Source organism: Heloderma suspectum, chromosome 1 (genome assembly GCF_057233095.1).
Source record: "Heloderma suspectum isolate Gila_16-S chromosome 1, 16-S_ref, whole genome shotgun sequence".
In the NCBI taxonomy this organism is placed as follows: domain Eukaryota; kingdom Metazoa; phylum Chordata; class Lepidosauria; order Squamata; family Helodermatidae; genus Heloderma; species Heloderma suspectum.
This window is the reverse complement of record NC_139458.1, coordinates 100,452,338-101,029,053: the sequence shown is the minus strand read 5'-3', so window position 1 is coordinate 101,029,053 and position 576,716 is coordinate 100,452,338. Positions and strand designations below refer to the sequence as shown.

The 576,716-nt window shown below is 43.8% G+C and overlaps 4 protein-coding genes and 1 long non-coding RNA gene across 7 annotated transcripts; 2 read left to right on the top strand and 3 right to left on the bottom strand.

Annotated features, from left to right (window-relative positions):
* The first annotated feature begins 20,419 nt into the window (after positions 1 to 20,419).
* Positions 20,420 to 21,965, top strand: FANCF (FA complementation group F). Its single transcript, XM_084852389.1, has one exon. It carries the CDS (start codon positions 20,468 to 20,470, stop codon positions 21,512 to 21,514), a length of 1,047 nt encoding a protein of 348 aa, XP_084708515.1. The 5' UTR covers positions 20,420 to 20,467; the 3' UTR covers positions 21,515 to 21,965.
* Positions 21,966 to 178,248: 156,283 nt separating this feature from the next.
* On the bottom strand, positions 178,249 to 248,012 carry SLC17A6 (solute carrier family 17 member 6). Its single transcript, XM_084828116.1, has 12 exons — positions 247,927 to 248,012; positions 244,382 to 244,634; positions 241,938 to 242,056; positions 203,993 to 204,107; positions 198,605 to 198,692; positions 197,775 to 197,861; positions 190,309 to 190,451; positions 189,604 to 189,753; positions 184,532 to 184,664; positions 180,382 to 180,492; positions 179,785 to 179,912; positions 178,249 to 178,584 (listed from the first exon to the last, which is right to left on the bottom strand). The coding sequence occupies exons 1-12, from the start codon at positions 248,010 to 248,012 to the stop codon at positions 178,249 to 178,251; spliced, it is 1,749 nt and encodes a 582-aa protein (XP_084684242.1).
* A 17,195-nt stretch (positions 248,013 to 265,207) lies between these two features.
* On the bottom strand, positions 265,208 to 267,161 carry LOC146357626 (P2Y purinoceptor 1-like). Its single transcript, XM_084849891.1, has 2 exons — positions 267,141 to 267,161; positions 265,208 to 266,188 (listed from the first exon to the last, which is right to left on the bottom strand). The coding sequence occupies exons 1-2, from the start codon at positions 267,159 to 267,161 to the stop codon at positions 265,208 to 265,210; spliced, it is 1,002 nt and encodes a 333-aa protein (XP_084706017.1).
* Positions 267,162 to 272,311: 5,150 nt separating this feature from the next.
* On the bottom strand, positions 272,312 to 381,381 carry ANO5 (anoctamin 5). 3 transcript variants are annotated; one of them, XM_084852364.1, is made up of 21 exons: positions 380,847 to 381,273; positions 347,639 to 347,709; positions 330,580 to 330,624; positions 327,588 to 327,701; positions 312,610 to 312,678; positions 310,662 to 310,946; positions 308,897 to 309,010; positions 307,781 to 307,896; positions 305,365 to 305,499; positions 304,878 to 304,983; positions 304,729 to 304,789; positions 303,991 to 304,142; positions 298,363 to 298,440; positions 296,175 to 296,397; positions 295,411 to 295,580; positions 293,633 to 293,730; positions 293,053 to 293,183; positions 290,711 to 290,916; positions 289,006 to 289,187; positions 287,567 to 287,672; positions 272,312 to 285,816 (listed from the first exon to the last, which is right to left on the bottom strand). In XM_084852364.1, the coding sequence occupies exons 1-21, from the start codon at positions 380,908 to 380,910 to the stop codon at positions 285,592 to 285,594; spliced, it is 2,751 nt and encodes a 916-aa protein (XP_084708490.1). In that variant the 5' UTR covers positions 380,911 to 381,273; the 3' UTR covers positions 272,312 to 285,591. The 3 variants fall into 3 exon arrangements, with proteins under 3 accessions (XP_084708490.1, XP_084708472.1, XP_084708481.1); XM_084852346.1 differs by lacking the exon at positions 298,363 to 298,440 and adding an exon at positions 297,755 to 297,829 and having other exon boundaries at positions 380,847 to 381,270; XM_084852355.1 differs by lacking the exons at positions 298,363 to 298,440; positions 330,580 to 330,624 and adding an exon at positions 297,755 to 297,829 and having other exon boundaries at positions 380,847 to 381,381.
* On the top strand, positions 381,236 to 453,220 carry LOC146357624 (uncharacterized). Its single transcript, XR_014790528.1, has 4 exons — positions 381,236 to 381,269; positions 391,579 to 391,704; positions 449,445 to 449,483; positions 451,682 to 453,220. It is a non-coding gene; the product is annotated as an uncharacterized LOC146357624 (long non-coding RNA).
* The last annotated feature ends 123,496 nt before the right edge of the window (positions 453,221 to 576,716 follow it).

Here is a 576,716-nt window from a genome sequence, read left to right as displayed (position 1 = left end):
GCAAACAAGCTTGTTATAATAACCCCAGTTCAATGCTTTAGCATACAACAGGGAGTGCAGGGAGCATCTCTGGGGGAAAAAGGCGAGTACTGTTTCTCCAGAACAGTTATGCTGGCCATGGAGGTTAGAGCCCTGACAACTTCTGCCTCATCCATATCAGCCATTTGAACTGGAATGGAACCAGAACAGGCTGAAGCACTTTAGGGATCAGATGTGCTGATCAGTATATTTGATGTCTTATAATGAAATGTATGGATGCACCTAATGGCACTGAATTGCCGCTTTGGGGCATCTCTACACCTGCAATTTATCGCACATTCATGATTGTCCACTCACAGACATTTGTGGGTCCATTATATGATGTTGTATTCCTCCAGTGACTTTCCTGCCATTTCCTCCTGCCGATCCCATGTTATCCCCAAACAGAAAAATGCAGTATTTTTTCGGCCTGCACAAGAGCACCATGGCCTACCCGTGTACTTCCCCCATAGCATGAAAAACCCACTTTGTTTGGGGCTGTTGAGGGCACGGTCATGATGACGATGGCAGTGACGCTGCGGTGGTGGGTGTGTCCATATACTGACCTTGCTGCCATGCCGGCTTGCTGCCATGCTGCAACTAAATGCAATGCGCTGACTTTTGCTCCTGACTTTGGCTGCTCACTCCACAACACAGAATGGCCAGCACTGGTGCCTGTGGGGGCAGGGTTCGGGCAGTTCGGTGGAGGTTGCTGTCTACCCGCATTGCATGTCAATCGCAATCAAACCACCAGTAATCTGAAGGGGAGGGAAAGGGGCAGGACCCAGGGAGGAAATTTCACAATGCCCCCAGTTCATGTTATGGCTTTTCATGGAAAAGTAGCCACCCCGTGAAAAGGTAAGGAACGGAATATAACAAGTTAGAGACAACTGTGGAAAGGAGCCCGATCTAATCCCACGATGAAACCGGATGGAGAAAGCCCCAGTGTTGATGCAGATTTCTGCCCCCGTGCGACGAACCCCTTTATCTCCCTAGCACTCCAGTCTTAAAAGTTTTGTGCCTATTCGCAATGCTGCCATATGCAACCCATTTAAGGAGATGGCAGACCAGCATTCCTCCAGACCAAGAGCAGAGGTGAGATTTGAAGAAAATCTACCTTCCATGTTTACATGCCGTGGCAATGAGACAGAGCAAAGAGGAGCTGGAACCTTGGAACAGAGAGAAAGACTGACAGGGAAGAGACTCAGGATTGGCCACCATCAGTCATGACTTAGTACTGGCTCTGCTTGGGGCGTCTTCTAAAGAGCACCTGGAAACTACAATTGGTGCAAAATGCAGTGGGCAGATTGTTAACAGGCATGTGCTACACCAGTTTTGTGCCATCTTCACTGGCTGTCTTTTCATTTAAAGGCTCAGCTTTGGCTCAATAAAAAGTGCTGCTCTTTATCTTTAAAAGCCATAAACCAGTGGTGGGAAGCATGTGGCCCTTCAAATGTTGTTGGACTACATCATCCTTAGGCATTGGGTATGTGGGCTGGGGCTGATGAGAACTGGAGTAAAAACTGCTGGGGCACATGCCCTAAAAGCAGTTTGGGACAAGGATATCTGAAGGATGCCTTCCACCCATGCACTCAGGTAAACATGATGCCTTGCTTTGTGGCTTCTCACCATCTGAAGTTGTAGAGGACACTAAAAACAGGGCTTTTTTAGTTGCAGAACCTAAATTATGGAGTACCCTTCAAAGAAAGGCCTGTCTGGCCCTTTACAACTTGCCTTTAAGCAGCCAATATCTACTTGTTCTGGCAATCTACATAAATTGGCAATTTTAGTCTGCTTGATTTCCGCATTTTTTGGTGTTTGAAATTGCTATTTTTAAATGTTACTAGGTTTTTTTTAATGATGTAAGGGACCTTGTGTCCCCAGCACAAAAGGCAAGCACAAAACCCCCGTTGTTGGATGATTGCTGAGACCAATTTTTGGAATACAACTCTAAAAATTCCACGCACACAAAAAAAGAAAGAAAATTATGCTGAACATAAGGAAATTTCCAAAATCTATGTTGCTGTGATACCTACATGGATTCTAAAAGTTCATCTATGTTACCTCTCAGACATTGCCTTGAAATCTATGCCAACAGCAACATAATTGAACAAACATGAAGTTTAAGTCTTTTCTGCCACTAAAATTGTGAAGGCTACCATTATAAATCCAGTAGGATTAAGGTAGAGAGAAATGTAGGATTGAACATAGCTGTCATTTTTCCTTTTGTGTTGTTTTGCAACAGAATTATTGGCCTTTCCCCATTCTCATCAATAAAAACATTGTCTTGCATTTTTCTAAATAAATCCTAAGTTATTACATGTAGTGAGGGCTACATTAAATATGTTGCATGCAGTTGATCCTCACTTTCTTTTTTACCTCCAAGTACATAGGTCACCAATGGAGTTTTAGCTCCTGCATGAGGGGGAAATTTAGTGGCTGCGTGTGAAAATTTGAAGTCTACCATACGTGCCCACAGTAGTCCTGATCCAGATTGAGGACCCATACACTTACTTGGAAGTAAAAGAGAGAGGATACTCTGCATGCTATGTATTTAATGTTGCAAGTAGTTCAGCCTCAGAACAGAGGAACCGGGGTGGTGGTGGGGTCTAACTAGAGATGTGAGATCCACAGAAAAGCAAAAAGTGGTAATGAGAATGCCCCAGGCAGCTGACATCAAGTAGGGAGGTTCCTATTAAAAAATATTACCCTTACATATCACATCGGCACAGTGACACATCTATATGGTTTGTGATACAACAGACACTGGATCACTGTATACAAATATATTTTCTGAGACAGTTAAGTCTGAGCATTGCACTATTTTATTTGCTTTATCTGCTGCTGTTACATAGTAAAAACAAAAAAAGGAGAAGCAAAACAAAAACACCGCCCAGCCCTCCACTCAAGGTGACAAACATTTTAAAAGCACTTTAAAACAATCACATGGAAAACACAGAAGTTATAACATATCATAAAGAACAAAAGTTATCCTTAGGCCAAAAACTGTTGGAAAAAGACATATTTTCACTTGGACCTAATGGCCTGCAACAAAGAAGAGGTATCTCGAGGGAGGGGGCTGAAAGGGTAGGTGCCATAACTGAGAAGGCTCACATTCCTGCCTATCTAACCTGTTCTAGCATGAAGTCAATGCAATCATTTATCTGCAGCCATCTCTGAAGACAATTGCATGATTTATTACAAGCTATGTTACACATCCTCCCGCCCCAAGTGAAATTATATTTACAGCCATTTTGCCAGCCTTCTGTTTATAAAGCACTTGACTTGAAAAGCAGTGTCATACAACACAAAACATTAGAGACTAGAATACTACTGTGACCTGTGAACCAGGACCGGCCCTATCACTAGGCAGAGTGAGGTAGTTGCCTCAGGCAGCTGATTTGGGGTGTCAGGAAAGGGCAACAAAGTGTTAGGTTTTTTTTAATGTATGATTATGGTTTTACTGCCAGAGCAGGAGAGGGGTTTTCCTGCCACTTGTGGGATGTTCTGCCTCGGGTGCCAAAATAATGTGACCAGCTTGGGGATCTTGGCACCTTGACTTCCTTGGGCTGGCCCTGTTCGAATCACATCATGGTCATGACTCATTAGGTCAAGGGTGGGCAAGGTAGATCTCTAGATGTTTTGGCCATAATTGTTATTGTTGTTCAGTCGTGTCGGACTCTTCGTGACCCCATGGACCATAGCACGCCAGGCCTTCCTGTCCTACACTCTCTCCTGGAGCGTGCTCAAGTCCATATTCATTGCATCAGTGATGCTATCTAGCCATCTCATCCTCTGCCGTCCCCTTCTCCTTTTGCCCTCAGTCTTTCCCAGCATCAGGTCTTTTCCAGAGAGTTTTCTCTTCGCATTAGGTGGCCAAAATATTTGAGCTTCAGTTTCAGTATCTGTCCTTCCAATGAGCACTCAGGGTTGATTTCCTTTAGGATGGACTGATTGGACCTCCTTGCAGTCCAGGGGACTCGTAAGAGTCTTCTCCAGCACCACAGTTCGAAAGCATCAATTCTTCGGCGCTCAGCCTTCCTTATAGTCCAGCTCTCACAGCCATACATTACTACTGGGAAAACCATAGCTTTGATTAGACGGACCTTTGTCGGCAAGGTGATGTCTCTGCTTCTGACTATGCTGTCTAGGTTGGCCATAGCTTTCCTCCCAAGGAGCAAGCGTCTTTTAATTTCATGGCTACAGTCACTGTCTGCGGTGATCTTGGAGCTCAAGAAAATAAAATCTGTCACTGCTTCCATTTCTTCCCCTTCCATATGCCAGGAAGTGATGGGGCCAGATGCCATGATCTTCGTTTTTTTATGGCCAATGGTCAAGAATGTTTGGAGTTAAAGTCCAAAGCATTTGGAGATCTACTTTCTGCCCACCCTTGTAGTAGGTGACCACTGCCATTATTCTGGCAAGCCATTATTCTCTTGGCCTCTCCTTTTCCCCATTTCCAAGAGGAGATAACCATACCTACATTGACCTACACTGCAGACCTCTTATGGCAATTGGCAACATGATGAATATGAACAGTGTATATGAACAGTATTTAGAACATATAAATACTATTTTTCTCTTTCAGCGTAATCTTGTTAGTATAGCCAAGACCCAGATCAATTGTTTTTCTAAAAAGTAACAAAATACTCCTTTAAGGGGATATGATAAAGGATACAAGAAAAGAGAGTTTGAATACGTTACCATTCCAGTAGAATGCAAATGTTTTAAGGCTCATACAGAAACCAAAGTAAAACCCAGTTTGCATGCCCATCTGTACTTCCTTTATCTATAATCCCACATTTCTGCTTTTTATGGTACTATACCGTCTCTTCCTTGTAGGATACAAATCTAAATTTCCCATAAACTCATTATTGTTTTGTTTCAGTTTCCTTCCCCAGTAACATATTCCAAATGTTTGCTAGCTCTTGTGTGAAATTGACCTTGTATTTGCAGTATTCTAAAGTCTTTTAAAAAAATTAAAATCTGCTTCTAATGAAGTCAATGAAAAAAATGTATTAATTTCACTAGGAGGTAGCATCAGGTTCTAATTTTGGATGGTTTCCTTTTGTTTTTTAGCCTTTCACGTGTATGAGCCAACTTTTTGACCCTGTTCCAAGTATGGATCCCATTTCCATTACCAGATGGAGCAGTTGTCCGTTTAAACATTACAGAACTAAAGACAAAGCTGGCACGTCTGCCACCTCTAGCCCCAGAGCTCCTACTGGAGACCTTGGTGGTGTGTTCAGCCACCTGTGCTCTCCGGCAGAAAGCCCAATGCTTGAAGAAAAGCAGTCATGCTAGGATCTCATATGTACATGATCAAATATGACTCCTAAAACTGTGTAGGGCTGATGTGCATTTGCAGCATCAGGAACCATGGGGTCCTCAGCTCTATCTGAATGGAGCAACCCCACCTCCCTCCTAAGAAGCCACTGAGCTGGTCTATATATTACTTTCATTATGAATTCCCAAGCCCCAGTTGCATTGCAAAGTGGAGCTCACAGCATGTGTTGGGAGCCATCACGTAAGCCCTATTGGGACATGCAAACAACAGGGTTGCTAATCACGTGAGCCACGTATCTCCACCCCCTAATGCTGTGTGACATTTGGTGCAAACAGCTGTAGAAGGGGAGACAACACACACGCTGTATGCATGTCAGGCTTCATGCGAGCCAGAACCCCATGCTTTCAGGGCTCTGACTCAAACAGAACCCTGCACACATGCAGCTGTATGCATGCAGGCCTCCTGTCTACAGATTTCATGCCATAGGCATAGACACTGGGGGGCTAGGTCACATGCTCAATGTCAGGGGTGGGGCTAGGTGATAGACCCAACCATGAGCTTAGGGCAGGGGTAGGCAACATGGCACCCATGGGCACCAATGCATCCCTGGACACCCTTCTTGGTGTCTGCCAAGGTGCTTTAGCCCGCTCACTTTTCAAAAAAATAATTAACACATTTTCTTACCAGCATCTGGGATCACTTCAAAGCAAAATGTGGGCCTCCAGCATTCGCTGTCTTCATTTCCTATGAATTCCTCTGGGCTACATGGTGACTAGGCTTTGTGACGGCCACACCTCCCATAGCAGCCATTTCATGGTGGTACCCAGCAGTTTCTTAGATTTCCTTATGTGCCCATTGACCCACAAATGTTGCCTACTCCTAACCTAGGGTATGTATCACAAAAGTATGTGATGCAATGCCACTTTAAAGCCTATGTGCGATTGTGTATTTACAGGCTTCCCATATCAAACTCCCTGAATATGGAAAACTTAGCACATCAGCACTGCCCATTCCTTGACATTGTAGCTTTCTGCCTTCATGTGGTTAATCATAGAATCATAGAACAGTAGGGTTGGAAGGGGCCTACAAGACCATCGAGTCCAACCCCCTGCTCAATGCAGGAATCCAAGCCAGAGCATCCCTGACAGATGGCTGTCCAGCCTCATCTTGAATGCCTCCAGTGTGGGAGAGCCCACTACCTCCCTAGGAATTGGTTCCATTGTCATATTGCTCTAACAGTCAGGACGTTTTTCCTGATGTTCAGCCGGAATCTGGCTTCCTGTCACTTGAGCCCATTATTCCGTGTCCTGCACTCTGGGATGATCGAGAAGAGATGCTGGCCTTCCTCTCTGTGACAACCTTTTAAGTACTTGAAGAGCGCTATCCCATCTCCCCTCGGTCTTCTCTTCTCGAGGCTAAACATGCCCAGTTCTTTCAGTCTCTCCTCACAGGGCTTTGTTTCCAGTCCCCTGATCATCTTTGTTGCCCTCCTCTGAACCCTCTCCAGCTTGTCTGCATCAGTCTTAAAGTGTGGTGCCCAGAACTAGACACAGTACTCCAGATGAGGCCTAACCAGTGCTGAGTAGAGGGGAACTAGTACTTCCCTGGATTTGGAAGCTATGCTTCTATTAAGGCAGCCCAAAAGAGCATTGGCCTTTTTTGCAGCCACATCACATTGTTGGCTCATATTCAGCTTGTGATCTACAACAATTCCAAGATCCTTCTCGCTTGCAGTTTGGTTGAGCCACATATCCCCCATCTTGTAACTGTGCATTTGGTTTCTTTTTCCTAGGTGCAGAACTTGGCATTTATCCCTATTTAATGTCATTCTGCTGTTTTCTGCCCAGCGCTCCAGTCTATCAAGATCACTTTGAATTTTGTTTCTGTCTTCCAATATATTAGCTATCCTGCCCAATTTTGTGTCATCTGCAAATCTGATCAGCATTCCCTGCACCTCTTCCTCTAAGTCATTAATAAAAATGTTGAAGAGCACTGGGACCAGGACTGAGCCCTGCGGTGCCCCGCTTGTTACCTCTCCCCAGTTTGAGAAGATCCCATTGATAAACACTCTTTGAGTCTGATTCTGTAGCCAACTGGGGATCCACCGGATCATTGTTTCATCTAGCCCACTTTGAGCTCGTTTGCTCATCAGGATATCACGGGGCACTTTGTCGAAAGCTTTTCTGTCAGGGTATATTATGTCCACAGCATTCCCACAGTCCACAAGGGAGGTTAGCTGATCAAAAAATGAGTTCAGATTCATCTGGCAGAATTTGTTCTTGACAAATCCATGTTGGCTTCGAATAATCACTGCATTGTTTTCAAGGTGCTTCCAGATGGATTGCTTTATACTCTGCTCCAGAATTTTCCCAGGGATTGATGTCAGACTGACTGGTCTGTAGTTCCCAAGTTCCTCCTTTGGGCCCTTTTTGAAGACAGGGACAACATTAGCCCTCCTCCAGTCATCTGGCACTTCACCCGTCCTCCATGACTTCTCAAAGATAATAGACAGTGGTTCTGAGAGCTCTTCTGCCAGTTCCTTTATTACTCTAGGGTGCAGTTCATCTGGCCCTGGAGATTTGAACTCATTCAAAGTCATTAGATGTTCCTTGACCATATGCCTATCGATCTCAAGCTGCAATCCTGCCCCTTCAGCCTGTACTTTGCCTTTGCCAGGGGGTTCATAGACCTTCCTTCCTATCCGCTAAATGGAATTTCTTTTCCTTATATTAGGGCCTGTACTTTAAGCGTGTTTTCTAATTTGTTGGTGGCTGAGATATTGCTCTGAATCATATGCTGCTTTACAAACCATGGGCATGCTGGTTACCCAATGTATATGAATAGCATGTGCTGCTGAATATAGCAGTTTCAAATTTCAGACCAATCCTAAAAGCAGATGTCCAAAGAAACCAATAATGAGGACAAAACCAGAAAACAAGCTACTCATTTAAATCTTGAATGTAATAGGCAGGTTTGAAAATGAGAAACCATGCTCCCACATTTAAAAACATTCACTGAAATCCTTTAATTGAACTGATTACTTGGTTCTTAAGTTATCATGAATTCAAATGTAGTGACTTAATATTTGTAATATCACCAGAGCAAGAAATAATCATGTGAATGTGAGTAAAATTACAGACATAATCCAACTTAAATTAAGTATCTTCAAGTCCTAATGATTTCATTGGGAGAGTTAGGCATACTCAGCGGTGCAATCTTAAACGTGTGTACTTAGAAGTAAGCCTCATTGGCCCAGGTCGCACATAATGGTGGCAAATTGTGGGTTAATTAAACCACAGTTTGCTGCCATTATACGTGAACAGGTCCACTGAGTTCAATGAGACTCATTTCCAGGTAAGTGCAGAGGATTGCAGCTCAAATCTTTAGCACTGAAATAAGTGAGACTTGAAGAACTGCTTATCTTGATTTATATATGTATCTCCCACCTTCCCACTAAAAATAGTGCTCAAGGATTGAAGGCAAAAGGAGAAGGGGTGGCAGAGGATGAGATGGCTAGATAGCATCACCGATGTAATGAATATGAACTTGAGCACACTCCGGGAGAGAGCGGAGGACAGGAAGGCCTGGCGTGCTATGGTCCATGGGGTTACGAAGAGTCGGACACGACTTAACGACTGAACAACAACAAGGCAACTACCAATAATAAAATACAGATAAAATGTAACATAATTAAAACATAACCACATAAATTAAAACACCTAAGTTAAAAATGTTGTTTTTAAATATACTTAGGGAGCAATCCTATGGTCCCTAGACAGAGTCTGGGGGGCCATAGGATATTTCAGATTCCTGGATCCAAGGTCAGAGGCAGCATTCCGACCTCAAGCCCGGGAATCTGCACTCCCCACCCCTTCCCCCTTGCAGCTGATGCAGAGAACCATGCCAGCTGCCTCTCTGAGCTCACAAGTGACCTGAGAGAGGAGGGAAAGGGGGTGTGCCAGTGGGTGGAAAGGGGAGGAGACTGTTGAGGCCAGCTTATGATGCATCCTCAGGCCTTCCCAGTTTCCTTCCCTCCTGCTCCAATATGCCCCAGTTAGATGAGCAAAAAAGCCCATCTAGCAAAACACAGAATGGAAGGTGCATGGAGGTGAAGATCACCTCCTCCACTCCTCCCCACTCTGCATTGATGGCCATAAGCCTCTGAGTCTGGAGGTGTACAGCCATCCCGACAGGATTGCACCCTTAATGTTTTTGATAATTTATTATCTTTAACTTGTTTCTAGATTGTTACACTGTATTTTCATGTGAACTACTTAGGGATTTTAATAGATTAAGCAGTATTCAAGACAACACATAAAAATAATAAACAACACCCTCCAGTTAAAACCTAGTTCAGCAAGGAAAACAGCTTAAGATCCAAAGCTCTCGCTGAATGAAAAAGGGAGTTTCAGAGCCTGAGAGCAGCCACTGCCATCTCTCACATTTCTGCCAAATGTGACTCCTACAGGACAGAGAGAACGGGGCCTCTCCTGAGGACCTTAACTGAGAGTCTTTCAAACAGCCTGGGCTGAACTGGTGTAGGGCACAACCAGCACTATGAATTGTGTCTGGAAACAGACCTGTAGCCAGGGAAGCTGTTGTAACAAGGGAGTTACATGCTTCCTATAACTGGGCCTTGTCAACAGTCTGGCTGCAGCAATCTGGACCAGCTGAAGTTTCCAAAGTCTTTAAATGCAGCCTCACATAGAGTAAAACAGGATGCAACTAAGGCATATGTCACCAACATCTCCACTGAGATCTGACAGCTCCAGGAATGGGTGCAATTGGTGCACTAACCTTAGCTGTGCAAATACACTTCTGGCCACCATTAAAACCTGGGCATCCAAGTTCAGGGCTGAATCCAGGAATTCACACCCAGTGAACCTTAGTTTTCAAGGGGAGTGTATGCCGGCTCAGGTCGACTCAGCCCTCCATCCTTCCGAGGTCAGTAAAATGAGTACCCAGCTTGCTGGGGGAAAGGTCGTCACGACTGGGGAAGGCAATGGCAAACCACCCCGCTATAGTCTGCCATGAAAACGCCAGCGAAAGCAGCATCCCTCTAGGAGTCAGCAATGACTCGGTGCTTGCACAGGAGGAAGCTTTCCTTTCCAAGCAGATTCAACACAGGTTGAATCACTATTCCCTAATCGGACTTTCATCTGATCACCAAGATCACTTCTGTCTTGTTTGGATTACGAATCTTTGCCTAGATAGCCCGTGTGTGTATCCTCTTACTTGACTAGGTCCCAGGGCATAGTCTCAGGCTGCCTTTCCCAAATTGGAACTCTCTACATGTTTCAGCATGGCCATTGGACAGGAATGATGGCAGCTGTGGTCAAATATATCTAAAAGGCACCAGCTTTGGGAAAGCTAGGGTCAGGGCACATGATGACGGCTTCTTGCTGACATGGGGGGACCACCTGGGGACTCCATGTCCACTGCTTTCAGTGTCATGATGGATGAAAGGCTGAATATAAATGTACAAAATAGTGATAGGCAATAAAATCAAGAAGATCTGAGGCAAACCCTTCAAAGAGATTTGAAAGAGGAAGTTTTTCAAATCTTCAAAGAGATCTGAAAGAGGAAGGGGTGTGTTGCTCCTGGCCGTAGGTGTTGAACTCTTAGGTTAGAAGTGCCAAGATAGTGATAAATCAGACTCAAAGGTTTGCTTACAAGAAGACTTTATTGAGTAACTTACAGCACACAGGCGTACCCAATGGTTGGATCAGACAGCTTCTCTGAACCCCGAGCCACTGGGTACAATGGGTCTTATACCATACATGTTAGCAATAGGCAGCAGAACAGCAACATAGCCCCTAGCGTTCATTCTCAGCACAGGCTAGAAGTGTTTGGTTCTCAGGCACAGCCACCTGTAAATAGACTTTGCTTCCCAGGCACATCGGAGATAAAGACTCTCCTCATTAGCAAGGAATGCACCAAGAAGGCTGTTATTGGCCTTTTGACTCATCTGCACATGCTCAGAGGCTTACTAGCATGGGAATTGCACCAATAATGAACTTAAGCAAGCATTATGGATCTCTAGGCCCCTCTAACGCTACAAATGACTTGGCTATACTCCTGGGGCCAATACCGGGGGGGGGGGGAGTCTTATGGGTGCAATCCTATCCATGTTTAGACAGAAAAAAGTCCCACAACAAAATCACTGTCTGGGAAATGCTGGGAGTTGTAGTACTTTTTTCTGTCTAAACATGCATAGGATTGTTCTCTTAGGGAATTTTCTGCAGTAAGAAAAAAAACACACAGAGAGAAGAAGTGGTGGGAAAATATGGGAGGATTATGAGTGGAAGATGACGTTATCTGGACCCTCTGTAAAATTCTGAGAATAAGGCAGGGCAATGGTGCCAAAAAAGGCTTCTAATTGGTAGCACTAGGAGCTCTCAGTCTGGAGCACCTTTGGTGTCGGCTTTTGTTTAATGTAGCAGCAAACAATGCAAAATTATGGTGAAGGTCACCATCTCTGTGACACAAACACCTAACCTCAAGGGTACAAATTGCAAGCTTTTAAGTGAACACCAAATGAAAAAAAAAGGTGTACAACCCACTCAGGGGATGGGACAGCCATAACATTCATATTCACATATTTCCAAGCAGAAGGCTGAACTGTTAGTCTCCTCCAGCCTCAAGAAGCTAGGCGGGCAGCCACAAGGGCTTTCTCTATGGTTGCACCCTGTTGCAGAATGCTTTGACAACAGAGATTAGTCAAGCCCCAACACTATACTGTTTTAGGTAGTACATAAAAACCCATCTCTTTAAGAATGATTTTGGTTAAAAGTTTTAATATGCAGTGCTGTTTCCAGCTTTCTGAGGGCCCTTGGGCAAGACACCCTCATTGGGCCCCTTCCTTTTCACAGTCACCAGCTCCTATCCGTATCTTCTTTGTCAACATTGCTACCCCTTGCTTTCACATTTGGCAGAGAGCTAGGGAGGAACCAATCAGTGGCATCTACTGCTCCTCCATTGTCTGGGGCATAGCGAGAAACAGGTGAACAAGCAGATAGGGATGTACAAAAGTCATTTACCTTTTCGAAGGGTGACATTCACGGTGGGGGGGAGGCCCTCTGTCCCTCCCCCCGAAATTCTCTCCGGCCGGCTCCACTCCACGGTGATTCCGCGGAGCCGCCGGCCGGGGCCGCCCGCAGCCAGACATCCAGCTGCTGGGCAGCCTGCAGGGACGCAAATGGCGGCCGCTGTAGCCGCTGCCATTTGTGCCCCTCTCTTTTGCTGTGATAGGCTACGTAAATATTTACATAGCCTATCATGGTCAAAAAAAAAAAAAGGAATGCAAATGACGGCTGGCGTAGCCACCGCCATTTGCGTTCCCTTTTTTTTGCCATGATAGGCTACGTAAATACTTGCACAGCCTATCACGGCTTCCGCAGGGACGCAAATGGTGTCCCTGCATTAGCCATGATAGGCTACGTAAGTATTTACGTAGCCTATCACGGCTATAGTGAAGAAGCGAATGGCGGCTGCGGCCACCATTCGCAAAGCAGCATGAACGGCAGCAGGTAGGTGTCCCATTTCGTGCGCCTTCTGCGGGGCGGGGGGGGCTTTGTTCCATGACGGATTTCGGGGGGCCGAATGCACTGGCATTCGGCCTCACCGAGATCCATGGCAGAATTCTCTGACATCCCTACAAGCAGGTTGAAATGGAAAAGGAGAAGCAACTCCAGGGGGCTCTTGTCAATGGGCCTCTACTGGGGTGTGGGCCCTTAGCAGGTGCCTGACCATGCCCATCTTTGATGCCGGCGCTGTTAATAACTCTTAGCCTTGTTTAGCCTTTAAGGCTAATGTCTGTTCTTACAAGTTGTTGTCTTTGGTTAATTTGGGTTTTTAAGCCTTGTTGCATAAATAAGAGGTTGGAAGTTATGGGGTTTTTTAAAAAGCAATTGCTGATTTGTATATGTTTATCAAGTTGTTCCCTCTGGGAAATAGGTCAGTATGTATGACTGACAACTAAGGCTCAAACGACACATGATGGTGGCAGACTCATGTTGTTGTTGTTGTTTAAAAAAGAACACAGTTCTGCCTGGAAGTGCAATTTTTAAAGTGCCAAAGAGCAGGACAGATGGGGTTGCAAAATTTGTCCACTGCTCTTATCCTCTCAGTACATCCTCAAAGTCCTTTTTCTCCCCAGCCAGACTCCAACACCAGAAGTGATCCAGGGTGGGAGAAAGGGGCAGGGGATGTGGAGGGAAAAGCAGCACATGGGGGAAGTTTCAACAGCAAACCTGCCCCTTTAAATCATACTCCAGCCCCAGCTTTAAAAGTCCCCAGGGCAGACCCATAGTTGAAAACAAGGGATCACAGCCCTCAAATGCAATTTAGGCCTCAGAAACTCTTTATGGGTTTACCAATCCCTATTTTGTTATAATGGTTCACACAGTCTATTTTGTTTCCAAAAGTTATGTTTTTAGGATGATCAAATACACCATTAGATTTTGAAAATGACATAAAAAGCATCTTTCAACTTCCTTTGGATAGATAAATGCTTTTTCAAATTGTGCATTACCATGATCCAACCATTTGAATGACTTTGCACAGAGTATTTCTTCTTGATGTGTGAGGATTTGTGCAAATAATACTCTTTTTATGGTTAATGAGATTAACATACAAGCCCTGCTACCAAATTCAGAGTATTCACTTAAGCCATGAAACACACGCCAACTCAAATGATTTCAACCATCCCTTGCTCTGTACGTTTGCCCCACGGTGAATGGACGTTAATATGGAAAGTTGAATTCCCCAGCAAACAAGAACCAATGAGCTCCATAGCAAAGACCGAAAAACTGATGCATATATTCTGTGGTTTCCATTTCCTTGGCTTTATTGTTTTTATGTAAATTCTCCCAGGACATTTCAGGTTATATGTCTGGAAAGCTTAGCTATTCAGCAGAGGAAAGACTGAGAGAATAATGAGAAATGTGCTGGAAGAATGCATATAAAAAGCTTCGGAGAAATGAAAATGGAAACAACAGACACTTAGAAACTTATTGCACATTAATAAAAAAATCTGTCTTTTTGTGTCTGTGGGTGGGGTGTGTGAGAGCACATAAGCACATGCATAACTACAGATGCTATTAAGGTAGCAGTGAGCTATCTGGACATTTAGCTTATGAGACAATCAAAGTGTATGAGCAGACTCAGAATAAAATCCAAGTAGCTTCTATCATAAGACTCTCCAGACATTTTATAAATAGTGTTATGCACTCCCCTCTTCCCTGAGCAGTGACAAGTCCAGGGGCAATGCTAAAGCATTTAACTTCCTTTGGAAGAGAATAATGGATACTTATGGTATCTTTGTAATGTGTCTTTTACATATCAGTGCTCAAGCAGAGCACACTGGAAGCAAGCAGTTACCAATGTCAGGCAGCAAAACCTCTGAACCTGATTGTACATCTGATTCCCAAACCAACAGTGTGGACTCCCAGAGCCCAGCATCCTGGCTGGGCTCTGGGGGTCCACACTGTTGGTTTTAACGGACTTCAGACCAGTTAAAATCAGATCTAAAGTCTGTGCTCTCTGCCTGTGTCTTTGAAATTCAAACTGCCAACTGCCTCCCACCCCTGCCCACAGAGAATGGGTTTCAATGCTTATCCCTGCAGCAAAATTGGCCATTCAGGAAAACATCTAACCATTAGCTGCCATTGAAGGAACTTGAACTGAGCTTCCCTGACTATTATGGAGCAATCAGCTTAACAAAGGATGGTCACCCAGCCACTTTATTGACAGTTGCCCTGCACTGTGTTTTATACCTGTAAATAAATAAATAAATAAATAAAACAATTCCAATTTTATCTTACTATTTTTATGGTATTCCATTTTAGCTTATTTTCATATTTGTATTTTATTTTAAATATATCAAACTGTGATGGCTTCTCACATTTAGCAATAAAGATAATTCATTCAGATGTACAGAATGTTAAAATGTAATTTAAATACCAGGTTAAGGGCGCAATCCTATTCACATAGGTGGCTGCCTCTGAACTTGGAGGAGACTGCCTATCCAAAGCAGGGCAGGAGAAGCACGGAGGGGATCATTCCCTCCACGTTTCTCCTGCCCTGCATTTTTGGATAGACAGCCATTTGCAGCTGTCTAGCCGTGGGAGGGCAGAGCAGGGGAGGAGGCTGCTGTACAACACATAGGATATGTTCTACAGACATTTCCGCCCTCCCTGCCCCAGAACTCCCCCAGCCACGCCCCTTTTCAGCTGCTCCACACTCCTCTTGTTAGCGCGGAGGACGGGGCTGTTCCATGCTGCCTCCAAGGCAGCGAAAAAGTGGGGGAGGTTGGTTCCCGGATAACATGATATCCTACGGCCGTCTAGCTACTGTCTAGAGGCCATAGGATTGCTCCCTCTATCTCTTGTGAATATTAAAAAGCCTTTTGTCACACAGACACACAAACCAGTAAAGAACTCGCCTCAGTCCTCTAATCTATAGCTTTGTTTCAAAAATTTTCTTTGACTGACAGATCAGGAGTAACTCACCAGATATAGGCACATACTTTCTCTTAAATCATTTCAAATATACTGAGCAAAAATCAATAGATTTTCAACTATTTTCAAAACTGACCAATGACTTCAAAATATGTCTGACATTGCTTATAAAAGGTACTGGTATATGCCAAGATGTCATTCACAAACATAGAGGTATAAGAAAATATAATGCTGGATCTATCATGCACATCTATGCTGGCAGGAAGGCAAGCGAAGTCAGAAAAAGACAAACTCCAGGAGTAGTTTCAGAGTTCCATCTTTTAGAAAACTTCTGAAAGCCATGCAAATCCTGTAATTTCTTCTGGAGTTTAACAATAATAATAATAATAATTTAAATAGAAATTTAAAGTGCTCAAACCACTTAACAAATATTACCTAGTTGTCATCCTTACAACAACTCTGTAAAGTAGGTCAGTACTATTAGCCTGCATTATTTATTTATTCAATTAATTATATTTCTAAATCATACCCTCCACCTACCAGATGCCCGGGGCAATTTAAAAACATTAAAGCTTCAGATAAAAAGAAGAAACACAGAAACAACAACAGAAATACGGTAAGAGCTGCATTAAAATTAGAATTGAACAGCAACAAAACATTACACAACATTAAAAGCCCAACTTCTCATCTAAAGCAAAATAAAGAAGCTAGTCTTACCTCCCTCAGGAGGGAGTTCCACAGAAAGGTCCTGTCTTGAGTACCAATCTGTCCTCCCTAGGTGGTGAAACATATAATATGGCCTCTGATGATCATCAGAAATTACAGGCAGTTGATATGGATGGGAACAGTCATTTAGATATCCTGTCCCCAAACTGTTTAGGGCTTCATCTGTTAAAACCAGCACATTGAATCCAATGTGGAAAAAACTGAAAGCCAGTGATCCAAGCCTGGCATAATGTGGCCTACAAAGCATACTTGTTAGAACACGTTATAGTAATCTAAATGAGAGGTGATTAAAGCATGAATTGCTGTGGCCAGATGTTCCTTCCCTAAGAAAGGGTGCAGCTGGTGAACCAGACAAAGGCACCCCCAGTCGCTGCTACTCTCAGGAGCAGTGCCGGTTTCAAGAGCACCCCCTGATCTTTCTGATGGGGGTGGGCCTGAAAGAGTGGTTTTCCTAAGGAAACCTGGAGCTGGTGGCTGAGTAGGTGGGACTATAGCGCAGTGGTACAGCACCTGCTTTGTATGCATAAAGTCCCAGGTTCCGTCTCTGTTGTCTCCACTTCAATAGCATCAGTATCAGGAGTGAAAGATCTCCTCTACCTGGCCCCTTGCTAGGCTGTAGTCAGTACTGGGCTGCACAAATATAAGGCAGTTTCCTGTGTTTCAAAGGCAAAATTCAAACCGGGAACTTACTGGTTCATAGCCTGTCTCTTAGCCAATATGCTACGTTAGTTTTCCCAACAACACCTCTTCCATCCAAAACAGCCTGATGTATTATAATTTAAGCAGTATATTTTCCCGAGTCTGTAAACATGTGCTTAACCTCATGAAGACTGGCAGGAAGTCTGGGCAGTAATAATGGTGATCGCTCCAATGGATATGATGAACCTCTTTCTTTGCTCGGGACACAGTGGAAAACTCAAAGGAATTTTGAGTTCTTTTGAGTGTGGGGAGGAGGGGCTCCCCAGCTCTGCAGAATACTGTCTATTACTACCTCATGCCTTGAAAGTACATGTGAGGGGGATTGCAGGGCTGCACCACCACACCCAGCAGCCATGCCCTCCCACCATCTGTGCATTCAATGTGCATTGGAAGGGGATCTACAAGCATACCAAAGTACACATGTAAAGCTACTTCGCATGAAGGAGGACCCTGATTGGGTCAGGGTTATCCCTTCCATAGAGGAGCACTATACGCAAGCACATATAGAACCCTTTTGGACATGCTTCAAATGTGCAGATGGGGGGGCTTAGCTGTCAGGTCCAGAAGAACATAAGAAAATAAGAAGAGCCATGATGGATCAGACCAAGGGTCCCTCTGGTCCAGCATTCTGTTCACACAGTGGCCGATGAGCTGTCAACCAGGAAACCACAAGCAAGACATGAGTACAACAGCAGCCTCCCGCCCATGTTCCCCAGCAACTGGTATACACAGGCACACCACCTCAGGTACTGGAGGTAGCACTCATAGCCCTCAAGCCTAGTAGCCATTGTTAGCCTCGTCCTCCAGGAATTTGTCCAACCCCCTTTTAAAGCCATCCAAGTTGGTGGCCATCACTACATCCTGTGGTAGCAAATTCCATCGTTTAACTACGTGCTGTATGAAGAAGTACTTCCTTTTATCTATCAGCAGCAATCGCATGGAGGGGAACACCAGAATACGGCTTCAAACTCTTCAGCAACCATTTTACCCTTTTTAAAGCCATGCTCTAATTTCTCAAAAGCTTCATTCTGTGGTTTTCCAAGTTAGGAAGATTCTTGACATCATATTTTCCTATATCTTTAGACATGTTGATGACTTTTTAGAATAGTCCATGTATTTTATCATTTAAACTTGAATACTTCTTATATCCAGTTTAAAAAGTACAGTGTGCATCAGCACTAAGACTGCAGGAAAGCTGAGAGCTTTGAGGAGGTATCTTCATTATTATGGATATCTTCATTATTATCTTCATTATTATCTAGCATAGACTGTTTATACAATAGACTTAACTGAATATTAAATTGCATTTGGAATATACTGAATATAGTGGGACTTATATCCAACTAAATGTTATAGGCTCACCTACCTACATTCTTGTTGAGTAGCTGAAGAGGTTTGAAAACACAGCAAACTGCACTTTGTATAGTAATGGGATATGCATATGGAGTATTTCCTTCTTGCTATTTTAGTAGAAAGAATATTCCCACGGTCTTCATAGTAGATATGAATGTGCCAGTTGGGGAGGGAATAAGCATCCAAACTGGGGGCTCCTTCGTATGGTACCATAGCAGCCAGCACAGAGATTGCTTTCCCATGATTTTGTTCCAGATCACCTTAGGAATGTTTGGAAGATGGTGGCAGGATTAATCGCATGGCTCCATTCAAATCCAGTTGTTGCTTGGCCAGGAGAGCAATAAAGGAGTGGAAAGCCCTATGTGTCTACCAACATAGTTCCAGTTTCTTAATGTTAACATGGCTGTGTGAGAAGAAGCCACAGAGAAACAGTTCCACAGTAATGTATGAAGGACCCCTCATATGAGTTTAAATTCTGGGTGAATTCTGTTGGCTTCTGAACAAAAGTGATGAAACATATACATGTAAAAAATGTGACTATTTTGTTTTAAACCTATAGTTAACATTAAGCAAAACTCAAACAATATGCTGAAGCTATGAAGTCATGCAAATGAACCTACTGCTGGCATAGTTTGCTGGAACTCTTTAAGTTGTTTAGTTTTTATAGCTTTGGAATTGGCTTTTCTAGGCCTCTAACTGACAGCAGCCTCTCATCCAATGGCTCTCTTGAGGGACACACATTATCTAACAAAAGCTTTCCTCCCTCATTGATCAAATTTCACACACTTGGCAGGCATTCAAGTAGTACTGATAAGCCCAACCAGCTTATGTAGAGCAATCCTATACATGCTTGCTCAGAAGGAAGTTCTACTGTTTTCAATGGAACTTACCCCAAGGGTGCATAAGACTGTAACCTTAGTTTTTTCATATTAGAAAATTGCTAATGAAACTTCTTTTTTTTAAAGTAAGGAGGTCTGTATTCTGGGTTATTTACTGACTGACAGGTCCTAGGCCAAAATCCAGAACACAGCAATTATTTCAGCAGAGCCACACCGTTGGATTTAAAATCAAATACTGGACTGTCTCTGTTAGTCCTACTTAGAGTAGACTCCTTGAAATGAATGGGGCATAAGTTAAGACTGACCTTGGATACAACGTACGGAAAGCTTTTTCGAACGACCCTTTAAATCTGAGTGCAAAAAGTACCTAAAGTCAAATGGCGGAAAACACGCATGGAGACATCCCCTGTGAACGACGCGTTGCACAAACATTTAAATGGCCGGACTCTGAAGATGGAGAGAGAAGGGGTTAGTTTGACGGCGAGGCTCCCGTTGTTCCCCCACCCCTTTTTGCACAACAATGTCCCGAACCCCTTGAGGTACTTGTGCGCGAGGGGGATCTCAGCTCTGTGTCACTGGCTGCCACCCATTACCTTCGGAGGTAAGCACGGAATAAGTAACGGGCCTTACTTCGGAACAGACATATCTAGGGTTGTACACTGCACAAGGCGAGTCGTAGAAAACGAACCTCTGAGAAAGGGGTGCCGCCATTAGCACGCATGACAGTGCAATCCTATGTATCTACTCAGAAGCAAGTCCCGTTGAGTTAAATGCTGCTTACTCCCAGGTAAATGTCTGGACGATCGCAGTCTTTCTTCTCTCTCTTCCCACAGGGATGACCTGTGCCAGACCGTTGGAGCGCCGCCCGCAACGCCTTGAGGTTTTCTTGTTCTTGAGTCTACATTCGCGATATGTTCGGGGCTTTTTCCGAATATAAAATTAGAGTGGCATTTCCACTGCCCAATAGCAGTTCAGGGGGAAAGCTCTCCTCTGATTGGTTAGAGTCATCGTCCGAAAGGCGGGCTTCCCGCTCGCTCAAACCGGAGGCGCCAAGAAGAGGCCCGTCGCCCGTTAGGCCCGTCGCCATGGAGACGCTGCTCTCGCACGCCGAGCAGCTGCCCAGCCTTTTGGCGGCGTCCCGCTCGGGGCTGGTGCGAGGCTGGGACCCGGCGACCCTGACGCGAGCTCTGAGCTGGGGCCGCTTCTTCCAGCGGCTCCACAGGCGCCTCCATGCCCAGCCCGGCCTCCGGGCCGCTTTGGAGCGCCGCCTAAGCCGGGGAGGCCTGCTGGGCCTCGGCCGCTTGAGGCGCTGCCCAGAGCTGCTGGGCTTGGCGCTGCTGGAGAACCGGGCGCTGCCCGCCGCCGCCCGCCGCCGCCTCTTGCGTGACCTCTTGCTCCCGGGTGGCGGAGGGGAGGAGCCCTTCGCCCACCTCCTGGCGAGGCGCAGGGCCGCCTGCCAGCTTCTCCTTGCCCGTTTGGCGCCTCCTCCCGAGACGTCGTGCGCCGCCGGGCAGCGGGACGCGCCACCGGTGAGAGCCCAGGCTCAGCTGCTCCTGACGCGGCTGCGGGAGGAAGGCGATGGCGAAGGCCGCGGCGCCTCTTCCTCCGCCCTCCTGGACCAGCTGCCCCGCGGCCCCGCGCTCTACAGGGCAGTGGGGGCGGCGCTGCTGGAGCCTGGCGCGGAGGTGGAAGCCAAGGCCGCGCTGCTCCCTTGGCTGCTGGTGGGAGACCCGGCTCGCTTGGCTACTTTCTGCCGCCTCCTGCCCGCCCCACGGATGGCCTCGCTTTGCGGCCGTCACCCTGAACTGCGTGCCCCCTATTTGAATCACCTATCCGCTTGGGGAAGCCGCCTCACATACGACCCCCTGCACGGGGAGTGGAGAACCAGCGGCCTGGAAGAGGGCGAAGTACCTTGGCAAGAAATACGTGAACGCGTCAGCTGCCTCTGCCAGGAGCCGGAGCCTCTTGGCAGCGCGGTACGGACCCAGATGAGACGCTTGAAAGCCCAGGATGGGGACTTTGAAGTCCGAGGCCTGAGCGTTTGGACTGACCTCCTGATGGACTTGGAGGCATCTGCTTCAGCAAAGAAACCCGGGAGAGTTCTCCCTACACCTCTTCGCTGTGAGGATTGAGCCAAAGCATTTGGAAATCTAGAACTGAAAACAAATATCTGCAATCCCTTTGATCATGTTACATTTGCAGTTACTACCTTAAGGTAGAATGGCAGGGTTCCCAGTGTCTAACTCTTTCTAAATTGAGAATAATTCAGGGTGCAATCCTATGCATGTTTAGACAGAGAAAAGGCCAATACTATTAACTCCTAACATTCCCCAGCCAGTGCTGCCTGGGGAATGCTGGGAGTTGTAGAAACTTTTTCTGTCTCAACATGCATAGGATTGTACTCTTAGGTTTTTACTCCTGAGAGGTAGATGGGACTATGCTGCATTGTAGATTCTCTCCGCCCCCAAGTGTGGTTTGTCTTCCTCTATTTGCCCAACAGCTACTACAGTGTCTTCATTGGACCCTTATTATAAAACAAGAAATTGTTCCATAAGAATGTAAAAACAAAATAAATCCTAATGTAAAGCTACTGGTTGTACCTTTTGTATGTTCAAAGCTATATGTTGAAAATCAAGGTATCGCGGATGCAGTACTGGTGTTTTGAGTATCTCAACTGGGACCAACCAAAATGTCACAAACTAGCAACGAATGTCAGAAATTAGGGAGAATTCAAAAGCTTGGTCACTTCTTTATTAGGACCAACCAGCCTGAGCATGGATTTTTGAATTTTCTTAATTGACCAATATATTCTATACTTGTGTATCTCCTTAATGTATGTTAGTCAGCAGGATATATCCAAAAGATAGATGAAGAATTGAATTCTGGGTTCTGGGACTGCTTTCATTTGGTGCAGCTGTAAATTGCACCCACAATATCTGTTAACTAGGTATTTAAAAATCGTTGTTGTTCAGTCGTGTCCGACTCTTCGTGACCCCATGGACCATAGCACACCAGGCCTTCCTGTCCTGCGCTCTCTCCCGGAGTGTGCTCAAGTTCATATTCATTGCATCGGTGATGCTATCTAGCCATCTCATCCTCTGCCGTCCCCTTCTCCTTTTGCCTTCAGTCTTTCCCAACATCAGGGTCTTTTCCAGAGAGTTTTCTCTTCGCATTAGGTGGCCAAAATATCTGAGCTTCAGCTTCAGTATCTGTCCTTGCAATGAGCACTCAGGGTTAATTTCCTTTAGGATGGACTGATTGGACCTCCTTGCAGTCCAGGGGACTCATAAGAGTCTTCTCCAGCACCACAGTTCGAAAGCATCAATTCTTGGGCGCTCAGCCTTTCTTATAGTCCAGCTCTCACAGCCATACATTACTACTGGGAAAACCATAGCTTTGATTAGACGGACCTTTGTCGGCAAGGTGATGTCTCTGCTTCTTACTATGCTGTCTAGGTTGGCCATAGCTTTCCTCCCAAGGAGCAAGCGTCTTTTAATTTCATGGCTACAGTCACCGTCTGCGGTGCCCAAGAAAATAAAATCTGTCACAGCTTCCATTTCTTCCCCTTCTATACGCCAGGAAGTGATGGGGCCAGATGCCATGATCTTCGTTTATTTAATGTTGAGTTTCAAACCAGCTTTTGCACTCCCCTTTTTCACCCTCAACAAGAGGCTCTTTAGATCCTCTTCGCTTTCTGCCATTAGGGTGGTATCATCTGCATATCGGAGGTTGTTGATAATTCTCCCGGCAGTCTTAATTCCGACCTCTGATTCATCCAACCCGGCGTTTCTCATGATGTACTCTGCATTTAAGTTAAATAAGCAGGGTGACAATATGCAGCCTTGTCATACTCCTTTCCCAATTTTGAACCAATCGGTTGTTCCATGTCTGGTTCTTACTGTTGCTTCTTGACCCTTGTACAGGTTTCTCAGGAGACAGGTAAGGTGGTCTGGTACTCCCATCTCTTTCAGAATTTGCCACAGTTTGTTTTGATCCACACAATCAAAGGCTTTAGCATAGTCAATGAAGCAGAAATAGATGTTTTTCTGGAATTCCCTTGCTTTCTCCATGATGCAGCGAATGTTGGCGATTTGATCTCTAGTTCCTCTGCCTCTTCGAAACCCAGCTTGTACTTCCGGTAGTTCTTGATTCGCATACTGCTGAAGCCTAGCTTGTAGGATTTTGAGCATAACCTTGCTGGCATGTGAAATGAGCGCAATTGTGCGGTAGTTTGAACACTCTGGCGTTGCCCTTCTTTGGAATTGGAAAGTAAACTGACCTTTTCCACTCTTGTGGCCACTGTTGAGTGTTCCAAATGTGTTGGCATATTGAGTGCAGCACTTTAACAGCATCATCTTTTAGGATTTTAAATAGCTCAGCTGGAATATTGTCATCTCCGCTAGCTTTGTTGTTACTAATGCTTCCTAAGGCCCACTTGACTTCACTCTCGAGGATGTCCGGCTCAAGTTCAGTGACCACACTATCATGGCTGTCAGAGACATTAAGATCTTTCCTGTATAGTTCTTCTGTGTATTCTTTCCACCTCTTCTTAATCTCATCTGCTTCTGTTAGGTCCCTGCCTTCTTTGTCCTTTATCATGCCCGTCTTTGCACAAAACGTTCCCTTGAGATCTCCAATTTTCTTGAAGAGATCTCTAGTCTTTCCCATTCTATTGTTTTCTTTGATTTCTTTGCACTGTTCATTTAAGAAGGCCTTCTTGTCTCTCCTTGCAATTCTCTGGAACTCTGCATTCAGTTGGATATATCTTCCCCTTTCTCCCTTGCTTTTCGCTTCCCTTCTTTCCTCAGCTACTTGTAAAGCTTTATCAGACAGCCACTTGGCTTTCTTGCATTTCTTTTTCTTTGGGATGGATTGAGTTGCTGCCTCCTGAACAATGTTACGGACCTCCATCCATAGTTCCTCAGGCACTCTGTCTATCAGGTCTAATCCTTTAAATCTGTTCCTCACCTCCACTGTAAATTCAGAAGGGATATGATTTAGGTCATACCTGAATGGTTTAGTGGTTTTCCCTATGTTCTTCAATTTCAGCCGAAATTTTGCAAGAAGAAGCTCATGATCTGAGCCACAGTCAGCTCCAGGTTTTGTTTTTACTGACTGTATAGAGCTTCTCCATCTTTGGCTGCAAAGGACATAATCAATCTGATTTCGATATTGACCATCTGGTGATGTCCATGTGTAGAGTCGCCTCTTGTGCTGTTGGAAAAGAGTGTTTGCTATGATCAGCATGTTCTCTTGGCAAAACTCTATTAGCTTTTGTCCTGCTTCATTTTGTACACCAAGGCAAAGCCATGCCTGCCTGTTATCCCCGTGATTTCTTGACTTCCTACTTTGGCATTCCAATCCCCTATGATGAAGAGGACATCTTTTTTTGGTGTTAGTTCTAGAAGGTGTTGTAGGTCTTCATAGAACCGATCAACCTCAGCTTCTTCGGCATCAGTGGTTGGGGCATAGACTTGAATTACTGTGATGTTGAATGGTTTGCCTTGGATTCATACTGAGATCATTCTATCGTTTTTAAGATTGTACCCCAGTACTGCTTTTCCCACCCTTTTGTTGACTATGAGTGCTACTCCATTTCTTCTAAGGGATTCTTGCCCACAGTAGTAGATATGATGGTCACCTGAATTAAATTCGCCCATGCCTGTCCATTTTAGTTCACTGATTCCCAAGATGTCGATGTTCAGTCTTGCCTTCTCATGTTTGACCACCTCCAGCTTACCTTGATTCATTGATCTTACATTCCAGGTTCCTAAACAATATCGTTCTTTACAGCATCGGATTTTCTTTTCACCACCAGACACATCCACAGCTGAGTGTCCTTTCGGCTTTGGCCCAGCCGCTTCACTCTTTCTGGCGCTACTTGGAAATACCCTCTGCTCTTCCCCAGTAGTATATTGGACACCTTCCGACCTGAGGGGCTCATCTTCCGGCGTCATCTCTTTTAGCCTTGTGATACGTTCCATGGGGTTTTCTTGGCAAGAATACTGGAGTGGGTTGCCATTTCCTTCTCCGGTGGACCACATTTTGGCAGAACTCTCTGCCATGACATGTCCGTCTTGGGTGGCCCTGCACGGCATAGCTTATGGCTTCACTGAGTTACGCAAGCCCCTTCGCCACAACAAGGCAATGATCCATGAAGGGGTTGTTATTGTTACTTCTAGTAAAATAGCATGAGATTTGCAATTGCAGTGTTGGATGATAATCCTTTTTTTCATGGGCTGACCAGCAGATATTTCTGGCTTGTGTGGTTCTCCTGTGTAAAACTACGTTGTTCCTCATTGTGTCTTTATTAAAATACTTGCTAACAGATGCAGTGGTATTACCTAATAACACTTATTCTTTATTTTTAAAAAGCTTCTACCTTGCCTTTCCTCAAAGAGAAATACAGTGCAAAGAGGTCAGGCCTTTTTTTTACACACATTCTTGCTGTACACAGGAAATCATCTTAAAATTGGTCACTTCAGTCATTTTCAAACCACAGCTCTCAATGGACAATCTTTTTGCTGTATGAGCTGTTCTGTGAACTGTGGCCCAGTTCATATGTAATACCAAGCCATGGTTTTAAACTATGAGAACAACCTTGGAAGGAGCCTTTGGCTCTCACACTGTGTTCTTGTGTGCTCCACTTAGTTTCTGGTACTTGGTAAATCATAATTTGCTGTGACATACGATCTAGAAAACACTGCTCTGTGCTTTTCTTGCAGCAAGCCAAGATCAAGCCCAAAGATGGACTTGGGCTGCAATGCTATATGTATGCTTGCATGACAGTCAATTCCATTTAACACAGGGGGCTTACTTCTGAGTGAATATGCATATGTTTGGTCTGCTGGGTTCACATCATAATGCTCCAGTATAGCTGATGTTTCACACTAGATCTGCACAGCAATCCTAAGCAGGTTTACTTAAAAGTAAGTTCCATCAAGTTTAATGGCACTCATAGTGCAATTTGAGACATATCTACTCAGAAGTAAGTCCCCCTAAGTCCAGTGAGTTTTCCTCCCACGTAACTGGGTATCAGATTGCAGCCTTGGGGCGCAATCCTAACTAGATAAGTGGCTGCCTCCTCTGAACTCTGAGGAGATTGCCTATCCAAAGCAAGGCAGGAGAGGCACAGGGGTGGGGATTGTCGTCCCCCCCCCCATGCCTCTCCTGCCTTGCTGTCTAGTGGTGGGGGCCCGACCAGGAAAGGAAGCTGCTGTAGGACACATTAGATGTGTCATGGGTGCAGCTCTGCTGTCCCTGCCCCAGAACGATCCCCTTTTCAGTTGCTTCTCTGCGCTGCCTCCAAGGCAGCGCAGACTAGAGGGGCAGTTGGTTTTCCAGGAACCCACCCAGAAAAGAGCATATCCTATGGCCTGCCAGACATTGTCTAGCGGCCATAGGATTGCTCTCTTAGTCCCTGGTAAATATGTTTAGGATTGCAGCCTTGGAGCCTCTTGTGGAGTCTAATATTGGCATCTAATGCCTGGTTAAAGTTGTGACAATTTAAAGCTCTATTTTAGAGTTTAGCCTATTTGTTTTCACTTGCCAAAAATGTAGACATATATCTTGTTTTTTCTGTTGCCAACTTAATTCCTCTGTGTTCTGCAAATGGTGTTGTCCGGTTTAGTGCTCTTGTGAAGAAATCTCATTGTACAATTTTAGCTATGTAACCTTTCCACAGTGCTACTGCTGATGCCATCAGAAGGAGAAGAAATAGTAGTCAGGCACCTGCCATGCCAGATGTATCTCCAGTTGAGAACCCCCCTCTCTCCTTCCAGTTACCAATGGCATTATTGAGGCCACCAGAGGGAGAGGAAGCAGCAACTCTTCCACTGTTCATAAATCCAGCTCCATGACCTGCTGAATTACTGCTTGCTGAACGTTGTAGCTAAGAATGTACTACTTGAGTTTGTTTTTTTCTTCTTTCCCAATCCTTTCCCCTTTTGTGTTGCGTCTTTCAGATTGCAAGCCAAGCCTGCAGGCAAGGACTATCTTATTTTGCACATTGCTCTGGGATCCTCTCTGGCTGAAGAGCAAGGTAAAAATGCTTTCAGTAAATGTATCAATACACAAAAATAAGAATATAATAGAATAGTTTTCTAGCCTAGAGTGCTGAATGTTAGAACATAAAGTACAAGCCTATTAATATTTACTCAAGTCCCACTAATTTCAGTAGCACTTGTTCCCAGGTAAGTGTGCATAGGAGTGTAGCCTAAACATTTTAATGCATTGTGCCCTAACCCAACCCCCCCCCCCCCCGGTATAAAACCTTTTCAGAAATTTGTATTGGAAGCAAGTTGAAAAATAATTCCACCACTTACTTCCACAAACAGTTATGTATGGGGTGTGTGTAAAATACATGTGCATGCCTTTTATATGTTAGTAAATTCATTAATTTCTTATTAATGTAAATAGTTTAGGTAGAAACAATTGATTTCTCTTAGGCTTTAATTGGACATGATCAATTTTGAATCACAAGTGGAACAACAAGGTCATTCATCAGCTGCTTAATGTTGTAATGGGCTATGCTTGCCCTTTCAGCTGAGAAAAGATGGAATGCCCTAAGGGAATGAGATTTAAATCATTATGCTGCTGACAATTAAATGTGTGTACTGCTGTCTGTTACAGCCTCATTATTCTTAATACTAGGGTGAAAGCTGCTGAGTTCAGAGGGGGTTCTATAATATGTTACGAGAGCTTTGTAATTTTATCCTCTGTGCTCTTAGAACCTGAATCTCTCCAATGTTCATTATATAACAACTATAAGGAAGATGAACAACAAATTTATGATAGATAGATAGATAGATAGATATAAATAAACACACAAACAAACTTGGGTGTAAACTGATGGCTAGAGCTGGCTCAGTTTTATGGAACAATATGCAGTTTGAACTCTTTATGTATACATGTATCTGTACCTTACACAGAAATATAAGTAATATCTAGTGTAGCTAGAAAATGTATCTGCACAAAATGTCTACACTGTAGATAAATATATCACTATGGAAAAAAGTGGGCATTTTCCCACTGCATGACAGTGAGTGGAGAGAAACAAGGAAGTTCCTTCTCTGCAAGCAGAGTCAAGCACAAATTATTTTTATTGGTAGGAGACTTTCTCTTTACCAGATCCTTTCCCTCCTTTGAATCAGAAAAAAAGACTGAAAAAGCAAAACAGTGATTTGTTTTTATTTTATCTATTTGTATTTTGTGTTTTATTGTTCACTGCTCCATTATCTCTTGAAGGGAGCAGTTTATAATTTTTTAAATAAAGAAGGGTGCAATCCTATGGCCGCTAGTCAGTGGCTAGACTGCCATAGGATAGGTCGGTTTCTGGGAACTGACCTTGGAGCCCATGCTCTGAGGTCGGTTCCCTGAGAACCGTCCTCTACCCCCTCCTGCACCACCTCATAGGCAGCATAGAACGGCCCTGCACTCCACACTTGGAAGAGGAGCGAGGAGCAGCAAAATGGGGCGTTCCTGGGGGCATGCAGAAGTGCCGATCCGGCGTTTCCTGTGCATCATCCAGTGCCCCCCCCCCCCGCCACCCCTGCTCCGACTTCCCATGGCTAGACAGCCAAAATAGGCTGTCTAGCCGCAACTGCAGAGCAGCTGAAGCGTGGAGGAGACGATCCCCTCCGCGCTTCTCCTGACCTGCATTGGATAGGCAGTCACCTCCAAGTTCGGAGGTGGCTGCCTATCCAGATAGGATTGTGCCCTGAATCTCTTTAGCAGTCTATGTTCCTAACTTTTCTGCCCCTCCCCACTCTTCTGCTTGTGAGCCTTATGAATCTCTCCCTTGGACTGTGGTCACTGTTAACTGGCCAAACCACCATGAAATAAGTTGCTTTGCATACAACTGGCATAGTGCACGCTACTTATTTATTTCTAACTGAAGTGCCTAAAATCTACTAGGTGTGGTACAAAAATAAAATGCAATCTGTGCCAGCAGGCCTACAATCTAAATAAAACCAGACATGGGAGTGTGCAGAAAGCAGAGAGGAATGGAGAAGAACACATTGCCAATAGTTTAAAATAACCAGAAAAAGGGTAGCAAAAATAACATTGAAATGTTACAAGCAGTATTCCTGTGAGGCAGCAGAGGAATTGCGAGACTGTTCACCGTTGTGTTTTGGAAACAGAACCAAGTCAATCAAAACTCACATTTCATCTCAAAAGTTTCTCTTTGATAAGCCCGTAGAAATCAGAGATGTTCCTGTGCACCATCAAAATCTCTACAGGCAGCTGAGGACAGTCTTTTGTTCATCCAGTCCAAACAGTGGGAGAGTGGTGTGTGTGAGAGACCCATTCTTGATGGTTATGCCCCAATCTTGAAGTGCTCTCTTTTTCTAATAGTTTTCCATTGCCTGAATTTGCTTATTTCTAAGACACAGTGATTGGAGAAAAGATTTCCTGGCCTAGGAATTGTTCTAGTATACATAACATTTTTAGAACTTCTGTCCTTATAGCATGTAATGATGACAAACAATTTTTAAATGTTATATCTACTCTGAGCAACTGTGTCTCTATAACTTAGGAGTGGGCTACTTGTGGCCCTCCAGATGTTTTGGCCTATAACTGCCTCACGGTTGGCTATGCTGGCTAGGGCTGATGAAAGTTGTAGGCTAAAACATCTGGAGGGCCACAAGTTGTCCACCCCTGCAAGGATAAGGCAGGGTTAAAGCAAATAACTGAATGAAAGACTATAGAAGCATCCTTTTATTCTCCAGTCCTATGCCTGGGAGTAAGTCCCACTGACTATACCTGTGTATAGGATTGCTCTGTAAGGCTTCAACTGTACTGTAACCCAGTGTTTCTCCTTTCTGTGGCAAAGACTGGCATTACTTCTCCAGGGCAAAAAGAAACACAATGTCATTCTGTGCCTATAGTATTAGAAAAAAGGTAATTGACACCGACCAGTTTGTTGTTAGAATTATGAATCAGATTTATGTTTAGCAATGGCCAATTTGCTGGAAGAACATGAAGTATCTTGCAAGTCAGCAGAGATAGGGCTGCATCTGGATTTACTATAATAACCAAAGCAAATGGCAAGCATGCTCCTTTTACTAATTGCAAGAGGAGGGACACACTGAGCCATGTACACCACACGAGCAAATTGGTCCCAGTAGTATCTGTTATTTTACTCTGTCATTATAGCCTCTAGCAAAGTCACTATATTTGAGCGGAGCATGGTATCTGCAACCTATTAAAGATGCTGTACCCTTATTTTATAGTTTAGTTCCATGAATAGATGTCTCCAGCAGAAGATCATTTACTGCAGAAACTTCAGAACATAGAATTGTTTTACGTGCAATTACTTTTGGTTTATGAGCCAGCTGTTGGGTGGGGGTGGGGGGAGAGAAATGATTAGAGAAATGTGGTTGTGTTTTTTTACATTAACCTTTCAGTTCATCCTATACAGCTTGCTCTTTCAGCACCAAAAGGAATTGAATTTAGATTTACAATGTGTAATCTATTAATATATGTGCAGAGCATAATCTCCTAATGCTTGCACAGATTTCTAGTTGTGTGCGATGGCTTTAAAAATCTTGGCTTTTCATGGTAGTGTAGTATTAAACCCTTTATTTATGTGAGGTCTGACCAACCACTGCAAAGCAATTTAAATCTAAGGGGTTTCCCCCCCAGCTCCTCCCTTGTTATGATGGATTGATGTGAAAAGCACACCAAGCCACAAGTCTTTTCCTTAAAATATTTTAATTTAATATCTCAGTGAACCATGTGCCATGGGCTATGCATACTTTAGCTTAAGGATGATGTGTGACATGGCAAAGTTACAACCCCACTAATTTATTCATTTACCAGGGGTGGGCAGCTTGTGGTTCTCCAGATGTTGTCAGATTGCAAGTCCCATTAGCCCTAGCCATCATAGGCAATGATAAAGGTGGGAGTTGATGGGAGTTGCAATTCAACAGCTTGTGGGCAACATTCAACAAGTTGCCCACTCCTGATCTTCAAGTCTAAAAACACTGAAGCCCTAAACCTGAGGCTCACGTCATCTGTGGGTCAGCTGTCAGGGGCTGCATGGCAGTGGTGGGTGGAGCAGGAGGCTAAAATGGATGGGGCTGGAGATAAAAATGGGTGTGGCCACAGTAATGATTTTAACCTTGGTTCAGCAAGCTTGCATTCTGTGTCTGCTGGGTGTGGCCTTCACCTCCCTTTTTTTCAGGGAGGCCATTGAGAGTGATCTCACAAGACAAAAATGGGAGTGATGGGAATAGGCAGGTGACATCTGCCAGGAAGAGGTGATGTGACAGCTTAAGACACACTGCCAGGTGAAACAAAACCTGTTTTTTATGACTGTATCTGATGCCCCCACCCCCACTTGCATCTCTCCATCATTCTTGGTCCCCCAATAGTGACAACCTTTCTCCCTCTGAGCTAGCTGCCTCTTCCCTGATGGTCCCCAGCAGCCCTCACTGTTCATTTTTGACTTGAGCAGGACTGAGCAGGACTTCAGCAAGCTTCCTGAGGCTTGAACAGTGATGGGCTCAGCAGAACGGGGTGGGCCGCTTGGAGGAGCCCTTCTGAAAATGCCCGAGTGCTGCAGAGAGTGTGAGAGAGAGAATGTTTCCCAAGTAGGAGTGGCAAGGCACAAGAGCGTGCGGGTGGAGAAGTAGAGCCATGGACCAGTGGAGCCGCACGAGGACAGTAAACAGCAGTAAGTTACCCAGGAACAACAGTAAACTGTAATCGGCAGCAGGGCACAGGAAAAGGGGCAGATTGCGGGTAGAGCAGAGGCAAGGGACTGAGACTTTGGAGGCAAGGTGAGCAGGCTGGATTGGCACATACAGGACAGCAGTTTCCCACCCCTGTCCTAAACGATCTCTGTAGAGACTCCAGATGCAATTGACCATACAAAGTGACAGTATAAATGACAGTATAAAAGTCCCCCACAGGAGACGGGCTATATCTCATGGGTAGAGCACACACTTTGCTTGCAAAAGGTCCCCAGTTCAGTCCCTGGCATCTCCAAGCAGGGTTGGGAAGACTCCTGTCTGGATCTGGTGAATCACTGCCAATCACTGCCAAGTGATAATATTGAACTCAATCCAGGGAGGACAACCTGTGACCCTAGGGGCTGCATGTGACCCTTAGCTTAATTTCATGGGGCCCTCAAAAGCCCTCTGGATGCAATCAGTTCAGACCTCTGGCAAGAGTAATCATTCCCTTCCCTAGTGGTATGCTGGGTGGGAAGGAGGAGGGAGAGAGAGAGAAAAGAGGGTGGCAGAAAGAGAGAGAAAGGGGGTGAACATTTTTGGCTTAGGCCCTGGCAACCACTCACTTTGGCCCTGACGTTACGTGTGAGAGGATGTTGCCCTCAGCGGAAAAAAGGTTGCTCACCCCTAAGCTACATAGTCCAGTGGTCTGATTTGGCATATGGCAGCTTCCTGTGTTCCTGTACTGATGATAATACTTACTGTCAGGTATAGTACTTCCCAGATATTTCATGAAAGTATACACCAACACTGTTGTGGCATTGTAATTGCCCCACTTGTGTCATCCTCATTACCAGATGATTCTTTTTTTATAAAATACAAACTGCAGGTACTGTGGTAGCCCACCTCCCATTACTAAGTGCCTCCAAGCAACGTTTGCAGCATGATCTTCTGTACACAACCCAAATGTCCACAATAAAGGTCAAATTTTTAAAAACTTGCTAGGCCCAGGGAATCACTGAATTTAGCAAACACCAGAGCAGCCATGATGCACTAACATGGATGACAGCAATGAAAAAGTCCAGCTCTTGGCAAGGTTACTGAGACAGTGATAGCCACTGTTGTGAGGCAGGTTTATGAGAAGAATGGGGAAAACAAACTGCCCAATAATAAGCTGAGAAGAATGTTGTCAGGTAGATGGAGACACCGCAACATACTTGGTTTTGTTTTGAGAAGAGGATATTATGAGATGTGATTATGTGACATGCATGACAATAAATACGTTGTAGGGATTCCAGTTACATTTCCCCCTGGGAAATTGATTCTGTTCATATATGAAGGGTGGAGAAATTCTAGTGTACAGTTCTGGGCTCAACTCCAATTGATGTAAAGGTCTGGTCCCAATTCTGGTCACTTTCAAGTCATTTCCTTGTCACCTCTTCTCCATTTTTGAGACTAGTGAGACACAAGCCCTATTTGGGCATTCTTAAAGTAGCTTACCTGCACACGCGAGCAGGAAGCAGGGCTGTGCCATGCAACCCCTTCCCCAACATTACTCATGATGCTTTTAAATTAGATGGGCTAGAGCGGACACGGACACACCCAGACACGCACATACACACGGACACACCCAGACACGCACATACACACGGACACACCCAGACACGCACCTTATATACATACATACATATATAATACTTTATTAGTAGTTGCTTGGTCAATTCTTTTTATTCATATTGCTGTCATTCTTTTATTCACATTGGACTGTCTTAATTATTATTGTTTGTTAGGCTGCAATCCAATACACACTTACTTAGGATTAAGTCCCAGTTGAACTCAATGGGACTTATTCATCTGGCTTTTGAATACACCTGCATAGAACTGTACTTCCAGTCACATTGCATTGCCTAACCTATTACACTGAACTTCTTCCCTTATGTTGTTGTGTAATCATTTAGGCCTACAGTATTCTCTATTGCTCCTTTCTTCATCATTGTATATCATTAAATGTTTAATTTGTTTGTTATGATCTTGAGTCTGTGATCCTTGTCCCTGTTCAGCTTAACCCACTGGCATGCAAATTCAAACCCACATTAACACGAAGGAGCTTGGGTGGCATGCATGTTGTTATCGACTTTGTTCTCACAACTCTGTGTCGAATGGACAGAATAGAGATGGGCAAGTTGTTTACTACTGGAAGTCATGATGTTGTCATCATCATGATGACACTTTCATTCCATTCCATTTCATTGATTTCATTTCTATTCTCCCCAATAGCCAAAGCACTCTGGGTTGCTCACAACAATTAAAACTCAAAATACAATGGAATAAAAACATAATATGAAATCTTTAACATACACAATGTTAAAACAATTTAAACCAGCTAAAAACAGTTAACAATACAATACCAGGCTCTGATAAAACAACTGACATTAAAAGCGCCATCATGTGCCATCAAATGCCTGGGAGAAGAGAAAAGTCTTAACATACCACTGAAAAGATAGCAATGTTGGCGCTCAGTGGGGAGAGCATTCCAGGATAAGGGGGCTACCACTGAGAAGGGCTTCTCTCTTGTTGCCATTTGCTGAGCCTCCCTCAGAGGAGGCACTTGGGGGAGGCTCTCAGATGTTGCTTGTAGTGATTCAAGCCTATCTCTGCATCCACGCAGCTGTCAGAAGTGCCCTAGCTGCCTCTTACAGTCCCCTCCAATAGCCAACTCCAGACACAGAAGACGAGGATTCTTTCCAAGGCTTTATTCCTTTATTAATGACTCTTACATAGGGATGTCAGAGAATTCCACGATGGATCTCGGTGAGGCTGAATGCAAGTGCATTCGGCCCCCCAAAATCCGTCGCGGAACGAAGCCCCTTCCCCCCAACCCACGAAAGGCGCGTGGGACAAAGTCCCCGCCGCCCCCAACCCACAAAAGGTGCGCAAAACGGAGCACTTACCTGCTCCTGTCCGCGCTGCTTTGCGAATAGCGGCCGTCCTGCAGCCGCCATTTGCTTCCTCTTCATAGTATTTCATATGTAAATACTTACGTAGCCTATCACAGCTAACGCAGGGATGCCATTTGCGTATGCTGGGTTTTTTTCCCCCTGCCGTGATAGGCTATGTAAATATTTACGTAGCCTATCATGGCTAAATACAGGGACGCAAATGGCAGTGGCTACGACAGCCGCCATTTGCGACCCTGCAGGGCTACCCAGCAGCCGGATGTCTGGCTGCAGGCAGCCGGAGCCGGCCGGCGGCTCCGCAGCTTGGCAGGATTCCGGGGGGGAGGACCAGATTGCCTCCCCCCGGTCAAGGATTCCAGGTGGAGGGACGAAGTGCCTCCCCCCCTCCCCAGAGGAAACAGAATGGAACGGAAAGTAAGTGTTCCGTCCATCCCTACTCTTACAGATACTAATCACTAGTGACTAAGCAAGAAACCGCAGTGGGGTAGATAGCAGAGTAGCCTACGCTCCAGGTAAGGCAGTTGGTCCCCGTTTGAAGGAGAAGTGCAGGAAGACTCTGAACTTATGGGCTATGGAGAGATCCTCTTACCCTTGGGTCCTTGGGACGCGACCGTGGTTTTAGCGCCAAACGAGCAGAGCACCTCCTTTCGGCGCCCTCCATCTGTTGCCGCTCCCTGCGTCCAGCAAGCCCCCCTCCAGTGCTCTCTCACTGCCAGGGTCACTATCTATCCCAGGAATGCTGGCAGGAGGAATCTCTGCCAGCTGCTGTGCTTGTGAGAGATGAGCGAGCTCCTCTCCCACGGATTGCTGTTCTTCCTCAGAATCAGAACTGCTCTGTGGCTCTCTGGGCTCAGTTTCCACCCTGACAGCAGCCTAGAAATGTCTTTTAAATGAAAGCTAGGACCCTTGGGTACTTTAAAAAGAGACTACACAAAATTATTGAGGTAGGGGAGAGCTGTATGTCGTAACATGGCTTTAAGTAGGACTAACGCTGGCTACAACCCAATGGTCCAAAAGACAAGAAAGAGCATTTGATGGTTTTCTTCTGCACTAGCCTGGAAACAAATGCTTTAATTATGACGGGCTGGAGATACCACTGTCATGGTTAGATATTTACTTCTAAATGTATAGATCCCTGTCCCCAGTCCAGCTGCTCTTGTCAGGGTGATAAGCCATGTTTAGATACAACCCCTGAGGCTTGTATCTAGGACCAACATGGCACACCCAAGGGCCAACAGGGAAAATTATTCTACTATCCTTTTCATCCTATTGGTTCACACAACATTCTTTCATACTGTACCTCAGCCTCCCCCAACCAGGTGCCCTAAATAAGTGGTGGACAAAACCCCTATCATGGCCATGCTGGCTGGGGATGATGGGGAGTTGTCATCTAACACATCTGGAAAGTTGGGGAAGGCTGCTGTATGTCCATAGGTGTTGCTGAAACTATTGTGAACCCCACAGAATTTGTGGGGCCAATCTCATGTTTCCACACCTCCTAGGCTTCTAATAATCTCTCTCGAACCTCTCCCATAAGGTCTGGCAGGGCTCAACCCGAAAGGTCCCATGTTTCAGAAGCATGTTTTACATAATTGAAAACTAAACTCATATCTCAATTTCTGTTTACTGCCTTGAGCCCAAGAATATTGTTCAGTGTTGTATGTGAAGTTATGGCAGGCTAGAACGATTTAGAGGAAAATTATTAGATACCTAATGCATATGCTTTATTAAAATTGGGGGAATCATGCACAGACCTGTAAATCTTATCTCACCCAGGCCCCCATTCCACCGGCTCACTTTTGTTGAAAAGTAATTAACTCTATATCACCATAGTAGAAAATAGTTGTTTTTCAACTACAATGAAATGTTTAAATCTGAAAGAGTTATGAGGCCCTGGGAATTAGTGGCACATTATGGTGGTGAACTAAAAAGGTGACCTGCCCTGAAGGAATATAGAGAAGTAATAATGTTCAGGTCTCATCTGTCAAAAACGTGTAGCAGACTTTTTCTTTTTACCCAAAGGCTGTCTCCATTCTTCGAATTCTGAAGGGATTAGAAATACCTAGCATAATTTATTTACAGCATCATTATTCTAAACCCGCAGATTATATTTCCCCACTGGCTAATTACACATTTATGTTCAGAACCGTTTATTTGGATTAAGCAAGTAACCTCATAATAGCTTTTCAAAAATCTAAAATGTACATATTAGGCTTTTACTGCATTTTCTAGGAAGTTGAAAGCATGTTGAAACACTCACTGCCTACCCCTATCTTCAACAATACATGGCAATATTAGAGAAAGAAACAGCCAATTTTACAATACGAAGTGGCAGCGTGTGTGTGTGTGTGTGTGTATATGTATGTATGTGTGTGTGTGTGTGTATATATATATATATATATATATATATATAAAAAAAAAATAAATAAAATTGGACATGCCTCTGTTAGACCAGAGCTAGGAGTTATAAGAGGCCAGAGGCTGTTGCTAAAAGCAGAAGCTCTGCACTTTCCCCCCTCATAATATCAAATAAGTAAAAGCGCTTGAAGTGACATTGTGCTTGGGCTTTCTTTATCTTGGCTTCACTTTGTTGGCTACCACTTGTGTGAAGTGCCATATCATCATGTCAAGCGTTAGCAGCACAATTCTATACAGCAGAAGTAAATTCCAAATACCCAAGCAAATGGGTATAGGATTGCAGCCTTAGTAAGTAGAACATTTTGGCCACAGAAAAAGAGCTGCTGTTTTTGGTGGAAGCCACATGTCTCCTGTAACATATTCATTCCACCCTTTAGTTCAGTTGTATTTTTGGCAATGCATAGTACAGAAGCTTAAGTCAATTCCAGACTGTCTCTTCCTTCTATATAAGATTCTGGTTTCTGGAATGGGGCAGGTCGGCAGAGCTGACTTTATTTATTTATATCTATATCTGTATACGGCCCAATAGCCGAAGCTTCTCACATAAAGAAGCCTTCTCCCTGCATGTATGCATTGTTCTGTGATGCCTTTTTTGGTAGTTGTATTTTAATAGTTTATATCTTTTGAGCTTGTGCCTGCCCTTGTTCAACTTCACAGGAGCAATCATCCAGCAAATGTCTTAAACTGGCAAACAGCAAAGCTAACTTGGCATTTGTCTTGTTTCTTAAATCCTTTACCAGCTGCTATTCCCCCTTTTCTGTATTGGACTAAACCAACACACAGAAAGGGGAACTATAATTAGTAAAGGGAAAAATGTTGAAAAGGGAAAGGAGGGGAACAGCCCCATTGGTTATCTCCATCTTCCCACCTCTGAAAGCCTATTCCAGGTATTCCCTGTGTTGGATGGAAACAATTTTGCAGTTGTTGTTGGGAAAAGAGGGTTGTGGGAGCATCAGGCCAAAGGCTGCAGAAGATTGTTTTTACTTTAAGCTGCTTGTGTGGAAAGATCCTTTGACACAAGAGGAGAGGATAAGAATCTTTTAAATCACTTGGAAGAACAGGATGATGTTGGTCCTTTTGACATATTTTTGAACTGAACATGATAGCGGTATTTGGGTATGAATGGCATAACATTTATGTAGAAGAGAAAATGTAAATATTTATGTCTTGTTGTTAAAGGTCAATATAAAATCAAAGATCACGTCTAGAAATTCAAAAATCTTTTGGAATATGTATATTACTGCTGCTTAGTCAACTCTCGAGGGCTTGGGGAGCTCTTTCTGGTTGGAGTAGTTTAGAACCTATAGCACTACACGAGTTTTTAAACACAGTTTACGCATAGTTCTGTTCCTCTGAAAACCTCCACTACAGTCTGTTTCATTTTAAAATTGAATAGGTTTTATTCTCTGGGATGGTTTGCACTGATTGAGAAAGCTAGGGCCTATGAATTATTGAAGACCCACTGGGATTCTTTATGCTTCCATATCTGCAGCACTAAAAAAAATTAGAGCACAGCCAAATAGAGAGGGCAGGTAAAATGCAACCAGTGCATTCCCAGCAATACAAAAAAACGTAGCTAGACTCTGAAGAGCCACATGTAATCTTCAGTACATGCCTGAGGGTGCCAAGTCTGTTCTCTGCTTTAATTTTCCCTGTAATAGATCTGTCAGCAACTGATCAGACCGTATGATCTGCTATTATGTATTGATTGGTTGTTCCTAGGGAGAACCTTTAGTCCGGTTTGAACCAGGTTATTCTTCAGGAGAAATAAGCTTCCTTCTGACCTGGTTTATCTGTTCCTGTCCTGAGTCACAGCCTAGAAGGCCTGGCCTTGCATTGTCTTTTCACATCATCCATACCATTTATTTGATTTCAACTGCTCTATCATCCATTCATCCTCCTTCTGCAGTTAAGTATTGATCCTCTGCATTTATTAGTTGTTTGCTGTTGAAGTTGTGTTTTCAATAAAGCGGAAGATTTGATTTACACTGAAGTGTGGATTGGATGTGATGCCTGGATAGACACACTGCCCAGAACAATCTTCCTCACCTGTCCCCTTCCAAAGGCAGACCCTATGGCTGCCTCCAAAGATCAGGATGCCCTCTGCAGTGGCTTTCTATGAATTGTGAGACACTGTCACTGGAAGAGAAAACCAGAAGAGAGGCAGAGAGATTGTGGAATCGGGAGTCGATTCCACAATTTCTTCTGGACTCTGAAATAATATGATTATGCACAACTAGGGATGTCAGAGAAATCCTCAATGGAACCAAATGTGCTCTAATTTTTATGAATCTGACCCACAGATTCCTCAGCAGACCGGCTTTCCCCCTGTTGGGCAGATTCTGCAGACTTGTGGACCATTCTTCTAACTGACAGGAATTTTGTGCAAATTTTGTCATAGAAAAATACACAAAAAGAAAAAAAAAAACTTGCCCCAAAATGCACATTTCCTGCATAGCCTAAAACATGAAAATGTGCATTTTGGGCGGATTTACACATTTTGTGGGGATTTGTGCATTTTTGCACATGTGAATTTACACAAATTCAGAAAACAAAAAAATCCAGTTCTGTCGATGGGACGAAAGGCATCTGACAACCCACGAAACATAGATGGAATGGATTTTACACAATCTATACATCGCTATGTACAACGCTGCCTAGTGTGGTGTTGGAAGAACTTCCCAGGTCATGCTAGGTCTCTCCATCAGGGGTGGGCAACTTGTGGCCCTCCAGATGTTTTGGCCTACAACTCCTAACAGCCCTAGCCCACAGAGCCAATGTGGTGGACAGTGGGACTTGTAGGCCAAACCATCTGGAGGGCCAGGAGTTGGTTACCCCTGCCATATTTGCCCTTGAGGCCTCTAATATTTAGCTAGAGCAATAATGCCATCAACTCTTCGCTGCATCAAAGGCCTTGGAGTAGTATGAAGAAGAGTTAAGAAGACATGAGAACTACAATGGAACCCTCACTGCCAGAGTGCAGTAAGCGGGAGTTCCATTTCAAGCAGAGTTCAACTTCTGTTGTAGTAGACCCCAGGCTCAAATAGAATTTGGCTGTCTCTCTAGTGAGATTCTTTCACAGAATTTTTATTTTAACCACACCTGCATTACGATAGCCAACAAGATAGCCCTCCGCTGACCGAAGGCATCCATCAGTGGAGTAGGATGGGGTGATACTGTGCAATTTCTCCCTCCTGCAGCCCCCCTTCCTCCAATCTCCTCTGGAGGGTTGGGGATCCTTGTGGGAGGTGCTGCAGGGTGGGGGAGAATGATCAAATATTGTCCCCTCCCCATTACACTGATGAATGTCATTCATCATCAGAGGAACACCAATTGGATGCCATTCAGTACATTGGAGATTGGCAGATCTTGAACTTGACGCAGCACTAGTCATCCTCTTCATTATTCTCTACAACGGCTGAAGGTGTTGTTCAAATATTGCCTCTTATGCTTATTATGTTAGTTGTTCTGAAATGGGCTAGCTCAGCCTTCTCCAACCTGGTGCCCTCCGCATGTTTTGGACTTCAATGCCCATCAGCCCCAGTCAGCATGACCGATGGTCAAGAATTCTGGGAGTTATCATCCAAAACATCTAGAGGATGCCCAGTTGGGAAAGGCTGGGCTAGCTGATCAGCCTCCCTTTGTAATATACAACAGCTGGATCATACATTGTAGCTAGATAGGCAATTTTGCCTGTCTAGCGGAGGCTTTGGGAAGGGAAGGAGACTGGGGTGGCAATAGGAAAAGGCATAAGCCAGCCACCCGGCTTTCTCCACTTCCGGCCCCCAGGAACACCTCCTTTCCCCCATCTCCACACGCCATTTACCAAGTGTATAGTTACAACAAGTAGCTGTACTGTATTAATTTGAAGGGGTTGCCCTTTTTAATGTGTGCGGTTATGATTTTCAGATTAGCTTTCTTACATTGTATTTGATATTGGATTTGTAATACAATTATTAACATATCAGACCTTATATTACATTTATTGCTATGTCCAGAGATGGAAAATTTCCAGAAATTTTGAAGCCATTAAAAAAAAACATTTTGGAATTTTGGGAATAAAATAGAAAAATAAGCAATACTTATTTTTTTAGCACTCTTTACAGATCTAATGTCACTTTGTTGCTTTAGGACAACCCTCCCTAACCAGGACCCTCCAGATATTTTGGACTTCAGCTCCTATCAGCCTCAGGCAGGATGACCACTGGTCAGGAATGCTGGCCATTGTAGTCCAAAACATGGAGGGCACCAGGTTGAGGAAGGCTGCTTTAGGAATGTAAAACAGCCTTTATGTTCCTAGAGCAATATTATCATAGAATCATAGAATAGTAGCATTGGAAGGGGCCTATAGGACCATCGAGTCCAACCCCATGCTCAATGCAGGAATCCAAGTCAGAGCATCCCTGACAGATGGCTGTCCAGCCTAGGAATGGCAGAGAATTCCGTCATGGACTCCAATGAGGCCAGATTCTTAGAATCCGCCCCCCCCCCCAGAGTCCGTGGTGGAACGAACCACCCCACCCCTCCATCCCATGAAGTCTGACCCAGCCGGATCCTACCTGGCATGCTGGCGCCGCCAGCTCCGGATCTGGCCAGGTCTGTCCGCTGCCCCATGTGGATGCAAAATGGCATCCGGCATAGCGGACGCCATTTGCGTCCTTCCCTTTTTGCCGTGATAGGCTACGGAAATCTTTACATAGCCTATCGCAGCCAAAGGGAGGCATGCAAATGGCGTCTGCTATGCTGGATGCCATTTGTGACCATAGACCAGCCGCAGCCGGAAGTCCGGCAGCAGCCGGCCTCGGCCGGTGGCTCAGCGGACTCGCCACGGAGTGGAGCCAGCCAGGGAGGATTCCGGGGGAGGGGACCGGATTGCCTCCCCCCCCCACGGACCCCCCAGCAGACCCAGGTAGGTGGGGTCTGTACACCCCTAGTCCAGCCTCATCTTGAATCCCTCCAGTGTGGGACAGCCCACCACCTCCCTAGGTAATTGGTTCCATTGTCTCTAACAGTCAGGAAGTTTTTCCTGATGTTCAGCCAGAATCTGGCTTCCTGTCACTTGAGCCCATTATTCCGTGTCCTGCATTCTGGGATGATTGAGGAGAGATCCTGGCCTTCCTCTCTGTGACAATCTTTCAAGTACTTGAAGAGCGCTATCCTATCTCCCCTCAGTCTTCTCTTCTCAAGGCTAAACATGCCCAGTTCTTTCAGTCTCTCCTCATAGGGCTTTGTTTCCAGTCCCCTGATCATCTTTGTTGCCCTCCTCTGAACCCTCTCCAGCTTGTCTGCATCCTTCTTAAAGTGCGGTGCCCAGAACTGGACACAGTACTCCAGATGAGGCCTAACCAATGCTGAGTAGGGGGGAACTAGTACTTTCCAGGATTTGGAAGCTATGCTTCTATTAATGCAGCCCAAAATAGCATTTGCCTCTTTTGCAGCCACATCACATTGTTGGCTCATATTCAGCTTGTGATCAACAACAATTCCAAGATCTTTCTCGTTTGTAGTGTTGTTGAGCCAAGTATCCCCCACCTTGTAACTGTGCATTTGGGTTTTTTCTTAGGTGCAGAACTTGGCATTTATCCCTATTAAATTTCATTCTGTTGTTTTCTGCCATTCTGTCTATCAAGATCACTTGGAAATTTGTTTCTGTCTTCCAGTACACTAACTATCCCGCCCAATTTTGTGTCATCTGCAAATCTGATCAACATTCCTCGCACCTCCTCATCCAGGTCATTAATAAAAATGTTGAAGAGAACTGGGCCCAGGACTGAGCCCTGCGGTATCCCACTCGTTACCTCTCCCCAGTTTGAGAAGATCCCATTGATAAGCACTTTTTGAGTCTGATTCTGTAGCCAACTGTGGATCCACCTGAGAGTTGTTTCATCTTGCCCACTTTGAGCTAGCTTGCTCATCAGGATATCATGGGGCACTTTGTCGAAAGCTTTGCTGAAGTCAAGATATATGATGTCTACAGCATTCCCATGGTCTACAAGGGAGGTTACTTGATCAAAAAATGAGATCAGATTTGTCTGGCAGGACTTGTTTTTGAAAAATCCATGTTGGCTTCGAGTAATCACTGCATTGTTTTCAAGGTGCTTCCAGATGGATTGCTTTATCATCTGCTCCAGAATTTTCCCAGTGATTGATGTCAGACTGACAGGTCTGTAGTTCCCAGGTTCCTCCTTTTTGAAGATAGGGACAACATTAGCCCTCCTCCAGCCATCTGGCACTTCACCCGTCCTCCATGATTTCTCAAAGATAATAGACAGTGGTTCTGAGAGCTCTTCTGCCAGTTCCTTTATTACTCTAGGGTGCAGTTCATCTGGCCCTGGAGATTTGAACTCATTCAAAGTAATGAGGTGTTCCTTGACCATATGCCTATCGATCTCAAGCTGCAATCCTGCCCCTTCAGCCTGTACTTCGCCTTTGCCAGGGGGGTCATTTTTCTGGAGAAGACTGAGCTGAAGTAGGAATTGAGCACTTCTGCCTTTTCTTTGTCATCTGTTATCATTTTTGCCATCCTTATTTAACAGTTAAACCACCATTTCTTTCCTTTGTCTTTTACTATGCACATAGCTGAAGAAAGCCTTTTTGTTGTTTTTAGCATCCCTCGCTAACCTCAGCTCGTTCTCAGCTTTAGCCTTCCTTTCGCCATCTCTGCAATTCTGTGCTACCTGCCTGTACTCTTCCTTTATTGCTTGTCCTTCCTTCCACTTCCTATATGTGTGCTTTTTTTTGTTTCAGGTCATCTCTAAGCTTTTTGTGAAGCCACATTGGCTTCTTCTGTTGTCTTCCACCTTTTTTTTCTTGTTGGAGTTGTTTATAATTGTGCCATGAGAAGTTCCTTTTTTAAAAGAAGCTCCCACCCATCTTGGACTCCTTTTCTCGTTACAGTCACTTACCATGGGACCTTGCTTATCATTGTTCTGAGTTTATTAAAATCGGCTTTCCTAAAATCCAGGGTACGCATTTGGCTACACTCGGCTTTTGCTTCCCTTAGAACCAAGAACTAAAGTATAACATGGTTGCTTTCCACCAGAGTTCCTGTAACTGCTACTTTATCCACTAAGTCACCTCTGCTGGTTAGGATCAAGTGAAGGATAGCTGATCCTCTAGTTCCTTCCTCTACTTTCTCTAGGAGGAATTTATCTGCCACACAAGTCAGGAATTTCCTGGAGGGGCCATATTTTGCAGAACTTGTCTCCCGACAAATATCGGGGAAATTGAAGTCCCCCATTACTACTACATCATGCTTCCTAGAAACATTGGCTATTTGCTTTTCAAAAGTTTCATCCTCGTCTTCACCTTGATTGGGTGGCCGGTAGTAGACTCTGACCACCATGTTCCTTTTATTCTTTGCTCCATTTATTTTAACCCAGATGCTCTCAATGGGGCTACCAAGCTCATCCTCCTGTATTTCTGTGCAAAGATATGTATTTTTAACATATAGTGCAACCTCACCTCCCTTTCTGTTCCTCCTGTTCTTTCTGAACAAGTAATATCCCTCAATTGCTGTGTTCCAGTCATGATAGTCATCCCACCAAGTCTCCCTTACACCTATCAAGTCATAATTTCCCTCCTGTATTAAGAGTTCAAGTTCATTCTGTTTGTTTCCCATACTCTGGGCATTAGTATATAGACATTGAAGACCATGTGCTTCATGGTCTGGCTTTCTTCCTACATGTTTGTGAAGACTATTATTGGGCACTATTACAGCTGTTCTCTCCATTGCAGTGTATGAGCCTTCATCCATTGTTACCCCCAGCTTTACGTCTCCCTTCTCTGTAGGATTCAGTTTAAAGCCCTCCTGATAAAGTTCTTCATGCTGTGGCCAAACACATTTGTCCCAGCCTTTGTGAGGTGCAACAACCCATACCTTGCCAACAATCCATATTCCAGGAAGTATAGCCCGTGGTCCCAGAATCCAAGTCTCTCTCATCGGCACCACCTTTGTAGCCAGTCATTCACCCAGACGATTTTTCTTTCCCTTTCTATCGCTCTTCTAACTAGTGGAAGGATGGATGAAAAAACTATCTGGGACCCAAAGTTCTTGAGTTTCCTTCCCAAATCTTCAATCACGTTCAAGTCTGACGTGATTTCTTCATAGCTCTGCTTGGTGGCATCATTTGTTCCCACATGGATGAGAAGAAAGGGATACCTGTCAGTGGGCTTTATGAGTGCAGGCAACCCTTCAGTCACGTCTCTAATCCATCCACCCGGGAGACAGCATACGCCTCGCGAGTCCACGAGTCTTTGCGACATACTTGGGTTTTGATCCCACGCAGCAAGGAGTCTCCCACTACTACTATTCTTCTCTTCTTGTTGTTGTAGTCCTTGGTTTCATTGCCTCTGCTTGACTGACATTCAGCCTCTTGCTCGCTCTCATGCAGATTCCCCTGTAATTCTTCCTCTGCAGGCTGTCTTCCAGTCTCATCCTCAAGTACCTGGAAACGGTTCCATTGTTCCACTGCTTCCACTGGTGCAGAGTGGCTTATAGTTCTTCTGCTCCTAACTGTCAGCCTTTTCGAAGGAGTATCCTCTACTTCATCTTTCCTCACCTCATCATTTCCCTCTTCTGCCTCAGCTTTAGGGATGTATGAAAGTCACTTACCTTTTCACAGCTTGGATTCACGGTGAGGGGGAGGCGCTCCGTCCCTCCCCCCAGAATCCTCCCTGGGCCGGCTCGGCTCTGCTCTGCTCTGCGGCAGCTCTGTGGAGCCGCCAGCCAGGGCCATCCACAGCTGGAGTTCCGGCCATGGCTAGCTGCTGCGGACGCAAATGGCAGCCGCCATAGCGACCACCATTTGCGTCCTGCCAGGGGGCCTTGATAGGCTATGTAAGTATTTACATAGCCTATCATGGCAAAGAGCAGGGACGCAAACAGCGGCCGCTACGCTGTTTGCTCCGCTGCTCTTTCCGTGATAGTCTATGTAAATACTTACATAGCCTATCACGGCAGCTTGGCAGGACGCAAATGGCGGCTGCAGCAGCCAGCCAAAAGACCAGCTGCCGCCGGAGCCCCAGGTAAGTTTTGTTCCGGGGGGATTCCGCAGGGTGGCGGGGGATGGGAGGTCTTTCCGCCACGGATTTCGGGTGGGCCAAATGCCAGTGCATTCGGCCTCACTGAAATCCATGGTGGAATTCTCCGCCATCCCTACTCAGCTTGCTGTTGCTCTTCTAGCTTCTGTTCTTCACTTTGCTGCTGTAGTTCCACTGTTCTGTCCAAGAACTCTTTGTGTTCTCTTATTCCCTAGAGGGTCGACAGTCGCCGCTCCAGTCCTCTTACTTTTTCTTCCAGCAGTGTGATCAACTTGCACCTGTTCCAGGTGCAGGCCATGTTGTTCTCAGGCAAAAAACAAACATTACACATATCTTGCAGGTCACCACTACTGGAGAGTCTTGTCCTTCCATACTCTGTTTTCCTTTTTGTGTCTAGCTTTCTGATTGTTCTAGAGTAGCCTGTGCCTGGCCCTTCCTCACTGGAGATTAAAAACAGAGTCCCACTCTTTGCCTTTGTCTCCTCTTCCACTGCAACTCCCCTGGCCAACTCCTGTTTGCTCGCCCTGATCGCTCACTCTCTGGGAGCTTGCTTGCTTCTGTAGTCCCTAGACCAGCTGGAGAAGCTTCCTCAGCTCTGCTCTGCTCTACTCAGCTAGGAGGTGGAAAACTATTATACTACTTGTTGTTGTTGTTGTTCAGTCGTTAAGTCGTGTCCGACTCTTTGTGACCCCATGGACCATAGCACGCCAGGCCTTCCTGTCCTCCTCTCTCTCCCGGAGTGTGCTCAAGTTCATATTCATTGCATCGGTATGTATAACTTGATTTGATCATAAAATTATCATTATATTTGAAAACTTTAAAAGTGAACTCAGTAAATTTGTAATTATTGTCTGAATAAGCTATACTTTTAAATTTTAATATACCAAACATGATAATTTCATGAGCAAACCAAGTTATACATTAACATATTTTAGGGTCCTAGTTTATGTCTCACCAGAAGGAACTTCACCAAGTAGTCCCTGAAACATCTGAATCATCTTAGAAACCAGAAACAGCAGGAAGAACTGGAAGCAGAGGAAGACAAGTCCAGAAACACAAGACTCAGTAGAACAAAACCCAAACTATCAAGAATATACATTTTCTTCTATATTATGATATGGTAACTCTATTCACATGTTGGGAAACTGAGCATGACTTGGGGCATCCCAAAATGTCTATCAGTAAAAGATACATTGGATCAATAATTTTAATAAGAAATGGAAGAAATAGTATGCTGAGAATCTTAGAGAGGATTTTAAAAAATTCCCCCGTGGCTTCATTATTTCCAGACATTTTACATCTCTAGTCTGTCTATAAAAGTCTTCTTATTACATAGGTTTTAGAAATCATTTCGGAGGGAGTAAAGGCTTGGTAACAATATATAAACACCTTGTCTCAAATTCTTAAAGAAAATATTTAATAATCCAAAGATGTTCAATTTGGGGGGGCGGAAACAAAAACAGTCCTTGGGGGAAAAAGGGGGGGGGACTGTTTTCTGGCACGTAAAAGACTTGGGGTTCAGGCCCATAAAGCTGCATAAATTTGCATATGCTAATTTATATCTAAATATGCACATTTAGAAAGAATAAATAGGATTCATTTAAATTTTACAGAAGGCATAGCTAGCCAACTAATTTTTCATCAAAACTACCTCAAATAAATAGATAAATAAATTGTATTTCTGTGTGTTGCGGCATGTGGTATGGGGAGAGTTAACCCTTCTCTTCCCAGCTAAGAACTCCCTTGACATTGTCCCATGCATGGCAATCAAGCTAAGGAAAAAACCATTCTTCTGGTGCTAATAAACACTTAGCGCTCTGAAAATGTGGCTGGGGCTCTGGGAAATATATTTGGGGCAGGCCTAGCAGTGCCTTGGTTTGGGTAGGGGTGTGCTCCTACTGGATCATGACGGTGTCATGTTTGGAGACAGCAACACAATGTCCTCTTTTGCTATTCATATGGACTGTCTTATGCATCTTCTTGAAGTTGTGTGTATATATGCATGTACATACATACAAACATACTACATATATATGCGTGTGTGTGTATCTGTGTATGGAGGGCAGGGTTCCCAATACAGTCATTACCGATCATCATAAACTGCACAACACTTACTACTTTATTACTCTTATGTATCCAGGGTAGGGGGGTACTGTGGTTCACAAACAGTTAAGAGCACAGCTCACTTTTGTTCAGCACTGTTAGAAAAAGGGGAAGTCTAGTGAGACAGTCGCATAAGCATAGTCAGAAATAAACATGTTGACACAGTCGTGCTCTAATGAGTCAGCTAACGGCTCAGTCAGTTGACATGTCTTGTGGCTAACAGAAAATTGTAAAGGGGGGGGTATAAAAGATTTGTGCATGCTTAGCTCGGTGTCCAGACTGCTCTGCGCCCGTTTTGCAAAACGACTAATAAAATAGTGTTGGATCCACTGCTACCTGCCTGGCATCCTTTCTTTCAACCAGAAGCAAGAACTTTTTATCTAACAATTTGGTGCCGTGACTCGGATCCTGCTTCGGGGCGCGTCCCCTTCACACTGAGCCGAGGGGCTGCGGAGGAGGAGTGGCCACAGGCAGTTGTTTTACACTGCCTTCTCCTCGCGTCGTCGGCAGAGAAGGCGCTTGGGGACCAACGCCAGAGGGAGAGGGAGACGTGATCACTCCTTTTAGGAACCGGCAGTGGATCAATAAAGCAGCTGGACGCAGCTGCAGGCGGGACAGAAGAGGCCTTTGGGGTAAGTGAAACAGCTTACATTAGGGGATAAACGCGGGACGGTGGTGTGTTTGTGCTTCTGTGAGACGCCTACGGGCGAAGCGAGTGAGGAGCCCCGATCTGCATTTCCCTACCCCGGCGACGGGCTGGGTCAGAGGAGGGCGAAACGCGAGACTTGTTGATTGAAATTACCACCGTCATGGGCTGGTCCCAATCCAAGCCTGAAGAAGAGTCCCCTATGCCCTTAGAGTGTTGTTTGCGCAATTGGTCACATTTTAAGCAAGATTATGGAACTAAGATAACAAAGGATCGCCTTGTCCTTCTTTGTGCCTGGGAATGGCCGGTATTAGAACCCAAATGGCCACCCGAGGGGTTGTTTGACCCAGCCCTGGTATCTGCTGTGCGTATAATAGTAACACAAAGGGGAAGTTGAGACCAGTTCTCCTATATCGATTCATGGGCGACCTGCGTACCCCTTGGCGGCAAGCCCGCTCTGTGGGTTGTCAAATGCATGTCTCTAGCCCTTCCCGTGGTGGTCAATAAGAAACCAACAAAGAAAGGGCCACCTAGGGTCGTGGCCACGGCACCGAAGGACCCACTGCTTCCTCCTCCCTATGGGACGGCCGTCACTAGACGACTGCGCCCATTACATGCACCACCATCTCCTGAGGATCCCACTCGGCGGCCAAATGCCCCCGAGGAGGACACCTCTCGCGAAGTGGTGCCAGAGGACCCCGTCCCTCTAGTTGAGTTCCAGGACACTTTGCAAGATTGTCTGGATTCCCTTGAAAAAAGTTGGAAATACTAGAGGACACATGGGGACCCTCGTCACAGGAAAGGGCCCCCGAAAAGGGCGGGGAGACAAAAGGGGGGCCTAGCTACAATTTGCAAAAAGATCCCCAGCCACCGGTAAAATTAGTCTTCCCCATCAGAGAGGTCCCCGACCCTACCGCCCAACATCCTCAAGGGACAATGTTTGTCTATGTCCCATTCACGACGTCTGACTTGTACAATTGGAAACAATTTAACCCTCCTTTTGAGGAGGATCCCGGCCCACTTCTATCCCTGATGGAGAATATGAGGCTCACACACAACCCCACATGGGATGATACACAGATGCTGTTAAACACCTGTTTCCTTAGTCAAAAACCAACCATCCTTGCGGGGGCATGGGCCAGGTTTAGAGAGGAACACCCCCAGGCAACTGAGGATGAGACGGCAGCGGCTCTGCCCACAGGACGGCCCGATTGGGGGGTATCCATGGCGGCACAGAGACAGCTACATGCTAAGTATTTTCGGTTCGTTTTAGTGGGCATGAAGCAAGCTGCACGGAGGGCCCCCAATTTGCAAAAAGTCCTGACTTTAAAACAAGACAAAAACGAACCTCCTGCCGTGTTCCTCCAAAGGCTAAGGGAAGCCTTCGCCAAGTATACTGATATTGACTTGAATGACCCAAATAATTGAAAGATTCTCACGACTCTGTGGGAAATAGTTGCCAAGACATCAGAAAGAAGTTGCAGAAAGTTGAGAGAGGATTGGCGGCTGACCTAGATGTTTTAGTAGAGGTAGCTCAGAAAGTTTATGAAAGACAAGAGGCAAGCAAAGCTCCTCGCTGTGGTTCTCAGACCCGACAAAGGAGGAGCTAAAAAGAGAAGAAAAGGAGGGAGGGAGGGGTCCTCCCTGAGAAGAGACCAGTGTGCCTTCTGTAAGAAAATTAAGCACTAGAAGGGTGACTATGAAGCCTTGAAGCAAAAAGAGAGAGAGGAGGGTGTGGGGGGGGGGGCGGCAGAAAGGATTTTGCATAAACAAGAAAGAGACTAAGACAGACCGGGGCCTGGCCCCCCTCTTAGCCATCTCTGAGGCAAGACGGGACCCCATAGTCAAAATTAAAGTTGGGGGCCACTCCTACAATGACCTTGTAGATACAGGGGCCGCCCTGTCCATCCTCCCCCCTTAGCCAACCACCAACAGGAAGTGGGGGATCTACCACCATAATGGGGGTTGAGGGAAGGGCAACCCGAGTGCCCCTTTCTCGTCCCTTGCTCACCAAGGTTGGGAAGACACACCTAGAACACGTGTTTGTCTGTACCCCCTCCTGTCCGGTGGCATTGTTAAAGAAGGGACTTATTGACTAAGCTCCAAATTGAGATTGCTTTCACTTCTGATGGAAGGATAGAAGTACGTCTCCCCCTCCTTTGGATTCTCCTGATGCAAGCAGGGAGTCTATTGCAAAGGTCTCGAGCAAACTCGGCTCCGTCAGTCTGTGTGCCATCAGCCATTCCAGCTCTTCTGCTGACATTGGGGCCAACGACTTCCATGGCAACTACGCCTTTGAGGGCACTGGTGATGAAGACCTCTAGGGGCCCTGCCCTGACGCAACTCTGTGGGATGTAAAATCTCCTCCTGGGTGGATCTCCATGTGCCTCAACCCCAGCCAGCTGCCCACCCTCTTGTCTGCATGGATGGGGAGACGGCGCGACCGCTGTATGAGGCGCTGCAAAAAGATAAATGGAAATGGACTAAAGAAATAACTAAGTCTTTCCTCAGTCTCAAAGCTGCCCTTGTGTCGCCACCTGCCCTAGCCATACCAAATCCCAGTCGACCATTTAGACTCTATGTGCATGAGAATAAAGGCGTAGCCTCGGGAGTACTTTGCCAGCGAAAGGGCCCCTCCTGGAGGCCAGTGGGATATTACTCCAAGGTCCTTGATGTCGTGGCAAGAGGCTGGCCGAGTTGCTTCAGGGCAAATGAGGCCGCAAAGAGGGCAGCCAAGGAAGGAATCCAAGGGACATTTCTCGTCTTACCCAGAAGAGATGAGCCCCCCACATACTCCCCTTCCAAGTTGCAGATGGCGCAAGAACACAGAGTAAGTCCCCGCGGCGACGGATGGATCCAGATGACAGATGGGAGGCTGCTCCTACCACAGACCCTGCAGGGAGCTATCTTAGAGCAAGTGCATCATTCTCTTGGACACCCTAGGGCATCAGCCATGATTGACTATTGCAAGAGGCTGTTTGTCTCTCCTAGCCTAACTGTACGCGCCCATCGACTAGCCGCAACCTGTGAGGTTTGCCAGAAAATTAATTCCCCCAGGGCACCCCCTCCACCAAAGGGAGGGCAACCATGGGCATATTATCCCTTCCAGAGGGTGCAGATTGATTTTGCTGAAATGCCACCGTGTAGGGGTTACAGATATCTGCTTGTAATAGTGTGTCAAATGACAGGGTGGGTAGAAGCGTTCCCCTGCAGAAACTGTCAAGCAAAAACTGTAGTTGCTAAGTTGTTAGAGGAGGTGGTGCCCCGGTTCTCCCTGCCTGAGGTTGTAGAGTCCGATCAGGGCTCACATTTCACCTCAGCTGTTACGCAAAGACTGGCACGAGCTCTGGGGGTAGAGTGGCACTTACATTGCCCTTGGAGACCCCAGGCGAATGGACAGGTTAAAAGAACTAATCGGAGTCTCAAGGAGACCCTAACCAAGCTCCAGCAAGGGGTAAAGCTTACTTGGATTGAGGCTTTGCCAATAGCTCTAACAAAGCTTCAAAGAATGCCAAGAAAAGACATAAAGTTGTCCCCCTATGAGCTAATGTTTAGATTCCCGCCCCGGGTACACTGCGGAAGGAGGGAAGAAGTCAAGTGGGAAATAGGGGATCAGATGTTGAGGGGCCAGTTGACTTCTCTACAGTCCGTTCTTTCACAGCTACGAGCTTACTCCGTCCCATTCCAGAGGTTGCTGCTAGATGCACCCATCCATCTCTTTCAGCTGAGAGACAAAGTGTTGTTGAAAAAGTGGAATAAAGAAGCTCTAAAAGAAGGGTGAGAAGGGCCTACCTGGTGGGACCAACCAGCCATTCATGTGTGAAACTTGTAGGTTCTAGCAAATGGACACACTGCAGCCGGTTGAAGCCATTTAGACGACCCCTGCCTCCTCCTGTCACTCGGAGAGAACAGGAGGACACGGGCAACGGTCGTCTGCTCCCTGGCACCCCCCCGGAAGCTGCCAGGGACACAGGCGAAGAAGCCATCCAGGAGCCACAATCGCCTCTTGTTTATAAATCCCAGCAGTTAATGGAAACTGCCTTGTCAAAACAAATGCTTTTGCTTTACTGCACAGACAAAGAAACTCCGCTTTAAGACATGAGTAAAGACTTAAGGGAGGGAATTGTTAGAAAAAGGGGAAGTCTAGTGAGACAGTCGCATAAGCATAGTCAGAAATAAACATGTTGACACAGTCGTGCTCTAATGAGTCAGCTAACGGCTCAGTCAGTTGACATGTCTTGTGGCTAACAGAAAATTGTAAAGGGGGGGGTATAAAAGATTTGTGCATGCTTAGCTCGGTGTCCAGACTGCTCTGCACCCGTTTTGCAAAACGACTAATAAAATAGTGTTGGATCCACTGCAGCCTGCCTGGCATCCTTTCTTTCAACCAGAAGCAAGAACTTTTTATCTAACAGCACTAACTTATTTGCTTCAAGACAGAATGAAAGCCATTCTGCATTAGAATCCCAGGAAGCGGGCTGACTAACATCAAATGCTTCAATATGTCCAAAAGTAGCTATTTTGATTTTAATTCTGTCTTTAACCCCCGCCCCCCCACACCCCAAACAGGAATTGCTCAAGTTGTTAAGCGGGTCTAGCTGACTGCTTACCAGTTAGCTGTGTAAATGGATTCACAGTCCTTGCTGCCTGTATAGCTCTCAGGATCCCATCCTCATCACCACAAAATGCTGTATATAGATAGGAGGAATGACTGCAGAATCTGCAGCCCTCAAACACAACTGCTGTCTTTAATTCAGCATACACGGAAGAGACCACTCAGTGAACACTCCAGCCACTGTTGCTACTCCCAGCTCTGCAGGAGCTAAAAAAAAAAGGTAAAGGTGTCCCCAACCAGTCGTGTCCGACTCTAGGGTGCGGTGCTCATCCCCGTTTCTAAGCCGAAGAGCCAGCACTGTCTGAAGACGCTTCCGTGGTCATGTGGCCGGCATGACTGAACACCGAGGTGCACGGAACGCTGTTACCTTTCCTGCCGAGGCGGTACCTATTTATCTACTTGCAATTTCTTGCTTTCAAACTGCTAGGTTGGCAGAAGCTGGGACTGAAGATGGGAGCTCACTCCGTCATGCAGCACTCGGGTCTCGAACTGCTGACCTGCCGACCTTCCAGTCTGCAGTTCAGCGTCTTAACCACTAAGCCACCGCGGTCCCCTGCAGGAGCTGCCAAGGTTCAAAACAATAACTCAGCCACAGTAACACCCCACCCCAGGATATATAACAATTATTTAGTCTTTAGTGTCAAACAGCACTCATGTTTGTTTGTTTGTTTGTTTATTTATTTATTAATCGCCCATCTGACTGGTCACCCAGCCACTCTGGGCTATGTACAACCCACCATAAAACAATTTAAAACAATAAAAATTTACCATAAACATTTTTTTTTAAATACCCTAACCCACCCCAAATGCCTGCCTGAACAACCACGTTTTTAATGCACGACGGAAGCTCATTAAAGAGGGGGCATGACGGAGTTCCCTAGGGAGGGAGTTCCACAGAGTGGGGGCCACCACAGAAAAGGCCCTCTCCCTCGTCCCCACCAGTCTAGCTGTCCTGGCTGATGGGACAGAGAGAAGGCCATCCGAGGCTGATCTTGTTAAGCAGCCTGTCTGGTGTTGCTGGAGGCGCCCCTTAAGGTAGGCTGGGCCGGAACCATATAGGGTTTTAAAGGTCAAAACCAACACCTTGAATTCGACCCGGAAAACAACTGGTAACCAGTGCAACTCCTTCAGCACTGGAGTGATGTGATCTCGCCGGCGGCTGCCTTTAATCAGGTGAGTTGCCACGTTCTGTACCAGCTGCAGCTTCCGAACCGTCTTCAGGGGTAACCCCACGTAGAGCGCATTACAGTAGTCTAAACGAGAGGAGACCAGGGCATGTACTACCGATGGGAGCAGATGGTCGGGAAGGAAGGGGCGCAGCCGCTGTATCAGATGGAGTTGATACAGCGCTGTCCGGCTCACAGCTGACACCTGAGCCTCCATGGACAGCTGGGAGTCCAAAATGACCCCCAGGCTGCGGACCTGGTCTTTCAAGGGTAGCCGTACCCCATTCAACACCAGGTCAACATTCCCCAGCCTCCTCTTGTCTCCCACCAAAAGTACCTCGGTCTTGTCAGGGTTCAGCTTCAGCTTATTCCTCCCCATCCAGCCACTCACCGTCTCCAGACATTTGGACAGGGATTCTACGGCCAACCTTGGTGAAGATTTGAATGAGAGGTAGAGCTGCGTGTCATCCGCATATTGATAACACTGCACCCCAAACCACCTGATGATACCCCCCAGTGGCTTCACATAGATGTTAAATAGCATTGGGGAGAGGATGGAACCCTGTGGCACCCCACAAGTAAGTGGCCACGGGTCCGAAACCTCCTCTCCCAGTGCTACCCTCTGGTACCTGCCGGAGAGGAAGAACCGGAACCACCGCAATACAGTGTCTCCAATGCCCAACCCCTCCAGGCGGTCCAGGAGGATACCGTGGTCAACGGTATCAAAAGCTGCTGAGAGGTCGAGGAGAACAAGGAAGGAGCATTCACCCCTATCCAGAGCCCTCCTCATATCATTCACCAAGGCGACCAAGGCCGTTTCTGTCCCATGCCCAGGCCTGAAGCCCGACTGAAATGGGTCTAGATAATCAGTTTCTTCCAAGTGTGCCTTCAACTGCACCGCCACCACCCGCTCAATCACCTTGCCCAAAAATGGCAGATTTGAGACTGGGCGAAAGTTGTTCAGAACTTGAGGATCCAAGGAGGGCTTCTTTAAGAGCGGTCTTATCACTGCCTCCTTGAGGGCTGATGGCATCACTCCCTCCTCAAGGGAGGCGTTCACCACCACCCTGATCCCCTCACCCAGTCTCTCTCTGCAGCTCATAATGAGCCAAGATGGGCAAGGATCAAGTAAGCAGGTGGTCGGCCTTACAGATGAAAGCACCTTGTCCACTTCATCAGGAGGAAGAAGCTGGAACTGATCCCACAAAACTGGTTTGCCACAGGCCGCCTCTTGCTCACTAACTGTATCCACAGTGTGCAGAGTAACACACCTAATCTGATCAATTTTATCTGCAAAGTGCCTTGCCAAGGCCTCACAGGAGGCCTTAGAATGCTCCAGTGGTTCCGGAGCCACAGGACCGACCAGGCTCCGGACCACTTGGAACAGCCTCCTGGGGCAGCACTCTGCAGACGCGATGGAGGCAGCATAATATTCCTTTTTTGCTGCCTTCACCACCATGTGATAGGCTGAAGATACAGCTCTAGCCCATGTCTGATCATCTTTGGAGCGAGACTTCCGCCACCGGCGCTCTAGCTGTCTCACCTCCTGTTTCAGAGCTCGTAACCGCGGATTGAACCATGGTGCAGTCCGAGCCCTGTTCAGGGGGAGAGGGCGTTTCGGAGCCACCCGATCTAATGCCCCAGTGATTGCGGCATTCCAGCCACCCACCAGGGTCTCGACCGAGTGGCCGTTGGCGTGCCCCAGAGAATCCCCAAGAGCATTCAGGAATCCATTTGGATCCATAAGACGTCTGGGGCGGACCATTTTAATGGGTCCTCCACCCCTGCGGAGGGGTTGTGGAACCGAGAAGTCCAACGTCACCAGATAGTGATCTGACCATGACAAGGGGGTGGTGGATATACCCCCGACTTCCAGATCACTCCCCGCTTCTCCAGAAACAAACACAAGGTCTAGTGCATGACCGGCTACATGGGTGGGCCCAGTTAGAATATGGTGCAGCTCCCAGGAGGCCATGGTCTCCATGAAGTCCCGAGGTGCTCCTGTGAGGATGGCCTCCAAATGTACGTTGAAGTCCCCCAACACCAGTAAGTTAGGGGACTGTACACGCACATCAGAGACCACCTCAAGCACCTCGGCCAGGGAGTCAGTCGTGCAGCGGGGTGGACGGTACACGAGCAGAATCCCCAGACTGCCCTTCGGGCCCAACCTCCAGTACATGCACTCAGCAACCTTGGTCTCCCGGAGAGGGGGTCTGGTGAAGACCAAGGACTCTCTGTAGATAACAGCCACTCCCTCTCCCCTATCCCCAGCCCTCGGCTGCTGTGCATACGAAAATCCAGCTGGACACATGGCTGCAAGGGTTGGAGCAGCAGCCTCAGCCAGCCAGGTCTCCGTAATACATGCTAGGTCTGCACCCTCATCCAGGATCATGTCATGGATGAAGGAGGTTTTCTGGGTAACAGACCTGGCATTGCAGAGCAGCAAACGAAGGCCAGAAGATGGGGTCACGCCTCCCCCAGCCATCCTTTGTCTCTGGACAGGCCCAGAGCAGGGGACAGATACTACACATCTCTCCCTTGTTCCCCTTACCTGGCATGGCGTGCCCCTAGCGCTCCGCCAGCGCCTGCCGCCCAGCCTCGGTACGTTCTGGCCCCCAACACTCCCCCCACTGCTTCCATCAAGTGGACACATGCCCCCTTGCTCCCGCCTATCAGGCAGGCTACCCACCCCTAAAAACACAACAAAATCCCCCCCAACAAAATAAAACAAACAAACAAAACAATTAAAATCCCCTTAAAAATGCCAGGCAGGAGTCCACAGGGAAGGCCTCATGGCGGTGGTGGTGGTGGTGGCGGCGGCGGCGGCGGCGGCGGCGGCGGCAGCAGCAGCAGCAGCAGCAGCAGCAGCAGCAGCAGCAAGCACGCCTCTTCCCCAGTGGTGGTGCTGGTGGCTTCTCCTGCAGGCCCTGGCTCTCCCAGGCCACCTCAGCCAGCCAGCTTATGTAGCCTCTCCAGGGAGGGGCAGGTGGAGCAGCACAGCTGGCTCAGTACCTGGGGGCCTGGTCCTGCAGGGACTGGCAGTCCGCCAGGCAGAAGTCCACAGGGAAGGCCTGGTGGTGGTGGCAGCGGCGGCAGCAGCAGCAGGTCCAGCGGCGGCAGCAGCAGGCCCAGCGGCGGCAAGCACGCCTCTTCCCCAGTGGTGGTGGCTTCTCCTGCAGGCCCTGGCTCTCCATTTTAAATGTTCCTTTTTAAAAAATGTGTCATGGGTGTGTGTGTTGAGAAGGCAATTGGTCTTTAATTTTTTTTAAAGAAAAATCTCATAGCTATTTCATTGGTGTGCTCACTAATTAAGATGTTACCTCTGGTGTTTATTGGACCATGTCTTTCGGAGTTGATTACCTTCCGAATAAAAAGCTGAAATTTGGCCTTTGATATATTTGAGTGGTTACAAATACATATACTCTAATGGATGATTATAGATTGCAGTGGCAGAGGCTTACTTTATCATAATGTCTGGAGCTTGAAATGGAAGAAATGTAATTGCTCGTGGGAACTCTAGGGATAACAGATGCCTCAGCTGTCTACAAAACTGCTCATGTGTTGTCTTTTGAGAGAAGAGTTCAGGGAAGGGAATGTTGACCCAGAAGGCCAGGCAGTATGGTTTGCTTTTAAATAACAGGTCTGTGGATTTTAGTTTTATTTTATATTAGTCAACGGACTAGGCTTCGCATGAGCTGAATTAGCCCCTAGTTTGATACAACGAAGCCTTCAAGCAAAGTAACACAACTGTCAGAGTTGGGCACATTGTGCGTACCCCATCTGAGGGAAGGCATGCCTATTGGTACTGCTAGGATATGCTGCATCCCTGTAGCCATAAGGGAGGGGTCTGTTCACTCTATTCCCCAGAAGAGGCCTGCCCCACAGTAGTGGGGAGAGGGCAGGCATATGTCCCATGGCCTACTAATCTCCCCTGGCTTCAAATTGTATTGACTGCAAAGCTATGTGCTGCTTCAGGAAAAAAAAAGGTAAAAGGTAAAGGTGTCCCCAACCAGTCGTGTCCGACTCTAGGGTGCGGTGCTCATCCCCGTTTCTAAGCCGAAGAGCTTCCGTGGTCATGTGGCCGGCATGACTGAACACCGAGGTGCACGGAACGCTGTTACCTTTCCCGCCGAGGCGGTACCTATTTATCTACTTGCAATTTCTTGCTTTCGAACTGCTAGGTTGGCAGGAGCTGGGACTGAAGACGGGAGCTCACTCCGTCACGCAGCACTCGGGTCTCGAACTGCTGACCTTCCAGTCTGCAGTTCAGCGTCTTAACCACTAAGCCACCGCGGCCACCGCGGCTGCTTCAGGAAGTCTACCTCTAAATGGCTGAAGGTGTTACTGCAGGCTTCAACCACATGGGCACATTAAAATTAATTAAAATGAATTAGTGTGCTCTAAAAACAAAATAACCCTGAGGTGAACACCCGTGGGGTCCCCTTAGTATGCATGCCAAGTTTCAGGTGCCTAGGTTTCATGGTCTTGGTGCTATGGCGCTGACTGATGGATGGAGAGACAGACACACATCTCCTTTTATTATTATAGATGCTTATATAATATGCTAGTAATAGCATAAAAATACGTCTCTGCTAGCTTAGTTTGCACACTCCTAAATGTCGACCCCTGCCCCATCCACTGATCGACTCGTGGCTTTCCTCACTGACTGGGTATCTTTAAAATCCTGATTTTGAAAGTTTACAGATATAATACAATAGCAAAAAAGCTGGCAAAAGGATGAGATCTTCGTTCCATGCAATTTCCCAAGCTTTGCTTTGCACACTTTCATTTATGGTATCCATTCACACCTGCAGCTGTGAGCAGTGAAAGATGCACATTGCATCTGCCCACACCCCGTTCTTGATCCCATGTTTGTGTTTTAGACTGTGAGTACTCTGAATCATGAAACGGGAAAAAATAACTAATATGCCCTGGTGGCAGACTCCATGTTTGTGAAGGTGATGAAAACATAGATTCTGTTTTGGTCTTCTGCCAAGGATGTTTCCTAAAAGGCCACACTGCTACTGAGGTAATTAATACAAAGGGATCTTCCTATCACCACCATCACAAAAAGACCAGAAGGTTTCCACTTCAGTGCTCATCATTACTTCTTTGCTGCATTTCTCATATTGCAGGCAGGCTGGTAAAGCCCTTCTTTCTACCATGTTTTATCACCCACTTCTCTTTTACTGTCACCAAATACCAAGGGTTGTATCCAGTGTTAGTTCTACTTAGAGTAAACCCATTGAAATGAATGGGGAGTTAGACTAACACTGCATACAAGCTGCTTTGTCCTCTTACAGCATGTTATTTTGTCCAAACACCCTATCCAGCACTAGGACTGCCATTTCCTGCATAAGATGTAAAGCAATGTACATGTTTCAGTTGGGCCCTGGTAAAGTCTAGGTTACCAGCTGTCTTAAATCTGGGGTCTGGTCCAGTCAGGACCCACACACTAAACAGATTCGAGGATACCAATATGACTCAAGTCCACTCATGTGAAAGAGTGGTGGTTTATTGATGGAAAATGGATGCTGAGAATAAAAGCAAGAAAGCTTACAAACCCTTAACTCTCAGTTCAGTCACTCTGGTTCCCAGAGAAGTGACGGATGCTATCCCAGGGGTGGTTATCTGAGTAGGTGGCATGCCTTCCCCCTCTCAGATGAGAACAGGTAACAGGCGAATCTGCTAAGGGTTTTATAGAGCCAGTCTCACTGAATTAGAAGCTGTTAGAAAGTACACACTCTCCTCCCCCCCGCCCGCGCCCCAAGCCTTTCTCTCTTGGCAGCAAAGAAAGTTTTTCACAGCACAGGAAGAGCATCCCTTATCAGCTAGAAGGTACAAACTGTACAGCTACTATGGAAAGCAACTACGGGGCATTGTTAACTTCTGTTAGTAGCAAATAGCGTGGCCTTCACTGTATGTGAATACAGCTATGAGAACCAACTGTAAAATCATAAAATTTGCCAACTGCTCTAGCAAATCAGTATACTTCTGCCATTTCATACTGCACATGACTCTGGGTAAATTCACACCTAACTGCCCACCATTCTTCCACACCAAGCCCAATTTTGTTGTTCAGTCATTCAGTCGTGTCTGACTCTTCGTGACCCCATGGACCATAGCACGCCAGGCCTTCCTGTCCTGTGCTCTCTCCCGGAGCGTGCTCAAGTTCATATTCATTGCATCGGTGATGCTATCTAGCCATCTCATCCTCTGCCGTCCCCTTCTCCTTTTGCCTTCAGTCTTTCCCAACATCAGGGTCTTTTCCAGAGAGTTTTCTCTTCGCATTAGGTGGCCAAAATATTTGAGCTTCATCTTCAGTATCTGTCCTTCCAATGAGCACTCAGGGTTGATTTCCTTTAGGATTGACTGATTTGACCTCCTTGCAGTCCAGAGGACTCGTAAGAGTCTTCTCCAGCACCACAGTTCAAAAGAATCAATTCTTCGGCACTCAGCCTTCCTTATAGTCCAGCTCTCACAGCCATACATTACTACTGGGAAAACCATAGCTTTGATTATACAAACCTTTGTTGGCAAGGTGATGTCTCTGCTTCTTACTATGCTGTCTAGGTTTGCCATAGCTTTCCTCCCAAGGAGCAAGCGTCTTTTAATTTCATGGCTACAGTCACCATCTGCGGTGATCTTGGAGCCCAAGAAAATAAAATCTGTCACAGCTTCCATTTCTTCCCCTTCTATATGCCAGGAAGTGATAATACACCAGCCCTATTCAGAGGTTCTAAGTTCCACAAGGTTAACATCACATGGAGAGAGAGCAGAGCCATACATGCTAGCCCTGCCTCCATGCTGCCCACATGCTGACCCAACCCCCATTCTGTCCACACTGGGGGCATGTCTGCAGGGTTCCAGTGAATAGGGACAGCCTATGCACTTTCAACAGGCTTCCTCACTACAGACATGCCCTTAACATGTGGACTGCATGGGGGTGGGATGGCGGCAGACGCAATGGCAAGGGTGGAACTACCACACACCATTAATTACATCACTTAAACCTGACTATATTTGATAAGGGGTTTCCATACAGAAAGTAACATTTTCTTAGAAAACAAGTCTGATATAACAACTGTAAGCAGATTTAGAAAAAAAATCACTTCATTTACTATGACAAGGATTGGGTTGAGTCCCAGTGTTAGCAGGCCTGGTTCAGTGATGCTGATATCGATGGCTTGGGCCCACTTTTCTGGTGCCCACCAACGTAATTGCTCATGGTGTTCTGGAGTGATGTTATGTTGATCGAGTGCATTGTGGGTAATTAAAATGGTGGCCGCCTGGTGCTCATCAGAGGAGCACTGCTACCGCCACCTCTGTGCTTCCTATCATCTCCCTCCTCCAGTAGGCTCCACCTGTCCCCCAAGTACCAAAAAAAAAATTAGAGAAAAGGCTCCCTAGGCCTGCCCACTCACCAACATAGGGACACACCATACCAAAGGCCTCCACAAAGCTAGAGCTGACCCTAATGTGCTTTCACCTTTAACTGGCATCCCCTTATATATTTACATTTCCACCACAAATATGTGGTAACTTTCCTCTAGAAGTGATACTGTCATGTTATATGATGTTATCTGTGTTTTAAAGACTCTGTGATGTCATCTTTCAAAAGACTGACAAGCATTTTGTCAGATGCTGTGCTATAGCAGTCAACTGTTCTGGTACATTGCATGAAGGAATGTGGTGCAGTTTGCTAAAGGTATGCATGGATATGTCTGGGCTCGTGTGTACTATTCTGAGCTCATTTTTGTTGTTGTTGTTGTTCAGTCGTTCAGTCGTGTCCGACTCTTCATGACCCCATGGACCATAGCACGCCAGGCCTTCCTGCCCTGCGCTGGGCTATAAATATAGGCTCTAATCCAGGCTTAATGTACTGGAGTGTATTGTACATGTAATGGAGTGAGTTTTGATAGAGTGGGTGCATACATAACACATTTTCCGTCTCTGCACCAGAACATTATCACTGGTGTAGTTAAACTGTGGAATTTTCTGCCACAAGAAGATCTCGTGACAGCTGCCCACTTAGATATCTCTAAAAGTGGATTGGACAAATTTATGGAAGATAACTCATGACTCATGATAGCTATATGAGGAAAGATTGAAGGAGATGGATATGTTTTACCTTGAGGGGATCTCTACACCTCAAGTTTATTGCGCATTCATGGTTGCTCGTTCACTGAATTGTGTGGGTCCATTACATAACGTTGTCATTGTCCAGCCATTATTCCACTATTTCCTCCCATCTACCCCGTGTTTTCCTCAAACGGAAAAAAATGGGGTATTTTTCCAGATATGTGCAAATGGAGTGCCATGTCCTCCCCGTGTATTTCTCCCCTAGTGGGAATGAAGCGCTGAGTGTGGTTGTTGGGGGTGTGGTCATGATGTCAAAGGTGGTGATGAAGGTCTGATGGACGTTCAGCTTTCCTGCTCCTGCGCCATTTTGGCTCCTCGCCATTTTCAGCCTGCCTGTTCAAAACAGAGCAGCAGAGCAAAAGAATGGCAGAGCGGCAGAATGGCAGAGCGGCTGCAAAGGGGGGCGGCAGAGCGGAGCAGCAGCAGAGGGGCTGAGCGGTAGGGACCGGCTGAAAGCATGGAAGAGGGAGGCGGGGCCCAGGGAGATTGTGAGGGGGGCTGTTCGTGTGTCAGTCCCCATCCACCACTAATGTGCAAGGGGAGGGAAAGGGGCAGGAACCCAGGAGCAAGTATCGCTAAACCTGGAGTGTGTGTAATGCCTCTTCATGGAAACATAATGCTATGGGAATGGCCATCTACAGAGAAGGAAGCACATGTAAAGGGAATCAGTTGTGATCCTGCATTTTTTAAAATGGAAGTGGAAAGTCCCGTTTTAAATGCAGGATTTTAGGCTGGTATAGAAATCCCCTAAGAGAAGACTGTGGGGGGATACAGAAGCACTTTCCAAGTATCTAAAGAGCCTCTTGTTGAGGGTGAAAGAGGCGAGTGCAAAAGCTGGTTTGAAACTCAACATTAAAAAAACGAAGATCATGGCATCTGGCCCCATCACTTCCTGGCATATAGAAGGGGAAGAAATGGAAGCAGTGACAGATTTTACTTTCTTGGGCTCAAAGATCACCGCAGACGGTGACTGTAGCCATGAAATTAAAAGACGCTTGCTCCTTGGGAGGAAAGCCTGCCTGTTCTCTGTCATCCAAGACTGTAGGACACGAAATAATGGGCTTCAGATATAGGAAGCCAGATTTTGGTTAAATATCAGGAAAAACTTCCTAAGGGTCAGAGCAGTCAGACAATGGAACCAACTGCCTAGGGAGGTGGTGGGCTCTCTGTTGCTGCAGGTATTCAAGCAAAGACTGGACAGCCATCTGTCCAGGATGCTGTAACTGGATTCCTGCGCTAAATAGGAAGCTGGACTCCATGGCCTAAATCAGCCAGCATAGGGAGTTACATCTGGAGGGCACCAGGTTGAGGAAGGCTGGTCTAAATGGCCCCTTCCAACTCTGTGATTCTATGATACGTTACTTCCAGGATCAGAGGCATAACTGTTGCGGGGGAACAACAGTAGAAGATAGCTGGGCTTCCCAGAGGCATCTGGTTGGTCACTTGGAAATTGGGCGGTGGACAGGCCTTTGCTCTCATCTTATTTTCTTAAGACGGACGTGATGCCCTAAGAGTAGAGGGAATTCAAAGGCCCTGCCGGGGGTACTTTACTTACAGATCATGCAGTCTGGGGAAAGCTAGAAAGAGGACATGGAAGCTGGATTGGCACACTCAGGTCACCCCAGATCCAGCAGCAGTTTATGAGTGCAGCAGCTCCTTCCTCCTCCCATCCAGCCTCCTGACCCTGTATCCGTAATACAGACTATAGGTGTTCTTAGGCATGGTCTCTAGCTGGGTGCCACCACTGAAGCTTTATCTGGCCAGATGTCCCATGTGGCCTGATCATGAGCAACTCACACAATTCAGGATGACATGGCTACAGCGGCACCATTTTTGTATGTGCACAACCCCTTATTTCTCCTTTACTTGTGTTTGTCCTTATTAGAAGACTGCTAGATATTATGGTAAACAGTTTTGTATTGGTGGTTTCTTTGGCTTAAGCAGGCATGCTCACTCTCATGCACACACTCAAACACATGTGATTGCTTTTTGAACATATTTAATACCATATATTTGGATTAGGCTAGCCTCAGAAAACGTCAACACATCCAAATTGCTTGATCCATGAAATATTCAAGATAGTGCTTCACCTGAAACATAATGAAGGACAATTCTGTTCATACTTGATGACTGATTTGGGTTTGTCAGTGGTGATACCTTTTAGGCTAGAAAATGGAGGACCCATCTGTTGAAGGGTTTCTTCTCATAAAGGGTTGTATTTCTAAGAACTTGTATAATACCCTCATGACTGAAAATCATAAACCTGAACGAAGGTTGCTCTTGATTACCCAGTTCCAATAGCTTCTGTAATCTTGTGCCCCTCTAGCATTTTACTTACAAGGTCTTCCTAGGTCAAAAATACAATTTGGAATGGCCTCTTGTGTATCGCAGATTCTGAAATGCTACTTCTTTACACTTAATTTGTACAGCCAATGTACTTGGAAGAAGGCAAGTACCTTCTCACTATGTCTGCAATATTAACTCCTGCGTATATTATAGTAAACGTTTTATGTAATATTATTTGAAATCATTATTAATGTTTGAATCTTTGGGGCTGGCCCCATGCCATATTGTACCAAATACAATGTTTGTGATTAATAGGTACAGTAAAATAAAACATCTCTCAGCTCAACACTAAAAAAGTGAAGTTATATCCAAGGTATCAAAAGCATAAATCTTCTATGAGCTCTCACATCCCTAACCAGTGTGACATCCAGGGCTAGCACTACAGGATTTAGCTTCCTTTGGATGAGCTCTGGTGATATTCTTTGTAATATTACCACAGTTCTTTGTAATAATATTTACAAATATGCAGACAGAGCCTATTAGAAGCTAAAACTCTACCTAGACTCTGTTCTCTGCCTGCCTCTCTCCAAGTATAAATTGAAATTGTAAAACTGGCTCCAAACCTGTTTTTTTGCCACTAACTAGCTGGAAGTTGTCACAATTACTCATTATTTGAAGATTGTACACAAGAGATTCCCAGCTATCAAGAAATATTAGTGTTCTTGTCTCTGGCCACTCACTGGTTGCCCATTCAAAGTGGGCACCCGAGTAAAAAGCAGGCAACTAAGAAGGTAAAAGCTGAGAAGCCAAACCTGCATTCGAAGGAAGAGGCAAGAAGGAAGCTACTTATTAAATGCTCAGTTGCAGGGAGACACTTCAGAAGCATTTTGCCAGTCTATGCTGGACAGGCTGGTACTACAGCTGCCTTTACATCTGAAGAAAACAGGGAAAATGCTGGAATTCAGTGGGTTAGCTATGATGTCATCTAGATTGTCTGTAAACATTGAGACAACAAATGATGTGCAATCTGCAGAAAACTTCTAGTATGGAAACATTCCAAGTTTTAGCCTAGTACCTAAATGAAAAGAAAGTTTTCCTTAGGGAGGAACCACTAGAATAGTGTGGAACCACTATTGGAAAAATAGTGCCAATTAACCTCTAGGTAGGGATGTATGAAAGTCACTTACCTTTTCGAAGGGTGACATTCGGGGGGGGGGGAGGCGTTCCATCCCTCCCCCTGAAATTCTCCCTGGCCATCTCCGCTCCGCAGCGACTCTGCAGAGCTGCTGGCCGGGGCCACCCGCAGCCGGACATCCAGCCACTGGGCAGCCTGCACAGGGACGCAAATGGCGGCCGCCGTAGCCACCGCCATTTGCGTCCCTGTATTTTGCCGTGATAGGCTATGTATATATTTATGTAGCCTATCACGGCAAAAAAAAAGAAAAAGAGAACGCAAATGGCAGCGGCTACGGCGGCCGCCATTTGCGTTCCCTTTTTTTGCCGTGATAGGCTACGTAAGTATTTACGTAGCCTATTACGGCAAAAGACAGGGGCGCAAATGGTGTAGTGGTGTAGTTTTTTTCCCCCCGGAGCCGACTGGGGAGAATTTCGGGGGGAGGAAAGGAGCGCCTCCCACCCACTGCGAATGTCACCCTTCAAGGTAAGTGACTTTTGCAAATGGCATCCCTGCGTTAGCCGTGATAGGCTACGTAAGTAATGGCCACCATTCGCAAAGCAGCACGAACAGCAGCAGGTAGGTGCTCCATTTCGCGCACCTTTTGCGGGGCGGGGGGCTTCGTTCCGCCATGGATTTCGGGAATGCCAGTGCATTCGGCCTCACCGAGATCCATGGCAGAATTCTCTGACATCCCTACCTCTAGGTGTCAAATAACTTAAGATAAGGGTGGCAGACTTTACGCTGACAGGATCTACTTAGTTTTGGATGTAGAATTGAGGAAAAGGTGCCTCTGAACACATGCTCAGCTCAGGAATTGGTTTTCAGTACTAGAACTGGAGATTGGTAGACAAATCTTTTCACACACAAATCTACTCCTTTTTTAGCAGACTAGTTTATAGGGGTGTACAAACCACACTCACCTGTCCGGTTCGGGGTGTCCTCTGGGTGGGGAGGCAATCCGTCCATCCCCCTGGAATCCTCCCTGACCGACTCCGCTCTGCGGCGAGTCTGCGGAGCCGCCAGCCGGGCCCGTCCGCAGCCGGAATTCCATCCACTGCCAGTCTGTGGACGCAAATGGCGTCTGGCGTAGCGAACGCCATTTGTGTCCCTGCTTTAGCTGTGATAGGCTACGTAAATATTTATGTAGGCTATCACGGCAAAGAGCGGGGACGCTAATGACGTCCTCTACGCCATTATCCCTGCTCCTTTCGTGATAGGCTATGTAAATATTTATGTAGCCTATCATGGCTAAAGCAGGGACGCAAATGGCGTCCGCTATGCTGGACGTCATTTGCAGCTGCAGACCGGGGCAGCGGATGGACCCGGACTGGCCCGTGGCAGGTAGGGTCCATCCGGGAAGAATTTCACGGGGTGGCGGGGGGGTGTAGTCCGTTCTGCCACGGACTCCAGGGGGCCGGATTCTAAAGAATCTGGCCTCACTGGGGTCCGTGGCGGATTTCTCCGCCATCCCTACTAGTTTATGGAGTGGGGTGAGGAGCGCTTTGATCATTAAATGATTGGAAGTTGGAAACCCCTTCTGATCTATTGCAAATCTCCTGGATATTTACCAGTGGATTCTGATCTACCTTCTGCCTGCTCCTGACCTAAGAAAAAGAAACCAGCCAGAGCATGAATCCCCAGTTGATCATAAAATGTGGGGAAATTTTTGTGGGAATAGGTGTTTCACAAGACATATTGCACTCTGCACATGTTGTATGAAGACATTTCTTTGGGGAAATTTTTTTTTCGGGGGGACAGTGCCTGTTTGGGGCACTTGTATGTCTTCTCTTTATATTTATGGAATGGAATTCGTATTTATGATACCTTCCCCTGCTAAAAAACATACCCCTAAAGCAAAACAGGTGCTACAAATGAGGACTTTGATATTCAATCAATCAATTTTATTATGGTCGTAGACCAGCAAGTGAGGGCTTTGATAGTATGGGTTATTTTATTCTTGTTCTGATAAAGAATGTTAGCAAAAAGCTGAGAGCTCTGTTGTGACAGCTGATTTCAGACTACTGGGAAGAATATATTACCTTAGTCCTCCAAACAGCAAACTTATTTCACAGAAGAGACAACATATGAAAAAATTCCAACGAAATCTCTAGGCATTTTAACAAACAAAATGTGCATGCTGTATTGTACTATGACCAAGTCAAGATTGTAAATCATGAGAATAGTGTGAATTGTATTCTAATGCCTCCTGTTTTACTGGTGTTTAGGATTATCCCCTGCCCCGCCTCTTTTGACATTACTTCAGCAGTGTGGCAACCCCTTCCCCATGGTGAGATCTGTTGCATGGGTCTCTCATATAAGCTTTATACTCACCTCTTGTTTATATAACAAAGAACATGTGGGAATTTAAAGTGTCCTTTGGTAGCAATAGACTTGAAACACATGCTTGCATGTGGAATTTCTGCCCATCAAAGCATACCAAAGGATTTGAAATTTGGCCGTCTTAATTTATAACTTTTGTATACCGATTTAGTCAAGTACAAAAGGTCAAAATTAATCCTGAGGTCAGTCTTTTTTATCTGACAATTTTATTTATCATTTGGCAGAACATAGGCTACACTGCAGAATTGAAACAAAATGTAAAATATTCAAGGTGGTTTTCCAAGCACATTTAGTTGAAGCCAGATTCTACTGAACTGAATGGGGCTTAGCCTTAGGGCTTCTCCACACCAGGCTTTTTATCCTGCAACTTTACTGGGACTTCTGCTTCCGGATTCTTTGTGGGATTAAGATTGGTTCCTTCACATGCACTTCCTCTTTTTTTCTGGGGATTGCCTTTATCTGCAAGTTTTATATGTTTTATTACATAGTCACTAGATGGTGCTCCTGTTATAGTGCAACTCCCTCTTTACACAGACAAATTCAAATAGCTTTTTTATTAGCTCATTATTTCCATTTCAAACAAAGCCACGGAAATGGTCAGAAAGCACGGGAGAGGCCCTGGAGAGTGATGATGTCATGTAAAGGACCTGCAAACTTCCAATCTTGATTGCAGGATAAAAGCCTTGTGTGGATAAGCCCTTACTCATAATTACAGAATGAAAGGTGTAGTACAGAAAGATATGTCAAAACATTACACTTTCTTTTCTTACTACACATTTTCAGAATATAAATATATGTGCTTGATCCAACTGTAGTTGCAAGCAGATACACATGCAAAGCTACTGGGAGGGGACCATAGCTTAGTGGTAGAGCACATGCTTTGCATGCAGAAGGTCCCAGGTTTGATGTACGACATCTCCAGACAAAGTAGGAAAGAATCCTACCTGAAACCCTGGAGAGCTGCTGCCTGTCAGCATCAACAGTGCTGAGCTAGATAGACCAATGATCTGACTTCGTATAGGGCAGCTTCCTATGTTCTTATGTTCCTAACTTTGCCATCTGACTGTGTCTGAGGACCAGGACAGACAGCAAAGCCCACTCCATTGGGTCAGCTGGGACCAACTGCCATTTTGGCTCTTCTACTTCAGAACAGTTCCCATCTGGCTTCATCAGAGGGACAGCAAAGCCCACTCCATTGGGTCAGCTGGGACCAACTGCCATTTTGGCTCATCCTCTCCCAGAACTCCCTCCTCAGCAGCCATTCCAGCTGAATCCATTATATAGGATCAACTCTGTAACTTTATGTAACTTTGGGCTTTTCTACATGAGGCTTTTAACCCGCCACTTTACCGAGACTTCTGCTTCCAGATTGTTTGTGGGATTAAGATTGGATCCTCTACACACGTCGTTTTTCTTTTTTCTTTTTTGAGGTTATGAGAGGCCATGTAGGGGTGGGAGTCTGGCTAGTCTCACTACCCCACCTGAATGTAATTGCAGCACTCCCCAAGGAGGTGGGAGCTGGCTGCCAGGATCTGCTAATGAGCCAAAGCAACAATGGGCAAAATATAAGAACAGGGGGAAAACCCAGGAAGGGGAGGAGGAAGGGAGAGATGCCAAGGGGTTCTGTTTGTGAACCCAGACAACATACAAGCAAGCTTTTTGTTGGGGACATTAATTGAGGGAATTCCTTTGAGTAAACCTTAGCCTCTATGATAAGCCAGCTATCTCTTGTTTAGTGCCTAGCTGGAAAAATATTTAGCTTTCTTGAAGAACTGAGAGAGACTAAACATCTCTGAGAGGCATTACTGTCAGCAGCTTATCCCAGGGGTTTTTCCTTCTCTACCTTTCTATATATTCCATTACATCAGCACTAGGTGGTGCAGTGGCTTAGTGGAATTGCACAACTACACTAGGGTTTCATTCCACCATTCTCAAATATACCAGACTTTCCTTGATTTTTTTTTTTTAAATCTGTGAAAATGGTTGTAAAATAACGGGGGAGGCCCTAGAAGATGATGATGTCATGTGAAGCACCTGCAAACTACTGTGAGTGAGGAACGGCTCATGTAGAAAAGCACTTTAAGAGCAAGTGCTTACATTTGCCTGCTTTCCTTTTCCCTTCCCATTTCTTTTCCCATTTGTATTATGTCTATGAGATTGTAAGGCTGCAAAAAGGGTTCTGTCATGTGTTTTTAATGTCTGTATGGTGCCTAGAACTGTGCTCTATTTATGTTAAACTTTATACATGGTAAAAAAATATAACAGTAACAATCTCTCTTGCTGGAAGGAGACAATGGTTTGCAATTCATACTCTTTTGTTATGGGGGCTCAGGTGGACTTCTGAGGTGGTGCACACTCGCTGTGACTGTCTCTCTGTTATGCAAGAAAGCAGTGACTGCTGAACTGGAGAGGTTACAGAAAGCCAACCAATACCTAGCAATCCCCAGGAAACCTCAACTGTGAATTCCAAATTTGGAGGATGCTTCACAAACATTGCTTTCTTTAATGGAAAGTATAAAAGCCTCTTACAAATGATGCTATACAAGCACCCTGCCTTCAAAGATCGTCATGTTTCAGCCATCTCTTTTCACCTCTTTGATGCTTTGATGCTTAAATGCAATGCACAGATACAGCATACTCCCTTTTTTTCAAACTAGTACGTAACTTGCTCAAAGAATAGCAACAGAAAGGAATAATGGAAGAGATATGTGCAATTTCTTGGTAAGAACTCTTCATTCTCATTCCAGATGCGTGGCCAATGAACTTTACAAATGAATGATATGAAAACAGAGTACTGTATAGAGAGAGAACCAATGCTGAACTTCATCATTGTGCAAGGAAGGTTGAAAAAGCAGAGATGGGAAACTTGAGTGTTTTTCCTGACATTTGTAAAAGCTGTATTTTGAAGTGCTTAATCTTGAAGCAAATGGATTGGGCTCCATTTATAAAGAGTAAAATCTAAGTCCCTGTCGTTCAGAATGTTTCTTGCTGCTTTGGAAAGGTCTGGAGGCCAATCCCATCTTGGACAGAGTAGGGGGCAAAAGTGCCAGGATGATGTTAGTGTTTGCCAGTGGATATTAATATAGGTTTCTCATGGGGCTGCAAACTTTAATTGTTTTGGAGGGCCGGAAAATATATGCTTTGCATGTATGAAGTCCTGAGTTCAGTCCCTGATACTTTCAGCTAAAGCAGCCATGGGGAACTTCTGGTCCACAGATTACGCCTGCAATGTCTCCTCATCTGGCCCTCTGAGGCTCCTGTGGAGGTCTCTCCTCCTCCCCAGAGTCCTGCCCCTCAGATAATGGTACTCAGATCTGGTGATGGAGGAAGAGACTGGGCAGATAGCTCTCTCTGTGCATGGAGAAAGGGACTGCTCCTTTGTCTGTGCACAGAGAAAACAGAGCAATCTGGCAATGGAGGAAGAAATGTGGTCTCTTTCGCCATGGCCTGATTCTTTTGCCTTTCTCTCTGGACATGAAGAAAGAAGCAGCCCTTTTCTCCATTCACAGAGAAGAATATATATGAATAGTGTGTGTGTGTGTGTGTGTGTGTGTGAGAGAGAGAGAGAGAGAGAGAGAGAGAGAGAGTTTGGGGTACAAATGGGGGGTATGTATGGTGTGTGTGTGTGTGTGTGTGTGTTTATGAATGGAGTTTATGTCTGAATGGGGTGTGTGAGTGGTGTATATGCATGAGGTGGGTATGCCTGAGAGACTGGGAGTGGGCCCACCCGCTTTGGGGTGTGGCCCCACCCACTGTTGGCATGCAGCCCCTGAAATGTTTTGGGGCTACCAATACAGCCCTGGCAGAAAGAAATGTTCCCTACTCCTAAGTTAAACTTAGGAACTTGGGTATCAAGGTTGGCAAAGACTCCACCTGAAACTTTGTAGAGCCGCTGCCTTCTCTAGCTAAATGGACAATGGGTTGTACCATAAAGGACGGTGGGGATAGATAAAAGCAAAAATTGGGGTCTAAATATTGCAGCAAGACAAAGTGTTGGCCTTTGCGTGGGAGGGGGGCCATTTGAGCCCCACCACAAAATGTCTTAGGCTGGCATAGACTTTTTTGTGAGAACTATTGTTTCTGAAACTATTAAAGAGCTGCCAGAAAAAAAAAATACCTCCCCCGCTTTACTTTATTTCTAATATAGGCTGGAGATCAATGAAAGGGTTACAAGGGCAGTGTGGGGGGGATGAAGGCAATAATCTTCTGGAACAAAAGCCGCTTTCGAGTTTACGGTGTCCTTAAATGAGAAGAGAAAAGGAGCAGCAGCAAGAGCAGTGTTATTATAATGGAAATGATATGGACTGATGAGAAGAAAATGAAAAGGCTGTAGGAAGAGGAAGCTCTCTCAAAAAGGCATAAGAATTTTCTAGGTCTTTGGAAATGACATCAGCTAAATATGTAATAAAATACAATATGGAATGAGAAGAATACTAATGAGCACTAAATGGCAAGTGTGCTTGTGCTTTGTTTCTCATGTCGAAAATGATCTTTTTAAACACTTCTGTAAGAAGAACTGATACTCAAAAGGCCCTTGCTCTTTTTACTCCACTGACACCCTACTGACATAAGTAAGATGGAAGTCAGTGTGGAGGGAATTTCTAGGGTTTAGCTTAAGCGAAATTAATGATGTCATACCCCGCCCCCCCCAGTGAAGGTGGGTGGTTTGCTTCTTTGCAGGCTGCTATAGCAGCTATGGCAGCCATATAGGGATCTTCCCCCAATTTGGGACTTTCCTATTTGAGCTCCAGCCTCCATGTAGAATGGAGTTACCTTGGACATGTTCTAATATGTCTGTAGCAGCTGTGATCCCTCAGGACCACCCGTCAACTGCAGCATTGAATTGAGGCGGTGGGAAACCGCAGCACAAGCATTTTCCCCAGCGTGCCCTTGCCTTGGTGGAACAGTGCATGCAATTACTCTGTTAAGTGAATTCTAAATGGAGAAGATGCAGATTATTTGATTCCTTCCATCCTATTAAAATGAGCTTCATTTTTGAAGTATTGATTACTTAATTTACACATCTGTAACAGAGACAGAGACAGAGAGAGAGAGAGTGAGAGAGAGAGAGAGAGAGAGAGGCTAATGTAGCTTGATATGTTCAGTTCACATTGTATTCTGTAAGATCTGGATAAACCTCATTATTCCATCCTATTGAATATATCAGATACACATTGGTGTTTGCTGCAGTGCTTGCTGCACCAAGCACTACTGCCGTGCTCAAAATACGGTGGGGGTGGAGGGGTGGGCCTGGTCCCTCATTCTTTTGTGATGGCCACTTCAGCTACTATGTTTAGAAGGCTACAGGAGGGCTATAATTTGGTTAAAATGGGACAGTCAACAAGTGGTGTTTGTGGATTTCATTAGAGCCTCTCTTACATTTCCCCCCAGAATTTGATCACTGCGCACTATAGACCCACAGAACAGGAACGTCTGTACAGTGCAAATGAACTGGCCACATAGTTTGGGGTGGGCATTTTGAAGCACGCCTCAAAGGAATCATCGACCCTCATATTTATACATCATTTTGAGAGATCGTAGGAGCAAAAACACTGTAGTAATGTCAGTCACGAGCATTTGTTACATTGCATTGGGATGCATCAGCGTGCCTTTGTTTTTCATCATCATTGCAAGGGTGGGGTGAGGGATTTATTTTCTACATTGTCTGAAATACAAAAGCATCACTTCATGCACACTCCCCGCCATCCTTCTGTTACTATATATTAGGGAAATGGTAGTGACCTAGACTGGTGGCCACTGCTTTAATAGGCAATCTGGATTTTTCTCCTCTATTTAATTGGAAGATATTACACAGTTTTGCTGCATAATGTTCTGCTAGGCAGGGAAGCTGTACAGCGGTCTGTTTCCCTGGTGGCCAGTTCTCCTGGCATTAGGTGTAAGACTGGCTTCAGCCTTAGCTGGCTTTAAGCGTGTCAAAAAGAGGTTATTGAAATGCTGCTGCCTTTCTCTATCGGGACTTGCTAGGCACAACAATGCAACGCTGTGGGGATTTTTTCCCTATTTAGTCATGTCATTTGGCAGGTTGCCTATAGCTAAGAACGAGATACCATCTGTTTCTTGCTCACAGTGGCTCAGTCTAGTGCATTTAGCTTGTTCACTTTTTACAACCTTAAACAAACCCAACAGACTATACTACCTTACTTTGGCATTCACAAGCTGATTTCTCTCTCACTCGCTCTGTGTGTGTGTGTGTGTGTGTGTGTGTGCACCCATGCGCCTGTTAATCTTCATTAAGTGTTTGATCATTTTACTCATTTATTTTTATAAGCATTTACTACAGGGACATGAATGATAGCAGACTGATCTCTAGCTGCTTGTGAAGACAGGGGTTCTCTAGCTATTGCTGTATTCTCTTGGTGTTTTATTTCAGTGGATGTTGAATAAAAAGCCAAACATGAAATGAATGGTGGGCTTCTACTGTGCACTAGTGAGATATAGTGAGATGACTTGATTACTGTCAATTCTGTAGTTCAATCCTTGTTAAATTAGACAAAATTAACATATCGAATTGGCTACAAGTAATTCTAATAAAATATGCTTCAAGCAGCTAGAAAGTAATACAAAGCCAGCTCTTGGCCAATTCCTTGACATTGATAGCTATCAAAGACTTGAAAGAGCGAGATAAATATACATTTTTCCACAACTATATAAAAAACATTTTCGCTATCTCAGCTCTAATATCAGCACTAATTGCTTTAGAAGACACAATCAGAGAATTACTGTAGGACAAGAATCTGAATTTCGTCACCTCAGTGCTTTTCATAAGTCAGACTGACAACTAGTTTTAAGTCACTCACTTTCTCTCTTGAAGCTGCAATCCCTGGTACAATGTGAAAATTGTATTTTCATCCTTTCCCAGGCTCTTCTATAACCCTGCTGTTAGGATTTTAATTTTTCATGAATTATCCTAAGCTTCTGGGATGGGACAGGCCTCAGATCTCCATTTCTATCACGTGTACATTCATTTCACATATTCTTACTTCTGCACTGGGAAATGTCATCTAAAGATTTGGCGGCGGGGTGTGTGTGTGATGTATACTGATGACATCCAGCTCTGTCTCTTCTTTCCATCCAATTCCAGTGAAGCTACTGAAGTCCAGCATCAATATCCAAAATCATTGAAAAGATGGATGCAAGCTAACAAACTGAAGCTTAATCTAGACAAGACTCAAATATTGATGATAGGCTGAAGAGAGGGCTGACCTTGCGAGAGATGTCCCACATTGTTTTCTTCCTGGGAGGAGGTACGTAGTTTGGGAGTGCTCTTGGACCCAGCTTTTTCTCCTGGATGATTAGGTGGCGGCTATGGCGAGGAGCCTTTTTGCTCAGATTCAGCTGTGTGCTATGGTCTTTTCCTGGGGAAAACTTGGCATAGTTGCACAAGCCCTGTTTACTTCTAGATTAGACTACTGCTCTACAAGAGGCTGTCCTTGAGCAATGTCCAGAAGCTTCAATTGGTAAAAGATGCAGCAGCAGGACTGTTGACAGGAGCTTGGGTATTTGATCACATATCATAACAGCTGCTCTGGCTCCCAGGTCTCACTTTGTTTCTGGCCCCAATTCAAGGTACTGGTTCTTAACTTTCAAGCTCTGCATCAGCCTTCCCCAACCTGGTGGCCTCCAAATGTTTTGGACTGCAACTCCCAGCATTCCTGACCATTGGCCATGCTGGCTGGGGCTGATGAGAGTTGGAAGTCCAAGACTTTTGGAGAGCTAAGCACCAGGTTGGGGAAGGCTGCCTGACATGGTTTGGGACCAGGATATCTGAAGGACTGTCTCCTTCACATGAACCTGTCTGCACACTGCAGTCATATGGAGAGGCCCTGTTATGTGTCCTTCCAACTAGTGACAAGCAGAGGAGAAGGATGCAGCATCAGGCCATTTGACATCTGAACCCTGACTATGGAACTCATTGCCTCAGGAAATCTGACCATCCAACTCATTGGCCGCATTTCTGCAGCAGAGCAAAATGGCGCACATTCTGTGATACTGTCTGATCTTCTTTGACCATTGATGTTATCTTGTGGTGTTGCTGCTGGATTGGTTGCATCATTTAATGTCTTGATTATTGGATTTTTCTTCTTATTGGTTTGGTTTTTGTTATTGATTGTAAGCCACCCTGAATACCATTTCTTGGTAAATAATACAGGATACTTTTTTTTTTTTTTATAATGAAGTAATACAGATCAATGATTCTCATTTCTAACATTAAGAGCATATTTTATAATTACCCATCCACTTAGAGTAAGCAAAGAACGACCAAGAAAGGCTTCATTTTTATTAGGTGATTTATATCAATGGAGATCTTTTCAGTCTAGATTCTAATTTTAAAAGATTTAATGGCTGTGTCTCCATATTGAAATATCCCCAGGACTAAACAATCAGCCTGACCTCCTTATCTGGATGCTATATACTTTTGAAGTAACAATGCAAAATCACATATATTTTAGTACTCATTTGGCAGTGCCTTTTCCTGCCACAATTGTTTTTACAGCCAGCTCTTTGTTGCCCTTCAAACAGATGCAGTGGGATTTATAACGAATGCCTTTTCTGGCTTCCTGTATATCTTTTCCCAGTTTTTGTCTTTTAAAAATTCTCTGGATGTTTAGAGAACCTTAAAAATAGCTTGTAGTCACTCTGCACATTTTCCCTTTTCCTTTTTGGTTGTTATTCCTTTAAGAATGATGTGAGTATGTCACACACACACACCCTTGCATACTGCAATCGTGTGTACACGTTGCTGGTTGCTACTTTGACCAATAAAAAGTACATTTGAGTATAAACATAAATACCTGTGAATGAGACAGTTTTAAGTACTAGGACTCCTTAACTATTATTGGGAAGGAGATTATCAAAATCCATTCCTTATGATACTGAGTTACAGCTAACCACTGATCTAACCAAAACCCTTTAAGTGTAACAGCTTTAAAATTGAAGAGATTGAAAACCTGGATCCTAATTTGACAAAGTAGCTATATTTGTGATTTTTATATGTCACTGTAAACAGACTATTTTTAAAATATATTTTGGTTTTCTTCATATGCACTAATAGATGATCACCACATTTTCAATTAGTATTTCAAGCTCTCTTTCTAAACTCCACTCCTTTGGGAAATTCACTTTTTTGAACATTGCAAAATCATTAATGTGATTTTGAACAGCTCATAATTTCTACCACTAGAGAGCACCACAATATTAAAAGCTTTCTTGTCTGTTTAACTACATTTCTTTCTTCATTATTGAAAATATGACTTATTGGCTTTGTAATTCTGCTCCTAACAAAGAGTCTGAAATATATCATTGGGATTATTTTGAAAGGTAATACCATACACACTTTAAGGAAAACACACACACACACGCACATACACACTTTATTTGATGTTTTTACCACAGCATTTCCCACTGTTCAATTTTAAAGTGGCTTTTCCCCCCTCAGACACTGGGAACTGCTGCCAATAAACCTCAAATGACGCCCCAGTTGTATACATGATTCATCCCACATGGACAGTTCTTTGAACTGTACCCTTGGAAATTAGGAAGATGACATGCCAAAATGTTAAATGTCTTCTGGACAAGTTATGAAGAAAATATCTGGTTCAGTTAAGGTGGTTCCACACATACATTTTACTCACTGAACCCACTTGTTTTCAGATGGCATCAGTATACACCACAACATCCATATTTCCACTGACACCTCATTTTATTTTTATTTCAGTCATTTCTCCTATCACTTTGCCCACTCTCTCAGCTCCTTCCAAAACCACACAGATGGAGGCCCCCTCATTTTGTCTGTACTCCCAACAGAGGTGTATGTGTATGTCTAAGCATGCACAATGATCTTTGCTCATATTCAGAATGAGCAATCCACAGTTTGAGAGAGAAAATATGTTGGACTGAAAATGGAGGAAGATCAGAAGCAGATAACAAGGGCCAAACCAAAGTAAAATAGAAAGTACAACATCATATCTGGTACAGACTATAGAATCAAAGTAGCAGTGTCACAGAAGTGCAAAGCTGTTGGTCAGTGCAACTAAGATACAGTGACAAAGACTGGATTTCTTTTGTCACCCCATTCAGACAACAGCAGATAAAAGGAGCATCAATTAAATTGACATTTAACCTGTTTTTGAATGCAGTCCACTCCAATATGTCAACAGATGCAAGGAACAGAATTTCAACAGTCTTTATGGTTAAATATTATTCAACAAGTTACACTTCATAATGATAAACATAAGTGTAGTGTTCTTGGTATTACAGTGCTATGCAATAACTTACAAAATAGAGAGGAAAAACAAAAGTCCAATAATATATGAAGTTTAGGGCACAATGCTATGGTTCTGGGAGAGGATCCCAGGGGCCATAGGATTGTTTGGAGTCCCCCTCCCAAGGCCATAGAGACTGCTACTACCTCCGGAGAGGGACTCTGAGTTCCAAGGCGGCTGCTTCCTGAGGTCGTAAATGCAAATTTGGAGAGAGGGAAAGGGCATTTCAGTGGGCAGGGAGGGAAGGGGAGAGAAGACAGGATACACAGTATCCTGTGTTCTCTCCAGCCATGGTACCACCACCACTTTAGACAGGCTCAGAAGCCCATCTAGAAAACAACAACAATAACAAGGAGGAGGGAGAAGCAAAGATTGCTTCCATCGCTCCATCTGTTCTGCTAGGCATCTGCTTGCAGAGCATGGGATATTCAGAGCACTCTGGCACTGGAGCTCTCCTTCAAAGTTCCCTTAATGCAGCAGATGTAATGTATCATATGGAATATATCAGATGGAAAAAAGAGATATCTAAAAAATTAAAAATCTATATTAGTGTAACACCTTTATTAGGACAACCAAAACCTCATAAAAATGTGCCCCCTTTAGAGATTTCTAGATCTCTTCATTGGGCAAACTATTACAAAAAGCAGGTGGGGGGAGGCAGACTTATGTTGAAGTAATGGTGTCTGCATTATAATAATCTTGAGATGGAATTGGGGAGGAAGATGTTCAAATCAGGCTTTAGCACAGGGATGGGCAACTTGGGGTCCACCATGGCCATTTATGCCCCCCCCCGCAGGTCTCCACTGCCACCTCCAGAATTCGAATGATTCTGCCAAAAGACAAGGTGTCAGGGGAAAGCATGCCCTGTTTCCCACAGAATTGGACTTCTGCCAGCCTTATTCTGCCAGGAAACAGGATTCACACACCATGCATGCCTTGTTTCCCAGCAGTTAACTGGGATTTCACATACAGCAGCCACTTCTGGTGGCAGCAGGAGAGGGATATGCCCCCTGCAGGCTTCTAAGAGGTCCAATGCAATCCCATAAGCCCTGGAAGTTGCCCATCCCTCTCTGGCAGGTGATGTAATGGTTTCACCTGGAGCTACTGGAGCTGCCCCTAGGGCTGCTGGGAGCCAGAAAGGCAGAAAATATAAAATAAAAACAGTCAGAAATGTCTCCATCTTGTACAATGCACACAGGTTCTTTTATCACTGGAAAACAGAGAGAACATAGGAAGTCTGTTTCCAGCATAATTTAGTCTAAATTAGAAATTATTGCATTGGGCCTTGATCAAGCTCTAGTCACATGTGATGGGAGTGTCCATCAGCACTGAACACAACTGCTAGCGGTCCGCCATGAATCTCCATCTGCACACATATCCAAAATACGCATCCAGCCAATTCAACGGGGTCCAGAAATAAGTACTGAGATGCAAATGCAACTGTACATCCAGATGCAGCGCAACAATTGTGCACATGGATCTTCCTTACTGGATCTTTATTACATAACAACAACATGGACCTGAAGATTTCAAGCAAAATAAATAGAAGTCAAAAGCACTGTTACTGTGGAAAGCAGAATCAATATATCATATTAGATTACTAATCCATTAAACACTTCATTTTTATTCTTTTCAGTACAAAATTGGTGACTTCGTAATTTTTTGTTAATATATATAGTATTATGGGAGCTGAACTGAGGAAAGGAAGACAACCACTTTCTGTGCCCTGAATCATATTATCCAAGCCCCCTACCCAAATCCAGTATGTCTCTTGGCTGTGTCTTAATGTCTCACATCTGTGGCAATAAATATCAAATGCATGGAGAAAAATAGTGAAGGAAACTCCATTGTGGTAATGAGATTGCTCTGGAAATAAAGCGCTGGATTACCAAAATCTAATTTAGAAGTGATAAAGTACATGCGATTGCCAAGTAATTATTTCTGCAGAGTCCTTTTCCATGGGGAGAAGGCCTGTGATTAGACATTACAGCATGTTAATGTTGCTAAAACCTGACCTTGATGTAACGGGACAGAATATTTTGTGGGAAATGCCAAATCAGCTGTCAATGCTTTATTAAGACCGTAAATCCAGGGGGTCACTACTGTGTTGGTCCCACAGTATTAGAGACATAGAATAGTGGTGTAGTGGCTAGAATGTTGGACTGGGAGTCAGGAGATCCAGGTTCTGCTGTGTTGGTCCCACAATATTAGAGACATAGAATAGTGGTGTAGTGGCTAGAGTGTTGGACTGGGAGTCAGGAGATCCAGGTTCTAGTCAGGAGATCCAGGTTCTGCTGTGTTGGTCCCACAATATTAGAGACATAGAATAGTGGTGTAGTGGCTAGAGTGCTGGACTCTAGATTCAGGAGATTCAGGTTCTAGTCCCCACTCAGCCATGGAAGCTCACTGGGTGACTTTGGGCCAGTCACAGACTCTCAGCCCAACCCACCTCACAGGGTTGTTGTTGTGAGGATAAAATGGAGGAGGAAGATTATGTATGCCGCCTTGGGTTCCTTAAGGAGGAAGAAAGGTGGGATATAAATGAAATAAATAAATAAATAAAATAGGCCCAGATAATACATTTTATTGTTTAATGGAAGGGGAAGCCTTTCCAGTACCAGTTGGTTTTCTTATGTCAATTTTGGGCTTTCCCCAACTATGCTGGACTACTCGATGGTTATCAGCGTCTTGTTCAGGAATTGGGTGGTATTTGCTGTTATCCATCCCTTCTAAAATGAGTTGATAGGAAATTGTGGCTCTTGCCCCAGGAAGTGCATCTATTATAATCATAAGTTCTTTATGGAATGTGGATATGTCCAGGTCCCTGTTAGCACATAATGTCATTAACAGCCAGTGTTAAAATTAGGGGTGTATGAAGCCCTGCTTACCTGGCTCCACAGGTGAGGGGAGGCGATCCGTTCCTCCCGCCAGAATCCTCGATGGGGGGGAGGTGATCCGTTCCTCCCCCCCAGAATCCTGCCTGGCTGGCTCTGCTCCGCAGCCAGTCCATGGAGCTGCCAGCCGGGCCAACTCGCAGCGGGGCCTCCAGCCGCTGCCGGGCTGCTGCAGACGCAAATGGCGTCCTGCGTAGGGGACACCATCTGCATCCCTACGCTGGCCCGTGATAGGCTACGTATATATTTACGTAGCCTATCACGGCTAAAGCAGGGACGCGAATGGCGTCCCCTATGCCATTTGCACTCCCGCTTTAGCCGTGATAGGCTACGTAAATATATATGTAGCCTATCACGGGCCAGCATAGGGACGCAAATGGCAGCCGCTATGACAGCTGCCATTTGCGGCTGCAGCAGCCCAGCAGCGGCCGGAGCCACCACCATCGCTGCCACCGCCGCTTCATCCGCTGCTTCATCCGCTGCCGGAGCTGCCACTGCTGCCGGAGCTGCAGCCAGATAGGCTCCATTTCACAGGGCTTTTGCGGGGTGGTGGGGTGGGCTGCTCCGTTCCGCCACGGATTCCGGGGGGCCGAATTCACTGGAATTTGGCCTCCCTGGGATCCGTGGCAGAATTCTCTAACATCCCTAGTGACAATAGCCCTGAAATTACTATCAACCCAAAACATGATGGGTTGGATCCAGATTTAGTCATACTTATGGCTTTTCTACATGAGGCATTTATTGTGCACTCATCATTCCCTACTCACAGATCTTTACAGGTTCTTTAGATGACATCGTGACCTTCCAATTTCGCTTTTCTACACGAGGCATTTATCGTGCACTCATCGTTCCCTGCTCACAGATCCTTACAGGTTCTTTAGATGACATTGTGACCTTCCAATTTTGCTTTTGTGTCTAGCAAGCACTTTCAACAAGTTTTTTTTAGCACAGGGAAAATGTGCTAAATCCGTGGCATTAAACTGTGAAAGCGAAAAAAACCACTATTCCACTATACCACAGCACCACCTAGAGGTTATGTAGTGGAAAATCAGGAAAGGAAACGTTGTTGTGTAGTGCTTAGGTTTCGTCACAGTTTCTGTGACGAAACTGAAAGTAGATAAAACAGATTAACAGCCTATTAACAGCTTCAAGTAGAAAAGCTCTTAAGAGTGAATCCCTTGAGATCAATAGGACTTAAGTTAGTCATGACTAACTCAAGTCCCACTGATTTTAATGGGTCTACTCTAAATATGACTAAATCCGGATCCAACCCATTAAATGCAGAAGCATATAATGTATAATCTAGGTTTGTCTTGATCTGGATGATTTAAAACACGTGATATGAGCTGGCCATACAAAATGCTCATGTTACATATGGTTTTTCACTTGTTTATTGATGGCGTTTTTAGATGCTTTTGCATCTAAAATATTACCCCTTTTAAATTAGAAGAATGTACATTTGTTTCAAGTATTACAATAATAATGTATCTAACACCTGAATTTCAGTAGTGCCTAGACAATAGAATTAATACAATAGGTCACATTTTGAGCATTGAGTTATCAATGCTCCAAAGAACCTCACACCTCTTAAGCTAATGTATTTCAAATGATGGCACTCTCCTGGTTTAAATCCAAGTATTCTGATGTCTGTTTTATGAATTGCTGTGAGAGATTTAAATGCATTAAAAATTAAAACTAGTAAAACTGCTGTGGGCATCAACAGATGGAACATTTTATCTATGAAATGCAGTCAAAAGATTTAAAAACACTATAATTAACATAAACATTTGTTCCAGTGATGGAGGCCTACAAACAAATTTTATTTAATTTTATTTAAAACATTTTGTATCCTACCATTTGGCTTTTAAAATCCACCCAGTGTAGCTAATGAGCCATAAATGATATGTATCAGTTAATACCTTCTCCCAGCCATGTTTCAGGAAACACTCTGGATTTAATATTTGCTGTACTGGAGGATTAAGATCCCTAGGTGGGGGGAATCTGAAATAACATCATGTTGTGGACATAGGACCTTATAGTCATCCCTCCATGAATGGAATGCCTCTTTCCATCCACACAAGGCTTCTGCTCCAGTGGGGCATTTCTGCTGATGGAACTAGAGGGGTGGTGATCTTTGTTGATTCCCTTGAATCCCTTCTCTCCTTGCTGTCCCCCTGAAAATCTCCTCTGGAGGGTTGACCTCACCACAGAATGGGGGAGGTGGTGCTGAAGGCTGTAAAGATCACCTCCCACCCCCTTTCCACAGCAGGATCATTGTAAGTGGAACTCTGTTCAGGCAATGCTCCCCTGGATGGAAAAGAACCTGGACTGAAGCTCTCATTTCCTCATAGGGCTTAGGCCTACTAGGAGTCCTTACCTCTGCAGAGTGAAGGAGCAGTTAGGATGGTCTACCCTTGGAGACTGATGGATCCACATGGCTTCCTGATATCTCTAGAGGGATTTTCATGTTGCCTTGTCTGGTGGTTCTGTCAAAGCCCTGGTTGACCTCTGGAATGGGAAAATGGCTCAGAGCAGGCAGTTGACACAATCAACTGCCTCTCCCATCGGCCAGAGCCCAAGCTCTCTGGTTTTCCAAGGAGCTGAAGGCAATTAAATGCCTGAGTAGATGGTTAGAGTGATGGTGGAGGAAGACCTGGGTTAAAGCCAAATGACCACAAGCCAACTTAGAGTTCATTCTAGAGCCTACATTGTTGTACTGATGGTGGTGAAGAAATCTCAGTTTTCCACCATCACTGCATCTGGTTGTTTTTTCGGACCAAAGAACTATTTGGAGAGGGAATTAGGGACTGAATCCTAAGGATGGAGAGGAGGAACCCTTGGTGGCCCACTGTGACCAATTCGCCAAATGTTTTTTTTCTGTTAAAATCATTTGTATCCACTCTGGCTTGGATCCCACATTTAAAGCAGGGTCTAGGGATGTGCCCATGACATTCACTTGTCCTGTTCTAGCTTATTCTGCCTGAGGTTATGGACAAGTTGCTTGGAGGTCTGAGGCTGTCCAATCACCTGCTGTCCATCCTGGTTTGTGAAGGTGGCCAGAGGAGCGCTGCCAGATGGCCAGCAGGGCTTGCGAATGCAACCATTTAGGATGTTGTTGCACCACGTGTTTTGAAAGAAGTGGCGATTAGAAATCTGCTAAAAACAACAAGAAGAACAAGGTTAGAGAAACAACGGTTAAAATCAGGGCTGAAGCACCATCAAGGGCTAATAAAACTTTTTACCAAATGCCTTCTTAAAGAGCCAAGTTTTCATGCACCGCCTAAAACAGTACAGTGTGGGGGCCTGACAAATTTCTGTTGGCAGAGCGTTCTGCAAGGTGGGTGCAACCACCACAGAGGATCTAGACTTTATGGCTGCACACCGAACTTCATGGAGCTGGGGAATCTGAAAGATTCCCCCAGATGATGACCAGAGCATGCAGGGAGGAACATATGGAAGAAGGTGGCCCTTGCCCCTCCCCTGTGTAACTCCTCCTCCTCCTCATCGCTGTTGCTGCTGCCTGCTTACGTTTCCTCTCCCTCTGAGACCACAATCTGAGCTACTGCCCAGAGGGAGAGGCTAATATGGGTTGTGGGTGCTCCTCCTTTCCCTTGCTCCTGTCACTGCTCAGTCACTTGCAGAGGGCAGGTGAGTAGCCAGCAACAGCAAAAGTATGTATGTATGTATGTATGTATGTGTGTGTATATATATATATATATATATATATATATATATGAACTGGGGAATTAAAAAATGATATTGGGATGAAATATGTCTAAAAGCCCCAACCTTTACTCCCTGCACATGGGTGTAGGCTACGCTTAGCCACTGGTAAGGAGGGAAAGGCATTTTGCCCATAGACAGTATTATTAATTAACTCTCCAGAACTGAGCCCTGGCATTCCAAACAGGTTCTGGAGTTTAGCCAACTGAGTCCAGGTTCAAATTAAGCTCTGGGGCTAATGAAGATGATTAATTGAAGAAGGCCTGGTGAGACACCTGAAGTCATAGAGACTCTAATGAACTGCGGACTAGGGCTCTGTTGATTCTGAGAACTGAACAAGAGTGATGTAGGGTAGTTTTATTATTGTTCCAGGCATTGGAATATTGTGCTCTTTAAAATAAAACAGCAAGCCTACATTTTTGTTTCTCAGCTATAAGAATTTATGAATGCTTTGATAGAATTCAATGTGTCAGCCAGGGATACATGTGAAATATTTTCTCAAGGCAGTTATGAGACTCTAATGGGTTAAATTAACCAGGCAGTATAAATGTAAGCTGAACATATGGTCAAGGTCCTTGGAGGATTTCAGAAAGAAAACGTCTGGTAAAAAAAGTAAAGTCCATCCTTGGAGAATATTGTGTCAGTGTGAAAAGCCCCCCCCCCTTTTTTCCCCCCTTACCACAAAGAAAAGATCAGGTTATCCACCATTATTTCACCTCTCTGCCTGTTCACAATGAATGAGCAGGAGCCTTACACTTTAATAGAGACAAAGAGGAAAGCAAGTGGATGAACCACTGGGGATACTGGCATAAGGGAGAGGAATTAGGGAAGACTTGCATTGCTCTCTAATTCAAATGGAAATTATTATTATACATTAATTACATTTCTTTCTATATATACATAAAAAGAAAGATTCAAGGCAATTTACAAATTTACAGATTAACACACAAAATTTTAAAACAATTTTAAACAGCTAAAACCAATTATCAATAAAATTCCAATGCCCCCATAAAACAACTAAAACATCAGTGACAGCCAAATCAATGGATGCATTAAGGTGCCTATCATATGCCATCAAATGCCTGTGAATAGAGGAGAGTATTAGCCTGGTGCTGAAAAGATGACACTGTTGGTGCCTGGTGGACCTCGCTGGGGATAGCATTCCACAATTGGAGGGCCACCACTGAAAAGAAAATGTGAACAGTTCAGAACCTAATGTATTCAGTTTATTCAATACACTCAATTCTTTAAATGGAATGATCCACCATTGTAAGGCTATCATTACTTGGTTGATTGAAAATACTTTTTGAAAGTCTTTTTTTTTTTTAATTAACCAGTGGAACAGGTGATTCAGAAACCACTTGAAAGAAGGAATAATTAAAAACAAGGTCATTCAAATACATCTCTGCTTCCTAGGGATCTGCTGCTAAGAAGCATGTGCTCAGTTTTCGAAAGCCAAATTGAATCTCAAACATAGAGCTGCAGTAGTATTCATAAGTCAGATACATGTCATCAGCATCAAGGACCAAATGGTACTGTCTATAGAAAAATGATCTTGCAATGTAGCCTTTTAAAAATTATCACTCAGTGTTTTTAAAGCTTTGCATATGTGAGTTTTTAATCAAGCTGACATTATTTCAATTACCGTCTTCTTGCTTCTTTGTCTTGAGAGAACCTGATGTAGCTAGGTTACCAGCAACACACACGTCTTTTATTTTTCATCTGAAAACTTGAGCCCGTCAAAGAGAATGGACTTCAAAAAGTAGCTCTCATCTCTTTTAAATTCTAGCCCAGTTTAAAAAAAGATATTGATTGAGATGCTAAGCACACTTGTCTCAATCTCTACAAACTCGACTGAAAGCCAGTGAGGCTTGCAATACAGTCCTATGCATAATTCCTCACATCTTATATAAGAATATGGTAGTATAAGGCTTATTACTAGAGGTCTACCAGACCTATTTTGCTCATTTTTGTTTTAAACTGAAGCTTGAGCAGTGTAAAAGTGCAGAAAATTTTGAAAGATAAAAACAGTTCAAAGAGTGAGCTTTGGGCACCTCTGGAAGGGAGAAGGATGAGGCAAAGGGGAGGTTAATGCATATGCCCCACACTGTGCATGTAATGTAACATGTGATACAGTGTGTGTATGCACATGTAATAATGTTTACTCCTGTGAGTTCTTAGAGTGCTGGACCAATTAAGGGGCAGGCACAGAATGTTGTGAAAAGGGCTGAAGAAAATCAGTTGGTGATACATAGAGTAGGAGGAAGAGAAGCTGAGGAGAAAGAGCTGAAAGGACACCAAAGGGAGGGGACAGAGAAAAAAATCTTACATTTTCGACCTCCAACTTCAAGAAATGGTAAACAATCTTTTTCAAAACATCTCTTCTTTGTTTTCACCTTTGCCGGTTTATTTGCAGTACACTTATTTTAAAAGTGTAAAGTTGTGCCAGTTACAAGGGAAATGCGCAAACATATTTTTATCCAGTCATTTTCGGACCACTACCCACCGTGGCGACACAGGATTTGCACTAGTATAAGAAGAGTCTCACTAAGCTTGCATGCGACTTGTTTTGATATAAGTGTGTATGGAGCATTGCAACCTTAGACCTGGTTGGAATGCTGATGAGCTCAATAAATGCCTACATGGAGCAGCATTACTTCCTACATGTGCACTCCCCACCACAAGTAGGAAGTAATGTGAGACTCATGCAAATATATGTATATACGATTCACCCAATATGCATTATCCTTAGTTCTCCCCACCCCCAAACAATAATATGGAAGGAAAGCAGAAATTATGCAAATCTTTACCCATGTTTGGCATTTATCCTAATTCTTAGTGCTATTTTAGTGGCATTTTTGACCAATAATTGATTGATTGCCTCTGTGCATCATATTTTTCATTCTCCAGGAGCAGCACAGCCCCTAACTCTCTCTCCTCTGAACACCCACAAGTGAGTGAGGTGATCTTCTTCAAATGGGTCTGATATTTCCATGCCATCAGGTTGCGGTGAGAGAAGGGAAGCTGGGCCACCATCATCACTGCAGAGAAGCCAGCCATCAGGCTCCTGCCTCCATCAGCTGTTACCTGGCATCAGCTATTCCATCAGGCTGACGCAAGAGAGAACAGAAGAAGCAGAACCATGCCATTGGCTCTGCTGAGAGATCAGCAGCATTGGGTTTCTCCTCTCCTTGGACTGTTTCTATTCCAGCTGGTTGTTATAAGAACTTTGTAACTAAGAACTAGTGCCAGAGTTTGCTTTTTTCCTCCTCCCTCCCAATCCCTTTTCCTTTTGTGTTGTGTCTCTGAAATTATAAATCTGAGGGCACAGACTGTCCTATTATTCATTTTTGTAAGCTGCTCTGGGAGCCTTTTTTGTCTGAATAGTGGGGTAAAAATCCTTTGGATGAATGATTGAAAAACTGAATGAATGAATGAATGAATGGATGAACGAACAAATAAATAAATAAATACCATGCCTCATTTGTGTCTATAGACATGTCTTCCCTGCTTTCGTCAGGCATCAGAAAGAGTGGAGCAATGGGAGACATCCCACCTTATTTGCCATTGCTGGAAGAGAAGGGTTTGCTTGTTTTTTACTGTTATTTTCCAAAAGCAGAGCAATGCTTGCAGGGAATAGCACATCCTGTTCTAGTAGCTTTTCTTCCAAAATACAATTCCCTATTTAGGTGCAATTCTATGCATGCTTAGACAGAAAAAAGTATGTATGTACATAATAAAAATATACATTTCAGGTGGAGAGGTGTCTAACTAAGCTTCAAAAGTAATTGGATAATAGTGTAGTTACACCTTCAATCTATCATGATATATGCAGATTTTACATTTGTAACAAGAGAGAACAGCAGCAGATTTTAAATTATCCCAAGCGGGACCTTGGGTACAGAAAAAGCATTATAATTGTATGGTTCAAATAAGTATGCTTCCCATGCTACGGTGTAAAGAACAGCCTTGAAACTCCAGGGTTTCTTTGTTTGCAGGGGTGCTGCTGATGGCTGTACCAACAAGATATTGGTGTCTACAAATTGGAAAAAAAAAAGTATATGTAATTTCTTTTTACTGAGAAGAACATATTACTGCAAAGTAGTGGCGATATTTTCCTCAAAGCATTTCTGACACAAAGAATTTCTTGTTGGCTTCTTTTCCAAAATAGATGTTGTAACATTTGAGGCAAAATTAAGAAAACTTGGCTGAATGGTATGGCTAGAGACTGGGTGATTTGTAGAAAATGTGATCATGCTAACTTGGGCTGCCCAACTCTGTGGGAAGAGACATGCAGAGGGAGGTTTAGAACTTTTCTTCATGAGGCATTTATTATGTGCTTGTGATTCCTCATTCTTGGTAGTTTATGAGTGCTTTAAACAACATCATCCTCCAAGGCCTCTCCCATGCTTTTCCAAGCATTTTCACAGGGGGGGGTTGATTGGGGAAAATCCTGTATTTGGGGGCATGAAAAGCTAGTTTAGATGTGCAATTCTGCTATACCTCCCCACCAGCTAGAGGTTATATAGTGGAACATATAGAAAGGCAGAGAAGGGAAAAACCCAGAAAAAAAAATGTGTGTAGAGGATCTGATCTTAATCCCACAAAGAATCCAGAAGCAGAAGCCATGGTAAAGTGGTTAAAAGTCTCATCTAGAAATCCCTTACTGAAGCCATGTAGGAATGCAGGATGCTAGTATGAGCCAATAATGAGTGGCAACATGTTTAAGAATTAAGGTGGTGCAGAGAGGGGAACATGAGTGGGGCATCTGAGTAATTATGATGGATTATGAGCAATAGTCATTCCCTTTATAGTCAGATATTTTGCTACAGTACAGGGATGGGTTACATGTGGCCCTCCAGATGTTGGACTGCAAATCCCAACATCCCTAACCATTGGTTATGCTGGTGAGGTCTGATGAGAATTTCAGTCAACATCTGGAGGGCCACACAGTCATCATCCCTGCTTTAGTTGGATACAAGCATGGGCTGCTTCTAATGGTAATTTTCTCTGCTTGCATTTGAAAAATGTATGCTGAAAAAGCAGGTGGAATATACAAACAGTCCCTTCAGGGCAAATAGCCATATTTAGTTAGACTCTTGTGGTTGCCAACTGGATTTGTCCCAAGGTTACAGTGCTTTAAAGCACAATCCTATGCACATTTAAACAGAAAAAAGTCCTATAACTCCCAGCATCCCTCCAGACAGACAGCCTGGCTGGGGCATGCTGAGAACTGAAGGACTTCTTTCTGTCTAAACATGCATAGGATTGTGCCCTCAGTCTCATTCCCAAGGAAAGTCTCTCCCCTTCTGTGGAAAGGAGATAAAGCTCAGGGTGAGAAACCAGAAGCAAAAAGGGAAGCTATTTTCAAAAGGACTCATCAGATTTCTTCCCAGTCCTGAAGCTCAACTACAATCCTTTTGCTACATGTTCTTTTGGTTGTCTGGTTGACAATAGACAAATCAGTCTTCTTTCTGGTTTGCACAAGTTTTGCATGAATTCAGTCATAAATCTGTTCTGTCCAATTTCTGAATCAGTCTGTGATACCAATCCCCCCACCCAACAACTCTCATGAGAATTTGCATTCATTGTCGTACAAAATGTCCCCTAAAATAACATTTCCCTGCAATTTCCCCCAATATATGCAATTTCCTCTAATATACACATTTTTGTACACTGGAGACAAGAAATGTATTGTAAGGTTCAGTGAAGTGCACAGTCTGAAGGATACCTGCATTCTGATCCGTCCGGTTGCAAATGCCCCTTTCTTAGGGAAGGTACTGGACAAGGTCATGGCGGAACAACTGCAGGCACTCTTGGAGGATACTGATTACCTAGACCCATTCCAGTCTGGGTTTCGATGTGGTTATGGGACTGAATCAGCCTTGGTCACCCTGATGGATGACCTTTATTGAGAGAAGGACAGGGGAAGTGCAACCCTGCTAATTCTGCTTGATCTTTCTTCGACTTTTGATACCATCAGCATGATATCCTCCTTGAACAACTCCATGGGATGGACATCGGAGGCACTGGTTACATTGGTTCCAGACCTACCTGTGGGGCTGATTTCAGAGAGTAACATTGGGTGACTATTCCTCGGCCCCTTGGCAATTGAGCTATGGGCTCAATTGCCCATACCCATTGCTCAGGGTACCTCCCTGTCCCCAATGTTGTTTAAGATCTATATGACACCACTGGGAGCAGTCATTAGGAGATTTGGAGCCAAGTGCCATCAGTATGCTGAGGACACACAGCTCTGTCTCCCTGTGACATCTGAATCAGGAGAGGCTGTGCAAGTCCTGGACCAGTGCCTGAACTCAGTAATGGGCTGGATGAGGGCCAATAAACCAAGAATGAATCCCGGCAAGATGGAAGCCCTGTGGTTCCTGGGTCTGGGAGATAGGCTCATTCCCTGTTCTGGATGGGGTTGCACTCCCTCTGAAAGATCAGGTTCATAGTCTGGGGGTACTCCTAGATCCATCACTGTCTGTAGAGGCCCAAGTGGCTGTGGCAGCTTGCAGTGTCTTTTACTAGCTTTGGCTGGCTCACCAGCTATGGCCTCCCCCGGACCAGAGATAGCTTGGCCACAGTGGCACAGCTGCTATTAACCTAAAGACTGGATTACTGCAATGCACTGGATGGGGGGCTGCCCTTAAGGCTGCTCCAGAAGCTGGAGGTAGCGCAGAACACAGCAGCTCAGCTGTTGTAGGGAGCGGCCCCTTTACAGCATGCAACTCCTTTGCTGAGGGAACTGCACTGGCTGCCTATTTGCTCCTGGGCCAGGTTTAAGGTTTTGGTATTAGTGTACAAAGCCCTAAACAACTTGGGACCAGGATACCTGAGAGCGGCCTTCTCTCTCACCAACCTGCCTGGTCACTTAGGTCATCAGAGGGCATGCTTCCGGTGGTTCCAAAGGGACCTATGGCCTGACTGAAGTCCACCCAGAAAAGAACCTTCAGTGTGGTGTTCCCCTTCCTATGGGAAGCCCTGCCTCTGGAGGTCAGGCAGGTGCCAACACTATGTTATTTTCAGCGCCTCCTGAAAACAGCTCTCTTCCAGGAAGCCTTCTTTGAACAGCCACCATTTAATTGCCACTCTGTTTTTAAAAAGAATAATTATAATATCGTGTTTTATTCTTTTTATCTTTGTATCATTTCATCTCTCATTGTTCACTGCCCCGGAATCTGTTTAGATGTGGAGTAGTTTACAAATGCTGTAAATAAATAAATAAATAAAGATTAGTCTAGGAATTGCAAATTTGGTTAGTTCACTTAAAACTGTGGACCCAACGGAATGCTCCCCCATCTCTGTCTTCAGTATCTATAGACCTGTGCAGATGGTCACAAATGTGCACAAACATGCACACTGAAGGGATCGGTCCCATGCAATGGATGTGCCACCTCACTGCACCAACCTTCCATGCGTTAGATGTCCCATCTGCACAAGAGCCAATGAGTGAACACCCCAACATCCACATTGTCCATTTTTCAACAATGTAGATTACACATTCAGAGCATGTTCACACATTATGTGTGCTGGGGTATACACGCATAAGTCCAAAGTGTGATGACAGGATGGTACAATCTTGACCCTTCCCATGCATATATTTCTACATGCAAAGAGCAACTGCACAGGTGAATCTTTCCTCTTTCTGGAGATAGTGGACTGGAATGGAGATAGTGATTGAAAGGTGGATACATCATCATACACTGAAAATATATGGGGAAGAGGGAACTCATCCAAGATATTAGACAGAGTGCCTTAGCATTTCTTATAAGTGCTGCCTGGCTCCAGCTCTTGCTCCAAGCCTCCAACAGATATCCCATTCCACTCCATTTCAGGACCAAATTAAACATCCTTCTAATTGCAGAAAGTCCACTAATTGCATGGTGGAGCTATGTATGGTACATTTCTCTACTCCTGTGTTAATGTGTGTGGCTCGGATTTAGATTGGGACCATGGCACTCCAGGGGTATATATGTGTGTGTGTTAAACCGTACAGCTACCTGCTTTGTCCCGAAATTCCACCCCCCACGAGTGGGGTTTAAAAAAAGAGAAAGTATCCATTGGAGTCAATGGAGGCTTTTTTACCCACCCACCCCTCTTTGGCAGGCTTGTGTGCAATTTTGGGATGAAGACGAGCACGGGAAAGGTATCACACATACCTTTTTGTGAACTGCCCACAGAGCTTTGGCTATTGGGTGGCATAGAAATGGAATAAATAATAACAATATCTCCGCTATGTGTGGTTAGAACACTATTTAGTTTGGCCGCAGACTCTGAACCTTAGAAGACCTGGCAATCCTCTTTAAAATACATCTGAATTGCAACCGGAGAAGGACCAATTCCTTGCTCTTGTTAGGGTGGCCATTCACACATCTCCCAAAATGAGGAAACACATCACAAAAAAGAGGACAAAAGAGAATAAACATGTGCAGGCGCTACTTTATATGTATAGGTACAAAGTTAGAAATAACAACTATAATTTAAATAGAAATATAATGCATCTCGCTATAGTAGAGAAGGCTTGGCCAGGAACTCTTGTGTGGCATGTCTCTCAGTCTGCTGTCCAGGTTCCAATGTTGTTAGTGGGCAACGTCAGCACCCCTGCTCTCCTTTCCTATGGTTCTTTATCAGTGCTGGCCCCAGGTTTTTGAGGCCCCTTGGGCAAGACACCCTCAATGGGCCCCCATCTCTGCTGTTATCACCAGCTGCTATTGCTCCTCATCCTCTCTCATTATTGTTGCCACTTGCTTGCTTAACTGGCAGTGAGTCAGTGCTGGAAAGAGTTCTGTGAGTGGAGGAGCCAAGTGGCAGTGGCATCTACTGTTTCTCCTTCTTACCACCACCGCTGTCTAGGCCAGAGCAAGAGGAAAGTGAACAAGCAGGTTGCAATGATGAAGAGGGGAGGCAACTCCAGGGGGCTCTTATCAGTGGGTCCCTGCTGGGGTGTGGGCCCTCCCTCAGCAGTTGCCCAACCATGTCTACTCTTGATGCCGGCCCTATTCTTTATCTTTACACCTGACTTGGACTGGATTGACCTTCAAACAGAGGACTCTACTCTGTTAAGAAGGACACCTGGCCAACCCTAGCTCTTGTGCATGTCAAAATGGAATTGGCAATTTATACAAAAGTGCACCGTAGTTAATCATATTGCATCATGTTTTGTACTCAGCTAACCATACCCAAGCACCAACCAAATCATAAGAAAATGCCTCAAAAAGAATCTGAATGTGAAAGCAGCTAGACTTTGGAGAAAACATTGCTGGCCCAGCTAATCCTTTTGAGAGGTCTTATGGTTTTAACAGAGCTGTATCCATATAAGAAATATTCATAATACCCAAAAGAGACATTGAGAAACAGCCAGCAGCTCAGAACATTTTGGGCTGCAGGCTATAGGCTTATTTATTTGACTGTTTCCACTTGTCAAAACTTTTAAACTTTGAATAGAAAGAAATTTCATCCCCGAGACTCCTCTTTTAGGGCCTGGAAACTGTGAACTGGGTATGCGAATGGGATAATATCATTGACTTAACTCCTCTACTGCCTACTGCCAAGGATTGGTGTCTGCCCATTAAGGAATAAGACTGCACATAAATCTATGAGCACATGCATTTTGGAATATTTATGGAGATATACTTACCCACTCCAAGTTTTATTAACTATGTATTAAATGCTAAAATGTCTATTTTCAAAACTAAGCCAACAAAAATCTGTTCCATTTTACACTTTGAAAAAAAATGCATTCTCCTCCTCCTCAGTAAGATCAATTACACATAATTTTTGATTTGTAGACTCCAAAGCACTGAAATATTGTATTGCTTACAAGTAGAGTTTTTAATTAGCATTGGAAAACATCCACAAACAAATAGGCTGTAAAATGCATTGGACTCATGATGTTCCAAGGAATCGTTCACACTTTATTTCTAATCTAAATAAGTGATGAAGTCCACAGGCCAGGTTCTGCTCTTGGGCAGTGGTTCAGAATCTGAGACCTGTCAATCAAGTCTGACCATCTCCCTGTTCTCATTGGGCTCTATTAATTAACTGGGTCCCACTCTTATTTTGGTCTAGCATAATTCCATCTCTATAAGCCAAGTTACATGCATGTTTACTTGGTCCCACTATGTTCAGTGGGACCTACTCCCTAATAAGTGCAATACGGATTGCAGCCTTAGAGTGTGATATTTCAAGAACATTGGTAGGGTATAGGTCAGCAGATTTCCTTAGCACAGGCATGGATGACGGACAAACTTTGGGTGATATCCAACTGTGTCATTCCGCTAGCACAAATGACGTTACGCTAGTGGAAACTATGTTCTGAACAATGCGCAAGAGAAGAATCCAACTCAAGTTATGTTTGCGCAAGTGCGGTTGTGCACGCAGTTGTACAATATGCTTGTGCAACCAGTTGCACAAGTGTAATGGGCAACTGCTTGTGCAAGGGAAAGATTCAGCAGAGCTCTGCTAGTGCTATGGTTTGTGGAATGACACTGTTGGATACTCCCCCTGGTTACATATGAAGTTATTAGGAGATCTAGAGCTGCACAACTGTTTTGATGGTGAGGAAAAGCCCATTTCAGTAGCTGTTGAGAACTTTCCCAACCATCTCACTCCCAAGACATTTTCCCTTTCTTTTCTGTTGCCCCTCCTTTTTCTGGCTTTCCTTTCTTTTTCTGTTGCATTCCAGTGGTGGGCATGGCTGAAGGCAAAAGGGAAGGGCCAAAACCCCTCCAAATACCAGCATATTTTAGCTTAAGGCTCTTACTGCATTAGCAGAGGTATTTCAGTGTTTTAGATTGAGGAAAAAACTGCCTAAAAGCTGAGACACCACCCAACAATCAAAGGAATGGGTAGGATCAGAGGGAGGGACATAGCCTTCTGAGGACCCTCTGAAGGCTGAATTGGGCACCCTGGAGGGCTGGATTTGGCCCCTGGGCTTGAGGTTCTGCACTCCTGGTGTAAAAGGAAGATTTGAGTGGTGGAGAGTTCAGCAGGTTTTTAAATTTTGATGGGGAACCCTTCCAAAGCTCAGATTTCTCAGAACCTGTGACCGACATGTCTCATGTCATGTATCAAACTTATCACATATCAAATCATTTCTACTCACAAACTTGAGAATATTATTATTTATTTATAATACATACACTGTTAAAAACAATTTCAACTACAACAGCAATGAAAAGCAATATTTAGAACAGTAAATTGGAGCAGCATATGATTGACTGTAATTAATTACAAGCCAGAGAAAGACAGGGTGAGCAAATGCATTTTCAGCAGGTGCTTAAAACATACCATATGTTCTTCCTCCGGAGTGCATAGGAGAGGATGTTCTAGAGGGTGGGTGGCACTGATACCCGGAAGGCCTGCTTTCAAGATACTATGTGGCAACATTCTGTTGGTCACGGAATTCTGATGGTCCTATGTCCTTACTGACACAAGCCAATATATAGCTGTTCTCCTAGGATAAGGGAGGCAGGGAAAAGCCTGTTTTGTTACTGTCCCAAACTTCTTCCCTATACTATTACCTTAGGATAAGCCAAAATAAAAAAAAACTAAGATTATGGCCACCAGCTTGATTGATAACTGGCAAATAGAGGGAGAAAACGTGGAGGCAGTGACAGACTTTGTCTTTCTAGGCGCAAAGATTACTGCAGACGCTGACTGCAGCCAGGAAATCAGAAGACGTTTACTTCTTGGGAGGACAGCAATGACAAATCTTGATAAAATAGTGAAGAGCAGAGACATCACAGTGACAACAAAGGTCCGCATAGTTAAAGCAATGGTATTCCCTGTAGTAACCTATGGCTGTGAAGGCTGAACGAAGGAAGATAGATGCTTTTGAACTGTGGTGCTGGAGGAAAATTCTGAGAGTGCCTTGGACTGCAAGAAGATCAAACCAGTCCATACTCCAGGAAATAAAGCCAGACTGCTCACTTGAGGGAAGGATATTAAAGGCAAAACTGAAGTACTTTGGCCACATAATGAGAAGACAGGATACCCTGGAGAAGATGCTGATGCTAGGGAAAGTGGAAGGCAAAAGGAAGAGGGGCCGACCAAGGGCAAGATGGATGGATGATATTCTGGAGGTGACGGACTCAACCTTGGGGGAGCTGGGGGTGGCAACGGCCGACAGGAAGCTCTGGCGTGGGCTGGTCCATGAAGTCATGAAGAGTCAGAAGTGACTGAACAAATAAACAACAAGCCAAAATGGGCTGGAATTTTTTAAAAATGAAGTCAATGTCCTGAAATGGTATGATAGTTCAGAAGACAGTGGCGTTATATAACTTATAACCAAGAAAGGCCCCAATTCTTCTCTCCAAGTTTTTTTTTAAAATACTTCGTGTGGCCCATGACTGAGTACTTAGATCATAAGGGAATGTGGAAAGTGTTAATAGTTTATAAGAAATAAATGAGTACAAATGAGATAAATGCTATTTTCAGATCAGAGTATGTTCAATGAGACTTCAACACTGTTCCCTTACAATGTGCCCAGTGGCTTCTAATTTCTTGATGTAAACCACTTCATTCAGTTAATTCATATGTTAAAATGCAGGCTATGCATCATGTTCTCCTCTAATGAGCTATCATAGTATGTTCTGATTTGCTGATGTTTACAAAGAGGGATTTTTTTTAATGATTGGCCACTTCCCTTCCCAGCATTTCTGCACCTTGATTGGCCCTTTGCCGGTGGCTAAGCAACTAAGCTGACAGTCTTTGGAAGAAGAGGCAGCGTTCAGAACAGCAGGGGCCTGTGAGGGAAGAGGTTCTGGGATCAATTAAAATGCCATGCTTTTCCAGGCTGGTTTCCAGAGCATCTGTACATGATTCCACATAAATTTAGGGAATTAAAGATCAGACAAAGGTAAACAGTTCTATGCTTTGGTTAGCATGGAATTAAAATGAAGGGATGAAATATGACAAGGCTATTCAGCCTGGGGCTAGACTTACACCATTTGTTTTAATTTTTAATTTTACATCCAATTGCTTTATTATTTTAAATACAGTCATAGGCTGTTTTTAAAAATCTTAGGTGAGGAGGGAGAGACTGAGTTTGACTGTTTTTCAAATAAACTTTTCCAATATAATAAACCTAGTAAGCATGGAAGTGTGTGTGTTTCAAATGCAGTAACATTTATTTATTTATTTATTTATTTATTTCTATACCGCCCAATAGCTGAAGCTCTCTGGGCGGTTCACAAAAAACATCTTTCATTAGTAAAACAAGTGTAAAGCCTATTTTTGTTTTGTATTTTGCTAATCACCCCAAATAATAAGATATCACTGAAGTTACATTATTTTGGCTTATACCTTCGGTCTACTGTCACACAGAAAGTCTTTTGAGGTGCTAACTCATGATAGTTTTTCAGCACTTACAGAAGGCACTGGAAGAAATCACACTCTTTCCCACTCGAGGATGTACAGAACCAGCCTACCCCCTTTTCTGTCCATTGTACTTGAGTGGCGATATGTCCATCATTATGACGGGCAGGAAAAGAGAGAGACCCTTCATTGGAAGGATCCAGGTGCATCTCTGCTAAGATGGGTAGAGCACTTTTTCTCTGTGACAGGTGTGGGGAACCTTTTGTCTGACAAGGGCCGTGTCTGGGGCTGCATGCTGACAGTAGGTGGAGCCAAAGCCAGTGTTTGGCGAAGCCAGAGCCCAAAGTGGGTAGAGCTAGCCCCTTTTCTCTCTCTGTCACCCCCTTTTCTGTGTTTGTTTCTTGTCTCTCTCTCCCCCCGCCCCGTCTCTCTTCCTCTTCCTACCTACTCAGTGGGCTGCTGGAGGAGGGACAGAGTACCCTTGCCAGAGGTTTGAACTGGTTGTTTGCAGAGGGCTTTTGAAATCAGGTTGCATGCAGCCTTGGCTACAGGTTGTCCACTCCTGCTGTATGACAGGACTGCCTCTGTGGATGAAACTATAGTCATTTTGCACACAGAGATACACTATGTCCTTTTTGAGGACCAAAACAGACATTCCTGTAAATGCGTATCTAGCAACTGTCTTCTTTTTATTTTTACTCTAGAGTTAGGTGCAGGGCCCCAATCTCGATCTTAAAAGCCTTTCTCTCCCCCCCCCCCATATACTAGGGGCCTGATCTGATTGGGGCCCTGCACCTACTCTAGAGCAAAAATGAAAGAGATGTAACTGCTAGACACACATTTGAAGTAACGTCTGTTTTGGCCCTCAGATTTCTCTTTCAGTGGAAAAAATGAGCCACCATCTGGTGGAGGCACCACAAAGGTGTCCCCAAGTATAACACTTTTCTCCCCCCACCCCCCGCCACTGCCCTAGTTATCTCAGAGAAAGTACAACAGTGTAAATTGGAATTAAATTTGCATTCTGCCTTTGGTTGTCCCAGATTTTTATTTTTTTTTTTAGGGGAGACAACATAGAATTTACTCTCCTTCTTGCCAAGTGGAGCCTGTTTTCTTTACACCCCAGAGTTCAGCACTCTCTCCTCTCTCTTATAGACTGCCCCTCCCTTGAGTTTTTTCTTGGTCATGCTAAGGTGGGATTCTAGATTCTGACAGAGAGAGACCCCAGGAAATAGCTTTTATTATAGATTGAGAGGAGGCTCTGGAGATACAGATCTCAACCTAGAACATTAAGGCAGGACTACACATTAAGGTTTGATGTAGAATAGGTCTTCTTCCATACTAATTACACAAGCTATACCGGGCACCTTGAAAATTCCCCACATTTCCGAAAACAATGGCTTTTCCTTTATTAAGTAAGTAATGGGCAGACCTTTGAAATATAAAGTGATGGAAACCTGTCCTTCATGAGTTGAATGGCCCTGCTATCTACAGCAGGGGTGGGCAACGTGTGGCCATGGCCTAATTTTATGTATTTCCCACAGAGCTATCAGACTCTGGCCAGATGTTCCTCCATCTTCTGTTATAGGGGAAATAAATGAAAGGATCTCTTCATTCTGGCAAAAGAGCTAGCTAAAGATCTTACAATACTGTTTATTTCAAGTAACGGTACTAAAATTTAGTTTTTACTAAATAAGGAACCATTTCTTGAAATGAGTTCCAGAACCCTGCCCCACTCACCGCTGGCTCACTCTGCTCACTGCTGGCTTGCTGCCCCAATCGATTACCCCCAGGGGAATCCGCCCCTCAACATAAAGAAGGTTCCCCACTCCTGATCTACAGGATGGTAGATCTCGGTGATCCTTGGGCCATCCAAGGACTGGGTTCATATAGTATGAAAGGGTTTTCTTACTAGCCTGAGCATGGGAATTCATTTGGACTAGGTAACCAAACCACTCACACACTAGAAGTATAATATGAACCATATATTGATTTCAACACATTAAGCAAAAGAGAACAAAGATTGGGTTTGGACCCTGAGTTGGAGATTTGGAAAACAGCCCAATTTCCCTTGGACTCATTCAGAGGCCACCCAAGTCCAAGTCCGAATTGTGATTCAGAAATCCAAATCTTCATGCCTTTCAGTGATTATCACTGGAAATGAACAAATGCCTATATCCTGTTGGAGACAATTGGATGAAATTTTCAGGCATAGTCGTCCCTTATCAGGGGATTATGCTGGCCAAATTTCAGACAGATAGGTGCAGGAGGTTTGTGCAAGAGCACCCTTTACAGTTTGAGGGTTTCCCAAAACAGTACACTTATCCCCCTATGTTTTTTTCTATTGGCAATAGTTATGAAAATAACATACAGCCTAGAGATTGTTGTCCTGCAAAATTTCAGAATAATAGGTGCAGCATTTTTTGTGGTGGGGCAGTATGCAATTTTTTGGGAGTGGGTGGGTGGGTAAGTGATTCACTACCTCTTACCTTCATGGTTTTGGGGGGCAATTTGTATAAAAATGGCCTATGTCATAGAAGTGTCCCTAAACACAAAACCTGCAAGATTTCAGGAGGACAGCTAGGGTGTTATGATGAATGAAATACAGTTTAAGACTTTTGTTTTCTGTTCAGTTGGCAGCAAAGTCACAGAAACTACAATAGGACAAGGGTGGATGATGGATCTAGAGCATACAGTGGCAGAGGCAGAAGGGCTTGAACATCCAGCATTTCCAAACAAGCAACCAATGGTACACCTTCCCAGGTTCCACATCCTCCACAAAACCTCTGTTAATGTCCCACATACTCCACAAAACGTCTGTTAACAAGCACCCATTGGTATACCTTCACAGGTCCCACATATTCCACAAAACCTCTGTTAATGTTCCTGTCCCTGGGAGAGAGAACTAGCAAACAGCACTGAGCACTAGATCAGTCCTGAGATATATTACTTCATCATCCCTTCCCCAAAGCACTGGGATTGGAGAGGCCTGGTAACACTATTCGCTGTGATTAGAAGCTAGAGCTGCCAGTCACAAGACTGCATCTGCTCCTCTCCCTCCAGCCTCTCCCCACCTGGTATTTTCCTTATATGGAGAGCTTGGGGAGAAATGTAACAATTTTTGGAGACACACTGGGCAGTATCCAATACTGCCGCTATGCTCCCACTCCATCTGTTGCGCAAACGGGACCTACCACTCGTGCAACAGAAAGTAGTGGTTCAAGAAGCAACCCCGGAAACAGGTGGAAATGCTTGTTACCAGATTGGGACAGGTCAGAAGAGCTTCCTTCTGCAAGCCCCGCTGATCTGCCCCATTCTGGAAATGAGCGTGTCTGCTTGTTTCCAGCTGCTCCTGGAACCACTAGCTTCCAATAGCACCAGCAGCAGCTCCCACTGGCACTCAGGATGGATTGGATACTGCCCACTGTCAGTATCTCTGTGTCCTTCCGAATCCCAAATCTTCAGGAGATTCAGATTCAGTCTGCTTAGGAGTGCCCTGTTTCAATTTGGATATCTCCCAGATCTGTCCAATTCAGCCCAAATTTGTTCCAGATCTAGGATTCGGCTGAATCCAATGCACACCCCTAGTTACAACAATCCTTTTCCACACAGGTATACCAGAGTCTACTGTGATCCTTGCAAATGAACAGCTTCAGCAATCTAGGTGATAGGTAGCTCAGCAGCCTGGGTACTCTTACCCTCAAAAGAGTAGGTCAGTCTATCTAAAACATGCCTGAGAACAGATGCCAGGACTGTAATCTGGAACAGTGCCTGATTTAGGGACAAGCCAAGTAAGCCATATTGTGAGGGGCATCTAAATATGGTGGAGATAACTAAGATCCATTATAATTGAAATCACTTTGGCTTAAATATGTTGGAAAGTCTGGTGTGACTTACAGCAGAGTTGCCTTATATAGAGAAAGTGTGGCAACACAGCATTTAGTACTGGAGGCAATAAGTGCAGACCAGAGCCAGTTTAAAAGAAGTTCAAATAAACTTACTTTATTAGTGCTTTTACACATCTTTAGAAAAGGCTATCTAACACTGTTTAACTACAAGCACCAGATAACACCGGGTGGTACCCTTTCATTGCCCTTTCTATTACAATGTAATATACTTTTTTCTCTTTATTTTTATGGTATGGGGCCTCTGAATTGTGTCATGGCTTACAGCCTCAACATGTCTTGATCCAGCCCTGATCTAGAGCTTTAAAACCTTGCCAGGATTAGGATTTAATCTTGGTCTGCTATAATTTGCTGGAGAGATGTTTCTACCTGAGTTATCCTGCCCTATTGTCTTCCCATTACGGGTAGTTTGCCCACTTCTGCTGCTGGCTCTTGAGAAATTGATGGTTAGCTTGCTGGGGTGGTGGTAGTGGTTAAATGCTTTTTTAAAAAATTGCATATCCTGCAGCTGTGGGCAGGGTTTTAAAAATAAAGATAATATAAAGTAGTTATATTAACTAGATTATAGTTATAGTAACTAGAAAGTTAAAATAAAATAAACTGTGGGGACAGCATTTCCATCAGGACAGCAACACGTGGTAGGGGAGGTTGTACCCTTCCCTCCCCAGCTGTGATCCCAGTGAAAATCCCCCTCCCTGCATTGCAATTAGTGATAGAAAAAAGCTTCCACAGGCACCAATGTAGTACAGCAACATAGATACCCATGATGTGCATGGCAGAGCTCTTGCTCATTAGTATTGGATAACAAAACCCTCACATGGTCTCATGCTGATGCTGAATGCAGATTTTAGTTTACACATGTGGCCATTTTCTGAGCATTACTTTGGGATGCTTGTAAAATCTGATGTTATCAGGTCAGTTACACAGTCTGTTTGGTGTCCATTAGCTACCTTTTGAGAAACTGCAGCTATTTTCAGAAGGTCGAAGTTTGCAAGTATAATCAGATACAGAACTTTCTCTTGGATATTATTTGAAAACTTAATTAGTTAAGCATGCTAGCCAATATATTGGTATTAAAACAGAAGACAGTGTGTAACTAATTGATTCTCCTATAGCTTTAACATGTCTGCTTTTTTTTTTTTTAAGTCTGTAATAATGAGCTACAATGTTCATTGCATTTCAGCATAAGCATTATGCTATATTGTTACCAAAACAATCTAAGCTTTAGAAGGGTTTTTAACACAATCTAAGCTCAACGGATTCTACTGCACCTTGCTTGAAGGATAATTTTCTCTCTGTGTGTAAAGTGTTTCCTGAAATGTGAAAAAGGTTCTCAGACCATGAGGTTTCTAGTTCAAAGCCAGGATTCCCTAACAATTGCATGGGTCCACTACCAGAGCATCCATAGACTGAAATGTGTCTGAATTACCATGATCGCTTTACAAGGCATTAAAGCTTTATCAAAGAATGCTAAGAAGATGAACCTTCAGAGTGGCTGTTTTTTGAATTGATGGGATTTTTTTAAAGTGAAAAGACAGAAACAAGGAAAAAAATAGACATAAATTGCTAAAATTCAAACACATACATTGATCTGACCGGGGCTTCTAGTGTTCAAGAGACTGGGTGATTGCAGTGCTTGAAACTCCCACCTTCTTTGTCATTGTTCACATATTTTGTTCCCTCCCCCCACCCCGGTTATACTTGATTATGGATATGTTTGGCCATAACACTGAACCATAGTTTAGTGCTACATGATTGAGCCTTGGTTCATGTACTCCCCCTACCCTTCCATTGTGGCTACAAAGAGGAGATAGGAAGCTTCCACATCCATTTTCAAGTAACTGCAGTTTGTTGTTTCATCCAGTCCCAAACCGTGGATGAAATTGTGGTTAGTTTTAACTATGGTTTATCCAAACAAGTGAGGTTTGATGTTGGCTTGTTTTCACAATCCATAGTTTAAACCATGGGTTAGTCAACCTGATGCCCTCCAGATATTTTGGACCACCACTTCCGTAATCACTGACAATTTGCTGGTTGGGACCTCTGCGAGTTATAGTCCAAAACTTCTGGAGGGTACCAGGTTGCTTGCCCATAGTTTAAACTAACCACAGTTTGTCCTGGTTTGGACAGAATGACAAACTGAGGTTAGCTGAAAATACAAATGGATGCTTCCAATTTCCTCCTTGCATCTGTATTGGAGAAGGGAGGGCAGAGTGCATGATCATGTAGCACCAAACTATGGTTTAGTGTTACATCCGAACGTGGCCTCTCTCTCAGATGTTGTCTGATAGCCTCACCCCTGATCTATGCAATTTCACAATTCCATGCTATCCAGGGAAATGAACTACCTCCATCCTGCAGACAGTGAAATAAAAGTGCAGAGAAATTTTTCAAAGGAAGAAATTCTTGCAGGTGGATCTTCTTTGCAAGCAACTCTATAAGTGCTTGGCTGGCACATAGATCTTAAGGACCTGGCTTTTACTAATACACTTACATAAGGCCTGGCAGTGAGATGCTCCAGACTCAGATGGTGAGCTTTGTAATAATGAGCATTCAGATAAACAGACTTTTTCTGTTATTACCTCTCATAAATTTAGGATCATTCACACCTGACTACAGCAGCTTCAGCACTCAAATAAATTGTAATTAGCACACACAACACAGAGAACAACTTGGAAAATGTAGAATAAATGAAGCAATTATCATAGAAGTGCAACTGTTCTTTCCTATGTCAAATAATGACTTCATTTTGAAAACTGCAATATTATGCCTCGGGCCATATTCAGCTAGTTCTTTTTGGAGCTTAATAAGATCAACTTTGACCTCAAGTATGGATTTAATTATACATGGCAAGCACAACCTTCTTCACTGTACTTTGTTCTCTTTTCATATTTTTAAAGGCACTATGAAGATTACAGGAACCAAAAAATAAAATAAAAATGGAAGCCCTCTTCTGTACATATTATATCCAAGCATCATCAGCAAAAGTAAATGCAGCTAAAAATCCAACTCAAAATGGAGAGTTGTGTTTTCTGGCAAAATGGTTGAATTATTGACCATTAGTTGTATCTCAGTGCACAATTTAGAAGAGGGTATTTGTATCACAAGAAACCCTTACAATTGCTAGATCTAGGTTCATGAATGGTATAAGAATGAGAATGTAAACAATATTTTTTTTATAAGAATGAGGTCACAGAAGACTACAAAGGAGCTACCTGATAAAGACTCAGTAGCTGAGGTTGATGGATCGATCACCCAAGTTACTAGTGGCCATTTGAACAAACAATTCCATTCTCCTCCTTCAGGAGAAGAAATATAAAAACTACACCAGGTCTGCATATATGAACTTGTTAGCTTTGACCACGTAACTTTCAATTTCATGGCTTGTATCCAACGTTAGTTCTACTTAGCATAGATCCATTGAAATAAATGGGAAATAAATGAATAAGTTAGACTAACATTGGATACAACCCAAGGCATTTACAATTCAGCCCTTGCTTGTATCAGATCAAGCTCCCTTTGTACTACTATGTACTACTCAAACAATTTGAATTTCTGCTCATTCATAAATCCTCACCACAAGAAAAACTACCCTGATTTAGGACTGCCGATGATATGTATTATTTTAAGGACATACCTGCTGCACAATGGTTTATTCCAGATTCCAAATATTGGTTCAAAAGCTCTTAATTTCTTTGAATTCAGGATGACCCATATGACAACAGGCAGCAGGATTAGGTTTTAAGAAGGCTGCTCACTGATAATGTGAAGGTAATATAACACACTAAATTTTAAATCTCCAGTGATCAGTAATACATGTTGGATGGACCTGGTCCAGAATGGAGGCTTATAAATAACTGAATAAAATAAATTTAGAAAATAATAATCCAGGAGGGGAAATCTGCATGTAGAAGTAGACTTCCATTTATTTATTTTCTTTTATTACATTACATTTCTATACCACCCAATAGCCGAAACTGTCTTCCATGTATGGATTGCCTTCCTTGACCAGAAGGCAAGTGTGCAAACCAGATCCAGATCCAGATATGCACATGAAAGTAGTTTACCATTCAGAGTTAATCTGTAGAATGAATGTTAACATGATTGTATTTACATCAGAAGAATGTATTTCCTTGTATTTAGGAAAAGTTTGGCTACAATGTTGTTTTTAAAAGTTAAATGATCAAAATAAGGAACTCCTTTCCTATAAGTTTGCCAGACCGTTCACACATCACAACTATGCAGGGTTTAAAAAAAAAATAATTCCTGGAGAGTCGTTCACGACTGGGAACAAGCGAGCCTACTGGTTTCTCTGATCAACTGATCGCTCCTGCTAGGGATAAACAACTTAGCCCCATGTTTATCATGACACCAAAACCCAGAAATCTGGATTTTTGGAGGAGAAAAAAAATACAGAGTTGGTTTAATGTGTATATATATTATATTGGTTTAATATAAGGAGCCTGGGGAAGGAGGACCAGCCAGCAGCTGCACCGGGTGGAGCCTGAGCCTGCTTCTGCCCCCGCCCACCGGTACTTAAGGCGGGGCTGCCAGAGGCTGCTCGGGAAGGAGCCTGGGGAAGGAGGACCAGCCAGCAGCTGCACTGGGTGGAGCCTGAGCCTGCTTCTGCCCCCGCCCACAGGTACTTAAGGCGGGGCTGCCAGAGGCAGTGCTTCGGCGTCGTGCCAAGTGCGACGCTAAGTGCACACTTAGCGTTGCACTTGGAGTTGCGTGGGATCTGAAGACCCACCCACCTGCCTCTCCAGAGACACCAGCAGCCACAGTACCAGCAGCAAATAGCAGCAGCAGAGGGCAGCAGCTTAAAGACAAGGGGAAAGGGGCAAACGTGGACTTTATCTGCTCCTTCTTAGCTGCTGTTCTCTTTTATCTCTTTTATCTTTTATATTCTTTTAAACTGTTGTGCATTTTATATTCTAACAGTTTAATATGTGCCTGGGAGGACTATTGGGCAACTCAGGGGGTGGGGGAGGTGCCACCATAACTGTGATCACAGGCAGGGGGAGGTATGGCATTGGGGGATTAACAGGCCAGCTGAGGAGAAGAGGGGCTACACACCTTACAGCTGTCCCCTTTTCTGGTTCTTCCCCCAACCTGATGGTTCCTGGCAGCCTTACCAGTCTGCCCTTGGGTCTGGTGGTGCTGCTGCTGAATGCCAGGTCGGCCCAAAATAAAATCTCCCTCATCCATGATTTGATTGTGGATGAGGGGGCTGACCTGGCATGTATTACTGAGACCTGGGTGGGGGAACTGGGAGGGGTCACTCTCTCCCAGGTGTGCCCTCCTGGGTACTCGGTGCAGCACCAACACCGACTTGAGGGTCGGGGAGGGGGGGTTGCCATGGTCTATAGGAATTCAATCTCCCTCTCCAGGCTTCCTGCTCATTCGAGTGCAGATCTTGAGTGTTTGTACCTTGTGTTGGGTACCCGGGACAGATTAGGGATTCTGTTGGTGTACCGCCCACCCCGCTGCCCATCAGACTCCCTGCCTGAGCTGACGGAGGTGGTCTCGGACTTGGTGTTGAGGACCCCCAGGATGATGGTCCTGGGGGATCTCAACTTCCATGCCGAGGCCGCTGTATCCGGGGCGGCTCAGGACTTCATGGCCGCCATGACAACCATGGGGCTGTCCCAACATGTCATCGGCCCAACGCATATAAAAGGACACACGCTTGATGTGGTTTTCTCGACTGGGCAGGAGGATGGTGATCTGAAAGTGGAGGAATTAACATCTGTCCCTTTGTCATGGTCAGATCACTTCCTGCTGAGGTTTAGACTCCTGGCGGCCTTTCCCCTCTGCAAGGGTGGGGGACCTATTAAAATGGTCCACCCCTGGAGATTAATGGATTCCGATGGATTCCAGAGGGCTCTGGGGGATTTTCCTGCTGGTATGGCTGGTGCTCCTGTCGAAGCCCAGGTCGCTCTGTGGAATGCAGAGATGACTCGGGCGGTTGACACGATCGCACCCAAGCGCCCTCTCCCTCTGAGCAGAGCCTGGCCAGCTCCTTGGTATACACCTGAGCTGAGGGCAATGAAGCAAGAGGGGAGATGGCTAGAACGCAGGTGGAGGAAAACTCGTGCTGAGTCTGACCGAACACAGGTAAGAGCCCACTATCGAGCCTACTCTGTGGCGGTGAGGGTGGCAAAGAGGCAGTTCTTTTCCACCAGCATTGCATCTTCTCAGTGTCGTCCAGCGGAGCTTTTCCGAGTGGTTCACGGCCTGTTACATTCTGGGCCAGGGAGAGAGACGGTGGAACCCTCGGTAGCACGCTGTGACAAGTTTGCATGGCACTTTGAGGATAAAGTCGCTCAGATTCGTCATGAACTGGACACCACCATTAATGCAGTTCCATTGGTAGAGGCGTTCAGAGCACCGTCTGGTCCAGTTTTATTGGATGAGTTTCAGTTACTGAGGCCTGAGGATGCGGACAAGGTGCTTGGCCAAGTCCGATCGACCACTTGTGTGCTTGACCCTTGCCCTTCATGGTTTATTAAATCAAACAAGGAGGGGTTGTCCGGCTGGGTCCAGGAGGTTGTAAATTCCTCCTTGAGAGAGGGAGTGGTGCCTGCCACTTTAAAAGAGGCAGTAATTAGACCACTCCTGAAAAAGCCTAACCTGGACCCAGAGGATGTTAACAATTATAGGCCAGTGGCCAACATCCCCTTCCTGGGCAAGGTGCTTGAGCGGGTGGTTGTAGGACAGCTCCAGGCACTCTTGAATGAAACGGATTATCTAGATCCATTTCAATCAGGCTTCAGGCCTGGTTTTGGAGCGGAAACTGCCTTGGTCGCCCTGTGGGATGACCTCTGCCGGGAGAGGGACAGGGGGAGTGCGACCCTGTTGATTCTCCTGGACCTCTCAGCAGCTTTCGATACCATCGACCATGGTATCCTTCTGGATAGGTTGTCTGGGTTAGGAGTTGGAGGCACTGTACTACAGTGGTTCCGCTCCTACTTGGATGGCCGATTCCAGAAGGTGGTGCTGGGGGATTACTGCTCTGTGCCATGGCAATTGTGCCATGGGGTTCCACAGGGTTCTATTTTATCCCCCATGCTGTTTAACATCTACATGAAACAGCTGGGGGAGGTTATCCGGAGGTGTGGGCTGAGGTGCCATCAATATGCGGATGACACCCAGCTCTACCTCTCTTTCTCATCAAAACCAGGTGAGGCAGTGGCTGTTCTGAACCAGTGCCTGGGCACGGTAATGGACTGGATGAGGGCTAATAAACTGAAACTCAATCCAGACAAGACGGAGGTACTGTTAGTGGGTGGTTCGTCTGCCCGGCTAGGTGATATTCAACCTGTTCTGGAGGGGGTTGCACTCCCCCTAAAGGATCAGGTTCGTAGTTTGGGGGTGCTCTTGGATCCAGAACTGTCACTTGAGGCACAGGTGAACTCAGTGGCACGGAGCACTTTTTATCAGCTTAGGCTGGTATACCAACTACGCCCTTATCTGGACAGAGATAGCCTTGCTACAGTTATCCATGCTCTGATAACTTCTCGTCTGGATTACTGCAATTCATTATATGTGGGGCTGCCTTTGAAAACGGTCCGGAAACTTCAGCTGGTCCAAAATAGGGCAGCAAGATTGTTAACAGAGACTGGCCTGCGAGCTCATATTATGCCAGTACTTTTCCAGCTGCACTGGCTGCCAGTCCATTTCCGGGCCCGATTCAAAGTGCTGGTGTTAACATTCAAAGCCCTTAACGGCTTGGGGCCAGGTTACCTGAAGGATCGCCTCCTCCCATATGTGCCTGCCCGGACCTTAAGATCATCCTCAGCGGCCCTTCTCCATGAGCCCCTGCCAAAGGAAGTGAGGCAGGTGGCTACTAGGAGGAGGGCTTTTTCTGCTGTGGCACCCCGGCTCTGGAATGAGCTCCCTAGTGAGGTTCGCCTGGCGCCTACATTGTATTCCTTTTGGCGCCAGGTGAAGACCTTTTTATTTTCCCAGGTATTTTAGGATTTTAGCTTTCTAAATTTTTATCTTTGTTGTTTTAAATCTGTATTTTTAACTCTTGCACTGCTGCTAGGTTTTATTGTGGTTGTATTATTATATTGTGGTTTTAATGTTCTATATATTTTAAATTGTTTTATTGTGTGTTGTTTGGTTTTAATTTTTGTGAACCGCCCAGAGAGCTTCGGCTATTGGGCAGTATAGAAATGAAATAAATAAATAAATAAATAAATAAATAAATAAATAAATGTGAAAACCAGCTCAAAACCTTAGCGATATATGAGTACCACCTTCAGAATGAGGCTGGGGAGAAACAGGGATTTGATGAAAATATGTGAAATTAACCCAGTAAATTGAGGAGAAATGAAATGGACCCTCTCCCAACTTTGTTACTCTGAATCAGTTCACTTATTCATCAGCACATTTATTGGAAGTAAGTCCCATTGAATTTAACGGGGCTTAGGTCCTATTAGGCATGCATAGGATTGCACTGTTAATGTCTGATTCCCCTTCCTTTCCTAAAACAACAGCATGGGATGCCTTTAATCTTTGCATCTGCTTTGGAATAAAGCATCTTGGATTTTTTTCCAAAATATTTTTTTCTTTTTTAAAGGAAGAAATCCAAATGTAAAAAACCATTGTCCCTAGTAGTTCAGGTTTAGAAATAGGGTAGCACAGAATGGCAGACTGTGACCTTTTATTTTTAACAAGCCACCTTCAATCGCTGCCCTTTCTTTAGAAGGGCATTTAACATTGTACCTCTCAAATAAAATGAGCTGCTGGAGGAATAATCTGCCCAATCTGTAAAAGTGTGTTCCTTTCTGCAGGTATTCAACTGTTGGTCTCAGTCCACTATAATGATGGCTCCCAGCGAGTGACAAACAAGGCAGCCATTTCATTTTTTATGATGGGTGCGATTTGAATCCCCCCAAATTCAAACGGCGCCTCAGAACATGGAGTTCGGGGGGGGGGAACAAAATGGCAGTTGCTCCAATTCCTCCCTCCATTATTTCACTTCACCCCCAAAACATAGCCAAAACAAAACAATTTATTTTGGGGTGGGGGAAAGGCTGAGAAATTGTCCTTGTCAATTTGGTATAGTCCTTTGGGAGTGGGGAATTCTAAGGGATGAAGAAGCTCAGGCTGGAGATGGACAATACTTAATTTTTGAGTGTTTTGCAGGACGAATGATAGCTTCATCACTGCCTTTAGTTGGTGCACTCATGATTTTGTGTTTTTAAGTATTGCCTTTAGTAAAACAGGTTTTTCAGGGATTTTTCTGCAGTCTTTCCAACATCTGAAAAACTTGTTTGATGACAGATGATAATCCTAAAAAAATAACATTTTTGAGGGAAACCTTTTTGAGGGTATCACTCCCTAACCACAATGAGTTTAGGGAAAAGGGAGAAAAGCAGACATAAACATTCCAAATCAGCAGACATGAACTTGGCACTTTGAGAGCCAAATGCTTCCTTCATGACCTTTCTTCTTCAACTGTAATACTAACTTCTAGCAAGGCCTAAAGGCATTTTCACAAATTGTGCTTTTTATATCGATGATGTGTCACTTCTGAATGCTTTTAATATGATACAGAAAGCATGAGGGACCCATTTTTAAAATGGAATGTACTTTCTGAACAATGCACCCTCCCTCCAATTTTACTGACAAATATGAGACATTGAAAAGAGGGTCCTCAGCATCCCTTGCAAAATGACTTCAAGTTACAAAAACTTTGGTAGGCCTACAGCACTGAAACGTTTGTCTGTTTAGGCTAGAACAGAGTAACTGTGTCCCACCAAACTAAGTTCAGACCACCGACTGTGTGTGATACATCCCACCTTGATATACCTTCCCTTCCATTGGGAAGGGGCCATAGTTCAGTGGTAGGATGCATGGAATACATACAAAAAGTCCTAGGTGAAATCCTTGGCATATCCAGGCAAGGGCTGGGAAACACTTCAGTCTGAAAACTCTGGAAAGCTGCTGACAATCGGTATAGACCAGTGGTGTTGAACCTCAGGCCTGTAGGTCAAATCTGGCCCTCTGAGGTTCCTGAGATGGTCACGCCCTCTTCCCCTGGCCCCACCCCCTTTTCCCTGACCAGCAATTTTGGGTGGTTTCCTGGCTTTTCTGTGTTCTTTTCTCCAATTCTAAAAGTTTGAAATGTGTCTCCTAAGGATTAGTTACTGGCAATGAGAACTTAAAGCGAAAATATGCTGGTATCTTTAGCCCCACCCTTTTTGCATTTGGAACCACCCCTTTTACCTTCACCTCCACCCACCACTGGAATGCAGCCTCTGAGAGCTTCTCCGAAATTGAATTTGGCCCTCAGGCTGAAAAAGGTTCAACACCCCAGATATAGACAATGGTCTGATTTGGTATGTTCTAGAGCTGTGCACAAAGGTCCTCTCAAAATTCTCCAGGCTATTTGTGGGCTGAGAAACTGACAATTTCACCAAATTTCTCCTAGGGGAGGAGAAATTCTTCAACAGTTTCTCACAGACAGGGCTGACTATTGGCAGGGGTTGTAGCACAGGTTCTTTCTTTTATCCTACAGGTATTTGGGTTATCGCACTGCTTCTGTAGGTGGCAACAGCATGAACTGTGTTGAGGCTTCCACTTTTCTGAAGTGGAATTTTGAATTTCTTTTGGTGGTATTTTTGAGCTTACCCAATCACTATGAGGTGGCCAAGGGTGCTGTGTGTGTTTTCTCTCTCTATTACACATATTTCCATTGCTTTGCAGCCTCCCAGGTCACCTGAACTTTCTGAATGGAAAAAGCCCCATGGGAGGAATTGCCTCACAATGTCTTCCTCCTGATGGCTTTAATTGAAGTGTGGAAAGCTGAGGAAGCTACAGGCTGCCACAGAGATTACTGTATAATGACAGATAGGATACTCATGCACGCTGCTCAGCCACCTCATAAGTGAGGTAAGTCCAAGAACCCCAAACCCAATGCACAAGAATTTCTCCAAAATTTCTCCTCCTTTGAATTTCTTTTCGAAAGCAATTTCTTTTCTATCAAATTGAATTAAAATGGTCAAAAAATGTGGGAGAAATTTCCGGCACAGCACTAGTATGTTCCTATGTTCCTAAACCTCCTGTTTATTTTTTCTGCTTGACTGGGATTGCAAATGCAGGAGGTTTAATCACCTGGCAGCCTTACTACATAACTCAGGGGCTCAGTTTAGCATGCCACATATTATGCAGGCCTAGTCTAGGCCAACGTATTTTGGAGATCTGCCCTTATCACAGATTGGTAACGTTTCTTATTGTTAGTATTTTGACTGGACACACTCTCTTAGTCTCTTGAAGGAAATCCTTAAATTTTGCCTCCCATGCTGAAGAAGTAGATCTTTATAGCCTGCGGAATATTACCAATGTTGCACAAATTATGCTTAAATTCATTCCCTCTAGGAGGGGTATGCCAATATCCCCTTAGCGACACACAGAACTCTGAAATTTAGTCCAATGCAGTTTTATCTGGCAGGAGACAAACAGCACTGTTCAGGTGGATTCTCGCGGCTAGCGCCACAAAGGAGAACCACACCCTGAATGTTTTTGGTACAGCTTATATACATTCGGGTCACATGACTTGTTTCTTTATTGGCTGGATACTCTAAGGTTCATAACTTTTGCCCTGCCTACTTATGACGTCTCCTTGACATGTTTATCCTCCTACTACATACATCGCATGTACATTATAATGACCTCATTAGCTATGCGGGGTGGGTCACACAATATTCATGAACTTCATTAAGCATGCGTAGTTGACATGTCTGTACAGCTGACGTATCCTTGCAGGCTGAGCAGGAAGCGATCTAGCTGGAACTGGTTCTAACCAGCTGCAGGCATGGCAGCTTCGCAAGGGTGTGGGAGGGACTCCTCTGGCTGTAGGTGATATGAAACAGACCATTGCTGTTGGTGTCAACAAGGCAGTTGATAAGACTACCCTCCTCTGGGACTTTCCACCATAGCAGGCTGCCTGAGATGGCTGCCACTACTTTAAGATGGTGTCTCTTTGTTCTATCACCAATAGTACTTCAAATATTATGCACGACAGTTAAACATACACAAGACAGTACATGAACATGAGAAGACACATTCATTTCCAGAGTTATTTATCCTGGAGTTTTATTGTGGTTTATTTTGCCACATAATTCCCCATAAAATTAATAGCTATTTACTGGCTAAAAAAACAATCAGAAAAACCCTCCCAAATGTTGGGAGTTTAAGACTGCTTTGAACACCTGAAATGTGAATAACTATAGAGTGCCTGTAAAGCACCACTGAATAGGTTTTGCATTGCAACAGGAGCTATAAAAATAACCTGTCCTGTTACAGACTAAAGAACGCTACAACAAAAGTGCTCACAAATGTAACAGATATAGCTAAAACTTTTCCGTTTCCCAGAAAGAACTGCAATTTGTTTCCCCCACAAGGATTATGTTAAGTATGTTGGCTTCAAGGTTACTCATACTCTTGGTAGGCAGCCCTCTCTACTGCATTTCCAGCAGCTATTGCTACACTTTCTGGTGGTGTTCTCTGGCACCAACTGGTATAGCATCTAGTTCTCTTTACATTCGCCTCTGGCAATGTTATGCAGATGTCTTGTAGTCTGCAACATGGGCGGTTGACTTTTCTGAAACCTGTGTGTAGCTGTATGTGTGTCCTCACCTTCCTTCTCATGCTCTTCTTGGCCAAAGCATGAGTGAGGACATGCAAAAAATGGGAGGGGGGAACCCTCTTGTTAGTGGTGCTGACATAGGTCTTTTTTTTCAGTCCTAGGAAAGTTGTCCAGTTGGGTAAGTGCATTGCCACTGCTACCAACCAGCATTTTTGGGAGGCTGGAGGGCCTGCTATGGGGAGGAGGGAGTGGGAAAGCCAGTTCCACCAGCCCAGTTGCACACACCTAAATCTGGATCATCCAACCCACAGGGTTTGACTAGACTAGATGAAGGAGAGAGCAATCCTATGTGGATCGACAGTCGCCTCTAAGCCTGGGGGCAACCGCCTATCCAGTGCAGGGCAGGAGGTGTGGTGGGGAGTGGATCTCCTCCTTGCTCCCCCTGCCCTGCTTTCACAGCTAGACAGCCAATTTTGGACCTCAGAGTGTGGGAAGCGGTGGCTGGAGGGCACATAGGCTGTGTCATACCGGTATTTCCGACTTCCCTGCCCCACCCCCAGGAAATTTATTTATTTATTTATTAAATGTCTTAATTGCCCATCTGGCCAGTCACCCAGCCACTCTGGGCGATGTACAGCAATACAACAGTTTTAAAACAATAAAATTCTACATTAAAACATATTTCTAAAAATACCTTAACCCAACCCAAACGCCTGTCTGAACAACCACGTTTTTAATGCGTGGCGGAAGCACATTAAAGAGGGGGCATGGCAGAGTTCCCTAGGAAGGGAGTTCCACAGAGTGGGGGCCACCACAGAGAAGGCCCTCTCCCTTGTCCTCACCAGCCTAGCTGTCCTGGCTGATGGGACAGAGAGAAGGCCATCCGAGGCTGATGGAGGCAGAGCAGCCTGTCTGGTGTTGCTGGTGGCGCTCCTTGTGATAGGCTGGGCTGGAACCATATAGGCTTTTAAAGGTCAAAACCAACATCTTGAATTTGGCCCAGAAAACAACTGGTAACTAATGCAACTCCTTCAGCGCCGGAGTGATGTGATCACGCCAGCGGCTGCCTTTAAAGGGGGAAAGCCCCATTTTCACTGCTCTGCACTGCTCTTATGAGCACAGAGCATGGGGCCAATCCGCGCTGCCTACAAGGTGGCATGGGAGGGGGTGTGGGTTGATTCTCCAGGAACCAACCTCAGAGTGCAGGCTCCGAGATCGGTTCCCAGGAACTGACCTATCCTGTCTAGCTGCTGACTAGCGGCCATAGGATTGAGCCCTAAGTCAGTCAATGCCAACATTCCATCTCTGGCCATGGCCAGATGTATACAACATATACTGGAAGCAGTAGGATAACAAGCATGACACCAACCTGTTATCCAGTCAGAAAACATTACCCAGGTGTTGCATTCCAAGCTTCTGAGGCTGTTATTGATAGACCACTCCTATATTAATTTTGTCATCAGGTATGAGTGAGTCCCATCTTTCCCAGTCCAGAAATAGCCCAGGCCTGATGTCATTAACTCATGTTAGTGTCTCAGCCTTAGCAAAGCCTGGATATCGCCAGTTGCCAATGAGGAACCTGGGGGAGGCATTTCCCCACCCATGGGGGGTGGCAGTGACAGTTGAGACTGATTGATTATAAATGTAAAACCCAGAGAGACTAATGACTGCTTTCTCCGTGGAATACATCTAGGGCAACCACTTGATGACCATACTGATATGAATAAAAGGGGACAATGGATTTTGTCCAGGGACTTTCACTCAATAAACCAATATCTCAAACAGATCAGGCTTTCTGTAGAACATTGCCTGTTTACAGGGGCTTACAGCTCATTGGAGTGAGCATCTGCAGTCATGAAATGCAAAGTCCATTGCTTATGGAGCATGTTTAAACATTTATGAAACTGCCACGTCTCCATGTTTATTTGATGATAATGGTTAAAAAAAAATGACATGTCTAGATTTTTCATGAAACTCTCCAAATCCTGCAGTGAAAAACTCCAAATTCAGTTTGAGGAAAATAAGCTGTACAAATCAGAAACATTTGTATACCATGACTTGAGCTTATTAAATTCACAATATCCTATTGGGAGGGTTGTGCAAAATATTTTGGCAAGCACTAGCATTGGGAAAGAGAAAGCTGGATTATAGAAGGCAATAGATATGTGGGGTTAGAGGACGAAGAATTGGAGGATGCAAGGAAGGTGATTAAGGGCCACACTGTTAAGTTCTATTTAGGTCCTACTGGATTCGAAGCATGTAGGCCAGGGCCAGCCTCTCCATGAGGCAGGGTGAATCCCTTGCCTTAGGCAACAGAGCAGCAGCAGCAGCAAATTGCATGCTTCCCCCCACCCCTCACTAAGAGGCCCTCCAGACTGTACCTTGCCCAGTGTGGCAATGCACTGGTGCTCTGGAGGGCCCCGCCAGCTCTGCTTTCCTGCTGCAAAAAATGCAGAAGCGGAAGAGCAACCAGTGAGGCTCTCCAGAGCAGCCACTTATCCTCTGGCTTACCCTGATCCTCTCAGGGCAATCCAGTGGGCAGGTGGTCTCTCTGAAGAGCTCCATTGGCCAGAGCGGCTGTTCAGAGTGCGGGCCAGGCCCAAATGCTTGGCTCTGAGGGGATTCTTCCTCAGAGCCAGGCACTGAGGGAGAGGGGTCTGATGTCAGGGTGGAAACTGAGCCAATAGAGCCCCAGAGCAGTTCTGATTCTGAGGAGGAAGAGCAATCCATGGGAGAGGAGCTCGCTCATCTCTCACAAGCACAGCAGCTGGCAGAGATTCCAGCTCCAGAGATTCCAGTGAGAAAGTGCTGGAGAGGGGCTTGCTGGACGCTCGGTGCAGATGCAGAGAAAGATGACAGATGGAGGGCGCGAAAGGAGGCGTACCACTCGTTTGGCACGCAAACAACGGTCGCCGTCCCGAGGACCCAAAGGAAAGAGGGAGGATCTCTCCCTAGCCCATAAGTTCAGGGTCTTCCCGTGGTTCTCCTTCAAATGGGGACCAGCTGCCTTACCTGGAGCTTAGGCTACTCTGCTATCTTTCCCCAGTGCTGTTCCTTGCTTTGTTGCTAGTGATTAGTTTCTGAAAGAGTCATAAAGGAATAAAGTCTCGGAAAGAATCTTCGTCGTCTGTGTCCTGAGTTGGCTATTGGTGGGGACTGCAAGAGGCAGCTAGGGTGCTCCTGACATCTGAGGAGATTTCCTGCTTTTTCCAGCTGAAGCAGCTCTTCAGAGAGCCTGCCTGCTTTCTGGATCTCCCAGAGAGAGAGAGAGAGAGAGATTGCCAGAGGGCAGGTGGTGGCAGCAATGGAGGAGAAGGTAGGGGGCAGAGGGAGGGAGGGGATAATGTGGGATACAGGTGGTCAGGGGTGGGGTGATGGGCAGCAGCAATGGGGGGGGCAATGTGCCAGTGGTGCATTTCTTCCTTCCTGCCTAAGGCGGCAAGACAGCTTGCGCCAGCCCTGACTTAGGCATTGCAATATCAAATATTTTACTACAAATGTGCCTGGAAAAAGTGGAAAAATCCACTTCAGAAATGGATGCTAATATTTCTGAGAGCTTGAGGGGTCACAAAATCAGTCCTCCACCTTTGCAGAATCATACGCCCCTCCTGACATATAAAACAGGTGGAAAGCCTGTGCTTTTCTAGATGGTTTTGAACTACAACTCCCATCCTCCCTGACAACTGACTATGCTGGACAGGGCTGATGAGAGTTGGAGTCCAACAACATCTGGAGGGCCACAGGTTCCCGACCCTGATGTAGAACATCATGTATGATAGCTAGGAATGTATGGATTTTGTTAAATCTGTTCTGTCTGTGTTTTGTGTTTTGTGAATTGTCAATTGTCTTTCATTCCATTGTCCTCTCATTGATAGGATCAGATTTTTTTTAGGGATGTACAAGAATTTTGTTCCAGTTGCGCTAATGTGCATCAGCACAAGTGCATATTTGTGCAAGTGTGCATCAGTGCAAATCCCCCCCCCCCAAGTAAACAAACAAACAGTCACAGGTCCGTGGAATCAGGGCAACTTGGAAAAAGCTGGTCCACTGTGGAATGTGCAGGTCAGATTCACAGAAATCCAAACTCATTTGAATCCATTCCACACTTCTCAAACATCCCTAATGATTGTCCCAGATATTCCTCTGCTGAAGGGAGGGAGGGAGGGAGGAATAGACAAGACTTTTCTTCTCTAAGTAGTTAATAATGTGTGGTCAGCCTCACCTATGCAAATATGTCAGCAGGGCCAGCCCAAAGCATTTTGCTGCCTGAGGCAAGAAGACAAGATGGCATCCCTTCCATTCCATGTGTGGAAGCCCGGTGGACTGGCAGCTGAATCTTACTTCAACACTGGCAAGGGAATAGGGTCCTCCACCACACATGAAGGCGGCAGGCTAGTTTATGAGGTGCAGGTCAGGCTGTGTGGCACACACAGCTCAGTCCTCCAACAAGAGGGATGGCCAGAGGGCTCAGGAAGACTGGCTGGAGAGCTGCCACTGCTGCCTGAAGCAGTTGCCTCCCTCTGGCTAGTGGTTGGCCAGCCCTGTGTGTCAGTCACACATTTCTCCCACACCTCACCAAATGCTGAGCCCTGAATATTACCAATTCTACCTTGTCTGGTGTTATCGCGTAGACACAAGTTCTAGGTCCCTCCCATTCTAGTTCACAATTTGTGTGTACCAGTTGGTAACTGTGGTAAACTCCGTAGGGAGCCGCCTTATACCGAGTCAGACCAATGGCCCTTCTAGCCCAGTATTGTCTACACTGATTGGCAGCAGTGGCTCTCCAAGCTTTCAGGCAGGATCCTTTCACAGCCCTACATGGAAATGCCGGGGACTGAACCTGGGACCTTTTGCATGCAAATCATGTGCTCTGTCACACTGAGCTATGGCCCCTTCCATACATCGGTGATTGCTAACCTCAGGGATCAAACCCGTGACCAGCTTACTGCTGGCAACTCTGTGTAAAAAGCTTATAGCCGCAACCTGCTTGCAGCAAACGGGGCATCTGACTCACTCCCTGCAAGCAGAGGCTGCATATCACTGCCAAACGCATCATGCTGTGTTGATGGAAACCGGAGGCTCTGCTCATGGAGAACACGTCAGACGAGTCCATTTGCTGTGATTAGGGGAAGCTGTCACGGGCGGAGGGAGAAAGCTGCTGACATGAGTGAGGCAGGCCTCAGGCATTGCATAGCAAGTTAGCACAGCTCATTAGCACTTACCACCTTAGGTAAACAAAGCAAAACGGATCAAGCTAGGAGGTGATAAAAACAATATTCTGTAGTGACTCACTGTGTGATGACTGATGCTAGCAACTAGGAAGCTGTGAATTCACCTTAATTATGAAGACTTTTAATGCTCTGTGCACAATATTCCTATTATCTGACCTTCATTATATCTCTGAGCTGTGCAGGGTGGTTTACTGGGACTATGTTGCCACTCAGCATTTCCCGTAATACTTTAATGCAGGGGTAGAACACCCAGCCCACAGGCATAATTTGGCCTGCTGGGCTCTCTAATCAGGTCCACAGAGATGCTAGGGTTCAACAAGGGGGTGGAATTTGGCAACTGGAGGAATCCCCCCGGTGGGAATGCCCATGATTATCTCCAATCTGAGATTACAACGGGGATTCCCCTGTGGAACTTTCTTCCTCCCATTGGGCTCAAGCCCATAAGCCTTAATGGAATGTTGAAGTTATATCTCTCCTAACCTAAACATAGGAAGATGCTGCCCCTGTTACAGTACACAGTCATCTACAATAATGTTTAAGGTGTTTGTATATGAACACAACTGTGTGCCAACCTACTCTTTCTGAACTGTTTGTCCATTTAAGGTATTTAAACAATTCCTTCCACTGTATTCCCAGGGTGGCTTACAAGAAATAATAAAAGAATTAAAAAGTAAATCCAAAACTACAAACACACACACACGCATACACATGAAACTAAAAAGCCACAAAATCATAAAAGCAATATAAAAGACAGCAACATTATTAACATATCTGAAAAGCTTGGGAAAACAAAATCTGGGCTGCCAACACCAAGAAGGCCCTGTCTCTAGTAGCCACCTGTCTCAGCTCAGAACGTGGGGGCACCTGCAGGAGGTCTTCCACTGAAGATCTTAACATATGGGTAGATACATATGGAGAAAGGCAGTACTTCCAGTTTCATTGGTGCAGGGAAAAGAAGCATTATTAGCTCTTTCAATAGAACAGCAGAAGAGAAAAATCCCCTCAATGGTTAGGGGCCATTGTGACATCAGCAGCCAATAGACCAATAATCACTCTCTGTCAGCTCACCTCTATTGTATGTTTGAAAATTCCAAGCTCTAAATACAAAGCTGGACCATGTGACAGATTCCAAACATTTGGTGGTCATCTTATTAAATATATGCAATAGGAGATTCCCTGCTCATTCTTTCATTATGTATGCAATAAAAAGAGGAAAACACAAACAGGTACAGTTAATAACTATGCATAGGGGGTGGGTATAAACAGAGAATAATAAAATCATAGAATAGTAGGGTTGGAAGGGGCCTTCAAGACCACTGAGTCCAACCCCCTGCTCAATGCAGGAATTCAAGTCAAAGCATCCCTGACAAATGGCTGCCCCGCCTCGTCTTGAACGCCTCAAGAGTGGGAGCCCACTCCCAATGTAATTGGTTCCATTGTTGTATTGCTCTAACAGTCAGGACGCTTTTCCTGATGTTAGACTGGAATCTGGATTCCTGTAACTGGAGCCCATTATTCCGGGTCCTGCACTCTGAGATGATCAAGAAGAGATCCTGGCCTTCCTCTCTGTGACAACCTTTGAAGTGCTTGAAGAGTGCTATCATGTCTCCCCTCAGTCCACTCTTCTCAAGGATAAACATGTCCAGTTCTTTCAGACTCTCCTCATAGGGCTTTGTTTCCAGCCCCCTGATCATCTTCATTGCCCTCCTCTGAACCCTCTCCAGTTTGTCTGCAGCCTTCTTAAAGTGTGGTGCCCAGAACTGGACACAGTACTCAAGATGAGACATGTTTTTGTTTTTTCTGATTCTGCTATGTGTAAGGAGACGTGACTGCCTCTGAGTCATGGTACAGCTATTCTCTGGAATCCTGGCATCTTTTTCTTATTGTTTCTTGTGCAGGTATCTGATGGCAATGCAGCACCATCTGTTCCACCCCTTGAAAGGATGTGGATTAGTAATCTTCACACCATCATATAATATTCCATAAGCGAGGCAGAAAAATGTTAACAAGCTGAATAACCTCTGCAGTTGCATGGCTGCCCGCACATACACTGTATGCTTTGGAAAGAGAAACAGGCAGTTCCTCTTCTGAATCTCAGGTGACTAATTAATCCTGAAGGGATTTCAAACACATATGCCAAACCCTCAGGAAAAAAAATCCCTTTGATAACAGAGTCTGTGGAGGATTTTGAGACCACGCATAGGAAAGGAAAATCCATTGACTATGCACAAAGGTATACGCACTGGGTGGCAGGGGGGTTGCATTACTCACAGTTCTTGCAAGCTGGCAAAGTACCTTGCCCCAAAGAAAATTGTAAACTCATGATAAACACTGCACATTGTCCAGCAGAATCTCTTTTCAAGCCAATACTACTTCACACACACACACACACACACACACTGCATTCTGCAAACATTTGAGAGAGACACAAGAAGTTTATCAACATTCAGTAGTGTGATCAATGAAGCCTTCTTCAGTATAAGGGGCCAGTTCCTTGTTAAGAGTTATGACATGTATGTTTTCCCACAATTTTGGGAGGAAATAGCTCTGCTTAATCTAAGTCAGTCTAATTTGAGCCTTGGGAAGTTTGGCTATCATGAATTATTCCTACTATAATGACCCTTGGCTGTCCGTGGTAAAGCTTGCATCTGCTAGGTGAGAACCCCTTGTTTTTAAGCCTTGGCTCAGGTCATATTTTGGTCCTTTACAACAGACCTTCACAATTATTTCCAGGACTCTGGTTCAATGTTTTCTTCCCAAAGGCTTTGTGGAGTAACTTTCACCTTGAAATCAGTGGTGTCTTTGCCTTCAAAAGAGTAGATACTCTTGGAGTCTTTTGGAACAGAGAGAAAGAACTTAGGAAAGAAGATAGGAAGCTGCTTCATACCAGGTCAGACCACTGGTCTATCTAACCCAGTATTGTCAACACTGACTGGCCGTGGCTCTCCAGGGTTTCAGACAGGAGTTTTCCCAGCCCTACCTGGAGATGGCATTGACTGGGACCTTTTGCATGTAAAGCATGTGCTCTACCAGTGAGCTATGGCCCTTCCTTCTTCTGCAGCTAACAAGATTCCGTGTTTTTGAAATGTTCTCTGTACAAATGCTCCCTCCATCTTGTAGTCAGCTCATGGTGGTTGTGTTTCCTGCTATCCCTTGAGCTGTTGCCTGCTTAAGGGAACATAGAACCTTTGCATTCACCTGGAATGAGGCTGTTGAGAACACAGTGGTGTCATCAACAATTTTCACACAGGTGGGATTCTGTGTTAGCTCTGCATTAGATCCAGCTGACTTGTGGAGTCATCTCCCACAACTGGAACAAACCACTCCTCTTAGTTGTAGAATGTGACCATATGTCTTCCTCCCAAGTATGAGAAGCAGTTTCTTCAGCTTTACCCTTTCAATAGAATTATCCACAATTGTTATGTGTTTGGAGAATAGTGAATTTAGCCACCAGGAGAGGGATCTTAAAAGTGTAGGAAGGTTTTCTTCTACCTAAAGAAGACACTTAGCTTCTGAGGCCTACAGATACTTTGGTTACTAAGTAATGCTACCCAATTTGGCTTCCATTGACTAAGAATTAACCTCCAGCTCTGCATACATATAAGGTTGGATTCAGGATCTGCCTTCTGCAAGAGGAAGGGACCTTCTGTGAGAGAAAGGGAAGGTCCCTCTGCCTGATTTGGGGGGATCCCCCTGTCTCCCACACACCACAGTTCACCCCATTCAGCAGGGTCTCCGGTCTCTGTGTAGCATTTTCAGGAGGCTGAAGGGGCTGCCATGGGAAGTAAGGGGCAGAGAAGCCCACTTCTGCCAGCACAGTTGATCCAGTGTAAATCTAGATCCATCCCATGGACTTCTACATTTCTCTTCACTTCTGCTCTCTTTCTGAGAAGGGACCTGGTTTTCCACTCAGTACCAGAGATAGATTGGAATAACTGCTGATTTGTATCATCTCAAAAGACTGGAGGAACTGCCATTCTTCTTTCTTTGCCCAATAGTTCTTGATATAGCCCCAAATCTGTTTTGCACCTAGTGTAGTCTAATGTACTTAAGGTTACATTAACACCTCCTGCATTTTATCTTTAGGGAGCAATCCTGTTCATGTTTAGATAGGAAAACAGTCCCAGAACTCCCAGCCTTCCCCAGCCAGCCCTGTCTAAACATGCATATGATTGCACCCTAAGCCTCCTACAAACTGCAGACTGCTGGACTTCTCCATCATACCCAGCATTTTTCTTTCCCCTTCCCCACTGTTGTTTTGCTTAATATCCAGTGTGTGTGACATTTTAATTGGTCCTAATAAAAGTATGGATGTGGAATTGCTTCTTTCTGTAAAACGTATATTACAGTAAACATCTGCCAAGTGGTTAGGCTTTCAAAACCGAGGAGGAGCATCAGAGCCAAGCTCACTCCCCTTACTCCTCTCTTCTTATCCTTGCTGTCATGATCCCAGGGCCCAACTCCCCATCTTCAGCAGACAAGGTCATGGAATGAGAGGAAGTATTAGAGGGGGAGAAGGAATTGCCCTCAAAGCAGCCGCCAGATGTCCCCACTGCCCTGGAAGCGCCATCACCAAAAGGACCTGCTTTGCCTACACCTCTCCAGCCTGAAGAAGACACACTGCTATCCTCTGACACTAAGGACTCTCACCCCGAAGCCCCACTGGAACCACAGCCTTTCCTGTGCCATCTGGCTCAATGGCTGTTGAAACAGACAAGGCCCTTTAACTGAAGAGGCTTCTCTCACTGGAGACAGAGCTAGCTGTGCAGTTTGAGCTGCAGCTCTATTTAAGGCTCCATTTTGTGTTGTCTGTTTCTGAGGCAAGAGTTGAGCAGTGGAGGCTGCTGGCTCCGATGTCAGTGGGGCTGTGAATCTGTCTGAGTTTCAGTCAGGACTCTACAGGAGCTACCCAAAGTGCTGAACCCAGTTTGGGGCTAGGGTTCAGCATCTTGGATAGGCCCTTTGGAGTTCTGACTGGTTTTGACTGAAACCTGGAGTGGATTGACAGCCCCACTGACATCAGAGCCACCAGCCTCCCCTTGAGTTGAGCCATGCTCTCATGAGTCTCCAGTGTGAGCTCACCCTAGAGCTGTGGGGCTCAGCCCTGGCCTTGCCAAAACTCGGACTTGCTTTATCTTGCCTTGCTTGAATTTGCCTTGCCTTACTGAAACATGGACTTTGCTGCCCTGCTGGCCCCACTTGTCACTCTGCTGTGCTGGAACTTCAACTATAGTTGTGAGCTCTCCATTGGGCCGAAACCCCCACTGGGCTTCACAGAAGAGAACACTCATGTGCAGGCTTCAGTGTTCGTTCCTGGATCGTATTAAGCCAGAGTGCCCTGCTGGATCTGAACCAGGAGTTATGGTGTAATGCCAGTTAACAAACTAGGATAAATTCTGTCGTAAGTGTTGAGGTTGCAGTATCTTTGGAGTCACATGTCTTTATAAGATTTAGGTCACCTGTTCCAATTTTCTTCTGAATAACACAAAGGGAGGGAATGTTGCATTCAGCTCATGCCCCTGCTGCCTTTCTTTGCCAAATATATCATTCATTGTAATCCCCCACCCCGTCCCCAATTCTACCTGTAATCCACACAACATGTATAAAGGAAAGGAGATTTATTAATGGCCTTTGCAGGTCTGAGAGATGGCAGTGTCAGAATGAAGAAAAATGGAACTCTCCCCCCCCCCCCCCAGCAGTTTGTCATGCAGTCAGTGCATGGAATCTCACAGGTAGTACACACAGTCATCTCAGGAGTAAAAATAGAATTGTGGATGTTAGTCATAAATTTCTGTTATTGCTGAAGGCAAAGAGATATTTCACTGGAGTCATCTTTGCAGGGTTTATGTGAAATGACTTGTGGGCTGGATGTGACCTCAGTAAAGCTGCATTCCTAACAAGAACAAATTTTACAGCAAAGTGGGATGAAGTTGGGGCCCAGCTATTAATCACAGTCTCATCTCCAGTCACTCCCAACTGAAAGATATGGTGCTGCTCCTCCAGCAAAGGTGCCTTTAACTAAAGGTAACACCTCCACCCCACCCACCCCCACCCACAACCCTTTCCTAATTACTTTCTCTTGGCAACACACACAACTCCCCAGAAACTTGTTGTTTTCACCAGTCCCTGACCAATTTCCAAATGTTATTTGGAACATATTTAGCAAATAAATGGAACAATCTCTTTTGATTTCAGGAAGAATCTGTTGCAGAAGAAGTAAAATGGTACTACCACTTGCTGAATAGTCAGGGTCCTCTTGAATAGTAATGAGCAAACAAAAAACATTTATAATGTTTCTCATGTAGAACAGGCTGATGGAACCTAATGAAAATATTTTTCAGCACAACCTGTACTAGGATAGTGGCAAGATTCTCCAGGACCATCCCTTCAAGGATCCCAGCCATCTGCATAAAGGAGGGTGTCTCTTCTCACTCCTGTGGATCAGTATCCTACTTGTTGATGAGAAAGGAGATCTGAAAAGGAAAACTCAAATGGAGGTTGGGCATAATGGGAACCACAAAATGTATTTATTTTATCTAAGTACAGTGCAATCCTATACATGTCTTACTCAAAAGTAAGTCCCATTCAATAGGACATACTCCCAGGTATGTAGGTATAGGATTGCAGCCTAAGGCAATTCATATACCACCTTTCATCAAAAAATATTCCTGGGTGGTAGATATTAGGGTCTCATGAATATTGTCTTCCACGTGCCTCATGTTTATCTTAAAGGGACTGTTTATTACTTTCCAAGTTCTATGCAAGCACAATACATTGTCACTATTCTAGGATTTCTTAAGGCCAAAGTTAACGTTTTGGTAATCATGCATCGTTTACCATGATTTCCTTATGCTCATGTCAGTGGCCCTGATTCAGATTGGGCCTGTGGCGATTCAGGAGGGAATGTGTTAAACCTTCCCCCACATCCATTTTTCCCCTCAAATTCTACCCCCCCATGGGGTGGGGGGTGAAGAAGAAGAAGAAGAAGAAGAAGAAGAAGAAGAAGAAGAAGAAGAAGAAACATTCTCCACCACTATGTTTACCAGGATGTTTGGTTTGGCCCTTAGGAGACAGGAACCCAACTTTGTCTACAGAAAGATCTATGTCATAGAGCAGGAGTGGACAAGCTCAACTGGGAGGGGGTTGGATGACTCCCCTCCCCCAGGTCTCTGCAGGCCAAATGACATCAAGAGCCCCCACACCCCTGACATCATTTGGTCATTGGACGGTGCTCTGGGTTGTAAATTATTGCTGAGCCATAATCCCGGGGAGCCGTTGAGATAAGGAACTGTATCATGCCACAATTCTATTGAGAGTGTGTTATGCAGTTGCCCTTTATGTTCTCTCTGACTCTGCCCACTTGTTGAGCATTTGTGCAAGTGCTCACTTTGAACTTTGGTCATGGACCACAAAAGGACCATTGTACTTTCACAGCCAGTTGGTGGAAGTGGTCGATGCTGGTGCTAGGGAACGGAGAATGCTGGAGAGAACCCATATGGTGAATAAAGGAGTGTTGACTGGAACATAGCCAGTCTCAGCATCAGAAAATAATGTATGATTATGTTCTACATGCTTGTTCGTTTAAGATCAGAACAGAACATACAGTCACTCAACCCAACAGGAACTCAATTAAGGGACTGCACTTCTGTATCCAAAGCTGATTCTGGGGTTTACCAGGTGATAGAGTCTATGGTGGTATGTTTAAAATTGGACAAGCCCTAGCCTAATACAAAGTGGACTGTTAGTTATTATCTGCAAATAAACCTTAGTAATGAGGTTTTTAGACCTATTGGTTGAGTACTGATAATAAATTCTCTGCAGAATTGACTTCAACCTATTAAGCAAGCTGGCTCCTGCCATCGCTGTTGTTAATTTGACAGGACTGTGTCACATTAAGTAGAACAAACATGTTTTCACCCACTCGGCCATCCAGAACGGACATGGCTGTTACTCTAACAACTGGATATTGATTGGAATCATTCACCCTTCCTGACCCAGGGCTGGTCTATGAAAGCAGAATCAAGGCTGATTAAGAAACGGGCATGTGTTTTCTGCACACGTACCTGGTGTGACTGCTGCCTATCAATCTCCAGCCATTTGACTACCTGTCATGTTAATGCTTTGAGCACTGGATCTGTCACTCACATCCCGAAGGGGAAGGGAAACCTCATTTATCCTGAATTATTTATCTATTGCAAATATTCCTGTACCCATCTGGGCAGACAATGCTGGTGAAGGTTCGCTGCCCTACAGATCCAATAAACAGCTTACAATCGGCAGCTGTGTTAAAATTTCAATGTGATTGCTGGCATGGTCCCAACAGGAGGGTTTAATCAACCTATTAGAATGTATGAGATATATTTCTCACATTACTCTGGGAAGGGTGAAAATCAGTTGGCAGTGGGAATAAATTGGTACAATAATTATTATTTTAAACTGGGAATAAAGGCTGTGATCTGAAAATGTAGTATTCTGCATGGATGGAAAGGTTTTTGTTGACCGCAGTAAGAAGTGGGCACAACCACAAAAAGATATGAAAAAAAGAAGAAAAATGCTACTCCACTGAAACCAATAGAGGTTTTATTGTCATTGAACCCAGATTGTCACAGTTGTCTTACATAATTATTAAAGAATTGGACTTACACCATATATTTATGGTTCATATCACACATTGCCCAGCTTTGCTAGGAAAAGTATAGTCAACCAGGTGCTGCAGCCAATCCTGGCTCTCCGACTACTGCACTTCTATGATAAATGCTTTCTAAATTTTTATCTTTGCTGTTTTAAATCTGTATTTTAAACTCCTGTACTGCTGCTAGGTTTTATTGTGGTTGTATTGTTATATTGTGGTTTTAATGTTCTATATATTTTAAATTGTTTTATTGTGTGTTGTTTGGTTTTAGTTTTTGTGAACCGCCCAGAGAGCTTCGGCTATTGGGCGGTATAGAAATGAAATAAATAAATAAATAAATAAATAAAAATAAATGTTTGTGCAAGCATGTGTTTATCACAGTCACATGTCACATTGTTAGGTGTACACCAAAAATCCTAACTTGTGAACTGGCATATTGGCACCATATCCTTTCATTCTGTTTTTCTGTTTGATCAGAGGTGTAGTGGAACTGTAGTGCAGTAGTGAGTTTCAACAGATTATGGGAGATGGGGCAAGGGCCAGAATGAGCAGCATCAAGGGCTGGCATGGCTGGGCACCAGCTGAGGGCCTACACCCCAGCAGGGGCCCACTGAGAAGATGCCCCTTGGAGTTGCTCCTCCTCCTCACCATTGCAACCTGGTTGTTCACCTGGCTCTTGCTGATTCTTGCTGAAGGAGAAGCAGTAGATGCCACTGCCTACTTGCTCACTGGCTCTCTGCCTGTCAAGCAAGCAAGCAAACAAGCAAGCGGTAGCAATGATGAGAAAAAGGAGGAGGAGCAATAGCAGCTGGTGGCAATGTTGGTGAGTAGGTAGACTCAGTGTGGAAAGGGGGCCATTGAGGGTGCCTTGCCCAGGGACCCTCAGAAACCTGGAGTAGGCTCTGGATGGGGCCTAAATGGAATATGGATGGAATGGAAATGGCTGGCAGGTAGTACATGTGTGTTAGATCCATGATGCTGGGCAGCTGAGATTAGCCCCCCGTGAACTCTAAGGGATCATTGGAGGAAGGAAACAAGCAGTTAGGAATGAACAGCTCAACTCTCCTTCCTTCGCTAGTCCTTGGCCAGGTGGCAAAATACCCAGCACTTGGCCATTATGCAAGCATGCCTCCAACAGAGTGATCCCGCTGTCTTACTCTACGCAGGCACAGTGGTGTCCTCAGGGCAGGACTTTGGGGCAGTAGTCTAGGCCCTACTCAGTAGAATGAGCAGAGGGCCTCAAGATGTAGCAGTCTGGCTGAAACACCTTGGATAGCTCCTTTAGAGTTCTGACTGGTTCTGACTGAACCCCAGAGCAGATTCACCGCCCCACTGACGTTGGAACCACCAGCCTCCACTGCTGTTGAAATCTGTGAAGTAATACCTGTTATCTGCTAAACTGGGTAGACCATTAAGTCCAGAGTTTAAAGTACCTAGCTGCACCCCGGCATAGGCAATTCAAGAGGACCAGGGAGGAGCAGAATTTAAAGGGCCACAGAGACCTATGAGGGTGCCATCCCAATACTGAGACACTGGACACAGTCCAACCAGAGTTACATACTTTTAAGACTCGCCAATTTCATTAGAATAAACATGTGTACATCTCTCCCACAGGGACAGATTGAGCCAAATCAAATGTTAGGAGAAACTTCCTAATGGTAAGAGATATTTGACAGTAGCCTTGGGAAACGGTAGGCTCTCCTTCACTGGACGCATTTCAGCAGAAGCTAGACAGCCATCTGGCAGGGATGCGGTAGCTGCACCTGGCATTGCAGATCCAGAGCTGATCAGGGGGTTGGACTAGATAACCTTCAAGATCCCTTCCAACTCTTATGATTTTATGAAATCCATAGGAAAAAAACTTGGCCTCTTTTAGGCCATCTTGGAAATGCTTTACATTGAAAAGTGGTATATAAATCTATAAAATAAAATAGCTTTGATTAGAACGTGTTGATTGTAAAAAGAAAAGAAAAAGGCCATTTTAAACTGTAAAATCATTTCAAAGGATTTTTTTTATCTGCTTTGCCTTATAATGGCCAAAGAACATGACTTCTTACTTCACATAGAAGTTTAACAGGATTTGGCCTTTTTATACCATACTTCCCTGTTTCTCAGTCAACCAGCTTTAGAAATATAACTTGATATTTTACACTGGGGAGTCTCCCAAGATTGATGTGTGGGTGTTCTGATGAAAAGTGACTTTGGCATCACGGGGCTACAATGGAATTAAGGATTCATGAGAACTCTGCAGAGGGTGAGAGGGAGGAACCTGAGTGAATGCAGAATTAGTCACAAGGGAAACACAGGCAATGCTCTGCATTTAAAATATGCAATGGCTTGCCTTCTGATGTTGCTGAGCTATAAATATCCCCACCTAGGAAATCAGACACCCCCCCTTAAAGCAAAAACATCACAGCAGCTGGACAGTGCTAACTTAGATATTAGGCACGTAAACAAAGGCAGCCTTAAGTGCCAGCTAGAGTGCTTAGCCATTTCAATTACAGACTTACTCTCATTCCAATTGGTGGTAGAATTGCAATCATCATGCCACAAGGCCATAAGTTCATCCAGAAAAGCGCCAACATTTATGCAGCTGCTCATTTGTGGATTTTAATATTTTACTTGGAAAAGGTTCTCCAAATAGTCATTACCATTTTTCACTGTAATAAATTTTTACATTAACATGGTTCAGCAGAAAGCATAGCCTAAGGAAAGACAAAGGGCTTGTCAATGGAGCTTTGATATGTTTTTGCAAACGAAGTAGGCCTGATCATTATTCTGTGTTCTGTAACAGCTTGCAAGATGATCATGCCAGTAGATGGGAATGTGGGAACCCACCCAGGGTATATATCATATAAATGAAATGCTGGAAATATAACTGTAAAAGAAAAAGAAAAGGTGGCACTTTATTTTAAATCTGATGAAACTGCCGTATTTACACACACACACACAAACACACACACACACTGAAGGATATATACTGATTCAACAAACCAACAAAGCCAGCAATGCCAAGTTGTTCTTTAGACTAAGGATGTGCACACCATGAACTGCAAATACTAAACATTAGCACATTTAAACAACAACCCTGATCTATTCAGGTCAGGCCTTTCATGAGAAACTGTATGATATAGGGTGGCCATGTGTCCTCTTTTACAGTCCTCTCTTTGAAGGTGTCCTCTATTTGAAGTGCTGTCCATGCCAAGTCCGGTATAAAGAACCCTAAGCAGGGAGAGCAGGGGCCTTGAACTTGCCCATCAACAGTTAGTACCTGGACAGCAGACTGAGCAGGCACACAAATCACTTAGGGCACAATCCTATGCATGTTTAGACAGAAAAAAAAGTCCGGCAACTCCCAGCATGCCTAAGCCAATGCTGGGAATTGTAGGACTTTTTTCTGTCTAAACATGCATAAGATTGCGCCCTTAGTCACAGTCTTCCCAGCACCAGTGAGATGTGTTGTATTTCTATTTAAATTATATTAATAATTTCTAAAGTTGCATCTATACATATGCATTAGCATATGCAAAGTCTATGCAATCCAGTGTCCTCTTTTGTTCTTCATTTTTTCTTTTTCTTTTTTGGACGATACATTTCTCTTGTTTTGGCAAATCAGAAGTGGCCACTCTATCAGCCAAGGGCAAAAGGAAGTCCTGTGCACAACCCTGCAAGTTCTCTTTATTTCATTTTTGACAAAGTCTGATCAATGACTTTCCATGGGAATTTCTAAGGTGTTCAGCTTCTTGTGTATTACATAGCTCACAATGAGTCCAGTCCAACAAGCAGGAAATTTCCCCGTTGGAAATTACCTTAGGAGCCATTTGTTTTCTTACAGAAAGGTCATTTTCTGTTGGGAAAATATCTGGAATTTTCTTTAGCATCTATCATTCATAGTCACTCAACCATTTTACATAGGAAATGAAGCATTAGTCAACTCCCATTACAGCTGGTAAAAACAATTCTCCTTCAGTGTGTCAGTTTCCCCCAAGTTACCTAGCAAGGCATGACAAAAATTAAAGTACAATCCAAGTCTTCTTTTGCCTTCCTAGAATCTCTCTAGTTTATTTACAATTATTAATTTATTTGGATGTAATCAACACAGCAAAGGTGACCCATATAGGCTACCCATCAAGCCATTTTTCCTGATTGCTTCCTGGTCAGGCCAGTGACACACTGACTGACATTTTGCACACGCATTTTATATCATAATAACACTAGCCCATTGTGTGTGAAGCCTCCTTGCAGCCAAAAATGTAGAGACTTCTAGAAAATGGTATCAGAAGTCTAGCATGGCCACTTACGAATCACCACAAAAGAGGACAAAAGAGGGCAGCAATTTACATAAAAGTTACATATGCTAATGTATCTGTACATATGCAAATTTCAGAATAATTTAAATAGAAATATAGTAGATCTCACCATACTGTGGACAATTGGGACTAAGTGACTTGTGTGCATGCCTGTTCCCTTTGCTGTTCAGTTGTTGGGCAACAGTTCTTACAGTTCTTTCACTTTAAACCAGAACTGGACAGGACTGCACTTCAAATAGAGAATGCCTTCAAATAGAGGATGGTCCTGTGGCAGCCCTTCAAATAGAGGATTGTCTTCTGTAAAAGAGGACACATGGCCATCCTAGGAGAAGTCCTACAACACAGGCTTTATATAGGGCACTAAAGTTCATCAAGTGAGCAGCAGATATCATACCACTACCCCGCCACCCCTCCCCTCCCCTCCCCTCCCCTCCGACTCATATAGATCTGAGGGCACTCTGGATACAATGGTCTTTGCTTGCTTGTGCAGAGAGCAAAATGGGAGTGCTTGAGAAGATTTCGTTACAGTATTTTTACTGCAAATCTCAGCCATCAAGTGCAAAAGCTGACATAGTTTGGCAAGGGCTAGGATTAAAGGTAGGCATGGTTGGACACCTGCCGAGGACCCACACCCCAGGAGGGCCCCACTGGCAAGAGCCCCTTGGAGATGCTTCTCCTCCTCTTCACCATGGCAACCTTATTGTTCACCTTCCTTTTGCTTGGGCCCCAACAATGGTGATGGTGAGAAGGAGCAGTAGATGCCACTGCTTGATTGCTCACTGGCTCTCTGTCTGTCAAGCAAGCAAGTGGGAGCAATTTTTTTCCTTTTTATTTTTTCTCAGTTTTTAAAAAATATACATACAAGGATTTGTATATATCCATAGCAATGAATACATATGAAAGACATATATATGGAAATACAACTTTCTAGCAATTATAATAAGCTTCAGCAAAAGCGGACCAGAAATCGAGATACGTATCCACTTGAAGGTGGCATCTATATGCCACCCATTCAAATACTGAAAGTGTTGTAAAGTCCTCAATCGACTGCAGTATAGGAGGTTTTTACCCTTCCAATGTTGTAACTTGACTCTTGTAGGTGTCAAAAGGGTGCAAAGAATCCTTGTATGCAGACTGTTCATTAATTTCTATGAAGCAGGAAAAGAATTTAAAAGAGTATGTACATCACTAAAACTGTTCCAGTACAAAAATTATCTGTATAATAACCTCCTCCCAAAAAGAAGCAACTACTGGATATGTTTGCTAAAAACGTACGTTTAAAAGAGGCATTAACTGCATTACACTGCCAGCAATTAGCCAAATTAGGCAATCCCTTATTAAAGAGACATTGTGGTGTCAAATAGACATGGAACAAAAGTTTTTTTTCTGAATGAGATACAGCCAAAGATCCATCAACACAACGGGTATAGATGCCAAAGTGGTGATCCACTGATTAGGCAGAATGGGGCAATCCAGTTCCCTGTTCCATTCCTGCTTCAAACCCTGTATATCACGTTTATTCACCAATAATAAGTATTTAAAGACATGGATCATGGGTCACTTTGCTTGACCAGCCTCAATAAGTGCTTCCAATAATGACAGAGACTCTGATTCTGTAACAGCGGTTGGGCCAGACCTAGATATTAACAAATGCTGCAGTTGCAAGCGTTGCCATGCAGCCATATCTGGCCAGTCATACTCGGCACCCAGGATAGAAAATGAAAAGAACGCATCATCAGCACTCACCAGGTGATCCAAAGTAAAAATGACCTTATCTGTCATATCTGCTACAAAAACTTTTTTTTGTTAACCAATTTTTAGATCTGGATTTCCCCATAGAGTAAATTTAGCATGAGCAAATGGGTCAAAGTGTAACTGACGTGACATTATACGCCACAGATCTGTAACTATAGAAATAGTGGGAGGAACCGTGTGCAGTCCTGTATGTCTAGAACCATTTAGAGAGAGGAACCAGACAAGAAGATTCCAAAGTTGACCAAGGTGGAAGATCCAATGCAAATGGGAAAGACCAAAACTTGTCAGCAGATAATACGAGTCAGCAGATAAGCCCAGTGATATAAAGCAAAATCCGGAAAACCAAATCCACCTTCTTTAATTGGAAATTACATCTTTTCAGAGAAGTGGTAGCAATGATGTGAAAGAGGATGAGGATGAGCAACAGCATCCAGTAACCATTGTTGTGATAAGGTAGATTCACGGGGGGGGGGGCACTGAGGGTGTCTTGCTCAAGGACTTTCAAAAACCTGGAGCAAGCCCTGTGGTTTGGCATTATGAGCTGATTCACAATAACAGAACAATTTTGCTTCTAGGAGTCCTTGGACCATAGCTGCTAGGCAGGTATAAATATTTATACTGATGCAGGCAGGCTTAGGACCACCAGTCTTATATTGGTATCCTTGTACGGTCCTCATAAAGAACATAGGTTCTTGAGAGGTCTGCAAATAAACTTGTTTATCTATACTTGATATTCTAATGTGAGACAGTGTGGTATAACAGTTAGAGCCTCAGATTAGGAGAGGGGAGGCCAAGGTTCAAATCCCCACTTGGCCATTGAGTTCACTAGGTGACCTTGAGCCTCCCTTGCATGGCTAATGTGAAGATAAAAGTGGGGAGAAGGGCTTGAGTCCCTTGGAGAAAAGGCAGGCTATAAATGTAATACAGTCAGGGCCAGAAACATTGGAACAAGGATGTTTTGGCAGTTGGTCTCTGTACACCACCACATTGAAGTTGAAAGGAAACACACCCAGATGGGAGTGAAGTCAGGACTTTCAGCTGTAATTCAAGGGGTTTGACAAAAGTGGGGCACTAACCATTCAGGAAGTACAGCCAGTGGCATACACACACACCCATTGTTCGTGGCTCATAAGTAATGGAACAAACCAACATCATTTCAAACTTAAGGGTTGCCTTTAATACAACCTGGATGAAAATCCTTTGCAGTCAATGACTGCCTGAAGTCTGGAACCCATGGACATGACCAAATGCTGAGTTTCCTCCCTTGAGATGCTTTGCCAGGCCTTTACTGCAGCTGCCTTCAGCTGCTGCTTGTTTGAGGATCTTTCTGCCTTCAGTCTTGTCTTCAGTAAGTGAGAAGCATGCTCTATTGGGTTGAGATCAGGTGACTGACTTGGCCATTGAAGAACATCCCACTTCTTTTCATTGAGAAACTCTTGGGTAGCTTTTGCTGTATGTTTTGGGTCATTATCCATCTGCAATATGAAGCGGCGTCCTATCAGTTTGGTGGCATTCGGATGAATCTGAGCAGACAGTATAGCCCTATACACTTCAGAATTCATCCTGCTGCTTTTATCAGCAGCCAGGTCATCAATAAACACCAGTGACTCGGTTCCATTGGCAGCCATGCATGCCTATGCCATAACACTGCCTCTACCATGTTTGACAGATTATATGGTATGCTTTGGATCATGAGCTGTTCCTTTCCTTCTCCATACTTTTCTCTTCCCATCATTCTGGTACAAGTTAATCCTGGTTTCATCAGTCCAAAGAATCTTATTCCAGAACTGGGCAGGCTTTGTTAGGTGTTTGCTGGCAAAGGCTAATCTGGCCTTTCGGTTCTTGAGCATTACCAGTGGTTTGCACCTTGTTGTGAAGCCTCTGTATTTACATTCATAAAGCCGTCTCTTGACTGTAGATGTTGACAATGACATGCCTACCTCCACAAGAGCATTCTTGACCTGGCTAGATGTTGTAAAAGGGTTCCTCTTCACCATGAGCAAAATTCTGCGGTCATTCACTTTAGCTGTCTTCCGTGGTCTTCCAGGCCTTTTGCTGTTGCTGAGCTTGCCAGTTAATTCCTTCTTTTTCAGGATGTTCCAAACTGTTGTGTTGGCCACTCCCACTGTTCTTGCTATCTCTCTGATGGGGTTATTTGGTTTCCTCAGCCTAATGATGGCCTCCTTCACTCACATGGACACCTCTTTGGACCTCATTTGAGGGGTTCCAGTGAACAGCTACCAAATGCAAATGTAACACTCAGAACCACCTGCAGGCCTTTTATCTGTTTGATTGGTCATAGGGCACCCAGGAAACAGGGCACCCCTGTCCATGTAGCTGGTTGTCAGCCATTCGTTCCATTACTTATGGGCCACCAACGATGGGTGTGTGTGTATGCCACTGGCTGTACTTCCTGAATGGTTAGTGCCCACTTTTGTCAAACCCCTTGAATTACAGCTGAACGTCCTGACTTCGCTCCCATCTGGGTGTGTATCCTTTCAACTTCAATGTGGTGGTGTACACAGGCCAACTGCCAAAACGGTTATCCTTGTTCCAATATTTCTGGCCCTGACTGTAAATAATGCAACTCACTTTGGTGCAATATTCGCTTGAAAAACATTTCAACATTGTTTTTTAAAAGGAAAATATGATTTATTAAGCAAAGTTATTGCTCTGGGAAAGTATTAAAATGTTGAGAAACCATGAGAATTTCCAGAATGTATACCTTTAGGCCAGTTCAAACATTTTGCTCTGGTAGACATCACAATCTGGTATGTCCCAAGACCTAATGTGTTTCTCTTCCTCACTGCAGGAAGAAAGTAACACAGTGGGGCTGTTCACACAATATGCTAACCCACACTCAGTGGTTGGGTGTGGGTTGTTGTTGAATTGTGGCTTGTTTGTTGAACCATGGTTAGCATATTGCCTGAACCCAGGACATTTTCTGCAAGGTGGCTTGTTAACCATGCAGCGTGGCTTGTTAACCACAATAACAAACCATGGGTTCTCAAGGTGGCTCATTTGAGAAATTAAGCCACATTGCATGGTTAACAAGCCACCCTGTGGGGGAAAATCCTGGGTTCAGACTACATGCTAACCCATGGTTCAACAAACAACCCATGGTTCAACAACAACCCACACTCAACCACTGAGTGTGTCAGGACCTGACTTCCCAGAGACGAAGCCCCATTCACACTAAAACCATTTATTGCTGTAATTCCAGTCAAATGCCTTTACAGCCCAAATAACAATCCACAAATCTTTCTCAACATAAGAGTTAAACCAGGTTCAGTTCATGATCAGCAAAACAAAACCCCAAGCAGTTCTGTAACAAGCTGGAATCCCAGTAAGCTTAGAAAGTCCATTACAACATAGGGAAGCTCTGTAGGTTATCCAAGTCAAGCGTTGTCTCTAGCAAAGACTACTGCTAAAGGCTCTGGCTTAAATACAGGGGAGTGGCCACTAAGGATCAGTATTGGACATTCAATCCTGGCAGGGAAACCAGCCTCTTAGGCAACTGCTACATCTCACAGGATATATCTGCTCTGCCCTCCCTGAACCACCCTCTCCCAGAAAGCCCTCCTCCTGCTGCCCTGTTCCCATGGAAGCCTCCCTGGTCAGGAAACAGGGGCCTCCGTCAAGGTCACGTCTCTTAGCTGTGGAGATAGATAGGCCATATCAGCATCCTGTGTCTCTCCTCCTCCTGGTTGGCAAGCCAGTGCGAGGCCTGGTAGAACTGAGTTCTCAGGCTCCTGGATTCCCATGGCTGGGCCTGATTCTGCAGCGTCTCTTTTTGACTCAGAGTCAGAGCCTATAGCTCCCCCTGAACTGGGACAAGGCCTCAGAGAGTGTGGGCTAACGTGTTGTGCAAATCCAGTCATTAACTGGTTTGTACCTTGTTTCTTTGAATGTGGTACCTTCTCTATATCCAGAAAAGACAGGATTTTCAACTGAGTGGCCAGAGACATTCTATAGTTAAGTAAACATGGCGTAGCTCAGTCCTCCCAATTGTCGGAAGAAGGGGTGTGCCCAAGATTCGTCCTCGGTTGAGAGATCTCTCTATGCCCAAACAGGCCAGTCTCAGTAGAAGCTATCAGCTCCCTAATGTCCAGACTTCTGCATCTGGGTATGATCTGGGGATGATGCATTGGCTGCCACAAATTATTTACTGCAGAGAATATGGCCATGTAGTCAGTGTGAGATATTTGATCCCTGCAAGGGACAGGACTTTCCTGCTGGCTCTGCACCGATCCTGTAAATCTACATGATGAACCAGAGGAATCATGGAATCAGTCAGGTGGCAGAGTCTAAACAAAAGTTAATAATAATAATAATTCAGCAAAATCGTTCATTTCTAATTGTGTGCTAAAATATCAAACTGGGCAGGCTGTGCGTTGCTATGTCCCAGTTCAATAGGATTGCTCTGGAGTAATTGGGCTTTGTTTTGTAGCCATTGCCTACAGTGCATAAGCAACAATTCTGTATAAGTAAGGAGATTTAGATCTGTTTCTACATAGTATTTTAAATTTTCCTATCAAATTCCTGTTTTTACATAGCTCCCACCAGCCAGCATAAAGAGGAAATGTAGCACAATAGGTAACATACCATTTGTAGACATTAAAGACAAAGTGCAAAAAAGATTGAGGGTGACTGGAGACATATTCCTTCAGAAATGATTTACTGAGTAGCTAATGTCTCCTTCCAAACACCAGCAGGGTTTATTTTTATTTTTAAGATTTCATTCCCTCTGATCATTCTCTTTCCCCACCCCTGTACTTGCACTTGCATATGGCACCACATGATATATCCTCCTAATTATTTGTTCTGCTTTCCCCCATGCGCTTCAAGAAAAATGTTGCTTTCTTTATTGTTAGTCAAGCAGGCTGGCATGGAGTAGAAAGAACAGAGCAAAAGGTGATGGGGTTGCACTAGATGCTTACCTGCCAGAAGCTATCCGAATCTCTTGTTTGTTTACATCATTAACAGGGTGAGTAAAAAAGCCCTCTCGTTTATAGGAAAAGTGACATGCGAGTTATTATAATGGGCAGTGCGTGTGTGGAGAGAGCATCTGTATATTGTAAAGTCCTGTATGTGTACACATGTGTGCGTGCGCACGTGTGCAATGTGTCCATGTCTACATAGCCCCCACTCTTCATCTGCAAAATCATGGCCCAGAAAACATTCCTTGGTCACACTACCATGAGATGAAGAGTATGATGGAACCCAGGATGGAATCATAGACTTGTAGTAACTACATTTTATTGAACCCAAGACACCTTGTCCCAAAGGCAAAATTATATACAGGTCTGCACAGAGCAACTAACATATTACAGATTGCACACAACCATCCAAGGTGAGATGGATGGCTATCATGGGCAGGGTCATCTCAGTGGTGGTGCTCAGATTGTGGAGCACTCCCTACCGGCATATTAATCAAGCTCTTGTCCCCTTCATGGATCACTGCCTTGTTGTGGCGAAGGGGCTTGCGTAACTCAATGAAGCCATAAGCTATGCCGTGCAGGGCCACCCAAGACGGACACGTCATGGCAGAGAGTTCTGACAAAATGTGGTCCACCGGAGAAGGAAATGGCAACCCACTCCAGTACTCTTGCCAAGAAAACCCCATGGAACGTACCACAAGGCTAAAAGAGATGATGCCGGAAGATGAGCCCCTCAGGTCGGAAGGTGTCCAATATACTACTGGGGAAGAGCAGAGGGTATTTCCAAGTAGCGCCAGAAAGAGTGAAGCGGCTAGGACAAAGCCGAAAGGACACTCAGCTGTGGATGTGTCTGGTGGTGAAAAGAAAATCCGATGCTGTAAAGAACAATATTGTTTAGGAACCTGGAATGTAAGATCAATGAATCAAGGTAAGCTGGAGGTGGTCAAACATGAGATGGCAAGATTGAACATCGACATCTTGGGAATCAGCGAACTAAAATGGACAGGCATGGGCAAATTTAATTCAGGTGACCATCATATATACTACTGTGGGCAAGAATCCCTTAGAAGAAATGGAGTAGCACTCATAGTCAACAAAAGGGTGGGAAAAGCAGTACTGGGGTACAATCTTAAAAACGATAGAATGATCTCAGTATGAATCCAAGGCAAACCATTCAACATCACAGTAATTCAAGTCTATGCCCCAACCACTGATGCCGAAGAAGCTGAGGTTGATCGGTTCTATGAAGACCTACAACACCTTCTAGAACTAACACCAAAAAAAGATGTCCTCTTCATCATAGGGGATTGGAATGCTAAAGTAGGAAGTCAAGAAATCACTGGGATAACAGGCAGGCATGGCCTTGCCTTGGTGTACAAAATGAAGCAGGACAAAAGCTAATAGAATTTTGCCAAGAGAACACGCTGATCATAGCAAACACTCTTTTCCAACAGCACAATAGATGACTCTACACATGGAGATCACCAGATGGTCAATATCGAAATCAGATTGATTATGTCCTTTGCAGCCAAAGATGGAGAAGCTCTATACAGTCAGTCAAAACAAGACCTGGAGCTGACTGTGGCTCAGATCATGAGCTTCTTGTTGCAAAATTTCAGCTTAAATTGAAGAATGTAGGGAAAACCACTAAACCATTCAGGTATGACCTAAATCATACCCCTTATGAATATACAGTGGAGGTGAGGAATAGATTTAAGGGATTAGACCTGATAGAGTCCCTGAGGAACTATGGGCGGAGGTCCGTAACATTGTTCAGGAGGCAGCAACTAAATCCATCCCAAAGAAAAAGAAGAAGTGCAAGAAAGCCAAGTGGCTGTCTGATGAAGCTTTACAAGTAGCTGAGGAAAGAAGGGAAGCGAAAAGCAAGGGAGAAAGGGGAAGATCTATCCAACTGAATGCAGAGTTCCAGAGAATAGCAAGGAGAGACAAGAAGGCCTTCTTAAATGAACAATGCAAAGAAATGGAGGAAAACAACAGAATGGGAAAGACTAGAGATCTCTTCAAGAAAATTGGAGATCTCAAGGGAATGTTTTGTGCAAAGACGGGCATGATAAAGGACAAAGAAGGCAGGGACCTAACAGAAGCAGATGAGATTAAGATGAGGTAGAAAGAATACACAGAAGAACTATACAGGAAAGATCTGAATGTCCCTGATAGCCATGATAGTGTGGTCACTGAACTTGAGCCGGACATCCTAGAGAGTGAAGTCAAGTGGGCCTTAGGAAGCATTAGTAACAACAAAGCTAGCGGAGATGACAGTATTCCAGCTGAGCTATTTAAAATCCTAAAAGATGATGCTGTTAAATTGCTGCACTCAAAATGCCAGCAAATGTGGAACACTCAACAGTGGCCACAAGACTGGAAAAGGTCAGTTTACATTCCAATTCCAAAGAAGGGCCATGCCAAAGAGTGTTCAAACTACCGTACAATTGTGCTGATTTCACATGCCAGCAAGATTATGCTCCAAATCCTACAAGCTAGGCTTCAGCAGTATGTGAACCAAGAACTACCGGAAGTACAAGGTGGGTTTCGAAGAGGCAGAGGAACTAGAGATCAAATCGCCAACATTCACTGGCTCATGGAGAAAGCAAGAGAATTCCAGAAAAACATCTATTTCTGCTTCATTGACTATGCTAAAGCCTTTGATTGTGTGGATCAAAACAAACTGTGGCAAATTCTTAAAGAGATGGGAGTACCAGACCACCTTACCTGTCTCCTGAGAAACCTGTACAAGGGTCAAGAAGCAACAGTAAGAACCGGACATGGAACAACTGATTGGTTCAAAATTGGGAAAGGAGTACGACAAGGCTGTATATTGTCGCCCTGCTTTTTTAAACTTATATGCAGAGTATATCATAAGAAACGCCAGGTTGGATGAATCACAGGTCGGAATTAAGATTGCCGGGAGAATTATCAACAACCTCAGATACGCAGAGGATACCACCTTAATGGCAGAAAGCGAAGAGGATCTAAAGAGCCTCTTGTTGAGGGTGAAAGTGGAGCGTGCAAAAGCTGGTTTGAAACTCAACATTAAAAAAAGGAAGATCATGGCATCTGGTCCCATCACTTCCTGGCATATAGAAGGGGAAGAAATGGAAGCAGTGACAGATTTTATTTTCTTGGGCTCCAAGATCACCACAGATGGTGACTGTAGCCATGAAATTAAAAGACGCTTGCTCCTTGGGAGGAAAGCTATGGCAAACCTAGACAGCATAGTAAGAAGCAGAGACATCACCTTGCCGACAAAGGTCCGTCTAATCAAAGCTATGGTTTTCCCAGTAGTAATGCATGGCTGTGAGAGCTGGACTATAAGGAAGGCTGAGTGCCAAAGAATTGATGCTTTCGAACTGTGGTGCTGGAGAAGACTCTTACAAGTCCCCTGGACTGCAAGGAGGTCAAATCAGTCCATCCTAAAGGAAATCAACCCTGAGTGCTCATTGGAAGGACAGATACTGAAGCTGAAGCTCAAATATTTTGGCCACCTAATGCGAAGAGAAAACTCTCTGGAAAAGACCCTGATGCTGGGAAAGACTGAAGGCAAAAGGAGAAGGGGACGGCAGAGGATGAGATGGCTAGATAGCATCACTGATGCAACGAATATGAACTTGAGCACACTCCGGGAGAGAGCGCAGGACAGGAACGCCTGGTGTGCTATGGTCCATGGGGTCACGAAGAGTCGGACACGACTGAACGACTGAAGAACACCAAGCTGTTGCAAGCCTGAAGCTGGATGCAGAAAGATGCTACTGGATCCTCTTTACCCAGGCAGGGCCTTGGGGGCACTGCCATTCTTCCCCTGCCCCTCGTTTCAGATTCCATGGCAGCATCAGGGGCTGCAGGGCTGGTTTGGATGGGAGGGCAGAAGCTCAGTAGGGGAGAGGGCCCCAATATGCTGTTCTTTGGGATCCTCTCCACACAGACACCTCACTCTACTACATGAAAGAACCAGCAAAAGAGCATTCGGGAGAGGAAGGAGGCAGCAGCAGCACCCCCAATCTGCTGCTCCTTGCAGGCCACGCCTATGCAGGAGCCTCAGTTTGCATACTAAATGGGCCGGCCTTGGGTTAAAGGCTCCTTAGCACTGAGAAAATGTTAAACTCCTGAAAAGCATCACTATTTTTCAGAAGCTTAGAACGGTAAGACATCTGAAATCAGGTTAGAGGCCTTAGGAGATGACAGTGTAGAGGGAGTTTTGTTTAAGGTGAAAGAAAAGAGCAACAACCCTAGAATACAATTTAATTTTGGACTGTGGACTGAAGGCATAGCAGGGTTATCCTGTGTGTTATCATAAATGCCTTTGATTGGCTTGAGGCTGTGTTGGTAGAGATTGATTGAAACATCAGTTCAGCTCAGTCATGATGTCTGCAGGGATGGCATATAAATTGTAAATTGAGTGATACTGTTGAAAAGATTGATCAATAAGGGCACTTTCAGAGAAATCTAATGCCTTACCAGGGCTGGCCCAGGTCATTTTGCTGCCTGAAGCAAAGTCCAAGATTGCGCCTCTCCCATTCCTTATACAAAAGCCGATTGGACTAGCAATGCATCTTACTTCACTGCTGGCCAGAGTATGCTGTCCTCCACTGCACCTGTGGGCAAGACACTGGTTCAGGGGGCACGAAGCAGGCTGTATGGCGCACACGGCTGTCTGCCCCTCACCATCTGCTGCCTGAGGTGGCCGCCTCACTCTGCCTAATGGTAGGACCAGACCGGTGTGTTACATTGTTTGGCATGAACTATGAACTGAATTCCTACTTGCACTCCATACAACACCACTTACGGTGTTATCTAAGAAAAAATGTCCTTCACTAAACAAAAGCCCCAACATATTAGCATATCAATGGGTTCCATCCAATGTCCCCTTGTGCAACTGGACATCCCATTCCAGTTCGTTCACCCAGAGCTTATATATGTGTGCGTGTGCCTATCTATCTATCTATCTATCTATCTATCTATCTATCTATCATCTATCTATCATCTATCTATCATCTATCTATCATCTATCTATCATCTATCTATCTATCTATCTATCTATCTATCTATCTATCTATGATTTCCTTGTATGTATGTATGTATGTGTATATATATATATATATATATATATATGAATGAGGAAAGCATTTCCTCATTGTGAATCCCATTATCTTTGTGTGCATATGTGTGTGCGTGTGTGTGTGCATGCGCACGCATGTGTGCAAATGGAATTGCTAGGGTCCCCTCATCCCATCTTTTAAAAAACGAAAATGAAATTGATGAACTGTAATTAAGATATAAATTATTGAAAGCCTGTCTGCCAGCATAAAACCTGGCAAGCAATTCAATTCAGGGCAGACTCCAGGGACTAGTGGTGGAAAGCCGAGGAAGCGAGAATTTTATGAAACCTGAAGATGAGCTCGAGGGCTAAGGAGGGCATGGCAGCACCTAGGTGAGAAGAGGCAATGTTCAGCCTAATCATCTGTAGAGGGAATCATGTTGCACTGCTGTGTATTTCTCTTCTGGGTTAGAGGTGAATCCACTGCTTCTGATTTAGAGCTGCGGGCTGTGGACAGTCAGTAGTCACCTAGCTGCTGTTCTACCTCTTTGCAAGCATACAAGTTGTTGTTTCATGTATGCTGTGGATACAGAGCCCTGTATACGGTCTATGAAAGAGTCTGAAAGGCAGGCAGGGCTCCTGTGGGCCAGTTCTTCAGGGTATCCAAGGATAGGGTGAAAGCAGGGCCAACACGTAAGAGTGTGTGTGTGTGTGTGTGAAATACTTTACCCAGGTCCAGGGAGCTTAATTGTTGATCATACTGGAGAGTGTTTATTTAAAGTTATTTGTGCTACTGGAACTCTGTAGTGCTATATTCACAAGACAGTACTGCTGAAAATGGTAATAATTTAACTCACAACAGGGGAGTAACGAAAGAATGCAGGAAGAAACCACTGCTACTTCCCAATTTCCTTGATTTCCCTCCTTGCTTAAGCACTGAAGTACACTGTGATATGTAGGGGTCCCTATATCTGGCAGTGATGAATACTGTAGTATTGAGATGTTGCCTTCTTGCAATCACCCCAACTTATTCCAATGAACCGCTGTAGGTATTAGGAACAACAACAAAAAAAAGATCTGTAGGGAGATTGTGTGTGTGTTAAAAGACTAAAAATCTTAGTAACCATGGGTACCTTGATAAGCAAGAGCCTTTGTACATGAGGCATTTATTGTGCATGTGTTTCCTTACTCTTGGTAGTTTGCAAGTGCCTTATACAACATCCTCCTCCTCCAGAGCCTCGCCTGTGCTTTGCAACCATTATGGCCTTTTTTTTCCTAACAAAGAAAGTCTGGTATTTCTGTGAGTAGCAGCATGAGACCTCAGTGTATTTGCGTAATTCTGCTACACCATAGCACCACCTAATGGTTGTGTAATGGAACACATAGAAAGGCAGAGAAAGAAATCCCCCAAGGGGGAAAAACAACATATGTAAAGGAGTCGATCTTAATCCCACAAAGAATTTGGAAGCAGAAGCCTTGGTAACATGGTGGGTTAAAAGCCTCATATAGAAAAGCCCCAGTACTGGGACTCGTGCTATTACCTGCATTCCCAGGGCCTTTGGGGAGGACAGTTGATTCCTACGGCCATTGGGAAGGTCAGGACATTCCTTTGGACAAGTCATGGATGTGTGTGTGTGTGTGTGTGTGTGTGATCACAATAGAGGCCTCTAGGAGGTTTGGGGGACTCAGTGAGAAATACCTGTGAGAAATACTGGGGGCCTGCAGTTTCCTGTGAGGCTGCTGGTCTCAGTCCAGCGCATTCCATTTGGAAGGGAACTTCTCTAGCAGTTCTCACACTTCATCTTGTGCAAACGGAAGAACATCTTTTGGTTTAATTTCACTTTTTTCCTGCAATACTAATTTGTTTTTAACTTCTCTGAGGAGAAAATACTTGAAGGATTCAAAAGAGTATCTTTGGGTCCAAGCCAGGATGCTGAAGTAGCTGAAATACTGGTCTGACCCAGCATTACGGTACTTGTAACTGGGAAAAATAAAATACTTTTTGAAGACATTTAATCAACATACTTCTTTTGTAAATTAACAAGTTTCTGAAACTCATTTGCAGGGTGAAAAATCTAGCAAATAGACCTGATAATTATTTTCATTCCTTAGGGAATTTATCCAGTATAATTAAAGCTATTTCTATTTTTCATTAATGACTACCCCTGGACAAGTGACATTGTGAATAATAAGCGATATATATTACACAAATCCAATTTAAAGCCAACATTAGGCATCATTTATGAGCCAAGCTTATTTTTGCTTTGAAACGAATAAGGCAAATTTATTTATAATAATTCATAATGTTTTCAAGTTCACACATAAATGGAAAATGCACTTGAACATACTGATGTCAATTGATGGACATGCATATGCAGTGCAGTGCTAGCCTTAGGGCCTGGGCACTGTCTTCACAAGCGATTTACTGTGAAGTTAGAGCAGTCTGAGCTCTTTCACGACAGATGACGTCATCACCAATCCGCTGCCAACCAGCTGCTTCCCTCTTGAAAAGCTGCATTTTCTGAAACTCCTTTTACTTTGACTTTTTTTTTTTTTTTTAACTGAAACTGGATTTTAAAGGTACTGTACACACAGCTTTTTTTGCTTTGTGTGTCCCTGATGGACCACAGCCGATACCATGAAAATCCGGGTAATGCTCCAATGTGCTTCTCATTCCTTTCTCGTGAAGATCCCCCCTGTTTTCAGAACCAAGCTACAGGCTGTGGCAGTAGCAAGGGGCGGCCGGGGGGGTGTCCACTACTGTGTAGATGGAACATGAGCAAACAACCAAGGTCTGTTGCTGGCACTGCTGCCATTTGCCACCACCTGTTTGCTTGCTTCTCAGCCAGGTTTCTGGGCAAGGAGGCAGATGATTAGCTGTTAGAGCCAGTGATGCAGCCATGTCAGCTGCACCCAGTAATATTTATTTATTTATTAAATTTCTTAATCGCCCGTCTGGCTGGTCACCGGGCCACTCTGGGCGATGTACAGTGGTACAATTTAAAACAGTAAAATTATACATTAAAACATTATTTAAAAATACTCTAACCCACCCCAAATGCCTGCCTGAATAACCAAATTTTCAGTGTGTGGCGGAAGCTCATTAAAGAGGGGGCATGGTGGAGTTCCCTAGTGAGAGAGTTCCACAGAGTGGGGCCACTCCAGAGAAGGTGGTAAATCAGGGGAACTACCAAGAACATCTTGCCAAAACCTAGAACTGATCCTGTGTCTAGGGATGGATGGGGATTACATGTCTGCTTATTTTTTATAAGAATTTACCCAAACTCACAAAATTCTTCTATTCGGGATGGAAATAATGTGAGATTTAAAAAATTCAAATGTGGGGAAAACTGAAACAGACAGATTCATCCATCCAGACCCAGGACTTTGTATTAAAAATGTGGGTTTGAACCCAGTGTATTCAGCCATGTTCATGTTGAATTAGAGTTCCCATCTCGCTTTTGACAGGCTCTGCATCTTTAACAGTACGTCTCCATGGTGGGAATAGCTATAAATACCTATTGCATTTGGCTGGTGCAAATCTGTGAAGATTTCGTTTCAGTTCAATTTTGATCAGAATTACCAACATTCGCAAATTTCTTCATATCCGGGATGGAAAGAGCTTGAGATTTTAAAGAAATTGAAGGTGGGGGAAAGTGAAACAGACAGATTTAGCCACCCCTACTTGTGTCTACTTGTGGTTAGGGATGGGTGAACTGCCAATGTCCGGTCTGGGAGAGGGGGGTCCGCCACAGGGAAATCCAGCCCACTTGGGGCCCTGTGGAAGTTTTCTGGAGCCCTAGTGCATCCACCAGAGTCCATGGGGTGGCTCTTCAGCTTTTGAAAAGATGCAGGAAAACTACATCCATAAATGGCATTTTTTGCGGCCATAAAGTGCTTACTTTTCATAAACTGCAGCTGTTTAGGGCTGTATTTATGTAAAAGTAACTCCTTTATGGCTGCAAATGATGTAAAATATGCCATTTATGGCTGTATTTTCCCCACAATAGGCTAATGGCAGCCATCATTAACCTATCGCGTCTTTTCGAAAGCTGGAGAGCTGCCCTGCAGGAACTCTTGCAGATGCGGACATGAGCGCGGCCAGTCTGCTGCGGATTCCAGAGGTCAGAGTCTTCGGAATCCAGCCGGATTTGAGCCTGCGGCAGATTTCTCCAGCATCCTTTTGTGTGGTAAGGCACTTGAACTGGTTTGACTGCTGGGGATCTTAAACCATGTGTTTGTTAGAATCGTAAGAACCTCAAAAAAAAGTTTAGTTGGCCCATAGCCTATGCAGACAGTATCTGTGTTCTTGACACTTTTCAGCAGTGCCCGTAGGTTGGGTTTTCCTCCATGGAGAGAGAGAAAATGCCAACAGCTAGTCAAGGAGGAATTGCCATAAGGATGAATTTCTTTATATATGACAAGAACCCTGTTTAAATGTGTGCTGTGTTCCTTTTCAACACTTAGCTTTATCCTGACCTGCCTCGCTGTGGTAGTGGTATAGATTCTGTCCCAGGAGTCTGACCAACATTCAGGATAATTGTATCCATCAGCCTATCAGGTCCAATATTGCCTTCTAGAGCAGCTTTCCCCATTCTGAGCAATTTCAGGTAAAATGTCTGGATATAGGGCACATGCTAATGATTTATAGTGTGGTACTGGGATACCACTAGGATATCTGATCTTATGTTTAAGCTGTGAAACTTGTGATTTCCTGTGGCAGGTCTTTCTGGCTCATTTCAGCAGCCTTTTTGGAGGTGAAGACAAGGAAAGGAACAAAATCCCAGTAGTATATTGCTGGTGGTTGCATATACCATAGCTATTTTTCCAGCTTGTCAATTAGGCTTGATATTACAGTTCTTTCAAAAGCATGCTCTTGATGAATATCTCGGTGTGGCCCAAGCCAAGGCAGCACGGCAAGCAGCAGAAACAGCTAAGATGGCAGCATGATTTTTAGTGGAAGAAACAGAAGAACGTGCAGAACCTGTGAGAATAGGGCCCAGAGGAGAAGCGCTTGCCAGCTTTCTCTCTCTTTATAGCTTTCTCCATGTTTTGATTATGTTTGACTTATTTTTCTGGGACTTATAAAAAATGCAAGTAGCTTATAAGATGGGTAAATATGATTTCAGTGTGCTGCAGAGCAAAATACATTAAAAAAAAATTGCATTCCAAAGGATGGTAAGTCATTGCTGAATTTATGCCCAAACTGTGAAATAGTTAGTCTCCTTGTTCCTGATCATTCTTGTGGACACAGATGATGCTTTACTGTTTGCAGAAATGGCTAAATATGCATTAAACCCACCCACTCTGCTTAGAATACATATAACATTCCTTATATGCTGTTGGCTGTGTTAATTCTTCCAGGAGTGATAAGCCCAATTAGTGGCCAAAGCAAATAACAGGTGTATTGTTCTTAATGTTAAAGTGGATGCACTTTTGTCTGCTAACAAAAACAAATATTTTATTTTAGGTGACAAGAGGAAGCTCTATTTTAGAGAATATTCCAGTCATTCTCCTGATGCTGTCTTGGCCACACCCTTTCTTAAAGGGACCTAAGAGTCAAACTACATGGGGTGTGGGAATTCTGTGGTTAGAACTCCCAGTTGTCCCAGCTGTGGTTGGAACTCCCAGTTTTTACAAAAAGTAGGGGTATGAAAGAAAAGAACTATCCTCCATTTTTGTATTTAGGTCAGTTTTATAATATTGTAGGCTTAAATCTGTGTGTGTGTGTGTGTGTGTGTGTGTTCTAGTCGGTTTCAGGCAAAAGGTTAAAAATTTAGAGGTCAAAAATTTAGATAGAATGTAGATGTCAGGAAGTTTGCTCAGGAAGCCAGGAGATTATAAAGTTCAACAGTAGGTCAGAGGAAGAGAGAAAAAGGAAGTGTTAACTCAGGAAATAGAAACCCAGCTGCCGGTAAGAACATTTGTGGGAGGGCTAGGGCACCTTTGTGGGCAGCAAGAAAGGTATTCTGGGATGCTCTGGTGCTCAAGGGCACCATGCTGCCTACTCACAGGTAGACAGCAGGCTTCCTTTTCTTTCTTTCTTTCTTTCTTTCTTTCTTTCTTTCTTGCAAAATGGAGATGTGGTAAAGGAGAAAGTATGACTTCTTTTGTTCCTGCTAGGAAAAGAAGTTCCTGCTAGAAAAATAACTGCAAAAAGAAGAAGGAAAAACAACAACTCTGCTTCATCACATTTTAATTCCACATTTTCTGTAGAAAACCCCACAGGTTCAGCATAATTTCTCTCTGCATTTTCATAGCAATGCAATCATAGTGTTGTATCTGGTGTTGTCCTTCCACAAGTGGAGCAAGCACTGCTGGTGGATCAAATCCCCCTCCTACCTGCAGCCCCTTGTGCTCTTGCTCTGTAGGCTTGTGGGACCCTCCGGAGCAGATTTGGGTTGTATGGGAGGGGCTACAGGGGGGAGGGAGAGCTGGGAAGCTCCCATTGTGCAAGTGTACCACGTGCCATTGGATTTAGTGCATAATTTTTGTTTCAGTTTTTTACCTTGAAATGTTCAGGCTTCACAAATATAAACTCAAAAATGAACCATGCAGAAAACATAGCTGGCAGTACGTGTCAGTGGTCAACTTCCATCTGCAGCTGTTCCATAAACAGGGTCCCCATTTTGGGAGGAGTGGTGTCCGTTTCCACGTTTCATGCTTGAAACACAGGAGCACCTGAAGAGCAATACCTCTTGCAATTATGAAAACAAACACAACAGGTGCTTTTTAAACACTGATGTTAATAATTTCATATATCAAGGAGTGGACTCTTGCAATTATGAAAACAAACACAACAGGTGCTTTTTAAACACTGATGTTAATAATTTCATATATCAAGGAGTGGACTCTTTCTGAGAATGTCACTTCTCTCCCCACTTCCCTTTTAATCTCTCTGATCCTTCACTAAGACTGATATAACCTCATACAGGAGGATACATTACTGTGCCCTAACTGGCAGGGCTTGCCATAAGATTGTGTTTATTTCTCCTGTTGCTGGCGGTATTGAATTTGCAGAAGGGGAAATGTCGAAAAACGTAATCGCTGCAGCAGGTTCTTAATGGCAGACGAAGAAATGAAAAATCATTGTTTTGCCTGTAATGTGCAGAGAATGCAGATGCGGCTACCAAATTCCCACTGGGCTGCCCAATGCTATTAGCTGAGTTGCGGGAAAAAACCAAATGTCGGATCAGTCCTACAAGCTCTGTGATGATCTTCAAAACAAACGAAAGATTCTGAAGGTCGCTCTCTTCATTTTCCCTTCCCTGTTCTGTCATAAGCTGGATGCAGTGTGAGAGAAAAGATTCCACATCCCAGTTAAATTAAATTGCTTTATTTGATTTGCATACCAATTATTATATTGCACACCCAGGTGACCTTCAAGAGCCTCAGAGGAGGCCTTGCTGGTCATCCTGTGACCAGTGTGGAATGTCACCATGTGACATCTCAAAACCGGGCCTTCTCAGTAGTTGCACCCACCCTGTGGAGCACCCTCTTGCATGTGGTCTGGGAAGCAGGAAATGTGAAGTTTTCAGCAACTCCTGAAAACACACCTGTTTACGCAAGCCTTTCCTGACTTGTAACTGATTATCATAATTTTGCTCCGTGTGATTTTTTTATTGCTGTTTATTATTCTTTATTGCTTTGGTTCACATATTCATCTGTGTTTGTTGTATGTGTAATTGTTTATTGAATGAGCATTTTAATCATTATTTTTAATACTTTGGCATGTAAACCACTTAGGGGGCAATCCTATGGCCCACTAGACACTGTCTAGAGGGACATAGGATTGTTCGGTTTCTGGGAACTGAGGCTGGAGCCAGGGTTCTGACCTCGGTTCCCAGGAACCCTGGTCTCCTCCCCCTCCCCTGGCCCCTCATAGCCTGCCCTCTCTCCATGCCAGCTACATCTCCATGCTTGGAAATGGGGCAAGGAGATGGGGAAAAGGGGGTGGGCCCAGAAGCAGAGGAAACCACAGATGCTGCTTTAGACAGCTTCCTATCGGGTCTCCAGGCCCCTTTCCTCCCCCTCCCCGAAGCCTCAGCTGGATGGGCGAAATCGAGCCCATCCAGGCAATCGCCCATCTAGGCAAAAATGCAGGGCAGCCTCCGTGCTCCCCTCCATGCTCCAGCTATCCTGCCTAGGATACTCAGCGACCTCCGATTTTGGAGGCTGGTGACTATCCAGATAGGATTGCACCCTTAGGAATTTGGTTATATTGTGAGTACACAAGTATTATTAATAAATAAATAACATAGTGAATACTGTCAAATATCAATGGTCAAGTATTGAAAACAAGCATACTTCCATATCAAGTATAGATCAATGTTTTTGGTTAATAGTTCAGGGAATATTCAACTTCAACATTTGAAAAGGAGAACTTTGAGGAGAATTTTTGGGGGCAGATGCATTTCAGCTCTACGTCAAAGAAACAAACTCCTCATGAGCTTTCAGAGCCATAACCATTTCATGGAGTCTATAGCTTGTGTACTCGTCTGAATGTTTGAATAGGTTCCTCGTGTGAAATGGATAGAACTTAAATTAGTGTTAAAATACTTAAAGTGTGTTTGTTCAACTACAGTAATTATTTGTATATATGTGTCTTGAGAACAGGAATGGGGGAAGGTTTCCAAGCCAGAAACTGTAATTTCTAGGCAAGGTTGAACTGGGACACCTTTAACCACTGCCCCTGCTTATAACTTTTCCTTTCCTTCATCTCTCAGGTTACAATGACCTAAGTCCTAATCAGGCATTCCAAATTCTCCAGACTATCAGCTTCTTCACACAGAGTATTTATCCTGCTATTGAGATTGCTCACTCATGGAAGCTTGCAGGTCCTTTTCACGATGTCGTCAACCTCCAGGGCACATCCAGAGGTATTCCCTGGTTATTCCATCTCAAAAAGATCTGGAAATAATGAACTATCTATTTAAGTCGGATTGTTACACTATTAAAACAGCCACTAGATGGTGCTGTTTCATTGATCTCTACAGAGCCTTGACAATTAAAAACTTCTTCTCTCAGCAATCACATGGTCACCATTTGGGAGCATGCTGTAAAGGTGGAAAGGCTCCACAACGGGAGGACTGTGGGTTTTTTTCTTTAGTGTAAAGGCAGCCTAAGGATGGGGATCCTCAGGGGCCAAATCCACCCCCTCTGGGTCCCAATCTGGCCCTCTGGGGTTCCCCAGATGGCCGTGCCTCCTTCCCATGGCTCCAACCACTTTTTCCGAACCATAGATTGTTTGGTGGTTTCCTGGCATTTGTGCAGCTTTTCCCCCTTCTAAAAGGTTGAAACGCCACTCCTAAGGTTTGGTTACTGGTACCGCAAGAACTTTAAGCTACAATATGCTGGGGGGGGGGGTTGTGTGTATTTTTGTCCCCACTCCATTTGCCTTCACCCCCACTGGAATGTGGCCCCCGAGAGCTTTTCATGAAATCTGAAGTCAGCTTTCAGACTGAAAGAGGTTCCCCACCCCTGCTCCACACAATGAGGGAGAGTGGGGATGAGTGTACCACCTCCATGGTACACCCATGTGTTGGAGGGTAATTGTCTGAAGCAGGGAGCCTTCTATATCTGTGTAGGCTCCCCACACAATTTAGAACCCTGATTTTGTGTGGGATGCCAACGAGACTAGAGCAAACTCCCTGCTGCAGACAGTCCTTCTCTAACTCATGGTAGGCAACGAGGATGATGACCAAGGGGCTGAATTAGCATAATTGTCCCTGATCTCCCTCATGGAATTCTAATCATGTGTAAGGGAAATTAATGCCTGAATAGGGCTTTAGTCTCTTTCATTTGATTCCTCAGTGCCACTGCATTTCCTTTGCATCCCCGTCTACTTCCCCCAATATATTTGGGGGATGGAAACCAAATTCTATGAAAATGTAGGAAAGTGAAAAGATTTATACAAGAATTTATACAAGTTTTAATCTTTGTGTTTCCCTGGTGAAGAATGGGGGCAAAGGAACGTTGTTCGTATGGAGTACACACAGCCCTTTCACTCCAGAGTTAATGACTATCCTCTGATTAAGGAATTACCATGCTAACTACATGCATGAATTTTGATCAGACCTCACAGAGACAAAGCCAGAAAGATTGCCTACATTGCTACTGCACATGTTACAACCTCCCCAAGTTTCAGAGCTTTTAGCCATTATCCAACATTAAAATCTCTCTTAAAAATAAAATAAAATAACTGTATGCTCCTATGTTTTTAAGCTTTAAATGACCCCACCTCTTTCTTTTCTAAAAAGCTGGCTTCCCACTACAACTTCTTCAGTCTTCATCATTCAAGGGCAAAACCGAAAATGAAAAGAATCCTACAGTTATTCTTATAAGTCAATATCTAATAAGTGTTTGGAGGAAGATAGTTATGTAGAGAAGATCCACTTCATTTCTCTTGGGGAAAATCTTTTTCCATCTTTTTTCAGCTTTCAAAATCAGAATGTTTCCCCTTCAGTTGTTCAAATGGTGACTTCAGTGACCCTCACATTGACTGGATAAATGCATGCTTCCAGAATTCACAGCTTTCCTTTTAGCTCCTTTTCTGTGACTGTCCCCGAAACTTCAGTTTATTTTGTTCCTTCACACATAGGATCATTGGCAGTTTGGAAAATAAAACTGTACCCTATTGCCCTTACAAATCTATGATGTGACCTCACTTGGAATACTGTGTACAGTTCTGGTTAGTGCATCTAAAAAAAAGGATATTGCAGAGCTGGGAAAAGTGCAGAAAAGGGAACCAAAATGATCAAGGGGCTAGAACATCTCCCCTATGAGGAAAAGTTACAATGTCTAGGGCCCCATCTACACAAGCCATTTACTCTAGGGCTGCTGCAATTTGAGGTCCTTCGGGACATATGATGCAGTCGCCACTTTGCAGCCTAACTGTGGCTTTCACCCAGAAAATGCGGATTTCCAAAGACACGTTTTGCTGTGATATTTTTGGTTTGCTGTGGGTTTCCTGTGGTTGCGAGCTGTCTGTCCCTTCTCTGAATTGACTTCACATTTTGTGGTGGGCGTATGGTAGGTGTGCCTAGTGCTTGTGTCATTCTGTGATGCCCCTTCACTCCTCTGCATTCCTTTGGGGCTGCACAGTTACAGAGGCATGGGGAAGGGTGCTCATTTCTTCAACCACACTTTCGGATACCTTCACAGCTTCGTATCTTTGCAATTATTATTATTATTAATATTAATATCCCACCTTTTTCCCAATATTGGGGCTCAAAGTATTTGACTGCTTTGGAGTCATTGGCCAAGGGCTGTGGGGTCTTGGGGAAGCAGAAGGTCCAGAACCATCGTCGCTCCAGCCACCATTTTGCAAAGACGGGTAGGCACGTACCTCTCAAAGGCACATGTCTTGGTGAACCATCGCAAGAGTCTTGGGCTGGAGAACTGCCAAACGAGGAACAGACAGACACAAAAGAACCCCTAAAATACAAAACAGCCACTAAACCCCAAAGTGTCGCACTCCCACCCTCACGTGCACAGCTGCGCTTTCAAATATAATGGTAAAAAAAGAAAGGGCAGAGTGACTGCTGCAGTTTACTTCGCTTCAACGGCTATGTGTCAGGGCACAGCGGATTTTCCTGTTGGAGAAGTCTGCAGTAAAACACGTGTGTACCGCAGCAGAAGCTAATTCACAGCTGCAATGCTGCGCAGTTACAATGGAGTGAAGACTGAGAGCCCCAAGCACTGTTTAGCTTAGAAAAAAGACAGGTACACGACATGATAGAGGTGTACAAAATTATGCATGGTGTGGAGAAATTGGATAGGGAGGAGTTTTTCTTCCCCTCTCACAATACTCGAACCTGGGGTCATCCCATGAATCTGAATTAGGTGGCCAGGTGTCCTACTTTACAGAGGGCAGTCCTCTATTTGAAGGTCTATCAGTGGACAGTCCTCTATTTGAAGACATCCTCTATTTGAAGGGCTGTCCCATCTATGTCAAGTTTAAAGATAAACACAACCATAAGAAACTGTAAGTCAGGAGAGCAGGGGCCTTGAAGTTGTCCATCAACAGCACCTGGTCAGCAGATGGAGCAGGCATGCAGTTCACCTGGTCACAGTCTTCCCCACTGTGGTGAGGTATATATATTGAATTTAAGTTATAGTAAGTATTTATTCATATACATTAGCATATGCGATTTTTGTGCAATCCTGTGTCCTCTTTTGTCTTTTTTTTTTTTTGCATTGTGGAACTGACCACCCTAAGCTGAATGGTAGGACAATCAGGACAAATAAAAGGAAATCTTCAGGCAGCACACAGGTAAACTATGGAATTTGCTATCACAAGATATAATGATGGCCACCAAGTTGGATAGCTTTAAAAGGAGATTAGACAAATTCATAGATGATAAGACCATTAATGACTACTAGTCATGATGGGTATATACTATCTTCAGTATCAGAGACAATAAGCCTCTGTATAACAGTTGCTGGGGAACATGGGCGGGAGGGTGCTGTTGCCCTCATGTCCTGCTTGTGGACTTCCTGCAAGCCGCTCATTGGCCACTGTGTGAACAGAATGCTGAACTAGATGGACCCTTGGTCTGATCCAGCAGGGCTCTTGTTGTGTTCTTATGTTACTAAACTATTTTGCAGTGCTGCGTTTTTAAAATGGCTGTTGAAATAATATACTATTCTTAAGGGGGAAATAGGCCTTCCCTGTGGGTTTTTAAAATAATGAAATTATATCGCATTCAGAAATGCCTTGGTAAAGGGAAATTAAACCTTTCCTTTAGGATTACTCTATTCATGCTTCTTTCTAATTATGTGATATAGTGAATGCAGAGGAAAAAGAGAGGAAAAAAGAACTGCAGAAGTAATATCCAGAGATCAGTTGTGAACTTTGATCCCACTGAAATCCATCTCAGAATTGCCCAAGGCCTTAATAAGATCTGGAACTCAAATTAACATTGTGTTTGTGATCATAATATAACTCTTAAGAAGTCTGCTATACAATTTGGATACTTCACACCAGGGACTTGCTGCATCAGGAGGCTGGATATTATCTCATTTGTGGGTGATTATTTTGATACTTCAAGGAAAATGTGTCACTCGTTCAAAGGATGCAACATCTGGTAGCAGGCTCTAAGGGACATAGTGAGGTACCCTGAAATATTTTTTTCAGTTAAATGGAGAACAATAGAATTTCAGCTCACATAAAGGTAATGCACTCTTCATGTTCTTGCCAGAGAAAATCTCAAACCAACTAGAAAAAATAACATCAGTTCCATGAGATTCATCATGTCTGATGGCTCTCTCTCTCTCTCTCTCTCTCTCTCTCCCCCTCTCTCTGGTGTGTGTGTGTGTATCCATTTGTTTTATTATTGGTTGGATAGATTTGGTCCACTGAGGTAAGGAAAGATTGTTCCTTCCACATTTCTTCCTTTTGATAGACAAATGAAGTACTTCTTCTCACAGTGCATAGTGATAGCGACCATCAGCTTAGATGTCTAAGTCATGATGCTATGTACACAGCAGAAGAGGATGGAATATTATTCAGGTTTATATACAGTATATATGGTAGGGGATCGGGAAAATGGTAAACAATGAGGTCAGAAGGAAATTAAAAGCAGTTCTGATATTAACCACTGTTAATAATATGATTGTCACTATCAGAATTTTCTGCATTTAATTTCCTTCTGACCTCACTGTTTACAATTCTTCCCACCATATATACAGTATAAAAATCCTGAAACTCTCCGTAAGACTCTATGCATCTGCTGATGTGGGCTATAGTCCATGAAAACGTATGCCTGAATAAATGTGTTTGTTTTCAAGATGCCACAATACACCTTGTTGCAGAGTTTATTTAATGTCAAGGCTTGTACACCAAGTTGTAGCCTTCTTCCAAGAGGAAACAACCGTGTCAACAGGTCAGCAAAGTTACCAGATGGTGGGATGCCTTAAATGAAAGTACTCCCAAGGTGATTAATGTCCAGAAAACATGAGTCCCAAACTGGTCCATTCTATAAGCTTTAAACTTAAAGCTTATAAAGAATTCTCTACTTTTCTGTCTCTCAAAAATCCCTTTGACAAACGGCCTGACAAAAGCCAAGGGAAGCCATGGCTGTTGTTAACCAAGTGCAACAATTACATAAAGTCCATTATATAGTGAGAATAGCCTGGATCCAGACAGCCCTTGTATGAGCAGAAGGTCATTCTGTTTATGGGAAAGGGTGAGTGCCTGATTTCCACGAACTACTTCCCCCTGTTGCAGCTTCTTCTGCCATATTGGTCACTGGTGTCTGTGCGCACATGTGCACATGTATAGGGGCCTCCTAATCTCTCAAGAGTGGCTTTGCAGTGCATAAGAGATTGTAACAGAGATGAAGGGAAAGCCCAATGCACAGTGGAACTTTGGTTGTGGCTCTCTGGATAACAAGCCAATGGGCTGGGCTGCAAGCTAAGATAAACATTTCAGTCAAACATTTTAAAGCACATTTTAGTGCAATCTGAACTTATACATAGATAAATGTGCAGAGGACAGCATCACTATTCTGCTCAGTAAGTAAATATACCTTGATACAGTGATTGCCAAGCAATGCACACTCAGAATAGTATATAAATCATCTTAAAAAAAAAATGTAATGGCAGTATCCAATTGCCTGGGACTTAGGGAAGGGGATAATAAAACCATGATAAGGTGATTCATAGAGAACCTTTAATGTTCCAGTATTTGAGACTGTGGACTTACATTTAAAAAAATAAATAAAAATTTCTTAGTATCACCATTGAAGGCTGTCTGCTGCTGTTCTGACTAACTCACAAGGCCACATTAGCGTTCAGTTCACAGACACACCCTGGCGTCAATTGTTACATAAGGTCTCAATTAGGTGAATTTTGTGGGCTCCAGCCAGCCGATAGCAGATTAGTGGCAGCACCAGCACTGTCTGCATCTGTCAGAAGGCACACGCTGGTCCTATTAAGGAGGGTTTGTCTCAACCATTTGGCATGATATATTTAAAGTGTCCCCTTCCCTTAATGAGCTAGAAATGGGAACTGATATGTATCTGTACACGTACTTTCTCCGGGACTTTCAAATAGCTACATACACCAATATTAGGAGGTAGGACACTGACCTGTCAGTCAGAAAAGCATTATGGGAAATATGTGTCAGTTGTATTAGCAAAGGGAACCAGGGCATCACTCGTCTGCATGGAATGCTGATCTCATTCTCTGTGCAGTTGTGGACCTAGTGACAATAGGAAGAAGATGTTGATCATTATGCAATTGTATTTACAAGACTTGTGGGAGGGGGGGGATGAATGAAGTTTGAAAGATAGTCTGAAATAGCAACTTTTGCCTGAGAAATCTCATTGGGGGGCATAAGGTCTCCAGCCTGAAAGCGTTTACTTATTCTGTTTGGTGGAGGGGCAGATCCCCTCCCCCCCCCCGTGTGTGTACCCATTAGATTTGTGAGTGTGAAATTATTTGTGGTTTATATCAGATGTTCATAAGCCCAGTTAAGACATTTACTTGGCCAAAGACTATGTTCTCATGGTAGAGGAATGAGGGCACCTTCACCTACCATGCATAAAAAGTGTTGCGGACATTGAACGTAGATGCCAGAATCAAGCAATTATTCCACCTCTTTTCCCCTTTGATGATGATGATCATCATCATGGCGATCACTCATGACCGAGTAAGATTGTCTTCCAGAGGTAGGGTCTTAGCTGCGGGTCTGTAGGTGGCTGTGAAGGCCGATTCTGGATCCACACAGCCTCCCACAGTGAGGACATCGGTTTCCAGGTGGAGGGTGATCACGGTGAGGGTTTGCTTGACGTGCCTTCTGCTGAGCTCGTTTCTCCCTTTCGCCCTGTACTCGTGCTTCTTCAAAGTCCATAGCTCCTTTAATATAGGCTGACCTCCAGTTGGAACGCTCATAGAATCACAGAATCATAGAATAGTAGGGTTGGAAGGGGCCTACAAGGCCATCGAGTCCAACCTCCTGCTCAATGCAGGATGATTGGGAAGCTCATGGGTTAGAGCTTCCCAGTTCTCAATGCTTATGTTACATTTTTTTAGATTAGCTTTGAGAACATCTTTAAATCTCTTTTGCTGTCCTCCAATATTCCGTTTTCCATTCATTAGTTGGGAATAAAGTAGCTGCTTTGGAAGACGATGATCAGGCATTCAAACAACATGGCCGGTAAAGTAGATGTTGGAGAATCATTGTTTCAATGCTGGTGGTCTTTGCTTCTTCCATTACGCTGACATTAGTCTGTCTGTCTTCCCAAGTAATTTGCAGAATTTTTCGGAGGCAGCATTGGTGGAATCTTTCGAGAAGTTGGGAGAGGCGTTTATAGATGGTCCATGTTTGACAGGCATACAGTAAGATCGGTAGTACAATGGCTTTGCAAACAAGCATTTTGGTCTCCCTGCGAATGTCCCGATCCTCGAACACTCTACGCTTCATTCAGGAGAATGCTACACTCGCATAGCTCAGGCGATGCTGAATTTCAGCGTCGATGTCAGCTTTTGTGGAGAGATGGCTGCCAAGATAAGGAAAGTGATCGACATTTTCACACCATTAAGCTGGATTGATGGTGCTACAGGGGGATTGGTTTGTGTTTGCTGGTAAAGCACTTTGGGGTTTTTTAATGTTAAGCGAGAGGCCGAGCTTTTCATATGCTTCTGCGAAGATGTCTAGGATAGTTTGGAGATCTTCCTCTGAGTGTGCGCAGATTACGTTATCATCTGCATATTGAAGTTCTCTGACAGAGGTTGTAATTACTTTACTTTTTGCTTTCAGCCTACTGAGATTAAAAAGTTTTCCATCTGTTCGATATATGATTTCTACACCAGTGGGAAGTTTCGCTTCAACGAGGTATAGAATCATAGCGATAAAGATAGCGAATAAAGTTGGAGCAATAACGCATCCCTGTTTAACACCTGATCCCACTTTAAATGGATCACTTTGAGAGCCATTGTTATCCAAGATTGTTGCCGGCATGGAGGAGCTGCAAGATGTTCACAAATTTATTAGGGCATCTGGTTTTCAGAAGGATGGTCCAGAGGGCAGTATGATTTACAGTGTCAAAGGCCTTAGTCAGATCAATAAACACCATGTACAGGGGTTGGTTTTGCTCCCTGAATTTTTCTTGGAGCTGTCGTGCGGTGAAGATCATATCCACTGTCCCTGGAAGCGCAGAATCCATTTTGGGATTCAGGGAGGATGTCTTCTGAGATAGGTAGAAGTCAGTTTGCGAGGATCCTTGCCAGGATTTTGCCTGCCGTAGTAGCTAGAAGGGAGATGCTTTGATAGTTTCCACAGTCGGTTCTATCACCCTTTTTAAAGAGCGTGATAGTTATGGCATCCCTTTGATGGTAGCTTGCACGTGTTTGTGTGTGTGTGCGTGCATGTAAGTCCAGAATCCAATGGAGTGCTTGCCTTCTGCCTTGCCTTTCCGCCGTGCTGATTCCCTTCTGCAAGCAGTGGGTCCCACCAATTCCATTGTGCAAGTGGGACCCACTGCTTATGCAAGGGAGATTAAGCACTTCCTAGGGGAAGCCCCCAAATGAGTGGAAACGCTTGTTTTAGGAAGGAGGCAGGTTGATGGATCTCTCTTATACGAGCTCCACCAACCTGCCTCTTTCCAGAAACAAGCATTTCCGCTCCTTTCGGGTTGCCCCGGAAGTGCTAAATTGCTGTTGTGCAAGCGGTGGGGGCCACTGGTGCAACGGAATTGGTGGGGCGGAAGAGAATCGGCAGGGAGCAGCACCCTGTTGGATTCTGTTCTGTGTATTTTTTTCTTTCACTTTCTAAAAAGAACTATATTATTGATGTCTTATTGACCCTAGGGGGCCTGGAGGGGCTGTTGCGGGAAGGAAGGGGCAGGGAAGTCCATTTCCACCAGTGCAGTTGATCCAACTTAAACCTGGATCCAACCCAATGAGTACGTAGCATTAAAACTGGAAGAAGGAAGCATGTTAAATGTGAAGCCAATAACCATTGGTATCTTTGGGTTCTCACCATTTTCTTAACATGCAATCCTATGATTGTTTAGATAGAAAAAGATTCCTACAACTCCCAGCATGCCTCAGCCAGCTATGACTTTTTTCTGTCTAAACACACTTAGGATTTTGCCCTTATATTATCTTATATTTAACAGAACTCCCATTCCCCATAATAGCCTTGCATCCTGAGCGCATGTGAGAATCAGAGTGTGGATATATTAGCTCCATTGGGGCTAACATTACATAGGGACTGATTATAGGTGTGAAAGAGCATTACACCATTATTATCTGTTTGCTGAAATCCTGATGCTGGTGTGTGACCGGATTTAGAACTGAAGCAGAGGTGGCAAGATAGCTTATTTTAATGTGTGAGCTCCAAAGGTTGCTCTCTAAAGCCCATTGTTTCTCCAGCAACAGGATGAAAGACAAGACACGCACCCACTTCCCCAAGGAGCAGCCAACAATAGCACAGCCTCAAAGACAGTGCTTAGTGTTGCAGATGTGCTACCGTACACCAGGGAATGTGGCATCCACTATCCACAGATCAAGAGGAAGGATAACATGAACATATTATATTTACAGTTAATATGTTACTATCGTGTGTGTGTGTGTGTATGTATGTATGTATTTATTTATATATATAAAAATTCAATGTCGGGAATTAGTTGTCATCCTTTTTTGACTGCCTTCCTGTTCACTGATTGTCATGAAACACACTTCATTGGAAAGCTGTTGACAGGCAACAGTAATAATGTTTTTCACTGTAATTCAAAGTCAGGGGTTTATTTATGTCCATAAAGCTTAACAAAGAAAAGAAAAAAAGAATTAGGCTCTCGTCTACAACAATGTACTATAAAGTTTTATTTTTAATATCAAAAATGTCAAGTATAATTAAGCAAACATAATTAATTGAAAATTGGAGAATGAAATATGAATACATAAAAAAGTCTCTGTACACCTTTATAAACACAGGTGCAGGCCAAAGTACAATTATATGCCGGTAACATACAGCCTGTAAACAAATCACGAGGGGATTAAGAAGCACCTACACTTTGAATGTTTCAATAAGCGCAGTTAGGGAAGTTAAACCTTTTGTTAGATTTGACTTTTCTCTGTGAACTGTGTTCATGGGGAACCAACTGGTATTGAACTAAAAGAATAGTAAGATTTATGTTGTGCATTGCCACCGAGACGTCTCCATCCACATAATTTCAAGAATAAAAGCACATTAACAACCTCTGCCACATCTGATGGCCTTTTCTAGGGACACTTTCTTTCTCTCTCATCAGATACTCTATTGTTTCTGTATCAGGAGGGGATCAAGAGGATTTGAAAACCTTGGAGGCTCATTTATTAATGAATTATTAGGGATGCTGGGCTAGGTTGTTTGTTAGGAGCTCAGTTTCTCACAGTTGAAAAATATATATATAAGAAATGTTTAAAGACCCTTCAATAAAGTGCTTATACCTCCAACAACAGGAAGCTGTGGCATGGGCTGGTCCATGAAGTCACGAAGACTCGGAAGCGACTGAACGAATAAACCACCACCACCACCAACAACAACAAAAATGCTTTCCAGAGGGGTAGCTAAATTAGTCTGTTGCAGAAAAACAACAACATCGTGTGGCGCCTTAATTCTGGAGAGTTGTGTGTGTGTTTTAATAAAAGAGCAAGTGTTGGGTTGTTGTTGTTTTTCAGATGAGCTGCAAATGTATTCCAGTCAGTGCCCCAAGGGTAAATCAATAATTCAACCATCTGCATCTTCTTGCACTTTGCTGACAATCCCTGACTATGTTAATGGCTCCACATGACAAAATGACTCCACCACAGTCCCCTAGGAGAGCAGTTGCATTTCTCTACAAATGGCATAAAATCCCAGTGGCTCATGTGCTGCAGGTCGCAGAACAGAAGCAGATCAACACCTTTGGCAAGCAAATCAAAGAGTGCTCTTAGAATTGCCTAAATAGGAAGCTGCCTTATACCACCAGACCATTGGTACATTTAGGGTGCAATCCTATCCAGATGAGCGGCCGCCTCCGAACTCGGAAGCCAACGCCTATCCAAAGCAGGGCAAGAGAAGGACGGAGGGGATCATTCCCTCCGCGCTTTTCCTGCCCTGCTTTTTCTGCTAGATGGCCGATTGCGACTGTCTAGCTGCGGGATCACAGAGCAGGGAGGGAGGCTGCTGTACGACACATTGGATGTGTTGTACAGGCAGCTATGATCTCCCCGCCCTGGAACACCCCCAGCCATGCCCCTTTTCGGCTGCTCCGCACTTCTCTTGTGAGCACGGAGGACGGGGCTGTTCCGCACTGCCTCTGAGGCAGCGTGGAAGTGGGGGGAGGTTGGTTTTCCGGGAACCAACCTTGGAGTGCGGGCTCCGAGGTAGGTTCCTGGAAACACAGCATATCCTATGGCTGTTTAGCTGCTGTCTAGCAGCCATAGGATTGCTCCCTTAGTTTACTATTGTCTACACCAGAGGTAGGCACCATGGCATCTTTGGGCAGTAGTGTTCTCCCCGACTGCCAAGATGCCCCACCTCTATCACCATTTAGATTTTTTTTGGGGGGGATAATAAAAAAAGTTTCTTACTGGCAGCTGGGATTGCTAAAAGCAGGGCAAAGGCCTCTAGTTTTCCCACCTTCTTTTCCCATGAATACCTCTGGGACACACATGGGGCTCAGACAGAGACATTCTTAGCAAATGAAGATGGCAGGTGGCTACAGACCGATGCTTTCTTCGGCAGTGCGCCCATTTTGTGGTGGTGCCCGGAACAGTTTCTCCAATTGTGAAATGTGCTTACAGACTCCAAAAAGTTACCTACCCCTGGTCTACACTGACTGGCCATAGGTCTCTAGGGCTTCAGACAGGAATCTTTTCCAGCCCTACCTGGAGATGCCAGGGATTGAACCTGGGACCTCCAGGAAGCAAAGCGCATGCTCTGCCACTGTGCTATGGCTGCCAAATACCCAGGATTTCACTGAAACCAAGGCACACCAAGGCTTCACTCCTGGAACCTAATTTCAGTGCCATGCTTCAGCCCTGGAGCATGGAACCCATTGATAAGAGGTCTTACTGCACTGGACCTTTGGCAAATGAACACTGGACTTATGTATCAGTGTGTCTAATGTTATGCCTATCTTGCATTTCCACAGCTTACTCAGTTTAAGTCCTTATTTTTTAAAAAAGATAATAATGTAGATCTTCAAGAGCATTGTCTCCTATCTCTTCAATGTTCTTTGAAGAATAAATGACTCATACAAGGCTCAAAGGATTTTGTTCTAAATAAAGAACAGCATAATTAAATTAGGTAGAAGACACCGAATCTGATTGACAGAAGAAAGCTGCATTTAACATTTGTATAAGCAAACTCACTGTCTAGACAAGCAAACACATTTTAAGCTGTTGTCTTTGACTTCATATTTTCACTTCTCTAAACGACAGAATGCTGGAAAGTGGAAACACATACCTCACATTGCCTTGTTAGAAGCATTGATTGAAAAGAAGTAACTCCTCTTTTTACATTTTAATTTCCATCTCTGTGGGATGTGATCACTCTCTGAAAATGATTACTCAGTTGGATGTGTTGGGGTATTGATTCAGTACAAGGTCAGATTCGAAGCTTACCAATGAGGCTCAAAGTTGTAAACAGGATGAATCTGTAATTTTTAAGAGCTCAGCTTTATTCCCTCGATGCTGCTCTGGAAAAGGAAGGAGATCGCTTCCCAAATATTAGGCTGAGACCCTCTGCTTACTCATAGCAGCTTTAGGTGCAATCCTATGCAAGTTTAGACAGAAAAAAAGGCCTACACCTCCCTTGGGGCATGCTGGGAGGTGTAGGCTTTTTTCTGTCTAAACTTGCATAGGATTTGTATCCTTAGAGTAGTAGCCTACTCACTTGGCTGTTGTCTGTGGGGGTTCAACTAATAAATAAAAACCCATAACACATGTCTGGTTTGGGATCAGGCCTGTCATGGTTCCATGCAGATTTCAATCTATTAGGTAATGTACCAGCTAGAAGATGGAATTCAGAAGCTCAAATCAGAAGCTTGCACAATGGAATTGGTTACCTCTTAGGTGGAATTAATTAGGAGTAAGTGCCACTGAACATCAGCATGAATATTACTGGGGTTTAAGATTGAAAATGTTGTTCCTTGTCTGAAGTTGCTTTTTCCCTCCTCCCTCCCAGTCCTCTTTCCTTTTGTCTCATGTCTTTTAGATTCTAAGCCTGTGGGCAGGGACTGTCTTATTTCCTATTTTTGTGAGCCGCCTTGGGAGCCTTTTTGGCTCAAGGGTGGGACAAAAATGTTATAAATAAATAAATAAATAAATACATGCATCTTAGATCCAAAAACACGAGAGTTGCTGATTAGCTTTGAACTCACTGTCCTTTAATTTTGAAACATTTATTTTTGGTCAAGACACCACATTGCTTTATTAGCTGTTTCAGCTTTGGCACCTCAGTGCGCAGTGTGGAGATTTCCCCCTGGCTACCTAGTACTTAATTAATGGCAGACCACTATTGCTCTGCTGCTTGGCTCTTGGCAATGTAGACTTTGCCTGGCTGTGAGCTGCTGCGATGTTTCATTTCTGAGCTATCTCAACACTGCAGCTGGTTTAATAGCCATTCCCTCTCCTCAGGGAACCTGAGAGCCAAACTACACACCCTACTAATTGCGTAGGGGTAGCTGAGCCTGATAGTTTTATTTACTCCAGTGTAATTGCATGCATTCCCAATTCAGATCAGGACCAGTGTGCTGTGGGAGGGAAGGTTTAAATCTTCCCCCACTCATTTATCCTGAAATTCCACCCACACACACACACACAATGGGAGGGGGTTAAAAAAGAAACAAATCTCCATTGGAGCCAATGGAGATCCAAATCAGGACTACGTGCAGTTACACTGAAGTAAAGAAAAATATCAGGTCCATCTACATCAATTAGCCCTGCAAAGCAGTTGCAGAGAGAAAGAGATCTGGAGTGAGTGGCTGGATGGGGAGGAATAGGCTAAAGCTGAACCCTGACAAGACCGAGGTACTTTTGGTGGGAGACAAGAGGAGGCTAGGGGATGTTGACCTGGTGTTGAATGGGGTACGGCTACCCTTGAAAGACCAGGTCCGCAGCCTGGGGGTCATTTTGGACTCCCAGCTGTCCATGGAGGCTCAGGTGTCAACTGTGAGCCAGACAGCGCTGTATCAACTCCATCTGATACGGCGGCTGCGCCCCTTCTTTCCCGACCATCTGCTCCCATCGGTAGTACATGCCCTGGTCTCCTCTCGTTTAGACTACTGTAATGCGCTCTATGTGGGGTTACCCTTGAAGACAGTTCGGAAGCTGCAGCTGGTACAGAATGCGGCAGCTCGCCTGATTAAAGGCAGCTGCCGGCAAGATCACATCACTCCAGTGCTGAAGGAGTTGCACTGGTTACCAGTTGTTTTCCGGGCCAAATTCAAGGTGTTGGTTTTGACCTTTAAAACCCTATATGGTTCCGGCCCAGCCTATCTTAAGGAGCGCCTCCAGCAGCACCAGACAGGCCGCTTAACAAGATCAGCCTCGGATGGCCTTCTCTCTGTTCCATCAGCCAGGACAGCTAGATTGGTGGGAACGAGGGAGAGGGCCTTTTCTGTAGTGGCCCCCACTCTGTGGAACTCCCTCCCTAGGGTACTCCGTCATGCCCCCTCTTTAATGAGCTTCCGTCGTGCATTAAAAACGTGGCTGTTCAGGCAGGCATTTGGGGTGGGTTAGGGTATTTTAGAAAATGTTTTTATTGTAGAATTTTATTGTTTTATTGTATGTTGTACATCACCCAGAGTGGCTGGGTGACCAGCCAGATGGGCAATTAATAAATTAAATAATAAATAAATAAATAAAATCTCTCAGCACCCTGACCCTGGGGGAGCTGTGGCACTTAAACTAGGATAAAGCCAATATAATTTTGTAGTGGAGACTGGACCCTTAAATTTTGCCTATCTGTGATCCACTCTGGTGGATCATAGGGCTGCAAGTTTGAAATCATCTGCTGTCCCATGAATTACTTCAGTCATGAATCACAACAGGTGGGGCTGTTGGAGGAAAATGCAGTTTTAAGTCCTGGACAGCTCATTTAATTGCCACAGGATTGTGCTTGTGCTAGCATAGGGGATCAGCATGAGATGAAATGGTAGCAGCGTATGTAGTGGTGGCCAGTGAAGCAGTTTGCTAGGCAAAACAGCCAGAGGCCACATGATGTCAACAGAAGGGGGAGAAGAAATCCCACTCTTAATTTTGGTGCTGGGATTTAGCAGTGGAGGTGGGAATGGTGTGCTACGTTGATAGCTGCCCCTGTTGATTCAGAAGCTCGAGTGTATGGTGGGAGTGGTCTGGGTGGTGGGATATCCCTCCTTCCTCTACCACTATGCTACAATCTCTGGCAGTTTTCATCTAGTGAACCATCTCATTAGCTGCCAGTGTATAGAGTACAGTGAGGAGGGATGTACAGTGGACTCATATCCATTCCTCTCAGAACCATCAACTGAATACATCTTCATAAATATTAACATGGAGGATAAGGCCATCGATGGCTACTAGTCATGATAGCTGTACATTACCTCCAGTATCAGAGGCAGTATGCCTCTGAAAAACAGTTGCTGGGGAACATGAGCGGGAGGGTGCCATTGTGCTTCTTTCCTGCTTGTGGGCTCTCTGTGGGCATCTGGTTGGCCACTGTGGAAACACAATGCTGGATTACATAGGCCTTTGCTCTGATCCAGCACAGCTCTTCATATATTCTTTTAAATTTTATTTTGAAAACAAGGTAGAATACGAGCAGCAAAAAGAAAACACATAACAATACAAGTTCACTGCAGTGATCATTGGCTTCCATAGGAAGCCAACTATGTGGACTGCACAACCAATGCTGGTCCAAGTCAGTTAGTTGTGAAGAGCTGGGGGCTGTCTTCATGAGTGATTTAGTGCAAAGTTACAGCAGTCTGAATTCCTTTGTGGCATATGATGTCGTCACCAATCCACTGCCAACCAGCCACTTCCCTCTTGAAAAGCCACATTTTCTGAAACTCCTTTTACTCCGACTTTTTTACTGAGAGTGGCTCCCTGGCAATTTTGCCACAATGTACCATGTCCCCCCACACACACATTTAATTCTAGGGGTGCCTCTGAGACCTGGCAGTGATGTGGTCAAGGGGGTGGGATGCCCCATTCCCTCTTGTTTCACTAATGGAAGTAGTTTTTCCCATTGAGAAAATCCCTAGGAGCACAGCAGCGACCCCTAACATTATCACAGTAGTGGGGACACTCATTCACATTGGGTAGCCTGCTTTTAATCTTTAATGTATCCCCCCTTCTGTGGATGTTTACTCAGAAGTAAGAAATAAATCTTACTCCCCTGCAGTGAAAGGGTTAAAGGCTAACTTTAGTAACTCACCCTAAAGCGCTCTTTCACTTCTCGCTGTTAAATTGCTATTGTGATGTTGCGCTTCTTTGATGTTCTGTACTTTCTTTGATGTAAAGTTGTTTCTCTGTTGTTATGTATATATTCCAAGAGCTGTGTGATCCCTGAAAACCAGCTTTTAAAGTTATGGTACAGTGTTTTAAAGCTTTTTAAAGGTACGGTACTCCCCAGGTTTATGGAGACTGGCAACACGGAAATGATGGATTGGCTCAGAAAAGTGAGAGGCATCTAGTGTTGTATTGCATTACATAAAAAGATTGACTGGTATTTCCAGTGGGAACTGCAAAACCAGTGACAATCGTAGCATCCCTCTCGCATAATACTAGAAACCAAGGGTATCCAATGAAACTAAGTGGTGAGAGATTCAGGACAGATAAACTAAGCACTTCTTCACACAGTGCATAGTCAAACTATGGAATTCACAACTATAAGATATAGTGATGGCCAGCAACCTGGATAGCTTTAAAAGACAATTAGACAACTTCATGGAGGACGAGGCTATCAGTAGCTACCAGTAGCTACCAGTCATGATGGCTATATTTTACCTCCAGTATCAGAGCCAGCATGCCTCTGAATAACAGCAGGAGAGATCTGTTGCGCTAATGTCCTGCTTGTGGGCTTCCCATGGATATCTGTTTGGCCATCATGAGAAACACGGATGGACTAGTTAGGCCTTGATTCAGCATAGCTCTTCTTACATTCTTAGGATCATATCTGAGAGCTTTGGAAGATTTGATCAGGATAGATACAAAAAGAAACAAAGAGAAGTAGATATACATAGAAATGAAAGCATTTCTACTTTTCCAGTAGCAGGACCCAAAGGTGGTACAGCCTGAGATAGATAAAGCTAAAAGAGGACAGTTAAGAATGAAAAATAATGCAGACTCTCTGAAGTAGCCACACCTCACCACGCAGCATATGTGTCTGCAAATACACCATTCCCTGAGGGATGGCACTGGAACAAGTAGAGGTTGTGCAATGGAACGCTGTATTCTGATTCTCAATTCCTCTCCACAGTGGCCAAGTTTTAGTCCATAAGTGAAAAGCTTTCCATACCAGTGGAAGTTTAACTATCAGGGTTGTATCCAATGGATTATATCCAATGTTAGTCTAACTTAAGTCCCATTCATTTCAATGGGTCTACTTTAAGTAGGGCTAACATTGGATATAACCCTCAGTTCAGTAGTTCTGGAGAATGGGAAGAAGGAAACTTTAAAAAGGTGACTAGTTAGTGATGGTATGCATGCACCACATTGGTTCATGGTCAAAGTATAGTTATAGCCAAAACAAAATTCTGAAATGCTTTGACAGGACCACATACTCAGCTAGAATGAAATATATGTTGATGCAGTTCTAATATGTAATTTTAACTTATTCTTATATCCTGACATGAAATAAACAAAGCTGTTTTATTTACTGGTTATTAAACAGATTATATATAAAATCTTTGATTTTCAAATTGCTGTAGGGCTAACCAAGCAGGAATAAATCCCCTTTTTATCTCTCTGTGGCAGTGATTCGAAATGATGATTTGATCTTTCAAATACTGCAGCTTTGGTCTGTGACATTTCTTCCGTATCCAGCATTTGTTCCCATTCTTTATTTCCCACTGAAAGAGAATTTCATTCTGATGCAGAGATATTATTTTGTGACTGTTATTCAACTCTTACCTTTGAGGGTATATATTTTTTTTATCTCAGAAAAGATTTTCCCCTTGGAATTTACTGTATTTTTACAATTCATGACCCCAAATGTTTGAAATAGCAAAATCAGTGTGTGTGTGTGTGTGTGTGTGTGTGTGTATACATACATACATACATACATACATATATATATAATCATTAGTAAATACTATGCTTTAAGGTAATCATTGCACCTGTAAGAAATCTCCATAGCATCAAAGGGCTGTCTATCAATCTTTAATTCTGTCATTGCATAGGTACATGAGAAGAGTTCTGTGGGATGAGATGAAAGGCAGATTTATTCCAGCACCCTGTTTCCCACAGAGGTCAACCAAATGCCTCTGGAAAGCCCTTAAGCAGGACATGAAGGGGATTGCCTTCTCCCAATGTTATTCCCAGCAGCTGGAACTGAGAGGCGCAATGTTTCTGAAACCTGGTAGCTGAATGTAGTCATATAACTAATACCCATTGCTAGATTTCAGTAATGCCCCACACACACACACGGAAGGACCACATACTTGGGCTTTACTACAGTCCTTGGCCTGGTTTACATATGCATGTCAACTGCAGCATCAAGTGATGACTTTGGAATATGCATCGGCCATTGCAGATATTGCACCTCAAGCAGAACTTGGGTGTCATCCAATATCACCTTGAACACAGTGCTTTTCAATGGAGTTGGTGGAGCTGAAGGAAGCAGAGCTCAGAGCTGAGAAAAGGAACAAGCCTTCCAGACTGGGGGTGGGGGTGCATGCCTGGAGTTGGTTGCTGAGGGGAGCAGGAAGCTGTGCTGTGAGATGGTGGTGAAGCTTCAAGAAGGCAGCAGAGTCCAGCGCCAGAATGATTCAATCAGAGTTCTGACCAGAGGGACCTTCGGTAAGTAGTCCCTGGGACAGAAAGTCCTAGAAGCCAGAAGCAGCAGGAAAATCTGGAGGCAGACTGCTGTGCAGCATGTGTTCCTGGTTGTGAGGGACTGGATGGGGTAGAGTTTAGGAAAATCTGGCCTGAGAGAAAAGCTACTGAGAGCTTATTTAGCTGAGGAAGTCTCTTGTTATGTATTAGGAACTGTAATTAAGCATATGTAACCTAAGTGCAGGGCTGCGGTGGCTTAGGGGTTAAGACACTGAACTGCAGACCGGAAGGTCAGCAGGACAGCAGTTCGAGACCTGAGTGCTGCATGACGGAGTGAGCTCCCGTCTTCAGTCCTAGCAGTTCCAACCTAGCAGTTCGAAAGCAAGAAATTGCAAGTAGATAAATAGGTACCGCTTCGGCGGGAAAGGTAACAGCGTTCCGTGCACCTCGGTGTTCAGTCATGCCAGCCACATGACCACGGAAGCATCTTCGGACAGCGCTGGTTCTAAGGCTTAGAAATGGAGATGAGCACCACACCCTAGAGTCGGACACGACTGGTTGGGGACACCTTTACCTTTACCTTTTTTAACCTAAGTGCATTTAAACAATCTCCAAAATACAATTTTAAAAGAGAGACTTTATTTCCTTATGTAAATAATTCCCTTAATAAACATCTTAATTTGTTTATCCTATTGTCTCTAGTGGTGGTGTCAATCCCATGCCTACACCTACACCATAGGAACCAAGCTATTGAGTTTCTATTAGATAAAGAGGGTTTATCTTGATAGCAGCAGTTCAAGTTTTGAGATTGCATTCTCTAACTCTTAAGGTCTGTTTGAGAACTTTTTATGACACACTTCGGGAGTGCCATAGACCTAGGCCTCAAACTTTTAAAAAGGGAACATAGTGGGATACCCACATTGTTCCATCACATATACTATCTTCAAAAAGGCAGGTTCGTAAACTTAGATGCCTGAAGTTATACAGGTATCAGCTTGCTTATGTGCTCTTTCTGTGGTAAGACCAGCAGCTGAAAACAGTTCCTGAAAGAAAGAAAAAAATGGTGCATCTAAGCCTAAAGAACAGCCTTTCCCAACTTGGTGCCCTCCAGATTTATTCCCAGCCATCATGGCCATTGGTGGGGTGATGGGAGTTGTAGTCCAAGGCATCTGAAAGGCACTGGGTTTGGGAAGGCTGCTGTACAAAGTTATCAAACCACTAATCTCAATCTAGGTATGGATCATACATGCGTGAAAGCAAGAAGATTTACTGAGCCCTCCTCCATGCCAAACAGCTGATATTTGCAGCTAATATTACTAGTCTATGTGCATACATCCCCAGCTGCTGTGTTCACACACTACTGGACTAAATCCACAGTGTGTGTCTTATGCTTCCATAAGTCCTAGTCACAAAGACTAGCTTGACCTCCAGGCTGAATACTTAGGAAGATTTGTGGTATCTGTATAAGCCACAAGATATAACACATATTGTCGTATTTCCCTTACAATGGGGCTCTGAAAGCCATAAGACAGGTTTGTACAACTTGTGATCAAGCAAGCCAAATGCAGCCCTCCAGCCATGTTTGGGGCTCAATAAATTCCCAGTTTTGTCCTGCCAGCCTTGAGTTGTCAAGCTTCATAGGGTATATGGCAATTCCAGGCTTCTTTTTCCAGTCTTAAATTTGGGTGGCCCCAAATTTCAAGATTTTTTTTAAAGTTCACATAAAAATGTCTATGCATTTCTCCACAAATTTCTCCAAATGCAATGCATTTCTGAACACTATTTGGTGCTGGAGAAGACTCTTGCGAGTCCCCTGGACTGCAAGGAGGTCAAATCAGTCCATCCTAAAGGAAATCAACCTTGAGTGCTCATTGGAAGGACAGATACTGAAGCTGAAGCTCAAATATTTTGGCCACCTAATGCGAAGAGAAAACTCTCTGGAAAAGACCCCGATGCTGGGAAAGACTGAAGGCAAAAGGAGAAGGGGACAGCAGAGGATGAGATGGCTAGATAGCATCACTGATGCAATGAATATGGACTTGAGCACCCTTCGGGAGAGAGTGCAGGACAGGAGGGCCTGGCTTGCTATGGTCCATGGGGTTACGAAGAGTCGGACACAACTGAACGACTGAACAACAAAGTGTGCACTTTCCCTGCATATATGCATTTTTGTATACATTTTTTTTGACTGGAAAACTCCATTACAAAAATCAGGGGCAATGCAAATTTTGAAGGAGTGCTGGCTGGGGAATGCTGGGAGTTGTAGGACTTTTTTTTTTTGTCTAAACATGCATAGGATTGTGCCTTAAGTTTCAAAAGTGCGACATTAGGTAGGTTTGCATGAAAATGTGAAGTACATGAATTTCTCCCCCATCCCTACCATTGTACTGTTACTAGTTGTCTGTGCAGGGTCTGCCTGAGAAGCACAAACACTTTCCCATACTAGAGCTCTTAATTAAAGGTACTATAGCAGTGGGCTGCAGAAATATCTAGTCATCTTTGACACATCTGGGCTGTCACGTACAGTGAATAATTATTGCAAAGAGGTGGCCCATATAAGTCACGCCAGAAGAAACCACAAAAATGCTTTCGTTATGTAGAAAAGGATAAATAGAGCATTTATTAACACTTTTTTGCAGCAACAAAAGTGACACTGTCCACATCTTTTCACAGCAAAAGCTATGGCCACATTTTACATCACTTTGAGGCACAAAGCAAAATATTTAATTGATTTCCCCCCCTCCAGATCAAAGTATGGTTCACTTAATTTTATTCTTGTATAATAAGAAAAGAAGAAGAAGAAAAACAGCAATCCTCGAGTTGTATATTGCAGTAGCAGGGCCTTAAAATACTAGCACAATACAAGGAGCAGATCAAAAAATCCAGAATGGCTTTTAAACATACAATGACAGTTGTTTCGTCAGAGTTGGGAAATGGATACTTGTTAGAGCATTAAGTGGTCTGGTATTATATGAAGTTCATTGTTGATTGGTCTTGTCTGTTTTGCTGTTTGGAATTTGTTATCCCAACTGTCTCAAGGATCTACAACAAGCTGAACAAAGAGATTAAAAGAGCATGCACTTAACAGTGCATGGCACTTATTGCTTGGTACACTAACATTACAATTCTTGTTGAATAACGCTTAAAAAACACAAGGCCTTGATCTAGAGCTCCATGTTCATGGAGCTCCCACAGAGCTTCCACTTTCTCAGGTTTCCCTGTTCACTTCAATGGGGATGGCAGGTCCACACACACATAAAAAGAGGGGCATACGCCGAATTGCTCTTCCATTCTGGCAAATGGAAGCTTGTACATACAGAAGTTCAGTGTGCACACTAGAGCTCCTGCATGGTATGGGGACTCTTGATCAAGGCAAAGAGCTACAGTCCACGGCCCACGGAAGCCAATGGCAACCCTTCCATATCTTGATGGATCTGAATTGCACTTGAGCATTGTAAAATACAATCTTCCTAAACCCAACCCCAGTTATATGCCGCTTTGGGCTCACCATGAAGATTGTTTCTCATATTCAGTGTCCATTATAATTATATTTATTTGAAAGACAAATACATTTTTTAAAATTCAGAAATCTTTAAAATAGTACTATTTTCTATAATTATACAGCATCTTCAATAAACTATGACTTTATTTATATAATTGTGGCACAGCATCTGAAAATATGAAAAACTATCCAGGATTAAACAAATAGCTAAATTCTTTCCCCTTTCTTGCATTTACTTCAAAACAGGCATCAAAAGAAATACATCCAGTTTGTTCTAGGGCTACTTGTCTGTGGTACAGTTTTTTCTTTGGATCTGTTTGGGTGATGCTTTCTTTCTAACTTATTGTGACTTATTGTGGCCAGTAATTTACTACAGACAATGAATATGCCCAATACTCCTTTGTCTTGCTTAAGGTCTTTAACATTCTGTGTGGAATGTCGGACTAAATGTGACTTTATACTGGTTGGTACATATCAGGCAGAACGTGGCACACACAACTGTATGCATTTGCAAATAATAGAAATAAAATATTTGTGCCTAAACATTCAGTGAAAACAACCAATTAATTCCTTTATCACAGAGTAGCCTGCAGCATATAATCACAATAAATACACATTATATCTTTGTTCTGTAAAGTCCTGATTCAATTCTCTGGAAACGGAACTGGATTGGGGCTTTATGGTTATCTAAAACAGAAGCCTTTTTCTCTAAGTAATTCTTGTCTTTGACCAACTGGACATTTCTTACATTGTACCAAGTAAACATGTGGATAACTGTACACAATCAATTTTATTATCTCTTTCAATACAGTAACAAATATGTAAGTGCATTTTTAAACAATCAAGTAGTTTTGGCTTCTAAAGAAAATAGTTGATGATCCAACTTGGTTGGTTGTGCTTTAATCCTTAGTTATGAGCGTTCTGCTCATTTATACTGCAAGTACCTAGTTTCCTTTGTATATTTGACCAGATAACCCTTAAAACTCTATAGAATGGAGACACCCAAATGGAGGTGATGAGATGTCACAAACTCATACAGATTGCACTTGAATGGTGTTTTTTTTTTTCATTTTCATTTTACAATAAGACCTTCTTGTCTGATATGTGTTTACATGTTTATATCACATTTTTGTGTGGGTGCAAACAACCACAATGAATAAATCACGAACACTACAAAATATATCCCATATAGGCCTGTTATGAATAATCTTCTCCGTCCTTATAGCTATATGAGTTTTGTGCTTCTTCTTGTACAAATTCTTCTTTCTTCTCCCAGCCATTTGGCCAGCCACCATTGACTTGGGTCGTAGCACCATATGATTTAGTGGTACCATAATTTACATAATTCTGAGTAATGTCTCCTGTTTCTTCATCGAGTTCATCTTCATGAATGAAGCCACATTTTTCTTCGCTCATCTGTTCTGGGTCTGCCCATGGTTGTTTCTCTCCCGAAGCAAATATGCCATAGAATATGACTCCCCCATAATGGACCAAAGCAGCAATAAGGAAGACATACTGCCACTCTTCACGTGTCTATGAGGAAGAAGACAGCAGTATCAAAATAGTGTGTGTGTGTGTGGGGGGGGGGCTCTTCTGAATTTACATTATTCTTTATAGGAATTATGGCTAGTCAATACAGATTCTATGGATTGGCTTCAGTTGCTGCAGTAGTTAGTAGCTTCTCGTGCTTGGCATGAGAAGCAGACATATTGTCTTCTGCTCTGCTTACAACTCATGAACACATGAAACTAACTTACATTGAATGAGACCCAAGTCTGACAGCGAGTGTCTCTCCTGGATCTCAGGCAGAGGTTTTTCCGAGCTCTAATACTTGAGGGCCAAAACAAACATTACTTTAAATCTGTACCTAGCAGCTATGTCCTTCTTTCATCCCTACTCAAGGGCAGATGCAGGGGGCCCAATCTGGATGAGGACCCTACTGTGGAGTGCAGTGTGGCTTTTAAGATCTGAACTGGGGGCTCTGTCCCTACTCTAGAGTAAAAATGAAAGCAGATGTAGCTGCTAAATACAGATTTAAAGAAATGTCTGTTTTGGCCCCGAGATCCTTTTAACTAGAAACACCAAGAATTGCATCTGGGACCTTTTGCATGTATAGCATATGTTCACACTTTAACCTGTCACCAATTCTCCTTCAACAGAGCGAATACAGTCTTAAGAGTTCTAACTAGTGGTATTTCTACTATTGCAGCTTTATGAAGGAAGTGATGATAGTCAAAAGCAGCCTTCCCCAACCTGGTACCATCCAGATCTTTTGGATAACTCGCTTCAGTCCCACCAAGCATGGCCAATGGCCAGGGATGATGGGAGTTGTAGTCCAAAACATCTGGACAGCACCAGGTTGAGGAAAGCTGGCCAAGGGAGATAAAGTAAGATGAAAATTCACATTAAGGAATATGCAGGTTATGGGATACTCTATCAGAAGATACAGCCCACTGTTTGGGTGAGCTTACACATTCAGGCATGTTTTGAAAAGTGAAAGCCAATGAATGAATCTCCCAATTCTTTTACCAGGATGGATTCACATTAGCATTGTGAGTTGGAGAAGCGTGTGAACTGACTTTTGGCATGGAAATGTCATAATATGTGAGCCTACTCTGTTTACTGGTGCAGCTGAATGACAATGCAGTTTGATGAGATTGTTCATTATTTCCTATTTTTTTCAAGCAGAGTTCTTGATAACTATTTTGGAAACAGCATTGTAATGAACCTTACCTTGTTCTTTGTCATTGCTCCAACTATTATAGGACACACCATTCCAGACAATGTACCAACTCCATTTGAAATCCCCATTAAGATACTGGCGTACCTTGGGGCAATATCTAAGTGGTTAACATTGAACCCTGTAACATAAAGGCATGCTTGTAAACTGGTCAGCAGAGAAAACACTGCATCAATTAAGGTTTTTGTTTCATTTAACTGATTATTTCACATTATTACCGTATTCACAACCTTGCAATCATATGGGCTGAATCTACACATAGCACTTATACCGTTATCATACCGTTATCATAACTATTGGTGCCCATTGGTGTCATGTGTGCCAACAGTTATGATAACGGTATGGTAACGGTATAACTGCTATGTGTACATTCAACCATGATTAATCTAAATCCTATTTTTGTTTATATGGAAGTCTTCTCACCCAATGGCTCTTTCTCCCCTGCTTCCACCTGCAAGCTCCCCCACACGCACCCCTCAAATCTGCTTTGGAGGGTATCCCAAACCTCTGGAACATATTTTGAGGGTGTGCAGTTCTGTCAGTGAGAGAACTTAACCGGATGCCCTCTATTGAAAAAGAAGTTAACTTACCAGATATAGCAAATCCACTGAATCCCACAGCAAGCACTAAGAAGGAAATGGCGACACCTCTACTATGAGAATATCCAACCACCAAGAGAAGAGTTGCTTCCATTCCAAAACCTTGGGGAAATTTTTTTTTTAAGTATTTGAACTATTCATTGTCCTTGACTATCTATTAAAACTATAAGAGTATGATGGATGGATAGACAGATAGATGATAGATCATTTTTAAACCATAGTGTCCATATCATTATCAAAGGCAATGATGAGATATATAATCTTACAGTTGGTATATTTTAGGATTCTATTAATATGATATGGTACAATGTTCAACAAAGATGCCAATCCCAGTAGCTGGTAATGTATGTCTTTTCTGGTCCCTTCCTGTGCCGTGAGGCCCACCATCGAATCATAGAAAAGTAGGGTTGGAAGGGGCCTATGAGATCATCGAGTCCAACCCCCTGCTTAATGCAGGAATCCAAGTCACAGCATCCCTGACAGATGGCTGTCCAGCCTCATCTTGAATGCTTCCAGTATGGCCCACTACCTCCCTAGGTAATTGGTTCCATATTTTATTTCTGTTGATTTATATGGAAATTCATATCCTGCCCTCCAACAAATTATTAGGACAGCTTACACAGTCAAGGAAAGGAAAAACAATTACAATGTATAAAATAAAGCCCATGGGTTGGATCCAAGTTTAAGCTGGATCAACTGTGGTGGCGGAAGTAGACTTCCCGTGGCAGCCCCTCCAGCCCCCTGAAAATGCTACACAGAGAGTCAGGAGACTCTGCTTAATGGGGTGAGCTGTGGTGTGAGGGAGAGGGGGATCCCCAAATCCCAGGCAGAGGGACATTCTGTGAGCAGAGCTCTTTCTCTCATGAAAGGTCCCTTCCTCTTGTGAAAGGCAGAGCCTGAATCCAACCACATATTAATGCCAAAATATATTTAACACACCAGTGTGTTTTCTTCCCACACCACTTGAGTAACATATAGAGGTGTACAAAATCCCGCTTACCTGGCTCCGCGGGTTCTGCAGGTGGGGGGAGGAGATCCGTTCCTCCCCCCCCCAGAATCCTGCCCAGCTGGCTCCGCTCTGCGGCCAGGCCATGGAGCGGCTGGCCAGGCCAACCCGCAGCGGGGCCTTCAGCTGCTGCCAGGCTGGTGCAGATGCAAATGGCATCCTGTGTAGGGGATGCCATTTGCGTCCCTATGCCGGCCCGTGATAGGCTATGTAAATATTTACGTAGCCTATTACGGCTAACGCAGGGATGCCATTTGCATCCCTGTGGAAGCCGTGAAAGGCTATGTAAGTATTTACGTAGCCTATCACGGCAAAACTAAGGGCTACGGCGGCCGACATTTGTGTTCCCTTTTTTTCCCACCATGATAGGCTACGTAAATATTTACGTAGCCTATCACAGCAAAACAGAGGGGCACAAATGGCAGCCACTATGGCGGGAAAAAAAGGGAACACAAATGGTGGCCGCCGTAGCCGCTGCCATTTGTGTTCCCTTAGTTTTGCTGTGATAGGCTACGTAAATACTTACATAGCCTATCACGGCTTCCACAGGGACGCAAATGGCATCCCTGCGTTAGCCGTGATAGGCTATGTCAGTATTTATGTAGCCTATCACAGCTATATGGAAGAAGCGAATGGCAGCTGCAGATGCGGCTGCCATTTGCAATGCAGTGCGGATGGCAGCAGGTAGGTGCTCCGTTCCAGGCCCATTTCGTGGGGCGGGGGGGCTTTGTTCCACCACGGATTTTGGGGAGCCGAATGTGCTGGCATTCAGCCTCACCGAGATCCGTGGCGGAATTCTCCGCCATGCCTAGTAACATAAAAATACAGTGTTCACTTGGAAGGACCCAGCAACAAGGCTCGATCACATGCCAATGTTGTTGTATTTGAAGGGAGCTAGGCTAGCTAGGCCGTCTTCTTAGAGAGGGTGTTCCACAGAATGGACACCACAATGGACAGACTCCTAATTTGTGGCCCCATCTACATGGCACCGCTTTCACCCTCCACTCTGTCGCAACTGTGCAGCATTTCAGCTTTGAATTAGCTTCTGGTGGTATGCACTCGCAATTTACTGCACACTTCCCTAACAGACTCCGCCATGCCATTTTTTTTGCCATTATACTTAAATGTGCAGCTGTGCAGTCCCATGAGTGTGGGGTTGCAACACTTCAGTGGCTGTTTTGTATTTAGGGTTCTGCTGTGTCTTTCTGTCCCTCATTAGGTAAAAAGTGGGTGTTTTGTGCTCCCGCATCTCCACGTCATCTGTTTGTCAGTTCTCCAGCTGGAGACTCTCACGATGGTTTGCACTCACAAGCGTGAGTGGTACATTCCTACACATCACTCCGAAATGGTGGCCAGAGTCCTGCCCCAAGACACCACCCACACACACCAGCCCTTGGGCACTGAGTCCAAAAGCAACCATTGCGAAGATACAAAGCTGCAAAAGTGTGATTAAATAGATGAAAACGCCTCTCTGTGCCTCTGTAACTGCGCAGCTGCGAAGGGATGGGGGAGTAATGGGGCGTCACAGAGTGACACAAGCACTATGCATGCCTACAACACAACCACCGCAAAATGCAAAGTTGGTTTGGGGAAGGGACGGACAGCTTGCAACCGTGGGAAACCCGCAGCAAATCAAAAATGTCGGAGCAAAACGCCTCCTTGGAAATCCACATTTTCTGAGAGAAAACCACGGATGGCTGTGAAGTGGCAACTTGTGTTGTCTAATCAAAAGGACCTCAACTTGCACCCACTCTGGAGTAAAAGGCTCATGTAGATGGCCCCTGTCTAACTGCCAAACAAATCACAGACGATATAGGCCTGATTCATATCACACAATAGCTTAATTTACCTGCCAGGGCTGTCGCACTGTGCCAGGTGCCTGCAGGTACCATTTTTGCATGGTGCTCGTGGGCGTCTGGCTTGCTATGGCTTGTTGTGGCATGCAAACCCAAGCAGCAAGGGTTGTTTGAGGGTTAGACAACCCTCAAATAACCCATGGCTTCTTTTAGGGCTATTTGAGGGTTGTTAGCCATGGTGGGCTGTTGTGTCATGTGAACCAGGTCTATGTCTTCTGTGGTTTGTTTGGCAGTTTCACAGATTAGGAGTTTGTCTATTGTGATGTCCATTCCATGGAACACCCCCTCTAAGAAGATGGCCAAGCTAGGCTATTTGAGTGTTGTCCAACCCTCAAATAATCCCATTGCCTGGGTTCGCGTGACAAGCCAAGCCATGGCGAGTGGGGCACCCATGGATGCTATGCAAAAATGGAATGTGCAGGTGCCTGGAATGACGCGACAACCTCCATAGGTAAATTAATCCACAGTGGGCTGTCGTGTCATGTGAACCAGCTCATAGTTCTTTGTTGTAGGACTTCAGCTGATGATCTGAATAAGCAGAAAGGTTTTCCTGGAAGGAGGTGCTCCATAGCGTCACTGGACGCAGATTCTGTAGGGCTTCAAAGGTTAAAATGAGCAGATTGAATTGTGAATGGGGACAATCTTCTCCAGTGTGATGCATTAGCAGTGTCAAAGTGTCATTGTGGGACCTTAGTGCTATGATCTGCTCATGCTGAATGGCAAAGCAGAGAATTAGGCTGTTTATCACTCTTCCTTAGGCAGTGAACAAAAAAGGAAGGCCTCTAACAAATTAAAGAGCAGTGATGGTACTGGACATGTTCTGTCTAAATATTGATCAAAGATGCATAAATCTGTGAAGGCAGAACCTTCACTCTTAGTCTGGAGAATAAGCTAGCTCAAAGCTAGTTCATACTGTTACCCATCCATCAGTCCTCTTGGCATGGTGTCAGGAACACAGGCGCATGTTCTACCATGCAATAAGACTGTGTGACATGAAGGTTCCACATTCCACCATCTGCACATAGGCCAAATTTGTGCCCCCACCCCACCCCATCTGAAGTGTGCCTGAGTGTGTTCTGCCATGCAGGACTGACAGCTGGGTGAGTGTATGAACCAGCCCCAGGGGAACCACTTTGCTTATGCCACAACATCTTTATCATAGTAACTGTAAGCAAAATCAAACATTAGGTGTCTATCGGACTATATGAACCTGTTGATATCTGGTTGTTTTATGCTAGACAGTGTGCTCAAAGCCCTTCAATGAAATGTAATGGCTTACCTCCACAATTCATTATTTTCCTGACAGTAGTGGTTGAAAGAATTTGCCTGCTTCTTAGAAAGTCCGCAATTTGTCCCCCGATAGGAACAATAATAGTCATCACTAAATGTGGCACAGCGGATAACATTCCCACCTAAGGTTAGAATGAGAAATGGAGTTATAATCAAATGTATTGACTGAGCATTTTATGTGTGTGTGCGTGGGGGAGGGGGAGAATGAACAACAGATGAACAGTTTAATGGTTCCCTGTATAAGTTGAAGGAAACTTTTACAGAGACAGCAACTTAATTATGTTTAACTGAGAGCCTTTCTACACAAGGCCTTTACTGTGTGCTTGGGATTGCTCACGGTAGTTTGCGGGTCCTTTACATGACTTTGTCATCCTCCAGGGCCTCTCCCATTCTTTGCAACCATTTCTCCAGCTTTTTTGAGACTGAGGAAAATGTGGTAGTATTTAGAAATGATGGAATGAGACTCGTGTGTATTTGTGCAATTCCACTATACCACAGTGCCACTTAGTGGCTGAGTAATGAATCATATAGAAAGGCAGAGAAAGACAAGCCCTGGAAAAGAAATGTGTAAAGGAGCTGAGCTTAATCCCACAAAGAATCTGGAAACAGAAGCCTCGATAAAGGTGTGGGTTAAAAGCCTCATGTAGAAAAGCCCTAAAGAATGTCACCAGTGTGAAAAGGTAGGAATTTGGTTTTATGATTCCTAGGAATAAACCTGCCAACAACCCATAATAATGTACCATTTATTTCCATCTTTAAACATCTTCTTGAGTGTGAATAAACAGCACATAATAACTACTTTGAGCCAGGGCTGGCCCTACCATTAGGCACAATAAGGCAGGTGATAGAAGCAGTGTGTGTGTGTGTGTGTGTGTGTTGGGATGGTGGGATAAGGAGCAGTAGCAAGATCTTGGAAGATGCAGCTGTGTGTGCCATGTGGCCTGCCCTACATCCCCTAAACTAGCCTACTGTCCTCAGGTGCATGCAATGGAAGATGCTCGCCCACTGCCGGTGTTGAAGTAAAATGCGATTGCCCATCTGGTCCTCTTGTGTACATGGAATGGGAAGAAGCCCCCCCTTGTCCTTTGCCTCAGGCAGCAAAATCTCTTAGCCCTGTTTTGAGCTTCCTAGACCAAATATAGATTAGAACTAGGATTTGCTTGTTCTGAATCTTGCTACCACAGGATGTAGTCATGGCCACCAATTTGGATGGCTTTAAAAAGGGTTTAGACAAATTCCTGGAGGAGAAGGCTATCAATGGCTGCTAGTCCTGATGGCTATGTGCTACCTTCAGTATCAGAGGCAATGAGCCTATGTGCACCGGTTGCTGGGGAACGTGGGCGGGAGGGTGCTGTTGCGCTCATGTCCTGCTTGTGGGTTTCTGGTCGACAGCTGGTTGGCCACTGTGTGAACGGAATGCTGGACTAGATGGACCCGTGGTCTGATCCAGCAGGGTTCTTCTTATGTTCTTATCACCAGAACTATGCGCTTCACTTTGGATAAGGTCTCATTAAGCCCCTTCAGGGATCAAACTGCTGTTTTCAAGAACTCTGCTGCCTTAACAAGTTGCTCTGCAACTGAACTGGTCACCCCCTCCTCTGGTAATCTGTGCTGGTAGTGAGTGGGGATGCCTGCTGGGAAGCCTTCTTGCTGATGCAGGATGCTCTCTCTCAGCCATTGGACATCTCCAGGCCTCTGAGAGAGATAAAGGCAGCCCTGCTGTGGGGGTGTGGGCCGCCCCTTTGGTCTGCCCCTTCAGGATGCCACGAGGGCGGGGGTGCCCCACCTTCTTTGTTGGTTGCTTGTCACCTCTCTGTATGCTTGTGCAGTTTAATATCTGTTGTTCAGGAGAAGGTTTCTTGGGTGAAAGCCGGGGTCTCCTATAATAGTAGCTACTTTCCACAGTTGCCCACCCTGGGTGAGAGACGGGGGTTAGGGACTTTGTGTGTCACAAATGCTTCCTCTGCCCAGGGTGAAAGCCTGTGGTGGCTAGAAGCTGGTCTCCCTCTAGGTGAGAGACAGTGGGGAGAAGTGACTGTAATGATCCACGTGAGAGATGGAGTGCGCATGAGCCTGCCGAAGTTAACTCCGAATGACTGGGAAATAGTTTGCTGGTGGGTTGGCAAGCCTGATGTCCTTATGTGACCAGTGCCTGGTTGTTTCCACTAACTATTATCTGTGACTGTGCTAGGTTGGCTGTGGGTGATTCAGTGCATGAATGGCGTATGTGGGTTTTGAATGGTTGTGGGTATGTTTGAGTTGTGAGTGGTGTGTTAAGAGTGTGTAGGAAGCTCTATTGTGACAAGTATGTGCTTAGAAAATACAGAGATCCATGGAGATGGTGCCTCTATCCCAGTGACTTGGGGCAGAAGGAGATATGGTAGGAGGAGGGGGTTGGGACATCAGAGTAGAATGGGTCACAGATGTTTATACACTGTTCCCCTTCTACCTGGTAGCTCATCCACTGTGGCCTGCTGTCTTGTGGTGGGCTGGGTGGAACTGATCTGACTCAGCTCTGCCCAACTGGGTTCTCAGTGCAGCACCAACATAGGTTGGAGGGCCGGGGGAGGGGGCAGTCGTCGTGGCTCATAGAACTTCAATCTCTCTCACCAGGAATCCACTCCACCTTGGAGCGGGCCTTGAGGGGCTGCACTTGGTGTTGGGCCATAGAGACAGACTGGGGATGCTTCTGGTGTGCTGCCCACCCTGCTGCCCAGCAGCCTCCCTGAGTGAACTGCCAGAGGCAGTATCAAGTGTGGCGTTGGAGGAACCCAGGACGGTGGTTCTGGGTGACTTCAACTTCCATGCCGAGGCTGCCTCTGGAGTTTCAGCTCAGGACTTCTTGGCCTCCATGACAACCATAGGGCCATCTCAGTTTGTCATCGGCCCAACACATGAAGCAGGGCATACCCCTGATTTGTTTTTTGCTCCAAGTTGTGAGCTGGGTAGCCTGAAGACTGGGGGGGGGGGTGTTTCCAAGTAACCCCATTGTCATGGCCAGATCATTTCCCGGTAAGGTTAGAACTCATGGTGTTACTTCCCCCCTGCAGGGCTGGGGGACCCATTTGGATGGTCCACCCCAGGAGACTGATGGAATCCAATGGATTTCTGAAGGCTCTTGGGGGTTTTCCAGTGGAGAGAGCTGGTGATCCAGCTGAGGTCCTAGCCTCACTGTGGCTTGGCCACGGTGGCACAGGCACTGATAACCTCAAGACTGGTTTACTGCAATGCACTCTCTGTGGGGTTGCCCTTAAGGCTGCTCCAGAAGCTGGAGCTAGTGCAGAATGCAGCAGCTCAGCTGTTGTCAGGAGCGGCCCCTTTTCTGCATGCAGCTCCTTTGCTGAGGGAACTGCACTGGCTGCCTGTCTGCTACCGGGCCAGGTTTAAGGTTTTAGTACTAGTGTACAAAGCCCTAAACAACTTTGGACTAGGCTACCTAAGAGAGTGCTTTCTCCTTTACCGACCTGTCCGGTCACTGAGGTCATCAGAGGGCATGCTCCTAGTGGTTCCCCATGGACCTATGGCCCAATTGGAGTCCACCAGGAGAAGAGACTTCAGTGTGGTGGCCCCCCTTCTTTGGAACTCCCTGCCCCTGGAGGTCAGGCAGGCACCAACATTGTCTTGTTTCTGGCACCTCCTGAAAACAGCACTGTTCCAGGAGGCATTCCTTAATTGACCAGTCATGGTTTCTATTTGCATTCTGTTTTTTTAACAAGCATAATTTTAATGTGGTGTTTTAATCCTTTTATTCTTTTACTGTTTTATCTTTTGTTCTCACCGCTCCCAAATCTGTTTTACATATGGAGCAGTATACAAATATTGTAAATCAATCAATCAAAAATAAATGCCTGAGCACCTGAAGATCAGTTAACAGAAGGATTTCACCATGTAGGAACTTCAGCATAAATCCTAGTGTGTGCTGACTTCTGCCTCTGTCAGTGCCATTATGCCTAACCAATTGTGTGCGTGCACTGCCCCACCTGCTGGGTTCAGCATGGCCACCACAAACCACAGCAAAGATGGGTCAGTGGTGCTGTGCCATCAGCTGGATTTAGACAGAATTCCTTCTGTGGAGGTGTATGCAGGCTTGAGGAGGCCTTGGGCTGGTGGGCCCCTTCCTCTGTTAGTGGGTCCTGGCAGGCTTACCTGGCTGCAGTGTCAGCACTCTGAGCAGCACTGGGCAGCTGGGTCCAACCACCCTTTACATGGCCCACAAGGTCCTAGAGCAACGTTAGTTGACGGTCATTGTGAGAAATGAAAAGGGTGGCTAGATCCAGACACCTGGGGCTGCCAGGCCAGAACAATTTTTTAAGGATGTCCCAGGGATTTACATCTACCACTCTGCCACTGACAGCCATCTAGCTCCAAGGCAGTGGTGAAACAGGAACTAACCACTGCAAAGGATACCATACCATATACATATTCCCTGAATAACAGATGCGATTTCCCAGCATTTTGGAAATTGGAGCTTCAGTTAAGGAAAGCCCTTAATACAACATCTTAAATGGAAAGGATTGGGGTGGGGGAATCAAATTAGTCTTTGGGGCATGCATGTAAAGTGCTGGGAATCCTACGTTGCAAGCTGAATTAGAAAAATCTGTACCTGGGGTTATTGGGAGCGACCTGGGGGGAGGGTAGTTAAAGGGAAAACACTGTTCTGCAGCACAGTGTTTAGGCTCTATGACAGCCTTTCCCAACCTGGTTCCCCCCAAGTCTTTTAGACTACAGTTCCCATCATCCCTGACCATTAGCCATGCTGGCTGGGTCTGATGGGAGTCCAAAATATCAGGAGGGCACCAGGTTGAGGAAGGCCTCCAAGGGAACGTCTGTCCTCACATTTTGGAAAGTGTCCCATAAACTCCATCTGTGCTGTTTAAGGGCCATCTCCCTGGTAATTCTCAAATAACATCCACCTTCAATATATAGTCAATGGCTGGATCCACTCTGGTATAAAGCTATATGACAATTCCAGGTGCTTTAAAAACAAAAACAGAAACCCACCACCACCCACATAAAGCTATACAGTTTGCTAGTTCCAGTTGTTTTAAATAATACACATACCTTGCTTATTTCAAATCCAAACACCTCTTCAAAGTAAGCAGGCTGACTAATAAGCAGCAGGTAAAAAGTCCAACTTCTACAGAAGTTTGCAACAATTATTGCATAGACTGGCATAGAAGTAAAAAATTTTCTCCATGGAGTCTTGTATTTCTGAAACAAAGAAAGCAGCATTTCATTTGTTTTCATGCACATTTATTTATTATGCATGCCATCACAGGTTTTGAGTTCTGACCAGGCACACACTTGGTGTTGCTTTACTTGCAAATGTAAAAATAAGTAGAATGTGCCTAAGTATTTGGAAGATACTTAGGGATTGGCAGCAGAAATGTAAAGTGATACACAAATACTTATGGCACATATTGAAAATAAGTTTTTAAAAAATCCCCTAGTCCTTTCTCTTTTACTTGTACAAGTTGTGATAATAAAATTATGTCCAGCATTTTTTTAAAGGAACAGATTTCATGGTTTTATTATTTGACATTGCTGCACCGACCTTTCTGTTGTTCACTGAGCTGCTTGAGATTCACACATACTTAAAAAAAAAGCTTTCAAGATGAAAATGAATTAAGATGTTACATTATAGCCTAAGACCTGGTTCAGTGTTTGGTGAGTCCAACATTCATTTTCAGATCAGCCCCTGGCCATGCTAGAATCTCATTTCTCTGGATGTCAGCATAGAAACACACACCGTAGTAGAGTCCTTACTTCCATTGCTCCTAAGAGATTGGCACTCTCTCCAATGCTCTCTTCAATGTATCTGCGTTCTTCATCTGAAATTGTGGGATGCTTTGCAGGGCTCTCATACGAGACCAAAAGCCAAAACATGTACCAGAAAATGCCAAAACTTCCTGTTGAATATACAAAGGAAAGATGGATTTAAACTGAAACACTCTTAAAAATATCACAGAAGAAGCCAAAAATGCACCTGATTGGTATCTGGCATTTTATGTTGCTTTTCTTATAGTAAGGGTAGGTAACCTGTGGCCCTCCAGATGTTGTCTGACTACAACTCCCATCAGCCCTAATCAGCATCACTAATGCTGAGGGATGATAGGAGCTGCAGTCCCACAACATCTGGAGAGTCACGAGTTGCTCACCCCTGTCTTATACTCAGTCTTAAAAGAATTGTATTCTCTATACACACACCTTTACATTTCTCTAGAGCAATATTAGGTGACATTGTGAGAAACGAAAAAAGGTGGCTAGATCCAGCCACCTCGTGCTGCCAGGCCAGAATAATTTCTTTAAGGGGGTCCCAGGGAGTTAGATCCACCACTCTGCCACTGATATTCATCCAGCTCCAAGGTAGTGGTGAAACAAGAACTAACCACAGCAAAGGATACCATACAATAACAGATGCAGTTTTCCAGCATTTTGGAGCTTGCATTAAGGAAAGCCCTTAACACAACATCTTAAACTGAAAGGTTTTTTTTTGTCAGTGGAATTAGTGTTATAAGCTCAATTTGAAAAATCTGTACTTGGGGTTATTGGGAGCCACCTGGCGGGGGAGGGGGGGTTAAAGGGAAAACATTGTTCTGCAGAGCAGTGTTTAGGCTGTATGGTAGCCTTTCCCAACTTGGTGCTTCCCAAGTCTACAATCCCCATCATCCCTGACCATTGGCCATGGTGGCTGGGTATGATGGGAGTCAAAAACATTTTATGTTACTTTTCTTATAGCAGGGGAAGGTAACTTGTCGCCTTCCAGATGTTGTTGGACTACAACTCCCATCAGCTCTAATCAGCATAGCCAATGGTGAGGAATGATAGGAGCTGCAGTCCAAAAACATCTGGAGAGCCACAAGTTGCCTGCCTCTGTCTTAGAAGATCACTCTTAAAAGAACTGTGTCCTCCATGCACACACGTACTGGCCAAGTTCAGGAGAAGCTTCCCAGTCCCTTGTGGATGCCCAGTGGCTCTCAGTGGCGAGCGGGATCAGAACCCTGCTGGGATTGTGTGGGGCTGCCGTTGCGTGAGCTGATGCCTCCCCTAAGGGTGGGCGTGCAGCTTCTGCTTGATCACAGCACTTTGAGAAAGGCCTGCTGCACTTGTGCAGACGCAATGTGGCCATTCCCTCCTCTTTCTTCTCCAGGAAGGAACTGATCTACACCATGGGCAACTCCGTGCAATACCAGTTCTGGGCTAAAAAACTTCCAGTGGCCCTGCGTGAGATGGCCCACAATGGGAGGGGGAGGGGGGAAGAGTATCTGGAACAGGTAATTGCAGATTAAACAGAAATGCATGATCTGAAATACATTGAAGCACTTAGCTTTTCCACAAACTATTCACTAGGGGTGTGCACCGACCACGAGATTCAGTTCAGAGCCCAATTCAGCAATTCTGAAAACAGCCTGAATTGGCTTGGACCAAAGCTGCCTGCTTTGACTCGATTCTGAGTCTCAGTTCAGAAATCCAAATCTTCATGCCTCCTATTGACTATAATTGGAAATCAATGCACGACTATGCCTTTTTATCTGTTTGTCAGAAATGGATGAATTCTGCAGGCATAGCTGTCCCATGTAGGGGGCTAAAGCCTGCCAAATTTCAGATGAATAGGTCTGTGCGTGTGTGCGTGTGCGTGTGCGTGTGATGTGCTCCTTTAATTTTTTATTTTTAAAAAGGGAACTGTCAATCAATTTCTTGTTAGAACTGGATGGAATTTGCAGGGACGGTAGCTTCTTCTGAGGGGATCAAGCCTGACAAGAGCAGCCTTTACATTTGGAGGGTTTCCATAAACTGATGTGCTCAGCCCCTATGTTTTTTTGCAGGCAAATGTTATGAAAATGGCATATAGCATAGAGGTGACCCTAGTTAAGAAACTGGGAAAAATTCAAGAAGATGGGTGCAGCATTTTTGTGTGGAAAGGACTGTAAAGATTTCACACACACACACACACACACACACCCCCCCCAGCCGCCACTCTCCATGGTTTTTTGGGCAATTTTATTGATTGATTGCTTTATGTGTTTGTTTATTACATTTCTCTATCACCCCACAGCCAAAGCTCTCTGGGCAGTTCACAGACATTAAAACCTCAAGGTACAGCATATATGAAAATGGCAGGTGTCATCATGGAGGTGTGTGCCTCAGCAAGAAGGCTGCAAAATTGCAGAAGGACAGGTGCATGGACTAGGGTGTTATGATGAATGAAAAACAGTTTGAGACATTTTTTGTTTTCTACTCAAGTCACAGAAAGTGCAATAGGACAGGGGTAGATGATGGACCTGGACTGGAGCTTATAGTGGCAGAAGGACCTGAACATCCAGCATCTTCCAAGCAAGCACCCAATGCTACACCTTCCCAGGTCCCACCGACTCCACAAAACCTCTTTTAACATTCCGGCTCCTGGGAGAGAGAACTAGCAAACAGCACTGAGTGAACGCCGGAGCAGTCCTGAGATGTATTAGTTCAACATCCCTCCTTCAAAGCACTGAGATTGGAGAGCCCTGGTACAACTATTCACTGTGATTAGAAGTTAGAGCTGCCACTCACAAAACTACACCTCCTCACTCCTCTCCGTCCACCCTCTCTGCACCTTGGTGTTTTTCTTATACAGAGAGCTTGGGGAGAAACATAAGCATTTTTGGAGACACCCTGTCTGTGCCTCTGTGTCCCCCCGAATCCCGAACCTTCAGGAGTGTTCGGATTCAGATTTGGTCCTCTTCAGAGGAGCCTCACTTTGATAAGGACATCTCCCAAATCTGTCTGAATCAGCCTGATTTGGATCAAGATTTGGCCCAATCCAAAGCACACCCCTACTATAAATGAAATATTGTTGCAACTTGAAGAGGTTTCTTTGTACTAAAAATATTCATCCCCTCACATCAGAGCTGTGGCGCTCCGTCTGACAGCATCACACACTTCTGTGCTAATTTGCAGGTTTTGTGCTAATTTGCAAGTTATACAGCAAGGTAGAAACAGGTGCACTTAACATATTGTCTCACTGACAACACCCAGGCAACATGTTGGAGATTTAGTCTGTGCTGAGCAGTAGGTGGTAAGCAAAACGAGCAGTGTTAATTAGTGCAGTGTGACTATCCTAGATTTTTTTTCTATTCTTAACCATGGTGTACAATAAATAAAGAAAACCTTTTTTAATCGGTACTTTTGAAAGAACTTAAAATAGAACCATGATGCATATATGTCCAAAATGCCATCTACATATGTTCTTATATGGGCCTCGTTCCCTAGATAGGAAAGCTGCAGAGCAGGTAAAAAGTCAACTGCAGCTTTCCCATCACTGCATCTGCATGTAGGAAATGCTCCACTTGCTGACTTTTTGCTTGCATATAGCTGTTAAAGGTACAGGAAATCTGCCAGGAAAAAAAGGTGGAACCACAAATGTTACATATTGAAAAGGCTCTCTATAGAAAACATCAAAAGGACATTACAAAAAGGTCCCACATCGCACACCCAGTTACTGAGACCTTTCTACGCTGCCCGCTGCAATTAAATTAATTTCAATAAAGATCTATTCTGCTAAGGAGCTAGTTCATGGGCTTCCGTTCAGTTTGTCCTGTTTTCTACTAAGCTAAGTGCAATGTGACTGAGTCACAGTCCTCATTTAGGCCTAATTTAGGCCTAAATTAGCAGCCTGAACAATTCTGCTGTTCTGGAAATTATAATGCACCTTCATATGACCTATTTCTCTTCTGCTTAAAACCCATTTTGAATGTTATTCCCCTCAAAATCCCCTCAGTGCTTTTCTCCTTGTACTTTCAATATGCAGTACAAGAAAGGTGTTGGGAGGGAGCCATATTCTGAATTATACTGGTGGGTCCCACAGCTCTCTGATCCTTAAGCAATGTTCTTTCATATCCACAGAGATAACAGCCCTCATTCCCCAGAATTCAGAACTGTTTCCTTGTCACAGGAGATGGAATATTGAGTTTTCTATATAGTGAGCTTTTTCAAAGGGCTCACACACTTGATCACATAGATCTAGGGTTGTACAGACTGAGTAAAATTTGTTCCATCTGTGTTTCCCAGATTGTTAGGCGCCTTTCATTCCATCATCAGCTCATGGACGGAATCAGACTTTTTTGTGTTTCTAAATTTGCACAAATTATCATGTGTGAAAATGCGCAAATTCCTCAGAAATGCACATTGTCATGCTTTAACCGATGGAGGAAATGCTTATTTTTTTGCTGTTTTTTAATTTTGCATATTTTTCAATGACGAAATTTGTGCAAAATTTGGGAAAGTTAGAAAACTGGTCTGCAAGTTTGCAGAAACTGCCCAATAGGGGGACAGCTGCCTGGTCTGCTCCTAAATCCGTGCCTTGGATTCATGAAAATCTGAACTCATTTGGTTCCATTGTAGATTTCTCTGACATCCCTACATAGATCACATCTCCACTAAAATATTTGTCCAGTTGTATACTGATGGTTTGCCCTCTGTTAGGGAACTAGATCCAATAACTGGTTATGATCTTGAATGACCTCTGTGTAGGGTGGCTGTGTGTCCTACTTTACAGAGGACAGTCCTCTCCTTGAAGGTCTGTCAAAGGACAGTCCTCTATTTAAAGCATTGTCCATGTGAAGGGCTGTCCAGTCCAAGTCAGCTTTGAAGGTAAAGCCCCCATAAGAAACCATAGGCAGGGAGAACAGGGGCCTTGAAGTTGCCCAGTTAGCAGCACCTGGTCAGCAGACTGAGCAAACACACAGGTGGTCTTCCCTGCTTTGGTGAGATATATTGTATTTCTATTTAAATTCTAGTAATTATGTATAAATTTGCATTTCTACATATAAATTAACATATGCCATTTTTGTGCAACCCTGTGTCCTCTCTTGTCCTCTTTTGTGGCAGTGCATGTCCTCTTTTTCCGCAATGTGTAATTGGCCACCCTATCTCTGCGGCCAAAGGGATGTTCTATCAACTCTGTTCGATCCAATTTATGGGTGCAATCCTATTGACATAGTTGGAGGAAGCTGAAGTCTGAGGCTGCCAAGTATCCAATGCAGGGTGGCCAAAGCACAGAGGCGATCCTCACCTCTGTGCTCTGGCTGCCCTGCATTTTTGGCTACATGGCTGATTTTGGCTACCTAGCCATGGCTTCAGGGAATGGGAGGGAAGGAGGCTGTGAGGCACATAGGAAGCTGCATAACACGGCTTCCATGATCTCCTCCCCTCCCCTGGGACCAGTCCCTTTTCTCCATCTCCATGCTTCGTTTCCAAGCATGGAGACATAGCTGGTGTGGAGAGAACCATGCTGGCTATGAGGGGGAGTGGATGGGGAGAGTGGTTTCTAGGAAATGCATTCAGAGCCCTGGCTCCAAGCTCGGTTCCCAGAAACTGAAAAATCGTGTGGCCCTCTAGACAGTGTCTAGTGGCTATAGGATTGCTCCCTCCATGAGATTTGACAACCTTCACCCATGTTCTTGTAACCTCCAGGCTTGCATACTGTAATGCCCATTCTGGGGTGTTTCCACTGTAGAGAATTCAGAAGCTACAGCTACTGCAGAAACTGGCTGACCATCTTAGCTTTGGTGGTGCAAACCAGGGGCATATAATACCAGTGCTACAGAAAGGCCCTGTTGATTTGGACCTTTAAAGCACTCCACAGCCAGATGGCCTTAGGAATCAGTTGAGCCCCAACATCCTTAAGATCAGAGATGCGAAACCTGATAGCTGAGAGTGCTAGGACCAAGGCCTTTTCTGTAGTGACTTGAGTTTTGTTGAACTCCTTTCCCAGGGAAAGGACAATACAAAAACAAAATGTCTTTTGGGGAGGCACTTTGATCTTTCTTCTCTTTTATGTTTCTTTTACTATGGCTTTTATTGTTTTTAGCCTCCAAAATTATATATTACCTTTTTATTGTTGACTTTTAATTCAGTTTTAAATAGCCTGTGGTAAATCAATTAAAGAAAAATAGTATGTAACTATTTTTAATAAAGAAATCATCTATAACCAGAATCCTTACAACAACACTGTAAAGTAGATCAGGGCCATATTGCAGATGGGAGTTTGTGGAACAGGGTGAGAAATTATGGCTTTTCTTATGCTATCAAGTTAACTAGTGACTGAAGTAAGATTTCAACTGGAGATTGCCCGATCATGATCTTAATTTTTACTCTCACAATTTGAACTACGAGGTGACAGAGGATGGGCACCATGTTCTGCAATGTCGACCATGAAAGCTAAAATGGCCTTGAGTGCCAATTTTGGTGGAAAGTCCACATATACATTTAATTAATAAAAAAATACATATGTAAATAAAATCAAATGAAGGAATGTTAAAGAAATCCATCTAGGCAGCATTAGGATTATTTTTCATATATAGAGACAATTGCCTCAATTACAGTATACATAGTCCTAGGGTGCTTCCAGACAGAGGGCTCCTAGCTCTAGCAAACAGAAGGCACAGAGCAGCTGTTCTATCTTTTTTTTCCTTAATGGAGTTTCTGCTTTAAGGGAAAATATGGAAGAAGCTGCAAAATAATAATTAAAAATATGTGAGCATCACGACTAGAAGACAACACCATCTGGATCCCCTAGAAACTTCAGTGAATGAGACAAGGCAATGGCACCAAAACACCTAATCTGGAATCACCCTCAGCAATCATTCCAGCACAGTGTTGTTGTTGTTTTTAAAAGTATTTATTTATTATGGGTTGTATCCAATTGGTATCAATCCACTGATAGTGGCACTGGGGTCTGCGGGAGAGGGGAGATTGCCAAAAACTGCCTCCCTTCCTGTTCTATTGATAGAAGTCTCTGCTGGATCAAGGAGCGTTCCATCAGTGGAATGACATCAATAGATGTCACCTACATGTTTATCCTAAGCTTCCTCCAAGGAATTGGACCGCATTTATGGTTCCTACCCTCCCCCTCATTAATCCTTATGAGAACTCTGTGAGGTGAGTAAGGTGGAGAGACAGTGACCCAACACCACCCAGTGAGCTTCATAGGGAATTTGAATCCATGATTCCCTAGTCCAAATCCAATATTCTATCTATGACACTCTTGTATTGTGTTTTTAATAATCTCATGGTAATCTTCCTGGATTTATCAGTAATCATCATCATCATATATCATGAATAACAATAGTCTCTTTTCTTCTTATGAGTAGCAATAGTCTCTTAAATTATTCAGAGACTCTTAACTGTCTCTAAATGGCTAATAAGGCTACGGTTATAAAGCTGTGATGGAAGATGAACAGAAAATATCATACCATACACATAGAAGACCGAAGACCATCCAGTATATTGCACTAAAATCCCAGCCAATGGCATTGCAATGACTGCACCTGCATAGGAACCTGTAAAAGAAGATAGTTATTAATAAAACAGAAATTCTTACTGAGGTGGTATCAGGCCTGAATTTCATAAGATATCAGTTTCTGTCAAATGTTCATTGAATACCAGTTCAAAGTATGAGGAAATCTATGATTTTGCAGGCTTCTGAAGAAAAGTTTTCATTGGACCAAACAATCAAATAAAGGAGACTATCTGGATACATTACAATTCTTAATTGGCTAATATTACCACATGATTAGGACACATAACGTTATCCCCTAACTCAGGAAGAAACCTATCAAATAAAGCAATAGCTAACTTGCACAAATATTTTGGAAACTTCTTTCGGTTCCATCTGGATTATTTTGTCAGTTGGGAATGTATGAGATGTATTAAAATGGCCATCTGAATTTAGTGCCACAGTTTAAATGCTTTAAACATATCACTTCCTTTGCAGCTGTAAATTGCTTTTTGGATACTGGAGAAACACTTAAATTATTGCTTCAGCACCTCAATATTTAATGCAGGCTGACAAATAAATCCAAATGTACTTCTCTGAATCAGACCTCTAACATCAGGGATAAGTTCCACATTTTTGTTCGCAGATTGAGAAGTGTGAGCCTGCTATTCTGAACTCTCTTCAGCGGAAGCAAATCCCACTGCAATCAATAGGTGTGAACATTGCTGATGAACTGGAAGAGAAAAAGAACAGAGAATGCTAGAAAAGGTGAAAATAATGCATTTGAAATATTAAGATGTTACTCACCACAGAAAGAAGTCGTTGCTAGTCTACTTCTCTCTAAAGGAGGTGCCCATTTGCTCCATATTCCATGGCAGGCTGGATAAGTTACACCCTGTGGAGTAAGTTACTCAGTTTATATCTGCTGCAACTAATATAAAATGAAATTGTATCAGGAGTAATCAGTTACAGGGAATAAATCTGAGTTGCATAAAATTTGGGGACATTCATATGTTATGTCATACATCAAGGAGGACATTTATGACTCTATGTGACAAGTGATATCACTTTATTTTATTTTTATTGGTGGGGCAGAATTCCACCCCACCCCACCCCAGAAAAACACTAATTCTATGAATTCAGCACCATGGCTTCCCCTTGCAATGGCTGCGTTGGCACCATTCTTCACTTTGCCTCCTGCTTTTTTTCTCCTTCCTGAATTAGATCACACTCAGTCAAAGATCATTGAGTGAACTGAGTCATACCGTAATGCAATAAATTCTGGCTAAGTGATGATGATGCCACCGAAAGAAAGTAAAGGCAATTGAGAGTACGTAATGTAAAGGGATAGGCAAATGGTCTTAGAATCATAGAATCATAGAATAGTAGGGTTGGGAGGGGCCTGTAAGACCATCGAGTCCAACCCCCTGCTCAGTGCAGGAATCTAAGTCAATGCATCCTTGACAGATGGCTGTCCAGCTTCATCTTGAATGCCTTCGATGTGGGAGAGCCCACTACCTCCCTAGGTTATTGGTTCCATTGTTGTCTTGCTCTAACAGTCAGGAAGTTTTTCCTGATGTTCAGGAGGAATCTGGCTTCCTGTAACTTGAGCCCATTATTCCGTGTCCTGCACTCTGGGCTGGTCAAGAAGAGATCCTGGCCTTCCTCTCTGTGACAACCTTTCAAGCACTTGAAGAGTGCTATGGTTATGCAAAGAGTGCCAGATATCATCAAAGGTGGGGTGGGGGGATTCAGCAGTGCCCACAAAAATTGTGAGTAGTTTCAGGTCAGCTGTAATAATAACAACAGCATTGCCTACATGTCACCAACAAATGTGTGCATTTCTGGCTGTAGTCCTATACATACTAACCTGAGAGCGAGTCCCACTGAACTCAGTAGGACTTACTTCTGAGTAGACATGTATAGGATTGTACTGTGGGTTGTTAAAAATGCATTCTGGGGCAAAGAAAAAGTTATTTGTGTCCCATTCTTTTGAGCAGGCATATTTCAGTGCCAAATTGATACATGGGGTTCATGGAGGACTTTAGTTTAAATTTTTTAAAGTGTCCATAAATGTATGCAACGAATTTCTAAAATCTAGTGACCATTGACATTCACATGTTAACACTGACAATTCATTTTTTGAAGGGTGGATGCTTCCAATCAAAGTTCAGATGATGGTCAACATTCAGTAATGAATCTGAGTTTAAAGACATTCACAAAACCATCATTCATTTAGGATTGTCACCACATACATTGAAACATTGGCAGTCAGCAAATTTTGGACATTCATTGTAATACACACACATGGCTGGGAGTCCAAAATGAGAGGGGGCAACAGGGAAGGAGATGGTGGAGACTCTCTACCATTTTAGCAAAAACTTGGGGCTGTAAACCAGTCCCTTCCCCACATTTTTCCCAAACCTCCAAAACAACTCCAACTGTAGTTGGTGTCCTCTGCTACCAGGTAAGGATAGACGAATACGGCAATGTTAGTTTCCCTAAGTTTCTCATTTTTTCAATCCTAAAGTCAATTTATCTTGAACTTTGAAAATTTCTCCATTTGTAAGTTAGGCTCATCCCAAACTTTGAAATTCTTTTTTTTTAAAGTGTTCATGAAAATGCATAAACATTTTTGTTCATGTTTCTCCTAATCCATGTACTTTTGTATGCATTTTGCCTAATATACACTTTTTTTTACAAGCAATTTTCCTCATAGAATGCATTTTAATTTTTATTTTCTCTAATATACATATCTTTGTATGCCTTTTCTGATTGGAGAACTCCATTGCAAAATGAGGAGAAGTGCAAATTTTGAAGGATTCAATTTCAGTTTGCATACTAGTTCAAAAGTGTGAAATTAAGTAAGTTCACATTAAAATGCAAACTGAATGAATTTCTCCCACATCTCTATTCCCAGGTAGTATTGTTGTTGTTGTTCAGTCGTTAAGTTGTGTCCAACTCTTCATGACCCCATGGACCATAATGGCATGCCAGGCCTTCCTGTCCTGCGCTCTCTCCCGGAGTGTGCTCAAGTCCATATTCATTGCATCAGTGATGCTATCTAGCCATCTCATCCTCTGCTGTCCCCTTCTCCTTTTGCCTTTAATCTTTCCCAGCATCAGGGTCTTTTCCAGTGAGTTTTCTCTCTTCATTAGGTGGCCAAAATATTTGAGCTTCAGCTTCATTATCTGTTCTTCCAATGAGCAGTCAGGGTTGATTTCCTTTAGGATTAACTAATTTGACCTCTTTGCAGTCCAGGGAACTCGTATCCTTAACTGCAAAGGCAACATGCAAGTGGTAGCCTTGACCAGGAATGGGAAGATTAATGGTATTGGCTAAGGACTGTCTCAGACAACACAAGGAGCAGCAACTCTCTCTCTCTCTCTCTCTTTCTCCACCGGTCACTTACAGGCAAGAGGGGAAAGGGGCATGGGTCAGAGGCAGTCCACCATCTGGCATGCAGCCCCCAACCCAAATCCCTACCCCTAATGGTTGTCTAGGGAAGCCAAGCTCCCTTTCCCTTTGAAGTGATGGTGAGGATCTTATTTTATTATTATTATTATTATTATTATTATTGTTGTTGTTGTTGTTGTTGTTGTTGTTGTTGTTATTGTTGTTGTTATGCCTTTCTTACATAATGCTCAAGGTGGCATACTTGGGGTTACCAGTTGGTTTCCCATCCAAGCACTAACCAGATCCAGATCTGCTTAGGCTTAGCTTCTGCAAGATAGCTGCAATAGGTACCCATCTCTCTCTCTCTCTCTCTCTCTCTTTCTTTTAAGGATGTACAGATTTTGTTAAATCCATTCTAGGGATGGCAGAGAATTCCACCATAGATTTCAGTGAGGCCGAATGCACTGGCATCCCCCCGCCCCGCCGCGGATCCCCCCCAGGATAAGACTTACCTGGGGTGGATGTTCTGGACGGCGGTGGCTCCAGAGGCGGCTTCAGCGGTGGCAGCGGCTGGTCTTCCGACCAGCTGCCGCCGCCACCATTTGCAGTCTGGTTTTTTTTTTTTTTTTACATAGATGTGATAAGCTACGTACAGACTTACGTAGCCTATCACGTCTGGTTTTTTTTAAAAAACGCGTATGCAAATGGTGGCGGCTATTTGCGTTCCTTATTTTTCGTCGTCTTAGTCTACGTAAATATTTACATTAGGGATGGCAGAGAATTTCTCCACGAATCTCGGGGAGGCCGAATGCCAACGCATTGGCCCCCCCGAAATTGGCAGTGAAATTCTCCGCCACCCCCCCCGGGATGGGACTTACCTCCCTCAAATGTCCCTCTCGGCGGCGGGTCCTGGCGGCGGTTCGGCGGTGGTTCGGCGAGGGTGGGGGCGGCGGCCAGTCTTCTGACCGGCTGCTGCCGCCACCATTACAAAGTGAATGTTAAAAAAAAAACCCCACACACGTGATAGGCTACATAACGATTTACGTAGCCTATCACGGCTGACTTTGGAAATCTAGCCGTGTTAGGCTACGTAAATCATTACATAGCCTATCATGTGTGTGTTTTTTTTTTTTTAACATTCACTTTTGTATTTCGTGGCCGGGGAGATGGGGCGCTTCTCCCCGGCCTGAATTTCGGCCGGGCGAGGCGGGGCGCCTCCCCCCCGGCCTGAAGTTCGGTGGGAGAACCGACGCGCCTCCCCCCCACCGTGAAGCAAGCTGCAGGACCAGGTAAGTGACTTTCGTACGTCCCTAATTTACATAGGCTAAAACGGTGAATCAAAAACGACCGCAAATAGCGCCCACTACGCTATTTGCGTTCCCCTTTATTTTCGCCATAATAGTCTATGTAAATATTTACGTAGACTAAGACGGCGAAAAATAAGGAATGCAAATGGCGGCCACCATAGCCGCCGCCATTTGCATAAGCATTTTTTTTTTAACCGACGTGAATAGGCTACGTAAGTCTTTACGCAGCCTATCATGGTTGAATACAGGGACGCAAACGGCGGTGGCTACGGCAGCCGCCATTTGTGTCCCTGCTACCCAGCGGCCAGATGTCCAGCTGCTGGCAGAGCCGGCCGGCGGCTCCGCAGAATCCCCGCGGAGCACAGCCGGCCGGGCATGGCTCCAGGGGGAGGGATGAAGCGCCTCCCCCCCATCGAGGATTCCAGGGGGAGGGACGGAGCACCTCCCCCCCACCGCAAAGCAGATTCGCAAAACGGTAAGTAACTTTCGTACATCCCTAATCCATTCTGACTGTGTTTCGCAGATTGCCAGGCGTCTTTTGTTCTGTCATCTGCTCAGAATGTCAGAATCAGATTCTTTTTAGGGATATATAAGAATTTCATTCCGTTTGTGCAAGTGCACATTAGCACAAACACGCATTAGCGTTAGTGCACACCTGTGCAAGAGTGCGCTTGCACTAATGTGCTCTTGCACTATGCATCAGCGCAAGTGAGAATTTGTGGAAATCCCCCACCCCACCCCCCAATAAAAAAACTGGTCTGCAAGTCTGTGGAATCTGTGTGACTTGGAAAAAGCCAGTCCTCTACAGAATCTGCAGATTCATAGCAATCTGAACTCATTTTAATCTATTGCAAATTTCTCCGACATCCTCTGTCTGTCTGTCTTTCTGTCTGTCTAATGTGTATGTGAATGCGTGTTCATCCTGCTTCCAGTGGAGATGGCTGTGGATGCAAATATGTTTTTTTAGGTGGTCTCCAGACTTCTTGTTTTGCACTGGGAACATTCCTCGGCAGCTGCCTATCATTTTCCTAAATAAGCTTATTCCAAAGAGGAAGTACTCCTACTAACCCTGTGAGGCTGTTCCTTTATCCCAGGGGCCAGGCAACCTGTGGCCCTGCAGATGTTTTGGCCTACAACTCCCATCAGCCCTAGCCAATGGTGAAGGATGATAGGAGTTGTAGGCCAAAACACCTAGAGGGCCACAAGTTGCCCATCCCTTCTTTATTGTCATTTTCCTTGTGACTCTCCCAGGGAAGAGTAGTAAACATTTCTTTGCCATCCTATTCTGTCATTACCTTATTTCCTGACCAGCCCTTTCCTAGTTTCAGAATGAATTTCCACCTGTACATTCATATGCACCCATGGTGTGTGTTTCTCCAGGCAAACTTTGCAGGTCATTCATGAGAAAATATGTCATGTCAAGGGAATAATGAGGAACAGCCCTTTCCCCTATTCAAGTTGATAATGTTGAGTTTGTATTTCTTTTCCATACCTCAACAAGACCTTGCAAGATTCTAACAAAGATGACACATCCATAATGCACTCGAGCTGCAGACGGTATTAGCATATTGAGTGTGGACGTCAAGAGTATAGCTGCACCAAATACCCTGTAAGAGAGGGGAAAAAAAGTCACAGATATGGTACTGTTTAATCTATGCCAGAATTCTAGCACACACGTGTGTATGGTGTTCAAAGATTTGTATTTTTATATTTATGCTCTCTGTGAAATGTACCATACATCTATGATATAGGTTCTATACATGCCAAGATGTCTATTTAAAGGGGAAAATTGTGATTTCAGGGTATGCAACCCAGTGTCCTCCAGATATTTTGGACTACAAGTCCCATCAGCCCTGGCCAGCATGGCCAATGACCAGGGATCATGGGAGCTATAGTCCAAAACATCTGGAGGGCACTAGGTTGCCTGATGTGGGTTACAGAAAGTTATTATAAAATAATTCTGCACACACAAACTCCATCTCTATATGGAAACAAATAATATCTTCACTAGAAAAACCGCTGCACAATTCATATTTCTCTGAGTGGGGAAAAGTTCAGGGACAATGTGGCAAGGTTTAGTTTCTTTTTCATGAGAGCACACTAGTGATTTATGGTGCCTTTGTAATGTTTAAGAACATAAGAAGAGCCCTGCTGGATCAGACCAAGGGTCCATCTAGTCCAGCATTCTGTGAACACAGTGGCCAACCAGCTGTCGACCACGAACTTACACACAGGGCATGAGTGCAACAGCATCCTCCCACCCATGTTCCCCAGCAACTGGTGTACATAGTCATACAGCCTCTGATCCTGGAGATAGCACATAGCCATCAGGACTAGCAGCCACTGAGAGCCTTCTCCTCCAGGAATTTGTCTAACCCCCTTTTAAAGCCATCCAAATTGGTGGCCAACACTAAATCTTGTGGTAAACTAAAGTAAATGTTTACAGTGCAATCTTATATATGTCTACTCAGAAGAGCTCCACTGTATTTAGTGGGGCTTACTCCTTAGTAAGTGTGTTTAGGATTGCAGCTTCACAAATAGTCAAGCACAGACTATTGGAAGCAAGCAGACTCCTAAAAAGAGCAGCAGAAATATTTCTTGTCCAGCTTTCAGGACAGGAGCTCTCCCAAGATGGCATACAAGAACAAAACACGTAATAAAAACCAATGTGGCAATAGAAACAGAAAAAAACACCATAAAACTGTAAAAACACAATAAAAACAGCAACTGTGGCAAACATTCTTAAAAACACCAAAAACCAGCATAAAATAAAACAGATAACTGCAGTTACAACCCAGTCCGATAACACATAATCAGGGTAAAGTAGTAAGTTTTCAGGGCCAAAAGCCTGCAATGATGGGGCCTGGAGGGGATGGCAATTTATTCCAGAGGTGTGGGGCCACTGAGGAAAAGGTCCTCTCTCGTGCGGATGCCCACCTAACTGCTCTCACAGGTGGGCAAATTAGAAGGGCCTCTCTTGCAGATTTTAAAGTGCAGGCAGGCTTATATGGGTGAAAGCGGTCCTTCAAGTAATTTGGTCCCAACCCATTTAAGGTTTTAAAGGTCAAACCCAGCACTTTAATTTGGGCTTAGAAACACACTGGTAACCAGTGCAGCTGGCACAGTATAGGCATTATATGAACAAATCACCTCACCCCCACCAACAGTTGGGCAGCTGCAGTTAAAGTTTTTGGACCACCTTCAACGGCAGCCCCATGTACAGTGCATTACAGTAGTCCAGCCTGGACATCACTAGTTGCATGGATAACCATGGCAAGTTCCATCCTCTCCAGATAGACCACAGCTGGCATACCAGCTTAAGCAGGTAAAATGCACTCCTGGACACCACAGCCACTTTGGCTTCCCCTGTTAGTGCAGAGTCCAGGATTATGCATTTGGTCTTTCAAGGTGTGTGTGTTTGTGGGGGGGGGGGTGCAACCCCATCTAAAACCAGTTATAAACTGCCATCCAAAGTAGTTGGTTTCCCAATCCACAGTAACTCCAACATTTCTAAATTAAGTTACAGCTTCTTTACCCTCATTCACCTCAAAACATATACTGGGTCATGAGTTCAACAACCTCCCTGGGATGAGTAGATGGAAATAAGAGCTACAACTGAGTATCATCTGCATACTGATGACACTTCAGCACAAACCTGCTGATGACTTCCCTCAGCAGTTTCATGGAAATGTTAAAAAACATGGGGGACAGGATGGAACTTTGCTGCACCCCACAGACTAATGGTCATGGGTGGAACAAAAGTCCCCCAGCACTACCTTCTGAGATCGCTCCTCCAGGAAGGACTGGAACCACTTTAGAAACAAGCCTCCCAAGCCCAATCCAGATAAATGATCCAGAAGCATAATGGTTCATGATATCAAAAGCTGCTGAGAGGTTCAGAAGATTCAGTAGGGTTGCACTCCCCCAATCCATTCCCCAACATAAGTCATTAACCAGGGCAACCAAGGCTGTTTCTGTCCCATAACTAGGGATGTACAAAAGTAATTTACCTTTTCGACGGGTGATATTCACAGTGGGGGGGAGGCGCTCCATCCCTCCCCCTGGAATTCTCTCCAGCCGGCTCCGCTCCACCGAGATTCTGCAGAGCCGCTGGCCAGGGCTGCCTGCAGCCGGACATCCGGCTGCTGGGCAGCCTGCAGGGACGCAAATGGCGGCTGCCGTAGCCGCCACCATTTGCGTCCCTGTATTTTGCCTTGATAGGCTATGTAAATATTTACGTAGCCTATCACGGCAAAAAACCTCACAACAACAGCGGATGCAAATGGTGGCGGCTACGGCAGCCACCATTTCCGTTCCCTTTTTTTCCGCCATTTTAGCCTAGGTAAATATTTATGTAGGCTATTACGGCAAAAAAAAGAAAAAGGGAATGCAAATGGCGTAGTGGCCCTGCAGAAGCCGTGATAGGCTACGTAAGTATTTATGTAGCCTATCACGGCTATATGGAAGAAGCAAATGGTGGCCACAGACGCGGCCGCCATTCGCAAGTCAGCGTGGACGGCAGCAGGTAGGTGCTCCGTTCCGGGCCCATTTCGTGGGGTGGGGGGCTTCATTCCGTCATGAATTTTGGGGGGCCGAATGCACTGGCATTTGGCCTCACCAAGATCAGTGGTAGAATTCTCTGACATCCCTACCCATAACTACGTCTGAAGCCTCATTGGAATCTAAGTAATCATCCAACACAGCCTGGAGTTGTGAGGCTACCACATGCCCCAGCATTTTGCCCCCAAATGGCAAATTTGACACCAGGTGGTAGTTATCTGAAACCATAGGATCTAGATTTGGTTTCTTCAACAAGGGACTCACCACTGCTTCTTTCAAAGCTGTGGTGAGGCATTTACCATCTCAGAGGTCCAGATACCCAGCCCAGCTCTGGCAGATTTCACAAGCCAGGATGGACAAGGAACTAAAGGGCAAGTAGTAGGCCTCAGTCCTCCAAGCAGTTTTATCATATCCTCAGGTTGCACAAGCTGAAAGATACCGATAACATGAATAGATGGTGCATTAGCCCCGTCCACCTCAGACAATGTCAAAACAATTTCATCCAAGTCAGCACGAACATGAGTGACTTTATCTGCAAAATGTCTAGCAAATACACCCAAGAGGCCTTTACCTGCCTGAATAAGCTCCACTGGATGACACTGGGCAGATGCAATGGTGGTGGAGAAGCAAGATTTCTTCACTGCCATCACTGCCACAGAATAAGGTCGCAAATAGATTCTTACCTGTGTTTAATCGTATTCGTTACAAGTTTTCTGCCATTTGCGCTCTAATCATCGACACACAGATTCTCGGAGGTAGCACCTCTACAACTCAAGATGCTTTGTTTTCAGCCAACTCACAGCTTCCTCCAAGATTCAAAGTGCAAAACTTATTTTCTTACACACCCACATACTTAGAGACACCTGCAGAGCACTCATCTTAGACCTCAACCTCTGCAGATAGATTGCTTACTCAGGAAAATGTCTGCTAACCATTAGAACTCATTGATGAAATATCAGCCAACCATCCTGGTCTATTACAATGCCATCTGCTTTAACAAAGGATGGTCACTGCTGAGTGACCAGTCATAGTGATTCCATTCACCACCATTATATTTAATCACTAAATCAATATATCATCACTCAAAATTCTCAAGATCACTTGAGAATTTGTAGCTGAACGTGAGAACTGTCCCAACTAAAGTGTATTGTGTTTGCGGTGATGGCAGCAAATATAAACGTTTTGTCTATGGTGTTTGACCTCTGACTCTAGATTCAAACATACAAGTTGATGTTGCATTCATTGTGTAGTAAAAAGGCAAGCGTGAACACACCCTGAAAGAAGTGGGTAGAGGAAAAGTAAGATCAAAATCTGCCCCAAAGAAAGCCCTGTGAACGAAGTTTATGTTGAAAAAGAAAGGCATATGTCTAAAACCAATTTCCTACCATGAACTTCCTATATGACCTTGAACAGTTTCATCTACTTTGCCCAGCTGCTGTGAAGAATAAATGAAATAAGGAAAATGTGCTGCCTTCAACAGGAAACATTAGTTAAGGGTGATCATCAGCAAAACAGTCACTGTTACCTTGAGACAAAAATGTGGTTTGTTTTCAATTTGTTAAGAACAAGGCAGGAAATACAGGCATATTACAATGAGTAGAGTACACTTCCAATACATGCTTTCCATGCATCTGTTTATACATGCAAGCAGAGAGAAATTCTTGAGCTGAAAATAGGATTGATTTTGTTTGAAAAGACAGACAAATGGCTTAAGGCAGCTGTGCAGGAAAAGGTCACTTGGTCCATGGAGGATGCTCCACTGAGATGGGCTTCCACTTCACTCTCTTACTATTAATACATCCCATCTAACCTCTTTCTATATAAACAATCTCTCTCTCTCTCTCTCTCTCTCTCTCTCTCGAGAGAGAGAGAGAGAATGCCTGAGTGTATGACAGAGTGCATATACGTATGTTTGACAGCTTTTCCTCACAAGTTTCCTGTAATTTTTTCCTCCTTGGATTAACCATCCTGGCCTGAATTCAGTGTTTACTTTAACATATAGGTTGTATTTCCTGGATGATGAACTATAGCAAAAGAATGAGTGGCTCATTTCCTAGTATTTTATTTTTAATCCACTCACTCCAGTATATTTACAGCACAACCCTATACTGGTCTACTCAGAAGTGCAATCCTATACAAGTCTACTATCAGCAGCTTTGACATATAGCAATGTTCATTTCTGTTTGAAAGGTATATCAAACGCTATATAATTTAGAAGGCACCAGCATGTTAAACCTGGAGTTTTTAGAACTTTCTACCCCTAAGGAACTTTTTCCACATTGACTTATGTTAATACATCTGCCTTGTTGTGGCAAAGGGGCTTGCGTAACTCAGTGAAGCCATAAGCTATACCATGCAGGGCCACCCAAGACAGACAGGTCATGGCAGATTGTTCTGACAAAATGTGGTCCACTGGAGAAGGAAATGGCAACCCACTCCAGTATTCTGGCCAAGAAAACCCCATGGAACGTATCACAAGGCTAAAAGAGATGACGCCGGAAGATGAGCCCCTCAGGTCGGAAGGTGTCCAATATACTACTGGAGAAGAGCAGAGGGTATTTCCAAGTAGCCCCAGAAAGAGTGAAGCGGCTGGGCCAAAGCCGAAAAGACACTCAGCTGTGGATGTGTCTGGTGGTGAAAAGAAAATCCGATGCTGTAAAGAACGATATTGTTTAGGAACCTGGAATGTAAGATCAATGAATCAAGGTAAGCTGGAGGTGGTCAAACATGAGATGGCAAGATTGAACATCGACATCTTGGGAATCAGCGAACTAAAATGGACAGGCATGGGCAAATTTAATTCAGGTGACCATCATATCTACTACTGTGGGCAAGAATCCCTTAGAAGAAATGGAGTAGCACTCATAGTCAACAAAAGGGTGGGAAAAGCAGTACTGGGGTACAATCTTAAAAACGATAGAATGATCTCAGTATGAATCCAAGGCAAACCATTCAACATCACACTCATAGTAATTCAAGTCTATGCCCCAACCACTGAGGCCGAAGAAGCTGAGGTTGATCGGTTCTATGAAGACCTACTACAACACCTTCTAGAACTAACACCAAAAAAAGATGTCCTTTTCATCATAGGGGATTGGAATGCCAAAGTAGGAAGTCAAGAAATCACCGGGATAACAGGCAAGCATGGCCTTGGTGTACAAAATGAAGCAGGACAAAGGCTAATAGAGTTTTGCCAAGAGTTCGCTGTTCATAGCAAACACTCTTTTCCAACCGCACAAGAGGCGACTCTACACATGGACATCACCACATGGTCAATATCGAAATCAGAATGATTATGTCCTTTGCTGCCAAAGATGGAGAAGCTCCATACAGTCAGTAAAAACAAGATCTGGAGCTGAGTGTGGCTCAGATCATGAACTTCTTGTTGCAAAATTTCAGCTTAAATTGAAGAACCTAGGGAAAACCAATAAACCATACAGGTATGACCTAAATCATATCCCTTATGAATATACAGTGGAGGTGAGGAATAGATTTCAGGGATTAGACCTGATAGACAGAGTGCCTGAGGAACGATGGATGGAGGTCCGTAACATTGTTCAGGAGGCAACAACTCAATCCATCCCAAAGAAAAAGAAATGCAAGAAAGCAAAGTGGCTGTCTGATGAGGCTTTACAAGTAGCTGAGGAAAGAAGGGAAGCAAAAAGCAAGGGAGAAAGGGGAAGATATATCCAACTGAATGCAGAGTTCCAGAGAACAGCAAGGAGAGACAAGAAGGCCTTCTTAAATGAACAATGCAAAGAAATCGAGGAAAACAATAGAATGGGAAAGACTAGAGATCTTTTCAAGAAAATTGGAGATCTCAAGGGAACGTTTTGTGCAAAGACGGGCATGATAAAGGACAAAGAAGGCAGGGACCTAACAGAAGCACATGAGATTAAGAAGAGGTGGCAAGAATACACAGAAGAACTATACAGGAAAGATCTGAATGTCCCTGAGAGCCATGATAGTGCGGTCACTGAACTTGAGCCGGACATCCTAGAGAGTGAAGTCAAGTGGGCCTTAGGAAGCACTACTAACAACAAAGCTAGCGGAGATGACAGTATTCCAGCTGAGCTATTTAAAATCCTAAAAGATGATGCTGTTAAAGTGCTGCACTCAATATGCCAACAAATTTGGAACACTCAACAGTGGCCACAAGACTGGAAAAGGTCAGTTTACATTCCAGTTCCAAAGAAGGGCAATGCCAGAGTGTGTTCAAACTACCGTACAATAGTGCTCATTTCACATGCCAGCAAGGTAATGCTCAAAATCCTACAAGCTAGGCTTCAGCAGCATGTGAACTGAGAACTACTGGAAGTACAAGCTGGGTTTCGAAGAGGCAAAGGAACTAGAGATCAAATTGCCAACATTCACTGGATCATGGAGAAAGCAAGAGAATTCCAGAAAAATGTCTATATTTGCTTCATTGACTGTGCTAAAGCCTTTCATTGGGTGGATCACAACAAACTGTGGCATATTCTTAAAGAGATGGGAGTACCAGACCACCTTACTTGTCTCCTGAGAAACCTGTACGAGGGTCAAGAAGCAACAGTAAGAACCGGACATGGAACAACCGATTGGTTCAAAATTGGGAAAGGAGTACGACAAGGCTGCATACTGTCGCCCTGCTTATTTAACTTATATGCAGAGTACATCATGAGAAACGCCAGGTTGGAAGAATCAGAGGTCGGAATTAAGATTGCCGGGAGAATTATCAACAACCTCCGATATGCAGACGATACCACCCTAATGGCAGAAAGCAAAGAGGATCTAAAGAGCCTCTTGTTGAGGGTGAAAGAGGAGAGTGCAAAAGCTGGTTTGAAACTCAACATTAAAAAAACGAAGATCATGGCATCTGGCCCCATCACTTCCTGGCATATAGAAGGGGAAGAAATGGAAGCAGTGACAGATTTTATTTTCTTGGGCTCCAAGATCACCGCAGATGGTGACTGTAGCCATGAAATTACAAGACGCTTGCTCCTTGAGTGGAAAGCTATGGCACACCTAGACAGCATAGTAAGAAGCAGAGATATCACCTTGCCGACAAAGGTCCATCTAATCAGAGCTATGGTTTTCCCAGTAGTAATGTATGGCTGTGAGAGCTGGACTATAAGGAAGGCTGAGTGCCAAAAAATTGATGCTTTCGAACTGTGGTGCTGGAGAAGACTCTTACAAGTCCCCTGGACTGCAAGGAGGTCAAATCAGTCAATCCTAAAGAAAATCAACCCTGACTGCTCATTGGAAGGACAGATACTGAAACTGAAGCTCAAATATTTTGGCCGCCTAATGCGAAGAGAAAACTCCCTGTAAAAGACCCTGATGCTGGGAAAGATTGAAGGCAAAAGGAGAAGGGGACTGCAGAGGATGAGATGGCTAGATAGCATCACGGATGCAATGAATATGAACTTGAGCACACTCCGGGAGAGAGCGGAGGACAGGAAGGCCTGGCGTGCTATGGTCCATGGGGTCACGAAGAGTCGGACATGACTTAACGACTGAACAACAACACCAGAAAAACTGGAGAAAAACTAGCCCCATCGAGAGCATCTGGGTTAAAATAAATGGAGCAAAGAATAAAAGGAACATGGTGGTCGGAGTCTACTACCGGTCACCCAATCAAGGATAAGATGATGAAAGTTTTGAAAAGCAAATTGCCAAGGTTTCAAAGAAGCATGATGTAATAATAATGGGGGACTTGATAAATATCTAAGGAACCCCAGGGATCCCCAGAACAGTTTGTAAACCACTGTGTTAGACATGGTGGGTGGTCCATAATAAAGTATCACTTCACATTCTCTGTGCTCAGGGCAGGTGTCATGTGTCAGCATGATTGGGCAACTCCCGAGGGCCCACTGACAAAAGCCCCCTGGACCTGTTCCTCCTCTTCACTATTGCATCCACCTTGCACCACCTCTTCACCATTGCATCTTCACCCCCCCCCCTCTCTCTCTCTCGCTAGCCCAGACAACAGTGGTTTTGTGATGGCAGAGCAGTTGATGCCACAGCGTGCTTGCACATTGGCTCTCTTCCTGGGCAAGCAAGCAGGCAGTAGCAATGAGGAGGAGCAGCAGCAGCTGATGACAATGCCGGTGAGAAGGGAGACTCATTGAGGGAGGGGACCCCATTGCAGTGTCTTATCCAAGAGTCCTCCAAAACCCAAAGCTGGCACTGTCTGTGCTTCTAATTTTGGAGAAACGGCACACATTCAAAGGCTCCCATCAACCACCGAGAAGAAAGAGGTCCTAATCTTTGTTATTGCTCTATGTATGAATGTCTTTGCTTGATTCTCACTGCTCTTCTGTGGGCCTTTCCATTTCTGGTGTCATTTTCTCTCTGAATTAAGGAGAGCAGAAATGGGAGTGTTTCACTGAAGAAGCATTTTATCATCTTCTGTTCTTCTCTGTCCCTTGAATGGCACAGCCTAGCATTTCATTTGCTTTTATTTATTTTTTGCGAACCAATGTTCTGCAATGTACAAAGGCTTTCCTCCAGCTTCTTGCAATGATAGATGTATAGCTCTCATCAAAATGCGGGCAAATACAATGCCCAAAGTACATGAGGCTAAAATACAACTTAACTACAGATGTTAGGGGCTGGCGAAGGCTCGCCCTTCAAAATAACTTCTTCATATCCATTGGCACCAGTTCCTAAACATTTGCACTGATACGCTGGCCTGAATTGCCAGCATGTGTGGCCAGGAGGTGGAGCTTGATTTTTTTACCTAGGGATGGGTAAGAGCTTAGCTTTGCTCTTTTTTTGTACGAACTTGGCAACATTCACAAACGTCTTCATATACAGGATGGAAAAATCTTGAGATTAAAGCAGTTTGAATGTGAAAGAAAGCAAAACTGACAGATTCATCCATCCAGGCCTAAGGCTTTGAGGGCTTGGCTCTTAAAAGTCTGGGTTTGAACCCCTGTGTATTCCACTATGTTTGAGCTGCTGAATTAGGGTTGCCACATCTTTTTTTCTGACAGGCTCCTCACATTTAACTTCTATATGGCAGGCAGGTACAACATGGCCCTCTCCATGCTGGGCATAGCATGTGCCTACTGAATTTGGCTGATACAGATGGCTGAGAATTTCATTCGGTTCCTATTTGGAAAAGAATGAGCTAAAATTCATAAATTTCTTCATGAACTGGACAGAAAGAACCGCAGATTTAAAACAATGCAAGTATGGGAGAAAGCAAAATGGACAGATTCATCTATCACCATGTTTACAGTTGCAGACATTATACTATCAGAGTGGATTCTGCTTAATGAATGCCTTAATTAATTAATGCCTTAATGCAACATTCCTCGTAAACAAATGTCTAGATGTTTCCACAATCGTATTAATGTTTACTCAGAAGTAAGTCCTACTGCATTCAGTGAGGTTTACTCCCAGAAAATGTGCATAGGAACGCAGCCTTAAAGGAGGTGCTGGGGGTGGGGGTGGAAAATAGAAGTAGGTCTGTAACCTCCAGAATACACCTGAGATAACTCAATATCATCAAGGACATTAAAAAACATTGTGTGATTATCTGTCAGCAGATGGAGCAATTGCTTCACTAAATTCTACTTTAAAAATCAGTTTTACTTATTCTAAGTGCATCGCTTCTTAAATTGGACTATTAGTTAAATAAAAATGGAATTTCCAACTCCCTACAGCAAGTTCCCCCTTTTCCCATTATTAAGCAACTTGAAGTAACATACTACTGGCACTAGAATAGCACTAGCAAAAATATAAGAATAAGAGAAAAAAATGTTTTTATTGCCCTTTAAAGGGTAGGCAATTGAAAGCCCTCCTAATGTTTTGGACTACAACTTCCTTAAACCCCAGACAGCAAAGCCACCAGGGATTATGGGAGTTATAGACAGTGGAGGATGGTAGCTCCAATTTCTGTGGGGCTATGAATCCATTCTGGGTTGCACTTAGAAGAAGCCAGGACTCCAAAGGAGCTATCCAATGTGCTGAAATGTACCCCCCAAATAGGTTCAGCTCTTTGGATAGCTCCTTTAGAGTTCTGGCTGGTTCTGACTGAAACCTAGAATGGGTTCACAGCCTCCACTGGTTACAGACCAAAACATTTGGAGGGCACCATATTACAGACTCCTCTACCCTCCTTTCTAGGAATGCTTTAATTGGGGGAGGAGACCACACAGGATCTCAGGATCACTTTGTCCCATGAAATACAGCTGTCCCTGGCCCTCACTAATCTTTGCTGGTTGTTGTGGAAGACTTTTCTGTACTGGCAGGCTTTTGTTCTGTGGGGCGGACAATGTTTAATGGTTTGGTTTCAAATGCTGCCCCTGTCTTTTATTGGCTGGTTCATGATGCTATTTTATAAAATTGTTATTTTTCTTAACTGTTGTTAAAACATACACACAACAACACCCCCAGACCCCAGTGTGCTCACATTAGAAGGTGGCATATAAATCCCTGAATAAATAAAACATAAATAAAATCAAGAGTCCTGATCCAGAAAGAAGTTTTAACTGGACTTATACACTGGACTCCCTATTTTTGAGCTCGACGTTTTTATAGTCTCTTAGACTGGATGAAGCCTACTAAATAATGCAGTATATGAATGCTGGCAGATGCATTGGATTAGCAGTTTTCCTTGTCATATGAAACCTGTGATGAAACAGGCTATTTCCATTCATTTTTAAAATATATATTCTTCTCTACATGACATGTGGGTGGAGGCATCTGTGTGTGTGTTTCTCTGACTAAATCCTATTTTAAACCTTTAGTGAAGGATTAATATGGATAAGCTGATTCTCTGCCACCACCTCTAATCTAATAAAGGCCTGAATACATTATTAATTTTTGCCACACATCTGAGGCCCTCGTCTGTCAAACAAATCCCCCAGCCCCCTCCTCCCCCACCCCAATCCCTCAGTGCATCATTAAGTTGTGAAAATGGCTTCATCAGCTATGACAGAAAAATGGAAGACCCTCAAGCCATATGGCAGAGGGAACTCACTTGGCGCTCCCTTAGCCTCCTCTGTGGGGAAGCTGAGGTGAAAAGACACTCCGGGATGGTGGGAGATCAAAACATTTCCACGTGGCTTCTGCTGTACTGGCCGATCCGTGTGGAAAACAAAGAAGCACATGCTGCTGCCTGGGATGGTATCCTAAGTCAAACGTCCTAAGTTTTGACTTCAGTAGGATGCCAAGCTGGTAGCTACACTTCATGCAAGCACAAGCAAAGCAGGTGCTGCAGAAGCTGCCTTCCCTTCTCATGTGCCTCTGATGCCAAGGGGATCACGGTATATATAATCTTACGGGCATCACAAATGTGGACTGATCAACTCCACACCCTCTCCCCCTAAAAATACCCCCCCGCACTGCAATTAGGCATTTTAAAAAGTCTTATTTTATTTATTTATTTATTTATTTATTACATTTATATCCCACCTTTCTTCCATTGTGGAACTCAAGGTGGCTACATGCGGTTCCCAGGTGGTCTCCCCTCCAACCACTGACCAGACCCCGACCTGCTTAGCTTCAGCAAGGTGGCTGCCTCATGTGCCTTCAGACCATGTCTTGGGGCCATATCTTAAAGCAGAGGGACAATTTTTGAGGGGCGTCACAATGCTGGGGAAGGGAGGGTTAGTCTTTCTCTCCCCGGCAGCCCCACCCCACATGCCACCCTCACTGCGATTAAAGGCACCGTCTTCCATTGATACCAACGGCTTTTCTTGATGGGCTTTTAATCCACCACTTGAGCATGACTTCTGCTTCTGGATTCTTTGTGGAATTAAGATCGGATCCTCTACACACATTTTTTTCCATCCCCCCGCCCCTTTTCTGCCTTTCTATGTGTTCCACTACATAACCTCTCAGTAGCGCTGTGGTATAGCAGAATTGTGCAACTATGCTAGTGTTTTAGTCGGCCATTCCCCCAAATACCAGACTTTCCTGCATCAAAACAAACCCCGACAAAATTGCTTGGAAAGCACGGGAGAGGCCCTGGAGGAGGAGGACAGCATCTAAAGCACCCACCAGCTACCATGAGTGAGGAAATCACGAGCACACAATAAATGCCTTGTGTAGAAAAGCTCCAAGTGAGGATTTTAAAAAGACTTAATGCAGCATGGGTAGTGGAGCAGGGAAACTGTCTTATCTCTGATCAGTCCTGTTCATCAAAAATTTGGGGGATTTTGGTGCATTCTTATAAAACAATGAAATGAAAATGAAACCAACCAAATGAAAATTTCATCCATCCCTATCACAAGTTCTCTCCATAGGCGACTTTAGACATTGACTCAACCACACGATGTTGGCAAAATGTGATAGCTCACCAAAAGCCTTGCAGGTTAAGTCAGCCAATCACCAGAGGATTGGCTTTTGCAGCTGCCTCCAGAGACAGGCAGGCATGTGAGGGCATTTAGGAATGTACGAAACTCTTACCTGGCTCCACACTGGGCAATCCACGGTTGCGGGGAGGCGCTCCGTCCCTCCCCCCAGAATCCTTCCTGACCGGCGTCGCTCTGTGGCGACTCCACAGAGCCGCCGGCCAGGGCCACCCGCAGCTGGACATCCGGCCGCTGGGCTGCACAGGGATGCAAATGGCAGCCGCTGTAGCTGCCGCCATTTGCGTCTGTGTCTTTAGCCATGATAGGCTACGTAAATATATACGTAGCCTATCACAGCTAAAGACAAGGATGCAAATGGCGGCGGCTGCGGCAGCCGCCATTTGCATTCCTTCCTATTGCTGTGATAGGCTATGTATATATTTACGTATAAATATATATGTAGCCTATCATGGCTAAAGACACAGATGCAAATGGCAGCAGCTACGCCATTTGCATCCCTGCCCTGAGCTGTGATAGGCTACGTAGATACTTACATAGCCTATCATGGCTTGCCAGGGATGCAAATGGCAGCCGGCGTAGCGGCCGCCATTTGCAGCCGCAGCCCAGCAGCAGCTGGAGCCACTGTCGCTGCCGCCACCGCCGCCACCAGGTAGGCTCCATTTCGCGGGGCTTTCACGGGGTGGTGGGGCAGGTTGCTCTGTTCCGCCACAGATTCTGGGGGGCCGAATTCACTGGAATTTGGCCTCACTGGGATCCGTGGCAGAATTCTCTTAACATCCCTAAGGGCATTGGTGTATGGATGCATACAGAACCCCCACTCCGGCATCAAGAGGTAGGGCAGTGCTGGCTATATAAGCCAGAGCCTGCCTATCTCAGCTGCATTAGCCAGTTTGCCAGCAAGTTTAACAATCAGTATAGGTGAATGCTGGTAGCTGTAGGGCCAGGTAGGTTTTGGTTGTTTTTTTTTGCCAGGCACCGTTTGTGTGTATGTGTGTGTGTGTAGAGTTAAAAGCCCCCCCGACCCCGTCCCCCCATGCTAGGATCCCGATCTGGACCAGGAGCCCTGTGCAAAATGAAAAAAAATCCCTACTGCAGAGTAAAAATAAAATAATGTCTGTTTTGGCTCTGAAAGTACCCTGCATTTTGCAGGGAAGAGGTGTGGGGGTCAGACGGACAATCTAAACAGGAGCTCAAAGAGCAAGCTCAAATGAAGCAGCACCCTGAGCAGCCCAATAGCTCAGTGCGAAAGGACTTTATTTATGTACTTATTCATTTTAAAAGCTTATGTCCTGCTTATGTCGCCTAAGGGAACTCAAGGCAGTGAACAAAGTCAACAACATTTAAAACAGTCTTAAGAACCCAAACAAACAAGCAAACAAACAGCAACACTAAGCTGATTAAAACAGCAGATTCACCATATGGGTAAAGAAAAACGTTCTAGGGCTACTAAAACTTTTAACCACACGCCTTCTTAAAGAGCCAGGTTTTTACATACCGCATAAAACGGTACAATGTCAGGGCCTGACAAATCTCTGTTGGCAGAGCATTCCACAACGTGGGTGCAACCACACAGAAGGCCCTTGTGGCTGCCCGCTTAGCTTCATGGTGCCAGGGGATCTGAAGTGGTTTCCAGTTGACGACTGGAGCATGTGAAGAACATATGGAAGAAGGCAGTCTCAAAGGTAGTCTTTAAAGAACCCAGGTCCCAATCCACTTAGGGCTTTAAAGGTTAACACCAGCACCTTGAATTGAACCTGGAACCAACCTGGCAGCCAGTGCAATGTAACTAAACTAGGTGTAATATAGTTAAAATGCCCAGCTCCCAGTGCAACCTAGCTGCTGCATTTTGCACAAATTGCAGTTTCTAGACACTTTTCAGCCCCATGTATAGAGCATATTACAGTAGTATAATCTGGAGATAACTAGGCCATGAATGACTGTGGCAAAGGCCCTCCTCTGTCAGGAATGGTTATAGGTGATGAGCCAGCCAACTGGAAAAAGGTGCTCCTCGCAAATGAACATCTAGCAAGAGCAATCCGGATGAAGGAGCAATGTAATGGGAAACAGGAGATGTGAGTTTGATTCCCACTTTGGAGAGATGTACAGGTGAGCTTCAAAAAGCAAGGCCCACTGTCTCTGGATTGCTAAATAATATTAACAATAATTTTAGTTGGAAAAAAGGAAGATAGGAAATTAATAGTTACTTTTTTAAAAGTTGGTATAATATTTTGTAGAAACAGCACAATATCATGAGTTGTGTCTCCTACCATTTACTCTTTATAATGCATACAGTTTTTGATAAGTATTTTGTAATGTTCTACTTGTGGATAATAGAAGCATTAATGTATTAAGAAGAATGGTGGTCACTTGGGCCTACAGTTCCAGATGCTTTTCATTTTTCCAAGCCCCCTTCATGTCATCCAGCCATGCTTCTTTTCATTTGATTAATTGCAGGTATGTGCTGGTGTTAACATTCAAAGCCCTTAACAGCTTGGGGCCAGGTTACCTGAAGGATCGCCTCCTCCCATATGTGCCTGCCCGGACCTTAAGATCATCGTCAGCGGCCCTCCTCCGTGAGCCCCTGCCAAAGGAAGTGAGGCAGGTGGCTACTAGGAGGAGGGCTTTTTCTGCTGTGGCACCCCGGCTCTGGAATGAGCTCCCTAGTGAGGTTCGCCTGGCACCTACATTGTATTCCTTTCAGTGCCAGGTGAAGACCTTTTTATTTTCCCAGGCATTTTAGCTTTCTAAATTTTTATCTTTGCTGTTTTAAATCTGTATTTTAAACTCCTGCACTGCTGCTAGGTTTTATTGTGGTTGTATTGTTATATTGTGGTTTTAATGTTCTATATATTTTAAATTGTTTTATTGTGTGTTGTTTGGTTTTAATTTTTGTGAACCGCCCAGAGAGCTTCGGCTATTGGGCGGTATAGAAATGAAATAAATACATAAATACATACATACATACATACATACATACATACATAATTGTCCCAGCAACCAGCCCTCCTCCGAGCTTCCACTTTATGCAGCCAATTGCTGGATTGGGCATCACACCAGCAGAAACTGAGGGGCCTCAGGAAGACAGTGAACTGTTGAGACCTCCCTCTCCTCCTTTCTTCTGTTCCAGTGGCAACACCGTGGTTAAGGTGTAGAGCCTTATTCCTGGCGGCATGTTGTGAGGGAGATACCCCACCATCCAAGTGTGTGTGTCCCATCATGGAGAAAGCTGAGGAACATAAAAAGGGGGTGTTGTGGTTCCCTTAGTGCTAACCATCTCAAGAACAAAGACACACCTGAAACAGCCAGTAGTATTTATTGAATAGCATCAACTGTAGAGTGAGTTCTAATAACACAGAGAAATTGTGTTTTGGTTTGTTTTTGTTCCTGCAGGCCTCTGTGCCTCTGAAAGTGGTATGAGAGACAACAAAGTAAGAGCGGCTGCCCCCTTCACTGCTTATCTCTGCTGGGCAACACTGCATCTGTCACATTACTGTCTGTAACGCACTCTGGAAAACCACAGGAACCATACTAGACCAAAAAGGTAACAACCCAGTAGGGGAACAGGTGGCTTCCCACAGGTCCCTGCTGTTGCTCTATGCCTCACTTTTGGCCTGCAAGGCACTATGGCGTGGTAACATCCTTCCCTCTATGAGCATCGAATGGCTGCTTGGTTGCCTGTGGATAGAGGAGAGAAACATGTGGGTCATGATAGATAATGGGCGGCATCTGCAACCAATAGTTTTGGGGATTGGGTGCACATTTGGAAATGCTGAGTGAGCAAGAAAGAAAGCATACTATCTCCAAGGTGTCCTTCCTTTTTCTTGGTCCCCATTCTCCCATTGACAGTGTATGTTTGGGGAGCCACTGAGTGTGTGTGTGTGTGTGTGTGTGTGTGTGTATGAGAGAGCGAGAGAGGAGGGAATACTGCCATCAGCAACTCACCCATGCAAAGTAGAGAGTTGTGCTGGAATTCTGTCTGCGGTTTCAGGTTGCTCAGCAACAAGTGTCCTGGCCCTTATCCTGCAACAAAAATGGGTTATGAGTGGCAACAGGCAGGGCAAAGCACCAGATGTTCACACATAAAGGTGACTATGCTCCCCAATGTTGTTTACCCTGTTTCTTACCTGCATTTGTGGGTTTGAGGCCAACAGGACTCTCAGTTCCTGAAAACTGCAAACTTATCCTATGCCTCCTGTGTGGGGATCACTGGTACCACTTCTTGAATAAGAGGGTTGTTGCAGGAGGGAGGGGAGAGATTCTATGGCCAAGGGTATCTGAGTGTTCTGCATATCAGTCTTTTCTCCTCCCTGGTGAGGGAGGGCTTACCTTTGTGGGTCACTTTGTCTTTGCAGCTGCAGCAGTGGAGGTCCTGGCGGGTGCCAGCATCTGGAATCTTGAGGGTACCTGTAAAGATTCTGAGAAGACAAGTGTTCATCTGTGCTTCGTTTCTTTTTTATGTCCCTGACTGTTGTGTGTTTGTTATTTGTGCAAAGTTTTCCCTTTGGGCAAAGTGACCCATTACCAATGTTTCTATCACCAAGTCCAAACGTATGTATGTGCTCCTACTTTTTTAGATATGGGGACAGAGTGATGTAGCGTCACATCACACTTCTTAATATATGTGATCTGTGTTCCTTGGCTAGAGCTTTATGCTCCTGGTAGCGTGCAGTGATTAGCTACAGCAGAGTTACCTAGAATCCTCTTCTCCATTGTGGCAGTGTAAATACAGAAGAAGGATTCGGGGACAATCATTTTCCACAGAAGTGCTTTAACTTATACCACCTCTTTTTAACATTATGCCATCATTGGCTGCTGGACAAACTGCTGAACAAGTATAGGATTCTGACTAAGCCCCATTCCTACTCTGCCATGCCCCATTTCCATCCAGTTACCCAGCTGTGCTGGTCCTGCCAGCATGACAGTGTGTGTGTGTGTGTGTGTGTGTGTGTTCTCCCACCAGTAACTTTTATTTATATATTTATTACATACCCATACCACCCAAAACCAAAACTCTCTAGGTGGTTTACAAAAGATTAAAACCGTAAAAATATAATATAAAACATAATATAAAAACCAGTTACATATACAAATAATTCAAAACAGTCACCTATAAAAATCCCAGGACCAGTTAAAACCTTATCATATGCTGTCAAATGCCTGGGAGTAGAGGAAAATCATAACCTGGGTGCCACAAGAATGACAATGTTGCATCAGATGGACCTCAGTGGGAAGTGCATTCCAAAAAGGGGGCACCACCAAAAAGACCTTCTCCCTTTTTGCCATTCTCTGAACTGCCTTTGGAGGAGGGCCTCAGGTGACAATCGTAGTGTGCGGGCAGGTACTCCATCAGGTACTTCACCCCGAGCCAATTAAATACTGTATAGGTCAAAACCAATACCTTGAATTGGGCTCAGAAATGTACAGGCAACCAGCATAATTGGGCCAGAAATGGTGTTATAGGTTCACACCTCCTGGTCTGAACATAGTGCTTTGCTGGTGCAGGGGCAGGAGCTATTCAGTTGGCATAACACTGTCAAATTTGTATCATAATAATATTGAATCATGGTCCATTTTCATAATAATATTGAAATCGTGGTCTGTTTCATAGGTCTTCAGTTGCTTTCAAAAGTATGAATTTCTAAAACAAGTAATTGTACAGAACAAAAATCAATGGGTCGGATTCAATGGGTAGTCACGCTTACACTAGACCCACTGAAATCAACAGGACTTAACCTAGTAATGGCTAACTTACATCCTATCAATTTCAGTGAGTTTATTCTGAATATGGCTAACTCTGGATCCAACCCAGTAAGCCTTAGGCTTGATTTTCTTAATAAAAGTTTGGAGAAATTGGACCCGTTTATAAGCACAGTGTTTCCTTTTACCTGGGAGGTATGTGGAGGACGTGGGGGAAGGGGAGTCCACATGATCTTATGAGATCTCTGTAATGATCAAAGTGTGTAATGAAACTAATTAACTCAGGGTGTCATTATTTTCCTAGGATAAATTTAATGATAAACAAGTAATTAACAAAATTCTACCTATAGTTCTTTTCTTCCTAACACATACATATGCAAATGGCAAAGTGCATGCAAGTCACGTCCTCTTGGCCCATATTTTTTTTCCCATATACAAGAAGTGCTTCCTATGTTTTCAGATTCAACTTTCCCAATCAACACATATCAAAACAGGAAAAGAAACGAGTTCAGTGACAAAAGCTTTATGGATCCTACCACTTCATCACAACTAACATAATATAAAGGGTATCACATCATGACAAACTCATTGTAAAACCTCGATGCTGTTGAGGGAAAGACTGGCATACTTTGAAAAGGCTGATGCCATTTGCAAGTGCACGGTGGCTATGGGGGCAGTGTTGTTTCAGCAGCTACCATGCGCTTGTCCTTGCTAGTGTCCCCTTGCTACACATCTGCTGCTCCTAAAACATACAAAAAACCCAAGAGGGATCAAAGGGAGGACAGTGGGCCCCATGCAAGGGAACATCAAACTCTGAGCAGGGAATCCCAGCAATAGAGAGACAGGAAAGAGTGAAGATGAAGAGTCCATCTAGTGGACTTTGCTATCAAAGAAATGAGATTAGTATAGAATTCGTTGGCTGCTGATCAGATTATCTTGGAAATGGAAGAACAAGTATGTAGGGACTGGTTTAAAACAGAAATGGACACAATAACAATGGATATGTTAGCAATGAATTGAATCCAGAGTTGCCCTTCCATGAAAGAAAAGGCTCCTTCTGTTTGTGAAAAGGACCAAGATCCAGTGGAGGGTGCCACTGGAGGAACAGACGGGAGGCAGTTTTGCTGATTTGCCCTTCTTCCTGCAGCCCTCAGCACTCCCACCCTGTTCTGGTGGGTCCCCCAACCCTCCGAAGCAGCTTTTCAGGAGACTGTAGGGAGAAGGAAGAATGGGCAAAAATTGCCTTTCCCCCTTCTGCTAATGGTAGAGTTCATTCATGATATCTGTGGATCCAACCCAGTAAGTTTAACATCATGGCTTAGAGCCAGAGTTGCATGGAATAGAACTCCATGAACTGGATGCTCCCATGGGCAGAAGGGGGAGGGTGATTTTGAAGGATTCATTTTCCATCTGCAGACCCCTATGTTTCCCATATCTGCTCCAGAAGGTTGAGGGACCCTCTGGAACAGTGTGTAAGGTGGTACTGGGGCTGCAACGGGAAGGAAGAAATGGGCAAAAATCACCAACCTGCCCCCTTACTCCAGCAGGAGGCTCTGCTGGATCCCCCCTCTCTTCACCAAAAAGAGGACCCTTCCATTCATGGATGTTCAACTCTGGATCCCACCCATTGTTACAATGTTTACATTTTAATTATCTGCACCTTTTAAACTTTATATTATTATTACATTTTATCCCGCCTTTTCTCCAAGGAATTCAAGGTGGCATGCCTTGTTCTCTCCCCCTTTCTAACCTCACAACAACCTATAAGGTAGGTTAGGATGAGAAGCTGTGGCTGGCTGAAGGTCACCCTGTGAGCTTCATGGCTGAACAGGGATTTGTACCTGTAGCTCCCCAGCCCCAGCCCCAGCCAACACTCTAACCACACTATTATATTTGTTGATTTTATTATTGCCATGTCTTAGAAGTTGTATTTCACGTATTTTTTAAAAAAACTGTTATCCGCTTTGCATGCTATATTTTTTTTTAGCAGAGAAGTAGGATATAAATTACTTTATATAAACAGTGTGTGCATCTACAATAAGGTCAAGTAATTCTTTGAAGTTGCACAGAGTCTTTTTTTATGTGTTTAGAATGCTGTAAAAATCAAAAGAAGATAGCAGCAGCCACAGTAGTAGTAACAGAACACAATCTACACTCTTCATTGTTCCATTGTGACTGAAGATTCTTTGCTTCCAGTTATTAGCCTACACACATATGACTACTCTATTTTAACAGAGAGTCAGGTTTTAACAGGGCTCATCATCAACCACTAGACTGGAAAAATAAATTAAGTTTCCTTGAATTCTACTGACACGAATCTAAGCCCAAGGGAAAATAACTCAAGGACACTTGTTTACTGTGTGGCCATGATCACTCTGTGAAATACTGGCTTCCCATAGACAATCTGGTTTATCTTTTTCATTTTGGACAACTGCTTTGTTTAGTGTGGTTGCTTTTGCAGTAAAAAATCTAGCGGAATTGGATTTTCTGAAGGTTCGTATGGACCGCTGCACTCTGTGGAATCCAACAAGAGGGTCCTGTGAATTATGCCGTCTGAGCATCAAGTCTGAACATAAGAACGACACAGTGAGATGGGTGCGCCGCATTTATGGAACTCTCTTCTACTAGCAGTGAAACAACACACTTCAGAAACAGTGCCTGTAAAATCTTCCTGAGATTAAGTGGATGTGGGGAAGCTTAAATTATATTATTTTTCTTCTTGTGGTTTAAATTTAGATATTAATACTAGTCATCATCACACTTTGGGCAAAAGCTGTAAAACTGGCTTGAAGACTGTGGTAGCAGCCCAGTCTGTATGCATGGGACTTTTAAAAGTCAACCTAGTTCCAGTTTCGGGGTGGCAGAAGAAGTGGCAGAATACATATGATGTTTGCCAGGAACATGCTGCCCCAAATAGCCTCCTCACAGTGACTGGTTCCCCTATGCTGTTATCTACCACATGTATTTGGGCTATCAGCACCACTGGGAACAAAGAGAAGGGACTTGCAGACTCACAATGTGATATCCCCAATCCACGTGATGAGCACATCCAATCATTATAGAAGGAAGGGCATCTATCTCTGTGTAGAAGCTATTTTCATGGACTAGATCAGGACTGGAGTCCTTATGTATACAGCTTCCAGTTACTTAAATGTGCATATCCTCATGTGCACATTTATGTCCTCATGTACACAACTTCCCCTTGTTCCATTGCATGGCTGTTGTGTTCAGAGACAACAGATACAGAATAAGGCAAACTTCTTGTTACAATAGCAGGGGCTCATTCTCACCTACAGAAGCTATATTCATCATGAGAAAGAACTTTAACTTCCTTGAGCCATATATGGCAAGCCTACATTTTCTTCGAGACAGCTGTCCCATAGCCAGCTAACCTCTCTGTGGCAAGAACTGTTGATGTTTGATAAAATCCAAGGTTACACAGAGGGCCTTCTCTGTGGTGACCCCCACTCTGTGGAACTCCCTCCTTGGGAACTCCACCATGCCCCCTCTTTAATGAGCTTCTGCCATGCATTAAAAATGTGGTTGTTCAGGCAGGCATTTGGGGTGGGTTAGGGTATTTTTAGGAATATTATGTTTTTAATGTAGAATTTTATTGTTTTAAATTGTTTCTATTATTGTACATCACCCAGAGTGGCTGGGTGACCAGCCAGATGGGTGATTAATAAATTTAATAAAAATAAAAATAAAAATCAGCTAAGGTAACAAGAACAGGTGTATGATCTCAGCAGGACTGAGAAAGAACTGTGGATGGAGGATATCAATACACAACAAATGACTCTATTCTTGACTGATTAGGGCAGGGGTGAGGAACTTCAGGCCCAGAGGTGGGGCAAATCTGGCCCTCCTGGGGTTCCCCAAACGGCCACACACCCTTCTTTCTGGATCTACCCCCTTCCCTCCAAACATTGATCCTTTGGCAGTTTCCTGGCTTTTGTACAGGTTTTCTCCATTCTAAGGGGGTGAAATGCCTCTCTTAAGGCTTCTTTAATGGCAATAAGAGCTTTAAACTACGATACGCTGGTATGTTTGGTAGTTTTGGCCTCGCCCCCTTTGTCTTTGGCTCCACCCAGAGCTCTGCTTCCTGTGATCCCCTGGCTCCACCTCCTGTGGCCCCTTGTCTCTGCCTCTGTTGCCCCCCCATCAGATTAGCCACCAGCCTCCACTGATAGCCTCTTTAAACATCATCCACTCTTAGCAGGAGCAACTTCAATAGTGACATTTGAGCCTGCACCTTAAAAGCAGAAAATGAGATATATGACACTTTAAATTGCCATTAGCCCTCAATTTTATTTTGCTTTTAAAATCTGACCTGGTTAAGTAATGCAGAAACATAATACTAATGTAATGCTAATGAGCCTACATGTGGATTTTCCTACAGTTATTTGCAGTAGACTGATCAATATGTTCTGATTCTGAAAACAACTCAGAGCTAACATGTTGGCTGTACTCTGTTCCTTCAACAATGGTAGTTTTTGTGGGCTATGATCACTTCACAATAGTGGGTATTATCCAGTGATGATTGCAGGAAACCATAATCAATTTGTCTGCCACCCTGTACACCAACATTCTCTAAACTAGCGTCCTCCAGAAGGGCTGAACAAACTACAACTGGATGGGCTAGATCGGTGCCTGGCTGAGGCAATGGACTGGAGGAGGGCTAATAAACTGAAACTCAGTCCAGACGAGAGTGAGACGTTGTTAGGGGGTGGTTCTTCTAAGCGGATGGAATGTGTTCAGTGGGGTCTGGATGGGGTTGCCCGTCCCCTGAAGGAGTAGGTTCATAGCTTGAGTGTTTTACTGGAGCCACCTTTCTCACTTGAGGCTCAGGTAGTCTCAGTGGCATGGAGTGCCTTCTACCAGCTTTGGTTGGTGGTTCAGCTATGCCCCTTTCTGGACAGGGATAACCTGGCTTCAGTTGTCTATACTCTGGTAACCTCCAGGTTAGATTACTGCAATGCACTCTACGTGGGGATGCCTCTGAAGACAGTTCAGAAGCTGCAGCTCATGCAAAATGCGGTGGTCAGACTGATAACAGGGACCAGAACGTCTGAACATATAACACCAATTCTGGCCCACTTGCACTGGCTGCCTTGAATGCTTTTGAGCCTGATTCAAGGTGCTGGTTTTGACCTATAAAGTCTTACATGGTTCAGGACCAAAATACCTGATGCCTCTCATGCCTCTCCTGGCATCAGCCTGCCCAGACATTATGTTAATCATCGAAGGCCCTCCTCCAAGTGCCTCCTCCAAGGGAGGCTTGGATGGCAGCAACAAGGGAGAGGGCCTTCTCAGTGGTGGCCCCCAATTATGGAATTGTCTCCCCAGCAAGGAGCCAACATTATTATCTCTTCAGCGCCACATTAAGAGATAATGATTTCTAATATGCCAACCCTAATAACATTGGCCAAAAGCTTGCAAGGCCAGCAGAAGACTACAAGCACAGTCATCATTATCACTTGCTGAGTAGGTGTGGGATACCAAGACTTTGCATCCCAGAGAAGGCACAAGCTTACCTTGTGTATAGATAAAGTGTTAGACTTAATTAGACTTTTGTTGTTGTTCAGTCGTTCAGTCGTGTCCGACTTTTCGTGACCCCATGGACCATAGCACGCCAGGCCTTCCTGTCCTGCGCACTCTCCCAGAGCGTGCTCAAGTTCATATTCATTGCATCCGTGATGCTATCTAGCCATCTCATCCTCTGCCGTCCCCTTCTCCTTTTGCCTTCAGTCTTTCCCAGCATCAGGGTCTTTTCCAGGGAGTTTTCTCTTCGCATTAGGTGGCCAAAATATTGGAGCTTCAGCTTCATTATCTGTCCTTCCAATGAGCACTCAGGGTTGATTTCCTTTAGGATGGACTGATTTGACCTCCTTGCAGTCCAGGGGACTCGTAAGAGTCTTCTCCAGCACCACAGTTCGAAAGCATCAATTCTTCGGCGCTCAGCCTTCCTTATAGTCCAGCTCTCACAGCCATACATTACTACTGGGAAAACCATCGCTTTGATTAGACGGACCTTTGTCGGCAAGGTGATGTCTCTGCTTCTTACTATGCTGTCTAGGTTGGCCATAGCTTTCCTCCCCAGGAGCAAGCGTCTTTTAATTTCATGGCTACAGTCACCGTCTGCGGTGATCTTGGAGCCCAAGAAAGTAAAATCTGTCACTGCTTCCATTTCTTCCCCTTCTATATGCCAGGAAGTGATGGGGCCAGATGCCATGATCTTAGTTTTTTTAACGTTGAGTTTCAAACCAGCTTTTGCACTCTCCTCTTTCACCCTCAACAAGAGGCTCTTTAGATCCTCTTCGCTTTCTGCCATTAGGGTGGTATCGTCTGCATATTGGAGGTTGTTGATAATTCTCCAAGCAATCTTAATTCCGACCTCTGATTCATCCAACCCGGCATTTCTCATGATGTACTCTGCATATAAGTTAAATAAGCAGGGTGACAATATGCAGCCTTGTCGTACTCCTTTCCCAATTTTGAACCAATCGGTTGTTCCATGTCTGGTTCTTACTGTTGCTTCTTGACCCTCGTAAAGGTTTCTCAGGAGACAGGTAAGGTGGTCTGGTACTCCCATCACTTTAAGAATTTGCCACAGTTTGTTGTGATCCACACAATCAAAGGCTTTAGCGTAGTCAATGAAGCAGAAATAGACGTTTTTCTGGAATTCTCTTGCTTTCTCCATGATGCAGCGAATAAAGTGTTAGTCTTGGACTGTGGAAACTTTGGTTCAAATACCATTTGGCCTCAAAACTCACTGGATGGGCTCTTGGATAAATCACTGTCTCAGCCTAGCCTATATCATGAGCTCGTTGTGAGGACAACTCCATATATGCTGTTAGAAGGATGAGATACAAAGGTAATGCCTAGAGGAAGGGCAGGCCTTTATTCACCCTCCCTTGGATGATTTGTTGTTGTTCAGTCGTTCAGTCTTCTCCAGCACCACAGTTCAAAAGCATCAATTCTTCGGCGCTCAGCCTTCCTTATAGTCCAGCTCTCACAGCCATACATTACTACTGGGAAAACCATCGCTTTGATTAGACGGACCTTTGTCGGCAAGGTGATTTCTCTGCTTCTTACTATATGCATTACTTAATAGTCCTGGTAAGCCGATTTTATACTGTTGTGTTGATCAGAGTGTTTGCGATTGTAGAGGGGGGTGGACACATTGTCCCTTACAGTGGTCTGTACATTATCAAAGACACATGTAAATAATTTGTATATATGGGGGATCTTGCCATGAAAAGTGGGTGGACTGGATGCTGTTTTTTTGTAGGTAGGCATTTTTCTAGGTTGTTGGAACATAAATCTCCCCATATAACCATATGCAGTATTCCTGCATAGTGCCATGCTTCCTGCTTAGGATTTCTACAGTAGACCATTGTAGAGAGGCTACTGAGTCCACCCAACATGAGATTATTAAACGGGGATATGTCCCACATTATTTCCAGAATTTGTATGCTTGAGAGCAGAGACATAAACTCATGCTTATATGATGCAAACAATTGCCAAGAAAAGCCATAGAAGTGTAATCAATCCTTGTGCTATGAATTTGTTAATGTTTGATCCCAGGCTTCTAATTTTTCATTGAGATTTTCCCTGAGAGAAGTGACTGTACTAAATTGCAGCCTTGTGAGCAGCCGTTTGTTCCTATTTTCTGCCCTTAGTGCATTCATAGTGATGTCACAATTATGCTGCTCCAGTGGCAGATCCCTTTGCACCTTGTGGGAGAAGAGACATCTCTCTAGACTATGTATGCAAAGGAAACCTTGTTCCATTTTTAGACACTACACAGAGAGATGTTGTTTTCTGCATGCTGTACAAACATCTTATCTTCTCGAACAATAATTGTGTTCCGGTCTTCTAATGTTTAGGTGTTGAGGCTTCACTAAGCTGCAATGGGTAGGAGAGATCCACAAAAATCAAGTGTGCTGCCTTGCACAAGTAGAAATCATTTCCTCTAGTGCAAAGCCACCATTGGATACAACCCACTGTGGGTCAGATAATATATTGTATGACTGAATTAAAACTGTATTGGAACAATTGAGCACATGGGGAGAGCATTTTATGGTCCCTGGAGAGCATCTTTGGAATCTTCCCTCTGAGGCTGTAGACACTGCTATGACCTCAGAAGTGGGACTCTGGAATCCAGTCCTTCCCTCAAACCTCTTGCAGTCACGGGAGAAAGAACCATGCTAGCTGCTTTCTGCAGTCACAAAAGTGGCCTCCAAGGACTCATAGAGGTCTGAAAGGGGTATTCCGGTGAGTGCGGAGGTGAGGGCAAGGGAGAGGCCAAGGTATGATGTTTCCTATGGCGTCCAGAGCCCCTGGAAGTGCGACTACTCCAGACAGGCTCAGAGGCCTGTCCAGTGAAGGCTGGTGGCTCCGATGTTCCTGCATTGAGCAGGGGGTTGGACTTGATGGCCTTGTAGGCCCCTTCCAACCCTACTATTCTATGATTCTATGATTCTATGTCAGTGGGCCTGTGAATCTGCTCTGGGTTTCAGTCAGAACTCTAAAAGAGCTATCCAAGGTGCTGAACCCACTTTGGATAGCTCTTTTAGAGTTCTGACTGAAACCCAGAGCAGATTCACAGCCCCACTGACATCAGAGCCACCAGCCTCCATTGGGCCTGTCTAGAGGGAAAAGAAATAAAAAGGAGGACAGAGAGGTGAAAATTGCCTCTGTTGCTCCTCCCGCCCTCCTGGCAGCAGCTCAGTAGGGCACTGGATACTTGGAAATAAGCTCCCTGATGTAGTGGAACAGGAACCCATTTTCAAACTTATCCACTACATCAGGGAGCTTATGGAATTTATTATCAGGAAAACATATTGAATGCATTATAGAATTATGGTGAATTCAAACCTGATCCTACAGAATTCTTACCAGATCTGGGGAGAGGTTGTGAGCCAGTCAGTCATAGAACCCTGAGTGCAGGAGGCCCCATGTTCAATCCCTGGCATCTCTAGGTAGGGCTAAGAAGGAATCCTGCCTGAAACCCTGGAGAGATGCTCCCAGTCAGTGCTGGCAATACTGGGCTAGACGGACCAATGATCTGACTCAGTATAAAGCAGCTTCCTGTGTTCCCATGGATACGGTCAGTAAACAACCTGCTATGGAATTGCAGTATGTGTGTGTGTGTGTGTGTGTGTGTTTATGTGTGGCAGTGGGTTCTTCCTAGAGAGTTAAAAGCTCAGGAAAAAAGGTGGGGGATGATACATTAAACAAATAATTTCTTCTCTGAGGTATGAAATAGTCCCTGGGGGGGAAAAAATGTGTTTCTCTAATTTTTCAGTATGTGGGGGGGTATCCCCATCATCTCCATTGTGTCTCTCCCCCCCCCCCTCCAAAATCACATCTCTAGTTCTGCCTAATTTTGTAAGGTTCTTCATCTCCTAGAAACATCTGCAAAGGCTTCAGTGTGTGCATGTAATGGAGTTGTCCCTCCCTGTAGTTCAGTGGTAGAGCAAATGCTTTGTATGCGGTGGTCCCAGATTCAATCCCCAACATCTCCAGGTTGGACTAGGAAACAATCATTACTGAAACTCTGGAGAGCTGCTGCCAATACTGAGCTAGATGCTCAGTGGCTTGACTTGGTGGAGTTATCTGAAAGGGTGTTGGTCACAGAGGGGGCCCAGTTCATGCTGTAGAGTAGGGAGTGACCCCACTCACTGTTCCGGGTGGCAGTGTCCGCTGGGAGGGGGAGGCAATCCGTCCCTCCTCCTGGAATCCTGCCCAGCTGGCTCCGCTCCGTGGTGAGTATGCGGAGCCGCTGGCCCGGACCATCTGCAGCCAGACTGCCATCCGCTGCCGGGCTGCTGCGGCTGCAAATGGCGGCCGGCGTACCAGCTGCCATTTGTGTCCCTACGTTAGGCCGTGATAGGCTATGTATATATTTATGTAGCCTATCACGGCAAAAAGCAGGGATGCAAATGGTGTAGTAGCTGCCATTTGCGTCCCTGCTCTTTGCTGTGATAGGCTATGTAAATATTTATGTAGCCAATCATGGCCATTGGCAGGGATGCAAATGGCGGCTGCTACACCGGCCGCCATTTCGTTCCGCAGCCTGGCAGCAGATGATTGCGGAATGAAGACAACGACCCAGAGCAGCCACTGCCACCAGGTAGGGTCCATCTCGGGGGGATTTTGGGGGGTGGCGGGGGGGTAGTCCGTTCCGCCATGGACTCTGGGGGGCCGGATTCTAAAGGATCCGGCCTCATTGGAGTCCGTGGCGGAATTCTCCGCCATCCCTACTGTAGAGGCCAAAGCCTGGACAATGTTTCTGAATACACTTTGCATGTGACATTCAATCAAAACTGTGCTATGCAGGGAACTATAGTTGTGGTACAATCACAGCACACGGAAATGGCAGTGGTGAGCATAGCAACTAGTCCAGCAGACTGGGGAGACCATTCACAGGCCAGGAAGTCTTTCCACAATCTCTTCAGCACAGAATCCATCTGGAGCAGGACAGGAAGTCTGCACAAGCATGGACCTTGAATTGGGATACACACACTTTTCCCAATGGAATTCCCCCCACCCCTTGTGCCCATCTCTGGTACCAGGGCTGTTAATTGGCTGTTAATCCGCTCTACCTACTTTCAGTTTCATCGCAAAATTGAGACCAAGCACTACACAAGGAGTGTTTCCTTTCCTGCTTTGTCACTACATAACCTCTAGGTGGCATGGTGGTGTAGCGGAATAGTGCAATTACACAGCTGGAAAAGGCGATTTCTTTCGCTTTCACAAATAGTATTGCATTTTGCCTGCCCTAAAAATACTCGCTGAAAGTGCTGTTTAAAAACAAAAGCAAAACTGGAGGGTTGCAATGTCATTTAAAGAACCCATAAACAACCATGAGTAGGGAATGACGAACACACAATAAATGCCTTGTGTAGAAAAGCCTTTAGTACTGTGGTGCAAGAGATACAAAACGTATCTGCAGTTTTTCACCATTCACAATATTTCTATAACTTTAACCATGTAGGAATATGTAATTGTTGAACTAGGAAAGATCTAAGGGAAATCAATGCCTTTTACCCCACAATGGAAGCTGTTCCAAATCCTTGGGATCACAGCCTTACATTATCACACCACTGTTAATGAAATCTTCCATGTAGTTGTATGTGTGTCCTAAACTGGAGTTATGCATGACCTTGCTGGCATAAGACCAAACTAACATAAACTGAAGTCCAGTTTCACTGGTGTGCGACTAAGCTGTATTTTCACAACTGATGCTTCAGTTGGGTTTTGCATTTTGCATTACGTTTGAAATATAAACCTTGCATTAATAAGAGCACATGTTCTGTTTGATGATGGTTCTCTTCACTTTCCGTCAACATTCACAAATGACAAATTCTAACTTTGTAATAACCTCATGTCAAAAGTTCCAGTGCAGTGATTTGCTGCCTGCAATGCATCCATGCTCTCCTTCCCGCAACAGTTTTCACATGTATTTCATTGTACAGTTTCCCACAGACATCTGTTTGTGCATGCCAGTCTTCTCTCCCCCTTGAATTGAATGGTCATATATATGTGAACAAAACTGTGTATGCATGGTATATATATTGAAATAAAGGCCACTGACATAACCGTGTGATTTGCTTCCAGTAACGTCTTTCAGATAGGGGGTGTATTTACATTAAATATAATTACATTATGTTTAATGTAAAATTAAAACATCACTATATTGTTCTCAAGATTTAAAAGCATAATCTTGTGCTTACTATATTATTATTACCATGTGCAGTCATTGTAGTTCAGCCATATAGTGTGCTACATATGACAAATCCACATATGACTATCATCTGTGTGTGTGTGTGTGGGGGGGGTCTTCTTAAAACCACTGCAAACATACATCCTTTTCACTAAATCCAAGTCATGAGAGCACTGTTGTGTGTATGGCAACAGCTCATTAATGGGGTCATTGATTTAATAGGTGTAATTGATGTATTAATTAATATCTGACTAATGTTTGGATTTTTAATCAGGTTTAAATTGGAGTTGCCCCTTGTCATCAATGAACACTTTTATTACAATAGGGGACATTGTTCTTGCTTTATTTATAGAATTTTTAGATTTGTATCATGGATTTTTGATGACTTTCTCAGTTTTTAAAATTCAACTAACCTATTATATAGTATTTTACAATACTAAGAATATCACCTGCATTCTGATACTATCCAATTTGATCAGTTCATGTATCAATTAAAAAACCCAATAGATGTTAAAATCCTTGATTGATGGAGCGATTGTACTGTTAATATTAGATTAAAATATTACACCCCTCACAAACACTGTCCATCATCTATAATTTTCAAAGGGATCCCACCCTGCTCCTAATGAACAGATAAAACATATAATACACTTTCGGTTGATTGCACAGGTTAAAAACAGGCACGAGGGAGAGAGACCAGGCTCAACTGGCCTGATCTTCTCTTGGCAGAAAGTATAAAGCCAATGGAAAAAAAAAAAAAAAAGGACCAAGGATGATGTGGGCGCCTTGAAAGGTTTAACTAATAAGATTTTGGTTCAGTAAAAACGTAATCATTATTTTCTATTTAACCCAAGGTTTAATGGGCTTGTAAGGAGAGTTCTCTGGCAGCGCCTGAATGTTTGTTAACTGGGGCTTTCTTTCCCCTTTTGTGTTGCGTAAATGCATGGCTTTATAGGAAAATGGCTGCAATTAGGGCTTAGTTAAACCGCGATGGCTGAGCTTGACTGACAAACGAGCCCTTACAAGACTCCTTGCCAGAACCAAATAGCCATGCACAGCCAATCACCCACCGCAGTCTGGGATCACGCTGCCCTCTCCCAGTCTTCCCGAGCAGAGCGTGCTTTGATTCCATCACTCTTGGGCCAGTTTAGACTCCTCGTACTTGGGTCCATTCTACAAGTGCTGCAGAACATATAAAGGAAGCGAAAGGGGGTCGCCCGCCTCGCCCCGCCTCACTGGCCTGCGCTTGTTGTAAATCAGGAGTAGGCAACCTGGTGCCCTCCAGAGTTTTGCACTACAGCTCCTATAAGCCCTAGCCAGCATGGCCAATAATCGGGGATTATGGGAGCTGTCGTTCAAAACATCTGGAGGGCACTAGGTTGACTACCCTTGTTCTAGATGTACTTATACTGCGCGCTGTGAACACTAGAGAGTCCAATCCATTCCTTTGCTTGCGCCGTACGGTCGGTTCCCCACCTCCTCGACCAGAATTAGGAAGGCACTTCCCCCCTTTCCGTTTTCCAGTCGCAGACCTCTTTCCCTCACTCCACACAAGTGGAAGGAGAGAGAATCTCCATTCGCTTGTGTGGAGCGGAGAGGGGGAACTTAAGGAGGAAATGGAGTAACTGCCATACCCTCCCACCTCCATTGTCTCAAGGGCTGCCTTTCCCCAAGCTGGCACCCTCCAGATGTCTTGGACTGCCATGCTGGCAGGGGATGATGGGAGCTGTAGTCCAAGACATCTGGAGGGCGCTGGGTTGAAGAAGGCTTCAGTGTTTTCCCAATTTCAGCCCCTTCCATTCATTAGTATGGAAGAGAGAGAGAGAGAGAGAGACGCTGGAGTATAGGAAGCTGCCTTTTACCAGGTTAGACTGTTTTCTGTATGTAGTACTTTGTCTGCTCTTGACTGGAAGCTGATCAGCAGCTGTCGAGGGCGAGGCACAGGTCTTTCGAGTCAACTGCTACAGTCAAAAGAATCCAGTATTAGTAGACTGCTACCAGCACACACTACTACTAGTAGTTGACTAGTACTGGAGTCTTTTGGCTGGACATGCCCGGGCGCCTGATCCTGGGATCTAACGCGTTCAGAGGACGTGCTGTGTCACTGAGCTCTGGACCACAAAGGTGCAAAAATCAACAACATAAAGGGAGCCTTTTCTCTCCACGCCAATTGTCTCCGAGAGGGGGCAGCACAATGAGTTTCCCTTACGGCGCACAACAGTAAACTAGACCTTTTCGAGCTGTCATCCGGATGAAACGGTGGGCTGGCTTGAAAGCGACGTCTGCCTTCGTGGCTGGTGCGGATGCAGGCTTGGCGGGCGGGTGGAGTCCGACTGGTGGGTCTGGCAAGGTAAACTAGCCCCGGCCTCAACTCTTCTGCCCCTAAACCAGGATCTCCCATTCAAGAACCCCACGCATTCTCGCCTGTAGAAGGGTTGTGCTACACTGTTTGAAAGCCACTTCAGCTTACCTGGGAGCAAGTCCCACCGTGGGCTTATTTCTGAGTAGATACGTAGAGAATTGTACAGTTCCAGACCTAGGAGCAGGGTTTAGCGTGAGCCAGCTACGAAGACCTCAGTCCCTCCGCCGAGGAGCGAGACCACATAGGACATTAAAATGTTTAGGTTCCCCATTCATTCATTGATTCGGGGGCCAAATGATTTCAGAAATAGCACTGGCCAATTCTCTCCCTAGTGGCACCGGTAGGTAGAGTGCAAGACAAGTTATACCCGTTGTAAACACCTTGCTTCGATTTAGAACGGAGCAAATGGGCTACTCGGTCTAATATCGAGTAGGGCTGAGAACCTCGCAGTGTCATTTTGTCTCAGAAGGGCCCTTGGATTAGAAACGACCGAGTAATATACTATCCTACTTGCTCAGGAAACGTTATCGTTTTGACCTGCAGTTTCTCCATTTCTGCCCCACAGCTGTCTGTCCTTCCCAATTCTACATTAGTTGCGCTACTCTTCTCCCCTCCCCCCACCTCACAATTACCAGTTTGCACCACTATGATTGAGCCTCCCTGAGCACCATTTCTTTGGTGGAAAGGCGGGGTATAAATCACATGAAATAAGTAAATAAATTCTCTGACATCCCCAGGCCAATTAAATCGGAGAATTGGGGCTCAAGTGGGATTACTCACATTCACTAGAGCGTCACTGAAGCTGCAGTCTTATGCTGTTACGAGGAACACAGGACTCAGCCTTACTTCCAAGTAAATATGCGTATGATCCTTCTCCACGGTTGCCTTTCAAAATCGGTGTATTCCTTTTTAACTGGGTGAGAGCACAATCCTATACATGCTTAGACGGGGGGGGGGGAGTCCTACACCTCCCAGAATTCCCTAGGTAGCACGGCTGGCGGGGGGATCCTGGGCGTTGTAGGACTTTTCTCTGCCTAAACATGCGTAGGATTGCGCTCTTAGGAATCTGAGTTGAAGTTACAACGTTTTGTCCCTCAGCTACAATTGCTAGGATTGCACCCACTCCGCACACACAGAGCTGGTTAAGGATCGAGCTGTTAGGCGCATAGGGATGTCTAACAGCTCGATCCTATACATGTCTATTCAGATACCCAGGTAAATGGGCTGGGCATGGGATTACATTAGTTACTGGGCGGATTAGAACGGAAATAAATAAATAAATAAATAAATCTAGCTTAGTTTCGGAACCAGATGATAGTCTCTGGTCCGGAGTAGAACACTGGTTTTGCTGCACCTAGAGAAAGGGGCATTCATGCCCAAGGAGAACAAACAGCCCACTTTCTCCCCCACTGCGGTTCATGACCTACATCGCTATTTGTATACTTTTGTACGTTAAAACAACAACAACAACACTTGTAAAGAGCCTTGAGAGGGTTCTACCGTTAAAGGCGGCCTAAAAACGATTTTGCATAAAATAAATAAATAAATCCAATTTGTCTCCCTTCCCCTTGAAAAGCCAGTCTATTTGCTAGGTTATGCCTTTCTCCATATGTTTCAATAAATATCCGGGGTAACTGGAAGGATTCTGATGTGGTTTCCACTGCGGGAAATGAGGAGAGACTTCCACGAATAAAAGCTTCCTTGATAATAATAATAATAATAATAATAATAATAATAATAAGCCTCAAACCGGTTGCCGGGCAGTGGAGGCTGGTGGCTCCGATGTCAGTGGGCCTGTAAATCCATTCTGGGTTTCAGTCAGAACCAGCCAGAACTCTAAAGGAGCTATCCGAGGTGCTGAACCCATTTGGGAGATAGGGGTCAGCACCTTGGATAGCTCGTTTAGAGTTCTGGCTGGTTCTGACTGAACCCCAGAATGGATGCACGGCCCCACCAGCCTCCACTGCGGCCGGGTTCACATCTTCCCTCAGCCGCCCGCCCAGCCACTCCGAGGACTCCATCCTAGGGTGTGGGTCTGGGGATCATACAGGCCCTTGAGATTTGTGTGTGTTCTGAATAGATCTTCCTGCATGAACAACTGTGGGGGTTCTGGTGTGCCCGTGTGTGTGTGTGTGGTTTGTCTTAGCGCAGCACCCAAAACATTCCTGATCCAGAGCTGTAGAGACAACAAAAAGGCAGATCCCCGCCGGGGGCGGGGGCGAAGGAGGGCGAAGCGCTCTCGGGTCACCTGACAATCGGCGCGCCTCTGCGTTTGCTGATCGGTCGGGTTCCGCTTTCCTGGAGCTCGCTCGGCTCTCCAGAGGACTGCGCTGCAGGCCTCAGAACATCCTCAGAACATCCAGTCCCCCCAGACCCGTCCAGTCCAGGCGGAGCCGTTTGGAGCGCCCCGCTCCAGCGCCGCACGCGTCCCTTGGCGCCGAGCCCGGAGCTGCGCTCCAGAGCGGCGCTAGGACCTTCCCCCCTCCCCTCCTAACGAGGAGGGGGAGGCCGCACCTCTCGGGGCGCCTCTGAACGCCTCCTGCGCCCGGAATACCCCGAGGATCTAATTAACAGGTAGAATCGCTCGCTGGGTGCCTGAAACCTCCTTGCCAGACACCATAGAAACGAAGCCTTAAGACCCTGCGCCATCTGCACTCCCCTTTCATTGTGCAGAGCTCTCAGAAGCCACTTTCCCTTCCTCCTGCTCTTCACACAGGAGGCGCCTCATTCACGTCGATTCGTGTGTCCATTAATAACAACCGCTCCTAATCTGGGAGCTATAGAGTCCCTTTTTTGTTTGTTTTAAAAGGGGGGAGATAATTAATAAAAGCACTCAACTCGGCATCAGTGGTTAAAAAACAAAACAAAAAACAACCCTACGAGGATAACGTGTGCAAAAGAGTGGGCTTTCTCTCCTATACGCCTTCAATACGAAGCGAAAACCCAACCGAACATGGTTTCTCACGTTCAAACAAGCAAGCACAGAAAGAAATACATTCTAGTTCGGAAGGGACATCGATTCACACACACAGCAGCGATCTGCAAAGTTTAGAGCTATTTTTAAAAATCAGAGCTTTCATATATGAATACCATCTTGATATCTGAATAACAACAACAACAATACCAAATATATATATATATATATATATATGGAAATAGCACCATCACCATCATGTCAGAACCGTAAGGAGATGCGTGTTTTGTAAACACTGGCGCGGATTTGGTCCATGGGAGACATAAAATAGTTACCCTACTATAATAATAATAATAATAATAATAATAATAATAATAATATATTCTTTGGCCGTACGAACTTCAGTTTTGTGAAGTTGAAACATTGGACTCAAAGGCAACATTGCGTTTTTGATGACTTCGGGGATAAAAATACTAGGTTTAACCTGGGCTGTGAAGGTCTTGGGAGAGGGGGCTTTAATTGCATTTTTATTCTCACTGTTGTGAGCCGCTTGGGTGCTATATGTAGATATATGTTGAAAAACCGAAATCAGAATAAATCTTGAAGAATAAATCAAGTCGGGTGATTTCAGAGGGAACTGAAGTCCAAAGCAACGTGTTGAGGCTGCAATCCTATACACATTTCCTTGGAAGTAGATCCCACTGAAATAAATGGGACTTCGTTTTGAGAAAACATGCACGGGAGGCACTTGAAAAGGTGGGTTTTATTCCAGCCCTAAGGGAGGCCAGATGCAAAAGAGGACAAGGCTCCTTCACCAATTAACAGTATTGTAGAAGAAGAAGAAATTTCAGCAGGTGTAGCTTGCACGATGCACTGAAATTCTCTACAGCTTTTCCCGGTGCGAGAGCCCTGTCCTCTTTTGCATCTGACCGCTCTAATTCACTATGCAGCAAAACCTTTCTATGGGGATCAGTGGACGCTGATGGCTCCTGTATCAGTGGGGCTGTGAATCTCTCTGGGTTTCAGCCAGAACTCTAAAGGAGCTATCCATCTGAACCCATTTTGGGGATTGCTGAACGCATTTGGGGGATGGGGTTCAGCGCCTTGGATAGCTAATGTACAGCTCTGACTGAAACCCAGAGCGGATGCACAGCCCCGCTGAAATCGAAGCCACCAGCCTCCACTGGATGGAGTGGAAAAGGTCCGGTATCAGCGACAGCTGAAGTTGTCCGAAGTGCCTGCTTTCCTTCGAATGACAGCGAATTCCCCTTCTGAGTTGATTAAGGGTGCAATCCTATCCATGCTGCGACAGAAAAAGGTCCTACAACTCCCAGCATTCCCCAGCTGGCTGGGGAATGCTGGGAGTTGTAGGACTCTTTCTCTGTCGAAACATGCATCGGATTGGGCCCTATGCCTTACATTCGAAGGCAACAACCTCGTGTCGCGCCCTCTCTGCAAAGCTTGGCTCGCAAGGCCAAAGTATCCTGGGCTGTGCGAGTGCGGCACCCGACCGCCCACGGACACTCGTGGAGAGGTCGCACTTCCTCATGGCTGGATCCATTGGCGCTGTAGGGGTGGCTCAGTCCGCCCTCTTCTGCGAGTTATATGCCGTGTTGCTCCTCTGCGTTTCCCAAAGAAACAGGCCTGTTTCTTTCCCAGTGCGCTGTGATCGACAGCAAGGAAAGAAACGCTGAGCTAACAGGCCCACCAGGGCGGCTCGGCCCCCTCTCTTGTTATGACTGCCTTTTCTGCAGACTGTCTAGAAACGCGAGTCGTCGCCAAAACACGGCACGGAGGGGGAAGACATCTTGCTCTTTTGTTTGCTTCCAAACCGCACGTGGAGGGGAGATATTAGGTTGCCATTACCTGTTCGCTGCCAGCCTGGATGAAATATATCCCCCCGGGATCTGCGTGATTATATAGCCCCAGAAAAAAGAGCCGTGGATCATGCCAACTGTTTCCGGGTCCCAGTTGAACTTCGCTTTCTTCCAAAGCGGCCAAGCAAAGAGAAAGAAAAGAAGGAAGATGGGTTCAAAAAGCAGGCCGGAGCAAAGCATTTCTAAAGGGCAGGTCGATGCTAGGCGAAAGTCTCCGGAAATTGCCTGTAGCTGCCCCTTGCCAGCCGCAACCCATCAAGGTGTTTTCACTTTACCATACTGAATGCGACAATTATCCATCCCGTTAACTCTCTCTCTTTTTTTTTTATGGACACATGTTGCAGCAGAAATAGGGAGCAATTTTGGGGACAAGTTACTAAGGACTCTGTGAACAACATACACACACACACACACACACACACACCTCGATTGCTATTATTCTTATTTGCGAGGATCCTGTATTCCAGATTTATGAAACTGGACTGGAGTAGCCAGGGGAGGGGGGGGGGGATCGTTGCTACTTCGACTAGGCTCCAAAACCACCCTACTAACTTTCTGTCACCCTCAGTCTAGAGAAGGATCCCCCAAAGATTAACCAATCTCTTGGGAAATCGCCAGGTTTAGGCCAAACATAATTTTCAAAAGCTTCTGTATACAGTGTAGAACAGGTCCGTCCCACAATTTCTTTCATGGTAGAAATAAGGTACTTTGCCGCTTGTTTCCTCGGTTTGAGTCTGAATGTCTCCTGGATGGATGAATGAATAGCTGTTGTTCGGGGGGGGGGGGTAATTTGTGAACTATTTTATGTTCTCGATGTCAATGTTTCTGTTATACTCAACATAAATATCTTAATAAGTTTTTTCCCCCTCACTATAGAAAACTATTTCTTTTTCAAACTGGTACCTGAGATTGCGTATTTCAACGATGCACATTTATCCCAGCTACTTCTTCTCCCCGGTTTGCCACACTCTTAGGTTAGGGACATCTTGTATAGATTTACCTGGCTTTAGTCATATTCCTAACAAAGGTTCCTTCCCCTCCCCACCACCACGCCTTTCGCTGTTTGGAAACTGACAATCTCGGTATAAAACTGACAATCTCGGGATAAAACCTGAATTGCATCTCGTCCGAGTTTTCCAAAGAGCCTAACAGAAGGTTTTCGCATCCCTTTTCGGTGGTTTGGTGCTTAGTGTAATAACAATAATATATTAATAGTAAATACGTGTCAGGACCTAAAATAGCAGTTGGACATAACCTCTATGTCCGGTTCCTTATCGAGTTCAGCAACAGCTGGGTACAACAAAGGTTGCCACGTAATAGTTCTGGTTTCGTGCCTGGGACCCCCTCTGAGTCAGAACTCAAGAGGCAAAGGCAGAAAGCCTGCGGGAAGTTCCTAACGGGATGGGTGTGCGTCTTGAATTGCTTTCAGCCTCACTCACGAACAATGGAAAGACTCTCCTGGATTTAAATCGATTGAAGTTGCGGTCCTGCTCACCACACCCACTTGAAGGGAAGTTCAGATCAAATCAATGTACTTCAGAGTCAATGAGTTGAGGGTGGGATCTAAGCAGTGGCGGCTGGTGCCCACTGGGGCTGGTAGGGCAGAGGGCAGGGCAGATGTTCAATTTTCTATTGAGATTGCCAGAGGAGGACAGGAGAAGGTCATGTGCGGCACTTGGCAGCTACACATGTACCTAATTGTGGGGGGATCTCTCTGCCACAAGTGGGTGGGTGACAGGTGAAGGGTCACTGCCCCACTTGCCCCCAAAATAGAACCACCTTTGGATCTAAGTCCCATTAATTTGGCCGGAATTTTGTCTTCTGAAATACAACTACGAGGCTCAGCTGAATGTCTGGGGGGGGGGGCAGTTTGTGTGTGCATGTGGGGGGGGGGTTGCACCTAGGTTCAAATCCCCCACTCAGCCAGGTAGACTTGGGGCCAGTCACTCTCAGCCCAACCTACCTCACAGGGTTGTTGTGAAGATAACACGGGGGCAGGGAGGAACCATGTAGGCTGTCCTGAGCTCCTTGGAAGGAGGGTGGGGTTCAAAAGCAATAAATAAACGAACAACTGCATTTTATCGGGACAAAGGCAATTACGCTATATGTAAATAGAGAAACATCGAAATGAAGAAATGGGAAATTTGAAGGAAGAAAGGCCGAGGAAAGAGGGGGAGGGACAAAGAGAAAGCAAGGCCAACACCCGCCAAAGACGTGTTTCATCTCTACCTGGTAATGATTCCCATTCTGTTCTGATTAAAGCTAAAGACTAGCCTCGTTTCCTCAAAGCTGGGACTCAGACGATAATGTTCAGGCAATATCTAGCCTGTGCTGCCTAAAATGGCTGTCTGGACGCCTGAAGGGCGTCTGGAAGTCGTTCCTGGTATGCTTGTGGACTGAAGGGGAGCGGGAGCCTGCCAAGGCCTCGCTCACCTCTTTGATGACTTTCCCTCCTCGGTGGATCGTGCTGTTATTGACCATGTCCACGATGGCTACTCCCAGGTTGCAGCGGATCCCGAAAGAGATGCAGAAGCCCAGTCCACTCATGATGGCTATGATGTATCTCCGCGGTAGCCCAAAGCAGGTGCAGTCGCACGGGGGCGCTTTCTTCTCGGAGACCTCGAGGGGCTTCCCATCTTCTGTCAGTTCGATGTTGTCGCCGGTCTTCTGTTTCTTCTCGAGGACTCTGCCCGACCAAAAGAGGAGATCACAGTCAAGGGGCTCCCAGGAAAAGGAACAGGCGCAGCTATAGCCTGCGGGTTTATTGTAAATCCCCTTTCAGGGGTGCGTGCGTGCGTGCGTGCGTGTGTCTTTCAGGGCGTAATCTGAACCAGGGGTCTGCCCTGAAATCTATTTCCAAGTCTAAACCTCGCTGGAATATGTGAATGAATAAAGGACAGGGGGTCTCTGAACATGCACAGAATGCACTCCCCACTGTTGAGCACAGTCACACACACTCCCGCCCCCCTCCCCGAGATTTCAACGGTGTGATTTAGACACTCTGGAGTCCATACGCGGCCCCCTGTCTTTACATTAACCCCTGCATGGGTTTCACAAAGTAATTCCGGGAGATGACACCCAGACGATATTTCCCACTCCTTATAGATATGTTAAAACGCACAGACAGTGCCATGCCCCCCGTCCTTCCTTCTACGACGGCAGAGACGCCATATTGGCTAGCGCCAAGCTGAATAGATATTGGAAGCTATTAACAAAAACCACGTTGGCTTTTACTTAGAGAAGGCTTTAACTGCCTTATAATTACATGACAAGCAGCAGAGGGAGGTGTTCAAGCCCGTTCGTCCCAGTGAGGCTTGCTGCGAGGGGGGAAGTTGATCTATTTTGAACTATGACAGGTGTCTGGGTATGTTCCAGAGCTCAAAATGGCTGTCTCCCACGTTTCCAGTAAAATAAACTAGTCCTGCATTTTCAGCTAGACGTACCTATCTCGACAAATGCGTTTGTAAGTGAATGCCTTCCGTTTCATACACTCCGATGTTTATAAAGCCCGGAAGAACGCTGAACAGCGCAATTCTATCCATGTCTACTTGAAAACTAAACCCACCACCCCGCGGTTAATGAGGCTTATGCTCAGGTAAGTGTGTATAGAATTGCAATTTTATGGACTCCTCTTCATGTTAAAAATTAGTGCTCAGATGAGGGGCTCACTATATTTCAATATGCCAAGGGGATGGGAATACGCAAGCGTTTAATTTCAGCCCAGATAAAAAGTCCCCTTTCTACTCATCTTGCCTGATTAATATTAAGGAAAACATGGATGGGTTTGAAGTGACACTCAATGGTTGTTTTGTCGTATTCACATAGTGGCTTGAACTCTTATTGATTAAAATGCACGACTATTTCTGGTGTTCATATGATGTGGTTCAATTCATTTTCGCTGGTCTTTCCATGGTAAATATTCCTCTTCCCAAAAAGGGGGGTGGGAGGAAGGAAATTTTGATTCGAAATTTGATTGAAACATTCTTTTTTTCTTTTTTCTTTCTTTTGTTCCAATGTTTTGTGTACCGAAGCTCCCATTGCTAGGAATTTCCCCCTCTTCAATCATTTTGAACTGATGACTTAACTCCTGTAAAGATGTACTGATTCATATCCAGTAAGGATGTACTGATTCGTATCCAGGAACAGGACTGAGTGCTTTTTAGGATCAGGATCATCTGCAAGCGTACCTTTATTCTCTACAACACAGGATGCTGAGTTAGATCCTGTACCAGTTGAGATAATTAACAGCATCCTAACCCACAGATTCCTTTGCTAGCTAATTTTGAGATTGCAAGTTATTTTTGCACTAGTGATGAAAACTGCCCTTCACTTCAAGAGCAGAGCAGGACAACAAATAACCAGTTCCAATTTCATCCAGGCAATATCAGAGATAGTAGAGAATATTTGATGTTTACATTGCCTGTTGGGGAATGCGGGAAAGCCTTGCCACTACTTATTTCTGCTTAGTTAGGAAGCAAAGCAGAGAAAGGCATGTCAAACGCTAAAGAGATAACTCCAATGTAAAATCAAGGGGAGAGAATTAGGCTTGCTTTTCTATCGATGACTTATTTCTATACCGAATGTGAAATTAAGCACTCCCAGAGCTAATTTGTCATGTTAATACAGTATCTGGCTTTTAAAAAACGATGAAATGTATAGTTCATACCATGTTATGTTTGAAAACAGATTTCTAAAGTTCTTGGGGGAAGACAGCGGTAATGGTCGATTGTAGTGCAAATCAACGTTTTGCTTGTAATTCGATTTCATCCCACTCCATGCATTCGATTGAAAGCAACATTAACGTGGATAGTGATGGTAAATACGTGGGTTGGGCTTTTTTTTTTTTTTTGGAGGGCAGGGGGATAAGACCCAACCCATACTATAGAAATCACTACATGCCTTTTGGATTATAAATCACTACAACCCTCGTTTTGTACAATTATATAAAAAAAAGTTGGACCAAGCTAATATTTTCAGTGAGCTAAGACTCACTGCAGTGAGTAGCTGCAGTGGTAGCTTTGCTCATTAAAAGCCAAAGGGTGACCTTCCTGTGCAGGCATTCGCCTACTACCCTGAGCACAGGGGAAGGTTGTGGTTGTTGTTGTTAGTATTAGCATTAAGATTAAAATTATGTTTTAAAACTAAATAATTACCAATGCCTTTCGTTTTGGATTTTGCATAATTCAGAGGAAAGACTGCAGTGTTATCACATTCCATTGGCATCCTCTTCAAATGAATTCAATATTTGCAGGGTTATGTGTATTTCTGTATATGAATAAAGTGATCGTTCAATAAGAGGACACAAATTTAATTTAATGTCTCCTTTAAGTCTCCCCTCTGCATGTGTGCTCCACATAGCCAGAAAGAAGACATTGGATTATCAATTATTTATGCATCTCCATGTTTTTCTTCATGTGAAAGGCCAGTACACAGGGGAACGGGGAATCCAAATCGAAAATTGTGCTTATTTGTCCTTTAGGAGGGAAATGGAGAAGGACTTCCTTATAAATGTGTTGTAAACTGAAAATGCAATACAAAATATGTGTGTGTGTGTGTGTGTGTGTGTGTATATTCAAATACAAGAAGCCTTTACTACATTGCTCTGAATGCTCAATTCTAACTACACAGAACTGAATGAAATAATAAATCACCTAACACTGGTGCGATTTTGAAGGCTGTGGTTCTAGAAACACCTTTGGAAGCAAATGCTATTGAAACCAATTGCATTTACTTAGGAATAGATGTGTTTAGAAGGGTGGTACATGTTCAAATAAAATTTCCAAACTGTTTTGGTACCAGCCTAGTTAGGAAAATCCAAAGACCACAAAAAAATTTATATATAGCTTCTAATGAGCTATTCAGCCAGATCTATATATGAAATTAACCTTGTAGTGAAGTCAGGAGCCTGAGCCTCTGCTTAAAAAGCTTCACATTATTTGTAGTAAAAATTCTTGCCCACTAAAAATTCCATTCCTTACCTGTAGAGTTGACCAAGCGATTTCCCAGCGAAATTTTTCAGCCCCTCCTTGCCAGGGGTCAGAACCTTTTGTTTTACCGACTCCATTCCTATAAAGGTTTTAACTGGCGTTCCCTCGGTTGACTGGGGCACTGTTACAAACAGTGATGCTGATTCATATTGGCTGCATGTCTAACTTTCCTCCATAAAATAGCTATTGGTATACATCCAGATAAAGAGATGTGCGCGTGTGGTTGAGTGGGTGCAGGGGTATGTGTGAGAGAGAGTGAGGGAGAGGGAGAGAGGGGAAGACTGACTCTGTGTACGTGTGTATGTGTGACTGTGGGTGAAGAGGAAAGAAAGAGCCAGCGCCAGCAAGAGGAGATGACTGAATGTCTACCTGCAGCCCACGGATTTATTAACAGAACAGAAGTTGCAAGACTCAACTAGAAGGTCTTCTTGGAAGTGCAGGGTCCACTAGCAAAAGGTGCAGGAGGAGCCATGGTTAGTTCAAAAAAGAGAAACACCTTGATTGAAAGTCCAGTGTGTAAATAAAATCCTGGCTTAGTGATGATTATTTTCCTACGTTTGGAATACGTAGAGGTAGAGAGTCATCAAATGCAGTAGATTTCAGAAGAGGATGCATACAAAACCTTCCCTGTTTCCACTTCAGATCTGTTTGGGTGAATCCCTGATCATTGCGCTACAAACTCTGGACAGGGACAGCGCTAGAATTTCATTACTTGTGTGCAACACATTAGTCACTTGCTCCAGTGCTGGAAAGAGTAATCTCAAGCAGACTTGGAGGTCACACGAAGCGCGAGTTGGCAGTCTTGTCCACCTCTCCTTCGCTCCCGCGTCTTCTGGAGCGATTTCAGCACCATAGACAGCGTCTTATGAACGCAGCGGGCTCCGGGTTGTTTTGAGCACCACGGAGAGCGCGATTGGAAGCTTTTCTTCCTCATCAATGTTCTAGGGAATTGGGCGGACTCATTACAATGAAGTCAATGAAGACTGGATGCCATGGAAACCAGAGCCGAGTCAAGGTCTCTCCATCTCCAGATTTTCCAGAGAGCAGTGTACTTCTCAAAGAAAACGGGGGGTGGGGTGGGGGGCTTAGGAGACGCTGACAATTAACTTTCGGATTCCCATGTCTGACTCCCGTTCCTGACGCATAGACTGACCCAGTTGCGCAGTGCAAGCACCATAGTGCATTTCAGCAGCATTTGCTGCAGTATAGCAAAATTAATTGAACACTTCCCGCCTAGAAAAGATGCCCTTTTAAGCAGTTACACGGGGCACACAGGCAAACAAAGCAGCAGATTCCCTGAGTTTTAGGGAAAGCTGTGATGCAAAGATGAACAGACCTTTACCTTGGATTATATATTTTCTATCTATTGATATAATTGGGAAATATGATGGAATATTTATCATATGAACCTAATGTTATGCAGGGTTGTATCCAGAGGCATCTGTCCACAAGCAAAATGGACACTGCCGGTGAAATAGATTCCCACTCTCTCTACAGCCCCCCCCCCCGCACCTTCAAATCTACTCCATAATGTTGTGGGGGGGGGAGTTATGGAATAGTTTTGAGGGTGGGGTACAGGGGAAGGAGCAGACGTCCACTCATGTGATGTTGGATGTAGCCTGTAAAGTTTATTCAATATGGACTAATTTTATACCCACCTTTGGTATATGTGTATTTCTGTATTATCACTGATTAATTACCAAATCCTTTATGTTCATATACAGTATGTCCAAACTGTCATGGCCATATTGGGCTTCTTGTACCCAAAATATAGTCCAACAATTTACTTTATGGTAGAAAAACTGTGATGGCTGTTAACCTGGAGAGATGGAAGGTGGCAGGGACAAAAATGCTAAAGGATACTGGAAGTTCTTATATTTTACACTTTATTCTTCAAAACAACTATTTTCTAATTTATTCTGATGGCATTTATATTGCAGTTTTATGAAAAGCAAGAATATGGTATAAATATGAGTATTCTGAATTTGGGTATTGGTCATTTTATTCATAACAAAAATATGGTATCAAGAAACATAATTACTCAACATAAATGTGCCCCTGTTGCTTATGCTCTCAATATATTGTTGTTCCTATGATTAAAACATTTTACTAAGGGTGCCCTCTAGTGGAAGGACAATGATGTTTGATCACACTTCCATTAATTTACTATTATGATATTGAGTTTGACCATTCACAGTATTTATCCCCTATGTAAAATGCTACATATAATTACATTAATGTAAAATATGTATCTAATAAAAAGATGGTGTCAAGTAAAACTATAATGTGTTATGTATTATGGCTTTTAAGTGGATGATTTTGTGAGGGTTTATTAATCGATAGACTTCTATAGCTTTATATGTTCTTGTGATTCATACAACTTCCTTGTTTGTGAATGTTCCATTTTAAGCACACACACATGCACACACACACACAAAATCTGAACATTGAAAGGGATAGTGTATAATTCTATTCAACTTATCCATATCCTTTATCTATACTTTAGGGCTATCACCTGATTTAAGACATCTATATTTATTGTATATTTTTAATTTATTAATCTGAATACATGTATGTATTAATAGAACAACTATCCTAAGGGGGGGGAAAACATGCTTTGTTTTTAGATAATACATGAACACATCACAATTGGCAACATTATAGAGGATGCATTCTCTTCTGAGTTTTAAGTTTAATGTACATTTATGTACAAGATGATTCTATGTACAAGATTATTGTTTATAATATTGTTTCAAAATGTAGTCTTATTTAGTTATATTGTAAGCCACTTTATGGAGGCTATTTGCCTGAAAAAAATGGATATAAATTCTTACATTACATTAAATAAATAAGTGCCAGAAAGGGGTGAATGCCTCTTCCGAGGGGTGTATGCCACCTGCAGTTGTTGTTGCGGTGCATACCTGTATTAAGAATTTTGTAAAAAATATTAAAATCTGCTGCATCATTAATTGAGGGCACCCTTTTAAGCAATGAAAAGATTTTAACAAATTAATCTAGATGATCAACTGATTGGACAGTATAGATGTGCCAAATACAAACAGTATCTTACTATTATTATTATTATTATTATTATTATTATTATTATTATTAAACACTATAACATCAGTGTACATGCAGATTTACAGAGTATCAGAGGCCCCTGGTCCAAGAACATTACAATTTATATTTAGATAGCAGGGGAGAAAAAAATAACAGGAGGTGAGGAAGGATATTATTTGTATATCATTGATTTCTAGCCATTCATAATATAGTGCCATAATCACAGAAGTGCTTGATTGTAAAAGACCATGGTTGCCTTACTGGCCTTGATCCCCTGGTTATTACAGCAGATGCCTAACACAGAGAAATTAAGTCAGTGGGAATCTTTTCCCATCTCCACACCACGCTTCATCCATTTAAGCTTCACCTATGTCCAGCTGCCATAAAAAGTGCAGGGCATAGTCAGTTAAAACAAAAAAACAAAGATGAAGCAACCTTCTAGCAATGTAATTGAAAAATCCACAATATTTTAATAAAATGGCTGCATTTTTACATACTACAGTGTCTTTTGCTAGAGTCACCAACAAGTTTGGAGGGAAGGGGTACCTTAGTGGTCTGTACTGCAGCAAGAATTTTGTATCAGGTCATGATGCAATAGCTACTGACTATGATATCGCTGCCACAGCTTTCAGCTATTGGTTGGAAGACGACAAATCTGCCTGAAAAGCAACCAACAGGAACGCAGTTCCCAAGGTAGCCTCAGAGTTACTGCAGAATGATACCACAGTGGAGAGACAGAAAAATGCTGCAGTTTGTCTTATGGGTGGCATCACTTTCCAGCAGAACACCCTGCATCCATGATTGATTCTGACTGCAGGAGCCATGAGGCAAGAACCCCATTCCATTCCTAGCAAGAATATGGATTTCATTTGCTATGAGACTTCACTTATATATTCCACTTGCTCCATTGCACTTTGCTTCTGTGCTCTTTGAAGGAAGGTATTTCTACAAGTTTAAGAATAAAGTCAGGAAGTAATTACAGCTGCAGTCCACTGCACAGGGAGTAAAACCCATTGAATGCAGGGGGGATTATGTCTGAGTATACGTGTATATGATTGCACTGCACAAGTTTGGGTGTCCACCTGATCGAGGGCTAGGAATCCCCACCCCCCAGGTTAGGCTGGCTAATGACCCGGTTTAGAGTTGCCACTGGCCCTGCTCCTGCACTTCTGATAACACAACCCAATGTGCAGGAATTTAGTATGTGATGTCCCCACCCAGCCCACCCTCATATAGTGATAGTGAGGAGAAATCTGCCTAATATAGCCATCTCAGGCTGCTCTTAAAAGAAGAGGAGCAGTAAAAAAATAATAAAAAATAATGGAAGGTTGAAACACTATGTAGGCAGGGCACAGCCTGTGAGGACAGGAGATTCATAGAGGATTCATGAGGACTACCTATCCAGTGGACCCAACCACATATGCTTCTTATCACTACGCCAGGGAAATGGCTTTCCCATTGTTGTCTGATGGGTTTGAGCTGATCCTCTTCCTAATAGCAGGAAGGGCATAATCCTATGCATGTTTAGACAGAAAGAAGTCCTACAACTCCCAGAATGCCCCTCTGAGCATGGCTGACAGGGGCATGCTGGGAGTTGTAGGATGTTTTTTCTGTCTAAACATGCATAGGATTTCACCCAAAGATGGTTTCCCCATTGACAATGAAAATTAAAGATGAAGATAAATTGATGGGGAAAGCTTTAGTTTCTCCATCTATTTGCCCTGTTGGGCAAGCCTTATTCCTGGCTATCAGTTATTTAATTTATTCATTTTTTTAAATGGCCATCTTTAAGAGTGGAACTCTCACATTATCTGCCCTTAGTCATCCTTTTCAATGGAGCGAGTTCATGCATTCAGTTGGAATGCAGGGAGTGTTGGACAAGCCATCTAGTGTTGGACATCTGCATGTGAATTAGCCCCTAGTTCCAGCATGTGGAAAGGAGAGAATGAAGTGGGTAAGGATAGGTTACTTAGGGCACAATTATATGGATGTTTAGACAGAAAAAAAGGCCTACAGTTCCCAGCATGCATGTCTAAATATGCATAGGATTGCACATGTACCCTTTTTTCAATGGTGTGGGAGCTTCACTGGATGGAATGCAAACTCAGTGCAGTTTGGCCACCCTTGCTAGATGCTACCAGTAATCAGATCCTTATCCCAGAACTTCCTCAAATTTCCGTTTTGCTGTTTGAGCTGGGTTGTTTGGATTAATCATTATTATAGTTGTAATTATAGTTTTTACAACAACAACAAGGTTTGAACAAAAGATAAAGATGAACATTGTCCTGCCTGCTGGTTTATGATTTCTGCATGATGCAATCTAAAATTAGAGAGAGAAAAGAGAAGGGGAGAAAAAACTCTCCAGAAATCTGGAGTTTCTCTTCCAGAAATCTCTTCCTACATACATCACCTTTTGATTTTCTGTTTGCAAATCTCAGCGAAACCATTCAAACATGCCCAAACATAAAATAACTCTGGATTCTGGAATGTACACGAAAAAAGTATTTGATTACAAGGAGTCATCATTGATCATCATTCATAAAAGCATTTCTTGTTTCTCTCCTTTGTTCTTAGCCTTAGGCTGCAGTCCTATACATGCCTACTTGGGAATAAGCCTCATTGAACTCAATGAGATTTACTTCTGAGTAGACATTATAGGATTGCTCTGAAAATGTCAGATGAAGTTGGAGTCTTCCTATTCATCTTCACACACACACACACACACACACACACACACTTTTTGTTTTGTTGAACAATTAAATGGGTCAGCGCTAGCATACATGTTTCTCTGAAGAAAGGAATTCATATATCTGAAGAAACAGAAATGAGCCAATGTTCTTTCCTCTCTGCAAGCTATAAAGTAACAAGAAGTGATGGTTTTATAAGGCTTGGACAGAGCTTGGGCAACAAAATGGTTATGTCTGCTACTTTGTTATATAGCTACTTAGAGTATATCTTTTGTCTCCCTATGGAAAATGTTTGAACAGCACATTGTTAAATGTGGATGCAGAAAAGTCATTGCTTTATATTAGGTCATCACTAATGAGCACATCAGTGCCTTGTATAAGAGTACAAGAGATCAGGATGTCAAGTATTTGCTAGCCCCAAACTGAGGTACAGCACGCTTTTGGACTCGGAAAGGGCCATGGTCCAAGGCTACCATGTTGCAACTGGGATTATTTGGTTTCTTCTCTGGCCATAGTTTCTTTGATCTTGGGATCACAGTTGGGAGAACCATGCATCCTAAAGTGGGAATGCGTAGTATCTGATTTCATTACACCAAAATGCAGTGTCAATCTACTCTTTCTTTCTTTCTTTCTTTCTTTCTTTCTTTTACCAACATGCTCTTGTTACATGATATAAGAAAAGAATCTTAAAGGTGGCCTAAAAACTATTTTAAATAGATAGATAGATGATAGATAGATGATAGATAGATAGATATTGAAACTGATTGGAAAAACACCAATTGCTCATTTAGATGGCCAGTTCACAAGCCATTCTCTGTGTGACCATTTACTTCTTTGTCCAATGTGGGGTGGGGGGATTGAATGGTGGTGGGGAGATGAGCACTAAGCACAAGGGGAATATGTCATCTAAATAATGTATTATGAGATGAGTATTACTAAGATTTTGTAATAGTAAAAATGGGGGGTAGGAGCAAGTGATTTCTGTCTTTCGATCTTCTTATACCAAGAAACTGGGGTGCTGAAAGGAAGGCAATGGATTTCCTGGAATTTAGCTCCAAGGGGCAATCCCTTAGCACAATGTCACCCATCAGATCCCCTTGTTGATTCTGCTTCCATATATAGATGTGCACAGAAATTTGGTCTACTTTATGCTTGTATAGTATTTATGACAAGAATATTAATTGTCATCTGCACTTTTCTGGTCACATTGCCAATGAATGTCATAAATCATATATAGTTGCCTTCACATCTGCTGCCAAGCATTACCTCCCAGAGGATCTAATACGATTACTCACCTGTTCTGGCTGTGTTACTTTTGCCCAGCTGGTCCTTCCCTCCCTTTCCTATAAACCAACCACTTGTTATCACATCCTCCTCTCTAGGGAAGGAGTTGCATTTTTAACCCATCCCAATGCAAGTAGAAGATGATACCTGGTTTAGATTTTACTTTCCCCTTATGCAGGTGGTGGGAAAACTTTACTGTGGCTATGCTACACTTGAAGGATATTGTTTAAAAGATCTGGGGCTGTATCTAGCACAGCCACTGTGCTAGTGGGAATGACTGCTAGTGCAACAGGAAACTACTACTAGCTAGCGTAACTGGAAACTAGCCATAACTTCTGCTTTTACACTGAGACAAGTCAGCCAAGCTCTGTTACAAGGCACCCCCAAATTCTGCTGTTTTTGGAAGAAGGGGCATGTATCTGGAAGGGGACTAGGGTAGTTTGGAAATGGAGAAGATCAGAAAAACAGGTTCTGCTAGGATGCCTTGCATGTCCCAAGTGGAACCTGCGGACTTCTTGCAAGCAACTTTCTGGCCAGCCATTTTGTTCTGATTTCCTTAATTCCTCAGTGTTAACACTTGTAAAATTCAGATCTCGCCTCAGGAAACAACCGCAGAAGGCCCCACCATGAAACAGTTTATGCTGGTTTCTAACTTTCTTTGTTTAAGCCAAATGGAAGAGAGAGAAAAAGAATTCAACATCTTTTTAAAGCTGTGAAACCCCGAAAACCCAATATTGTTCAAGCCCACATGCTTATGTGACTTTTCTGTCACTTTTGTTTAAGACAATCACCAACAACCCCTGATAGCTAGATATATTTATGCAGAAATACTATCCATCAACTCCCCACCCTTCCTCACACCACGGAAGCAAAGGGGAGCCCATTGGCTTCTTTCTTCCCTTAATGTCTGACACCTAAAAATCTATTGTCCAACATCCAATGAGCAAATCTCAGAGAAAGAACTTGTTTTTTTTGCTAAATCTTGAGAGGAGGGATAAAAAGAACAACCCAAATCCATGGATTTTACAGAGAGAGGGGGAGAGAAAAATCTTCCCATCCAGGAGGGACCCTTCACATTTTCTGCTCAGAAGTGCACCCTGCCCCCCTTTCCTTCCCTCTGTCTCCTCTTCTTTTCCAGAGAAGGAGCTCAACAGAACTTATCATTTCACAGATATGGAGAGGCAAATAGTTGCATTATCTTCTATTTTCTTTCTAAGTGGTCCATACTCCAAATAGTCCCTTTTCCTCCCTTTTTCCTAATATTCCACCCCACGCCAACTCCAAAAACCCTTGGCTCTGAGGCTTCCTGTTGCTTTTTGTCTCTCCATCCACTTTTTTCCAAAACCCCTGCATTTGCTCTAACCCCCTCCTCCAAAACTCTCTGGCAATCCCCCAAAGCAGTCTTCCCCCCTCAAATTATCCCTTGCAAAAACTTCTTTCTTCCTCCCACTCTCTTCCCCATTTTCCATGATCTGCCACACACGCACACACACGTGTGCACACACACACACATGCGCACGTGCATGCACACACACACATGCATGCACACACACGCGCATACACACACCTCACCAGGCGTTAAAACTGTGCTCTTTGATGTGTCCCACTTCCAGCACCCCCCTTTTTAAAAAAGGAAAGGAAAGGTTCCTCCTGTGCAAGCACCAGGTCATTACTGACCCCTAGAGGGACGCCACTTACGCTGGCGTTTTCCTGGCAGATTATAGCGGGGTGGTTTGCCATTGCCTTCTCCCGTCGTGGCTACCTTTCCCCCAGCAGCCTGGGTGCTCATTTTACCGACCTCGGAAGGATGGAAGGCTGAGTCGACCTGAGCCGGTTAGCTGGGACCCAGCTTCCGCTGGGATCGAACTCAGGTCGTGGGGAGAGGTTGCAATACTACTGCCTACCACTCTGCGCCACACGAGGCTCTACCCCCCTTTTTAACACACACCCAAATACACACCTTGCTAGAAAACTGTTCTCGTTTGCGCGCGCACACACACACGATTTTCTATACATCCAAGTGCACCTAGCTTTACTACTGACGTTACATGCATTATCTTTAACCTTCTCAGTGTTAATGCATGATTCCAATTCCCCTGACATATGTATGTATGATTTCCCTGATGTGTGATTTTAAATCATTGTAAATTCTTCTTTAATAAAACAAAGAATTGCTTCCAAGGACCTCATTGTGATCTGACTCTCAGGTTTTGGGGGAATCAGGTTTTCATAAATTCCCAGAGTTCAGTGCCAAAAGAACCCTCATATATGTGTCTGGTTTACATGTATAATATGCACACCCATGTAAATTAAATACTTCTTAACAGCTCATGGAAGGGAACTCCATTAAATTGCTCATGGAAGGGAACTCCATTAAATTGTCCCATTCTAGAAGCGGTAGATTTGACTAGTTTCCTGGGTTTCGCTAGCAAGTGTTAGCTTCCTGTTGCACTAATGGTCCTTCCTATGAGTGAAATGTATTTACCACTGGCAGATTGCCAGCATTGGATACTGCTCTTGCACTGTACACACTGTTCCCAGCATATATAGCGGCACACTCACATGGAAGCATTCACATGTAGAATAGCAAAGAGTCAGGGCTTTCCTTTGGTCTGCATATGGAGTAAACATTGTCCATTTTTAAACTGCTGCAAGGAAGTCATGAAACTGTGATTGTGCATACAGTTAATGGAGAAAATCTGGTAAATGTCGACAGTCAAATACAAATGTCAGTAAGTCCAGACAAAGTTTTGGATCCAGATTTGGTCATAATTAGAATAGACCCATTGCATTAAGGGGAGTTAAGTTATTCAAGACTAACTTCAATCCTGTTGATTTCAATAGGTCTACTCTAAGCATGACGGAGTCTGGATCTGACCCAATTTTTGCAACTGTTAGGATAACAGTAATTTATTCTCCATCGTGGTAGTAGAAAGAGGAGCAAATTCACCCAATTGCTGGTTTTAGCTACCAGTATCTAGGTAAGCTTTAATACTCTTCTAGAACTATCAGTTATTTTCCTAAACAAATTGATATAGGAATCAATGGGAAACAACCTATGATTTCAATGGGATAAGTATCAAGACTAGATATATTTTGGCTTTTGGTTTTCATGCTTGGAATTATAACTAAAGTGTGGGGAAATGGAAGCACAAAATTGACCCAGTTTTATAGCTGATACGGTGCCATTTGGAAGACCTACTTCTTTATAAGTCTCTTCTGTGTATTTGATCAGCTGTAGCCCAGAAATGTAATGTACATGTTTTATAATATGTGCTTCCCTTCCTCCTCCTCCTCCTCCTCCTCCTCCTCCTCCTCCTCCTCCTCCTCCTCCTCCTCCTCCTCTTCTTCTTCTTCTTCTTCTTCTTCTTCTTCTTCTTCTGTGGCTCCCCTATTTTTTTGGGGGTATTGTTATATCTCCCATTGAAATCAATGGGAGGGAAAAGACCTAATCCAGCCGGACAATGGTGCAGGTAAGGGGCCTAATCCTGGGGCCTCTAGCAGGAATGGAGGGGTTTTGGATCCAGCAGAGCATCCCCATCCCACTCTACCCTTTGAGGGCAAAGCCCTGCCAACTGTTGACAGGAACATGACCACCGGTGGATTTATACCCAAGGAACTTTCCATGTGTGTAACTGGGGCCACTGGGGTAGACAGGCTCCCTGCCAGTGGATCTCCTCTCCACAGGTGGTGGGGTACCTCAGCCCCTCTCAGATAGCCACCCCAAGGGCTTAGGTTCCCTCTGTTAAGTCTTTAGCATGCCGGAATCCCTAGATACAACTAGACTCATTTTGGGGTATGATATAGTGGCATTGTTTATTTGAAAAAATAAATGACTGAAGCCTATGCTAAAAAAATGGGCATTTGCCCATCTTTGCAGTGGATGATGAGAAACAAGCTGCTACGCAGGCTTTCGAGCACTATGGTTGCTGTGCCATCTAAAGCTCAGCTGAACCTGCTCCTGGCCTGGGTTAGCCTGTTCTGAATGGAAAGGCAAAATTGTATGTATGTATTTGTTCATTCACTAAATTTATATCCCAGGATGGCTGTTTTCCCATTCACTGGCTTGACATTAAGCAGCAGTACCATCAGCCCAGAGGGACTGCCACCAAGGTTTATTCACCACTCTGAACTGGCCAGACTGATAACAGGGACAAAACAGTCCAAACGTAGAACACCAATTCTGGCCCCTGTGCACTGCCTGCCTGTACGTTTCCGAGGCTGATTCAAGGTGCTGGTTTTGACCTACAAAGCCTTACATGGCTCAGACTTCAATACCTGATGGAGCGCCTCTCCTGGCATGAACCAACCTGTACGGTTCATTCATCATTTGAGGCCCTCCTCCAGGTGCCTCCTCTGAGGGAGGCTCAGAAGGTGGCAACAAGGGAGAGGGCCTTCTTGGTGGCACCCCCCCCCCAATTATGGGATGATCTCCCTGACAAGGTCCGCATGGTGCCAACATTGTTGTCTTTTTGGTGCCAGGTTAAGACTTTCCTCTTCTCTCAGGCATTTGGCAGCATATGATGAGGCCTTAATCAGGACTTGTCTTGTTGTTGACTGTTTAGAATTGTTTCACATACATGTGTGTCTCTGTGTGTGGTGTCTGTTGATACGTTTATATGTAAATGGATTTTTATAATGTAATTTTAAAGTTTTAATCATTGTAAACTGCCCAGAGAGCTTTGGCTATTGGGTGGTATAGAAATGCAACAAATGAAATGAAATGAAATAAATGAAATGAATTGGGAGATGGGTTGGGAGCAAACAACACCTTGCTGCTCCCCCTTCCCCTAAAACAGCCCTCCCCAACCTGGCACCCTTCTGAAGCACTGGACTGCGATTCCCATAATTGCAATTATTATTATTATTATCATCATCATCACCATCACAACCTGACATTTGTGATCCAACCTGCCACTGTCAATGACTCCCTTGTGTGTCTCAGTGTTTCTGGCAATTCATTTTATTTTGAAATGTATAATCTGCCTTTCAACACTTTCATTCTAGCAAGGTGACTCAGTGGAAAATTGTGTTAAAACCACGCAGAGAGCTTCAGCTAATGGGAGGTATAGAATTGTAATTAATTAATAAATGGAATGAAATGGAATGTACTGAAGGTAAACTGTTAAAAAAGATATTTAAGGTGGTAAGAATAGGATATAGGTATACACAAATAGTGCTGTGCTGAAAATTTCTCCCACGGTTTTTCTGATGTTTCTCATTCAAATAGATAGAAAAGAAATTGCTTTGAAAAGAAGTTCAATGCAGAAGAAAATTTCAGAGAAATGCTCATGGGTTGGGGTTGGGTTCCTTATGCTTACCTCACTTAGGAGGTGGCTGAGGAGTGCGTGTGAGTGTCCTGTTTTTCATTGTACTATCATCTCTGCGGCAGCCTGTAGCCTCCTCAGCTCTCTGCACATCAATTAAAGCCCAGGAGAAGACATCATGAGGTAATTCCTCCCATAGAGCTTTTTCAGATCAGGAAATGCAGGCAGTCTGGGAGGCTACAGGGCAATGGAGGGAATTACCCTGGAAAGTAAACACACACACAGCACCCTCAGCTGCCTCGCAGTGATTAGGTAAGCTCCAAAACACCATCAAAATAAATTATGAAATGCAGAACAATGGAAGTTTCTTTCATGCGGGGACAAAACTTTCAGGAAATCGGAGGACAGATTTTGGCACAGCACTACCCCCACCTCTTCCCTGGAGCTGAACCAAGACTGCCTCCCTTGCACCTGCATTGTGGTGGATGCAAAATGGGGGCCAGGCTGCCAACACAGTTGATGCTGTTGCACCTGTACTGGCACCCCCCCCACCACCAACCCTTAGGAACAAAGAAAGAAGTTGTGCCATGACATCTGCCAATGGTGAGGCCTGCCTGTGAGAAAGTGTTGAGAGTTTCTCCTTCTGGATAAATTTGGCCAAGTTCTACCCCTAATTTCTCCACCTGAAAGTAGGGTGGGGAATTTTGAGAGGCCATGTGTGCACAGCTCCACCACACCTATGTGCACACACAACATTTAAATGCAGTAGTAGAGAGAGCTCAATGTAATTGAACCAAGCATCCAAACAGAACATTCTTAGCAGTTCTTCAGAAAACATGAGAAGAACAAGCCCTCTGGCAGCTGGGTAAGGGTCACAGAACCTGCTAGTGTGTGTTTCATTCCTGTTCGTTTAAAAGAAACACTGCAGGATGCTCTGTCTAGTCAGCCTTCCCCAATCTGGTGCCCGCTAGATGTGTTGGACTGCTATTCCCCATCATCCTCAGGCAGTAGGCCATTGGTTGTGCTCCCAGGGATGGTGGAAGCTGTAGTCAAACATCTTGGGATGGCATCAAGAAAGGCTGCTGTAAGTAATGAAGGAATTGGTTACTGACAGTCCCCTCCACCACTTCTACTGCATCTTTGGAAATTAGGCCATTTGTTAAACAGAGTACAGATCACTTTCCATCGCCTAAGCAGGACGGCCTTGTAAAGTTCACTGTGCCACAGCTAGAAAGGATAGTTATATCACAGGAGTCTCTCTAGCAATGTTCTGTGCCTTCAGTTATCCAGCCATTGTGGGCCAAAACCTTACTTTAAATCCATATCTAGCAGTGATGCCTTGTTTTCATCTTTACCCTAGAATAGGTGCAGGGGATCCTACCATGGGGGAGGTGGGGTTGGGGAGCTTTTAAGATTCAGAACGCACACACCTACACTTACTCTAGAGTAAAAATGGGAAAAAAAGCTGTAGCTGCTATGTGCGGATTTAAAGTAATTCTGTTTTGGCCCTGTGTCAGACCAGTACAAGACTCATAGGAACTAGAGGCATATTTAGGGAGGGTTGTATGGGGCCATTTCCCCTTCCCCATGTCTTAGATCACATGTGATTATTCCTATCTTAACAGACCTGCAATTAGAGATGATTAGAATTGGGGGAAAGCCTCAAAAGTGGTACCATTAAGGAAAGGCAAAGGATATCCTAGGTATGTGCTAGGTATGCATACCTAGATATGTGCTAGGTATGCATACCAAAGGCACATGTTTACATTGCTTAAGGGGGGGGGAGAGAGAGAGAGAGAGAGAGAGAGAGAGAAAGGGTGGCTGTATGATTCATGTTGGTTATATTCTAGGCTATACAAAATGTGTAAAAAAAATTAAAAAGTAATCAAAACAAATCCACTTACAATTGATTCTACTTTTTCTCAATTCAATCTTGATCTTGAATATTTCCAAGAGCAGGTCTCAAACCTTGCTGAGAATTTTGCCCTTACCCTGCCCCTCCATTGAAGTCTCTTTGCCTCTCCACTCTGAAATCTGAAAGGATGCCCTGCTTGACATAAGTACTTCAGTCAGTTCCTGCCAGATGTGACAAGCTGTCCTCAATGAATTGGCTGTCATTGCCAAACAGGGGGCTGAAAGGCAGGAAATAATTTCTTGTGTTTTTTAAAAAACAAAATAATTAATACTGCCAAAATTCCACCTTGAATTACTGTTTCACAGTGTGGATTTTCACTGGTCTCTGGAGGGTTATTTCTGATGAGTGATTAAAATCTGCATCACATGCTAAAAAGGTGAAACTGTTCCTTCTGCTCAGGGTAAGGAGGCGGAATAAGATGGATTGTACCACTCATTGTAAAACATTATGCCACAGTAGAAGTGCTCTCTTCATAATGTATTGCAGCTCACCTTATGACACCCTGGGTTGGATCCAGACTTAGTCATATTTAGAATAAACCCATTAAGTTCCATTGATTTCAGTCGGTCTGTTCTAGGTATGACCAAATCTGGATCCAGCCTCATGATTTTTCTACAGACTCAAACTTTAAGGGAAATTTGATAAAGACAGGAAATTGAGCCCATTGTCACCACTCTACTCCAGAACCTCAGCTACAAATAAACTTTCCCATCCATTTCAGTGGAGAGAACGAACACACACATTCCTTTGCACATGTGGCTTTTTTCATGTACTGAAGCACATGGTGAAGCCCTTGAAGTGCCATCTGAGCATTAGAGCTCCTTTGCCTGAAAATAATTGGCAAGTCAGGAGTCAGGACTATTATGTAGATTTGAGTAAGCCCAGTTCCTGGTCCACAGTCTTTGGGTGCTTCCAGATGAGGCTTTTATAGCACCATTCCCCTGTCTCCTTTATGGAATTTTCAAGGGGATTCAGACAACGCTGTCTTCCACTTGTAACCCTCCTGTGTTTTCCCACTACTTCTTCTGACTTTTTCCTAACTGCAGAAAATCCACTAAGGAAAAGATGGAATTGCTGCACAATGCCTTCTGATTGGTAATACTAGAAGCCCTTCATCTGAAAGCACCCAATGGCTGGGGTCCACTTCTGCCTGGGTCAGATTGGAAGTGGTCAGTATTTTTCACATCAGTTCTGATTCAGTAGTTTCACACACACCCCAACACAAAAGGAGAAAAAGTCCCAGGCAATGTTGGGGTGGAAGTGACATCATGTCTGGGAGCTCCAGTCCCTGAGAAGCTTGGCTGGGGATGGTCCATATGCCCCACAGGGTGAAATAATGGGCCATCTCTGGTGTAGATAATTCCAGCACAAGCCAGGGTGGTAGACTGACAACATGACAATGTTTGAAGAATTCCTTCAATTCAAAAATCTAAGTTTCATTAAAAGAAAAGCTTGAAACACCAGCAGATGTGTGTGGTAAAAGCAAAGGTATCCAGTTGTGCAAGAGCAAATGGTGGTCTGAAAAGCAGCACAAAACATTTTTTAAAATGGAAGTATATTACAATATGTGATATGCCCCCAACTGAAAATCTCATCTTCTCAAACCCTTGAAGTAGCTTGTTCCATTAAGATAAGCTACAGAAGTTCACTTAGATCAGGGTTGGGGAAACTGTGGACCTCCAGATGTTGTTCAACTCCCATCAGCCTCAGATAGCACAGCCACTGGTCAGCAATGATGGGAGTTGTAGTCCATCAACTTCTGGGGGGCCACACTTAGACTCTTGGAGCATATATTTCTCGAATATGTACTTCAATTGAACCTTTGTAGTTTTCTTTCATTGGAACCAGAAAGTGTAAGGTATTTTTTTTAATGATTGATTGTTTGACATTGAGGAGGACTGTTCACTGAAATGTGTTGGGCATATCATAATAAACACAAATTACACATTGCATAACACAGTATGGCAGTAGAGGATTTGTCTCTTGGTGGGTTCCTCCCTCCCCACTCTACCATTAGCCTTTGCTATCTCATAAACCTCAACCCTGCCAGTCTACCATCATCACTACCACCACCATCCCACCCAGAAATGATCTACTTCCTGAGTTTCTTGTCATTATCTCCATGTTACTATGCCTGACCCAAACCCAATCATATATTTTCAGACTGGGTGGTGATGTTGCCAGAACTCCCAACAGATGCCACCTCTTGCTTCTCCATTCCTTTCCAGTTAGCCTTCCTGAATCCAGGCAAGGGGTCTGGCTTTTCACTTTAGGAAATTAGACAATGGACACTTTCCCTAGCACCTGAGAAAAGGCGGAGATTTGTGGAATTTTTAGTTGTACATTAGTGAAAATAATCACTCAAATACTGCATTTTTTTTTTTAAAAAAGAAAAGACACACCAGTTTCAAATAACAAATGCTTCATGGTATCTATACTGGAATAGAGAAGCCATGGAACTGATTTGATTTTCAGCTGACATTGGATATTCTAGGTTTTGGAGTGAGGGCTCAGACTGAGAGATGTTTGCATTTTTGTTACCATTCCTATTACTGGCTGTTAAACACACACTCAGTGCAACGCATGGTCTTGTCTAATTTTTTTGTCTTCTTTCATTGCAAGTAGAGATGGGGAAGAAAAATGTTTGGTTCATATTCTAAGTTCACACTTTTGAACCATTATACAAATGGAAACTCAGTTATCCTTCCAAATTTGCAGTTCTCTGAATTTTGCAAAGGAGTTTTCCAACAATAATAAAATTGCATACAAAACTGTGTAATTAGGAAATGCACAGAAAACCCATATATTAATGAAGATAATGTTAAAAATGCATTATATTAGTACAATTGCTTGAAAAATGTCTACATTCAGCAAAATCGCATTAAAAATGCATGTATGAGGAGAAATGCGCACTCAAATAAAAATGGATCTCAAATTTTGGGATGAACTGAATTTAAAACTCGAAAAATGAGAAACTAAAAGAAACCAAAATTGTCAGGTTTGTCCACCCTAATTGCCAGTGAATGTTTCTGTCACAGAGGCCTTGGCTTGGAGAAGGTTTATGTGGGATAAACGCATGCCAATTGCCGTGGATTCCTCCAGCGCTTGAAAATACAAAAAGAGGACATTAGTTTGCAAACCTCATCTCGGAAGTCTCCCCCAGACAAGAAACAGAAAAGAGGATTGATACAGGTATTCAGGCTGCAGATAGCCATCTCCACAAGGAATAGGGTGTCTGCATGCTGAATAGACTGGGTTGCAGCAGGCCACACAGCTCTTAAGAAGATACAGGTGTTCCTTGAGAGGTGGTAAGGAAAGTACAGAAGAGCAAAAGTGAACAAAGCAGAGTACAGGAGCTTAGTAAGTTTCTCCCTTTTCTGAATGCGCTGGAGGCCAATGTCTCGGAGTTTCCTGATGCTGCTGCAATAACAGTAACAAATAGCCATGAAAGGCAGCAAGCACCCTGCAACTGAGCAGCTCACAGAGAAGGGAAGAGTTATATGGGTAGAGCTGGAGAATATATAGAGGGAGCAAATAGTTTTGTTGCTAGGGCACGTCTGGGTGCTCGCGACATACATGACAGGCAGGCTAACCACTCCAGTCACTGCCCAAATGCAACAAGAAATAAACCGGGCATGCTGCTTGTTTAATACCCATAGGGATTTCAGTGGATGGACAATGGCTAAGTATCGGTCCACGCTCAGGCAGGTGACGAAGTAGATGCTGCAGTAATAGCACAGGTGATAGGCAGTCCGTATCATCTTGCAAGCATTCTCTCCAAACATCCACTGTAGCTGGTTTAAGTGGTAGTAGATCAGGAAGGGAAGAGTCAAGATCCATGTTATATCAGCAAACACCAAGTTGCAGAGAAAAACAGTGCTCCTGTTCCAGCGTTTCACACGGAAAGCGAGGATCCAGACGATGGGAAAGTTCAGGAACAGTCCCATGACCAAGATGAAAAGAAAGGTCCCAGGGATCAGCGTCTTTTGAATGGTGTCCAGTAGGGTGTCAGAACTTCCACAGAAGTCTGTTTCTGCTTTCTGTCCAAGAGAAAAATGGAAAATGTGGTTCCAGCTTTCCTCAAAAGAATGATCCAGAATTGTCAGGAAAAATGGCTACAGTCTTTGGGATTTAGTTGTTAGAGTGCAATCCTATGGATGTTTAGACAGAAAAAAGTCCTACAACTCCCAACATTCCCCAGCCAGCAGCTGGATGGGGAATGCTGGGAGTTGTAGGACTTTTTTCTGTCTAAACATCCATAGGATTGCACCCTTAGTTTCTTTCTTTCTTTCTTTCTTTCTTTCTTTCTTTCTTTCTTTCTTTCTTTCTGTGTAGCCTGCCTTTCTGCCAAAATAAATAAATAAATGGTGCTCAAGGCAGCTAACAATAACATCCAAATTAAAAACAAAATCTTAATAGTTCCATATATGTATGTGCTGGTTCAGACATTCATGTTCAGTTGTTCATTGTAGCATCGAGTGCTGATTTGCATGTACGAATGAGTTTTCACACATCAAACTTTCATATTACCCAACAACTCAAATTCAGTAATTTTTCAATGGGGTTGGTTCACACATTCAACAAGCAGTCATCAAGGGTAGAGTAATCAAGGGTAGGAAAATAAAGTGATGTACACGCAAGTGTGAATCAGCCAACCTTGAATGGTCCAGGGTGATCTGGAAGATCAAGGCGATCTAGACTTTTAAATAAGTAATAGAAATCCATACCATGGAAAAGCTAAAATGAAAAACAGGGCAATCCTATAGATGTTTACTCAGAAGTAAGTCCCATTGAATTCAATGGGCTTACTCCTAGTCCCAGGAAAGAGGCTATAGGATTGCAGCCAAAGTGTCCATTTCCCTTCTCTAGCAGCATTTCTTGAACCAGAAATTGTAATCAAACTTAGTTATAATAGATAACTTCTAAGAACTGCAAACACCAAACCTAGGTTTAATCTAGTCTGGCAAAAAACCAACTCCAAAATATTCTTACCTGGCTGGACGTCTGTTCCATATTCCTTACATGTAATATGCTGATTTGATAATGCTGTTTGTAGCGTTAATTATTGATTTACCAGAATGATTGGCCAACATCCTGAAATGACAGTCGGGTGAGTAATGCGATCATGGCTCTATGCCTGGTGAGGAGCATGTGGGAGAGAGGGAGGGGGAGTGCTTGATTATGCTGTGTGCAGATCTGAAGCTGTTTTGGTTTCCCAAAGGTAGCAGTCATTCTAAATTCTGGTTTCTTCTCTAGATTTCCTCAGCTGGCGCTCGACTGATACATTATAAGACAGGGGAGGGAAAAGGAGAGAAAGAGACAGTATTTTAAAACAAGAAACCAATTGCATATTCAGGTTTTCCTTTTAACTGCTTGCATATTGTGTTGCTTCTCTTATTAATGCAGTAATGAAGTTTTAGGGCACTTCCAGTCAGACGGCTCCAAAAGCTATCCAATCAAAAGGCATTGTGCAGCTATTCTGTCTTTCCATCCTTAAGAGATTTTCTGTGGTAAGAAAAACAGATGGGAGAAGGTGTGGGAGAATAAGGGAGGGACAGAAATGGAAATGGATGATGTCTGACCACACACATACCCCATAAAATTCCATAAATGAGGCAGGTTGATTGCACAATAAAAGACTCATCTGGACACACCCTTAGAATCTCATCTTTGACTTCACAAACTCTTTTAGGATGGAAGACAATGGATACCCTTAACATAAAGAGCCAGTGTGGTGTAGTTGTTATTGGGCCGGAACATGGGAGATCAGGTTTATGAGACTCGTTAGGTAGCTTTGGGCCAGTTACCGACTCTCAGCCTAACCTACCTCATGGGGTTGTTGTGAGGATAAAATAGAGAGGAGGAGGTTGATGTGCACTCCATTAGTTTCCTTGGAGGGAAAAGGGTGGGATAGAAATGTAATAAATACAAAAACAAAGACAGACTCTACAAGGTAGAGGATTTCATTGTATGATTTATATGTTTTGGATGCTGGTACTTTTCAACTTGTTTGTTGTTTATTACATTTATATCCAAACTTTTTTCTAAGGATCTTAAGGTGGCATATGTGGTTTCCCCCCTGTTTTATCTTCAGAACAACACTATAGGGTAGGGTAGGCTGAGAGACAGCGACTGGCCCAAGGTCAACTTCATGGCTGAGTGGGGATTTGAATCTGCACCTCTTCAATCCTACTCTGACACTTGAATCACTACATAACACCGACCCCTCCTGGGTTCTGTCTTGTTATTACGCCCCCCCCCCCCAGTCTCACAGTCTAGCATGGTCAAGAAATGGAAGGCAGAGTGGAACTATGCAGCAGACCAAGGGGTGGGGATTTACAGTTTGTCAATAAAGGTGTTCTCCATGGCTCTCACTGAGTTTATGGGGCTTCAATCTGGGACACAAGGGAGGGCAAAACCTCTCAGCCTAGGCACTGCTTTCACCAGGGATCAGAGGTGCAATTGCCCCTAACACTGATGATGTCCCTGAGTGCCTTTCCATTCTGCTACAGAAGCAATTGGCTTCTCCTGGCAGGAGGGGAGCACCATTGTGATATAGGTAAAAGCTGAGCATCTCACACCAGGGATCTCACCAATGGTGAAATGCACAGAGAGCCAAAGGAGACACATTGTGCCATCCCAGAAGCCTCTTCGGTACAAAGGCCCATTCTATCTATCCATCACTCTCACGACACTTCCGCCAGTTGCCAGTAATTTGGGGGAAGCAAAGGTTTGCGATGTCAGGCCCTTTGTCTGATTAATCCTGCAATCCTATATCCTGTCAGCTGGCTTCCAGTGGGCTGAAGGATGTAGTGGAAGTGCCACTCTGGCACTGGGTTGGCACCTACACCCTTGGATACCAGCCAAAAAAGGCTGGCATAGATTTATCGGTGGTGATATTTTGCCAGATGGAGAGGAGCATACCAGAGGAGGGGGTGGATCAAGGAAGGCCCTAGATCCATAGGATTAAATGCCTCACCCCTTTTCCCCTGACATGCCCCCAACGAGGGAGAATAACTATGCTAGGCCTGGACCTGGACTACTGAATTCCCTGCCCATTGATGTCAGCGGGAGGGATTAAAAAAAGAAAAGTGGGGGAGAAGGAAAAACAGACACAAACTCTCTCTCTCTCACACACACACACACACACACACACACACGGGCTGGCCCTACCATTAGGTAGAGTGAGGCAGTTGCCTTAGGTAGCAGGTGCTGAGAAGCAGCAGTGAGATGTTGGAGGAGACAGCTGTTGCCACACAGCCTGCCCTGTGCCCCCAAAGGTAGTCTGCTGCCTTCAAATGTTGTAGAGGATGCTGTCCCATTACCAGTGTTGAAGAAAGCTTTAACTGTCAGTCTAGTCAGCTTTTGTACGTGGAATGGGAACAGGGATGGCAGAGAATTCCGCCACGGACTCCAGAGAGGCCAGATTCTAAAGAATCTGTGGTGGAATGGACTGCTCCCCCCGCCACCCCGCAAAGTCCTCACAGACCGGATCCTACCTGCTTCCAGCGGGTCCAGATCTGGCCACTGAAGTCTCCTGCTCCGATGTGCGGCCACGAATGGCGTCCTGCGTAGGGGGCACCATTTGCATCCTTGCTTTAGCCGTGATAGGCTATGTAAATATTTACGTAGCTGTGATAGGCTACGTAAATACTTAGGTAGCCTATCTCGGCTAAAGCGGGGACGCAAATGGTGTCCCCTACGCAGGATGCCATTTGCGGCTGCAGCAGCTGCAGATGGGCCTGGCCGGCGGCTCCGCGGAGTTGCTGTGGAGCGGCGCCGGCCAGGGAGGATTCTGGGGGGGGGGAAGGAATGGATCGCCTCCCCCCCATCGAGGATTCCAGGGGGAGGAATGGATCACCTCCCCCCCAGCGGACCCCCCCGTGGACGCAGGTGAGTGGGGTTTTGTACACCCCTAAATGGGAGAGGGTACCATCTTGTTCTTTGCTTCAGGCAGCAAAATATCTTGGGCCATCCTTGCCCCCCACCCCACTCCCCACACACACTTTCTGTCCTGGATGGCACAAGGCATCAGGGCTTAGGAAGTGGTGGTTTCACAGCCACAGATTCTCCCCCACATAACACCCCCTAGGAATACCTTGTAATTTTTTGCCCCAGACACAAAATATAGCTGGTGTGAATTCCACAGGAACTAGATCACTTTGGGTTTGATTTTCCCCTCCTTCCCTCTCTTCCCACATTGGCCAGGAATACACCTCAGTGCAGTGCCTCACAGTAGCATCAGCATGTTTAAAATCAGTCTGCTATTTTTTTTCCAAGTGTGGTGTTTGCTGAAGGAGGAAGTGGGAGGGGGAAGAAATTCATTCAGTTCTTATTTTAATATGAACTTAGTTGACTTTGCACTTTTGAACCAATATATGAAACAAAACTATGTTATCTTTCAAAATTTGTACTTCTCTGAATCTTACAATGGTCTTCTCCAATTGAAAAATGAACGCAAAAATGCATATATGTGGGGAAAATGAAGATATTGAATACAAGTGAATATATTAATGAAAATAATGTGTGAAAATGCATTGTATTAAGAAAATTGCAAAAAATGTGGATGTTACAAAACACTGTGCACAAAAATGCATGTATTAGGAGAAATACCCACAAAAAATGCATATGAATGTTCATGAGAACGTTTCTAAAAATGGAAAAAAAGAGTAACAGAGAGAAACTGAAATTGACAGATTTGTCCATCTCTAGGTGGAACAGCAAGGCAACACCAAGGCTGACTGTTTTGTTTGGAAGGAGTGACAGCCTTTAATTAAGATGTGATGTTTGCAGACTAAATTGTCCACATAGGATAATAATCTGCTGTTTTACCCATGAATGAGCAGCAACAAAATGTGCCACTAAGAAGAAAACTTGCACAGTGATGGAAAGTACAGACAGCTTCCTGGTGACATTAAAAGGTATAAACAAGTTGGGTATTCTTAATTTTTAAATTTTTAAATTCACCTGCATTCCGATTTATCTACCTGCACAATCAAACTGAAGGTGCTGACTGGGATCAATGATTCCTCCCCCTCCAGTATGTTTATTTGGCAGAAAACTGGCCATATCTAATGCCATCATGCCATGCACGATGTGGTGCCTTCAAAAGTCCTATTTGTCCATCTCTAAGTGGAACACCAAGGCAACCCCAAGGCTCCCTGAGAAAGAAACAAGATGTCAGGACATATCTCCCAGGAACAGCCTCTCTTATGCTTCCCTGCCCCCTTTTACCTAACACGTGGTCATGTGGAGCTGCCAATTGGATACGAACAGCAATGGGGTATGTGAGACTGTGTGTCTGCATTTGTGCATTCATGTGCTGAACCCTTTCTGCTCAGGCTATTTTCCCAGTCAAAATGATCCCACCTGCAGAGAAAAAGATGCAGAAGCCTCTATCTTGATTTTAGGGTTAGGGTGGGGGTGGGGGGCTTGGCCAAGGTGTTCTCAGTGGGGCCCCTCTTTGAGGAGGCACATCTCCTCCCCAGCACTGCTGCCACTGTCCATTCACTTCCCTCTGGGCCCAATAGGTGCCCTTCTCAGAGAGAGAGAGAGGGAAGAGGGACAAGGTGTGTGCAGGGTACTGCTCCTTCTCTCCCATCCTCTCACTGCTCGTGTGATTGGAGAGGGCAGGCAGTAACAGCAAAGTGGAAGAGAGGCAGGCAACTCTAGGGATTTAAGCCAGTAATGTTGATCTCTGCTCGAGGGCCTCCCCTGCCCGAGGCCCTACCCGAGGCGAAAAGGGTTAAGTATTTATTTATTATTTATTATTGCATTTATACCCCGCCTTTTTTCCTCTTGCAAGGAACCCAAGGCGGCTGACATTATCCTCCTCCTCTCCATTTCATCCTCACAACAACAACCCTGTGAGGTGGGTTGGGCTGAGAGTCTGTGACTGGCCCAAAGTCACCCAGTGAGCTTCCATGGCCGAGTGGGGACTAGAACCCGGATCTCCCTGCTCCCAGTCCAACACTCTTGCCACTACGCCACACTGGCTCTCAAGTACCCTGTCTCAGTGGACATAATGAACAATATTTGTTTGTTTGTTTGTTTGTTTATTACATTTATATCCCGCCTTATGTGGACTAACAACATTTTTCTCTCTGCCACTGCTTTTAGCTTTTTATAAATATGTTTTCATGATTGAATATTGTGGCTTTATGTTTTGTCAGTCACCCTGAGCAAGTCTCTTTTTTTTTCCAGACAGGAAAACCAGGACATGTTTGTGTATGTAGATAAACAAACATTTTCTTCCGTCTTCCTGAAATTGGAAATCAATCAGAAATTGAATCAAAGCCAGGTGGGGATGGGAAATCAGGATCCCAATTTCTAATGAAATTGTCTCCATGAGCACAATGGGCAGGTGAATTGAATGCAAAAGAAGTTTTATTAGGCAGAATGATTAGAAATGCAAAAATATACCCCACCATATATTTTTCCCTACTGCAAACAAACATCTGCCTATTATTTTTATAGTACTGGAAGGTTTGCACAGTACAGGAATACCACGCTGCTGGGTTTTTGTCCTTTCATCCAACGTTCCTAGTTATGTTATGCACAGGGAGCCTGCAATGCGGATAGCCACACTTGAAACCAACACTGGCTACGTAAAGCACTACAGTGTTTATTGATCTTTCCTTAATGGGCCAATATCAAATAAAATGTTTATTCAAGGGACACTGATAAAAGCATAAAACTATGGAAACGTAAGAGAGGGCTATCTCCTATTCATAAACTTATCTTGTTAATGTTCCCCTAATGGGGGGATAATCTTAATTCATTTCCAGCAGAACTATACAAAAATAGTCAGCCTGTAACTGCAGACTTTCCTTCCAATGAATTCTCCCCTCACGGTGCAGCTCTGAGTAGCAGAGTGATTCATCAACACCGGCTCATGCAGCTTTCCCACCGCCTGCCAGATGGTGTTGGACTACACCTCCCAGCATCCCTGGCCAATGGTCAGGGAGTAGGGATGTACAGATTTTGTTAATACATTCCATCTGTGTTTTGAGATTGTTTTTCATTCTGTGGTCCATTCATTGTTGGACTCTTTTAGGGATGTACAAGAAATTCGTTCCACTCGCGCTAATGCGCATTAGTGCTAATCTGCACTAGTGCAAGAGTGCATAAGCGAGGTGTGTATTTGTGCAAATCCCCCCCAAAGTAAAACACTTTGTCCATGGAATCTGTGTGACTTGGGGAAAAACTGGCCTGCTGCAGAATCCACAGGCCAGATCATAAAAATCCAAAATCATTTGAATCTGTTGTGGATTTCTCTGACATTACTGCCAGGGATGATGGGAGTTGTAGTCCAGCCAATGGTGTAGTGCAGCCAGGGCTCCCAGGGAAGCAGCACTGAGCCTTTTTTATTAGCAGAGATGATAGTGTCATCTGCCCCCTATCCCTCACTCCTCAGGCTTCCCTGTTCCCTGTGAGCTTAGCTGCAATCCTCAAAGTAGCTGCAGGAAGTAAGGAATTTTTCTAGCAACAATATATTGTTGTGAATTATCCCTGCTGTAATGCAAAATATTTGGGGTGTAGCTTGCCCTTGAATGGGCGATGAAGACCCATTAGCTGTACAAAAGACCTGCTCCTGGTGGTCATGAAACTAAGAATGGGTTTGTTGATATGGATCAGTACAGCTGCCTGCATCTTTGGCCTCTCCTTAGGCGCACAGCTACGGGGGCAGTCATGGCGAGTGACTGCACTTTGAAATGTACCACTACACCACAGCTGAAGGGCACCAAGTTGGGGAAGGCTGCCAAAGCAACAAGAGCCATGTGGAAAAGATATAGGTATAGGTATAGCTATAGGTATAGGTATAGATATATTCTGAGTCTTTACAACCAAAGGTTTTATGATTAATAGCCAATTAATATTTGGCTGTATTGTATTCCATTTCAAAGAAAGGCATAATGGCAGATATGTCTAGGGTTGTCAAGCACTGAGAATATTACAAGTCAGACCAGAACTTGATTCACTGCTTATGCCATTAGCTAGAATAGATGCAAAGCTAGAACAAATTGGAGCAAAGCTTTTTTTTTTTTTTGCTGTTACTGTGGATGTGTTTACCCTTATAGCATCTATACGCACACCAGGGCATCACACGTGCCTGTAATTTGTAAAGTAGTATGCAGGAAGACTGTACATTGGACTGAAGGTTGTGTGCTGTATAGATGCGTACTTGTGGCCCCATCCTGAATATAACAAACATGGAATTGGAGAATGCACCATTTTGTAGGGTGCATTCAGAAAGTCTTCAAATGTATGTTACTTTCCTAGCCGCCACACAGATGAGCCAACCACCTTAGAGTATTTATTGATGTACTGATGAAACTCAGGGCAGTGTATGTAAGCTTATCTCCTTTTGTCTTCACAATTCTGCAAGATTAGGCAGGCTGAGAATGAGGGACTGGCCCCAGTGAACTTCAGCATGGTGAGCCAATGTGGTGTAGTGGTTAGAATATTTGACTGGGACTCAGAAGATCTGGGTTCTAGTCCCCACTCAGCTATGAAGCTCACTGGGTAAATTTGAGCCAGGCACTGACTCTCAGCCTACCCTGCTTCACAGGGTTATTGTGAGAGAAAAAAATGGAGAGGCAGAGGATCATGCTTGTTGCCTTGGGCTCCTTGGAGGAAAGGTGTGCAACAAAGGTAGCAAATAAAGAAGTATATATAAAAAACTTCCCATGAAATGCCAATTAGCCATTCTACACATTTCAGAAATAAATTAATGACTAAACTCACTCTGAATCCAGGATTGAATCCCCACACTTTATCCACTAGAGCACACTGCCTGTTGCACTAGGAGAGAGTGCAAGTCACTGGAGGCTACTAGCTCTGATTTCGGTGGGGGTGGTTCCATTCTGGGTTTCAGTCAGAACCAGAACCCTAAAGGAGCTATCTAATGTGCTGAACCCTAGTCCCAAAATGAGTTTCAGCACCTTGGATAGCTCCTTTAGAGCTCCGGCTGGTTCTGACTGAAACCCAGAATGGATTCACAGCCCCACCAAAATTGGAGCCGCCCACCACTCTGTCTCAGTTATGTTAAGCTGCCATTTCATCTCAGGCCACTTCTCAGCCACCTCACTAGGTAGGCAGATGGAGAGTGAGGCACAGAACATCAGATACTACAGCATAACCAGAGAGGTGAGGAAGTTTTCCATTCACAAAGTAAAAGCATGCAGCAAATGCCTGGGTTACTTTGTCCTTAGGCAGCTATTTGAAAAATGCCTTTTCCCTGGAACTCTGTACATTCTCAGAGGTATTTACCTAAAGCACATCTAATAAGATGACACAAAGCAAGCAGAACATTGTTCAGTCATAAACAATATATAACACACTCAGTCAAAATACCTGATTTTTTAATTTTATTTTTAAACAAGAACAGGGAGTTGGATTTAGGATCTGCCTTCCATGAACAGAAGAGCCCCACTCATGAAAGATGCCTCCAACCAATTGGAGGCCAAAGATGCCTCCAACCAATTTTCAGGGATTCTCCCTCCCTCCCTTCCCACCACACCACGGCTCACCCTATTCAACAGAGTTCTCCAACCTTCTCTATAGCATTTTCAGGGGCCTGGAGAGGCTGCCATAGGGAGGGTGTGGGGAGTCTATTTCTGCAATCCCAGTTGTACATAACTAAGTCTGGGTCCAAGCCAGGATGCTTACGTGCCTTTGAAAAGATGTGTAATCCAGCTAGAGACATGAGCAAGGAACTGCTTCCCGGCATTTTATTAATGGAACCAAGATTAAAGTAGCAACAAAGCATGATTCAGAGACTTATGCTGGTTTCCTTTGTCATGCTACTTCTACTGTCTCCTCTTACCCTTCCTCCCAGCCCTCCTCTCTCCCTCCCTCACACACAAACACAGGCACTCATATGCAGAAGTAATAAGAACAGCTGCACACTTGATATAGCAAAAAACTCATCAAGGGCAGAACTGCAGAGCACCCAGTGGACTTGTGCTGGAGAGTGGAGGCCAATCAGAGCTTCCTGATGTTAAGGAAACTTTGCAGACCAAAATGAAAACCAGGTCCAAGAAAAACACGGCATAAGTCCATCTTCTACTCCCAGCTCCCCTCTGATGGTAGGGCAATTCAAATGCCATGGGGGAAGAGAGAGATGTCCCCCCCCACACACACACACACTTCTGTCTCCAAGGCTTAAGGGGAGGCCGTCACCATTGTTTATTGTGAATGAAGTGGGATGAGAAGCTACGGCAGTGACAGGCAGCCTTGAGGGAATGAACTGCTGGGATTGAGCAGTGAAGAACAATGGGAGGGAGCAGGTAACAAGGAGATATGAATCAAGAGACCTGCGAACTTGCTTTTCCAGGTCATGCAGACAGGTTTGTGGGATGGGGGATCTGCCAGTACAAAATGATGAGGTTTCGAACTAGAATGGAACCAGGAAATGGCAATGTGAAAACTCTGGATTATATAAACATTCTATTAGGAACCTTAGTTGTAAGTGGAGTCAGATCAAGGGAAGTGTAGTTTACATAGAGAGAATCTGGCCTAGAAATGGCTTAAAAGAATATGAACAGAATCAACTTCTGCACCATGTAAAATTTCACCGTTTTGCTATAAATTGGATTCGCAATTCTGATTAAGCACAATGTACTTAATCTCTTTCTCTAACTGAAGGACCACTACTTTAATTTGCCTAATATTGATTCAACATCTTCTAAAGTGCATCATCTTTACTGAGAGGTCCTGCTTGAATCTTTGATTGAATTTCATTAGCATACATTTAAAGTAATGAACATATTATGCAATTCCTTGAGATAGTTTCTTATATTCCTGGAATCACAGGGAAATGGAATAGATTTTTAAAGGGTGTTTGTATTAGAAATGAATTAAAATCTACATGAGTCCAGTACTATTCTCTCTGTAAATTTTCAGGACACTGTATTATTGATTTGTTCTTTTTCTTGCGTTTGTATAGTCTGGCATACTAAAGTAGTGCCTGCCATTTCCCAAAGCTACTAAGGCAGCTACACCTAATAATTTATCTTCCTGTTCTCTCTGCTCCATATTCCAGGCAAGGAGAGAGGTGCTCCTATTCAGCCTCAAGGCAGTGCAGAGTCTCACTGGTTTCCAAATACTACAGTTTGCCAGAGGAACAACAGAATCCCTGCATCTGGCTGTGCTCCTTCCTTGTTCTCTCAGGCATTAATTGATTTTTCCTGCTCTCCAATTGAAGCTGATGCCAGAGGGAACAAATAAGGAACACAGCCAGAACTGGTAGGGATTGTTTGTTCATACACAAGTAACAGTGTGGCACTGTGCCATCACTAAGGGCTCCTTCACACGGAGCTTTTTTCCTGCGATTGAGATTGCTCCTTGAAGGAAGTTTGCAGGCTCTTTACATGACGGCAGCGTGACTCTGTCATGACCCTCCAGGGCGTCTCCTGCACTAAATCCTCTTTGTACAGTTTTTAAATAGATTGCAAGTAATGAGCTATCAAATTACCCCATTGTGTTCAGCTTCAGTTTCCTCCATGAAAAGAGTTAAAGTGAAAAGAGTTAAAGTGGCAAGAGAGGAGTGAGATAAATGAAAGATAATGGAAGACTCAGATATGGGGATAAAGGGGGAGGGAAGGAAGCACATGTAAAGGGAGTCAGTTGTGATCTTGCATTTAAAACTGACGCAGAAAGCCCCATTTTAAATGCAGGATTTTAGGCTGGTGTAGAGATGCCCTAAGGTGTGTGAGCAACAGGAGTTCATTCTATCTAGAGCAGCCTCCTCCAAACTAATACCCTGATTGGTCTTGGACTACAACTCCCATCATCTCAAACCAAAATGGCCAAATCCGGAGGCATCAAGTTGGGGAATATTGGTCTAGAATATGGGGGCAAGGATTGGCCTAGAAGGGGAATTTCTGGGTGCAATGTCTGCTTGGGTAAAGGGGACCACTATAAAAGCTGAGGGCAGGGGTGGCCTTTTTGCACATAGTGCCATAAACTGGCACAAAAAGTCTGGAAAAGTCACTTATTGGCCTCTATTTACTTTCAGTTCCTGTTCATTCAATGAAGGCTGAGTGTTTTCCCCCAGGCTGGATGGAAATACATTGTAAACTAGGAATAGGAGAAAGGCAGTTATATCTCACAGGCCATCCCTACCACCCCACCACCTGTAGACAGGCTGCCACTTAAAGGCAGTGGCAGTGTGGTGTAGTGGTTAGTGTGTTGGACTGCACTTGGAAGATCCAGGTTCAAGTCTCAACTCAGCCATGAAGCTCACTGGGTGACTTTGAGCCAGTCACTGACTCTCAGCCTAACCTACCTCACAGGGATGTTGTGAGGATAAAATGGAGGGGTGGAGAATTATGTAAGTCACCTTGGGTTCCTTGAAGGAAAAAAGGTGAGATATAAATGTGATAATGAGTAAAACAAATAAAAGGACTTCTGGGAGCATCTTGTGAAAACTAAAATATAGTTGAGGTGCTAGCTATGCAATCAAGCAAACTGGTAGTGAAGCTTTGAAACAAGGTGATAATAAAGGGCCCTGTATCACACAGCCATTGGTTGAACTGCAAGGAACCGTGGTTATAAACAAAATCTTTAATTTATGGACAGTCAGCATTTCACAGAATCAGTTGAATACATTTGCAGTTAGCAAAGCATTTAAAAAATAAACACCAATTTATTTGTTGACACATTTTGAATCATATTATCAGTTAGTTGACTTCAACATTCTTTTTTAAAATCCCAGTATTAGTGTATTGCACAAACCAACATGAAAACCATCAGTCTAACATACCAGCATATCTATGTGACAGAAGATGGAAAAGGCTTGGACCAATAAGCAAACATATTTTGCCTTTTTCCCCAAGAGCCCCTCCCAAATGGTTTGCAATTGGCAACATCAACAAGTTCCATGAAATGCACAATTAAAAAAATGGTACTTTTACTTCATGTTCACTTAACTTATAGCAGACTAATACTTTGTAATAAGTTGTGGGTGGGGGCAAATCCCTGATCACAGTCACACTCAACACACTGAAAGTTGTCTCATCATGTACACATATTTGCACTGGAAAAGGAATATTCCACAGTAAGAATGTGTTACCTTTAATTCCACATAATTCCATCTTGAGCTATTATCAGATATGCTGATTTGCAGTATTTGTAGACAGAAATATGCCTATTACACTAGCAGTGGGCTGGTGCATAAGAAAATGGAGTTAAACCTCTGTTGTATTAAGAATGAAGAGTTGATATGTATTATAGCATAACTGACATCCAGATAGAAACATTGAGTGTATCTGGATTGGAACCAGTGCGCACAAAAATATGCAGCGTATATGCATTTATCTTGCATGATCTCTGCATCTAACACCAGGGAACTCCACATAGTTGTGGTAACTAGGTTGGAACTACATGTACAGGCAGCATATGTCAGGCAGATAAGATGCACTGCCAGTACCCATCACTTCTTCAGGAGTATGGGAAGAGTGAATCCAGTTTCCTCCTTCTCCTGAAAGCACTGACTATTTGTTCAGTGGATGCATGTAGGCAGATGCCCTTATGCTGGAGCATGCATGAAAGCCATTGATGCACACAAGAAACTTTGGATTGGAGCTGGTGGCTGAAATTCTAGACACACATAATTGAACTCAATGGGGATTACTTATGAGTAAACAGGTATAGGACTGCACTGCACATCACTTTACATGCATTAGGGGGACACGTGAAAGTCTGGAGCCATGAGAAAACTTGGAAGTGATTTTTAAAGCACAGCTTTCATTTTAAAAACCAAACTAACAGCTTCTAGTCATTATGGCATCACAGAAAACTTCAAAACTATGATTGCAATATGCATAAACAAAAATTTTACAACTGTAATCACTGAATTCAGCCATCAATGAAGCCTGAATATATGAGCAAACATAAAATATCTTTGCTGCAGAAGGCAAGTCTGCTCTTAAGCTTAAAACTGTCCTGTTTTGGTACTAAAAAGCAGGAAACTGCTCGGCATTGTTCAAGCTATAGTATGGAAATGGCTGTCTGGCACTCACACAACTGAAAAGAGGAGGGTAATGTGGATGGGAAAGGGATCTAGAGAGGTCAAAGAAAGACTAAATGCACAAACAGATGTAGGGGATATGATAAACATAAAGACAAGATGGGTGTTAGGCACTTAACGGGCCTCTGAAATTATACAGCTCAGCCAGACGCAAGAGTATATAGGTAAGCATGATCTCGGAAGCTAAGCAGGGTCAGCCCTCGTTAGTACTTGGATGGGAGAGCCTGGGAACCAGGCTTCCTGCATTGAGCAGGGGGTTAGACTTGATGGTCTTGTAGGCCCCTTCCAACCCTATGATTCTATGTGCAATGCCATTTCTTGGTAAGTGTCATCTGTTAAAAATGAGTTGCTGGATATTACAAGGCACAAGGGTCCTCTGTAAGCTCCCTCAAAATGAATTAATTGAAGCTAGAGCAATACATCAATAATTGGTGACTTTAGTGGGCTAGTCCATTTATTTACACAACTGCTAGAAAGTGAACAGTATTGCTGCCACACTTAAAGATGCTTTACTTCTCAGTTCTAGTAGAACCTGCATTTGTATAACTGTGACTTAGAATGTATCACACATAGGCACTCAAATCTGTAATGCTATGATGTGTATTTGGGAGTAAATCCCATACAAAGTGACCCAAGAGGTTTTATTTACATATTTTGATTTGGTCTACAATTTATAGCACAAATGAACAAAATGTAATAGGTCAGTAATTCATCCCAACAGTACTACAAAATTAAATATTGTCCAAAAGGGAATTGCATAGATATACGGAACAAAAGGTACAATCCCACATCTGTACAAAACAGCTCTGCAAAACTTGTGATCTATCAAATGAATCCCCAGCTATGTCTGGTGGCCCACCAGGGACTCGTGTTTTTGTTCCCTGCCTAGGACTGCACAACCAGGGGGATTATAGCCCACAGTACAAGGCTGGTAGTCTGTGGTTGGCTTTGTGCATCAGAAGCTGCACCTATTTAGGGCTTCCCTCATAGTTTCCCGAAGCAGCAACTCCAAGTTATTCGCATACCACTTCTTAAAGCTTCACATCCTTTATCCCCTAGCTAAAATGGTCCTGGTAGAGGGCATAATAACCAAAAACGTAGCTTTTGTGCAATCTCCATTTCAATTGAACTTGTGAAACAGCAACACATGGTGGAGTGTAACACAATCATATTTATTTCATTTGTGCCTGTGCCAATTCTTTCACTCTATCTCCCTTTTTATTTTAATTGATTTTACACAACTGAACATATGTAGTGTGGCAAGATTATATACACACACACACACACGTTTCTGTCAAGAAAAAGTATTAAGGGCATAATCCTATGCATGTTTAGACAGGCAGAATTTCTACAACTCCCAGCATTCCCCAGCCAGCTGGCTGGGGAAACTCAAGAGTTGTAGGACCTTTTTTCTGCCTAAACGTGCATAGGCTTGGGCCCTAAACATATTAACATGGAACTGTGATGTTGTTCACCTTTAGTCACACTATTTACTGTCCTGTTTGATACACTGCATTTTGATACAAAGTGTTAGAACAATAATTTAAATATGAAAAGAACACAAATACTGCACATTCTCCATTTAGATTTATAAGAACACTTGTAAAGTAGCAGCAGAATGATACTCAATTAAGAGGAAGCTTTTTTGGCTACATATGTATATTTTTGGTGACTGCAATGCATCTTTGGCATACTAAATGTATACTATATGTATTTTTAAATCTTATCTGTACATGCACTTCTCTAATCAAATGATGGTGTTTAGCAAACTGAGCTCATCACAAATAGTAAGCAAAATGTAAGTCAGACAATTTAAGATGCCAAAAAGGTTTTAATTCAAAATCTGAGAAGGGTGTTAAATCTAGTCCTCAGTGTAATCCAGAGTAGATAATTAATTGACACACTTCTCCCCAGACTCTATGCATAACTCCCTGTATTATGCATGGATCTTTATGACCTATGCACAAACAAGGGGACAAATGGAATCATGACAGAAACACTGCCATTATAGGCACAAGGCAGCTGGTTATCCTATCCCACAAAATATAGATGATTGAAGCTTCCAAAGGCACCTCTATATGGGAAGGGCCTGTTGGATATGGAAGGCAGTAAAACTGAGTTTCCCCAGCACATCTGGTACCTTAGCGCATCTGATACCTCAGACCTCGCCTCTGCCTTTTACTCAGTGTTTGGAGGAGGTTACTTGTCCTTTGCGATGTCTCCCCTGGCAGCAATTTTGTGGTGGTGCCCAGGACAACTTCTCAAATTGCCAAATGTACCCACAGGCCCAAAAGGTTGCCTACCCCTGCCTTAGCTGGAACCTATTTTTTTCTGACAGAGTACCTTCTCTCTGATCCTAACATGCCTGCCCCAAAGCACTGATACCTATGAAATTAGGTTCACTTCATGGAAAGCTGGACAAACCAAACCAAACTATGTAGACAGCATTCCCAGCACCTAGAATGTTCACTGTGGATCTCTCTGCTGGAACAGTGTGCAATGTAGTATCTGCATAGCTTTCTTAGTTGCTACGATAAACTTTCTTAGTTGCTACTGGAGACAGATACTGTGGACCTAATCTGGGCATCTTGGCTTTAGTTCTAGGACTTCAACTGTACCTCCACCAATAATATGAATATTGCTCCTGTGAAAGAACAGTCTCATTGATTTGGAGATTTTACAATAGTGTTTCAAAGTGGAAAATTTTCTCTTACATCATCTGAAATGGAACCCAAAGCATACAAATATATAAAGCAGCATTACTCTCTGGCTCACATGCAAGACACAGCCTGGGATTGTTGTTTCAATACTTAACAGGCAAACATAACTTTCAAAGTGCAAGTATTTCAACATCACGTAATATTACAATGTTCAACATGCTTCATTTAGAGTGAGGGAATTCAGCAAGTCCTTGGCTTTGCTTGGTTAGCACTCAACTGGTTTGCACAGAGCTAACCAACTTTTGGAAGTTTGCAAAACTTGCTCCTGTATGGACCAGCTCCTGCTGCACATGGTTGAGTGTGAAAGCTGATAATTTCATGATACCTGTGAATTCACTTGTAAGATAAAGTATGCTACACAATTTACACTGTTATCATTTTCACATTGTTTTCCTCCCCAAGTGCATATAAACAAGGCACTAAGCAGTATAGGGGGGCTATAATGTAGCAAAACTTCAAAAACACTTGTAATTACTTAAAATTATATAACAAAACAAGGATACTACCTGTAAAAGGCTTCTAGCTGGGTTTGCATGCATAACCTATGCTGAGTAGACTTTATAAATCTGAGAAATTGTCTCAAGGGGGAAAAAAGGGAAATGTTTCTCTTCTTGGCAATATTAAAAAACACACACCCCAATATTTCTTTGCTCTGGGGATCTAGTTATATCAATGTATATAATGTAAATAATTTCAGTCATTAAATATTAAGAATATATATTCTGTACAAACACAAATAGTACTACTATTAAGGCAGATTCACAACAAATGGCTTTGTTTACAATTTATGGCCCTGTGTATGACTTCTTCAGGGACTCTGAATATGTGAAACTATTTTAACAATTTTTCAGGAACAAGGACTCCAGATCCTAACAACACTGTGGTCAATTGCCAAATTCAAGATTACTTCAGTGGTTCTGTCTGTTACCAAATATGTTTCCAATTCCATATTGTATTTATTTTAAGAATATTCCTGTCTCCCTCACCCCTAATACTCATAAAACAGGTGCATTTTTTAAAAATCATTTTTGTGAACCCTAAAGTAAAATAGCAAAACATCTCTATAACACTGAAATGATATAATTTCACAAACGCTCCATATTTAACATTTACTTTGGAGAAAGTTTATCTGATAGAAATTATTAGGTGCAAAAATAAATTATGAAAATGCATTTATACATTTTGATTTTTGTTAGGTTTAGAATGTGAAATATAAAATTCAGCACTACAGTTTGTGTACTGTTAATCTACACTTAGGTTATTTGAACCTTAAAAATAACCTATAAAATAACCTAAACTTCTTAAGAGACATTTGAAGGTGTGGCAGAAATACACACCTGTGATTTGTGTAAGATTTTCCAAATAATATTCCAAGTATCAAATGCTCAAATCCATGATTAAGGCCAAAGCTAGAAAACTGTGTGCTACTATGAGCCAGCAGAGAATTACAGACTAGTATTTCTTAGGGATGTAAGAAAGTCACTTACCTTTTCGCGGATGTGATTCGCGGTGTGGGGGGGGAGGCGCTCCGTCCCTACCCCCGAAATCCTCGAAGGGGGGAAGGCGATCCGGTCCTCCCCCCCGGACTCCTGCCTGGCCGGCTGCTCTACGTAAAAATTAAGTATTTACGTAGCTTATCACGGCTATGATCAGGAAGTGAATGGCGGCCGCAGGGCGGCCGCCATTCACAAGTCAGCGCGGATGGCAGCAGGTAAGTACTTGGTTTCGCTCGCCTTTCATGGGTTGAGGGCTCCGTTCCATGTGCCTTTTGTGGGTTGGGGGCTTCGTTCCGCCATGGATTTCGGGGGGCCGAATGCACTGGCATTTGGTCTCACCGAGATCCGTGGCGGAATTCTCCACCATCCCTAGTATTTCTTTACTACTGAGCAAGGAATTGGATTTCCTAAAATCTGCATTAGCTTTTCATTTGTCTATTAGAGTGCCTTTCAGCAAGGCTTCTCAAAGATTTCTGTACTTGCTGCACTAAGCCCTTTCTGCCATGCCAAGGTTAACTGTGACTAATAGATTGGCAGTTCAATTCCCAGTGCCCCCATGTGTGGGAACAGGTAGACAAGAATAGGACAGAATCACCGGAGTCTGCAGTGTACTTTAAGATCCAAAGAAGAGTATGATAACAGGATACAAAATTTCCTTTCAGCTCTAGCATCACCAGCCAACAGTGCAACAAATGGAGAACTGCACATAAGATTGTTGGCCTCACCAACTCACATATATACACATAAAGTCTAGGCTGCATGAGAGAGGAGTTTGGGTCCTCCCTGGCAACTGCCTGAACCTCATTAGGGAAGCCCTTCTCACACTTTGGAAGCTGTGACTTTGAGCCACTGCTGGAAATATGGAACTTTTGGGCCTATTCATTATAAACACATTTAAAACAATCTTAAAGGCAAGGCAGTGCAAAAGACATTGCAGTGCCACGAGCTGAAGTTGGTTTTTCAAGGTTACAGAGCAGCAAAAATATGAAACCAAAAAAGGTAGGCTCACTGACTGCCTAACAGCCAATCCATGTTGTCTCTTTCAATTCGCTTTAGTAAAATTTTTAGGTCTGAAAGTAGATTGTTAAAAATGCCAGACAACTTTCATGGAATACTGAGCAGCTGGCTCATCACAGATACCCAACAACCACATTTCACAGGCTGGAATTCCAGGCAGATGGTCTCTCCCAAGGTCACATGACTTCTGACAACTCCACTCTCCCTTCAGTGGCCATGACTTCCTTTTCTATGCTGGCGTAGGTCCTGCCTTCACACAGCTTCTGCTTCAGTTTATTGAGTTCATACTCGTGTAGGATTTTTTGTGTTAAGTACTTCTCTCGCTTTATTTTGGCTTTCACCTCAGATGGAACATCAGGGATCAGCCAAGCCACGAAGAATTTGACGATGAAGACAACATGCTGCAAGGTAGGGAGGGGACGAACACAAAAACAGGAGGATGTATACAAGGAGCTATGGAATCAAATAGTAATTCCTCCCTTCAGCATCTTAAGCTTTTGTGATGTGTACTTGGACCTAGTGAAACTTTATCACCTCTGTGACACTAGAGCAATGTCATGTTTTGTGCTATTGCTGTGGTACAACATTGAGTTGATAAGACTCAATGGTACAGAAATCTATAAAATAAAGTATGTTCCATCCTCTATAACTTTATTACTTGGTACAACAAACCCTAGGGCACATAATACTCTTGACTGTCCTCTCCACTCACAAACATGATGCGCTCACATATACAGAGTAAGTTCCCACATAGACATTTTTGTTATCAATAGATCACAAAAGTTATCATGGCACAGACCTGTGAGATCCCAATTCAATAACAAAAATTATGATCTCATTCATACTAATCGCAAACTCAGTTCTCTGTGTGCCAATCCTTATGCAGCCAAAGTGGCAATGCACAAGAGGGACTTATCAGTAAGTTCAGAGGACCCCCAAGATTTGCAAAAGTACCACACACAAAAACCTTCAGAAGAAATATTAAAGTGGGGGTACCCAAACCAGCCCAATGAATGCTGAACAGGGGATATGGAATGTTGACTGCCTGTTGAGATGGAAAAACACTGAAAACCAGGGGGAGGGGGGAATGGAGTATCCTGATAGATAGTATGATTGGCACCCTGGAATATACACATATATTGGTCATGAAACAGCTCTCATGACTAAAGCATCAGGACTTGAACTGGCCTTACAATTGGCTCTGTAAGTGGGTTAATTCCCTCATAATTAAGGGCCAAAGTAGACATGAGGTTAATTCTGTGAACACAATTAAGATGGGAAGGTAAAGTTTAACTCTTTCTCTCCCTGTCACAATCCAGGCAAAAATCCCCTCAGGAAGCTCCCACTGGTGCCAATGGAGGCTTCCCTTGAAAAGAAAAATAGCAGCTTTGGAGAGAGGATTTTTGTGGGATCATGACAGGAAGAGAAAGAGTTGTAACTCCCCCTGCCCAACCCCCAAGTTCCAAGGCTGCTCAGACTTCTCCTTGGGTGTTATTTTCTTAACAGAAATATGTGAACATTAATCACATTCATGCAATTAATTTCATGTTGAATTTGGGCCCAAAATAATATCAAAATTTGGCTGGTATTCTAGCATCCTAGAAATATTTGCCTGTACTCTGACATTCCTGGCAGAAATTAAAAGCATACAAACACACCAAAGCTACTTTTATTATTATTTTTAAACAGACCACAGAGCTAAACTAACAGATAGAACTTAAAACAGGAGATGTCTCAGCCACCTGCAAGAGGTACCCCAGGTTGCAGTTGCACTTGGATCAGCTCTTACATGGTATTTAGCAATGTACATTTATTTACTACTACAGTAATTGTTCCCACCACAGCAACCTTGGTGACACAACCATGGGTTTTATAGTTAAGCTCATGAAATTCTACATCTCCTTTATAAGATGTATATGCATAAGTAATATCTGATCCTGGACCACCATAAACAACTTGTGTTGAGTGAGTGTTTTCCCTGATTTCAAGTCATTCTTCTGCACTTTATTCACTAAAAAAAGAGAAGCTAGTTCCACTATGTGCTAAAAGCATTTTGTACCTACAAGAGCCCCACTTGCCTTCAATAAAACTGCAGTAACTCTACATTGACACTCCAGCTTACTCATTTCAGAAGACAAGGTGAGGACTTACTTCCATAATAATGATAAAAGCCATCTTCGCAGCCAGAATGTGCCAGAACTGCATTGTGTGTGCATATTTCTTCTCATGGTCTGGTGGATATCGATAGTCCCTGTACCTGTTGAATACAAACACGTAAAGGTGAAGGGCCGTGTTCAAACGCAGACAGATTACAAGCTCTGTGGCATTTATATTCAAGTATGGCTGTCATTTAAGAAGACTTTTGATCTTGATCTTAATGTTTTGATTTATTTATTTATTTTAAGGACAAGGTTCATCTAACTGGTTCGTGTCTCTCGTTTGCTCATTCAGGGTAAAAGCAGCTTGTGAGGACATGCTAGCAGAGCAATGTACTCAGACCATACAGCTGTCATAAGGTGATGTTTGGATAGCCCTGTAAAAGTACAATGGATCATGGGGGAGCAGAAATCAGGGAACAGAAACGTAACACAAGATGGGATGTAAGAAATGGGTTCAAAGCAAAGCCCTAAATGGTGCAGACAGAAATCTCTGAATGAAAGGGAACAAGCCATAGACTTTCACGGTGGATTTTTAGGACAGATTTATCCATCCAGAGGCATTGCTAGAAATGCAGAGTATGCACCCTGGAGTGGGAAACCACATGCAATCTTGTGAATTGGTATCCCCACTCCACCACATGCACCCAGAGCTGCATAGGTTTGACAGGCATGTTAGAAAGGTAAGCATGGAGATGACAAGAGGTTGAATCAGTTCCTAACAGCAGATTATATATGGATCTTTTTTTTATATGGGCACTGCAAAAATTCACTGGATGATACAAAAACTGGTTCTGACGGTGCATTTGATCTTAGGCCAAATCTAGCTGGGTTGCCCTATAGTGTTGTCACTGAAAAGTACAATTCCATAGCAAATTCCCCCTCCTCTCCCTAGTGGCATATAGTTAAAGAAACATGTGCCATGACATCACCTCATGTTTTTCTGCCCCATATTATTGATTGCTGCGGGGTATGGAGAGAGAATGCATGCTGTAATTATGTCATGTCACATATATCTTTTAGCTATACATAACTGGGAAAGGCAGCAGGGCAAGGCTCAACATAAGACTGCAGTTCTCAGTAGCAACCCCATGATCAGTTAACATCTACTTCTAGCCTGAACTATTTTAAGTTTATGTGAGAATAAGGGTGCAATCCTATGTATGTTTAGACAGAAAAAAGTCCTTCAACTCCCAGCATGACCCTACCAGCCAAGATGGCTGGCTAGGGAATGCTGGGAGTTGCAGGACTTTATGTTAATTCTGATACCTATAGGGGAAACCTTGTAATAAGGCAGGAGAGTGCAGGTTAGGATTTGAATTTCACGACTCAAACTAATAAAAATTCATTTTATAATGTGATAATACATGAATGTGAATTCATTTATTATGGAAGCCTATATATCAAAGGTAAAAGAGATTAATTACAACTCACCTGCATGTGATAAAGTTGCCTGGGTTCTCATCAGGTCTGTTTTTATCAGGAAAGTCTGAGATTTCGAATATGGAGAGGCTGTTGTTAATGTACCCAGTCATGGGTGAATCAGAATCCGTAAAATAGGCATAATAATAAACCAATCGAGGGATCATATCAGATGTGAAGGCTACAATGAATGCCTGCAGGAAACAAATTGTACTATGTGTTATGTTAATCCTTTATTTATATTTCCGGTGATTGAAGTATCTAATTATACTTTGAATAAAAGGTAATTTGACAAGAAATAATTTTAGAACTGGATCAACTACAATGCCTATACCAGCAGCCTTTCAAGTAAGTCCACAAGGCATAGAGCCCACAAAAATTTTACTGGCTTGGTTGCCCACATATACCCATCTTAGCCATAAACAGCCTGAAATGTTTTTAAAACCCAGCATTTGAAAACACCTCACTGCTTTGTCACTAGGAAGATATTTTTACTTTTCAATGGCTGCTGGTCATGATGACTATATATTATCTCCAGGATCAGGGGCAGGATCCCTCTCTGGGCAGTTCACAGATCTTAAAACCCAGAATACAACCAATAAAAACACAATATAAAAGCTTTAATATACAGAAATTTAAAACAATTTAAAACCACTAAAAACCTGATAAAACAAGTGACATTAAAAGCCCTAATAAATTCCTCTGTTCCCAGGCATTTGATGGCAAGTCTTAACCTAGCACCGAAAATATGTTGGCCTCATGGGGAGAGCCTCCCTCTAGTCAGAATTTGCCAGTACAACCCTATACCTATCTAATCTGAAGTAAAAACTACTGACGTTGCTAAGAGTGGACGCAGGCTGATGGCAACCTCTACATTGAAATCTAATGAAAGTAGAATGCAATGGGATTTGATTTAGACATTGATAATTCATTTCATTGTTTTTAATAGAACATAAGTCAAGACTAACTTTAGCCGTATTAGGATCCTATGCTATACATTTGTTATGCTTTCCCTTAGAAAAAAATGATTTTCTCAGAGTACATCAATTAGTCCAGCAGTGGGCAATCTGTAATCTTCCAGATGTTGTTGAACTTCAGCCCCAGCCAGCATAATCAATGGTTGGGGATGATGGGAGCTGTAGTTCAGGAGTATCTGAAGAGCCACAGGTTGCCCACCCCTGGATAGTTACTTCTTAGAGCTACAATTACCATGGTTACCTAAGGTAGGACATGAATATTAAAATGGTTGTTGTTGTTGTTGTTCAGTCGTGTCCGACTCTTCGTGACCCCATGGACCATAGCACACCAGGCCTTCCTGTCCTCCGCTCTCTCCCGGAGCATGCTCAAGTCCATATTCATTGCAACAGTGATGCTATCTAGCCATCTCATCCTCTGCCGTCCCCTTCTCCTTTTGCCTTCAGTCTTTCCCAGCATCAGGGTCTTTTCCAGAGAGTTTCCTCTTCGCATTAGGTGGCCAAAATATCTGAGCTTCAGCTTCAGTATCTGTCCTTCCAATGAGCACTCAGGGTTGAGTATTATTAAAACACTTTGGGTTATATCCAATGTTAGTCTAACTTATGCCCTATTCATTTCAATAGGGCTACTCTAAATAGGACTAGCATAGGATAGAACCCTTTGTTTGTAGTATGGAAATGCCCTGTCTTCCAATCTCCTTCTTCTGAAGTGAAATAAACTGTTACAGCTTTTTTTTACTTACATTTGTGACAACAGACAAGATAGCCATCCCATTTAAGATTTCTTGCCAAATTCCTATGCTATGGGCTTTGGCTGCCACTGGCCTTCTATACTGAGTAGTAAGCTTCCAAGAATCTACTCGAATCTCCAAGATATTGTTCATCAGAGCAAGTAGTGGAGCCAAAGGAAAAGAGGCCACGAATAGAGTAATAAATCCAAACTGAATAACTATACGAAAAGGAGAAAAATAAAGGTAAACATTTGAATGACATCTAAGAATAATTATAGTTATTCTTACTGGCATATCAGAGCATACATGAACAGTTTATTAACTGGGGGAATAAGCAGATGGTGGAAATTAAAATGCAGTATGCAGGTATTCCTAAAGAAAAGGACATATATGACTGCTAAAACAGAAGAGTTTAGTTCAGGAAAAAAATAGTTGCTGATTAATAAAATGAACACAGAGTGAATTTGCAAGATGAACAGATTAGATTTAATTTCAGTGTGAGATTGGCGATCTGTACCCTGAAAAAAGCCTAAGGCAGAAAAGTGAACCCACCTTCACTTTGAAGCCTTTGGCACAATACAGCAGTTCCCTTGCCCTAGTGCAACTACTCTTGTAACCAAGCCCAAACATCTGTAACTGAAACTATTGCATATTGTTTATGGTTCACCTTCACTTCCTTCCTTTTCCTCTGTTATTTCCCTGTCTTGAACCTGCACCACACATTACACAATAATTAGAATAGTGACTATGATGATGGCCATGATGGCTGGGAATTATGAGAGTTGCAGTCCCACATGTCTTGAGGGTGCCAAATTGCAGAAGGCTGCTCTACACCATCAACCCTGGCCCACAGGGACTTTGCTTTCTTGGAACTAACTGGTTCTGTGAATTGTAAGTGGGTTTTGGTGGGGAAGAAGGGAGTTTCACTAGGTGAGAACACTTTTTAAATGGGAAAAATATGGTGTTACTAATGGTTACTAAACGATGGGACAAGTAAAAATATTGTACAGCACCCAGAGAGGATAAGACGGGGCATAAAAACAGGAGAAAGACTATTTATTTATTGTAATCTCTGTCTCCGAGTTTTAAATTTTCACAGTAGTATGGTTCCTGTACAAATGAATGGGTGTTTCACTCTACAGTGCTTTCACATAAATGGAAAGTCCCTACAAATCTGACTGATCACCCCAATGAATACCAGCTCAAAATGTGCATGTTGCAGTTAAGTTAAGCAGTGCTAGCATTTACTTAAACCATGGATCATGACTGAGGGCAAACCTAGATTTTAACATTTATAACACCTTTGCTTAAACTGCTGTTATTTTTATTTTTTCGGAGGCTTTCATTTCTGCTTTTGGCTTCTTAAAAAAGAAGCGAACAAAACACAATGCAGTAGCCATGTCAGTGTTATTTTAGAAAAAAGCATTCTTGTTAGCTACCATGCGCCATCTGTTGGCTGCTCTGTGAAATCAAAACATGGCAACTGTTGGCTTTATATCTTTTGTTGTATTATACATATAAATGTGTATTTTGCACATTGTGACAGCAAAGAAGATATAAGTTTCACTGTGCGACATGGAATTCTGCTGTGTACAGCTAAGAGAGGCGTATATCACACACAGAGTCAATTTGTGCTGAATGCTTGTTAAAAGTAACCTTATTCCTGTTTGGAGACCCAAGATATGAAAATGCTGATAACTTTACAGTGCAACAAAATTGCAGAAGGTATTTTTTATGTTACCTTCAGATATTATTCAGCTCTTCTATGTTTGGTGTCCAGTAAGTCCATTCTTTTTCAATACTTATCATGCTTATTATCATGCATATAGGTTTGACAGGTCTTTACCCCAGGAGTGAATTGCTGCAATTGCATGTAAAAGTGTATGTGCAGTCACAGTGCCTCATTCGTGGAATGTTATGGGAGGTATGTGTGTCCAGATGATGTCTTCAATTTGTATCCCTCACATGTTCTTAAGGTGCTTCCAGGCTGAGAGCTCCTATCGCTAACAATCCCAACACATTGTGCAGCTATTCCATTTTCTCTTCCATGATGGGTTTTTTTTTCCTGGAAGAAAAGATGGAAGAAGTGGCAGGAAAACAGGGGAGGGGCACAAATTGAAGACTTCATTTGGAACCCCCACCCCTATACAATACAATTCCATGAATGAGGCAGTGAAACTGCACAATAAAAGCCTTGTCTGGAAGCACCCTAAGTTCACAGGGTCTTTCAACAAAGAGACATAAGCATGCATATGAGCCCCATACTACTACATGGAGAAAAGCAAGCAATGTGTCAGCATATCCACACCCAAGTAGTAAGCTCTATGCATTTGTGAGCCATCCTTTGTGCTCACCCATTTCTAGGTATTCATAGAACAAGCCCAACGCTCCAAAGTTCTGCAGATCATGATCCTGCTCCCATCGACTATATAAATTCTCTGGATTGCTCCTGGCTTTCCGACGGCCCCACCAATTCCAGATCCACCTATGGGTTGGGACAACAGAAATCACATGGACATGTTGAAGCAGAGATCCAGTATTACCGAAAGACTTGTGTATCATATGATATGATAACCAGTTGCTTTTCTGGTACATCTCTGCCATAAAGAAGACCATCCATGACAGGGCTGGAAAAGGCCAGATTACAGGGTCATGGTAGCTCTAGTTTGGCATTCTAAATCATGCAACTATAATCACATGATGCAGGAGAGCAGGGGCTGTCAACCAGCTCCACTCGTGTCATCATATCCACTGCCCTCTGATTTGGGGTTAGGCATGGATTGGAAAGGCTGCTCTACAGGGACCCTTGTGGTTAACTTTGTTTCTCTGAACTTACTAACAGATGAACTAACTGAAGTGCTGCTCATCAAATACTCAATTAATTTTGGCTATTTTTTAACTGTGCAATTGGCTCAGCATTAGTGTATCACTTACGGTACAATAGCCTCTTGGATGTTACCCCAGATTTGTTTGCCAGCCATGACAATGGTAAGCTGTGTCGTCAGTTCTATCAAACATCCTGCAGGATCACACTGATGAAAGAAAAGCAAAAAAGAAAAGCAAAAGCAAAATGCAATTCGTTTGTCACTTGAAAAAAGTACAGCGCTAAAAAGACAGGAACTATTTAAAAACAAATACTTAGGAAAGTGAGTCGCTTGCATTTTTGGTTAGACCTTCCTCCCTAAAAGACTCCAAGTAAGAAAAGACTGCCACATGTGCTTGGCTCTGGAATTGTTTAGCTATAGTGTAACCTCACAATTAATGCCAAGGAGATGCAGCTTGACTACTACATTCACTATATGCTCCAACCTCACCGTTGGGCTGACAGTCTACGCTGCCACCAAAAGTCAGGACAATGTTTGTAGCTGTACTGAGGATGCCAGGAAAAGACAGGGGCAGGACATAAATATAAGCTTCCCATTGCTAGGTTAGCCAGCTCTTGGGCCAGAAAAATCAGGATAATAAGCATTTGTTAGAGAGCTTGGTCAAGGGATGGGAGGCTGAATTAAATGTCAGTAACATATATGAAGTATTGAAGTCAAGCACCTGCTTTAAATATTAGAAGCCTATAAGCCAAAATTTGGTTGACTATTAAAAATCAATAGGAGATGCTTTGACTTAGATTCCTGCACTGAGCAGGGGGCTGGACTTGATGGTTTCATAGGCTCCTTCCAACCCTACTATTCTGTGATTCTCCATCTCTGCCTTCTGGTCATGTGAACCTCTCCTCTCTGCCCATTCTGCCTCCCAGTTTTCCTTCTCCTGTCAGTCTCTTCCTTCTGGCTGCCCCTTCTTGCCCTTCATCCTCCAGGCTTCTTACTGAGGAAAGTAACCTGTTCCAACCCTCATTTTCTAAGCCCCACAGCTGCTGGCTTGGAAAGCCCCTGATCCTTCCTTCCTTGGTACATACTTCTACCTTCTCTTTTCCTAGGCTTTCTGCTTGCCCTGTCTCTTTTGAAGATCTGAGTAGCTCACCTACTGGCAGCCAGAGACTCTTAGGGTGCAATCCTATGCATGTTTAGGCAGAGAAAAGGCCCACAGCTCCCAGCATTCCCAAACCAGCATGGCTGGGACATGCTGAGAGTTGTAGGCCTTTTCTCTGTTGAAACATGCATAGGATTGTGCCCTTAGGCTCAGAACAGCCACTCCAATCCAGAGTCCCTTCTGCCTGCTCCCCTGTGCCATTAGGTCAGCCAATCACTGCCAGAGGCTTTATCAATACTACCACAACGATCCCTTAGTGCATTGCAATATAAATATACGATCTGGGCAGGAAGGCAGAGACGCAGTGCCCAAGCCAGAGATATAGCTATTAGCCTCCACAGAGCACCAGAAAATTCCAGTCTAGTACTCCGTTTCAAAGAATTCAGCAATTTACTCTGCATCCTATGTGAATGGTTGTCTGCATCCTAATTTGCAGGGAGCACCTTCCAGCCAATAAGCAGGAAATGAATTTCTAAGGCTGCAATCCTTCACACTTACCTGGGAGGAAGACCTCTTGAAAACGATGGGACTTACTTCTGAATAGACAGGTATGAGATTGCAGTAGAAAGAGATCTTCAACAGTATATTTCCTTTTCAGTAAATAAGCATTTGCGACATTTGCCAGCTGGAAAGCGATGGCTTTTTATTCAGAACATTATGTTAGTTTTCTTGACAAAAATCCGGATGGTTGGCAATTACCTCCCTAATTCACTTTAAAAATTACATACCTCTTCATTTCTCCATTGATCAAACATGTATGTGTAAGAACCAGGGTATCCCACAAATTTCCCTTTGAAGAAAGCCACGTAAAAACATGAAGAGTAATAATTGACAAACTGAAATAGGAACATCTTCATAGTGAGCCTGTTCTCATATTCAAGGTGAGTTCTTGGGATTTCTGCAAGGTAAACAAAATAAGCAGTGATTTAATTCCCTTTGTACCATGAACACCATGCAAGTTCATAAAGCCTACAACAAAGGCTGGCAAATTAAAATTTGGCTTCAGTGTTGTAGAACTATTACTGTGGGGTGACAGCATAATTTTAAAAAAAGGATTATAGGACTGTGAACTACATTTTTTACCAGCAGAGGGCAGCAGCTATTGAATAATGAGGCAAACATAGCTTCTCTTAGTGACACCACTACTAACATAGTACTTCTTACCATGAAATTGTTATTTTAAACTTACAGCATACAATATAATTATTGTTCTATTATTTATCCATTGGGGGTAAATGAAAATATTTCCATTTTCTAACTGCAGAAAGTACTTATTTTAGAGTTATTTACATTGTTTTTGTTCTCCCATTATTTGCTGTTAAATGGATGAACCTGAGAAATAATAAGGTAAGTGGTTTTTTGTCCCCCCAAATAGGGGACTTGCCAGATGGAAAATCGCATACATATTCTGCTTCTGCCAGTGAAATCAGGATGTGCGCTGCAGGGGCAGGAACGCCTCCGTGTCAGTTCAGCCTTCGTGCAACATACCTACCCATATCTGTGATCCAGATGGCTATCCTTTCATATAAGAAATTCAGTATCATAATGATGACAAAATTCAGGCATGATGCAGTGACTGATGTTGCCAGTTGTGGCGTCAGTAAACTTCGAATGGGCTGCAAGGTTTGTGTGTTCTCCATGAATCTGGCAAAAGCAGCATAGACTGCAAGGCGGTAAACTATCACAGCTATCATACTCGCTATGATCAAAGAGATCTGAGATAAACCACAGAGATTTAAGGACATTGGTATCTTATCACTCAGCCACTAGCAATTCATAGGAACAGAGTTGACTGCTTTTGACTATACAAGACTCTAAGAGCCAAACACACACTGTGCATAATTGTGTAGCATGACCCTGCCAAGACTGTATCACTTCAGACTGAAAGCAAGAGCAGGCTGTGTTACTGAATACTCCTCCAATGCATATGCCTATATCGTTTTTTGCAAATGGAACATCAGGGAGAGAACTAGGCCAGGCCCTTTAGCCCTGATGTCCTAGTTTTCTAAGCAAAAAGAACTGACTTTGTTTCAGCACACGGAAGCATTTAAACATGTAGTCTAAAGTGGTATAGTCCCAACAGAGATGTAACACTGGTTTATTCTGAATGTTTAGATTGACTACAAGTACACCATGCAAATTCATGCAAAGCACACCGGTGGAATGGTATTACAAAATCCACCAATAGTGTGTTACAGATACAAGAACTGGGAATTCATTATGCAGATATAGTAGCAATTTATTATCAACATTGCGTTCTCTTTTCATTTTTTCAACACTACAGCACCCTTTCTCTATCTGGAAGCACAGGCAGGTAACCCACTGACTAAAAAGCTAAATTGACTGAAACATAGAGGATGCAATCTGCAACCTGATTTCTCCAGAGCATTAAGCTCAATTAAGCTAAAGTTAAATGACTAGTGGTTATAGTGGTAGATTTTATAATTAGTTTTTTGAGCAACTCAAAATATTCTGGCAAAAATTAATGTCAATTTAATGTAGGATTTCTGAAGCGCTAACTGCTACTCAGAACACAGGTTCATTCAAAATATGGCCAAGTTTTTGGTTTCGAACACAGTTTCCCATCATAATCATAGAACTGAGAATGCTGGGGTTTCCGTTAGAGATCCAATTTGGTCTACAAATAACAAATTACACTGTCTATTCTTATTACTCAATGGCAGATAAATGTCTGGCAGTGTTATCCTATACATGTTTACTCAAAAGTCAGTCCCATTAAGTTCAATGGAGCTTACTCCCAGGTAAGTGGGCATAGGATCACAGGCTAAATCTTTAAATTCTTTATTACTGACAATACACAAGCTGTTATTCAAAGGAAGAAAAAGCCAAAGGCAGAAGTGGGCGGTGGATTATATATTATATGATTTAATGTGTACTTTGCATGATAGCATGAAAACAAATAGGAAAAAATTAGTTAGAAGCCCATGTAGCAAGAAGCAGACAGAGAAAGAGACCCAAAGCAAAAGCATGAATGCATGTTAAAATTCAAGATTAAAAGGTGATCAGTTACTTGTTCCGTGTGTTAAAGTGATGATTCAAAAGGATGCTCACCCAGAACAACACTGTCGTTCCCGAGATGCAGAATCGTACAGCCTGGCTAGTTAGAGGCAAATAAGGTTCCAACTCCTGAAACAGTCAAGCAAGCACAGCACATTTCACCACCCGCAGTCATATTCTTATACTGAGCACTGCAGAAAGCAACCTCAACCACTGTGAGAAAGCAAACACACCCCCAGAAAACCATGTTTATGTCCCCAACGAATGCATTATGTGGCACATTTCCTCTTATGGGAGAAAGACAGGAATGGAGGACTGAAGGAACAATATTTATGGATGGAAAGCCAAAATCCAAGAACTTTTAAGACTTTGCCCATTTGCAAGGCCACCAAAGGGCCACTGTGTTTTCCTTCCTCAGGAATCTTGTGAACAACAGAAGGGAGCGAATGGAGGTGATGCAGCTCTCTTTTCAGTTTTCAGTACTCCTCATCCAAAACTGTGTTACAAAAAGAACATGTATGCTTGGATTGGACTCGACTAACTGTTCCCTTCAACACTGTCCTCCATGCTCTAATTTTTTTAAAAAAAATTCCCACTTGAAGAAATGGCTCATTTAATTAGTTGCCACTCTAAGCTGCAAGGGCCGTGCAACCCTATCTTACCCAAAACAATATTCCAAAGTACAACAAGCTCAGTTTCCCATAGTCATGTATGCTCTTCCTCTTAACCAATTCCAATTCCTAAAATATCAGACCAGACAGTTTAAAAAGGAATAATTAAAGAACGGAAAATACTTCACTGTACAGCAAGCACTTGATACTACTGCAACTTTGGTCTGATCTGGACAATCACATATTTGGACAATCATCCATATATATTCAGACAGTCAAGTCCCACCAGTCTTCCTATTGCAGCATGTGGCAATCAAATCAAGAAGGCTCCAATTAACCATAGTTTCCTCTTTCATTTAAACTAGGAAGCGATGGTTATCAGCTTCAGAACAAGACACAATCTTAAACCAACCCCCTAAGCTCTCAATGGGAATCCAACTGCACAAGCACCTTGGTTTTACATGGTATTTTTAAACTTTTAAAGTTTTATATTATGCCTTTTCAAGCTCTATTTTATAGTTTTAATTGTGAACTGTCCAGAGAACCTTGGGTATTGGGCAGTATAAAATGTAATAAAGAAATAAGTATATTGTTATAAATATCTGGGTATTCATTTTCATCATACTTTAAAATGGAGTATCCAAAGATCTTCTGCGTGCTGCTGGCATATAACAACTTTTCAGCTCTTCAAAGATTCTATTTCTCAATGAGTGGTCGATTAGTACATATGGCTCTACCATGCTCTAAGCTATGGCTCTACAATTACGGCTCTACCATAATTCATGCTAGAATTACAACTCTGCTCTTACAGTGGGGTAGCCATTTGGATACAGGGCACAGAAAGTTGAGTGATTGAGTGAGGTTGAGTGATTTCAGTCACTTTTCCTCAGAAGAATACTTGGGGATCCTAGGTGTGTGGCTAATGCAGTGTTGGGCTTGAAACTGAATTAAACTCCATAACGTGAACTGCCCAGAGAACATTGTCTATTGGGCAGTACAGAAATGAAATTTTTAAAAAGTAAGTAAACATGTGTGGCTTTGGCATATACCATTTGTAGATGGGTTAAATTTGTTTTCACCAGATCCCTTCTACTGTTCTATGATCTGACAAGATTCCTGGATGAAGACTGTACACTGCAATATAATGGAAATGGGTATTTCTCCATTTGGATTTTTTTCTGGGTAAGAAAAAGGCAAAAGAAGTTATGTTGTTCAAATTATATGATACTGAATGGCGCAATTTGATATCCTTGGCAGCTAAGTAGTGGGTAGCATCCAATGGTGTCATTCTGCAAACTGAAATAGTGCTAGCGGTGCTCCTCTGAATCTTTCCATTGTGCAAGCAATTGCATGACCAGTTGCATAATGGGTTACGCAAGCAGAATGCACACCAGTTGCACAATGGGTTGCACAAGAATTATGTGAAACCGGTTGCACAATCGGTTGTGCAAGTGTAATGCCCAACCTTTTGCCGAACCACACTCACGCAGACAGAATTTTAGTTGGAGTCCTCTTGAGCATGCTTCAGAACTTAGTTTCTGCTAGCACAATGTGGTCTGAGCTACTGGAATAATACAGTTGGATACTACCCATTGTTCTCCTTCTACTTTTGGCATTGAATTCCAAATTGAGTGTAAAAGGTCAAATTATTTAAGAACTATTTATGTTTATAAGCTTCAAGTTGCATTTACATGGGCCCATATGCATATTTTACCATCTGCCATGTTAGAGAGGAGAGTCAACAAGGATTTTTCATTTGCAGCCTTATTGTCCTTGTTGATCTGGGGATTTAGAGACTGTGATACATGTCTTACCATATTGTAATTTCTCTTAGGATATTAGGAGAGAAGTGATTTTGCCTCTGTTATCTAAACTGCCTGGTAGAGACAATTTCATTTATGTATCTTGTTTAGCTGACATCGTCCCTGTAGTTACTGAAAAGGCTGCTAATTTTTTTTCCTGTTGCCATTAAGTTCAGAGCCCAACTAACACGTGTTTGATTAGTCTAGCATTGATGGTATACTGTTCTGTATATATAATTTGTGTATCTTGTATTCTCAATCTGGTCATAGACCATAATAAACAGATTTGTATTTGGATTATACCAACTTCAAACTCTGGTTTAAGATCCTGGCTTGTCCTGAAGTATATAACCACAGTTTCCCTATTTGGACAAAACAGAAAACTATGGTTAGTGGGAGACTTCCGTGTTTGGTTGCTGCACACTGTGAAGGGAGGAGTGAAGAGGCACAGAAAGTTTGCCACAAGTTGAAAAATCTCTGCAAAAATTGCCTGGCTATTTGTCCTTATTAAAACACTCCCAAGCAATGAAACAGAGCTAGAACTGTAACTAGAAATGTTCAAGAGAATATAACAGTGAAGAATCCTGTGGCACCTTAAGTACTAACATGTTTATTGTGGCATGAGCTTTCACTAGTGGCAAATAAGTGAACCATTTCAAACCAGGCTTTAGTTTCGGAGAAGTCTGAGCTCAGTTTGAAACTGGCTCATGGTCTCCTCCAAACTTCAACCCCACCCACTCCACCCCTATTCTGAAGTTCAGCACCATCACTAGTAATAATCTCAGTGAGTGCAGATGTTGCCCCATTGTGACCTAGCTAAATGCTTTAAGATCAGTCACAGTCTTGATAAACCTGTGGATAAAGGAAAGAAGATAAACAGGGTATTTTCCTGTTAGTATCAGTTCATGGGACTGCAGAAGTACTAGTGACCAACAAAGATTTCAAATTATCACACACAATGAAATGTGTCCCCACAATTGAAGAAAATGTTAGCTTTGGGCATGTAGTTAGTCAATATGCTTGATCAGCACTTTTTTTCTGCTGCTAATCTTCAGAGCCCCAAGTCCTCCATGTTTCCATCATCTAGTGAAATGTAAGAATTGCTAACCAATAGCCTCTTTTATATTGATTTATTACATTTACAGCCTGCCTTTCCTCCAAGGAGCCCAAGGCAGTGTACATAATCCTCCTCCTCTCCATTTTATCCTCACAACAACCCTGTGAGGTAGGTTAGGCTGAGAGTGACTAGCCCAAAGCCACCTACTGAGCTTCATGGCTGAGTAGGGCCAAGTCCCAGTCCAACACTCTAACCACTGCCCCAAACTGGCATTTCATAGTTGGACCACTGACGCTGATGGTTATACATTTCTGTAGCACAGAACCTTGATACTCTGTAAAGATAACAGATGCTTTAAGAAAGCAATATAAGGTAACTGATTTTTTGAATTGCAGTTTAAAAATTGCTGATTTGCACTCAAGGAATTGAAGCAAATGCCTTGTAATGCTCAGACACATATCCGAGAATGTCAGTACATTCAGACTCCTCATTCTTGGTGATCTCATAGAATCACAGAATAGCAGGGTTGGAAGGGGCCTACAAGGCCATCGAGTCCAACCCCCTGCTCAATGCATGTTGCATCTAACCGTGAAATCTTATGCATGTTTACTTAGAAGTAAGTCCCACTGTGTTCAGTGGGCTTAGCCTCAGGTAAATGTGTATAGGATTGCAGCCTTAATGTACATAAGAAATATCTATTAATAGAAGCCCTATTCAGGTGTTCTATATTGAGGATAATCAACACATGAGGAGGGGAAGCACATTACCCAGTCCCCCTACGTAATCACATTCATTGCCCTCTACACATGGAAGGTGACTTTGTGAAGAGATCTTCCTGTATCCATGGGGGCTCTCCATATGATCTGGAATACTGGAAAATCAAGGAACAACCTGCCATTTAGAGTAACAGCTTGTCAATTATCAATGCCAAAAGCTCTGTGCTCTTTTGTGACCATACAGCCTAATAGCTGCTCACCCGTCAAGCATCTATGATCCCCTTTTCAGTAATCAGCCCTGGCATCATAATCCTTTATGTCCTCTATTACTCTCTTTGCAATAGATACTCTTGCATTTGTTTTCCAAAAATATAATTGCCCTCCATTTCCTGGGCTTGGTGTGTGCTTTCAAGAAAAGCCCAGTGGCCATAGTAAATGTACTGCAGTTTGTTCAACTAGCTGTCATTTTTATAAATTTTGTTGATTTTATTTATGTGTTTTATCTGCCTTGTTTTCTTTCCTTTTTTGTAAAATATTTCTAAACTGCCTTTCATGCGAATGGATTCCAGGGCAATATACAAAGGCATAAATAAAATTAACCATGCCAATATAAATACAATACAATAAAACATAAATAATGTTTAGAACATACACACATACAAAGGAGGTGGAAAAAAACTATAAAAACCACAGAGCAGACAGAGGCAACACTACCATTTTAAATGCCCTGGAAATAAATAAAAAAAAGCCTTAAGCAGGCACCAAAAAGATGGTAATATTTGTGCCAGATGTACTTCTGGAGGGTGTTCCAAAGTCATGGTGCCACTACAGAAAACGCCCTCTCCTTTGTAAATACATAAAGTACCTTCACTAAGGAAGGCACTAGGAGAACTGATTATGTTTTTGATTGCTATTTTATACTTTACTAAACAGATGAACAAGTAGAAGTTATTCATGCCCAATTTAATCACATTAACTCTCTACTCTAGAATGCCAGAGTACTGTCTATCCCTATAGGCCCAGAGCTGTATCATAAGGATTAGACTTCATCAGATAGACCTTTTTTCCATCTAAAGTGGAATTACAGTCATTTGGTTCTCTTCCCCCCCCTCCTTTTCGCAGTTTAGGTTTAGCAGTCCAGACCACTAATGGCATACAAATGAAAGCTTAGAGGCCATTTAAACATTTGGGGGAAAGCATAAGGTATCGTTCTCCTGGTCTGTGCCATTCCATAGCACAGGTCATGAAACAGCATGTTGAATTATACCCTCGCGCCGTATCAAAAAACCCCTACACATGGAAAGGCAGCATGTCAGGGAAAAGGCTAGGTAGCATCCTCCATGGCATGCTAGATTTCTGTGTTCACAGTTTCTTTTTCGGTATGGGGGAGCATTCAACCATGCAAACTTTCTGAAGCAAGAGGGCAATGATAGATACTTCTTTCTGAATGGTTGAACCAGTTCCTAGAGAATAACATTTGTTATCTTTAGCTACTGCCTTTCCCTACAGCAGGGGTGGACAACTTTTGGAGGTCTAGGGACCAAGTCTTGCTTCCTGTCTTGCCACTGAATTTGCTGCCAAAATTTGGCAGTGGCACTGCAGCAAACAAGGGCCAACGTTCTTTAAAAATAGGTCTTTTTGTGCCGCACTGACCCATTTCGCAGGAAACTGCAGCTTGCTATATTGACAGTAAGGGGAAATCGGCCCATTTTTGCTGCTGTCACCAAATTTCAGTGGCAAATTTGGCATCCGCTGTCACAAAAAGGGCCAATAGGATGCAGCCTACAGGCTACCTGTTGCCCACACTTGCCATACCGGAATGACTTGTGATGGCATTGTTGATGCCATTACCATTTCAGATGTTAATCCTAAAGACTGAATTGTACCGTGTTCTTAAACTATTGCACAACAGTATATTTCTACAACATCTGCAGATCAACATGCTTCTGTAATGTTGTTTTGACATAATTCCATCCTTAGCACTTAAGACCACATACCAGGTCAAACTGCTAAAGGTTTCACACAACGGGAAGCTGAATTCTTATCTAACCCCAAACCTCTGAGTGATTTTTGTCTTACAATAAAGCATTTCCCCCCAAATTACCTGAGTTACTGGATTCTTTCTCTTGTGGGTACATTTTGCTTCATACTCTGGTCGTAGTTGGAGCTGCTGTTGTTCCTCCTCAAAATCAACTAAATCCCACTCGTATTCGAGACGAGCTTGACGTCGCTTCCAGAACTCCAGGAAAAGTGTAACTGCAATCAGACAGTGTTAAGTAAACAAGAACTAATAAGAATAAGAAATGTTGTGTGACAGCTAAGTATAAATACTCCCAAATATATTTTCTATTATCTAATTAGATGTTTATACAGTGCATCCATTGCATTAAAAACATAGTACTGTTGATTTGAATACCCCTGAAGAAATCTTTACTCATTTCTTTATTCAGAGCCAAATTGCAAGGTTTATCTGGAATGTTTGGACCCATGACAAATTAAGTCAGATTCATTATTGCATATCTGCATGCTTATTTTTGCACATTTGGGATTATATTGTACCATGGAATTTGCTATGCTTAAGAATGTGGAAACACTGTTTAGTCCCACTGAAATCAACAGAACTTAAGTTAGTTCTGACTAACTAGTCCCATTCATTCCAATGGGAATAAGCCATGATTAACTTGAGTTGTTGTGCATATACACATTTGACTGAGGTTACACTAGACCGTTAGCTTTGTAATGTTCACAGTGTGTTTACAATTGTGTATAAAGGCTTGGATCCAGAATTGCTCTTCCACAAATGGAAGGGACTCCAATCCAGCAGAGACTAAAATATACTCACCCCAAATGCCCATAAAAATGGCAAAGAAGAGAGTCGCCACATTGTCAAACAAATGGGAGTACTGGAATAGAAACATAAATAATTATTTGCATTACACAATATGAGAAAAGCTAATCTTTAAAACGAAAATTGCAAGAATTGCTACAGACCTCTGAAGTCTCACAAGTGGAGTTCAGCCTCCAGTAATCACATTTTCGATCACATAGCGGGCACATAATAATCTCTCCCCCAATTTGGGAGTTACATATTTCTTTGCTGAAGAGGACAAAATAAGAATGTCTTACATTTAATTGAGTGCTTTTGTGCAAACATTGGTATTTAACTTTATATTGGAATAAGATGAACCACTTCTCTCTCTTTCAGGACAGAATTATAGGCAGCGTTGTGCCCCTAACTATGCTATGGTGTGAAGTTGTGTGTCTAGATCAGATGTTTGAGCTAACGTGTCTGCAAAGCAGCTCACATGATCAGGGTATAACTCTACACAGTGTACAATGTTCCAGAAGGGAAAAATAATAATAATAAAAAATGAAAACAGATCTAAAAGAGCAAGCACTAGAGTAGACAGGACATCTTTCATCAGCCGACTGATCATAAATTTACTTTAGCCAACATTGCCTTTTCAGTTAAACTTACCTACTCATATTTTCATTCATTGTGAAGGCACCATACAAAAAACAAATTAGACCAACAACAGCTGCAAAGAACAGCATCTCAGTATAGAAACCCAGCCAGGCAAAATAGATTCCAATCCTTTCTCCATAATACTTCCTGCAGAAAAGGAATGCAGCCAGATAAGGAAATACAAGGGTCAGTCATTAACTTTTTTAAAAATGGGGGGACTTCAAAAAGTTAATTGCAAATAAAGATAGAATCTAAATTTTATTTAATGTTATCAGTCAAATCCAAAGGAACTCTATTGTGTTTACTGCAAAACAATCCTTATGTATCAGGATTAGAAATGTGTAAATCAGAATTTCTGAGCAAATGACTGAGCAGAATATTTATGTCCTAAATATTTGAAGACCGTAACTAGTTTTTGCTCACGTGTTACCCAGCAGCCAGATAGGATTCTCCCATTTCCTTCTCTTCTCACTTTCCAGTTTAAAACTTACTTAGAGCAGCTGGCATGAAGCCATGGAAGTGGTGGGAGAGACATGCCCAGTGACAATACACCACCTTCAGCTCAAGAGCATCCTCAGGATGGGGTGAAAAAAATATCACTGACATTAAACAGGTCAATAGGCAGTTGGGAATCTGAACATTCAAGCTGAACACTAGATAAAAGGAACCTAATATTTCAAAGTGGACAATTTTACAGCAAAATATTGTTCCACAAACAATACATCATGGTGGGTTACTTATGAAGCAAATCTGATTCTGGCATGAGAAAGCAGTCACTGTGGAAAAAAGCCACAGGATGTAAAGTATATAACAGAGCAGGAGTAGGCAGAAGACAGGCTGGGATGTATTAGCAGATCTCTGGATAATTTGCAGCAGATCAGCGAGGGTGTTCCAGTTGTTTAACAATAGCAAGTAAAAATGCAAGTACAAACTAAAAAATAAGTTGCTGCCAGGGTTGGCCTTTTGTCAATCACTTATTTCCCAGCCTCGGTGTTCTTCTCCTGTAAAAGAGTTACCTTTGACCAGGTCTTTGAGCAGCTCTGCTAGCCAGTTTTCACACTGTGTTAGAAGCCCTGATCTATAGTAACTCAGGGCTACATTACACACTACATTATATGCATAGCGTGCAACTGATCCTCACCATTTTCTTTATGTTTGTGTAAGTGTGTAGGGGTCCAGATTGGGGGTAGGGAAGGTTTAAACTTTCCCACTCAGCCACTATTTTTTTCCAAAATTCACCCTCCCCCTAGGAGTGGGCTGAAAAAAAGGAAGAAAACTCCATTCATGCCAATGGAGCCCCCCCCTTTTTAAAGTCTCCACTCAGTGTGAATTTTGAAAAGAAAAGAAAAAGTAGCTGGGAGGGAAGGTTTAACCCTCTCCTACCCATGTGCCACGGTCCCAATCCAGATTGCCCCCCCATGTGCAAGGTAAAGTAAACAAAACCAGGTAAGCAAAATGATAAGGATCAGCTGCATGCTACATAATTAACAGAGCCTGTGGTTTAGCACTCAGATGTAGATCCGAATATACAGATCATCCGAGTGATGAACTGCAGTAGATAACTGCCTCTACTCCCTAAGAGAGCAATCCTATGGCCCCTAGACAGCACCTGGGGGCCATAGGATAATTCAGATTCCTGAATCCAAGGTCAGGGACAGCACACCGACCTCAGACCCAGGCGTTTGAACTCCCTGTCCCCTCCTCCTCCCAGCTGGCACAGGGAGAACTGCAAAGACGACCTCAGAGAGAAGGTAAAGAGGGCATTCCTGTGGGCAGGGAGGGGAGGGGACTGGGGAGGCTGGCTTATGAGGAATCCTCTGGCCTACCCAGCCTTCTTCCCTCCCACCCCCCAACACCTCAGCTAGACAGGTGAAAAAGCCTGTCTAGCAGAAATGAGTGGGAGGAGTGCGGAGACAAAGATTGCCTCTGCCGCTCCTCCCGCTCTGCATTGGATAGCCGGAAGCCTCCTTCTTTGGAGGCCCATGGCCATCCCCACAGGATTGCACCCTAAGCCAACATTTTGCATCTGTCTTCTTCCCTCCAAACAACTTATTTTGGCTCTGGTTTGGCAAGCCTTGGGGTTCTATTAAAAAAGCAAAGTAGATCCCACAAGCTTAAAGTCTGCCCACCTCTGAAACAGAGAAAGAGTAGATATTTGTCTTGTGGTGGGCCCAAAATCTCATTCAAAATATTTTTTTTCATAAAATTCTGTCTACTTTTGATGACTTCAGTGCTGCTTTAGGTTAAAATGATTTGAATTAAAGTATGTCCAGTTCTCCAAGTAATCTACCTATATATTATTAATGTATTTTAACGTATATAAGGTTTCCTTTAATTAAGGAACCATTTATAAAATGAATCTAGGTAAATAACACAGTGCAATGCAAAAGTCCCAGCCTCCGTTAACATAGCCATGCGAAGCAATCACCTGATAAGATCTAAGGGCTGTTCTTTGAAAAACCGAGGAAACCTCGCCCACTCTCTGTACAGTGTGTATCTTTCATTTTCACACTTTGGATCATTTGCCCTCCTCCAGTACTGGCACTGTATCAGTGTGGATGATTAAATAAAAGAAGAAACAAAACAGATCAATAACTGACAATGTACTATAACATTACATTTTTCCAAATATATTCCAGGAGGATATATGCAGGTTTCATTATATCTCAGTGTGTAAAACACTGTGTGTGTGTGAGGGGGGAGGGGACATTCAGATATTCATACTGTAAGAAACAATGTGGAGATTAAGAACATATTTTATTTGAAACTTGGGTTTCTCAGCCCAACCTAAGTAGCACCTCTAATATATACCTTATGCCAACCTGATGCCCTCCTGAGATCTTAGACTACAACTACCACCATCCTCAGCCATGTTGGCTGGGGTGATGGGAGCTGTAGTTCAGGTTTATCATTAGTGTACTACGTTGGGGAAAGCTACTTTATGACTTAAGTCATTATGAATAAACAATGAAGGCATGAGTTCCTTTTCAAATTCTCAAACTACTACTATTTAAAAATATAAATTCAGGATATTAGCATTCATATCACAGTCCCTTAATGTAGTTTCTAACAAGAATGGGCTATGCTCTCTGGGGCTGATCAGAGCTGCAGTCCAACAACATCTGGAAGGCAGCATGTTGCCCTGCCCTGCCCTATATGCACAATTAAAAGGAAAATCCATAAAATGCTCCAATAAAGCACCTGCTGTCTGCCACCAGAGGGCACTGTGGCTTTAAACTCTAATCCTACAATGTCAACCTAGTTTTATAGCACAGCAGTAATTAACCTTCCTTCTTCTCCGTTCACTTCTCCTGCGGCTTGCACAGGTGTTGTCTTGTCTCAGCTAAATGTCATCACGTATATGTGTTACAAGCAATTTCCATGATAATTGTCATAATTGCAGAGAATTACAGATATTATGTCTACTAGAAGGCAGAGTACATCAAGGTCTGAGTTAAACACATAGGTGATGGTTCTTCTGGAAAACAGGGGAGTACTATGGAATGAATGAAAGCATAGATGATTGAATGATTAAGCTACTTACATCATGGAGAGGGTATGCAGCAGTGTAGGTGCCATTATTTAGCAGCCTTTTAATTCCAAACTTCTTCTTCCCTTCTTCTGTTCCATATGGACATCTTGTTAAAATATAGTAAACCTAAAAGGGCGGGGAGGAGTCCCAATGGCGCAGTTTAAAATTACTTTCTTTCCCAACTGAAGGACATTTCACTGCATCATGTAAATACAAAACATTTTTCTTCTCTTCACCATGCTCCAAAAATAGGTCTATGAACCAATTATTTTATTTGATCTTTACATTGATTCACTAATCTATTGCACTGACGTACTGAAATGCTTCAGGACCCTTAATAAAAGCAATTGCTTTGCTTTATGGGAATGTGTGCATGTTTCGACAAATCAAAGCCATCTTCCATTTCTGAAATTTTGAGTGCAGGCTCTAATCCTTGAAGTTTTTGCGGGGTCTGGCCCAGCTAAGCTGAGCCCTTCCTTAAAAGCTGAAATCCCACAGATCAGGTGTTTGGTGGGAAAGAGGAAGCAGTGGGGACAGAATACAGCTCCCAGTGCCCCCTCCCAAACAGCCAGTCATTGAAAATGTAGCTTATAAAAGGCTTCGTACTTAGAGCTCTGGCTGCTGGACTGGATCAAGAGCTACATGTGAAGCACACAGCTGCACTCATGATTCTCCATCCAGTTGTTGTTACTATTTATTAGATGCTTTTCTAAAAAAAGGACTCAAGGTAACTTACAACAAAATTAAAATATAAGAAATGTAAAACAGCTAAAAATAATTATCCACTAAAACAGCACTGCCCCATAAAACAAATAAAGCATCAGTGACAACCATAAACAATTCAACTGATGCATTGAAGAGCTCATCTTTAAGGCCATTGAATGCCTGGGAAGTGAAGTCTTCACCAGGAGCCAAAAAGCTGACAATTTGGTGCCAGGTTAAGACTCTAGCTAGAGAAATGAATAGGAAGCTAATGGGATCGGGGCTTTTGAATTTTATAATGGAAACTGGTGTTCTTCAGCCAGGATTTTCAGTCTAGCTAATTAACAATGGCAAAATTAAAAGAGATGCATGAAGATCGACCTTGTATCACCAGGATGCTGATGTAGCAAAGATAACAATATTTTCTTTGCTGAAACAAAGGTATTTGGGGGAGCAAAAAGGGGCCTGTTCCACAAGGCTACTGGCTTGATTGATAAATTGGGATGCTTATTAAATCTGCACTATAAGTTTTAGATGCTTAATCGTACCAATTAGTTGTTTAAAGCTTGTAGCCCTATCTAAAGTCTACTTGTGGTCTGGAAGAATATCCCCCCCCCCAAAAAAAGCAAAGTTTCACTCAAGGTTGGAAAACTTTCATAAAGAAACTTGAATTGACTAGTTGTAAGGTTGATTTGTGGAAACATTAATAACCTTAAGAAAGGCCTCATAACTCCATCTGTTAAGGGAGTGGGAGTACAGCCAGAAGTGGATCTTTCAGTACTATTGTTCTATACTTTCAGTGAAGAATCTCATGGGCTAAATTGGCCACCAGCTTCACCTCCTCATTTCATTTAATTTCATTGATTACATTTCGATACCACCCTAGAGCTGAGGCTCTCTAGGTGATTCACAAAAATTAACATTTATAACACAAGGATGACAACCAGTGCTGTTTTTCTAGGAATGTGTGACCTTGTGCAGGTGCAGAAAAACAATGCAAGCCTCCTACCACTGCACACAGACATGACCATTGTTAACTGTGTGTGTATTAGAACGGATTGACAGAAGTACTCACAATTCTGTTTCTGACAGATGGGGAGAAAAAAGTACTCTCGTCATCAATGAGGTAGAGTTCCTGCCTTTCCTTGCTAAATGCAGCTGTAAAGTAGTCTGGTTCTGGGTGCATCACTATCTCAGGCAGCCTAAATGGCCAAAATATACAGTCCAAAGGGTTCTCTACGGTACAAGGAATATCATTTTCCTTGATGGGCACTTTGATGTTCAGCACTTCAGCATATGTGATCAGAACCTCCCACGGTGCATGAATCTTCACAAAGTATGTCTTGCCATTTTCAGAATCCTACAAATGAAAAGACAAAGCTTGCTATAAAAGTAAATACATTTCCTCTCCAAATGTATGATGAACCCTATAATGTTTGAAGAAACTCCACATCTGTTTTTTCAACCATAGGTATATCATGTGTGAGAGCAGGACCCTTTTGTGGTTTCCCAGCACATAGCACACAGTGTTCATGTAGTGAACAAAGAAGAGGTGAACACCTGAAACATAAGGCAGAACAGAGGTAACTGCCTTCCAAACCGTATTGTGTGAATAATCCCGAGGCTTGCTGTTCAACCCATTGTTCTTGAAACATTTGCAGGTACCCCTTTTAGGCTCTGAAGCAGAAAAGTTTAGCTCCACTTAAATTCCACTGAAATCAACAGGACTTAAATTAGTTGTGACTAACCCCTCCAATCAATTCCAATGGAAGTTAATCATGACTAACTTTCTATAGACAATGTGGGAGAATAATCAAGGCTAAGAAAAGCCGATAGTGCTAATTGGAGAAGTGCTCCATATTCTGCTTTCATATGTGAAGAAGGAGACCAGCAGAATGAGTCCTAATGTCCCAGCTTTTCCAGCTATAATGCAAGGGCATGTGTTAAGGGAAACAGTTTTCCATAGGGAGTGAGAAAACCATTTTCCACAAGGAGTGAGAAAACCGTCATTGTACCTACAGTCTGCATATGAACTCAGTTATTTTGGGACCTCTTCCTTATCGCTGGAGAATGAATTGTAACCACTTCCCCTGAAGAGCAAAACAGCTCTCCTCCTCTTGGTATCATAAGTATTAAGAAAAACAAATGTGGGATGTCTGATATTAAATAAGGATTAATAATCTAATACACAAACTATCAAGAAAAAATTGTGCCATAGGACATTTATCCTTATTTAATATCAGACAGACAACATTTGAAGCAAAAGGCAGAAAACACTGAAAAATGGGAATTTACTAATACTGCAAAATTGTACTTCTGCCAAACTTTTCTTGAGCCCAGATCTTTCCTGCATCTGCAGCTACTATTTAATGCTCCTCTAGTCCTTTCTGTTCCTTTTGTGTGGGCCTTTAGCAAAACTTCCACTGATGATAATTGAGCAGGATTACAGCCTATATGAACACGATCTACAAAAGGGCTCTACTGCAGTGGGCTACCCTTGTCATCTCCTCCCACCCCCATCAAAGGAAGCGGAGTCCCAGCAAACCCCAGGCATACCTGTGATTAGGCAACCACTTGACCTGATCAACTGGTGCAGCTGCAACAACTCCTGGCCAGGAAGTGAAACGCTTTAGGCTTGAAATTACCCACTGTGGCTTTTGTGGCTTCTCTTGCAGTTGGCTGGAGTACAACAGTGAGCAGTGCAGTCTCCTGATCCCACGTATGCCCAAGGATTCCCAGGGCAGGGAAGAGTAGGGTTATCAGCATAGCACCTTACAGTGCTGTGAGACACAACTGAGTTTTGGATTGCATCTATATACTGCAACCCCTCTAGGAAGAGACTGTGTTGGTGTTATTTTTTTTATCAGTGTCAGACATGGTGTTGGCATCAAACAAATATTAAATACGCTACTAACAGGAAAGCAAATGTTTTACTGCCACTGAAGACACATTATATTTCAAGCTGAGTTCTTGTTTTAAGATATATTTTTTTAAAAAAGTAACAGCCCTTAATACTTTTTTACCTTCTTGTCTTCCGTTTCTAGTTCCAAACCGGCCTTTGCTAAATTGTTCTCAAATTCTTGTCTCCGGTCCTGAAGAAAAACAAACCAGCTCTTTACTTTTTTTTCAAATCGCAAGAGTGTATAATACATACAGAAATAAACTTCTAAAATTAGAGAAGAGCTTTTCAACGACATAATGGAAGGGGGGGTAGGTTTGCCTTATTATTATCAACTAGATTTGCTGGTTGCCTTTCTACAGACAAAAAAATATTTAAAGGCGCCATCCTATGCATGTTTAGACAGAAAACAGTCCTGCAACTCCCAGCATTCCCCAGCCACTCATACAAAATATGCCCCCCCACCAAAAATTTAAAAACGTTGCTGTCTTGTTTATTTTATGCTAACAGCAGCAGCTGAGATAATAAAGGGGTAGGAATTAGGTCTGTATGAACGGGGCCTGGGTCCATTAGGCATGAACAGAACACTACTGAGCAAATCCTCATATTTTCCTTTCCCATCTTCTGGGAGATCCAGGTCCCCAGTGGGAACCAACGTACACACAGGATTTCTAGGACTCTATAGAAGTGGCTTGACATTTTGGTAGCCATATTCTACAGTTTATGGTATAATTTCAACTCTATTGATTCATACACTTGCAACTTGCAGTCACTAAAGGCTTTTCTCTCCATTATTTATTTGTAGAACATGTGAGAATTAGATTCTTAAGGCAACTTACAAAAAGCCAAATACAAATTTAGAATTTAAAAACACCGTAAATATAATAAAATAATAAAACAGTAAATCTGTGCAAACCACTAAAAAGAGCAATAAACTAGCAAACCCAATTCCTTGCTCAAGGACAAAGCGAATTCAGCAGTGACCAGCAGAAGTCTGAGAAAACAAACACATTTTCAGTTGTCTGTGGAAGGTGTGCAGGGAAGTGGCCATTCAACAACTCCTTGAAAGGGAATTCCAAAGAGATGGCCTCACCAAAGGGAAAACCCTTTGTCTACTCTCAGATTTCACAATACTAAAAGTTGGAATGTACACCAGGAGCCAGGCTCTAGGAAAGAATCCCAATCTTAAATGGAGCTGGTAACCTAACTGGAATCTAGTGCCGACAGGCCAGCGCTGGAGTCATATGCTCTTTGTCCTTTACATTACAAAGCTGGCACATTCTGCATGAGCTAAAACTTATGAAGTGTAAGGCACAGTGCAATAGTCTTAACATGAAATTACCACTGCAGAGATAACAGTAGCTAGAGCTCAGTCAAGGAAGAGGGATCACAGCCAGCCTAATACCAAAGCAGTTAATGCTGTCCCTGGCCACTACCATCTCCTGGGCATCCACTAGCAAAACAGGATCAAGAGTACACTCTGGCTGTATACCTATCCCTTATGGGGAAGGACGACCCCTTCCCATGCAGAACAGGCAATGGGTTGAATCGAAAACTGCAACTGAGAAACCCAAAGGAGGCCGAGAAACCCTCCAAAGCAGATTTTTGGCTGGCGCAGAGGGCTGCAGAGGAGAAGAGATAGTGAAGTCCCATTGCACTAGTAGATGTCCGCTAATGCAATGTTAAATTTACCCCAAAATATCCCCACTCCATGCCAAATCCAAATCCAAAGTGTAGCGTATATATAGCAACCTCATGCATGCTATATATTCTATATAGCATGCATGAGGTTGTGATGATCATAAATGTTTATTAGCCCCTACTTGGAATGACATGCACAGTTTGCTTAACAGACTTCCTCTTTTGTATGTAGACCCATCCCATGTTCACCCTCAGGATAATAGTTAAAAGAAGACTTGAATTCCATGGTTTGAGTTTATGAAGATGATAAAAAAAAAAATAAAAAAAACCCCAGGCCCCAAAGTTCAGTGATTAAAGTTCTGATGAATGCGTAATATAATGAATCAGTAAAACATGTTATCTTAAAACGTTGTTACTAATGTAAACATGAGTTCACTTGCAGATACCAATGTTTTTTTCAGCTAACATTAAAGTGATAAGTAAAGAGATAACATTTTATAGCATATTTAAGTCAAGGATTCTCATACAAAGCTTTTGTTTTGATATGCCTCTTTTGGAAGTCTCATAAATCTTCTCCCTTTAAGATCTCCGAGCTGCAAAGAACATTTTGCTTTTAGAATGATGTTAAACATGTCCCACTTTCCTACAGGGTGGAACAATTCACAGGGGGGAGAAAAGGCCCCCTCACACACACTGCTTTATATCTGGGGCTAATGGTTATTACAGTTTGGGTTATTACAATTTGGTAAAACAATAGATAGTATCCAATGGGGCCTGGCCTCCCTGCTAATTCTGTTACACCCCCACTGATTTGATTCTGCTGGCAATGGGTTCTGCCAGTTCCATGCACAAGTGGAACCCAGTGCTTGCACACTGGAAAGGTAGTACTTCCAGGTGTGACAAGCAGAAACACTCCTGTCTGGATCTGGACAGGGTGGCAGGGCTCCCTTCTGTGAGTTCTGCTGACCTGCTCCATTCCAGAAACAAGCATTTCGGGTTGCTCACAGAAGCACTAAATCTCTGTTGTGCAGGTGGTGGGTGCCACTTGTGGAATAGAATCGATGGGGGCATAGCACTCTGTTGGATACTGCCCGACCAGGCAAGAGCATTAGCACATAACACTAATGGTGTCTCTCCATTAAAGAAAAAACCCTCAGTCCTACCACTCTGGAGCCTTTCTGCATTTACTGTGAACTCCCAGATGGTGACCATGTGATTGCTGAGAGGGGAAGTTTTTAATTTTCAATGTTCTATAGTTCTCTCTCTCTCTCTCTCTCTCTCTCTATATATATATATATATATATATTCAATGTTCTATAGATCTCAATGAAACAGTGCCATCTAAGAATGTACACAGCAGGGAAAATCCAGGATATTTAAATACCTCATTATCTCTGGATCTTTCTAACATGGTATAACCAGGAAATACTGCTGGATGTGCCCTGGAGGTTGACGACGTCATGAAAAGAACCTGCAAACTTCTGTGAGTGACCCACCATGACTGCATGATAAAAGCCTCATGTGATTGCACCCTAAACCATGGTTTAGTGCTAGATGCACAAGCAGTTTAGTGCTACATGCTACAAACTTGTGTGCTCTCCTGTTCCAACTGGTAGGAGGAACAAACCAGAATTTAGTTTCACTTTAGCAGATTCCTGGATTGTGATTATGTATGAACCAAGAATTGTGTTTTAAAAGAAACTCTGTTGTTGTTGTTGTTCAGTCATTCAGTCGTGTCCGACTCTTCGTGACCCCAGGGACCATAGCACGCCAGGCCTTCCTGTCCTGCGCTCTCTCCCGGAACGTGCTCAAGTCCATAAAAGAAACTCTATTCAACTGCTAAACAAGCCAACAACAAACCCTGGGATGTTTTGCTAGGCTGTTTAACAACTAGTGTTTATTTTAAACCACAATTCCTGCTTTGTGCATTAGGACAAGCCAGGAATCTTTCTAAAGCAAAACTGAATTCTGGCTTATTCCCTGCATGGGGGTAGAAGAAGAGAGGGGGAAGCTCATGAGCCTGACCTTTTGTGTAGCTCATTTGCTCATCCACATAGCACTAAATCATGGTTTAACATTAGGTACAAATGCTGCCTAACAAATTTAATCCAGGTAAGTTAGCATATAACCAAAATAATGTAACTACCTTAGCAATGCAGTGCTTAGGTTAGCACTTAATATGTTGCAGAAGAACCCAACTCTAGGGGATTAAAATATGTATATTATGGTACTATGCAGCTGAAGAAGATAAATGCGCAATAGCTAGAGATAACAGGATTCGAAAGAGAAGGGATATGAATTAGGGGAAAAAGGAGACTACAATAGGTTTGAGACAAAATGATTGAATCCAAAGGTATTAACCCCCCCTTCACTTGCACACATAGGGACAAGCAATGTATTAAATATCGTAATAGTTAATGTCTCTTTAAGAAAAACAACAACCAACCAGCAGCCATAGTGGTGGAGGGTCAGTGTGTGTGTGTGTGTGTGTGTGTGTGATAGAGTGAGAGATCAGGATCAAGAGTCTGGGGAGGAGGGTTAATACTTTTCCCAAGTGCTGCGATTCCAACAAAAACTGAGCCTCCCCCAAACTCTTTGCTACATGAGGATAGCTGCTATTGATGGCAAATAGCAGCTGGTGGAAATATTCACAGAGTTAACCCTTTCTCCCCGCATGCTGTGATCCTGATCCCTCCACTCTAGTTCCTATTTAAAACAATCAAACAAACCAGACCTGTTAAATATGATCATGCATCTGACATAATGCATAGCTCGGTCTTAAGCAGTTGAGACCAAAGTTTCTCTCCCACTACTGGTGTAAACTTAGACAGGATGGTGTTTACAGCCACTTACTGCTGTTATGAATAGTCAATGGGCTTTTCTTGTATTTGTTAGACTTTTGCATAGAAATGTCAGAGACTACACCTCTTGGCTCCACTCTTTACAGGGTTTTTTTTTTTTACAGCCTACAAGACCATCGGGTCCAACCCCCTGCTCAATGCAGGAAGCCTGATTCCCAGGCAATCTCCCATCCAAGTACTAACTAGGGCTGACCCTGCTTAGCTTCTATGATCAGACGAGATCAGGTGCATCCAGCCCTTTGCTGTGGGTTATGCAAATGTTAAACAACTATACCTCTTGCTCCCACTCTTTAAACAACCCTCACATAACCCAACAATAGACCATGGTCCCCAAGTTTAGACAACACAACAAGCCGTGGCTTGAATATTCAAAAACCATCTGGCATGGACTGGCACACACCATGGCTCTCTGTGGCTCAGATGACATGACAAGCCATGGTGGGCAGTGGTGATGGTGCAAACTGGGTCAGTATCTGTCTAAAACTATTATCTGGTCACAGTCATGGACCTTACCATACTACTTTTCAAGCCTCCCCCCCCCCAATTTGGAATTGTCCACAACTTAATGCAAATTAACTCTTCATAAGGAGAGCCATGCTAGATCAGACCGAGGGTCCATCCAGTCCAGCATTCTGTTCAAAAGTGGCTGACCAGCTGTCAACAAGAAACCAACAAGCAGGACAGGAATACAACAGCACCCTCCCACCCATGTTCCCCAGCAACTGGTGTACATAGGCTTATTGCCTCTGATACTGGAGTTAGCATAGAGTCATCAGGACTAGCAGCCATTGATAGCCTTATCCTCCAGGAATTTGTCTACCCCCCTTTCAAAGCCATACAGATTGGTGGTCATCACTATGTCTTGTGGTAGCGAATTCCAAAGTTTGATTCACTGTGTGAATCTAAAGGTCATGTTACTCTTAGAACATTCTATCTTTAAAAAAATGCACATGCAAATTGTCGCTACCTTCAACAGAAACCAGCATGATTTGCATCCAGATAAATATACTGAGAACTACTATTCATATCCTGCATTGAACAAGTTCTTTGTATTTTAAAACTGAGGCAATTTACTTAATTTCAGGGTTTGTTTTTTTATCTAACACTACTGCGATTGGATAGTATTTCAGCTTCAGCATCTAATTTATTTTTTATGTTCTGCTGAAAGTGGAAGAGTGGCGCTTTTTTGCTGGAGTTTCTTTGTATGAACATTTCAGTCTTCCATTAGCATAATATGTATGCAAAACAAAGCAAGCACAGACTTCCAAATTGTGCAACCATCAGATGTTTTCCCAAGAATGCTTCTATTCTTAGCCCACTCAACTTTGCCAAGTCACTATGCTACAGAGAGAAATCGCTTCCTAGCGATTACTGTACTGAGTTAGACCATGTGTGCATTTTCTCACCAAATCAGCAAAATAAAACCAGTCCTGAAATTAATGCATAGTAAAAGCTCTCTGCTTGGCCATAAGGCTTTGTCTGACAAACACAGCCACCTTCAGTTTTATTGGTCCCAACTGCACATAGTTGGACTGAAGGGAATTTCAGCCTACTCAGGTAGTGTCATCTGGTACTCTTACATCTGCCAAGATCTAATATCCCTATGCATCAGCTATTCATATAGTCCAAGTTCTGGCCCATTTCCATAAAATATCCCATAGAGACTTCAAATGTCTTTATACAGGCGCGCGTGCGCGCGCACACACACACACACACACACACACACACGTGGAGTGGGTAACTTCTGGCCCTCCAAGTGTTTTGGCCGAAAACTCCCATGATATCTTATAATTGGCAATGCTGACTAGGACTGATGGAAGTTGTAGGCCAAAACATCTGCAGGGCCACAAGTTGCCCACTCCTGAATTATACAAAATCATCCACTGCAGTTCCATGGGGTTTGGCGTGAAACCTATGTTATGCTGAATTATGCTGGGGTTGGTACAAATTGGGATAGGAGAGCAGTATCTTCATAAGGTTTCCTTGGGGACCAGCTTGCTTTGAAATATGATTGTGATGTTGCACTAAATTCTGCATTCTCCAAAAAGGAAAGCTTCATACAGATATGAATAGAATATAATAAACAGCTCACAGAGGGGAAAAAGGCAGATGGTAAAACACAAACAGTGTTACAAAAAGTTCAGTCTTGCCATCTGAAAGTAGTGCAACTAAGAGACTAATCCTATGGCCCCTAGACAGAGTCTGAGGGGCCATAGGGTATTTCAGATTCCCAGCTCCGACCTCAGAGCTAGGAATTGGTGCTCCGTTCCCCCCCCCCCCCGCCTGCATCCAACGCAGAAAGAACTACGCAGCCTGCCTCTCCGAGGTCAGGAACAGGACCTTGGAGAGGGGGGAAAGGGGGCATTTTGGTGGGCAGGGAGGGGAGAAGACTGGTGAGGCCAGGATACAAACTATTCTGGGGCCTCTCCAGCCTCTTTCCTCCCCTTCCAAGATGCTTTCACTACATGGGCAAAAAAAGGCTTTCTAGCGAAAATGCAGAAAGGGAGGACAGGGAGGCAAAGATCACCCCTCCTGCTCCTCCCGCCCTGCGTAGGATGTTGGTAAGCCTCTGAGTTTGAGGACTTACAAGCATCGAGGGCGCAACACACAGGATTATGCCATAAAATATTGAACCGTGGAGCTGTACCCTCTGTTCGGAGCATGGGCCTCATTTACAAGTAGTTCCTGCTAGAGAATAATACACATGATAAACTTGTAGTGAAGGGGCTTGCATAACTCAGTGAAGCCATAAGCTATGCCGTGCAGGGCCACCCGAGATGGACAGGTCATGGCAGACAGTTCTGACAAAATGTGGTCCACTGGAGAAGGAAATGGCAACCCACTCCAGTATTCTTGCCAAGAAAACCCCATGGAACATATCACGAGGCTAAAAGAGATGACGCCGGAAGATGAGTCCCTCAGGTCGGAAGGTGTCCAATATACTACTGGGGAACAGCAGAGGGTATTTCCAAGTAGTGCCAGAAAGAGTGAAGCGGCTGGGCCAAAGCCGAAAGGACAGGCAGCTGTGGATGTGTCTGGTGGTGAAAAGAAAATCCGATGCTGTAAAGAACGATATTGTTTAGGAACCTGGAATGTAAGATCAATGAATCAAGGTAAGCTGGAGGTGGTCAAACATGAGATGGCAAGATTGAACATCGACATCTTGGGAATCAGCAAACTAAAATGGACAAGCATGGGCGAATTTAATTCAGGTGACCATCATATCTACTACTGTGGGCAAGAATCCCTTAGAAGAAATGGAGTAGCATTCATAGTCAACAAAAGGGTGGGAAAAGGAGTACTGGGGTACAATCTCAAAAACAACAGAATGATCTCAGTACAAATCCAAGGCAAACCATTCAACATCACAGTAATTCAAGTCTATGCCCCAACCACTGAGGCTGAAGAAGATGAGGCTGATCGGTTCTATGAAGACCTACAACGCCTTCTAGAACTAACACCAAAAAAAGATGTCCTCTTCATCATAGGGGATTGGAATGCTAAAGTAGGAAGTCAAGAAATCACCGGGATAACAGGCAAGCATGGCCTTGGTGTACAAAATGAAGCAGGACAAAAGCTAATAGAGTTTTGCCAAGAGAACACGCTGATCATAGCAAACACTCTTTTCCAACAGCACAACAGACAACTCTGCACTAGGGATGGCGGAGAATTTCTCCCCGAATCTTCGGGAGGCCGAGCATTCGGCCCCCCGAAGTTGGTTGGGAAATTCTCTGCCGGCCCCCCGCCCCCCCCCGGGATGGGACTTACCTTCGGCGAATGTCCCTCTCGGCGGCGGATCCCGGCGGTGGTTCGGCGCGGGCGGGGGCAGCGGCCGGTCTCCCGACCGGCTGCCGCCGCCGCCATTGCAAAAAAAAAAAAACTAAAGTAAAAAAAAAAACAACACCCGTGATAGGCTACGTAACGATTTACGTAGCCTATCACGGCTAGATTTCCAAAGTCAGCTGTGATAGGCTACGTAAATCGTCACATAGCCTATCACGGGTGACTCTGGGGAAAAAAAAAAAGCGCGTACGCAAATGGCGGCGCCCATGGGGCGCCGCTATTTGCGTTCCTTAGTTTGGCACGTCTAGTCGACGTAAAGATTTACGTAGACTATGGCGAAAATAAGGGCACGCTATTTGCGTTGCCCTTATCTTCGCCGTAGTCTATGTAAATCTTTACGTAGCCTAGACGTGCCAAAATAATGAACGCAAATGGCGGCGCCCCATGGGTGCCGCCATTTGCGTACGCGCTTTTTTCCCCCAAAGTCACCCGTGATAGGCTACGTGACGATTTACATAGCCTATCACGGCTGACTTTGGAAATCTAGCCGTGATAGGCTACGTAAATCGTCACGTAGCTTATCACGGGGTCTTTTTTTTTTTACTTTTTGTTTCGCGGCCGGGGAGGCGGGGCGCTTCTCCCCGGCCTGAATTTCGGCCGGGCGAGGCGGGGCGCCTCCCCCCCCGGCCTGAATTCCGCCCGGGCGAGGCGGGATGCCTCCCCCCCCTCACCTGAACTTCGGGGGGAGAAGCAAAGCGCCTCCCCCCCACCGCGAAGCCAAGCTGCGAAAACGTAAGTGACTTTCGTACATCCCTACTCTACACATGGACATCACCAGATGGTCAATATTGAAATCAGATTGATTATGTCCTTTGCAGCCAAAGATGGAGAAGCTCTATACAGGCAGTAAAAACAAGACCTGGAGCTGTCTGTGGCTCAGATCATGAGCTTCTTCTTGCAAAATTTTGGCTTAAATTGAAGAACGTAGGGAAAACCACTAAACCATGCAGGTATGACCTAAATCATATCCCTTATGAATATACAGTGGAGGTGAGGAATAGATTTCAGGGATTAGACCTGATAGACAGAGTGCCTGAGGAACTATGTACGGAGGTCCGTAACATTGTTCAGGAGGCAGCAACTCAATCCATCCCAAAGAAAAAGAAATGCAAGAAAGCCAACTGGCTGTCTGATGAGGCTTTACAAGTAGCTGAGGAAAGAAGGGAAGCGAAAAGCAAGGGAGAAAGGGGAAGATATATCCAAGTGAATGCAGAGTTCCAGAGAGACAAGAAGGCCTTCTTAAATGAACAATGCAAAGAAATCGAGGAAAACAACAGAATGGGAAAGACTAGAGATCTCTTCAAGAAAATTGGAGATCTCAAGGGAACGTTTTGTGCAAAGACGGGCATGAAAAAGGACAAAGAAGGCAGGGACCTAACAGAAGCAGATGAGATTAAGAAGAGGTGGAAAGAATACGTAGAAGAACTATACAGGAAAGATCTTAATGTCCCCGATAGCCATGATAGTGCGGTCACTGAACTTGAGCCGGACATCCTCAAGAGTGAAGTCAAGTGGGCCTTAGGAAGCATTAATAACAACAAAGCTAGCGGAGATGACAGTCTTCCAGCTGAGCTATTTAAAATCCTAAAAGATGATGCTGTTAAAAGTGCTGCACTCAATATGCCAACAAATTTGGAACACTCAACAGTGGCTGCAAGACTGGAAAAGGTCAGTTGACATTCCAATTCCAAAGAAGGGCAACGCCAAAGAGTGTTCAAACTACCGCACAATTGCACTCATTTCACATGCCAGCAAGGTGATGCGCAAAATCCTACAAGCTAGGCTTCAGCAGTATGCAAACCGAGAACTACCGGAAGTACAAGCTGGGTTTCCAAGAGGCAGAGGAACTAGAGATCAAATCGCCAACATTCGCTGGATCATGGAGAAAGCAAGAGAATTCCAGAAAAACGTCTATTTCTGCTTCACTGACTATGCTAAAGCCTTTGATTGTGTGGATCACAACAAACTGTGGCAAATTCTTAAAGTGATGGGAGTACCAGACCACCTTACCTGTCTCCTGAGAAACCTGTACGAGGGACAAGAAGCAACAGTAAGAACCGGACATGGAACAACCGATTGGTTCAAAATTGGGAAAGGAATACGACAAGGCTGCATATTGTCACCCTGCTTATTTAACTTATATGCAGAGTACATCATGAGAAATGCTGGGTTGGACGAATCACAGGTCGGAATTAAGATTGCTGGGAGAATTATCAACAATCTCCGATATGCAGACGATACGACCCTAATGGCAGAAAGTGAAGAGGATCGAAAGAGCGTCTTGTTGAGGGTGAAAGAAGAGAGTGCAAAAGCTGGTTTGAAATTCAACATTAAAAAAACTAAGATCATGGCATGTGGCCCCATCACTTCCTGGCATATAGAAGGGGAAGAAATGGAAGCAGTGACAGATTTTATTTTCTTGGGCTCCAAGATCACGGCAGACGGTGACTGTAGCCATGAAATTAAAAGACGCTTGCTCCTTGGGAGGAAAGCTATGGCAAACCTAGACAGCATAGTAAGAAGCAGAGACATCACCTTGCCGACAAAGGTCTGTCTAATCAAAGCTATGGTTTTCCCAGTAGTAATGTATGGCTGTGAGAGCTGGACTATAAGGAAGGCTGAGTGCCAAAGAATTGATGCTTTCGAACTGTGGTGCTGGAGAAGACTCTTACGTGTCCCCTGGACTGCAAGGAGGTCAAATCAGTCCATCCTAAAGGAAATCAACCCGGAGTGCTCATTGGAAGGACAGATACTGAAGCTGAAGCTCAAATATTTTGGCCACCTAATGCAAAGAGAAAACTCTCAGGAAAAGACCCTGATGCTTGGAAAGACTGAAGGCAAAAGGAGAAGGGGACGGCAGAGGATGAGATGGCTAGATAGCATCACCGATGCAATGAAAATGAACTTGAGCACTCTCCTGGAGAGAGCGCAGGACAGGAAGGCCTGGCGTGCTATGGTCCATGGGGTCACGAAGAGGGGGACAGGACTGAACGACTGAACAACAACAACAACAACAACAACAACAACAACAAAGCATCATGGACAGAATATTTTACCCTTGCAATCAATGCACTGTTTTTTATTCAGAATCTGAATGCAATAAAGTTTCTAAATAGCATTACTTTAAAATAATATGCTGTGTATTTTAAAGTGGACTAGTGGAATTAGCCAGTAAAGCTTGCCTATCTTCCTGCTGCCTCCTATGCAGCGCTAGCATGGAGCCTAAAGATTTCTGCTGTGCAATGGTTATTATTCACATAATGGATTCACATATCATTTGCCTGATCTAAATAAGCCAGTCTTCCAGATTGAAGAATATAATCAGCACAGGATGGTTGTCAGGATCCCCCAAAATACTCCTCTGTTGTCCTGTGAGAATCACTCAGGGGCCCACTTTATACAACCAAAAATCAGCCCTGGCCACCCAGCCACTTCAGTGTACATTCCACTCTACTCATGGCCATATGCTTGATTGCTCTGTTGCATGCTAAACGTGCTTTCAGATCATGACCTGGAGTGCAGAAAAAGTTTCTCCCCAATGAGGAATGATACACACTTTGAGAACAAGCATGTCTGCCATGTTTATACCAACGTAGTTAAGCAGCACAATGTAATGTGTGAAGAATTGATTTTAAACATGCAGGAGTATGTTGTGGATAAGCAACAGGCAAAGTTGTCTCTTCTTTCTGTATAAAACTGTATAAAAGAGTGGTATTTACAATGATATGGAACAAGATGTGAAGTGTTGTGCTGTTCTGCAGTGTATTTGTTGTTGTTGTTGTTGTTGTTCAGTCGTTCAGTGGATTGACCTAAATGATCAGTAAAACCCTTTTACTGTGCAAAGATAAAAAGTACCAGGGACAAAGTTCTCATTCCACCTAAAGAGATAATATTGTATCTGTTGCATTATATTTATGCCTTTGTAGATAAAGAAATCCAAATCGCTTACAGTCTGGTCCTCAAGCTTCTCTGTCAGGGAAAGACAAGATCTAATGAACTGAAGTCACCAATTGTAAACAAAAGGGACTTGCTGAAATGCTGATTTTGTGATTACACCAGAAGAGTTAAATAATTTACTAGATCCCTGAAAACCTCTAGCACGTTATATATGCTGCATGTCAGCCCATTCATTTTTGAAAATGCATGGGTTTGATTATAAAACAAGCCACACTGAGATGGAGATCTAACATTTTTTCTAACAGTTTTTCAGGCCTCCCTTGGTCCTGAATATATTATCCTGAGCTTGATGGTCAAAGTCCCTCTTGCAAAATAGCCTATAGCACAGCACACATTCCTTTCCTATACTACCATGGGCTAGGTAAGAGATCACAGCAGTAGCCTGCAGTTCCTAGTTCAGCTACCAAGGCCCAGCTAGCTGATTTAGGATTATCAAGAGAAAATGGGGTGAGAGGGAACTGAGGAAAGACTTAACATTTCACCCCTTCCTAAATAATACTAGGGATGGCGGAGAATTCCACCACAGATTTCAGTGAGGCTGAATACACTGGATTCAGCCCACCAAAACCCGTGGCGGAATGGCCTCCCATCCCCCGCCACCCCCCGGAATCCCCCCGGGATGAAACTTAGCTGGGGAGGATGCGGAGGTGGCGGCGGTTCTGGCGGCGGCGGCTGGTGTCTCGGCCGGCTGCTGCGGCTGCAAATGGTGGCCATTGTAGCGGCCGCCATTTGCGTCCTTCCAGGCTGCTGTGATAGGCTACGTAAGTATTTACGTAGCCTATCATGGTAAAGGTAGCCACACAAATGGCGTAGCGGCCGCCGTTTGCATAGCTGCCTTTACCCTAATAGGCTACATAAATACTTATGTAGCCTATTACGGCAAAGAGCAAGGGAGCAAACGGTGTAGCGGCCGCCGTTTGCGCCCCTGCTCTTTGCCGTGATAGGCTACGTAAATACTTACGTAGCCTATCATGGCAGCCTGGAAGGATGCAAATGGCAGCCACTACGACGGCCGCCATTTGTGGCCGCAGCAGCCCAGCTGCGGCCGGAACTCCGGCTGCGGCTGGCCCCGGCTGGCGGCTCCGTGGACCTGCCACGGAGCGGAGCTGGCCAGGGAGGATTCTGGGGGGAGGGACGGAGTGCCTCCCCCCCCCACCGCGGATGCCCCAGGGCGGAACCAGGTAGGTGTTTCCTACATCCCTAAATAATACTGGCAGAGACACTTCTGTTCGCTACAGCACTTCAGTGCTCTAGCAAATTTGTGCAAAAGCAAATTTGTGCAAAAATGGAATTGCACAAAGGGGGTTGGAGCTATAACCCCCTGACAGTTTACTGGAATGGGGCAAAACTGCACAGCTGGGGTGCCCTCATGGGGAACCTTCAGATGGTGGAGTGGATAATTGCACAATTTTGCTTTTTCATGGAAAAGTACAAAGAAAAGGAAAAAGGGGGTGGGAGCCATTACTCCCTGTTTGCTGGAATGCAGCAAACTTGCGCTGGTGGGGTGCTCTAATAGGGAGCCTTCAGATGTTATACTGGATAATTGCTGGTATTAGCTTCTTCATTCAAAAGAGAATAGCTCTTCTCCTATTCCCCCATTTTCCTCTATTTCCCCGCTATTTTGCGCATAATCGCAGCTTGGCTCGCGATGGGGACAGGTGCCCCTGCAGCACTTGTCGGCCGCTCACCAGGCCCTCCAGTAGCTCATGCAGTACTGTATGGTGGAGGCAACTTTGTGAGTGAATGACAAGCCCAACTGTCATCAGTCATCACATCTTTACTTTAAAAGCTAAATTATGATTATTCAGCATATGTCTATTGGCACTAGCAGAACTTCACATACGTAAAATTAAGTATCTAAAATAGAACTATTATACGTTCAATGAAAAGAACAACAATACGAATAGCATCCTGACATATCTGCAGAAGTAGGGATGTACGAAAGTCACTTACCTTTTCGCAGGGGTGATTTGCGGTGGGGGGGAGGCGCTCCGCACCTCCCCCCGAAATCCTAACCCAGCTGGCTCCGTTCCACAGCAACTCCGCGGAGCCACCGGCCAGTGCATTCGCAGGCATCTGGAGCCTGCGGACGCAAATGGCTGTAGCTACGGCCGCCGCCATTTGCATTCCTTTTTGGCCATGATAGGCTACGTAAATATTTATGTAGCCTATCACAGCGAAAGACAGTGGCGCAAATGGCGGCCGCTACGCCATTTGCGCCGTTTTTTTACAGTGATAGGCTACTTAAATATTTACATAGCCTATCACGGCAAAAAAAAGAGGAACGCAAAGGTGGCGGCTATGGCGGCTGCCATTTGCATTCCCTTTTTTTGCCGTGATAGGCTACGTAAATACTTGCATAGCCTATCACGGCCTCTGCAGGGACGCAAATGGCATCCCTGTGTTAGCCGTGATCCTATCGCGGCCTAAATGGGGAAGCGAATGGTGACCGCAGATGCGGCCGCCATTTGCAAAGCAGCGCGAACGGCACCAGGTAAATGCTCTGTTTCGCGCGCCTTTCGCAGGGAGGTGGGGCGGGGGGCTTCGTTCCACCACGGATTTCAGGGGGCCGAATGCACTGGCATTTGGCATCACAGATCTGTGGCAAAATTCTCTGACATCCATAACAGAAGCAGATACCAACGTAGAACAAAATTTCAGGCCAAAGTACATCATGCTTCAGTACACTGCATGGACATGGGGCTCTCTAGACAAACTATTTTGTTCTGATGGTACAAAGAGGCAAAAGGAGTAGGTTCCCCAAGTATATCTTTTAGAAGATGGCATAAAAGAAACTCACCACTTTTTTTTCCCCTTCTATTTTTGGATCATCCACATAAGCAAGTACGAAGTCTATTCGCCGGACACCATCTCTGAAGAAAACCGAGTCCTTGCTTTGATGCCGCTTATCAATCTACAGAAAATATAATGCACATTATTAACATCTGGGTGCTTATAAACGTGGCATAAAACCACATGTCTTTCAGTTTGTTTCAAGCATTCAGTCACCTAGTTCCAGAAAAGGTCTACAGACATAATAAAGCTTGAACTCCATTTCCTTTTGTTGTATGAGATTTATGAAATAATTAGCAGGAAATGTCCTATAATTCATGGATATGGGTGGTGGTGGTTATAATACATTCCCTTCCCCTTTATACTTCCTCCTATTTGCACTCCTATCACTAATCTTCCAGCCAGTCACTCACACCATTGGCCCTCCCTCCATGTATGAGCAAGCTCAGCACACATACACGCACACACACACCACTCTCAAGTCACTCACTTTGTTGCATGAGATTTATGAAATAACAGCATCTGAAGCTGGTTGTATGTGTATCTTACACATCCACCATACATCAGCCAAGTTGTAGAACATTACATTAGTATGAAAATGACGAAAGACCACTATCTGTAAATGCCTGTTAGTGTTTGCCCAAATTCCTGCTTTTAGAAGCCACTGCAAACATTGCAAAAGCAAATATTTTAGTCCCAGTGTAATTAGGTACTGTGAAATAATATTCTGCTGAAAACATGACACAGATGCAACATGTGAAAGCAGGAAGCACAGCAGTGGTGCTGAAAGTAACAAAAATCTGTTTTTTCTTTCATATTAAGGTTTAGGAAAGCAACAGATGCCCAGCAATGAAATCTAGTTTACTGCAGATTATGTGAGAACACATGTGGGAACAGCTGTAGCGTACTACATAGTTATGCACAAAGTTGGAAATGAGGTCTTACTACTTTTTTTTGTTCTATTTCACACATTTAAAAGGAGATTATTAACAATCATGTAGCAGTAGAGTTCAATAAGTTCCCCTGAGCTTGCTTTGTAATTGGCAAAGCTCTTTCTGAGCTTTCTCAGACAAATCTCTTAATAATTCTCCAGGAAAACTCAGAAAAAACATGTCCAAGAGAGCTCCCTGCCAGTACTCTACTATCAACACCCTCTCAAACAATTGGTTGTCTCCCTCCTCTTCCCAAACTTGCTGTGCAAGTGGATGGTGAGAGGAAACTGGTAGCAAAAAATTGACAGCTATAGCTCCCAGCCTTCCTGGGGGAAATGGAAGTCTTAAGCCAGAAGCTTCTGCTGCTACAAGGCCTTCTGAAATGCAGTCTCGGTGCAAGAGAAAACTTGGGAAATGAAAGACCTCGAATTAAGTCAAGCCCCTTATGAGTTGGGCCAAACTGCAGGGGGAGTTTGGGCTTGGCTCAAATTAGGCTGGGGGAGGGGGGGGAACTCTGCTAGGAAGCAAATAACTTTTCATTTAAGCAAGTGTTTGGCCTACTTATTCTTTGCTGTTCTCTGTTTTAATTTGTATTTGTAATTTTTTGTTTTTTAACTGGCTACCATTTTTGGACTTTTCATCTGATTTTTATCTGACTTCATTGTGTTACTGTTTATTACATATGTGTATTGGTTATAATCTATTTGTACATTCATGGTGTATCTTATTTTTTATGGCTGCTTTGGGCATTTTTAATGGAAAGGTGAGGTATAAATGTATCAGATAAAGAAACAAACAAACAAACTCCTGATTTTGCTATTCTAAATGCCTTGAGACTTGACATTATCAGTAGTGGCAGTAGTAGCGACCACATATAGCAAATTTAGTGCCAAATTTTACTGTCAGGTTTTTATTCATCCCCACAATTCTGCAAGGTACCTTATCATCTCCATTCTGTTGTAATGTCTGCAGTGACAAAAGAGATCAGATTGGTGCCTCGGTTTATAATTCCTGCTGACATCTGATAACTTCTTTTACATTTGTGGTTGTTGATCAATTATGCCTGTTTTATAATTGTTTTTGCCGTTGCTGAATCATGCCATGTTTTGTTTTCTAGTATATCGTTGCACTGGTTTTGGGATCTGTTTAAATCTTGAAGACTTTATTTCTGCATGGAAATATGACTCATAAGAGTTTAAAATCAATTAATTTGCAAGATAATCCACCTGGTTCACACAATTAAGTTGCAATGCCTATTATACCTAAGGGTATACACAGTATTGCCCATTTCAGACCTTTTTTGGTATGGTGTGTGTGTCTATGTGTATGCCCTGATTGTGATAGCATGCCCAAATCTTCTCTGTAACCAATCTCTCTATAAGTTGGTTGATCACTGGAAAAATGAGGTGTTGTTATTTACAATGTGTATAGGCTGCTATGCAAATAGTCAACAGATACATGGTGTTTGGGTATGTCCGGGGGTCTGGGCGTGCTAACGGCAATCACGCCCACCCTGTACAGAGAACATCTGTATAAGGCTGAGTCTAGCCTACTTTGGGATTGTAATCCACGACCTTGAAGGTTGGTACCAAAATTATTCCCTTCATTTTTTAATGGCTAGAAGGATTCTCTAAATAATAGATTTCAGATAGCACCCTATATGAAATCCATCCATGGTATAGTATAATTTGGTTAGATTTGCAGATATGTGGGCAGAGCCTGGATGTGGTCATCAAGTTCAATATTAAATTATTTTAGGGGTGTGTCGTTTATGTTCTGTTTAACAAGCAAGCTAAAATTACAGCTCATCTTTTTTTCTGCTTCAAACTCTGCCTGGTTTAAGCTCAGCTCTTGTTTACATCATGTGAACTCCCTAAAAAAAAAGCTAAAGAAAACGGAAGAAGAAAACTAAACTAAAGAAAACTCTAAACTAAACAAAGAAGAAGCTATGGGAGGATTCATTGGGTTGCAAATCTTGTTCCTAATCAACCAGAGACATCACATAGTGAAGCTTGTTATCACTGCAGCCATCCAAGCTGTTAGCAGTATCATTTATCCATGGTTTACCCTGAGACGCTGCTTCAGGAACAGATTGAATCTCCTTCCAGTCTTCTGGAACAACCAACAGGGAGTTAGCATGTGAGCACACAAAAACTAAAAGTCTGCAATTTCACAAAATCAGGGGATAGAAAGTATTTTTCTGGATCTGAATGGCTATGTGGCAATGTTTAAATCTTCCAGAAAAAAGAACAAATCTCAGGGACAGGATATGCTTACGTAGGACATCAGGTCTCCTGAGGTCTGATTTAGACATTCAACATTTTTTCTTTGAGATATGCTTTCACTCTTTCCGTGACACATTTACGTAGAGAAAATAATTTGATCTAAGAGACATACGTGATAGATACAGTAGCTCGGTTCACACAATTGGCAGTTAACAAGCTATGGTGGCTTGTTAATTACACTGAGCACGCCGGTCACATGCTGAGGGGATTTGCATAATTACCCTCGACAGTGCAGCTTGTCATGTCGTGTGAAGCCGGCTAGGGTCCCCCAGTATGTGACCGGCATGTGCAGCGTAGTTAACAAATCACCGTAGTTTGTTAGCTGCTTGCCAATTGTATGAACCTGTTCATTCTTAGCAATTTGGAATTAATTCCTGTGATCACAATGGCTGTGCTGCTGCAATCACAGAAATGGCTGCCAGAAAGCTACAGCTGTACCTGAAGACATCCCAAGTCAGATGTTATGTGTTCACACAAATGTATGCCTGATGGAAGTTGTGCTGTAACACATGGAAAAGACTGTGAATATCTGAACTTGCCTGCGGTCAAATATGTGGCTAGCCTGTCCATATGATAACTGAGGCCAACTTCCACAGCTGTGCAGTTGGCATTGTAGAATTCCTGCTATTAGCACTGAAGTATTCCAAGGACGAAAGGACTTATTTTCTCCAACCCCCTTCGCATGTTTGTAATTATGTGATACAGGGCAAAACTGGAAGTGTGGATGTGTTCTCCATCTTACAGAGCTAAGAACAGCTATAAGCCTCAGATCTTAGTTCTGACCTGACTTGACATTTTACCAGGATGTGATTAAAATCAGGTTCAGGGTCCTCCTTATTCGTACCTTCAAAGTAAAATACAGGCCACCTGTCTCTTAACAGCTAAGTAGGTTGTGTTCAAGCTTTTAGCACCTCACTCCCTGAAGAAAGCTGGATTCCTAACGTCAAAATAAATACAAGGTCAGCCACCAATAAGACAGCTAAGGAAAGCAAATTCTGGCTATGGCTTACACCACTGAATTATGTTAACAATATATATGACTTGATTTCTCATATATTTATTATGTCAGATGCATACTGTAAGAAATATTTACTGCGTACACAATCATCTTATAGAACTGTCAGTAAAAGGAGATGATGCTACATAAGTGCTGTATTGTAGTAACATCCAAATGTTACTAAAGCCTGCTGACATCATTCTGTGGATGTAAGAGTGGCCAGGAACACTAAGGAAATATATCTGATGGACCAGGGTAACAGAAAGCAGTGAAGTCACACCTGTACTTTTCCAAATCTTCAAATTCACAACACAGTGTGTTAGAGGTAGCAAAGAGTTGCATTTTTCCAGGGCAGACTTATTTTACTAAATTGTACAAAATATTAATATCTAAATTGAGGCTAGGCTAAAAATTAGTTAAGTATCTCTTAAAAACCATCCAAAACAGAAATATTCAAGCAATTACTAAAAAAAATGATATAACAAAGGTCTACTTCATTTAAGCACATTAACAACACAATCCTAGGCATGTCTGCTAAGAAGTTCTCAGTAAATGTGTATAGCACAGGTGGGCAACCTGGTGCCCTTCAAATGTTTTGGACTAGAAACACAATAATCTCCAACCTGTATGGCCAATGGGTCAAAGATTATGGGAGTTGTAGGCCAAACCATCTGGAGGACACCAGGTTGCCTACCTATGGTGTCTATGGGCCAAAACAGGTATTAAAGAGGTATCTAGCAGCTACGTCTTTTTTTTCATTTTTACTCTAGAGTTTGGGCAGGGGGCCTATTCTGAATCAGTCCCCTAGCATGGGGGGTGGGGGGTGTTAACCCTTCACCTCCTGCGATAGGCCCTGATCTAGATTGGGCCCTTGTGCCTGCAATTTCTATTGCAAAATAGTGATCCATTTGCTTTTTGGATCGCTATTTTGCAATAGAAACTGCAGGCGAGCCCCTCCTCCCCAAATCGGCCCCATAGTGGGGGAAAAAGGGGTTTTAAAAAATCAGAAAACACCTACTCTCATGGTAGAGTCCCAATCTGGATTGGGGGTCCTGCACTAAGTCTCAAGTAAAAATGAAAAAGTAATATCTGTTTTGGTATTAGAATTGCAGCCTGAAGGAATTAATGTTAAATCCTAAAGCTATGATTAGTGATGGGTGAACTTACCCCAAACGAATTTGTTATTTCCTCTGAAAGTAATGAATTCATCCATGTAATCTCGGACAAGAGTTCTCCTTTAATCTGAGATCTTATTCTGTGGATATGAGTTTTTGCACATGCACAATATCAAACTGCATCTGGGAGCTATAGTTTGAAATTGTGTAGTGTGTCATGATATCATGCATCACCATGTTATGTACTCTTCCTGATTGGCTGTTTCCTTGTGGCCTTTATACATAATGTTTACTTGCCATCGCCACTTGGTATATGGAAGAGAAAGACAGGGATTGGAATATAGAGGCGTATACAACCTACATAGTTGTTTCTTCTAACATTACTGGCTTGTGGAAAGAGTTAAACTGAAAATCTTTCCCGAAAGGGTTAAAGTGACATCATCATCACATTTCCTCCTGAAAGAAAAGGGTTAAACCAACCAACTCAGCACATGCACAGAAATGCTGTAGTTTAGTTGCAGACTGCACATGCTCCAAAGTTTGCAATCTACTCTGAAATTAATAACAAATCCATAAGACAGTGATCCAAGCTCGCTACAAAGGTGACTAATGAGTGAAATTTGGTGGCACTGTGGCACCACTAATTATGATAAGGATTGTGAATGTTCTGTTGTTTACACAAGTGGAGGATATGGCATAAAATTCAGTATCCCGAGAAGCTCAGCTTCCATTTTATTTATTTTATTTTTTGCAGCCAATTTCCTAGCCTTCTGGCTGTGAACATAGTCCTGAAAGTGCATGGGCAGTGCCCAGTGCCCAGTGCAATCTAAGGAGCCTGAATGTATGTGCATGTGCAGTGTCAGAGAACGGAACTTCATGACCTTGCACAGTTTTTTGCACCTCTCAATGACTAGCAATTTGCACCATCCCACCTTTCTTGGCACAGAAAGGTGGTTTGAGTTTTCTGGGTGAATAATGCTGACCTTCTCCCACCTCTCACCTCAACGGCAGAGGACATGCAACCCTGGTTAAAAATCTTACTTGCTCAAAAAATAAATACAGGGTGATGCAGCCCAAGATCAGCAGTTCTAAAGTGTACTGGTTTGAATGGGAGATTTAAAAAGTACTTAAGTCTAGCATGTGAAAGTTTCTAAACCTGTTGTTGATGGGAAGGAATGTCTTTTCAGTGGAATTAAATAAACATTATGGAAAATGACTGCAGAGTATGATAAACATATATATAGAAATGACTGTTGCTGGGCTCCTTTTCTTTGTCATACTCTAGCGCAGCCTTCTTCAACCTGGTGTCCTCCAGATGGTTTTGGATTACAACTCCCATCAGCTCCAGCCAGCATAGCCAATGGTCAGGAATGATGAGAACTGCAGTCCAAAACATCTGGAGGACACTAGGTTGGGAAAGGCTGCAATAGTATCACATTGTATTGCACCAGTTTTTAAACTCTGTGTCCTGGCACACTAGTGTCATTGCCAAATGCCTCCATTTTATTTTTATTTTTTTATTATTATTAAATTTATTAATCGCCCATCTGGCTGGTCACCCAGCCACTCTGGGCGATGTACAATATACAATAAAACAGTTTAAAACAATAAAATTCTACAATAAAAACATTTTCTAAAATACCCTAACCCACCCCAAATGCCTGCCTGAACAACCACGTTTTTAATGCACGGCGGAAGCTCATTAAAGAGCTTCATTAAATTTTGTCTCGATGCCTCCATTTTGCTTACTTATAGCTGTTAAGGTGGCAAGAGCTAGCAGCTTAGGGCAATGGTGCCTGGTTGTCAAGACTAGAACTGAAAAATCTAAAAACCTAAAAATCTCTTCTTTGAATGGGGATGAGAGTGTCATAGCAACTGAATGTCCTGGTCAGTGGTGTTCCCAGATGTCTTGAACCAATCTCCACCACACCCAAAAGCAATCATGGCTAAAAACCTGCCACTCATTAATTGACAATACTGAGAGCCCTGTGCACCTTTATGACAATCCAATCTACTACCTGTTCAACAACCAAGTACCTATGACCATCTTTTCAGAAATCAGCCCTGGCATCTTTGTTTTCCATGAAACATTTTTTCCAGTCAACATGCTTGCTTTTTGTTTTTGAACAATTATAACTGTATTCCAACTTTATACCTAGATATCTACTTTGCCCAGGTCTAACTTGAATCTCCCAACAGAGTGCCCATCGTTGTACCCCATTACCCCTCGTTCCTGCTCTACTGAGGACTGGGACTGCATTATCTTCCTGGGTTTCTCCTGATGCTCCTGGCTGGGCACCTGCCATTGCACGTCATCATCCATGTTCCTGCCCACTGCTGCCTGCGAATGCCTGATCTTCCGTTGCCTGAATCTATTTAATCACCAAGAATTCCCCTCCATCTATCATCTCAGCAGATTAAGTAGCAGTAAAAGGCCCCCTTTTCACTCTCTCTTCTCATCCTTAGGTCCCCTCATTCCTCTTTTTTGCTCCTCCTTCCCTTTAGGATGGCCATCAAACTGGTACCCTGTTAAAAAAAGAGTCTCCATAAACTGGTGTTTCTTTTGCCTCTTTCTTAATAGACTCCTTTTTTTCTTTTCTTTTTTTCTTTTTCAGTTTAAGTCCAAAATTCTTTGCTCTGCCTTTCTTTCCCTAGAACGTTGTGGTAACACTCCATTATCTAACCATTGGTGGGGAACCTCTTTCAGTCTCAGGGCCAAAATCAATGAAGTAGAAGCTCTTGGGGGCCACATTCCAGTGGTGGGCATGGCTGAAAGCAAAAGGGATATGGCCCAAAATACAAAAAATATGAGCAGCCAGTTGCATAGAAGTGTTACCATTTATACAACTAGAGTGGAGTAGGAACCCCATCAAAAAAGGACATAATTACCCAGCCTCTGTTTTACTGTTTCTCCCATTCTCTGACTTACTCTATGCCAGGAATGGGCAGCCAGTGACCCTCCAGATATTGCTGGACTGCAATTCCCCTAGCCATCATAGCCAATGGTGAGGCATGATAGGAGTTGCTGCCCAACAACATCTGGAGGTCCACAAGTTGCCTGCCGCTGTTCTATGCTAATGTATCAAACAGTAAAACTTGAAGCCTCATTATTACCTCTTCCACTTATCAAAGCAAGGTGGGTCCATCAACTACTCTGGCATTCTGGAAGATGACATCAAATTTAATACAGATTTATTCTGCTTTGAAAAAAAAAGCCAAAGCTGCACTTTCCTGTGTTCTCCCTATACTACACCACTGAGTGAGAGGGACCCCTATGGAGGCAAAATGCCCCCCAGTGGTCTCTGCAGTATAATCCTCTTTCCTCCTCTACCATCATAACAAAATTGTTTTGCTAGTTGATTTCACATGCAAATCCTGCTAAAATTATGTGTATACCATTCAAAAAATATCTATGCACAATAAATGATCAGGAGAGAACATTTGTGTCAGTTACTTCCCAAATTACTTCAATTGCGTTATTTCAGTATAGACTGCATCAATATAAACTGTTCAAAACAAGAAGCAGTATAATTTTAACTATTTCACTTCATAAAAGCCTCCATACAAACTTTGATAAGTGCATGCATATCACTGTTTCACATACGGATTCATGCAGACAGCACAAAACTGAATTTAAATATTGTATTCATTGTATAGTTTTCCAGGATTTTTCAAGACTCTCCTGTTTAAAAAAATGTGCTCTGTTATTTGTAAAATCCACAAAGAAATTAAAAGATCCATTACAACAGAAAAGCATGTTAGTAACACTAATACCCAATGGAAATATGAAGTTGGAGGTCACCTCATACAATTTAAACTCTGAAGCTAAGGACATCCAAGCGTACCTGGAAGGGGGACTGCCCCCGAGCCTCCCTAAGTTCCTTGGAGGAGAAATGGGTTATAAATTTAACTAGGCACATTTCTAGAATCCACTGAGGGTAACAACATGATAACAGGGGAGAAGGATATCAGCAGAGGGAATTTTATCCTACTTTTACTAGCACACTGTTACAGTTTTATTAATTAATTAATTAATTTATTTTCTATACCGCCCAATAGCTAAAGCTGTCTGGGCGGTTCACAAAAATTAAACCAAAGAGCACACAATAAAACAATATAAAATATATAAAACATTAAAACTACAGTATAACAATACAACCAGAATAAAACCAGAGTAAAACCTAGCAGCAATGTAGGGATTTAAAATAAAGATTTAAAACAGCAAAGCTAAAAATCTAGAAAGCTAAAATGCCAAAATGCTTGGGAAAATAAAAAGGTCTTCACCTGGCACTGGAAAAGATACAATGTAGGTGCCAGGTGAACCTCACTAGGGAGCTCATTCCATAGCCAGGGTACCACAGCAGAAAAAGCCCTCCTCCTAGTAGCTACCCGCCTCACTTCCTTTGGCAGGGGATCACGGTCTGGGATCTTAACGTCTGGGCAGGCATATATGGGAGGAGGCGATCCTTCAGATAACCTGGCCCCAAGCCGTTAAGGGCTCTGGATGTTAATAAATGAGAATAAAGTATGATATATTACACTTGCTTGCAGTCCTCTTTTCAAATGATCTCATTACTGACTCTCTGCCCATGATTTAGGTTTGCTCCTCCAGTGTGATATTCAAGGGAATGGTCTATTAATAGTTAGTTTATCTAGAAGTGGCATGCAGACTCCCACTGATCTAGAGATGAACATAGTAGTAGGAAATAAGCCAAAAGTCCTGTTAAAAACAGCAGATAGACCCAAATACGTAATATAAACTCATTCCACAGCAAACCCAACAATTGAAAAAGAAAAAGAAAACCTTTCCAGTTTTCAACAGTATTTCAATTTTATACATATTTTTACTTTATATTCTATATACTATCCTGTATGCAACTGTCCATTTTAAAGATTCTATGGAAAGTTATCTAACGGAACACTCTAGAAAATTAATGTTTTGGTAAAACAATTTTTGGATGGAAAAAGCCCTTATTTAAAGGATCTTCCCTTATTTTAAAATATTATTCCAGAACTATAGAACCCCACATTCCATACTAGATATCCTTTCGTTTAAAATGTTAATATGGTAACTCAAAGTATCTTAGGAGAACTGGAAAAATCTTCTTTTTTGCTGCATTTTGTCACATAATAAGAGACAATACCATTCATGCAGGGATGCATAACCACAGCCACCGTTGCTGCTTACCCCTTGTAGGTCAGAGATGAGTAATGTAGTCTCAGTGGTACTTAGGCCCTGCCAGTGGCACCATGGGGAAGATATAATGCTGTTAGTGTTGATGCAAAAGCAGCAGGATGCTTTAAAAAAATCAGCAGCAACCATGAAGCTTTGTGTTTTCTGTTTTTTAAAAATACCATAATGAGTAATTTTCAGTTTAATTCCCAAGGAAACAGTAGATCAGCTAAACCATCTCTATTTCCTTGGACATGATTGGGAACATAGGGCAGTCTCCAGTAGGGGCCCTGCATGTGCAGCCAGCCCCACCGGGCCCTGGTCTGTGTGCACTCACCCCTATCAGCCGAGATCCACATGCTGCCATGATATAGTACTTCAGAGCCAAGCCCCCATGTGAGCAAAAATGTTAGTTTCTGGAAGGGTCGCAATCTGCCCCTTCCAGAAAGCAGCATTTTCCTTCTGATTGGGGCTTGCCCCCGGAAGCACTATATCATGGCATGCGCACCGGCCCCTGTTGGATACTACCTGTAGATCACAATAATTTATGTTTGACATGGTTATTATTACATGGTTTGCAAACATTTTGGATACCATTTTAAAAAGTTGCTATCTAGTAACCTTTTGTTTTTCCTGCTGTAGGAACATAGTAAGTCAACATAAACTTTGGATTTGACAGAAATGGTTTTATGGTATTTCTTGAAATGACGGGAAAAGGCAGATTTTTTAAAAATAATAAGGCCACATTTTTAAAAAATAATATATTTCACTTCAGACACTAAATTTGCAATTTCTACCATGTAAATCAGAAATCTGATGTGTGCCTCAAGAAGAGGGTAGAATTTGGCATGGATTTGGTATGAAAAATTATCTACCATTTAATGTACCAACAAACAGATACTTAGGATGAGATGTATCATCAGCTGTGGTAGTGAAATATCACAAAACATGCTTTTAAACTGGCATTCTCACAGGTGTATATCAGTGCAACATGGAGAAACATGAAGACAAATGTTTGATGTGTTAGTTATGTTTTATATGGATACAGCATATGAAACAAGATGCGTACAGTGCATTTTGGTGTATGACTAAAGTTTACAATACTAGACAAGAAAAGCCTGATAGTGATCTTGATCTACAAATTAAACTGGATTTAAGTTACTGGTTTGCGACTGAGCATCTGGTACAAAAATGGAAATAAATGATAACTTCTGTACTTAAATTAGATAATAAGATTCATTATGGTAAAGATGCATAATATAATCAATACATTACAGAAGAATTAGCTGTGACAAGCAAAGTGGATATGATGTGAAAGTATGGAAATCTAACAGAACTGATTTTGGGCAAAGCATAATACTTACATCATAATAAATGCTACTTGAAATGTGTATTGTGGTAATGGCTTTTCCGTAATTCATCTCGTATACATGCAACCAGTTGTCAATAAACTGGAATTAAAAACTTTGCAACTTAACTGAAGTTGCAAATTTCTTCCTTTTGAATTATTAACTTACCATTTTTATCATAAATATATGTAGCCTACATACAAGTACCAAATTTCACACTGTTATTTGGAAACCTGAAGTCAAGAAACATATCTATACGTTTAGATTAGACATCAGAGAACTGAGTAAGTTCTCTGATGCTGCTTTGCTACTTAATCAGACAAATGTTCTAATTTATAAGCTGAAATGTGACCTGTCTTGATGCAAAAATGCCTTTGTCTTTAAATATAACTGCATTAATTCCTTGAATTGTCTCTACGTTGTTTCATGTTCACATGTTTTTGGGCACCTACATTCAAAGTAAAACAGAATCTGTGGCACTCTGCCCAGAATCAAAACAATTTAAATAGTTGATCTCAATTAGTTCCACACAACTATGGGAGCTTTGGACTTGTGCTTGAAACAGCAGCAGTCCTGACCCATGCTCCTAAAACTAAGAAGGATTTTCAAGCAATTTGCAATAGTGTACTGGGTTCTGCTTTTCAAAGTCAGAAAAATTAGCACACAAGTCCTTGGAACCACTTTAATTAGCTTTTTGATGTCAGTCTGTGACTCCAAAACAATACAGATTTTACAGAATCAACAAAAAATGAACAAAAATGTTCAAGTTACTTAAATTATTTAAATTGAACCAAATGATTTCATCACAGTTCTCAAAGGCCTAAATAGAAATATCTCTCTATAACGAACTTACATTTCCTAATTTGAATAAAAACATAGCAAAGTCCTTATTTGTTTCAGCCCTATTTACATACAATCAAGCCAATTACCCCCTTCATGGATCACTGCCTTGTTGTGGCGAAGGGGCTTGTGTAACTCAGTGAAGCCATAAGCTATGCCGTGCAGGGCCACCCAAGACGGACAGGTCATGGTGGAGAGTTCTGACAAAATGTGGTCCACTGGAGAAGGAAATGGCAACCCACTCCAGTATTCTGGCCAAGAAAACCCCATGGAACGTATCACAAGGCTAAAAGATATGACGCCGGAATATGAGCCCCTCCGGTCGGAAGGTGTCCAATATACTACTGGGGAAGAGCAGAAGGAATTTCCAAGTAGCGCCAGAAAGAGGGAAGCGGCTGGGCCAAAGCCAAAAGGACACTCAGCTGTGGATGTGTCTGGTGGTGAAAAGAAAGTCCGATGCTGTAAAGAACAATATTGCTTAGGAACCTGGAATGTAAGATCAATGAATCAAGGTAAGCTGGAGGTGGTCAAACATGAGATGGCAAGATTGAACATCGACATCTTGGGAATCAGCGAACTAAAATGGACAGGCATGGGCAAATTTAATTCAGGTGACCATTATATCTACTACTGTGGGCAAGAATCCCTGAGAAGAAATGGAGTACCACTCATAGTCAACAAAAGAGTGGGAAAAGCAGTACTGGGATACAATCTCAAAAACGATAGAATGATCTCAGTACGAATCCAAGGCAAACCATTCAACATCACAGTAATTCAAGTCTATGCCCCAACCACTGAGGCTGAAGAAGCTGAGGTTGATCGGTTCTACGAAGACCTACTAAAACACCTTCTAGAACTAACACCAAAAAAAGATGTCCTCTTCATCATAGGGGATTGGAATGCTAAAATAGGAAGACAAGAAATCACCGGGATAACAGGTGGGCATGGCCTTGGTGTACAAAATTAGCAGGATAAAGGCTAATAGAGTTTTGCCAAGAGAACACGCTGATCACAGCAAACACTCATTTCCAACAGCACAAGAGGCAACTCTACACATGGACATCACCAGATGGTCAATATCGAAATCAGATTGATTGTGTCCTTTGCAGCCAAAAACGGAGACGCTCTATACAGGCAGTAAAAACAAGACCTGGAGCTGACTGTGGCTCAGATCATGAGCTGCTTCTTGCAAAATTTTGGCTTAAATTGAAGAACGTAGGGAAAACCACTAAACCATTCAGGTATGACCTAAATCATATCCCTTATGAATATACAGTGGAGGTGAGGAATAGATTTCAGGGATTAGACCTGATAGACAGAGTGCCTGAGGAACTATGGACGGAGGTCTGTAACATTGTTCAGGAGGCAGCAACTCAATCCATCCCAAAGAAAAAGAAGTGCAAGAAAGTCAAGTGGCTGTCTGATGAGGCTTTACAAGTAGCTGAGGAAAGAAGGGAAGCGAAAAGCAAGGGAGAAAGGGGAAGATATATCCAACTGAATGCAGAGTTACAGAGAATAGCAAGGAGAGACAAGATTTGTTGTTGTTGATGTTCAGTCGTTCAGTCGTGTCTGACTCTTTGTGACCCCATGGACCATAGCACGCCAGGCCTTCCTGTTCTGCGAGAAGGCCTTCTTAAATGAACAATGCAAAGAAATCGAGGAAAACAATAGAATGGGAAAGACTAGAGATCTTTTCAAGAAAATCGGAGATCTCAAGGGAACGTTTTGTGCAAAGACGGGCATGATAAAGGACAAAGAAGGCAGGGACCTAACAAAAGCAGATGAGATTAAGAAGAGGTGGAAAGAATACACAGAAGAACTATACAGGAAAGATCTTCATGTCCCTGATAGCCATGACAGTGTGGTCACTGAACTTGAGCTGGACATCCTAGAGAGTGAAGTCAAGTGGGCCTTAGGAAGCATTACTAACAACAAAGCTAGCAGATATGACAGTATTCCAGCTGAGCTATTTAAGATCCTAAAAGCTGATGCTGTTAAAGTGCTGCACTCAATATGCCAACAAATTTGGAACACTCAACAATGGCCACAAGACTGGAAAAGTTTACATTCCAATGCCAAAGAAGGGCAATGCTAAAGAGTGTTCAAACTACCGTACAATTGCACTCATTTCACATGCCAGCAAGGTGATGCTCAAAATCCTACAAGCTAGGCTTTAGCAGCATGTGAACTGAGAACTACCGGAAGTACAAGCTGGGTTTCCAAGAGGCAGAGGAACTAGAGATCAAATCGCCAACATTCGCTGCATCATGGAGAAAGCAAGAGAATTCCAGAAAAACGTCTACTTCTGCTTCATTGACTACGCTAAAGCCTTTGATTGTGTGGATCACAACAAACTGTGGCAAATTCTTAAAGAGATGGGAGTAGCAGACCATCTTACCTGTCTCCTGAGAAACCTGTACGAGGGACAAGAAGCAACAGTAAGAACCGGACATGGAACAACCGACTGGTTCAAAATTGGGAAAGGAGTACGACAAGGCTGTATATTGTCGCCCTGCTTATTTAATTTATATGCAGAGTACATCATGAGAAACGCCGGGTTGGACGAATCACAGGTCAGAATTAAGATTGCCAGGAGAATTATCAACAACTCAGATATGCAGACAATACCACCCTAATGACAGCAAGCAAAGGGGATGTAAAGAGCATCTTGTTGAGGGTGAAAGTGGAGAGTGCAAAAGCTTTTTTGAAACTCCACATTAAAAAAACTAAGATCATGGCATCTGGCCCCATCACTTCCTGGCATATAGAAGGGGAAGAAATGGAAGCAGTGACAGATTTTATTTTCTTGGGCTCCAAGATCACTGCAGACGGTGACTGTAGCCATGAAATTAAAAGACGCTTGCTCCTTGGGAGGAAAGCTATGGCAAACCTAGACAGCATAGTAAGAAGCAGAGACATCACCTTGCCGACAAAGGTCCGTCTAATCAAAGCTATGGTTTTCCCAGTAGCAACGTATGGCTGTGAGAGCTGGACTATATGGAAGGCCGAGCACCAAAGAATGGATGCGTTCGAACTGTGGTGCTGGAGAAGACTCTTACGAGTCCCCTGGACTGCAAGGAGGTCAAATCAGTCCATCCTAAAGGAAATCAACCCTGAGTGCTCATTGGAAGGACAGATACTGAAGCTGAAGCTCAAATATTTTGGCCACGTAATGCAAAGAGAAAACTCCCTGGAAATGACCCTGATGCTGGGAAAGACTGAAGGCAAAAGGAGAAGGGGACGGCAGAGGATGAGATGGCTAGATAGCATCACCGATGCAATGAATATGAATTTGAGCACGCTCCGGGAGAGAGCGGAGGACAGGAAGGCCTGGAGTGCTATGGTCCATGGGGTCACGAAGAGTCGGACATGACTTAATGACTAAACAACAACAAAGCCAATCACTTAGAGCATTTTTGTCCTCCACACAAAATAATTCAGATTGCAGATGGGAAAATCATATGTTTTTTTCCCATTCACCAATATAATTCCCCAAAGACCCCCCCCCCACAACCCTAATATATCAGAGAGAAGGCTAGATTAGAACCCTTTCATTTGACATGCTAGTTTTCAGTGTGTGCGAGGGTGGGGGTGGTTATATGCGGGAGCCTTCCAATATGGCAATCCCACATGTGTTGTCTGAAAGCACAATCCAGCACAAATTGCACCACATGATTCTCATGGTCATGTGTTTCAGGTCTTATTCAGTCTGATTCACTGCAACCTTTCCACAACTCTACCACAACATCTGCAGCAACATCACACACTGGCCATGATTGGTGGGCACTGACGCTGTTGCCATGGTCACTAGTGTGGCTGTTGTTGTTGTTCCATATTGCTGTTTGTGAACTTCCCAGATTGCTTCAGCTATGGGGTGGTAAATAAATATAATAAATTAAATAAAATAGAATACTGTGCTTTTTGGAGCAATGTGTGTTTCCCATCCTGTTGTGGGATGGGACTGCCTTCCATGACATAGTGCCTTCCATATGGTTTTGACTACAACTCCCATCAGTCTCAGACAATGATCAGGGATTATGGGAGTTGTAGTCTGAAACACCTGGAGAGCATGAGGCTGGGAAAGGCTGGTATAGGATATTGCACTAACATAGTGCTGGTGTATCTCTCTCCCTGGTGTATTGCAATATAGGATATGCCCTCAAACACTGCAGTGTTTGTAGTCCCGTTATACCTATTTATAATGATTCACATCATGAATAATCTCACTGAAGTCATGAAAGAAATATAAGTTCTCATCAGCTTTCAAGAGCAAGTCCATTAATACAGTATCCGAAATACATAAGGAAGTGGTCTGCTGAAGCAAATTAATGAAAATTCTTTCAGATAAATATCTCCTAGAAATGAGTCAAAGTCAAACATTGCAGCTGCTTTTGTCTATTCCACATGTACTTACAGCATGTTTAAAAAAACAACAACAAATACCCAGTGGAGGTTGGTGGATCCGGTGTCAGTGAGGCAGTGAATCTGCTCTGAGCTTCAGTCCAAATTCTAAAGGAGCTATCCAAGGTGCTTCATGCCCTGGACAGCTCCTTTAGAGTTCTGATTGGTTCTGACTGAAACCCAAAGAGGATTCACTGCCCCACTGACATCGGAGCCACCAGCCTCCACTGCAAACACCTTATGTTAGGACATAGGAAGCTGTCTTATACTAGGTCAGATTATTTGTCTATCTACCCTGGTACTGTCTATTCTGACTGGCAGTGGTTCTCTAGGGTCTCTGGCAGAGATCTTTCCCATCAGCTGTTACCTGAACTAGTGCCATGGATGGGACCAGGGACCATCTGCATGCAAAGCATGGGTCTCTCCCCTAAAAAAAGAACTATCTTAGGAAACTGTGCCTTCAACACAATTTGTTTTAACAACCTGAACTGAAAAGGAGGATATATTTAATTTCTAGCACTTCAAGCGAATTCTATGCAAAGAAATCAGTAATGAGAACTTCGATGAGAATTGTGAATTAAAATGCTTTTATTATTTCATTACATGGGACTACATAAGATGACAAAGATCAGATGGGTTTTTTTGGATCTAACTCACATGATTTCATTTAACTTCGCTGCATCACGGATCACCTCGATCATCTTAGGAGCTGATCCACACATATAACCAGGCTTCTGTGTACATATTGTTTGCTGGATTAGAGCCACTTGCATAAATATGAATCTGCTGTGCATCGAAATGCGCACTGGAATTAGGGGTGGACAAATTTCCCAGGTTCCATTTTATTTGTCTTCTTCAAACTGGCAATGCCCTGTATCCTACTTCTCCTTTCTTCTGATTTTATTTTGGGAATTCTGCAAGTGATTTCAGAATTTGCTTATCCAGAATTCCTGCTAATCACTGGTATTTTTTCCTCTTGAATGTAAGCCATGAGAACAAGCAATTGTGCATATTAAAATGGCTATTTCTTGAGTTAATGGAAAGTGCAGCAGTTAATTTTAAGCTCCTTTACTGTTCTTAAAAGTCCGTGCTGACAAATGCGTCTATGGGGAACACTGATTGCCTGGACAATAGTGTGTTTAATGCCAGAAAAAGTTAGGAAAAGTCTCACAATTTCACCCCCATCTGGATAAAAATTCCAGGTTTGAGTATGTTGTTAAACATTTTAAAAGAAACAGCCCAAGGCACATGGTAGAAAGATACTATGTACAGAAGATAAAAGTTTCCAAGTCATTTTTTTCCTTTTACTTAATCATGCAATTATGTGCACAATCATTTCAGCATTCCTTGGAGGAATTAAAAAAATTCAGTTAATACATGCCATGCTTTCAAGGATCACTTCTGTAGTTCATAATTCAATGAAATAAAGCTTAATTTGGAGAGCAATCCTACTCATGTCCCATTATTGACAGGTGGAGGGGCTTAGGATACCATGGAAATTGCCCCCCACTGACCTACACTGGTGGAAAAGAGCACCACTAGCGATGGGGCTTCATCAAGGCAGTGGCACCAACTGTTTCCAGAAAATTACTGCTGGCAGTCCTGAAGCTGGTAGTAGCAGGCAGAAAGCCCCTAATTGGGGTGTTCTGTAGGCAGGTTGGAGCCAGCTTTAGATTTGTTGGATCCAAAGTTGTTCCAAGCCCCTCACCTATGCCACTCTGCAGCTGGTGTGGGAAAACTCCCTCCCATTGTGATCAATGGAAGGGACAACCCACCAAGAGACACCCAACACACCCACCAACACACACCCAACACACACACATACATACTGTATGTAAACACTTTCTACCCTGGCTGGCATGAGCCAGCAGGGTTGGAGAAAAGGTGGTAGATCCACCTTATCACTCTCCCCTGACCCAACCTAGGATTACTCTAAGTATCAAGAATAGTAAAGGAGGTTCAATGTAATTGCTGCGCTTTCAGCTTAGCAACGATGAAAACATGTTTTCATGTGTATGGCTTAACAACCGAAGAAAAGAATTAATCTTGATGTATGGCAGGAAGGGAAAGCTGCACATGTGCAGGAAGCTTTACAAAGTCATGATATCCAAACTGAAAAAACGGTGGAAAACTATCAAATAGATATTGCTCTGTGTCTGGGAACAGGTAATTCAGAATTCCAAATTCTGGACTAAAATTTGGAAGGAAGTAAAACATTCCTAAATGGAGTATGTACATCCATGTGGTGATGCCATCTATCCACCATTCATTGCTTTCAATGGGACATCATCTGAGGGTATATCCCCATTCTGGAAACATTATTATATGTAAACACCAAATACTGCTTTAAGGCATGACTAGACTGTGTTTTGCTTGTTGTTGTTTATTCGTTCAGTCACTTCCGACTCTTCATGATTTCATGGACCAGCCCACGCCAGAGCTTCCTGCCGGCCATTGCCACCCCCAGCTCCCCCAAGGTCGAGTCCGTCACCTCCAGAATATCATCCATCCATCTTGCCCTTGGTTGGCCCCTCTTCCTTTTGCCTTCCACTTCTGCCTTCCACTTTGTTTTGCTTGTAAGGCAACAAAGTCATTGAAGTTTGTTTTATTTATTTATTGAAGTTATTTTATTTTATTTGTATCCCACCTTTCTACCAAGAAAAATGGCACTCAAGGCAGCTATGTCATGTCACAGTTAGACAAAGAAAAGGAATATTAGCCATATTATTAAGGAACATATATTTATATATGACTTTCTCATACAAAAACTAGTTTAGAAAACATATATAACTAAAGTTTGGTGAGGTGAGCAACTAAACTAATTTCCAAATTTTAAGAAGTCTTCCTTCCCTGAGAGATGTATGGTTGTCTAAAGTGGCTTTTACTTACCACAGCATTAGTTCCATTTCCTTCAATATTAAAATTAGAGTTTTATAAAGCAAATTATATCCACAGTTAGACCTTACCTCGGAATTGCCAGGAAGTTCTGAATCTGTGTTTGATATATTTTCAGATAAAGGCCCATTGGCTTCTTCTCCTAAACAATATAGAAAAAGTATGTTTACCTCCAATGCAGGCTTCCCTTTTTAAATACCATTATTTATTTTATTTACAGCATTTATACAGGCCATAATAGACAATAACCAAGGTCTCTGGGCAGCTCACAAAGTATTTATATTAAAAAACAGTATTTTACAGCATCACTCAAATAACACAACAGATACAACAGTGGATTAAAATTCACCCTTAAGATCACAGCTTTAAAATGCCTGGAAGAATCAGAATGTCTTCATCTGGCACCAAAATGACCATAACAGAAGTGCCAAGTGAGCCTATTTAAAGAAAGAATGCCACCACTGAAAAGGTCCACTACCTAGTAGTCACCCGCCTTACTTCACTTGCATTTTCGAAATAGGCATCCTCAACAGTCACATAGCAACACAGGCATCTCTGACAGAGTGGTGCTGCTTGGACTCCTGGAAAACCAGTTTCAGATTTTAGCCACTACATCCCCCTGACAGACCATGAAAATCCACAAGAAGGAATGTGCAAGTGCCGCAGAAAAACAAGTGTGCATCATGAGCCACAGGGGTGCAGAACCTCTTTCAGCCCGAGGGCTGAATGCCATTTTGGAGTCCTTGGGGGCCACATTCTGGTGATGGGCAGGGCCAAAGATAAAAGGGGTTGGGCCAAATACCAGTGTATTTCATCTGAAAGCTCTTAGTGATGGTAACTAAGCCTTAGGAGAGACATTTCAACCTTTTAGAATAGGAAAAATGCACAAATGCCAGGAAATCACCCAGCATTAGTGTTTGGAGGAAAGGAGGTAGGGCCAAAGGAAAGGGGAAAGGCCTTCTGGAGAACCTCAGAGGATCAGACTGGGACACCTGAAGGGCTGAACTTAGCCCCCAAATCAGCTCAGTTTTGCACCCCTGATATACAACAAATGGAGGACAAGAGTGCTTCACATAACAGGAAGCTACATTGTACTGAGTCAGACCGCTGGTCCAACTAGCTCAATGGCATGTACACACATTGGCACTCACAATGGCTCTACAGGATTTAAGACAGGGGTCTTTCCCAGCCCAACCTACAGATGCCAAAGACTGAAACTGAGACTATCTGCATGCAAAGCATGTGTTATACCACTGAGTTATGGCCCTTTCCCAAATCCCTGGAAGTGTACTGTTCTGTTTGCTCTGGGAGCCTTTCCTGAAAATACAACTGGCTCATCATTGTTAAGGAATCAGGGGAGAATACTTTTCCTATGCTTCTCAGAGCAGTGCAGATTTATATTCTCTACATCATAAGAAGTATCAGCCATCAAGCAAAGAATACGTCGTATTCTGGGCATTTTGGTATAACTGAGTGCAATTTGCTCTGAATTTCAAGAATATGAAGAAAAGCCACAAAGCAACGTACTTTTAAACAACTAGCAATATTATAGAACTTCACATCAAGAATTTGATTTCAAGAGACTTCCAGTCGGAGCCAATGTCGCCCTGGCAGCATTCTGTGGAGTCTCTGTGGGACGCTATTTCAAACAGCTTTTAAAAGGTTGGAAACCCTTTTCATCTTCCCCTGGAATGAAAGGGGGAAGCAAGAGCAGTATCTGGATGAAACCTTGGAAGGGTAGCTCTTTCTGCGATGCAGCAGAGGGGCTGGCCTCCGAGGCAAATCTGCCAGAGCTTAATCACTGCTCAAAGTTGTTTTAAAAACTCCTGTTTAATTAGGAGGAATCAGGGCTGATGTGCTCCAATGTAATTTTTAGTGTTTATGGACCAGGGAATACCAGCAATATTCGAGGACCTACAAGATTAGTTTAAAAAGAAGTATGGCAACACCAAGGAGGAGAAAAGTGCCGTCGATCCCTCCCACACCTCCCTTGGCAAAGGCTTCGAGAAGTGATGAAAATACAGAGGAGTTACTTGTTTTGATAAAAATGTTGTCTTTGCAGTTTGCTTAACAGGCTAAGAGACTGGATACAATCCAAAATTCCATCACCACCCTGCAAGGGGCTGTGGATTTAATTAACAACTCTTGGCAAAAAATGGAGGCGAAGGTTAATGAGCTGCAAGATCAAGTGGCAGCGCAGGAGACCATCTCGAAAGTTTTTCATAATTTTTCTGCAAGAATCTCACAATTGGAGGCTTTCACAAGTAGAGCAAATGTGCATATTATTGGTATCAAAGATCTATTTACTGATATAAATTTCTTTACTTTTGTAGATAAGCTCCTGCATGACATACTTCCTTTGTCATCTGATTAGGTACTTGACATTGAGCATACATTCCGTGTGCCAAATGCTAAAGGGAATGATTATATGATTATAGTTCAATTTGCAAGAATCTCCACAAAAAATCATATTCTGCACTTGGCAAGACAGGGGGGAAATTTGTGGGGGGGGGATCAAAATGAGATAGAGTTATGTTATTTCTGGATTACACCAAAGAAGTTGTTGATAAAAGAAGGCTATTTACCAAGGCGACAAATCTGGCAAAACAAATGAATCTACAATATCATTTAAAATATCCTGCTACGTTTTGCATTTTCTCTGAAGGTCAGATAAAGACGTTTCTAAATCACGAAATGGTGGAGGCATGGCTAATTGGAAAAACACGCGAGACTTCTGCTCTAGCTCCATGAACTGGAATTTACAAACATGTTTTGTCAATTGGCTATGTTTAGTCTGTAAGATTCAAGCTAGGCCAGAGACAGCTGATTATGAATATCCATTCTTTTTCTTTCATCCTTTACCTTTTTTTCTTTTCTTCTTTCAAAATGGATATGATAGACTGTATCTAAATCTTCTGTTTGAGTGTGTACAGAAATGTGCACACTCATTTATATATTTAGAAATGATATTATCTAAAGTATAGATAGTATAAAATATATTAGTGATTGTCCTATTTTTTGTTATTTTTTATCCTTTATAATCTCTTTCTTTTCTTTTTAATTATTATTATCAATATTATCAATATAATGATACTAGGATTAGTAAATATTTTTGGCTAGTTGTTCTTAAGTTTTATCATTATATAATAGCTAAAAGGCATGATATGGCCAATGGAAATGAATTCTATGCTTGCTTCTTTGTTATAAGCCTGAAGATACAATATTGAAATTGATTACTTATGCTGTATTGACCTGTAAGATTCGTATAATCTTTAAGTAGAGTGATATTTGAAATTTATGCATAATGTAGTTTAAATTTAAGTTTGTTATGTAAACTTCTGTTTATATTTTGCTTTGTTTTCCCCTGTTTTTGCATTTTTTCTTCTATTTTTCTGTTTCCTTCCCCTTTGCCCTTCTCTCTCCTTTTTATATTATCTCCTTTCTTCCTCTCTTTTTTTCTCTATTTCATTATTTTTTTTCTCTATTTCACTGACGGGTCCTCTCAAGAATACTGTAATGCTGGAAACTGTAGAAGATGATCATGTTGTTGGTGTTCTTTGGTTCATTTATAAAGATAAAAGTAGAATAAAAAGTATTAGAAAAAAAGAAGAACTTGATTTCAATATTCCCTTCCCTGTTCATGTGTTTTCAATTTGAGCTAATGATTTTACATGCTAGAATATAACTGTTTTTTATTATTATTGGGGGCAATGACCTGTTATCAGATAACAAATATATTTCCTTTTTGAGGTAAATTATGTTTCAAAAATGATATTATTCATGAGAATATTTTATTCACCTTGTGGCTATTCAATATAACTGCCTGCTAATGAGAAAGAAAAAAATAGAAACACCTATGTTCAACATTCAGTGTCTTCTAGCATCTCAGTGTAAAATACTGACCACAGGTTACCTATTCCTTGTGATAATGCAAGCTTCAACATACACATGAAGCCCCCCAACCACTAGGTCTTTCCTATTCACTTTAATGGAGGAGAAACTCCATGTGCCTTGAAGTGACTGGGGAAACTCACTCACAGAACAGCTTCATGTGCACAGTGAGAGATCTGGATCACAGTCATTTTATTTGTGAATCCCCTCAACTTCATCAGAATCCCACCCCCCAAGCATATTTAGGATGGAAGCCTAGGACCTTTGTATTCAACTATGCCTAACAACAACTTGCATCTGTAAAATTAGTGGTATTTGTGATTGAAAGTTGTATGTTTCAACTTGCAAAGCTATTCATTAACTCATTTATTACATTTCTATATCGTCCAATCGCCAAAGCTCTCTGGGTGGTTTACAAGAATTAAAACTAAAAAATACAATCTAATAACATAATATAAAACCATTTGCATACAAAAGTATATACAATTGGCACAATAAACAATAAATAAAGTATATAAAATTGGCACAATAAACAATATGCTCTCAAATGTCTGGGAGTGGACGAAAGTCTTAACCGGGCATCAGAAAGATGACAATGTTGGTGCCAGGCAGACTTCACTGGGGAGTGTTCCATAATCACAAGTACATCCCTGAGAAGGCCCTTTCCTTTGTTGCAACCCTCCTATTAGCACAGTCAATGTTCAATGTCTGGCATCAGATTAACAGGATAATTCTGTTTTGGTTTAATTAAATAGTACGAACTTGCCGATACACGCACACTCATGCATTTTCCTTGACATTTTGTCACTGGATGAGTTATCAGGACTCAATGACTCACAACTGAATTTCTCAGCAGCCTCCATTGTAAAGGTTTTGTGACTAGGATCAAAGGAAAGCTCATTCTTTGGTGTTTTATTATGGCTGCTTCAATCACATCACACATGCAATCCACACTTGTAGCTGCAATCAGAGTACTAAATATCCATGTGTGAGCCCAGGCTACTCTCCTAAGACTACTTACATGGAAGGAAGCTCACTGAAATTACTGGGCCTTCATTTGTGATGAATTCGAAGCATGTTAAAGCAGAAAACACTTTAATGTTCTCTATACCTATACTTACAAATTATCTCTAATTGGATAGAAAGGAAGGAATAATTGACTTAAATGCCCACTGAAATGTGTTTGAAACATAATGGATTATATGCACAAAAAAGCAAGCACTCTCATTGGTTTGCAGAAATCTGGCTAACACACTAACGAAGCTTCGCTTGAACAGATCTAGTGTCAAAAGGGACTGGGTTTCCACTGTGCAATGTATTTACAGTGTTGTAGAACTAATCCTTAAAGGAATTATTTATGTTTCTAAAGCAAAATGAGATCTACCTTGGGCAAAGGAATTCACCTTAAGGCAATACACGATAACAAATCTGATTCAGACCGGCTTTACCCAGAGTTTTGTTTGTTTCTGTAGCTATGAACAAGATGTATTGTGTCTACAGACAACCCTGCAACTTTGAATGAAATGTAATGAACACTGGGCTACTTTGGATTCAACACTTAACCATAGTTTAGCATAATGAAAACGAGCTACAGTGAGCCTCCACGGTTAGCCTCTCTCAGCTCATACAGGGCCAAACTAAATGTTCAGCTAACCACACTTAATGGAGCTTCTTGTAAGTGTGGATGGCCTCAATTCATATCAGGACCATGCCACTCTAAGCGAGGTCAAGTAAACTGTCCCATTCCCCCCCCCTGAAATTCCCCCCCCACACACACACGCACAGAGGTCTAGGTTAAAAAAAAAGAAAAAAAAGCCTCCAATTGAGACTTTTTCCCTTTTTTTATCTCTCCCCTGCCCCTCGGTGATGTGTGTGTGTGTTTGGAATTTCAGGAAAAAAAGAGACTGGGAGGTTTAACTCCCCCATTCCAGAGTGCTATGATTCTGATCCAAAGTGGGGCTGCTCATGCTTACTTGAAAGTAAATAAAACTATCACACACAGCTCCATTATGGATGATTAGCTGAACATTTAATTTGGAGTTGTTTTAAATCTTTTGCTTCCATTATATATTAAGCACAGGTTTCCATGTCATCTGAACCTGGTCAAACTGTTGTTTATCTTAATTATGGTTAGTTGAAATAATCCAACTTCAAACCATTATTTTTAACCTGGCTTGTTTCAACAAACCATAGTTAAAATTAACCACTGTTTAGGATTCTGACAACATGCCAGACTGCAGTTAATCTGAAACAAAAGGGAAGCTTCCATATCTCCCTTTCAGCTGCACTGCAGGAGAGAAGTGTGCACAAGCCTTGCTGAAGTTCTTTCTTGTAATACCTTAAGGCAGACAGAGGTAATATATAAAACCCTGGTGGTTTCTGTACTAGCCATTAGCTCAGGAATTGCCATCCATTTGTCACTCACTTTTCACAAGTAATCCGCACGTATTTTGTGTTCCAGTATTTTCTCTTATTTTTGTCCCATTTTTTTCCCTTTAATTGCACTTGGTTAGATTTTATTTGTTCCACACAGAGAGGGAAGTGGTGTTAAACTGCTAATTTCTTTCCATTTTATTTCCTCTTTTCTTTCCATTATACTAAAATAGCATTATTTTATTTATGTATTATTTAATGCATTATTACCCTGCTCTTAAGCCAAAAAGGGCACCAGAGCACCTTACGTATCAATAAAAAACACAGCAATCCCTGCCCTCAGGCTTACAATCAAAAAGACATCACATAAAAAGATCAAGGGGCTGAAAGGAAGGGGCACAGAAGCAAAATCAGGCACCAGTTCTTAATGTTATGAAGTTATTAGAATGACAAGATGGAATATAAATTATTATTTTGCTATAATAGGAAAAAAAGAAGAGAACATAGAAGAGCCATGGGCCTACTTAGTCCAGCATTCTGTTCACACAGTGACCAACCAACTGCCCACAGACATGAGTGCAATAGCAACCTCCCACTCATGTTCATCAGCAAGAGATGTACATAGACATAATGGCTCCAATACTGGAGCTAGCATATTGCCATTAAAACTAGTAGCCACTGATAGCCTTATCTGCCATGAATTGTTCCGAACTGCCCAGAGAGCTTCAGTTATTGGGTGGTAGAGAAATGTAATAAATAAATAAGTAAAATTTGTCTAATCTCCTTTTAAAGCCATCCAAATTGGTGGCCATCACTGCATCCTTTGATGGTGAATTCCATAGTTTAACTATGCACTGCATAGAGAAGTACTTCCTTTTATCTTTCCTGAATCTCCCACCAATCAGCTTCATGGGATGACCCCATGTTTTAATATTGTCTCCCTATCCACTTTCTTCATAGCATGCATAATTTTGTACATCTTATCATGCCTCCCCTTATTAGCCTTTTTTTCTAAGCTAAAGAGTTCCAGGTGCTGTAACCTTTCCTCATAGGGGAGTTGCTCCAAAATCTTGATCATTTTAGTTGCCCTTTTTGCTCCTTTTCCAACTCTACAATAACCTTTTTGAGGTGTGATTACCAGAACTTACACATTACAGAAATGAAACCAGTAATTTAACATCCCACTGCCACTGCAGCGGACAAAAGCTGCCTAAATAAGGGGATATTATTTACTAATCCTCCAGCTATGCTAAGCAGGTAAGCAATAAAACATGTTGAACTTGCAAACAGGAAGCCTACAATTAATTGCAAGGACCTTTGCTGAATGGAACCCTACAATTAATTGCAAGGACCTTTGCTGAATGAAACTTAATTGTGAGTAGATAATGTAGACCGGTCTTGGGGAAGGTCATTGGTGGATAATATAGCACTATATTAAATGTGCTATATTAAATGCATTTTAATTTCCCATTTAGTTATAGCAGAATATAGGGGGGAAACGCCTCAGCAGTGCTAAAGACTCTAGTGTTGAAGCAACCCTGTCTCCAAGTAGCTCTGTGAAATGTTGGGAATTGCATGGTAGACAGTCGGACTGACACATAAAGTACCCCTAGTATTTTGTGATGGAAATGCCAAAAGCAATGGTGTTACTACTCTGAAGGAGAAAAGAAATGTATTATCATTAAGTGTTTGTAAATTCTGTTTCCTTGTTTAAGTAACACATTGTTCTTGGAACAAAACACCACACCTATTTTATTTTCCCCTACAATGTAAATGACTGAAACTTGTGCAATTAAATTCCCACTCCTGGGAGTGCAATCAGGCTGACAGATGAGGCAAGAGGCTTTCAAACAGCACTGCTCCAGCAGAAGTACTGCCATGTGGATGTGGTTTAGATGGGCTGTAACTCTGCAGTATCTCCCAACATCTAATTTAGTTCCTGATTTATTTCCTTTGATCCTGTTCCTCTTTTAGTCCCCAGTTTCCTTATTCAGAGTAAATCTCTTCACTTCTTCACTTAGCCCAACACACCATCACACCTAATAAATGGAAATGAATTGGTCAGGTATACATGATACTTGTGGAAATACAACCATCACGCATACAGTTTTATATTATCCAGATTTCAAAGTCCAAGAGCCACAAGACTCACAAATCCACCGCTGCCTCTGTTTCCAGGATTACTTCTCCCTTCCTAATGCACCACCACTACTAAAAAATAAATCAGTACCACTTCTTTCTGACCCTTTCTGCAACAGCTTCCATTCTGTGTGTTCTTCCTCCAGGTCTACAAGACACTGCTGGGTTTGTTTGTTTGTTGTCTTCCAGGCCTGGCCACAATCCCCAAACCCACCTTGTTTTAGGTCTTCACAGACTGAAGTACTGCCATCTCTGACCCCTTCTCCACCCAGGCTTGCTCAGTCCCAGCATGTAGCTGCCAGAGGTGAGTTAATAAAAAAAATATGGATCTGTGTTGCATGCCTATCCCATGTGAACAGAAGGGACCTCTTTTAATTCTATTTCTACTGGAACTTAGATCTATCATCATTTATTAGTTCTGTAAAAATTGCAATCACACTTTTAAGGGCGCAATCCTATGGCCGCTAGTCAGCAGCTAGACGGCTATAGGATACATCAGTTTCTGGGAACCAACCTCGGAGCCCATGCTCTCCCAGAGAACTGACCTTCCCCCCTGCTGCACTGCCTCGCCTGCAGGCAGCACAGAATGGCCCCATGCTCCACGCCCGGGAGAGGAGTGCGGAAGGGCGAAAACAGGCTGTTCCAGGATGGGGAAGGTGCAAGTGCCGGTATGATATATCCTATATGTTGTTCGGCCACCGCTTCCCCCACTCCGCCTTCCCGTGGCTAAACAGCCACAATCGGCTGTCTAGCTGAAAATGCAGAGTGGCTGAAGTGCGGAGGGAACAATCCCCTCCGCACTTCTCCTGCCCTGCATTGGATAGGCGGTCAGCTCCGAGTTCAGAGGTGGCTGCTTATTCCAGTAGGATTGCTCCCTCCATGTCCTGTTTGCTTTTAAAAAAAAGTTCTGAACATATTCAAGTTACTTTAAAATAAAATGAATTAACTTGGAAATCATTCAATTCCTATCCTAGATAATCTGGAAAAAGATCAACCAATATGGAAAAAAAAGAGAAGGGGTCATTATAACAAATGTGAACATAGTTTTGAAATTTAGAAGAGTAATCCCTGTCTCCTGAATGGCATTTGTGCATTTTTCCTATTCTAAAAGGTTGAAATGTCTCTCCTAAGGCTTAGTTACCATCACTAAGAGCTTTCAGATGAAATACACTGGTATTTGGCCCAACCCCTTTTATCCAAGGAACCAAGGACATCCATGAATTTGGGAATATAGCAGATTAGGTGATCCTGCTATTAATTAATTACATTCCTATATCACCCAATAGCCGAAGCTCTCTGGGAAGTTCACAATAATTAAAACTGTAAAATACAACATGATCAAATACAACGTAAAAGTTTAAAGGTTTAAAACTACAGTATAAATTAAAAGTAAAAACCAAAATAAAACCTAGCAGCAATGCAAAGATTTAAAATATAGTAACAGATTTAAAACAACAGAAACTTAAAGACTAAAATGCTGGGGAAAATAAGGTCTTCACCTGATGCTGAAAAGAATACAACATAGGTGCCAGCAATTGCCTCACCTGGGTTTGATGAAAAAGAGAGGTAGAGCTGGGTGTCAGCTGTGTATTGATGGCACCTCAGCCCACACCTCTGGATAACCTTTCTGTAGTTTCTGTACTAGCCATTAGCTCAGGAATTGCCATCCATTTGTCACTCACTTTTCACAAGTAATCCGCACGTATTTTGTGTTCCAGTATTTTCTCTTATTTTTGTCCCATTTTTTTCCCTTTAATTGCACTTGGTTAGATTTTATTTGTTCCACACAGAGAGGGAAGTGGTGTTAAACTGCTAATTTCTTTCCATTTTATTTCCTCTTTTCTTTCCATTATACTAAAATAGCATTATTTTATTTATGTATTATTTAATGCATTATTACCCTGCTCTTAAGCCAAAAAGGGCACCAGAGCACCTTACGTATCAATAAAAAACACAGCAATCCCTGCCCTCAGGCTTACAATCAAAAAGACATCACATAAAAAGATCAAGGGGCTGAAAGGAAGGGGCACAGAAGCAAAATCAGGCACCAGTTCTTAATGTTATGAAGTTATTAGAATGACAAGATGGAATATAAATTATTATTTTGCTATAATAGGAAAAAAAGAAGAGAACATAGAAGAGCCATGGGCCTACTTAGTCCAGCATTCTGTTCACACAGTGACCAACCAACTGCCCACAGACATGAGTGCAATAGCAACCTCCCACTCATGTTCATCAGCAAGAGATGTACATAGACATAATGGCTCCAATACTGGAGCTAGCATATTGCCATTAAAACTAGTAGCCACTGATAGCCTTATCTGCCATGAATTGTTCCGAACTGCCCAGAGAGCTTCAGTTATTGGGTGGTAGAGAAATGTAATAAATAAATAAGTAAAATTTGTCTAATCTCCTTTTAAAGCCATCCAAATTGGTGGCCATCACTGCATCCTTTGATGGTGAATTCCATAGTTTAACTATGCACTGCATAGAGAAGTACTTCCTTTTATCTTTCCTGAATCTCCCACCAATCAGCTTCATGGGATGACCCCATGTTTTAATATTGTCTCCCTATCCACTTTCTTCATAGCATGCATAATTTTGTACATCTTATCATGCCTCCCCTTATTAGCCTTTTTTTCTAAGCTAAAGAGTTCCAGGTGCTGTAACCTTTCCTCATAGGGGAGTTGCTCCAAAATCTTGATCATTTTAGTTGCCCTTTTTGCTCCTTTTCCAACTCTACAATAACCTTTTTGAGGTGTGATTACCAGAACTTACACATTACAGAAATGAAACCAGTAATTTAACATCCCACTGCCACTGCAGCGGACAAAAGCTGCCTAAATAAGGGGATATTATTTACTAATCCTCCAGCTATGCTAAGCAGGTAAGCAATAAAACATGTTGAACTTGCAAACAGGAAGCCTACAATTAATTGCAAGGACCTTTGCTGAATGGAACCCTACAATTAATTGCAAGGACCTTTGCTGAATGAAACTTAATTGTGAGTAGATAATGTAGACCGGTCTTGGGGAAGGTCATTGGTGGATAATATAGCACTATATTAAATGTGCTATATTAAATGCATTTTAATTTCCCATTTAGTTATAGCAGAATATAGGGGGGAAACGCCTCAGCAGTGCTAAAGACTCTAGTGTTGAAGCAACCCTGTCTCCAAGTAGCTCTGTGAAATGTTGGGAATTGCATGGTAGACAGTCGGACTGACACATAAAGTACCCCTAGTATTTTGTGATGGAAATGCCAAAAGCAATGGTGTTACTACTCTGAAGGAGAAAAGAAATGTATTATCATTAAGTGTTTGTAAATTCTGTTTCCTTGTTTAAGTAACACATTGTTCTTGGAACAAAACACCACACCTATTTTATTTTCCCCTACAATGTAAATGACTGAAACTTGTGCAATTAAATTCCCACTCCTGGGAGTGCAATCAGGCTGACAGATGAGGCAAGAGGCTTTCAAACAGCACTGCTCCAGCAGAAGTACTGCCATGTGGATGTGGTTTAGATGGGCTGTAACTCTGCAGTATCTCCCAACATCTAATTTAGTTCCTGATTTATTTCCTTTGATCCTGTTCCTCTTTTAGTCCCCAGTTTCCTTATTCAGAGTAAATCTCTTCACTTCTTCACTTAGCCCAACACACCATCACACCTAATAAATGGAAATGAATTGGTCAGGTATACATGATACTTGTGGAAATACAACCATCACGCATACAGTTTTATATTATCCAGATTTCAAAGTCCAAGAGCCACAAGACTCACAAATCCACCGCTGCCTCTGTTTCCAGGATTACTTCTCCCTTCCTAATGCACCACCACTACTAAAAAATAAATCAGTACCACTTCTTTCTGACCCTTTCTGCAACAGCTTCCATTCTGTGTGTTCTTCCTCCAGGTCTACAAGACACTGCTGGGTTTGTTTGTTTGTTGTCTTCCAGGCCTGGCCACAATCCCCAAACCCACCTTGTTTTAGGTCTTCACAGACTGAAGTACTGCCATCTCTGACCCCTTCTCCACCCAGGCTTGCTCAGTCCCAGCATGTAGCTGCCAGAGGTGAGTTAATAAAAAAAATATGGATCTGTGTTGCATGCCTATCCCATGTGAACAGAAGGGACCTCTTTTAATTCTATTTCTACTGGAACTTAGATCTATCATCATTTATTAGTTCTGTAAAAATTGCAATCACACTTTTAAGGGCGCAATCCTATGGCCGCTAGTCAGCAGCTAGACGGCTATAGGATACATCAGTTTCTGGGAACCAACCTCGGAGCCCATGCTCTCCCAGAGAACTGACCTTCCCCCCTGCTGCACTGCTTCGCCTGCAGGCAGCACAGAATGGCCCCATGCTCCACGCCCGGGAGAGGAGTGCGGAAGGGCGAAAACAGGCTGTTCCAGGATGGGGAAGGTGCAAGTGCCGGTATGATATATCCTATATGTTGTTCGGCCACCGCTTCCCCCACTCCGCCTTCCCGTGGCTAAACAGCCACAATCGGCTGTCTAGCTGAAAATGCAGAGTGGCTGAAGTGCGGAGGGAACAATCCCCTCCGCACTTCTCCTGCCCTGCATTGGATAGGCGGTCAGCTCCGAGTTCAGAGGTGGCTGCTTATTCCAGTAGGATTGCTCCCTCCATGTCCTGTTTGCTTTTAAAAAAAAGTTCTGAACATATTCAAGTTACTTTAAAATAAAATGAATTAACTTGGAAATCATTCAATTCCTATCCTAGATAATCTGGAAAAAGATCAACCAATATGGAAAAAAAAGAGAAGGGGTCATTATAACAAATGTGAACATAGTTTTGAAATTTAGAAGAGTAATCCCTGTCTCCTGAAGTCTAAATCTTCCACTGACCGTGCATTTATGGGTTACACAACAAAGTAAGTGCCGGCTGCTAACTTTACTGTGGCTTTGCAAAGTTCTCCCCTCCCCACTTCCCCGCACAAGTATCCATTTTCAGTTTGTAGCTGTCAGCATGATACATGTCAGGCTTACTCCAAATTTACTAACTTTGCTCTTTCAGACCTCCAAACTTATAGTTAAGAAAACCTCTTTGAATAACAAACCACAGATCACTGTGTAATTTCAAAGTCAAACTGCAGAATAATTAAAGGCCAAAGGAAGTTAAATTTAGCAGTGCTTCTTGCCCATATATGCCCCAGCAAAAGTTTTCATGCTGCAGGGACTTTTGCCATCTTGCCACATTCTTGATAATTCTGAAATTCCCCAGCTATCAAAATAACCATGTTGAGGAATACCACATTATAACTTGGAATGCCCAGTTATAAAACTGCACCACACCTAAAGATACTGTGGCTTTTCAAATGTACACTCTCTGGAACTCTTATCAGCAACTGATACCTAGAATAAAACACTGACCCTCTCAAGGACTTCAGATAACATAGGGGTTCATCACATGGAGCTTTTATCCTGCTATTGAGATGGCTCTCTCTCGGAAGTTTGTGGGCTCTTTAGATGATGCCGTTACCCTCCAGGGTGTCTCCTGCTGTTTCCTCCAGCCTATCTCGTGTTTTCCCCAAATGCAAAAAATGCGGTATTTTTTCCAGCCCACAGAACAGGAGCGCCATGATCTCCCTGTGAAATTCTCCAATAGCAGGAGAAACCACTGTGTCTGCTTGCTGTGGGCATTTGTTTTCAGTTGCTGGGGGTGGGGTCAGGATGAGATTTGACAGGAGCGATGGCAAGAATCGCCTGCAAATTGCATATCCTGCCTCTGCATTTCTCAGTTGGAAGGAGGAAAATGTAACATGCCTCCCTGCAACAGAGACACATCTGATCCCCTGCCCCACCAAGCTCAGAAGCAACATCCTGTTGTTTCAGAGCACCCTATTAAGTTCAGTGGGGCTTACTCCCAAGTAAGTGTGCCAAGGGTTGCAGACTTACAGGGTAATCTTATATCTACTCAGAAGTACGTCCCATTGAGTCCAGTTGGATAACAGCCTTATACATGTGAATTGAAAAAATAAATTATTTATTATTTGTTATATTTATTTATTACATTTCTATACATTATAGCTGAAGCTCTCTGGGTGGTTCACAACCTATTGTGAATTCCCATTTAGGCTTAGACTCCCAGTGGCCTCTCCCCTCTGCAAGGGTGGGGGAACTATTACAATGTTCCACCCCTGGAGGCTAATGGATTTGGATGAATTCCCAGAGGGCTCTGGGGGATTTTCCTGCTGGTATGGCTGCTGCTTCTGTCAAAGCCCAGGTTGCTCTGTGGAATGCAGAGGTGACTTGGGCAGCTGACATCATCGCGCCCAAGCACCCTATCCCTCTGAGCAGAGCCCAGCCAGATCCTTAGTATACACCCGAGCTGAGGGCAATGAAGCAAGAGGGGAGACGGCTAGAACGCAGGTGGAGGAAAACTCATGCCGAATCTGACTGAACACAGGTTAGAGCTAATTACTGAGCCTACTCTGTGGCAGTGAGGGTGGCAAAGAGTTTTTTCCACCAGCATTGCATCTTGTCAGTGTCATCCAGCACAGCTTTTCCAAGTGGTTCGCAGCCTGTTACACTCTGAGCCAGGGAGAGAGACCGTGGAACCCTCAGTAGCATGCTGTGACGAGTTTGCATGGCACTTTGAAGATAAAGTCACTCAAATTTGTCATGAATTGGACACCATAATTAATGCGGTTCCATTAGTAGAACTGCATTAGTAGAGGCATCCAGAGCACCATCTGGTCCAGTTTCATTGGCTGAGTTTCAGTTATTGAGGCCTAAGGATGTGGACAAGGTGCAAGTCCAGTTGACCACCTGTGTGCTTGACCCTTGCCTTTCATGGCTTATTACATTAAACAAGGAGGGGATGTCTGGCTGGGTCCAGGTTGTAAATTCCTCCTTGAGAGAGTGAGTGGTGCCAACCTCCTTAAAAGAGGTGGTAATTAGGCCAGTCCTGAAAAAGCCTAACCCGGACCTGGAGGATGCCAGTGGCCAACATCCCCTTCCTGGGCAAGGTGTTGAGCGGGTGGTTGCAGGACAACTCTTGGCAATCTTGAATGAAACAGATTATCTAGATCCATTTCAATCAGGCTTCAGGCCTAGTTTTGGAATGGAAACTGCCTTGGCCACCCTGTGGCATGACCTCTGCTGGGAGAGGAATAGGGGGAGTGCGACTCTGTTGATTCTCCTAGACCTCTCAGCAGATTTTGATGCCATCAACCATGGTATCCTTCTGGACAGGTTGTCTGGGTTGGGAGTTGGAGGCACTGCACTGCAGTAGTTCTGCTCCTACTTGGATGGCCAATTCCAGAAGGTGGTACTGGGGGATTATTGCTCTGTGCCTTGGCAATTAAATTATGCCATGAGGTACCACAGGGCTATTTTATCCCCTATGCTGTTCAACATCTACATGAAAACATTGGGGGAGGTTATCCAGAGGTGTGGGCTGAGGTGCCATCAATACACAGCTGACACCCAGCTCTACCTCTCTTTTTCATCAAACCCAGGTGAGGCAATTGCTGGCACCTATGTTGTATTCTTTTCAGCATCAGGTGAAGACCTTATTTTCCCCAGCATTTTAGTCTTTAAGTTTCTGTTGTTTTAAATCTGTTACTATATTTTAAATCTTTGCATTGCTGCTAGGTTTTATTTTGGTTTTTACTTTTAATTTATACTGTAGTTTTAAACCTTTAAACTTTTACGTTGTATTTGATCATGTTGTATTTTACAGTTTTAATTATTGTGAACTTCCCAGAGAGCTTCGGCTATTGGGTGATATAGGAATGTAATTAATTAATAGCAGGATCACCTAATCTGCTATATTCCCAAATTCATGGATGTCCTTGGTTCCTAGAGTAGTGGCAAAGACAACCAGCTCAAATCTCTCCTTTACTATGAACTCACTAGATGGCCTTAAGCAACCATCTCTCCGCTTCAGTCCCCCATCTCAAATATGGAGACAATAACACTGACCTACATTCTAGCTGTAATTGTAAGGCAAGGGTGCACAACCTTTGCAGTCCCAAGGCCACATGTGATGCTTGCTTAGGGGTTGGGGGCCACACACATGCACCCCCATGTATACTCACATATATACACATCCCAGCAATCCCAATACAGGTTCCTCTTTAATTACTGCTACCAGTAGCAGGAGAAGAGCCACTTCTTTTCAGATAGCAGCAGCAGGGAAAGAGCTATCTGTATCATGATCACTGGAAGAGAGAATTCAGTGGCGGCGGCGGCAGCAGCAGCCTCTGTGTGTGGGTTGTAATTAAGGTCTTGTGGGGCTGTATGCAGGCCACAGGTTATTTACCCCTGTTGAACAGCTACTGAGAGAATGTATGTAAAGTGTTTTGATTATGTCAAAGAGTATAAGTGCTAAAAATTATTATGTTGAATAGTGCTTGCTCTAGGGTATAGGTGCACATGTTAAATGTATCTGCTGCTGACATCTATTGTCAGCAGTGCAACATTTTCCTAGAACACAGACAATGTTTAAATGCCAAACATATTTGAACAATGTCTGTCACAGATGTTTAACCAGCTGTTCTACCTTCCAGATAAACCATTCAAAGAAGCTGCTCATCACTGAAGGTGAAAGAGTTAAAACAAAAATAACAACAAGAACAACAACACAAATCACCCTCATCTTCTCAAAATCTCATAGGTAATATCCTTGTTTCAAAGCTGGTATTTTTCATTTTGCAGTGGTGTAGGCAAGGACAACTCAAAAAATCTTTGTGCAATTGCAACAAAAGAGGGGTTGTGAATATTAGTGAATATTAATTACAATTGCTAAGTAATCAGGTTACTGGTAGATATCAGATTTTATTTTATTTTAATTTATAAATTATCTTTCCTCCAGGGATTTAAACTCAGATCTTCCCAGTCCTAGTCCAACACTATAAGACAAGAGTGCTCAACATTTTTGTCTCCAAGGTCTGCATGTGATGCTGGCTTAAGGATCAGGGCCCACACATGCATGTACACACACACGGGCACACATGCATATTGTGACAAACAGATCTAGTAATGCAAAATCAGTCAACTTATTCCCTTATTTTTTCTTCATTTTTTTACCTCATGTGAAACATTACAGAGCAATCCTCGTTAGCCACAGAGCAAACCCCAATCTACCCATTATTTTCCCCTTAGGTTGGAAAATAAAGAGCATCATCGATTATTTTTTCTTTTTCTTTTAATTATTTTCTATCTCATTTTCCCTTAATGTTTCCCACTCACTGTTCCACACAGTTGTGGCAGTAGCAGGGAGGTCATGGGGGCAGCAGTTAAGGCCTTAGGGGACTGCATGCAGCCTCCAGGCTGCAGGCTGCGCACCTCTGCTCTAAGCACTACACGGCACTGGCTCTTTCTTTAGCTCAGTCACTTGATTTTTTAAAAACCAGCAATAATAACTTCCTTATCATCTTCAAGATGTACATGAGAAGATTGTTCCTGTAAGCTAAAGACATTATAAGCATGCAAAAACAAAGTCATATTTGCTTAGTCAGCATCCCAAGAGAAGGTTAATTATTCCACTGGAGATGCTCAACAAACCGAAAATACATTTTCCTAAGTAGTGGCCTGGGAATAAGCATTCTACCCTTTCTCTTAGAGTAGTCAGAAAGATTGCTTTAGAGTTAAATGCACACTACACACTAACATCTCTGACAACTCCTGATGCCTAATCAGTTTCTGCAGTATTGATTTCATCAGCACATGCAACGTGTTACAGAGGAATTCAGATGTGCTGGCTCTCTGACATGTGTATTGTGTGCTATGTATTCCAAGCTGCCAGGAATGTTGATAATTCTCCAGACAAATGCAGAGTGGCAGGAGCCACAGTGTGTACACACTTCCTCCATTGACTGGGTTGGAGGGAGTTGCTCCCTGTAACTACAGAAACATGCAAATGCCTGCCTGATTACCATACCATCACCCAGCTGATGAAACCACAAGAGCGCATTTGAATTGGCCAATTCAGAGTCTTGGTGGGAAATCTGACCCACTCCTGAAATATTCCCACCCTCCAGACAGGTCAACAGATTTAGATATCACCTGCTTGACCTTAATGATAGCTTTTGTTTGGAATACCAATAGCTAATTATCTTCTACTGTATGCTATGGCCCAGTATAGGATTCCCCAGAGCCAAACTATTGTTCTGTTTGCTCTGACCCATCCTTGGTACAGCCTCTGAGCTATCAAGCCTCTTGTACAAGTTGTTTTGAACCCTATAATTACCCTGAAATTTGGGCAGCAGTTGTTCATTCTTTCTGCTTGGCCATCCACTTGTGGGTCTCTGCTCTAAGAATAACTTGGGGTTTAGTTGGCTTCTAATATCATTCCTCATGACTCTTTCCTAGCAGGATTCTCCACTCCATTCTGGCATCTACCCATGTTTCCAAGGACAGAGTCTTCTGCTTTCTTATTGAACCATCTTGTTGCCATGTTTGCCCAGAGAGATCCATCTGCCTTATCCTTTGGTGATGTGCCCCAATGAGTCCAGGGCCAGGTTCCATATACTGTGGGAATGCAACTTGACCTGCAGGCAGCTTCATCCCTCTGTATGAGTTGTTGTCTCCCGAGTCCAAAGGAGGTGGTCAGAGAGCCCAGAGTATTAGGAAGTGACTACTAAAGGTCTCAGGCTGAGTGCAACCATTCTGAACCTCAATGGGAATTCTAAGGAGAAGCTTAATTTAAGGCTTTCCATCCAAATTCTATTTTTAACCAAACTGTAGTGGCTTTATTCATTTATAATTGTGGTTTTTTTTTGGCCACCTTTAAGGGTAAAACCCTCTCCAAGTAATGTATAACATTAATAACAGCTAAGTCTCAGTTTGATCTTCCCATCATCCATGAGTACCAATGGAGGCTTTTTCTAAATTTTCTTAATAGCCATATGGGGGCAATTTTTTATTATTATTTTTAGTTTTTGAACATTTAAAAGTGCAGCCAGTCTGCACATAAGTCAATGGAGTCAAGGCTCCATTGCAGCTGAGTGCTGGATTTGCCTTGGGAGGAGGGGGAAATTTTAGGAAATTGATCGTTGCTGCAATCTAAGAGGTATAGAGGATTGTTGACTGGGGGTCCAAACCAGCCTCAGGCCCACCTCTGACATGGAATATTAACAGCAGACTACGTTACAGGGCTGTCATAAGCTGCACTCTCTCAGCACAGCCCTCCAACCTATAATGGGTGTATACAAGTAAAGTATACTACGGAGTCACTGTATGCTACTCTCTCAGCCCAACCTTCAATATGGGGATAAATTTGCATACCACCCAGAGAACGTTTATTATTGGACAGTTTAAAAATGTAATAAAATAAAATATGAGCAATGGTTGGTCCCCTCTGTTGTCATTCCACCGGCAGGCAAAGATGTCTTTATTCATACAGAACTCTGGAATTTGAGTGGTTTGTTGCTGAAGGGCTTTTTTAATTATTTGGTGCTGCATGTTCCTTTTATTATGTTTTTAATGTATTTGTTTTTACATTTTAATTCAGATTTACTTTTTCCTCCAGATTTTACTATTAGCCACCCTGAGTGCCATACTTTGGCATAAACGCAGAATATGAATGAATGAAATAAAAATAAATCAATAACTAAAAAAAAACCTGCAGGATTAACTATAAGGTACTCTATGAGCTTCAGTCCAATCCTTACAATGCAACAAGAATCTAATATTTCTGGATAACACTGCAGGGTTGTTGTAAACTACTCAGAGCCTGACCTGCAGTATTCTATGTAAACTACACTGCAGGGCTGTCAAGTCATTCTTGCCCAGCCATATGCAATAGCGAGACAACGTGCTGCTTTTTCTTTGGAATTTACATTAGCAGGGCTATTTTTAGAATGTTTTGTGCTAAGTAAGTAGAAAGACAGGAACTCTTCTCTTTGCTGCTATCCTTTGGGATTTGGGGTAGGGGTGGATATACTAGTTCTCAATCCTGGCTACATTAAAATCTTGGATTCCCCCACTGATTTCTATGGACAGCTCTCACTTCGGACTCTGAGGTCATTTAAAAATGCCTTTTCAATGTGAACCAGGAAATGACCTATCCAGACAATGAGGTGGCTGTCTCCTCTTCCATCCTGTTTTGCTCCATTACTCTCAGAGAAGGAAAGAGAAGAGGCAAAATAGAACAAAGGACATAAAAGAGACACAAAGATATAACTACCCATCTTCCACTTTCCTCCTCATTCCCTTTGCCTTATTTTCTCAACTAGCCTGTTAGGTGATCAGTGGCATTTTGAAGCTTCGCAGGTTGCCACTGTTATGTCATACTCTTACGGTCTGTTTCCAGCCAGCAAGCCAGTTCCATTCCGCCTCATTGCAGTTTTCTTTTCCAACTGACATAACATTTTGTGACTGCTGAGGATACTCAGTCCTCATTGATTCCCCCTTTCTTTGAGGGGGTGGTCCCCTAAATATATTTTCTGCAAATCTTGACACACACACACACACACACACACACACCCAGCCTGCTGTGTGTGGATGATGTCATTTTAGCTATATAAGGATAGGCACTCACTCCTAAACTTCATAAACAGAGGGAATGATACTCATTTGCTACCTCACAAATGAAGATCCCACAGCCCACATGTTGCCATGGATCATCTTAACACTTATACAGAGCGAACAGGCAAAATATGTTTTTCATTTCAACTGAAATTCTAATCACATATATTCTGCTGGTTTATCTGCAGGAGCATTCATTTAATAAGAAACAAACTAGATACTTAGGAATTGTGAAAAGGTAAAGGGGACAAAAGAAAACTAAGGGCTGAAGTAACTTTGGCAAATGCTTGTTCCCAAACTTGCATTTGGCAAGATAACAAGAATATCAGAGTGGAGAGGTGGGAGCACTTGCAGTATGCAAGTTTCCAGTATGAGGAAATCCTTCTTATACTCACAGTTTCTCCTCTACAGATCCCACCTCCCTGCCGCCGCTGCCCTAGCATTTCTGCTTTCAGTTGGTTTCTACATTTTCTCAGCCTGGCATGGAGGGGGGCAGAATTCAAAATAGCCTGGGGAGCATTTGCTTGGAGGATCAGCAGGCAAGAAAGTGTTAGATACCCCCTTCACACCTGGCCATTTTTTCCTGTCTCATGCCCTACCTGTGTAATAGACTTACAATGAAAATAATACAAAATAAGGCATTTCCCTTGAAGTATCTAATTTCACCCTACGAATAGAATTACTGCAGTATTACATTGCTTATGTTTTCATTATTCTGCACAGGGGCTTCTTCCCTGTATGGGAGGTCAGAATTAACATACAATAGGTCAGTAGGTTACTTTTCATTATACTGCATTGGAAGGTGCATCACATCTAACTTCATGTGACTCAGCACCACAGCAAGGCTATATTTGGTCAGAATTAGAAACAAAAGTTTCCCCTCCCTTTTCCCTGTAGGAAGTTGCCTTTAGCATGTGTGTCTAGTAGATATAGAACGAACGACTTTACTTCAGTATTGTCTTGGTGAATTCTAATTGGTAGGAGTTCATACTCTGACCTCATTTATGTGAGGTCAGCTAATGCCCACAATGTGTTACCATTTGCAGACTCCTGCAAACAGAACAGTTCTTTCAAACTGAAATATTCTGACAGAATATCATGCTCAGTCTTTTCCAACAATCTGCTACAATGGAATACAAATGTATTTTTCACAACATGGTAGCAATCCTATCTTATAGTGGATACTTTATCTGTTTAAATGTCGTTTTCATAATGCCCACTGGTTGATAAGTTCATGAAGACTAAGGCATAAAAATCTCTACTGTCTGTTGATATCACCAGGGGAACTGAACCCCGATTGTCGGCCAATCTGGCTGAACAGAGCTGTACTGCTTGTTTGCAACTGGGAGCTGAACTCAAAGAACGTGCCCTTCCTCAATGACAAGTATATACCTGGCTGTGCAACGGACACAACATTATCTGCTAAAGGTTTTTTGTTTTTTGATACAACACATGATTTAATGCTTTTATCAGTGAGTTCCTCTGCATACAAAATAATGAAAATCACCCTACAAGCAGGCAGAGAGAGAGAGTGAAAGAGGAAAAACTCTTATAAAAGCTGAAGTACCCTTTTTAAAAAAAATTGTGTATGAGGAGAAAGTACTATGATGAGCTGGAATATGTTTTATGAATGCATAATAATTTCCTTAAGTAAAATGAATGCATATGTATACTATTCAATGAATGATACCTTTATCTGTCTTGTATATGTGAAGTTTCTGGTAATTCAGTGTTTTTTAAAAATCAATACTTTGGCAGAAAGAAATTAAAACAAAAATTCAACTGATATTGGTAACCTATAATGTGGAGGGGTAACATCCCCTTACCACTGTTTGTATTTCCCCTTCACAAAGACAACATTAAGAAGTAGTTGCGACTGATCTTTTGTACATGGAGACTTGAGGCACAATCCTATGCATGTTTAGATGGAGAAAAGGCCTACAACTCCCAGCATTCTCCAGCCAGCCTGGAATTTCAGGCCTTCTACCCACCTGCACCGGTATCTTTTCAACTTGCCCAAGATACAACTTTGCAATTTGCCATTTGCCTGTTCACCTGAGGCAAGAAGGCATTACTCTGCATGCATAGCTAAGGGGAAGCATCTCCTTCCAGCCAGCGTAATGATACTTGTAGCCCAGAGGAAGATCAGTGTGGCACTATCACACAGCTGCCTACAATTCTTTTACTGGACTTTAAGGATGAAAGAAGTAGCATACTCAGCCCTAATAGCAGTGTGGTGGTACCCATTCAATAGGCAGAAGAACCACCAGAATTATTTTGTGATGGTTTATCCTGACCCACTCTGACCTAGAATTAGGCTCCTGTAGAACTTTGCAGCTTCATTTCCCAGCCTTAAAGGGATAGGAGACCATTGAAATGTACAGCCCCCTCTCCTAGCCTTAAAGAGATGTGCAAAGCAGGTGTAACAGCATTCCAGAGGTGCTTGGAGGGGCAGGAAGAGAGGGAATGCATGAATGACCTGGGGAAGGGGGCAAGTTTGGAACCAACAACTGGAAAAGGAGAACTGGAAGCTGGGAGGGGGGAGAGTAGCTGGGCAATGGCGGAGCAGACAACTTGCGTTTATTTGAAATAAGCCCTTATTAAATTGTTCTTTTAAAAGTAAATTGCTTTTACTTTCATTTTAATTTCATCTCAAAGGGTTATGTCGATCAGAAGTGGACATTTTAAAGGGATATATGGCTAAGGCCTAGCTTAAAAGAGGCTCCCAGAAATCTAACGTGGTTTCTGTTTTCTGGAGAAGGGCAGGAGCGTTTTATCTGCTTCATTCTATCACTGCCTAAGGGAGGAGAGCTGATACATCTATGCAGTTATATCACTGAGAGAACCTACCATAGTGAAGGGGTGGGCAACTTGTGTCCTTCTAGATTTTTGGCCTACAACTCCCATGATTCCTCATCATTGGCTGTGCTGGCTAGGGCTGATGGGAGCGGTAGGCCAAAACATGCTTTGTCTTAGATTCCTGCATTGAGCAGGGGGTTGGACTCAATGGTCTTTTAGGCCCCTTCCAACTCTACTATTCTATGAATCTAGAGGGACACAAGTTGCCCACCCCTGTAGCACACGTGACTGTGTATGGATGTATAAGTGTTGTCTCTGTGTGTCTGTGTTCATAGGCATGACAGAGGGAAAAACCATACATGAAGTATGGCACACTGATGGTTTTAAAACTGGAAATGTGGCTCCCAGTCCCTCATAATAATTAGGTATTTCTAAAATATTTCATAAAATGTACTAGATAAAAAATTATCAAAGCTGCCAGAACTCTGACTTGTTTATTCAGATATGATGCTCCCAGCCATTGGCTGACATGCTGTGAAGTCGTGGTCTTCTTAAAAAACAAGAGTAATCTTTCAGGTCAATTGGCACAGAGACAGGATGATCAGTGTGTTGTTGATGGAAGGGGGACCAGTGAATATAACTACAGTTGTACCTTGTATTAATGAAAAACAGAGAGGAGATACACATCAAGAATTGATGCAATGGATTTTTTTATTTATTTTTTTACCCGCGTGGTTTAGCAATTGCTTTGGGAATGGCATCAGCTATGCACTTTGTAAATATTAACCTTTCCCTTAGTCATAGGAACAATTTCATCTCATACTCCTATAGTAAAAATACTCTTACTTGGAAGAAGGTACCTAGTCACTTTTAGGCAGCATTTTAAAAAGTGGAGTGCTCCTGAGGATGTTGAACGATCAGTGCAGAACACAAAGTTTTCCAACATGATGGTAACGAACACATTCTGACTTTCAGGTTATATTGGTTCATTTGATCCAACTTGTAATAAGAGATGTGGAACCTTTTTGGAACCAGAAGAAGCCTTGGATTCTTCTGCCAATTTTAAGTTAACTAGTAGCATACACCAAAAAAACAGAAGTGCACACACAAATATACTATTCACTCCTCGCCCACCACTACCACTGTTTCCATAGCTGCCTCTTAAAAACAACAAAACAACCTTGCTTTCCTCACCCAGCTCTCCCTAATCAGGTCATCATCAGAAAGTCACAGCTTTCCCCCTGCATAAACACGGTCTGTTAAAAAAATCCAGAGTGACAGACTGTTGTCATTCAATATCTCATTGAAATTTCAGTTCTTCTTTATTATATTTTTGTGGGCCTATGGACATGGTGCCGAGATCAGTAAAAGTGAGGGCTTTGGAGGGATCAAAAAAGGGTCTGAATGTCAGAGTTCCCCACTTCTGTTTATAGCACAGGCAAACAGCATATGCTAGCTGTGGAGCATTAAGTAACACAGCGCTTGTTTGTTTGTTATATATTAAAAATATTTATACCCTTCCTTTCTTATATGCTTCAAGATGGCTTACAAAAATAAAATAAAAACAGCAATACAGAAAAAGAGCAAACAATAAAAGCCAGCAATAAACAAAAAAACCCAACTAAAGACATAGAATAAAACATAATAACATTAAACTAAAAGTCAGAGTAAAGAACCCCAGGAATTCTACAAATAAGTATGGCAAGACAGAAAGAAAATCCAGTCTCTAAAGTAGGGGTAGGCAGAAAGTAGATCTCCAGATGTTTGGGACTTCAACTCCCAGAAGCCCCTGCCAGCATGGCCAATGGCCAGGAATACTGGGAGTTGAAGTCCCAAACATCTGGAGACCTACTATCTGTCCACCCCTGTTCTAAAGGACAAAAGCCTTCTTAAATAGGCTGGTTTTAATGCTGCAGTCGAAAGCCAACAAGGAGGGGGTCAAGATGAACTGCCATAAAGAGAGAGTTCCAAAGTACAGGCACAGCAACACAGAAGGCCCTTTCTCTTGCCCCAACCAAATGTGGATTTGGAACTGGCAAGAGGGCTTCTGTGGGTGATCTTAATAAGTAGCCAGGCTCAAATGGGAAAAGATAGTCCATGAGATACCCTGGTCCTAAACCATGTAAGGCAGGGGTAGGCAACTTGGTTTTGGACTACAACTCCCAAATACTTCACCGTTGGTTACACTAGCTGGGGCTTTATGGGACTTGTTGTCCAAAATATCTGGAGATCACCAGCTTGCCGACTTCTGGTGTAAGGCTTTAAAGTCATAACCAACACTTTGAATTGTGCCTGGAAACAATGAGGGAGTCAATGCATTTGTTTCAGCAATGGGGTGATATGGTCCCAACATCTGGATCCAGTAACAATCTGGCTGTTGCATTTTGAACAAGCTGAAGCTTTTAGACACTTTTCAAAGGCAGACAGAGCACACTGCAGTAGTCTCATGATGTAATTAAGGCATATGTCATCATGCCCAGGTACTGCACAGTATTTCTCCAGAGACAGGCATAGCTGGTACGCCAGCTTAATCTAGGCAAAGATACCTTTAGGCAATCAACATTAAAGCTGGGTCCTGAAGAACCCCCAAACTATGAACCTGTGTTTTCAGAGGGAGTGCTACCCCATCCAGCACAGGCTGAATGTCTATTTCTAGATTGGCTGTTCTACTGATCAAGAGCACATCTGTCTTGTCTGGATTACATTTCAATGTGTTAACCTTCATCTAGCCCATTAGTTACTCCATACACTGGTTCACATCTTCCACAACTTCCCTAGAATGTGATGGAAAGGAGAGACAGAGCTGGGTGTCATCTGCATATTGGTGGCATTGAACTCCAAATATCTGTGTGATTTCTCTCAGCAGTTGGTTCAGGCAATTACTTTTTTCCCCATGCATACTGAAGTTCTGGGGTACAACAGGTGGCTATCAAGTACAGCCGATTTTACATCTACTACATCAAAACTTATAACATGTTTTGCCTATGGAAAAGAAATACAGGGTTTGAAAATTCCCTTTGATATGGAATTATTTCAAAATGAATTGTTGATCCTGGGTATTCCCAGGGGCACCCCTACAGCATTCCTACAAGCAGAAACTGGCTCAATAGCAGTTAAGAGCGCAATCCTATGGATATTTAGACAGAAGAAAGTCCTACAACTCCCAGCATTCCCCAGCCAGTTGGCTGGGGAATGCTGGGAGTTGTAGGACTTTCTTCTGTCTAAACATCCTAATCTATCATTGTCGCCAGAATCTTTAATTACTGTCTTAAGGTACTTTCTCTTCCAAGTACCCATTTACCCAGACTGTTTTGTGGAGCAAATGGGAGTCATTCAGCAAATTCTCAAACTTGGCTCCAGAGATTAGTCTTTCAAATACAATATCATGGTTTTTTTCCACTGGAGCATTTCTCCACTTTGAGTTTTATTTCCTGCAAGCAGGTATTCTGAATGTTACAAACGATAGCTGCCATTTTAGAAGGGCATTTTAATTAAATACTGCACCAAGGTATTAATTAAGTACCTTAATTAAATACCAACTCCAGATTCTGCCCATTTGACAGTGGGTCAGTGGAGTTCCCACTTTCCCCATTATTTGTTTCACTGTCTTATTTTCTCTACAGCTAGGATAAAGTTTTTAGAACATGTCCTTTCAGGGAAAACTCACTGGCCTGAATTGGAGAAAATAGATTTTCTGTTTACATCTCATAAAGGGCGATCCTACTGGCCGTGGTGAACTTTGCCCTCTCCGCTTCTAAAATCTGAGCAAATTTCCCATCCTGTTTGTGCAATGACAAATAAGTTTTAATGATTATACATTGCTATGTGTTTTTATGTGTTTATATCCCATAAAAGCGTAGCCCTATTAGCAATGATCTTCACCCTTTTAGCTTCTAAATGCGAACTAACTTCCCTCATGCTATGTGGAATGACAAACAACTTTTATTGATTTTTAATTGTTGTGTTTAATGATTTATGTGTTTTTATGTGTTTACATCCCATAAAAGGGTGACCCTATCAGCTGTGGCAAACTTCGTCCATCAGCTTCTAAACTGTGAACTAATTTCCTGCACCCTATGTGGAATAATAAGTAAGCTTTATTATGAATGGTTGTTTTAACATTTTATGTGTTTTTATGTATTTTATGCCATATTTTTACACTTCCAGTGGCCACTGTTGTAACCAATGATTGTTAACAATAAAAACTGTATTCATAATACAAAAGGTTCCTTGAGAAATATGCCCTACACATAAGCGACTGTAACCCTCCTCAGCCATGCATGTCCTCACAATTGCTTATGCAAATGTTACTGTGAACTGGGATGTGCACAGATACCAACAGCAGCAATTTCCACAATCCACTGCAGTATTTTTCCAGGTGCAGTGAGTGAAGGAATTGCTGGGATAGCCTATATCATACTAACATTATCCCACCCAAAAGGCATTTTGAGAACAGCTTAGATTAGATCTAAATATGGGGGTGGGTGGAATGACTCTGTGAAGCAGACCAGCATCTCCAGAAGTCTTGTCATATTAATCTACCATATCAGAAGACCACAAGCCTAAATGCCATTAATTTAACATTAAAAAGAAGCAGGAGCAACTACCCATATTAGGAAGATTTTACTGGGATAATACTTCTTTTCCAGTTGCAAATGAGGTCAAAACTACTAGAACAAATCTTTATAAATACATGTGAAAGAAATGCATTTTTATTATCAATTTTATTTATATTATGCCCAATTTATGCTATTTCTTCTGGTAAAGGCACAGTGAAGCTGCATCTAGTCACCCACTCCTGACAGCCAAGTTGGTAGATAAAGTTAACAGCTCCTTTGATTAAGGCTACAATGCACACTTACCTGCAAGTAAGCCCAACTGAATATAGTGAGACTTACATCTGAATAAATATGCACAAAATTCTGCTATGAAATCCCTTTAAAAAAACCCTATTCTATAAATTTAATAGTAAAAAGAAATAAAGGTCTTTCATTTAGTAGCACACATACTACACTTCAGTTTTAACAAATTATATACAATGTTTTAATGTTTTCTTTATCTTAAAACTAAGACTTTTAAGGGCGCAAACCTAACTAGATAGGCGACCACCTCCGAACTCGTAGGCGACCACCTATCCAAAGCAAGGCAGGAGAGGCATAGAGATGGGGTTGCTCCCTCTGCGCCTCTTCTGCCCTGCTATTTTTCGCTAGACAGCCATCTTTGGCTGCCCCTTTTCAGTCACTCCGCACTCCTCTTACGAGCGCAGAGGACGGGGCTTCTCCACACTGCCTCGGGGCAGCGCGGACGAAGGTGGAGGTCAGTTCCTCGAAATGAGCATATCCTATGGCTCTCTATACAGTGTCTAGTGGCCACAGGATTGCTCCCTAAGACTTGACTTAGGAAGCAATCCTGGGGTTTGGACTTGATGGTCTTATAGGCCCCTTCCAACCCTACTATTCTATGATTCTGTGATTGACTTAAATACTGCAAATCAAGGCTTTGGATTTTAAATTTTGCTCACATTGAGCATTTATCCCAATAGTGATGCACACAGGGGGGCACACTGAAGTGCCACTGAGTGGGATAGGAGATCTAAGTGCTTCCTGGCAGGTTCTGCTGGATATGAGGGCCACCAGGGAATAGGTTCAAGCTGCATGATACAGACACCTCAGTGCATTGTTTGAGGAGCAGTCAGCAGTATCCAGAATGGGAACAGGTCAATAAGGTCACTGGCCCAGCCTGGGCATTTCTAAGGTGCCTTATTTTATCAATGACACAACGTGGCCCTAGACTGCCTCCTTCCTCAGGTGCTTCTCAGAAATGTCGACGTAGGATGCAGTCCTATGACTTCTGCCCTCAATGATTGTAAGCCTCCAAACTCGGAAGCTTACAGTCATCCCATGCAGAGTGGGCAGAACAGTAGTGGCAATTTTTGCCTACCCATCCTCCTACTGTGCAGTTTCGCTAGCTGGGGCTTTTCAGAGTCTGGGACCAGTCTCCCCTTCTCCCCACCTACCAGAACTTCCCCTTTATCCCCCATCGGAGGTTGTGATCCCAACCTCAGACAGCCAGAATGGTTCTTTCTGCACTGGCTGTGAAAGGGATTGGAGCGAGGATTCCCCCCTCCAAGGTCAAAGCACTGTCTCCAACCATGGATCCAGGAATCCGAAATATCCTATGGCCCCCCAGACACTGTCTAGAGGCCACAGGATTGCTCCTTCCAGCACACTGTCTCCTCTTCTCCTCCTTGGCCATGGCACAGCAGCAGTTGCAGCAGCTGACCGATGTACTCTGTCCATCCAGTCCTGGCATCAGCACTCACCATGGTGGAGAAACTGCCAGTCTCAGTGGATCCTCATGGGCCTACTAAGCCTGCATCCATCCGGCAATGCTTATCCAAAGCATTTATTCAAATAATGGCCTACTGCATTTTAGCTTTTGGATGATAGTCATGCAAGTATTGATTTAAGGCAACAGCATATCCAGTCTACATATAATAGAGGTAGACATTACTGCAGAGGTAATATCTCATTGCAAAGTAGCATGCTGTTATTTTTTATTTTATTTTATTGGAATGCTGGTTGATCTCGGTTCTAGCACAAACCAGTGAGAGGCAGTGCCCCATCTGGAAAAAAAAACAGAAGCTGAATATGATTAATGTCAAAGGCAAATCCTGCCAAAGTCTAACTTACAGAGCAATTTTATGCATGTATACTCAGAAGTAAATCCCACTGGGGTCAATGGACCTTATTTCCAAATGCAGGCTTAGTGGTAGGATTTCTAGAAGGGTAGCCACGTTAGACTGCTGCAGCAAAAACAATGAACAGTCTTGTGGCACCATAAAGACTATCAAATCTATTATGGAATAAGTTTTCATGGTCTACTTCATCAGATGCATGATCAGATGCTAAGATGATTGTGTTATCATCAATAATAGCTTGCTGTGAAAGCAGCTTGCTGTGAAAGGTTAATGTGCTTCATCTGCATACATTATCACAAACTTTTTTTTTACATTTCACTGGCATTTAACTCCAACCTTTACATTTTTTACCTTTACACCCATGTGCATATAACACCTGCCAACTGAGGATTATAATTCATGCATCTGATGAAGTGGATTCCAGTCCAGAAAGCTTATGCCATAATAAATGTGTTAGCCTTTAAGGTGCCACAAGATATATCGTTGCTTTGAGTGCTAAGAGTGAAACTGTCAGTACAGCTTTTCCACAGTTTGGGGGCTTTTACATTTCCCACAACTGTAATGCAAACACAAAATTCACATTGGTTCTCTCCCATTCATTCATTCATTCATTCATGCATTTGACTAATTTATGCCCCACATGTTCTGACTCAAAAAAAGCACTCAGAGCAGCTTACATCCTTCCAAAAATATGAAAACATTCTCCTGACAATCCCCCCTCCAAACCTGTTTGAAAACTGTCCTTCAACTCCCCTCATCGACTTAGGTGGCAGGTAGCCTATCCCCTTTCACTACCTTCCACATTCCCTTCCACTTGGCCAATCCATTCGCCTCAGCACCTTATGAATCCCCACTTTTTCCAATTATCTTCCCCTATGTTCTACCCTACATTAGCATGGTAACAAGGCTCAAAGGCCAATCCTGTCTCAAGACCTTTTTTTACTTTAAGTGGAGCCCAAATGCCCAGCTCTCTTGCTTCACCATTCAGACACCAATTTCTGCCTTTATTTATCCCCTTCCCCTTTATGAAGCAGGTCATTTTACCCTGCTGGCCCCGCCCTGTGAAAGGTGCTTTTAGTGTCATGTGCAGAAACATCCTTTGCCTTCAGACATCTGTTTCATCTCCTGTACATGTCCACTCTTCACACATTATGTGTGTAAAAAGGTGATCCTGTGTGAACCAAATCATGTTTTGAAGAGGCTCTCAGGCTTATCCTTTCTATTAAACCGTGTAGATGCATTTTATCTGATGCACTCGAAGGGCTTCTGGGAAAAACCTCCCTTGGGAAAATAACAGATAGTTTTGAAACAAAATAAACTGAAGGTCATACAGCTATTGGTCTGGACTAAATAGGACATTCCAATGGATACTTTTCTGGGAAAAGAGGAGCCAAACAGCACTTCGTCCTAGCCAAGCAGATGGATGGGGCCTTGCTGTGTTACCTGTCCATCTGATGCAGTCAGATGAAATGGTCACTGGAAACAGCATTTGGAAGGAAGAACACCAATGGTCCCAATTCCGCTGATGGAGGAGGCCTTGCTATCATCTCACGTCTCCCTCTGTTGCAAAAACACATCTCCCCATGTTGCATGGTTGAGAACTGGCATTTGAAAGTTTCTGAACTATGCTTGGCTCAAATTAAATCCTGGCATAAGGTTCCTCTTATTAACTCAAGGGGGGGGGGGCTGGTGGATCTGATTTCACTGGGGTAGAGATTCGATTCTGGGTTTTAGTTAAGACCATCCAGAAGTCTGAATGACCTATCCAAGGTGCTGGACCCAAAATGGGTCCAGCAGAAAACCCAGAATAGAATCCCTGCCCCACCGAAATCGGATCCACCAGCCCCCCCCCCAAGGATCCTCCAAGAATAAGAATAAGAATTTATTACATTTCTATACCACCCCATAGCTGAAGCTTTCTGTTGGGCTTTCCTGGTGTTATCTATTTTTCCCCTTTCCTAGAGAAATACATGTGTTTCTTCTCATATACTTTGATCACCCACAAATGCACTGTCATGTAGAATTCCTTAGTAGGCTACTTTCGCTGTCTGCTTTATCTACTAGAATTCAGGGGTGGGCAACTTTGGTCCCATCAGCCTTAGCCAGCATAGCCAATGATGGGAAGGATGCTGGGAGTTGTAGGCCAAAACGTCTGGAGGGCCACAGGTGGCCCATCCCTGATGGAAGGCACTTTTGTTCAAGAATGAATGTGTGAGACACCTGCGGACTGTACCGTGACAGCCCTACACAACGCAGTTTGCTTCAGTACACAGCGACTGACACGCATGTTGTATTGTCACGTTAGGATCTGTCTACGCTCGCGCTGCGATTCTACCATTCCTCCGCGAAGGCGCCTTTCATACAGAAACTTCCTAAGGTCCGATGCGGCCTCGAGAGCGGGAGGGAGCCGCCCTCCTTTCCATGGCCGCCACGCCTGGGAATTCCGCGCCCTGTCCTGCCTCGTTCCCAGCAACCCGAGGCGCGCCTTCCCGCCCACCCTTCCTGCACACACCGCAGGTGCCCGGCTGGAAAAAGTGAGCCTGAGGCGAGGCTCTTCAAGCGACACCAGACGGCAGGCTCAAGAGCCGCCAGTCAAGCCCCGCAACCAGGCCGGGCTGTGCCACCCCCCCCACCCCGCCGCACCCTGGATCGGCCGGCTGGCCCAGCGGCACCGTTATGTCCGTCCCGGGTCTGCGTTTTCAGCACCGGCGCAAGGAGAGCGGGCGGGCGGGCGGCGGGGCAAGGGAAGCCCCGGGATTTCCCGGCCACTTACAGAGCAACCGCCGCCGCCGCCGCGCGGGAGGGAGGCCAGTTCTTGCAAATTAGGGAGCCATGAAGTCGCCGGCGCGCGCGCTCTCCCGCGCGCCCACCCTCACTCACCGTCGTTGGCCTGACCCATCTCAATGAGGGTCTCCTCGTTCGCCTTCTTCCCCACCCGGTTCATGGCTGCTTGGGAGAAGCGGCCGGGAAGGCGACCGAAGCACCCTGGAGCGCAGCAGGAGAGAGCCAGGCTGGAAGAGAAGCGAGGGGAGGCGGGCGAGGCAGGCACCGCCCCCACCCCTGTGTCTGTCTCTCTCTCTCTCCCTCCTCCCCCTCAGTTGTCAATCCCTTCCCCTCCTGCTGCGGCGTATCTCTGTCCCTTGGAATCCCGGCGCGGGACGGGACGTAATTAATCGGTTTTTGTCGGCCCAACCGCAAGGACCGGGGTAGGAGGGGGAGAATTGCTTAGCCCTTAAAGGGGAAATGCCTTGGTCGGCCCTGGAGGCTGAGCCGGGAAAGTAAAGGCGGTGAGGGGAGAGAATGGTGAGTCAGGGTCGGTGCGCGCTGCCAAGGTTCGGTCTCGGCTTACTCGTGCGGATTGCGTCACGGGGAAGAAAGAGGCACCACGCTTCTGCTCCTTGCGCGCGCGCTCTCCGCTCTCTGCTCCCCGCCCTTTTCCTGTTGAGTCTTTCGGTGCTGATGCTTCTCGCTGGGTGGGTCTGAGCTATTAGGAGAGGCGTATTCAAGCGTAGAGCCGCGGCCGGGTTTGTAATCAACCCTCCCCCGCCCCCTCCTTCTTCACAGAGAGGAATATTTCCACTTTTCATCGCCTACCAGTGGAGGCTGGTGGCTCCGATTTCGGTGGGCCCGTGAATCCATCCTGGGTTTCAGTCAGAACCAGCCAGAACTCTAAAGGAGCTGTCCGAGGTTCTGCAGCTATTTGGGAGACGGGGTTCAGCACCCTGGTTAGCGCCTTTAGAGTTCTGGCTGGTTCTGACTGAAACCCAGGATGGATTTACAGCCCCGCCAAAATCAGAGCCACGAGCCTCCACTGTCGCTTGCTGTCTCGTTTCCCCAATAACGATTATGAATGTTGTTCTCGTTATATGACAAAAAAAAGGATCAGGAGGCCGCGAGTTTAAGGAGAGGAAGGGCATAGGAAAGAGAAAAGGTCACCTTGGACCAGTCATTCTTTCTCAGCTTAACCTACCTTACTGGGTTGTTGGTCTCAGCCTAATCTACCTCACAGGGTTGTTGTGAGGATATGACTGGGAGCAAGAAATGATATATGATGTCCTGAGGTCCTTGGAGGGAGGATAACAGTATAAGTTAGCGGCTGCTTGTCCTTTTTCCTCTGACAGGTTTTTCCCTCTCTCAAAATTGCTCCCTCCTTAAAGCTTCTTTTCTACCTGCACAGAGGACTATTGGAACACACACCCCCCTTTAACAAATTCTGAGGGGATTTTATTTTGCAAAATACATCAAGAGCTAGTCCAGCCACAAAACAGTCTGCATACATTTCCTAAGAGTCAGAATAATGTGTGAATAATCTGAATGATTTAATGAATAAGAGGAGGGTGGGAGAGAGGAAGTGCTATCTCAGCCAGTTTTTAAACAGAAGGAATTCCAGTGAGGTCCACTTCACCAGTCAGTAAACTTGAGTTACTGTGTTTTAGTATGTGTTTTAGTATGTATGATGATGGGCCTTTTTATTGTCAGCACGTGTATGCACATGCACAATATACATGCATGTAAGATCATCACAAGTAGACAGAGGTATAACACCTTAACTCTCAACCATGCATACTTGCTTGTGTACTTTTTTCTGTTATAAAAATATTAGAGGACACACTTTGTGAAGGGTCTAGTTAATAGATTAGAATTGCTCCAATGGAACTCATCATGAAAATTTTCACTGTCACAAAGGCTGCGCTCCTTGTGAGTGCGATCCTATTCATGTTTAGACAGAAAAAACTCCAACTCCTCCCAGCATAGCTGGTTGGGGAATGTTGGGAGCTGTCATACTTATTTTCTGTCTAAACATGCATAGGATTGCACCCTAGGACAGTATGTCAAAGCTATTAACAGCTGAATTGGCTCAGTGATAGAAAACAGTATCTAATCAAGGTCATGCTCAGAAGCATAATATGATTAATATAGTATCCTGTGCTCTGAAATATTTGTGCCCATGGAGCAGGTTTTCCCTCAGGAACAACAAACAAGGTTAAGCAGGTGCAACATGTTTAAGATTAAGGCTATATGAGATTTGGCTGCTCTTCAGGCAATCAGGCACAAAACTGATTTTTTTGATCTTTCTGCTATCTATGAGTCATTTGTATACCTCGTACTCTCTTAGAAAGGAATGTGTACAAAAGCAAAACATTAAAATGAGGATCAGCTAGGAGGATCTGCAACCAATAAGTTAGCCAGGCATTGTGGTTGACTTTGTCAGAGATCTCTGTCAGATATAACTACTTGAAAGGTGAACAAAGTTGTTTGTCAGCTTAAATTCAAGCAAGGCTGAAATATGGCTGGTCTTGCAAAATGTTAGTGATCACCCTGGGGTAATAAAACACTGTGTGTCTTTCTAGGTGTCCTACAAGTCCCAAAGATCATATACAACCATAGCAACTATCTGATAGCTATGGAAGAGTTGTGTAACATTTTTCTCTCTACTGGTTTTCCAACAGATCACATACATATTGAACTGTGAGAGCACATCTCAACAAGTCTAAGCAAGATCTTGGAAGATCTGAGGGGAAAAACCTTCCCACATTGTGGCTGATAATTTCTTACAAGAATATGCTTAATGCCTAAAGCTGATAAACTTTAAAATAAGTACTGTCAACAAAACTTTTTAACAGCCTAACTAAAACTTGTGTTCAACATACAAGAATATAATAATTGACTTCCTGGATCAAGCCAAGGTTCTTCTAATCTACCATTGTTTCCATTAGTGGCTAGCCAGATGCATCTTGGCATCTCACAAACAGGATACAGCAGCAGTGTCCAGCTGTTTATCTCCATCATTCAGTACTCAAGAGTTATAATGCCTCATCAGAACATAAGAAGAGCTATGCTGGATCAGACCAAGGGTCCTCTAGTCCAGCATTCTGTTCACACAGTGGCCAATGAGCTGTCGACGAGGGACCCACAAGCAGGGCATGAACACAACAGCACCCTCCCACCCATGTTCCCCAGCAACTGGTGTACATAGGCTCACTGCCTCTGGTACTGGAGGTAACACATATAGCCATCAAGGCTAGTAGCCATTGATAACCTTTTCCTCCAGGAAATTGTCTATCCCCCTTAAAGCCATCCAAATTGGTGGTACATTGTGTGGTAGTGAATTCCATAGTTTAACTATGCACTGTCTGAAAAGTACTTCCATTTATTTATTTATTTCATTTCTATACTACCATAGCTGAAGCTCTCTTTTATCTGTCCTGAATATCCCACCAATCAGCTTCATAGGATGACCCCAGGTTCTAGTATTTTGAGAGAGGGAGAAAAATGTCTCCCTGTCCACATTCTCCACACCATGCTTAATTTTGTAGACTTCTATCATGACTCCTCTTACCCTCCTTTTTTCCAAGCTAAACAATCGATCCCAACTGTTGTAACCTTTTCTCGTAGGGGAGATGCTCCAGCCCCTTGATAATTTTAGTTGCCCTTTTTTGCCCTTTTTCCAGCTCTACATACCTCTCTTTATTTTTTTAGGTGTGGTGACCAGAACTGTACACAGTATTCCAAGTGTGGTCGCACCACAGATTTGTATAAGGGTAGTATGATAATTGGCAGTTTTATTCTCAGTTCCTTTTCTAATTATGCCTAACATAGACTTCGCCTTTTTTACAGTGGCCGCACACTGGGTTGACATTTTCATCGAGCTGTCCACCACAACCCCAAGATCTCTTTCTTGATCAGCCACTGCTACTCAGATCCCATCAAGTTATCATTGAAGTTGGGCTTTTTTGCCCCAGCGGGCATCACTTTACACTTGCTTACATTGAACTGCATTTGCTATTTAGATGCCCATTCTCCCTGTTTGGAGAGATCCTTTTGGAGCTCTTCACAATCCTTTTAACCACCCTAAATAATTTGTTGTCATCAGCAAACGTGGACACTTCACTGCTCACTCCTGATTCCAGATTGTTTATGAACAGGTTGAAAAGCATTGGTCCCAATACAGATCTCTGTGGGACCCCGCTATTTACTTCCCTCCATTGGGAAAATTTACCATTTATCCTACTCTCTGCTTTCTGTTCTTTAACCAGTTACTGATCCATAAGAGGACCTGTCCTCTTATTCCATGACTCCTAAGTTTGCTCAGGGGTCTTTGGTGAGGGACTTTGTCAAAAGCCTTTTGGAAGGTGAAGTAAATAATGTCTACTGGATCACCCCTGTCTACATGTTTACTGACACTCTCGAAGTACTCTAAAGGTGCAATCCTATGCATGTTTAGACAGAAAAAAGTCCTACAGCTCCCAGCATGCCTCAGCCAGCATGGCTGGCTGGAGCATGCTGGGAGTTGTAGGACTTTTTTTCTGTCTAAACATGCATAGGATTGTGCCCTAAAAGGTTAGTGAGACAGGACTTACCTTTGCAGAAGCCGTGTTGATTCTTTTTCAGCAGGCCTTACTAGTTTTACTTTAATAATGTCTTCAGCCAATTTACCCAGAACAGACATTAAGCTAACTGGCCTAAAGGGATCCCCCCTGGATCCCTTTTTAAACATTGTTGTTACATCGGCCATCTTCCAGTCCTCTAACATAGAGGATGATCTTAGGGACATGTTACATATTTTGGTTGACATTCCTGCTAGCTTTCCATGATGCCTCCTGCAGAACAAAAATGAATTACTGAGCCAAGTTGTCAATGAATTGGACAACACTAAAATACACATGTTCAGTGAACCAGGCTGTCTGAGCTTCTGTGTTAGCGCCCCACAAAACTGAAGTCTGAGATCACCTGCTATATAGGATTTGAACTAATTAACTTGGTCTTTATTCTTCATATATTTAAAGGCTTGAACTGATCCTGCAATACTTACTTAGACATCCATTGGTAATTATTTTTTCTTCCTATAAAGGACATTGTCATTTTTCTTCCTATAAAGGACATTGTCATCTACATTTATCTTCTAACCCATTCAATGTTTCTTTTAAATGTCAACACAAAATATAAAATAAGAAAGGATATAGAAAAAAGACTAGGTTAACTACTCGCAGTTCTGTAGGTCAGATCTTGCAAGCTATAATTTATTTAAAATCTTTTTCAAGTTTTAAATATATCAGGGCCTTTTTGTTGACAGAGACTCAAATTAGAATGTTAAGACCCCACTAAAAGCAGGCCAAGAATGCCAATCACTGCATCTAGATTGCTGGCCTACTGATTACAGACTGCCCACTGAAGATTCCACCCACCAAGTTCAGCAAGGAAGCCATACAGTTACTCTGCAGAAATAGTTTATCTAGAATTCCAAGAATGTTTGGTATAGTCTTCCAGCAAAGTGGGTTACTTACTGAGTAGTTTGGGGTTTATTCACATATATGATCAGATTGTGTTGACTTCAGAGTGGCCCAGGGCTGTGGTAACCTGCCTCCCCTCCATCCTGTAGAGTGTGTGTGTGTGTTTTTAGATCTCTTCAGTATGCTAAAGTAATGTTTGTGTGTGCTGTGCATGCATCAGCAATGTATTTCGAAGCGTACCCCTGTATCTTTTGCCCATTCACTTAGGGCAGGGGTGGGCATCCTTTTGGAGTTTGGGACCTGCATTGACCCCTGAAGAACCCATTGGGGGCTGCACAAATGGGCAGAGCTGGTGGTGAGTGGAACACACACACATTTACACACATGCATTTCTCTCTCTCTCTCTCTCTCTCTCTCACACACACACACACACACACACACACTTTTCCTCTCCCTCTTTCCCACACCCCAGCAATCCCAATGAAGACAGCAATTTCCTGCTGCAGCTTTAACCAGACGGTTGATCGGCTAGGCAGTGGGGAAAGAGGGCAGGGCATCCCAGGCCTGGCAGACCACACAGAGAGTGGTGCCAAGGGCTGAAGGGGTCTGTGAGCCATGGATTTCCCAAACGTGAGTTAGGACAAACTAGATGTGCAGACTTTGGATATTCAAGCTGGGAAAAGAAGAGGCAGCAATGGACTGAGGTGAAGCGAGGCTTAGGAAAGAGGAAGACCCTGCATTTCTTTCCTGTATGGTCTTCTTCCTGCTAGAGTAAAGCACACATAACACCGCCCTCATTTTATATATGAAATGGGGTGGACACAAGTATGATAACCAAATCAGCTATAGTTTTACTCATATGGTTCTTAAGTGTAAAACAAGCCTTGCTAATATGGTATAAAGTATTTCCTTGCTGAGGTAAAATTTCATACAGGCTCTAGGGACAGTCTCAGGGCCAGTCCTCCCATGAAGCATGGTGAAGAAACACCACTTCAGGCAACGGAGTGGGAGAAGCAGCAAATTGCACCTCTCTCCCCGGCCCCACTGGGAGAGCCTGCCACTGCTGACTCCAGTGGGTGCTCTGGAGAACCCTGCAGCTGCTTGCCTACCATGGCATTTTCCTTAACGAGAGAGCAGTCAGCGGGGCTCTCCAGAGCAGCTGCCCTCTGCACAGGTGATATCCTGGGACATCTCTCCCATGCCTGGCTCTGAGGAATGGCCCCCTCAGAACTAGGCATTTTGGCAGGGCGGGCTCGCTGAGAAGCCATGCTGGCTGCTTCCTCTGGCCATGCCACTTGGAGGTCAAGGTAAGAAGTATGGGGAAGGGGTGGGATGCAGTAAAGGGAAAGGGTGGAGAGGTGTAACATGGTGGCAGGATGGAGAAGGTGGGTGAGCACAATGTGGAAAGGGGTTGGGGGGTTGTGACATGGTGGCGCATATGCTCTCCCGCCTCAGGTGGCAGGAGAGCTTGCACCAGGAACTGCCAACTACTAAAGATCCAGGGAAACTGGGAAGCCAGGGAAACACACAGTGGGTGAGAAGGAAGTTAATTTCACATGTTAATTTGAACTAAGCCAGATTTTGACTACATGGGCAATTCCAGATGGAGGGCTCCTAGTGCTCTCAGTCCAAAGATATTGTGCAGCTATTGTCTTTTCCTCCTTAATGGATCTTTTGTGAAAAGCAAAAAAATGGAAGAAGCAATGAGAAAATTCAGGACAGTTACAAGTGGAAGACAACTTTGTCTGGACCCTCCATAGAATTTCATGAATGAGGCACAGTGATTGCATGGTAAAAGGCATGGCCTGAGGCACCCCATGTCTCAAATGTGTCTTAAAAACAGTTAAATTTAGAGTTAATCATAGCAGGGATAAGACGGGTGGGCAACACGTGGCCCAGAGGGTGCATGCAGCTCCTGCTGCCCACAAAATTCAATGCTTAAAAAATGTTTCTTAGAAAAAACAACCATACCGGCCGCTGAGCACCAAAAGGGTAAAAAAATTACCTTCAAACTAGCGAATGTTGACACTTTTGGCCCATGGCCCACCATAGCCACTACAGATGCCATTTTAAATATATGTATCAGTACCTGCAGAGGGAGGTGCAGCCTGTGAGGGTGTGTGTGTACAAAAATGGCCCCTGGACCTCCCACAGTTGCCCATTCTTGGGATAAGCAAAGCATGCTGTTGCTGTGTAGAGTAGCATGGATTCATCTGGGTGATTCCCTTTGACGATGATGACGATGATGACGATTTATTGCATTTCTATACCGCCCCATACCCAAAGATCCCTGGGCGGGTTACAAAAGTTAAAACATTAAATACAATATAAAAAGATTAAAAGCCATTTACAAAGAAGCACACTGTTTTAACTGTTTTATTGTTTTAGATTTTTAATTAGTATTAGCTTGTTTAATAGTTTAATATGTTTTTAGTGTTTAAATTATTTGTTGTTTTATATTCTTTTAATTGATTTTATCTGTACACAACCCTGAGATCTTAATGATATTGGGCAGGATACAGATGTTATAAAGAAATAAATATTTGGAGAGGTGTCCTGTCCAATTCCAGGTTAGAGATAAGGAACCATAAGGACTGTTGCACTTCAAGAGGTAGCACCTGGAAGCAGGCTGAAAATGCAGGCACACTAGTCACCTGGTCATAGTCTTCTATAGTATTGTGAGATGTACTATATTTGTATTTAAATTATAGAAACTATTTCTAAATGTTCATCTATACATACAAGTTAGCATATGCAAATCAGTGTCCTCTTTTTTTGGTGATGCATTTCCTCTTTTTTTGGCAATTCATAAGTGGCCACCCTAGATGGGTGGACAAAAGACACATACCCTTTTCAGTGATGGTAGCAAGAAAGCAGAATACCCTGCCAAAATATGTTTGCCTGCCTCGTTGGTGCTCACCTTTCAGCAAACAACCAACCCTTTTCTTTTCCAGCAGGCCTTCTATAGTATCTTTCTTTGACTTTAATTTTAGTTTGGTTTGCTGCTGCACCCAATAGTGTTTGTTGATTTGTATAATTTTAATACATTGTTATTTCTTCGTTGACTGGTTTAGTCCAGCCTTCCCCATCCTGGTGCCCTTGAGATGTTTTGGACTATAGCTCCCATCAGCCCCAGCCAACATGGCCAATGGTCTGGATGAAAGGAGTTGTAGTCTAAAACATCTGGAAGGCACCAGGCTGGGGAAGGCTGGTTAAACTTGCAAGCTGTGAGCCACTTTGCATAAAGGGGTTTGTAGTTGTTGTTTTTAAAGACAGGCAGGATATACATTTTGAAAATAAATATTTTTTTCAAAAAAATACTTAGCATCTCCTTCCCATTGGTTGCACTGGCCCTGAACTACTCTAAGACCAGAGCAGGAAGGGGATTTATGTATTGCTCAATGGCTGTTCTTTACATGCATTAGAAATCTGTATTACAGTAAAGACACATTTCAAGTAAAATTAAACCAAGATAAGGTTATTAACTTTCTTTGTAACACAACAATAAGCAAAGTTCTATACGAAGTGCTACATTTTGTACTTGCTGCTCCTCTGAAAAAGGAACATTTTCCAATCTGGAGATTACTGCTTGTATTGGAGAATATTTCTCTGCGCTGGGAATGACTGGACAACGACATATTAACTCCAAACACACACACACACACACTTGATCCAGAAAGCCGGGGCCTGGAGTCATTCACTACCTTTTAGTGAAAAGTTTTCAACATTCTTTTAAATTATAATTTGCTGTGGTTTTTCTTTTTCTTTTTGGATACATAGTGCCCTCTGCTGGGAAAAAGGCATTTATGTTTTATTTTAGTTTGTTACATTCTGCTCATTTAAAGTACATGGATAAAGTGATAAAATATTGGCTGAATCTCATAAATAAGACATTTATTTAGATTATAGTTCTCACTCTCTAAAGCTCAGGACAAATATGAATTGATGCTAATTTATTAATAATTATTATAATTTCAATAGAAATAAAGTACATCTCACCATAGTGTGGAAGACTGTGACCAGATGACCTGTGTGCCCGCCTGTTCAGTCTGATATCCAGGTGCTAACTGCTGATGGGCAACTTTTCTTATGGTTCTTTATCTTTAACTGGAATTAGACAGCACCTCCCCCCCGCCCATCAAATAGAGAATGGTCCTCTATAAAAGAGGACACCTGATGACCCTAGGTCCTCATCCAGTTCTCAATCAAGTTAACCCTTTTGGGGTGCAATCCTATGCATGTTTCAACATAAAAAAGCTGGCTGGGGAATGCTGGGAGTTGTAGGCCTTTTTCTGTCTAATTAAGCATAGGAATGCACCCTTAATTGTTTAGATATTTGTCCTGATGAAACAATAGCGATTATGAACTATATTCACATCATGTTCATTCTGTAAACCCAATTTAATCTGAGCAAATCATATTTCCCTATGTAAGAGGAAAAACAGGTTTCAACAGTGTTGTGAGCAGGTGCAATGGTACCCATTGGCTCCAGCACAGATGGGAAATGTAGTTCCCACACTTCCTGCCATCAGTGGATGTACCACAAATGTTCAAGGCAATGATCCAAGTCCTATGGTAGGCCCACCCCACTGCATGTATACATTTAAGAGGAAGGTGAAAGATCTGAGTGAGGATTAGTGGTCACAAGGATTAAACAGACCCAAATGAGCCCAGTTTCAGTCACCCTGGACTTTGGAGGGGTTTGGACTGGACTTGAAATAGAATTTTGAACCCTTAAAACATGGTGTCCATCCTTAGCCCTGCACCAAATTTTTCTTATTACTTTCTAGCATTGCTTGGGCATTAGTCACTGATTTACACTTCCCCCACGTAGAGCACATTACAGTAGTCCAATCAAGATAACTAATGCATATAGGACTGTCAAAGAAAACTTCACAGCTTATTCTGAATGCTCACATCTTTATTCAAAGAAAACAAAAGACAGAAAAGAAAGCATATGTATTTGGAGATTCCTACAAAATTCTTGTAAAGAGGTTCTCCCTGGACACAGTTAAAAGAAAGCTTTTACACAATGAAAAACGAGGCACAGCTTTGGCTTATACTGATTGGATAACAGAACACTACAGAGGCAGGACAAATTGCACGGCACTTCTGATTGGTTTGTAACTGCTACATAGCAAAACAATAAGTTTAGTTGCCAGTGTGATAAACAGTTCTTCCTGTTCTGGTTTAATCTGGCTGCTCAGGTGGCACTGAAGCTGGGGCACGAATATTTTCTCTTTACCCTGACATTACTTTATACCCACACTTTCAGTCTGCATTCTTTGTTTACTTTCACTTTTCTGCATGCCGGGTTAGTGAAACGCAGGGTCAGTGTAAGCATCAGTCTGATTAATGGCCGTTGGAATTTTCTTCCATAGGCCCATGGCCAAGTCTGACCGCATCAGGAATGGATGCACGTGGCACACCAACCAAAGCGAAGCAAAACCACTCCTGGACACAGCCAATGCCTGAGCATCTAATAACAAGCCTAGGTCCAGGAAAATGTGAGTATAACCCATCCAGAACTTGACTGCATGTAAATGTATAGACATACAAATTGATACATATACAAACACAGATCTATTTACATATTTCAATATTTGCACAAATACTCTCACTCTCTCTCTCTCTCTCTCTCTCTCACACACACACACACACACACACACACACACAGAATGGGCTCTCAAAGTGGCTTCCAACAATGAATCATCATTGCAATAAAATAAAAGTAAAAGACAATAATACAAGAATCATTTCTACAATCAAACAGATCAAAGAGCAATAAAAACTATCTTACCCAAAAACTTCCTTAAAAAAGAAGATATTAACAATATTCCTAAAAGCTGAGGCCCAGGGGGTCTCATAACTAATTGTACCTTACAGTGCAATCCTACACCTGTCTACTCAGAAGTAAGTCCTATTGAGGTTAATGAGGCTTTTTTCCCAGGTAAATTTGTATAGGATTACAGCCTAGGGGTGTAATCCTATGCATGTTTAGACAGAACATGGCTGGCTGGGTAATGCTGGGAGTTGTAGGACTTTTTTCTGTCTAAACATGCACAGAATTGCACCCTAATTCTCTTACTTAGCTGAAGATCAAGATAAGAGGTTTATAATTATATGCAAGGCCAAAGCTGGATTCTAAAGCACCAGTAGTTGAGCATTTGGCAGTCCAAGATGCAGACAACCAGATCTTTGTCTGATGTTTTCCTTGTATCATTCATTTCCCACCACAAAAAAGAGAACTGCCATTCAGTTTTTAGAGTATCTTCTTTTCAGCTGGTGTTGTCTACTGCTGTTCCAACATACTTGAACTTGGAGGAATTATGTGACGTCTTGTGTTCATTTTGCTTTATAAGAACATGGCCCATGTTGGTCCTCTCTTTGAATACTTACTTCTAAGAACTTTTCCATGCTACATGATGCCTATCCAACTCATTTATGCTAGTCAAATAGTATAACGACAAGTTATTCCACACTAAAAGTGAAAACTAAGGGAAAATGTTGGCAGCATTTATTTTCTGACAGCCATATAGTAAAAGCCATAATCTTGTCCTGAATTGCTGCAATAATTTGGAAGGAAGAGGAGTGGTTGTGTCACATAAAATAGTATATGTCACAAAAGTAGACACTATGGTGACATATGACCCTTAATTACTTACACTTTAGAGGGAAGTCCAAATAGTCCTGACTGAAGTTCAATAAACTAATATTGCTACATCTCAGACACAACTGAAATAAATGAGTTTCCCTTGTTCACCTTTCATTAAATTTCAGATTAAATTGAAATTAAATTAAATTATAACCTAAATATCTGGATTCAGATAGCTGCATATCAGCCTTGTTAATTATATGAGTTAAAAACTTGAGTTAATAGCTCAGTATTCTGTGTTTGTTAACTCCGTTAATGACATAGATTTTTTTCCAATTAATCTGGGGAGAAAATTGATTGTGATAACTATTAAGAAATTAAATATATTGTGAATTTAGAAGTTGGCCAGGAGAGAGTTAATAGGACTAGAGTGATAGCAAATCTTCCTTGATGGCCAGCAGGCCAAGTTGCAACTCCAGATGTTTTGGCCTACAATTCCCATCATGTATCACCATTGCTATGTTGGCTAGGGCTAACGAGAGTTGTAGGCCAAAATATCTGGAAGGCCACAAGCTACTTTAATACATTATTTTAGGGTGCAATCTTATGGGTTGCACCCTGGGTACTCATAAGACCCTGAACCTAGAGGCTTACAAGTATCCTATGCAGAGAGGGAGGTGCCTTGTGCCTCCCACTCTGCATTTAAGCTAGATGGGCGATTTCACCCATCTAGTGGAGGCTGCAGGGAGGAGGAGGCTGGGGCTATGATAGGAAAAGGCATAAGCCAGCCACCCTGGCCTCTTCCCCTCCCGACCCCCAGGAATGCCCCCTTTCCCCTGTCACTGCGCTCCATTTATAAAGTGTGGAGAGGCAGCCAGCATGGTTCTCTCCACACTGGCTACAAGGGGGAGGGGATGGGGGAGCACGGTTTCCTGGCTCCGAGCCCTGCCTTCAAGCTCAGAGCCAGGAAACCAAAAAATCCTATGTCTCCCAGACATCTAGGGGACATAGGAATAGTCCCTAAATGTCCCATTTGGACTCCACTGATACATTTATAGCTTGCTAGAGCAAATAGAATAGCATGTACAATTCCCAATTACAGGGCCAATCTACCTATTGCAGGGAGAGTGGTAGTGAGGACCAGACTGGCAGCTTTATGCAACTCACTGCTGTCTACGTACAACAGTTTCAGTTAAACAGAGAGCAAAAAGGGGCACAGGGAGTGAAGGGAGTGGGACAGAACTACGAAGGGTTTGCAATGTGTGGTAGTAGTGGTAAAGAACCCAGATCCATATCCTGGTCTGGAGCATTCTAGAATGTAAACTAGTTGGATTACTCATCTGTTGTAGCCAGAACCCAAAGGGGGACATGACAGAGGTGAGTAAAATGATGGAAAAAATTGAGAGACTTTTGCTTTCTCTCTCATAATACTAGAACCTGGGCTCATCCAGTGAAGCTGAAAGGTGGGAGATAAACAAAAGGAATTACATCTTCACACTGCATGTTTCTAGATGAGGCTTTTATTGTACAATTTCCAAGTGTCATTCACAGAATTGTATGAATTGTATTGTCTTCCACTTGTAACTTTCTCATGTTTTCCTATTGCTTCTTCCACTTTGTTGTTGTTGAACTATGGATTTTGGTACTACAAGCTACCAACTTGGATGGCTTCAAAAGGGGTTAGAAAAAATCATGGAGGATAAGGCTATCAATGGCTACCAGCCATGCTGGTTATATGCTACCTTCAGAATCAGAGGCTGCATACCTGTGAATACTCATTGTTGGGGAACAACAGTGGGAGAGGGCTATTTTATTTTATTTTATTTATTATTGACAGTTATATACCACCTTATCTGCTAAAACTCATCAAGGTGGTGTATGACAATTGAAAACAGTAAAACCTTAAAAACAATAGGAACAGAACATTAAAACAGTAAATACAGTAAAACATTAAATCTCTAAATTTTGAAAGGTCAAACCAAAAAGATGAGTCTTTATTTCCTTCATGTTCTACAAGCGTGCTTCCTATAGGCAACTGGTTGGCTACTGTGGGAAATAGGATGCTGGACTGGATAGGCCTTTGATCTGATCCAGCAGGCCTTTTCTTATGCTCTCTTATTGTTAAACCATAACCTGGCAGAGTGTCTCTACACAAGGCATTTATTGTGCACTTGTGTTCACTCATGGAACTTTGTGGGTCCTTTTCACGACAGCATCAACCTCTGATGCCTCTCCCGCCATTTTCAAGCAGGAATCTGCTGTTTTATAAAATGCTGAAAGTCCTGCAGTAATACATTGAAATCGTGCAATAAAACAGCTGCTGGCAGTATAAATGAAACATATGGGAAGGAAAAAATGGGGCAGGGAGCATGTGCATTGTGCTGAGCGTTAAACTCATGAAGACTCTGGAAGACAAAGTCTGGTAATGCTGTGGGATTTTTGCTAATGTGGAGAAGCATTAGAATCTTTAGAAGCATAGTCTTCATTAGAATCAAACCAAATTTCACAATGTTGTGAGCAAGATGCTGAGTTCTCCAGAAATCATCAAGCAAAATATTGAACAAAACAAAGGGTGGAGAGAAAAAAAGGAAGGAATGATGTGGCTTATGGATCAACATGGCTACCTTCTATTTTTGTGTGTAATATTCAAGAATGGGCCAAGAAACATGGCTTCTCTAGCATTTCTTTAATTCCCTGACAGAGGAATAGGCCAAGCAGGAAGCATCGTTTTACACTTCCCAGATAATGTCACATTGACTTCCCATGAGAATTCAGGCTGCGGGCAACTGAATGGGCAAAAGAGCAAGTTGTGATCAAATGCTCCGCCATGAAAGGCTGTGCAGTTCTGTTCCTTACACTTCCTAATGCTTTGGCAGATGAAAGAGACAGGTAGCAGATCCTTTGTGAAAGGCATCTGACAAACAATCAGGAGAGAAGTACACCTATTTGCTGTAGAAAAAATCAAAACTATGTGTTCAGAACCCTGTCTACAGACAACTGAGCTGTTTCAAATGGCCAGCTGTATTAAAACACACCTGGAGTCCTTATATGGGTATCAAAAAGCACAGAGCATCCTGAAAATCAAGGAGCAGCACCTCAGTTCAAATTTATTGAAAGCATGATTGCTTGCAGAGCAGGAAGAAATTACATGGTGAAGCTGTTTCTATGAACAGCTCTCTTACTGGTGCTTTTCATTCCTCAGCTAAAGGATGTAAAATGCTAGTTACAAGAAATAAAAAAAACCCCTTTATTTTGTGACATATACAAACCCTACACTTAAGAATAATACAATGCAGGATTTTCTAAATTATACTGATTCTTGTTGTTGTTCACTTTTGTTAGTTGCAAGAGATCTAGTATTTTTTGCCTAAAATATATATTTCAGGACATTTGTACCGTTTGAATTTCAATAATGCTGGCAAAAGGTTTGGTTCTGCCATTGTTCAGCCTGGGTAAGGACAAAGTCAAGAGGTCCAGATTATAACATCCATACTCAAGCTGAAATAATGACAGAGAGAGGTTTGTGGAGCAAGATACTAACAAATCAGTGTAAATAAAAGTTTAAGATCTCCTCTAAAGTGATTTTACAGAAGTATATTGTTGTTATAAGCAGTTCAGACTTTGCTGAGTGCTGCTTGTCCAGCTTAGTTTCAAAAGCTACAGGTGCACCTGGTGGCGTGTTTTATTTATTGCTCTTTAAAATCCTAAGTCCTGCCTTTCCAATGCATTTGCATCAATTAAAAACAACAAAATCCAACAGTAACAGCAATATAATTCAAGAAAATGAAGACAGATCCAGCAGATCAAATCATCTTTTGTAAACTGTCCAAAGAGCTTCAGCTATGGGGTGGTATAGAAATGTAATCATCATCATCTTAGAAATGGGGGTTCATCAGACACACAAAACCCAGCAGGTCAGATGCTTGCTGGGATAAGAACATTTTGGCTTGATGAAAACAATGGGAGACAGGACCAGATGGATCTCAAGAGGTAATATGTTCCATAATCTAGCCAGGTGCATGGACCCCCCGAACCAACTCAGAAGCCACTTTGGGGTTTCCAAGGTGGGCCCAATTTACTTCAGGCTGATTTGGGCCCCCCCCCGATCTGCCTCAGTCCCAAACCCAAAGCGGGATTTGGTCATTTGAATCCCGCTTCGGGGGGGGGGGGGGCTGACGCCCCTGCCATGCTTTGCAAACCCTCAGCTCCTTACCTGGGCCCTTGGGATGTGCGCTGGCAGCCATCTCAAGTAGGAGTAACTGTCTCCACCACCATCACTGTCGCCACCTCTGCTGCCGCTGTTGCCAGTGTCACTTATGCCACCTGTGCCGCCACCTCCACTATCATCACCACTACTTCCTACCGCCGCCAGCTCCTGAGCCCTGGACGCGTGCCGGCTCTTGTTGCAGGGAGTCACCATTCAAAAAATGGTGACTCCTTGCAACAAGAACCAGTGCGCATCCAAGGCTCAGGAGCTGGCAGTGGCAGGTGGCGGTGACAGCGGAAGTGATGACAGTGGCAGTGGTGGTGGCAGCGACGATGACAGGGACTCCTCCTCATGATGGTTCAGGTAAGGAGCTGGAGGCACTGGCATGGCTGAGCCAGGTCGCTGAAGCTCTGAAGCGCACCAAAGCTCTTTGGATTCCCCTGACCCACTATTTTATCATTTGCTGTAAACCACTTTGGGATTTTTAAAATGGGAAGCGAAATATGAATAGTCTAAAACAAACAAACAACCCAGAGTTTTAACCCAACAACGAACCATGAGTTATTGTTGGGTTAAAATTCTGGGTTGTTTCTCCCTCAGCAACCCAGAGTGCCAGGTTCACTTGTCACAACAACAACCAAGGAATGGGGCTTGTTTTGTGATCTGGAAGGAAAGTGGAAGTGGCGAGCATCTCGGGAGCAGCATGCTTGCTCATGTCCTACACTGGCTGCAACAGACTCTGAGTGAAGGGGCTAACCAAAAAGCAATGTAATGAAACAGGCAAATGTTCAAGCACACAGGTTCCTGTCCAATGGGGTTGAGGCTAAAGTGGAAGTGGTCAAGATAGCTGGCAAAGGTTGAAGCAAAGGAAAGCAGTCAGATACGTGGGGTCTGGCTAAGGTAGGAGTGGTTGAGACAGCAGGCAGAGGTCAAAACACAGTTAGGCAGTCAGATACATTACATAGTCCAGAAGCAGAGTCAAGCAGGAGTCCAAAGTTCAATAGCACAGAGCATTAATCATAGGGCGAGGTCCAAAAGGCAAGGTAGGAGACACTGGAGCTGAAAGAACAGTATTGTTTCCAGCACTCACTAGGCAGACACTGAAGGCTTTTATCACCAGAGCCTGCTGAGCCCCACCCAGAGTTCAGCAGCAGTACATTAGAGCTCTCTGGCGAGGGAGCTACTCATGAGGAGTCACTTTCTCCTGAGAAGTCCATTCTTTTCAAGTGAGCACTCCTCCACATGGGAGCCCTACTGGCCTGTTGCTTGAGGTAACAATGCTCTCGGGGGCTAGGTGATCACTCAGCCTCTGCCTCAGAGGCAGAACTCCCCTCTTCCTGTGGGGACAGAATCAGGGTCATCTCCCCTGAGGGCCCAGCCTCCCCCTGGTCTCCTGCCATGGGTGGCTCCTTGGTGTTGGCCATCTCTGGGAGCTCTTCCTCGTCCTCAGAGGAGGATTCCTGTAGCGGGGCATGACAATTTGCTCTGGTGTGGCCAGAGCTAACTATGGGTCATTAAGCCAATTGTTAGCCATTACATGCGAACCGGGTCGAACCGGGTCGATGTCTGTGTCTGTGAATGTGAGCAGAGGTAGGAATGTGGCTTGTGGGTCATTGTGGCATGGGATTGCAGAATATGTATTAGCATATATGACCCCAATGACCTCTGAGAACTCAGAACAGGCAATTGGAAGAGATGAGGAAAGGAAGATATTGGATGCAATAACCTGTAACACTTATGAGATCCAATCTGCTGTGAAAGGCATCTTCCTTCAATTTGTCTCCATTCATTGATCTCACAGTATGCACCTGAGCCTTATTCCCCAAAGACAATCATTTTCAATGCAAGAACTCAATTTACTCATCGTATAATCTGACATTTCCAGAAACTCATAGTATTTCATTTCTCAGGAAGGGAAATCTGTTGAGCATGCAAATTAGGCTACAGTAAAATGTCAGAAAAGTTTGAAAAGAGCAGCCAAGATGGTGCAAGATTTAGAAAGCATAACATATAAGGACAGGATGCCAAAAATTGAGATAAAATATATGGCAAAACTTCCCAACCATATGAATAGTTGAACCTGTACCAGACTGCAAGTGGTTTAGGGCTAATCTGGGTTCCTTAATTGTACACTCCACAGTGAGCTGAAGGCCTGAAGCTAATCCTGGCTCTTTGACAAGTGTAGAACATGCATGGTATGCATGTGTTTCTTGCATGAATGCTTCACTTATAATGTACACTTAAAAGTCTTTGGGAAATGTTGGTGTATACCCTAGAGAAATATAATGTGTGAAGCTGTTCTAGGGTGTTTTAGTTATAAAGATTTCTGTTTCAGTGCTAGGAGGGCTGACCCAGACTACCTTCTAGTGTACCACTTCAGGTTTTAGTAGGTGGAGACAAAGATTTCAGTGAGTGGGAGGAAGGTTCTCAGGAAAGTTTGAAGGCCCACTTTTGGATTTTATTCAAGATTAAATTGCCAAAATAAATACATTTAAAGCATTTGTTATGGTGACATTTTCTATATTTCATAAAAAAACTTATTCTCAACAAAAGTAACTTTTTTTTAATAAAGTACCAGTTACTTGTTTTAATTTTAAGCAAAGGGATTATGCCTTTGACATAGAAAATGGGATTAGCCTAGTTAATTGTTTATACTGATTGTCACTTAACAGGAAGAACGAGTAAATTGGATAGAAATACAGATGTTCTGAAGAATAATCTCATATGGTTCAACTGTGCCTCAACCAGTGACTACTGGTAAGGTGAGGTGGGTCCCTCGATGAAACCACCAGTCCCCACAGTGAGGCGATAGAAGGGAGAGGAACCCTCCTGCCCTTGAGGTACCAGGAAGTGATGGTGGAGGTGTGAAATGCCACAGCCAGCACTGTGCAAGCCCATAGTTGCTGAGTGGATGGTCATCCTGGTGCATCTTAATGACATCATTGGGATGGGTGTCTACTTAGCAATGGAGCACTTGCACAGGGCGGGCTGTGGCACTCCACACCTCCACTGCTGCCTCCTGGTGCCCAAGGTAACACCGAGAAGCCCCCCCTTCATCACCACACTGTAGCAACCATCAGTTTCCTCCATATGAACTACTTCGCCACCCAGCGCTACTCTCACCCATCCCTAAATGGCACCTTGATGGCTTTTAAAGTCTTTCCCCATTTTAATATTCTTTTATGGTTAGTCTGGTAACCAAACTATACTCAACATGGGAAGGCCACCCAAACCTGCCTCCCTGGGGTGTATGGACCATTCTGTGGCTATAACCTACCTTGCTCTCACGAGAGTTCCCTTGGCTCTAATAGGTGCCAGGAAATCTGGTGGGGACTTGGAATTTAGAAGCTTTATGTGAAAATCAAATTAAGTTTATCTATCAAAGTGGCTAGAAGTCTTCTGAAGTCCTCCGGTCAAACATTTTATTCTTTAAATGTGAAACACTAGCTGCCTGATATCTGAATAACAGCTCAGCTTAATAAAAGAGCAAAAAACAATATGCCTGGGTTAGCCTGGGGAATCTTTGAAAAAACTGAATACTGACTAATACGTCTTAGAGGCCCCTCATAGTGAAAATGTTAATTTTGTCACCTATGCTGGATGGATTGGGAGGGGGTTTGGTGGGTGTGACCTGAACCATTGTCAGAAAGGCTGATAACACAACTCTTTGAAATATGTGTACAGCAAAAGTATCTAATATGTCTAACAACTGTTGTACCTTTACATACTCCCCCCGCTGCTTTTCCTTTTTACCAGGCTGAGCTTTTTGACTATAATAATACCCTTATGTAAAAGTGATGTGACAGATGTGAAGGTACTGATCAGCTGCCTTTGTAATACCCACAACTACGTATAAATAAAATATATTCACCGAAAAAGTTGTGGTTAGTATGCAATTTATTCTGGTCTACAGAAGTAGGAGAGAATTGGCAACAACAATGGACTCAGTAATAACAGGAGAGAATGTTGGTGCTGTTCAGATTTGCCTATTGAGGATGGGTCTGGGATAAATTATACGTTTTCCTTTTAGCGGTCATATAATTTTTTCCCCACCACTGTTCAAGTTAGATTGATTGGTTTCCTTTCACTTCATTCTTAGCTGATATGTTTCTCTGTTTGTCATTTCCCCCTTTCTCATATGCACAAAATGAAAACAGGCAGGCATTACACACCTGTTCTTTTACGCCCTTTTGTTTCTGTAGGTGACAGTGATCCTGCAGTAGCTGAGGCAGGCCAGAGTCCTAAATCTTGACTTTTATCAAGGACATCATATTATCGATAGCTGAATTCCTTGGAGGAAAATATAATGGAACTCTTTCAGATAAGTTCTGTGATGCACTGTATTCATAGTATATTTGATGGTTGCTCTCCCTTCATCACCATAAAGGAAATAAAGGACCACTATTAAATGTGGCTGGGAAAACATACATCTCTACTTAGTCTCCAGCTGAGAGATAAAAGTGATATAGGGCTCTGTGGACTAAACATTAATTTCTTGGGGTTTGGCTTCATGCCAGCATGGAGAATCCTGTTCTTGCATTGCGCCAGCAGCCAGGTTTGCTACTGCCCTGGTTGGATTCTCAGTTTCCCCCCATGGTTTTTATTCATCCAGTTCTACCAATGATATTTTCATGAGGGCTTCTGCTGATGGATCAGTCCAGACCAAGATATATGAAAGCACTTTGAGAACATAGACAGGACTTAGTCTGAGCCACTTCTCACGGCTCAGCTCTGCAACAGGCTTCCAGTGTCAGGGCTCAGCCAAAGGACACGTGAGGTAATAACAAATAACAGAAATAATAAAGACGTAATAAATAATCCCCTATGAGCATGTGCAGAATGTATTTTGCCCAGCACAGAATTATCACCTTGAAGAGTCCACACACATCAATTAATGGATGGTGGGAGGTAGATTTCCCAGATCAGAATGACTTAATACCAAGAAACACAGGAACACAGGAAGATGCCTTATGCTGAGTCAGATCATCTACTACAGTATTGTTAGCCTGACTGGCAGCAGCTCTTCAGTGTTTCAGACAGGATTCTTTCCTAGCCCTACCTGGAGATGCCAGGAATTGAAGCTGGGCCCTTCTGCATGCAAAACATGTGCTCCTTCTTCCTTGAACCTTGGAATGTCACATTTTATAAACAAAACACAGTATTACCAGTAAACTCTGTTCTTGCACAGCTTGCACAGCTTCCATTCATTCCAATGTGGCTTGAACCAGATATGTGTTTCCTGATAGATTATGCCACCTGACAGAATCTCAATAGGCCAATTCCCACTTAATTCTGGGGTTCTCCATATTGGAACCTCTGTGTTCCCCTCCCCTCATCTCTAACCATGCCAGAGTTAGCCACCAAAGTCCATAAAAACCTGGAATTCCATGGTACGGAGACAGCATGGCTGGAGAGGTACAGATTGTACTGAAATCTAATGAATCCCATCCTATTTTCCCCACATGGCTGGAACAGGACTGAAGATGAATTCAGATCTATACTACAGATTACTAGGAATTGGACTAAGGTCTGAATCTACTATTTTACCTATTGGCAATTCACTGTGTATGAACTCATCAGGAGGGAATATTTGTTTTAATTTTTTTTGTAGCCCACATTTATTTGTCAACTGATTCAAGGTGGTTTACCGAACAGGCCAAAGCAGACCAATGTAAGACACCTTCTTCTTCCTCCTTTTCTGGCAAGTGATTGGCACTGATGGAATCCAAGAAGGGTGGGCCTGGATTGCAGGTGGGCCTAGAAAGCCAATGGAAGTTATCTTTTCCATTCTGAAGCATGTAAGGTTTCAGAAGAAAACATATCTTCACTGCAGAACAGAGCTAGGCAACCTGGTCTGGTGCCCTCTGGATCATTTGGGCTACAGCTCCCATAAGTCCCAGCCAGCATGGCCAATGGCCATGGATTATGGGAGTTGTAGTCCAAAACATCTGGAGGACACCAGGCTGCATACCTTTGGTGTAGGATCATCGTCTCTCTCTGAGAAGCATTCTGAGTCCTCAAGCCATTGTCTAATGTAGATTGGAACTGTGAGGTATATTTCCAAATCAGGTGCTTCTAGATGTGTCTTATCATATGATATGGGCTAACAACAATATTGCCTATGCATGCACTTAATTCACTTTATACATATGTGCATACTGAATGGGTTGTATCTGGTGCTGAACATCTGCCAGTGGAATGGAAACTGCCCATGATGGAATGGATGTCTCTTCCCCATGGGGGATGGGGGGATGCCCAGATCAGATTTTAGGGGTGCACGGGAGCCTGTCAGGCAGAGGAGAGCAAGAAGAAATGCCATTGTGAAAGTGGAGGTCCTCTTGCACAACGTTAATCCAATATGTAATATGTATAAGATGCATACATTTATCTCAATGATAGATAGATAGATAGATAGATAGATAGATAGATAGATAGATAGATACTGCAGCCACAGGATGTACAAGCTGGCTAGCAATCACACCTATACAAAATACATTTCAAATGCATACAATATTTTCAATCATAATTCCTAAAAGTGTTACATAATCAAAACAGCAGAAGCTCACGAATTTATTCTCCCAAGACCTGCAAGAATAAGCAGTTCTTAACCAGGAAGGATTCAACTTCACATGGGAGAATATTCCACTCCTGGGTTGCCACCACTGAAAAGACCCTGCTTTTTGTGGATCCCAACTTCATCTCTCCTGGGGAAGGCACCTAGAGCAGGGTTCCACTAGAAGATCTCAGTGCTCAAAGAGGGGGTACATTCTCTCTAAGCAGTGGTGTAATGGTAAATTTGGAAGTGCAGGTGCTCATCATGACAGTCCCCACAGCCATGCCCCCGAGGAGAATCCAAAAGCAAACAATTCTAGCCATTTTCATCTCCACCAGTAAAGCAAATGGGTCTTAATTGCCCATTCAAGACCAAGCCATCCCACAACACTTGCATTACAACTGGGAATAATATATTGGTGCGGGGAAAATTCATTTGCCCCCAGCTACTGTGAGGACCGCAGCTAAACTTAGAGCGAATACAGAATTCTGGGTGCAGTGGGGGATGGATGAAGTCAGCATCTATGCTAGTTTTTTTTAAAGATCAGTGCATCCCTGCAGGCCCTGGCTCCACTAAAGCACCTTTCTAATGTACCCTGGTCCATTAGATGACATTAGAAGACATGCAGAGCCTTAAAGTTCAACCTAGCATCTTGAAACTAACATGAAAATAAACCAGGAGACAACCAGTACAGTTTTCTCAATGCTGACATACTATGTTCCATGCAACTAGCACCAGTCATCAACATGCAGCCACATTTTGTATCAGAGGAAGTCTCAGAACCTTAATACACAGCAGTTATACATACATTTATAATTACAACAAACTAATATTTATTTGATGAACTTGAGCACTCTCCAGGAGAGAACGGAGGACAGAAAGGCCTGGCATGCTATGGTCCATGGGGTCACGAAGAGTCGGACACGACTTAACGACTGAACAACAACAACAAATATTTATTTGGCACACTGATTTGTGTTTCTAATAATCCCCAAATGTTTTTAAATGCTTGTTTATCTTTTCTACAAGCAAAGCCTCATTGACCATTTCTACAAGCAAAGCCTCATTATACCTTCCCCAACTGGTGCCCTCCAGATATTTTGGACTTCAATTCCCATTAGCCCTTGCCAGCATGGGCAAGTGTCAGGAACGCTATAAGCTGTAGTCCAAAACATCTGAAGGGCATCAGGTTGGGAAGGGCTGAATAATTTGGGTAACACAATATACTGGGGAAATGTTACGCCAGAGCCAGCAGGGGGCGGTCACAGATTGTTTTGCACATTTGGTAAAAGGATTGCTAAAGAGCTAAATTCTGGAAAAAGTGCAGAACCCTATCATTCCATGGAAATACTGCTCAGTATATTGTATCAGCATTAAAGCAGGTCAGATTGGAGGAAGAATGTACTTAACACTTCTCCCACTCTCCATCACTTCTTGCGATTCTTGGCTATAAGGTTAGATATAAGGTTTATGTGCTAATAGATTGCAAATCATAAATTTGGAAATAATTGCAGGCTTGATATAAATGTTCCTTTACATTTTAAGGCCTGACTTTAGCATCCAGTGACTGCATAGACTCCCCCCTGCCCCCCATCATATTCTATCATCAGGTCACTCCTGCTGACTGGGACTAGCAATTGCTAAATCGGTTCTGTCATCCTCACCCCATCTCTCTCACACACACACACACACACACACACACACACCATCTTTAGCTCTCTCTTAAGAGAAAGAGGGGTTTCCCCCCCTCCCTACATAGCCTTCTACCTTTTTGGGTGTCTTGCTTTCCGTGACAGACATTGGGAAGTTGGGGAGGGCAATTGCCACATTTCCTGAGTGGCCTCGTTTCTCCAAAAGTGTCATTGTCTGACATCAAATTGACTTTGCACAATATCATCCCGCAGGCAGTAATTTGCTCTTTACTGCTGATGATGGAAGGCACTTTGGCTGTACATGCTCTTTTATGGTTTTAGTATTGGATGTTTACTTTATGGCATGCTAGGAACTTTAACTCGCTTTTTGTCTCAATGAAGTGGGAAAGCAAGCTCAGCCAACAAGACTGCTCTAATAATGAGAGAGGGGGGTGGGGAAAAGAAAGACATTCCAGCCATCTCTCTAGCTATAGGGCTTCTCCACACGAGGCTTTTATCCCGCGATTTACCACTCTTTCTTCTTCCGGATTTTTTCCAGGATTTAAAATTGGTTCTTTACAGAGCTGGTTTTTCTTTACTGCGTAACGCTACCTGCCGTTCACAGTGGTGGGTGGAGCCTGATGGGATGTTATCGGATGTCAGCAGCATTGTACACCCCCCGTCCACCCCCTCTCAGCATGAGCTTCTGCTGCCTCCAGTCCCTACCTCGGCAATGTCTATATACAATCCACAGTACTTTTGGAACTACAGAAGTCTCCCCCGCCTCCAAGTGCGCAACTCGTGTCCCTGTAAAAGCAAGCAGTAACACTTTTCTCTTTTGTGTATATACTGGGAGAGGGGATTGAGGGGACTGAGTTGAAAGGGGTTGCATGTGTTGCCTGTATCATGTAGGGACTGTTGCAACACCACCACCCCTCTACTGCCCATCTGCTTAGGCATCCCCGAGACATGGAGCTGAGCATGGCTTAGCTCCATTTTGCAGCTGTCCCTCACTAGCTTTTTTGTCTCTCCCCAAACATTGAGCAGGTCGAGTGCTTCCAAAAAAACCCCATGGACATTGCAGGAAGGAGGAGCAGAAGCTGGCGGACAACCAGTGATATCTGTGTTCTCAGCCATGGTGTATTACTGCTCTGCTGGAAAACAGTAACGAACGAGGAGGCGGAATGGTGCAGGGGTGGCGGGGTGGTACTCCCACCCCATCACCAGCACTGCTATCACCATCATAACCACACCCCCGCGGTTGCCCACACACAGCGCCTAATTTCGCCATTGCACAAGTACACAGGCTGGCGCTTCCATGGCGCGACAAGAGAAAATACCGCATTTTCCCTTTTATGAAATAGTATGGGAAAAGCAGGGGAAAAGTGCAGAACAACCACTGGAGGACAATGACATCATGTAAAGGACCTGGAAAATTCTGTGGCTGAGGAATGACAAACGCACAACAAAGACTGGTGTGAGATGCCCATAGACTGTGTGGAATAACTGGTAATCAGGCCAGCTGGCGGAGCAGCATACTTCTTGTATGCTATGGCAGAAGACTTTAGGAAAGCTGAAATGCCATGGATGGATGGCAGGGGTGTTGAAGGCAGCACAGATACCATTAATTATTATTTTATTCTTTACAACAGTGGAGGCTGGTGGCTCTGAGTTCGGTAGGTCCATTAATCCATTCTGAGTTTCAGTCAGAACCAGCCAGAACCTTAAAGGAGCTATCCAAGATGCTAAAACATATCCCCCAAATAGGTTCAGCACCTTTGATAGCCCTTTAGAATTCTGGCTGATTCTGACTGAAACCCTCAGCCCCACCAAAATCATAGCTGTCAGCTTCCACTGCTTTACAAGATTTATTTGCTTCTTTATAAAAAAAAAAAGCATACTGCTATGCATATACACAGTCCTCAGTCCACACACATGATGGAAGGTGTGATTTTAAACAAACAACACAAGTATTTCCCTGCATACTTTGGGGGTTCCTCCAGCATGCAGGAACCACTTCCTGCCCTCTTTCTGGGCTCCCCTTTGCATCCAGAGCCCACATTTGTTCAATCCCATCTTCACAAAGGGGGGAGAAACAACAAAATGGTGACTTTCACCTTTGCGATGCCCTATCCTGGCTACTGAAGCCATTCTGAACCTGAGCTTGTATAGTTAGAACAATACAGTACCCTCAACATCCCTCTCCACTTCTATATTTCTTGCTAGAAATGAAAAACAACAGAATGGTCCTTTTCATCCACTTAACCTCTGCGTCAAAAAAGCAGCTTCTGAGGAGTTATTATACTGGCATAAATAGAAGGAAAATTAAGTCAAATATTTCCAATAGAGGTTTGCTTGGAGCAAAAGCCCAGATCAATATACGCTGGATGATCTAATCTAAAACAAGCATGGGCAGATTTCAGGCTTACAGGATTTGGTTTGTTTTTTTCCTGGAACCACATGGTCAACCAACCAGAGCCAGGTGCAAAATAGTGGCTTGGGGGTGGTGGTGAGGAAACATACTCTTAGAATTAAGGAACAAGAGTGCCTCTGAGCATATGCTCAGCCCAGGAATTTGTATACCAGAACTGAGCTCACAGTTGAATCACACAAAAATCACTCCTGCTTCCTCCCTCCCCACAACTTTCTTCATCTCAGCAGCTTAATTATTTTGAGCATGTATGTGTATTTTTTTGCTGCTGCTGTTGTTAAACAATTGGGACTCAGAAACCTTTGGTGATCTACTGTAAATAACCCAGAGATTTAGCAGTAGATCCCCATCTATCTTCTGCCTGGCCTTGTTCTAAAATGTAGCTGGATTGCTTTTTGTTGTTGTTGTTGTTCGGACAGTGTTTTGCTACCTTATTTACTTAGACTAGGCTGAGAGTCAGTGACTGGTCCAAAATCACCCAATGAGCTTTGTGGCTGAGTGAGAACTTGAACCCACGTCTTCCAAGTCCCAGTCCAATAGTCTAATCACTGCACCACACCATCTCTCATGGCTAAATGTCCCTCATTTGGAGGACGTGTAAAAGGCAGCTCCAAATAGTTTAAAAAACTATTCACCTTGTGCAGATAGCATGTTTACAGCTTAGAGGATTTCCAGTCTTGATAGGTGCTGCCTGTAAGGAGTTGGGCAAAGTGATATTAATGGCCAAAGATTACTGTATAAAGTTTATGGTAGTAGTCCTGCTGATACAAGCAAATACTTTCCATTACATTAATGTTCCATTTAAATAACCGATTGCCAACTGCTGATTTTATGTAGAATTTCATCATATGTGAGAGGAAGGGTGAGTGGGATTTATACTTCAGCAGCCAATACACCATTAATAAAAGGTCATCTGACATTTAAGCCTCACAATTCCATAGGTCCCTTTGATGAGTGATGTTTATCAATTTCCTTTCAATGCAGTAATAAAGTCAGAAATTACATGGGTTGAGGTTGAATGCTCTGGTGAATCAAAGAGAAGAAAAAATTAAAGTGAATTAAAGCTAGGATAGGAAACTTTCAAGACACCTAGCAGACCACTGCTTGCCAGTGTGACATTTTATCCCGCTCAGCCGAAATTTATCAGCCGAGCTGATGAGCTGTTTCTGTTGGAAAGCATAGGTGCAGAACTAGTCAAATTCCCTTCCAAGCAGGTTACCTCATCACAATCTGTTTGACAAAATACCTAATCAAGGGTACTGATTTCCCATGATCCCAGAAAGAAAAAAGAAAAAGAAAAACACAAGGAGTGAAATTGGTTGTCAAGACAGCGCATGCTGCATAAGGTGCAATGCAAGTATCACCCGTACTGCGGTTTTCTGTGATTTCCAACTCGTAAAACTTTTCTTTTCCTCTATCCCATACTTTGTGCAGGAGGAATCAGGCAGAGGGTGTGAGGGTGGAATTTTGCCAGAGCTGAGGCAAGTGAAGTGGCAAGATTGCTGTTGAAGGTGTCTCATTAACAGTCCTGATTATAAGAACAGATGGCTGTATCTGTTTTCATGGTAAAAGTACACATTGTAAAGGATTTATGTGTTGGCCTCTTCCATGAGGGCAGTTTGGTTTAGACAGGATGCACAGCTTAAGACAAAGCCCACTATCTTCCAAGTCCAGATGTGTCTATTGGGATAAAACAAAACCAACCGCCAATCCTGAAAACTGGGCCAGCGTTTCAGTTCTCATAACCAGCATATGGACGTTATCATATACTGGAATTTAGAAACCCCTGCTGATCATTTTTCTGAGGCTTCATATCCTTGTTACAGGATCAGGGATAGGCAACCTTGTTGGACAGTGGGCACATTTGGCAATTTGAGAAACTGTCCTGGGCACCACTGCAAAATGGCTACCATGGGAGGTATGACAAAAGACAACCTGTTAAAAAACTGAATACAAGGCAGAGGTGGGGTTTGAGTCCCGATACACTAAAGAACTCCTTTCAACTCACATTTTCAGGACCAACACAAACCTATTTCACAACAATCCCAGCTGCCGGGAAGAAAATGTAGTATGTATGTGTATGTAAGTGTGTGTGTGTGTGTGTGTGTGTGTATAAGTGAGAGGGGTAGGGCACCTTGGCGGATGCTAAGAAAGATGTTTGGGGGTACCGCATTACCTACCCCTGCCATGGATAAATGCACACCTTCAGTCTGCACTCAAATCCACTCTGAGCAGGTGGCATTCTAATAAAGGACCTTCATTCCACTCAGTCTGATGAAGGAACTAGGTTCACCACTGGCTGATCCATCAATGGCTTCCAAAGTTTTCTTTTTAGATCATCCAATGCACATTATGCCATCTTAGAAGATTTTATCACCTCCTTTTCTGATGGCTGCCCTTTCTGATAACTATCTGTTGTCTTCCCAAATGGATCATTTTAAGACGATCTGGCATTAGAATACAAAACTCCAGATTACCCACTGAATGCTCTCATTCAAGAATACTGTAGCCCAAAACCAGGTTGACACATGCAGCAGAACGAAATGGTAGAGTCCTGAGGTGTTGGAGTAGACTGTACGCCTTCAGACTGCAGGTGAAAAAGATCCAGGAAAACAGAAAACTAGCAAATGAGGGAGAAGAACAGCCTTCTCCCTGGTCTTGTACTATTTAATTTGCAGTGTGTGTGCATGCATGAATGCATGCATGTGTGTTTTATTGTAGGGGAAGCATCTCTATCTGCAGTCTGAGGGCAGTTACCAACAATGTCATTCTGCAAATTCAGATAGTACTCATGGAGCGCCACTGAATCTTTCAGTTGCACATGTGCTTGTGCATCGTGCTAGCAGGGCATATGCTAGTGGAGTACATGGCCCACTCCTGAAAGTAGTTGCACAACCTCTTGCACAAGCACTTGCCCAAGTGGTTGCACAAGCAGAACTTTAGTTGGATTCTCTCCTTGCCCATAGTTCAGAACCTAGTTTCTGCTAGTGGAATGAAACAGGTGGATACTGCCCTGAAGTGGGACAGTGTGTTCCACCACTTGACCTTTTCATTCCCACTGCATTCTGCTTAGGGATGTGCGAACACACCCCAGCTCGGGTTCTTCGGGCACCTGCTGAAGTGACACCCCCGCTCCCCCCAGACCCCCATGAGCTCAGCAAGTTGCCCGCACTTATCCTAGGCCCAGCCGGTGACGCTTGCCATTTTGCTGCCTTTTTTAAAAAGAAAAAGGGAGCTTAAAAACGCGCATATTTAAATATGCACAGTTTGGGGCTGGGAAAGCTTAGCTGGGATGAGGGGGAGGGAAAGGATCGTTCCAGTCTCTTCCGCCTATCCTGGGCCAGTGTAAGGCCCCAGGCCTGTAAGCAAGCTAATAGTAGTTTAGAGAGGGTTAGAGATCCATAATGCTCTCTGCTTTGGTTCATTATTAGTGGCAATGTGCTTGCAGGTGGGCCTCTGGGCTTGTAAGATGAGTCAAAGGTCGATATGACCGCCTCAGCACATTCCATGCTAACGAGCTCTGGTACCTTTTCTCTTACCAGAGTCTCGGATGTACCTGAGAAGTGAAGCTATATTTGTCTTAAAGCTACAGGTGGCTGTGCTGGGAATATTATTGTCAGGGTGGAAACTGAGCCGATAGAACCCCAGAGCAGTTCTGATTCTGAGGAGGAACAGCAATCTGTGGGAGAGGAGCTCGCTCATCTCCCACAAGCACAGCAGCTGGCAGAGATTCCTCCTGCCAGCATTCCTGGGATAGAAAGTGACCCTGACAGTGAGAGAATGCTGGAGGGGGGCTTGCTGGACACTCAATGCTGATGCAGGGAGCGACAACAGATGGAGGGCGAGGAAAGGAGGCATAGCGCTTATTTGGCGCGCAAGCAACGGTCGCGTCCCGAGGACCCAAGGGAAAGAGGGAGGATCTCTCCCTAGCCCATAAGTTCAGGGTCTTCCCATGATTCTCCTTCAAACATTCACCAACTGCCTAACCTGGAGCATAGGCTACTCTGCTATCTTTCCCCAGTGCTGTTCCTTGCTTAGTCGCTGGTAGTCGCTTAGTCGCTTAGCAGCATCTGAAAGAGTCATTAAGTTGTAAAAGGATTAAAGCCTTGAAAAGAATCCTTTTGTCTGTGTCTTGAGTTGGCTATTGGAGTAGACTGTAAGAGGCAGGTAGGGCGCTCCTGACAATTATGATAGTCTTGCTTCTGCCAAATGTGTTACCAAGCACTGCGAGGCTATGCTGGGAAAGTTGTAGATGAACCCTAATTAAAGCTTGCTCCTATCATACTGCCTCACTGCTATGCCTGGATAACATGTATGATATGAAACCCATCGTGCACTACAGCTCTTGGTTCAGAGAAGCTGTCTGATCCAACCACTGGGATGCCTGTGTGCTGTAAGTACTCAATAAAGTCTCCTTGTTGTAGGTAAACCTGGATCTGGCTTATCAGTTTCTCGGCACCTCTGAATCTTGGCAGCCCATGGCTGGGGCATTCAGCCAGCTACACGGGGGTAGCAGCTTGTCAGGAGGAGGAAAGTGAGAGGGGCTTCCCTCTCGTCTCCCTCCTCCTGTCAAGCCTCTGCCTTTATGTAGCTGGGATGAGGGGGAGAGAAAGGATCACTCTCCCCCTCCCCCAGCTGAGCTGTGCACCAGCAACTGTTCGGTTTTTTAAAATTAAATCTTGTGCACAATGTTCATAGAATCATATAGAATAGTAGGGTTGGAAGGGGCCTACAAGGCCATCGAGTCCAACCCCCGACATGTTATGGGCAGTCTGTGTCCATAGACTTATACGCAAAAAAGCGTAGTGAATCTTGCATATATGGGTGATTCAAGGCACTTTTTGCATATAAGTGTATGTGTGCACATAGACTTATATACAAAAAGGGCTGTGAATCACCCATATATGCAAGATTCACAGCAGTTTTTTGAGTATAAGTTTATGGACACAGACTGCCGATCACCATGTTTTTAAAAACATGGCCATCACGGCAGAGGTGGATGGTCCCGGATAAGTTGCAGACTGCTTGCCAAGTGTGGGAGGGTGGTCCGGGGACAGGCGAGTGGGGCGTGGGAGGGCTTGGCAGGCACAGCTTGGTGGGCATGGGTGCCGGTGGTCCAACAGATTTGCGGACTGAAACGGGTTTTCACGCCATCCCTAACTCTGCTGCATGTGTAGCTCTACCCTAAGTAAAATTGATTTTGGAAGTCTTTTACTCAACCCATTCTGGTTTGAAACAAGGAAATGCAGTGGAGATCACCTTTTCTTGCCAGAGGCAACACAATAGCCCATAGCTACAGAGAAAAAGAATCTAGACAGCATTCTGCTCCTTTAAGAAAGCTCCACTTTTAATGGGCCCTTTAAAGGATCACTCTAGCATGCTATCGATAACGTAAGTGCTCCCCACTTCCCTAAGTGATGAGAAGCTCTTGGTGCACAGCTACAGGGCTTTGTTTCTTTTGTATGAAAGAGCACGAGAGAGTTAGGGTGCCTTTGCATATACATACACAAACACAGCCCCCAAGGGTTGTATACATACAACATCCCAGCTCCAGCTTCTAGAAGTTTCCTAAAATAAAATTTCCAAAATCCATATCACCATAAGACCTTTATTAGGTCTTATTATTGTGAACCTAAAGATCACAAAATAGCGTGCAAGCTTTCAAGATTTCCAGAACCTTTCATCAGGCAAGATAGTAAACAAAGCCCACTACCACCACCAAAAATGGGCAAGAAGGGAAAAAGGTCAAGCCATAGAGTCCACATTTGGTTACAGTCTTAAGATGGAAAGAGTTCTGGAGTTTCTACCCTCTGCTACTAAAATCCTGTCTGAATCATAGCAGGTGGTTTTAACAAGTTTCTGATGAAGGTTTTATTGAGTAAATATCAATTTTCTTCTTCAAGAATCATCGGGGATAAAATATTTCTTTTAAAAAATGAAACTGGGAGTCTCATGCATGTTCAATAGTGTTTTGGAAGAGTTTCACATAGGCTGATGCCCAGCTTGGAACTAAAAGAATGTAGGAAGATCATGTAGGGAAATCTAACACTACAGTTACTTTATATTTGGTATTTTGGGGGTGGGGGTGTTGTTTTCTGTGTGCTCTAAGAGTTGCTCAAAGATTTTGCATTTGATTTGTCATGTATAAATTAATGTCTTCACTGAAAACACATGGAAGATCACATCTACTTCCATGATTACAGAAACAAAATGCATGTTTTGATTTTTCCAAAATACCTGTTTTAATCATCCACATGTCCCCACTTCAGACATTAAACTGCTCACATGAGCAAATCAGTTGCATGAGCCATTATTTGCAGGAGTTAGCTAGCCATGTCAATGTCTATAAAGTCCATTATATCCATTTACTTATGTATAAATTGCACAGGGCTAAATGTTTCCATTCTTGTAGAATTTTTATAATAATCAATGATTATTTGAGTCCCTTCTGTAGTCTTCAGTTTGCTGTCAGAGGAATTCATGTTTTAAAGATGTATAACTTTCTATATGTTTTACACTGCAATCCTATACACATCTATATACGTAGAAGTAAGTTCCATTAGAATTAAAAGGGACTTACTCCCAGGTCATTGTAAATAGGATTGCAATCTTAATTATATTAAAATAATGCATTCTGGAGGAACGTTAATGCAGGAATGGTTTAGATATTCCTGATCAACAGGCTGATTGCTTGATGGTTTGACCCACTTCAGCTCACAGAAAATGAATGAATGAAACAGAGGCTTCAATGCTGAGCAGGCGATGTTATTAAAAACAAGGCCTTCACAAAGAAGGCAAATTGAAATGATTGAGAGTTTGAAGACAAGCTGATGAACTGGGGAAATAAGAAAGGCAGGTTGAAGAGTGGATTAGATAGTGAAGCCAAATACAGTTTTCCTGTTTGTTTCTTTTCATGCTAAAAGATGTGGCAGTCAGAGAAAGAGATCAACGCTAGAAATGACGATATTTGAAAATAAATTGCTGTGTTTGCGGAATGCATAATTCTGGGATCCCATTGTACTTTTGATACAGAGACTTGTAGATTTGATACAGAGACTTGTAGATTTGATACAGTATTGACTCTTATTCTTGGTTGATGATCTTCACCTAGTCACTGACAGGGGTAATTGTACCCTGTTGATCTTATTGGACAGTAGAGTAGCTTTCAATATTGCTGACTGCATAGCACTGCAGACATGACAACTAGACCTGGCTGGTGTTTACAGGAATATTCCTGCATTGTTCTGGTCACTCTAGCAGGCAGAACTCAAAGGATTATAACTATGGTTGCCCATCACCTCTTTGGAACATTCTCTGTGGACCTGTAAAGAGTCCTATCCCAATCAGTTCATGAGGTTATGGGTTAAGATTTGGAGTAAGGTGCCAATGATATACCGATATCCTTTATTTAATGTTTGAACCTGGTCTGGCAGTCTCAAATCTTTTGCATTATCTGGCAATACAAGATGAAGGTGAACCAAATGAACTTCAGTCCAGACAAGACTGAGGCAATGATGGATGGAACCCATTATTCATAACCTTGCAATCAGACATGGCTACTAGAAAGCACTATGTGTATGACTCTCCTGGAAGATTATTCAGAAAATACAACTGCTACAAGGAAGTAGTGTTTAAACTTCTTTTAAAAACCACAGCAGCCCACCCTTTTTCATTATGACCTTGCCAGGTATAAACAAATGCTCAACCTTACCTTTCTGGGGAAGTTTATTTATTTATTACATTTATATCCCGCCTTTTTCCTCTTTGAGGAACCCAAGGTGGCATACATAATCCTCCTCCTCTCCATTTTAGCTTCACAACAACAACCCTGTGAGGTAGGTTGGGCTGAGAGTATGTGACTGGCCCAAAGTCACTCCGTGAGCTTCCATGGCTGAGTGGGGACTAGAACCCAGATCTCCTGGCTCCCAGTCCAACACTCTAGCCGCTACACTACACTGGTTCTGTTGAGTGATCATGTGGTGGAAGACCAACTCCAGAGCTTCCAGTATGACATAATCTTCTTCTTACCCTATTTGACCTGGCTTCTGACCTGGTTATGGAAACAAGACTGCTTTAGCTATCTAGTCCACTCATTATTTCATAGTTCATAGCCTAGGTCATTTACAGAAGTAGGGCAGGTAGTTGGAACATACATTTGACAGTGAATTGCTGCAAGTTCTCAAAAATCTCTGTAGCAATTTCCCATGACTTCCCTAGTTGACTGAACATCTGGTATTTCTCATCCTTTCTCAGTAGTTTCAAGGGAGTTACCTTACCCTGACCCACAAAAGCACTCATAGTGTTGCAGCCATTGAAGGCATCTAGTCCAATCAGGGCACTGGACACATCCTGTCGAATTGACCTTGTGAGTTTGCTTATATTAATAAATTCTGTGCGACTCTTTTTTCCACACTACACAAACATGGGGCATGGTATTCCACTTGTAAAGCCAGTGCATAGTACCAGTACATTGGTGTCTTCTGAAATGACAACAATGGATTTTGTCCATCCCTCGGGTCATGAAGTGCATGCAGTTTCTGTCAGCTTCTTCTACTGTCAGCTTCTTCTTGTGTAGACCTCAACTCACAGACATCTTCCTGATTATCTTTGGTGATTTTGAAACAGGCCTCTTTACTTGTTACCTAAAGTGTTTTGTCTTCCAACCTATTCATGTACTTAGGCATCCCCCACTGCTTCACCAAGAGCTTCATGAGCGCAGACTCATCAAAGTTTCGGGAAGTTGGAACAAATTGTATTGATTTGATAATGAGTGGAATGTTCAAGCATTACAATCTGCTACAAAATTTGTGTTAGAGAATAAATTTGTGTCAGAATTCCACAGCATTGGAAGGACTGTGGATAATAAATAGAAAACTGACAGAACAGTTATTATAGCTTCAAATGGTTATAGCCACAAAACACACTGGAAAGTCTAGGACTGGGCTTCTTCTGGTGACAGACCTTTCCTCATTCTACAAACATCGTATTTTCTCAACTCTGACATTTATCACACTTATTTAAATTGGTGAGGATAGCTCATGAAGATACCAAGTACTGAAAATCATCTTTCAAGAGTTGTATTGCACCTTGGAGGGTTTCATACCATCATGAATTTTTGGGGATGAATTGGAGCTCTGCTTCCAGTGTGTGTGTGTGTGTGTGTGTGTGTGTGTGTGTTGTGGAAGTCAAAACTAAAGGGAAGGCTTTCTCCGTGATTCTCCCAGTTTGGTCTTTAGATGCCTTTGTAATGCCCATCCATTTAGGAAGACAATTAGGGAAGGACAAATGTGTTTTGTTTTTTGTTTTACCATTTATTTCATTCAGTTTGTTATAATGTGTGTAATTCTTTATAAATGGCTTTAATTGACCCTTTGAGTTGCCTAAAGCAACGTTGGTAGGGTATAAATGTGCTCAGTTAAAATGTAACTGTTAAATGAATTAACACAGCAGCAACCTGCATTCTGAAGATGAGAGTAATTGCCCCCTTTAGCACAGCCTCCCCACCTCTCTCCACCAAGATACTTCATTCCCCACTTTGAAAAATCGCTTTACTCTCTGTCTCCCTAGGAGTTCCCTCTTGCAGATCATTTTAGATGATCAATATGTGATCTTGAAGTTTGACTAGGGATGGATTTGCTCCAGTCTTAAGTTCAGTTTCAGATTTTTAAAAAAAGTTCACATGAAAATTCATAAATATTTTTGTGCACATTTGTCCTAATGCATGCATTTTTGTATGCATTTTTGCCTAATATACACATTTTTGCAAACAATTTTCCTAATATAATGCATTTTTGAAAGTTATTTTTCATAATATACACATTTTTGTACATACTTTTTGATTGGAGAACTCCATTGCAAAATTTGGACAAGTGCAAATTTCGAAGGATAATTGAGGTTTGTTTTGCTTAGTGATTTGAAAATGCAAAATTAGGTACATTCATGTCAAAATACAAACAGAATGAATTTCTCCCCCATCCGTATGTTTGATGCCCATAGCTTCCTTCCCTCTGAACTAAACAATGGATTGTTGCTTTATCCTCATTCACAAAGGTTACCTACCCCTGTTCTGCTCAAGAGTAAAAAGCAACAATCTGTTGCTGGATGATTTATAAAGCTTCTTCCTGTGGGTAGGTTATTCTACCACATCTCTAAAGGATTAAGTTATTTTTTCCCAGTTGTCACCAACAGAACACCCAACTAGACAATCCATTCCTTGATTTTCCTGTGGTTATTCCATTAGATTCATCAGTCACAGAAATGTCTGAGTTCTCTGCAGAGCGGAAGCCCATGCTTCCTTACAAAGCTTTCATTTTTCAGGCTTGTATTTAGCACTGTCCATTTCACCCTCAATTACTTAGGTCTACATATTGACTTTACTACTCCCAAATGAAAAAAATCATGGGAAAGAACAATGAACACATTCAGGCAGGGATTCCTGTCAAGAAGTGTATGTGCGAATATTGCTGTAATCTAAAGAAGTAGAAACCTCTTCTCATGGGGGTTTCAAGTCCCCCTTTCATTTAGGGATCAAAAAGATGAAATCTCAAATATGGCATTTGGATAATCCTGACGTTGATCAATATACCCTCCTTTTCTAATAAGACCTGTTAAAAGCCACCTCCATGACAAGACAATGGCTAAAGTTTATCATCCCCTGCAGAATTTTAGTCAAGAATTTATTTAACTTATTGGCCACTAAAGGAGGACAATGGGTAATTGCTACTTTGCTAGCCTGGAACACACTTATTTAACGAGGCACTTAGAGATATCCATAAAGATTAATCATAACGATGATATTTTACATTTGTCCACTGATACTGCAATCCTATAAGCCAGCCTTTGCCAACCTGGTGACCTCCAGATGTTTTGGACTTCAATGCCCATCAGCCCCAGACAACATGGCCAATGGTCAGGAATGTTGGGAGTTGTGGTTAAAAACATTTGGACGGCACCTGAGGCTGTGATACACACTTGGGAGTAAGCCCCATTAAATTCAATGGGACTTACTTTGGAGTAGACAGTGTTCATATTAATAAAATACTTCCTTTTTGCTTATGTGCTTGAGGCAGGGGCATGGCAAGGAGACCAATGCTTCAATGTTTTTAAGGAGCCCTTTCAACAAATGACAGTACAAATAGGCTGCCTAAGGGATGCTTCTCATCTGCCCTCTCCCCAGCTGGTAATTCCACTTGTTGCCATTGTCTCATCACATTCCATTTAATGCTATCATTCCAGGGTTAAGGTTCAGACATTGGAAGCCAAGATGCTGGGTCGTACTCTCTCATGTCTACCACCATTAGCTTCTCCATACAGTGTTAGGGAAATCCATTATCTCTTTGTGCTTTTATCTATATAATGACACCCAGCCTACTTAGCTAGCTTTCATTAGCCATTCCTCAAAGGGAGAAGAAAGATTGCATAGCTGGTGTGAACAACATGCTGCCTGAAGGCTGAATAGGGAATGCACTCTCTGGAATAGATTTCTGCAGCCTGTCTCCCATCTGGCAGAAGCTACATAATGTGTCATGATCATAGTTCATCAATACCACTGCCAGATGGGGTAACAAGTCACAGAAAGCCCCCAAAGGCCAAACTAATCCACTGATGTCAAAAGGACCGTGCCCTGGTTACAGACCCCTCCCCTCCAATTTTATTTTTTTACTTCAGGTATTATGTTCTCGCCAAGTCAATCCTTGTGCTATTCAGGTACTATGGGGCATTGTCCAAAGGGGTTTCTCTAGGGCAACTTTCCCCAACCTGGTGCCTCCTAGATGTGTTGGACTACAACTCCCAACATCCCCTAGCCAGTGATGCTGGGAGTTGTGGTCCAACATATCTGGAGGGCACAAGGCTGCAGAAGGCTGCTCTAGGCTAGGCAACCATATGAGCTTTTTTATAGTGCTGCTGAGTGGCCAAAGCATCACAATACCTTAATAATCCCAGCTACCTTGTAAGATAGGTCAGTATTAGCTTGCAGGTGGTAGGCTGAAGCTGTGAGAAATACTAACAGGCTTAAGGCCACCTTGTCAGTTTTCGACTGAGGTGAGATGGAAATGGAAGACTTCCCTTCTCCCAGCTCACATAGTGGCTGCAATCCTTTACCCAGCCTTCCCCAACCTGGTGCCCTCCAGATGTTTTGGGCTTCAACTCCCATCAGCTCCAGCCAGCATGGCCAATGGTCAGGAATGCTTGGAGTTGTAGCCCAAAATATCTGGATGGCACCAGGTTGGGGAAGTCCACTATATCCTTTTACCTGACTATAAGCCCATTGAATTTAATGGAATTTACTTGAGACAGGAATAGAATTGCCTTGTTAGCCACTATGCTTCATCAGCACTTAGTAGGTACCATATTGGTAAGTGGGACCAAGGCAGAGAAAATGATGGTTTACGTAAGGTTAGCTAGTTAATTTTTGTCCAAGGTAAAATTTGAACTTGGGATTTTCTGACTCAGCATTTATACTCTTAGCCAATATGCTAACTAGCTTTACAGCACAGCCATCCAAGGTAAGCACCATTTGAGTTCAATGGCACTTACTCCCAGGTATATGTGTATATGATTTCAGCCTTGGTTATGGGAGGCCAGTTCTTGATAATCTTTTCCTTTCCTGCCATTTTGAGGGAGAGAAGCCAGGTTAATACTCCCCCAAATGTGCTGAGAAACAGAGAAAGGGGGAATGCAAAATAAATATATATGAGGCAGTAAACTATATACAAGGCAGAAGAATAAATACCAGTCAAAAGCCCCTTATTTTTAGAACCAGTTCCAATGTCAAATTTAGCTTTCACAAGATGGTTTTTGTAATGATATTACAGGTGTTCTGATTCTGAGTATACTAAAGACACGAGGAGCATGCTAGCCCTATTCCCCTGCCTATGCATTCCATTTCTCTGTACTCATAGAGGGTGATGTTCTGAAGAGGAGAGCCTCCTGTATCCATGGACACTCTCCGTGCATTTCAGAACACTGAGTTTCCAGAAGGCTCTCCTCTTCAGAACATTGCCCTCCATGAGTACAGGGTGATGGAATGCATGAGGAGGAGGGGGCTAGCATGCTCCTTCTCCTTGTCTGTTTAGTATACTCAGGATCGGAATGCCTGAATAGGGGTACCCATGTATCCATGCACATGAACACACTTCACTACTATGTGTTGTCTATCTGGGTTGTTCAAAGGCCATCCTGTAAGCATAGGCTGCATTCCAGAATCAGTAACTGCAGTGAAAAGGATCACCTTTGAGCAAGCTGAATGGGTAGTGACACAATTTTCACATATATACATCCTGTCCTTCCATAAGGTGTTCCACATATGCCAGCTAATTAAGTTGGGCCTGGCCCTGAATATACCGCAGCTCTTGTAATGGTTCTTTCCCAAAGGATTGTCAATCTATCATCCGCCAAAATGAGCAATTTAATAAAGCACATGAGCTCCTGTCTGCCACTGCCCCTGCCTTTGGATTAGTCAAGGTGATTTGAACTTCTCACACCCTCTGAGTTGTCTACTGCAGCATTAAACACTGACTGCTTAATGAACTCCTATATTTACTTCTCACCATATCTGAAAACCGTCTTTAATGTTCACCTCTCCTTTGTGTGAGAGAAGCCTGCATTTGCAGCTGAAGCACTGAAGCAAAATTATGAAGAGTTAGACTGGAGATTTGCCCTTTAAAAGTCTATACCTGATTTGACAAGGAAAGCTCAAGAGGAGGAGATCACCTCATGGGTTTGACCCATGCACTATGTAATCTGAGGAAAAAACAACAAAGAGATCTGAAGGCTACACAAAATATTTTGCATTCATTTAGCATTGTGTAGCTACTTTGCATACTTTACCCTGCTTCCAGCCCATCTCTGCCATGTCCTGGCCAACTCTATCTTTGGATTTGTTTTATTGTCAATTCCCTGATGCTGCCCACCTTTCCAAGATGTCTTGGCAAGAAAGATGGCTAGAGAAACTTATTCTACTTTGGTTTTCCATAAGTCAAGGTGCCAAATTCTACAGCAGATCTGAAGGTTCCTTTGTTTCTCATCAGCCCTTCCAAAGAGACACAGACTTGACAATAATAAAGGTCTTCTTATTGTGTAAATGTGACCTTCAGTTAAGGTTGTTGAATCCTTTGGCTACTTCCAGTGCTGCAGCCTCCATGTTGGAACAAAGTTTGCCTGCTCCTCTTTCCTGGCATGCAGCCATCCAAAACAGAGATACTTTCTTTGGAGCATTATTGTACCTTCAAAGAAATGAGGCTTTTAATCACTCAAAGCCTGTGTCTATTACAGCAAAGTATGATATTACGCAGCACACAGCCACTGCATCCTTTGTCTTCAACAGCAATCTCACATTGGCCTGGATTACACATTCTCTACAGCTTAAACAAGCCACAGTGACTTGTTTAAGCCATGCCACATGCAGGGTGCTATTTGCCTAATGACCCATCCAAACACGGCTTGTCATGTTGTCCAAACTCAGGTGGCATGGCTTGTTGGAGGGAGAAACAACCCTAAATTCTGGCAAAGGGGCAGGGACAGGGTTGTTTCCCCATTTAACAAGCCATGCCACCCAGGTTTGGATGACATAGCAAGTTACTCCCAGGTGGGTAATTAGGCAAATGGCCCCCATGGCTTATTTAAACCATGTTGATCATGCAAACCAGATCCCTTCCTTATAGGCCTATAAAGGCTATTTATATTTATAGGCTATTCCTCATAGACTATAAAGGACTTCTGCTGGAAATAGGCTATGAAACCCTGGCTGTTTTTTTCAAAATAGCCTCTGTACAAGCTCTTTTAACTAGGTTATGTTCTCTGAGTTAACACATGGTGAATGCTTTTTTTCTATAAGGCCCCAATGTACTTTCTCTGCTTGTCCCCAGTGCAAAGCAAACAGAGACCTGTATTATATGAGCACAAGAATTCAATTTCTTGCTGTCAAGTTTAATAGATGCACTAAATTCTGAAGTGGATCACTCTCCTAACACAAGTACACTTTACTGTAAACATAAATATATGCGCTTCCCTTGTGTCCAGAGATTCGATCTACACAAAATGTCTGTTTTCAGAGAAAATAGGGTCAGGTCTAAAGCCCCATTGACCACTGAAGTTACTAAATATCTTATTGAAGCTTGCTCTTTTCTCCCAATGTCAATCAGGCTCCAGCAATCTTACTCACCTTTGGCTTTGGCCTTTGGCTTTCCACATGGAGAGGAGGAGGAGGATGTAAGCCACCTTCGGTTCCTTGCAAGAGGAAAAAAAGGTGGGATATAAATGTAATAAATAAATAAATAATAAATAAACATTTAGGTCAAGGCACTTTGGCTTGTACATATTTTGAATGAAAAATCTATATAGATATAGAGTGCTCTTCATTCAGAGGTCTGTCTATCTGTGAGCCTGCCTTCTGCTCCAGAGCTGCTTCACTGGGCTGAAGACTGAGGGACTATTGGAAAGGTGACAGACAGGGAAAGGTCTTTGATGAACCTGTGGCATTTCACTGAGGAGAAAATCCCCAAATGTGCCCCCCCCCCGGGGACTGCAATGAGGCAAATCAAGACATGCAAAATATGCAGGATTTGTTTGCCTTTGTGGGTACAGCATCCACATCAACTTGCATGACTAGAAACACCAAGGGATGGACTGTAGCAGACTAAGATAAATGAGAAGAGGAGAGGGAAACAGGTCAGGATGACAGAAAAGGCAGCAGGTAGAGGAAACAGAGATGAAGAAAGCAGAAGTGGAGGCAGTGTAGCAAATACATTGTGGTGGAAGCAAGTGCCTGTGCCAAGCGAAGGGAATCTGGCCTAGGAAAGGAGAAACATAAGAACATAAGAAGAGCCATGTTGGATCAGACCAAGATCCATCAGGTCCAGCATTCTGTTCACACAGTGGCAAACCAGCTGCCCACAGGAAACCCACAAGCATGACATGAGTGCAACAGCACCCTCCCACCCATGTTCCCCAGCAACTGTACATAGGCGTACCTCCTCTGATACTGGAGGTAGCATATAGCCATCAGGACTAGTAGCCATTGATAACTTTATCCTCCATGAATTTGTCCAATCCTCCTTTAAAGCCATCCAAACTGGAAGTGCATTCCATAGTTAAACCATGTGCTGCATGAAGAAGTACTTCCTTTTATCTGTGCTGGATCTCCCAACAATCAGCTTCATGGGATGACCCCAGGTTCTAGTATTTTGAGAAAATGATAAAAATGATTCCCTATTCACATTCTCCACACCATGCATAATTTTGTAGACCTCTATTATCATGTCTCCCCTTACCCTCCATTTTTCTAAGCTAAACAATCCCAGCTGCTATAACTTTCCTCACAGGGGAGTTGCTCCAGCCGTGTGATCATTTTAGTTGCCCTTTTCTGCACTCCCCCCCCAATTCTTCTATCTATCTATCTATCTATCTATCTATCTATCTATCTACAACATTTGCATCCTGCCCTATATCATTAAGGTCTCAGGGCAGCATACAGATAAAATAAATGTAAACAGTATAAAACAATAACTAATTAAAACACTTAAAAACATATTAACCATTAAACAAGCTAATATCAATTAAAATCTAAAACAATAAAACAGTTAAAACAATGTGCTACTTTAGGGAATACATTCAGCTCTCAAAGGTTTTGGTAAGAAGCCATGTTTTTACTTGGCACTGAAATGAAACCAATGTTTCAAGGTTTCCAAGGGGAGGGCATTCCACAACTGGGGTGTTGCAGCAGAGAACGCCCTCTCCCACATCCCACCATAGTGTATGTTTCGCACTGGTGGGATGCAGAGGAGGGCCCCTCCAACAGATCTCAGTCCTCAGGCAGGTATATATAGGGAGACATGCTCCCTTAAATATCAAGGTCCCAAGCCACTTAGGGCTTTTAATGTCATCACCAAAACCTTGAATTCCAACTGGAGGCATATTGGTAGCCAGTGCAATTTCTTTGAAACTGGTGTTATATGATGTTCATGAGATGTTCTGATCAGCAGTCTAGCTGCTGCATTTTGCACTAGCTTCAACTTCCGAGTCGTCTTCAAGAGCAGCCCCATGTAAAGTGCATAGTCTAACTGGGAAGTTACCAGCACATGTACTACTGAGGCTAGGTTATCCCTGTCCAGGAAAGGCCATAGCTGGTGGATCAACCGAAGCTGGCCCCAAGTACTCTGGGCTGCGGAGTCCACCTGGGGCTCCAATGACAGGGATGGCTCTAGGAGCACTCCCAAGCTACGCACCTGCTCCTTTAGGGGGAGTGCAACCCTGTCCAGGAGGGGTTGCTTACCCAATTCCTGGACTTGGAAATGAACAGTCCTCAGAGTTTCCGTCTTGTCAGGATTTAGCTTCAGTTTATTGGCCCTCATCCAGCCCATTATACACTCCAGGCATTGGTCTAGCACCTTCACCACCTCAGCTGACTCCAACGACAAGGAGAAATAGAGCTAAGTGTAGTGACCAGAACTGTACACAGTATTCTAGGTGTGGTTGCACCATAGTTTTGTATAAGGTCAGTATGATATTGGCAGTTTTATTTTCCGTTCCTTTTCTAATTTTACCTTACATGGAATTTACCTCTTCCACAGCCTCCACATATTGGCGTGACATTTTTGTTGAGCTAACCACCACAACGCCAAGATCTCTTTCTTGGTCAGTCAGATCCCATCAGCTTATACTTGAAGTTGAGATTTTTTGCCTCAATGTGCATCACTTTGCATTTGCTTACATTGAACTGCATTTGCCATTTAAATGTCCATTCTCTCAATTTGGAGAGATCCTTTTGGAACTCCTCGCAATCCTGTTTTAACTACCCTAAACAATTTGGTATTGGCAGCAAACTTGCCCACTTCACTGCTCATTCCTAATTCCAGATCATTTATGAATAAGTTGAAAAGCATTAGTCCCAATACAGATCCCTACTGTTTACATCCCTCCATTGGGATAATTGTCCATTTATTCCTACTCTCTGCTTTCTGTTCTTTAACCAGTTACTGATCCATAAGAGGACCTCTCCTCTTATTCCATGACTACTACGTTTGTTCAGGAGTCTTTGGTGAGGGACTTTGTCAAAAGCCTTTTGGAAGTTGAAGTAAACAATGTCTACCAGATCACCCCTGTCCACAAGTTTATTGACACTCTCAAAGAACTCTGAAAGGTTAGACAGACAGGACTTACCTTTGCAGAAGCCATGCTGATTCTGTCTCAGCAGGGCTTGTCCTCCTATATGATTACTAATTTTATCTTTAATTACGTTTTCAACCAATTTACTAGGGGTGGACGAAAGTCCCTTACCTGTCGTCGAAGGACGTTCGCGGTGGGGGGGAGGCGCTTCGCTGCTCCCCCCGCGAAGTTCAGGCCGGGGGGAGGCTTCCCGCCTCACCCCGGCCGAAATTCAGGCCGGGGAGGAGGCTTCCTGCCTCGCCCGGCCACGAACGCGAAAGTTTTTTTTTTTTTTTAAACGCCCCCTGATAGGCTACGTGACGATTCACGTAGCCTATCACGGCTAGATCTGCAAAGTCAGCCGTGATAGGCTATGTTAATCATCACGTAGCCTATCACGGGTGACTTTAAAAAAAAAAAAAGCGCGTACGCTAATGGCGGCCCCCATAGGGAGCCGCCATTCGCGTTCCTTATTTAGTCGCTGTAGTCTACGTAAATGTTTACGTAGACTACAGTGACCAAATAAGGAACGGGAATGGCGGCTCCCTATGGGGGCTGCCATTATCCGTACGCGCTTTTTTTTTTTTTTTTAAAGTCACCCGTGATAGGCTACGTGACGATTGACGTAGCCTATCACGGCTGACTTTGCAAATCTAGCCATGATAGGCTACGTGAATCGTCACGTAGCCTATCAGGGGGCGTTTTTTTTTTTCCTTTGATTGCAATGGCGGTGGCGGCAGCCAGTCGAAAGACCAGCTGCCGCTCCCGCCCCGCTCGAACACCCGCCGAACCGCCGGCCGGACCCGCCACCGGGAGGGACATTTGGTGAAGGTAAGTCCCGTCCCGGGGGTGGTGCGGGGGGCGGGGGGGGGTTCGGAGGATTTCTCCCCGAAACTTGTTCGGGGGGCCGAACACGTTGGCGCTCGGCCCCCTGAAGTTTCGGGGAGAAATTCTCCGCCATCCCTACAATTTACCCAGAACAGACATTAAGCTAACTGACCTATAATTTCCCAGATACCTCCTGGATCCCTTAAAAAAAATGATGTTACATTGGCCAGTCTCCAGTCTGTTCCATAGGCTGATCTTAGAGATACATTACATATTTTTGTTAGAAGATCAGCAACTTCATATCTGAGTAATTTGAGAACTCTAGGGCCCAGTGATTTATTTGCTTTCAATTAAATTCTTTCCAGTAGCCAGAATTAGGATCAGAAAAGTCAGTAAATTCCTGATTCTGCTAGGGTCAACCCAAAATTTGCCATGTTCTGGCCAGGCTCTTTGATAACCTGCTGATTTTTGCCTTTGTTCCACCAAGGATCCACCAGATCCTCCCCTGTCTTAATACCTGATGCACCAGGTTCTGACTTGTCTCCACTTGTCCTTGTTCTGCCTTCCTGGGTCAGGTGGGGACAAGATGGAGCAAAATCAGGAAAGGGGGAGGCTGGAAACAGGGGAGAGGGGTTGAACTTGTCTTCTCAGCTCTTGCATAGCTTCATAGTTACATTTCCATTAACATTCTCACAGTTTTTGAGGCCAGCTCAGTAGCAATAAGATGAAGCACTTTTCTGTCTGTTGCAGCAAGAGATAGCGGTATCTCAGGGAATAAAACTAACACAGATTTATTGAAACCAATAAGCTGAAATATACCTTAAGTAAGCAGATAAAATCAATCTCATTGACCTTAGTTGGTGATTTGTGTCTTATTACACAGCATCATCTCCCATGTCTACTGCCGATCACTCTGTTATAATCTAGTTTCTACAATTACTGCTTTTTCGTTGTTAAATCATTTTCTTTAGGTCTAGATACTAAACAATTGATGAATGGACACAGGATGGAGAAAGCATTACATGACATCCATCTCTCTGATAACAAAGAGTGGAGTCAGATTTTGTGGGAAATAACCTGGCCTATTTCCTATCTATATAAGTAGAGAACAGAATCAGAATGACTGTGTGAAAGTAGACCTTAAGATAGCAGTGGGCATCGTCAATTTGTTTCTCATCTTCCCAATTTAGGTTGGGTTCATCTTAAACTCTTTAAATCTTAAATTTGATTCAGACCAAATGCTGGGATTAAAAAAGAATTGCATGAAAATTCATAAGCATCGTTGTGCACATTTCTCCTAATACATGCATTTTTGTATGCATTTTTGCCCAACATACACATTTTTGCAAGCAATTTTCCTAATATAATGCATTTTTAAAGTTATTTTCCCAAATATATGCATTTTTTGTACGCATTTTTGTCTGGATAACTCCATTACAAAATTTGGAGAAGAGCGAATTACGAAGGACAATGGAGTGATGGTTTGCAGAGAGATTCAGTAGTGCAAAATCAGGTGAATTCTCACTAAAATGTGAACTGCATGAATTTCTCTCCCATCCTACCTTAAGGTAGAGTGAAGGGGAAAGCTCACCCACCATGAAGGCCCCTCCTATTCTAATGATCTTCTTTTGCCCATATGCTCAGTTTTTGTCCATACTGTGTTGCCAAGCCAACCAGTCCAGTCCCAGAGATATCCACAGGGAATTTCTGAGGCTGGACTGGATGTGCTGCTTTGGCAGTGGGAGATGACATGCTCTGACAGAGCTCTCAGGGCACTTGATCCCTGCCTGACAAAGCCCCTCATGCTCCCTGGCTGACAAAGGCTTTCCTGGCCCAACAGACAGATTTCTCCTGGCAATACAAAGCATTTATCAGCCAGGGAAGCCAGCAATCTTCTCTAGGTGAGGTTTTAATTTGAGCTAGAGAAGAATTCAGCAGCTTGTAAGGTTCACCTCTCCTTTGGGGTAGGCTTTATGAGTCTCCAGAGTTCAGCTTTGAGCCCTTCTTGACAAAACTTTGGATGGCACCTCTAATAGGGACAGACTAAGGGGTAAGTCTGAGCACAGAGAGTGCAAAAACATTGATTTTGGGTGGGAAGGGTTTCAAGCTTGAAAGCCTTATGAAGGGAACTGAAAATGCAGGCCCAGTTGCAGGCTTTTGGGTCCTTAGTGTTGCACAGCTTTTTAACACTGAGGGCCGCACATGATGCTGGCTCAGGAGTCAGGGGTAGCATGCATGCACACACACATGTATGCACACACGTGTGCATATATGCATGCATACACATCCCAGAGATCCTGATAAAGACCATTATTTCCTTTCTGCAAGCAGCAGCAGGGAAAGAATGATCTGTATCAGGAGCTCTGGATGATTTCTCTTCCGTAGCAATCCTGATACAGGTCACTCTTTCCAGTGAGGAGAGAGTGAACTGTATGAGGATCTCTGGGGAAGAAACAGAAAGCCTTCTCTCCACCTCCTTCCCCAGCAATCCTGATGCAGTCGCAGATCACGCTTTCCTCACTGCAGCTACCAGCAAGGAAAGAGTGATCTGTATCAGTATCACTGTGGGAGGAATTTGGCATGCGGGGGTGGGGAGGACACCCTTGGAGGGCACAGTTAAGGCGTCGGGGACTGCATACGGCCCTTGGGTTGTGCACCTTAAGCAATAATGCAGGGACAGGCAAAAAGTAGATATCCAGATGTTTGTTACTTCAACTCCCAGCATTCTTGACCATTGTCCATGCTGGCAGGGGCTTCTGGGAGTTGATGTCCAAACGTCTAACATAAGATCATAGGAAGAGCCATGCTGGATCAGACCAAGGGTCCATCTAGTTCAGCATTCTGTTCACACGGTGGCCAACCAGCTGTTGACCAGGAACCCACAAGTAGGACATGAATGTAACAGCACCTTCTCACCCATGTTCCCCAGCAACTAGTGTACATAGGCTCACTGCCTCTGGTTCTGGAGGTAGTACATAGCCATCAAGACTAGTAGCCAGTGATAGCTTTTTCCTCCAGGAATTTGTCTAACCCCCTTTTAAAGCCATCCAAATTGGTGGCCATCACTACTTCTTGTGGTAGTGAATTCCATAGTTTAACTCTGTGGTGTGTGAAGAAGTACTTCCTTTTATCTGTCCTGAATCTCCCCTGAATCAGCTTCATAGGATGACCCCAGGTTCTAGTATTTTGGGAGAGGGAGAAAAATGTCTCCCTATCCACGTTCTCCACACCATGCATAATTTTGTAGATCTTTATCATGACTCCCCTCACCGTCCTTTTTTCCAAGTTAACAATCCCAGCTGCTGTAACCGTCTCTCACAGGAGAGATGCTCCAGCCCCTTGATAATTTTAGTTGCACTTTTCTGCCCCTTTTCCAGATCTACAATACCTTTTTTTAGGTGTGGTGACCAGAACTGTGCACAATATTCCAAGTGTGGTCGCACCACAGATTTGTATAAGGGTAGTATGATATTGGCAGTTTTATTCTCAGTTTCTTTTCTAATTATGCCTAACAAAGAGTTTGCCTTTTTTACAATGGTCCCACATACTAGGTTGACATTTTCATTGAGCTGTCTGCCACAATCCCAAGATCTCTCTTTTGGTCGGTCACTGCTAGCTCAGATCCCACCAGGTTATCATTGAAGTTGGGCTTTTTTGCCCCAACGTGCATCATTTTTCACTTGCTTACATTGACCCGCATTTGCCATTTAGATGCCCATTCTCCTAGTCTGGAGAGATCCTTTTGGAGCTCTTCAGAATCCCTTTTTGTTTTAACCACTCTAAATAATTTGGTGTCATCCGCGCTTGGCCACTTGGCCATCTGGAGATCTACCTTCTGCCCATCTCTGAAATAGACCATCTCTGTTTCTCCCTCCCCATTAACTCTGGAGGGGTAGAATTTCACGAACTAAGAGAATGTCCCAGAGTCCTAACTTTCCATGAAATCCAAAGCCTACACAGAATGCACCTGGTCCTGTGTTTTCCCATACTCCAAGAGTGCTTTGTGAGCTCTAGAGGATTCTGGCAGAGGAGCAGGGACAGCAAAGGAAGTTAGAGGCACAAAGACTCTTAAGGCTCTAGCACTATGAGAGAGGGAGAAAAATGTCTCCCTATCTTTCTAGGTATTCTATGTGAAGGGGGAAGAATGGTCCCATTAGAACCATGGGCCCCTTATTGGCCCCTGGTCCATGGCAAGTAACCCACCTTGGTTATTGTTTAAATTACCAACAATACAAAATGTAGAGTTGTCTCTGCTTCTCACCATTTCTATTATTTTCATGCCAAGTATCTTATGACAGTTTTTCATAGATTTTCTGTAAAAAATGGTTTCATACCTAGAAATAACCACTCATTTTCATCCCAAGTGAAATACCTAAATAGAAATCAAGTGCTCCTTCTTATCAGTGTGATGCATACATCTATATCTATGCCTCTTAAGTGTTCAGTCCCATCTGTTTTCTTTTTAGCTGTCTGATTTGAGTGAAAGGTATGAGAGTCAAGTCTTTTTACATTTGATTTTCTAGCATAACACTTATTTTGGAAGCAGTTCCTCTCCTAAGCTCAATGGCAGAGAAATTCATAGGTGAAAGCAGAACAGTTCAGTTCTGCGTTTATTACTGGTGCATAGAATGATTGTCCAAACTTCAGAGGTTAGTGCAACCTGACCCTAAAAGCAAGTGGAAAGACTTCCATTGACTTTAATAGGATTTGACTCAGCAAGGCCTAATATTTCTGCCAGGGAACATGCTGTGCAAGCAATCAGGTAGGCATAAAACTATGGGCTTATGCTTATTGATCTTGAATCATCAAATACTGGGAAGGCCGGTAATCAATACAAGGCTATGTGCTGGTCATGTAACATTTTTCCGATAGCTTCAAACACACTTCTGATTAATTTTGTCACAGATGTAGCCTTGGCTTATTTATTAAAAAAAAAGTTCTCAAAACTGATGTAAATCAGAATAGTAATAGCTGCTTGAGTGGTTGCTTGAGTGAGGGCAAAAATTTAAAAAACAAGGGCAGGTATTTTATAGTATATCAGAAATGTAGGAAGCTAATGTATGAACCAGCCCCAATACTGCAAGTGACAAACCGTTTCTATAAGCCAGCCTTCCCCAAGCTGGTGCCCACCAGATGTGTTGAACTATAACTCCCATAATCCCGAGCCAGTGATGGGGAAGGCTTTTATAAGTAGTCTCACAAAAATCAGCATTTTAAAAGGGTGCAGTCCCATGCATGTTTAGACAGAAATAGGTCCTACAGCATTCCAGCATTCCCCAGCCAGCATGGCTGACTTGGGAATGCTGGGAGGTGTAGGACTTATTTCTGTCTGGATTGCACTTATTTATTTATTTATTTATTTATTTCATTTATTACATTGTACCCCCACCTTACAAAATAGCCAACACAGAGCAGAACTAATGGAACTGGAAAACCCCCAATCTACATAACAAACGATGCTACAATAAAATCCCACATTAAAAATAAACATGGTCCCAAGACATGGTCTCAAGGCACATGAGGCAGCCACCATGCTGAAGCTAAGCAGGTCTGGGTCTGGTCAGTGCCTGGAGGGAAGACCACCTGGGAATCACATGTAGCCACCTTGAGTTCCACAAAGGAAGAAAGGTGGGCTATAAATGTAATAAATTAAATAAATACATACATATCAGAGAAAAGCCTCCCCCCACCTTAAATGGCAGCTGGTTAAAAATTATTTTTTTTATTAAAACTGAACATTAAAACAATTACATCAAAAATGAAGAGTACTAGAGTTAAAAACAGTTTTGCAAGACAAATGCCTGTTTAAATAAAAGTGTGTGTGTGGGGGTACTTGCTAGTGGGAGGCTATCACCAAGAGGACCAAGTAATTCTCCCTCAATAGGGAGTTCCAGTGTCTGTGCACAGCCATTGAGAAGGCCCTTTCCTTAGCTCCTGCCAAACGCTTGTCAGTAGGTGGCCACTTATGTTATGAATCACCAAAAAAGAAGAAATGCATCACCCAAGAAGAGGACAAAAGTCGACGTGCATTTGCATAAAGTTTGCATATGCTAATTTACATTATAGATGCAAACTTAGAAATAAGTATTACAGTTTCAATAGAAATGCAGTACATCTCACCATAGTGTGGAAGACTGTGACCAGGTGACCAGTGTGCCTGCCTGTTCAGTCTGCTGTCCAGGGGCTAACTCATGATGGCAACAGTCCTCATAGTTCTTTATCTTTAAACTGCAGTTGGACTGGATGGCCCTTCAAACAGAAGATTTTTTCAAATAGAGCACCGTACTCTATAAAACAGGACACATGGCCACCCTACTCATCAGATGTTGATGGGACAGACAGAAGGGGCTCTCCAAATGATCTTAACAGCTGGACAGGCTCGTACGAGACCTCTCTGGTCATCTGGAGATTGCATTCTGAACTGCACAGCCTAAACATGATGAAAGTTTGCCTACAAGCAGTCCCTACTATGTTCAGTGGGTCTAACTCCCAGGGAAGTGTGCATAGGGATATTGCAGGTTCCCGACATGGGGGTGGAGTCCAACAGACTCCCCCCTGCTCAGCCCCTGTTTGCAGACAGCGTGGCACTCACTGGATGCATCTGTGAGTGCCACGCAGTTCACAAGCATCCAACAACCTGCCTGTTCGTTTCTGGAACCACCATTTTGTGCAAAAATGATGGCTCAGGCATTTCCAGGAAGGGAATGTTGCATAGATTGCAGTCGCAAAGGTCAATCTATGCAACGTTACAGGCATGAATGGACCACCCACTCCTTCCTGCTTGGGGAAGGAGTGGGCAGGTGTGCGGTGCTTGTCGCTCACTTGCTGAGCCATCAAAGGGCTTGCATGGTGCAGCAAGCTGGTGCAGGCTGCAGAGGTGGCTCGTCGAGCGACCGATGGCCCTGGACGGAGGTGAGTCCATCCATCCCTAAGTGTGCATAGGATTGCAGTCTAACAGCCCAATCCTCTGCAGAGTAAGGTGCATTGAATTATAGGGGGCAGAGTGTGCCTGCCCCCCTTATGTCTTGTAACAGCCCCCTTAGCTACTATTTTTAGAAAGACACACAGGGCCTTGATTGGGATAGAATTGGTGGGAGTGATGGGTTAGGGCACCGATAAGCAACACGGTGTCCTCCAGAAGTTTGGGACTAGAACTCCCATAATTCCTTACCATTTCCTATGCTGGCTGGGGGTGATGGGAGTTGTAGTCCAAAATATCCAGAGGGTGCCAGGTTGCTTACCCTTGCATTAGGGATTATGTAAAGTAGGGCGGTGTATGGACACCCCTCCCCCCGCTTTGCTTCGGATGCTGATTCAGGCCTTCCAAAGCAGCCCTGCTTCACTTTGGACTGATATGGACCCCATCTGCTTTGACTTGGATCCGAAGCCAAAGCAAGATTCGGATATCCGAATCACTCGTTTTTGGGGTTTCCCCAATGACTTGCATGGGAAAACACAAATGGCCATAACTTTTTCAGTTTTCATTAGGGTTGGCGGAGAATTTCTCCCCGAAACTTCGGGGGGCCGAGTGCCAACGTGTTCGGCCCCCCCGAACAAGTTTCGGGGAGAAATCCTCTGAACCCCCCCCGCCCCCCGCACCCCCCCGGGATGGGACTTACCTTCGCTGAATGTCCCTCCCGGCGGCGGGTCCGGCCGGCGGTTCGGCGGGTGTTCGAGCGGGGCGGGAGCGGCAGCCGGTCTTTCGACCAGCTGCCACTGCCGCCATTGCAATCAAAGAAAAAAAACAAACGCCCCCTGATAGGCTATGTGACGATTCACGTAGCCTATCACGGCTAGATTTGCAAAGTCAGCCGTGATAGGCTACGTCAATTGTCACGTAGCCTATCACGGGTGACTTTAAAAAAAAAAAAAGTGTGTACGGATAATGGCGGCCCCCATAGGGAGCTGCCATTCCCGTTCCTTATTTGGACGCCGTAGTCTACGTAAACATTTACGTAGACTACAGTGACTAAATAAGGAACGCGAATGGCAGCTCCCTATGGGGGCCGCCATTAGCGTACGCGCTTTTTTTTTTTTTAAAGTCACCCGTGATAGGCTACGTGACGATTGACTTAGCCTATCACGGCTGACTTTGCAGATCTAGCCGTGATAGGCTACGTGAATCGTGACGTAGCCTATCAGGGGGCGTTTTTTTTTAAAAAAAAAACTTTCGCGTTCGCGGCCAGGTGAGGCGGGAAGCCTCCCCCCCGGCCTGAATTTCGGCCGGGGCGAGGCGGGAAGCCTCCCCCCCCGGCCTGAATTTTGGCCGGGGTGAGGCGGGAAGCCTCCCCCCCCGGCCGGAACTTCGCAGGGGGAGCAGCGAAGCGCCTCCCCCCCACCGCGAACGTCCTTCGAGAACAGGTAAGGGACTTTCGTCCACCCCTAGTTTTTATGATACATACATGGAATCTGGGGGAACTCCCAGCCCCCCTGGAGGGAATCCCACCTGTCAAACTTCAGACAGTTTGGCCCAGTAGTTTTTGTGCTAGGTGCAGGTAAAATTTGATTCCTTCTCTCAAAGCAAAGGGCTATAACTTCTTACTGGTTGCACAGAAGTGCTTGACATTTGGGGAACTCTCAGCCCCCCTGGAGGGGATCTCCAGTAGTTTTTGTGCTGGGCACAGGTAAAATGTGCTGTTCTCAGAAAGTCAAAGCAAGCTCAGAAAGGATAATAATCAGAGAAGTTAGGTTTTGAAGCGAAGAAGGTCACTATCCCTAATCTCTGCTGTGGGTTTCTTTGAAGTGCAATCACCCCCTTTCCCCTAGACCTTTACATTCCTATTCAGAATCACAGTCATGGCCTCAGGCTCTCAGTTGTCTTGTCTGACAGAGGCAGCAAGACACAGCAAGCAACCCTGCCAGGAGGGCACATCAAGTCAAAGTACGGAAACCTCCACCTTGTGGATCCATAGGTTGTGCAGTAATGTCCTTCTTTTTTTTCTTTTCTTTTTTAGCACACAAAAAATGAATATATATATATATATATATATATATATATATATATATTTAAATTAGCCACACCACACCTGCCAAATTTCAGACAGGTTTTTTTTTTATTATTATTATTATTATTATTATTATTATTATTATTATTATTATTAAAGGAATGATGCAAGTGAACTGAAGGACCTGAGAGTGTATCAAACTGCACATCATTATCCAGTTTATACTGTATTTATATATGTAGTTGATGATCTGGTTGGGCTCTGGAAACCTCCACCTTGTGGACCCATACTTCCCCCACCCCATCTCCTCTATGGTGGCCTGCCTAAGCTTCTTGGGGATGAGAGATGGAGGGCTTGCAGGAGTTCTGGTGGCACTATTAGCCTTATGCTTGCCCTTGCTGCCTGTCTGCTTGGATGTGGGGGCCTCTTCTCTGAGCAAGACCAATTGGTGCTGTCTCTTTAAGTGCAGGAGCTGGCTGCTGGTGGTGTAAGGCCCTGGTTGTTTTCCCCTGCTCAGAGATGCCTTGCAATTCCAGACAGCAGTGCTGGAATCCACTCCCACCTCAAAGTGGTCCCACACGATGTTGCCCTGGAGTTTCTGTGCAGACAGAGACTGCCTGCCTTGAGTCTCGGGGGTCACCACCATGAGCAGGGTGAACAATGGAAGAGGGGTCAGGTGCTGGAGCCTCTGCCTGCTGCTCAACCTCTCCCACATTCTGGAGGATCTCTTGACTCTCCACCATACTGAGGACATCAGACACCTCTGACATAAGGACCATCAGCGGGCTGCCCTCTTCCACTACACAGGGATATGGTGCTCCTTTGGCAACAGTGCTGCTGCTGCTGCCTGCACCAGACTCCTCAAACAGTGACCTCCGAGCACTGCAACTTGCCTCCATGCTCTGCTGCCCTGCTACACCAAGACGCACTATCTGTCAGGGTGGAAACTGAGCTGATACAACCTAGGGTTGGCGGAGAATTTCTCCCCGAAACTTCGGGGGGCCGTGCACCAACGTGTTCGGCCCCCTGAACAAGTTTCGGGGAGAAATTCTCCGCACCCCCCTGCCCCCCGCACCCTCCCCCGGGACGGGACTTACCTTTCCCGAATGTCCCTCCTGGCGGCGGGTCCCGGCGGCAGTTCGTCAGGTCTTCGTCAGGGGCGGGGGCGGCAGCCGATCTTTCGACTGGCTGCCGCTGCCGCCATTCCAATAAAACTAAAAAAAAAAACAAACGCCCCCGTGATAGGCTACGTGACGATTAACATAGCCTATCATGGCTAGATCTGCAAAGTCAGCCGTGATAGGCTACGTAAATCGTCACGTAGCCTATCACGGGTGACTTAAAAAAAAAAAGCGCGTACGGATAATGGCGGCCCCCATAGGGAGCAGCCATTCCCGTTCCTTAATTGGTCGCTGTAGTCTACGTAAAGATTTACGTAGACTACAGCGACCAAATAAGGAACGCGAATGGCGGCTCCCTATGGGGGCCGCCATTTGCGTACACGCTTTTTTTTTTTAAGTCACCCGTGATAGGCTACGTGACAATTTACGTAGCCTATCACGGCTGACTTTGCAGATCTAGCCATGATAGGCTATGTTAATCGTCACGTAGCCTATCACGGGGGCGTTTTTTTTTTTTTTAACTTCTTATTTCGCGGCCGGGCGAGGCGGGAAGCCTCCCCGCTGGCCTGAATTTCAGCCGGGCGAGGTGGGAAGCCTCCCCCCCCAGCCTGAACTTTGGGGGGAGAGCAGCGAAGCACCTCCCCCCCACCGCGAAAAGCTGCGAGACCAGGTAAGTGGGTTTTGTGCACCCCTAATACAACCCCAGAGCAGTTCTGATTGTGAGGAGGATCAGCAATCCATGGGAGAGGAGCCAGCTCATCCCTCACAGACAAAACAACTGGCAGAGATTCCTCCTGCTGGCATTCCTGAGATACATAGTGACCCTGGCAGTGAGAAAGTGCGGGAGGGGGGCTTGCCAGACGCTCAATGCAGACACTAGGGATGTCAGAGAATTTCGCCACAAATCTCAGGGAGGCCAAATGCCAGCGCATTTGGCCCCCTGAAATCGGTGGCGAAACGGTCTGCCCCCCCACCCCAGGACGGGACTTACCTTGTGCGAATCTTCCTGGTGGCGGCGGCTCCGGCAGCGGTTCAGCGGCGGTTCGGTGGCGGTTCAGCGGCGGCCAGTCTTCTGACCAGCTGCCGCCGCCGCCATTTCCAGTAAAATAAAAGTGATAGGCTATGTAAAGATTTATTTACGTAAATAAATGTTTACGTAGCCTATAACGGCTGATTTAAAAGAAAAAAAATGCGCGTATGCAAATGGCGGCGCCCATGGGCGCCGCCATTTGCGTTCGTTATTTTGACACGTCTTAGTCTACGTAAACATTTACGTAGACTAAGACGGCGAAAATAAGGGGAACGCAAATAGCGTAGACGCTACGCTATTTGCGTTCCCCTTATTTTCGCCGTCTTAGTCTACATAAATGTTTACATAGACTAAGACGTGTCAAAATAAGGAACACAAATGGTGGCTCCCATGGGTGCTGCCATTTGGGTACACGCGTTTTTTTTTCTTTTAAATCAGCCGTGATAGGCTATGTAAACATTTACGTACCCTATCACGGCTGACTGCAGGGACGCAAATGGCGGCGGCTATGGCCACCACCATTTGCGGACCTGGCCGGCCAGGATTCGGGGGGGGGGAGGGATGGAGCGCCTCCCCCCCAGCCAGAATTTCGGGGGGGGAGGGACGGAGCGCCTCCCCCACAGCCAGAATTTTGGGGGGGAGAGACGGAGTGCCTCCCCCCCGGCCAGAATTTCAGGGGGAGGGACAGAGCACCTCCCCCCCACCTCGAATCAATTTCGTAAAAAGGTAAGTGACTTTCGTACATCCCTAGCAGATGCACGCAGCGACGAGCGGTGGAGGGCGCAGAAAGGAGGCGTAGCACCTGTTTGGTGCGCAAGCAACGGCCGCCTCCCGTGAACCCAAGGGAAAGAGGGAGGATCTCTCCCTAGCCCATAAGTTCAGGGTCTTCAAGTGATTCTCCTTCAAACGGGGACCACAGACCTTTAGCCATATAACTTCAGACAGATCCCTCTCCAGTAACACCACCAGCTGTTTTTCTCCAGGTTTATTCTGTATTTCCCCACCACCACCACCACGCCACCACTGTCACTGATTGGAGACTGCTGGGTTACGTTCAGCTCTAATTTGGCAACTAGGGATGCCATTCACCAAAGCTCACTCCCTCCTCCACCACTTCCCCGCTCCCTCCTCCTCTTCCTGATTTCCCTGATTTCTCAAGTTGATACATTTCAGAGCCAGCCTGTCTGGGCATCTCAGAAAGCATCAAAAGAGCTACGAAACTCTGAGGCAGACGAGGAGCCTCATCAATCAGCCACTTCACTTCAGGGCACCTCACTGCTGTTCTGATCCACCTCGTATCATGCCAAGGCACCTCTGAATCAGCCTGCTTCCGGCTTCAGACCGAAGAGGTGCACAGCCCTAATATAAAGGGCCCTTCTCCTAATTCAACCACTATAATAATAATAATAATAATAATAATAATAATAATAATAATAATAATGATGAAGATGAAGATGATGATGATGTGTATCCCCACTGAATGATTTCAAATGAATTCTAATTGCAAAATTGGCTGGGGAAGGCAAAAAGCACCTGAGAAGTATGAAAATGTTTTGGGCTTGATGCAGTTACTGCATCTTGCGGCCTTAAAATGTATCCCTTTTTAAAGAAGGAACTATCCCAAATCTTAATTAGGAATGATACATGTCATGAACTGTAGCTTGCTAAGCAAAGACAAGCAGCAGCAGCTATATTCTTGGCCAGGAATCACTCCCCCATGCGCCCCCATCAGTCTGCGCCCGATGCACAGACATGGCTCTTTGGCTACTTACTCTCATGTCCATCTGCTGAAATGGCAAAGTGCCCTCATGGAAGTCACTTGGATTCTTGCCTTCAGGGCAGAGAAACCAGGGATTGACTGACAGCCTGCATTACGATGTGTGCATCATGTCTTTTGGACCAACATCTCCTTTGAGCCATTGCTACAGATCTGTTACTGCAGACATCCTGAGGCCTCGTTACAGCTGTTGGGAATTGCAAGCCAAGGGGGGAAAATATGTGAACCAGGCAGGAGGGCATATTCTAGCTGCCAAAGAGACAGGTTGCATTGCCACAGGTGCAGAAAAATGCATTGACACTACTTGGAGTGACAAAAAATAATAAAGAAGAATAGTAATAATTCTGCAACATGCCAACATCAGTCTGTAGGGAAGTAGGGAGGGGGAGAAGACAATGATATCACAATTACAAATCAGGACTGGAATGATAGACATGTACTATATAATGTTTCCTTGCTCTCTGCTGCATGAAGTTTATGTGAGAATAGTGAATCTATGTAGGAATAAAAGATTTGTTATTGTAATATCGATACGTAGCGCCCACTACGCTATTTGCGTTCCCCTTTTTTCGCCGTTTTATCTTGCGCAAATATTTACTTAAGATAAATCGGCGAAAAATAGGCAACGCAAATGGCGGCCACCGTAGCCGCCACCATTTGCGTACGCTGGATTTTGGGGGGGGGTTAGCCTGGCTGGATGCAAATGGCAGCTGCTATGGTGGCCGCAATTTGTGTCTGCAGCAGCCTGTCCATGGCCGGAAATCTAGCTGCGGCTGGCCCTGGCTGGCTGCTCCGCAGCCTGGCCGCGGAGCGGAGCTGGCCGTCGAGGATTCCTGGGGGGAGGACCTGATCACCTCCCCCACGTCAAGGATTCCGGGGGGAGGGACAGAGCGCCTCCCCCCCCACTGCGAAAGATTCAGCGAAAATGTAAGTGAGTTTCGTACATCCCTACACTCATGCAATGACTTCACAAATATATCCCATGATAGCCAAATTTTGATGGAATCAGCTCTGTATCCCATTGAAATCAACAGGACTTACTTCCAATTAATGTGTTTCCAGAACAGAGTGTTATTCTGTGCATGATGATCTTCTATTTCCCACCTTTCAATTTCTGACCTCTCTTCTGTGTTTTCTTATTTCTTGGAGGAGCCAAGTGCCTTGATACAGATTATTGTAGCAGCACTGGAAGGCCATGTACATTACAGGGAAACAATGCTTAGAATGTAAATGTAATTCTAGGCAGTTGTATAGTGAGTAAGACATGAGTTGCTGTCACATTTCTGGATGCACTCTGTGTCTCTGTTATCGAGCACTCAACACAGTGAGTTATTGAATCAGAATATATGAGCCTAATTTATTTTAAGGGTTTGAGACAGAAACATTTGCATGACAGATATTCATTATGTTTTTTGGGTAGGATCAATAGAACATACTGTTCTAAAAAAAAAAAAAAACCCTCACAGGAGCTACTGCAGCCTCTAAGCTAGTGGCTGTTATATTTTTACTTGTGTATGTCTCTCGAAGATGTCGACCCAGTGTGCGGGTGCTATGAAAAAGGCAAATTCAGTGTTAGGATAGAAATGGAATTGAAAATAAAACTGCCAAGATCATACTGCCGCTATACAAATCTATGGTGTGAGCACACTTGGAGTACTGCGTACAGTTCTGGTTGCTGTACAAGGATATTGTAGGGTTGGAAAAAGTACAGAAAAGGGCAACTAAAATGATCAAGGAACTGGAGCAACTCCACTATGAGGAAAGGTTGCAACATCTGGGATTGTTTAGCTAAGAAAAGAGATGAGTGGGGGGGCACATGGTAGAGGTGTACAAAATTATGCATCATGTGGAGAACGTGTATAGGGAGACATTTTTCTCCCTCTCTCATAATACTAGAACCCAGGGTCACCCCATGAAGCTGATTGGTGGGAGATTCAGGACAGATAAAAGGAAGTACTTCTTCACACAGGGCATAGTTAAACTATGGAATTCTCTACCACAAGATATAGTGATGGCCACCACTTTGGATGGCTTTAAAAGGGGATTGGACAAATTCACGGAGGAGAAGGCTATCAGTGGCTATTAGTCCTGATGGCTACATGCTACCTCCAGTATTGGAGGCAGTATGCCTATGTACACTAGTTGCTGGGGAACATGGGCAGGAGGGTGCTGTTGCACTCATGTTATGCTTGTGGGTTTCCCCTGGGCAGCTGGTTGGCCACTGTGTGAACAGAATGCTGGACTGGATGGACCTTGGTCTGAACCAGAACAGCTCTTCTTATGTTCTGATGAAGATATAGCAAAAATACACACCAATAATTATGACTTGCAAGGCATCAAGAACAAGATTTATCCTGCACCAGAATTTATATGGAGGGAATAACCAGAACGTATCATGAATATTTGATTAATAATCATATGGAACACAAGTGCTGAAATAAAATGAGTAGAGGGATTGCTGCCACCCCTGTTGTCACTACTGAAAACACATTCAGCATAACAATTTATGTGGTATGGCCTGTAGAATTTAAGAGCAAGAATGAAGTTCTGCATACTGATTCCAAGGAACTGTAGGAAATGTCACCAATTCAACAAGAGTTTTTCTATGATGACCTCTGCTAACAGCTGACTGCCTAAAATTATCTCATACTGGGAACAGAGGTCAAGTCCAATCCAGTCTCAGAATGCTTTTGAATCAATATCCTGTAGGCCTTAATTTCTGTTATTGGGCCTGAAGTCATCATCAAGCATGGCTGGTTCCAGAGAGCAGACCCAGTTGGACAAAGGTCTGGGACCTGTAGAGGCAAAAGGGGTCCATTTGGAATTGAGTAGAAATGCTGTCAATGGAGAAGGCAGGAAATGCAGAGAGTTCTGTCTCAGTGCAGGTTGTTACTTGTAGAATCTCTTATTCTTGCTTCCCCCCTCAACACAGCCTAACATGCTATCCCCCCCTCTCCCTCTCCTTTGACCACTACAGGGTGTTTCAAAAAGATACACCCGATTTGAAATCACTATATCTCTGCAACCACAAACCGCTCATGAATGAAAGCCTTACCACTTGAAAGGGTGGGGCATAGAGTTTCAAATGATTACCGCTAGATGCCTCTCTCAGCGCACAAACAGCCCCTAGCCTCAGTCATTCGCAAGATGGCGACCCCGCAACACAAGGTGTTTTGCGTTCTGCAGTTCAGCAAGACAGGCCAGGGCTGGAGAACCCATAGGATTTCTAATTTCCTGGGCAATCTCCTCCCCTCCCCACCCACTGGAATGCCCCCTTTCCTTTCCTTCTAAGCCACATTTGGGATCTCGGGAAGCAGTCAGAGCAGTTCTTTCCATGGCAGCTGTGAGGGGGTGGGGGAGGGGGATCGGGACTCAGAGTCCCCCTCCTGAGGTCATAGCAGTGTCTACAGCATTGGGTGGGGCACTCCAAACAAATACTCCAAATACCTGGAGATGTTCCTATCCCAAAAGTTCAGTTCCAGAGCCAGTTTTGGATATCAGGTCTCAGATGTGAAGAAAGAACAAAAAGAGTGGCTCTGAGCATATACAGGGTACCTTTTCCTTATCACATAGTAAGCACATTTCTTTCATGCCTAGGGATGTCAGAGCAATCCGCAATGGAACCAAATGAATTTGGATTTTTATTTATCTGTTCCACAGATTCTGCAGTGGACCAACTTTTCCCCTGTTGGGTGGATTTCACAGGCTTGCAGACCATTTTTCTAACCTTTAGGAATTTTGCACAAATTCCATCATAGAAAATATGATTAAAAAAAGAAGAAGCCAAAAATACACATTTCCCCGATAGGCTAAAGCATGAAAATGCACATTTGGCAGGGATTTGTGCATTTTAGCATGTGCGAATTTGCTCAAATTCAGAAAATAAAACAATCTGATTCTGTCGATGGGAAGATAATGGTGTCGGAGGTGCCCTAGCTGCCTCTTAAAGTCCCCTCCAGTTGCCAAAACAAGATGCAGACAAAAGGGATTCTTTCCAAGGCTTTATTCCTTTACAACCTAATGACTCTTTCAGATGCTAATTGCCAGCAACTAAGCAAGGAACTGCATAGTGTATCATAGCAGAGTAACCTAAGCTGCATGTATGCAGTTGGTCCCCGTTTGGAGAAGGGCAGGAAAAGCTCTGAAACTTATGGGCTAGGAGGGGAGGCTCCCGCCCTTACCTGTGGGGCATCGGGACGCAGCCGTTCCCATAGTGTCAAGCAGGCTGAGCGCCTCCTCTCAGCACCCTCCACCTCGCGCCTCTCTCTGCGCTGGCGCCTTGCGTCTAGCAACAACCGCTCTCCTGCCTTTTGCTGCCACGGTCACTCTCTTTCTCAGGAATGCGAACTGGGGGGGCCTCTCCCTGCCGCTGTGCCTCTGAGAGACGAGCGGGCTCCTCTCCCACGGGTTGTAGTTCTTCCTCAGAATCAGAGCTGCTTTGGGGCTCTATGGGCTCAGTCCCAACCCTGACAAATAGAACAAAAGGTGCCTGAGAATCTGCAAAAGACAGACGGAACAGATTTTACACAATCTGTACTTTCCTATTCATGGCACATACATATCACACATGTGTGCATGCACACACATACACACAAGAAAGAAAGAAAGAAAGAAAGAAAGAAAGAAAGACAGACAGACAGACAGACAGACAGAAAGAAAGATCATGGTTTCCTAGTAGTGATTTTGGTTGTATTGCATTGATTTTGCAGTTTAAGGAATAAATAATAAGCAAATGACATTTGGGTGTTCTTGCTTCTCCAACTCTTCCTTTCATTCTTTTGTTCTTTCATCCTTCCTTCCTTTTAAAAAAAGATTCTTTACTGCTGGACCATGATATCAGTTAATCTCAAAAGGTACATTTATGGCATGGAGTATACTAACTGTACTTTACTATAGGGCTACTACTCATACACGTGTTTAGATTTTAAGAGGAAGCTGAGCCCAACCCATATTACAATAAAGAGAGCCCTCCATCCTCCCACCACGTAATCTTGACTTCCCTTCTGAAACCCTGCTGGCATTACATCCCTTTTCTAAGTCGTTTCTTTCTTCATCTTCTTTGATGCTAGTTTCACTGTACAAAAGTCAGAAGCATTAATTCTCTAGCTAATCTTTTCCTTAGAACATTCCCCGTCATTAAAAAGAATAACTAATCATCATAAAACCTTGTTTAGACTTGCTCATGTTTCCCAGACTCTTTCAATAATTAATGCGTTTGCACTAACACTTCACCAAACACACACACACACAACACACACTATCAGAACAGTTTGCTTGGCTGAAGATCTGAACTTCAAGGAGCCTGCCAAAGTGTGCCAGTTACTTGCCCACTGGTTACCCACTTGGGGCGAGTGCACACATCTGCCCAACTACTTCACAGTGGTGCAGCTAGGTAATTTTAGACCCTGGACTTCATTCTCTTCTACACACACACACGGACACAGACACCCTTTAGAGGGTTGGGAATTCTAAAGTTGGTACTTCTCACCTCCTCCCTCCACTGCTATTCCATGCTTTACAACTGCTTAAATTCACTTAAACTATAGCACCATCAAGACTACAGCCATAAAATGGATTTGCTTCTGCTGCCCTGATGCTAAATACATTTACTTGGGAATAAGCATTATTTTGTTGTAGAAAAGGATAATATAACTTTAAAGTAAAAATAAAACCAAATGAGCATCTGGAACCCTGTACATGCCTGCCTAGCTATCTCCTCACTATAAAATGTTTTTTTAAAAAAAATAAGAAGAAAGAAAGGATGCTGCAGTGAGCAGCTTCAGCTCTGATAGGCCCTGTCATGCTCATGGCAGCCCAAATGCTGATACCAGACCAGGCCTGTTTGCTACTCATCATCTGCCACTCTCTGGGCAGTCATTTTGGGGCCCCCATGAGTTGAAGGCCCTGGACTTTGTCCCCGAGGTCCAACCCTAGCAGCACCACTGCTACTGCAGTTGCCCTGAACTTCTTCGGGGAAGGGTGAGAGATACATCATAAATAATATACTAAAACTTTTGCATGTGATGCCTCCACTCATATAGAGGCAGTTTTCAGAGGCATTCAAAATTGTGGACCATTCTATGGGAAACAAAAGAGAAGGCTTCTTCACCATGAAGAAGCTGCCATAAATAAGGATGTCATGGGAGTCTGGGAAGGGGATGGAGTCTGGCAGACTCCTCCCTGCCCATTTGCCCCGGCCATGCTTACTGGGTCCCCACCACCATGCTCACCCAGACCATCTCACCGAACATCTGTGTGCCCAGTGAGTGGGTCTGGCAGCCACCCATCCTGTTAATGAGCCACCATTTTCTGTAAAAATGGCAGCTGAGGGATGTCCATAAATCTAATGTTATGTAAATGGCAGCAATAAAAGGACTATTTACACAACGTTACAGGCATAAATGGTCCATTCATGCCTGTAATGTTGCATATGTGGCCCCTTTATGGCCTCCGTTTATGCAGCATTAGATTCCTGCAAATCCCTGAGCTGCCATTTTTACACAAAATGGTGACTGGCTAAGAGGATGAGCAACTGCTGGACCTGCTTACTGGGCACGCAGCTGCCCAGCTAGTCGGTCCAGGTGAGTGCGGGGGATCAGCGAGTGGGACCGGGGAGAGTGAGCAGTGGCAGTGGCTCAGCGAGTACCCAGCCAAGCCGGACGGCAGTGAGCCCGTCCATCTGTAGCCATAAACAGGTAGAAGACATTTTTACCAGCAGAATGGCCTTGCATATGTAGGGATGTCCAGATTTTGTCAACTCTGCAGATTGTCAAGCATCTTTCCTTCCATCGTCCGCTCATTGATGGAATCAGGATTCTTGTATGCTCATTTGCAAATGTGCACTTGTGTGGACATGTGCACAATAAGACGAATGTGCCCTTGCACAAGTGCCCATTTGCACAACTCCCCCCCTGCAAATTAAAAAAAAAAAAACAGTCTGCAAGACTGTGGAGTCCGCACATCTCCGAAGAAGCTGGTTCACTGCAGATTCCGCAGCTCAGATTCACAGAAGTCCAATCTCATGTGAATCCGTTGTGGATTTCCTCAACATCCCTATACATGTGTGCCCTTGGCGCTTCTAAAAAGTGGGCAGAACTGCTGAGGTTTGCATAACAGTGTCCCTAAGCGAGAAGGAAATCCACAAAGAAGAGGGATTGTTGACACTTGAAAATGTGTCCTGATACAGAAAAATCAGAATTGCCACTGAAATTAGAAGGGAAATGCCTGAAATTTGTGGAAAGAAATTTCCACAAAATGGTGGCCGCATTTCCCGCAATTCAGAATCCTTCTCTCTGAAAATTCTAGCAACCGATAAATCCGCAGCATGTTCACCCCGTAAGTAGCACCTGTTGTTGTGATTACATCCCTGCAAATTACATATGTTCTTTGCCATCTGCATTCTCACACTGTTTTTCACTCTTTCATTCTAAACCTTCTCTGTTCTCTGATATTTTAACTTGTTCACATCCTAAACTATTTTAGGTGTATCTGTGAACAGATGCATGAATGTGCAATAAGATATTGAACCTTAAATTGAAGCAAACCATTGATGGAGTAGTAAAAGGATGGAAATGTAACCAGAATCAGCTGGTGTGCTTTCTATAAAATACGATGCTGGGCTTGGACAGCAGAATTTGAAAAACTGAATTTCCCTCATAGATCTTTGCATATGATGTGAGAAAATATGAATTGCATCTTTTTTTCCTCTCTCAAGAGAACTGTATTCAGTTTTCCCTAAATTATATGGAAAGCCTCTGCTCTTCCCTTAATGTTTGACCCTGAGCATTTAAACAAAGCCAATCAGTTGTGCTTCAGTGATAATGTGTTGTCATGGATCACTAGCCCTATTCAGGCATTCTGCTTTAGGGAATAAGGAGCTCAGTAAGGGGGAGAGCAAGGGCAAACATGCTAGCTCTCCTCCACCCCCCAATCCCTGCCATCCTTGTCACCCTTCACATATTGATGGCAGCAGGGCACCTTTTGTATCTGTGACTGTGTAGGCTCCCCATGCAATGTAGAAACCTGAAGATCAGCTCATTCTCCCTCTCCTCTTTTGTGTGCCCGTTATTCCGTAAAGCAGAATGCCTGAATAGGGCTTCTAGCATCCCAAAATCCACGTGTCATAGATTCTAAGGCAGGTGTGTTGAATCTCAGGCCTGCAGGTCAGATCTGGCCTACCTGGGGTCCCGATCCAGCCCACTAGGGTTCCCCCAAAAGCCATCCCCTTTCCCCCTGACTGCCAGTTGTTTGGTGATTTCCCAACTATAGGAAAGCAAGGGGATGGGAAAACTCTCACCCCATTGCTCTGGATGATGCAGATGACTGCTGTCCCATGTGATTACTCCAAATTTGGAGATTCATCTCTGTATTGAAAAGGTTAGCATGTGAAGCAGCATATATAGCTTTAAACCTTGGACTGCTTATATGAGCAACGATATATGAATCTATGGCTTTTGGCTGCTGTATCAAGCCAATGCAGTAGTAGAAAAATATAATTTAAACATATTGGAACTTCCTCTTTTAACATGCACATGGCTAGATTGCCCCCCCCCCTTGCAGCTCCCTTTGAATTTTATATCCCTTTAATGAGGAACTAAAATGGGTGCAGTCGTTGTAAGCTTCTGCCAGATGTTGTTTAATAATTTCATCCCTCTCAATCTTTTTGGAGACTGGCTGATGGGGATTGCACATTGCAGTCTCTGTGTAACCATTTTATTAGTACCCCTTCTACAGATGCCACACTGAAGAAAGTTACATGCACTTAAACAATTCTATTTCTTTCCCATCATGTAGTCTACAACAGTGGTCATGTGGCACTGGCTGTATAGCGCGTATTGATTCTTATTCTTCGATTGGAAATAGTAGCCATGTTCATAAGGCCTGGTGAATTTTGGAGTTGGTAGAGCTGCAGGTTTTTAATGCTATCGCTCAATCACAGAAATTATACCTCTGAGCATGAGCAGAGTGCCTCTCTTTCACCACCAGGTAGCCATGTATTGTCTCTGTATTTTGGGAGACCTAAAGGAGAGCTGTGGCAGGTGGGAATCATATGCAAAAGAAAGTCAGGCAATATACCCCAAACCACCAGTGTATCCCACTGACAATATTTCTCCCATTTATATTCTGGCTGTCCCAGAATATAATTGGTGTTCAAGATAGATACAAAGAAGTACTTCTTCACACAGCGCATAGTTAAACTACGGAATTTGCTACCACAAGATCTAGTCACGGTCACCAATTTGGATGGCTTTAAAAGGGGAGTAGACAAATTCATGGAGGAAAAGGCTCTCAACGGCTACTAGTCCTGATAGCTTTATATTACCTCCAGTATCGGTGACACCATGTCTCTGAATATCAGTTGATGGGGAAGATGAGCAGGAGGGTGCTGTTCTATTCATGTCCTACTTGTGCGTTTTCCGTGGGCAGCTTGTTGGCCACTGTGTGAGCAGAATGCTGGACTAGGTGGGCCTTTGGTCTGATCCACCATGGCTCTTCTGATGTTCTTATGGGACTCAGGGCAATGTTAATTAGGGTTACCTCATTTATCCTTATGTAGTGCTGTGAGGATAAAACAAGGTAACCCTTATTATGAAAGTCAAGATATAAATGGGAAAAATATGCTGAGAATGTGTAACTGCCCAGAATCACCCCTTGAGACTTACAGCAGGGATCCTGACTAGGGATGCTTGAGGATTTTGTTTGGTCCACATCTTTAAGAGAGCTGGATTTGCACTTCCTGGACTAACACGCAGAGTGAAACACAGCTATTCTTCCATTTTCACACTTCTTGGCTCAGAAGGTGTACTAACATGTGTATAAAAATGCATATTTTAGGTTAGGGTTCATACAAAAATGTGTATTTTAGGATATATTTTGTACAAAAATGCATATTTTAGGGTAAAATGTGTAGAAAAATGGCATTTCACCACCACCATCCCCAACACTGAAAATAATACAATTTTTCATGCTTTTTTTTTGGTTGCAGGTTCATGCAGAAATGGTGTGGAAGAACAGATGTATGGATGTATGTATTTTCTATACCACCCAATAGCCGAAGCTCTCTGGGCAGTTCACAAAAATTAAAACCACGAAGCGCAGCATAGAACAATATAAAATGAATACATTTGAAACTGACATGGACTGATTCATCCACCACTAATCTAACCCAGTTCTCTCCAGTCCAAGTCCAGCCACTAGTGTAGAACAACCTTTTCCACCCTACATTTCCATGCTATAACTGCAAAAAGGGGGAACTATAAGGGGGAAATCAATAGCACTCACAATTCTAGGCAGGCAAGGTTGGACACCAGTGCCAGTACAGGCAGACTTCCTGTCCTGTCTTCAGGACAAAAGGCATGGTCCCGAAAGGACTCAGAAAAATCCAGAGGCCCCAGATAGATGAGAGAAAAATTCAAAAGCAGGCAGGCAGGCATTAATAAAAAAAAAGGACTATGGCTTCAAGAGCCCGAGATGAATGCTGTCGGAGCAATCTCCCTCTCCAAGTGCAAGGTAGCAGAAAGTTAGCAGGTTTGACGAACTGTCTCTTGCATAACTGAGCATGTTCACGCCAACCTTTTTTGATCAATGAAATAAAAGAAACACTGCAAGACAAGTCCCAGGCCCACAGCTCAGCTGTGCAGGTGATTGATGGGGGTGGGGCTGACTCCTCTCAGCCCATTGAAGGCTAACTCTGAGCTTCCAAAGCAATTTGGCGAAGCGCCCAAGTGCCTGGAGCTGAGAGAGAAGGGAGGATGGGCAGATCTGTCAGTTCTGTTTTCTCCTGCATTCCATTTTTTTTTAAAAAAAAAATCTCAAGGTCTTTCCCAAATACGAAGAACTTTGCAAATTCTGGTAAGTTCTTACTAAAAACGAACTGAAACAAATTTCTCACCCACCTGCACCAGCCAAATTCACTAGGTACAGTTGTTCCCAGCATGGAGAGGACCATGTTGTACCTCCTGTGATGGACCTTTATATGACAATCTGAGATAGGTATTGGACAAATGCCAGCAGACACTGGTAAATGTTAACAATATTTATCGATGTTAAAAGAATTACAATTTTTATGAACATTAACCACAAAGAAAATACACTGATATCCCTGTAACCTCTAATAAACCTTTAACTATTGTAACCATTCACTTTCTGGTTTTCCTTGTCACTGGAGATCTATATCTTATTCTTTAAGACAGCTGATGATCTGTGTATTTCTATGTCTCATTCTTTACCTGCAGGCCTCCCAATCTATCAGCTCCTCACAGCCATTCTGTTTCTGTCCCATGTCATTCTCTCCACATCCAGTTGTTCACTGTCTGCAGTCCTCTCCAAAACCAGTTCCTTCCCAGTCTTTCTGGCCAACTCACCTGATCCAGCTTAATTCTCCTCCCTCCTTCCAAACACCTCTTAACTGTCCCACCTGTCCACCCTCCTCCTTCCCAACATTCCATTATTTTAGTACTTGCCACATGGCCTGCCATAGAGTTGGTAAAGAAAAAAGAGGTGGCAACCCTAATTAAGCATGAACATGGTTGAACACTCAGGGATTCAAACCCAGGCTTTTGAGAGCAAAGCACTCAAAGTACTGGGCCTCAGTGGACGAATTTGTCAGTGGTGGTTTCTCCCACAAGTAATTTTTTTAAAAAAATCTCAAGCTCTTTTTCTCTCATATATGGAGAACAGTGCAAATTCTGGTAAATTCTTATTTAAACCAAACCAAACCAAAATAGTTACCCTTCCCTAAGGAACAGTGAGGCAGCTATAAGAGGAAAGAAGTCCTGTCATGTTATCTTCTCTATGAATTCGCTTCACTCCCTCTCCCTGCCTGCAGTTTGAGAGAGTGATAGCAAAGAGAAAACAAAACAATGGGCTACTACAGTGACTGACATGGTACGCTTTCATTGAATTTTTCTTTGTTGCTAGGGTGGGAGAGCATGACATCTTGTAACACATTATCCTCCTTTGTCCATAAGGGAATGCAGACCATCTTGTTCCCATAATGGAAGAATTGGCCCTTATAGCCTTGATCACTGCGTTCCGTAGCAAATGGTTTTCTATTTGAGAAAATCTGCAGGATACCCTCCCCATGCTTAAGCTTTGCTGAAATGAGCCACTATCATTTATGTTAGACTGATCCCAACATCTAGAATGAGAATGTTTCTGTACTCTTTTATGCTTATATCACTCGAGTTTGATTTTTTTTATGCATGACCACCATTTTCTTAGCTTACAGGCAGCAAATTGGAAGCTACTGGAAAAAGTCCTTTCCTCAAATGCTTCGTATTCGGGAACCTGATTTGCTCCACTTGGTTCCATTGATCCATATATGAAGTTTTAACTGAGCTACTGCACTGCTGAAGAAGCCCTCTGCTTTTCATATATGGTTGCATACAACCCCCCAAACAAGAATAATCGTATCACATATTTCCTGATAAGGCTGAGCTTGTCTTCCTCCCACATTTGGAAAGCCAATCACTTAGGGAGCAATCCTATGGCTGCTGCTAGTCAGCAGCTAGATGGCCATAGAATATCTTGTTTTCTGGGAACCAACCTCAGAGCCCATGCTCTGAGGTCGGTTCCCAGAGAACCAACCTACCCCACCTTCCATGGAGAAGTCCCATGCTCTGCACTCACAAGAGGAGTGCAGAGCAGCCGAAATGAGGCTTTCTGGGGGGCGTTCCGGGGCAGGGGGGGTGGAAATGCCTATATGATACATCCAGTGTGTTGTACGGCAGCCTCCTCCCTTGCTCTGCCCTCCCATGGTTAGACAGCTGAAAGCAGCTGTCTAACCGAAAATGCAGGGCAAAAGGAGTGCAAAGGGAATGATCCCCTCTGTGCTTCTCCTGCACTGCACTGGATAGGCGGTCGCCTCTGAGTTTGGAGGCAGCCACCTGTCTGTGTAGGATTGCACCTTAAGTGAACCAAATGATGAGTTAGTTAATTACCTTCCTTCTCCTGCCACTTCCAGCAGGCTGCCCCAGGGCCAGCATCAAGGGTGGGCATGGTCAGGCACCTGCCAAGGGCCCACACCCCAGGAGGGGCCCACTGACAAGAGCTCCCTGGAGTTAAAGAGCAATAGATGCCACTGCATCCCTGCTCACTGGCTCTCTGCCTGTCAATCAAGCAAGCTGTAACAGTGATGAGAAAGAGGAGGAGGAGCAACAGTAGCTGGTGACAATGGCAGTAAGAAGATAGGCACAATGAGGGAGGGGACATATGGATGGTGTCTTGCCCAAGGAGTTGGCACGGGGCTGCCCATTTCCTTATTTTTATTGTGTTTTTTTAGCACAACGTGTTTATTGGCTACATTCATTGCTCACTTTAAAAAAGTCAACACAATCATTTTTAGTAAGTTGAAAAACTGTTCCAGAGAGGCAGTGGGAACCGGCTTTGGTTGCAAATAGGAACAACGGGGTTCCTCTGAGCTTGATCTCTGAAAGAAGATGGTAGGTCTGAACCAATTATGGCATCTGCACTTCCATAGTAGTCACAATGCTCTGATTATGTATGTCAGGATGCACCCTAACGCTGCAATCCTAAGCGTGCTTACCAGGAAATAAGCCACATTGAATTCCACGGGACTTACTTTTGAGTAAACATGCATCAGATTGGGATGCTTGTTGTAAATGTGTAGTTCAATATCTTACATATGTTTCTAGTTATTATTACATGTAATTTCCCCTTTGGCTCATTATCGGACGCTGTATTGTTCTGTACATTTGCTGTATTAAAGAAAGATTCTTAAAATAAAGAGTATTAAAATTTACAGTGAAAGATTGGTTGGCTGTTTGGAATAAAGTGGAAGCTTCTAAGACACCTTCATCCATTCAGTATTTCTCGTATTTTCATCATGGTTTCTGAGGCTACCTTAAAGCATAGAATAGACAGAATAAGAACTGTTGATCTAAACAGAATAACATGCACTGTCTTCTTCCCCCAGATAAGACCAATTATTGCCTCCAGTCAATAAATATATAGACAGGAGAAATGACAAACATATGACAAGCCATTCTTGCACAAAATTATTCCATTCTCAATTCATAATCACGATGATGCAAGTGTCAGGGTGGACACTGAGCCCATAGCATCCCAGAGTAGTTCTGATTCAGAGGAAGAGCAGTCGCTCCTGGGAGAGGAGCGCGCCCCTTTTTCCCAGGGCCCGCAGCTGACAGAGATTCCTCCCACCAACATTCCTAGATTAGAAAGCAGTCCAGGGAATGACCCAGCACCGATAGCAGACTGGTTGGATGCGCGGCGCAGACGCAGAGAGCGGCGCCAAATGGAGAGCGCGGAAAGGAGGCGTAGCGCCTGGTTGGCTCTCAAAGAACGGTTGCGCCCAGAGGATCCAAGGGAAAAGGGGAGGGATTCTCCCTAGTCCTTATATTCAAGGGTCTGCCAGTAATTGCCTTTCAAACGGGGACCAACTGTTCCAACTTAGGGCATAGGGATGCTGCTGCTCAGGTCTAGTTGCTACCTGTAAAGTTGTAAGTTGTAAAAGAAGAATAAAGCTTTGAAAAGAATCCCTTTGTCTGCGTCTGGACTTGGCTACTGGATTAGACTGAGAGAGCCCTCCAAGGAGCCCTTGACAGCTTAAGGGGCGTGCTCCTCTCCCAGGAGCGACTGCTCTTCCTCCGAATCAGAACTACTCTGGGATGCTATGGGCTCAGTGTCCACCCTGACAGCAAGAGAAATATTGCTAATTCCCCCACCAGCATTATAACTGACCTCTTCCTTTAACTTCCTTCTAAAAAAAAAAAAAGGCTAATTAAAAGCTCTTGGAAATACCAAATCATGGTCCATTAAAGTCATTGGTGACACAATGGGATTTTGAATTTAGCCACTTGCATTCCTAATTTTGGCCCAGTAGAGGGCAATTGTGCTCACAGCAGAAGCAAAAGCATTTTCCATGCAGGGTTGAATACTGCTTCATGATATCTATTAAAAGAATGCTGTCAAAAGTTTGGCCTTGAGAGTTGATTTTGAAGTCACTGATCGAGGGCAGCACATAAGCCTCTATAGTTCAACTCTAATAATTTATTTACAGATAGAAAATATGCTTCAATTCTCTTCTGAAATGCGAGTCTTTGTAAACCGCATAACCAATGCTTACACCAGGGGTGCTGAACTTCTTTTCGGCCAAGGGCCAAATTCCATTTTAGAGGAAATCTCTGGGGCTGCATTCCAGTGCTGGGCGGGGCCAAAGGCAAAAGGGGTGGAGCCAAAATGCCAGCATATTCTAGTTTACATCTCTTACTGCCAGAAATGAAGCCTTAGGAGAGGCATTTCAACCTTTTAGAATGGGGAGGGGTGAAAGCTGGGAAACCGCTCAGTAATCAAGGGAAGGGGGCATGGCCATTTAGGACACCCCGGAGAGCCCAGTTTGGCCCCCACGTCTGAGGTTTTGCACTCCTGGTATTCACCAAATGAATACAAAACATAAACCCGGCTTTTTCATCATATCTAGGTATCACACATCAGAAGTAGAATTACACTGCAAGGCATTTTTGTCTCTTTTCAGAACTAAGTGAGAGAACAGTAATGAAGAAAATTATTCTGCCATTCTTTTCTATTTATCTCAGTGGTGGTTCAAACATTATGGCAGTGGCATGACTGCCATACCACCCACCACTACCGCCCCACAGAATGCTGCCATGTAATCATTTGGCTCTATATGACTGCTGTAAGTTAAATAATCAGCTTCTGACCTTAATTGATTGACTTGCATAGGAAATTTTCCTGTGTCACTGGCATAGGGCCTTACCATTTCTGTCTGTCTGTCTGTGCTCTTCTTCCAAGGAGTTGAGGGCAACACACATTATATTTCCCCCTTTTAATCTTTACAACAATGCTGTGGGTCAAGCTGAGAGACAATGAGTAGCCCAAGGTTACCCAAATGGACTGTATGGCTATGGATGGCTACTACTACAGAGAACAGAGAACATAAGAAGAGCCCTGCTAGATCAGACCAAAGTCCTATCTAGTCCTAATGCCTGTTTCCCACAGAGGCCAACCAGAGGCCTATGAGAAGCCCACATGAGGCCAATAGCCCTCTCCTATTGTTGCTTCCCAGCAACTGGCATTCAGAGACATGCCTCCTCTGATAGTTATGGAATTCACTACCACGAGATGTAGTGATGGCCACCAGTTTGGATGGCCTTAAAGGAGGATTAGAGAAATTCATGGAGGATAAGGCTGTCATTGGCTACTAGTCCTGATGGCTATATGCTACCTCCAGCATCAGAGGCAGTATGTCTATGTACACCAGTTGCTGGGGAACATGGGCAGAAGGTGCTGTTGCACTCATGTCCTCCCTGTGCACCTCTGACAGGTAGCTGGTTGGCCACTGTGTGAACAGAATGCTGGATCAGATGGACCCTTGGTCTGATCCAGCATGGCTCTTCTTATGTTCTTATGATACTGGATGGATAGAATGTATAGCCATCACAATTAGTAGCCATTGATAGCCTTAGCCTAATTCCTAATTAGGAATTCCTATTCCTAACTCCATTGGTCTATCAGCCCCAAATGATTAGAAGTCTGTGAAGGGAAGAGTATCAAGAACTAAATAATTGGGAGCAGCTGCTTTAACTGCCAATATGTTGGGGAAAGTTTTTGCTTGCTTTCCTGCAAATCCCAGATACTGATACTGAATTCCCCCCACCCCAAATCCCAGACACTATCTGAAGACTGAAGATGTGTTTACTTGCTTTATATAGGATGTTGCTTTGGCTGCAGCAGTGCACAGCTCTCCTTGTAATATCGTGACAAGAAAGGAGTCCAGAACACCTGAAAATCTGTGCAATAGATTTAAAAAAGGAGAAGAAAAAGATACCTCATCCATCTAAAATGAGAAGGTATGTGTTCTGGCACTCTTAAGTACAATGTTGCCAGTGTATTTCCATTACATTATTGATGAATAACTCCATATGCTGCTTTAGCAACTGGTAACCTGCATATTAAGAAAGCAACATCTGATGAAAAGGTTTTGGGTTGGTATGCATATGAGAAATCATGATTTTATCCCCACAGCCACCCTGCAGACATAGTGACAGTGGAGGCTGGTGGCTCTGATTTCAGTGGGGTTAGAATTCCATTCCTAATTTCAATCAGAACCAGCCAGAACTCTAAAAGAGCTATCGAAGGTGCTGAATCAATTTTAGGGATAGGATTCAGCACCTTAGATAGCTCCTTGGCTGTTTCTGACTTAAACCCATAATGGATTTACATCCCTACTGAAATCAGAGCCACCAGCCGTCACTGGACAGTGATTGGCCTACGGTCACCCAAATAAAACCTTGATATGGGCAGTGAAATTGAGAAGCAGCTTTTGCATAACACAATGCAGAGCTGCTGCACTGTGCAAGCTGAGAAGCAACTAGTCCATTCACCTGACGCTCTAAGCTCATCCTTCCCCAACTTGGTGTCCTCCAGATGTTTTGGACTACAACTCCCAGCATTCTTGAGCATGGACCATGCTGGGGCTGATAAGGACTGATGACAGCTGAAGTCCAAAACACCCAGAAGGCACCAGGTTGAGGAAGGCTATTCTACCTATTGACCACAAAGTCTGTGATTTCCCATATCCAAACCCCTCACCCTGCACAGCCTTCCCAGGGAAGAACTTTTTGTAAGTGAGGTCAGGTCACTTTGTTCAGTGTAGTCTTATAGCCCCATTATATAGAGCAGGGATAGGCAACCTGATGCCCTCCAGATGTTTTGGACTACAACTCCCATCAGGTCCAGTCAGTATGGCCAATGGTCAGGGATTATGAGAATTGTAGTAATATCTGGAGGGCACCGACAGATCGCCTGCCCCTGGTATTTGTTGTTGTTGTTGTTCAGTCGTTCAGTCGTGTCCGACTCTTCGTGACCCCATGGACCATAGCACGCCAGGCCTTCCTGTCCTGCGCTCTCTCCCGGAGCGTGCTCAAGTTCATATTCATTGCATCCGTGATGCTATCTAGCCATCTCATCCTCTGCCGTAGGGACACCTTAATAGCAGAAAACCAAAGAGTAGTTTCAATGTTATCCCATTTTTGGTAAAAGGGGGAGAAGTATACTGCTGCTCAACCTCACTTTCAATACATCTTCCTTACTACAGTGGAACCAGAGCACAGGGTGAGAAACCATAAGCCAGTTCTGGGTTCTCTTCTCCTCTAGGTTCTCATGGTGCCCTTGTTTTTCCAGACTGCCTGCTGTACCCTCAGATCCTCTGAGGCATAAAAAAAAGACCAAATAGGGAGCTTCAAGCATTTGACAACTTCTGCATAAGCAGATTACAACAGTTCAAAGCATGAATGACTAGTTACAAATGAAATGAGTTAATATGTAATAATGCTAAAGTAGCATTATGAATTAACCTTAAATTAGCAACAAAAGCATTACAAATAAACAACCAAGGGATATTGAGTTAACCTTAACAAAAAGACCAACAGAGTTTCTGTTGGACTAAAGATATAAAATAAATGCTTATTCTTATAAATAAAATTCCTTATACATTTCAAATCAACCTGGCCAAGGTTGCTATAGTTACCAAATGTGTAGCTGTTGATGTAACCCCAGGGTGGTCACTCCATTAATTGGTTCAGAAGTTAATCTTACTTTGAATTTGAAGTTCCCCTAACAAGCCCAAACCAGGTTTTGTGGGTTTGATTGATTGCCTCCTATAGCTGCTTCAGTAACCATGACAACCTTTACCCCCAAATAGAGAGTAGAGCCTGTTTTTCCAGCCTGTTGATGGTTATCCTTATACTTGGCATTGATGTCTTTAGCACGATTCATTGTTTTTGCTGCACACCTGCCATTTCAGACAGTAGAGGTTTTGCCTGAAGCTGAAGTAAGATCTGGGCAAATCAGTTGTTGTTGACCTTTAGCTGTGATCTGAATCTGCATCTCTTTTGCATGAGAGATGTGGACTAAAAATGCCACATTAGCTTCCCTTCAGCATCCATTTTGAATGCCTTGTTTCTATCCCTATTTTTTATTTTTTAAAAAAAGCAATACAACAAGGGTAGAATAGTAGGGTTGCTGGAGAAATTCTAGCTGGACGAAAATAAGCTCGGATTTCTAAGCAGCCAATCTGTGGAATCTACTGTGGAGTGACCCCCTCAGGCTGCATGGAGTCCGTGGACTTTCGGATTATTTTTTTACTTTCCTGAAATTCACACATATTTATTCATAGAAAAATATGCAAGTTTCTGCTGAGGAAAAGTGGAATGGAGGACAATGCGCTAAATGTTACGTACTAAGGTAAATTGTGTAAATTGGTACAAAACTCTTACATAATTATTTACATATTTTTCTGTGAGACAGGGGAAAATTTGCATCCATCTGCGAGCAGACAATGGAATAAAAGGCGCCTGACAATCCACAAAACACAGAAGGAGCACATATTACACAGTCCGTACATCCCTACAGAAAAACTACTCCAAAGATGGTTGAACTAGGTGTCCCAGCCAAGAGTTTCACTGCTCAACAGCCAATAATATTGCATTATCTAAGGGATGGACAACCTTTTGTGTGCGTGGGGGGGGGCGCGTGTGATGGAAGTGGGTGGGGCCAAAGCCAGCAGTAGAGCGGGCCTGACCTCAAAGTGGGTAGGTCCTCCCTTTCCTCTTTCTCTTTCCGCTGTCCCTTTTCCTTCTCCCCACTTTCTTTCCCATGCAATGGGCTGCCAGATTGCTCTTGCCAGAGGTCTGAACTGGTCACATGCAGAAGCCTTTTGAAAACAGGCCAAGGGCCTAATTGCTACTCATTCCTGCACATCTGCCTGGCTTTGCATAAGACCCATACTCAGTACAGCTGAGCCACATAAGGGAAAGCAGGAAATCACAGGACTAGGTCATGGGGGGGGCAGGGGGCCTATTTTACACAGGACCATCCTCTATTTTAGAGAGCTTGTTGAGCACAGTCCTCTGTTGGAAGGTGTCCTCTATTTGATGGGCGGTCCAGTCCAAGTCTGTTTAAAGTCAAAGAACCCTAAGGAGGGAGAGCAGCAGGTGCCTTGAAGGTGGCAGTTGGCACCTGGACAGCAGACAGAACAGCAGGCACACAGGTCATCTGGTTAGTTTTCTCCACTATGGTGAGATGCATTGTATTTCTATTTAAATTGTAGTTATTATTGTTGGAAATATTGCAACCTTGTCTGCAAGTTACAGGAAGGGGGCAGTGTTGCAGTTAGCTAGTTAATGCATGGGAATTTGGGGCATAGCTAGCCTTAGGATCTTTATAGCCTACAGTGTGGTTTCCTCCTCCTCCCCTTCCTTCCCCTTTCACTCTCTGACCTTCCACCATTGCTGGAAGCAGTTGTTTACTCATTGTCTCCTGTCAGTGTTACAGAATGCAAATAAATGGACTGTTTGAAAATTATATGTTGTACCTGCATCTTTATGAAAGGATATTGTGAGTAAAGCCATTTTACCTTTTCTTCACTAAAGGTAAAGGTGTGGTCTCATTTTGTGCCTTATGTGAGTGTAACCTTCTGAGCATGTGGGACTGGCAAATCCTCATTCTGTTTTGCCTTTTGTTTTTCTCTGCTAACTGCCTTTTTAACAGGGGGCAGCAATACCAAATAATTCCCATCAATTATTTCTATGTTTGCACTTGTATATGCATTGCAAATGCACATCTATAACTGTTACGCAAATTGGTGGCCTCTTTTTTGATGATGCAATCCCTCTTTTTGGTAATGCATAAATGGCCACTTCACCAGGTCACCAGCACCTGTGCAATGAGCTGTGTTTTGTGCCAATACTCAGAATAATGCTTGCTCAGGGCCAGACTACATGTTCTTCAAATCATGTATAGCTCTGCATGTGTAGTACATGCATCCCCAATATGGATTGGGACCATGGTGCTCCAGAAGGGGAGAATGATGCTTTCCCCCCTCCCATTTTCATCCTGAAATTCCACCCCTCCACTGGCCCTCCCCATGTGTGTGTCGGGGGGGGGGGGGTCAACAAAGAAAAAAGTCTCCACTGGAATAAATGCAGAATTGTTTTTTCTTTTTAAAACCCTCCATGGGGGGGGGGGATTTGGGGGAAAATGGCAGGAGGAAAGCTCAAGTGCCCCCTCCCAGTGTGCCATGGTCCAATCTGAATTGGGGCACATGCACTTACACTGAGGAAAATAATCCAATCATGTTATGCATGAATGGAAGAGTGTGTATTTATATCAGCTTGCTTCCATATGCTGCTTCATGTCATAGGAATGATAGTGACGTATGGGAAACCTACTATGAAGTATATTGTTTGGAGCATAGCTAGGCTTCTGCCCATTCTAGCAACCAATTTCCCTCTCTGACATTTAACGCACTGAAAGAGCTTACCTGATGTCATAAACAGCTATTTCCTTAAGGAGGCTGGAAATGATCTCATGGTTTGTGCCACTTCGGGAAGATTACGTAGACTACGGCAAAAATAAGGGCAACGCTATTTGCGTTGCCCTTATTTTCACCGTAGTCTACGTAAAGATTTACGTAGACTACAGCGACCAAATAAGGAACGCGAATGGCGGCTCCCTATGGGGGCCGCCATTTGCGTACGCGCTTTTTTTTTTTTTTAAGTCACCCGTGATAGGCTACGTGATGATTTACATAGCCTATCACGGCTGACTTTGCAGATCTAGCCATGATAGGCTACGTTAATCATCACGTAGCCTATCATGGGGGCGTTTGTTTGTTTTTTAACTTTTTATTTCGCGGCTGGGCGAGGCGAGGCGCCTCCTCCCCAGCCTGAATTTCGGCCAGGCGAGGCGGGAAGCCTCCCCCCCCGGCCTGAACTTCGCAGGGGGAGCAGCGAAGCGCCTCCCCCCCACCACGAAAAGCTGCGAGACCAGGTAAGTGACTTTCGTGCACCCCTAGCCACCAGCCGAGTAATGTCAAAATGGTCATGCAAGTGTCTTTCTTTAGCCTTGTATGTGCAAGTGGGAGCCAGTTCTGGCTTAAACTTCCAAATGTGTATGGATTAGATAAAAAAAAGGCTGCTTGTGTGGCATTTTGCACATAGCATGCATGGGTGTAGATCTGTGTGCATGTACAGCCAAGGGGTGACTGGCACTCACTTGCAGATGTAGCCAGGCATTCCATTTGATATTTATTAGAAAGACAGCCAGAAGGGATAGCTTGTTGTATTGAGAGTAGCACAGATGGGTAGAGACCTTTTACGCCCATTTTCTCAGGCATTTTAAGCTTCTCCAGTTGATTCCTCCTCCCTAGCCATCACTCACGCCCCATGTTTCTATTAGAGCTGCCTTTAAAACAACCTCCTTTTTTCACTTTTTCGTTTGTGCCCCGGCATCACGTCAATCTCTGCACAGTTCAAGGATTAGTATTTATTAGCAAACTGCTGCTTTTGTGTCAGCAGGGAAAACATACTCAAGTTTGCCAGTAATTGTGACTCTTTGTATGTCTTTGGTGACAGAGCAGTGAATTAAACAAGGATAAAAAGGGACAGGATGTTTAGAGTACATGAGAACTGCTTCTGTGTAGCCTCTCTCTGGAAGCTGGCATTCCCAGAAGCCCCTTGGTGAGTCATAATTAGTGGTAACTTCCATTTACATCACACTTTTCCTTCCCACATCCATTACAATCTATGGGCCATATGTGAAGGATTTGTGTATCTGAGGATTGGGAAAAGGCAGAGGTGTGGGGGTGGAGAAACTATGTAGCTTACTGAAGCTCTAGCAATGTAACCCTTTGGAGGATTACTGTTTCAAAGGGTTAGTGTACATTTCACTCCAGTTTTTCCCCAGCTACGGTGACTAGGCCTACTACAGGACAAAGATTTTTACTTGTGTTTCCTTGTTCAGCCACTTCATATCCTTTACTTCTATCCTCTCCATCCCATAGCTCAGCTTTTTCTTATTTCGGGCCTGCTTTGCACTATGTTTCCTTTTCTTTTTGTGCTGCATTGTTATTGCCCGTTGACTTTACAATACATTTGATTTGCAAAAATTATATAGGTTAGGCAGTATGTTCAACAATATGTTTCCTCTTCCCTCCCCTTTCATTACATTCCCCATTCCCTCTGTTTTTATTTCTCTCTTATTTGCTTCTTCAGTCTTCTTTTACATTCCCTTTCTTTGTTGAATTTTTAATACAGGTTGTATTTATTGTTATGAAATATGTTATTAGAAAGCTAAAAAAGAAAGAAAGAAAATAGAACATTGCAGGTTAGGCTAAGATGGCAAATTCTGCACAAGGCAGAAGACTATGAATTATGAAAGATGTTCAGCATCTCCAACTGAGGGCCAAAAATAGCTATGGATCTGGGATTCATTAAAATGTGAAATGCAGAAGACTGTGTGCAGTTTCTTCTAAGGATCAAAAATGGCTTTCAAGGAGAGGCCACTGGCCTGTAACTCAATGACAGAGCCCATGCTTGGCATGTAGAAAGTCCCAGGTTCAATCCCTGGCATCTCCAGGTACATCTAGGAAATAATTCTTCCTGAAACTCTGGAAAGCTGCTGCTAGTCAGTATCAACAATGCTGGACTAGATGGACCAGTGGTCTCATTCAGTAAAATTTGGTTTCCTATGTCCTTAAGAGATTTAACATAGCTTCTTGGGCAGGGGGGAATCTTCATGACAACAGAATGAGAAGCATGTTGGAGTATTAGACGGATTTTTATGGAATGAGCTTTGATCCATCAGGAACACATGAAGCAAGAAAAGCCAAATGTAGCATACATTTAAAATCTGGTTTTCAGTGCTTGAAAGGAGCATACTTCCAGGTGGGGTGGGGGGAGTAGAACTGAATGTCATCAAACTGGCAGGGGCTTCTTGACCAATGAGAGAGGCTTGTTTCCTGCCCCTGTCCAGGCTCCCTTCTACTACATTATTATGAATGGAGAGCAACTAATTTTCCCCTTGTGTGCAGATTTCCCTGAAGAAACCAAAATCCCCAGTTCTCCAGTGCAGCATCTGAAGGCTCCCAAGAGCTCCCTGCAACCCCAATTTCACCAAATCCCAGCAGTCTGCTGTGGAGTTATTGCTCCCACCCCATTTTTCCCCATATGTGCACTTTTGCCTATTGCTTCCAACCCCACTTTTCCCTTCTTTCTGCTCGCACTGAGAAGCTCTCTTTAATAAAGGGATAAAGCAGAGAAGGGACTTTACATAACAACAGAGAAACTGCAGAACATTAAGGAAGCACAACATCACAATAGCAATTTAAGAGAGCAAGGGAGAAGCAAAAGAGCACATTAGGGCGTGTTACTAAAGTTAGACTTTAACCCTTTCACTGCAGGGGAGCGAGATTTATTTCTTACTTCTGAGTAAACATGAACAAAAGGGGGGGATATGTTAAAGATTAAAAGCAGGCTACCTAAGGTGAACGAGTGTCCCCACGATTGCAGTAATGTAAGGGGTCGCTGCTGCGCTCCTGGGTATTTTCTCAATGAGAAAAACTAGTTCCATTGGGAAAACAAGAGGGAATGGGATGTCCCGCTCCCTTCTCCACATCACTGCTAGGTCACAGAGGCACACTCAGGATTTAATGCAGGGGGGGGGGGACATGGCACACTGTGGTAAAACCACCAGGGAGGTGCTTTCAGTAAAAAAACAAAAACAAACCAGAGTCAAAGGAGTTTCAGAAAATGCAGCTTTTCTAGAGGGAAGCAGCTGGTTGGCAGCAGTTTGGTGACAACAACATCTGTTGTGAAGGAACTGCTCTAACTTCACACTAAATTGCTCCTGAAGACAGGTTTCACTCAAGATGAAGTTCTCCTTTCCTGTCAGGAGGAGCTGAGCAGCATGAGCTCTGTAAAAACTGTGCCTTGTTTTTAGCCTGCCCTGTTGAATTGAAAAGAATTGTTTCCTCTTAACATATTCCTTATTTTGAAAAATAACTAGTGTGTATTTCTATTTGTTTTCTCATAAACTTTATCTTGTATTTTTTTCTTGCTTATTGAAAAAATGTGTCCAGGGAGGCATATATCTTGCTGTTATCTTTCATTATGTGGTATCTCTATTATTCTATTAGAATCTATTGGCATCATGGTCTGGAATTCTCCTTTCAAATTGGAATGTATTTTAGTTTCTCCAGTTATTCAGTAAAAACAACTTCAAGTCTATTACAGAATGTGTCTCCATTATAAACTGAGGCTTCCTGGGAGTAACCTGGGGGCAAGTTCCATTGAACATGATGACTCCCTTCTGATTAGACATGTATAGGATTGCACTGTTAAACCAGTTTCAACTGGTTTAATGGACAGGGAACTACAGCTCCTGGGAGCCATGGGCTGTGGACCTCTAATAGGGATCCTCTACACTCGCACCATACTACAGTTATGCTTCTTAAAGGGAATCCTTGAGATGCAAAACCAGGTTTAAATAGGGACATAGGAAGCTGCCTTTACTGGGCCAGTTCACATGATCACCACAGCCCACTGTGACTTACTTAAGCCACAGTGGGTGGTGGTGCATGCCAGTGGCCATTTTGAATATTTAAGTTAAGGCAGTCAGTCACCATGGCTTATGTCATCCAAACTCAGCCAGGGTGGGTTGTTGGCATGGTTAACAAACCACCCACAATGCACGGGCTGTTTTAGGGTTGTGGATGGTTTGTTAACCATGCCAACAACCCACCTTCACCAGGCTTGGACAACACAATAAGCCACGGCAACTGCCCGCCATGACTTGAATATTCAAAATGGCTGCTGGCACATGCCACAACCCACCGTGGCTTAAATAAGCCATGATGAGCTGTGGTGATCATACAAACTGGGTCACTGGGTCAGACAATAGGCCCATCTAGTCCAGTATTTTTGACACTGACTGGCAGCAACTCTCCAGCTTTTCAGGCAGGTTCTACCTGGAGATGCCAGGATCGAACCTGGGACATTCTGCATGCAAAGGGAGGTTCAAAGGATGATAAAAGGAGAGATACCCTTCTTGGTCTCCTAATTATGGAACATTCTCCGCAGTTAGGTTTGCCTGGCACCAACACTGTCATACTTTTGGTGCCAGGTTAAGACTTTCCTCTACTCCCAGGCATTTGACAGCATATGATAAAGTTCTAACCAGATTTCTATTGTTGATTTGTTTTTAATTGTTTCTGTATGTAAATGGTTTTCATATTATGTTTTATATTGTATTTTAAGGTTTTAATCTTTTGTAAACCACCCAGAGAGCTTTGGCTATTGGGAGCTATAGAAATGTAGATGATGATGATGATAATACTTTCTAAAAATCTGCTCTACCACTGAGCCACAGCCCTGTCTTTCTTCTGGGTGGAGCAATGTAAACACTCATTTTTCAGCTTTTTCAGCTTATATTCACTGTCCCGTTTGAACTATGTATCTGTTTTGATCAGTTATTTGACATCATGTGCCATGATGTATCATTATTCTGACTACTTTGTAGTGCCTTATTTGCTCCTTTGCTTTGATTTCCTAAAGCACAGAGATATCGTAATGTGTCACACATCATTACTTGACATCAATCCATTTGCTACATTGTACTGGACTGGCTGAACAGAGCAAGCAATATGATCTTATCTGTGGTGCTTCCAAACCATGGAAGGGAAAGAAGCTGTATAGAAAGGAATGCTGAATTATTCTGAAACAACATTTTGTGCATGTGAATGTCAGAAATATTATGCATGTTCAAAAAGTAAAATTAAAATGAAAGTCAAATATCACACAACTCTGATGCTGGTTTAAAATAAACAGATCATCTCTATGAATAGAGATACTCAGTTCTCTGAGTATCAAGAAGAGGTATTAGGCTTGAGAAGCCTCAAGCTTTGCAGAAGTACAAACAAAAAAACCTGTAGAACCCATCCCTAAAGTGGGGAAACCCCTGGCCTGTTTCCAGGGGTGGGGTGGGGCGGGGCATGGAATGGAATGGAAAACTGGGGTGTGGGGAGGCAGTGGAATGGAGTGGAGCAGCAGCCTGAAAGAAAGAAAGAAAGAAAGAAAGAAAGAAAGAAAGAAAGGAAGAAGGTAGGTCTTAGTTGTGAAAAAGTAAAATGGATCTTGTTCATGCAGACACACTGGGAGCCCACATGGGGAAGGGCGGAGGAAGACACCCGACTCTTGCAGGGATGTCAGCAGAGGGCAGTGATCAGAGGGCACAATCAGGACTTAGTTGTGCTGGCTGAAGGAAGAGAGCAGTGTTTGCTTCCCTACATCAGCACAAAAGCTGAAAGTCCCAGCGGTCATTTGGGGGAAGAAGCTGACCCTGCGTTCCTTCCAAAGCAGCATGAGGGGAGGGGGGAAGGAGGAACTGGGCACAGACTGAGCTCCCCACAGTTGCTTTGGATGGGATGGGAGGACTCTGATTCCTTCACCTCAAGGTGACCATGGGGAGGAGGGATTTCCCACATGTGGATCCTGCAAAATTTGCATCAGGAGTGAACGACACTTGTGTGGGTCTGAAATGCAGCATCCAACTTAATAAAGTGAGAATTAAAGATAACAGGGATACATTCCTCTGCTACATTGTTACATTCAGGGTGAGTTGGCAGTCTGGCCACCATTTTGCATTCTCCATAATGTCCCAAAACTAGCATCATTTCATAACACTGGGGGAGGAGGCTGTGGACAGGGCTGGCCCTTTCATGAGGCAGGGTGAATTCCCTGCTCAGGTGGCAGATCAGGAGGGGTGACAGATCATGCCTCTACCCCTGAGAGGAGGGCCCCTGCCACTGAAGGCACTCCTGCCACTGCCACACTGGTCCAGCTTGCCTGCTGCAGCAATTGCCACAACAGGAGAGTAGCAAGCAGGGCTCCATGGAGGAGAAGCAGCCCCCCCCATCTCTGTCTCTGAGCCCTCTCCCAAAGGGAGTGAACAGGCTCTCCAGAGAGGCTGTCTGCCTGATCTCTCACTTTGGGAAAGAGCTCAGAGTGAGAGACTGGGCGGACTGGCTCTCTGAAGAGGCCACTCATCTGCATGCCTGCCCATCCAAGAGGCCTGCCCATCTGCCTGCTTTCTCACTGTGAGGACTTTCCCAGGGCGAGGGATCTGGGGGGCAGGCAGCCTCTCCAGAGAGCTCACCCACCCAAACTCTCACTCTGTAGAGGCAGTCTTCAGGGTCACCTCACAATGCCATGATTTGAGGAGGGACCCCTGAAAGTGTAGCATTCATGCCTGGGTAGCTCTCTGGAGAGGCTGCCCATCTGATCTCATTCGGGGAGGAGACACTAATGGGGAGTGGATGGGCATTGGTGGTGGCAGCAGCAGCATGGGGAGTGACAGTACGAGGGGCAGCCACACATGTCCTCCCACCTCAAGTGGTGGGGCATCTTATGTCACTGCCTGTTTTGGGCAGCGGGGGCGGGGATGATAGCTGCCACAAAGAATTGAGAATATTAAGAAAAAATTCTGCAAAGTTGTCTTTTCCTATGAGGTAAGAAAAGAAAACTCTCAGAAATATTCTCAGAAAAAAATGTCTTCTGAGCAATGTAGCCTCAGCTCTAGTGTAAACAGATCCCTATTGCTGGGGCAAGAGAATGGGATATAGGGTCTCTAGTCTTGCAGAATGAGAATACTAACCTAGGAATTAAATTCGCGATTAACAGGTTCATCACCACAGTTTTGAACTCAGCTTTCAAGGAGGTCTTTTTTATCTCTCTTCATTGTCGGAGCTGTAAAATGCACATACAAGATGAGCTCATGCAAAATTTAAGAGGAACTTTGTCTAGATGTTGGTGTGGAGGCAGATATGTGCAACACACATCAGTGGGTTTTGACTGGGTTAATACAGGGGAAACAACTCAGTTGAGCTCAAGGGTGAAATTTCCTCCAGCTCTGCTCATGGGGAAGAACTCTTGAAATGGATTGATGGACCAGCCCACCACAGAGCAACAGAGCGGTGCAGAAATCATTTTGAAATTCTGGAACTTTCCTCTAACTTGGATGTTGGGTCATTGGCATGATGTTCATGTTTGCACAAAGTGCTTATTTGCACAGTCTGCTTATTTGTACGGTTTGCTTATTCATATTGACTTCAGTGTCATCATTTTAAGCTATTGAATATATGCTGTTTTGGGGAGCTGTACTGCTTGCAGTTTTCCAGCAGCTCGGTGACACAAACGCAATGGCTCTGGAAGTAAACGAAGCAGGGATGGAAGCGATGTGATGCTGAGAATATGCTAGCTTCTCGACACACATACACCTCTGGAGAACTGAAATGCCTTGCGAGGTGACAGAACAGGGCTTGGGACACCCCAGGGACAACGGGGAGTGAGAAATGCTGCCCAGCCACTGATACAGCTGCCTTGGCAACCACACCAGCCACCATAGCACCAGTCACCACAGCAGAAGCCAGAACAGGGACAAGAACAGGGCTATGAAACCACTTTCAACCTGAAGGCCAAATTCAGTTTTGGAGAAGCTCTGTGGGGGGTGGGCGCATCCCAGTGGTGGACAGGACAAAAGGCAGAACCCCCAAATAACACCCTGTTTTAGCTTTTGGCTCTTATTCCCGGTAACAATGCCTTAGGAGAGGCATTTCATCCTTTTAGAATGAGGGGGGGGGATATGGAAAAGCTGGGATGTTATTGATGGCCGGGGGAAAGGAGATAGAGCCAGGGGAGGAAGCATGGCCATTGGGAAACCCCAGGGGACTGGACTGGGACCCAGATGGGCAAGGTCCCAGGTCTGAAGTCGCATGAGGGAGCCACCTTGCTGAAGCTAAGCAGCTCTGGGTCTGGTCAGTGCTTGGAGGGGAGACCACCTGGGAACCACATGTAGCCACCTTCAGTTCCACAGTGGAGGAAAGGTGGGATATAAATGTAATGAATAAATAGGATTTGGTACATGGGACTGAGGATCGACATTCTTGGACAGAACAAAGGTTACCCCACTCCCAAGGGAACTAAGGGCACTACTATATAACCAGGGGTCCATGACAGTGAAACCAAGGAGTGGCACTCCCAAACACAGTACCAACTCAGGACTTGGCAAACCCTAATTCTAAGGTGACTTCTCTCCAGGCCATCACCTAACCTCATTACCACATTACACCTCCTCTTCCATCACCTAACCATAGGAAGGGACACATAGCTATGGCAGGAGCATTGTGGGTAACTAAAATGGCACATTGTAGCACTGCTGTTGTCGCTGCCCTTGCCTCCAAGTAATTTCGCCAAGTTCCACCAATATAGGAAGTGGCCCACCAGAGGGAAATTTGACCAAGTTCCAAAATTGGAGCTTGTCAGCTAGGGTTGTACCCCTATAACACACCCAACTGGACTATGCCCAAGATGGGTGTCACAAAACAGCATTTGCTGTTTACTTATTTTTATTATATGCATCAACATTATTTCCCCCCTTCTTTTCTTTTGTTTCATTCTTTCTGGAAGAAAAAAAACAAATTCACAAGCAAGCTGTGAATGTAAGATGAGATCAGGTGAAGAATATCACACCATCCCAGAGAAATCAGAATCGAACACATTGGATGGGTCTTTTTAAACACCACCAATTTCATTACAGTCCAATGGAGATAATGACATCATAGAATCCACAGAACTGGGTTAGATATAGCATTCAAGGCGATAGCTATCTTATCGCTTGTCTCCTGAATTGGGTTTATTTGAACCCATTTATCATTTTCATTGCAATCATTGTAATGAGAAAGGAACTCTGCTCCATTTTTAATCTCGCCAACATATAATATACTGCCTGGATGTAAAGAAAGCAGCAAACACTACCACACTCATTTTCATTTTGCTTTGCTTGCAGCAATCTTCAAATGGGGACAGAGAGGGTAAAAGAAGATGCGTAAGGAAGGCTGTGTCAGGACACTTGGGTGTGGAAATACAAGCATCTGGCAGAGCTGCCTGTAATGTGTTTCAGAAATCCCAAGGGGATAATGTTTATAACATGAAGGCTGAATGGTCTTACAACGTGTATCTGTATGTGAGTTTAACTGTGTACCTGTATTGATCAAGTTAAAAATCTGCAATTGCTGCAAGGTCTGCTTGGCTCATTACACTTTCTCAGAGTGTAGTTCTGGTTGAATGTGTCAGAGATTACCAGTGAATGCAAGTTCTCTCTTTTACAGATGCACACAGAAGTTCTGTTACCAAAGAGGGATTGTGCACACCTATGGACTTCGCTCAATGTACTTAAAAAAACTGAGCAAGAAGAGAATAGCAAAAGATAAGAGATAAAACCCTTTGCTGTCATTGCTGCCATGTTTCCCTTGTGCTTTCGAGTCCTCCTCTTCACCACTGTTTTCTTCAAGAAGAAAATTGGTATGATTTACTGTGAATTTTCATATACCACCCAGCGCCATTTTCTCTTTCACTTTCAGCCCTTCTATTTTACTTTCCTGAGTTACTTTCTGCACTGCCCCAGGCTCTGACTGTGTCCATGCTTACCTTCCCTCCATTTTCAGTCCCACAATCTGGACTTAGGAACATGAAACTGCCTTGTACCGTGTCAGCCAGACTGTCATTCCATCTAGCCCAGTGCTGCTCACTCAGACTGTATGGGCTGACAGCAGCTCTCCAAGGTCTGAGGCTGAGGAGGCCTGATTTAGTCCTGCTACTTGCAAGCCTTCTCACTGGAAATGGCCAGGATTGAACCCGGGACCTTCTGAACACAAAGCATATACTCCACCACTGAGCTACAGTCCTTCCTCTTCGGGCACAATCCTGTGGGGACAGTTGGCCACCTCTGAACTCAGAAGCAGGTGACTATCCAATGTAGGGTGGGTGGAGCGCGGAGGGGATCCTCTCCTCCATGCTCTGGCTGCCTGCATTTGCAGCTAGACGGCCAATTTCTGCTGTCTAGCCAGGGTGCATCAGAGTGGCGGGGGGAGGCCGGACGGTGCATTTCTTGTTGTTGTTCAGTCGTTCAGTCGTGTCCGACTCTTCGTGACCCCATGGACCATAGCACGCCAGGCCTTCCTGTCCTGCGCTCTCTCCCGGAGCGTGCTCAAGTTCATATTCATTGCATCCGTGATGCTATCTAGCCATCTCATCCTCTGCCGTCCCCTTCTCCTTTTGCCTTCAGTCTTTCCCAGCATCAGGGTCTTTTCCAGGGAGTTTTCTCTTCGCATTAGGTGGCCAAAATATTGGAGCTTCAGCTTCAGTATCTGTCCTTCCAATGAGCACTCAGGGTTGATTTCCTTTAGGATGGACTGATTGGACCTCCTTGCAGTCCAGGGGACTCGTAAGAGTCTTCTCCAGCACCACAGTTCGAAAGCATCAATTCTTCGGCGCTCAGCCTTCCTTATAGTCCAGCTCTCACAGCCATACATTACTACTGGGAAAACCATAGCTTTGATTAGACGGACCTTTGTCGGCAAGGTGATGTCTCTGCTTCTTACTATGCTGTCTAGGTTGGCCATAGCTTTCCTCCCAAGGAGCAAGCGTCTTGTAATTTCATGGCTACAGTCACCATCTGCGGTGATCTTGGAGCCCAAGAAAGTAAAATCTGTCACTGCTTCCATGTCTTCCCCTTCTATATGCCAGGAAGTGATGGGGCCAGATGCCATGATCTTCGTTTTTTTAATGTTGAGTTTCAAGCCAGCTTTTGCACTCTCCTCTTTCACCCTCAACAAGGTGCTCTTGAGATCCTCTTCGCTTTCTGCCATTAGGGTGGTATCGTCTGCATATCGGAGGTTGTTGATAATTCTCCCAGCAATCTTAATTCCGACCTCTGATTCATCCAACCCGGCATTTCTCATGATGTACTCTGCATATAAGTTAAATAAGCAGGGTGACAATATGCAGCCTTGTCGTACTCCTTTCCCAATTTTGAACCAATCGGTTGTTCCATCTCTGGTTCTTACTGTTGCTTCTTGACCCTCGTACAGGTTTCTCAGGAGACAGGTAAGGTGGTCTGGTACTCCCATCACTTTCAGAATTTGCCACAGTTTGTTGTGATCCACACAATCAAAGGCTTTAGCATAGTCAATGAAGCAGAAATAGACGTTTTTCTGGAATTCTCTTGCTTTCTCCATGATCCAGCGAATGTTGGCGATTTGATCTCTAGTTCCTCTGCCTCTTCGAAACCCAGCTTGTACTTCCGGTAGTTCTCGGTTCACATACTGCTGAAGTCTAGCTTGTAGGATTTTGAGCATCACCTTGCTGGCATGTGAAATGAGCGCAATTGTGCGGTAGTTTGAACACTCTTTGGTGTTGCCCTTCTTTGGAATTGGAATGTAAACTGACCTTTTCCAGTCTTGTGGCCACTGTTGAGTGTTCCAGATTTGTTGGCATATTGAATGCATAGGAAGTGTCATAATGGCACTTCTGTGGTCCCCTCCCCTCCCTGTCCCCAGGAACGCCCCCTTTTTGCCCGCTCCATGCTGCTCTTACGAGCGTGGAGCCAGGGACAAACCATGCCATCTACAAGGTGGTGGGGGAGGAATTGCGGAGTCAGGTTTCTGGGAATTGAGCTCAGAGCCCTTGCTCCGAGCTCAGTTTCCAGAAACCAAAAAATCCTTTGGCTGTCTAGACACTGTCTAGCAGCCATAGTATTGCACCCTTATTCTCTTTTCTTTTTTAGTCCCCCTCTTTCTCTCCCCTCCTTCTTTTTTCATTGCTAATAGCTAGGGATGGCGGAGAATTTCGCCATGGATTTCAGTGAGGCTGAATGCACTGGCATTCGGCTCCCCGAAACCCATGGCAGACCGGCCTCCCACCCCCCGCCCCCCTGCAGAATCCCCCCCAGGATGAAGCTTACCTGGGGCTAGGGTTGGCAGAGAATTTCTTCCCGAAACTTCGGGGGGCCAAGCGCCAAAGTGTTCAGCCCCCGAACACGTTTCGGGGAGAAATTCTCCGCAACGGGACTTACCTTTGGCGAATGTCCCTCCCGGCGGCGGGTCCGGCCGGCGGTTCGTCGGGTCTTCGTCCGGGGCGGGAGCAGCAGCCGGTCTTTTGACCGGCTGCCGCCGCCGCCATTCCAATCAAAGAAAAAAAAAACGCCCTCGTGATAGGCTACGTGACGATTAATGTAGCCTATCACAGCTAGATCTGCAAAGTCAGCCGTGATAGGCTACGTAAATCGTCACGTAGCCTATCACGGGTGACTTTAAAAAAAAAAAAGCGTGTACGGATAATGGCGGCCCCCATAGGGAGCCGCCATTCCCGTTCCTTATTTGGTCACTGTAGTCTACGTAAAGATTTACGTAGACTACAGCGACCAAATAAGGAACGCGAATGGCGGCTCCCTATGGGGGCCGCCATTTGCGTACGCGCTTTTTTTTTTTTTTAAGTCACCCGTGATAGGCTACGTGACGATTTACGTAGCCTATCACGGCTGACTTTGCAGATCTAGCCATGATAGGCTATGTTAATCGTCACGTAGCCTATCACAGGGGCGTTTTTTTTTTAAAAAAAAAACTTTTTAGTTTGCGGCCGGGCGAGGCGAGGCGCCTCCTCCCCCGCCTGAATTTCGGCCGGGCGAGGCGGGAAGCCTCCCCTCCCGGCCTGAACTTCATGGGGGGAGCAGCGAAGCGCCTCCCCCCCACTGCGAAAAGCTTCAAGGACAGGTAAGTGACTTTCATCCATCCCTACCTGGGGCGGATGATCCGGCGGCGGCAGCTCCAGCAGTGGCTCCAGCGGTGGCAGCGGCAGCTGGTCTCTCGGCCGGCTGCTGCGGACTCAAATGGCAGCCACCACGCCATTTGTGTAGCTGCCTTTGCTGTGATAGGCTACATAAATACTTACGTAGGCTATCACTGCAAGCCAAAAAAAAAACAGCATACGCAAATGGCAGCGGCTACGATGTCCGCCATTTGCTTTCCCTTTTTTTCGCTGTTTTAGCCTACATAAATATTTACGTAAGCTATTACAGCGAAAAAAGGAGAACACAAATAGCATAGTGGGCACTATTTGCGTTCTTTTCTTTTTTTTTTGCCGTAATAGCTTACGTAAATATTTACGTAGGCTAAAACGGCAGGGGGGGGGAAGGAATGCAAATGGCGTCCACTATGCTATTTGCGTTCCCCTTTTTTTTGCTGTAATAGCTTACGTAAATATTTACGTAGGCTAAAACAGCGAAAAAAAAGGAATGCAAATGGCGGCCACTGTAGCCGCCGCCATTTGCATACGCGTTCCCCCCCCCCCGGAAGGCCAGTGGCCGGATGTCCAGCTGCGGGCAGCCCTGGCCAGCGGCTCCGCGGAATCTCCGCTGAGCAGAGCCGGCCGGATTAGGATTTCGGGGGGAGGTGCGGAGCGCTTCCCCCCCACCGCAAATCACCCCATCGAAAAGGTAAGTGACTTTCATACATCCTTACTAATAGCTCTAGTCCCTTCCTCTTTACTTTCAAACATGCTCTGTTCTTAAAATAGCCCTTTAGCCCTACCTCTTCCTTCAGGTATCACATCATCCTCTTCCTTCCATTTCTACACCATCAATTGCTCACTTTCTGCCTTTACTTCCTTTTCACCAACTCTTTTCTTGACCTAGGAATGGGTGAGAATTTCGTTTGGTTCACATTTTGATGTAAATATACCTAATTTGCACTTGCCGAATTAAAGAATGAACCAGAATGCAGTTGTGCTCCAAAATCTGAACTTTCCCAAAAGTTGACCTCAGGTCTGGCAGTTTTAAAAATAAGTACAACAATGTGTATATTAGGAACAAGTGTGCACAAAATGCACATGTTAGTGGGAATTGCTTTAGTCTATCAGGGAAATGCATACATTTTTTTAAAATGCAGACCTTTGGAAAACTGCATACAAACATGTGTGCATTGTCATGCAGATTTCTTATTGAATATTTGGCAAATCAGGACAGAGAAGGGACAGAACAACTTTACCTGTGGAAATCTAGTGAACTGACTAAAACAAACTTGACAGGTTCACCCATCCCTACACTTGACGCTTTTCAGCCTAGTTTTCATCTATTCTAGTGGACCTCCTCCTGGCAAAACCCAAGAGCCGCTTCTCACCCTTCATTCGTCCTACCTTCAACTAGGGATGGGGATATCAGAGAATTCCGCCATGGATCTCAGTGAGGCCAAATGCCATTGCATTTGCCCCCCTGAAATCCGTGGCGGAATGAAGCCCCCCACCCCCTCACCCCGCGAAAGGCGCGTGAAACGAAGCACTTACCTGGTGCCGTTCGTGCTGCTTTGCGAATGGCGGCCATGTCTGCGGCCGCCATTTGCTTCCCCATTTAGGCCGTGATAGGCTACATAAATACTTACATAGCCCATCATGGCCTCCGCACGGATGCCATTTTTTTGCTATCACAGCAAAAAAAGGGAACGCAAATGGCGGCCGCCATAGCCGCCATCATTTGCGTTCCTGTTTTTTTGCCATGATAGGCTACGTAAATATTTACGTAGCCTATCATGGCCAAAAACATGAATGCAAATGGCGGCCACCTTAGCCACCGCCATTTGCGTCCGCAGGCTCCACCCACCTGCGAATGCACCCGGCCAGCAGCTCTGCGGAGTTGCTGTGGGGCGGAGCCAGCCAGGTTAGGATTTTGGGGGGAGGTGCAGAGCGCCTCCCCCCCACTGCAAATTACCCCTGTGAAAAAGTAAGTGACTTTCATACATCCCTAACTAGGGATGGACAAGCCCATCTCCGTCTGGGATCGGGGAGCTTGACGAATTGACCCCTCGCAGCTCGCGCAGCCCAGGCCTGCTTGCCGAGCTTCCCTGCTCACCCCACCTGCCTGAGAGCTGCGCGAGCTGCCCCTCTTCTGTGTGCTGGCTGTCAAAGGCCAGTGTGGGGAAGAGGGGCCTCGGCGCAGCCACCCCCAGCCTCTTGCCCTGGCCTCCAGCAGGTGCCGGGGGGGGGGGGAGAAGAGGATAGGTGCCTCCTTCTTCCCTACATCCCCACCTGCTACAGCAGCAGTGGCTGGGGACAAGCTGGTTGTTTTCTGTAAGGCCAGGAAAACTTACAGAAAACTACCAGCCTTTCCCATGCCATCGCCGCTGTAGCAAGGATGGGGGAAGGAGGAGAGGCGCTGCCTTCTTCCCGTCTCCTTGCTGAGGGAGCGGGCACCCAAGCTCTTGCCTGACTCAACACGTTGCAGGTCAGGCAAGAGCTGAAGTCCGCGAACTGGCATCCAGGGGGCCGAACCAGCAGCTTCCTGCCGAGCTTGGAGCCCCAACCGGATGCTCGCGACATCCCTGCCTTCAACATTGCTGAGCACTATCATGCTGAGTTTCAGTAACAAATGGACAAGGTCACAGACTTGCAGTCTGTGTGGAACAACAGCCACTCATGGCTCTGTATTCACAATCAAAAGGATAAATTATGATACCTGCTTCAAACCTGTGTGATGGGGGTGGTCTGGATATTGGGGTGTGTGTGTGTGGACATTTCCCCATTGTCATGGTCAGACCACTGCCTGGTGAAATTTGGTTTCACAGTGCCAGCCCCTCCCTGCAGAGGTGGGGGACCCATTAAGATGGTCCACCCCCAGAGACTTTCAAAATCCAAGCGATTCCTGAATGCTCTCGGGAATTTCTCAGTAGCCAGAGCTGGTGATTCTGTTGAGGCCCTTGCCACACTATGGAATGGCAAGGTGCAAAGGGCCATTGACACAATCGCTCCTGACTGCCCTCTTTGACACTGTGAAGCTCAGAATGCTCCTTGGTTTACTGAGGAGCTCTGAAGAATGAAATGGGTCAGAAGATGGCTGGAGCGTAAGTGGTATAAGACTCATCACGAAGGTGATCAAACACATGTAAGAGCATATAATTGTGCCTAATGCGTGGCAGTGAAGGCAGCAAAGAAGGTTTATTTTGCCACCTCCATTCTCAAGTAGCCATCCAGCTGAGTTTTTCTGAGTGGTTTGGGGGTTGCTTACATCAAACCCAGTGAATCTAATACTGGAATGCTCGGAGGTCCACTGTGATGAGCTTGCAAGACTCTTCGAGGAGAAAATTGCTTAACTTCATGCTGACTTGAACACTATTGATGCAGTGTCTGTTGAGGTGTCCAGTGCATCGTCTTATCCTGTTTTGTGGGATCAATTTAAGTTTTGGAGCCTGAGGATGTGGACAAGATGTTTGTATCTGTATGACCCACCACACGCTTTCTTGCCCATTGCCCATTGTGGCTTATTCGAGCTGGCTGCAGAGGGCTGAGTGGATAGATCAGGGGAGTGGTGAACACATCATTGCGTGATGGGGTGGTCCCTACTGCCTTGAGGGAGGCAGTGGTGTGACCATTCCTGAAAAAAACTTCTCTTGATCCAGCGACCTATGCTAACTATCATCCAGCCACAAATACCCCGTTCTTGAATAAGGTGCTAGAGAAAATGATGGTGTCTCAACTGCAGGCACTCTTGGATGGAACTGATTATCTGGATCCATTCCAGTCTGTATTCAGGCCTAGTTTTGGGATGAAATCAGCCTTGGTCACCCTAATGGATGACCTTCTTCAGGAGAGAGACATGGGGAGTGCAGCCCTGTTACTTCTTTTTGATCTCTCAGCAAGTTTTGATACCATTGACTACGGTATCCTCTTGGACCACCTCCATGAGTTGGGAGTTGGAGGCACTGTTCTACAATGATTCAGCTCATACTTGTGGGGTCAGTTCCAGAGAATAGGATTGGGTAACTGCACCTCAGCCCCATGGCAGCTGAACTGTGGGGTGCCACAGGGCACCATCCCATCCCCAATGTTAATATCTATATGAAGCAGTTGGGAGCGGTCATCAGGAGATTTGGGGCAAGGTGTCACCAGTATACTGACAACACCTAGCTCTATTTCTCTGTGACATCTGAAGCAGGAGAGGCCGGTACCTGGATGCAATTATGGCTTGGATGAGGGCCAATAAACTGAAACTGAATCTTGATAAGACAGAGACCCTATGGGTTGGCAGTTCCCAGGTCTCAAAGTTGGGGTGTTTGCCTGTTCTGGATGGCATTGCACTCCCTCTGAAGGATCAGGTCTGTAGTTTGGGGGTGCTCCTAGATCTGTCTTTGTCACTGGAGTCCCAGGTGGCCTCAGTTGCCCAGAGGGCCCATTACCAACTTTGGTTGGTATGCCAACTACACCCACTCTTAGATAGAAATAGCCTAGCCATGGTGATCCATGCACTGGTAACCTCACAATTAGACTACCACAATGCACTCTATGTGGGGCTGCCCTTGGGCATGGTTCAGAAGCTGCAGCTAGTGCAGAATGCAGCAGCTAAGGGTACTCACTGAGACACCTAGTTATGCTCCCGTAACACCCATGTTAAAAGAACTGCACTGGCTGCCTATCAGCTACTGATCCACATACAAGGTTATGTTATTGTCATACAAAGCCCTAAACAACTTGGGACCAGAATACCTAGCAGACTGCCTTCCTGGGTTTCATTTAAGATCTTCAGAGGAAGTCTTTGCTGGTCATGCCAAAACAAATGGGATGTCACCATGAAGAACCTCAATGGTGGGCCTTCCCTGTAGTGGCACCCACCCTCTGGAAAACCCTCCCTCATGCAGTTCAGGAGGCAGAAAATGTAACACCTTTTAAATACCTCCTGAAAACACACCTTTTCACACAGGCTTTCCTTGGGCTGTAACTGCTGCCGGGTTTTACTTTGGTTTTATGCGATATTTTGACACTTTTAAAAGTTACATTGTGTCTTGTCATGTTGTATTTTAGGGTTTTAATTGTGAACTGCAATGACAGCCTCAGCTGTTAGGCAGTTAAAAATGTAATAAATAATAAAATGGAAGCTCACTAGGTGACTCTGGGCCAGTCACACACTCTCAGCCCAACCTATCTCACAGGGTTGTTGTTGTGAGGCTAAAATAGAGAGGAGGAGGATAATGTAAGCCGCCTTGGGTTCCTTGCAAGAGGAAATAAAGGTAGGATATAAATGCAATAAATAAATAAATAAATAAATAACCTGACTTGTGCACTGGAAGCAGTGGTCCTGTTCACACAGGTCTAAAAAGAGCCCACGTTATATGAAGCTGGCTACAGCAGCTTTTGATTCTGAGAGGTTATACAACGGTCTGGAGAGCCCCATTTATGCTTTGTGTCCCCACCTGCCCTCTGGAACCTCATGGACTCCTTTTATGGTGACTTCTTTTGAATCCTCTAGTACTAGAAAAAAGAAACCCTGCACTGCTGGGTGAGTAAGCAAATGGACCGATGACAGGATGGGAAGAGGGCTGGAATGGTGTTATCTAGCAGAGTGTAGCATCTACTATAGCCACTACACTCAGCTTTTGAGCATATTGAGGCTCTTTTTATTATCCATGTGTGAACCAGGCCGGTTGTTTTCAGACTGTGTTCCTAGGAACTTTGCAGTTCCTTGGAGGTTTATCGGGATTTCCTCAATTCAAGGATCAGTAGGGCTGGATGAATTCTGGAATACTTCCCAGAATATTCTGCAATGCATGAAGCTTCTGTTGCTGAGGTGCAAGCAAGATTTCCTCAGCAGACAGATCAATGAGAAAAAGGTATTATTGCAGGTATAAGTTTTGAAAACTACTGAAATTTTCTTAAAAGAGTCCATATCACTGCATTATTCAAACATGAGTATTTTCCTTTTCCTATGGCAGGGTTGGGGAACCTGTGGCCCTCCAGATATGTTGGACTACAACTTCTATCATGCCTGACCATTGGTCATGACAGGTGGGACTGATGGAAGTTGGGGGCCAAAAACAGGGGCACAGATTCCTCACTCCTGTCCTATGAGAAATGCCTTGCCAATATATCCTAGATTTGTACATTCCTTTATGCATCCATGTTTCATTTGTGGGCTTATAGAATCTTGTGATCAACCAGGGTCAAAGCATTCTTTCTGCGATCCCCAGCTGATAAGTCTAAGCAGATACTGAAGGGTTTATTATTGATTCCCAAGTGTATGACCTTATCGTCAGTGCTATTGAATTGAATCCCATTTTTATTACTCGCTTGCTTCATCCTGTAATTTTTTGATCCTTATCAATTCTGACAAAGCCTCCCAATCTAGAGTCATCAGCAAATTTAATCAGCACACATATTTTTCCAGCCAAGTACAGTTTCTAACAAATACTGACTAAAATGGGACTCAGAATGACCTCTAAGGAGACCCAAGGTTCACTTCTCTCTAACACAACTATTTTCAGCACTTTTAAAAGTGATTTAAATTAGGCTCTTTGGAATTATATACCCACTTAACTGGAGTAAGCCCCATTGAACTCAATGGGACTTACTTTTGAGGAGCAATGTATAGTATTGTGCTGTTAAGGATAATCAAATGCTTGACTTCTGAATGATCTTTCATCCACAATTTAATATCCTGATCTCAGAGGCAACAGGATGTTTCTGAAGTTTATATTACTATCTATATTCACCCCTCCTTTAGTTTTTGTTTTATCAGTAAATTATCTTGCTGTGGATATATGAATATGCCCATTAATGGCATTGCTTATAGTCAGATATATGGAGGATAGGTCTGTCACCAGCTCCCAAGCATAATGGCTATGTAGAACCTCCGTTTCAGAGGCAATATACCTCTGAATACCAGTTTGCGGGGGGGGGGGGGAGGCAGTAACTGAGGGCTATTGCCTTCATGCCTTGCATGTGAACTTGCTAGAGGCATCTCTCTGACTAACGTAGAAAACAATACACTGGAACATGGTGGACTATTGGACTAGGCCAACCTTTCTCAACCTCAATATCTTCAGATATTGTTGGACTACAACTCCTATCATCCATGACTGTTGGCCATGATCTCTGGGATGACGGGAGTTACAGTCCAACAACCTCTGGGGACCCAAAATTGGGAAAGGATCCATCAGGGTTTCTCTAATGTTTCTAAAGCCCATGTTTCTTAGGAAGTGTTAGTTGAAACAGAGTGGGGTGGGGTGGGGTGGGGTGGGGTGAGGTGAGAGATTTAGAGACCCCTGCCCTTGTTGCTTCCTGTACCATGGGATGGACCATCACCCTGATCCAACTTTTCCTTGTGCATGAAAAGGAATGCTACTCTCATTTACTCTTATGGAGAAGGTCAGTCCTTAAGCTAGAACTTTACACAAATGGCCTCTCAAAATTCCCCACCCTGTTTGTGGGGAGATAAATTGTGTGTGTTTGTGGGTTGGTGGGGATTTCACTGAATTTCTCCAGGGGGAGGAAGAATTCCGCAACAGTTTCTCACAGGTGGGGGGTCACCATTGGCAGGGATTGTAGCACACGTTCTTTCTTTTTTTCTGAATGGTTTTTATTTTACTTTATTTTTGGCACTGCTACTGCAAGAGGTAACACCAGCAGCTGTGTTGGCAGCCTGTTCTCCATTTTGTATCCTCTGCAATGCCCATACCTACTGTCATTCCAGGACATTGTGGGGTGAAGAAAAAAACATGGTGAATAAAATGTGGAGAGAATTCTGCAAAGTGGCCTTTCATGTCTAGGGGGTAAGGAAATAAAAATGTCAGCAGCTTTCTGAGAAAAGCCTCAGAAATTTTGGCCCAGCTCTAGTTGTCATTCTTCAAGGTTCAGCACCTTCCCCAGGGTTTTCCAGACATTCAGGGCACAATCCTATATATCTTTAGACATGCTGGCTGGGGAACACTGGGAGGTGCAGGACTTTTCTCTGTCTAAACATGCATAAGATTGCTTCCTGAATTTCTGAGGGGGGATTGTGGATACATCTTGTCTCTAATGCAGACGCTTATAATACCACTACTTTCCTGAAAGCCCTGTAGCATGGAGGGAAGGTAATGTGTCCAGCTGCAGGGAAGAGGTAGAGCTAGTGCTGTCCTGCAATTTCCCAAAAGTCTTCTCCCCTCATGAGTGAGGCTTCCATTTTTCGGCTTCATTTTCAGGGCATTTTATAACTTATTTTGAAATTATTTTGCTTGTGTTCTTGAATTTACCTAATCACTGTGAGGTGGTGTAGGGTGCTGTGTTGTTGCTGTGTTACACCTCTCTCCGTTGCTCAGCAGGATCCCAGATGGCCTGCACTTCCTGACCTGAAAAATCCCTGTGGGATGAATTACATCATGATGCCATCCCCTGGGCTTTCACTGAAGTGTGGCTACAGACTGCTGGAGAGATGATTGTACAACGAAAGACAGGACACTCATGCATGCTCCTTGGCCACCTCATAAATAAGGTAAGCACAAAGACCCCCAACCCATGAGAATTTCTTCAAAATCTTCTCCTTTCAGTTTCTTTTTGCGCAACTCAAATGAGAATGGTCAAAAAATGTGTAAAAATAAGAAATTTTCAGCACAGCACTACCTTGAGCACTTTCCTTTGTGTGCACGGCTCTTCTTCATCCGTTGAAATGGATGAGAAAGCATGGACTTGTCGAAACACACATTCTCTGTGCTCACAAGGGATTGTTTGAAGGAGATATATATATCCAAAGCACACTTTCTCCCATAAGTTGACAACAAAGGAGATTATAAGGTAGTGGCAACCGCATCATGAATAAAAAGATTCTTGAAACCAACATAGATTTGAAGTGTAGTGGCAAAATGTTTAACCACAAAACCTTTCCCTATATATTTGCTGTGATTATTTTGTTAGGAAATGCTCATGTCTGTGTCTGTGTATGCAAGCCTGTAATCCTCTTGATACCATGGTAACAATCTCTCTTCCTGGTTGCACATAGGAGTGAAAATCTTGGTAACACTTATCCCCCCACCCACAACCGATGGAATAATGCTCTCTCTCTCTCTCTCTCTCTCTCAATGTCTGTCTGTCTGCCTGCCTGCCTGTCTGTCTCATAGCTACCCATCTTTTAGGATGATTCCACTTCTCCCTCGTTTTTGACACCACTGTTTTCTTTATGTGTCACAAAGACCCACATAACAAAGACCACTAAGGGTTAGTGGTGGGATGCTAGGAAAACTCTGTGGAATTGTTTATTCCTCTGTACATATTGTTTTGATTGCTCTGTAAAGAAGGATTGCCCATTAGTAAAGATGTTTTGTATTTCCATTTAAATCATAGGAATTATTTCTAAATTTGCATTTATACATATCAATTAGCATATGCCATTTTTGTGCAGCCTGGTGTCCTCTTTTTTGGCAATGCATGTCCTCTTTTTTCACAATGCATAACTGGCCACCCTCATTCTAAAGGCCCTGGAAGGGCATCTAAGGGGACATAGGTTTTTTCATATCTCCCCTTCTGAGAAAAGAGAGGAAAGAGAGAAGTCCACCCTTGAAGAGAGAGATCTGAGCTCACATGCCTCCTACCTGCAGCTGTGGAAAGGTCTGCAGCTGGTGCTTCCCTGATGTCAGAACTCCAGAGTTGGAGAGGGCAAAAAAGGAGGCATGCTGGAGATGTAGCAGGGACATGCCAGGAGATGCTGTGGATACACAGGATCCAAAGACCACCCATTCCCAAACACACCATTAGAAAGAAAACTACACCAGTCCTGGTGCTGGCCTAGTTTATTTCCCTCCCATTGAGAGCAATAGGAAGCAAAAGGGTTTTTAAAAGGAAAAATGGCCCTAAAATCCCCCCACCCACCCAAGGGAGAAGCCATTCCCCCACCTACCCACCCACCTTCTCCTATGCTGGTGTGAGCCAACAGGGCCTAGGGAAAGGTCATTCATGTACCTCAGTGTCTCTCTCTTCACTCCCCATAGGATTGCTCAGCTAATGATTCTATGGACAATCACTATCTGTTCTCATTGAAAAAGCCATATACACAAAGCTTCAACTGGTGGTGGTGGTGGTGGAATCTGATAACACACATACCCAGATATGTGTTATTTGATACCAATTTTATATTGTACTTGTCATGTGTTCACTTAATTATCCATCAACATAAAACTGCTACATACTGAACAGAATAAGCTAACAGGAACAATTCCAAACCTAAGACAATTAGCAGTTACATAGTTGCGATCCTCGGTGCTCCCAACAGAATGAAGTAGGAAGTGGCGGGGGATGTGACGAGAAAGGCTCCAAGCATAACAAGCACGCTCAGCGATTTTGCCATTAAAGTGGGAAAATGGAGATCTGCACCTTTTGATTGGTGTTTATTATGTTTCATTGTTAAGAGCTATGAATCATGCTATGCGTATAGAGTGACTGTGATCCAAGGTCTTGCTGTGAGAGTAGAGCCTCCTGCCCCCAAAGAACTGTCTGGGGCCCAAAATAGATGTTACTTTAAATGTCTGTCTAGCAACTACAACGTATTAGTAGTTGCTAGACATATTATTTTACTTCTCTTGATATGACTGCTGTTGTTGCTGTTGTTGTTGGTTTTATTGTTGGCTTTTAGTGTTGCTTTTATTGCTATTTTATTGTGTTTATGTTTTGATCGCTTATAATATTTTAACTGTTTTTATGTATTTTATTGCTGTGAGCAACCCTGGGAAGGCTTCTGCCTTGAAAGGTGGCCAAGACAATTTTAAATAAATAAATAGATAGATAGATAGATAGATAGATAAATAAATAAATAATAACAAACTACAAGTTAATTTATATGCAGAGTACATCATGAGAAATGCCGGGTTGGATGAATCACAGGTCGGAATTAAGATTGCTGGGAGAATTATCAACAACCTCAGATACGCAGACGATACCACCCTAATGGCAGAAAGCGAAGAGGATCTAAAGAGCACCTTGTTGAGGGTGAAAGAGGAGAGTGCAAAAGCTGGTTTGAAACTCAACATTAAAAAAACTAAGATCATGGCATCTGGCCCCATCACTTCCTGGTTTATAGAAGGGGAAGAAATGGAAGCATTGACAGATTTTATTTTCTTGGGCTCCAAGATCACTGCAGACGGTGACTGTAGCCATGAAATTAAAAGACTCTTGCTCCTTGGGAGGAAAGCTATGGCCAACCTAGACAGCATAGTAAGAAGCAGAGACATCACCTTGCCGACAAAGGTTCGTATAATCAAAGCTATGGTTTTCCCAGTAGTAATGTATGGCTGTGAGAGCTGGACTATAAGGAAGGTTGAGCGCCGAAGAATCGATGCTTTCAAACTGTGGTGCTGGAGAAGACTCTTACGAGTCCCCTGGACTGCAAGGAGGTCAAATCAGTCAATCCTAAAGGAAATCAACCCTGACTGCTCCTTGGAAGGACAGATACTGAAACTGAAGCTCAAATATTTTGGTCACCAAATGCGAAAACTCCCTGGAAAAGACCCTGATGCTGGGAAAGACTGAAGGCAAAAGGAGAAGGGGACGGCAGAGGATGAGATGGCTAGATAGCATCACCGATGCAATGAATATGAACTTGAGCACACTCCGGGAGAGAGCACAGGACAGGAAGGCCTGGCGTGCTATGGTCCATGGGGTCACGAAGAGTCGGACATGACTGAACAACAGCAACAACAACAACATGGTGGGTAGCAGGGTGTTCAGATCTGGGCTGCCCCCCCCCCCCCCCGCACCTACCCTAGAGTTTTTTTAAAAATGAAAAGAAGATATAGCTGTTAGACACACATTTAAAGTAAGATCTGTTTTGGCCCTCAGATTTCAATAGCAGGGACAAGTCCACATGAACATCACTGTAAAACATATCGCTGTTTTCTTGGCTGAAATGAATGGGACAAATAACAGGAGCACTTTTAGCACAACAGAGCACATGTGGGGGTATTGATTTATTTATTTTTAATCTAAAAATCTAGTAGCAGAATGCAGACTTGAGAAACCTGATTGCAATTCATTTGTTTCCATGCTTGTTCTCCTCTTTAAAAGTTCCAGATTATGTTGGCTTGGAAGAAATTCAGGGAAGATAAAATCATCCATCATGCAGACTTTGAAGGGCTCAGAGAACTAGACCTTTCGAATGAGCATTATACTGTTTTGATGGCTCCACCTCACTTCTGCTTCTGAAACTATCCATCATTTTTATTTTAAGCTATAAAGTTTGTAGGCAATCACTTTGTTAATTAGCACGTATCAGCTCTTCACAGAAGACACTTGAGTAGTGATGGGAGAAATCTGCCTGTTTCAATTCAGAATGGGCTGGAGATGTCCAAGCCGGCTGCCCACCCCCCCTTTGGTGAAGAATTCTTGGGAGAAGCTTTCCCCTTAGAATATCTCAAAGCTTCGAAAGACCAGTCTCAAAGGAGCCCCCCCACTGGCACCAGCCCTCTTGCCTGCCAGTTTACTTCCTCTCTTCTATTCTCCATGTATTCATACATTTACAAGTTCTGGGAGACTGTAGGGCGGAGGGGAAATGACAGCTGAGAGGAGCTGCAAAAAAAAGGGGGGCTCTTCTCATGTTTCCTGCTCTCTGCAATGAAGACTTCTTCATTGCTCAGACCCTTCATTGTCAATGGGATTTTTTCTTCTTCCTTCTAGTAAATGAGTCAGGAGGATTTAAAAAAAAAACACCCACATGCACCATTTTTTATTTTTTTATTTTATTTAATGAGTTTCTATCCCACCTTTCTGCCAGGAATGGCCCTCAAGGCAGCCAACAATAATAAAATACAGATCAAGACAAAATCTTCGTTCAAACATAACATAAAAACAAGTCAATTAAAAACACAGCAATTAAAAGACATAGCCAGCACCCAGCCAATGAAAATCCCCTTCAACAGCAGCCCACCTTGTACACCATGAATAAAACATCTTTGCCTTCTGGTAGAAGGACAACAGAGAGGGAGCTAACCTAATCTCCTTTGGCAGGGAGTTCCAGAGCCTTGGAGAAGCCACCAAGAACTCTCTCTCTCTCTCTCTCTCTCTCTCTCTCTCTCTCTCTCTCTCTCTCTCTCTCCCACACACACACACACACACACCAATGTGCTTTTGATGGTGGTGGGACCAAGAGAAGGGTGTCCCCAGATCTTAAAACCTGGGAAGGGTCATATGGGAAAATGTTGTCTTTCATTTAACCTGGTCCCAAGTCATATAGGGCTTTATAGGCTACAACTAGCACTTTGAATTGTGCCCAGAAACAGACCAGTAGCCAGTGAAGCTGTTGTAACGGGGAAGTTCATGCTGCCTATAACCTGCCCCTGTCAACAGTCTGGCCACAGCAATCTGGACCAGCTGAAGTTTTCAAACACTTGTCAACAGCAGCCCCACACAGAGTTCATGACAATAGTTCAAATGGGATTACTGTACACTTCCAAGAGTCAGCAATGAAGGTACTGAGTGTGCTTAGAAATATTCATAGCAGAGTTAGTAGCTGCTTTGGAACAGGCCTTGTATTTTTTTTATCCATCCTATTCAAAGATGACTAAAAGGAGGTTAAACACACACACATACACTCACTCACACACACACACACACACACACACACACTGCTTCCTGGTGAGACCTTTATCGTGCAATTTCCCTGCCTCATTCACAGAATTAAAGGGGGGGGGTTCTAGATGTTATTTACCTGGTTCTCATGTAACAACATGCCAGAGTATGGGTTGAGTATGGGTTATCATGGGTTGTTGCTGAATCATGGGTTGTCATTATGTGCGAACCCTGCACTATGGTTTAACTAAGGAGAAAACCCATGGTTTGTTGTTAGGTTGTGAACTCTGGGTTGTTCATCATTAACAACCCATAGTTAAGCCATAGTTCAGGGAACGACCCACAATTCAACAACAACCCTCGAATCAACAACAACCCATACTCAGCGTGTACTCTGGGCTGTTGTTACATGTGAACCAGGTCAATGTCATTCCATTTGCAACCCTCCTCTGTTTTCCCACCACATCTTTTTTCTTTTTTCTTACCACAGAAAAATCCGTTAAACCCCTCCTCCAATCAGGCAGGATGACAAACTTAACCCAAGTGCACTTCACATTGCAGAATTTACACAGACGTAGACCTACAATGTAGTTCTCCCAATGGAAGACTACAACATTATTGCGTATGTAACTACAACATTATTGTGTACTGTTACCTGCACAATGTCTCCAAATTTCAGCCTCTTGCCACTTACCATTTCCTTTCTGGAAACAAAAACATACCTTGGGCATACAAGCAATGTACTGGGGTATAAAAATGTCCCCAGGCTTTTCCCAAAGAAAACTGGTCTAGGGAAGCAGGCTTAAGGGCTCTGGGTGTCAATAGGTTGCCACAAGCCATGGAATTTCATTGGGGAACATTTACCTCACCAGAGAGAGATTTCTTACGGGGTTAGAAAAACACCCCATACCATGAAAAACCATGAACAACCATATGGCCATGCCCCCTTTCCTGGACCCACCTCTTTCCTCCAACAACCTATCACTTGGTGGTTTTCTGGCATTTGTGCAGTTTTTTTCCCATTCTAAAAGGTTGAAATGCCTCTCTGAAGGCCTAGTTACTGGCAGAACTTTACACAATGACATGCTGGTATTTTTTTCTACTTTTGGCTCCACCCCCTTTGCCTTCAGCCCTGCCCCCCACTGCAGTGTCCCCCCCAAGTGTTTCTCCAAAATTGAATTTGGCCCTCAGGCTGAAAGAGGTTCCCTACCTCTGGTCTGAAGTCAGCCATACACACCACAGTTCCACGTGTTAGTTCACATTAGCAGAAAAAGCTTAGAGTGCCTTAGCATCTGCTGCTGTTTGCCCTCCTTTGCACCTACCTGGCAACTTGGGAAGATTGTGAAAGTGGGAGAAAGGGAAAGGGAGGAGAGAAACAGAGCGACGTCTGATGTCAAGTCATTACTGACCTATGTACAATTTGGAGGGGGTTGGACTCAGTTCATAATGGCTTGGGAATTTCCAAGTTAGAAGAGTTCTTTTATGAATCCCCCTGCCCACTTCGGATATTTCCACTCCAGGTGCCCTCCAGATGTTTGGACTACAACTCCTACAAACCCCAGCCATCAGAGATTATGGAAGCTGTAGTCCAAAACACCTGGAGGGCAACAGGTTGCCTACCTATTTCTATTCCATCCCTACCCTTGAATATGAGTGAACATTTCCAATTTCTCACACATATCTGTGTCCTGGTTGTCTAGACTTCACCTTCTTTTGATTTCATGGTGAAATTCACATATGCACAAAATCGAAACCCACTTTGTGGTCAGTAAATAAACAACTGACTGCAGATAGTATTCAGCTGAATATTGCAATTCCCTCAATACTGAATGCTGATCTGAACATTCTGGCCAGAATTTACCCCTTTCAGACTAAATTATAGAAATTATCATGATATGTTAATTCTTTGGCACAAAACTATCTGTTCCAATCTCACACATTCCAGGATGCCAGCTTATGATGCAGTGCAAGCATACACAAACAACACATGCATGTGAAGACATCCAAAACGTTAATTAAAGCAATCAAATGACAACTTTGGATTGGCCAAATCTGCTGAAATTCAAGTTAGTGGATGGATTTTTTTCTAGAGAAACCTGCTTCTCAAGACTAAGAATACAGATCTGAAAATGATGTTCGTCCTCATATAGCTAGTCTACTTCATTATGTTTGTAAAAACATCTACAAACAACCAAGAATGGCCTACTAGCTATACGAACTTGATGCTAAGTCCATACAGCGAGGGTATGATGATATCCATTTTCATTGTCTGCCAATCTGTGTATTAATAATAGCCCTTTGCATCTCACCCTGTTTAACACTTTGCAATGTCAAGGTACTTACCAAGCTCTGATACACTTCATTCCACTGTTGTTTGAAAACTAAATATTTATAGATTTGCAGAAAAACACAAGGGCCAAAATTTGTACCCACCTCCTATTAATTGGCTCTCCTCATATTCTTCAATTCAGCTGTTGGAGCTCTAACATAATGACTTGGTTTGCATGACATGACAGCCCATCATAGCTTAATTTACCCTGGGGGGCTGTCAGCCTTAGGTGCCATTCTGGCATTGTGTCCATAGGCGCCGGGCTTGCCATTGCTTATAATGTCATGAAAAACTAGGTGGCAGGGGTTGTTTGCGGGTTAGACAACCCTCAAATAATCCATGGCTTGTTTAGGGTTATTTGAGGGTTGTTTAACCTGCAAAGAACCCCTGCCACCTGGATTTGCATGACACGACAAGCCACGGCAAGCCAGGTGCACATGGGCACCACATAAAAATGGCACCTGCAGGCACCTGGCATGACACAACAGCCATTGCAGGTAAATTAAGCCATGGTGGGCTGTTGTGTCATGTGAACTAGGTCGGTGTAAAATCCACACACTGAAAAGAGGGTGGTGAAAATTTGTCCTTTCTTAATAAGGACATACATACACATAGTGAGAATGAAATTATTATGATCTTCTAGAATCTCTTATTTAAACAGGCATCACAAGCAGTTCTTTTCTTAATGCTAGTGAGTGAAAGTTAATCCATGCAGATAAGTGAAGGTTAATCCATCTCGATCAAGGAGCTGGTTGGTAAGGCAAGTTAGAGGAGTCATATATTCTCAAGGGCTCCTTCTGCAGCAAAAGGAGTGCTAGATAAAGCATACAATTTCGTCAAATCCAGCACATTCCTACCAGTTCTTTTGAGGACACACAATTAGGAGACTAGCCTACATAGAGAGACAAAGCTGGTAGGAACCAACATAAGAAAGAACTCAGGTACTGAAAGCTAAGCATGAATAATGAAAGCCACCTTGTTTTAATTTGCAGCAAAGTCCAGTGAGGTGCCTCTTTTATGTATTAAGTTGTTTCACAAGGATGCTTTTTAGGCATGTCTCTTTTTAGTGAGCACTTGAACAATATAATGAACCTGAGATCAGAAATGTGGTATCATCACAGTTCTTCTGTTTGGGAGGCCACAGAACCTGGTGAGAAGACTAGGAAAGATACGTTGGCAGAAAAATTGGAACGAATGTGGTCAAATGTGGGCTAGAGCTCATTTGAAAGTATACTCTGTGGCAATGTGGGCAGCAAAGAAATCGTATGTCTCTGCCACCATTGCATCTTCTCAGAGTCACCCAGCAGAGCTTTTTCTGGTGGTCAGAAGCTTGTTATGCTCTGACCCACCAGAAGAAGTAGACCACTTGATAGCCAGCTGTGACCAATTTGCACGACACTTTGCAGATAAAATCGATCATATCCATGCCATAGTTGATACCGTTCTGGTGGATGTAACTTTGATTCCTGCTTGTCCAGTTACAATGGATACATTTGAATTGTACAGCTTGAGGAGGTGGACAGGATCCTTGGAGGCCTACCAATTGTGTGCTGGACCCATGCCCTTCCTGGCTTATAAAAGCAGTGTATGTGGGGGGGGGGGATTGGCTGTGTGGTTAAAGGCAGTGGTGAACGCCTCTTTACAGCAAGGTGTGATTCTCTTTTGCCTAAAGGAAGTGGTAGTAAGACCTTTTAAAAAACAACAACAACCCTGAACCCCACTGTGCGTGTTGGATAATTTCCAGCCAGTCTCCAATATCCCATTCTTGGACAAGGTATTGGAATGTGTGGTGGCTTCTCATCTCCAGGGATTTCTGGATGAGATGAATTATCTAGATCCATTTCAATCTAGCTTCAGGACTTATTATGGAACAGAAATGGCTTTAGTTGCCTTGATCTATGCCAGGAACTGGACAAGGGGAGTGTGTCTTTGTTAGTTCTGCTGGAGCTTTTGGTGGCTTTCGAAACTGTCGACCATGGATCTTCTAGGGTGTCTGTCTGAGATGGGACTGGAAGCACTGTTATACTGTGGATCCAGTCCTTCTTGAAGGGGAAATCTCAGAAGATGGTCTGGGAGATTCCTGTTCAATGCCATGACCATTGGACTGTAGTGCTCCTCAGGGCCCCATCTTATCCCCCATGCTACTTAACACGTACATGAAACCACTGGGAGAGATTGTCCGGAGCTTTGGGGTTTGGGGTGTTATCAGCATACAGCCACCAGTATGCTGATGACACCCAACTCCATCTCTCTTTATCTAAATCCAAGGAAGCTGTTTTGGTTCTAAATTGGTGCCTGATGTAGGTAATGGACTGGATGAGGGCAAATAAACCAAAGCTGAATCCAGTTGAAAGGCAGATTAGGGAATAGGGATTCAACCTGTGCAGTATGGGGTTACACTCCCCCTGAATACCCAGGCCCACAGTTTGGGTGTACTCTTGGACTCAGCCCTGAACCTGAATGGTGGCACAACTGAGGCTAGTGTGCCAACTGTGCCCATTTCTAGAGAAGTTTTGATCTGACCACAGTCACATATGTCTTAGTTACATGGGCTGTTTGGACTGTTGTAACATGTTTTACATGGGGCTGCCTTCAAAACTGTTCAGAAACTTCAGCTGGTCCAGAATGCTGTGGCCAGACTGTTGTCTGAGTCAAGTTACAGGAAGCACACGACTCCCTTGTTGCAGCACCATCACTGGCTACTGGTCTGTTTCTGGGCAGAATTCAAAGTGCTGGTTATGACCTATAAACCCCTATACAACTTGGGACCAGGCTACCTGAAATGCTGCCTTCTTGCATATGAGCCTGCCAAGTCCTTACAATCTTCTAGAGAAGCCCTTCTTTTCTTTTGAGACTGCTGCCAACAGAGGTGGTGGTCTTTGGTGGCAACTCGAGAGAGGGCCTTTTTGGTGGCTGCTCCCTGGCTCTGGAACTTTCTCCCAAGGAAGCCTAGGTTTGCTTCCCATCTGCTGTCCTTCTGCCATCAAGCAAAGGCTGCTTTATTCATGAAGACCTTTGGCCTGTAAGTGGGTCTGTTGGTTTGGAAGATTTTATTCTGTAATTGTTATGTTTGTTATTGTATTTTAATGTGTTTTATTGTTTTAATCTATTTTTGTAAGCAGCCTTGGGTGGCATTTTTTTTGGTAGAAAGGCAGGGTATAAATCAAACAAATAAAATAAGCAGGTGTTGTCCTGGTTTGCATGATCATGGCAGGGGAAGAAAGTCACAGAGGGTAATTTTCCCCACCATGCATGCCAGTCATGTGCCAGGGGAATTTGCATAATTACCCTCACCAGGGCAGTGTACCGTGTCATGCAGACCCAACCAGGGTGGCTTGTGGCTTTGGCTATCAAGCCACCCCAGAACCAACAAGCCATCTTGGCCGTGTTTGCATAAAATGAAAAGCGTACCTTTGAGGATAATTATGCAAATCCCTCTGGCACATGACTGGCATGCATGGCAGGGGAAATAAGCCACCATGGCTTATTTCCCCAGCCATGTTCATGTGGACCGGGCCATTGAGTTAAGACATCAGTGAAGCTTTCTGCAGCAATTACACCATTAGTGTATTTTAATAGGATAGGAGTTGCAAATGCTGTTCAACAAGGCCTGGGTACTTAGGTTAAAAGTTCATTCCTGCATTAAGACTCAACACTACTAGATCAACTTCAGAGAGATTATGCATGTTCTGCTTTTCTGCACATGGATGAATTTCATCTGTGTATTTTGGGAGTCTCGCAAAGTGGTCAAATATTAACTAAAGGCTAGTTTTAGCAATAATATAATGAAAGTTTTCGTGCTGATGGAAATGGCATGCACCCCCATTAGTATTAAAAAAAAAAGTTAATTACATCTTTTGTTCAAAAAATTAATTTGTTTCAATGTGGTATTATACTTGGGAAACTGTGCTGCAAGCCAGTATCAAAATTTGCCTGTGCAACCCTGTAATCCTCTATTTTCCCACTTGAAAATTATTTTGTTTGGATTAATACCTTTGCCCTCTAACTATGTGCCTGTGACAATAAGATAATTAATAAAATGGAGGCTGCCAATTTATAATAGTATTTCAAAATATATTTTCACATGCTTGGTCTCTATCAGAATCATTACCTGATGAACTTTAATTTATTAAGAAAAATAGCAATTAATTTACCTTGAATTGTAACCCTCACCTATGATGCAATATAACATTATGTTAAAATAATTTAATGGACCTGCATATGGTATGCCACCAGTTTCCTAAATTACACAGGTGAATATTGTTTGATGTATACTTTCAATTTCTAAGAAAATCTGAACCCCATCCCCCTTAAGATTGTGCTTATCCTTATGATACATTAAGTCAATTCCCAGTCAGTCAACAGCCCATGCACAATTAATCACTGCAGATAAGTGCAGCTCCATACACTAAGGAAAAACCAAACTCAGCTTCACCATTGTTTCAGGTTTCCATTCAAGGATGTAAGCAATAGCAACATGTATTTGTCTTTGTCACATTGGCCAGGTTTGCACAATCATTTTGAGCCATGGTTTGTGGCACATGCCGAGTGCCCATGGGTGCCCATTCTGTAACCCAGTCCCTCCTCGTAGGTTCTCGTGTTGTCCAAACTCAGTGAGGGTGGGTTGTTGGCTTAGTTAACAAATGACCCAGAACCCATGGGCTGCTTTAGGGTTAAAGCACACTTTGGTGTTAACCACACCAACAACCCACCCTCACCAGGTTCAGATGACATAAGAACCTACAAGTGAGGGTTGGGTTATGGGACGGGTGTCCACAGGTGGCTGAAAATGATTGCGAAAAACAGAACAAAGTTATATTGATCTGTATGATGAGCTTTCCTACTAACAGGGAAAGCTGAAATCAGTTGACTCACACAGTGCTTTAAGAGCATAATAGGTATGTGGGTCATAGGTGATGCATGCATTAGCAACCTCCATTTGCTGTATGGTAAATAGAAGAGGCCAGGAAGGAGCCATACATTATATTGGCTGGGTTCAGATGTCACACTCAGCCATGGTGGGTAAGCAGCCTGAGCAGCCCATGATGGGCTAGTGTGTAGTGCATTTCTTCCACCCATGATGGGTTAATTCCCCCCATTAATCCACCCACAGCACCCATACTCTGCAATAGGGGTTACAGCACCCATGATGGTTTAGTGTGTTATCTGTCGTGCACGTGTGGGTTAAATAGAGCTGCGGTAAGAGCAACCCAAACATAGGGATGGTGCAGGCATGCAATTCCATCCGGGAATCCAGCAGAAACCCCCCTGCCCATGCCCCTGAGCCCCACTTGCCAAGCCCCTGCCCCCACTTGTCCCCTGCCCATGCTCGGCAAGTGGCCCGCACTCACTCTGGTGGCCTTGTTGAGCTCTGTGGTCAGTCACCATTTTTTGAAAAAGTAAAATGGCGATTGCAAAAATGTGCATATTTGCATATGCGCAAAAATGTGCATGTTGTGAATGCACATATTTGCATATGCGAAAATCCGTATTATGTGAATGCGTATATTTAAATGTGTACAAAAATATGCGCATTTTTGTAATTGCCATTTCATTTTTCAAAAAATGGTGACTGCGGATCTCGATGAGGCCTCCAGAGTGAGTGCAGGCTGCTCGTCGAGCACAGGAGGGGCTCAAGCATGGTCCAGGGACCAGTGAGTGGGCGCAGGGCTGGGTGGGTGCCCAGAGAACCCAGACAGGGGTGGGTTCACACATCCCTTCCCAAAAAGCTGGTCCTTGTGGGCAATCTCTGTGCTCAAAATCCGCCTAGCAACAGATTGCACACTGCCGTTCCCCCACCCCTCAACCTTGCGCCCTTGAATGCTACTTGGACTGAGGTGAGAAGGGTGCGCGCATCCATTGCCAACTGGATTTGGGTCTATTTCCCATGTGTCTCCCATGGGTGAAGGGACTTCCTCAAACTGCCCTCTGTCTAGCGCAGAGGCCCCTTCCCCACATGCCATGGGACAACAACATCTCCCTGCCCCGCTTCCTCTCCCCTGAGGTTCCTGTGGTGACCCTCCCACACACACCCATCCCCAAGCTGATGCCAAGTAGTGCCTTAGCATTTGGATATGCCTTGTTAATCATTATTTCACAAGGCCAGTATGGCTGCTTTGGGCATGGATACAGCATTTGTTTTAATCCCTTTCTGTTCCATTGCTTGTGGTGATGGAGAGGGGGCTGCCAGAGGCTTGGGAAAGTGGATGGGAAGAGTGGAGGCACATGGAGGCACATGGAGGAGCAGGTAGGGGAGAAGGAAGCTGCTTATTGCTGGCACTTTCATTTTCACTGATGCGAGTGGCAGCAGCTTCCTCCAGTGGAGAACAGCTGGTGACCCAGTAGGGGAGGGGGATATACAGGTCTCCGTGGCCTTCATGCTAGCTGGGAAGTGGTTCAGGGCCCCATGGCCACTTCTCAGGTGTGCAGCAGGAGGGGCAGTGGGGCCTGAGGCGGCTTGAAAATAGGGATGTACGAAAGTCACTTCCCTTTTTGCAGGGGTGCTTCGCGGTGGGAGGGAGGCACTTCGCTTCTCCCCCCGAAGTTCAGGTGAGGGGGGGAGCCGTCCTGCCTCGCCCGGCCAAAATTCAGGCCGGGGAGAAGCGCCCCGTCTCCCCGGCCACGAAACAAAGTGTAAAAAAACCCAACAAACCCCCATGATAGGCTATGTAACGATTAACGTAGCCTATCACGGCTAGATTTCCAAAGTCAGCCGTGATAGGCTACCCAAGTCGTTACATAGCCTATCACAGGTGACGTTGAAAAAAAAAAAAAAAGCGCGTACGCAAATGGCGGCGCTCTATGGGCGCTGCCATTTGCGTACGCGCTTTTTTTTTTTCAAAGTCACCCGTGATAGGCTACGTAACGATTTACGTAGCCTATCACGGCTGACTTTGGAAATCTAGCCGTGATAGGCTACGTTAATCATTACGTAGCCTATGATGGGGTTTTGGGTTTTTTTTACACTTTGTAATGGCGGTGGCGGCAGCCGGTCGGAAGACCGGCTGCCGCCCCCGCCCCCGCCGAAAGGCCGACGAACCGCCACCGGGACCCGCCGCCGGGAGGGACATTCGCCAAAGGTAAGTCCCATCCCGGGGGGGGGGGCGGAGAATTTCACCGCCGATTTCGGGGGGCCGAATGCGTTGGTGCTTGGACCCCCGAAGATTCGGGGAGAAATTCTCCGCCATCCCTACTTGGAAAGGGGACTCTGTAGGGAGTGGCAGTCATGAGTGCTACACCTCATGGGGTGGGGGGAGAGAAGTGGTTGGGGCTGCATAACTAGGCTTTGAATGGAGGGCAGAATTGGACTTTCCAGGAGGAGGACAGTGATGCAAGGGAGGGGGAAGGGGAGTTTGGGAGGGGGTTTGGGATCTGGCCTTTGCCAACGCAGGTGATGGCAAACTGATGGGCACTGGGGAGGAAGGGCTACCAGGGCGGTGGCACAGATTGCACTGGGAGGGAAGGGAGGGGAGTGCAGGGATGGAGTGGACCAATATTGCCCCAATCCTGGACCCAAACTGTCAGGCTGAGTCTGGGAGCAGGCACATTCAGAATCGGGGCAGCGGGCACGGATGGGCATGGGGCTGGGAATGGTGGCAGGTGGCAATGGCAGAAGGGACACACCCCTCGCCCCAAGCAAACCAATCAGAGAAGGGCTGCTGATGTAGAGGGAGTGTTAGAGCTGGTGGGAGCTGTTTTCCCACCACAATGGACACTGAGACACATGGCTTCCAGGGCTGGAGGACTATGGAGGGAAGAGAGGCAGGGAGTGGGTAAGTGAACCATGCAGCAGAGAGTGGTTCCGTGATAGTCTGATGGGAACACAGGACATTGTTAGTGTTAACTACTCTGCAGAGTGGCTAGCTTACCACCATGGGTTAACATTATATGTGAACAGGCGCATTATCTTTCCCCCCCCTCACAACCATCTTGTGAGGTTAGTCAGGCTGAGAGATATCCTGACCAGCTGGGATGGGGCAGAAATCTGTTTGGTTCATGTTTTAATGTGTTTTTTTAAAAACATACCTAATTTCACACTTTCAAACCATTAAGTGAACTGAAAGTCAGTTATCCTTCAAAATGTGCACTTCTACAAATTTTGCGATGCAGTTGTCCAGTCAAAAATGCATACAAAAATTAATATATTACGGGAAATAATGTTCAAAATGCATTTTAGTAGGACAATTGCTTGCAAAAAATGTGCATATTAGGCAAAATTGCATACAAAATGCTTGTATTTTGAGAAACATGCCCAGCTGCCTATGAATTTTCATGCATGTTTTTAAAGTTCCCAACATTCAAGAGGAACTGAACTTTTTTTTTTAAATGAGAAACTGAGAGAAACCAAAATTCACAGATTCATTCATCCCTATGACCAGCTCCAGAAAATAAGAATAAGACGCTCCAAAGAGAAGGGTAGCTAAGCAAGGATTTAAGCAGAGATTTCCTCAAAGCTTGGCTCCTTGCCAACAATACCACTTTCCCAGTGTGAACAATTGCCAGCCACAAGTCAGAGCTTTCCCTCTGTATTCAACCACTTCTAGAATAACAAAGCAATATTTATATATGTCAGAAGTTATGGAAGAGTGGAAATTTGTTACCAATCCATGCTGTGCAGATTTTGTGTAACAGTCCTACCCACTGATTTCTGGCAACACTTAGCAGGGCCCACCTATGTGGACACCTAAGATAAACTCTTATGGAAATGGTTTTTTAAATGCAGATATCTGGAGGCACGGAGGAGTGGGATATTGGCAAACCTGACTCCCTGTCTTATTCATGCATTTAAATTAACCTTTATTAGGCTACTGGGTGGAACTTCAGAACATTTGCTGCCTAAATACCTGGCTGATTTGGGGGCAACATTTAGACCTGGAAAAGTGAAGCTTGACAAAACACCTGCCATTTAAGTGACAGAAACATGCCAAAAACACACACCTCCCCCCCCCCACCCGAAGTAAACATTTTTCTTGAGACTTAAACTGAGCGTCTGAATTTTGGACTGACATAAGGCTCTGTACTTATATAAGGGCATGCATGATTCTCTTTCTCCTTTAGCTCGTATCATAAAGTACCTCAGGGCTGCTTCACGTAAGGCTTTATCTTCTGCCATGGTCATGGCTGTGTCCTGAGATTGACACAGAAGGCCTCTGGGCCAAATCTATCCCCTGAAGGGTGATGCCTGCCTCCCAAAACCACCAGCCCAAAGGTGAAGGAAGGGTGTGCCAACTGCAATGGTGGGAATTATTGACAGGCCTTTTGGGGAGGTTGGGATTTTGAATCACTGCCCCTATTTCCTTCATAAAAGGGCTCAACAGATATGTTTATATTGGTCTGGTTCAAACATTTACCTAGGTGGTAGCAGTCTTCACAACGTGAATGAGAGGATCCACCCGCATCTCTTCCACCACTTAGATAGCAGCCTGTATGCTTTAGCTGCTCAATGCTTTCTCCCCTTTTGAGGAGGTAGAACCACTCAAAGCAGGCAACCATGAAACTGGGGCATCTGTACTGAGCAACCACATGATGTATGATATAATCTGAATAGTGGAGAAAGTGTGGACCTGCCCCTCGACCACATGATGATGACTACAATCACCTGGGTATATGTCTGAACTGGCCACGATCCTGCTGACAGGAAAAGCACTGCCACAGTGCTATCTCTCCAAAGGTTCAGCACAATTAACACATCCATTTCTCCATGGATTCATGGACACATGCATAGTAGAAGCTGGGCCAGATAAATCACTTGGAGATTGGAGAAGGGAACGAATTGTGTGAACAGGTTCTTGGCCTGATCTTTCCAGTGTGAAACTACCAAACTAGAAGCATGACAAAAACTTGGGGTTTCTAGTGCAAGTGAATGCAGGCCTAGTTTTCTACAGCAGTTAAAAGCAGTATGTAAACTGAGAACTACTGGAAGTACAAGCGGGGTTTTGAAGAGGCAGAGGAACTAGAGATCAAATCGCCAACATTCGCTGCATCATGGAGAAAGCAAGAGAATTCCAGAAAAGTGTCTATTTCTGCTTCATTGACTACGCTAAAGCTTTTGATTGTGTGGATCACAACAAACTCTGGCAAATTCTTAAAGAGATGGGAGTACCAGACCACCTTACCTGTCTCCTGAGAAACCTGTACGAGGGTCAAGAAGCAACAGTAAGAACCAGAGATGGAACAACCGATTGGTTCAAAATTGGGAAAGGAGTATGACAAGGCTGCATATTGCCACCCTGCTTATTTAACTTATATGCAGAGTACATCATGAGAAATGCCAGGTTGGATGAATCAGAGGTCGGAATTAAGATTGCTGGGAGAATTATCAACAACCTCCGATATGCAGACGATACCACCCTAATGGCAGAAAGTGAAGAGGATCTCAAGAGCACCTTGTTGAGGGTGAAAGAGGAGAGTGCAAAAGCTGGTTTGAAACTCAACATTAAAAAAACTAAGATCATGGCATGTGGCCCCATTACTTCCTGGCATATAGAAGGGGAAGAAATGGAAGCAGTGACAGAAGTTATTTTCTTGGGCTCCAAGATCACCGCAGACGGTGACTGTAGCCATGAAATTACAAGATGCTTGCTCCTTGGGAGGAAAGCTGTGGCAAACCTAGACAGCATAGTAAGAAGCAGAGACATCACCTTGCTGACAAAGGTCCGTCTAATCAAAGCTATGGTTTTCCCAGTAGTAACGTATGGCTGTGAGAGCTGGACCATAAGGATGGCTGAGCATCGAAGAATTGATGCGTTCGAACTGTGGTGCTGGAGAAGACTCTTACAAGTCCCCTGGACTGCAAAGAGGTCAAATCAGTCCATCCTAAAGGAAATCAACCCTGACTGCTCCTTGGAAGGACAGATACTGAAACGGAAGCTCAAATATTTTGGCCACCAAATGCGACGAGAAAAGTCACTGGAAAAGACACTGATGCTGGGAAAGACTGAAGGCAAAAGGAGAAGGGGACGGCAGAGGATAAGATGGCTAGATAGCATCACTGATGAAATGAATATGAACTTGAGCACACTCCGGGAGAGAGCACAGGACAGGAAGGCCTGGCGTGCTATGGTCCATGGGGTGACGAAGAGTTGGACACGACTCAACGACTGAACATCAACAAGTCCCAGGAAGTGATGACTTTTGCACTAGTTAACACTTGTAGTAGGGAAGTTGATGGTGGTAATGGGGTGCTTGTAATTTTTAGAAGCAAATGACAATTTGGATAATTCTGTCCTCCTCACCTTGCACAGAACATAAGGTGTTGCAGTGACCCTTAACTGAGTATCACAACACATCTTCAAAATGGGTCATCTAATGGAAAGTCCCACTATTCTCCATAACCCAGTAGAACAACCTTTCCCAAAATGGTGCCCTCCAGATGTTTAGGACTACAGCTCCCACCATCCCTGATCATGCTGATGGGGCTGATGGAAGTTGAGGTCCAAAACAACTGGAGGGCACCAGGTTGGGGAAGGCTGCACTAGAATGAATCAGTACATTTCTCTGCACATTCTAAAAATAACCAAATGGCCACCTAGAAAATCACAGTGTTTTTGTGGAAGGCTTTCAGTACTCCATCTGCCAAGCTAAAAATATTCTATTATGCCTTGCAGGAAAGGTCTGACAGAATTCATGATGTTTGCTTTCTGATACTGTTCTCAATTTGGCAAATTCAAAAGTGTGTGTCTTAGTTTGTTCCTGACCTCGTGAGTCAAATGCATTTACATTTTGCAAACACTGTAAACTCCATCACAGAAATGGCAGTGAATCCATTGAAAATAGTCTGAGCTTTATGCTTCTTTGAACTCAGTGCGATTTCAGTAAAATATCTCAATTCACATTATCCAGTGTATCCAAGGTACCTCTTTGGCCTGAAAGCATGTTCATTATGATTTATTGCTAGGTTCAATAAAACCTATTACATTATCAGCCTTGTGCATTCTATTTCTCCTGGGAAATGCATAACAACATTTGTTGCCATGAGACATTTAAAGTGCTCCAATGTATGATCTATTGTGCTAAGATGCAGCATGTTTTATTACTTAGATGCAGGAAACCTTGCAGTAATAGTGAGGAACCGTAACTATTTCTTCAACCATTTTTTACCAAATACTACTGCCAATCCAGTAGAAGTTTAAAAAGCATCCAATAAGAACATGTTAGGAATCAAATAATATAATGGAACAAATCAACAGTACAATGGAACTATTACTGTGTCCTCAACTTAAAGAATGAAGCAACCTTGAATGGTCATGTGCAACAATAGCACTAACTAGGGCTCTGTAAAGCTGGTCACTGGGAGTTGGATCCAGATATAGTCATACTAGACCCACTGAAATCAATGGGACCACTTTGTCTTGATTATCATAAGTCCAATTGATTTTAATGGGTCTGCCCTAAGTATCATTAAATCTGGATCCAACCCCAGATTTCCAATATTTCCAAATGCCCAATAAGAAAAAATCCTGGATTTTCACATGTGAAGGAGGGCTTGGAGGATGGTTTGATCTCACATTGTGTTGGGGAAGTCTACTCTGCTGTTCTACATAGTATAGCAAAAATGAGAGGAGACTCCACTCCCTCCCTGTGGTGCCTTCTTACGTGCCAGAGGGCCTGGGGAGAGGTGGGTCTCTCTTATATGTGCTGAGATTTGGAGGAGATAGAGACTCCTGCATAAATGAGAGAAGATCCCACCGCCCCCCTGAGCCCCCTGCTTGTACAAGAGGACGTGGGGAGGGGTTGGTGGCAACCACAAAATAATGGCTGGCTAGTAAACCAGACCAGAGATTATGTGCTCCCCTGGTACTAATGGGGCCGTGTATTGGACAAAACTTCAAATAGGAAGCTCTCTTGAATATTCAAATGTCACATAGTAAAATTGTTTCTGGACAATACAATTTCAAGCAGGAAGCAGGGGAGGAGGGATGCATAGGACTGAATGGCCTCCCATTAAAAAAAAAGCTTCCTACACGTAAAAAACTAGGTACCAGTGACAGTGAGAAGAATTGTAGCCAAGCCTTCTCCCTGACTAAAGCCACGATTTAAAGGAGGGAGGCTGGATATCTCCTACCCTTGTATTTTAGGTAAATGATAATTCCTCAGGAGTATCAGTGTCTCCTGTTATTGTGAGATATAGAAAAGGAAGCACAATAATGTGTGTGGGGGGGTTTACTTCAAAAAAGAACAATGGATTTTATACTCAGTATATCCAAGACAGCTGTAAATCTTGCCTCTATCACTGAAATCTCTTTGCCACCCCAACTGAAGCTGCCTTCAACCCTTGACATGCTAGTTTTCTAGGTGCAGAATTTGTAAACATTCAGGCTGCAATGGTATCAGGAACAAGGAGCTTTTTCGTGTTCTTGTCAGGGCCACTTTCTCTCAGGAGCAATCTGCTAGCATGGAAAAGCTTGATGTGAGAAATGCTGAGGCACCTAGATCACTTCCTTAAACTTAGGGTCAAGATATTAGTTTTTGGGTAAAACTAAGTGGTCCAAGAAACATGTTACTGCTTCCAAAAAATGGCAGCCCTTTTAAACTTCCTACTCCGTAATGTCAGTGGGACATTAATCATCTTGCTAATGCTCATATTACGCCAGTACATTTTCAGCTGCACTGGCTGCCAGTCCATTTCCGGGCCCGATTCAAAGTGCTGGTATTAACATTTAAAGCCCTTAATGGCTTGGGGCCAGGTTACCTGAAGGATCGCTTCCTCCCATATGTGCCTGCCCGGACCTTAAGATCATTGTCAGCGGCCCTTCTCCGTGAGCCCCTGCCAAAGGAAGTGAGGCGGGTAGCTACTAGGAGGAGGAGGGCTTTTTCTGCTGTGGCACCCCGACTGTGGAATGAGCTCCCTAGTGAGGTTTGCCTGGCACCTACATTGTATTCCTTTCAGTGCCAGGTGAAGACCTTTTTCTTTTCCCAGGCATTTTAGCATTTTAGCTTTCTAAACTTTTAGCTTTGCTGTTTTAAATCTGTATTTTAAACTCCTGCATTGCTGCTAGGTTTTATTGTGGTTGTATTGTTATATTGTGGTTTTAATGTTCTATATATTTTAAATAGTTTTATTGTGTGCTGTTTGGTTTTAATTTTTGTGAACCGCCCAGAGAGCTTCGGCTACTGGGCAGTATAGAAATAAATAAATAAATAAATAAATAAAATATCCCCTCCACCATGACAAATTCTAAAAGAACATAAAAGCATCTTCTACTAACAATCATGAATCCCATATTTTATCCTTGGAATGATGTTTCCACTCTGGTGTAAATCATATGGATTCCAGCCCACAACTTACTTATTCCATGTCAACTCAATTAGACTGCACTGCAGTGGAAGAGTTTTGGATTTTTGTTACAGTTTCCACTGACATTTACTAGAATTATTCCTGTTTATGCTAAGTTTTATTTGATCCAATATCTTTTTATACCTCCTATTGCATACCTCCTATACCATTTGCAGTTTAACTTATCCTCAGCACTATGCCAAGGGTGTTGAGTGTTGTATCCAATTCTACCACCAGATCCTACTCCTGCTCAATGTTTTGAAGCATATGGCTATTAAAGATATATTTCCTAGTCTTGCTCTAATCCCGAGGCTCATTACCTTGCACTTCTCTGCACTGAATTGCTTCATCTGCCCATGCTCCAAGTCAATTCAAGTCATTCCAAATTTGATTGCCTTCCTGCTTTGTATTGACTTCTACCATTGGCTCAGCAGTCAATTTAATCTCCTTTCTCTCCATTTGTAAAACTAACAACTTTGGCACAAACGCCGATTTCCTAAGCTGCTCAATGGCCACCTTCTTTCATCCCAAATTCCATTCATGCAGCATGCCCCATGACTAGCCATTTATAGGTAGCTTTACCCACTTTATTAGCTCACCTCCTATTATTCTCTTACTTATCTCTCATTACTACATGTGTTCTGCTCTCTTACTGCTCTGTTTATTTTATGTCTGTTACACTGTATTAGCTATGTTCAGCAGGATCTTATTGTTTGCCCTATGCAGCTTTTTCTTAATTAAATCATATTTTTCTTATGTGTTCACTGAATATCATCGTGTTCAGTGTCCTTGAAATGATTGCTGCAGAAAATTAAGTATGCATGCCGGATATTTGTTTTGCTCTCTTAAATAAACTGGTTAATGAAACAGGTTGGACAGAAACAGCAAGCCAAGATTCAGTTCAGTCATTTTTGTTGTGTGATGTATTAGGAGACCTGACTTTCCCCTCCCCCAGGTGGGCTATCAGCCACCCACCATCAACTGCTTTTAAACATTGGAAAAAAAAAAAGACATCAGGAAATCCGATTATGGCACTCAGCAGAGAATACTTCTTAGGCTTTATGCTGTACATTTCAAGGCTTCAACAGCTTCACAAATACTATCTCCATAATTCTTATAACACCTATTAAGGTAACCCAATATTATATTGGTACAAACCAGTTCTTCAAGTGATGAGAACTCCAGGGCTGTTCCACAGGGCTCTGTTTCCTTTGAATCATGTCACTGGAGGTGTTTTGTGATATATAGTTTATTTACACATACATATACAAGTTGAGCATAAGCGGAGGCTCACAGCGTTAACACCCCAACAGATACAGCTCCCTCATTAGGTCTCTGAGGGGGTCACCAGCATCACAGGACCCTTGTAGAGAGCAACTCAGCTTTCTTCAAGGGAGTCACCATAGCTCAGTGGTAGAGCACATGCTTTGCATGCAGGAGGTCCTATGTTCAACCCCTGGCATTTCCATGTAGATAGAGCTAGGAAGGAAGCCTTCCTGAAATCCTGGAGAGCTGCTGGCAGTAAATGTTGACAATACTGAGCTAGATGGACCAACAGCCTGACTCAGTATAAGGTTCCTCTGTGTGCTTCTTTCAGTGCCATCCCCAAAACTGACTACATTTTCACACATGCTCATTTAGCACATTCTTTAGGGGAGGAGCAGGAGTTGGGGGATAAGGCATCCCTTCAGATATTTGCTGGCCATGAAAGGCCATTTTGGAGCCATTGGTTTAACACAATGGGGGTTTGCCAGGGTAAACTTGGTCAACCAGTTTTGTGGAAGACCATTTTTCCATGGACCGGGGGGGGGGGTCCATTTGCATCCGTGTTCTTTGCAGTAATAGGCTACGTAAATCTTTATGTAGCCTATTACTTGAAGAACAGGGACACAAATGGCGGCCGCTATGCGGATGCCATTTGCGTCCCAGTGGCTGGAAGTCCACCAGTGGCCGGAGCCGGCTGGCAGCTCTGCAGACTCGCCACAGAGCGGAGCCGGCTAGGGCCGGTGAGGATTCTGGGGGGGGGGGGGGATGGATCACCTCCCCCCCCGCGGACCCCCACGAACCCAAGGTAAGGGGGTTTCGCACACCCCTATGCTCACCTCCTGCTGTACGGTCCGGTTCCCAACAGGCCATGGACCAGTTCCGGTCCGTGGCCTGGGGGTTGGGGACTCCTGGTCTAAGGGATGTCTGTTGCTGGTGCACCAGCACAAGCTGCTATTAAATGCACTCTTCCATGGGCACCATCTGCGAACCCAGGACCAGTGAGTCCAGAAATACCCCCATGCAGCTTTATAACTGATACTTCAAGGAGGGTGGGACCATCCAGCACAGGAGAACTGCCAAGTCTGAAATCAAGTTACCAAGACCTGGGGGGATGAGGTGGGCAGTGTATACTTGACCCTCGTTTCTCTGCCTGGGTATTGTGTGCAGCTGCAGCACCCAGCCAACCTGAAGTGTTGGAGGGGGGGGAGTCATCATGATCCATAGACATTCCATCTTGCTCCCCATGAAATCCCTCTGCCCTGGGATAGGCTGTGAGCACCTTTACCTTGTGTTGGGCCAAAGGGACATTGGGGATGCTATTGGTGTACACCCAACCTGCTGCTTGGTGGTTTCCAAGCTGGTGGAGGTGCTTTTGGAGAATCCTAAGACTCTGGTCCTGGGAGACTAATATACATGCTGAAGCTGCCTTAACAATACTGGGTCAGGACTTCATGACCTCCATGACAACCATGGGGCTGTCTTAGTTTGTCATTGGCCTGACACATAATGCAGTGCACACCCTTGATTTGGCCTTTGACTCAGAGTGAACATAAGAACATAAGAAGAGCCATGCTGGATCAGACCAAGGGTCCATCTAGTCCAGCATTCTGTTCACAGTGGTTGACAGGAAATCCACAAGCAGGATGAGAGGCATAGACTAGCTATTGGGGGTGGGGGTGGAAATTACCCCATTATCGTGGTCAGACCATTTTCTGGGGAAGCTCAGTCTCACGGTGCCAGTGCGTCTCTCCAGAGGTGGGGAACCCAGTACTGTGGCCCATCCCTGGAGACTTATGAAATCTGAAAAAAAGAAAGAAGATATTTGTTTACACAGTTTTTCCCTGCTCGGTTTTACTGTTGTTTTTGTTATAGTATTTTAATTATTACAATAAAGTGTTATCTTTATATTGTTTTAATTGCATCACATACACATTTTAGTGTAAACCACATAGAGATTTTATTATATTAAGCAGTATACAAACAGATAGATAGACAGACAGACAGACAGATAAATAAATGGACCCCAGCTAATCAGCATCTCTGTCTTGCCTGGGCTGGTTACCCCTTTATTTTCTTTCAACCAGCCTGTCACAATCTCCAGGCACTCATTCAGAGCTTCTACCATCTCCCCTGGATTTGCTGGAAAGAACAAATAGAGTTATTACCAGGAAAAAATAATTTCTTTTGTTATTTATTTATGATTATTTTTAGGCAAACAAACACTAAAGGTGGAACTCTTGGGATAAAGAATACTTTATCCCAAAGGTTGAAAAGCATGGGGTAGGGGCAGATCTCATCTTATCCATGTCAAACCCCACAGGAAAAATCCAAGGGAGCTGAGCTACTGTCCCCCAACTTGACCTTCTGGAACCTACCTGACAGGCTCCAGAAGGCTTGCAAAACTGCTGCAAAGTGCAAAGTAGTGCCTTCAACGCCCAGTGTAGCCAGGCAATTCAGATGGATGCCATGGCCAATGGTATCCAAAGCCAATGGTATCCATTTCCAAAGAGAATCAACAGAGTCACCACTACCCCTCAGTGTAAGTCATCCACAAGGGTAATCAAGTTTAGCTTGAGATGAGGAGACAGCAGGTTTCCTGGCAGTTTCCCCCCCAAAAAACATCACCTTGAGAGAAGATATCTGGATCCCAAACAAACAACAGAAGCGTAAAAGATGAGATAGATAGATAATTTTTAAAAGCTAGGCAATCCCTAAATAAGAACAGCGATTTATCTGACATACCACTGACATTTGGCTAATTGAGAAGTACAATAGATCCAGCCAGATCTCTCAAGCGCTTTGTAAGCACAAGGCTCATTGAATGACTGAAGGGGCGGGGGGGCTGTGCCCACAAAAGAGTTTTGAGGATGAGACAATCTCTTTTTCTTAGCTGTTTAAGAAAGCCCAAGTTGTTCTTGGTATATTTATGCCTATGAGTTCCATCCCGAGCCCGCTGCATCCATGCCAAGACTATCCATGCACTGGAAACTGGCAAAGAGCCATTATCCTTTGGAGCATGATCAAAGACCTCCTGAGCAACCTTTTCTTTTGGTGAAATGCACAGTTCTGGGCAGCAGTCTCAAAACTAACAAGCAATCGCCCCTGCGTTTAAGAATATCTGGATGTCAGCATCCTGTTCACAGCCTCAAGTGTGGAAAGCATCTCAATAAGAGGCAGGGACCTCCCCACCCCCCAGACAGAGCCACATTCAGCCACAGGAAGCCAGGCTGTCATCGACATGGACCAACAGCAAGCAAGCAGCCACTGAACCAGGGGGTGAAGATTGAAGAAGCAGAAGTGACAAAGTAGCTCATGCTATCCCCGAAAAGACAGCAGTCTGGGCGCGGCCTTATCAGGTCTTATCAGTGATCACTGTTCAGAGGCAGCGGGATGGGGGTGGGGGATTGTTCCAGCCAGGTAAAATGTGACTTTGAGGATTGCCTCGAGTAAGGATGGTAAAGAAAGAAACTTTTACGCTGCGGCTTTCATCTGTCCCAAGGGAATGCAGGGACATGGGCACATTTCCTCTTGTTTAACAGCTTTCTGAAAATGCCAGATGCCCAGCAGCTACCAGCTGACAGAGCTTATCAGCTTGTAGACCAGATACAGGACAAGCAGTAGCAATATCCACCATGCTGCAACTGCAGGATATGTCAAATGCTGTTCCCCTGATTTGGAGAGACTTATCTATAAATGGCTGTTTGTATAGCCAATATTTTAAAAATCCTGGCATGCAAATATCCTGATCTGATCCTTTTCCCAGATGCACATGCAGCTAGCTGTGGTTCATACGCAGTCCCTGTCCACCAACTGACAGCAAGCAAGATTGGCCTAATAATACCTGACATCTTTGACATCAGAAATCAACTGCACTGTGAATGACCACTGTATTGTGATGGTCACTTTTTGCATTTAATGTCTTTCTGACCTCACGGTTTACAATCCCCACCCCTCATAGTACTGGAGATAAACCTGAAACTCTCCATAATAATGCATGCATCTGATGAAGTGGGCTATAGAGCTTTTCTACATGAGGCATTTATTATGCGCCCGTCATTCCTTACCCACGGTTGTTTATGGGTTCTTTAGATGACAATGTGACCCTCCAGTTTCACTTTTGTCTTTAAAGCACATGGAATGTTATTTGTGAAAGTGAAAAAAAGTATTTCCCTACCTCTGTAATTGCAACATTCTTCTCTAGCACAGTGCCATCCAGAGGTTATGCAGCTCTGTGTAGAGCTTGGAACTCAATTCTGCAACAAAACTGAAAGTAGATACAGCAGATTAACAGCATTGTGTAGAAAAAAGCATCACAGTCCATGAAAGCTTATGCCAGAATAAATTTGTTAGTCCTTAATGTGCCACAAGACTCTTTGTTGTTTTTACCGCAATAGGCTAACAGGGCTACCTTCTGAAAATGGATGTGTGTGATTGAAAGGTCGATGCATCAATAGGTTTATGAAAGCTAAATGTAGTAATAATTCTAGAGTTTAATGCAGCATTCATTAAACCAAGGTCCTCACCAAGCACCCTCTGTGGTGAACGATCTGATCTTAGCCACAAACCTGACATCCTGGTAGAAGAATCTCTAGCAAAACCTCCAGCAAAAGCAAAGGAACTCCTCTCCCATTTGTTCCAGGTACGTTGTTCTCTATGGCGGCCTATCTGATAATGACAAAAAGCAGCTCAATGCATTGCATCCAAAGGGCCCCAGATTGAATCCCTACCATCTCTAATTAAATTGTTTACTTAAAAGTAGGCCCTACTGAATTCAAGGTACCAACACAGTGCAGCCAGAATTATAGCAATTTAGGGCACAAGCCTATGCACATTTAGACAGAAATTAATCCTAAACTCCCAGTATCCCCCAGCCAGCACAACTGCTTCCATCAGGCCTTGAAGGCCTATCAGGCAGCATTCCCTCTCCAGAAGGAACAATTGCCCTTAGTAAGGGGGCTGAGCAGATGGATAGGATCCTTATATATAACTTTGATAATTGTGTAGAAGAGGGAATTCTGCCAGGCCCCACTTGTCACTCAGGGATTTGGAAAACCAGGTCCCTGTTCCAGTTCTCCCTTCTGCACCTCTTTTAAAGGTTCAGAACAGCAGCCCTGTCCTCCTGTTCAACTTTGGATCTGCTTAAATTAAGCTACAGCAACGGGCAGGGGATTGCCATGTCCTGACTGGTGTTGGAACACAAAATGTTTCCTTCCTACAAGCTGCTTAACATCCCGAGGCATGAATGGATCTAGCACCTTGGCTACACTTTAATGAACTGCACCTGGTTCCTCTTCTTAGCTTTTGTCTGTTCAGCATCCTTGTGCTTCTGCCTCTTGTCTTTTTCCTGACAATTCCCTTTTTGGACCTGAGTCTCTCCACCTGTTTGCTGCAGCATATGTTCTGTCTTGCTTGTTGGTTTTTGATCACATGGCATCGGCTTTCTCTCTTTTAATCCCAAATTCCTCTTTTCTCATACTTCCAAGAATTCCCATGTGTCACCTTGGCTATAATCCTGATTCAGGGCCAACAATTCTTAGCAGCAAAAGTTCTATGGGTCTCATCCTGATCCTGCCAAGAACTGCTGGCCAAGTCAACTAGCATCTTCTTAAAATGTAATCCCATGGCAGTTAGCCCCATTCAGTTACTTACTTCTGAGGAAACATGCACATGACCAGGATGTTCGGAATCTCTTGTCTCTCTTGTATAATTATTCTATTAGTGAATGGCTAACAAGTCTTTGACAATAAAGGAAATCAGCATTGTCCACGTTTTAGAAGTGAAATAGTTCCACATCACAAATATCTTTAAAAAACAACAACAACAACAACAGCCTCTGAGGTGTTCAACAGTCACTGAGTTCTCAATACTTCAGTGTACTTTCTCCAGCTGATTTTCCTGTTTCACATATCCTCTGTTGGCTTTTTTTTAGTTTTGTACTCCCCCATTAAAATCTGTACTGTATATATGTATGTGATGATGAAACCTCCGACACCAATTTTCTGAACTGATGCAACACTGATGTACCAACACTCTAACTACACAGAGCCCAAAGGTTTCAGGATGGTTGTTTCCATAATAACCGTTTAATTTGGAATTACCATCCTTCATTCATTCACTTTTTATGGAGAATCCAGATGACATCCTTGCCAACTCTTTGCATTCTAGGACTTTTTGTGTGCTCCTTCCATCTTTGTGTTCAGACCTGATTTGTGGCTGTCTTCCATCAAATACAACTGCAGGGCCAGCCTGCCCAGTAAGGTAAAGCACTTCAGAGTAGGGCTGTGCAGGACCTTCCGATCCACCTTGGAGACAACTTTGGGGCTTCCGAGGTGGGCCCAATTCACTTTGTGCTGATTCAAGCCCCCCCCCCCACTTTGACCTCTGGAGCTGAAGCAGGATTCAGATGGCCAAATCCTGCTTCGCCTGTCCCTGCCATGCCATGCTGCATGGGCCCCTAGCTCCTTACTGGGCCCCTTAGAATGCACACTGGCAGCCATCTTCTTGTTCCAGGAAGTCAGAGTCACTGCCTCTGCTGCTGCCAACTCCTGGGCCCTTGGGACGTGTGCCAGCAGCCATCTTGTTATTCCAGGGAGTTTCCATTTTTAAAATGGCAACTCCCTGTATTTCCAGAAATAGATCCTTGATGTTGCATGCTTGATGGCCACCATTGGTGCAGTATCTATTTCCAGAAATACAGGGAGTCACTGGTGTGCGTCCTGAGTGGTGTGCGTCCTGAGGGCCCAGGTAAGGTGTGCGTCCTGGTGTGCGTCCTGGTGTGCGTCCTGAGGGCCCAGGTAAGGAGCTGGGCGCTAGGCAGCACTGGTAGGCGCAGCTGGGGTTCCAGATAATTCTGAATTGCAACAAAGCACTTTGGAGTGACCCAACCTGCTTTGTGATGCTTCACGCCCCCTCCGCCTAGCCTCAAAAACAGCACGGAATGGCCCTAAGCCCCCTGCTTCAGCTCTGAGCTCAGGCTTCTGGCTGAAGTGGTACACAGCACTACTTTTGAGGTTTTTCAGAGCTACTGTGGCTTTATTCAGAAACTTCCTTCTTTCAGCTTCTGAAATTAATTCCTTTTTAGCATGGTAGTGGCACTACTGATGAATTGACCACTGAATTCCCCCATAATTAGGCACCTCCTATTCCCCAGAAGGAGGCAGTCTTAAATTAGTGGTTTCCTCTACTTATTATCCTTTTTCCCCCTTTCAAATGGTGAAATGGGACCATTTTAAAATGATTTTAAAAAGAAAAATTAGGGATGGAAACCATAATTAAAGAGGACTGTGTTGGCACAACAAGGGCACAGCCTTCAAGTGCCTGCAGCTGCTCTAGCCCCATCCTTGGCCCAGAGCTGCTATATAATATCCTGGACTACAACTCCCACTATGCACAGTCACCATGGCAAGTTGGTTGTAGATGATGGGGGCTGTAGTCCAAATTTTCTGGAGGGCACCAGGTTGGGGAAAGTTGCATTATTGTGGTGCTGATAATCCTTTCCACAGCAAATAGTAGGTACAGTGTTGGATTGGGAGTTCAGAGTTCTGGGTTCTAGTCCTCACTCGGCCATGGAAGCTCACTGGGTGACTTTGGGCGAGTCACAGACTCTCAGTCCAATGTACCTCACATGATTGTTGTTGTGAGGATAAAATGGAGAAGCAAAGGAATATGTATGCCGCCTTGCATTCCTTAAAGAGGAAAAAAGGCAGGATATAAATGAAATAAATGAATAAAGTGCTGCCCATTGCATGAAACCTGATTGGCTGCTTAGCTACCAGTGCCCTGTGGACCAAAAACAAGCTCACCCTATTTTATTCTGCATAACTTTTCAACCAGGAAACCTCCCATTCCCCAGTTCTGAACTCATCATTCCACCATTGTCACTTCCACAACAATGATATTGTGAAAGCAAAGGGCAATGCACATTCTTAAGCAAGGTCAGGCTACTCTGTGTGCTTTGATCTGTACTGAATATAAAACGCAGTTCAGGCATATTAAGGAACAAGAGATTTCATGCTAAGCCTTGAGGATGGAACTGATTCCACAATCAGAACCTTCTGTGGGATATCACCTAAGAAATGTCATCTTGCTTTTTTACTTTTCCCAATATGCATGTACACAGAAAAGAATCCATTATATTTACCACTAGGAAGGAACATGGTAAAATGAAGCTTTTCACTAAGTGGCAAAGCCAGGCAATGATTTGTTGCATCTTTCCCTTCTCCCTTGCCCTGCAAACAGGATGGTGGGTGGGTGGGGAGCTCTGAGCTATAGAACCTGCTTTACAAAAGTCAGTGGTGTTTTGGAGATTTTAGCTGCTGGGAATAAATGTAACTTCTTCTTTTCTTTTCTTTTTACTTTAGATCACAACGGAGTCAAAAGTCCTGAGATAGCAGACTGACAGAGGGAGAGAGAGAGCCATTTGGATGATGAAAATTCAAAGCAAAACTTCACAGCAGACTAGTACTACTTGCACAAAGGACAAAACTAGTTATTATTGTAGTGGGTCCATTTAAGTGCTTTTGTGTTATTTGAATTTGGTGGCTGCCTTATAGCTTTATATTTCTGCAACAGTCACCATGAAAAGTTCCTATTGCTTGTTACAGAACAGCTAAACAACTAGAACTGAATATGGTGGGAAGAGCCACTCCATTTCCAGTCTTTCTACTGACCATCAGTGAAAGTGCACTACTTCACATCACTGCAGTAGTGAAGAATCTGACAGATTATTAAGCAGCAAGTGCTGCTTCTGGCTGCATGTAGCTATTATCATGGAGGAGGAACACTTCACCTGTTGAACTTCTGCCTGTTGCACAGCTGTTAACATCCCAAACGATAACAACCCCAGCTACATCTCATTTAGCTTTGCTTGCTGTAGTGGTGAGTTCAAATGATAAGGTAAGTCACTGACTTGCCCAGCCAATGAATAAAACGCAACATAAGTCCTACTTAGAGTAGACCTATTCAAATGAATGGTATTTACATTCTTCATGACTTAATTTAAATCCTATGCATTTCAATGGGTCTACTCTAAGAAGGACTTACATTGGATTCTACCCAATGAGTTAAATTCAATGTTACCTGAGGGGACTTCCCCTTGGTCTCATCCCCTCTGTAGCCCCCCTCCATGTGTACCCCCTAAACCTGCTCTGGACAGTCCCCCAACCATCCAGAGCAGATTTGGGGCACACACACGGGGCTGCAGGGGAGGGGAAATTCGTTCCGGTGGTGGACAGCGAGCACTGAATGTAACCCAATATTTACAAGTACTCTCTACTCAACAATCATGATCACAAGTTCCATCCAAATTTCTATAAAATTCCATTGGCTTTAAGTTTCCACCTCCAACCTAAAAATACTGGTCCTGATCTAGAGAACTGAGTGCATGGCAGGATTAGCTTCAACTCACCAAACCAATCAGCATAAAAGAGCAAAAGCTCATCAGAATGTCAATGTGCTGTTGGGTGGCACCATGGCAGTACCTGTTTCCCATCCTCCCTGCCCCCCCCCCCCATAGCATTAGTGGCTGCTAAACTGGGGTAGTGGTAACTCTGCAGCAGCTTCCTGTTGCACACCTGGTAAACTGAACAACTCACTTGTAGAAACCTGTTTCTGCATACAGATCACAGTCTCTGCACTGGGGTGATACACATGGAAGCAAGTTGCCTTTTCACCGGAACTTTAATTTACATCTGTTGTCTGATAGAGCAGTTAATGGAGCTTGAAGTGGCATGCCGCAATTTCATACAAAAGTAGAGAAATGCCTCCAAATATCTACATCTACATTTCCTTGGAGAATAGTGTTATTTTCTCACCTTTGGATTGTTTTCTACCAAAGGACAGTGTACTGTCATCTTTACTCATGAGTAATAGGAATTTGTAGTTTTCAATAGTCACAGGAAACACTGCAGAGTATGATAACTTAAACATGAAGAAATAATTTAATACAAAGCTTGTAAGTGAAGTGACTTTGTTCTTGGTATGCCCATACACATATATAAATCTGTCAGTTTGATAGCAGTGTAATTAATTTATTTTGAATAATAAATGAAGTAATATTTTCATGGCTCAGAAATCTGATTTAAGCCAAGGCTTTCAAAGACAAGAGAGAGGCTATTTTTAATTAAACCAACTGTTTATCAGTATACCCAGTGCTCCCAATGAAGGAGATGAGAATATTTTCATTCAGAAGAAATGCGGGAGACAAGTAGGATTCTGTTCAGAAAAGTAACCATGTGTCATTAATGAGGTTTTACTGAGCTTGAAATAAAACACACACGCACCCTTAATTTCGAAAATGAGAGTTCCTGGAGCCTCTGCCAGCCCTGAATAGCTATCCTTCTTACCACCCAGAGCTGGTGTCAAGAGTAGGCATCGTTGGGCACGTGTCAAGGGCCCATGGCCCAGGAGGGCTCCACTGACAAAAGCTGCCTAGAGTTGCTCCTCTTTTTCACCACTGCAACTTGCTTGTTCACCTGCCTCTTTTAGGGATGTACAAAAGTCGCTTACCTGGTCTCGCAGCTTGCTTCGCAGTGGGGGGGAGGCGCTTCGCTTCTCCCCCCGAAGTTCAGGTGGGGGGGAGGCTTCCCGCCTCGCCCGGCCGAAATTCAGGCTGGGGAGAAGTGCCCCGTCTCCCCGGCTGCGAACTTCAAAAGAAAAAAAGAAAAAAAAAAGCCCCGTGATAGGCTACGTAACGATTTACGTAGCCTATCATGGCTAGATCTGCAAAGTCAGCCGTGATAGGCTACGTTAATCGTCACGTAGCCTATCACGGGCGACTTAAAAAAAAAAAAAGCGCGTACGCAAATGGCAGCCCCCATAGGGAGCCACCATTCGCGTTCCTTATTTGGTCCCTGTAGTCTACGTAAAGATTTACGTAGACCACGGCGAAAATTTGCGTTGCCCTTATTTTCGCCGTAGTCTACGTAAATCTTTACGTAGACTACAGGGACCAAATAAGGAACTCGAATGGCGGCTCCCTATGGGGGCCGCCATAAGTGTATGCGTTTTTTTTTTTTAAAGTCACCCGTGATAGGCTACGTGACGATTAACGTAGCCTATCACGGCTGACTTTGCAAATCTAGCCATGATAGGCTACGTTAATCGTTACGTAGCCTATCACGGGGGCGTTTTTTTTTTTTTTTAACTTTTCTTGTAATGGCGGCGGCGGCAGCCGGTCGAAAGACCGGCTGCCACCCCCGCCCCTGACGAAGACCTGCTGAACCGCCGCCGGGACCCACCGCTGGGAGCGACATTCATAAAAGGTAAGTCCCATCCCGGGGGGGGGGGTGGCGGGGGGTGGCGGAGAATTTCTCCCCGAACCTTCGGAGGACCGAATGCGTTGGCACTTGGCCCCCTGAAGTTTCGGGGAGAAATTCTCCCCCATCCCTACTGTTGATCTGGCCCAGACAACAGTTGTAGTGAGAAGGAGGAGCAGTGGATGCCACTTCCTACTGGTGCACTGGCTCCCTGCCTGCCAAGCAAGCCAGTGGCAGCAATGATGAGAAAGTGGATGAGTGGCAGTAGCTTGTCTTGCCCAAGGACCCTCAAAACCTGGAACCAGCACTGTTACCATTCTGGAAGTCTTTACCCCAGCCTTCCCTGACGTGGTACCTTCCAGACGTTTTGGACTTCAATTCCTATTAGCCCCAGCCAACATGGCAAATGGTCAGGAATGCTGGGAGTTGTAGTCCAAAACATCTGGACAACTTACAGTTGGGGGAATTGGCTTGTGCCTTGACGGGGTCCTTGCCAGATGTGAATTACACATCTGACATGGAGTCACATACTCGGAGCTGTTTCTAATTACTGACTCCACTTACTCAGGGCTGCTTCATTCATCATTACCCAGCAACTAACCTAGGTTTGCTACTGAACATATGCTCAACATGGGGCTGTAGCCATTTCTGCCTCTCAGACAAGCATGTCTGCATGGCACACATCTTTCCAAAGACCTTTTAATGTCATTTACATTTTACATGTTTAGGGCACACTTTAAAAATATTGGGGGCACAAGGTGTATCTACAAAAAAAGTAATATCTGAAGCAGCTCTCTGTTCTGTGCATACACTCAAAGGTTATAGCTTCAATTCTTGTCCATTCCTGAGTCTGACACTGAAAACACATTCCTGGGGGAGGGGGGGACCCTGTTGAGCCCTAGCAAAAGTAGAATAAACAAGAACCAATAAATCTTGGGTTTTCCACTACAGCAATGCAAGAGCATTTCTCACCTCACAAAACTGAGTTCTCTGTATGTGTTTCTGCCAGTGATGGAATAAAAATAAAACAAAAAAAGTCTCTCAGCTTGGCTCTCATATCCTGGAGGTTGGCTATGTCAGATTAAGCAGAGTATGGCATTTAAGAAAATATCATACATACATACATACATACATGCATACATACATACATACATTTGTCTTCCCAATACTGATGGCTTGAGCAACACCTACTGAGAGAAAATCAGTATGGAAGCCTATATTAGCTCTCCTGAAAATATCATTTTTCTGAGTATAAAGACACTTTAAGGATGACATTTTACACTCCACTGCACCTGCGGTGGTGAAGCAGAACTGCATTACATATGATGCCAAGCTGTTCTTAGAACCCTTATATCAGTGCCTGACATGCAACAGCAGTTACAAATCTTCAGGACTGTCAAATACTGTCCTTCAAATACTGCTGACTGAACAACAAGGGGGTTGGGATGGGATGCTCCTAAGCTGAATGGTGTTCCCATGCGCTTCCCTTTACATAGTTCATGTAAACATTTTTCTGACCTCCTCTCTGCCACACTTTATGCTTTAAGGCTGCTGTCCTAAAGATGTTTAATAGAGGGTAAGCCGCTTTGAACACAGTACGATTTACTTCTGAGCAAACACAAGTAGGATTGAGCTGTAGAGACCAACAATGGACCACTTGTTTTAGCACTAAAGGCAATATCAGTTACAGATAATCAGCTAGGGGATTGCATATGTACATCCCATATAATTAATATAGTGCGTCATATAACCTAGAGCTATTAAAACTAATGGTGGTTTTGCCAGTGGTTGTATCAGTGTACTATTTTTGTTAATACACGTGGCAGATGCACTGCAAACCTCCTCCAGAATAAAAGAAAATGTGAAAAATATAAAAGTCTAGTAAGAGCAAATGGCTTGGATCCAAATGTGACTTGCACAAGTGGAAAAGTACATCTATTCATGCAAGGTGCCCCTATTTTCACCAATTATTCAGAGAGAGAGAGAGAGAGAGAGAGAGAGAGAGAGAGAGAGAGAGAGAATTTTCACACAATTCTGTAGACTTCCTTGACCTAGATATAGACAAATCTGTCAATTGTGGTTTCTCTCAGTCCCTCATTTTTCAAATCCTAAATTTGGTTCATCCCAAACTTTGAGAACTGATTGTTTTAATAAGTTCACATGAAAATTCATAGGCATTTTAATGCGCATTTCTCATAATACATGTAACTTCGTATGCAATTTTGCTTAGCTGTGAGAGCTGGACTATAAGGAAGGCTGAGTGCTGAAGAATTGATGCATTCGAACTGTGGTGCTGGAGAATACTCTTACGAGTCCCCTGGACTGCAAGGAAGTCAAATCAGTCAATCCTAAAGGAAATCAACCCTGACTGCTCATTGGAAGGACAGATACTGAAGCTGAAGCTCAAATATTTTGGCCACCTAATGCAAAGAGAAAAGTTACTGGAAAAGACCCTGATGCTGGGAAAGATTGAAGGCAAAAGGAGAAGGGGACGGCAGAGGATGAGATGGCTAGATAGCATCACCGATGCAATGAATATGAACTTGAGCACACTCTGGGAGACAGCAGAGGACAGGAAGGCCTGGCGTGCTATGGTCCATGGGGTCACGAAGACTCGGACACGACTGAACAACTGAACAACAACAGATTTTTACAAGCAATTTTCCTAATATAATGCATGTTTTACCATTATTTTCATGCATATGTACATTTGTGTGTGCACTTTCCCCCAACATATGCATTTTTGTTCACATTTTTACGATTGGAGAGCTCCACTGCAAAATTTGGAGAAGTGTGACTTTTGAAGGATAACTGAATTTTGGTTCGCATATTGGTTCGAAACTGTGAAATTAGTTAAGTTCACATTAAAATGCAAACCAAGAAAACTTGTCCCCCATCTCCACCTTGACCCTCAGGAGTGGTATTTGGCTGGTTTATAGGGTGTAGAGGGCTGCAATGAGGAAGCAGGGGTGAGAAAACTCTATTGCACAAATGATGTTCTGGTCATGCTTCTTGGATCATGATTGTTGTTGTTCAGTCGTTCAGTCGTGTCCGACTCTTCGTCACCCCATGGACCATAGCATGCCAGGCCTTCCTGTCCTGCGCTCTCTCCTGGAGCGTGCTCAAGTTCATATTCATTGCATTGGTGATGCTATCTAGCCATCTCATCCTCTGCCGTCCCCTTCTCCTTTTGCCTTCAGTCTTTCCCAGCATCAGGGTCTTTTCCAGAGAGTTTTCTCTTCGCATTAGGTGGCCAAAATATTGGAGCTTCAGCTTCAGTATCTGTCCTTCCAAGGAGCAGTCAGGGTTGATTTCCTTTAGGATTGACTGATTGGACCTCCTTGCAGTCCAGGGGACTCGTAAGAGTCTTCTCCAGCACCACAGTTCGAAAGCATCAATTCTTTGGCGCTCAGCCTTCCTTATAGTCCAGCTCTCACAGCCATACATTACTACTGGGAAAACCATAGCTTTGATTAGATGGACCTTTGTCAGCAAGGTGATGTCTGTGCTTCTTACTATGCTGTCTAGGTTTGCCATAGCTTTCCTCCCAAGGAGCAAGCGTCTTGTAATTTCATGGCTACAGTCACTGTCTGCAGTGATCTTGGAACCCAAGAAAATAAAATCTGTCACAGCTTCCATTTCTTCCCCTTCTATACTCCAGGAAGTGATGGGGCCAGATGCCATGATCTTCTTTTTTTAATGTTGAGTTTCAAACCAGCTTTTGCACTCTCCTCTTTCACCCTCAACAAGAGCCTCTTTAGATCCTCTTCGCTTTCTGCCATTAGGGTGGTATCATCTGCATATCGGAGGTTGTTGATAATTCTCCCAGCAATCTTAATTCCGACCTGTGATTCATCCAACCCGGCGTTTCTCATGATGTACTCTGCATATAAGTTAAATAAGCAGGGTGACAATATGCAGCCTTGTCATACTCCTTTCCCAATTTTGAACCAATCGGTTGTTCCATGTCTGGTTCTGACTGTTGCTCCTTGACCCTCGTACAGGTTTCTCAGGAGACAGGTAAGGTGGTCTGGTATTCCCATCACTTTAAGAATTTGCCACAGTTTGTTGTGATCCACACAATCAAAGGCTTTAGCGTAGTCAATGAAGCAGAAACAGACGTTTTTCTGGAATTCTCTTGCTTTCTCCATGATCCAGCGAACGTTGGCGATTTGATCTCTAGTTCCTCTGCCTCTTCGAAACCCAGCTTGTACTTCCGGTAGTTCTCGGTTTGCATACTGCTGAAGCCTAGCTTGTAGGATTTTGAGCATCACCTTGCTGGAATGTGAAATGTGCGCAATTGTGCGGTAGTTTGAACACTCTTTGGCGTTGCCCTTCTTTGGAAATGGAATGTCAACTGACCTTTTCCAGTCTTGTGGCCACTGTTGAGTGTTCCAAATTTGTTGGCATATTGAGTGCAGCACTTTAACAGCATCATCTTTTAGGATTTTAAATAGCTCGGCTGGAATACTGTCATCTCCGCTAGCTTTGTTGTTACTAATGCTTCCAAAGGCTCACTTGACTTCACTCTCGAGGATGTCTGGCTCAAATTCAGTGACCTCACTATCATGGCTATCAGGGACATTAAGATTTTTCCTGTATAGTTCTTCTGTGTATTCTTTCCACCTCTTCTTAATCTCATGTGCTTCTGTTAGGTCCCTGCCTTCTTTGTCCTTTATCATGCCCGTCTTTGCACAAAACGTTCCCTTGAGATCTCCGATTTTCTTGAAGAGATCTCTAGTCTTTGCCATTCTGATGTTTTCCTCGATTTCATTGTTCATTTAAGAAGGCCTTCTTGTCTCTCCTTGCTATTCTCTGGAACTCTGCATTCAGTTGGATATATCTTCCCCTTTCTCCCTTGCTTTTCGCTTCCCTTCTTTCCTCAGCTACTTGTAAAGCCTCCTCAGACAGCCACTTGGCTTTCTTGCACTTCTTTTTCTTTGGGATGGATTTCGTTGCTGCCTCCTGAACAATGTTACAGACCTCCGTCCATAGTTCCTCAGGCACTCTGTCTATCAGGTCTAATCCCTGAAATCTATTCCTCACCTCCACTGTATATTCATAAGGGATATGATTTAGGTCATACCTGAATGGTTTAGTGGTTTTCCCTACGTTCTTCAATTTAAGCCAAAATTTTGCAAGAAGCAGCTCATGATCTGAGCCACAGTCAGCTCCAGGTCTTGTTTTGACTGCCTGTATGGAGCTTCTCCATCTTTGGCTGCAAAGGACATAATCAATCTGATTTCGATATTAACCATCTGGTGATGTCCATGTGTAGAGTCTCCTCTTGTGCTGTTGGAAATGAGTGTTTGCTGTGATCAGCGTGTTCTCTTGGCAAAACTCTATTAGCCTTTGTCCTGCTAATTTTGTACACCAAGGCCATGCTTGCCTGTTATCCCGGTGATTTCTTGTCTTCCTACTTTAGCATTCCAATCCCCTATGATGAAGAGGACATCTTTTTTTGGTGTTAGTTCTAGAAGGTGTTTTAGTAGGTCTTTGTAGAACCGATCAACCTCAGTTTCTTTGGCCTCAGTGGTTGGGGCATAGACTAGAATTACTGTGATGTTGAATGGTTTGCCTTGGATTCGTACTGAGATCATTCTATCGTTTTTGAGATTGTATCCCAGTACTGCTTTTCCCACCCTTTTGTTGACTATGAGTGCTACTCCATTTCTTCTCAGGGATTCTTGCCCACAGTAGTAGATATAATGGTCACCTGAATTAAATTTGCCCATGCCTGTCCATTTTAGTTCGCTGATTCCCAAGATGTCGATGTTCAATCTTGCCATCTCATGTTTGACCACCTCCAGCTTACCTTGATTCATTGATCTGACATTCCAGGTTCCTAAACAATATTGTTCTTTACAGCATCGGATTTTCTTTTCACCACCAGACACATCGACAACTGAGTGTCCTTTCGGCTTTATATACAAAATTATGTGTAGTTTGAAGAATGTTGATAGGGAGACATATTCTCCCTCTCTCATAATATTAGAACCTGGGGTCAACCCATGAAGCTGAGTACTGGGAAATTCAGGACAGATAAAAGGAAGTACTTTTTCACACTGCTCATAGTTAAATTATGGAATTCGCTACCACAGTATGTTGTAATGGCCATCAATTTGGATGGCTTTAAAAGCGGGTTCGACAAATTCCTGGAGGAGAAGGCTATCAATAGCTACTAGTCTTGATGGCTATGTGCTACCTCCAGTACCACAGGCAGTGAGCCTATGTACACCCATTGCTGGGGAACATGGGTGGGAGGGTGCTTTTGCTCTCATATCTTGCTTGTGAGTTTCCTGTGTGCAGCTGGTTGGCCACTGTGTGAACAGAGTGCTGGACTAGATGGACCCCTTGGTCTGATCCAGCATGGCTCTTCTAATGTCCTGATGTTCTTATGATCCTTTCATAAGGCTGAGATACTAGTGGCAGCAAGGGTTTTAAGCTAAAATATGTGTCAATTTGGAGGTATTTTGGCCTGACCCCTTTGCTTTCAGCCCCGCCCATCACTGGAATGCAACCCTAAAGAACTTCTCCAAAAATTGAATTCAGCCTTTGGGCTGAATTGATAGAGGTTCAACATCCCCAACATACAGAAATAATGTCTGGGTTTGCATGGTCACTGCAGCCCAAGGTGGGTTGTGGCACATGCCAGTGGCCATGTTGGATATTCAGGCCATGGCAGGTGGGCACTGTGGCTTATTGTGTTGGGTGAACCTAGTGAAGGTGGCTTATGCGAGAGTTAAACAATCCTCGCATTACCCATGAGCTGTGCGTGCCGGAAATGTGTGCTGTATCCTTTCCTAGGTATATCAGGCAGGTTTCTAAAAGCGAATCACTCTTTTTGGATGGGAGCAATTATGTTTAAGGATAATGGCCAGCCCCTCTGCACTAGGGTGTGTAAAGTTCATTAGATAACAAAATTCTGCCCACGGTATGGATTCTTTTTCATGTAAAAAGTCATTCTGAGAACAAAGTGTTGAAATAACTTTCACCATTGTGTGCTTGATGGATTTAATTTTGCTCTCCCATCAGGCACACATCCCCTAGAAGCAGGAGAACAATAAAGATGAAGAATTTTCCATTTGAATTATCTTCCTGTAGAGCTATTATGAAATAGCATGTTAACAGCCATCTAATACCATTGTTGTTATATGACACCAAGAAATGAATGCAGATTTACATACGGATTCATTCTCCTCTAGGTATCTAGGTTTCAAGGACTGTAAGTAATAATAACTCTTAGAGATGGCATTTATCCATTGCTTTGCAACAATCACAGCATATCAAACTAAATAATTAGTTATCCTTTAAGTAATTAATAGTAGGCTATTTATTTAGTAGTCGATAGTAATACAGATTGGTTCAGTAATATACATTTATCTTAAATGTTTTTATACTATGTCATTATGTTTTATATGCAAATGTTATGGCCTGTCCCATTATACCAAGTGGCTGCAGAAGACCTTGTAATGCTCATTATGAATGTGGTAGATTTTTAAATGAGAGCTTTTACTAGTGGCTTCTTAGTGGCTTAAATTGCAGTGCACTTAGGAACTGGAAAGCCATTATTAAAAGCTCAATGCTATACGGTACCTAGGTTATCTGGTCCTTTGTGACATTTTTTTCCCTCAAGGAGAAAAAAACACAAAAAATGGGATGATTCCATTTTGAAGCAATCTGTTTATGAAGAAAATGGGAAGACAAGAAGATGGAACACAGCCAGCCCAGACTAGAAAATTGGAGGTGATGACAGTTAGGGTGAATCAACACATGGAGGGAGAAGCCAAGTAGGATTGTGGTGGAGGTCCTGCTCACAAGCTCCATGCATTAATGCACCTTTCTGCAAAACCAGTATGTCCACATCAACTCAGGGAGGTCAGGAGCAGGACCACAAGGACCAATCCCACTTCTCTCTCCATACACAGGCCCACTTCAGACATAATACTAAGTCATGCTTTAGCATTACAGAGGAATGTTGGAGTAATCTGTCTGGGGGTGGGGGGTAAAAGCTTGCTAAGCTTTAATCAGCTCAGCCCCCCAGACTTTGGCTTGCTTTCCCACTAGCTGGCCTGACTTGATCTGCATCGTCTCAGGCCAGTTGGTAGATTTCTGGGGTTTTGAAAATTTACATTAAAATCAATCTGTGCAAATTACAGCTCTAATTTGTGCAAATTGCTTTTTACACTTTTTTTTAAAAGCTAAAAAAGTTCCCAGTTTTGGGAAGAACGTCCCAGCCTGGCTAACAAATGCAAGCCAAGTCGGGGACACCATGGAAATCTGGTGAGCCCCCAAAAGGCTAGATTTCCTAGCAACAGACATCCCTAGCATTACATGAACAAGGGGTGTGAGACTTGTGTTCCCCCTGTCTTCTCTTCCTGTGGTGCAAGTGTGAGGAGGAAATTAGAAGCTTTCAGGTTCTGGTTTAAAGTAACAGGAAATTACATCTGAAATGAGAACTCTGGTTAATTTAAAAGCTGATTTATTGAAACAAGCAAGGAACATAAACCATGGTTTGATCTGACTCGTTTTAATAAGTAAGAGCTTAACCAGGATATGAAACCTTATTCAGCCCAAGGGCTGAATTCAATTTCAATTTCAAGCCCTCAGAGGGGCACATTCTAGTGGTGGGTGCGGCCAAAGGTGAAAGAGCAGGAACAAAATACCAAAAATACTTGAAGTTCTTATAATTAGTAACGAAGCCTTATGAGAGGCATTTCAACCTTTTAGAATGGGGAAAGAACTGAGCAAAAGCTGGGAGACCACCCAATCATCAGCAATTAGGGGAAGGGGCTGGACCACGGAAGGGAACGTGGCCCTCTGGGCAACCCAGGTGGGCCAGATTTGGCCCACAGGCCTGAGGTTCAAGAACCCTGGTTTAAAGTATCCACAGTTTACCCTCTTCAGATGTAACGATAAAGAATCATTAGTTGAAACCAGGATGCAAATGCTTTCCCTTCTTACAGCTTTGCCAGCGGCAGATTGGGGAGGGAGGGAGGAACATGCAAGGCCAAGGTTCATTAACATAAGCTGTACTTTAGCATTATGTCCAAACTGAGCCATTGATTTGCTCCTGAGTGTTGTCTACACAAGGCTAATGCTATCCCTCACATGTAGGGATGCTGGATAAATCTGCCGCAGACTCAAACGAGAGCGGATTCCAAAGAATCCGATCTCCAGAGTCCATGGTAGACTGGCTGTACTCACCTCTGAGTCCCGAGGAGTTCCCACAAGGTGACTCTCCAGCTTTTTATAAAACACAATACGCTAATAGCAGCTGCCATTATCTTATCGCAGGAAAGTTACAGCTGTGAATGGTGTATTGTATGCCATTTGCAGCAGGAAAGCACTTACTTTTACCTAAATGCATCCATAGAAAGTGGCAATTTAGATAAAAGTAAGTGCAAATGGTGTAAAATGCACCATTTATGGCTGTAATTTTCCTGCAATAGGCTAATGGCAGCCACCATTAGCGTATCACATTTTATAGGAAGCCGGAGAGCCGCTCCGCCAACTCTGGTGGACACGGCAGGGCTCCAGTGTACTCTGCAGGGCCTCAAGCAGCCTGAGCTGCCCCGCAACAAACCCCTCCCCCCAGACCAGACAGTGGGGGTGTTCGTACATCCCTGCTCACATGTGTGCTATGACTTCATCCTTGTAACGTCCTAGGTGATTGGCCTCAGTTGGTGAAACCCGCTGTCATACTTGAGGCTAGTTGTTTATTCTGACTCTTTCTATTTTTAGTTATTTTACTGAAACCTAGGTGCTTTACAATTAGGTAAGCACAAAGGGTGTGGTGCAAAAGCTTGCAGTCCCTAATAGGTATCCCTCGGTGTTCCAGTAGCCTTACTTATATGGGACATTTGGATTGTGAGGTTGCTTCACTCTGTTGCTCTTAATAGGTTTCTATTAAGGCTATTATTATTCTATTATTATTATTATTATTATTATTATTATTATTATTATTCTATTAAGGGCTGCAGTGGCCTAGCGGTTAAGACGCTGAACTGCAGACCGGAAGGTCGGCAGGACAGCAGTTCGAGACCCGAGTGCCGCGTGACGGAGTGAGCTCCTGTCTTCAGTCCCAGCTTCTGCCAACCTAGCAGTTTGAAAGCAAGAAATTGCAAGTAGATAAATAGGTACCGCTTCGGCGGGAAAGGTAACAGCTTTCCATGCACCTCGGTGTTCAGTCATGCCGGCCACATGACCACGGAAGCGTCTTCGGACAGCGCTGGCTCTAAGGCTTAGAAATGGAGATGAGCACCACACCCTAGAGTCGGACACGACTGGTTGGGGACACCTTTACCTTTTTATTAAGGCCAAGCAGGTCTTTAATAGACTTCTGCCCTGTTTCTTTCTCACCTCATCATGGTCACTTGCATACCAGCCTTAGGCAGGTTGCTTCTTCATATGCCTAGGGATGTACGGAATTGGCCTTACCTGGCTCCGCCGGGTTCCGCTGGGGGGGGGGGAAGGCGCTCCGTCCCTCCCCCTGGAATCCTGGCCGGCCGGCTCCGCTCCGTGGGGATTCCACGGAGCCACCGGCCGGCTCCGCCAGCAGCCGGACATCTGGCCGCTGGCTAGCAGGGACGCAAATTGTGGCACCCATAGCCGCCGCCGTTTGCGTCCCTGTAGTCAGCCGTGATAGGCTACATAAATCTTTACGTAGCCTATCACGTCTGACTTAAAACAAAACAAAACGCACGTACGCAAATGGTGGCAGCTAGGCCGCTGCCATTTGCGTTCCTTATTTTGGCCTGTCTTAGTCTACGTAAATATTTACGTAGACAAAGATGGTGAAAATAAGGGGAACGCAAATAGCGTAGCGGATGCTATTTGCGTTCCCCCTTATTTTCGCCGTCTTAGTCTACGTAAATATTTATGTAGACTAAGACGGGCCAAAATAAGGAATGCAAATGGCGGTGGCCGTAGCCGCCGCCACGCGTTTGTTTGTTTTTAAAGTCAGACGTGATAGGCTACGTAAAGATTTACGTAGCCTATCACGTTGTTTTCTTTCTTTTTTTTTAACCTAGCCATGATAGGCTACGTAAATCTTTACGTAGCCTATCACGTCTTTATTTTTTTTTTAACACTGAAAATGGCGGTGGTGGCAGCCGGTCGGAAGACCGGCCACCGTTGCAGCTGCTGCCGGAGCCGCCACCACCCGGAAGATCTGCCCCAGGTAAGTCTCGTCCTGGGGGGGATCCGTGGGGGGGCAGGGGGGGGCAGGTCGTTCCGCCACGGAGTTCGGGGGGCCGAATGCACTGGCATTCGGCCTCACCGAGATCCGTGGCGGAATTCTCTGCCATCCCTACATATGCCACTTCCTTGCTGTTGGTGCTGATCTGCTCCGATACCGCTGTCTAGTACCTTCCCACCTCTAGCACTGATGGTAATGCTACCATAGCTCTTGTGAGACCAGCATCTTCCAGTTACTCACTGATTGTCTTCTCCCATCTCTTGATTTGGGATGCAGGTTTCCAAGAAGCTGCTAAAAGCCATGCTTCCCTCTGAAATTCTACTTGGCGACTTCCTTTCCAAGCCATGCCCAGTGCATCAAACCTGTTAAGTGGGAGTGTCAGGGTGGGTTCTCCTTGTCCTGTCTTTTAGTGGGAGTGTTCCCCATCTTCACAATATGTTGTAAATAGATCTTGAGCCCTGGGTACTTTTGATTTGACACATCAATAGACTCAAGTATATGGAGGCATGACCGCAAATCCAGGCAACTGCAGAAATGAAAATGGTTGCTATGGCTAATTTAAGGCTTTGAGCTGACATTTGTATTAGAACTGTCCTATCAGACACATCTACCATACAATTGCGCTCATTTCACATGCCAGCAAGGTTATGCTCAAAATCCTGCAAGCTAGGCTTCAGCAGTATGTGAACCGAGAACTACTGGAAGTACAAGCTGGGTTTCGAAGAGGCAGAGGAACTAGAGATCAAATCGCCAACATTAGCTGGATCATGGAGAAAGCAAGAGAATTCCAGAAAAACGTCTATGTCTGCTTCATTGACTATGCTAAAGCCTTTGATTGTGTGGATCACAACAAACTGTGGCAAATTCTTAAATTTTGCAAATGCACATCCAGATGTATCCAAGTCCTTGTTGGTATGTTTCTACATACTTTGCATGTGGTAGAAGAGCTGGTGACTTCCCCTCCCCTCCTCCGCCACACACCAAAATCATATAATGTGAGGTGAGCACTTCACAAAGAAGTCCAGTTTCCATGGCTGTCAAATTTGTGCTACTGGTCCCCTATGGGGAAAAAAGGGGGGGGCGGTTCGGGAGTGTGAGGAAAAAAATCACATGAATTTGGTTTATTTTGGGATATGGATTTCAATTTCTTATTTAGGCTGTTCATGTAGTCAGTATTGAATAAAGAACTGGGGTTTGTGTCCAATGTTAGTCCTACTTAAAGCTGACCCACTGAAATGAATGGAGTTTGAGTTAGACTAACACTGGATACAAGCCTAGGAGGAGGCCACTTGTGTTGGACTGGGATGTGGAAAATTAATCTTTCCTCAACTGAAGAGCTCACTTGCTACTCTTAATCAAATCAATATCTCTCCACCTAATCTACCTCACACAGGATTATTGTGAGGCTAAAATCCTGCTCTGAGCTCCTTAGAGGGAGGATAGGATACAAATCAATACATACATCATAACAACAGGGTCCCAAATCTCTCTCTCTCTCTCTCTCTCTCTCTCTCTCTCCCTGTCTCCAGCTCATGATTGACTCCAGCTTGTCTCAATTTCACAATTTCCTTGAGCTTTCCCTTTTGGCCATTAAATATTCTGTTGTCGCTCTCTCCCACTACCCACCCACCCCTTTCCCTGCATTTATTTTCTGCCTCCCTCTGCTCACATTTCCCCTAGCAACAGCATGTCCCTCATTAGGGAACCCAACCCTTTGAGAACCAGAACACTCAAACAGAAAGGTATCACTGACTCCAGAAATGAAGGCTCTGCTGAAGAAAGCACTAGACAAACAACAACGAGGAGCTATTTACTGTGGTGTGTGTGTGTGTGTGTGTGTGTGAATCAGAAACATCTGTGATGTCTGAAATGCCACTTTGCCTCAGGCCATGTTGAGCTAGAAATGACTGGGAATTAGTATGGCCAGCCCTGCCAGTTCTAGTGTGCATGCGGCTAGCCTCATATTGGCTCCAGTGCATGCACAGCCCCTACCCTTGGTGGCTGCTATGTAGCACTTCTGGGCGCAAACTGCCCCTTCCAAAAATGAGTATTTCTTCTTGTTTACAAAACACAGTAACACACACACACAAAAACAAGGACCATCTAAACAGGGAATGCAGGTCAATGCTGGAGAGGAAACAAAGATTGGGGGGGTGGGGGGAGAGGATTTACCCAACTGGTTTTCTATAATTTTATTCTACTTCATATCAGTTCAGAATCTCTCAGTTAAGGTGGTGGTTATAATATAATCTTTTGTCCAATGAAAGGAGATAGTAATGGAATGACCCTGATAAGAAATTTCATTCTTTTCACAGCATTCACAGCATCTCATGGCACTAGGCTTGAGAAAATTGCTACTGATATCAACTGGAAGGAGCCAGGATTTAGGAACATAGGAAACTGCCTTATGTCATATCAGCCTGTTTGTCCATCTAGTCCAGGGGTGTTGAATCTCATTCAACCCGAACGGTGAATTCCATTTTGGAGAAATTCTTGAGGTCCACATTCCAGTGGTGGATGAGGCCAAAGATAAAAGGGGCCATAGAACCACAATCTTCTATTTTTTCACCGCCAATAATGGGTTGGCCCATGATGCACTTGTCTCATTTATTTCAGTGCATCCGCTATAAGCATGACTAGGTACACATTTTTTCAAAAGTACACATTTTTCATACGTGTTTTTCAAATGTATGCATGTTGTCGAACACATTTTTTATGGTCCACAAATCACACTGCAAGCTCGGAAATGTATGAACTTTGACCGGGGATTGCAGTCAAGTTTGTTTTGGTCCCAAAAGTGCAAACTGGGTAAATCCTGATTAAAAATGAACTGAAACAAATTTCTCAGCTATCTCTAAATATAACAGGAAAGGCAGGAAACACTCTGCTTTCTTGGTGTTACACAAGGTCTTATCAAAGGTTTTGATCTCTTCATCAAGAGAGAAGTGTCAGCATTAATATATTCAAATGAAATATAATACAGATTAAAAGTCAGCAAGTGCATCATTTGGATCTTCTTAACTTTTCAAAGCAATCATTTTAATATTAATTTTGTGAGCAATTACTGTCTTTTTGACACTGTTACTCATCCTTTATAATGTGATGTCAGAGTGCATCTTTTGTATATTAATAGATGACAAGCAGTGGACTATTCAGCTGGATATTAAGCCTAAATAAACGAGAATGACCTCATCATTTGAGAATCATTTTATGCTTTTAATTCTTTGCCTTCCCCATTATTTTGTCAGAAATATAAACAGAATCAGAATGTATATGATAAACATTTTAGGGTGTATTTGTTTAAAACAATCCATCATTAGTATAATTTACAAAGCTTGTAAGAATTTGGACTTTGGACACATGGAGCATTAATAGGAAGGTGATGGAATGGCAACTCATAAAATGGTGGCTCGCTGTGATTTGGAAGATCTGGAATAACTTGGGCTATTTTTATATTAACCAATTCAGCTGCAGATTGGTCCAAGATGGAGCTGGCTATTTTATTTATATTGTGTTCGTAGTGCTCTCTGCCACTGGTTGGGTATGTACCACACAGTATGGTGTGGTGGGCGTATGATATTCAGTTGCTCAAGGAACTAAACAGTAGCCAGACCAGATTTTTTGAGGAAAGGGAACATCGTCAGTTTGGCTAGAATTAAAATTTTACACAGGAACAGTCGGAAGACCGGGAAAGAGTCCAAAGTTGCAGGGAAGTGCATTTTTCAGGATGACCAGAAAAAATGAGGTTGAAGAAGGATGCAGAGCAGGGAATAGATGAAGAAAGCCAAACTTAAAGAAAAAGTGGGTGGCACAATGCAAAGAGGAGACGAGACAGGGAACTGATGCAAAAAAGGGACTCTTGAGAGGCTCTGCAGAAACTCTACAGTCAGGAGCTCTTTTGCTAAAGAGAGAAAGGGAAGGAAGCAGGAGTGCTAGGGAGGTGTTTAAGAGACAATGTGATTAAAGGAACTGATTGCTACTGGATCCTGAGAGGAGAAATTCACCAGTTGAGGCTCCTACCGTTACTGCACCATTATACTCTCACACCCTAAGCAAGAGGCACATAGTGATTTAATCTGATTAGCCAGTTCTTTGGCTGCTGATGAGTTCTAGTTCTTTAGATAATATGCACTCAGTACATAACCATGTGACAAAAAACCTATGCTTTTGTGCTTGAGTATGAATACCAGAGTACAAAATACATGCATGCTCCAACTAAAGGAAAAGCCACACATGGGTTTGTTCATTTGAAAAACTCAGAAGCAGGAGCCAGGAAAAACTACAGTTCCTGAAGTCAAGTGTGTGACATCCTTGCACAGACATATTTCATGCTGAAAGACTACAATAATCATGCTTTTGTCTTTTGGCTCTCATATTAAGGTAACACCTTATCATAACTGTTGGCATCGTATCTGGTGCCCCCCCCCCCCATCACCTTTGGTTCCTGGCCCAGAGTAAACTACAAGAAACCTTGAGATTATCCTTGTCAACATGCTTGCACTGCACAGAAGATTATTTCATCATGTAGGAGCAAGATAATTGGTATGACTGATTCTTCATATACATCCCTGTTAAGGAATTGAATAGGCGTGGTTGATCATATTTTCCCATCCTCAGTGGTTTTTCACCAGTTGCCAGAGAAGTGGGTGTGACACAGCAATAGCCATTACTCTGCCATCACTGCTTGTTTTTCTTCTTCTTTCTGGACTGGGGCTGTGCTGCTTCCTTCATCTTAGCATAGCCTGTGCAGGATACATGGCAGCTGTCCATACAGCGGTGTGGAAAATGGCAGGCTAGGGGCAAAGTGAACAACCTGCTGTAATAGTATATAATATGGGCAACACACCTCAAGAGTGAAAATGCTATGCTAGTTTTTCTGCACAAAAATCCAGTGTTATTATTTTAAAAACTCTGACAACTAGCCCAAAGGCAAACAAAGACAATAAACAAGAAATCTAGTCAGGCTGGGGGGAAAGGTATTTCCTCATCAGTTAAGAACATAACAATGCCATGCTGGATGAGACCAAGGGTCCATCAGGTCCAGCATTCTGTTCACACAGTGGCCAACCAGCTGCCCTTGGGAAGCCCACAAGCAGGACACGAGTGCAACAGCACCTCCCGCCCATGTTCCCCAGCAACTGGTATACTAAGGCATACTGCTTCTGATACTGGAGGTAGCATAGACCCATGAAGACTAGTAGCTATTGATAGCCTTGACAAACTCTTGTTTAGTAGCAATGTCAGCAGAGTAACCAAAAGCTGTTGTATGTGTCCAGAACTGGACACAGTACTCCAGAGGAGGCCTCACCAGTGCTGAGTAGAGGGGAACTAGTACTTCATGAGATTTGGAAGCTATTCTTCTATCAATGCAGCCCAAAAGAGCATTTGCCTTTTTTGCAGCCACATCACATTGCTGGCTCATATTCAGCTTGTGATCGACAACAATTCCAAGATCCTTCTCGCTTGTAGTGTTGTTGAGCCACGTATCCCTCATCTTGTAACTGTGCATTTGGTTTCTTTTTCCTAGGTGCAGAACTTGGCATTTATCCCTATTAAATGTCATTCTGTTATTTTCTGCCCAGTGCTCTAGTCTATCAAGATCACTTTGAATTCTGTTTCTGTCTTCCAGATAGTAGAATGGATTGTGTTACTTCAGACTGTAGGTGGAGAATCAAAGAATGTTCAGTGCTCCCCTATGTAAAAATATGCTCCATTCAAGGCCAAAGGTAGAGTTGAAAATTATATTAACAGTGGAACCAGATTCACACATAAACATGCCATGCACACCCTGCCCCCTTTGCTTTACAGCCCAGTCACACATAGTGTTTAGGCATAGAGTCAGTCCATTCCCATGAAATCTTATTTGAAGTAATGTGTTAAAGGTGAAAGATTAGATCTTTGTTGCTCTCAATATGACTGAGGAATGTGTGTGTGTGTGTGTGTGTGTGTGTGTAAAAAATCTCCTGATGATACAAAGTTCCAATTTGCATCAGACAGTTATCCAAAACATTTTTCCATTGTGGTGCTGATTTACGTATTTCCTTTGTAGCCCAATACCATATGTCTACCTGTAACTCAAAACAACACTTCAGGAATTGTTGAACTGAACAGTAATCCACAAAAGCTTATGTAATAACATATTTTGTTGGTCTTTAAAGTGCTGCAAGAGTCTTTGTTTTTGCATGTTGTCAACAACCGACATTTTGTTAACCATGGATTGTGGAAAATGCAGTGCGAGAGAATGTGCATAGATTCAAATTCTGGGTTCTTCACCCCCCAACAGCCCAGAGTTTGGGGTTTGTACTTTAAACAACCCAAAGATGGAGCATCTCCAGGTTGTTTATTGCAGCAGAAGTTGTCAACTGGCAGACCTATTTGGTTAAGTCAAGGGAAACATAGGGAGCAATCCTATGGCCGCTAGTCAGCAGCTAGACGGCCATAGGATATGTTGGTTTCTGGGAACTGACCTTCCCCCACTCCCATGCTGCTTCTCAGGCAGCTTGGAATGGCCCTGCACTCCGCACTTGGAAGAGAAGCACGGAGCAGAGAAAACGGGACGTTCCGGGGCAGAGAAGGTGGAAATGCTGGTACAGCACATCCTATGTGTCATCCAGCAGCCACTTCCCCCACTTTGCCTTCCCGTGGCTAGACAGTTGAAATCAGCTGTCTAGCCACAAATGCAGGGCAGCTGAAGCGCAGGGGGGATGATCCCTTCCACGCTTCTCCTGCCCTGCATTGGATAGGCGGTCGCCTCTGGGTTTGGAGGTGGCCGCCTATCCCCATAGGATTGCGCCCTTATTTATATACCCCATTTCAGTAATTATTTCATTCAAAGTTTACCACTTAGCTGAGCAACTGCTAGTTGCTCCAGGTGAGCACTAAACTGGATGGCTGCCTTTAAGAAGGATGCAGACAAACTGGAGAGAGTTCAGAGGAGGGCAACAAAGGTGATCAGGGGACTCGAAACAAAGCCTTATGAAGAGAGACTGAAATAACTGGGCATGTTTCGCCTTGAGAAGAGAAGACTGAGGGGAGATATGGTACCGCTCTTCAAGCACCTAAAAGGTTGTCACAGAGAGGAAGGCCAGGATCTCTTCTCGACCATCCCAGAGTGCAGGACACGAAATAATGGGCTCAAGTTATAGGAAGCCAGATTCTGGCTGAACATCAGGAAAAACTTCTGTCAGAGCAATACGACAATGGAACCAATTACCGAGGGAGGTGGTGGGCTCTCCCACACTGGAGGCATTCAAGATGAAGCTGGACACCCACTTGTCAGGGATGCTTTGACTTAGATTCCTGCATTGACTCGATGGTCTTATAGGCCCCTTTCAACCCTAGTATTCTATAATTCTATAGAAAAAAGTCTCCAACCTTGCAAAACCATGGTCAGATAAAACTCCATACATTATTACTGGCATAAGTGCTTTGTTATGATGTTAGTCAATATATGGATAAACATAGTATTTATCCATGATTTTAAAATCTACCGGTTTAAGACCAGAGTTGGCTCAAGATCCACAAAGCCAGGAAATTGGAAATTGGAAGTTGATGCCTTAACTGCCATGCTGCATGATCAGTGATGATGTTGTGCAATGTCACAAATTGTGCTTGCTTACAACTTAACCTCCATACACTTTAGAGGACTGACCTTAGAGAATGTACTAAGAAATATGGGGTGGGGGCTGTAGGGTCACCAAGTTTTGATTTCAAAAATTCTGCCCCCTGGGTGGAGCTAGGCCAGGAGCAGTGACGCCAAGGTGAGCCAGAGGGAAAATCCTGGTAGACATGGGGAAGGAGCAAGATAGAACTTGGCATTTCAGTAATGGAGCCAGATGGAATCTTCCAGGTAATGGGCGGAGCCAGGGAGTACAGGTAGACCAATAGCTGTCAGGCAGCTGTGATGTTTTATTCTGACCCCAAACCAGTTGTCTTGCCAGAAAGATGTTGTATGGTTTGAACCAATAAAAGAGCAGATGTTTGGAAACCCAGGGGCATGTTGGAGGAAGCAATTTCTTGGGTGCATTGGGCCTGAGACAGGATATGATATGACTGGCTACTTACTTTTCATAGAATGAGGCATGAAATTGGTTCTTCATGGAACTGTGGATGCAAGAGACCTGAAAATTACCTAGATCAGCTTCCTACACTTACCATGTGTTCATATATCTTATGGAGCTGCCCTGATGATAGGAGAATGCTCATGATTATTATCTGTTATTATCTAAGTTATAATGGGCTTCTACAACAACTAATGATCAGGGAGAGAAAACTAGGAAGTTCATTGTCAGACTTCCCTCCCTCTCAAGGGACAGGTTTGAGGATTGACAAGAAAGAATCAGATGGGTAAACATATGAGCTACTCACCATACTTCAGAGCGAGGAAGAAAATTAAAAAGTATCAGCCAGTCTTACTTGTGCTGATGGGGGAAGGGGACAGTCTCTTCATCACTCAAGTTTGACAGCTAGTTATTCCATAACTGGAAATGAAAGACCCATCTGCAAAGGCCCATAACAATACTTTGGCTAGCAGTAAGTTCTAACCTGGATCTCTATCACGAATCAGATATCATCACTTTACACATTTCATTTATATATAGATAGGTGTGCTATGTGCAACACTTCAGATAAAAGTTGCAGTGCATGGCTGATGGATATTTGTAACTCCTATGGCTTTCTGTGGGTTGTCTTTGATGTGAGATTCTAAAAAATAGCTTTATGATGATAGGCAATGTATTAATAGGGATGTCTGTTGTTTTGTTTTGTTTATGCATTTAAACCCACTTTTCCTGGCAAAAAGCCACAAAATGGCTTACAGTCTAGCTAAGCCAGTATAAATACATTTTTAAATGAAAACTCAATAATAATAAAACAGTTTGATGTCTAAGATTCCAATATATAAACAAATGTTAGAGAGGTTTATCCTGATTTGGAGCAAAAAATCTGTACTTTGAGATTGTCCAAAGGGGGTTGCCAGGGCGTGGCCCAGACAAACCATAATTGGGAATGTGACATCAGCAGTTAGTCCATAGCTGTCTTTCATGAACATGAGGATGTAGCTTCCTTACCAGGAACCAGGTTCTTGATAATGCAGTAAACTCTCCTTGGAGAACATATCACCCACAGCCAGTGACTGCATGATCCAGCTTATCCTTCTTGCTTCTACATTTGGGCTTATGGTAGCTACCATTGGAATAGAAAAAGAAGGTTGTGTGGTGGGAGGCATTAAAAGTTGACTCAGAATAAGGGTGAGGAACCTATGGCCATCCAGATGCTGTTAGACTTCAGCAACATGGCCAATAGTGAGGAATTCCTGGAATCCAACAACAACCAGAGGACCACATGTGTCCTCCACCCCTGGTTTAAACTTCAACAATATTAAAGTGGCACAGGAGTGCCCCTTTAGTTAAGGTGAGCCTGTCATTATAAGCCTCAAAATTCTACTGATTATAAAAATGACAGCTGTTGAGCAAATAACCTGAAACATGGCATCCATGATCTACCTGATAAGGCCTACAATTACACAAAACTTTAAACTGATTTGATAAAAAGTGACACGGCATGTTAAAAAGCTGAAAATTGACACATTTGTACTTTTTTCTCCAAGCTGCAGCTCATCATATCACATTTTTTTCCTATCTTGGTGAAAACTACTGGTGTATGTTATTCTGGCTTGTCGAGGAGATGTGCCTTTCATTAGTTTGGTAAAATTCTGAGCAGCAGTTCAAAAGTTATTAAGGTTTTTCTGCCCCATGGAAGCCCATGGCACCAACTGCTGGCAAAGTTATGTCAGGTATGCTCAGTTTCACTTTGCAGCTAGAATATTGCCAGTACTCCAGAGGAATTCTACTATATTCTATGGGCAAGGCCTATTCATTTGGTTACAATGTGACCTCACAAGGTGAGACTGCGGGCCGATCTACACTTGCAGGTTTTTTCGCTTCCAATGAGGTTTCACCACCTGTCTTTCACACTACGCAGTACCCGCCTTGAATTGGAACCATAATTTCCTACTTCCGTGCTCCTGCTTTCAATACCCTGATATCCCGGTATTTCCCCTTAATGTGCTCTGATTTTCTGCCTTCGCTACCGTATCAGGTCATAGTCCCCTCCCCTGCCTGTCCATATATGGCTGTGTTTGTATTTTATAGAATAGTCATAGAATAGTAGGGTTGGAAGGGGCCTAAAAGGCCATCGAGTCCAACCCCCAGGTTCCCTCCTGTCCAATCACAGCTCTTGATGGCTCCATGTTGTCTTCTGGCTACTGATCACATAGCTTCCTCAGCACTCAATGTTTCCTTGGCAACAAAAAAAGGGCTTGATGTGTGCATGCTTTTCCGATCTCGGAAGCTAAGCACTGTCTTCCCCGGTCAGTAGTTGGATGGGAGACCGCCTGGGAATCAGGCTTCCTGCATTGACCAGGGAGTTGCTCTATCCCTTCAAATGAGACTAAGTTTTACCCCCTTCTATCCCCCACTTCAGCTTTTTTAAAAAAATTAAGGCATTATCATTGAAGAATCGTGGCTTCACTGCATTTTTTTTTCTAATTCAGGCATTATCTTTGAAGGTTTGAAGATTCGAAGATGTGAAGTGCATTTGAAGGGATAGAGCAACCTCCTGCTCAATGCAGGAAGCCTGATTCCCAGGCGGTCACCCATCCAACTATTGACCAGGCCGACGTGAAGCTTCGAAGATGCCAGCAGCCCCACCCCAACACAAGCGCTGGGTGCCGCTGCCACTGCCCCTCTTCCTTGCACTGGCTGTCAAAGGCTGGTGCGGGGAAAAGAGCATTGGCAGACCACCACCCCCAGCTGCTCACCCAGTCGCCCTGGCCTCCAGCAGGAGGGGGGGAGAAGTGGATAAGTGCCTCCTTCTTCCCTCCACCCCCACCTGCTACAGCAGCGGTGGCAAGGGACAAGCTGGTCGTTTTCCCCAAGGCCAGAAAAACATGCGGAAAATGACAAGCCTCTCCCGCGCCACTGCCGCGCGGTGGGCACGGAATCAGCAGAAACAGGAAGAGTTTCTGATCCTCCAAGGAGACCCACTGTCTTTAAGAGCAGGAAAACAGCACAGCGCTCGAGTGTGAACCAAGCTTGCACATTCGATGAAGCACCGCAATGAGGAAAATGGCTGAGTGTGGATAATCACATTTTAATGCGAGAGAGTTTAACCCAACAGGACACCGAATTCGTTGTGATGGCAGATGCAATGTAGATTGGTCTTACACGTTACTATGTGGATTTTTACCCTTTGCTCCCCTCTGTGGTCCCAATCTGGATCAGCCCCGCCCCCATCTCACCATGCCTCCAATTTACATTGCCAAAAAGGCATCCCTACACACTCCAGGTTACTGATCCATATGAGGTCCTGTGAGCTTACTTTTGAGTCAAGAAAACCAAAACCAAACCCTAGCTATATCTTTAAAGTAACATGCAGTCTGACTCTCAGAGAATTTGGGAGGGGTTGGAATACACTTCTGCAGGAAGCAGAAAGATCAGAAACTCACACCACCTTTCAAGAAGCAGAAATGCAGCACAATCCTTGCTCTTACTTTCTGTGTGGTGGGGAAAGGACAAGTAAGGATCATGCCTCACACTAGTATCAACACATTCACATGTTGATACTCTATGTACCCTCATTAAGATGGTTGTGAGAATCGAGCCCTTCAGTCATTCTCAATAACCAGGTTCGGGTAATCAGTAGGGTAACAATGCAGTGTGGGTTGTTTCCCTCACCCCCATGCATGCCAGTCAGATTACTGGCATTTCCCTAATTATCTGTGATGCATTATGGGTTGCCGTGTCATCTGAACCTGGCATGAGGTGCAGCAGGGGTGGCTATCCACCCTAGAAACCAATGGTGGGTGAGAAATCATCCCTGCCACACTGTGCCGGGTTCAGATGGAACAGCAACCTGCAATGCAGCGTGGGAATTATGGAAATACCAGTCATGTGACCTGCATGCAAGGGAATGGGAAAAACAACCCATACTGCAATGTTTCCCCTGCTGATCATCCAAACTCAGTAATTGTGTGTAAGTACACATGAGGAATGGAAGTGGGGAGGAGCTCAGGATCTGCACCCCTCCCTCACTGTTCTCATCATTTTCTACATGTGGAAGGGGTCTGTCTGCAGAGACCAGCCTCCTTGACCCATGGCAGTTCTCCCCAAGATTTTAGAAACCTGGTTCTTGAAATGAAATCATGATTACCATTAATTAAATACTTATAATTCCCTTTATGATACAGGTAAACTTGCAAGAAAGCAGATTCAAATACACTGAGGAGAGGGTGGGGTTGCCAACAGATTTCCTTTTCAAGAACCAAGGAAATTCAATGATAAAAACCCTGCTGGTTTAAGACCAGAGTTAAGGCTATCTCATGTTGGTTCAAGTGCCACAAAGCCATGAAACAGGAAACTCAGGCTGATGCCTTAACTGACATTCCCCATGATCAGTGATGATGTTGTGCAGTGTCTCAAATTGTGCTTTCTCACAACTTACCTTCCATTCACCCACATCTTTGGTCAACAAAGATGCCCCGTGTTGTCCTGGTCCTATATTGCCTTATGAAGCATCTTGCCTTACTGGTCAAGAAAGAGATCCCTCTCACTGTTTAACCCACCCATGCAGCTACTCATGTAAGCAACAAACTGGCATTGGTCAAGTTGCAGGAGGATTCCTCTAGCAAAACAATAAGGCTCAGATGCTTCATAAGGCTCAGATGCTTCATAAGGCAATAGGACCAGGCAAATGTGGGCATCTTTGCTGGTCCCAGGCACTCCATTCTCCCAATCTGGATTTGGGCCTGAAATACCAAGGAAAGTGCAGGTGCATTGTGGGTAAGTTGTAAGCAAGCACAATTTGCAACATCGCACATCATCACTGGCCACAGGGCACGGCAGCTAAGACACCAGCTTCCCATTTCCAGTTTCCTGGCTTTGTAGAGCTTGAGCCAACATGAGACCAACTTGGACTCTGGTCTCAAACGAGTAGGTTTCTTTTTAAAAATCACGGAATATATATAGTATCAACAAGAAATAGTTTATAACACATAATTTAGCCTCTCAAAACACTGGCCTAATCTGAGCAGTAAGGAGTGTATGCTCTTTATTATGAGCACTACATTGTCAACTGGTTATATTAATAACTGTGATTACTCATTGCCAAGTAACACTGTCAAGGGATGATCAGAAAGGCTTTCTGCCACATTACATCATTCAGTGCTTTCCATGTTTATTCTTTTGGACTTTTGTTCTTATCCAGAAGGACTTTTCTTGTGTCAGCTGCAGTACTTTCAAAAGCTGCACTGTCCACCAGCAATTAAACAGACCATGACACCTTCATTCTTTCATAGATCCTCTGAAAGGATTAGAAAAGATCAGGTATAACTGCTTGTTGTTGTTCAGTCGTTCAGTCGTGTCCGACTCTTCGTCACCCCATGGACCATAGCACGCCAGGCCTTCCTGTCCTGCGCTCTCTCCCAGAGCGTTCTCAAGTCCATATTCATTGCATCAGTGATGCTATTTAGCCATCTCATCCTCTGCCGTCCCCTTCTCCTTTTGCCTTCAGAGTTTCCCAGCATCAAGGTATTTTCCAGAGAGTTTTCTCTTTGCATTAGGTGGCCAAAATATCTGAGCTTCAACTTCAGTATCTGTCCTTCCAATGAGCAGTCAGGGTCGATTTCCTTTAGGATGGACTGATTTGACCTCCTTACAGTCCAGGGGACTCCTAAGAGTCTTCTCCAGCACCTGCACTTATTCGACAGTCACTGTTGTGGGTTCAGGTTATTTAAAAAAAAACATATGCGCATTTTATAGCCTTGCATTTGGAGATACATAACCGGTTCCCACAACTGGAATGAAACTGAGGTCAATATGTATTTTAAAGCATAGACTCCTTTAACACAATTTTGCAAGAGAATGGATAGCATTCATTCAGCAGCATATGGCTACTATGAAAAAGGCAAATTCCATGTTAGGCATAATTAGGAAGCACACAGAAAATAAAACTGCCAACATCACACTGCCCTTGTAGAAATCAATGGTGTGAGCACGCTTATAATACTGTGTACAGTTTTGGTCACTGAAGCTAAACAAGGATAACATAGAGTTGGAGAAAAAATGCAGAAAAGGGCAACTAAAATGATAAAGGGGTTGAAGCAGATACCTTATGGAGAAAGGTTACAATGTATGGGACAGTTTAGCTTAGAAAAAAGAGTGAATAAAGAGAGACATGCTAGGTGTACAAAATTATGTATCGTGTGGAGAAAGTGGATAGGGATACTTCTTTCTCTCTCTCTCATATTACTAGAACCCAGGGTTATCCCATGAAATTGATTAGTGGGAGGTTCAAGACAGATACTTCTTCACAGAGCACATAGTTAAACTATGGAATTTGCTGTAGTGATGTAGTGATGGCCACCCATCTTGATGGCTTTAAAAGAGGATTAGACAAATTCAAGGAGGACTAGTCATGATAGCTACTGTATATGCTGCCTCCAATGTCAGAAGCGGTATGTGTATGTACACCAGTTGCTGGGGAACATGGGCGGGAGGGTGCTCTTGCCCTCATGTCCTACTTGTGGGTTTCCGGTGGGCAGTTGGTTGGCTACTGTGGGAACAGAATGCTGGACTAGATGGACCCTTGGTCTGATCCAGCATGGCTCTTCTTATGTTCCTAAAGCATTGTAATAAGGATAAAATGGGATAATAAAGAGCTTAGTAGAATATGTATTTTTAAATTTTTTTTATAAGGAATACTTTGGTGCTCCATTAGGTATTCTTCCAGGTGCATGGAAGCCATTTGTCCATGCGCGATTCCTGCATGGCTAGAACATGTAAAGGGCCCAACCATATGGGCAAGAGCTAATCCTATTAAATTAGAACACTGCTGATTCCCTGGGAAAGACCTAGGGAAGGTGGAGAATGTCTCCACGAATCTTGGGGAGGCCGAATGCCAACGCATTCGGCCCCCCGAAATTGGTGGTGAAATTCTATCCCCCACCCCTGGGATGGGACTTACCTACTTCAAATGTCCCTCTTGGCGGCGGGTCCTGGCGGCGGTTCAGCGGGGGCGGGGGCGGCGGCCAGTCTTCCGACCGGCTGCTGCCGCCGCCATTACAAAGTAAATGTAAAAAAAACACAAACACACACACGTGATAGGCTACGTAACGATTTACGTAGCCTATCACGGCTAGATTTCCAAAGTCAGCCGTGATAGGCTACGTAAATCGTTACGTAGCCTATCACGGCTGACTTTAGGGGAAAAAAAAAGCGCGTACGCAAATGGCGGCGCCCATGAGTGCCGCCATTTGCGTTCCTTATTTGGGCCCGGGTAGTCTACGTTAAGATTTACGTAGACTACGGCGAAAATAAGGGCAACACTATTTGCATTGCCCATATTTTCGCAGTAGTCTACGTAAATCTTTACGTAGACTACCCAGGCCCAAATAAGGAATGCAAATGGCGACGCCCATGGGCGCCGCCATTTGCGTATGCGCTTTTTTTCCCCCCAAAGTCACCTGTGATAGGCTACATAACGATTTACGTAGCCTATCACGGCTGACTTTGGAAATCTAGCCGTGATAGGCTACGTAAATCGTTACGTAGCCTATCACGTGTGTGGGGTTGTTTTTTTTTTACATTTACTTTTTTATTTCGCGGCCGGGGAGACGGGGCGCTCCTCCCCGGCCTAAATTTCGGTGGCGAGGGGTGGGGCGCCTCCTGCCTGGCCTGAATTTCGGCCGGGCGGGGCGGGGCAGGGCGCCTCCCCCCCTGGCCTGAACTTAGGGGGGAGAACTGAAGCACCTCCCCCCCACCGCGAAGCAAGCTGCGGGACCAGGTAAGGGACTTTTGTCCATCCTTAGACCACACAATCAGCTCATTTCTGCATGGTTTTGTCATTTAAACACATGCTTAGTGATGAAAAAGAAATGTATGAGTACTTGCCAAAATTTACATTTCCTGAACCAACATCCTTCAGTATCTGCATTTCTCTGAATTTTGCAATGCAGTTCTCAAATTGAAGATTAGGAGAAATTGTGCACAAACGTGTTTGTATTAGTGAAAATAATGTGCAAATATGCACACACACCAAATATGCACACACACCAAAAATTGTATTAATTTTTGTGCAAACTTTCTTCCTATTTGAGATGGAAAGACCTAGATTTTAAGAAACGTAATGGGGGAGAAACTGAAACTAAAGATTAGTCCATCCAGGTCCAGGGCTTTGAAGTCTGGATTTGAATCCCTGTGTATCCAGCCAACTTTATGATGCTGAATTAGGGTTGTCATCTCTTTATTGACAGACTCCTCACTGGTAACGGCTGTATGGCAGACAGGGGCCATATATCTACATGGGGCTTTTACTCTGCTTCTACTCCACCCCCAATCATGTCAGATGACACACGCCACTCTTCGTAGCTAGCCCGGCATTTCTTTCCCTAAATCTGGGTCTTTTTCAAATTTACTTTGTGTCAGATCTTCCCTTCACTGCAGTTTCAGTGCTGTTCGGGAGCCCATGTGAACTCAGCTGGCTTTGTGGAAGCAGTGGTGATTGGCAGAAGGGAAAGTTGGGGCCAGGTTATCTGAAGGATCACCTCCTCCCATATGTGCCTGCCTGGACCATAAGATCATCCTCAGCAGCCCTTCTCCATGAGCCTCTGTCAAAGGAAATGAGGCGGGTGGCTACTAGGAGGAGGGCTTTTTCTGCTGTGGCACCCCGGCTCTGGAATGAGCTCCCTAGTGAGGTTCGCCTGGCACCTACATTGTATTCCTTTCGGCACCAGGTGAAGACCTTTTTATTTTCCCAGGCATTTTAGCTTTCTAGACTTTTAACTTTGCTGTTTTAAATCGTATTTTAAATCCCTGCATTGCTTCTAGGTTTTATTGTGGTTGTATTGTTATATTGTGGTTTTAATGTTCTATATATTTTATATTGTTTTATCGTGTGCTCTTTGGTTTTAATTTTTGTGAACCGCCCAGAGAGCTTTGGTTATTGGGCAGTATAGAAATGAAATAAATAGAGTAAGTAAGTAAGTAAGTTGCATGGGGTGGGGGGGTGGGGAGAACAGAAGGGTAAATATGTCTACCCGGAAGTAAGTCATTGCCTTCAATTCCACTTTGCTGAGTACAGGAACTAGGGACAGGCAGATTCCCTATCTGCTGGTCCGGGTGGGAATCTGCCCTTGGGGGGAGGCAATCCCTCCCTCCCCCGGAATCCATCTGGGCCGGCTTCGCTCTGCGGCAATCCTGCGGAGCTGGCCACTGGGTCCGCATCGCTGGCAATATGGCTGGCTGCCATTGCTGTGCCATATCACTGGGCTAACTCTGGATGCAAATGACATCCACTATGCCATTTGTGGCCGTAAAGCTGTTAGGTTAACCTAAATGCAGCCATTTACAGCTGCATTTAGGTTAATCTAACAGCTTTACGGCCACAAATGGCGTCCACTATGCAATTTGCATCCCTGTTTTTTTCATGCAATAGGCTAGCCCTTGATTGAGTGCAGGAGTGGGGAAGGGAGCCAGCTTTGCTGTTCTGAAACTGCACAGCTGTGGAGGAGCACAGCTAAGAAACGGTGGACACCTGTTGATTCAAAGCTGCATAGCTAAGAAAGGGTGGATGCCAGGGTGGATAATTTTCATGAACGTGCACTCAGAAGCACTTCATTGAGCCCAAGGGGGAGCGGGGGGCGCCTGTTGATTGCACAGTTAATATACATCAAAGACAATGTGCAGTCGCTCTCCCTCCTCGCCGGCTCTGCGCTCTCTACTCTCAGCACCTCTTGCACTCCCACTCATTCTGCTCAGTCTCCAGGAGGTGGCAACTGCCTGCCTGCCTGCCTGCCCACCCACCTCATAAATGTGTGTGTGTATGTGGGGTATGTGGGGTTTGTCCTGAACGTATTCTCATGAACAAGTCCCCCGTTGCACTTTGTTGAACAAGCGAGGGAGGAAGGGAGGGGGAGCAAACCTGCACTCATTGGCTGCCCCTCACCTACGCAATTGATGATGTTCATTTCTACTCTCCCACCCAACACCAACTAATGTGGCTTCAGTTCCCATTTGCTCCGCAAAAGTGGAGGAATACAGCACTGCGTGTACTGTGGAAAGAGCTAATTTGTTTCTGTGAAAATGTGGATTTTGATCAAATCACTTCACAAAGTGTTTCCGTTTATATTGGCCCATGGTCTTCTCCATGCTGAGAATAGCTGTACCTACTGGTACAAGAGGGTGAGAAATGTTTCAGTTCATTTTTGGTAAAAATGTACCAAAATTGGCACATTTCTTCATATTTGGGACAGAAAGAACTTGAGATTTAAAACATTCAAATGCAGAAGACAGCAAAACGGACAGATTTGTTGATCCCTAAAGGCCACCTCTATTTGTGCATGAAATGACATTGTAATTTGATAAAGATCTACATCTCTATGTAAAACTGAGTCAAGAAAGGGGCTCCTCTCCTGGTCAAATGTCCTGGTGATGTTTAGTTACCTCACCAGCCAAAATCCAGCTATGCTGCTTACATCCTGTGAAGAAATGCCATGTATATAACTGTAGTTGTTCTGTAATGTTTACTTTGTGTGGCCTTTGAGAGGCAATAATGTATCTGAGTAGACCTGAGGCCTTGCTTCATTACTGTCAAAGTCCTGTGTTGTAGTTGCTGAGTGACATTCTGAAGGAGGAGAGAGAGACAATCACTTTGAATATTGTTAGATGGGGCCTGGATCAGGTAAATTCAATTCTGATTGGCTGGGGATTCTAGCTGGGTAGAAAAAAGTGGATGAGAAATGACAGTTGACAGAGAGGACTTTAGTCAGTCTGGGGGTAGTGAATGAGGGAAAAGTCTGCTGGTTGGTGTGTGGTGTTATAGAAGGGCTAGGAGAAAGCTGTGGAGAAAGTGAATAGTTAACACCTGTATATTAAGCTCTTCCTTCTTTGTGGGATAACCATGCATGGCTGGTGAAGATCAAGGCTAGGGAGCAAGTGGTTGTGTTATTCCAGGAGGCTACGCTAAGAACTTGCCAGAAGAAAGTTACACACGCAAGCAGTAAAAACCCAGATAAACAGCCCAAGCAGCCAGAAATACAACAGGAGGAAGTTTGAGAGTCAGAGGAAGACTGTACTCAAGAGCTGAACCTGGTTGTGAGTGTATTTGGCTGGGGTAGAAGTTTAGGGAATTTGGCTTGATGTAAAAGAAGTCATTAAGAAGCTTGCAATAAGAAACAGTGTCTCCTGAGTCCTTAAGAAGTGTCAGGAAGCATTCTTGTGAAAACCCCGAAGTAAATATTAGAAATCCCTTATGTACAAAATATCCCGTTAATAAATTAACTTGTTTAATAGTTCATCTTGTCTCTATTGTTGGTGCCCATCTCATGCCTAAGCCTCATATGCCACGCTATTGGGAGGTTTTAAAGTATTCTAAGGGCGCAATCCTATCCAGATAGGCGGCCACCTCTGAACTCGGAGGCGACCACCTATCCAAAGCAGGGCAGGAGAAGCACAGAAGGGATCGTTCCCTCCACGCTTCTCCTGCCCTGCATTTCCGGCTAGACAGCCGATTGCAGCTGTCTAGCCACTGGAGGACTGAGCAGGGGAGGAAGCTGCTGTACAAGACATTGGATTTGTCGTACAGGCATTTCCGCCCTTCCTGCCCCAGAATGCCCCCAGCCATGCCCCTTTTTCAGCCGCTCCTCAATTCTCTTGTGAGCGCGGAGGATGGGGCTATTCCGCGCTTCCTCCGAGGCAGCGTGGAAGTGAGGGGAGGTCGGTTCTCTGGGAACCGACCTTGGAGCATGGGTTCCATGGTCAGTTCCTGGAAAACAGGATGTCCTATGGCCGTCTAGCCACTGTCTAGCAGCTATAGGATTGCTCCCTAAGAGAACTGGTGGCAGCGGAAAAGAGTCAGCCTGAAGAACTCTGTATTATAGTGGCAGAAAGTTCCTTAGGCCCTGTTATATAAGCATCCACTGGAAATAAGAAACCCTAGCACTGGTGGTAGCACTGGGAAAGAAAATCTCCCATACATCCCAATAAGCTCTTCACACTATGATGTTAAATCATAATAGATTCAAATACAATTCTAATATCTTATTTCTATCCTTGTAATTTGAGAAAGCATGATGGGAAATGGCCAGAAAATAGAATGGATAGAAGTTTTAAATGGTCAATTGTCAAATCTGAAGGTTCAGGAGGCTTCTATTATATTCACTCACACTTCTCAGACTCATATCTGACCAGTAACATACTATAAAGATGCTCTTTTGTGGCCATTATCTCATCTCTCTACACCTATTTTCAGAATTATCAGAAATAGTGCATGTGTGCTGGATTCATTGAGAAATAAGGGTGAAGGCCATTTTCTTTTTTGTTTCAGACATTATTTTAGCCAATTGTCCAGTTCCCCAGAAATTCCTGAGACTCTCAGCCCAACCCACCTCACAGGGTTGTTGTTGTGAGGATAAAATGGAAGGGAGGAGGATAATGTAAGCCGCCTTAGGTTCCTTGCAAGAGGAAAAAAGGCGGGATATAAATGCAATAATAAATAAATAAAAATAAAATAAAGTACCCTTGGCTCAGGGGATTTGAGTAACTGCCTATTGCTTTATGAAAACCAAATCACATGATTTGCTGGCACAGATCCTGCAAAATAATTCTGTTCCATGCCCAAAGAGGAAATTAAGCTGCCCCTCTGGAGTCATTCTAATCACATTACTATAGTATGAACCCTACTAGGAAGGTGGTTATTATAGCTCAGAGCTGTAGTAAACCTATAGCATCTTAGCTTCCAGGGGAGCGGGAGAAGTAAAAGTCTCACAGCCTTTCCCCTCCCTTTCCTATTAGTTGTTTCCTTGTTCCCCTCCAGGCATATGAAGTCACAAGGAAAGGTGGTATGGGAAGGACTGGCAAAACCAACAGATGAGGGAATAATAATAGTAGTTCTCTGGAAACACCAGAACAAGTTGCAGTTGTGCCAAACTGGGATGGCTCATGCCCATAGTAAAAGTTCACATTCAATTAAAAACACACACAACCCCTACACATACATTAAGATATTCATGGGGCTTCAGGGATTCCATAGAAAAGGTGTTCTGTGTAACCCACCAGCAATGGTTGTACCCTACACAGATGTTCCTTTCTACATGATTTGATTTATGCCAAACATTTTCTGCTTCTCCTTCTGAGATTATCTAAACTAAAAATGCTTATGCCATCCCTATCCTCAATTCCTGCTGGGAAGAAGAAGAACAAATAGATGCCCCACATTTTGTTTTGGCTCCTGTACTGGTCAGCATTTAAGCTTTCCAAGATAGTGTTGTGCTATGCGTTTTTTATGAGGCTGGCTGCATGTCGAATTGTCAGACGACTCCAGCTGCATAACTAAAAAGCTGATAATGATGCTGAATCTCCAGCCTCCTCCTAAGTAAATCCTCTTTATATGTACCATTGAAAACTAACATTAAGCTAGGCATTGTGAAGTGCTCTGTTCATAAGAAATGCTTTAGGTGAGCTTTATGGGGACTGCAGTTTATCTCCCCCAGCAGATTCAGTGCTCCATGTCTTCTTTACCTCCTTCATGTGAATAAACCCAGGGGTTGTTTTCTCACTGCGGAGCTCATAATTTATGCTTTTGAACCCACTCAATAGCCATGATGGGCATTTTCTATGTCTCCTAGTCTGCTACCACCACTACTAAAGAGCAGTGGTGTAGGGATAAATTTTGAAGGGCAGGCACTCATCATGACACTTCCTATAGCCACACCCCCAAGGAGAGTCCAAAACTGCAGGCAGCTGTGTTGATCTACATATATCAGCCTTCCCCAACCTCCAGATGTTTTGGACCACAACTCCCAGAATTCTTGACCATTGGCCATCTTGGCAGCAACTGATGGGAGTTGAAGTCCAAAACATCTAGGCACCAGGTTGGGGAAGGCTGACCTATAATTTTGCACACACACACACACACTGGCCTGGTTTGCACTATTACTGTGGCTTAAACAAGTCCTGGTGGCATATTTAAGCTGAGGTGTATACCAGTGCATGCTGGGCACCATTTGCCTAATTACCCACCCAGGCACAGCTTGTCGTGTTGTCCGAACTCAGGTGGCATGGCTTGTTTGAGGGAGGAACAACCCTCAAATAAGCCAACAATGGGTTCATATGACATGACAAGCTGCACCTGGGTGTCAGGGTTGGAACTGAGCCCACAGAGCCCCAAAGCAGCTCTGATTCTGAGGAAGAGCTACAACCTGTGGGAGAGGAGCCTGCTCATCTCTCAGAGGTGCAGCTGCAGGGAGAGGTCCCCACAGTTCATATTCCTGAGAGAGATAGTGACCCTGGCAGCAAAAGAGCAGGAGAGCGGTTGCTGCTAGATGCTAGGTGCTGGCGCAGAGAGAGGCGCGAGGTAGAGGGCGCTGAGAGGAGGCGCTCAGCCTGCTTGGCACTATGGGAATGGCTGCATCCTGATGCCCCATGGGTAAGGGTGGGAGGGTCCCCTCCTAGCCCATAAGTTTCAGAGCTTTCCTGCCCTTCTCCTCCAAACAGGGACCAACTGTGTACATGGAGCTTAGGTTACCCTGCTAAGATACCCTTTGCAGTTCCTTGCTTGGTCGCTGGCAATTAGCATCTGAAAGAGTCATTAGGTTGTAAAGGAATAAAGCCTTGGAAAGAATCCTTTTTGTCTGCATCTTGTTTTGGCAACTGGAGGGGACTTTAAGAGGCAGCTAGGGCACTCAAGACAGTGGGTGGGTAATTAGGCAAATGGCACCTGTCATGCACTGGCACATGCCGTGGCTTGTTTAAGCCACTGTGATTGTGTGAACCGGGCCAGTATGTGCCCAATTAGTATATGTTTGCCAGCTCAAGAATTTCCAGGAGTTTCTTTTCCCAGCACCAGGGAAAAACACCACCTCAAAGTCAACAAATCAGTTCCAACACTTTTCATCTCCATTTGGAGCAGGTCATTTGCAAAGCCCTTGGGTCTAGGGAGCAATCCTATGGCCACTAGACAGTGGCTAGATGGCCATGAGATATCTGGTTTTCAGGGAACTGACCTCGGAGCCCGCGCGCCGACATCGGTTCCCAGAGAACCAACCACCCCCCACTTCCGCGCTGCCTCGGGGGCAGCATGGAACAGTCCTATCCTCCGTGCTCACAAGAGGAGCACAGAGTGGCTGAAAAGGGGCGTTCCGGGGAGCGTTCTGGGGCGGAGAGGGTGGAAATGCCTGTACGACACATCCAATGTGTCATACAGCAGTCTCCTCCCCTGCTCCAGTGACTAGACAGCTGCAATCAGCTGTCTAGCCAAAAATGCAGGGCAGGAGAAGCGTGGAGGGAATGATCCCCTCCGTGCTTCTCCTGCCCTGCATTGGATAGGCAGTTGCCTCCGAGTTCGGAGGCGGCTGCCTATCTGACTAGGATTGCACCCTTAATTGTCCATTCAAGACCAAGCCACTCCTAAATATTTTGTATTACAACAGGGAAAGAGCACAACAATATATTGTTGCTGGGAAAATCCATTATCCTGTTGCCCCCCAGCTACTGTGAGGACTGCAGCTAAGTTCAGAGGGAACAAGGAAATCTGAGGGGGTTGGCAGATGACATAATTGTCTCTACTAACCAGAAAATCCTGACATTCAACTCTGCAAGCTCTGGCTCCACTACATGACTGCTAGAGAGAGACAGTAGCAGACAGAGTGTTTGACATGTTCTGGACAGGACTGGTTCAAAACCTCTTCATAGCCATAATGCTTGCTGGGCAGCCTTGGGTCAGTCAGTATATATCTCAGCCTAGCCTCACAGGCCTATTCTGGAGATAAAATAGAAAATCACTTATACCTTGTCCTGAACTCTTTGGGAAAAGGTTGGGCTAAAAACATGATTGATAGATTGAAAGACAGACAGAACTGTAAGGTATGACAATCAGTAATTCTTAAGTGCTACAAAACTATTCTAAACAAGGATCAAAATTTAGGTCTTCTACATAGTAACTGGAGTTGCAATCAAAGATCTTTGTTGACAGTTGTTCTTTTAATTTTCAGTGGGATCAGAAAATGTCCCTTGAATTACATTAGATTTTTGTGAGCCATATATGGAATTATCAAAAGAACAATGGAGATATGCATAACTAGCTGGGGATTATGGGAGTTGTAAGCCAACACATCTGGAGAGCACCAGGTTGGAGAAGACTGATATACATATAATACAGGAGCAGGTTTACATCATATCATTGGCTCATCCAGTTGAATATTCTTTCTTCAACACTGTCCAGATTCATATCCTAAAGGATATGTCTGTTGTCGTATCATTACCACCACCACCACCATCATCATCACCACCACCACCACCATTCTTTTGTGAACAAAAATGACCAGTTTAGCATAATCTTCACTTGTTTTATTAGTCTGAAGATGTTAAGAAGGCCAAGCCTTCCACAAACTGGATGGATGAAAATGGAAATACTAGATGGTTCAGGCTATTCTTGATTACATTTCCATTGCTGGCACTTGCAAACAGTTGCACCAACTTAACATCATAGCTTAACATGCTATGTTAACAGCTTAACATGCTTAACATCATAGCACTGAGTTCCAGCATAGATTATTTGCTTCCCTTATTTTTAATTTTGTGCCTGTCATTCCCACCACTGAACTGCAAAGCCACACCAGTTCTACAGGCTTTTTTAAGAGTATCTTTCTCCATTTACCAGTTCTGTTTCAAGGTCATTGGAGGGACCGCGGTGGCTTAGTGATTAAGACGCTGAACTGCAGACTGGAAGGTCGGCAGGTCAGCAGTTCGAGACCCAAGTGCTGCGTGACGGAGTGAGCTCCCGTCTTCAGTCCCAGCTTCTGCCAACCTAGCAGTTCGAAAGCAAGAAATTGCAAGTAGATAAATAGGTACCGCTTCGGTGGGAAAGGTAACAGCATTCTGTGCACCTCGGTGTTCAGTCATGCTGGCCACATGACCACGGAAGCGTCTTCGGACAGCGCTGGCTCTTCGGCTTAGAAACGGGGATGAGCACCGCACCCTAGAGTCGGACACGACTGGTTGGGGACACCTTTACTTTACTTCAAGGTCATTAGACATTCAAATGTTTTGGCATGACCAGTGCAACTGAGCCATCACAGCCATGGCTCCTGGGCTTGGGAGCTGGGCATTGAACATTGGTAATGAGAATTTTGTCCTGCCATTTCATTGTCATTAATTTTCTCAAGCTGCCTAGATGAAAATTGTTCAGTTTCTTCATATTCCAGTTGGATTGTCCTGGTTTCATAAGTCTGAATAAAGGAAGTCAGTGCCATGGCTTGGCATACTTTCAAATGTGTCCAAAAGAATATGCTCCATTTGCTTGGAACACAGGAAGCTGCTTTATATTAGGTCAGACTATTTTGTCCATCTTACCCAGTACTGTCTCCTCTTCCAGGGTCTCAAGCTAAGGTCTTTCCCATCATCTCTCACCTGATCATTTTAATGGCAACACCAGAGATGGAACCCGGGGCCATCTTCATGCAAAGCATGTTCTCACCCACTGTGTTACATAGCCCTTCCTATTAAGCTGCTAGTGAGTACTGCAAAAGCTATATGAGTTCTGGCTATTTAATTTGAGATTTCATCATTATTGTCTGATTGATAAGATTGGGTCTGGGCCAGGTACTGGAATGGGGGCCAGATTTGACTACGCTGCAGAAGTGGACTTCCCACATCAGTCCTGCCACCCTACATAGAGAGACAGGAGACCCTGCTGAATGGGGTTAGTTGAGGTCTATGGGCAGATGGTGGATCCCCCAAAATCAGGCAGATTAGGTGAGCAGAGTCCTTCCTCTCATGGAAGGTCCCTTCCTCTCATAGAATGCAGAGTCTAGATCCAGCCCCTCTAATTTATCCACTATTTGGAGGCTCTGGTTTCAGGAGCAGAAACTTGGGATGGAACATTAATCTTCCTGGAGCTGGTTGCTATCATACTTGTCTTTTTCAGGCTAAAGATTAGGCTGAAATGTGTACATACACTGCTATTAAGAGTGAATTATAATTATTGCATATTCACATGAGAGTTAGCTATAAGCATCTGTACATCAGGGTTTTGAACCATTTCTTCCCATCCAATCATTATTTCCACATTAATATCTGTTCAGTCCTGATGACGCTGAGCCTAAGGATAGGTTGTGGGAAGCAGGTCTGACAAGCAGTCAGGGACTGATGGAAAGAGCAGGAAACAAGCAGGTGGAGACCAACCCAAGGTCAAGACCCCCAGAGAACAAGGGTGGCCAGATACAGGATGTTCAGAACCCCAGATGCAGAATGTTCAGAACCCGTCCAACAAGGGTTTTGGGTGAGCCCTTATATACCCGCAGGCTCAACCACCCCTTCACAGCAATTCCCTCTTCCTGAAATGGGGAGAGCCCTAAAAGGGCAATCCTTTGCCCTGGAGTCTAGAAGTCCATCATCTCTCTGCTATTTCTTGCTGGGCACACTACATATATTGGTGAGCAGGTCTTGCATGAAGCTCTGTGATGAAGATGCCAGACCCTCGGTGGTTGCCAGCTCTACAGATTCAGTCTTGGTGGGCCTGTGTATTGGGGAAATGATTCTTGGGTTTTGGTCACTGGCTCAGTGTGTCAGGGCTCAGGTCTAGTGCCTTGGCTGTCTACACATAAGGACATAAGAAGAGTCATGCCAGATCAGACCAAGGGTCCATCAAGTCCAGCATTCTGTTCACACAGTGGCCAACCGGCTGCCCATGGGAAACCCATAAGCAGGACATGAGTGCCAGATTTGGCACTCTCTCACCCATGTTCCCCAGCAACTGGTGTACATAGGCATACTGGCTCTGATACTGGAGGTAGCACATAGCCATCAGGACTAGCAGCCACTGATAGCCTTCTCCTCCATGAATTTGTCAAATCCCCTTTTAAAGCCATCCAAGTTGGTGGCAAGCACTAAATGTTGTGGAAGTGAATTCCATAGTTTAACTGTGTGCTATGTGGAGAAGTGGGGGGACCGCGGTGGCTTAGTGGTTAAGACGCTGAACTGGAGACTGGAAGGTTGGCAGGTCAGCAGTTCGAGACCCGAGTGCTGCGTGACGGAATGAGCTCCCGTCTTCAGTCCCAGCTTCTGCCAACCTAGCAGTTCGAAAGCAAGAAATTGCAAGTAGATAAATAGGTAGTGCCTCGGTGGGAAAGGTAACAGCGTTCCGTGCACCTCGGTGTTCAGTCATGCCAGCCACATGACCATGGAAGCGTCTTCGGACAGCGCTGGCTCTTCGGCTTAGAAACGGGGATGAGCACCGCACCCTAGAGTCGGACACGACTGGTTGGGGACACCTTTACCTTTTTATGTGGAGAAGTACTTCCTTATATCTGTCCTGAACCTCCCACCAATCAGCTTCATGGGATGACCCCAGATTCTAGTATTATGAGAGAGGGAGAAAAATGTCTCCCTACCCACTTTCTCCACACCATGCATAATTTTGTATACCTATATCTGTCAGAGTTGGATCTGAGCCCATAGAGTCCCAAAGCAGCTCTGATTCTGAGGAGGAGATACAATCTGTGGGAGAGAAACTGTCTTAGATTTCAGAGGTGCAGCTGGAGCCCCCCCCCCCCGCTCACATGCCTGAGAGCGACAGTGACCCTGGCATGGAAAGGGAGGGACAACTTGAGCTTTTAGACATGAGGCATAGGTGCAGGCACAAGCGAGAGGTTGTGGGAGCCGAGCTTAGGCACTCAGCCCAATTGGCTCGACGTCAACAACTGTGCCCCGAGGCCCCATGGGAGACCTCCCCTTCCTACTACTTAAGTTCAGAGAGTTGCCACACTTTTCCTGAAATGGAGACCAAGCTGTCAGGAATGCCCCTGTTGCCTTCTGAATCCTCCAATAGCCAGAATCAACCCACAGACAAAAGGGCTGCTTTCCAAGGCTTTGATTCCATTCAACCTAATGAAGCTTACAGATGCTAATTGCCTGAGACTCAGGGGAAATGCAAAGGAACAACCTAGTAGGGGTTTCTAAGAGTTAGGATGTCAGTTGGTCTCCGTTTGGGGAAAAGCCAACCAGTGTGCCTTTGTTCTAGTATGTCATTATTACCATAGAAACCAATGATGCATACTTATAATAACTGATAATTACATGGCAATTCACCTAAATATTTACAGAGCCAATCATGGCAAAGGGCAGGGACACAAATGGCGTCCCCTACGCCGGACACCATTTGAGGCTGCAGCCCAGCAGCGGATGGAAGTCCGGCTGCGGATGGCCCCAGCCAGCGGCTCCATGGACTTGCTGCAGAGTGGAACCGGCCAGGGAGGATTCTGGGGGGAGGGACGGATCGCCTCCCCCCTCAGCGGATCCTGGAGTGGACTGGTAAGTGGGGCTCGTACACCCCTGCAAACAGTATCAAAAGTTTTTGAGAGATCAGCAACACCCTTGCAATATCATTGTTTTGTTCACTGCACTTCTTTTGACTTCAATGTGCTGCAAGAAAAGAAGGCCCATATCTGTGATTCTTCTGGCTTTCCTAAAGTCATATTGGCTCACGGATAAAACTTTCTCAGCAATGCTCCCCCAAACTCGCAAAGCATAATTCTGGCATGAGTCTTTCCAGATACAGCTACTAAGGAGATCCCTCTGCGATGATCACAGATAACAGAATTCCCCTTTCTTTTGTACAGATTAACAACAACAGGGGTATCTTTATTCCCTTGAGGTACTTTTCGGCCCACATTTATTGAAAAAAGTACAATAAATTAGCAAACAAGATATCAGCTATTCCAGTGATTTAATGCATCTTGTTCAGTTTCAAATGTACGACATTAGTTACTATAAGATACAATATTGCAACAGAATACTCTGTTTTCTTTTATAAACTGCTATCCTTCCTCAGCTTAAGTTTCATGAATACCCAAAGCACCATGATGCATATACAAATACAAAAGGAAATGGCTGTCTTCAGTGATTTCAGGATTTAAATAAGCATTTCCAGAACTGCTCACAGTCAGGCACATTGTGGTTTGGTCAGGGTCATTGGAATAACATTAGCAACAACCTTCAAAAGATGGTTCAATGTGAGGTGGTAGCAGCATGTACCTAATGAAGTGAAAACTATATCCCACCTTTCCACCAAAAAATGGCACTGGCATGGGCTGAGCTGGTCATACAAATTGCCCCTCTCTTAGGGTTCCTTCATACCATACATGGTGGTTGATCCAAAACCACTTCTATATCATGGGATCTTCATGCAGGGGCAATAACATTTACTTATGAACCAACACGGGGACTCTATTTGTGCAAAAAGTCTCCACATCTTCCAGGGGTGGTGCTAATGCAGGTGTGTGTCTCTTTAGTAATGGAACTAAGTGGAGAGACTCAGGATCTGGTAAGGAATAGGAAGTGCTGGGACAGGAAGTCTGTGGGAGGAGCTCTCACTTACTGAAGTGGGCCTACATGGACTGGATGTACACACATATAAGGGAATAAGGGCCTTTCCTCAAATCTAAAATCTGCCGGTGATTTATGTTAAAGAAACAGTGTGGAGACTTTCCATATAATTGGATTATTGCCACAGAGAGCTTCTTAAAACTCTTATGGCCCCAGATGGAAGTGGCATTGGGCACTAACCATGTTGCCCACCTCTCATATAAAACAGTCCTTGCTGGGTTTAAAAAGACAGTGGATGCTGCTAGATTTTGCCTAGGGCCACCCTATAGGGCCACCCTATAACTAGATAACTATTCAGGTATCTGAGTTCATGCATATGATTGCCATAAAATATACTCATTATATCTCTACTATGCAGGAAGGATGTGATAGTCATCAAAGTATGACATCACCTTTAATATGCCATAGTCTAAATGACTGAGATGAAAACTGGCATTGCCCATCCTAAAAACTCCCCCCACCCTTTGATTTAGTTCAGAGATTGTCCACACCTCTCTCACCATGTTCTACATGCTTCCTGCTGTCACATCAAAGTGTATTTTTAATATGCCAGATGTATTTTTTTCCAGATACCTCAGCCTTCCTTGGGGGAGTTGACTGGCTGGGGGGTTCTGGGAATTGTAGTTCAACACATCTGGAGGGCCACAGGTAGGGGAAGGCTGAAATATATGCAGCATATTGAAGCCACAGGAAACGGCTTTGTTTTGTTATTAAGAGAGAATGTGATCCCACCCTGCAATCTGCTGGGTGTCTGTGCCACATAGAGGTAGGTGATGAACTCTCCCTCCTGAAACATTAACAGAGCAATGTGACAGCCCCTGCTCTTCCTTTTTAGGCATTCCACGGGTTCCAAGGTGTTCAGCTCAAATGTCATTTCCTGCCACTGCAGTGATATTACTCTCCTAGGTAGCTTCAGAATTGTTTCAGCCACATAGGGAACAAATAGCAGCCAGAAAGATCACACTCGTATCATCGCTGTCATTTTCAAGTTGCCGTTTCAAATGGAGGGAGGATGGTAACTAAACCGACAATCCAATTCTAGTGGGTGGCATGGAGGGCAACAGCTGCCTTTTGTCATCTGCCAGTTGCTAATATGCTGCACACGAACGCCAATGAGGGTGTTCCATAAAAACTTCGCATCGTATAGAAAGTGGAGTTATGATGAGTTAAGAACGTACAGCTTGAGCTGATATTTTAAATGAGCTGCTTTCTGTTTACAGATTGAGTATCTTTCTCCCTTCCCAGGCTTTATCGCAGCAGCGATGTTTATAAACACTCATTCTTTAACAACCTACAGCACATATATCGAACAGAGCACTATTGAACAGTTTCTAATCGCATTTTATGTCATGAAATATGTGTGGCATAGGGCATTATTGTGTGTGCTGCAGGCTGCAGTGAACAATTTACTGGCAAATGCACAGATAGATATGGAAGGAGACAGCTCTGGTGACTCCTACTGTGTCCTTAACACCCTAATTTTTCTATGGGATTTGAAAGAGAGAAGCTTGGTAAAATAAAATGGAAGGGACAATGGCTGTGAATGAATTCATGCTGGGCACAGTATGACCTTGATGTGCTTTCTGTCATTTTATACAGTACTCACAGCCTGATCCACAAAAGTGTTAAGCTGCCAGCTAGTTTCTTATCCCATTGACTTGAACTGATCTTGAATCCAAGCATTCAAGCTTAAGTAGCTTGTGAATGGCACTTCCTATATAATGGATGGCTCTCTAAGGTCTGCTCTGCTGCTGCTGCACATGCGTTGGTCACATTTCTTGTTGATAATTCAGTTTCTTCACCAAGTCACTCCCATTGGTGCAAATGCAGTACATGATATGCAAAACTGGATAGATCCCATGCAATCTACAGGGAAATGGAATGGCCAACATATATTGTAAATATGAAGGAATGCTCAGAGGGACAAGGAAGAACGAGAAGTGAGGAGGCTCACACAGTTTCCACTGGCTAGACAAGATTTTGTCCAGCATGCACAAAAATGAGACCTCCTTATCCCCATGGGAAAAGACTGGGAAAGTAGATGAAAGGAAAAACCTTGTGTGGATGGGCTGAAATGTTGAACTCCTTCCTAGGCTAATAGAAAGAAAAGCAGCAGCTGCTTTCTAGGGAAGTCAACAGAGAAGTTGTTAAGTCCAACCAGAGTGCCTTTGTTCTAGCATGTCATCAGTAGCATAGAAACCAATGATGCATACTTATAATAACTGATAATTACATGGCAATTCACCTTGGGGTAAGAAGAAGACCAAAAGTCAACTCCAAGGTGGACCTCAAATGTGAGGAGCTGTTGCATTCCTTCCAGCAGCCTAAACTGAGATCTGCAGCTGAGATTGGGTTCCTCACCCTGACTGATTCTACAATGTGGCTTTATCATTCTACCCTGAGGCTCCACCCACAGAGTTTCCATCATGGCTTCACCTCCTGTGATATCTTCATGTATGCATATTGGTCCTTTCCCCATGGATGCAACCTTGCATCCTTATAGGTCAATTACATCTGGAAGTGGGCTAGGTAGAGGCTATACAACCCTCCTGGTTTACCACCTGCCTAATTTTTATGTTTGTAAATCAGAAGTGTTGAAGCTCCTTCAGTCTGAGGGCCAAATTCAGTTCTGGAGAAGCTCTTGGGGGGGGGGGCTGCATTCCAGTGTTGCGCAGGGCCAAAGGCAACAGGGACAGAGAGAAAAATGTAAGAAATACCAGCATATTTTAGCTTAAATCTCTTACTGCCAGTAACTAAGGGCCAAACAATGTGTTCTGCTAACCAATTCAGACTCCCCCCAACACCGTGTGTGTGTGTGTGTGTGTGTGTGTGTGTGTGTGTGCATAATCTGGGGCAGGGAGAACAGGTGGGAGGGAGCTTAAACCTTCCTCTCCCAAAGCACCATGGTCACAATGTAATCAGGATGCATTTACAAGAAACTAAAAGAAAAGGAAAAAAAGCTCACTGAACTACACTGGAGAGACGTCTGGATTTTGCGAAATCCATCCTACGTCATTTGTTCTGGCATCCTCTCACAGATGGATATGAATTCTTTCCGAATTATGCAGAAAAATAAGCAAATAATTCCTTAAGAGGGTTTGCAACAATTTACATAATTTATGTTATTATGTAACATTTAGTGCATTGTGCCCCATTCCCTTCCATGTGTATATTTACCAGTCTCAGCAGAAACTTACGTATGACTCTTGAAAGCCACTGTGGTGTAGTGGTTAGAGTGTTGAGCTGGGAGATCCGGGTTCTTGTCCCCACTTGGCCATGGAAGCTCACTGGGTGACTTTGAGCCAGTCACAGACTCTCAGCCCAACCTACCTCACAGGGTTGTTGTTGTGAGGATAAAATGGAGAGGAAGAAAATTATGTATTCCGCCTTCGGTTCCTTGGAGGAGAAAAGGTGGGATATAAATGCAATAAATAAATACATAAATAAATAATTTCCCCACAAATACATTTGCATACATTTTGGGAATGTTTTTAAAAAGATCTGAAAGTCCACTGACTCAGCATGGCCAAAGGAGGCCAGTCCACAGCAGATTCTGCAGGTCTTAGAGATCTGAACTCACTTTAGTCCATCTTGAATTTCTCCAGCATCCTGATGTGATTAGTAGAACATGCAGTCTGGCCCTAAGCCTTAGGAGAGGCATTTCAAGTTCAACCCATTAGACTGAGGAGAATTATGCAAAAGCCAGGAAGCCACAAAATGATGGGCTGTTGGTAGAAAGGGGTTGGGCCAGATGAAGGGGACATGGCCATCTGGGGAATTTCAGAGGGCCAGACTGGGAGACCAATTTGACCCTGAACCTGAGGTTCTACACCAATATTGTAAATAAACAGATACTACTGTAGGTGCCTTAACTCTCCAGTGCTCTCTGATGTCAAAGAAAACTGACTCTGTTAAAGGCTTCCCTTGAACTTTTTGCCACTCTTGGAAGGGGGTGCTGTGAAACTGCATTCAATGCTCACCATGAATAGAGTTACAGAAACAGTGCAGAAGATTTGTTTTTTTCCATTGTCTTCCATCGACAATACATTCAGGTATAATCAAGCATGAATTTGTCATGTGCTGACAGTGCTTATGTAACAACGGTAATCAAGTTCAGGGCCATCACATTGAATGAAGCTGGCAGAGTAGCTATGGCACTGATACGACAAGCAACAGACCTATGAATTCATTCTACTTTGTTTCAACTCATGTTTTGCTCCTTGGTGGAAATAATTTGGGAAAGTGTGAAAAATTAAATGCAATATGGACAGATGGCTGATGCTGAAGGGACTTTCCCCAGCTTCAAAGTTACTTCTACATTACAATAAGAACAAGAGTTTTGTTGGATAGCATTGAACTTTAATGGTAAAAAAGGTATGCATTGCAATAATGGAGAAAACATCATTGCATCCCTGGGAAAAACATTTAACCAAAGTTCCAGTCAAGAAGGCAAAGATGTAAAATCTGCCTAGAACATTCCTTTTGTCTAAAGGCAAATTAACTTTTTCTCCTGCTCATAACAGTCAATCACTTTGTGACCTTTCTTTACAGACTCATAATGCCCTGAGACTGCTGTAGTCAGAATCAGCAATTAACTTTAAATGATGAATAATTGCATTAGTGAGAAAGGAAGATGAGTTATGAGACATATTTAGTAAACTGCACAGAAGTGCTCATTGCATTTATTTGTGGTTTAACCCACTCTGCTACTCCTTTGAAAATTCACTTGGTTTTTCTAAAACTTGGGATGTAAATTCATTTGTAATCCATGTATTACCTTTCTGAAGTTTTGGGGGAAGGGATTCTGAAAGGACCAATATGATTACTTATAAGTTGTCTGTGCTTTGGAGAAAACCAAATGCAGCTGTCCAGGAGTGGGAACCTAAATTGGAGGAAGATGACCTCTACCACCTGAGTGTTATGAAGTGGCTCTCTTTTGAGTGAACAGTACTGACTCCATTTTGAGACACAGCCACAAAGCCCCCAGCTTTCTTCATCCCCAGCCTCAGCAAAGCTGGGAGAAAGGCACAGAAATGGGGTTGAGAGCATCATGCAAGACTAGATCAGGCAATTCTGTTTCTAATGGACTTCTAAAAATGCATTCCCCAAAGGCAAAGTTGGGAGGGTCAAAATTCAGCAAAACATGAATGTGCTGGATAGCAAGAGTAATATCAGGTAAGTTACCTAGTCAACTACCTGCAATATGCTCCCATTGTTGAACTCCAGCCTCCACACTTGTCTTTAACTTGTCATTGACTGTGAAGTCATCTTTTGTTAAAAGAGTAAGAGACAGCAAGTAGGACTTTTGTTTCCTGCAAGTACACCCATCATCCCCAAGCACCCTCTTTTGTTATACCGGATGGAAGGCCAACTCAGTCTTTCTCCCATAGCAAGCAGCACCATTCCCAGTGCCAATGAGCAGTGTCTGGCTCATCAGAGCTGTGATGTCAATGCCTTTCTCTGAACTGTATAAGAAGCCTCAGGTTGGAACAGTCCCGGGTCCCCCTCTTCCCAGAGGTGGGGGGCCATGCTGCTGAAACCACTGGGTGCCTCACCCCTCCAGGGGTATGGTGCCACCCTGCTGCTGAAATCACTCAGAGTCTCTCCTCCCAGAGGAAAGGCTCCATGCTGAAATCACTGAAATCCCTAAGCTCCTTGCTTGCCAGAGCAAGGTGCCAATAGTGGGTGCTTTGCCTCCCCTAGTCAAGGCTCTCTGCTTTCCTTCCTTTTCACCTGAGACCAGGAATTGCAATGTGGACTAGTTCCTGTCTGCAGGAAAGGGCTTCAGCCCAAAAAAGGAATATTGCTTTTAGAGGTTCTTTCTGGAAATTGTAGGCTTCCCCCCTACAGGCTAGCCTATTGCATGAAAAACCACAGACACAAATGGCGTAGTGGATGCCATTTGCAGCCGTAAAGCCGTTAGTTTACGCTAAATGCAGCCATTTACAGCTGCATTTAGGTTAATCTAAGAGCTTTACTGCTGCAAATGGCATAGTGGACTCCATTCATATCCGGATTCCTTCCTCCTCAGCAATATGGCACAGCAATGGCGGCCGTATCACTGGCTATACGGAGCCAGCCATGGAGAGGTGCTGGCTTCACAGCGGATTCCGGGGGAGGGGCAGGTGAGTGCCCCATTCTACCATGGACTCTGGAGACCGGCCTCATTGGGGTCTGCGGTGGATTTCTCTGCCATCCCTATCTCAAACAGTGTCTGAGTGTGAATCTCTTTAGGTGGGAATCGCCTTCTTAGCCATAGATGCTCTATTGCCAATGTCTAAAGATGCCTTATAAGCGGGTGTGCGAGTCTCATTAGAATGTGTGCAAGGCTGTACATGGGTCTAACTAGAGCACATCATGAAACATGAAGATGGGACTTTGTTTTTTTTTGGGGGGGGGTAGTATGGCTTCCAACCACTAGGTGAAACTACTTATTTTGGCTCCTATTGACTCTCTGTCTGTCTGTCTGTCTGTCTGTCTGTCTGTCTCTGTTTCTGCACCACCTAAAGCTAATCTCCAGCTTTGCTAATATAAGCCGTGAAATGTTTCTTTTTTTACTTGTGCTCTCTACTTCACAAGGAACCTGTGTATTTCAGTTAGTCCTGGAGACAGAACTGAGAAAATAAATACTTTCTATTTTGTGAAAAGAATGGAGGAATAGCTATTGTTGTTCTTTTTAAGTAGCCCTGGGTTCACTCTAAAAGATTTTGTACTTAACTTCAAATGTTCTGATCTAATTATATCTGCATAACATTTCTTGCGCTCCATTTTAAGACTTGGGAACTGCAGACTTTTTGGCTTCTTCATCCTGCCCTACTTTTTCTGTCTGACCCCCTTCGCTTAACATCTAACCCAAAGATGAATTCTAGTGAACTCAAAAGCTTGCACACTACCTTGTGTCATTTCACAGTATTACCTTTCTGTGACTTTTGGATTTTTCCTAATTGACCATGGCTAACTATGGTTTTAATGTAATCTATGGGTTCTAATGCTTCTCGTGTGGCACAGATGTTGCAAAGCTGAGATAAAAATGTTGGTTGACAGAGGGAGTATGGCTTGTAACCCTGTCTACATTCTGTAGTGATCGGAAGCCATTCTGTGAGTGTTCTTTTAATCTTAGGATAACCTTTAGAGTTAGGCAGTTGGGAGACATTAAGGGCTTCAAAATGGTTTTGTATAGTAGAAATAATTGGAAGCCCTTGTAACTTGTTTCAGTATACTCACTGTAGGGACAGGAGCAGCTTCTGTGCCCTATGTTCTCTCCTTCCCTTCCACCATACCCCAAAGGGTGTAGCTGGCCTAATTGTAGCTCAGACAGTCTAAACTATAGGAAGAAAAAAAGTTATTTCCATGTCCCTTGGCATGTGATCTGTCTTGTCTTCTTGTATTTATTTATCTGGATGCTTTTGTGCCAGTGGCCACAGCTAATGCAATCAAGAACTGTGATCTGATCCTTATTCCACCCCGTCCCCTTTGTTCCCATTCTCTTTGCTGCTCCATAAGGAAGCCAACTCTGTATGTGTAGTGAGGGATCCATCTATATCATACATGCTCAGTTGGTCTTGGGATCTCAATACAGAGAGCATTCATGGGCACACATTGTTCATATTTTGCATTTTGGTAGGCAAATGTTTACAGAATTTACAAAACCTCAGGGCCAGTCAGACAAACTAATTCTCCATTCCCGACCTAACTCTCTTTCACCCACAGCCGCTCAGTGTAAGAAAAGGAGAGAGAGTTGTAGAGAAGCACTGGAGATCCAACTCTGATACAGAGTCCAGAATTGGAAGGAATTGCTAGAACTAATCAAGAAATGCTAAATCCTGGGAGAATCACAAGTATTACGAGTGTTTTGTCTGCTATATGTTAGTTTGTTCTTGCAGCTGGACAGTGCAGAAGGTTTACCAACTCTCCGAGGGAGGTACCTCCAGCCAGTGATAGTATGACAGTCTTAGAGGGAGGAAAAGAAACACTAGGATACAAAGGTTCAGTCACAGCACTTCCTGCTGGTGGGCATATATGGATGATAAGGGAAAACTGAAAATAAAAGACAGGTCTTAATAGCCAGGCTAATTGTAATCTAGGGGAGGCTGGTGGATCCGATTTCGGTGGGGCGGAAATCTCATTCTGGGTTTTCGTTACAACCAGCCAGAAGTCTAAAGGAGCTATCTAAGGTGCTGGACCCTATCCACAAAACGGGTAATCCTTCATCCCCTGCTTATGCCCAAGAGGCTGCTTAGTCACTCCAAATCTGTAGCAGCCCTGGCATCTTTAAACACAGTGGGTTGAATCCATATTTAAGCTTCCCCACCCTCTCCTTCCCATGGCAGCCCCTCCAGCTTCCTGGAAAATGCTACACAGAGAGTCAGGAGGAGATCCTGCTGAATGGGCTGTGATGGTGTTGGGAAAGTGGGAACCCCCAAAATCAGGTGGGTGGACTGTCTATGATTGGAACCTGTCATATTGAGGAAGGGCCCTTCCTCTTGCAGAAGGGAAGGCAGATCATGGATCCAACCCAGTATGCTCCTGGTGGTATAAGAACCACTGACACCATTATAGAAATCAGTGCAGACCTTGGCTTTGTAAGACCTTTGGCCATTCTTCTCCAATTCCAAATGTCATTTCTCATTCTAAGGACAACATCCACATGTTACTCAGCCAGCTTGGGAGCCGTTCCGCTGCAATAGTATGCCTGTGACATCTGCTGAAGGGCTACAGTACATGCTCATGCCTGAAGCATACATGGTATGGGAAATTTGGGGTTTGGTTGTGGGGTGAGGTTATGATCTGGCCCCATCCATCATCCATCTTACACACTGCCCTTTGCCTCCATGGGCATATCTTTCCCTGCTGTTACTGCAATGCCACAATATACAGTGGCATCGATAATGCTAGAGGTTCAAGGTGAGACAATAGGTGGCAAGAATAAGATGGCAGCAGTAATCAGCTCTTGGCGTTGGTTGAGGGCTGAAGGGGAGGGTCTGAATGGTGAAACCTGTTCTTTAAGTGCATTCAGGGTTTCAGCTTGAAGACATAAACAAGACATAATTACAGCTAACTGGCCTTGTCCAAAGGGCATAGTGCCCGCCCCGATTCTAACCTTCAAGGGTTCCAAGAAAGCTTTCTATTTATGGGGCTTGTATGAAACAATAAATGGCTGCTCTCCTATTGGAGATAAAGTCTAAGCAGTGAAGATGAAGCTAACATATTCAGAAATGTTAAATGACAATCTGTTTCACACATGGTGTAATTAGCCTATTGATCTCATTGCCACAGAGAAAGGCTAAGGTTAAGCCTAATTATGTTCTACTGTTTTTATTTTTGCCAAAGGATTATGCTATATATTTAAGGTCAGTTGTAGCAATCAAAATTACCCAGAACATTATAATATCTGCAGAATGTTTTTGCTTACCTCTAAACTCCTGGGTGCTGGCCATGGGACTCTAGATTAGATCAATTATAGCTTTGATTCAATTCTGTTTTTTCTTTATTTCATCTTCCAAGCGGAGTACTAATTTTGCTCTTATGTATCTACCCATCTGGTAAAGAAGTATAATTTAAATGATCAACCTATATATCCCTTCAAAATTTGAATTATTGAAGTACATTGTAATTGGACCAGCCCTATCATTAGGTAGAGTGAGGCAGTTGCCTGAGGCAGCAGATCCTGGGAAGTGGTAGCAAGGTGTTGGAGGAGAGCTGTGGGCCACGCAGCCTGCCCTGCACCCCCTAAGCTAGCCTACTGCCTTCAGGTGTGGTGGAAGATGTTGTCCCATTGCCAGTGTCAAAAAAAGATTCAACTGCCTGTCCAATCGGTTTTTGCACATGGAATGGGAGGGGGTCACCATCTTGTCCTTTGCTTTAGGCAGCAAAATGTCTTGAGCAAGACCTGATATTGGTTCTTGCATGAGTTGTAATAACAGTGATCTCTTGGGTCCATTTGAATATTGTAGGAGGAATCAAGAATTAACAGATGATATTCTTTGGATTCTAGCCCAACTCAACCTATAATTATTATTAATTATGGATTGTACTCTATAATTGACTGGGCATGAGTCCCCGCAAAGCCCCCCCCCCCATGCATCCTCAAAATCTTATCTAGAGGCCTGGGAAAACTTTCAGAGCAGATATTTAGGCAGCACAGAGGGGGGACAAGACAGGGATAAAGTCCCCAGCATGACACTGGATTTAACCGCATGGGCAATATCCTATACTGCCACTACACCTCCACTCATTCTGTTGCACTATGAAACAAGCCACTAACCAAACAGGAACTAGTGGTTCCTAAAATAAGTATGGAAACAAGTGGCAATGCTTATTTCCAGAACTGGTCAAGTCAGTGGAGCTCCCTTCTGTGAGCTCTACTGAGCCGCTCTATTCTGGAAATGAATGTGGCTGCTCACTTCCATTTTTTTCAAGCACTGCTATTTCCTGTTATACTAGCAGTCCATTTCACTAGCATGGAGGCAGTATCCTATATTGCCCTATATCATCATCATCATCATTCATAATTTATTTTTGATGGATAGCCAACTTTTATATAAACAAGTATACTCAAAGCAAGTTACAAAAATAAAACCATAACATCAATATAGCAAAATTCACATTATTAATCAGTTAAAAATATAAAATATAACACTGAAGCATCACAAAACAGTAACCTTAAAACAACAGTTTACTAGTGATTGAAAGCTTGTCTAAAGAGATGGGTCTTTGGTGCCTGCTTAATGCAGAGAAAGAAGGACTGGTGGACATCTCCAGGGAGCGTATTCCAAAGCTTTGGGGACACCAGTGGAAAGCCCTGTCTATTTGTATCTATAAAGGTGACTGAACTGAACTACTAGAGCAGGGCCTCCAAAGGTGATCTCAGGAATCTGGCAGATTCATATGAGAAAAGTGGTTCATGAGATATTCTGGTCCCAAACCATTTAGGGTAGGGGTGTTGAACCTTGTTGTCAGGGGTGTTTCTGAGTGCAGGGAGTGGGATAGCAGTTCAGATTCTGAAGGAGAACCATCAGACATGGGGGAGGAGTTTTCCCAGGCTAGTCCAGATATGAGTAGGCCTGCTTCTCAGGTTACAAACGTACAGATGGCTGAGCTTGAGGATCTCTCCTCACCCCCCCCCACCCCCAGTGAAAGGCAACAAACAGGAGGTTGACGTAATATATGCCAGGCACAGAGCAGAGAGAAGGCAGGGACGGAACTTAGACAGTCTACCTGATTGGCCTTGCGTGAAAAGCTGCACTTAGAGGCCTCACAACAAGAGAGGGACCCCCCCCCCTTAAGTTAGGCTAGTGAGACCACCTCTCTCTTTAAACGGTGGGCAACTGTCACAAATTCCATTTGGATTCCCTGAAGGCATTCCTTTGTAGACTGAGAGTTCTCTGAGAATTTGCATCTGTATGACCCTGTGAAGTAATGGATTAAAAGCTGTAGACTGAAGTCTGTGTATGTTTGGGCATTGAAGTGAAGTGGGGGCTAAGGGAATCCTGACACTTGTACAGCCCAAAGGCCAAATTACATCTCAGAGAAACTCTCAGAGGGCGCATTCCAGTGGTGGGTGTCGCAAAAACGGTGAGGCAAAAATACCAGCATATTCTAGCTTAAAGCTCTTACTGCCTGTAACAGTCTTGGGAGAGGCATTTCAACGTTTTAGAATGGGAGAAAAACTGCACAAAACCTGGGAAACCATCAAATGATTAGTAGGCAGATAAAGGGGTGGGGCCAGGAGAGGGGGCGGGGCCATCCGGGGAACCCCAGAAGACCAGACTGGGACCTCAGGAGGGTTGGATTTGGCCTCAGGGCCTGAGGTTCTGCACCCCAGATTTATGTCAATGACAGCTAGAAGGTTACACATCCCTTCCAATACAGGCACATTAGGACAGCAGAACAGATAAGCCAGTGGCAACAGAAGGGACTCGGCAAGCAGAGAAGACAGAGGTGAGCAAAGCAGGAGGGAGCAAAAGCAAGGAGCAAAGTGCTAGCTTGTCCAAACTCAATTCAACTCATGGTCCCTGATGCTGACAGGCCTCTTGCTAGTTCCAACATGTCTAAAGGAGAGCAGTGGCTTCTTATGCTTCTTCTTGGGAGGAGCTGTACCTCAGAGCACCTGCTTTGTACACAGAAGGTCCCAGGTTCGATCTCTGGCTTCTCCAGGTAGGGTGAGGAAAGAATCCTGCCTGGAACCCTGGAGAGCCGCTGCCAGTCAGAGTCGACCGTACTGGGCTAGATGGACCAATGATCGGACTCAGGATAAGGAAGTTTCCTAGGTTCCTATGTTGTTAGTCTACTTCAGCCTTTCCTAACCTAGTGGCCTCCAGATGTTTTGAACTTTAATCCCCATCAGCCCCAGCCAGTAGAGCAAACAACCAGGAAAGCAGGGAGATGTAGTCCAAAACATCTGGAGGTCACCAGGTTGGGGAAGACTGCTCTACCCTACCGTCTACAAATGGAAGCATCCTGGGGGAAACCAGGTACTTTCCCCACTGCCCACAGGCCACTCCAAGGTCCAAGGATCCTTCATTATCTCAGGAATGAAGTGCCCAGACAGCTTCGGCTATGGGGCAGGATAGAAAGATAATAAATGCAATGAATGAAATACGTATTATTTAGACACCCACCATTATGTGGATGACGCTGCACTTCCCCCCCCCCCCACATGCCTTCAGCATTGTATTGTGTGTATCTGAGGCTCTGTATTTAGCAATACTTAGTGGAAATCCTGCCTCGGCTCAGACATTAGCCCTGTGCCTCTGAAGTAAGAATATTTGTTTCCTACTTTTCCAAAGTACGTTTGACGTTTTAAGTGGCCATTGCTTGCACCATCATGAAAATGTTGCTGAGCATGGTTTTCTTGTAATATTCTCTCTCAGTCGATGATTGAAGCATTGCAGCAGATGATAGGAAGCATATTGCTCTGCGGTTAAATTCTCTTTTATGAGTAGCTGGGATAAGAACACAATAGAAAAATAGTTCGGGTTGTCTACTGTGCTGAATATGATTTTCCATACATTTCTTTGCTTTTAATGTGTGTGTGGGGGGTGCAGGGGGCAAACCCTCTGAGGTTGAAATTGCTGATATGCCGTGATTTGGCTATTGAGGTGTTCTGGTTTTGTTGGAAATATGGAAATCATCATCAACCCCATCATCATCTTTTGGGGGATGCATTCCAGTGGTGGGTGGGGCTGAAGGCAAAAGGAGGTGGGGTCTAAAAAAATAATAATGCCAGCATACATTAGCTTAACTCTTTTACTGATTATAACTAAGCTTTAGGAGAGGCATTTCAACCTTCTAGAATAGGGAAGAAATTGCGCAAAACCTGGAAAAACCTCAAATGCTAGGCTGTTCGGGGCGGGGGGAGCAGAAACCACCTGGTGATGTGGGGAAGGGGGTGTGGCCATCTGTGGAACCCCAGAGGGTGAGACTGGGATCTTAGGCAGGCTGGATTTGGCCCCCAGCCTTGAGCTTTCACACCCCTGCCCTACAGGGATCCTCTCTCAGTTCTTTGAACTGCATGTATGGGAGAAGATGGATTCTAGCCTATGTTTGTATAGTATATATACTCAGCTTATTGCTCATTTGTTTAAAGTAATACTGAAGCACACCAGAAACAGGATCAATTCTGTGAGCATATTGCACTTGATCCTAGGTAGGGGTGCTGGAGAAATCCGCAATGGAATTGGATGAGTTCAGATTTTTATGAATCCGACTCACGGACTCCACAGTGGACCGGCTTTTCCTGAATCACACAGATTCCACCAACTTACAGACCAGTTGTTGTTGTTTTTAACTTTCTGGAATTGTATATAAATTTAGTTGTAGAAAAATACGTAAATTTTTTTTAAAAAAAGCCAGCAGCCAAAAATGCACATTTCCCCCATAGGCTAAAGATGAAAATGCACATTTTGGAGGGAGTTGCACATTCGAGGGGAGGGAGTTTTGCATTTTTGCTAGTGCAAATCTGCACACATTTGGGAAACTGGGAAAAATCCAATTCTCTCAATGAGCAAAAAATGGAACAAAAGGCCCGACAATCCAAAAAACACAGATGGAATGGATTTTACAAAATCTGTACATTCCTAATCCTATGGTTCTGACCCTGAAGAAGTATTTTCAGTAAATCACAGGCTTTATGCTGTCCTTGGGTCTTTTGCCTTCTCAGCTACCAAAGCTGTACATTGATTTTTGTTTGATATTCCAAGAGGGGGGAAGCTGTTTAATCATTTGCCTTCTGACTTGTTAATAAAGAATCTGTCTCATTTAATAAGTTTATTTTAGATAAAACTACAGTCTCTGCCACAAGATGACATCCCCTTTTTTGTGTTTCTCCAAAGTAATAAATGATGCTGCGAATGAAACAATGCAACTGTAATTTCAACTACATACAACCTCTCAAAAGCACCTGTACTTTGCAGAGCTGCTCAACGGCTAGTAGCAAGCTATTTAATTCACATGTCATATGATTTTTATTTTTTTTTTAAAGACAAGGCATACAATGGCTCCACATGTCAGAAAGATAGAAAACACTGCTTCCTGAAAGAGAACCTTTTACAACCATGCAGAATGACCTGCCTCTTTGTAAAATGCAAACACCTTTTCTATCACCAGCAATTTTCCACCCCATCCCATCTCATTAGTATTCTGAGACTCACTCACAGATTCCTCCTCAGGCCCCACCTCCCCTACCATGCAGGGAAAAGCTCTTATCTCCAATCAGCAGCTGAATCCAGATAAGAGCTTTTCCCTGCTCCACAGCGACAAAGGCTCCTTCTCTCACTGCACAGCTGGGGAAAGCACTCATCTTCTATCAGCTGCCTCCACATTCTAAGGAACACTGGGCTGCTACTGAAAATAGCACCACAGTACCAAGTCCCCCACCCCGCCTTCCCATCTATAATGTATAGTACCCCACTGTCAAATATAAGGGCCAGGGGCCTTATCAGGTATGTCTCAAGTGTGCCCTGGATCACTTATATTGCACCACATAGAAACCGTTGAAGAATCTTCAGGTCCAGGCTCAATGCCTCTAAGGAAGCAAAGTGGCTGACTTAAGAATGGCTGTTACCCTCAATGCCAGCATCTTTTCCATTCGACTTAAATTAGCAGTGGAGGTGTCAAGATGTGAAATATTATATAAATAGTATTATACACCTGTAAGGATTACAAGAACGTATCCCAATGTATCTTGGAGATGTGGAAGGGGCAGTGGTACATTCACACATATTTAGTGGGAATCTCCTTAGGTAAAAAGATATTGGTCAGGCATTGTAAAATGTATTAGAGAAATAGGATATGGAGTTCAATGAAATCCCCACAGATTGTTGCTTGGGGCAATAAAGAGACAAGTCAGAAAATAACATACAGTGATGGTTACATATATGTTAACCATGACACATATACTATTGCCAACATCATGGGAAACTGCCTCATTACAAACTCTTGGCCAATGGAGAAGGCAAATGTGGAATACACATTACAGCTTACAAATACCTGTGGGAGGGAAGAAATGATTCAACAGAGAAATTTTCAGAAAAATCACACTGTATTCATTCATTTCTGATGGTATAGGCCTAGTGACCTAGCACCAATGAACATTTTGACAATGGGAGGCCACCAAAATATTAACTTTTTTTCTTAGTTGCTGGCTTTGCTTGATTTCTGAAATATTGGAAGTTTACGTGTTTGTATACTAAAGCGGTATATTTATCTTTATACACATTTTTAAAGAGAGTGTGAAATTTGCCAGCATTTGCAGCCAAGGAAGAAAGGAGCGAATGGGTGGCAATCTCTGGACAGTGTAAAATAGTTGTGCAAGAGGGATGTTTAAGCTAGTGAGTGAAGGGATGGGTGCAGCTTTTTTGGAGGATAAGCAGTGGCACACAGGAAGGGGTTCAGGTGGTGATGAATAGACTCTGCAAAGCTACTCAGAAGTATGCAGGACTGACTCACCCAGCGACATGTTCAAATAACATCCAAACACATGTATGTCTACTCACAAGTAACTATGAATGTGACTTTTGAACATCTGCTGGGTAAGGAATTTGTCTGTTCAGCCTTTTAAGTTTGGTGTAGTGCATTATACCATTATGCTGAGCATCTCCGCATTCTCACCAGCATCTGTCAATGACATGGAAAAGGCGGGGAAATGCTCCAAAATGATATCGGGGCGGAGGGACTGCCACAGGGATGTTGTTGGTTGCAGCCCTGTTTCTCTTAAATGTTTCTGCCCTCAGTAATTCTTACAACAGCCCTGAAATATAAACCAATAATAACACCATTCCTATATTACAAATGGGGGAACTGAGGTTGTGCGAATGGTGGCTTAGGAAAAGTGATGGAGGGAGCAATCCTATGTCCCCCAACAGCACCTGGGCAGGGGCATCGGATAGATCAGTTTCCTGGCTCTGAGGATGGAGACAGGGCTCTGACCTCAGAGCCAGGAAACCGCTCTCCCCACCCCCTCTCCCGCATAGCCCGCACGGAGAGAACTGTGCTGGCTACCAGTCCATGCTTGGAAAGTGGAGTGAGGAGACAGGGAAAAGGGGGTCTTCCCAGGGGAGGGGAGGAGACCTGGACGGCTGTGATACAACATATCCTATGGCTACCCCAGCCTCCTTCCCTCCCTCTCCAAGGCACTGCCCCTAGGCAGGCAAAATCACCCGTCTACCAGAAATGCAGGGCAGCTGGAGCACAGAGGTGAGGATCGCCTCCACTGTCCTCCCGCCCTGCATTGGATACTTGGCAGCCTCCAACTTCGGAGGCTGTGGACAGTCCACATAGGATTGCACCTTTAGTGAGTTTTTGTCTAAGCTGAGATTTGAATTAGGGATGAAGTAGCTCCGTTCAATGAAACCCATTTGCAGCTAAGCCAAACATCTGGGGTGGATTTAGGATCTGCCCACAGAAGGGTTCCACCCATGTAACATGCTTCTGCCCAATTTTTAGGGATTCCTTCCCCTCCCCTGGCCCTCTGTGTAGCATTTTCAGGGAGCTAGAGGGGCTGCCATGGCAAGGAAGAGGCAGGGAATCCAATTCTACCAGTCCAGCTGCACCTGCCAAATCTGGATCCAACCCCTGCTTCTGAACAAAGTTATTATCAGATGCAAAGTATGTGGCAATAATGCAGCCCATACGGTTATGTATCATGTGCCAAGGGAATAAGTGGTGAACATTATACAGAAATAGGTATAAGTAAGGATGTTGCTCTTCCAGAAGATGACCATTGTCCACAACTCCTCAACCGGCCATTTCCTTGACTATTGAGTGCTCTTTGGTGTATAAGAATAATTTGAAAACCTAACCAACTTGGAGCATGCAGCCTAATAACTCCCTAAAGGAACCTTATGCTTTGCTTCTCCTTTGCATATGGCATGATTGCAGAAGAGGCATGATTGGATTTTTTTTTTTACTTTTGTGATGTCTCAGAGGAGTAAATTTTGACTGCAAATTTCTTGCCAGAGACAAAGTGTTTGCTCAGAAATGTCTGCTCACATTTCATATTTATGGCTCAAGTAAGATGCTATCCGACGTCCCTTAAACGTATTGGAGTTTCTCAGCAGGATATTTATAACACAATATGCCTGATGTTGAAGAAAATTGTCAGATATATATGTATAGAAGTTTATGAAGGAGACCAATTAAAGGAGTATGAGGCTCCAGAGTATGTCTGAGCAGCAGATCGCAAGGAGGTGAATTAGCAGGAAGACAGGAGACAAAACCGAAGGTCAGAATACCACAAGACAAGAAATACGAGGGGCTTTTAAAGGGCTGGATAAGCGAAATTCTACACTCACTGAGAGCTTCAGCTCACAATTTGCTGTCATCAAGGCAGATGAAGAGCAACTGCATCAAGATCAATAGTATTTCATCTTACGTCAGACAGTTCAGAATCAGAGTCATACTATTTTGCAGTTGCAGCAGCGTTTGAAAGTCAGGAAGCAAAAAAAACAAACAAGACCCAAACCTAAAAGCCCTATGCTCCACACTCACAAGAGGAGCATGGAGTGGCCAAAATGGGGCATTCCCGGGGGCGTTCCAGGGTTGGGAGGGCAGAAATGCCTGTACAATACATCCAATGTGTCATCCAGCAGCCTCCTCCCCCACTCCATTTGTCTAGCAGCAAATGCAGGGAAGGAGAAGTGCGGAGGGAACGATCCCCTCCATGCTTCTCCTGCCCTGCATTGGATAGGTGGTCACCTACAAGTTCGGAGGCGGCCACCTATCTGCATAAGATTGTGCCCTGGATCACCTGTCTCCAGGCCCATTGGATGTTCACATATGTGTACAATGCTTGTATAGAGCTTAGGAATGCAAAGTCTAATATTTAACACTACTGGTTGGGCCTACATATTTAGGATTTTATGCACATATGGCCTATGCAAAACATTTCAGCTAACATACGGACATCCAGTGGACATGATACTTCTCCCCCGCTGCACATAGCCTCTACACAAATGGAAGTTAATCCAAACAAGACTGAAGATTGCAGTGCATGATGATGAACAGATACAGAATAATAACTGATGGAGAGAAGCTATCAGTTTAACATAAACACATTTCAGAAAAATTTACCAGTGACTATGATCTATGATTTTACCATTAGATTATATAGTCTAATATTGTAACACAAGTCTGGGAAGTCAAAGGAGATCAGAATGCGAAAAATCACACATTTTTTTTTTAAAAAAAGAATCTAAATGAATCATCAATCAAAAAGACACTAAGGGCACAATCCTAAATAGATAGGTGTAGGGATGTTAGAGAAATCCACCACGGATTCAAATGAGGCCGGATTCTTTGGAGTCTTTGGAATCCGGCCTCTGGAATCCATGGAGGATCGGCCCCACTTACTCCGCTCCAGGAGGATTCCATGTGGAACGGCTCTGGCTGTTTGCTCCTGGACCCATCCTGTTTGCCTCTGCACCGATCGCCTTTAAAAAAAAAAAAAAGGCCATTAGCAGGATGTGCTCATAGACTTAAACGCAAAATAGAGCTGTGAATCTTGCATATAAGTCTATGGACACATAGATGTGGAGGTAAGTGGGGCTTAAGTCTATGGACACATAGACTTATACGCAAGATTCATGACTCTAGTTTGCATATACGTCTATGGGCACATCTGCCGATCACCATTTTTTTTAAAAAAAATGCGATCGGCGCGGAGAGAACGGGACGGATCCAGCAGGTGAGCAATCCTCAAGCTGGGTGGCTCCATGGAATCCTCACAGAGTGGAGCCACTCCAGAGGATTTGGGGGGGGGGAGGAACGGATCGCCTCCCCCCCCCCGGGTGGATTCCCCACCGGAACAGATGGTGGGCAATCCGTACATCCCTAGATAGGCGGCCACCTCTGACCTTGGAGGAGACAGCCTATCCAAAGCAAGGCAGGAGAGGCATGGGGAGATCATTTCCTCCATGCCTCTCCTGCTTTGCTCCTTTTCGCTAGACAGATGTTTTCGGCTGTCTAGCAGCGGGGGGGGGCA

Excerpts from the sequence above, each read along its gene's own strand:
- FANCF (XM_084852389.1), top strand. The coding sequence starts at position 20,468 with ATGGAGACGCTGCTCTCGCACGCCGAGCAGCTGCCCAGCCTTTTGGCG.
- SLC17A6 (XM_084828116.1), bottom strand. The coding sequence starts at position 248,012 with ATGGAGTCGGTAAAACAAAAGGTTCTGACCCCTGGCAAGGAGGGGCTG. Across the intron at positions 244,635-247,926 it reads TCGCTTGGTCAACTCTACAG|AGTCCTCGAGAAGAAACAGA; the intron begins GTAAGGAATGGA and ends TTGGTCGGGCAG. Across the intron at positions 184,665-189,603 it reads TTGGATTTGAAATAAGCAAG|GTGGGAATGTTATCCGCTGT; the intron begins GTATGTGTATTA and ends TTCTAACCTTAG.
- LOC146357626 (XM_084849891.1), bottom strand. The coding sequence starts at position 267,161 with ATGGAACAGACGTCCAGCCAG. Across the intron at positions 266,189-267,140 it reads TGGAACAGACGTCCAGCCAG|AAAGCAGAAACAGACTTCTG; the intron begins GTAAGAATATTT and ends TCTCTTGGACAG.
- ANO5 (XM_084852364.1), bottom strand. The coding sequence starts at position 380,910 with ATGAACCGGGTGGGGAAGAAGGCGAACGAGGAGACCCTCATTGAGATG. Across the intron at positions 304,143-304,728 it reads CATTTTTATGGGCATTTGGG|TTACACTTTTCCTGGAGTTC; the intron begins GTGAGTATATTT and ends GTCTGATTGCAG. Across the intron at positions 290,917-293,052 it reads CTATGAATACCTAGAAATGG|TTATTCAGTTTGGATTTATT; the intron begins GTGAGCACAAAG and ends CTTTTCGTATAG.